The 465770-nt window shown below is 35.1% G+C and overlaps 41 protein-coding genes and 1 non-coding gene across 59 annotated transcripts; 18 read left to right on the top strand and 24 right to left on the bottom strand.

Annotated features, from left to right (window-relative positions):
- Positions 1-976: 976 nt before the first annotated feature.
- On the bottom strand, positions 977-11290 carry LOC106137011 (myotubularin-related protein 9). 2 transcript variants are annotated; one of them, XM_013337743.2, is made up of 10 exons: positions 10956-11290; positions 10200-10453; positions 9850-10048; positions 9176-9332; positions 8741-8854; positions 7831-7952; positions 6994-7100; positions 5981-6201; positions 5384-5566; positions 977-5099 (listed from the first exon to the last, which is right to left on the bottom strand). In XM_013337743.2, exons 1-10 carry the CDS (start codon positions 11220-11222, stop codon positions 4924-4926), a joined length of 1800 nt encoding a protein of 599 aa, XP_013193197.2. In that variant the 5' UTR covers positions 11223-11290; the 3' UTR covers positions 977-4923. The 2 variants fall into 2 exon arrangements, with proteins under 2 accessions (XP_013193197.2, XP_013193196.2); XM_013337742.2 differs by having other exon boundaries at positions 9173-9332.
- A 286-nt stretch (positions 11291-11576) lies between these two features.
- On the top strand, positions 11577-28443 carry LOC106136970 (MYND-type zinc finger-containing chromatin reader ZMYND8). 5 transcript variants are annotated; one of them, XM_060953841.1, is made up of 21 exons: positions 11578-11831; positions 12033-13412; positions 13936-14168; positions 14836-14920; positions 17212-17392; positions 17695-17880; positions 18302-18477; positions 18931-19041; positions 19338-19474; positions 19673-19768; positions 19909-21365; positions 21523-21719; positions 22070-22345; positions 22537-22662; positions 22992-23136; positions 23516-23639; positions 24404-24527; positions 24954-25028; positions 25530-25608; positions 26260-26372; positions 26666-28443. In XM_060953841.1, the coding sequence occupies exons 2-21, from the start codon at positions 12036-12038 to the stop codon at positions 26804-26806; spliced, it is 5439 nt and encodes a 1812-aa protein (XP_060809824.1). In that variant the 5' UTR covers positions 11578-11831; positions 12033-12035; the 3' UTR covers positions 26807-28443. The 5 variants fall into 5 exon arrangements, with proteins under 5 accessions (XP_060809837.1, XP_060809839.1, XP_060809824.1 ...); XM_060953848.1 differs by having other exon boundaries at positions 25539-25608; XM_060953850.1 differs by having other exon boundaries at positions 17710-17880.
- LOC106136971 (ribonuclease H1) lies at positions 27126-32431 on the bottom strand. Its single transcript, XM_013337685.2, has 2 exons — positions 31517-32431; positions 27126-30584 (listed from the first exon to the last, which is right to left on the bottom strand). Exons 1-2 carry the CDS (start codon positions 32400-32402, stop codon positions 30340-30342), a joined length of 1131 nt encoding a protein of 376 aa, XP_013193139.2. The 5' UTR covers positions 32403-32431; the 3' UTR covers positions 27126-30339.
- A 1669-nt stretch (positions 32432-34100) lies between these two features.
- LOC106136980 (serine/threonine-protein phosphatase 2A regulatory subunit B'' subunit beta) lies at positions 34101-126655 on the bottom strand. The gene is made up of 11 exons (XM_013337699.2): positions 125491-126655; positions 55618-55827; positions 44489-44625; positions 44031-44208; positions 43447-43589; positions 42445-42545; positions 41965-42133; positions 41557-41683; positions 40890-41054; positions 40399-40481; positions 34101-38122 (listed from the first exon to the last, which is right to left on the bottom strand). The coding sequence occupies exons 1-11, from the start codon at positions 126379-126381 to the stop codon at positions 37462-37464; spliced, it is 2865 nt and encodes a 954-aa protein (XP_013193153.2). The 5' UTR covers positions 126382-126655; the 3' UTR covers positions 34101-37461.
- On the top strand, positions 74752-76503 carry LOC132904342 (uncharacterized). The gene is made up of 2 exons (XM_060954345.1): positions 74752-74814; positions 75089-76503. Exons 1-2 carry the CDS (start codon positions 74758-74760, stop codon positions 76421-76423), a joined length of 1392 nt encoding a protein of 463 aa, XP_060810328.1. The 5' UTR covers positions 74752-74757; the 3' UTR covers positions 76424-76503.
- Positions 81121-82288, top strand: LOC132904343 (transcription factor mef2A-like). Its single transcript, XM_060954346.1, has 2 exons — positions 81121-81281; positions 81439-82288. Exons 1-2 carry the CDS (start codon positions 81231-81233, stop codon positions 82285-82287), a joined length of 900 nt encoding a protein of 299 aa, XP_060810329.1. The 5' UTR covers positions 81121-81230; the 3' UTR covers position 82288.
- An 8253-nt stretch (positions 126656-134908) lies between the features above and the next one.
- On the bottom strand, positions 134909-139638 carry LOC106136896 (uncharacterized). The gene is made up of 8 exons (XM_060953350.1): positions 139542-139638; positions 138208-138286; positions 137701-137884; positions 137014-137235; positions 136237-136386; positions 136071-136142; positions 135395-135520; positions 134909-135127 (listed from the first exon to the last, which is right to left on the bottom strand). Exons 1-8 carry the CDS (start codon positions 139636-139638, stop codon positions 134909-134911), a joined length of 1149 nt encoding a protein of 382 aa, XP_060809333.1.
- A 4899-nt stretch (positions 139639-144537) lies between these two features.
- LOC106136895 (uncharacterized) lies at positions 144538-146448 on the bottom strand. Its single transcript, XM_060954640.1, has 2 exons — positions 146433-146448; positions 144538-145691 (listed from the first exon to the last, which is right to left on the bottom strand). Exons 1-2 carry the CDS (start codon positions 146446-146448, stop codon positions 144538-144540), a joined length of 1170 nt encoding a protein of 389 aa, XP_060810623.1.
- Positions 146449-148251: 1803 nt separating this feature from the next.
- Positions 148252-161166, bottom strand: LOC106136927 (transient receptor potential cation channel subfamily V member 5). The gene is made up of 16 exons (XM_060954330.1): positions 160944-161166; positions 160510-160688; positions 159873-160001; positions 156363-156501; positions 155181-155370; positions 154680-154833; positions 154092-154346; positions 153420-153660; positions 152819-152944; positions 152623-152708; positions 152336-152460; positions 151957-152091; positions 151122-151231; positions 150291-150472; positions 148781-149023; positions 148252-148497 (listed from the first exon to the last, which is right to left on the bottom strand). Exons 1-16 carry the CDS (start codon positions 161032-161034, stop codon positions 148363-148365), a joined length of 2520 nt encoding a protein of 839 aa, XP_060810313.1. The 5' UTR covers positions 161035-161166; the 3' UTR covers positions 148252-148362.
- A 208-nt stretch (positions 161167-161374) lies between these two features.
- On the bottom strand, positions 161375-165376 carry LOC106136922 (sodium channel protein Nach). The gene is made up of 10 exons (XM_013337596.2): positions 165187-165376; positions 164613-164758; positions 164152-164297; positions 163775-163859; positions 163465-163674; positions 163180-163270; positions 162698-162751; positions 162309-162408; positions 161899-162008; positions 161375-161550 (listed from the first exon to the last, which is right to left on the bottom strand). Exons 1-10 carry the CDS (start codon positions 165374-165376, stop codon positions 161462-161464), a joined length of 1221 nt encoding a protein of 406 aa, XP_013193050.2. The 3' UTR covers positions 161375-161461.
- On the top strand, positions 164249-191001 carry LOC106139301 (serine/threonine-protein kinase polo). 2 transcript variants are annotated; one of them, XM_060954331.1, is made up of 12 exons: positions 164249-164386; positions 182985-183093; positions 183632-183856; positions 184422-184626; positions 185195-185387; positions 185798-185908; positions 186739-186965; positions 187171-187304; positions 187677-187858; positions 188664-188797; positions 189239-189351; positions 189573-191001. In XM_060954331.1, exons 2-12 carry the CDS (start codon positions 182995-182997, stop codon positions 189765-189767), a joined length of 1818 nt encoding a protein of 605 aa, XP_060810314.1. In that variant the 5' UTR covers positions 164249-164386; positions 182985-182994; the 3' UTR covers positions 189768-191001. The 2 variants fall into 2 exon arrangements, with proteins under 2 accessions (XP_060810314.1, XP_060810315.1); XM_060954332.1 differs by lacking the exon at positions 185798-185908 and having other exon boundaries at positions 189573-190999.
- On the bottom strand, positions 166461-179227 carry LOC106136923 (pancreatic triacylglycerol lipase). Its single transcript, XM_060954334.1, has 11 exons — positions 179027-179227; positions 176439-176539; positions 175835-175996; positions 174382-174519; positions 173043-173146; positions 172548-172675; positions 170236-170376; positions 169993-170091; positions 169111-169222; positions 168179-168318; positions 166461-166784 (listed from the first exon to the last, which is right to left on the bottom strand). Exons 1-11 carry the CDS (start codon positions 179118-179120, stop codon positions 166594-166596), a joined length of 1410 nt encoding a protein of 469 aa, XP_060810317.1. The 5' UTR covers positions 179121-179227; the 3' UTR covers positions 166461-166593.
- Positions 191002-191349: 348 nt separating the features above from the next.
- On the bottom strand, positions 191350-192856 carry LOC106139302 (stromal cell-derived factor 2). Its single transcript, XM_013340725.2, has 4 exons — positions 192701-192856; positions 192320-192515; positions 191770-191994; positions 191350-191556 (listed from the first exon to the last, which is right to left on the bottom strand). The coding sequence occupies exons 1-4, from the start codon at positions 192777-192779 to the stop codon at positions 191385-191387; spliced, it is 672 nt and encodes a 223-aa protein (XP_013196179.2). The 5' UTR covers positions 192780-192856; the 3' UTR covers positions 191350-191384.
- Positions 192857-192993: 137 nt separating this feature from the next.
- LOC106139304 (steroid receptor RNA activator 1) lies at positions 192994-194551 on the top strand. The gene is made up of 3 exons (XM_013340727.2): positions 192994-193181; positions 193274-193687; positions 193937-194551. Exons 1-3 carry the CDS (start codon positions 193142-193144, stop codon positions 194089-194091), a joined length of 609 nt encoding a protein of 202 aa, XP_013196181.2. The 5' UTR covers positions 192994-193141; the 3' UTR covers positions 194092-194551.
- A 30-nt stretch (positions 194552-194581) lies between these two features.
- On the bottom strand, positions 194582-204308 carry LOC106139303 (integrator complex subunit 4). The gene is made up of 16 exons (XM_013340726.2): positions 204123-204308; positions 203713-204045; positions 202884-203132; positions 202253-202428; positions 201775-201967; positions 201264-201438; positions 200380-200585; positions 200045-200167; positions 199276-199411; positions 198756-198893; positions 198244-198403; positions 197752-197898; positions 197223-197401; positions 196435-196577; positions 195724-195943; positions 194582-195364 (listed from the first exon to the last, which is right to left on the bottom strand). The coding sequence occupies exons 1-16, from the start codon at positions 204174-204176 to the stop codon at positions 195165-195167; spliced, it is 2832 nt and encodes a 943-aa protein (XP_013196180.2). The 5' UTR covers positions 204177-204308; the 3' UTR covers positions 194582-195164.
- A 609-nt stretch (positions 204309-204917) lies between these two features.
- LOC132904340 (uncharacterized) lies at positions 204918-207600 on the top strand. Of its 2 annotated transcripts, none has more exons than XM_060954337.1 (5): positions 204918-205200; positions 205494-205676; positions 205774-205863; positions 206259-206581; positions 207194-207600. In XM_060954337.1, the coding sequence occupies exons 2-5, from the start codon at positions 205641-205643 to the stop codon at positions 207237-207239; spliced, it is 495 nt and encodes a 164-aa protein (XP_060810320.1). In that variant the 5' UTR covers positions 204918-205200; positions 205494-205640; the 3' UTR covers positions 207240-207600. The 2 variants fall into 2 exon arrangements, with proteins under 2 accessions (XP_060810320.1, XP_060810319.1); XM_060954336.1 differs by having other exon boundaries at positions 204919-205232.
- On the bottom strand, positions 207492-209518 carry LOC132904341 (uncharacterized). The gene is made up of 3 exons (XM_060954338.1): positions 208739-209518; positions 207873-208008; positions 207492-207630 (listed from the first exon to the last, which is right to left on the bottom strand). Exons 1-3 carry the CDS (start codon positions 208784-208786, stop codon positions 207503-207505), a joined length of 312 nt encoding a protein of 103 aa, XP_060810321.1. The 5' UTR covers positions 208787-209518; the 3' UTR covers positions 207492-207502.
- A 308-nt stretch (positions 209519-209826) lies between these two features.
- On the top strand, positions 209827-214149 carry LOC106139307 (uncharacterized). Of its 2 annotated transcripts, XM_013340731.2 has the most exons (4): positions 209827-210267; positions 211288-211383; positions 211934-212077; positions 212368-214149. In XM_013340731.2, exons 1-4 carry the CDS (start codon positions 209979-209981, stop codon positions 213378-213380), a joined length of 1542 nt encoding a protein of 513 aa, XP_013196185.2. In that variant the 5' UTR covers positions 209827-209978; the 3' UTR covers positions 213381-214149. The 2 variants fall into 2 exon arrangements, with proteins under 2 accessions (XP_013196185.2, XP_060810322.1); XM_060954339.1 differs by lacking the exon at positions 211934-212077.
- Positions 214150-214887: 738 nt separating this feature from the next.
- LOC106139295 (mitochondrial nicotinamide adenine dinucleotide transporter SLC25A51) lies at positions 214888-219949 on the top strand. The gene is made up of 3 exons (XM_013340714.2): positions 214888-215152; positions 216548-216778; positions 217229-219949. The coding sequence occupies exons 2-3, from the start codon at positions 216563-216565 to the stop codon at positions 217952-217954; spliced, it is 942 nt and encodes a 313-aa protein (XP_013196168.1). The 5' UTR covers positions 214888-215152; positions 216548-216562; the 3' UTR covers positions 217955-219949.
- LOC106139294 (retinol dehydrogenase 13) lies at positions 218695-225038 on the bottom strand. 5 transcript variants are annotated; one of them, XM_013340713.2, is made up of 6 exons: positions 224721-225038; positions 223080-223200; positions 222317-222679; positions 221173-221297; positions 220683-220900; positions 218695-219900 (listed from the first exon to the last, which is right to left on the bottom strand). In XM_013340713.2, the coding sequence occupies exons 2-6, from the start codon at positions 223195-223197 to the stop codon at positions 219756-219758; spliced, it is 969 nt and encodes a 322-aa protein (XP_013196167.2). In that variant the 5' UTR covers positions 223198-223200; positions 224721-225038; the 3' UTR covers positions 218695-219755. The 5 variants fall into 5 exon arrangements, with proteins under 5 accessions (XP_013196167.2, XP_013196163.2, XP_013196164.2 ...); XM_013340709.2 differs by lacking the exon at positions 224721-225038 and adding an exon at positions 224472-224593; XM_013340710.2 differs by lacking the exon at positions 224721-225038 and adding an exon at positions 223594-223887.
- Positions 225039-226656: 1618 nt separating this feature from the next.
- Positions 226657-230055, bottom strand: LOC106139306 (retinol dehydrogenase 13). Of its 2 annotated transcripts, XR_009657557.1 has the most exons (7): positions 229778-230055; positions 229099-229252; positions 228596-228958; positions 228385-228506; positions 227214-227431; positions 226767-226942; positions 226657-226728 (listed from the first exon to the last, which is right to left on the bottom strand). XR_009657557.1 is itself a non-coding variant. In XM_013340730.2 (6 exons), exons 2-6 carry the CDS (start codon positions 229214-229216, stop codon positions 226825-226827), a joined length of 939 nt encoding a protein of 312 aa, XP_013196184.2. In that variant the 5' UTR covers positions 229217-229252; positions 229778-230054; the 3' UTR covers positions 226657-226824. The 2 variants fall into 2 exon arrangements, 1 of the variants encoding a protein (XP_013196184.2); XM_013340730.2 differs by having other exon boundaries at positions 226657-226942; positions 229778-230054.
- Positions 230056-230205: 150 nt separating this feature from the next.
- Positions 230206-235460, top strand: LOC106139305 (prostatic acid phosphatase-like). The gene is made up of 6 exons (XM_013340729.2): positions 230206-230678; positions 231174-231269; positions 231488-231727; positions 232285-232585; positions 232899-233110; positions 233441-235460. Exons 1-6 carry the CDS (start codon positions 230475-230477, stop codon positions 233588-233590), a joined length of 1203 nt encoding a protein of 400 aa, XP_013196183.2. The 5' UTR covers positions 230206-230474; the 3' UTR covers positions 233591-235460.
- Positions 235461-235781: 321 nt separating this feature from the next.
- On the bottom strand, positions 235782-238608 carry LOC106139291 (uncharacterized). Its single transcript, XM_013340704.2, has 3 exons — positions 238007-238608; positions 237319-237505; positions 235782-237013 (listed from the first exon to the last, which is right to left on the bottom strand). Exons 1-3 carry the CDS (start codon positions 238354-238356, stop codon positions 236753-236755), a joined length of 798 nt encoding a protein of 265 aa, XP_013196158.2. The 5' UTR covers positions 238357-238608; the 3' UTR covers positions 235782-236752.
- Positions 238609-238692: 84 nt separating this feature from the next.
- Positions 238693-239966, top strand: LOC106139293 (alpha/beta-tubulin-N-acetyltransferase 9). 2 transcript variants are annotated; one of them, XM_013340707.2, is made up of 4 exons: positions 238693-238895; positions 239113-239222; positions 239301-239348; positions 239618-239966. In XM_013340707.2, exons 1-4 carry the CDS (start codon positions 238819-238821, stop codon positions 239956-239958), a joined length of 576 nt encoding a protein of 191 aa, XP_013196161.1. In that variant the 5' UTR covers positions 238693-238818; the 3' UTR covers positions 239959-239966. The 2 variants fall into 2 exon arrangements, with proteins under 2 accessions (XP_013196161.1, XP_013196162.1); XM_013340708.2 differs by lacking the exon at positions 239301-239348.
- Positions 239967-242301: 2335 nt separating this feature from the next.
- On the top strand, positions 242302-243351 carry LOC106139292 (protein canopy 4). The gene has a single exon (XM_013340705.2). It carries the CDS (start codon positions 242425-242427, stop codon positions 243070-243072), a length of 648 nt encoding a protein of 215 aa, XP_013196159.2. The 5' UTR covers positions 242302-242424; the 3' UTR covers positions 243073-243351.
- Positions 243352-243970: 619 nt separating this feature from the next.
- LOC106139283 (choline-phosphate cytidylyltransferase A) lies at positions 243971-264974 on the bottom strand. 3 transcript variants are annotated; one of them, XM_060954342.1, is made up of 8 exons: positions 264437-264974; positions 254192-254414; positions 252495-252592; positions 251357-251519; positions 247158-247327; positions 246002-246213; positions 245560-245632; positions 243971-244575 (listed from the first exon to the last, which is right to left on the bottom strand). In XM_060954342.1, exons 1-8 carry the CDS (start codon positions 264569-264571, stop codon positions 244519-244521), a joined length of 1131 nt encoding a protein of 376 aa, XP_060810325.1. In that variant the 5' UTR covers positions 264572-264974; the 3' UTR covers positions 243971-244518. The 3 variants fall into 3 exon arrangements, with proteins under 3 accessions (XP_060810325.1, XP_060810323.1, XP_060810324.1); XM_060954340.1 differs by having other exon boundaries at positions 245568-245632; positions 264437-264973; XM_060954341.1 differs by lacking the exon at positions 264437-264974 and adding an exon at positions 258608-259049 and having other exon boundaries at positions 245568-245632.
- Positions 264975-266047: 1073 nt separating this feature from the next.
- On the bottom strand, positions 266048-278298 carry LOC106139300 (importin-5). The gene is made up of 19 exons (XM_013340722.2): positions 278148-278298; positions 277446-277679; positions 275353-275495; positions 274813-275014; positions 274084-274209; positions 273254-273465; positions 272520-272751; positions 271743-271886; positions 271320-271439; positions 270811-271006; positions 270423-270575; positions 269919-270092; positions 269561-269769; positions 269167-269262; positions 268650-268790; positions 268296-268515; positions 267715-268015; positions 267251-267464; positions 266048-267088 (listed from the first exon to the last, which is right to left on the bottom strand). The coding sequence occupies exons 1-19, from the start codon at positions 278226-278228 to the stop codon at positions 267005-267007; spliced, it is 3282 nt and encodes a 1093-aa protein (XP_013196176.2). The 5' UTR covers positions 278229-278298; the 3' UTR covers positions 266048-267004.
- Positions 278299-278853: 555 nt separating this feature from the next.
- Positions 278854-280137, top strand: LOC106139299 (mitochondrial import inner membrane translocase subunit TIM14). The gene is made up of 3 exons (XM_060954404.1): positions 278854-279012; positions 279138-279377; positions 279813-280137. The coding sequence occupies exons 1-3, from the start codon at positions 279010-279012 to the stop codon at positions 279924-279926; spliced, it is 357 nt and encodes a 118-aa protein (XP_060810387.1). The 5' UTR covers positions 278854-279009; the 3' UTR covers positions 279927-280137.
- Positions 280138-280353: 216 nt separating this feature from the next.
- Positions 280354-288607, bottom strand: LOC106139298 (growth hormone-regulated TBC protein 1-A). The gene is made up of 7 exons (XM_013340719.2): positions 288402-288607; positions 288137-288321; positions 287751-288017; positions 287071-287253; positions 286418-286571; positions 283844-283943; positions 280354-282580 (listed from the first exon to the last, which is right to left on the bottom strand). Exons 1-7 carry the CDS (start codon positions 288419-288421, stop codon positions 282476-282478), a joined length of 1014 nt encoding a protein of 337 aa, XP_013196173.1. The 5' UTR covers positions 288422-288607; the 3' UTR covers positions 280354-282475.
- Positions 288608-289084: 477 nt separating this feature from the next.
- Positions 289085-300854, top strand: LOC106139284 (exocyst complex component 2). Its single transcript, XM_060954489.1, has 17 exons — positions 289085-289339; positions 289719-289871; positions 290398-290590; positions 290947-291058; positions 291512-291671; positions 291868-292082; positions 292413-292528; positions 292606-292742; positions 292911-293095; positions 293453-293620; positions 293858-294010; positions 294379-294573; positions 295427-295593; positions 296028-296259; positions 299323-299507; positions 299886-299945; positions 300340-300854. Exons 1-17 carry the CDS (start codon positions 289231-289233, stop codon positions 300422-300424), a joined length of 2625 nt encoding a protein of 874 aa, XP_060810472.1. The 5' UTR covers positions 289085-289230; the 3' UTR covers positions 300425-300854.
- Positions 296863-297001, top strand: LOC132904402 (U4 spliceosomal RNA). Its single transcript, XR_009657570.1, has one exon. It is a non-coding gene; the product is annotated as a U4 spliceosomal RNA (small nuclear RNA).
- LOC106139280 (ATP-binding cassette sub-family C member 4) lies at positions 300691-310422 on the bottom strand. The gene is made up of 29 exons (XM_013340691.2): positions 310346-310422; positions 310141-310235; positions 309911-310061; positions 309619-309690; positions 309312-309513; positions 309082-309219; positions 308818-308902; positions 308581-308737; positions 308297-308510; positions 308093-308225; positions 307919-308011; positions 307744-307838; positions 307509-307665; positions 307231-307427; positions 307054-307136; positions 306866-306989; positions 306637-306795; positions 306331-306497; positions 306047-306226; positions 305763-305910; positions 305337-305487; positions 304686-304913; positions 304138-304301; positions 303654-303788; positions 303040-303195; positions 302519-302636; positions 301723-301961; positions 301249-301389; positions 300691-300804 (listed from the first exon to the last, which is right to left on the bottom strand). Exons 1-29 carry the CDS (start codon positions 310420-310422, stop codon positions 300781-300783), a joined length of 4083 nt encoding a protein of 1360 aa, XP_013196145.2. The 3' UTR covers positions 300691-300780.
- A 783-nt stretch (positions 310423-311205) lies between these two features.
- Positions 311206-312096, top strand: LOC106139279 (uncharacterized transmembrane protein DDB_G0289901-like). The gene has a single exon (XM_013340690.2). The coding sequence runs from the start codon at positions 311206-311208 to the stop codon at positions 312094-312096; it is 891 nt and encodes a 296-aa protein (XP_013196144.2).
- A 1462-nt stretch (positions 312097-313558) lies between these two features.
- LOC106139296 (uncharacterized) lies at positions 313559-322494 on the top strand. The gene is made up of 11 exons (XM_013340715.2): positions 313559-313788; positions 313889-314096; positions 314176-314299; positions 314488-315023; positions 315618-315958; positions 316069-316182; positions 316294-316888; positions 317209-317236; positions 317720-317853; positions 318384-318429; positions 318505-322494. The coding sequence occupies exons 1-11, from the start codon at positions 313720-313722 to the stop codon at positions 322370-322372; spliced, it is 6063 nt and encodes a 2020-aa protein (XP_013196169.2). The 5' UTR covers positions 313559-313719; the 3' UTR covers positions 322373-322494.
- A 1314-nt stretch (positions 322495-323808) lies between these two features.
- Positions 323809-325944, bottom strand: LOC106139281 (HIG1 domain family member 1A, mitochondrial). 2 transcript variants are annotated; one of them, XM_060954608.1, is made up of 3 exons: positions 325787-325944; positions 325590-325706; positions 323809-325087 (listed from the first exon to the last, which is right to left on the bottom strand). In XM_060954608.1, the coding sequence occupies exons 2-3, from the start codon at positions 325681-325683 to the stop codon at positions 324897-324899; spliced, it is 285 nt and encodes a 94-aa protein (XP_060810591.1). In that variant the 5' UTR covers positions 325684-325706; positions 325787-325944; the 3' UTR covers positions 323809-324896. The 2 variants fall into 2 exon arrangements, with proteins under 2 accessions (XP_060810591.1, XP_013196146.1); XM_013340692.2 differs by having other exon boundaries at positions 325590-325694; positions 325787-325940.
- A 1121-nt stretch (positions 325945-327065) lies between these two features.
- Positions 327066-331174, bottom strand: LOC106139287 (beta carbonic anhydrase 1). The gene is made up of 5 exons (XM_013340700.2): positions 330603-331174; positions 329564-329648; positions 329299-329486; positions 329020-329208; positions 327066-328578 (listed from the first exon to the last, which is right to left on the bottom strand). Exons 1-5 carry the CDS (start codon positions 330693-330695, stop codon positions 328369-328371), a joined length of 765 nt encoding a protein of 254 aa, XP_013196154.2. The 5' UTR covers positions 330696-331174; the 3' UTR covers positions 327066-328368.
- On the top strand, positions 330388-332909 carry LOC106139285 (serine/threonine-protein phosphatase 2A activator). The gene is made up of 2 exons (XM_013340698.2): positions 330388-330577; positions 331382-332909. Exon 2 carries the CDS (start codon positions 331382-331384, stop codon positions 332420-332422), a length of 1041 nt encoding a protein of 346 aa, XP_013196152.2. The 5' UTR covers positions 330388-330577; the 3' UTR covers positions 332423-332909.
- Positions 332910-333770: 861 nt separating this feature from the next.
- Positions 333771-336113, bottom strand: LOC106139278 (HIG1 domain family member 1A, mitochondrial). The gene is made up of 3 exons (XM_013340689.1): positions 336089-336113; positions 334350-334466; positions 333771-333976 (listed from the first exon to the last, which is right to left on the bottom strand). Exons 1-3 carry the CDS (start codon positions 336111-336113, stop codon positions 333771-333773), a joined length of 348 nt encoding a protein of 115 aa, XP_013196143.1.
- Positions 336114-337820: 1707 nt separating this feature from the next.
- Positions 337821-342712, bottom strand: LOC106139289 (ras-related GTP-binding protein A). Its single transcript, XM_013340702.2, has 7 exons — positions 342495-342712; positions 342309-342408; positions 341918-342135; positions 341371-341537; positions 340694-340787; positions 339990-340142; positions 337821-339726 (listed from the first exon to the last, which is right to left on the bottom strand). Exons 1-7 carry the CDS (start codon positions 342504-342506, stop codon positions 339547-339549), a joined length of 924 nt encoding a protein of 307 aa, XP_013196156.1. The 5' UTR covers positions 342507-342712; the 3' UTR covers positions 337821-339546.
- Positions 342713-343048: 336 nt separating this feature from the next.
- On the top strand, positions 343049-345615 carry LOC106139288 (protein HBS1). Its single transcript, XM_013340701.2, has one exon. It carries the CDS (start codon positions 343217-343219, stop codon positions 345254-345256), a length of 2040 nt encoding a protein of 679 aa, XP_013196155.2. The 5' UTR covers positions 343049-343216; the 3' UTR covers positions 345257-345615.
- A 21541-nt stretch (positions 345616-367156) lies between these two features.
- LOC132904385 (uncharacterized) lies at positions 367157-370453 on the bottom strand. Its single transcript, XM_060954643.1, has 2 exons — positions 370272-370453; positions 367157-369967 (listed from the first exon to the last, which is right to left on the bottom strand). Exons 1-2 carry the CDS (start codon positions 370394-370396, stop codon positions 367876-367878), a joined length of 2217 nt encoding a protein of 738 aa, XP_060810626.1. The 5' UTR covers positions 370397-370453; the 3' UTR covers positions 367157-367875.
- A 10054-nt stretch (positions 370454-380507) lies between these two features.
- Positions 380508-459289, bottom strand: LOC106139277 (division abnormally delayed protein). The gene is made up of 9 exons (XM_060954628.1): positions 459020-459289; positions 405807-405950; positions 396224-396558; positions 395738-395949; positions 394600-394768; positions 384944-385191; positions 383685-383817; positions 382289-382451; positions 380508-381877 (listed from the first exon to the last, which is right to left on the bottom strand). The coding sequence occupies exons 1-9, from the start codon at positions 459159-459161 to the stop codon at positions 381744-381746; spliced, it is 1680 nt and encodes a 559-aa protein (XP_060810611.1). The 5' UTR covers positions 459162-459289; the 3' UTR covers positions 380508-381743.
- Positions 459290-465770: the final 6481 nt, after the last annotated feature.

Genomic DNA, 465770 nt, shown 5'->3' on the forward strand with positions numbered 1-465770 from the left:
AGTAATCAAAAAAGTAAGTCTATTCTACTTCCATTATTAATTTATAAGTAGGGCCCTCAAGTATCACCAAAATGCGTACGCAAATGGCCATAATAGTGAAACAACTCAATATTTAAATGCCCATACACACGGCACGCGTTATCGCCCCATCGGCCATTGTCGGCACACCGCACATAACCTAGGAACCCTCTGCGCATACGGGATAAAGTTTAACATGACAATATGCGTCAAACAATAGCCATCCTTCGAAATAGTTCGCCGACGTGTGGTTATGCGCCGTATGTATATATCTCACTTTAGAAAATCTTATATATAAAATTCTCGTGTCACAATGTTCGTTCCCGTACTCCTCCTAAACGGCTTGACCGATTCTCATGAAATTTTGTGAGCATATGGAGTAGGTCTGAGAATCGCCCACATCTATTTTTCATACCCACAAAATGCATACAACGTTTGCCGGGACAGCTAGTATGTACATGAAATCACTTACGTACTTACAAATTTTTAATCCCTTAATTAGCAGGAATATGCAAAGAAGCGAGAGATTAAGAATATATGTTCAGCTTAAATACCGGTGATCTCTGAAGTAGCAACTAGAAGGAACATACATACATACATATGGCCACGTCTATATCCCTTGCGGGGTAGACAGAGCCAACAGTCTTGAAAAGACTGAATGGCCACGTTCAGCTATTTGGCTTAACGATAGAATTGAGAGTCAACTAGTTACAGGTTGCTAGCCCATCGCCTAAAAAAGAATCCCAAGTTTGTAAGCCTATCCCTTAGTCGCCTTTTACGACATCCATGGGAAAGAGATGGAGTGGAGCAACTAGAAGGAAAGTTACAATTATCCTTTCCGTCCAGTCATTTAAGTTAAGGGAAGGACTCTATTTGACGTGACGTAACGGAAAGCCTTTGCTTAGTTCTAAAATGAAAAAGAAAATTTAGTTTCTCAATATTTAATTGACGACAAATAATTCATTCTTATTTGAAATTGACCATTAAATATTTTGCAAATAATAAAATTACACCTTAAAAATATAACTTAATAAATAAGGAACATACATCAAGTAAATGTATTCCACACTCACCGGTTAGTAATAAGTAGGTCGAAATAGTGAGCAATAATTTTATACTATTATGTAAACTTTTAATTTTATAACTTTATACAGTAAAGAATATATTTTAAGTATGCGCAAGCACCGCTCCATATTTTTATGTATGGCAAATTCTGGCAACAAATACGTTACACAGATACTGATTATATATAATTTGTATAATCACTAAGGTACTTTTATTTTCCTACCTACCTACCTCTACCATACACATGTTCATGAGCCTTAGTTTAGTCTGATTTTATAAGTAATTATGTAGTGACATTTTCTTTTAACTGATTTTATTTCGATACTTTACTTAATAATTACAATAAGCATTGTACACAAAATGTATTTATTTATTTCATTTGTAAGACATTTATGTATTAATAAAATAAAATCATAAAATAAAATCATAAAATAGAATCAACTAAAAATATATCACATTTGAATAATATAATTGTTACCTACATGTTAACTTATCACATTTAAAAATAAAAATTACATATAACATTAGTACAAGTTTGTAAACGTGTGATATAATACGAAAATTAATCTTCAGTCATTTAGGCCGTACGGAAATATTTTTAACCAACAATATACGACTCGCCTAGGAGATCATTGATTTGTGTACAGGCATTTTTCATATTTTAATTTGATTATTTCAACTAAGACTGGTTGGAACACTTTACTTTTTTACTTTATATAATGCACGTCATTGATACATACAGAACATAAACGATAGCACGATGTGATAACATACGGTGACAAGTGATAATATTCCAAAACTAAATAGCCAAACCGCAAAAAAGAAATGTCATGACATGGGTAGGTACTTACATGAAAAAAAGCTTTTTATATCCGATATTAGAGCTGAAACTATAAGCGACCTCCCAAATAATAGATAAAAAAATTCTTATTATTTTGCAAAAATTTTATTACTTGTAAAATAGAAAATGAATTGAATGTTTAAAACTTTGGTCATATAATAAGCTCGATCATTACTTATATAAAATACTTCCTACATACCGATCAAAAAAATTAAGAAAAAGCTTTTCTCGTAGTCTTCCCAGTATTGAAGTGTTCCTGTAGGATAACACGCAAAGCCGCGGTTAAAAACTAGTAGTTGTAAAATGAATTATGTACACTAAATAAATTATGTTCATGAGAGACATTGGTAACATTATGACCCATAACTGGGTATTTTATAGAGTGAAATCATAAAAACATTTTATGACAGAGAGCCATTACGCAATATTATGAATTTCCTTATTATGCATACAGAGTAGATTGATCGATAATGATAGTAACGGATTGTGGCAAGTGAAAAGATGTAGTCTCTGCCTACCCCTTCGGGTAAGAGGTGATTTCATGTATGTTCATACAAAGTGTATCTACTTAACAGAGGGTTTCTTATTCCCAAACATGAAAAACCCCCTTCCTTTCGAGATCAAGTTTCAAAATTCAAAAACATTAAATAGATCCAACATAAAAGACCTATATCGGCAAAGAGAGTACATAAAAAAAAAGAAACTATTCTCTCTTTCTCTCCTCATAACTTATTCCGGAATGCAGAAGTATGAATTGCACCATATCATTACAGTTACAGGATACATACAGTATTAATATTTTTGCATTAACAATTCATATAAGTAGTATGAAAAATTTAAATGGTACAGTACAACACAAATGTTGCTTAATCTGACAGGTTTGACAGGTTGCTATCGTTATAGTAATATAGTGCACCCATTATTGCCTATTCATAATAAATAAAACGTGTCACGCGAAACGCCGAATAAGTAGGTACTTATACTTATAATATAATAATTTGCAATATAAAATATACAGTCTTACAAATCCTATCTAATTATATTAATTGGTGTAGTAATTATTTAATAGATTAAATAATGTTATTTTAAAAAAATAAGTAGCCTATTAAGGTAATAACATTTTTTTATTCCTATTAACCATTATTTATGCATTGTTTATACTTTCATGTTTATTTTTACAGTTACATATTATACAAAACGATATAACGCTATATAAACTGAAGCTACGAATATATAATTGGTTGAATTAAAGCTTTTTACGTTAATTGCCATAATATAATTTACTACGGTCACAAATGTTCAGTAAACGTTAATGTTCTCTTTATGGCATCCGTCGCAAATTTCAGTTTAAATTTTATATCGTATCTTAGCATTTTATTATAATAACCGTTTTATAAAACAAGCACTACGTTTACGAAGCTACCTTTAAGTATAAAGTAAGCGCAGATCGCATCGGACTGAACCGAATTCAAACAATAAAAAATGTATTGTGTATACATTTGTGTTTAAAGTTTATTTATAAATGGAAAAAATATATATGATATTATGATTAAAACTGTTTAATGTAGAGAGCTTGTTCTAGAGAATGATATATATTTTTTTGCAAAATTCTGTTATATGAAAGCCGTATATTGGCTTTCATATAACAGAATTTAAATTTTTTGATATTTTAATACATTAATTTAACGCAATTGACATTTATGATAACCTATTATTAACATTATGGCCGATATTTTCTGGTCATTTTATGTTTTCTTAATAATAAAGGTATTATTTTAGTGTGCTTTATTGCACTAGTGTGATTTATCAATTATCAATTATTAATATATATGGGAAAGGTCGGAGTGGGAAGACCTAGACGAACATATCTTGATCAAATTAAGGACGTCCTGGTCAGGTCAAAAGTACCCGAAACCGCCGAGCTTGCATGAAGAGAGTTATGAATGTGGATGAAGCAAAGGAAGTATGCAGGGATCGTGGCAAGTGGAAAGAGATAGTCTCTTCCTACCCCTCCGGGAAAGAGACGTGATTTTATGTATATATGTATGTAATAATATATGTATCCGGCCCCCGTAGCATAGCAGGTGCGTCGCGGTTGTTATCGTGCGAAAAACTATCGCTGTCACGTTTCACGTCATAATAAAAAGCGAAACAGCGATAGTTTTCCGCTCGACTAAAATGGCGTCGCGCGTGGCATGCTACGGCGGCTGCTTATCTTAACTAGATTAAAGCCTCAATTACTAAAAAATGTGATGAAAATACCTGCATATTTACTTTATTACATACTCTTTTTTACTTTTTGAGATTAAAAGTTAAAAAAGGTCGTGCTCTACTTAAAAGCGGTGTTTCATAATATTATTTTGAAGATAATTTTACTATTCATATTTATTATAGTTTTTATTACTGTCATAGGTATTTTAACTGACTAAATTTCGGTAGGATATAAAATTGAGAAAAGAAATAACTCTGTCTCTTTTCATCGTATCAATAAAGATAACATAATAAGGTGATAAATTTTTCCATAAGTATGACATGACGATTTAGATTGAAACTACACCTACACAAGCTACACAAGCGAAGCGTCCTACACGATGCATACTTGCTTTTTGAACATAGCACATGTAGGTACATTGATTTAAGACTTTGAATAAAACACCATGGTCATATGTATGAACTAGGCCCATGAAACTATAACGCAACTACAAATGTCAGTATGCATAATTACCTTTAATGGTCTTCAATATGTTATGAGGTACTTTAAAAGGTATTTCCTCCCGCTTGAAGCTTGCTTGTCAGTTTTTTTTACTACGCTTTTATTATTTACATTGGATTGAAGTTCCTTGGCCAAAGCACTTACACATTTTTGTTTTATTCTTTATATTCCATATTCAAATCTCGCTCCACGGACTCTAACTATGAAATCGAATTTCCAAATCGTAAACATCGCCCAAAACGAGGCCGTACCTGATTGGCTGCCGTCTCGGCGACCGCCTTCTATGCTACTTGCCGCTAACTTCACTCTTCCCGTCGCTGTAATATTGGTGCGCGACGTCGAACAACTCCCGCCTTAGTTGCTGCGCTTGTGAACGCAGTTGTTGCTCTTTTGAGCGGATAACCCTGTATTGTTCTTCGCGTTGTTCCGTGTGCTGTTCGACTAGCCATCTTAAGTAGAGCTCTGAAATAAGATGTTTATGTCACATTACATATGGAGAATGAGATATTGATTATCTGACTGGCATTTCGGCTAATGTGAGACGGGGGTGATCTACTGGCCTACCTTTGACTTACGGTCAATAAGTGGGAAACTCAGACACGGTCTGACTTCCGACATTCTGAGCATGTAAAATTACCTGAAATTACGTAAGGTTTCTCACGTTTATCTTCTCGCCGCACACTGTGATAAGTTACATACCTACTTAGTTTAATAAAAAGCATAATGATATATGTCATAGTGCTTACCTTCCCATATAACATAGCTCATGGGTGCCACAGAAGGCCATATGACACTGGGCGTGGGGTCGTACAACGGGTTGATGTATGAAGGCAGCTCGTCGGGCTGGTTCAGCCAGGACCACGTGCTCGTCGTCTGCTCGTAAACGCCGCGGGACTCCCGCTCTTGCTCGGTATCGCAGAGGAACGTTCCTGTTATGTTATTTATTGAATAATATGTTACGTCTTATATTATGTGAATTAGTTTGTCATACTTAAAACTTATTTGTATAACATGTAAAGGTTTGCAGTTTGCACATTTTATTTCGTATTAGAGACTAGTTTTAGTAATTATTTTTAGATGAAATGCTGTTTTCTGAAAAATAATTCATATGACACAAAATACAAGGTGCTTTTTGTAAGGTATCTGTTTTTAATAACAACAGAAAACCCACAATTATCGTAGTAACCTAGCTACCACTTTACGTGGAGAAACGATTTTGTGTGAAAATATGGCAATAACAAATTTTCGTGGGTCCCAGCTAGTACCCACGGAATCGTAATATTGCTCTTTTTACAGTAGGTACAGGACATAGAATAGTAAATAATAAATAAAAATAATTTTACCAAATTGACTAGCGTAGGAGTGTTCAAACAACGTGACGAGATACGACTGTCGGTACTCGAAGCTGCAGGGGAACTGCTCCAGAAATTGTCTGATACAGTCCATGAACAGCGTGAACGTGGGTGCGGCGCGCGGCTGAGACGCCGAGTACGGCCCGCAGCGGTGGCGAGCGCCGAATGGGTGACCAGCCTGTAGCCATTCGCGTTCTATGAGCGCTTGCAGACTGAAAATATGGAATATAAGAATTATATGCTGGAATAATTTCTAATTAAGGTGACTAGGCTTATAAACTAAGGATTCATCTTGTACGCGATTTGCTAGCAACCTGTCACTATTTCAATCTCAGTTCCATCATCAAGCCATACAGCTGAATGTGGCCTTTCACTCTTTTCAAGACTGTTGGCTCTGTCTACCTCGTAAGGCATATAGACGTATATCTTTATGTTATAATTTCTGAAGACTCAATTTGCATTCTTATATATAATGTCTTCTGTGCCGAGTGACGGATAGATCCATCTTTGACGGCTTCTGTAGCGCAGCGGTACTACTCTTGTCTGTGATGTCGGAGGTCCCGTTCGAATCCCGGCCAGGGCATGATAACAATTTTTTTTTCTGATTTGCCTGGGTCTTTAATGTTTATCTATATAAGTATTTACTATAAAATATAGTATGGTTGAGTTAGCATCTCGTAAAACAAGTCTCGACTTACTTCCGAGGTTAGTCTCGGAATTAAGTCGGGTTAGCCCAATCTGTGTTATTTGTCCCGTATGTATATTTATTTATCTTTCCACAATTTCTGCATATTTTTTTGCGTCGTCATTTTTTATGTTAACTTGTCGGTTGAATAATTCAATCAAAGTATTTTCTTTTTTAGATAAGACGTACCACTTCCAAAGCTTCCATTTACTCTCACCACTTTTATTAGCTTAGAATACAAGCTTTCATTCGTCTTCTCTACATGACAAACCATCGAATACTTTATTTGCAAAGGCACTTTGTAAAAACAGAAACTTACCCCCTAATGGTTCTGCAGTCTGGATTCAGTATAATTTGCACCAGTGAACACACAAGTAACGTTGCGTCTTCACCTCGCGTACCATGAATAAGTACTGGTTCCGCTTTCTGGAAAGCAAACATTCAATGAAAAGATATTGTGAAAATGTAAAGTCCAGTCAGCCACCGTTTCATGTAATAATAAACTATTTGCGATTCTGGGATTTTGATGTTAAATTGATCTGGGCTAATAAACTATATTCATACAAAATTTTATTGGTTAAGCCGTTTAGGCGTGAAAGCATAGCAGACAGACTTTCGTATTGAATGGATTATTATGGATAGATCTTCTGCAGTCCACATTATTTAATACATACATATAGTAGCCGAAACCGCCGAGCTTGCATGAAAAGAGTTATGAATGTGGATGAAGCAAAGGAAATATGCAGAGATCGTGGCAAGTGGAAAGAGGTAGTCTCTGCCTACCCCTCCGGGAAAGAGGCGCGTTTTATGTATGTATACATATAGTTACGCATAGGCGTAATAGGCGCATAGGAATATAGATTCCTATCAGGGTAGACAGAGCCAACAGTCTTGAAAAGACTGTTAGGCAAAGTACAGCTTTTTGGCTTGATGACAGGTTGCAAGCCCATCGACTAAAAGAAGATCCCAAGTTTACAAGCCTACCCCTTAGTCGCCTTTTACGACATCTATGGGAAAGAGGAGTGGTCCTGTGCTTTTTTTTATTTTTTTACGGCACGTATTTTCATGGCTTTATTTTTAATCCAGAATCAATAAAGCATATCTAACTTTCAGTTCAGAATATTTGAATAGAAGTTGAAATAGTTTAAAATTTCACCTGATGTATATGCTGCGCCACAATACAGGCAGTGTGCAAAGAATTCCTTACGCTTTCCGGCCACCCGCAAGATTCCAACCTCGATATCCACTTGTCACTTGAAATATCTCTATCATTGCACGCTGAAAATAGTGAAATAGTCAATAATAATAAGAAAAACTTAAGACATTTTAATAAGGAAAACTATTTTTAGGTTAGTTGGATATTTGTCAAAAACGAAGTAAAGAAAAATGACTTTCTGACAATGCACAATCTTCATGGACGTAAGCTAAAATACGACATTTTGCCTTAGAAGAGGAAATACCTAAAAAGCATGGTTTACACATTACGTAAACAGACCAACAGACAGAAGGCAAATTCTAGTACACAAAATAATGCATTTATTAATAAAGGAACAAAAATCATAATTTTTTATTTATTTAAACTTTTTTACACCTAAAATTCTCTACTAGCCAAACCTTAGACCAAACTGTAATTTGTGTGGTTAAAAATAAAATCAATTTAGGACAGATATTTTACATTATTAAGATAGAATACACTATCCACCTGTCGCTAACCAAGGTTACATCTTCACCTCTCCGACAGAAGCCCAAGTTCCACTGTGACTATGATCCTGGTTTAGTCAAGTTCTTTCACGAAGCGACACCTATATGAGCTCCGTAATCTAACCCAGCTTAAAAAATACTTGAATCAATTAGCGAAAAAAAAAAATTAATTAATTATATCCTTATGTTACTATAACCTTCTCGTTTTTTTAAATATGAAGAGTAGGTTTTGAATCCGTGCACCTAGAAATAGAACCATTTTTTTTTTACTGACGAAAACTATTCTTTATGAAAAAAAAAAAATTACGAAAAAGATTCCAGCAATTGAAAGTGAAGAAACCTTTAAATATATAATTACCACCTACCCTCAATTAGTTTGGAATAGCTATCTAACAGTTGCTGCTGGTTATCGACGTCGTCCATAGATCTGTTGTAAATTTTCCATTGTGAATAATTGGAATTGCTTTCTGTACCACCACCTGGAATAACGAAATACACTGGAGTCAGGTAAGTTGTCTATCTTATTCATACTAATAATAATTACCCTAGTTTTGTAATATAGTTGATTTATATACTTACCAGAAACTTGGTAGTTTTTATTAAACCAAAAGATATTTTTACCCAAAGTTTGTACTAAAAATATTTTCTAGCTAGATCAGCACATGACTACAATTTACCAGGGTTTAAATTGAGACTTCTTTTGCTTACTATCTAAAACCTAAGCCAAGTTCAAGCATTGTTTGCACTGCTTGAACTTGTCTGGTGAAAGTCTATAGAAATGAAAAATGTTACATTACCACCTTTATTCTGCTGTTGTGAAATAGAATTCGAGCTCCTAAGGTCATATATGATTCCTTTAGTGCCAACTGCCACCACTGCGTTGAGTATCGCTTCGTCGGCGCGGCATCGTCGGTGTTTGGGCCCGTAGAGGGGTTGACCGGCTCGCATTAATACTGCCTACACACGTACCAGGGGATAATATTATTAAAAAATTTGTAACATTGTACCCATTAGGAGTCACTTTATGGAATAAAACGCACAGATTGAGGAATCCAAGGTAAGTTTGAAACATGTGTTATGGGATACTAAACTAAACAATACCACACTCCTCATATTCATGGAAAACAAATTAGGATATACCCCAAGTGGATGATGGAATAGTTATAGTATTATCTACTAGAATAGGGCTAAGGCTAGCTCTTATCTATTTCTTTGTGTAGATGTCTTAACAAGATTGAACAAATGCAGTAGCATTTTGATAATCAAAAATTTGTGAATATAAGCTGAAGAATTTAAGCACATAGTATTTTTTAAAGCTGGTTTAAGAATGAACAAAACATTCTATTATAATTATGGATTCAAGTTTTCAAATAGTATTTATTTTGGCTGGTCTAAGAGTGAACAAAACATTCTATTATAATTAGTGATTTTACAAAAAAAAACATATTAGGTATAAAACTCTTTGTCAACATACTCCATTATTATGCCTGTAGGACAAGACAGGGAACCTGCCGCCTTGTCTGAAACTCGCTGCAATGGTCAGGGTGCTGTCATCAACACCTTTAGGGACAACTACTGCTTTTCCATAGCTTGAGCATACACTGTATTTTTGGTTTACACGTGACACTCTCCACTCTTCAGTGGCCAGTACTTTTGTGAATTCTCCCTCTATGCTGAAAAAATAATAAAAAAGTAATTATAACAGGGATGTGATGCTTTAATAATCCTTGAGTTGTTGGTCACATTAGTTATTTGAATTACAATAAAAAAATATTTGAATAAAAGTAGAAACATATACACAGTTAATGATCAAATATAATTTACCTATACAGTGTGTATCCATTTTCTACAATAGGATGCATATGTCTGTAGAAAAATGGGTAAAAAAGTCCTGGGTCCTGTAAGTTTGACAGGTTCTCTAAAGTCTGTGCCATAAGGTTCAATTCTGTAGTACTAGCAATATCCAACTGAAATATCCTTAGATCCTTGCATTTGAGAAATAAGGATCCTCCCTGTGTTACACCACTACTTGGTTTATTTTCTTTTTTCTCTATGGTGTCTATGTTCTTGTGAAGCAGCTGAAATGAATAATTTTGTACCAAGTCAGTCATTTAATATTTGGGCTTAATATTCACAGAAATATGTAACTAGAATCAGGGTAACTTTGAACAGTCCATTTTATAATGTCAACTAAATTGTCTATTTAAATAAGTGCTGTTTTATTCAGCTTAAAATATACATTGACATTATAAATATGGTAAGGATTGGAAACTACGGAGATCTATGAGTAGAGCAATGAGTTTCTCATAAGTTATAAAATTTGATTGGATAATAACTCCATGACTTATAAACTTAGGATAAATATAGTAGAACATTTACTAGCAACCTGTCACTATTTAAATCTTAACTCTATACAGCTGAATGTGGCCTTTAGTATTCTATTAACAAGAACTAATTTTTTTGCTTTGGTATGTTAAAGTAAGCATTATAACTGGTAAATCTGAAAACCAAGTTGCGTCAAATGAATACAACTATGCATAATAAAATTTAAAAGCTAATGTAATCAGCATGATTATTTACCCATAACTCGCGAACGCCTTCTTTTCTGGAACTCAATATAAGATGATGTCCTGTAATACACACAGTACCGTCTACGTTGTCATGATGTGGATATTTTAAAATAACTCCATCTAATTTATTTATTAAAATCAATTCAATAAATTCCATGGTTTTTATTCTTTTTAAATACAATATCAACGTGTTATTTTTTTTATCGCTTTTCCAACTTTTCAACTGCTTAAGTGTCATGTGTATTGACAGATCAACAGATGATTGGCAGACCGGCATTGACAGATGTGACACATGTTTTGATTTATGGCAACTATTATTTATAGCCCCGGGACTGCTCCGAGAAATAAAATGTTTAATTAATAGATTTATAAGAAACATAAAGTGATAGTCTGGTGTGAATTGATATGTATACCAATTTAGTCAAATGCTCTCATTAGTTTAGGATAATATCCCTAACTAAATGAATAAGAAATTAAAGTATAGCAACATTTATCTTGTGACTTGTACTAACTTCATTTTCATTATCCTAAGCACGAGCGAGAAAGTGATAGCTATTGACAGTAAAGTTCTACCTTTTTAAGATAATGCGTGATAGCAATACATTAGTTTGTGCAAGTAAGCAAGAGATAGCAGACAAGAAGGACAAATCTTAATTTTTTGCTTTTGTCGTTGTTCACTTTAATGAAGTTAAGTTAGTCACAAGTACGATGGCGATGTTGGATTCTTCCGTTTCGTTGTTGAATATTTTCTGAGCGAATTATTACCGGTTTTAATGTTACTTGAGGAATAATATAAATGATAAACTGTAAATTTGTTGGAAGAAATACGTGTGGTCTAATTCTAGAGTGAGATTTTATTCAAACGTGCGAGCATCGTGAACGTGAGGTGAGTGCCATGAATGTATTTTGTATGGCTGTACTGAAAGTAGGTACCTATGTTTGTAGCTGGCTGGGTATCTCCGTTTGGGTAATGACTGGTTCCCGTCATAATCACAAGTCTATTGTTAGTTAGGCTTTGTATGATAGTGTATTTTAATGTATTTGTTTATTAAAGGTCAGACTAAAAATATCAGGTAATCTATCGCAGGTGATGGACGAGACTACAGATCCACACATGGAGACAGACGTGTCATCCACAACTGAAGATGTACCAGAGATGCAGGAGGTGACAGGATCCAATGGTAATGTTGTGTTGATAGTAGAGAAGATAGAAGAAGAACATGTGGAATCCAGTCCTAAAACCGATGAGAAACCAATGCAGGTGAGCGAAACAGGCTCCCCAAATAAATCAGATAAGCTAAACTTGTCACCGCAGAAGGAAGCATCACCTTTGCCTACAAATACCACTAATAAATCCCCCTTGGTCAAGAAAATTGTATTGAAACGTCCTACTAATCCTATTCTCAATGTAGATCAGTTAAAAGCTGCAAAATTGAATAAAAATTTAGACAGTGCAGTTCCACAATCAACTATCTTGGTACACTCTGAAGAAACTGTTGATTCATCAAGTAAAATTGATGATCACAAGTCTCCACACAAAAATACTTCAGATGTCACAAATAAATCCCCATTAAAAAATGTTGATGTTGAAATTACAATCAGAAAGTTTCCCTCAAATGTTCAAGCAGATTTGCAGAAATCTGCTGAGAAATCTCCTTCTAAAGAGAAATCTCCTACTAAAATTATTGCTGAAACAACCATGAATGATTCTCAGAAAACTTATAGTGCCAACAAAGAGATAAATGCTCTGAAAACTCCAGTAAAATCACCACCAAAGGAACAGGTAGACACTCAGAAGACTCCAGTAAGAGACCAGCTAGATGTTCAAAAACCAGCTACAAAATTGCCCATAAAAGAGCTGTCAACAGAACCTTCAAAAACACCCAAAGAAGTTGCAGAAGAAGACAATAAGACGACGAATGGAGATCATGAAGAAAGCACAAACAATCAAGAGAACAAACTGGAGAAGGAAACTGTCATTGACAAAGACCCCTCTAATGATTCTCAGATTGAGAGTTTAGACTCTACAGAGAAAGACCCTAATAAAAGCATAAGTAGAGAACTCAAGTCACTAATCAATTCTGCAAAAGAATCTAAAATAATAAGCGAATGTACACAACTAACAAGTAAGACTAGGAAGTCTAGAACAGCTTTAGATTCCTCAAATCCATTGAATACATCTGTGGAAGCTGACAAGATACAAGGTTACAGAAGAGTAAGCACAAACTCCCAGAAGAGTAATTGCAGTGAAAAGTCTGAAAAGGTTGCTGTCAAGCGATCAATGCGGTCACAAAATCCAGAGTTTGTGAACAAAGTAAAACAATTCCTCAGTTCAGTGACTAAAATTCAGAAAGATACAGATGAAGAAGGCACTGATGAAGAGGTGGAAAATGTGAAGAAGAAAGAGCCACCACCAAATGAAATTAAAACCAGCACTCCTAAGAAAAAGAAATTGTCTGAAGTAGACGTAAGTAAGATTTACTTTTACAATATACTAGGCTTTTCACTTATACATATTCATTTGTTGCTCATTTCATGGGAATAATAATTTTTCTGGGAAGCTTCTGAAGCTTCTGAATATGTGTATGAAGTTTGGTTAAGAAGAGAAAGTATGAAAATAAATTGGTTAACAAGCACACATTCACATTTCATAAATGGAATTGTGTGTATTGATCTTTTAATGGTGTTATTTTCAAAATGTCATTTTATGAGCAATGTGCAAAAAGGTTTTATCACTGATCTTTTTTTATAACCTTCTTCTTGTGGGTAGACTGTCATTTGTTGAATATAAAGACATTTTAACTTTGTTGACATGTCTTTGTTATATTTATTTATAATAATAATAAAATTATCAAAATACAATTATATCCCATTTCATAATTTATAATAGAAATATTGCTTCTTGCCATGGTGAGAAACTGTACCTAACCAATTTGTTTTATTATACTTTCTTAAATTGTCACTTATTCCAATTTCTTATATAACAACAGACTACAGAGAAACCCAACAAACTGAGGACAGATCCTTACTGTTGGAGATGCCATTGGGCCATAGAGCAGCCAGCCAATGAAAAAGTCCACTTGCCAATGCATTGCACCGTATGCCCAAGGGGTTTCCATTACAAGTGTTTCTCCGGAGCTGAGAGGAACAAAATCACCAATGAAAAGAACTGGGTGTGTCCAGAATGCTTGTCTGTGTTGCATGCAGAGAGCTCAGAGACAAGGTAAGCATCCACAATACAAAGAAAAAAAAAAACAAGTTATTTTGTTAAAAATTAATTTATTGATGCCTGAATGAATTTCCACATGGTGTTGTATTTTGAGAACTAGGCTACAGCTATGAGTGTTTGATGTTTTTTTTTTATAAGACATACTTGTTTATGTAACACATCTTCATATTTTGTAGTTATAAAGGTGAATGACAAACAGGAAATATACAAATCAAATTGGTATCAATATATGTAGAGGTTATGTAACAAATAAAAGGAACTATCAAATAACGCAATTGATTGATCTTTTCAATAAGCCTTATCATTATCTTTTACTATTATGTAATAGTACCATTCCTACTTACTTTCATCCACCAGATTTTTGAACCCGCCGTTTCCTCCCGCGGGAAACGCCCAGTGGGTTGATAGACGAACATTGTTAAGACATTTGTCTTGTGATCGCTCTTTCTCTTTGCGGTTAACCTCAAAGGCAAGAGAGGGAGTGAAGTAAAAACATGCTCTAATATCGCTCGGGTATAATGGGGCAGGTCTGCTACTATGATCACTATTTTGGAGTGGTTATATCTGTTTACTACATGATGGGGCACCATTGAACTGCGCGACCTATTTTTCATGTTTGACTAATAATTATTTTATTTAATGAAAATTCCTTGTTTTGCAGGTCACCAGCCATGAAGAAAATATCCCTGGGTATGCTGTGTGAACTTCTCAATTTCGCGTTGCAGAGGATGATGGATCTCAATGGGGTAAATTTTCTTTTTAAATTCTAATATAACCTAAAAGTTTGCAAAACAAATGAGATGACTCACATATAAAATGCGCATAATATTATTCAAAAATATTTTATTCGATTTTGACACAAAATTTATTCGTTTTATATCTCTGATTTTGTTGTAAAAATAGCAGCATTCTGTGTGTAGAAATAGGATTTTTAAATAAGACTTCTTCAAAAACCTATAAAAATATCAAAAATTAAGTCATCAGTCTAAGTAAACTAAATAATAACTAAATGATAAAAATATCACAATAATAAACTGTACTCGTATTTTGCATAGTTTTGAAACACAAAATGGCCGAACAGGGCGCTAGCTACGTTGTTGAAAACTACTAAATAAAAAAAAATCAGGAAGGTACCGTAAAAAAATATGTAAATTCTTGTATTTTAATAATTTCAAGTACCTACAATATATTCAGTACGATGTTATTTACTGATTGTTATCATGTATTTCCATGGTTTTATGTTCCAAAATTTGAGCCTAATTAAAAGTAAATTCTTTGTGAAATAGTAATAAAATCAACATATAATTAATTGAATATTTTATTCGAACGCCAATATAAGGGCCTAATCTGCTTAACTTTCACCGATTCGACGATTGCGGACGCCATTGTAATTTAAAGGCACGTATATACTCTGGCTGCAGAGAAATGACCTTGTAGATATACACCACGGTAGCGCGGGCCCGACGCATGACGCTAAGCTCTTCCGTCCCACTCTAATCGATCCCAACGCGCAGCTGTCTCCCTCGTAGCTAATAATAAACACGTTTGCGTTAGTGTTGGGTTTACATGTGTGCATTCGTTTGATTCATCATTTTGTCATGCTTTCTTGTTAGTGATGTCGATTTCGTGTCGATTCCGTAATCATATTTACGATGAGGCATGTATTTTTTTGTAAAATTGAGATTTATTGCCTGTCTTAATATTATGGCATTACTACTAAAAAATATTTTTATTAAAATCTCTAATTTAAAACTACAAAAATCTACCAGCAATAGGTATAACTGTGCCGTGTGGTTCCCGGCACCAATACAAAAAAGAATAGGACCAATCCATCTCTTTCCCATGGACGTCGTAAAAGGCGAATAAGGGATAGGCTTATAAACTTGGGATTCTTTGTTAGGCGATGGGCTAGCAACCTGTCACTATTTAAATCTCAATTCTATCATTAAGCCAAATAGCTGAACGTGGCCTTCAGCCTATTCGTGACTGTTGGCTGTCTACCCCGCAAGGGATATGTATGTATGCAATAAGAGATAAGAGGGAGAATAGGAGATAGGAAATCAGTAGTTCACTCGCGCTGGTGCCATCATCACGTTCATTGGCCGAACCGTCTATTTTCATTGACTAATGAGGGCTCGCTTTCATTTATTTTCACCATAGACGTACCCGCCATAAAGTTAATCGAAGGTTTTAAGATGTTTATCAAAATAGGCAGAGCTGTTATTATACACGTCATGACCTCAGCTGACATTGTTTATAACTATTTCGCTTGCACTGTCATCTTGATCAACTTAATTACTTTTCACGTTCCTGAGCATAAATTGCGAGATAATTTAGTTAAAATTACCTTCGTAAAAAATATCATCATTTAAGAAACCATCAATTTAAAACGAATAAGGTTTTCCGGAAAGTTTTGTTGAAGTATAAGATTGATATGTTTGATATAAGCAGTTGATAACATAAGAATGATACATACATATAATGATGAAACAAACCATATTTCACACGCTAATCTCCAGAATTACTGGACAGATTATAATGATTTTTGTTTTTGTTGCTCTCTTTGGCAACATGTTGGCTACAATGCATCTAGGAATCTGATATAAAACCCACTTAACTATAAGAAAATGGAAATGGCAGCTGGATAACATAACTATTATACAAAGAGGACCGCCTCCAATCGATATCTTCCTTATTTAAACTCTGTTCAATTTCTCAAACATTCTCCTAAGTGTAACAAACACTTTCCTGAAAACGGCATAAAAATCAAAGTTGTTCTGGCTGGCTAGTATTTTCTGATTACGTATGCAAAGCATCGATCTCTACTGAATATTATAAATAAAATAACAAATTTTATCAAAAACGGTTCATTAAAATGGTACAGAGTTGATCCTGAAGAAGAACATAGGCTACTTCTTATTGCGAAAAAAGACAAAATTTAGTACACTACTTGCTAATAAATTTCTTAAGAAAATGACGTCATAAATCTATCGTATTTGGATGAAAATCTTGTAAAACTTATGTTAAATTATTATAGGTGGAACCATTCATGCAACCAGTGGACCGCACCGCATTCCCTGACTACGACAAATACGTTGTACACCCGATGGATCTTTCGCTGATGAAGCAGAACATTGCTGCGGGACTATACGGGAGCACGGAGGCGTTCCTTGCTGACGCGCAATGGATACTGCACAACAGCATTATTTTCAACACAAGTAAGTTAATGTTTTCCTTGATAAACACTTTTTGTATTTTGTTTTTCTAATAATTCAGTTTTGTTTAGTCCTTTTATAAGGAACCTTAACTGTGTAAACCGAAACTAGGACTGTAATCTAGGAAGTAATGTTGAAGGTTTAATTTAAAAAAAAAAATAACCAAAACATTGTGATATTCGTATTTTAATGGTAAGAAATGAGTTGAAAATAAAAAGATTATGTATTTCTCTGATCTCTTCTGTTTTATGTTTAGTCAGGCTTATATCTTTTTTTTTTGTTAATATTAATTTTGTTTATTCTAGATTTGTTATCCACAGTGCAATCGAAGTTAACTGGCGGTGCGCGGGCGCTGGTCCGGTCGTGTCGCGCTGAAATGGGGGAGATCGAGGCGTGTCCTGAATGTTACAAGGCTGCGCACGCGCGGCGACCAACCTGGTTCACTGATGTGTGTACTACACCACATGTGTTACTATGGGCGAAATTAAAAGGTAAATTGAAGCAATTCCGCTAATATTTCTTTGATTACGCTACTCATGGTGCAGTTGTGTCGTGCTGAGATGTAGCGGAATACAAGCGTGTACTGAATGTTGTGCTCTGATGGACGATATTTAGATTTATAAAAGTAAATATGAAATTGAAATACTATCATTTTTTATATGCTCTGTTGTTACTCACTACCTATACTTAGGTGATTTGGACGGGATTACAGGTTTTTACACAGATATTGGCTAAATAAAGAGAAACCCTAGATAGCTATAGATTAGGTAGCAGAACATAAATTACAAAGCTAGGAATTATCTATTGAAAATTAATTTCGTAACTATTCTTACTTTGATATTTAAAACTTTCTTTTATACAACATGAAAGAAAAAAAAGAAGATTTTATTTATTTTCATCCATCTTTTATAGGTTTCCCATACTGGCCAGCGAAGGGTATGTCAGTGAACAACGCCGGCCTAGTCGATGTGAGGTTCTTCGGAGCGCACGACCGCGCGTGGGTGCCGGCCAAAGACTGCTTCCTTTATTCTGAAAAAGATCCAAACAACTTTAGGACCAAGCGGCAAGATATATTGGACAGCATGCAGGTAAATACATACCCACTACACAAACATAAAATCACGCCTCTTTCTCCCGGAGGGGTAGGTAGAGAATTCGCCTTTGCCATAAACCCTGCATACTTCTTTCGTTTCATCCACATTCATAACTCTCTCCACGCAAGCTCTACAGTTTCGGGTACTCTTGTTTTAACCTTTTGTTAAGAGGTCCCTGATTTTATGATCAAATAAATTAATAAAATAAATCAATTATGAGATAACTTTCTTTATTTCTAAGTTTATTTTTCATTACTGTATGGCTCATTCCGTTGAGTTGTACATTGTTCTACATTGTTTTTTTTTTTACTTTATTTTACCAGTTCTCCCCAACTGCCCCAAAGCCTCTCTTGGCTCTCAGCCTTAGGCCACATTTGGCAAGATAAGTTGAAAAGAGTGTAACTCGTTCTTCAGTAAAATTATTTTTTTTGTATTCTTTACTTTCAGGAAGCCGAACAGCATATCCGGAATATATCACGCAAATATGGCAAATTTGTTTACCCGCCGTTTAAAACGCAGTTCGACCCTTCCAAGCTCACTGAACAAATAAAATTGATGGTAAGGAATAGCTATTATTATAGTTATAGTAGGGATACATACAGTATTTTGCAATATATATAATCACGTACTTTATCCCTTATGGAGTAGAAAAAGGCCAACAATTAGTATGGCTATATTAAATTAACCTGGCACTATTTAAATCCTATTTAGTGGCAGGTTACTAGCCCATGGTCTATCCAAATTTATAAGCAGTTTCCTTGATTGACTTTTAAAATCTGGACGAAGAGTATTTAGACTAACTTTGCACTTATGTTCTCCGTTTTTTTTTTTAATTCAATTGATACTTATTTTAGATCCCATCATTCGAGGGCGAAGTGCGCTCCGCAGTAAAAGAGAAATCGCAGAATTCTTCGCCCAGTATGAACAGCACTAAAAGTAGGATGAACTCTAGCCGATCCGACTCCAAAAGCTCTAAAGAAGGTCATGATGGGTAAGCATTAGATTTATTTTCTATTTGATTCAATATAGCATAGATTCCCCTTAGGTCTGATGGGAGTCACTTCGAGTAAAAACCTAACTCACCCAATCCAGAATCATGGTCGTGATTCTGATGATGAGAGTGGTGATGATGTACCGAGGCGCTAGGAGGAAGAAGATAAAAATTTAATTTATTTTATTTTTGCTTCAGTGACACCAGTGAAAGTGAGGAAATGTCAACAGTTGCTACTCGTAAAATGGCGGATGGAGCGGAAATCGCCAGGGAAGAGGACAACTCCTATGTTAAGTATGTTTTTGCAAATATTCATATCGTAATTTAGTTTAAATTCAATAGTTTACATTAGCTTTTTACTATCTTACACACAAAAAGTCATCAAAAGTAGATCTACTCCAGATTTTCGATTTGTAATTGTAAATTTTTTACAGGGACAAAACAATGGATGTGGATGTATCTCGGACTGAAATTCCAGTCAAACAGTATGAGGCGTCCAGAAAACGTCGACATTCCCAACTTGAAGAAGCCGTCATCACTGTGATAGATAATGTCATCAAAGAGAAGAAACGAAAGGTCGCTGAAAAAGACAAACCTAGTGATAAGACTGAATCAGATCCCAATAGTGGCAAAGATGTCGAAATAAAACTTGTTGAATCCAAAAAGACTGAAAAACCGCAAGAAAGATCTGAAAACACTCCAAAAGTCAAAGAAAAGACTTCAACTCCAGTAGCGGACCAACAGAGAACTCCTAAAGTTGCGCCGATCAAGATTATCACAACTCCCAAAGGACAAAGAACCGCAATCAGATCGAGCACTCCGAAAATAAAATTGGTAGCAAAGAAACCTTCTTATGATAAAAAGAGACCTTCATCCGAAAAAAGTATTAACAAGGATGAAAAGAAACATAGGAATTCGAGAAACCGGTCTTTGAACGGAAGTAATGCAGCGCCTGGGACTACACCCGGGAAAGATAAAATTGATAAGAAGAGTGATAATAGTTGTAATATTTCTACAAAAGATAAAGCCAAAGAAGTATCTAATAATAAAAATAAAGTTGAAGGAAAATCGACGCCGGATAAACAAGGGAAACAGAGCTTAGATAATAAAATTAAAAATAGAATCAAATTTGATGATGACACAAGTTTGGCGGTAATAGCACGAAGAAGTAAGGATAGCGACAACGAAATTTCGTGTCTGCCAACTATTAGTAATGTTATCAGTCTATCAACTACTGCTCAAAGCACAAGAACAACTACTTCAAAACCCACGACATCTAATAAATCTATAGAAATCACTATTGATTCAAATTCTAGTATTTTTGCACCAACTAGTACAGATAACGTTAACAACATGAAGGATGCCGTCAACAAATTGCAGAAACTGAGAAGTGATACAAATCAGCAATCCTTAGTTGGTAAAGTAGGGGTCAGAGCATTCGCGCGTATGACATCGCCGCCAATGAATTCGGTCAACAATAAGGACATGCAAGTGGAAATAAAAGCGGAGCCGATTGATCTAGACGATTCTGATCGCCAATTGGAAAAGATGGAAGTGATGAATGCGTTCCACTTGAGGCCGGTAAATCCGCCGACTAGTTTGCGAGAAGTGAGGATAAATAAGATGGTGGTGGGGCCGTTACCTAATGCGAAACGGAGTGGGAACGTCGTAGAAGTTAGACCGAGGGCGAAGAAATCGTTTCCTACTCCGTCGAGGCCTAACGAGGGTCGTTCGGAGTTGAACGGGAAGAACTCGATGGTGTATATTCCTATTCAGCCGCCTGCGACCCCGGGGCCTCAGCGTGGGCCGAGGCCGACTATTCCAGCGTCTGCGTCGGCGCCAATAGTAACTCCCATCATTAGACCTCCTGCACCAATGGTAACCACTTCTGGTAAGTTATATAGACTTGAGAAGTTCAGTTTAACTCCTCTCGTATTCACCAAACTGCAAAATTTTGTATAAGTTTTTAAATAAAATCGTCTTATAACCTCTAAAGGGATATATTTTTCTTTTAACTTTATATTTGATTATTTCGTTTTTTATTTCAGCAAACAACATTTCAAACATAACACCGTCTCTAGTCCCTATATCAGCAACGACAAGTCCCATCGTGTCCGCAATTTCCCCCGCGCAGAACGGCCCCACTGTTGGACAAGCTACTGTGCATACAGTGCCGCTTATTACCTCCGTCAACGGACAGTGGACGTTGGCGCTACAGCCTGTTATGTCGGTTGGAGGAATCGATGTAAGTAGAAGAAGTTATCATAGAACTCAGGGTCAAAATTAATAAATCTGTCTATATAGACCCAGTCCTAAAGTAAGTGCGAGACCACATTTTTGTTAAATTATTGGTCTGTAGCAAGAGCGAAGATTTGTGCTCCACCTTTACCAAAGAAAAGATCTTTCGCCAGGCTAGGTGTTATGCCTGGAGCACAGCCGCTCCGAGGATGTTAAGTCGGAGATTTAATGTATGCTGCAATCCGTTAAAACTTTGCTGGCGCGATTTTGCATCTAAAGTAAACTAAACTGCAGTGCCTCGCGTCCGCTTATCACCTATTGTCTCGCAAATAATACAATCTTTCTTTACCCTTACAGGGTGACGCGACACCGATGGTGAACGGTACCGACCGGCTACCAAACGTGTCAAGTATTACCAACATGAACATCGCGAATGTAAACAACGTGAGCGGTCTTGCCAACGTGACGAGCATGGCCGGCATAACGAATATGGCCGGTATTGCCAATATAACGAGCAATGTGACCGGGATTACAGGAACAGTGCCTATTGCAGCCTCGATGGTGGCGCCTCCACCGCCAAATGCAACGTCGGGAACTAACAGAGTCAATGACACGAATTCTAATCCTGGAGAGGTGAGTTTTTGCAATACTTTTTCCCGTCACAACACAAAGCGTATTATTTGATTCCGTTGGCTTCAAAACTTGAAGTTCCCTCAAGACTAACATGTTAATTATAACATATATACCGTGTTAAGATTTGGTAGGATTCTGAATTTATAAATGTTTGTATGCTCCATTCGTAAACCGCATTTTTTTTCGTATAGCCGCCGCGACTGCAACAAAGGCCAGTGCTTCTAAACCCGCTGGATCCCCGGACGCCGGTCGCGATCCTGCCAGCGCCGCCCACCGCCGGCCCGCTCACTGCCAAGCTCAACCAGAACGCGGTCAAGGTAGGATCTGAATGGAAAACCTTTGTCTTATTTAGATACATAATTATTATCAGTGTCCTACTTATATACTGAATAACGAATGTATACCTATGTCTAAAGTCCTATTTGTAACATTTAGTGGTTATGGTGAGAAATAAATAAATAATAATTAAAATAATCTTTTCGATAACACATCATCCTCTTGACGTTAGTCACCTTTGCATAAATGTGTATTGTGATATTCCATAGATGTGTGGTTATGATTAAATTTTGGTATAGTTCTTCTTCCATCTGGCTTTAGTCTCGATTACATCATAAGTATTTATAATTGATTCTTTTTTCTTTTACAGTTGGCAGACTTTTTCCGCACACTTCTAGAGGATTCTATTGAACACTTAGACGCTCCAGAGGCTCAGGCAGCGGCGTTCAAACTCCAACTGGAGCAGATGCGGTGGCGCCACCAACAGGAGATCGATGAAATCAACCACAACCATGGTGAGATCGAAAGAAATGTGAAACGAGATTAATGCACGTTTCTTGAATATTCTCTTGAGCATAAAAATGCAATTAACACAAAGGCAACCATTTCTATCCAATTTTAACAGGGGCTTAGGCTGCCCTAGTTTGTAATTACTTACCACATACTCAAAACCTAATAATTTAAATCCTAAAGTTATCGAAATCTGTTAATCTGTTTATATAAGATTTTTTTTTAATTGAAAGTGTTCGCGAGATCTAAAGTTCGCAGTGAACAACTTGTTAAAAGATCAATATTTTATGAGAATCGGTCTCGCGTGTCGAATAAGATTCAGTGAGTCGCAACATGCTTCGGAATTGAGATTTTACATTACTTAATCCTGACATTTGTTTACAGAACTGACAATAGCCGAGATGCGTTCGTCGTTCGAAAAGGAACGCGCGCGCATCATGAGTGAAGTGAAGCGGACCGCTCAAACGGAATTAGAGGCGGCGGTCAACGCGGCAAAATCTAAACAATGGTGAGGAGAATATGTAATTGTTTTTGTCTTATTGTATGTATCATGCTACAAAAACCAAAGATAGTCTTTAATATCGTCGTTTTTGTTTTTCTTCATTTTGCGTGGTCTAAAGGGCAGTGCCGGCCATAGAGTTATTTTAATATTACATTGTGGTTTATTATTTCCAAGAAATCTTCAAATTCCCACAAAAAGTAATCAATTTATTAATTACAACTAGTGTTAGTCCCAGTTGCGTCCTAACCCATCGTCCCATACCGAGAGTCCTGGGGTCAACTTGTGACTACACACCTATAGTTACTCAGGTTTTTACATGAAGCGACTCACATCTGCGTATCGCTTGCAGAGCAATGAAATCCTCATTGGATCATGGTAACATGCAGTTGCTTGATTGTGCAGGTTTCCTCACGATGTTTTCCTAACCATAAGAGCATCGGCTAGCAATCAAACTAATGTACAGAAAATAGTTATTTGTACGTAGCCATGGTAGGATGTAATCCTGTGCCATTTTGTGTATTACTCTTTTTTATGTAGGCTCCACTAAGCTTTTGAGCTTTCTTTGTCAACATTTTTGACGTTAAATATTATCTCGTGTTACAATGTTCGTTCCGTACTCCTCCGAAACGGCTTGACCGATTGTCATGAAATATTGAGTAGGTCCAACATCTATTTTTCATACCCCTTAGTGATAAGGGTTTTTTTTACTAGAATTTACTTAAAAATTATTTATATGGCAAAACTAGCAGTAGTATGTAAATTTTTGGTAGGTGTGCAAACTGTAATGGCGAGGCGCAGTTCTACTGCTGCTGGAACACGTCGTACTGCGACTATCCGTGCCAGAGAGCGCACTGGGCGCAACATTTTGCTGTCTGCACGCAAAAGAGAATTCAGGTATCCTATTTGTTGTTCTTTCTTTTTATTTCACTAACATGTTATTATTTGCCTTTAGGTCGTCTAAACGTGGCCTTTCGATTCTTATGATTTTTGTTCTAACTAACGTGTAAGTGAAAAAGTTGCTATTTGTAGTGTGGATTAACGTAATATCATTTCAATGCTTCGGCACGGGCGCCTCGCGAACAAGGACATACGTGTTTACCAGCGTCAATGGAGTGATTTTTGTTTGGCCTTTGGTTTTCGGTAGAGAACATAGAACCACACCAAAAGCACTTAGAGAAGATTTCCCTGATTTTAGGAACCACATGGGTGATAAATCACGAATAAACCAATTTGTATATTTTATGATTCGGTTAAAATACTCTTGGAAAGTTGTTGAATAGGTAAAATATTAATTAGTTCTAATGAATATTTATCTTCCAGGATGGAAACTCCAGTGGTGACAACGAAAATAGTTCGCCGCCTGACAGACTACAACCTCAGCCTGAGAATCTCCCAGTGAGTTGTTATTATAGTTTTACAAGTTATATTTATAGATCATAATCTATTTTACCTGATTGCGACTTTACTGGCTAGAGGCCTGGGAAATGCCTATGATCACCAGGTTACGTATTTTTCAAAAACACTTTAAGCTATGAGTCAGACTAATAGCTGCATATTACTGAACAATACCTAATCTATTTAATGAAAAAACGGGCAAGCCTTATCACATGAAGCTACTTTCATAACATCTCTCTGATAACAGGCGAATATAGAACATGCCGTTGCCCCAATGCGTAGATTTTCTGTATGTAAAACATACATCATTAAAAAGGCTAGTAATCAAGTCACTATGTAAATTTTAATTCCATCGCTAAGCCGCCATCCAGCTGAACGTGACCTTTGATTTTTTCGGTACTATTGGCTCAGTCTACCATATAAAGCCGTGATACATATGTATATGTTTGCAATATCTTCCACTTAACCTACGATAATGCTACATAGCCGCTGTGTATATTGGCTTTACAGAAAAACACGCCGAAGCTGACGGCGGCGAGCACCAGCGTTAACCGCGCGCCGCAACAGGACTCCATTATAAGTTAGTGGCTTGAGATACGCATGATAGAGTATATTTGAAGTGTTTTAAAGTGTTTGTTCCTAAAACGGTTAGTTCTTAATTTATAATCTAGTTGCAACAATATTTTTATTGTCCTTTTTTTGTCGAGAACCAAAATTCTGTTTTTATCTGACTTTCCGATAGGTAGTTTTATTTGACGTTTCCTTGGTAATTAATCCATACATTACACTTATATGTTCAGACATTTATAATTTCCGTGTATCGGGAACTTTCGCTAATCATTTTTTGAGAATTTTTTGCATTATGTTTCAATATTTTTAGAAAGTAACATAATAATTAATCTTTGCTAGGAAAATTTGGAATTGATCTTTTCATAATAAGTTAGGTATATTATCTTTTAGGAACAAACATTACAACGAAAAATATCTGCACGGCTAAAATTTTTAAAAGCCATATATGCTTTGCTATTAAGTATTTCGTATTTTGGACATAAGTGTCTAGCTTTTATTGCTTACTTCGCTATAACCTATATATTTAGATATTGATTGAGGGCTTTTTCTACCAGTCAACCAGCTGATGTAGCGATAGTTATAGAAAGCTAAAGGGAAATGGGAAATGGAAATATTTGATGATATAAGTAAGTGTTTTAAAGTGTATTATTTGTTGTTTCAGTGAGCGTGATGGAGGACGGCCGTGGAAACCAAACGCTGAAGTGTGTGGGCACGTATAAGCCGCCCGGGAACGCTGCGCAGGCGCAGGTGACGCCCGTCCTCCTCAACAAACAGGTCAGTATTGTATTAACGGGGTAACATGTATTTTCGGCTTTCTCTAGAATAGGGGTGGTTTTATACAGAACTAAAAGGGATAAAAGAGAAAGCAAAGTGCAGTGTAATCAAGGTTGATCGTTGTGTCGTTCCTATAAAATAGGACCACTCCATCTCTTTCCACAGATGTCAAAAGGGAAAAGTATAGGGAAGTCTAAGGATGTCCTGAAATTCCCATAAGAACAAACGCAGGAGGAGCTGCGGGATTAAATTAGTATTAAATAAAATTAATAAATAATCAATTTGTTTTTCAGATAATGTCCAACGAAGATAACTCCAAAAAAGTGGTGACATCTGGTGGTTACTTGATCGTCGGCGGTAACGTCTCGAACTCTGCGTCCATTGTTACACAACCCAGGAGAGGTCCCAACGTTCAATATATCACGGGACAATAATTTCTCAGTTCGGAAAGGTTTAATAGGTCCACGGTATTCTTTGGGTCTATTCTTTAATGTTGACAAGGCCATTGTCTTATTTTACATCTTTCTTTATTTCTTATCTGGGCCGAAAAGATTACGTTCCTTTATGTCAACGTACAGTCTCATATGACGCTGTAATAGAGGCGAATTTGGGTAGGTTGATGTGTTGTATGTGAATAAGCCCCCAGCCTTCGTAACATGGCACACGTAACACGTTTTTATCGCGTGAAAATCTATCGCGGTTTCGCTGTTTATTATGACGTAAAACGGGCCCGCTATAGCTTTTTGCGCGATAAAAAGGGCGTCGCGGGACCCATGCTACGGGGGCTGATTCGCAAACCAACCAAATAGCAACGGAAATCTTAGCAATTTTTTTGACATGCAACAAATAGATTTTTGTCGATTCCTATTTATACAAAGCTTTCCAGTAAGTTGGATTGGGGTGTACGAAAAAATAGGTACCCATAGTATGCATCGAATTTATATGATCTTGATGACATTTTAAAATAATGCTTCTTATTTTGTTAATTGTTTGCTAATCCTAAGTTCATTAGACATTTGAAAATTGAAAGCCGTTTATTATGTAAATAGAGCATTTATATTTGTGACAAGTTTAAGACTACTTTAATCTACTTTTAAGTGTATATAAAGTATTGTTGTGAAATTGAGAAGAATGCTCAAAAATGTTGTAATGTGATAGTTAATCAATGAAATTGGCCAGTTCACTGCCAGCTTGGTTCTTTGGCATAACAATATGCTGTAATATTTTAGCATATGTATCTGATGATGTTAATAAAAATAATGTGATCAAGCAAACCTCCATGTATATTGTGTGTGTATGGGGTATTTGGCTTAGAATCAAGTTCTGGACGCATTTTGTACTGCGACTAATGTATCAAAAGGGTGTTCAGCGCTCTTATAATGGTTCTATTAAAAAATGCTCTGAATAAACATACCGTCAAATGTCCCTTTAAAATCATGTTTGAGAAGCTATGTTGAATCTGAGCCAACCATGCCGTGATTTCATAAGTTTTCATTAATTCAAAAAGTACTAACTCATGGTATTTTAATATCTTATCTGCCTGTAAATATTGTATAGTTTTAATTATAAAATTTGAGACAATTTTCAAATTGTGCTGTAGTCGTTAAACATTTCTTCATAATAATATACCTACCTATGTGTAGTAGTATATTTCAGGTATTCAATTAAATAAACTTTTATTTCGAAAACAGTTTCAAAAGTTGTTAGTAGTATTGCTAGGAGTATAAGTTGTCAGCAATATGTTATCTTGATTTCTCACGAAAAATCTGTGTACAAATGTAATTTCATTAGTATGGAATTTTACCATAAAAATAATTAAACTTCTGTAGGTAATTTTAAGACTGCTAGTATCATATTACATAATATTTATCCGTAATTCCTACAAAAGCATGGACCGTTTGCATATTTATTGTAGTCAGTATCTGGTTGCATAAAGGTTTTAAAATCTTATAACACCTTAATGAGAGAGAAAGGGAGGATGTTATTTTGTAAATATTATGTTTTATCATTCTCATGAAGCCTTTAGAATGTATAAATGTGCGGAATTCAATAAAGACTTTGCAGAAACTATGATGGGTTTTTCATTTGTGGAACTTATTGTATTGGGAACAATAGCCATTTAAGGAAATTAAATTCTAGAGAATGAGAAAAAATATCAATTAAATTTTTTATTGACACATTTTAACTTTGTTGTCTATTACAAAAAATTAAACAAATAAAGATCTGAAAATAGAAAACTTATTACCTACCTATCCAGACTGATCAACTTAAGAAAGCGTTCATAAATTGAAATAGTAAGATTCATCATACCTAAGTAAATATCCGAAGCAAAACTGATTGTCTTTCAGATATATATGCTCATTGAAAAAACCACCGTTGACCAAAAACATAGTACTTTTTTTTTAAATTTGTATCCAAACGTGAAACAAAACAAAAAAACAGGTTTACCTATTAGGTTTCCAATACACCATACATTTTATAAGAAGCTTGTTTGGTAAAAACATCAAAGAGCCTGTGATAGGAATAATTAACCTTGTAAGTCTTACACTTCCTAGAATCAATTGACATACATTCAAATAATAAACAAATACTTATTCTAAAGTAAACTGTTACCATTGGTCTTTAAAAGGTTAATGGACAATACAACAAAAAATATAACAGTAAATAAAAAATACTACTGTGTAGATTATGTTTATGTCCTATTGACTTCAGGTAAAATTATTTAATATTATATTCCAACTTCTTTATTGGGCGTTGCCCCAGATTTACACTCTTAAAAGGGTGACTTAATGGTAATATTTTTTATCGATATTATGATCCCATCTACTGCTGTTTAAATATTAGTATCTGTATCAGGGCGCCAAAATGGCAAGAGTTAATTTTTGCATCAATAATATCCAGAATATATAAAGAGAGTACCTACATTATAGTGCTTTGACTCCTTGTTTTCCTGTTTGTAAACAGCTAAAACTTGCAGATTTAATAAACATATTTTGGGTGATGTCACTTCCAGAAAATACATATTAACCTTTTAACCGCGCGAGTCGCATATATGCGACAAATATTGCCGTGCCCCTACCGCCCGTGTCGTATTTCTGCGACAGAGAATATCCATGATTTTTTCGTTCTATTATCGTCCTATTAACTTCGTGGTATAACTAAAACTATTATTGAATAGAGCTATTTATTACAACAATTACTTAGCTGAACGTGGCCTTTCAGTCTATTCAAGACTGTTGGCTCTGTCTACCCCGTAAGGGATATGTAAGACGTGATGATATGTATGTATGTATGTATGTAATTACTTAAAATTATGTTTCATAGCTCTAAGCATTGAAAAAACTTAAACAAAAATAAGTAATTGGCAGCTCGGACTTTTCTTCGGTGTCTATCGCGCGTGTCGCATAAATATGACCATAGGGATGGGATACAATGCAATGCGCATTTTAAAAACAAAATAACAAACAGTTAAATAATCAGGTATAATGCATCATTCAGCATGAAATAAACAGTGTCATACGAAATAAAGTTAAATTAACAAGTATAACTTTAAACATAAGAATTATTAAAACGGTCGCTCCATTCGCTCTCACAAAGAATTAGTCAAAATAAGTTAGATTTCGGAAATTTTACTAATTTTCACTTAGAGATAAGCTTTCACCTTAAAGATGAATGATTGTGATACAAGAAGGCTGATTTTAAATAAAAACATAAAAAACTTTTTGACTTTTTTTTATCGATACAACGATTACTCCTCCTTATTTATTGTAGGTATTATTTTATCGATTTGTAGCGGCGCGCTAGGGGCACGACAATTGATATTTAGCCAAGCGCTTAAAAGGTTAAAAAAATTATATCTCATCAAATAATCATTGGTAAAAAACAAATCCCCCTCATGTTAATAAAATTAAAAAAAGCAAGTCCCTATTTTATATTGTATTGTCCATTACATTGAACTTAATGAAAATTAATAATCATCAAAGGAATTATTTCCATATCTAGAGTTATTTCCTTGCCTTGAATTCCCCTGGTACCTGGAGGCACCTTCCTTGGCCAGCTGGTCAGCCATCTCGTTGCCATGGATCCCCTGATGAGCTTCAACATATCTCCACTCCACATCCAGGTTACTCTGAGCGCGGTCCAGCTCTCTAAAGTCACTCTGGTTTTTCACTGGCCCGCCAGACTTTAATGTCCAACCATTTTGTTTCCAGCCTGTAAAAGGTTTTGCTATTATCTAACCTGTTATTATTATGATCTTATTTATACTATGTTGATAAAAAAAGAACATGATGGGTATAATATGAGGAGAAACAGTTTTCTATATGACATTAAAAAGGTAATACCTACCTACAATGGAAGTTTATCCAACATGTACATATAGCATACCCTGCACTTTATAGAAACACTAGGTGGATAGGTACTTTGTTACTTTCACAAAACCATCCATTTCCCATAACTTTTTGACTTAGTGCAACATCAATGCAATGATAAAAATTGGGTTTGATTCCCATGTCAACAAGGTTGCTAAGGTCAGACAGGAGCATACCAATCCAGGATTGTCCTCACTAGATATATCTGAGCTCTTTCTCACAAAGAATGCAACCAGTTTAAATGTTAAGTTAAACAAAACAAGAAAGATAACTACATTTTACTCATGAGAGGGTAGGAACCTACATTTTTTACTCGTTAGATTAAGATAAAAAGTGAAAGATAACTTGCTGACAGTAAAATTATTTTTTAAAGATCAGCTATGCTGATCAACCAAGTGTTTTGTTTTAATACACACATACATACATATCATCACGTCTATATCCCTTACGGGGTAGACAGAGCCAACAGTCTTGAAAAGACTGAAAGGCCACGTTCAGCTATTTGGCTTAATGATAGAATTGAGATTCAAATAGTGACAGGTTGCTAGCCTGTCGCCTAGAAAAGAATCCCAAGTTTGTAAGCCTATCCCTTAGTCGCCTTTTACGACATCCATGGGAAAGAGATGGAGTAGTCCTATTCTTTTTTGTATTGGTGCCGGGAACCACACGGCACTTGTTTTAATTGTAAACCATATTACATATAATACATAATACATATCAAATAATGAAAAACCCTGTACTGTTGTACAAAAATGCTGACTCAATAATGCTCACCTGGCATCCATTTTGTTGCAGAATCAATCAGAAACTTGGAGTCTGTATTAATGGTTAATTTTGTCACACCATTCTCTGCAGCTTGCTGCATAGCTCTTGTCGCTGCTTGGATCTCCCCAGAGTTATTGGTAGCACGGCCAGAAACTGGTTCACTAACATTCAGTGGATGCCCAGGTCCCCAGTACACACCTATACCAGCGCGAGCGCCTTCACGGCCGTTAGAAGAGCATGCTCCGTCAGTATATACTTGAGCTCTACCATTTCTATCCATTGTGAACTCGTGATTACCACTCTTCTGTTTTTCGGACCCTGGTGGATCTATTAATATGGCTTTCCGACCAGGTTTGCTTTTCTTTAGGATCTTGTCCACACCTTTTTCAAATCCTTTTAGCCTTTTCTCAACGTCGTCTAACTGTTTTACCAAAATTGTATTCAAGTCGTCTTCGTCTGTAAATGTGTCTGATTCTTGGTCGCTGGAATTGGAAGCTCTCTTGGACTTTTTCTTACTAGATTTACCACTTTGATGAGATTTCTGCACAATCGCCGACGAAGAAAAGGGCCGTTTCAGCACATTTAAGTTATTGGTAGTCGCTTCCGGAACCGGAGGATATGGATTTGATTTTTTACCTTTGGTTGCAGGTTTGTTACCACCACTTCCACCTTCGGTTTCTATGAAGTTTTGAGCATTAGCAGCAGAATCAAACTTTTTATACCGTGCTCCAGGAAAACCTTTAACTTGGGCTTCACAGTCTGGCCAGTTCATAAAAATTCCAGGAATACGTCCTTTGGCTACGGCATAAAAAGGCATTCTTTTGTTTTTGAGTATTTTGAAAACAGCAGAAACTTTTTGAAATACGGATATCCCTACCCACAACCATGCTGGCATTTATTTGTTTTGATTTAAATGAAAGAAAACGTCAATGTCAACATATTTCCTGAATGACAAAACATAATGAATGAAATCAATCAAAAGCTGACTATTCACGAACGTTGGATGGCCAATTTGTTTTTTTCTCTTTCTTTCTATCGCAAAGTAATAGAGGGAAAGAACATAATACAAACCCAGAAACAATTGTGAACAAGGAATAAAATATTACTTGGAATGGAAGGGGCGCCTTAATTTAGTTCATATTTATTATTATTTAATTATACCACCCAATACCTATCTAAAACTAGCTATTTTTTCGTCACGAACTTACACCTTGCGAACACCATAAACGATTTTGTTGCTACAAGAACTTAAAAATTCTATTGATATACTTTTGAATTCTTCATACCTTTTACATTTAATGAAAATCAGACCAAAGGTTCGAAGAAGAAGTAATCGCATTGTAAACGTACATGCTGGATCAATTTGGGACGAAAATAGGTACGATCGCGTTTATATCTGCAGTCATAGTTTTAAAGCTCTTATAGTTTGAAATACCGTGCACTGTGGTTCCACTAGATTCACACACACATGCATATTTAAAAATAATAAATATTCCATCAAATGAATACGGTCTGTAATACCAAATGATTACTAAGTAAAACAGTTTAAAACATAGAAAGAAACTGTAATCAACGATGGCCGAACTGGGCCCGATAATTGTCTATTGAGAAATCAGCGTCTCTAATTATTTGCATAAGATTTGCCTATAGAGAGAGAGCCTGCGACTGCCAGACTTATGTCATTTCAATAAAGTTGAAAGTTTGACTGCACCCGACCATAACATAGGTAAGATTGTGTCGCGTTGGTAAGCGGACGACGGCCTACTTTTTACGCTACCCTCTTCTTGATGGCGCGTTACCCAACGCTTCACCGTAACCCACTAAAACAAATAAATTAGTATGAAATACTTATATATACAGATTTAAATTAAAAGATTAAAAAACAAAGTATTATTACAACGATTGAGGAGCCGTGTGGTTCCCGGCACCAATACAAAAAAGAATAGGACCACTCCATCTCTTTCCCATGGATGTCGTAAAAGGCAACTAAGGGATATGCTTACAAACTTGGGATTCTTTTTTAGGCGATGGACTTAGCAGATTTAGCAACCTGTCACTATTTGAATCTCAGTTCTATCATTAAGCCAAATAGCTGAACGTGGCCATTCAGTCTTTTTAAGACTGTTGGCTCTGTCTACCCTGCAAGGGATATAGACGTGACCACATGTATGTATGTACTTTAATTTCGACACCACCGCAACGGCCTCGATGGTCCAGTGGTTGGCGCGTGAGACTGTGAAGTTGGCGGTCCAAGTTCGAGCCCCAACAAATACAAGATATTTTTTTATTAACAATATTTTTAAAAAACACTGAAAATCAAAATACTACATATAATAAAACGGTAAAAATATTTTGTCTGTACATTTAATATTTTGACTGAAACGGATAGAGATCTGTCTGTCTGTATCTGACTGTATGATCAAGATTCAACTCGAAATTTAAACGGACGAAGTCGTAGGTAAGGTAAAAAGTTAGGAGTGTGGATCTAAAGAACTTCTCGCCTGTTTTTGAGAGAAAATTGTGGATTGAAGCCATTGAACACTTTATAAGAAGACTAGGTTGTAAAGGTAGGATTGAATAAAAAGATCCCATGTAATACAATAATGTACTTTATTAGGATACTTAACAATACCACCGTCATTCTTCAACACACCACGATCATAACTGGGTATTTCTTGTAAAAAAATCTTAAAATTACGGTTTTGTATGCATCACCTACTCGACTATAAACATAAAGTTATTGATTCTCTAAGGCTGAAGTCTATTCTGTTGTAACTAAAACACTCGTTAAATTCGTTAAGGTATAAACACTGTTAAAACATGGTTGGTAGCATAACTACACAATACCAAAAAAGTGATAGGTAGATAGATACTATATAATAATACTATACGATTATTAAATATAACATACAGTAAACCGTTTAACAAATTAAGTTAAAATTTCTACAATAATATTAGGCTTTTCGTAATCAATAAATTAATAAAATCCATTCGTGTTCTTATGATACGAAAACAATTTACAAATGCAGATTCCATAACTGACCGCTACGTGAAAGGATAACAACTTTGCCTTATATTTTTTAATGAGATAAAAATACTTTCGAATGCGAGCGTACCATTTCATTCAACTCCCATAAATACGTATTTAATGGCACTATTTTCATAATGGCTTGGGGTTTAAACTGGAAGCATCCATATTTCAATAGCCAATAATCACAAATATTTTATTATCAATTGATTGGTCTTTTAATAGCAAAAATCTGCATAAACAAATGCAGCTTCTAATGACGGAAATAGCATAAAAAAGCTAATACCAAAACTACCATTTCTACTGATGCCAGTACATAGTACCTATCTTCTACAACGAAGAAAAGGGTAATTGTTACGTTGAGAAGACTTTGAGTAAAATTTTTATCTGTAGATTTTAAAACATGAATAGAAAGAAAAATAAGTAGTTAAAATAGGCCAAGTTTAATACATTTGCTTAATCATCGAAACCTCAAAACCAAGTCAGTTAAAAACACCAAGTAAGGTAGGTAGGTAGGTACTTACTAATCGCCATTATATTCGGTAACTTAAGTATAAAGACCTAACATCTAAATTAGGACTAAATTATTCAACTTTAAATAGCTAAGCTCAAATTGGTAGGTATTTAAAACATACCATAAAATTCAATAAAATTATACTAAGATAACAGTACACAACGTATTAATAAAATTCATAACAATGTGAACAATCATTTTGGTTAATACTTGGTAAAATAAGTTCGGTTGAGGATTATAAATGAAGATAGGTATATAGATATAGAAATTGACTAGTAATATTAGTAAGAAAGAAGTGCCTAATAGAAATACTTAAGATTAAAAAACGTTAGGTCTATTTTTTGATTAAATGTTTAGATGAGGCACATAAATTTTAAATGTACGATTACATCATAATTTAGTTTTTGAAACTACAAAATAGAAATCATTTCCTTTATAATAACACAAACCCACAAGGAAATTACTAGCTTACCGATGGTGAGATAAACTCACGATTAAACAACGAAATTATACATATACTTACATAACTCATTTCAATAACATACTTTAAGACATTTTGAAAATACTAGGCGAGTATGTTTTGGTTTGGTCAACCGTTTCTCTGTTTTCCCAACAAAAAATGTGCTGCGCTATGTTTCGAAGTTTAGATATGTAATACATAGGTACTTAGTACATATTCAGTTTTCATTGCTATGCTATTTTAAGTAAGCCTTGCCACCTCTTCGATATTTTTCACTCGACGGCACTTTATAATACACAAAGAAAATTACAGTTTTAGTGAAAACAATCATTATTGTTTCCAAGCTTAGCTTAACACATCTTCGTATCATACTTGTAGCACATGCCTGGTGGAAGAATCTAAGTCGACAGATATCAGAAATCGGAGTACCTATGTATCATTCTTTCGCTTATGGATTCACTTTGAAAGCTTACGTGAAAAGATCCAAACTTATGCCATTAAACTTTATGGCATCCAATTGACCCCATGTATTTGAATTTGATAAAAGTTGCGTTTTTATGTGTGTTGACTTTTCATAATATATTGGCAGATGGCCAGTTCGGCGTCAGCACCGGAAGACTAGAGTAAAGGGTAACATCTACCTAGCATTATCTAGAAGCTTATTATACAGCTTTTACTACGAGCACTTTGTTTTTACGTAAGTGGTTACGAACCTTAAGGCCAATCTATTAATTTTTCAAGGTATATGGTAGTCAGATATTCAACTTTACTACTCGAGGTAGTCGCTACTTACGGCATTTTCATGTTCCTTACTGTATACTTTTTGTTGTATACATTTGTTTTTTTATTGCCAAGATTCGGATAATGTTAGGTTGATAATGGCGGATAAGAGAGGCATCACATCATGAACTCATTATTCACAACTGCATTGTTCGCATATACTTAGGATATTATTGCTTTCATTTGATATCTTGTTCATATGAATAACATTATCCGAAAATTGTTGTTGCAAGGATTGGTAGTCCTTTAACTGAGATAACATTTTGGAACCATTCACTTGAAATGTTTGATCTGCCACGTACTATGTGTTCTCTCTACTATAATACGTTAAACTTACGTTTATTTTTTTCGTTTTCTACACTATATTATAAATTTGACACCACTCAATCCTGGAACAAGTATTCCATAGGCTTTTACAAAATATCTGCCGGTCCGTTATCAAAAATACTCATTACAAGTTTAACTATTCTAAACTAAATATTCTGTGCGTGATTATCGTACTGATTTGTTTTGTTAAATTAATAAATAAAGCGTTATGGACGATTATGTACGAGTTAATGATATTTTTGTTACAAATATGATCTTTTTGTAATATTGTTACTTGGTCTTTCGAATATTTGTGTGGTCATAGTGTTTTAGACATGGTTGAGTAATATTGCATTTTCCCTAAATCAACTTGGGAGTATGTTAAGAAATTTAAATTTATGTTAATTTGGACTGGAGGGAGTGATGATATGAATGTTTCCTTTAATGACGGATGAATATAGAATAATCGTTTTATTATGACGAATGATTCTAGGTGATAAAACAAAGAACATATAATGACAATATACAAAGTTTCCATGCAAATGAAAACAAATTTGATTGATATGCTTTAGATATTGACACATAAACAATCATCAAAAGAACACTGGTTAATTCTCATAATACACAAATACTATACTAATGAAATGCTGCAACTAGTCTAGTATTACGTCTTCCGAAGTCACTTGGCTAAATTCACTCGGTTCGTCTACTGCTACACTGTCACAAGGCACGTATCGACCACTAGGATACGCTGAAAAAATATTTCTCTGTTCAAACACAACAAGTGTTACTTGGTTACTAATGAGTACCTACCGCTTTACGAATTGCACATTATCTTTGGTGTTCACTGAGAAAGTAGTCGGGACCTATATAGAGCACTCATCACTATCGCGCGCATAATCCTCGTCGTCTTCGTCGTTTCGAATATTCTTTTTAATTTTACTAGAAACGATGCCAGTATTCACTTTGCTGAACAGACTACTGCGGTTTCTAGCGGTTTCCCGTTGAGGACTGAGTCTTTCAGCGACAGCTCTTTCATAATTATCAGATATTTTATTAACTCCATTAACGGGACTAGTTACTGGTGATTTAGGTTTAGGAGACGTCGCTCTTTCTTTTTCGAATAGTGCCCCGCTTGTCGCTGCCGTGTACGAAGGTGGATCTTTGGCTCGAGCGCCGCCAGTTAATAAATGGGAGTATAGAAAGCTGTTGTTACCGAAGCCGGCGTATCTATTGTCCGTCTTTCCATTGACCATCATGAGGCTGACAGGTTTTTCGGGTGGGACAGGTTTCTCAGGGAGTTTTTTATCTGGGAAGCCATTTTTGTTCGGTTGATTAGCCCATTTGTCGTTACCGCCAATGGAGTATATTGAGCTAAGATTAACAAAGCCCGCGCTGGTTGGTTCGCGCCATAAGGGCCCACCCTCGCTTAAAGTCGATTCTTCCACGCTGGAGTCCTCGACGACCTCAGTGTTAGTGTAGTCATCCATGTTGGGAGAAAGACCTTCGTCTGTTTCATCGTAAGAGCTGAAAATTTAAAAAAACCAGTCAATTTCATCTCGAATTTCTCTTGTTTCCATAATTTTGACGGAAAAGATTTTATCAATGAAGAAAGTTACTTTGAAAACTTAAACAACGGCCACCGCATGTAAATAGAGATTTAGATGCTTCAATTTCGGGCTGCATAGTTGAATATCTTGACTTTAATTTATTTAGGGCATTGAAAGCAACTTTATACAATAACTGTCAAAAGTTTTAATGTAGATAGATTTAGGAAACTGTTATCCGTATGTAGTGAAATGGGTATCACTTTTGTTTATAAAATGGATCAGCTTATTTCTCTATTTACAAAAGTTTCTCAAACAGGGCCGATGACGACATTCAAATCCGATGTATATGTACTGAATGCAAGTGAATCAAGAACATCGTTGTTAGTGTTGCTTCATGCCTGATGCAGAGTCATTATTGACAAACAAAAGCTGATTGTATAAACAGACATATGTACAGGAGAACTTTTCATCAGTAAGGCAGACGAAGACCAGAAAAGACGAGCAGTCCCCAGGATACAGGCACAGGAATATTATACAAACAAGAAGCCTAACGAATTTATTTTAGGTTTTATGTTTATATATTAAATTTTTCCAAATTATCTAGTATATGTACCTGAAATACAAATTAGCATGTACTTAAAAAAGTTTATAAAAAATAAGAAGGTTTATAAGTACGTAACTATTAAAGATTCTGCACATTTTTGTCTCATTGGCCTAAAGCTATCAAAGAAACTAGGTGTGTAAGGTTTAAATGTATATTTGTGTAATATTTCATTGTAAGAAAAAAAAATATAACGATATCAATCTTCTTATTTAAGTATCTTTACAATTAATTTCACTGAAACTGGCAGTCCAAAGTAATTGCTTGTATTTATTCCCATGTAAATAACTGCATTTTTGCGCGTCATCACCAATATCGGTGCAATCACACTTATAAGCGACAATCGATGAGCAAGTGCAAATCATTCGATTCTTACTCGATTCGAATTCGTCCAAGCTGAATTTTCAAGCATAACTGTAAAGGGGAGTCCATAGCACCAATTTCGAATTACGAACGTGTTCAAAAACAAAAAGAGGTGTTCTTTTGGTCGCCTTTTGTTTCTGAACATATTCGGTTTTCAAAACATCAAAACATGGCGCATAATATGAAACTCGCTTAGTTCAGTGCAAAACAATACATACACTTCAATTCAATAACACCATCTTACCCTATCAAAGCCAGTTCTGTCATCCTCCCTGATGAAAGAAATTTTAATACATAAATATGAAAAAAATACATACATATAATAAAAAAAAAAAAAACAGAAACTAAGTGTAAGAACTAAGTAAATAATATTGATGATGTGTTAAAATGATAATATAGGAACGTAATATTCCTACCATGTCGGGTTATCCACCTCCCAAACATTAAATTAAATTGAGTGTTAACAGTTAAAAGGTGACATCCGGTCATTTTCAACTATATTAAGAAAAATAAAACCAGACCCTGTGTCTCTATATGAGAATATTCGCAAACTCATTTTTGTTTACTCAATTTAACCGACCGTCAAGGAGGCGAGTGTTCCATGATTGCATTCAGAACATATCTTACATAGTGTTCTATCAATCAATGACCTAATGTTAATACGGATGTGCAGACAATAGATCTGCCCAGTGCGTCCCAAGATGCGACAAAATGCTCTATCTAGTGCTGGATTACAGGGCGCAATGCATTCAACTGAATAATTACCACTTATTTTATTTTTTAAATATTATTTGTATAATCTGAATCCGTTGAATTTGAGTCCGTTTGTGCGACACAGTTCTACGAACCGACCGACGCACTTTTTTCTCTCGGACTCTCTCATAATCCTATATAATTCCCTGTTTGTGAGAAATAAAATCGTTAATGTGTTTATTTGGTATCGGTCTTAGAGAAGAAGCAACTAGGTACAGAGCGCGCGCATTACCACTATTATGGTTGTAGTTAGTGTAGACAGTTTGAATACAAATAAACTAATTATTTGGTTTAATATTCAAATGTTCACATGTATTTAAAACTAATTGAAGCGACATAAAGTAAATATAGATTTTACTATTTTGAACTTCAATATCACGGTTTACGCAGATTCACACTCACTAAGTACGTAAATACATTTTCTTTTTATAATAGTGAATTTCGTGGTAATTATTACGCGCTCCGGGTTTAGCTAGTATCTTACTCTAAGCATTATTGGCAGATAAAATAATGTTATATTAATGAGGCTATCTTACATTTGATCCTGCGCGTCGCTGCCACCCTCCTCAGCCACCAACAGTTCATATTCTTCAGCTGCAAACCTATCCCATTCCGACATCTGTAAATTAATACACAAAATTATTACATTATTTTCGTGAACATTTAGTTTTTTAGTTTCCGTATAGGAATTTTTGTTCGACGAAGCTTATAATTTTTTTAGATAGGTACGTCGAAATAAATTCATTATGCGTTGTGGGTCACAATAACTAAAATTATGTATCGTTTATTTAATAAATGATGTTGTAAAACTGAGGTCACTGAAGCCTCGGACCCTTAAGCTTTGCGGTGGAGGTTACAACTGAGAACATTCCAAGATGAAAGCTATAGAGGTTTATTACTACTTAATAAGTACCAAGTAAAAAAGCGGGTAAAAACTAGTATTTATGCCCGCGAATTCTACATTCAAATTCATTCAAAAATCATTTCTACCAAATCCTACGGGAACATTACTTTACCCAATACTTACCTCGCAATCAGAGTCCCTCTGTGTGGCGAAGGGGTCACGTTGCTCGTGGTCCAGGTATTTCTCCAAATTGAAGAAGGTGTCGAAGAATATTGGAGTCAGCTTGCACCTCTTCAGGTCAGTGAGGGTGATCTTGCCTTCCTCCGCTGGGTGGACCATGTCCAGCATCTGAAGAGTAATATCACATAGTCTTATGAATTTGAAAACATGCCGCAGTTTTAATAAAATAAAATGAAATGCATAACACCTTAAAAAGCCTATTTCAGCATTAAAAACCGAATGGAAAAAGGGAAAGGAAATCTTGGGATTTAATTTATAGACTACAGGCTAGCAACCTGTCACTATATCCAAATCAATTTAGCTATAAGTTGTCTTGGAGTATTGTGCCTATTGGTTACGTTTACGAATACCTTGTAAGGGATAAATACGTGATATGAGTGTACGTACTCGGTACCTGATGCCGTGTGGTTCCCGACACTTTAGAATAGGACAACTCCAAGGTAAAGTTAATAAAGTTGGGATACTTCTTGTAGGCGATGGGCTAGCCATCTGTCACAATTTGAATCCCAATTCCATCATTAAGGCATATAGCAGAACGTGGCCTTTCGGTCTTTTTAAGACTGTCGGCTCTACCCACCCGGCAAGAGAGTGATTATATTAATGTTTATACCTGGCACAAGCAGTCGTTGAAGGGCAATGTCTCAATACCGATGGCTTCCATCCTCTGCATCTGCTCCTCATAGAAGTACTCCAACTCGTACATGGATATGTATCCATCGCCGTCTACGTCCATACATCTAAAATTAAGATTCCTCTTTAATCATCAAGCAGTTCACGGAGGGAAGTCTGCCATCATTTTCTTATTACTTCTGTTAACGACGGATGGCCATGCAAGGTAAAACACACGCATCTGGTTTGAAAATCATTTTCAACTTTATTTGCACAGAATTATTGATAAATAATTAAAACTAACGCAAAGAAAAAAAAATAAGATCTCTCGGTTCTCTGCGCGCGGATTAGGCAGGAGTTCCAATTTTAAAATTGACGCGAGCATGCGTGTGTATAAAAAATAGTTTACCTGAACCAGTATTCGATGGCAGTGGGATGAGTCTTGTCTTCTTCAGCTAGGAGGAACCACACGAACTCAGTGTAGGACATCCTGGGTTCACCATCAGGTGTCAGTCTGTTCTGGTTACCCCTCGTCACGCAGCCGGACAAAACTCGCTCGATCATACGACTCGATAATGCTGGAAATAAATTTTAGTTAAAAAAAACAGTATTAAGTAGAATCGAATCGAGGAAGTTCTGGTGAAAGATCGGGTCAAAACCTTGGATTGAAAATGTTGATTAAGTAGATGAAGTAAAATTAATCTGTCACTATTTGAATCTCATTCTATCATTAAGCCATACAGCTGATCGTAGCCTTGTCGGAGTTTGTTTGTTGGCTCTGTCTACTCCGTAAAGGATAAAGACGTGATTGTATGTATAGGTAAGGTGATACCTTATAGACCTCAAAATTACTTAATATTAAAATTAAGTAGTAGGTACAAGTACTTACCGTGATCGTTATGTCTCGCGAGATCATGTTTGTCAATGAACAAGTCGTGGTCTCTGTCCAGCTCCCAGAACTTGCAGTAGATTACGTAGAAATGCTCATAACTGAAACAAATGACAGATTCAAAAATATGTATTCCAATCCACTTTAAATTTTTATTGAAAGGATATAACCGCATGATATTTCAGGATAATAAAACTAGGTATGTACCTCCTTTTTTTAATGAAACTGAAGATTCAAAAATATTGCGCAATTTATGAATTTTTACTCTTTTTAAAAACAAATACTGTTTAACTGAACTTAACAGTGACAGATTGGTCAATTGATACCCAACTCCCATACTCGGCGGTAACCGATCGTACGAATTAAAAGTTCATTGGTCCGAGTTCAAGCGCGTCAATCTTTCTCTCTCGGATTAAGTAAAGTGCTATAATGCATTTATTTTAAGTAAATTTGTGGTTAGACTATAAAGAAGATAGATAAGAATAAAATGTTGTGACCTTTAAAAAAAATACTATTTTACATGACTTAAAATACGTTTCCCATTATTTAAGCTACAGATTCGAAATTTGATACGGGAGAATAAAATTTATTTTTATCTTTTTTATCTATGATGTCTTTTTGTGCAAAAGATGTTAAATCGAAATTCGTTACATTTACGAGTATTTTCGTAGATCGATCAACTTAAAAATTAAAAGAGAAAAGTGATTGAACTGAATTAACGCACAATCTAAACTACTGGGCCAAGTGATTTGACATTTAGGTTTTTAATGTAATTTCATCTCAGTGCACTAAGATAAAAATAGCCTAATTTCTCACAAACAAAAGTTATCGAAATCTTTTGTTAAACGTGGTCGAACGCTAGTAATAAGAACTTTTGTAAATGTTTTTTCAATTATTGGATGGTTGACTGGAAGAGATCCTTAATTTGGATAAGTGCGCTTTTGTAGGTAAACATCTTTCATTTATTTTGTGTATTACAAACAAACAAGAACGATTACTCACCTAAAGTATTGTGTGACTTGGTTAATGTCCTCCTCATCTTCCAACAATTGGATGACTTGGAGAAGATTTGACCTCCTCAGCTCAGGGATTGATATCCTACCGGACCAAGACCGGTTTACACAATAAAATATCCTAGCGATCACCTGAAAAGTTAAGAGAAATACTCATATTTATGTACTGTATATCAAAGGGTCCCATATGGTTATGTTCCCCTGAAAATTCTATGCAATAAAGATATTACAAACAAACAAAATTTTACGAAGATAATAGGAGTCGCTTTGTGTACAAACCTGATTTACCCAAACCAGGATTGAGGTCACAGGCAAGCCCCGTGAGAAGAGATGTGGTCGAAGAAGCAACTGGGACTAACGCCAAGAGGATTATACGAGTATTCTTTATATTTAACTGTATAAATATCGATGCTGGTGCTAATAAACATGCGGTCAGGAAAAGATGGACTATAAGATCATATAATTTAGTTTATATTAAAACACGCAAACAGACATAGACCACGTAATTCCCTTTAAAAATACATAACCTCATTATCTAAAGCTGAGTAAAGGAATCTTTAAAATCACACTTACAGTATGCACATATCTTGAGTGGAACTCTGTTGCTTCTTTAAGGAAGGACAACCCTGGGTGAGTGTCCACTACGTCCTGGACCAGCGGCACGAAGTCCTCCTGAGCCAGGGTATTGCTTTTACCCCGGGTAAGGATGTACACGAACCGAGAAGCCTGGTCGTGGCAGTTTGAAGTCATTCTGAAAACAAATTCAGAGAGTAAAAGATTTAATTATCCTTTACCGCGCAATATATAATAACCATATGTAAAACTGAAACTGAATACCTGAATTTGATGAAACTTTATACTTAGAGTCTAAGACTTATTTTAAAAGTCAGGTTTAAAAGAGTATCTAATTAAAAAAAGAATTCAGGTTCATCCTATTCTTACCTTCCACGATCTTATAAGCTCCTCATAGAAATCCGGATTCTGACCGAACGCAGATATATTGAGCTTATTATCATTAAGTTTATACTTACTCTCTCCAGAAATCAATGAATTTGTGGCCATCTACTGGGGCGTGCAGACTCTGCTGTGTGGCGAGGAAGAGGGGCATCTTCCAGTACAGCGGGCACTCGCACGCCTTCACTATGTGCTTGAAGCTCTCGCGAGGAACCTGTGGACATGGTCAATTTTATGAACATCTGCCACATCTTAACCCTGTGGCTTTTGGCAGAGTGAAATAAGACCACTTTATCTTTTTCTGTAGGTGGAGGAAGCGAAATAATAGTACGAAGAACTATCGGATTATCGGATCAAAAGTTTCCAAGGCAAGCAACAAAAGTTTATTTAATATTTTCACAGAACGTAAGTTAGAGAACCACGGAATTTGAAGAAAACAACTAATAATCAGACATAAAACATTCAACGCACCATTGAGAGAGTTATTAAATAAATGTCTGATGAAATACATTTCTGAAGAACATTTCTGATTTTTGAGAGATATTATTTACTTACAAATTTAAAACCAACAGTCGAAAAGGCGTACCACTAATACCATTATGTGTGGGAGAGTAATTTAACCAAGCAAAACTTCCGCTTTTATATTTCATTTATTAGTATGATGTATTGCCTAAAGTTCATAACTAGGATAGTTAGAACCATAATTCAAGAGCCGGTATGTCGCCTATGCCCAATCAGGTCATATCCGCTATAAACCATTAAAGCGCTTGTGCAACCAACACATGGTCTTTGTATTCAGCGAGCGATTTCATATCGGTCAAGTTAATTTCCGTTAGTTTAGTGAAACGAGGCCTAGATAGTCGGAAACGATAGATAGTCCTCAAGTGATAGCCTTGTTTGGAGACGAGCTAATGGAAGACGTTTAACACTAATCAGGAGTATTTCCAATATATATCGAAAGCAATATACATACATATCAATGTCCCTTGATGCTGGCTTTTACAATTTTGAATACGGGAATAAAATAAGAAGAGAGAAGTTCAATGTATAGAATTCTAATATTTTGTGGATTTGGCAGTTGGATTATAATGAAATTAAATTTTTAAAAATAAGCTCAGTCAGGAAATGATTTAAATTATATACAATAGGTATATCAACGTATACATATTGTATGCTATTTATATTTATGTCATTGTGCCTAATTTCACCCCACGAAAACAATTCAAATTCAGATTCAGATGTTTATTGACGTAAGTTTCATAGAATATTTTACTTGTAGAATTTGATCTTCTATGCATTGTTAATCTATTTTTACATTATATAATTTTAAGATGTTGCATGTCAATGGATAATTATAATTATCTGTTACGGCACTGTATTCATTAATTCGGTTGAAGTTTTAATAGCTTTGTAGCGTGCGCGTACACTCCGCTCGAAGTTAACTGTTTTCTCGAACTTTTGGGAGATTTAACTTTTTAAATATGTTGGTGAATGAAGTTAAAGTAAAACGGTTATATATGATCGAAGCGGTTACCGAAACAGAATTGTAAACATCAACATAACAATACCGAAAGCTTACAAGCAAAAAAATATATTTGGAAAATAATATTTTAAAAATTAAAACTGTCAAAAGGCGCATCCTGCAGTTTAAAAGCCTATTGGCGGAGGGTTCTGCTGGTAACCAGACGAAACGATCATTTTCAACACAACGAAATTCATCTTGACATCATTAATCCTACGCTCTATACATTTTGCACTCTTTTTTTTGTAAACATTGTGGTCACTTCTCTGGCCAGTATAAGTCACGTACACGCGTGGACATCGACCTGACTTCCGCTGTGCGACACGCATGTCACGCACTCACGCAACAATCTTACTGGAACGTGTCGTTTCCAAATTTTAAGACTATTAAAATTTAAAGTTCTTCGGAAATATTTCCCGAGGGCTTTCTTGTACTATGAGAACGTAGTTTGCATGTATTAGTTTTACACATACTAATTTTTAACCAAACACGTTTTAACATTTTGCATGTCTTAAATTCGTCTGGTATGTAATATTTATCAGAGCCAACTTCTGGAAATTTTGCTGTATTACGAACAATTACCTTCATCCTAATAACTTTTGCCCGTAAAGAAAAAAAATTATTTATTCATAGAAACTTGGAAATGGGATGCATAATGAGGAGTTGAAAGTAAGTACCTACATATTTTTATGGTAATATTGGCCATATTACCTTAACATACTAACAATAAACCAAACTGGAAAAAAGCATCTAGGTACTTACAAAAAATTTTTTTGACGGAGTTAAATTAAATAAACATACATTATGTTTAATCTAGAAATTTCCACGGAAATGGAGAATAAACGAACGATTTAAATTTTACGTGAACGAAGCTACGGGCTATATTTTATGAAAAACAAGGTTAACTGTAAGATATCAAAGCCTATTTTGGGGTACTCCGATACGGTTACACCATGGTTCGATCCGGGAAATACGGGACTCTTCCCGGCCGGTCCCCTAGCAGGTCATCGACCGCCGTAACTAGGTCACAGCCCTATTTATATTCGCGCGAGGTGACGACGCGACGCCCTATGCCCATGGCCTCCTGTCAAACAAATGATAGTAGACAGTTGGAGTATACTCGTATTATGCAACGGTTGTATGGTCAACGCACGTGAGCTTTTATTTTCTTTATTGATTGAAGGGTCAAACGCCTAGATTTAAAAAAAAATTACGATAGAAAACGTCCTCTTTTGTGGATGTTATTATACTTTTAAATTAACTGTATTGTCTGTTTACGTGCAATAAAGAAAAAAATACCAATCCATCTGGCCAGTCCCTGCATGGTTACAATAAAAGCAAATCGTATTTATTTCGTTTATTTTCGTACAAATGGATATAAAGTAGAATTTAAGAGGTAAAAAGTTATATTTCACTTTGCAAAAATACAGTCCTTATCTATCTAAAGATATTTATAAATAATAATAAAAGAATTTAATGTAAAGACTTAATGAAAATTAATGTCTATGAATCAATATTAAAATTGATAAGTGACATCTGGACACTGAGTCTTAATACGAGTAATATTGTGTCCTATTTATGTGATAAAATGTATGAACGCGTTGATATCTTTTTAATTAAAATGAAAAACTAAAATAACTAGTAACAATTGTTAGTATCATTAGATTAGTATTGCCATTTATGTGAACAAGACGGGTCAGCATCCACGACTAAATTACAAGCGAACTTGTAAAAATTTAATTTGAACAACAAATAGCCCACAGGTCGATAGTACAGACTGCGGCATTTGTTACCGACTCGCTTCATTGGACCGCGACCACCCTACATGTATTGTTCCACTAAATAAACCATAAAGTTCAGAACCATTACGCCACTAGTAACATATTCTGAGTCTGAAGCCAAAGTTAAAATTGCAATGGATAGCGTTTCGTTGTTGCAACAGATATATCGTCATTGAATGCAGGTGGTTGCAGTGGTAAGAGGTTTGAACTAAATATCAGACTAAACCGCAGACTTTTTGTTAATAAATGATAAACTTCTGCCCACTACGCGATAGCATTATTTTTCTTTAGGTTGTTCCAAAACATGTTGAAATGCCAAAACATTGAAATTCTTTTTTTCTTATAGTCACCCAATTTTTCCAAGACCACGTTTAGCTGGAAGGATTGTTTATAGAATCGAGACTCAAGACATAGTTACAGATTGCTTGGGCTTTGTTATCATTTAATATTCAGGTAAAAATCAAAGTATTGCCTTTGATATAGCTTCAATCCAATTAAGATATTAAAGATAATGCTAATGCAGCACCGAGCCTTAAGCAGGAAGTGACCCAGAATTGAGGAGACGTAGGCTGGACAATTTGGGCATGATAGGGAAATATGCTATGATTAATGAATGCGCTCTTGTTTAGAGCAATTTCTTGGTTACGAAGTAATAAAAGTTGCGTTAGACCTGTAAGTACTTTTATGTATTTTACCAAATATAACTGAAATTGGGGACGTTCTGGCAAATGGTCAGGTCAAGAGTACGAGTAGCGAAAGAAAAATGCAGTGATCGAGGAAAGTGAAGAAAGTGGAAAGATGTAGTCTCTGCCTAGCCCTCCGGGAAAGATGCACGATATTATATATGTATATCTACTCCTTATTTGACTGACAGAAAAGCCAAAACTTTTGCGTGGTAGATAAGAGTCGTACAGCAAGTGGTTTGGCGCGCCGCAGTTATCGAGTCGAATCCGATAGTTAGTAAGCTAATGCAGAGCACGTAAAACCTGACTTACCCAATCTGAATAATAGTAAAAGGCGCACCCCGGGCTTCTTTCCAGAGAGGTAACCGGGACCGAGGAAGGCCAGGAGGAAAAGTAGTGATTGTTAGGAAGTGTATAAGCGAAACTAAAAATACTTTGTGTATAGTAAAAGTGGTTACCCCAAAATTCCCACGGAAACGGAAATGCAAATGGAGCGTATTCGAATCAACTTAATAGCTTTCTCGCGCGTAAAAATACCCATGTCCTTTTCCGAACTCCAGAGAATTTGGTCGACATTACATGTCTGTGTTTCACATTAATTTATGCAAAATTTAATTAAGATCGATTCATGGTTTAACTGTGAACAGGTAACAAACTTTCTTTTGCATTAAAAGTTTTGTATCTACGGATAATTTAGTGAGGGTTATTTTAGGTATTTAGTAATCGGAAGGAAGGTGGAGCTTTTTCAGCAGAAGTAGTATACGTTTCTTATAGTTCTACTTTCTTTATTACAGACAAAGGTTAGCCTCAAAGGCTTGGCTACAGCGATTGACCTGGATAAAGGAAAGGGGTCGCGACTCTTGATGGCCCTGCCTCAGGCTATTGGCGATCGCGAAAGCAAATGTTGATGAAGTGGCGACTTTTAATATGGGAGATTACATACATATAAACATAAAATCCTGCCAGTAGCAGGAGCAATAATTCGAGCTCGACGAGACACTAAAGGGAAGATCTTCCAGCCACTACCAGCAAGATATGTTATGTCACCACACGCCTCTATCCTAGAGGGGTAGGCAGATACTACATGTTTATTATATGTATGTGGTGTTGTCTTTTATATAATTTCTACCCGTAAAGTTCTTCAGACATTTGTGTTTGGTAGTTATCATAAAGTGGAATGTAAAGTTTGAAACAAAATAATAAGATTCGTAATTTATCCACTCATATATTTTCATTCATAATTAAAATATTAATATTATTAATCTAAAAAGGTTCTTATACATTTAAAAAAGATAGTTATTTATGGCCCTGTCCTTAGCATTTTGATAAATGTAAATTGTATGCCTAATAAAGCCTACTTCTCAAAGCAACTTTCGCTTTCAAGCAACAACTGGCTAACTCGACTGGTGTGATAGACAGCTCTGAAATACTTTGAAGTATTAAAACAATTTTATATAACGCAAGTTTTTGCGCAAGGTTTCGCTCCCGTGGGAATTTTTAGAAAAAAATTGGCCTATGCTACCTACTCTTGAAAGGGGAACTTGTGACTTGCAATAAAACTCTGAGAGCCGTGCCAAATTTCGTCAAAATCAATCTATCGTTTTTGAGTGTGTTCGTTATAAAAAAATATACATATTTTCTCTATTTAATTTAAGTGTGGACTAGCAGCCCCCCACGGCTACAATTATAGCTTACAGGCTAAAAACGCTTTATGACTTAAATAATTTATTTTAACAGTAAAAGAATTTTCATGATCAATTAATTCAGTAAAAGAATTGTCATGTTCCGAAGCCCATACAATCAAACAAAGTTTCACACTTTACATCTTGTAATATATCAGTAAAGATCAGGCGGAATTAATTTTAACTTAAAAACTATTTTTTTACCGAGGTTGATCGGTCGGATCGGATCGGATGAACGGTCAGACAATAATATATTTTGTAATCTTCTTTCTGTATTACTCCTATTCTTGAAGTAAGCGTCTGTTGTATACTATGTTTGTTTTAAATAAAAAAATATTATTAAATGGCTATAGACAATAGCGATTCTAATTAAGATGGTGTGAGCATTTCTCGCTTAATTCGAGCAAAAAGTCACGTAACAACCGAAACATAAGATAACAACTGGGAGTTTAAGAGGCTGTCGTTATAATTATATCTTTTGTAAGCATCCATATCACACTGGCCATCTAAGCAATTAATTGTAGTATAAACTCAGAACATTCTGAAAGTGTGAACGAAGATATTACTTCCTTATCATTTTTAGAATTATATGGTCTGCAATTTTGTATTTAATACTTTATAGGTATGCCACAAATTAAATAGGTTGATTTCTAAACTGATTTTGATGGAATTTGGTACAAAGATAGAGTTGACCCTGAGTAAGAGCAATGGGTACATAATTTTTTATATTTTAAAGAAACTATGGCGACTAAATCGCGGGGAAAAAGTAGTTATGTGATAAACTAATATGTAAATAACAAAAGTTGAACAAAGAAAAAATATTAGGTTAAATATCGTCATGGGCAATGCTTGGGAAAATAAAATCTTCATACGAATTATGTTATTTCATATGCAATATCTTAGTGTGTCATATGATTAATTATCTATGATTGTCAATGTTATTGTCAAGTGAGATAGAATAAAACAGTTTGTGATGGCGTCATCATGCAACTGAATCTTAATGTGGTTTTATTACGTAAATACCTAGGTGGTTTTAACACTAAGTGTTTCATACGTAATACCTATATGAAACACTTAGTGTTTAGAATATTTTAACTTAACAGCCTTCAAATGCTCCAACCTATAGGTTCCTGCCCGCTCACATCTTCTAGCCTTATAGCAAATATAATGTCTCTACTTCCAGATAAGCGGCAGATCCTTACGCTACTTTTGACAACTTTATGCATAATTCTTAACACCTTGCAACAGTCGTGAGAAAAATCCCACGTCCTCCGCGACACACAGACCCACAGACGAAAAAACCTTACAATGACTACAATGTTTTAAAAATAACGCAGTATCGTGGGATTACCTACATTCGAACAGGAAAAAAATGGCCAAGACAAACAACGTAGCAGTATCGCCATAGAAATCTGAATAATGATATAATTAACGGAAGGTGCTACGCAAACAATGACATGTGTGTGTACTACCTATTATTTAATTATATAAGTTATGGTAATGATTGCAATTGTAAGATATGTGAGGGATATAGATGTATGATAAGTTTACGTAAGGTTATGGTTTGATTCAGTTCTAGGACTAGAAACTAGTAGTAGTAGGTATGTCATTCCAAAATATTTAGATTGTGGAACAATATGTGTTTTAATTGTAAATTTGATCGCTGATTCTTTTGATTACAAGTGAATAAAATACACATATATACATATAATCACGTCTATTGTCCCTTGCGGGGTAGACAGAGCCCTGAAAAGACTGATAGGCCACGTTTAGCTGTTTGGCTTAATGATAGAATTGAGATTTAAATAACGACAGAATGCTAGCCCATCGCCTAAAAGAAAAATCCCAAATTTATAAGCCTATCCCTTACTCGCCTTTTACAACATCCTAGTGTGGCCCTATTCTTTTTTTTTATTGATAACGGGAACCACACGGCACTGCACGAATAAAATGCCTTCATTAAAGTGCCGTTATTATGGGATCAGTATAGTGTTTATGATCCACGCGCGAGATCCAGCAATATATAATACAATTATATGCAGCGGTAGTATTGTCGATCATAAAATCACTCGCGGAACTCATCAACAGTCAATTACAATAGCAATAAATCAAACGAAAGTGAATTTCGGCGTCCATTAGTGGGCAGATTCGCATCAAAGTCGTGCCAGCGCCGGCGCCGCTTCGAAATGGGCTGCGAAAACGTGATTTTCAGCAGTGAATACTCTTTAAGTAATTACGAAAGTACTTTTTATAAAATTAAGAGGAACGAGAAAGAAAATATTTTTATCACGAGCGGTAATCTATGATGTACCATTTCCATCCGCCATATTCAATACTTATATTGTAACGTATTTTTTGCATGCCTAATCCAATCAACATTTTAACATTAAGCTGAACCTGATCTAAGCGTATTTTTGAAATTATTAGCTCTGTCTTCTCTGTAAGTGGTACGTCATTTATTTAAGTGAGGAAATATAACCAAGTACAGCCTCCAAACCCCGAATCCAATGCTTGTCTTAATATAACGTGCAATGATACGACCAAGTTCGTAAGCCCACTGTATGCTATTAAGCCGAATTTAGCAACTTCAATTTGAAAGCGCTGAAAATGACACCCCGGCGGCCGGAAGATTATGAAACTCAATTTCTGAGTAAAAAACTTGTGTGGATATAACTTGGAAGTAAGCCCGCAATAAAAATAGGTCATATGATTGTATTAGTTATAATTAGTAGCATATCACTCTTAAGATTCAGTGTCTTTTTGTAAATATATAATTAAAATTTATAATTACATTTTTTATTTACAATGAGTCGCACACCACTTGATATAAAAACTCTGTAAGCTTTGGATCTCTGTTTTGGTGCTTTACTGCTGGGCAATCTTCTCTTACAATAAATTTCTATCAAACAATTTTGTCATCCACTCAAAAAGCTTACTCCACCCGAAAGTAATTTACGTTCCCGAATTTGAGATGGAAAGATGCTAGAGCAAAAATATTTCGTCAACCTTCGCAAGGCCTCTTACTGTCAACTCGTGAAATGATTGATATTAGACACCTACTACGCTAAAGGCTTTATCCCAAAATAAATATAGCACTAGAGTGATTCAATGCTACGTCAAAAGCAATCGAATTAGCAAGAAGCGGCGATGATCTATACTCGTAGATAGGACAGATTTCAGCACAACATATCTATGCCGTACTAAATACACCAAAAAAATGTCCTATTTCCGTTGTTAAAGAAGCACCCAATCTCCAAGAAGTTATATATAAATAGGACAAAGATTTACACCGCGGCGTTCTGTCAAGCATTGCAGTCGATGTAGTTATTTGTTGCACCGATAGTACCAGAATAACAACGCAGAGGCATGTTGCCACGTTACGGCCGATTTGGAGCCCTGCCAACATTGCCAGCCCGCTCGGCAGTTGAGGGATGAGCTTGCTTTAGCTGACTCTGCTTGTGTATTGGGACAATGGACCGGACTTGAAGAGGTCAATGTTCTTAGGAACTTTTTCGAACTATGTTCGTTGTGTTTCGAATATTTTTGTCGGAGCTTCGCGGCCAGTGGATATTTCGTCAAAGTTATGGAATTAATATAAAATCAAATGACTTCGTTTGTTTCGTTGTGCAGCTATATCGAGCTTTGTTGTTGTTGATACGAAACAAAGAATGATTTCGGAATCTGTCCGGCTATGGGTTCATCAAAACATTCAGTGGACTTCTGACTCTAAAAAAAATCCCTAAAATGTGTAACATCCAGATCGAATGCTGACCTTCAAAGAACTTACTCTTAAGTTTTTTTCAAGACTTCACCAAACGGCATTTCCATCCAATGTGACTCAACGACTAAAAGACTTTTAATCCCGATGATAAATGTTCTACCGTCACAGCGTCTGCACGGATTTCAACTAAAACAGCATTCAAATGCGAATTCACAGTCGATTTGTCAGCCAACACTTAGAAGAGCTTATATTTATTCCGCTCAACTACTTGAAATCCCAGAGCAAATGGACAAGACTTTCTTAAAATACTTCTATATATTGATATTAATCTGCCTTCTATATTTTGCCTTTGGGTCCGCTTTCCTGATTTTCTCTTCCCATGTCTTCCGGTCTACTGCATCATCAATTCTGATAGCATTCGGGCCGCATATTAGGTATCTTTCGCGACGTCAAGCCAGGATTTATTAGGTCAAATCAGATACAGGTATATTTATAGAAGTGTATATATATATAAAAGTGTATATAAAGAGAAGTTTATACATGATTGTATGTGTAGCAAATCAAATATAAAAATGATCGGTCTTTATAGAGAAACTCCTACTACGCAAAGTAAGTGTTTTTTACAAATCGTTATGGACAATGTGTTATTATGACTTTGCTGCCGAAACTTCTTTTTAAGTTCGTATTGACGATGATTAGAAATGAGGGCATGATACTGCAATAAAAAAGCAGCTCAACTTTAGATGTGATATGACCTTGGGTCTCCGCTTCTCACGACAGACTGCGCAGATTTGGACGTCGTCCAAATTATTATATTGTTTCCAAACTTATTGAAGCAGACTCCAGCCACCCCTTACCACAATTTTTCCTATTTGTATGGGTTATGGCCTATGTTTACCATCGTATTTTGGTTTGGGTAAGTAATACTAATTGCAAGGATACCAATAACATTAAAATTAGATCGAGATCCTAAATATAATATATTCAACAACATTTCCATAATTGACGTCATTATTATTGAGCTCGTTGTAGTCTTAATAACCATCAAAGTTTTAAAATTTCATAAAAAATGTATGTATGCACGCACGTATTTTTGAGATATTAAGGTTGTTCGCATGTAGCTTGAACGTGCTGAAAAACAAATTTCGTTATGTGACAATCAAAGTTTTCTGCTAGACTGAAAAAGTATATACTGACTTCTTACTTAATCATTCCTCTTTAAATTTTTTGTTTAACGACATATCAAATATTCAAGTTGGAACGGGCATAGGTCTTGCAAAATTACCTATTCAGATTTAGAAAAGATTTGGAGCCGGCGAGCGTTATCAAATATTCAGGATCACTTTACAGAATAAATACATAAATTTAGTATAAAATTTCCAGATTTTCTGCAAATAATCTACATAATTATTATAATACGACTGTTTATACTACTTACAAGTTGACGTGTGATTATATCTGTTAACTTTTGTAATTTTATTTTATTTTCTGTACTTCTTAATAAATAGCCTTTCTTGATTTTTAATTTGATGAACATACAATTCTAACTAATTTATGAAATACTAGCTTCACCCGCAGCAGAATACAGCGCTTTAGCGGCGCCCATGTGGCTATTATGAAATACATGTACATACATAAAATCACGCCTTTTTCCTGGAGGGGTGGGCAGATACTACATCTTTCCACTTGCCACGATCTCTGCATACTACAAGCTCGGCGGGATCGGGTACTCTTAAATATTATGAAATATCTATGCCAAATCACAGGCAGATAGACAGATGGGTATAGCAAAACTATGAGATTTATTATGTACTGACCTGACTATTAGGAAATGTGGCAAAGGCGGACTGCACTTTATGTAGTGCATGGTCCTGCTGGTGTGCAGGCGGGGGCCGGCCCTTGGGGAAGTGGAACCGGGGGATGACCCGCGCGGGCGCCCCACTATTGGCGGCGCCCCGGACTGTGCGCTGGAGAGTCGTGTGCGCCGGCGCAGACGACGGCTTCGGAGGCGTTGAAGCTGCGTAATTCTGAAAAAGAGATAAGTATAGGTAAATAAATAAAAGAAATCAAAATTATTTAATTAGGTTTGTATGTATAGTAGGTATATGCCTATGTTTGTAAGTCTTCCTGAGACAAGTTCTTCATGAGAAAAGTATGGAGGAATCGTAGCATCACTAAGACCATAAAGACCAGACTGGTGCGCACGCAGAAAAATGTATATTGTCATGACGTGAGTGCCATAAGGAATTAATTAATTATTCATCACACTATCTTATATGTATACATAGGAACATCTAATTATAGAATTCAAAGTGCGAAATAATACAAGGTCTAAGTAATTTTGCGCAATCATACAAGATGATCGCGCTTAAAAAAGCAATCAGGTAATCACTATAAATTCCGTACATACATACATACATAAAATCACGCCTCTTTCCCGGAGGGGTAGGCAGAGACTACCTCTTTCCACTTGCCACGATCTCTGCATACTTCTTTCGCTTCGTCCACATTCATAACTCTCTTCATACAAGCTCGGCGGTTTCGGGTACTTTTGACCTGACCCTTTACCAGGACGTCCTTAATTTGATCAAGATACGTTCGTCTAGGTCTTCCCACTCCGACCTTTCCCTCCACACTCTCCTTGTATATCTGCTTAGTCAACCTGCTTTCATTCATCCTCACCACATGACCGAACCATCTTAACATACCCTTTTCTATTCCTGTAACTACATCTTCTTTCACATCACAACATTCCCTTATCACGCTGTTCCTTATCCTGTCACTCAATTTCACACCCATCATACTCCTTAACGCTCTCATTTCCACTGCATTTATTCTGCTTTCATGCTTCTTTTGCCATACCCAACTTTCACTCCCATACATTAATGTCGGGACCAACACGCCCCTGTGCACAGCCAGTCGAGCCTTTTTGGATAGTTTCTGACTGCTCATAAAGGCATGCAAAGCTCCATTCACCATGTTCCCCGCGTTCACTCTCCTTTCAATATCACTATCATACTTGCCATCTGATGTAAACTTTGATCCTAGATATACAAACTCTTTCACTTGCTCCACTTTTTCTCCTCCAATCAAAATATTACATGCTGTCATTTCTTTCTCCATTTCAAAAACCAGTGTTTTAGTTTTACTTACGTTCACTTTCATTCCTTTCTCTTTTAAAGCTTCATGCATACAGTTTACCATCTCCTGTAACTCCTCCGCTGATGACGCCAGTATAACCTGATCGTCGGCATAGAGCAGACATTTGACGAGTAACTCATTCATCCTTAATTCACTTTTAGACTCTTTCAAATCTGTCAAACAGCTATCCATAAATAGGTTGAACAGCCACGGTGACGCAACACATCCTTGCCTAACGCCTTTCTCAATCTTAAACCACTCAGTGTGCGCTCCGTTTATCCTGACACAAGCACTCGAATCCTTATATAAGGATTTCAGTGCTCGTATTAAGAGACTGCTCACCCCATGCATAGAAAGTGCTGACCACAATTCATTCCTCTCAACTCTGTCATAGGCCTTTTCCAGATCTACGAATGTGCAATATAGTATCCGTTTAGATTTTAAATCAAAATATTTGAACTTCGAACAGAGTGAAAGGCTAATAAACTTAGGATTCTTTTTCTAGATAATCATTAAGCTGTTTGGTCTTTATCCCTTACGGGGTAGACAGAGCCAACAGTCTCGAAAAAACTGAAAGGCCACGTTTAGCTATAATACAGCTAAAGACGACATATGAAGAGTATCACTAACATACGTAGAGTGAGTTTTGATTTGATTTTATTTTTGTGGTCGACTTTTTTCTCTAGTATATAATACGTTACGTGTTATTATGCCACTTTAGAAGCGCAGGTGGCAGGCAATTTGTGTGATTTATCACACGCACTACTACAGGTATTTTTCAAATCGGGACTTGCCATGGATGTTTGAGGGAAAGATATGGTAACGGTTCTATTGTAGTACAGTATTCGCTTATTTCAAAACGTAGTTCGACCTTAGTGTATTATATAATTTTGTATAGAATAAAATAAATAATAAAAACACTTAAAAGACAAAACATGTTATAAAGTCATGAGCGTGGGAAATAAGAATATACATTTTATAGGCTTCCAAACAATAATTAAACTGTGGGAAATATTGTCATAGATATGTAGGCAAATATAAATTATTATTAGATTGTCAAAATAAATAATTATTTTTATTCATGCGCAATATTTTTGTCTGTAAAAAACACTAAATTGAAACCGACTATAGATTATAAACTATATAGATAGGTATAACAGATAAAATAAATTAGTCATAATATGACGTAATTTGAGATATTGTAGACATAAATGACGATTTGTAAATGTGCATTGGCGCTTTGAAAAGCTTAATTGTCACCGGAGGATTGCACCAACTTGAAGTTGTAACACATCAAACCTAAAATTCCGGTAGACGCAGACATCATTAATTGGGGTACATAGCGTATCTATCCCTTAAGTTTCATCTTAGAAAAATAGAAAAATGTTGGGAACGAAACCACTTGTCGGGGAAAATCTGAGTGGAACGTGTGTCGAATATTCTGGCAAAATGATGCTATCATGCTAATATATGGTTTATTCTACTATTTTCACGTTAATACATATATTTGCCGGATTTTCATGATACAGGAGAACATTTATTACATAAACTAAAACTTTAATTAAAAATAACTTAAGTGATTATATATATTTATCACCAATAAAATTATATTATTCATTTTATTGGTGTGTTCATGCATTTAAAATTTTTAACGCTGCTACGACAGGAGGGTTATTTAAATGTTGCAATTATCGCACTGAGTTTTCTAAAAGAGTACAACGGATAAAAATCCAAAGACATAAGTCTTTAGTCCTCTCATATTCTGAATACCTGATAACAAATATAAACAGTTAGTATTTGGTTAAACTCAAAGCATTCTATTTGATTGGAAGAGATCACTTAATAGGATAAGTTCGGCATTGCAAGTGATTTATTTTATTTATAACTATGTACTATTTCTTGTAACTGAGTAAATTTAATTTTAAAGTATTTTTTCAACAAAAAACATCTTTAGATCAAAACTTTCCTAATTTCTTGGGTGGCAAACTATAAAACTTTAAAAGTTCCTTGGAAAAGCGGCCTATTTCGCTATCAAAATGTCTATCTCTTAAAAAAGAGGTGACAATATAATGGTATGAAAACATTTACAGCTGACAGAATTCAAATTTATATCGGAACTTCCGACCTTCTTCCGACATACATATGAATAATCATAAAAAAATATAACCGGATGTTCTACTTCATTTTCATTCGTATATTACGTAGTGGAGCATAGAAAATGTAGAAATATTCCATGAGGCAGAAAGTGCATAGCGCACGCAACACGTACTGCGTTTTACATGTGGCGATAGCGCCTTTCCCTAGCCAGAAGACTTCACATACAAACTAAAAGAACTCGTTTTATCAAATGGTTATGAATTCAGAATACGTTTTTTATGTGCGCCATTGATTTGAATTTGGAAAATAATTAACTAGGTGATTAGAATTTGAAAAATATTCAAAACAAAATATTTACTTATTCATAACGTTTACATTATGAAAGGATGGCTTAAACGAGTATTAAGTACAAGAATTTAGTCGATCATATGAGTTGACAAATACTAAATACTAGTAGTATTTAATAGGTACTTACTACTCTTTACCATATGCTCTGTCATGCATAGCACCTGCATAGCCTATAACTGCTAAATATCTTATATTAAACAAAACTGTTGCGCGGAAAACGATATTTGTTTAATTGCTAATTTGCTCCACTAAATAGTACCGACGGGAAAAAAACCCTTGAATATACTTACCAAGGTAAAGTGAAAAAATAAAACTGTATTTTATTAAGAGAGAGTCGCTGATCGCATTTCGATCACCGAAGATGCGTCTATCACATATTGGCAGCGCGTTTTCGACTCTCCTTGGCCTACAAAGCACGTCACACACGCATTTAGCACCCCGTGCTAGTTAACGTTGGTTTAATCAGCAGTTCACTGTACTATTATTGAGGGAAATTAGCCCGTTTTTAGGCAAGGTGCGAAACTTGGCACAAAGAGGTGGAATCTTTGCCAGAAATACCATTGACCTCACATTGTTTTGAAGTGGGAAGTGGATAACCAATTTTGGAGATCAATAGGAAACTGTTGTTTGTCATCAAAAAATAAAAATAAAGCAACTTGTCAATATTTGAACTTCAACGCTATCATTAAGTCTAACAGCTGAACGTGCCCTTTCAATCTATTTGAGATTGTTGGCCCTGTCTACCCCGCAAGGTATATAAACATACATGAAACGAAAAGATGACGTAATATAAAACATTAGAGGATAGATATGATTAAGGTCTCTCTGAACATTTCACAAAAACATTTATTAATGAAAGAGTTCCAGCAAAAAATATTCATGAAGCGACAGCCGCTGTAATGGGTAAGGTCGTTATGTTCTTGGGCCTTCGTAAAAAACTTTTGTTCTGATAACGTGATTATAAAAGGCGACGTGGCATTGTAAATTGCGTGGCCATTACACAAATTATAGATCTGGACATGAGTGAACGCGCAATGGTTTACGCGAAAAATTTAATGTAACAGAACCCTTTCGTATTTTCTTACCCTGTACTATTGTAGAAATAAAAAGAACCTTCTTTTTAGGTTAGAGTTAGTAGCTTTTTTCTGGGGCTTCGCTTCCGTGGTACCCAGAAAACCAGAACCGAAAAAACAGATTTGTGTGCCAAAAATCATCAAAATCGATCAACTACTTAGTATTAAGCTTTTTAGATACAAACAATATACACTTATTTTCACTCGATAATATTAGAATGGATAATATTTTATATCACAACATGATTGTAAACATTTTTAGTTTGGTTTAGGACGCCGTAAATTTTATTCATTCAGATTTAAGATTTGGTGTTCATCACCTTAAAAGTTTATTTTACTTACTGTACCTTCAAAGTTTACTTGACATGTTTAGACATATTGCTAAGCAGCGTGACGGGACGGTAACAAAGAGTTGAATTTGCCCAAATGAGCGTAGGCGACGTCTCAATCAAGCAATGTCACTCTTTTGTTTATCTGCTTCATTTTTCATATTTTATGCCTCTTGTAGCCCTGTTACACATACAGTTTACTATAATATGAAAGGTAAAGTTAAAATATATAGCATTGTTATTAATTGAGGGTTGGAATATTTAACATGTCTCTTATTGAATTGTTTTTTTTTTAATAATTCGGTGGAAATAAAAAAATCATATTTATTTTTTGCATATAGTACTTATATTATAGATAGCTTATTAATCTATCAATAAACCTAAAATACTTAATTTTGGTTTATGGATACTGGATAGTTATGATGACGTCGAATCAAATGCTAGACTGCTAGACTGACTTTCCAACAAAAAATATATACAAACATTTAAACCTAATAAGTATACTTATGATACAAATATTTATCAATTACTTCTTACGAATATGAATTTTCCATTTAAGTGAGGAAAAAAGACCACTTGATAGTTTATCGAATGTATATAATGCTCTACTTGGTAGTAATAGCAGTCATAACGGTAATATGAAATACCTTACCATACTCGGTTCGGATAAATCTGTACAGATTCTCAGCTTGTTGACAGACAGTTTCTGATGTTATTTGGATCTCGTATTTGCGAATTAATTAATTAAAATATGAGGTTAACAATTAATGTTAATTTGTATCTAGGGTGTGAATGCTCGGTAAAATTTTGTAAAATTAAGTATATCGTGAAATTGTAAATTGACTTGTTACTTCGGTCCACGTTTTTAACTATAATTCATAATTATCTTTGAAAGAATCTCTTTTCAAATGATGCAAATTATCGATATTATTAACAATTTAAGTAATCGTAGTAAATTTGTTTGTCCTCATGCACATTCACCCATATTACTTTTAATGATACATCATTGTGATTATGGAACTAATAACAATTTGGGAATTAAAATTGTCTTTATACACACCCATCGATTTTTAATGCAAATACTTTTTGAAATAAATTTGCTGAAAGCATGTTGTTGATGCTTTCAGATAAACGATTTAGCGAAAGATGTTATAAACTTTCTGACGAAGAGTGTATTGGAAACATTTTGATATGCAATATTGTAAAGTTGTGGTTTATTCAAGAAATAACTTGACCAAACTTTACTATAATCTTTAGTAATATCTTGATCGTGCAAAGTCTATACTTAAAATCTGACTTATCGATTAACATTACAAAATATTAGATAATAAAAATACTCCAGTCAAAGAACTGTTATTAGACATATACTAAAATCAAAATAAAAGAAAGTGCCTGTCAAAATAAATCACACCTGTGGTATCAATGAAGATAAATCTATGACTTCGCTGTGAGAGTTCTCAGCAAAGAATATTGGCAGGCGCCGTACAATTTAATCTTTAATTGGCATGGATGATCGATTACCTCACCCGTCATAGAAATAAGGGTTCTCTCAGGCCTTCAGTACATAAAAGGAAGGGATAAATCACAAAAGTGCACGAGCAACCCAGAAAGTAACATCTTCCTCAAATACTTCACACCTTATGTGAACCAGCTAGGAAACAATTGAAGAGGGAGATCTTTCATGCGAATATACATTATTAAAAGCCAAAATATAATTTAACCTATATCTAATATTCAGATTTCTATGATGGACAAATATAATAATGAATTCTGACATCAAACAAGTTTTGTCTGCAGCAACCAGTAACTGAGCAAGTCAGAGAAATAATTTTGGATCATTGTTCTGTACAAGGTTTTAGAATAAAGCATGAAACAAATGACCATCTGCGCCCACGCTGCCGGAATAACGTCTAAATTACGGCCGAGCGGTATAAAATGATAAATCATTAGGCCTCTTGTTCAAAGGAATTGTTTTGGGCATCAGTGATCTCTTAAAATATGTGTAGTATATGTTTTGGAACTTCTTAATACGAAGGTATAAAAACCAAGAGAACTTAAGGAAGTCTGAGATATATTTACAATTTACAAAGGAAAGACAGTACATAATGACATAGTAATAAATATGTGGTTTGAAATCTGATTTTATAGTTCCTACATCACGTAATTACTCAGATTTGTAAGTTTCGGTGGCTCATGATTCTCGTCATGAAGCTGATTTCCCTATGTTCTGTAGCTCAACCTAACTCAGAAAGAGTTATTGACACACGGCCGCGGTAGGACATGATTTGTACATCTTTATTATTTGCCTATCTTAACCGGTCGACCACTGGCGCTCCGGGTAGCAATTAAAACGTATTACCGATTTTCTATCCCCAAATTGGAATATCCATCTGCTGACAAAATTACAATTAATATTCATTTGAACACCTATTAAACGCACACCAAAGGATCATTTACTAACAAGAACAACATAACAAAGTTTGCAGCAGCTGTTCTACAAGTTTTGATAAATCAAGTTATGCCAACGTTAACTAATATGATATGATATGATTAGATCATATAACTATATTTATCTAATCATAATGTAGATAGTATTGCACTTCTATCAGATTAAAACTTTGAAGTCCTCTAAAGACAATATCTACACTACTCTCTCATGTTTGCGTATTCTAAGTTGAACTTTCCGTTTTGCTTCGAGGCTCGGAGTTTTAACACTTTTATTGTTTTTTCTGTCTTAAAGTTTTCACAGCATGAAAGTTGATGAATATCTCTGATGGACTTGATTTTTAGTTAGCTCATGAACTATTGGTATTTATCTCATCTATGTCAAGTGATCCAGAAATGGAATTGTTCATGATAACATTACTTACCCAGAATACGCCTACGCAATTTTAATATTACAAACTTTGTCAAAACATTGACGACAAAAATAATACCAGATAAATAAGAAAATTCAGTAGTTTATGGACAAAATGTTTCCCCCGTAAAATTGGTGACATGGTAATATTACAATTTATTCAATCCCATAAATGTGGTATAACATTCCCATGAGCATTAAATTCGTTTATTGCTAATTTTAAGCAGGTTACTTGCTCGACTAATAGTTACTAAAGCAATTTTGTGGTTTCTGATTATGAGTATTATTTTCATAACGACGTAGCAATCACTGCTAGATATTTTCTTTTCAGGTTACTAAGTAATATTTCCGAACTTTTTATTCGTTAATCCGGACCACAGTATCTACAATTTTATGTACTGACTCATCATCAATAATGCTCAGCATCATACAATTCGCAATGGATTCCCTTGGTCTATATTTATAATGAACGGGATAGTTGCGGGCGGGGCGGGCAACACGCGTCGCTCCGACCACGTGGTATAAATAGTCGCACGCGCATGTCTGCGCACTCGCACCACACCAAATCGGGAAATGGGGATGATTGAGAGATTTGCACATGATTTTATAATGGAAATGTGAGTTGGAACTGCGTTTTATATTCTCTACCTTTCTTAAAATACAGATACTTCTTATGAAAACTCAAATATTGAATGTTTAAAACGGGGAAACTACAGTAGGTATATATCGTTAGTCTCACTGATTTTGTACTTTCCATCGTGTAAAACTCTAAACTGTAGTTGATTTACTGCTTTAATTTTGTTATTTCAATCTTCACTCAAGTAGAAACCATTACTTTGTCGCTTCCTTGAAACGATCAAGAGATTTGCAATCAATGTTACAAGGGTAATAATTCAATACTGAATTTAGAACGATCTGTCAAGATTATACTTGTTTTATGACCCTTAGTTAAATTCTCCTAAGTAAACATTCGAAATAGGTCGCTCTCTTCTCGTGGCATCGATCAGGGTATCAGTGATGTTGAAATAAGATACAAAACATCGCAATTACGGTGTTACTTTGTAGGAAACGTAATTATTGGCACTGCCACAGACAAAGGTCTAGCTAGATGGCGGTAGTTCATTCTTCCGAATATACTCAAGTGGGATCAACACGGCGCTAAATTCCTTACGACATTTTTTTAAATTATTACTTTACAGGTACATCTTATAAATGCAAACTACCAAATATTTATTTTTATCTTGGTTTATGAATATCACTTCAGATGCAGGATAAAACAGTGTCAAGAACAGGTTCAATTGTCAGCCTTTGACCAAGCGTTTACCAAGCATTATACGGTCACCTGCGAAAATCCATAATTTTACACTTGTTATTTAAAACCTTATTTTATTAGAGATATAGTTGACCTAAATATAAGTACAACACTCACTCACGGGGTCGAGCTAGTTTTATTAATTTATTTCAAATTTTATTGAACAAAAAAAATGTACAAAGGGCAGACTTAATGTCTGGACTATCTAACTTGATCTATGTCTGCAGACACTGTGATGCAAAAGCAATTACTGTTGGATTTAACAAACACGTTAATTTCCATGGTCAACTAATTTGAGTCGCATGTGGTGATCAATGCGAGGCGTAAAGCTGATGACTAAGTAAATTTATATACACATAGGTATGTCATGTCTTTATCCCTTACGGGGTAGACAGAGCCATTAAGCTTTAATTTATCATGGAAATCTTGGAATGGAGGTTGCAATATCAGAGACTAATGTACATAACTCAGAAAATTAGTTCATGGCCGAGATTGTATTTCAAACCCTGTGCATCACGCCTTTTTCTCAATTGAGCACCATAAAGTTTAACCACCGACGCTTATTATGTCGGTTTGTGTCTGTGGTCTTATAGTAACTATACAAGTGTAGAGCCGCGTTTTCTAGTCCCACATAAACTAGTAACATTATTTTATTGGAGGTAACTGCTAGGCCACACATGGCGCCGTAACCTTGCGTTGGATTGGGGACAGCCAGTTCGTAAATAATTGAGTTGAACGGCTTTTCTCTCACTGGTTACTGCCTACCGTTGCATAATAGGTCATTGTCGTAATTTAAGGTGCTGATTTAATATAATTAACGACTAATGACTTCTCTTACCTACCTTTGGTAAGAGGTGGCATTAGTTATTAGTAGTCTTACAGCTTGGAACATGATTGTACCAGGAGAAAAGGCTTGATCATTAAACATCAAGGATCCAGATCCTTCCAATTATTGTAGTCATAAAAACGATTCTACTGCTCTCATGATGAACATCAGACAATAAGTAAAATCGAACCTTTACTTTTCGTGTCATATGTCAGCTGTTATCAGAGGTTTTTTTAATAACGAGGGCGGAGATGTGGATGAAATATGATTTTCGGATCTCATTCGATGGGCCTTGACCCTTGTAATGACTTTCCGACGTATAATGATAGGGTAAAGAAAAAATAATCAAAAAACAGGGAGGGCTGACTTTAAATTGTAGTTTATGGCCAATATATAATATTTATATACCTGTTGCCCGTGAAAAGAGTACTCCTTTTCATACACCGCCCTTTATGTAGGTTTGCAAAGTTTAATGGAGATGAGTTCAGTGGTTTAATCGTGAACAGGTAACAAATAAACTTACTTTCACATTTATAATATTAGTATCTATTTGTTGTTAGAAAAAGTAAAGTAAGCATTTTTCATGTCTGAAAGCATTTAGTGAAACAAAAAAACTTTGTTCCAGTAATTTTACAGTCAGTATATCTTGGTCGTTTGAATCGGAAATGATTTTCTGCGTCTCTCGTAATGTGGAAACTGCGGTGTGTCATGAGAAAATATTGAGAAACTAGCTTTCGCCTGCGACTACCCTTTATGGTTTCTTCAGTTTATGGTTTTCAATTGTAGACAATTTTCTCTTGACAGTCCTAATTTAGTGAAAATAAAGGAGAAGTGTATAAAAAAATATTTTATTCCCGTAATAATTTTTCCCTTTAGGGATCTAAGATGTGTTTGTTTCTTCTTATTATATTTGTACAAAACGTAATTTGACGCAACAACTTTTGAACGCAGAGTGTCTTAAATAATAACAGGAAACATTATTTGTCCTGTTTATTACATAAAAGAACTTAAATAATCTTGATGAAATGAACTTCTTTTAAGTTGGAAAAACTTTTACATCAAAATTTATAAATCGCAAGGCATTGCATGACTAACTTGTTGAAAACTTTACAAGATCTTGAGATTCGATAAAATATATTTACTATACCTACGTTTTTTATTACAAAAATGTTATACCATAGTATTATATATTGTAGCGACTTCTTTACGAGCCCTGCTCTATCTCTGCTTATCAATGAAAAAAAAAATTAAATATAAAGAAAAGACTTCTGCATAGCTTGTAACATATTGAATCGATCTCGAATTGATGTCTTTATTTATATAGGCAAAAAGTCTGTGCTTATCCGTCCGCGAAAGAGGCGTCATTTTATGTAGCTTTATGTACACACTAATCCTTAATTTAAAACTCGTAGCTTTTTCATTTGTATTATTTAACTGAATGCTTACTCAACCAAAACACTTGAAATAATAAAGAACAATCCCATAGTAGCATTTAGATTTCAATTCGTATCTTTTACATCTCTTTTACACTTTATATGAGCACATTTCATCTCTTTCACCCTTATAAATGGAAAGGAATAGGCGAATCCCATAGTGTTTTGGTTTCAGCGGATTTCAGGCCAGCTGAGCGATCCCGACGCGTTACCATGGCGACCATTGATCGGCCGCCATCTTGGATGCAACCGTCTGCAAAAGGCTTTATTGATAATAATGAAGTTAACCTTTTCTGTAAAGTGGAAAGTCTCCTAAAGAATAGACAAAAGACATTTCAATTAAAAAGACTAAATAAATGATCGCTATTGCTTAATAAGTTCTTAGTAAAATTTTAATTAACAAGATTTTTTGCATTTCTGTAGGAGGCGTGGCGTTTGAAAATGTGTCTTGGCTTCCAATGAGAAGGTTTTCTATTTGGATCTAACACTGTAATATACCAACCTAGGTATTATAAATTGTCAAATTGGCGCGAAAAAAATACAATGAACACAGACAATTACAGATTCCAAATCCAAAATTAAGATTTTTTAATTGTTTATTCTTACAGCATTTTTGGCCAGACTTTGTAAGTACCTACATATAGCTAGTTAATTGTTTTGTGCTCATAAATACTTAGTAAAATTGCAAAAGTTATCACTTATTCCTTCCAAGAAACAGTAAAGTACGATTTGTATTTTTGTTTTCCGCAGTAAACAGCTACTTAGTAAGTAAAATTCGTGTAACTTTGTAGAAAACCCGATTTCGTTGAACGATTGAATGTTTAACAGAGCTGGTAAACTGCAGTAAACTGAGTTGAATACTTCCTATTTAAATTTGTTTCCGTATATACCTTTATGTTCAATTGTTTTATTTCATTCTCTAAAATGAAAGATGTAGTTACTTTGTCACCTTTATTAGTATTTTATAAGCGTATAAATATAGATTTGGCAGTTCGGTCGACTTAAATATAACTTATAAGTAAGTCACTATATTTGAAGTACCCAAAGATACGAGTAGCTTGGGGCAAACACCTGACGTGTTTCGATACACTATAGATATTGAGCAAAGTGCGTTTCTCTTGGTCGCCTCCTATGACAAATTGAAGTTCTCCGTTGTATTATATCCGAACTCAGCAAAAGCATTTCATGGCATATTTTACAAAGAGCTTATGTTGGTATATGTTGTGAGGCAATCTTATTCAATGTTCACACCGAATTTAAAAAATGTCGTCAAAATTCTCTACATCCACATTACTTTGTGTGGTTCTGTTCAAACAACGTTATTGAAATTTAATATTTAATTTGCAGCAGAGGGCGTGTGGCTACTTCAGCTAGGCCAAGGGCGCTGCAACGGCTGCAGTGTACCCGCACATGCAAAATTCAACTTTATTCTATAGAATCAAAGTCACATTTTGCTGTAATATCGTAAAATTGTAGGAAATGTTTGCAGCCTGGCAAACTTTCGACTGCGCCTTGACTTTTTGAGGAATTTTACCTTCTAAATGAGATGAGCTGTTTTACATAGTAACACATTTAAGGCTGAAATGGACGCTAACGGAATAAGACAGATGAGCGAAATTCAAATTGTAATTTCTGCTTGAAATAAATTATTTTTAAACCATTTGTCGAGGTGTAGGAGATGGATTGACAATTTTTATTAACAATAGGTAGGTTATGTCTTACTCAATCATCTGATAGTAAAAGTTTCCTATAATATTTTGATTCACACTTCACAATAGTTTTATATTTAGTGGTTCCGTGAAATCATATAATTAGAAATATATTATTTCTAATTATATGATTGAAATGAAAAGAGAGATTCTAACCACTCTGCCACAGTCGCTATTCATTCCAATTTAAAAGCCAATACTTCGTCGTATGCAATAGTGAAACAAAGCAGTTAAATTTTCTCTCGTGAAGTGCCTTAGCCTGAATTTGTATGCAGTTTAACGCATGCTGCAGGTGACACTATTGTTAGAAACTAATGGAAACTGGTTGCTGTGATCGAAATCTGAAATGTTAGTTGCCTTCTACAATTTTCACAGAAATAAGTGGAGTGGTTCATTCATTACGTCTTTATGACATGCGGTATAGACAGAACCTATAGGCCAAGATAGCCGAATGACCGTATAATGCGTGGACATACACCTGTATGTCCACGCTACTATATCTATAGTAATACGTTACCAACAACTTACTTATAGCATGAGAGTAATCTCAAGTTTATTAACCTTTCCCTTGATTGGCTTTTACATTCGGCACGAGAAGAAAAGGTGACATACATGAACACGTGCATTTTTTTCGTTACCAGATACATGGATTTCATACTAAATGCAAATCGATCCGGATTTCTTCGGTACAAATATAAAAGAAATATATAACCCACAATATAAAATAAACAAAACGGGATGTAAACCGTCTTTGTTTTCATAAAATGATCGATGTTTACAATTAATTGTTTCCTAGAGATCGATTGTAACATTGTAAACAATCTTTAGCCCACAAATAAGGGCTTGTTCAAGAACAGAGTGCCTTGTTTGTAATCTTGTTATGTTTGAATACAAATTACTGGTAGTTATCTATAAAGATTTTTGATAAATGAGTCAATTTTAGTAAATTTGTTTTAAATATTTGGTCCATTATTTATGTATTATCGTCTATTTTATCACAATTTATGATAGCGGTGCTTGTATAGTAGTAATGTAATTGTGCTTTCTCTTTAATTCACAAATTAGAACCTCTATTAGGCACGATTACGTTAAGTTTATTATAATAGATATTTTTTTAAGATCGGCATTTTTTTGTTTTTCAATAATAGTTGTTCAATTTGTGGCTTATTTTTTATTGTCTTTGGTTCCCCTACAAAGGTTGCGGAAGTCAAATGGGAGTCGCTTCATGTTTAAACACTGCCTCATCTAATTGGGTGAGACAATATTTATTAATTAAAAAATATATATATTCTATAATTTTATGACCATGATCCAGAAATGGGCAGTTTTCAAATTACTACGAACCATAGACAATGTGACAAAAAAATCTAAATAAATTAAGAAGAAGACATTGTTGTAACTTCACAATGGCCTTGTACTCGCTGCAGATAAGGCACGTATAATGCAAAGGTACAATAAGCTGCAGATCAAACACCTTCATATCCAGGTAAAATCAATTTAAGTTAAATGAAATAAATCAATATGATGAAGCATCTTTCTAAAAGTGGTTGGCACAGTTAATATATGTAGGTATATCCTTCCACTTGCCACGATCACTTAATACTTCTTTCGCTTCACCCAGGTTGCGTAAAGACAAGAACACCGCCAATATTTTATGTATTCTATCAGCATTTCATTGCCAATTTTGAAACATTTATTGTGCTACAACAACACCTTCATTGGTACTTTTGATGGTGAAAGTTAACAGTATATAAGTATTTTACATGAATAGGTCATATTAAAATGCATTTACATATATACAACTTCATATTTCTTACTGAAAATCAATGTGTTAGTAAATATATTGGGGAAGTTGATATTGCGTCGACTACACTCCCTGCAATTCATACAACTTTAGGAACTTTTCTATGAAAAAGTATATAAAGACTTGTAGGTGACTGTACATAGTTTTGCTATGCAGGTATGCAATCGGATGCACCAGGCGACGCCATGCTGCAAGCTATCATGCCATGCATTGAGCAACCTAGATTAGATTAGTCCGCCTATCTGACTAACTGTTTGTTTACGTTTCCGAAATTAAGAAATACGAAAATATGAGATTTCGTGACTTGTTTTAAATATATAGTTGCAAGGGTTATTTTAAAATTATATTTGAGCCGTTTTTGTAAATACTCGTGTTTTGTTTATTTTAGCGACAGTTCCATTTCCCCTTACCTGCAGTCTAAAAAAGAAGATTAAATACAATTATATATTTTTAATATTCACATTTAATATTAAAAAAATAAACGTTAGCTTATTGTAATATCTCTTTTAATACCTGGCTTTGAAAACTTTAGGCTGAGGATGCAACCTTATAGGTACACTGATAATGACATAATAGTCATAGTCACTTTCTGCCTAAGTATGTGATATTTTAATAAGTACTAGGTTTCGAGCGAGGCTTGGCGCTTATGGGAATTAAAATAAAATAGCATCAGATATGTTACTCCTGATGACTTTAACTGTACCTATATAAAATGAAGCTTCTTTTTTCCCTGACGGGTAACCAGTGACTACATTTTTCCACTTGCTACGATCCCAAAATACTTTTTTGGCTTCATTTACTCACATTTATAACACTCTTGGGACGAGCTGCGTCAAAATCCTCAAACGTTCCAGTAGTTTTTGAGTAAAGGAATTCCAACCATCTCCGAGGATGACAGCGAGTCTTGTTGACGGCCATTACGGGTGTTGCGCAAGCGCATTCACACCCGATTAATTAAGTCTCATTACCACATGCTTGCCCCAGTATTCATGTTACAGCTGGAAACGATACTGATTCTCAAACTTTGTTTAAATATGGTAAAACACATATTTCTTTACCTTTGGTGTCGCCAAATACAAATTACATAAACAACAGGAACAGTTGAGTGACCAGCCAGTCTAATTTCTAGTGAAATGACTGTATTCTTGATGATCTTAATTAAGTTAAATCGCCGACAAAATAATTTTGGATGGATAAAAAACAAGAAAAACGAAAGGTGTAACCTGGAACGCGCAAAAATTAAAGAGATTAATTCACATACATGCATGAACCCAGGTAAGCCAGAAGCTGAGAATGTAACGAAGAATTCAGAGAAACCGAAATATTGTTATTAAATGTTTTATGTCTGTTTCATATCAAAGTTAACTATAACCTATTCCAATTTAAATTAACTCCACAGTACTTTTTCTTTCTCAATAATTCACAGTTCGGCAAGCACTGGTTATTAATTTGTTTTCGGCGCCTGCGCAACTGCACCAAAAAACAAAGGTCGCGTCAATTAGTGATGGTGTCGCCTTTTGATCTTCCGACACCAGATGTAATGACGGTGAGCAATAATAAAAATTTCGGTTCCATTTCGCAATGACATGCCAAGACTATCTGTAAGAGTGTGATAGTGCGACTATGGGAGAGTCTGTCTGTCAGACTGATACTGAACCGATTTGAAGAAGGAAGATAATTGAAGTCTCAAGGTTAGGCTTCGGTTACGTTAACCTCAAATATCATGGAAACATCTGTTAATTTGCAATTTGCCTAGCTCTAACATTAACGAAATTATGCAAAATTAAAATTAGGGTTACATCGCAATGAAAGTCGAAAATAAGAGAATAATAAATTATTTTCGACTTTCATTGCGATGTAACCCTAATTTTATTTTTGCATTAATTCATTTTATTTTTATATTTTGTCGAGTGATCTTCGAATATTTTTGCAACTTTGGTTGTTTGGAAATCATCAAAGATGCAAAATTCAGTAGCTTTAAGTAAGACAATATATTTAAAATAATATTCAAGCATTTTAATTTTTAGTGCCTTTGCGATATAATTATTAATCTAAACATATATTTTTTTGGGTGAATCTGGTATTGAGGCGGCTACAACAAAGGTATTATAAACAAACACTGACTTCCTTCGCTCGGCAAACTTGCTCGGTCCAGTGTCAACACTCATTCTGTTTGCTTATGCAAAATTTTGTCAAAAGCCATAAATTCTTTAGGATATTGAGAATGCTTAATTAGGTATGTAATACCTACGGTTATAACAATGTTTGTTTTCTTACTAGGTGCGCCCCGGGGCCTTGCTCCCGTAGTTATTTCAGGTTATATTCTACCCGTGAAGTTAATTTCATTAAATCCCTCCTGTAAATTTTGCGTGAAAAAGTATTAAACGTACATACATCTTAACAAACTTTCGCATTTATGTTATAAGTACGAGGACATTATATGAGCATAATTTTTGATTGATACAACTGATATTTTAACATGAAGTTGGTTTTGACATAAACTCCATTTAAATAGAAGGGATATTTTTAAACATACGCTAGTTCAAAGATTTTAGAGTGAGATTCCCACTACGCAGCTAAAATAGAACTTCCTTGCCGGAAACCCATTTCCTTTAAAGCTGTGATGACTTTTGAAAATCACCCCAACACAAACTTTAATTGTCAGATAGTAACTGCATTATATATATTTATACATAACGTAAACATAAGAGTACTACATACTAATATGAGTATCTACTTTTGTTATTACGGTATTGACACTAATAATAAGAAGAAAAGTTTGTATTTTTGTACTTATGTTTAAATGATCTTAGTTTGTACGAGTAACAAACTCGAAAACTACCGACCTGATTTTGATGAAATTTGGTACACAGATAGAAAAAACCTTTAGAAATGTCATAGAATTATTTCTGGAAATTCTCACGGGAACGAAGCCCCGCGTAAAAGCAAGTATTGTGTATATTTTTGGAGATTTTATTTTGTTTCAATAATTTAGCTCTACTTAACAACGATTATCATAAATCTAAGACTATTGCTTTTCAAACATGTTCTTCGATTTCTCAATCAATCAGGCCACTGAAGGATTAATGGTTCCAATAATCGTATTTTATACGTTTTTTACTGTTCTTTCGAGACGATCAATTGTGTGTAAATAAGAAACACTGGACATAAATTAATTGGAAAATCACCAGGATTTCGTGCTTGATGTTCGACGTTAATACAAATCGACTCATTGAGACGAAAACCACCTACGGATATTGTTTTTTTATACAATAAACTACTTTTTTGGCGAAACCTCATTGTCAAGTCTACCGATTATCACTCTTTTTTTGGGAATACAGGTGTGGCCTCTCTAAAAATTTCATTTTGATGCTGTAAGTCGAATGGAATCAAATAATGCCTCTCTGAATGATAAAAGTTAATAGGGTTAATATGATAGGAACTTTAACTGAGCTAAACTAAGGTTTGTTTTTGTTTTTTTTTCTAAAACTTATATGAAATATTCAGTTGTAAGATGTGTTTTTAAAACAATCCAAACTTTAAATTTAACAGCGGTAAATGCACATGTCATCACCGCATATTCAGAGAGCGTTTAATTTTTATTTGTGCGTTGCAATTCATTATGACAATTAGTTCACATTGTACAAAAAGGAAAATGGTTAGATAATAGTGAAAATTAATGATCATACCGCAATATGTCATCACTGAGTCGTTTAACTCTGCAATATTACCTGAAAAAGATAAAAATAAACATAAATAAGATATAATTTTTTTTAATGTTATGTTACATATAATAAAAATAAAACGAAGAGTCTTGAAAATTTACAAATTGTTGAGATGATAAGCAATTGATAGTGTAAATAATTGATTACATTTTTAATGATTATTCAGAGAACGTGACATAATTGCTTTAAGCGCCAGATAACGATCGTGATCAGCAGATGAATCGTGCGCGGTGTCGTAAGATCTCTGATAAGATACTTTATTGTATTTAAGAGAGAGGCAGTGGCCTTTCACAAGTTTTCAAGATGGCATGGCCGTCAGTAAGACATATAAGTTTAATTTTATCTTTAATTTATCTGAAGGTAAGTACAGTGCATTCATTTCATTCTTGTCACAATTTATCAACTTACTTGTTTTCGTGGTCGTAATTGTTACAATTTGGTTACTGTTGTGGCTGATATACATAATGTTATATACTATTATAATACAAATTAAACTCCCATAGATGTATTAAAACATTTTTGAGAAAATAATTACATCGGTAGGTGATAGTTTTGGGTTATTTTTATTGGCGAATTTATGGATGAACTATGTAATTTTATAATGCAGGATTTTAATACCTTTTCATATTTTCAGGTTAGCAGTGGTCAACAAAATGGACTACTCAACCAAGGTAACATTAATATGCCACTAGGATCATCATTACCAAACAATTTAAATCAAATTCCCAAATGTCCCCTTCACCAGAAAATGTTGAATGGACAACTATGTGGGAACACGCCACCGCCGAATTTACAACAGCTGAGTTTACAACAGGCAGCTCTTCAACAACAATTTAATCTACAACAAGCGGCCAATATGCAACAAGTGTCAAATTTACAATCTGCCATAAATTCCCAGGCAAACTTACCACAGATGAACGTACCCACAAATGTCAATCAATTTAATCTACAACAACCTGGTAATTTACAACAGCTTAATATGCAACAAGCAGGAAATCTTCAGCAACTAAATATGCAGCAATTGCAACAACCAAACCCTAATCTCCAACTAGGTTTTCCACCAAACAATATTCAGCAAAATCTTTCTCCTAATTTAGCTGGATTACAGCTTGCCAATAGTAACGTTCCCGATTTTTCTTTTGCTTCATCTCCAGTACCCAACAACCAATTTTCGGGAATTTCTCCTCAAATGACTCAATCATTCCCTGATGCCAGTATGATATCTCCCATTGCCCCTACAATGTCATATTCTTTTCATCCCGTACCACAACCTATGGGCTATCCTAATAATCAACAAATTATTAATCCTACAACATCATTTACACCAATTTCTGATCTTGGTACAATAAACAACCAACAGTATGCGCTCGTGGCTTTGCCTATTCAAAATCAAAGGGCAGTAAATGTTGTGCAACCTACTATACCCAATACGTCGCCAGGATTACCAAACCAAGTCACTATCATAAAGTCAGTGCAACCACAAGGATATTTTGATCCAAACACACCATCATCAGACTTAGATCAAAATAAATTATCTCTACTATCTTCGCTGATCTCTGATACAACACCGTCTCAATTCCCGTCAGGCTCTCCGCTTAATAGTAATTCTATTTTGGGTGCAGCCCTATCTAAAGCGGGTTCCAAGTCATCGAATTTACAGGCATTGCTCCCTCTCATATTCAATTTGTTGAAAGAGAAAAACAATGGATGCTCATGCCACCACTGCGGATGTACGAACAACAAACAAGAGCCACAAATATTCACTGGATATGCAAACCAAAACAATTATAGTCATGAGACTACGTCCGAACCTTCAAAAGATAATGAAGACATTGAAGAAACAACTGAAAGCCCAGAAACAAAGATTCCCGAGGTCAAGAAAAAGTTGATTAAGGAAAACACAATAAATAATACAGACAGTAGTGAATATGAATCAGATAGTGATGATAATTATGACGACGAAGAATAAATTCTAATAATAATTAATTTGAAATCAGTGATATTAAGTTATTTTACTGTTAAGTTGAACGTAATATTTAATTTAATAAAGTTGGGTACGTTTTATTTTTTGTTTATTTTATTCAAGCCCTAAACAAAATATTCTATTTATTGCCTTTCCAAATACACTTTTCTCATAAAGCATTCCAAAAAGATACCTTCACCTATCTCATTGCAACTCAGCGTGTTGTATAATAAATTCAATAAATTCAATTTCGTACTCAGTCACCAGCACGGCTCGCTTGAACTAATGAATGTTACTTAAACTTTAATTAACTGAGCCCACACACAATGAGTCTTAGTAACTTCTAACTAGGTTACGTATTAGGTAATGACAAGATAGGCCAACACAGCTCTCATTATCTTAGCATGTTGCTGGAATCTTAATAAGATAGTCTAGTATTAAAATAGGAAATAGACCAGATTAAACTAAATAAATAGAATATGATTGGCAACGGTGGAAGAGGAAGGCTTAGACGAACGTACCTTGATCAAATCGGGGACGTCCAAGCCAAAGATCAGGTCAAGAGTAAGTAAAGTACCCTAAATCCAAGAGCTTATAAGGAGAGTGATAAATTTGATTGAATGGCAAGAATTATGCAGGGATCATGGCAAGTGGAAAGAGGAAGTCACTACCTGACCCCAGGGGGAGGCGTGAATATATTGTGTGTGCTTGAAAAAAATATGTACCTATGTACCTTTTAAAATGTTTCTTTTTTACGTATGTACCTCAGTGCTTTTGTTTGCCATTATTTCAAATGTGTCGTTTTTATAATATAAAAGCAATGTAAATCTCATCTGCTTATAACAAACCTAGCTTTTCGAGTGTTAAAGTAGCTATAGATTTTAGCATGTAAAATTTCATCCAAATCAGTTAAAAAATATATCATGAAAGAGTGATAAAGTTATTTACGTACACACTAACTTAAGATTTTTTAATATTAACATGAAGTCTAATGATAAAGTACAAATGTATCGAAACAATTTCTATGAAATTTTATTAGTAATGTTTCGATTACGGAAATATTTTCACCATTTTCTTATCAAAGTTGGTGTAAATGTTGCAAAATTTCGAATAATTGCTGTGATATACTTAATATTAACATGTATAAAAGTAACTATATTTCTTTCTTTATCCTAATGCGTGTCTCGCATTTTAAGTAAATACTTGTTCAGTTAAAAAACAAAATGAATTCTGTTACTTGGGTGTCTTGTATAATCCTTCTTAGCACTCTGAATGTAAGGATTCATTTTTTATTTCAAATTATTTTATTAAATCACTTATTGAATGATTATAGTAATTTTTTGTTGATTTATCATCGTACCTGACTACCATAACATTTACGAACAACACTTTTATAACTACGACGTCGTATGCGACAGAAATTTACGTGACATGTTCCTGAAATGCTGTAAAATTTTTGGTGAATTATTCTCGAATTTTTACTTGATAGCAACCCGCCATAAAAGTGGCATACTTTTAACACTCACATTTATGCTTTTAATCTTTACAGGCATATGTGCACGCGCAATTTGGCGGCCCATCTATGAACCAGAACTATGGCAACCCTTACTCCTCCTACCCTCAATACCCAATAATCGTCCAATCTGACAACGGCTTGGGAGGAGGCGGAAATGGTTTCAACAGCATTCTACCGATATTACTTCTTCTCCTTCTTGACAACAACCGCGGAGGTTTTGGTGGCGGTTGTGGGGGAGGATGTGGGGGAGGATGCGGGGGAGGATGTGGAGGAGGATGCGGGGGAGGATGTGGAGGAGGTTGTGGGGGAGGCTGTGGGGGAGGCTGCAGCAACAATGGCGGATGCGGCGGCAGCTGTGGTGGTGGGTGCAATACCTACCCTATTCCAATAATAACAGCTTAAGTTGAACCATTTTCGGTGTTTTCGTTTTCCTATTTGTGTATTTATTAATATTCTTTGGAAATAAAGAACTGTAAACAAAATTTTGTTTTTTAATTTATGAAAAAAGAAGATGATGGCAAGTGACCGATTTCTGTCTAGTAGTCAGATATTATAAGTTTCGTTATGGTACAGTTAAAAATATGAAGGAATTTCATTCCTATTATAAAAGACTTTTGACAAATCAAAATGCGAGAAACGAGATAGTTCTTAGCGATTGTTTGACGGAATCAATATTCGTATAGGTGTATTAAAAATAAGAAACTAAAATTTTTACCAAATATGTTCCTTAACATATTCAAAAGTAATTATTTCATTTCTGAATTGCTCCTTGAATCATTTGGAATGTCTGAATTAACACACTCTTTAAGGAATAATATTCTCTTTAACAATATCCACAACAACCACAATTTAATTCAGATTTCTTTCGTTCTTCAAAGTTTCACTTTAACGAAGGACATGATGACGAAAACGGCGCGTTTATATTGTAATATAAAAAAATCCTAAGGGTACTAACTAAAAGTCATAGGCCTGTAGGCCTTTGATTGAGGTGGCGCAGCAAGATATGAGACGCTAACCTCTACTATAAATTTAACAAACTACATATATCTATTTATTATAGATAAAACATATCTACAAACAAAAAATTGCCGCGGCGGAATTAAATGTGCATATTATTTATTGCCTTGTGTAAACTCGTGCCTGCATAGAACTATGTCATAATAAAGAATGCCGTAGAACTTTTAAACAAATGAGCATGATCAAAAAAGATGCTTTTCTAGACTTTTTAATTTACGACATAAGAAAAACTGGGTCTCCAATCTAAAGTAGTATTATTATTATAGTATCTATTTGTTCAAAAAATGAAGATATCAGTCATAATAAGTTAGAATTTACAATTTCGGTTGACTTCAGAAATTATTGTATGTATGATATTTTTAAATTCAAGTAGACTTATGTTTGTCGTATGGTAGGACAAAATCTCAGAGTGAAAATTATTACAACACGACACCATAGTAATATACTATGTTTATCATTCCTGTATTACCTTTCCCAATGATTGCTGCAATGGCTTAAATAGAGATATACACATATATTGAGGACAATTCTGCCAATAAAATTTTAACTTTAGTGGGTTTTTATACAAAAAAGTATTTGGTTTAAATTTAAAATACAAGTACATCTAGTTACGTTAAATACATTGAAGCGTGACTGTATATTGCCTACGAATTTATAACATTTACATAATTCTACTTATACCTTGAACTCACTTGTATTAACTACAGATGTCAAAATTTTTATCTACAGGCAAATTTACAAAACATGTTTTATCAAACCGTTCAAACGATGTAACAAAAATACAGTTTTATGACACGTGATGGAGCTTCGGTCCGAAGTAAAGTATAAGTAAGATTTCCAATATTTTTGTTGCGACGCCCTCACGTGAACAATCATTTACGTGCCGTATGCGCTGATGACCTAATTTCATAATTGCCCACTGACCGAGTTTTGAAATCCGTAATATATAAAGGAACCTTAGAATTGACTCACAAAAGTGCAATATGGGCTCCCGATGGCTGACGTTACTGTCGACCCTTTTCCTAATACTAAAGGTACAATCCATTAATCATGTAAACAATAATCGAAATTTAACTACGGAGTACTAAAAAATTTTATTTTTAGGGTTTCTTCACATGGGGCCAAGCGATTGGAGCACCGACGCCTTTGATTGGACAATTTACCGTGCCAGCTATAATAAAGCCAATTTTACCAATTGAAGCCACCGCAAGTGGCCCATGCTTTCCCCCAAGTGTTCCAAATTTCCCCCCCAGTTTCCCGAACTTCCCACCAAGTTTCCCTAATTTCCCGCCAAGTTTCCCTAATTTCCCGCCAAGTTTTCCTAATTTCCCCCCAAGCTTCGGTGGTTACCCAAACTTCCCACCTCCACCTCAGATAATCATAGCTGATGATGGATATGGTAATGGTGGCGGGGGCGATTTCCTTAGTCTCATTGTTCTTCTATTCGCTTTAAGAAATGGTGGGCTTGGTGGTAGAAATGGTGGGTGTGGAGGATACGATAGCTGTGGTGGTTGCGACGGAGGATGCGGGTGTTCCTGTGGCGGTAACTGCGGGTGTGGAGGAGGATACTATGGGGGATGTAACAGTGGATGCAATGGAGGCTGCAATAGTGGATGCAATGGCGGATGTAACAGTGGAAGCAACGGTGGATCAGGAGCAGGATATTTAGTGCCCATTGAGCTGTTATCGTCATCTTCATCAAGTAGTGCCGCCGCAGCAAGCAGTAGCTCAGGCAGTAGCAGCAGTGGGGGAAGCTCCGCTAGTGTCGCGGTTTCTAGTGCTAGCAGCTCTTCTACCATAGATGCTTTGTCTTCAGGCTCCTCTTGTGGATGTTCAGGCGACAATGTAGTTATATCTAGCTATCAAAACCCAGCTATAATATCATGTCCTGGAAAAGACCCTAACGAGGTATATCTAATCATTAAAGCCGATTCTGGAGCTCCATGTTGATAATAAAGTACCAACAATATTTTTAAGACGTGTATATTGTTATTAGATAAGTACTAATTGAATTGTAAGAAATATTCTAAGAATCGGTCAGTAATAAAGAAATAACTGTGACATAATAATGTGTTTTACTGCTTAGAATCATTGAAATACTGACACAGAGATAAGAGAATGTAATATAATGCGTAAATTACATATTTTCTGGTCATTTGCCTACGCACGTGTTTGTAGGCAAGCGCGATGATGTTTCGCAACGAGACCTATTTTTTACAAGACCTGATAAAAATATTTACATAAAACAACCTAATATTAAAGAACAAACGATAGAAGAAGATGCGAAATAGGCAAATCTCAATATCAATTTTATCAGTTGTTCTTATCCAGGTAAGAACAAATCATTTCTGTTTTAACTTTCATTGGTATTTTAGAATATCGAAAATGTAATAAGTTTAATTACTTCTTTAGCTAAAATTTTTAAAAAGTATTACTACTACTTCTATAGATTTCAATGTTTAACATAACAAATCTATTTTTTTCACAGCTAGATTTTGTGTTGGGTGATTGGGATAGGGACTTCGGTGGATCTTATCAATACAACAACGGAGGACCATTCAATAATAATTATCAACCACCTTATCAACAATCAGGAACATCGTACAATTCATACCCACCTTCTTATCCAAATTCACCAACTATATACCCAAACCCATCTACTCATCCTTATTATCCATATCCTCTACCAACAGTTATATCGTTAGATGGGAATAACAACAACAATAATGGAAATAAAAACAATAATTACGGTAATAATGATAACAGTTTTAATATGCTTGATTTTCTTTCTTTATGGATCGGTAGCCAGAACAACTGCCCCACATACGTCCCGTATCCTATACCAATTCCAGTACCGTGTATGTGCGATGGCGACTATCCATGGCCTGACGTGTTCAATAAAGGTAATTGGGAAGAAGATGGTTGGTATGCTGGAAGCAGTTTTATTCCTAATTCTGACTCAAGTTCTGGACGGGGCAGAAAGAGAGGAAGATCTAGAAGGAAAGGTAAATCTAAGAAAAATGGCAACTCGAACAAACAGCAATCACAAAACAGTTCGAACACAAAAAACAGACAGGCCTCGGGTAAAGGGCAAGGCACTCAATCGGGGAAAAAGGCTGTCAAAAATAAACCGCAGATTATCAGTACTGATGAGTACGATGACCAACAAATTAGTGCAACGATACAAGCAGGTGACAACATTGTCACAATCAGTTGCTCAAAACCTGATAAGGATTACGATTACGAGGATTACAGCGACGAGGAGGAGCAATGCAATGAGAGTTGCGGCAACAAGAAAGTTATTCGAACACACATTGTTATTGAAACATCGAGGTAATTTTTGTAGCTATTCCATGTTTTAAGATATAATAAGTGTTGTGATATTGTGTAAAAAATTATAATAAATATGGATTGTTATTGTTTTTTATATGTTTTATTTTAAAAATTGACATCAATTTAACAAACGCTTGAGCAAGAATGGCAAATACAGGGCAATTAAATTTGCTTTGCTAACAGTAAGACTAAAATAATGCACAGTAAGATTTTGACTTTTTATTGAAGACGATTCCGTACTTCGGAAGGTTATACTGTTGCAGGTTGTTACTGGTCTTACTTTTGGATGGCATAAGTTGTGACCTGCACTATCTAAAATAGGGACCAGAATAGGTTAGACTCTAGTCGCTAGACACTTAGTAAACGTGAAAGTTTTTTAACACCCAGTCCAAAAACATAAAAAACTCTCGTCGTGCATTTTTTTATTATCTTTTAAAAATCCATTAAAACGTGAATTTAATATTAATAAAGTATTCTGGATTTTTTTTAAACTAAACAGCTGACACGAGAGATCTAATCCCTGGCGGTATTGGCGTTAAAATATCTAGTCGTCGAAAGCCTTTCTTAGAAATTGTTCTCTAACATAAAATAATAAAAACCCACACTGTTTATACTCTTAAAATTATAAGTAAGATAAGAAGATATTCCTGATTATAAGTGTACAGCAAAAAATAATAAAGTTAGATTTTAAAATTAAAGTTTGAATAAAACATAATCCGAACCCACTTCAATCGAATGTTCTTGTTATCAAATATGATCACAGATTTAGAATGACTACCTAGACTAAATATGATGGTAATAACATTTGGATAAAATTAATCTTAGAAATTATTTGTACCTTGTAGAGCACCAGTTATAATATTTTTATTTCGTCGTGGCATATGAGAAGAATAAGATCATTAGATTTAATATAAATAAATAAATATATACGGGACAAATTACACAGATTGAGTTAGCCTCGAAGTTAGTTCGAGACTTGTGTTAGGAGATACTAACTCAACGATACTATATTTTATAATAAATACTTATATTGATAAAAATCCAAAACCCAGGTCAATCAGAAAATGTTCGTTTCTCATCATGCCCTGGCCGGGATTCGAACCCGGGACCTCCGGTGTCACAGACAAGCGTACTACCGCTGCGACACAGAGGCCGTCGATAATAAAAAGAAATAAGAGTTTGTCAAGCAAAACTAAAGAAAAAAAATAACAAAAAAACTAATGAATCTTACGTTATGGCTAATAAAAAAAGTTGACAACTAGATAAAGAAGGATAGATCAAAATTAAAGAAAATACTAAGTATACGTTGTGTTGCTACAACTTAAGTAGGTATATAATACCGAATGACCGAATGAGATGTACTGTATTTGTTTTTACTTATGTATAATAATTCAATAGGACAGTAAACGCGTCCTGTAATCAACCAGTTACCTGGAATGATCCAAGTACAAAAAATGTGATTGACACATCTTTCAACAAACTGTTCGCTACTACTGAATGAATTTTGGTTAAATTTGTAGTAGTGTCAAAGACAGTAGGTACCTATCCGATAAGAGGAAAATATTTAAGACATAGTCATGGAAGAGAAGCCTCAAAAAATAATGTAAGTAGGTAGTTAATGATAATATGTAAGTCAAATTCAAAAGTCAAAATGAGTCATAAGTACATGATTCATACACGCATTTATACAGGTGTTTCAAAGTGAAACCTGCGTAAAATAAACTTGGAGCATCATCGTGTTAACTTAAGGAGTTAAATCTCTAATCGTCGTTAGTCGAGATTGCGATATTAAATTTAATATTTTATTATACGGATCCCGCCTCGCTATGATTCTAAACTGGCTTTGACGTTAAATTAAGTTAAGATGGAAAATTATCTTTGGCAAGATGCAAATTTTTTTTTTATTCTTTACACGTTATTTAAAATAAAGGATTTGATGTAGGTTTTGTCATCTCCTCCTGACGTTAGTGTCGATTGCGTCCTGAATCTTCGAGTAAGCACCTTCAATATATGTGAAAACTTTATAAGGACTTTTCCAAAGTGCTGGGCTTTTTTACAAATCTGTAGAAAGTGGAAAAATAAAGACGAATTATTTCGAAATTTGTGGTATCAAGCGATGACCATTGAGTTTAACTATATTTATATTTCAAGGAATAGAATCTTAAATGCGATAAAAAACGTTTTCAAGAATCAAGACTTTTATCTCGCCTGTTTTCCGGGTTGATGGATTTGAGCCTTAATCACATAAGCATAGATTTTTTTTGTAATAATAATGTTCACAAAATCGGAACCTGGCGCACTAAAAGGATATTTTTGTCACATTTCTTGAACTGAAATCTGTTTTTAAAAGAATTTTCAGATCATAACACGCGGTGATCGCGAGTTGGAATACTATGGGATACGTGTGTACCATAGATACATTCTAAAAGTTGTTTTAGGTCAGAATATGATACCTTGACTCGTACTATGATAGCGAATGTTTAAACGTTTGCTTATATGAAATTAGCTTTTGTCCGCGAATTCGCCCGCGTGGATATTTCTTTGCAATAAGAAGGGTCAACTCTATCTCTGCACTAAATTTCATCCAAATTGATTTAGTTTAATGATTCAAAGCTTAACAGTAAATTAAACTAAGCAAATGCTAAGAGGCAATTATGTGTATCTATAAATTTCAGAAAGTGGAGTCATGGAAATGATTAAATGCAATTCATACGTGCCATCATTGACACAATTACCTACTAATTACAAAATGCACATATCTATTGGCAATAGGCTTGTTGATATACCACACGGTCTTGTTGGTATAAAAGTGACCCAACGCATTTGATTCGAAAAGAAAACAAAATGACTTCAGCTAAATTCGTAGCGTTCGTAGCTTTAATGCTCATACTGCAGGTAAAATTATTGTTAATTATTTTTTCATTGGGCGTTATTTAGATAAATATTATCAAAAACAAAAAAAAAATTAATCAATGCCCAAGTATTCAAAATTAAAAACAATAGTACATTCGATTTTCAAATTAGCATATCAAAGAAATATCCGAATTGACGTTCTAAATTTGTTTTTTTTCAGTGCCACTGGGCACAATGCCAGTACTTCGGCGGATACCCCGGCTTTGGCTTCGGTGGAGGTTTCGGTTATGGCGGATGCAACAATGTGGGGAACAGTGCTTTTGATGATGACATTCTTTTGCCAATTCTGCTGCTGACCCTCGTGGGCCGTGGTGGTGGTGGTGGTTTCGGGGGTGGCTGCGGATGCGGGGGCGGGTGTGGAGGGGGCTGTGGCGGCGGATGCGGCCGATGCTAAATACCAAATTACAATAACATTTATTTCTTTTCTGTTATTCCCCATAATTCACTTTTTTAACTAAAAACTACTTTATATTATTTGTACATGAAACGCTATGTTATTTTAATAAATCAGTGAATTTTTACCTAAAATGTAATCTTAATCAATAACGATTTACATCCCATACACTACAATCGTTTTTGGTATGTCTCCTATTAAAGAATAAAAAAAAATGTTTTAAGTGAGTAAGTAACGGTTTCGCATCTAATCAATTATTCATAATTTAATTAAAAATAAATCAAAGATCCGTATTTCGAGAAGATAGTTTCACAGGCCTCTTTATCCACATCTAAGAGGTTTCCTTAATGAGATGAAATAAGCTGGATACTCAAGATCCACGGAAGGTAAATTTAAAAGTTTAACGACGATGATATTGTGCAAACTGGTATTCAAGATCCGGCTTGGTTCTATTAAACTGGGTGGCGCAGCTCTGTGTCGAAACTAGTAATCACGTTTAATTACCTAGGTACCTAGGAACGTTGGACCCGGGGTCTGGAGCAACACACACTCTGATGATAATGGTTCTTTCACTAATGATGTTTTACCATCTGATCATCGAAGGAAGGTGGAAGGTGGTCGCGATCAGGATAAACATTAAATGCTAATTTTAAATTGAAAATTCATAATAATCATCACGCCTCGTTCCTAGGTGGCAGAAACTACACCTTACCATTTACCATGATCCCTGCATATTTATTCTGATTTATACACACATTCATAACTCCCTTCATGCAAGCCATTTAGTTAAGGGAACTAGTTCGTGGCCAAACGTTTGACAGTGATGCCCCTTCCAAAATTTATTCCTTTTGTTTAAGGAGCCACAAAAGTTCCAACTTAAAAAAGTCTTTGAATTACATCGGACCTATTTAAAAGATTTTATTATTCATTTCCCTTAAATATTAGATTTTATGTTTCTACAGTGTCGTGTGTTATCCGGAAATTTACTATAGAACCACTCTATATCTTTCCCAGGGAGGTCGTAAGAGGCGACTAAGGGTTAGGCTTACAAACTTGAAATTCCTCTTGTAGGTGATGGGTTGTTACTATTTGAATCTCAATTTCGAACGTGACCTTTCAATCTTTTCAGGGCTGTTGTCTCTGTCTACCCTGTACGGGATATAGACGCGACTCTATCTATGTATATACTACATATTACTAGATACAAATTTCTGAATCGCTTAAGAATACTATCAAACTGAAACCTTATCTTTAAATGAGCTACCTCGTTCACTACAAGATCCATCAGAGGTTAACTTGACCTTAGGAGAAGGCTTCAAACATAATCATCACAATTGGCTCATAAGCCGGATACCTAATCGTGTTAGAAATAAATAATTATCTATCTATATCTATACTTATAATAAATCTGTAGAGAAGTCAATTCTGTACATTGAATATATTTTCAAAATAACTATCAGGGGGTGATTAGTGATCGATACTGATGCCAAAAATGCAATCAGTAAAATTTTTGTCTGTCTGTCTGTCTGTCTGTATGTTCTTTATAGAAACAAAAACTACTTGACGGATTTTAACGAAACTTGGTACAGTTATTTTTCATACTCCTGAGCAGGTTATAGTATACTTTTTATTACGCTACAATCAGTAGGAGCAGAGCAGTGAAAGTAAATGTTGGGAAAACGGGAGAAGTTACTTGATTTTTTAAGCTTCCGTCGCGTGTGCAGCCTTAATGGTTAAAGCTACAGCGAAACCATGTATTACGGAAATATTCTAAATAAAATTATTAAAAAAATATCCCAAGACAGCATAAGTCTATCTGTTATGGTTGACTCACAATAACACGTGTAATTCCTAATAGCTTAGCAGTTCGGAGATTTCTGATTATATTTCTATACTCTGACGTTTATAATACCAATAACACTTACACTCATTCGTAATTCTTAAAAATTCATATAAATACCTATTTAATAAAAAAAGAAACATCGAAATCGGTATAGAAACACCAAACTTATAAATGAAATGAAATACGCTAACAAGCCATCGCGCGTAAATACTTGGTTGCTGTGCTCGACGCGTCTCGCGGCGGCAGGGTATAAAAGGGGCGGGAGGCGAGTGCAAGCTTCATGACCAATGCAGCCAGGGGAAGACTTCACGCAGTTATCTCCTCCAGCCTCCCCCTGAGGACGAAGCTCGGGATCTACCAAACGTACGTCAGATCCCGCCTCACGTACGCGGCCCCGGCGTGGTACGCATACTGCTCTGAGACCAAAAGACTCAGAGCCCAAGAGAACCAAAGTCTCAGAGCAGTCGTCGGAAACAACCCTGCGCTACGTGAGGAACTCGACGATCCTCAGGGACCTGAAGTGGGAGAACCTAGATGTTCGAGAGGGCGGACGCGTCATCACACAGCCACCTGCACGGCATCGCGCCGCTCCACGCCCGCCCTCCGGACCGTCGGGTGAAACCCTCTCCTCGCTGCTTTGCGGCAGATGTCGTCCACCAGTGACGACGCCGCCGCCGATGGAAACTCCCAGTGTATGAAGACGTGAATACCCAGGCCGCCACGGCCGCCCCATCGACCTGCCTACTGTCGCAGGCAGCGATGATGCCATTGAAGAGGGCCAAAAGCCCTGACCAATCTACTCCGACTCCCCTAAGGGAGTGTGGGAAGACCCGACGACGGCAAGATAGTATTGCACAGGCGTTTCAACTTTATTTTCATTTCTTTTTCTTTTGTAAGTTGTAGGTACCTACATATTTCTGGTTATAATTCTATTAGAATATTTTTTTTTGTATAAATAGGCACTTAGATTAATCTATACTTAATATTATAAAACTGAAGAGTTTGTTTGTTTGTTTGAATGCGCTAATCTCAAGAACTACTGGTTCGAATTGAAAAATTATTTTTGTGTTTTTTTCTTTTCATTTATCGAGGAAGGCTTTAGGCTATATAACGTCTAGCTGCAACTATTAGGAGCGAAGAAGTAATGAAAAATGTGAAAAAAATCGGGGAAGGAGCATCCTTGAGGGCTTCAATGATGTCCAAAATAACTATTCCACGCGGACGAAGTCGCAGGCACAGCTAGTACAGAAATAAAAACTCCTCCTTTTTAAAATCTATACTTTTTAAATATAATTAGAGTACCTACATACGTACTCGTAATGAGTATTTCCATCTCATTCATTATCGGAAGTTTCGCTCTAAAAATTTTTATCAAATGAATTATAGAAATCGGAATACCTTTTAAGATAGGTATTATATTGACAAATTAGTTTAAATACAATAGAATAATAATAAAAAATATAAAATAGATAAGCCATAGTGTACTAGAAACTAAAGGAATAAACAGTTGCCATCTTATAATACTAAGTTTTGTGCACAATTGTTAAAATGTCTATAAAGATGAAAATGTTATTGTGTCTGATGGAAACTGGGAACATTAAGTGTCACCCATTTTTTGACACAATGTTTATAACGTGACACTGTATAAAACTGTATGTAATATTTTTTATAAAGAATTGGACAAATATTATACATAAGCACTTTGGAGCAAACAAAAGAATTTTAATAAATTTAAACTGTTGATTTTTTTTTTAATTTTTAACCAGGTTACGTTATTCATAAATAGTTATGTGCTTAATCACTTTTCTATAAAATTATTAAGTATGATAAAATAATTAGATAATCATACAATAGAATGCAATCATAATATTTAATCTATTAGTCAATTTTAATGTCATTCTAACATATAAAATAAAAATATATAACTTTAACCTAAATATTATATGTAGGCAATGCGTTCAGTTGACAAATTTTGTAAATATACATTCAAAATGCAGGCATATTTATTTATTTCAATGTTATTCCTAATGGTAAGTATTATTATAGTACAAATTTTAACAAATTAAAATATGATATTCTTTAAGCATTAACAGACGAATTTATCATGTTTTACAAATTAATAAAAAGCAAAGTTTTAAATTACATTAGTTTAATTGACTACTTTCTAGTAGTTACAAACCATGTCACTTACTATTCAATATAATTTAATATTGTTTCAGATTTGTCAATGTAGAAGTGATGTGCTCAATAATCTAGAGAGGGACGGGGATATCCACTTAAAATCTTCGCAGCATTTGGACAGTATAAAATCAAAAACTAGTCAGTTCCACTTAGTTCAAGACCCATATTTCCCTGAAGTGGAATACCCCACAAATGTCCTACAAGTTCACAAGCCTTTCTTTTATAAAGAAACCGATCATGTCTTGGACCCATTTGCACCTGAGGTCAAAAATAATTTCAAAAGTATAACTGACAAGTCAAAAGATTTAAAAAAGAAAGAAAGTATAACAAAGCATTCTGTCAATGAAGCTAACTTGAATAATTTCATATCTGAAGTTGAAAATTCAGAGGATGTGGTAACAATTACAGAAACGTTAAATCTAGATAATGCAAAAGATACAATTGTGGACAATCGTTATTCTAGTATTTTAGAATACGATTCATTCGTAGAAACTTGTGAAACAATTGAAAACCACGAAACAACTGATGAACCTAGTTTTATGTCTTCTTTAAATTATGATGAAAATTTGAATTTATTTTATTTAGATTCTATTAACGATACAAGTGGTAAAATTATAATTGACAGTCGAACCAATGACACACAAACTGAAGACGTGATATTGTTGCCAGAGCAATATGGCGTCCCAGAATTAGCTAATAATACAGGCGGTAAAAATGAATTGCAAAATAAGACTGATACTAAAAATCATTCTGGTATTTCTAGACAAAACTTAGTGGCAACGCTAGATATTATAACCGATCTTATAAGTGTAGTTAAAGATGCAGTTGTCACATGGGCAACATGATAAAATATAAGTTTCGGAGAAATAAACGGACTATTTTAGTGTTGTAAAATAATTTATGAATAGAATTAAACATACTGTATAAAAGATTACAGATTTTAATTTTTTTAAATATATGTAAAGAAAACATTTATGCTTTCTGTGAATATCATAAAAGACGACTAAAAATAATTGCATCAAACCCCAAGCCAAGTGGCGACAGACATAAACCCAAACGTAAAAACTTTGCATGGAAAAAAAACATCACCAGTGAGTACCTTACATTCACCTTTATTCGTAATTGCTTCTATCATAAGTTTTTTTTTTATAACAGTAGACAATTCTGTTTTTTACCTGAAACAACAAAAATTTCATTATTAGAATTGAAGAAACAAGATGCTCTACCTAGTTAGTGAGCAATGTTATGATTAACATAGTGAAAATCTTTTGAAGTGCCGTGTGGTTCCCGGCACCAATACAAGTGCCGTGTGGTTCCCGGCACCAATACAAAAAAGAATAGGACCACTCCATCTCTTTCCCATGGATGTCGTAAAAGGCGACTATGGGATAGGCTTACAAACTTGGGATTCTTTTTTGGGCGATGGGCTAGCAACCTGTCACTATTTGAATCTCAATTCTATCATTAAGCCAAATAGCTGAACGTGGCCATTCAGTCTTTTCAAGACTGTTGGCTCTGTCTACCCCGCAAGGGATATAGACGTGACCATATGTATGTATATGTAATATAAAAATCTTTTCGTATGAAGTGAGCTGTTCCTTTACGTAGTCAAAATAGGATAAGTATAGGAGTAAAATAAGACCCAATGAATTATCTAATGTACTAATGTCCACCAACCAATATGGGGGTTAGGCCATGATTAATTGCCGTATTTTTTTTTATTAGGTAGGTTACTAGGTTAAGTCTAGATCTTCTAAGGTTTCAGTAAAAGTCTATATAAAGAAAAGTGGGCCTACTGTAATAAATTTCTCTAGTAATAAGTAGTTTATGTTCTATTCTTATTTGTTTTTCCTTGATATATATAAATACATAAATAAATAGAATAAATAAGGGATTTTTTGATTATTAAACAATCTTATAACCTGGAAAATCTCTTAATTGTGGCCTTTGGCATCAATCACATAAAAGTCAGTCATATCATAATTTATTCAAACATGTGAACTCATATTAATCAGACAAACTAGTTTTCATATTCCTCGTGATAATAGACAACATTTATCAGCATTTATTATGTATGTTGACCAAACAATACTTATAAATTTTATTATCTTGATATTACATAAGAACATTGCAAACAATATATCGATTAGATGAAATGCTTCAAAATGTATGTAGACTAAAACATCACGTTTAAAAGTACAATGCAATGAACTTGTATAAATATAAGAAAAATAAAGCGGACGTCTTACAACAGAATGGGTGTCCACGACAAGGTTGTTTTATTGATTTTGTTTGTTACATTATCACAGGTACGTTTTATTACAGTTGTTTTTTTTTTATTATATCAATCAAGGGAAAGGCTTCCTAAATACCTTTAAACTTAGGATTCTTCTTTTAGGCGATAGGCAGCAATCTGTCACTGATGCTGGCCTTCCATTTTTCCATTATTTAGCTCTATCCAGCCCGTTAGGGATAAAGACGTGATTATATGTATGCATTTCAAAAAACAGAATTGAAAACATTGAATATTTTATTTGCAAGATCACAAACGTGTTTCTTAAATTAAGTAAGTACTTAAATATTTTGTTTTATAAATTTTATTTTTTCAGATAATATTTGTACTCAGTTTACCTAGAAGTATTAACAAATCATCACTTACAAAATACCTGACCAATTTAAAATCGACAGATGTCTGTGAAACCCCAAAAAGCGTAACAGTGCCTTTAAGTAAATTAAAAAAAGCAAGAGGTCATAAATATCGGCCCAAACATGCGCTTAAAAATTATATAAGAGCTGAACCTTTGAAAAAAATTATGAACTTTCCAGAGGTCGTATATCCAATTAACGCAAAAACGACATTCAAGTCTCTCGAAACGGATTTTGTAAAGAATAATGATAAGTCTATGGATAAAACAGATTTGTCGCCAATATTACGTAAACTTAAAAAAGAATTTAAATCAAAATTTTCAAACAGTTTACAGAAAAGCTCGCCTGAAGTTTTATCCAAAACTACATCCAATAATGAAGCATTTTGTTTTAAAGATATTGGAACATTTCCGGAAGTTGAGTACCCTGTTTTTGTATCGGATACTTGGGCACCTAAGTTTTGGAATAATCAGCCATTTTATGTGAACAACAAGGAAGTAAAGACAAGTAATCTACTTGACTCCTTTGCTAGCACGTTGCATAAAAATGCTGATAATGCTAAACCTAAATCGATACCAGTGAATTGCCAAAATAATAAAAAAGATACTAACTTAAAATCACAAATAATTACTGATAAATATAGTCCCAACAAAGTGAAAGCTGGTGCGCGTAATGTTTCAACACCTTGCAGTAAATTACATTCTATAACTGATAGTGTACTTACACCAATGGGGCACAATAAGCATGTTATTGAAGACAATTTACCCTCGAGTGAGCATGAAAGTAATAAAATACTTGAAAGTAAAAGTAATAATGATAGCTTGTCGGTAACTGAAAATAATATTGTTCAAGAAATAACTCCTTCTCCTGCCATTGATAATATGCAAAAACTCAACGCAAGTCAAACGCAAGTCAGCGTAGATGATGATATCATATTACCACCTGCTGGTAATGTATCTATGTCTAATATCCCTTTTTCAATCTCCCCAGATATTGTTACGTTACTTACAAATGATGCTTTGCCATTATCGGAAAGTAGTTATGTTTCTGCAAGTAATGATCTTTCATCACCTTTTAGTGATGATCCGGCCAAACCGTCTCTTGTTAGTACTCTTAGTCCTGAAATTAATGCTCTTTTACCTTCTGAAGCTTTTCCAAACTCTGTCAGAAGTGTCGTTCCTGCAACTGATTCTCATGAATCATCTGACAAAAGTGACGTTCCTATCAATGATAGTCTTCCTTTACCTATTAAAATGGGTGATATCGTCAGTAAAAGTAGTTCTCAATCTGTTCCTAATTCGTCCTCTGAAAAAAGTGCTATTCAAGCAAGTGATTTTCCTCCGTTGTCTGTCAGTAGTGCCAATACTGTTGTTTCATCGGCTGATCAAAGTTTGAATTCTACTTCTAACACCGGTCAATCTCCTGCCAGCAGCGTTATTTATAAGATCGATGATCTACCATCATCTACGAGTAGCGTTGTCCCTGCAAATGATAGTCTTACCATTCCTGCCAATAGTGCTGTTCCTGAAGCTGATTCTCTTTCAACTCTTATAAGTGGTGTGATTTCTACAAGTGATGATCATCAATTTCCTATTAAAAATATTGTTCCCGTGATTGACGATTCACCGTCGCTTATTAATAACTTTACTCCAGAAACTGATGATTTATCATTTCTTGTAAATAATGTCCCTTTAACAACAGATGGCATAATATCCCCAGACAGTAACAGCGACATTTCATCATTTGAGAGTAATGCAATTCCTCAAACTTCTATCAGAAATGTTGTTCCTGAAACTGAAAATTTTTCATCTCCTGGCAGTAATCTTGTTCCCACAACTGATGTCGCACCATTATCTGATAAAAGTATTGAACATGTAACTGATACTCTACCATGTTCTGATTGTGGCTTTGTCGCTATAACTAATCCCGTTCCATGTTTTGATTATAACGATGTTCCTGCTAGTGATGCCCTTTTATCCTCTGAAAGTTATTCTATTCCCGTGGTTAATGATCCAACTATAATAAGTAACAGTGTACCACTAACAGATCCATCCCTTGTCGATAGTGATATTCTTACAACATATATTCCATTAACCTTTGACAGTATTGTTGATGATGTTCTTCCCTCAGTTAGTAGTGCTACCGAATGCAATAACGATATATGTGTAGAACCAACTAACGATACTCCAGTGGCAGCTGCATTTACAGCACCTTGCACTATCAGCACTTCAGATTATGATGATACCATGTTTTTTCAAGACATTTTGATAATGAGTTTCTTAGAGTCCGATAATTTAAAGAAGTTTCTCGATGACACAAACTCGAATAAGCTACCTGATACGAAATTAGATTCAAATGAAGATAACTTTCAAACATCTAATGAAAGTAGCACAATGAGTCAGAACAACAATAGTAGTAGTAGCAGCACAATGAGTCAGAACAAATTTTATCACAACAGCGGTAACAATGACAGAGAAGTGGCCATCTTCCCAGATACAACTTTATCGAATAGCCCTCTTATTGATAATAATCTTGCCAACATTAACGATGATCAAGCCAGTATTTACAATAACCGTGAGGTTTATAATAATTTGGATACAATCTCATCAGAAGATTATGGTAGTGGGTACTACATAGATGATACTGCTACTACTATTGTTAGCAACTTTTTTCCTATACAAACTTTTGAAGGAAACGATTATGCAGATTACATAACTAAGTCACCATTTGAAGATAATGAATTTGAATTATACGATTCAACAAATGAAAATAACGTTGTCTTGAGAGAAGAACAAAGCAACTTCCAGAATCCGATCGAGGACTCAACCGACTGTGATGGTAATATTTCTTCAGAAACTATTTTTGTAAACATAGATAACACTGAATTTACAACAGAATCACCGGATATTACGAATGATTTAACAAATGAAGAAAGAAAAACATCGGAGGATGAAATACCTGATGAGAACACTATAGATGATAATATTTCTAAAGAATATCTTTGTTATAAGTTTGATAATTATTTATGCAAAACAACAAATGATGTTTCTGACCTAACAAGTTTACCACCAATTGAAATTTCACAATCTGAATTTGGGGAAGAAAAAGAAAATTTCACGTATTTACCAACTGAAGACACGACACCAAATAAAAGCTGTTCAGGTGAAACAGAATCAATCGACTATGAATATGAAACCTGTACGGATAATGAATCGACGATTTTGCCTTATTACGACACAACAGTCACTCAATCTTTTATAGAGATTCCAGAAAATTATAGGAGTACGACGGCTCAAATAATCAATTTCTCTGAGGAAATCAATTCATTGTCTGGATTTAATGAAGAGCAAGCAAAGAATGAAGCTTCTATACCAAAAGAGATTATCGAAAATACAGAAAATTATATGATAACAGCACCAATAATAGATTCGTCTAAGGAAATCCCTCCATCATCTGAATTTACTGAAAAGCAAAGTACCTCGTTGACTCCATTCCAAACAGAAAATGTACCTTTTTCAGAAGAAAATGAATACTCTATACCAATAGAAGTTAAAGACATAAGCAGTGAAGATATACTGACTAATGACAATAATGATGGCAGTGAAATTTCGCAAATCGAGACTGACCCTTATACATCCCCTGAAATATTACAAGATTCGACAGTACCACAAACAGACAATTCTGATGACAATGGTAATCAATATCTCATGATACCATCATTTTTATCCAAAGCTATAGAATCTACAAGACTTCAATCACTTGATGTCATGTTACTTAACTTTAAATTCGACTAAATAATTTGGTTTCTTTGCGGTAAAATTTCAAAGTACTAGACAAATTTTACTAACATAATTTGAAGTGGTTATATTGGTAGGTACGATTACCGTTGCGTAACATAAAGATGTAGAGGTTTTTTAAGGTAGGCATAGTGAAATTGTTTTCGTTTGGTTACCAAGAGAAGTATTTAAACTAGTGTAAATTAAATATGTAAATGATAAGATCACATTTCACAAATAGACCTTATAGGTTTTTTTTTTTATAATTAAAGAACATTTTACTTCGATGTTAAATGGATGTTAAGTAGATTAGTGTTAACCGTATTATGTATTTAAAATAACAAGATATCAAAAAGAAAAACCAGAGAAGGTTACCTCTGAAGTATTTAAAAGGTAATGTAAGAAGTAATATCACAATAAATATTTCGCTTATGCAAACATTTCATTTACCTTACCCTCACACGAAAGTGTTTTGTCGGAGCATTGCACCGACCAGCAAAAGTGTTTGCAGTGAAAGCAGAGGTCGCTCCACTATCGCTTAAATAAGGCTTAGGACACAAAGATGTTTCTGTGTATTCATTCAGAGGGCCCTGGGCTCCTGTCAAGGGACGTTGTAACTGGGATTATTTATTTGCTATATTTGAATCCTAGTTTTGCAAAGGAATCTCCTGACAATATTTTTAATTGTGTCTTCACCACTCTGTAAAGTATCCCAGGGTCCGCCTATGAATGTGACCAGGATTGGATAAGTAAGGTTTTTACTCAAAGCGACTCGCATCTGACCTTCGCAGGAGAACCATCCCCACTTTGAATTAAGATAACATGTCTAGATGTCCGCACCTCACCGAAAGAGCATCGGTTAGTAATTTTAAAAAAAAATCGTTATTTAGAAAAGAATATGTAGCTGTGGTAGAATCGATTATGTGTACCTTCAAAGGCGTATTCTATTTTTAAGTTAGAACGATATTTTGTTTTGTTTACCTTACCATGTATATTTAGCTTTATTAACTACGACATTCTACCCAATTCCCACGATATTTGCAACTGCAGACTTGTTTATGAGATGCAGCAATACACAATGTAAATATTATTGTATCAGCGCATTCTTAATGATATGATATGATGAATGACCATTCGTCGTGGCACGTGATGTTTTTATTGAGATTTAGTTTTTTCTTATTCATTGACATATTAGCTTAAAATTTCATCTTATTTACTTTTTACATGACTGTGGTATGTTAGCGTCTACAGCGGCAGTAAATTTATCTGTGACACAGTAGGACCAAAAAATACTTTCAACGAAAGGAACTAGGTGTGAGTATGTTTTAGTCCTGTGTGTAAGGTCAAGGGTATGAATTGCATAAGGTCATTACAGGAATAATTGGACAAAAAGCTAGTCCCGTTAACACGCCACAACAGCAGTTCAATCTGTGATTGGTAGGTCAGTTTGTCTCACATATATTGTTTAAAATTTATTTAAATTAAAGAACCTCGCTCAATTGGTTGAAAATAAATTTTGCGATTTGTCAGACAATTGCGATGGTACCCGGCGAGGGAGGGCTCACTCACCGAAGCACATCGCTGCCAAAATATCTAAAACGCAGAAGATTCATTAAAAGTAGCATATGAAAATGCTATAGTGTTGAGTGAGTTACTTCCTTACGTAATCTAAATCTTCAGAGCTAACTTAATGCCTCCTGTTTACATAGGATGACATTAATAAAATATACAATGAATAAGTTTAATAGCAAACATGAAGAGTGAAGTGTCAATTTTAGTTTCCTTTACAGAAATCGTGCTAGGCCCTAAGCTTATCGAAGCTTGGGAAAAAATCGGCTGTTTTCGATGCCTTTGCCGGGATTCAAGCCTGAGAACTTGTGTGTCAGAGGCAAGCACACTGCCGCTGCGCCACAAAACTTCTTTACGTCGAAATAACAATGAACATCGTCTGTGCTCTCTATATTTTGAATCATCGCTGTCATGATGTAATCCAGCGCGTGCGCAAGGTCGTCTCCGCTGCACTCGCTCGACCGGTTCGGGTGCCACGCTGTTTTTCTGCGTAATTACACCGCGGACGATTCATTCAGAACTCGTTTTAATTAGCAGGATGAATGTCACACTATCTGGCTTTGTTATGTCATGAGCTTTATAGAATAGAAACTTATAGCGCCAGTTGTCCTGGAATAAATGGATCATAATGATGAATCATATATGATGACTATCATTCTTACGAGTACTTTATGCTATTTAATATAAGAACATACCCGAATAAAAATTTTCTTGTCCATATTCCTAATAATCCTGATATAATATTTGATATACCAGCACAGAATACTGTTGTTATGGGCTGATGATACAAAAAAAACACACTTTTACTTATGCTCTAGGTCACGCTACATATTTGTAAACTCAGAGCCGTTTTCAGGACTCAGGGCTCGTAATGGCATATCACTAACCCATCGCTTAAACGAAAAATCTCATAGCCATCCCCCGATAGACTTTAACAATTTATGCAAGAAAACAACTGGCATGTGTTTTTTTTCTCTACCTTCCAAACCAGCATAAAAGCATATTAAGCAGAAAGGACCAAGTACGATACATACAAGTACGATCTAAGCGTATAGTCGGTACAAGATATTGAGTTCAAAACAGGTCTTAAGAGGTGAAACCCTACATTGGACAAGCTGCTTAGAACAAATTAGGATCAAGTTGTAATTGCAACTTAGCACTGTCGCCCAGCCTGGTGTTAATGCCTTGTATTACCTGTTAAATGGTGTCGCGTACACGCATACATTATCACTTAATTTACTTCTGTAGAAAATCTTAGGTTTTTGTTACACAAGTTTCTTCTTATAATTTTTTACCTTTTGCAAAAAATTTTCTTCATCCAACAGGAACCCATTATTCACTTAAAATATATTTAGGCATGTCTTGAAATCATTTGGACCTATTAACATCATAGAAATCGGATTAGGTATTTTTATTTTACAATCACGTTTTTTTTCCGGAGGGGTAGGCAAAGATTACAACTTTCCACTTGCCACGATCTCTGCGTACTTCTTTCGCTTCATTGACATTCATATCTTTCCTCATGCAAGCTCGTCGGTTTCGGGTAATATTATTCAATCAATTCAATTTGAAAACAAACGCCTGCGCACTCACAGCCTGCATATGTTTGACTTTGAAACGCTATCTATCCTTGCAATTTAAGACAATGAATTAATAATGAACATTGTCTTGTCACACAGTGAATGAACACATTCATAACGATCTTACCTGCCTAATATTGCATGACATTTCGGTGATAAATTACAAAATAATACACCATGAATTAGACCACTCTTTCAAGTACGATAGCGCATAACTTATACATTAATTACGTTATAAAAAAGAAACGGAAAATTGTACTGATAGACTAATAATGCATTTTTGTTTGTTGTCATCAACGTCCAGTAACCAGACCACGAAATGGTATAACTAATCTTTTAAATAAAACACGAACAAAAGGCAGTAAGCAGGCAGTGGCTTTTTACAAGACATTTAATCAGCTCAGATCACCTCATACTAAATCATGCCACGCTAGCCCCGGAGGACAACTTTATTGGTAAATGAGACAAAACACGCGAAAAGTAAACGACATGCGGGCGAAACAAATATACACGTTACAATCGTCGCACAACCAATGATTTAGAAGCTGATCCATAAATCTCAATTGAAGATAAAATCTAAATTGAGGAGGGCGAGGCATTAGCGGAAGAATGACACCATCTTCCCGGCCTGTGCGCTTCAGTGGTCGCTCACTGCTTTGTTAGAAACACAATGGCATAAATTGAGGAGGGTACAGACAATGTTGCTTTAAACAAGGTCGCAGAAACTACCTAATACATACTCGTAAATGAAGCTTATAATACTTACTACGATATAAAGTGTTACTGAAAACCAGTGTGGTTACTGAAACTAATTAGTCGCTTCAACTGTGTCTGAACAAAAGATTTTGTTCAAGATAAAAGTATCGGAAACAGGTTTTGGTTCTTAAGCTTACAGCACAATAAATAACACCCAAGTATACTCTTCCTGCTGATCTTTCTGAATCTGCGGGCCTTTGACCATAGTCCTGGAAGTAGGTTTTTACGTGAAGTAATTTCCTTCTGACCTCCAAATTGCAAGAGGACTTAACCTAAATTGAATCATGATATCACACTTCTAGTTGCCTGAATTTACAGTGCAGGTTTCCTCCATACGATGTTTCATAGTATGTGCCAGTTGCTTCAATTCCCGTGCAGATTGTAAAAGTCAATAAAGCGAAAGGATCATAAACTTGGGACTATTCTCTTGATTGTATGTAGGTAAGTTTTTCCTCACCGCATGTACTTATGTTTACAATACACAAAAGTATATGTGTATAAGCTAAAACAAAAAATTAGATATTGACGTAATACTCTTGCTCTGACTAGGCTTCGTGAAACAAATCTAATTAAAGTTGGTAATCTGTCTGGCACATTTCAGGTTTCAGGTGCTACTTACATTTGTCCCAATTCAAATAAGTATCTTAGTTTAATTTTATTGTGTTTTAATCTTACTCTTTATTTCTAAAAGAGGAATCTGATAAACAGAGACATATCAACGCATAACCACTCGTTTTAGGGATTTGAAATTTGGCGTAAGATGTTGTATGTGGTGTAAGGGTGCTTTAAAATAGGATTTCATTTAATTCCCACAGGAAAGGAAATAAATTAACTATCGCTTGTCGAAACGTATGTATATCGCAACATATTATTGCTCTATGTATTTGTTATGTCTTACTCGCCAGATCAATAAAAATACGAATTAATTATGCTTTAAGAATAGTTTCCCACTCTTGTATTGCATCACATCTAATTCAAGAACAAAAAAAATATTATCGTGTATTATTTCGTCCGTGATTCATGCTGCTTCATCGTAGATTCACAATTTTCCAGAATACGTGCCAAAATGTATGCAAGTTTTCTCTCCGCGATACAGTGATCAGTTGCTGGCAATGGTCCCAAATGAAAATATAATATGATCAGTTTTCACATTTTGTTTTTACAATCATTTGTTGTTTGACTTTTAAATTATTGACCTTAGAAAACCTCTCTACTTTTCTCTAAACGGTTTTTACGTACAAATAAAAGAGTTGAGTGTTGCAAATGAAAACAAAAAAAATACGGTCGAGTTGAGAACCTTTTTTCGAAATCGGTTAAAATGTATATGGTAATTTCCACATACGTTTTTAAGTCTCTTCTCGTCTCTACGTCATCTTAACTCAACCGACAAGAACTAGCTTCAGTTTAGAAGAAGTTGTGGCCACAATTCACGACAATGCCGTGTGGTTCCTCGCACCAATAGAATAAGAATAGGACCCCTCCATCTCTTTCTCTTGGATGTCGTAAAAGGCGACTAAGGAGTAGGCTTATAAACTTAGATTCTTTTTTTAGGCGATGGACTAGTAACCTGTCACTACATATTTGAATCTCGATGCTATCATTGAGCCTAAAAGCTGAACGTGGCCTATCAGTCCTTTCGAGATTTTTGGCTCTGTCTAACTCGCGAGTGACATAGACGTGATTATGTATGTATGTATTTATATCAATTAATTCTCATAGGCCAAATGACTAAAGATACTAAATGAAAATAGCATAAAAGAAAGTAACTAGTTAGATACGACCACGCAGAATCATGAGAACTGATTTCAATAATTGAATAGCAGTCGAAACGTTGTAGTTTTTGTTGCGGTGGACAAAAACTTACTTATGAATAAAAACTGATTAACATTGCTGGCGCCAATACGAAGTCGTACTAGTCACCCACACGAACGCAGATCCATGTCCAATCCATACAAAGTGATCTGCCATTGAGAGATCACAATCTTATCAGTAGAGAATTCGTTGCGTCGCTAAGGTAATGATACCAATTCAGATTATCGTATTTTTATAGTTGTGATTGCACCATACAGTTTTAAGCATCTTAACATCTGTACAAAATGTATCTTTTCAGTAGTAATTCAATCTGCCGATCAAAATAAGTTCAGTTGGTTTGACTTAATCAAGAAGGGAAAGGTGTTAGATGCATCAAACAAAAAAGCATCTAACATCATTAAGTCAATCCATTTTTAAGTTTATTCAACGCAAATTAAAATACAAAAGCTTTCTCTTAAGCTAGCACAAAGGTCTGGCAAATCTCATCATTACTCAACCTTCTCAGTGACAAATTATCTCGAGAACACCTTGAAAACAATGAATGAATTTCCTTCTAAGATTAAGAAATAAAAAATACGCTTTACGAGTACGCAGCCTACAGACAACGCAGCAGTTCCCGTAATAGGAGGCGAGTCTTCACGCCGCAAAGGCACAATCTACCAAATAAATCTTCATTACTGCTCGGCCGTATCACCAAATAACGATGTTACAGAAGAATTCATCGGAAAAAATACGAATGTGAGACTGAGACATCCATACTTATAGTGTTATATAGTCTTGAAATACATAAGTATGACACGTCTTGAAAATACTGATAGACCACGTTCAGCTACTGTTTGGCTTAATGATAGAATTCAGATTCAAATAGTGACATGTTGCTAGACCATCGCCTAAAAGAAGAATGTTATAATATCACTTTAGAATCCATACTTATAAAATTACTACATAAAATAGCTATTGTTACGCTTTTACGACTAAAAAATTGGATTAATGCTGAACGTATTAACCGCTATTGGCGAAATTTTGTATGCATATAAGTAGTTTTATGCTATTATATAGATAGATACTATAAAGCACCTAATGAGTATATGAACGTTAAACCATTATCCAGTGTCTTATCTGTTACTCTCTATAATGTAAACTCTACTATACATGCAGTTGCTGACTAGTCTTTTACTCCCACGAATTTATTGTCTATTTCATTCATTGGCTATAACGATACCGATTACGGCTAGCTCTTTGTGAGATCGTAAAGCATGTGGGGTAATCGCCGTGACGTAATGAGGGATTTGAAAAGGGGTCATGGAATCAAAATAGATTGATGTAGCACATGATTTTGTTGAAAAGAAAGCTCTTGGCTGAATAGATTAACATAGGTTTTTTTACGAATTTTTAGGGACTTAAAACTATATACTAAACGAACTTGATACATAATGAGAAGCTGTGGGGATTCTAATTAATTTCATCATTTAAGCATATATTTTGGGTGATGTTTAAACTATGAGGGAAACCTATACACTAAATTTATCTTGTCAGTGAGAACCACCTACGTTTATGTTTTTAATAAGGTGAAGTACCGGGTATTATAATTTTAATCGTCTAGGTATGTAGATCCCGGCCTAAAAAACCCAATTAACACAGAATAAACAATCCTATTTGGTTTAGTCAACTAACAAAATTTTTTTTCGAACTCCATGTTTCAACAGTACACACAACACAAACAGTAGAATTTCTGGGTATTCCAGATTCCGTCAGGAATAGGTTTTAATGAAAGAAGAATTATATAAGGCATAAGATTTAATCGAAATTTAACAATTCCACAGAGCAAAGAATGACCACTATCGCTCCAAGGTTTTTCTTATTACCCACTTAAAAACAGATTAAAAATACTTGCGATTGCCACGTCATAATTGCTGAAACAAAAAAATAACAGACCTTGCCCCAATACTAAGGTACCAACTCCGTTCCTTTTGCCGAGCGAATTTTGCAAGAGCTTGGTCGTGCCGTGGCGTGACATTTGCCTCAATTGACATCAATCAGTTCGGTGTTGCCATGAACTATTGACTCCCTGAGGACATACTTTATTTGTAGTTACGGATATATTATACTAATGAGACATCGTGAGAGGTCACATCTGTAGGCTTTGGTAGTATTAAATTGATAATGTTTATTCTGATTTCTGCTTTGACAGGAAGATTTTTTTAATAAGTTCCTAGAATGACTTGATGTAATTATGAAATTTCTTCGTTTTGAAACTATGTATAAACTTTACTAGTTTCGAAATAAGTATTAAATTATCTCTAGATATCGATCACAACCATTTAGCATTCAATGTTAGACACGTCAGGTCTATGTTAGGAAGAGATGACGATAATACATAATGTACCTGTTACATGAATTGATAAATATATGAATGTCTTACTATTACATATTGAAGTTATTAGGTTTCATACAGTGTAGTAACGGCATCATTTGCAAATTATATTCTATTTCGGTGAATTTTTTTCAAATTTGTTCTTATATTTGTTTTGTGTCGCATAAATAGATGTAATATTAAATGAATAATATTTTCTTTTTTTTTTTTTTGGTTCTGTATATCTTTATAAAACCATAGATTAATACCATACTAAGGCAACATTTCATCAAACAAACCTATGCAATTTTGGAAAACTACATTGTAAAAAATTTACTTTTACATACGACTTTTAAGTCATCGATTAAGTCGGCACCGACAACCACAGTCACGGTCTGTGGGTTTGATAGCGATTAACTTGTTCCGAGGATTAAATCGGAGCTGTAAATCGTTACCTATAATTATATATTTCCATTATTCAAAGAAATAACTTTAAATGCCAATAATGAACGTTTCTTTATTGGGTAATAACTTTCCAGAAACAACCATGTTGTTTTTATTTCGCTGGTAGATCGATAAAAGAGTAAGTAGACTTTAATTTTAAAGAAAACGACAAGCTTTAATAACAATGATATTTTGTATAAAGAGAAGCATAGGTCTGCTCTAATAGACAAGAGTAAACCTTCGTGCCCTTTTACTAAAAAGATGTCGGCTCTCTCTACCCGGTAAGAGATGAAGACGTGATTATACGTATGTAAAATACCCACGTAAGCGATGGCATGAAACGACATTTATTAAAATCGCTTTCAAACTTGAATAAAAGCTTTTTAAAGAAACTAGGAAGAATTTACCTACAATTCATTGTTGACCTTACCTAGTCTATCATAGGCGACAGAGAACGGTCGTGATGCAAGTGACTGTGGGCGGCGTGGGCGCTCCACTTGCACAACTGCATCGTGTACCTGCGCCTGCGCAGCCCGATGTTTACCGCATTCTAAGCGCTGACATTGAATGGATTTGCTATTGGAATTGTATTACGTTTGAGATCAAGCTTAGTGACAGTCATGGTGGACTTTGATTGACTTGAACTGTACATGTATTTTTTGAACCAACAATTTAATATAAGAGTAGCTTTAATGGTGTAGTATAGTGGTCTTAACGAACGCGTCTATTTTAACAGAAAGAATTATAATAATAGGCATGATAATACATACATAAAATCATATCCATATTCCTTTGCGGGGTAGACAGAGCCAACAGTCTTGAAAAGGCTAACAGGCCACGATCAGTTTGGCTTAATGATAGAATTGAGATTCAAATAGTGACAGTTTGCTAGCCAGTCGCCTAAGAAAAGAATCCCAAGTTTATAAGCCTATCCCTTAGTCGACTTTTAAGACCCATGGGAAAGGGATTTGGTGGTTTTATTCTTATTTTATCGTGAACCACAACACACATGATGATTTAGCATAATATACTCGTATTATTAAATTACTCATTATGTGTTTAAAAATTCGTTCATAACATTTTGTAATGCACCCAAGCGCAAATTTATGTTCTATTTATTCTAGTGTCATATTGAAGACAATTAAAATTGAGAGTCAGAATGGATCAACTTAAATAGTGAGCTAGAACGGCATGAGTAAGAAAGAAGAAATAAGGAAAACCAAAAATAAAAAGAATACCAAATGTAGAGATTTGTATTATTTTATTAAATCAGTATTCACTGAGTGTCGGCGTCTGCGACGGAGGTAATCCAGCCCACGCTAACGGCAATGCTTAACATGGGCATTTAAGTTTTGCAACCGCTTGTGTGTTAAGTGTTAAGCGGACTTGTAAACTGATTACATGTTAGCCAGGGGAGGAAATATCTGTACCGATTTCTTGTTAACTACCAGAATTATAATCTCAGTTTGGTTTTAATGGTTGACTTGTAGAGACTGCCTTATGGCATGAAGTTTACTTATTGTACATTATCTTAGGTGCGATAAAGTTTAAATAAATAAATATTCACCTCTCACATATTTTTAGTCAACCTAGGAAAAACGAATACTCCAAACATAAGTTTATTTACTATTTACATATTTACGGAGAAGTTCTAGATGAATTGTTTTCCTATTTTAAGGGTAAAATAATTTGAATGATCATTTCGGCATTATGAAAGATCTACGCAACTATGGTTGTGTCATACAGTATTAAAACCGGGCACAATCCACATATCTAAATAAACGCACAAATACCAATTAATACGATATTTTTTTGTTTTATTCGTGGATTTCCTCTCTTTTTCTTTCTCACTCTCTATCTCACAGCTGTTATATGAAATGCTCTGTGATCTGTCGAGGAATCTCGAGGATCGCTTATAAGATAACATACGAGTATCATCAAGTTAAGACACTTTATATGTGAAAAGACTTGGCAAAATGCCTTCAAATTAAGGGATGTTTTGCATTTGAAAAGGCAAAACTTCCATTAATTTCATGCTATGAGGTATGTTCATTTGAGAAGAACAGAACTGCACATATAGACTTAATCAAGTAAGCAGTTTGCATTGGCCCACGCCTGGAAACTTACTCGTACCTTCTCTATTCAGCTGAATATATTTGCAAGACACCCAATTGGGATTTGAATGAATTTAAATGAGATAGACGAAATCTAATTTAGAAACAAGATAGGTAGTGATAGCTTAATATTCCAGTACTGTGTTTCTCACATCTGAATATTGCAAAATGGAGACAAGACCATTAATAAAACTATATCTAGACAGTTTCTTTGTACAGTAAAACCAAAATATCTATTTATATGTCCTTATTAGTGATAATACAAACATATATCCGATTTGGATTATCAATTGCTAGTAGCTAAATCTTTGACATAATTTTTTAAAGATATATTAATCGTAGCCTTCTGGTTTGATGATCTTTGGAATATCATGATGGGTATTCCATCCAAACTTTGAAAGAGCTATTATAATCCAAGAGATTATCGTTATTTACAAAACAGCGTATCTCCCAAACAAAGAGTCCTTTAATTTGTCATCTACTGCAGTTGACCAGACTCAAAGCAATCTCAAAGTTAGGTCCTTACAGCTGCGAACAATAAACTTGTCCTTGAAACATCCACCACTTTGTATATTTGTGAAGAGCGTCAACCCTCACTCACAATTTGACAGGCTAATCTCATTCTGACCGTCTTTGTTTGCCCTTGGCCTGTCAGCAAATCAGTTCATCTACTAATTTTATTATTTCCTTTCTCGAATTACAAATTTGATTAAAGAAAAGAATTGAATCAATTTAATAAACCTTTTTAACAACAAACTTACTTAAACTGGATATCTATGATGAAATAGTACATGCCTAATAAATAAGGAAATATTTATTATTTTATTTCAGAGAAAAAAACTTTTTTTTTTGTTACAGGCTGAAAACAAGTAAGAAAAAAAGAACGTCAACGAAAAGCTTGTCTCTACCTAGGCGTGTGTAAGGTGGTGTGTGATAGAAAAATACGAGTGGCTCTCAATCCCCCGAGTGTGGTGAAACGTACATCTGATCAAGTATGCAGCGTCGATCGACCGTGGCACCCACGCCTGTCCATTCATGCGTCCCAACCGGTTTCCTGCACTGGCCGTGCCTTATGCCAATCTGTCTGCTTACCGTATACTAGATAAAAAAAACGATATTACACGAATTGACACTGGCTGGTAACACATATTTTACAGGCGTTTCAAAATCGCATGTGTAAAGGAAGATGAAGGATATACTTACAAATTAGCTAAGTTAGTGAATAACATAGTCGATTAATAAAACAATGAACATCTGATGTCTCTATTTTAAAGCGACAAAAAATATTTCGGCCGCTTGATAGTATTTAAGCCCTGTTACATTTGTTACAGTAAATGCTTCCCTAAACCGTTAAGTAAACTCGAAAATTAAATACGAGTATCTCTGCCTTCCTATGGATGTCAACTTCCTAGAGGTCAGAACAGCAACTTTTCAAAGCAGAATTGGTTTTATGCAGATTTAAAAACATTCCCAAATCTATACATGCTGCACTAAGTATAGATCGTGAATCATCAGAAAATGATAGTCTATACATTCGGATAAAAATATCGGATTTTCAGAAGTTCAGAGATTTTTGTGCAAACTCAAAAGGTAAGCCAAACGGTATTCAAATATTCCAAAACAAGAGATAGCAAACAAAATATGACGTAACAAATACCTACACATTTTCGACAATCTATAACGCGTGCAAAACACGAAAATGTTAATCTATCATTACATTTAGCTCACAGCTGGCTCTGAGTAATTCATTTGAATTTAGATGCGAGACTGTGGAAAGAGATATTGATCAGAATGTGTTTGTAATTGATTTTTTATTTGATCTTCCATGGTACTTTATAATTTTTAAGTTGTCTAATTGCTTTCGCTTGCATGACTATTCTAATATAGTCATAAAATTGTGAAGATAAGTCGAAATTCGTTATGCATTATTGAGTGAAAGAGCAAATTGCCTCTATATTGTAATACAATATTTATTTGCACTAAAGTTATTTTAAACGATAACACGATCAAATTCCTTCTGATGTTATCTAATGTAAACGTCTCAACTTTAGTATACTATCCTTAATTCCATAACTAAATTTAGTTAAGGCAATTCATCGTTCTTTTACACTGTCAAGCTTTTAAATTGACAACATTTTGATCAAGAATAATAATATTTATTATTATTTTATGTGGAATAAAAACCTCGAAACAGAATATAAAACTGTAAACAAACGTGCAATAGAAATCGGATTATATTACAATTTAAGCAACTGTTTGTTTTTACTTTAACTAAGTACTTTTGTGAAAGATAAATTTGTGTGTTCCTAATAAACTTTTATTCATTCATTCATTCAAACATCCAGAATAGATTAATCTAAGTATTTTTAATTATTTTAATTTAATGACAGACTGAGCTGCAAGCAAATTCTAGTAAATTAATAAAAAATAACGCTATTTTTCCAAACGTGAAACACCGTCTATTACTCAACTCTGCAACGAAACTCTGCAAAGTGTTATCGATAAAAAATAAAAGCCCAAATCGATAAGCTCCGAATAGAATACAGCCTCCGGGAGGGATACCATACGAGTCGTGTAATTGCAGTTTATTTATGTTGATACTGTCCCATGAAAGAATCCATAAACAATTTTAGTAATAAATATTTGCTGAGAAAACACATGAAAAAGCTATGAAACAGTTTTTCAGAACATTTTCAGGTGACTGTATGTACCATAGAACAGTATCGATGAGAACAATATGTACGAGTACATTTTATACAGCTTTACTGTTAAGCATTTATTTTAATAAATTGACGGAAATATTTCAAAGAAAGTGCTTAAACAAAATTTCTATAGCTAAGTATATGATTTTTTATGACTATTTATTTATCTACCTACCATAGAAGCATAAATTCTCTGTAGCGTAATTTCAGATTTTTTTTTTTTTTTTTTTCTTTGGACAAATTACACTGATTGAGTTAGCCTCGAAGTAAGTTCGAGACTTGTGTTACGAGATACTAACTCAACGATACTATATTTTATTATAAATACTTATATAGATAAACATCCAAGACCCAGGCCAATCGGAGAAAGTTCGTTTCTCATCATGCCCTGGCCGGGATTTGAACCCGGGACCCCCGATGTCACAGACAAGCGCACTACCGCTGCGCCACAGAGGCCGTCAAAGATAGTGAAATCTATGTTTTCAATTGTTTTTATACAGTAGGTACATACAAAACATTGAATTATTGTTTCATAAATTATTGTTATCTTTTATCTAAAATGCATATGTTATATCTGATGTTGACCTTATACTTAACCTATCAAAACACTTTCCCATTGTTTTAACAGCCCGGTTTCGCACGCCCCAAATAACGAGTGCCATGGAAAGTCCGGCCATTTTACATTAGCATTCTGTTGCATTGCGTGAATGAACGTACCTGGGGAATGTTCTGTGTTTATGGTCATACTAGTCTATTGTTCTCTTTTCAAATGGAATGTTTTCTGGTATGAGTGTGAAATATATTACACAAATAGTAGGCTGAATGTATAGTCCGTTCTTTAAAAAAATATAAACAATATATTCGCAGGTGTTCCGAGTGTGAATGTAAACTTACACGTTTTAATTTCGCTGCCATTTTTGATACGTTAACATAATATGGAAGTTGTTTGGACTTTGAAGTGATATGTAATTAAACCTATGAATGTATGGAAATGAATACAAGTACCTTAAGTGTAAAAGATCTTCATTAAAAGCCGTGCCTATTTTTTGTGCCTTACAAACCAAATCCTATAATAAGCAAAAATATCCAGAATTTAGATTCTTGCGTTAACTTTTCAAGGATTTTTTTTTCTTCATTTTTTAAGTAGTTAAAGCGTAGCGGTTATTTACTTTTTGAAAGTAGTCTCGTTTAATATAAGTGTTTAATCGTAGTCGCCACGATTATTGCGAGGTTGTCTTAGAAAATGGATAGTGAACGAGTGCGATTTCACTGGAATGCGTAAATAGTCGACACTTTTGTACTAGCGACCTAATTCGCGTACAAACTATGCCAATAAAGTGTTGGCTTCAATTCAAACCTTGTAACCTGAGTTTTCAGTTTTCATTGAAAACTTTACCCTTCTACATGGGAGGCAAACTTCATGTTAAGAAATCCTTTTTATAATGTATTTTATATAGAAGAAGTATTTAAGAATTTACTTACCAGTACTTTAAAACTAACTAAATAAATTTAAAACAAAATCCAAGTTCACAAACCCTAAATCGACAAATTTGTGAATTTTAGATCGGATCTTTACAATATTTAGTTTTTAATCAATTTTAATACTTGAATCACAAACTTCCTTTTTAACCAACTGCAAAAAGCTTTTTAAATCGTATTGTTTACCGCGTCACTACCGAAGACCGGCTTGGTTGAAATTTCTATATTTAACAAATTGACTAAACAAATATACAAGGAACGTTCCTTACGTTAGAAGGGGAACGACTAGACAAAATACCTTGATCAAATTGGGGACGTCCTGGCCAAAGGTCAGGGCTTGTGTTCTGTAAGCCGACAAACTTGTATCTATGCCGAGATAATAGCGAGTGAAAAGATTTAGTCTTTGCCTACCTTCAGTGCTAGAAGCGTGATTGTATGTATGTGTATGTTTATTTCTGAACTGAACAAAATAGTGAATTCACAATATACAAAAATAAGCAAGATAATAGATGCGCGAAATAACTATTATTATTTGATTGAGCAGTCGACCACAAGCAGTTTGTGGTTTGCGGTTTATAAGTTCCAATTATAGTATTCATTACTAATTAATTCATTGCAAAAGTTCCCTCATAAATGAAGATACGAGTATGCCTCATATTAACTTATTTTCCTTATAAGGTAAAAGCACCTATTACGGAGGTATTTCGCAACATTTGAAAGTAAGAAGCAAAAATAAGCATAAGTAAGTATTTTTAAAGGTTCCAAACAAAATTATTATCTAAAATGGAATTTAAATTTTCTATTGCTGTTGAGTCTAAGTATCCTTTCATGCGATTTCTTATTTAAAAAAAATATTTAAAAAGGCAGGTCGATTTTCCCTAATACGGAGGTATGATTTTGGTCAGAGCCTATTACTGCGGTAGACGGCTCCTAATACGGAGGGTCAGGAAGTACATTAATTTAGGTTCCGTACAAATAATATGTATAACAATAATAGAAATGTGTAAGTACCTTTATTGTAAGTTTTTCGTTCATTGACTATTTAATTACATTATTTCACTTTAATGAAATTAAAGACGACTTTGAATTTAAAGTATATTATTTATTTAAAGTATATATATGTATATATTATTATTTAGTGTTTTCTACACGCGTGTGTACAGCTTTCACGGATTTAACAATATAAAAAAATGCAGGTTCATTTAGGAATTAAGTTTTATTTTTTATTACAATTAGTTACTTTGGCTAATAAATAATGACGAACAATAACAATCATCTAAAATCTTTCAAAAATCAACAAGTAGAGGAACAAAAAGTAACAATAATGAAATATTTATAACATCAGTCTTTCAAAAACTAACACTCCGCAGAGGATAGTAAACTGTAACTAAAAGTTTTACATATTAAAAAATAATCACTTTAGTAATGGTAAGTGAACTTAATATAAGATACCTAAGTAAAGTTTAGGGTCAATTCAGGCTGCAGTTACAGTGGTCGACAGCAGCCCGAAGAGCATTTACAGCTTCGGAAGAATTTTAAACGTTCGCTACTAGACTAGCTTCGCTTCAAAACTGCTGGCTGTCGTCAGCAACCGACGCCGCATCAGTCACCAACAGTTTTATTTTTTCGAGCGATTACTGGTCTATAAAATAATGAAAATAAAGTTTAAAACTTGCGTCAATGCTGCCCGCTGCCACTGCTGCCTGAATTGAGCTATGAAAAAATGAAAAGAACAATTACGTAGATTGCATTAATTGATATTAAAATATTTAATTATTTCAATGTTTTTGATTTTACAAAAAAAAAAACATTTATAAAAAATAAGAATCAGAAAAAAGACGATTTTTTTATTTATTTACGAAACCCTAAAAACTTGTGATTTTCTGTTTAATTAATAAAGCCATAATAGGAAACCATATTACCTAATACAGAGTTACCTGGAAATAACTACCACCGTATTAGGAAAACTACTCGTGTTTTTAATAATCCTAATTCTGACCCATCAAAATTCCGATTAACAAAAGAGTGTAAATTTTTAATCAAACGACAACTATGTTGTGGCTAAGATGTGTAAAACTGAAGTAACAGTTATACACAGGATATTATTTGTGATAAATTAAAACACACCTCTCAATTTTTACCCCTCCTAAGAAACTAACATTTTGTACTCAACAGTTTTATTATTTAACTAGATTTCTAATTGAGAACACATACCTCAGAATATGGTTATTAATTTATGAGATTAATAATTATTTCAATTGAACTTTTAACTAATTCAAAAACTTAATAATTTGAAAGTTATAAACAATTAAATTTTATCAGTATTTTTCCTATTACGGAGTTATACCACCGAGTTAGGATTAGTCTATAAAATTCGTATCCTATTACGGCGGTATTTTATTTCTTATTTTTTGGGTAAAAACTGAGTTACAAACGTGAAACAAGCTATTTAATTTAAAAATTTAAAAGTAGGGAAATGCTATAAGTTATTCATAAACAAACTTGAACGGCCTATTAATACGAAAAATTGCCTTTGTAAATATTAGTGTGCTTACTTTTGTTGTTCCGCGTTTGTATGAAAACACCTGTCCCGTCGATGCCGTGACACAAACTGATTGATTTTGTTGTGTTGCCAATGTGTTGTAGTTGCAAATGTTAGTTAAGTCGTGCCGTAATAAATTTAGAATAACACATTTGCGTTATGATGTACTTACACTGAATAGAACAGGAATAAAACGAAGAAATATAAATACCACCGTAATTGGAAGCGATTTCGACTACCGCCGTATTAGGAGCTTTTACCTTAGTGGTTGTGTCTCTAGTTTAAATAAGGCGAAGCTTTTAATTTTATTTATCCAACGTAGATGCTATTAAAAAAATATGTAAGTTAACAAACTCTTCCACACACGAAGTCTATATTATTATAAGTACCTACCGAACCTACCTATATTATTATTAGGTATGCCTAAACACAACGTGCTATCCGATTGCTTAGCGTAGGAAGCTGGAATGTTGAGGAAACTACTGAACCATATTAGAACCATAGGCATCTAAAAAGATAAATCTTTTAGATGACCTATCGAAGTTCTTGAATTGGTCCACAGGTCAGAAATTCAAAACCATCAAATAATAAAAATAAGCAATAGAAAAGTATATGCTCGTAAAAAAAATGTGTTATGAACAAAATATTATTACGAAAATAAGCAATTGGGACATTGAAACGCCCAATATACAATATCTGAATAGGAAATACAGACGCTATTGCTTAAGATCCTTTAGTGCCAAATAATTTGTTTAAAGGAAACGTAATTACACCTAATAATTAACGTCCTGGCGAAATTATTCCTTCTGTTCGGTTATCTGTAATTAGCAACTATCAGCGGATTATATGAATAAAATTTTAGTTTTAGGATAAGGTTAGGTTATTAAAGGATTTAGGTGAAGCAAGTACAAAAGAAGGACTTTATGGCAAACTAACTTTTGCCTTAGAGTTTTTCTCCCGCTAAAATTTTAACGTCGCACTATTTTGATTTTAAACGTGTCAAAACCATAAAAATGTTTGTGTCCATGAGATGACACAATGGGACTAGGAGGATAGACCACATGTCTCCATGTTTTCAAGCAATAAGGTACTCCCTCAGATTGTATAAGTAGGTATGTAAAGAAGTAAAATCGTTTTCAAGACAACTTCGTTTGAAGCAAAATTTGTAAGCTAATAATTACAAGGCTCAATTGCGTGACTACACTAAGTTGTTTTTTACGTTTTCATGCATACAAAGAGTAGAATTACTTGAGTTGTAATGTGGAAGGCTTAATCTACATGATCCACCTGGCTTTCTTTAATTAAAAAAATAATTCTATGTCTCAAAGTAAAGATTATTGCCAACAACATAAAATTAGATTTTGCCGCTAAATATATAGGAAGAAGAATTCTTTGTGGTTTTTAAATAATAAGTTACACTTGAATGATCTCCATTAATGGAAGCATATAATTAATTTCTTGAAGTTTTTATTTAGTAAATATTTGAAGAACCTACATCAATTCTGTTTCAAATAAAAAAGAAAATAGATGCAGCCAAAAATACTGAGGAAAACGGCACTTCAGGGTTCCAGATTCAGACAACAGGATTTATAACCGTGATCCAAGCTGAGTTTGACGGTTTCTCTTCTCTCTCTACGTCCGTGAATAGACCTTCGACGAGGGAAAATTAAAAATAATTTATCCGGGTGGCTTCATCGCAAGGCCTTCAACCTTTCATTGCAGCGACTCGGTTAAATTACTTTTGATTTTGCCTAGTGCATAATCAAAGTCAAAGTCATCACATTTCGGATAAACTACCATTATCTTTAAATTAAAATATAATAATATATATAGCAAAACGTCATTATTGCTTTATAATCATAATAAAGTTGTTTTTAATCAGTTAGTGTTCAGGATAGAAACCGCTTTGAATTAAGGATTAATTTTATGTTCGCAAATGGAATGTGTTTGTATCAAACAAGTTGATTCCGATACGATACGGCGTAGTAAAAATTATGTAAATATTCATCACACTATGCGTAAAAGTAAGAATATTACAGATGTCACACAGGGAACAAAAATTTGGAACATACCTATACAATTATACTTATTGTTCAAAAATTTGACTTTGTTTCGCTTTTAATCTCGTCTGTTTCACATGATTAAGAGTAACCGTGTACGAAAACAAAACCATAGGGATAAACTACTCGAATATATGTATATATTCTCAACTATCATCACTATACATAACATAGATAATAATATCAGTCGAGTACTTATACCATCTTCATCATGCTACAGGTCAAATAATATCATGACTCATGATGATTCATGAGGTTAATGTTCACAAAATCTCACCACAGTGTGCATTATCTTTTCATCTAAAAACCACTAAATAAATATAAATTTTTAAATACAATAATTTGCAGATCGACTACGCTACTCACTTTTCTACATTAGTTATATTGTGACACTGGTACGTATCGGGTCACAGACATAAAGGCCCCAACACTCAATAGCCTACCTCTACGCTCGTGACTCTATTCTCTATTATATATGCTGAATTCGGCCATCGGTCTCCACCTGTTCTCGTCACACACATTTCCTTTACTGAGCAATTCATTTGGACATTCGCCCGGGATGCTGACAATATGACGCCGTTTATCAATTACTTTACTCCCGAGTTCAATAACTGTCCAATATGAAGTCCGGCGTGAAGAATATGGCATGAAGAAGGAAAATATTATTTACTTGGTATGTAATCCTTTGTATTAAAAATTCTTAAAATTAAATTTTAAGAATCTACAATACAGCAGATCTTAGAGAGAATACTTAAAAAAGTTCTTGACTTAGTTAACACTTTGTTATACCGATTATATTGACTTGTGCCATACCTTTTATGGTGTCTCTATGTATACTTGGAAGAGAAAAAAAATATTGCATATTTTTACATCTTTTGTTAAAATTTGCAATATTTTTTCTTCTCATAAAATGAATCCAAGTGAATTGTTTTGATTGCTTGTTTATTAGTACAATGTACATGAACCTTTATAAAAGCTATGTCTCGTAACTGTTTGCATATATGATTTGATAAATTACGGAAGGTAGTGTTAACTATGATCTGAAAATAGCCTTTTCCGCGACGAACGCTCCAAGGCCGTGTCGGTAACGTGATAAATATTTGGGCAATGGATGACTGACGTCTGACAATTTTAAATACCGAATAATATTATAACTGCGAAAGTAAGTTTGTTCGTTTGTATGTTATTTCTTCACGCGTTATCTACTGAATCAATCCTCTTGTTATTTCGCGTAAAAGTCTAGAGAAGGCACTAAGTTCCTGTAAGATTTAAAAAAATATTATTTTGTAGGTAGCGATAAATTTGCGTGGACGAAACTGAGGGTAAAAGCTAGTTAGCTAGCTAACAATGTTGAGATAAAATATGAAGGAAATCACACTTTTTTATATTATGCCTATAGAAATTATAATTCATTCCGAATTCAAAACACACCTAATCTTTTACTACAAGATAATTATTCCTGATATCCTGCTGTCAGACTATTATGCTAAACACACTGTATTTAATAATAATTATCGTTTATCCAACAATTAATATGATTAGAGTAAACCAGCCTACAATCGAAACCAGTGACGGATTAAGAGAGTACAACTACTGAATTACGATCACAAATACTTTCTTCTTTATCGGAACTGACTTTGATATCGACATTGCTGTCGATATCAAAGTCAGTTGTTGTTGTCTTCCCCGAGGTCTATCTAAACAATTAAATATTTGATATTCGAGCGATACTTTGTCTTTGGCCTGGCAAATGTATTGATTAAAAAGTATTTATAGTTGCGCCTACATTTATTATGTGCATAAATGCTCTGCACTGCGTCTGTACATCAAGTTCTATACTCTATGATTCTGCGGTCGTTTTAGTACGATCGGTAGCTGTGGTTTTATTTTCAATATAAATGAAGCCTGAGTAATATTACAGAGCATTTCACCTGTCAGAAACGAATGATTCAAAAACTACTAGACGTTTTAAAATGTTACTCGTACACAAGGGCGTTTATACATTCAGATGTATAACATAAGGTAATTTCTCCTGTAAAATTATCATAAGATTCTCTCTTTACGAAATTTAAATCCTTTTATTATAAAAATAAGGGTTTATTTAAAACATTATAGCCAAACAAATTTAATTTTTATTTCCATCGATAGTGTGTATCCCATCCTTTAGGTATTAAAATAAGAATAAATCTGCCTCTCTAACTTGAGAACAGGCCACGGTTGTAAAGTGACTAAATAGATTAAAAATGAGTCTAGTAATTAGTCTTGCATCCAACTGCAACCGAGTACATCTCTGACTAGCTGATAACAAGAACAATGACCCCGCATTCAAGACATAGACAAGTTAATCTTAAACAAATTGAAATAAGAATACCAAAATGAGAGCACCAGAATTTAGCGTAAAAATTCAGCTACATTATTAAAAAAAGAACTGCATCTCAGTATACGAGTATTTTAATTTTTAAATATTATTTAATTTGACATTCATCATTTGACTCATCATAAAATGAATGTTGAACATCTTCTGAATAGCTTTATAAATGATATTGAATATATTGTTTTTTTATTAATAAATTAAGACCATTATGTATAGGTACTTATAAAATTTTAAGACTCATTATCAGACATTGAGATGATAAAAATGGGACTTTCTCAGTTTCAAATTGACCGACAAACATACAAACAACAGCAATTAGTCGTATTGAGATAACCTCCTCCTTTTGAAGTCGGTTGAAAATGAGTGCACCAACAATTTACATAGAAATGTAAAATAGAAAAAGCTATGCCGGAATACATGAATACTCGGTTAGAAAATGACGTGAAAATATTTAATTTGTAATTCAAATGGCGGATGTTGAAGCACAAGATGTTACCATTATTATGTTGGTATTAACAAGGGCTATGTAACCGGATGTACCATTGTAAGTTGGCGTTATTTTTAATCAATTTTGTTTTTAAAATTTGTTAACGTATGTACTGTTGACTCGAAAAGTCCATGTATTTATAACATGAATGCACAATTTAATAGAAAAGCGTTACACTTTATTCCTTCGATGCCTCGAAAAGACTACAAGGCCATGTCTCGATTCAAGATTACATTAGTGACAGATTGCTAGCCCATCGCCTAAAAGACGAATCCCAAGTTTATAAGCATGAAAACAAGTTCTCATCATTAAACACGTACTCGTATTTGAAATGACCCTGAGCTCTACATACTATATGATCCAACCTAAATATATGAAACAATATTATCAAAGAATTGTCAAAGCATGCCAGAATTCTCTATCAGAAGAAATATAAGTAATTGCTGGATGAAGTCGGGGCCAGTCAGATAAAAATTTATCCGGACCAAGTTTTTCTATCTTCGGACAGTACCTTAATAGTTTGATATTGAGTGATCATTCAATAATTTAAATCTAAATTATTTTTCATTGATTTTTCTGACATCTGTTGTAACATAATTTTTCCTCGTGGCGAGACGGAATGAGATATCAAGTCCAAACGTTATAAAAATCTTGAATACCTCATTTATGATTCGCGATTCACGATTTTTTGCGTCGCAAATGTCTCGAACAAATTATAATGACCATAGATTTAGATTTTTTGTTACATCAATGACATTCATAATTTTACGTACCTAACACAAAATTATGTTTGTTTTGGTTGAGACATTTTTTAAGAACTTCCAAAGTTAAATTATTGTTAGATATGTTTAATGTAGAGAAAGTAAAAAAGAGTAAATATAGTAAAACAGTTTATATAAGGTATTCTACCGCTGACTACGGAGGAAATCAATATGTAACATAAAGCTAATTTCTTGTAAATAAACGGTGTATTTTTCGGCAGTGGAGAACCGAGTCCATCCACAAATATTCTAGACTAAATAAAAGACAAAAAACATACTTAATTATTTATTATTCATTAATTAATTCCGCCATATTTGAGCCTGCGACCTCTAAGTCATTAGGCGAGTGACGAATTATTTAACAGCTGTGTAGTTGGCAACAAAGAACGAGAGATTTATTTTTTTTTAAATGCAAAGTGAAATGTCAAATAAAATCACAGTATGAAGTGCAGTATAAAAATCATAAGTTTTGACTTAAAAACAATGTTAAATTTAATAGCCCAGAAGCCTACATACGAGGCCACGTAAAGAATAAAAAATGACCTCAATGTTGCCCCCACAGATTTCATCACAATTATATGAGAACGATCCCGCGAAAAAGATATGTACAATCTTTTACGAATTGTGTACAATCACATACCTACAGAAGAACGAAATGTTGATGTTGTCTTAGTGTCAATAATTTATTGAGATTATTATTGCAACGATTGTATAAATATATTTTCGTGTCTTTTTTAAGGAGCATTGCCTTAAATTTGTTAATCCCGAGGCCACTAGAAATATTTTGTGGCCCGTGATTAAGTATAGTATTTCCTAGGTATTTATCTATATATCTCTCTTAATATTTAAATATCCCATTTTATTTGGTTGTTCTTTTCAATATCTATCTTCTCCCACTATCTTCCTTATTTGTCATTGGTCATATTGTATGATTAATATTGAGGTAATCATTGACGATAACCCTGAAACTTTTGAACAACTCATTATTTTATCCCTACCTAAGAATATTTATATTTTAATAAATAATAATAATAAATAAATATATGAATATATACGGGACAAATTACACTGATTGAGTTAGCCTCGAAGTAAGGTCGAGACTTGTGTTACGAGATACTAACTCAACGATATTATATTTTATAATAGTTACATAGATAATCATTCAAGACCCAGGCTAATCAGAAAAGGTTCGTTTCTCATCATGCCCCGGCCGGGATTCGAACCCGGGACCTCCAGTGTCACAGACACTACCGCGCCACAGAGGCCGTCAAATATTAAGTTAATAATAAGATATTTTAAACTACTCTTGACTTGTCGTCATGATTATAGTACTGACCCAATATTTATCGTGTCAGAGTGTCAGTCTGTTTATTTAAAGCCAAAACGCGACAAAATATTACATGTCGTTGACTCATTCCCGTATGTGCGTCTGGTTGTTCTTTGAAACAGTTGGCCGAGTAAATAGGTCGGATGCGTAAGCCAACTATAATTTATGTTCCCTGAAACAGAAACTAAGCTAAAAAGATTTCGGACAAATGTACTAAATTATAAGAAAGTAGCATTAGAAGGAATACCTAATAAAGGACCATTTCTCCATCTAAAGTTGTTACATGTGTTTGGTTACGTATAAAATATGCACCAATCATATGTGAATTATTTGTTGTGAATAATTATTTGTTATTCAAAGAAAGACAAAATGCCTAGATAGATTGGCAGGAATAGACTTCTGAGATTGTTGCCTTAAATTTATAAATGCATTGCATAAAAAGCTTTGAAGCAAATATAAAGATAACAAATTTACAAACAAACAAAATTTAAGGAAGAGTGAATAAAATAAGTAGACTCCACAAATTCTTTATAATACCATCTTCCAAAAAGCTCCATCCTTATCTAAGCTACGTCTTTATACAGGTATTTTCCATTACCTCCCAACCAATTCCTTAACTTCGAAATAATTGTTTTAAAATAAACTTGCTTGGGCCGTGACGGGGCTAATGACTCTTGCAAGGCGCTTACAACTTACAAGCTCGCAAGACGTGTAAAAGTGAAAGTTCTACAAAGTTTTACATACTCAGTCAAATTACTGGCACTTATCAGATGAAACATGTTCGTAAAAGTTCACCCTTGTATCTTTATATATAAACTAAGAGGTTTTTGCTTGACAATATTACACAAGTTTCTTTGACAATTAAATTAATAGTTTTTATAGATTTAAAGATAAAGAATTGTTAGCTTAAAATTCTGTTGCCTCATCATATCAGAATGAGTGGCTTGCACCTTCTGATAGTCGTTTTGGTTGTAAGAGATATAACACCAACCTAACACGTACTAAGAGTTGCTACTGAATTCTGCAACTCGATCTTGAGATCTTGACATAATTTCCAAAAGAATGGAATCATCTTTTTGGATATCCTATATCCGTTAACAGACTGAAAAAATAGTACAAAAGCGTTTTCTACGAGAATTAAACCCATAACCTTCATCGTTAAGTCGCTTTTGATCCCTGAACCACGTAAGAAGTGAGACATTGAAAAATAGAAAAAAAAATTGCTTAATTTAAAAGTGATGAACAGTTTAGCAATTGATTTATGGCCTGGTGGTTATCTCATAAGTTTTAGGCATTATGTAGCTCTATCACTGATAAGGCTCTCGTATGCTATCGGTCAACGGCCCCAATTAAGCTATACTTAAATGTATGTTACTCGTGTTAGTTCCAGAATTAACGCAACTTATCTATTTGGCCAAGTTTGCTTCAATGACAACCCCCGCGGTATACTTTACCATAGAGTTATTTATCTACAGTATTAACTTTCCATTGTAGAATGATTTATTTGTATGTGGGGACATTTTGTTTTTGTATTTCAATTTTAAAGACTAGATACTTTTAGCTTCCTACTATCATCTTGTATATTGTATAATATTCGGGGCGTAGTGTTTAACAACCTGAGGCTATGTTCGATCCAAATTTTGGTTGCCTTTCAAAAACTTTCGTTGCATTTTACGACATGTATATAAAAAAAATCCTCATTATTTTCTAAAAACCGAAATTCTTGCACCTTACAATAACTGTATTCTACCAATATATATTAATTTAAATACCTGTAAATTAATGCCAATGAATCACTATAAATATGAAACGCAACCATGTTACAAATTAATTTGTTTATATTATTTTTTGATGGTTCATAAATCATACCATTTAACAAACACATTCACACATACGTAACTCGCCACTACCGAACACGTAACAGCTTATCATAAAATCTCTATGATATCAGGTTTAGACACTGTAAATTAACTTTCTCCTGTGGAAAGTTAATTGCGGCTGCTTTGTCGTCACCGTGTAAAGATAAGCATGTGGTTTTCTGGTCAACATTTCGATGACAACTCCCTTGACACGGTAATAAGAATTAATTTATTTTCAATATATAATTTTAATGACATAATTATTAAATCGCTTACAAAGCGCAATTGAAGAAGAAGCGGAACACTACACTGCAGCATTGTCACCGGACATCAATTCAGTGAACGAATGTACATTGTCTAGATTAAAATCAATATTAACACTAAATTTTTATACGTTATGTACGTCATGTTTACTTCACGCATCAACCCCTTCTTTTTCGTATACTTCAGACCCAACACGGTATTAGTCAGATTTGTTGTAACACTCGGCTTATGGTTTCCTCTAGGCCTACATCGCGTGCGAACATGCGACCAAAGACCTTGGTCCTTGTGCTAACTACTTCAAATCAACTTTTATTACCAGTTATCGCTTCAGTCTGACAAGTTGCTATCGCTGCTTTTGTAAGCAATTTATTTGAAACTTTTTCGTACCTACATGATGAGTTCTTTGTTGATTGCATTACAACCGCCAAGTAAATTTGTTGTAAACTTAACCTTCGATCATATCGAAATATAGGATCAAAGACTTTAACCGATTGAACGACATGCTAAATCATAATGTCATATTAAATCCTACGAATGAAAGTAAACTATTTTTCCCAAGTCGAAGAAGTTTACAACAAATCTAAGAGATGTGGGTACACTTCTTATAAAGGACATTGACATTGATTTGCATTTTTGATGACGTTCATATGTTGCAACGAAGTTCATCTCTATAACATATTCTCTCTTCTTGGTATTTTTCTGATGATGCAAATCATTAACGCATGTTTCACATTTCTGTCCATGTATAAATAACATTTCAAAAACTTATAAGATATTCTAGAAAGCATACATTAAGCATATTCACTTGTCGCATTCATAGTTATTACATAAGATTTCACGTTCCAATTAATAATGACGACTGCACAAAAGATTTGCACGGCTCTGACATAATCTGTAACAATTTAGTGAACAATCACTTCCTATGTGAACTACTTCCGATTTATGTGTATGACCGAACACTTTCTGTTAATAAATTTAAATAATCTTTAAGTTAATTACTATTTTCTGTTTATTATATTACGTTCACTGGAAAGCATAGTCCTTCGTCTCCATAACATGCCGACCAGACCATTATTTACGGCATAGTTTTCTCATAATTGCCTATTTCCCTTTCAAAATAGATCTCAGTGAGCTTTCTACATTGCTTCGGCGATCTTCGACTGCATTCGAGCTATGATCGGCTATGTTCGGCTGCGCTGGGCGTTAGCCAAGCCATTCCCGCCGTTCCGACGGGTTAAATTTGGAACACTATTTTTTCTGTGCCCGTAGTAGATACGTTCGACGAGGTGAACAATCTCCAACATTTAAAATTGATATAGAATTTATGCAGCTAAGGCCAGTTCTACTCATAAGTACAGGAGAAACTGGAAGTATGCTCTCAAGGGAGTATAAACACATATACATTATGTATATATGTACGTATACTTAGTTGCACCTATAAAATCGTGTCACTATCTAACTGAACTTAGACCTGGCCCAATACCAATATAAGGTTAGGTAAGGTGGTAATAAAAACCCTTGATTACTATTAGTATGGCATTTTTATGTTTAAGTATTCTTCTTGTAGAATTTCCAACGCAAGAATCGTCGACATCATTAAAAAAAGATATTTTTTCGTACAGAAATATATGTGCCGTGTCTACACTTGTCCTACTAACATTATTTACATTTCAATGAGCTCCCAATACGAATCGAGTGCTTTACTGTCCGGGTAATATACAGTTATAATTTTGTATACAAGCAGCACCTGTTCCTTCCGTGATATGAATTTTTGTGTTGTAAATAAACTGCCTATTACTGATTGTGATTCGGAACATGAAAAATACTGTTATATTAAGAATGTTTTTCCTAATGTAATTCTTCAATGCTATATGAATATTTCCACAAAATACAAAATTTTAATCGGAATTCGAATAAATATAAAAAAAAATAACTTTGGGATCCCAACATCCATGAAACAATTAACCTTATATTATTCATGTATATATCCTTGAAAACAACTTGTACAAGAATCTGAGATATAACATTTACCAACACTGAAAACCTTAATCACGTGGCCTCACTAGTGATGATGTATTGTAGACGAACTTGAACTATGACACAAGTAATGAAATTCTTCACGTAACGTGGATACCTGCTGGGAAAGTTATACATGAAAGTTGAATATGTAACCTGAGAGATACCTCGGTCAATGTTCATGAATTCATGACTGTGAGCTGTGGTCTTACTTCATCTTATGAGAAGGGTTCATCGCGAAACAAATTGGCAATATGACAAAAATGCAACCGAGCGGGAGCAACGTACATCACGATACCAACAAGATTTGCGCTGCGCATGATTGAATAACGCCACACTAAATGGTTCATTGGACTCATATTCTAATCGAATAAGTCTCATTATTATAATTCGATCAGTCCCGTTGCATTGTATTTGTTTGTTCAATTTGGTCATTAAATTGTCTCCTAAATTGAAGATTTTCTGTTAAAAACTCAGACCGCAATCAATATCTAACTTTCATTACCTTGGTTACAGAAATTACAGATTATAACATCTGTTCAAATGTTTGCATCAAATTTGTTGGAAGTCTACCCGTTCAATTAGCATTCGCAAATTTATTCTTAGTACCACGGGGAAAATCCTGCTGAGGAACGTGTCTAAATACTGTGTTAGTAAACTCAACAATTGCTGATGTCATGAATGACGTACAATCATGTAGACTCGGCGCGGTCCATACCTGCCTTTTATGCTATATGTTTATGTAGGTACACCTCTGCGGTATAGCTCCGGCTGCATGTGTATGACTGTCTGACGCGACGACGACGACAAACAACCAACGAATAATTAACTGTTTGCATTGTTCAACTAAACAGGTGCTTCATTATGTAGGTAGGCTTCGTATTTACAATTCAGGCTGAAAAAATATATTGAGAATAAAATTTGTAGCTACTCGTATAATGAAAAACTAACTAACCTGTGCTTTATTGATGACATCGTGGGGTCCCCGCCACGTCGTAGCCGCTGGAGATTTTCTTTTAGCAAGCTCAAGTGTAGCTTCACTAGGACATCGTTCAAACATCAAAACTCTTTCAGCGACCGAACCACGAGTTAAGAAAGGCCGCACTGGTGTAGCTCCTCCAGCAGCTGTTGTAGTTTCACCAGCACCAGCACTCGAAGCTCGACGAGCTCGTGCCTCAAACTTAGATCTAGCCTCAGTAACATGAGAGCCAAGAGAAGCTCGCCTTTCGCCACTTGCTCCGGCTGCAGGCTTTCTGGCTCCAGTGTCAAGCCGATCTTGATATCTACTTTTAGCATAGTCTACAAGGGAAATTGGCGGTACAACATCAGGCCTTTCGGCTGATCGTTCCGCTACTACTCCTCCTGTACGCAATGCACGGAGAAGCCGCTCTTCTTCACGAGCTACTTCTAGACGCATTGCTGCGGGATCCGGGCGCCTAGCGCCACCACCTACTCCTTCTGTACCATTTCTTTGCGGCACTAGATCTGGAGGTAGTATTACTTCTATTGTTTCTCCTTCTGGCTCTGGACGTATCTCTCGTCGGGACTCCTGTCTTTGTTCCCTTTTAACTTCGGACCTCTGTTCTCTTAATATTTCTGGTCGGTGTTCCCGTCTAAACTCGGGCCTTTGCTTTAAATCCGGCTTTGGCTCCGGTTTGGGTTTAGTTCGCAAACTTTCCGCCAGCTTTAATTGCGGTGCAGGTCTACAAGATAAAATCTCTGTTGGTGCTAAGCCGCGCGCTTTCCACGTCTGGTAAATGGCCTCAGCATGATCCGATATCTGTTTGGCGATGGCGGCGATGTCCTCCTCGCCGGTGTCGATCTCTCGGCGAGCCGTGGCTGCCATGGCCGGGCCACTCGCACCAGAACTATGCGGAGACGCGCGCACCGCGCCGGCCGCTTCACGGGCTAGCGATATACTCCATCTACACTCAAAACTAATAGCACTGAATCACTGTTGTATCTCACTGGTAACTAGGATCTCACCGAAAGAACTTGAGGAACATAAATCACTGTGAATCAGCTGGTCTGCAGTAGGAGCGCGTTTGACGGTAAACAAAGGCGGCGATCGCGTGTCGCGATGCGGGATAGAACAGGGACGGACAACAAGCCGGCGGCGGCGCGTGTCTCGGACTGCGGCGCGGCGCGCGGCGGCGCCCGCACGGTGAGAGGCGCCTCGCCGCCAGCCCCGCGCCACTCCCGACGCCCGCACGCTGTAAAATCCAGTCCTGTATCCTTGCTCGACAGATATCCTGACGTGATGTCAACAACTCGGGTTCTACCAGTTGACCTTTATATAGTTACCTATTACCTATTATGATTTCTAATATTTACATTCAGACGATGTTCACATTATTTTGACCTAAGTTTGCTATTAAAGTATCATCAAATAATTGTTTCAGAATACGTATCAACTTCATACTTCAGATAAAATAAAAAATTAAACTCAAAATAAATTCAGGGCCTTGTTTTGGTCATAGAAGGTTGGGCGAAATGCACATTGGGCGGCGAGTTGCAACTCGCTCACAATAACGTCTAATCATCATAGAACAAATAAGTTAAAAATGTAACAATGTTAGAATTTTAGGCCTTACAATAGTCAATGTCAATTACAATACAACACTGTGTTGCGATTAAATGCATGATTTGCTCGTTTTAGCTCTTGATTAAAACTTATTTAATAAATTTGATATTTTTTGCATAAGGCAGGCATGATTTTTAAGGTCAAATCAAATTCCAATGAAATATTTATTGTTAAATGAAATAACTATTATATTTGACTAAAAATAAGATTGTCTTGTCTGTACTTATGGTAACTCTATGAGCCGACGACGCGACCGCGCGCACGCGCGTCCCGCTACAAATAGCACGCGTATATTTATTTACGTACGCTCCCCTTTTTACTTTTTTTTTTCTATGAACTGATGGCAATGCACGCGCTGTCGTGCGGCGACCAAAAAAATCTTTTTTACTTACTTCCTTACACTTCCTCGATATTACGGCTATTTTAGATCGGAAGTGAGATTAGTTGGCTCTCGATAATTTAGTCATTTTAAGTTGACAAAAGCATTAATCCAAATTAAGCTTTTGAAACTCCTTAGGACTCTTGCAACTTCTTTTTCCTATATTTTTCCTCATATAAACTTTAACAAAAAGATAAAGAATAAAAAATCGTAATGATAATTGTACGGATTACGGAATCCTTTGTGCGCGAGTGCGACTTGCACTATATTTTTAGACGTAATATTTTAAAACAAATTATAAGGTAAGTTAAAATCAATTCTTTCGATCTCTGTCATCATAGTATTGTTCCAGTTACATTCGTTGTTTCGTCGTTTTCATATTATCCTTAAGAATATTAGTTGAAATCTTAAGAATTTATTGACTCACCAATCATAACTGTTCCATATTTTAGTCCCACGTAATCTAACTTAATATCTCTTTGGTTGTACTGAGGTAATTAATATTAGGACGGTAATAATGGAAATAAATAATACTACACAAACACGATTACCCACGGAGGTCGACAATTTATAGCGGCCGTGAAGCTAGCCAACAAACATCACAAAATACCTAGGCTCACATTATATTATACTTATGCAAGTATAAGTTTGTATAAACAATAGTCGTAGCAAAACCTTAATAGTTGGTTCATTTAAAAAAAAAATTAACTGGAATAAATGAACTTATGTACTTTGAATGGAAATGCCTTTAGGTGGGTATTATAAAATATAAAAAAATTCCATACCTACTTAAATTATATAATTCATACTACAAAAATACAAAAGTCGGGTTTTTGTTTCTCAAAAAATTTTTTACTCTTTGTACACAAGTACTCGTAAAACAGAAAAAATTACACTTATAAATAACTTAAAAAATACTTATAGAGTCGTATCGGGATACAATTTCCCTTTTGGGGAACATAACAAAAATATAAAAAAACAACTTAACTAATGAGGTAGGTATATTGCTTGACGAATTCTCGGAAATATAATTATCGTATCCTAATTAACTCAAACATCATGCTTCTAAGAATTTGAGATATTTGATCTGTGCAGCAGCGCTATGTCAATAAACCGATAAATATATTCATATCTATATATACGTTCGCTTCACAATAGCAATTTAATATTGTGTCTTATATGTAGAAAGCTTCAATTATTAAGGCTACTAAAGGAATAGGCACTTTCATTTATTTTAGAGTAGCTTTAACCATGATCAACTTAATACGAGTCAGGTTCAACCAAAAAGTTGCAGACGGAAGTCTCTTCGTATTATCTGGCTTACCCAATTCAAACTTACGGTCAAAAAGTGCACCTCGGTCACCTCTCCAGAGAGACAAGGATGTAACTGGGATAAAGTCCTTTATTTAATTCGATGTTAGTAAACAAAGAAACCAACGAGCCTTCATGAAAAGATTGGTGAATGTAGATGAATCAAAAGGATTATATAACCCAGGTGTCGTAGCGGGTAGGAAGATGTAGTTTCTGACGTCAATTCGTGAACGTGTGAATAAAATACATACCGTTACCTACAAATATAGAGTAAGTTGTAATAATGTTACCCTTGAAGATTCTGTCTGCCTCAGTGCCAAATGATAAACCGTCGCGTACAGTTTTGGAAAGATTGACTTACATTTTGATTGAAAACTCTATAGAAAACGAATATGTCACTACCTATTTGAATTTCAATGCCATCATAAAGCCATAGAGCTGAACGTGGCCTTTCAGTCTTCTTATTAGCTGTGTCTACGTATAGTTAGAAAACGAATACTTTACAAGCACCAAATTAATAAGTTTTGCAGAGCAGACAAATAAGTGTGGTTTCAAAATTTGAAAGCTCGCGTTACTCAATATAATATTAGTATCAATATTCCGTTTTTACACCCTTATACTTATGGTTAGTTAGAGAAGAAAAAGCCGGCCCATGGCGAATGGCGATGTCAGCTTTGAGGCTCTGCGGGGCCGGCCGATCGCGTGACGTGCCTCGCACACAGCCTAATACAATCGGTCTGGAGAAAAGTGAAACCGAATGCAAATTAACCATGACCTAACGTGCACTACACTCGCTATGAAGAAATTAAATTCGTATATAAGAAAGAAATATTATGTTTAGTAAGTACAGCTGCTGATCGAAAACTTGAAAGAATTATCGCATTTAATTTAAAAAAAAAAACATTTGACAATGTAATTGCACTTGGCTCTTATGATTAACAATAATTTTATCAAGTTAAGTGGGAAAAAACAGTATCTAGAATATAAATTAATAGCGATCCGATGCAGATTTATGGATGCTATAAGTTTTCTTTAAAGATTTACATGAAAATAACAATGCGCAACTAAATAATGTATTCAAATCAAACAAGGAAGTAAGCAATCGTGCTTAGATACATGCTTATAAGCTCCTTTCACTTAAATTGATGATACCTTTTTTGGATCTTGCGCAAGCGGTGCAACTATACGTATATAACGTGACTATGGCCGAACGAATATGGCATCATGTGAAAACGTTCTTGTAGCTAGTATATAGGAATAGATACAATTTTCAATGCCTAATAAATATTCATTCATATAATCACGTCTATGTCCCTTGCGGGGTAGACAGATTCAAATAGTAACAGGTTTATTGCCCATCACCTAAAAGAAGAATTATCCATGGGAAAGAGATGGAGTGGTCCTATTCTTTTTTATATTGTTGCCGGCACCACACGGCACGTTATTAAAGTAAATAATAATAAATTAAAAAGTTATTTTAAGAAAGTGAACAAGACCGCATCAAAATCTGCTATGGATTACAGATAGATAGAGGCGTGAAAAGACTGCATAGCATGAATTTTGTTAAATCATCATAAAAAACCTGAATAATATAGTAATCCAATATTTCTATGGCTCGTCTACACCACTCTCTCCATAAATGTTACATATGACATGTAAGAACGATCTATACGGTCTTCTTTTATTTGTAAATAATGATAGTTTTGCCCCTACTCATTTTCCCATGTTGGTAAAGTTGAAGAGGAACGAATTTTCCTATTTATATGTACGGATATAGAGGTATGCCATGATGTTGAAGTGAAGATTTCGGTCACCTAAGATCATGAGTAAAAATCATAAACATTTTGGTTGTTCCAATTGACGGGGAGTGTTGAGCAAGGGTGAAAAGGCGCGTTTAATGCCAAGTGTTGACGACACCCACGGGCGCGGTGACCATTGACCCCGGAAACGAAATGTAATGAAATCGCAGGGTGAAAGCGGAACCCTCCAATTGATGAAGTTCTAAGTAAAGCATAACTATTTAGAGAATACACAAAAGAGTTCCAGTTCTCAAACTCTCAAAAAAGGCTATTTAACGATTGACTTAAGAGGCTATAAGGGTAAAATTAAAAAAAAGATGTGAATGACGCGCAGGTTTACGTAAACTATAAAATTAATAACTGAGTCCTCTCTCAATATATCTTTATTTCATTTTTAGCTTCTAAATCAAATTTCTCCTAAACAACTAAAACAGAACCCACAGTACTATTTTACAACAAAAGTACACGTAGAGAGCCACTTAAGGTGACCCTTTAGCCGCCTTTTACGCCATGTAACGTTACAGCACAAATTCGTTCCAGGTTTAAGACATTGCGTTTTACCTCAGTTTCCCTGGCTTCACTTGTATCTCTTTTAAAACACTTTTAAATCATTTTGATTTGACATTATCGATGTCAGAGTTTTTAGTTTATTTACACTAGGAAAATATAAAATTTCAATTCTTTCCTTACAAAATTAAAATCTGATTGTGTTGTTTCGATTAATTATTTTTCCACTAGCATACGTATGTTTTGGTTTTTCCCTTACATTTAATATAAAACTATCCCTTTATAATCATTTAGGGTATCCTCAAAATAAAGGTGTTAATTCATAAAAATACTAATAAATTAAACAAAAAAAAAGTGAAATGGACAATTCTAAGGTGCCAAATGAAGAGAGAAAAGAAATAGATGATTTAGATATTTTCCTCTTTTCAAATGGCCAAGTGTTCTCCCCTCCGAGGAAATACCATTTGACGGCAGATGAGCTGAATTATTGGGACTCCACCGTGAATTTCTTGGCTCGATCACACTATGGATACATGTAATAGTTCAAATTTAATTTTTAGATTTAAGTTACCTATTCAATTTATACAACAATAGATCAAAAGTTTTATCTTTAAAAAATAAAATATAATTCAGCGGAATGCGAAATGCGTAAGAAACAATAAGCAATCATTTTTGATTTAAGGCACTCCTCCATAGATTTGTACACTGTAGATGGTAAGAAACTGCAAGGTCCGATGGAGATTGAGAACAACAATGCCTATGTGGCTGTGGAAACTAATGATGACTTCCTACCAGGAGGATATGATCAGTATCTAATGAAAGCTTCCAAGTAAGTAAAAACATAATGAGTTTTAAAATAACACCTATTGTGTCGCCCTGTAAGTTAAAATTTCCGAGAAAGTAATGTATGTCCCTGTACCAAATATGATCAATATATTTCACAATAAAAGCGTAGTAAAAACTACGGATCTTTGTCTTAATAATTTCATTACACCAAGATATTTTTATATTTTAGATCCTGGATTAAACGTTATGGCGGCGTATTTACTGGTTCTAGCATGGACAGGTTAAATGGTATGTATTTTAAATTCATATTGACTAATCACTTAAATCACTTTAATAAGTTGGGCTTGACCCCATGCTGCAACCCCTACGTGAACGGTGAACTCAGTTTTAATTTCTCTTTTCCTAAAGGGAAGACAGAGGCTGCAATTTCATTCATAAATCTTTTCATGCGCGCTCCTTGATTTAGGGTAATCTTCGCTAGACGTGGCCTGACCGGTATTAAAAACTAGATTTATGCAAGGGAAGGCAGGAAAAGCTTTATACAATAGGTACATAATACCTACTTTCACTAAAATTCTTTGTTGTTTGTATCTCCTAGAAATTAAAGTTCCGGAAGCTGAAAAAACAACGCCTAATGCCGTTATTGTCCAAGAGGTTATTAAAAAGAAAACAGCAGCAGCACCAGTAATTATTCATTCTAATTATATTTTGTGTAGCATTTAGAATAGTCAACAAAATCTCTAATCCTCAATTATAGTAGTTTTAACAAATTCCTACATTTGTGCACTGTTATCGTTATTTCTACTTTGAAATTGCATTATGTTATTATTTTATACGTCCAGGAAATTATTCCTTTATATATTAGTGACTCACACGACCATAGTCTAATCAGTGTAATATCACATATATCACAATAACAAAAACATAGTTGAATTATGTACGGATTTATTTTATTACTTGCAGATATCTGAAATATTGAACTCAAAAATTCTCAAACAGAATGAAACTCCTGAAACCGCAGATCCACGTACGATTAATAAACCTAGCAATAAACAGCCAGAAAAGAAAAAATTGCAACGTTCTTCTATACTACGAAAATTTCATACAAATTCACAAACTAACGATATGAAATCACCGGTGTTGCAAAAGAAAAGGACCAGCTCGCCAAAGATAAATGTTCCAGTAAATAAATCACAAACACGAAAAACTGATTCTCAGCAATTAAAAACTCTTTATTTACCTTCAAAATCCAAAGCCATTGCATCTGAACTCGCCTTGGGCAATACGATTTTGGATAAATCATCTGTAAAAAATAAATCGCCCACAGAATATGTCGATACAGTCGATCCAGATATAAGTAAAAACATAAAACAAAACATCACATCTAATAAACTTCCAAAAAACACATCTGAAAATATGGTATCTGAGACTTTAGAAACTATTGTCGAGAGTAGTAATGACTCTCGTACACTTGAATCAACTAACAAACCTTACAATGATATTACTATGAAAGAACCTTTTTCTACAGCAGTTAAACTTGGCGATGCAATTAATCTTCGACTATGCATTGAAGTAAATAACAACACAACCGAAACAATAAAAAAAGGTGAAAAGACGACTCTTCAAACCAAAGATAACAACGAGCAGTACGATAAACTTTTAAGCAGCCAGCTCAATCCAGATGAAATAAGGCTTCAAAAAGAAATAATGGATAATTTACTTGATGACGTAAATAAGATTGAAACAGGCCAGAAATATGTAATTTTATATTGTAACTGTTGCCATAATTATTTCCATGAATTGGGAAAATTCACTATTGGTACTCCCAACAATGAAATTAAACATATAGATAATAAGGATTATGTTGTACTCTTACCAGCTACAAAAAATGACGAAGATATTTTTGGGTAAGAAAATTATTTTAAAGCATACTCAAAGTATTGTTGGGAGTTGAAAAGTTGAAAGCAGGGATATAGGTGTCATTTATTATTAAAAATCAAGGACGGCCCTTATGTTGCAACTTTATACGGATTTTGATAAACAGAGTTGTCATGTTTCAATGATTGTATGTTGTATAATTTCTTCAAATGAACTTCTCATTATACTAGCATTACTTTTCTCACCGTAAAAATACATTTTTTTTTTAGATGTAAATGCGACGAGGCTTTACCAAAATCGAATAAATCAGTACAAACCTCAATGATTTTTCAAACGTATTCAGATAAAAAATCTTCGACAAAAAATGTTGAACACTCGAATAATAATATGGTTAAAACAAATGTTGAAAACATAAATGATGCATGTATTGATGAATGTAAAAAACGTCAGGTGCTTGATTTTACAGTTAAAGCTTCAAAAGAAAGTCAAATTATGTATGCTGAATGTCTACAATGCGTAAATAAGCCTAAAAGAAACGAAAATGAAGAAAGAAATAGTGTAAAGGCTGAGAAACTTAATAATATTACAAAAAAACCTTCAAGAGAAATTCAAATCACAAATACTGACTGTTCAGCATGTTTGGCAAGTATACCTAAAGGAGATTATTGTGAACATATAAAGAAAACACCTAGGAATGATATACAAAACACCGAATTTCAAGATTGCACGAGCATACCTAATGGGCGGTGTGATATGTTGGATAAGTCAACTCAAACCGATTTTCTTTGTCTGTTGGTAAGAAAAGTAAAATTGTTTAATGCTTTATACTCAAAAATGGCTCGATTGTCCTGATAATACTGAAATTACATAAAGTACTTTTTAAATCGTCTCTGTTTCTTGGTTTTGTTTGATTAGGCAAAAGATAGGATTTATAATCTGATACATTATTAAAGTAGGTTTTTTTACTCTTATACATATTTTTTTGTTGTAGTTGGAAGCAAGACGCCAAATAGACGGCCACTTCAGTTTTCATCTTCCGCCACTTCATATAGTAAAATTATATCAAAACCAGGAATAATAAAGAATAAAGTAAATAAAATATTTTCGTTTAATAAAAGTGTATTTTATTTCACATGAAACTTGGATACAAAGATATTCTATGCAGAAATAATGTAAAGACACTTAGCGTTAATCTTTTTTGATGCGAATATTTGGCATGGTTGGTCCCGATGAGATCCTGGTACGCCTTGAGCTTCTTCGCCATGATGTTAAGTGATTTTTGATCAATGTATCGGATTTGAGATTCAGAAATATGCTTCAAATTCTTCGCTGGTATCTCTAACATTACCTTTAAGCAATAAATTAAAAAGGTACTCGTATATTCGTTAGCCACAGATTGTAACCTATGGTTTTGCGGCACTTTAGAATCTCATTTACTAGGATATTGTACAAGGCGACTAAGGCAGTAGACCTCGGGCTCCACTCCAGACTGGTAAAGATGGAACGGGGATTAACACACAGAGAAAGAAGATACGTTAAACCGCAGATTATAGCATAGTGTAATAATTTGCAGATAAATGCTATAAAGTACGGTATGTAGAGTTAATTTCCTTACTTGTGGGGTAATTCCAGCCATCGCTTGAGGTTTGATGGCAGTTAGCTCGTTTTCGGATACTTCAGCTAACAGCAAGCCAAGCCGCGCCACATCACGAGCACTCCAGCTGAATGCTCTTCCTAACGTCTGGTGAAACATTCATAGCAAAATTACTAGTCTGTGTTTTCTAAAAGCGACACCCAAAAAATGTGAGGTGCTTCAGTACAATATTGAGTCCGGTTAATATGGGGTAGACAGAGCCAACAGCCTCGAAAAGGCTGAAAGGCCCCATTCCGCTATATGGCTTCTTGATAGAATTGAGATTCAAATTGTGACAGGTTGCTAGCCCATCGCCTACAAGAGGAAACTTCCAGAAAAAGTTAAATCAGTTTTGGTCTGATCTAACTTAATACTCTCAAACCCAAAACTCAAGTGTCTAATCAGGGATAAAAAGCTTCCGATAAAAGTTAAATTTGTTTAGAATTAACTTCGGATAAAAATAAAAGTTAATAATAATATCTAGTTATGAATGTGGATGAAGCGAAGGAAGTATGCAGAGATCATGGCAAGTGGTAAGAGGTAGTCTCTGCCTACCTCTCCGGGAAAAGGCGTGGTTTTATGTATGTATAAAAATAAAATATGAACGTCTCAACATTGTTATAAAGAATAAATACAGACATAGCAATGTATATGTTACCTGAGTCCTAGTCATCATTTTAAGATAAAACCTTCGTTGTATAGGATCGCATGCTTGGATGTGATAGAAAACCTGTTGAATAAATCAATGAAATTTATTGCTTGGTTGCAATTTCTTCGGTTCGGAATAGATCTCTATTATTCCTTGGTTGTGAAAATTTACATACCTGATGAGACAGTTGTAAAAACGTATGTGGTGGCAGTTTACGCATGTGAAGCATAGGAACCCCGCATAGTAAATTGTTCATTTGGTTAAGATATTTTGGATCCGTCCACTGTAAGTTAAGTTTGATATAGTTGCTAGCAATAACGCCCACCTGTAAAGATACATGTAATGTAGATTTGGAGAGAGAGAGATCCTCCAGGATTTGTAGGAAGTTAAGTAATACTCCGTTTCAGAAGGTGAGAATGGAAAAACGAAAGGTTGTCCTCTGAGTACTTGGTGGATGAAACGTTGGAAGGTTTGACCTGCGTTCTTGAGACCTGGACACATTCGTGGGAATTCGAATAGTCCCATCGGTGTGATGATGGCTGTCTTGTCGATGTCTTCCTCACGAACCATCAGTTGTAGATAAGCTCGATTTGTCTTGTTTTAATCATCTCTTATATATATATGTATTATATCTATTATATCCAGGTAACGTTTTGGTATTGTAATGGTTAATGGTAACGGTTGTGTTCGGTATTGGGTAAGGTAAGCTTGTTGGTAAGTATATAGATAATAATGTCAGATTTGTTCACCAAATTGTCTCTAAGGTCTAAGACAAAGCGCCTGATAGCTTAAATCAGCAAGACTTCTTCTCGAGGATATGACTTTTACGTACAATATTAGAAAACCGACAAAACATACTTTAGTAGTCTCCCTGTTTAAATTTATATAATATACATTAACGTGAAATGTAAAGGAAAAATATACTTTTGCGGAAACATATCCCTCCAATTACCTGATGTCGTGTCAAATCAGGGTGTGTTCCAATGAACTTCAGTATCCTGCTATCGGACAGGTTAAGCCTCCCTATTTCTCTTCCGTTGACGTACTTGAACAGCGGACGATAGGCCTCCAAAGTGGCGTACGAAATTTCATTGTTCGGTTTACCATTCTTGACTACAGTCCACGTTGCTGCGAGCTTCTCTTGGGCAATCGTCATCATGGCTATCGTGCGTGCCTGTTTTTAATTATCTCAGTAAATTTCATCAAAATTAATATAAATTTAATTGTACAGCAATTTTTATTAATTATCTAAATAGTCTTGTGAATTTTACAGTGTAATAAGTATAAGGATATCGCTTTATGACATGCATTAACTATAATGTTATAAACTTAAGCTCCCACCCCCGATGGAATTTATAAAGATTTTACTGAAACGTGGTTGGACAAACCGACATAAAATGAAGGACATAAAAAGAATTGGACCACTTAGTGGATACCCAAGTGATCACAAGTTTCAAAGACCTGGTTGGCTTAGGAAAAAAAAATTAAATAGTGGCATATTGCAAACCCATTGTCTAAACGAATAATCAATCTCAAGTTAACAGACCCTACACTTGATTGACTTTTACAATCCGCGCAGGAAGTTTTTCTTCGCTGACCGGAATAAAAAGCATTAATTTGACCACTAAACAAATCATACAGAGTTTAAAACATATTTAGCTGGAAGCCTCAGAATGTCGTCCATGTTCCCGTTGATGAAGATAGAGAAGGCGTTGATGGCCGTCTGCATGTGGTCGTTGGTGAGTTTGAGGTGGTAGTGGCCCGGTATCATGTACGCCAACAATGGCTTGTGGACACCACTTACGTTGCGGAACAATTCAGCTCTGGGGATCAAATGTTTTCAACATTTCAATAAATATAAAAAATATTTAATGTACCTCTTCATACTTAAACTACTGAGCCGATTTAAGGAAACTTAAATCGGCTCAGTAGGAGTAGTTAACCTTGGAGGGGCATTTTTATCGCGAAAAAAAGTACAAGTATAAATAGGGAGGGAAACATTGTTTAATGCCACTTACCGCTTACCTTTACGCAGCCTAAGCCACGGGTAAAAACTAGTACAAAACAGGATACAGAAAAGCCATCAGGAATGGAAAAGGATTTCTACTTTGGGCAGCCTGGGATACTTGATAGGTACGAGTAATACCTCATAAAATTTCCAGTAGGATATTGTTCAAGCTGGACACTTTTTGGTGGCGATCCATATTCACTTTCAGTCTTCTCAGCTATAAAATTTACCAAATTTGTAATTAGTATAGGTAAAATAGATTATCGTTAACTAGAATACACCTGCAACATCACTCGATAAAACCGGTCGTATCAAATGGAAAGATGTAGTGGTTTCCCTCCATGAAAGAGGCACGATCACGATGAGTATATATGTTTCTATATTGCGTATTCGTGAAACCGTATTTTATTTGTTTAGATTCCTGTATATAAATAACTTAGTTACCACCATCGTTCCCTTTCGAACCGAAAAGAAATTCCGCAATTATTGTTTCGCAATGACTCAAGGGATCTGAAAAAGAAACAATAAAATCAAACCAAAGCTTCGACTAGCTTAACATTATCTATTTGAAGTAACAGATTTTATATAAATTATTAATTGTTTTTATATTGAGAATAGAATAATGTGATGGTATGAAATAATGCGTTGCGCCACCTTGGGTTTTTTGACAGATTTAAAAGAATGTAAAGTGGGTTTTTGCTAAATTTACGCCGTGGAAATGAGAGCGTGAAGGAGTAAGAATAAGCGGTGTTAAATTGCGTGACAGTATTATAAGGAAATACTGTGATGTGATATTGATGTAGTTACAAGAATAGAAATAAGTATGAATGATCTGGTCATATTGAGGGGATGAATAAAAGCTAAAAAAGCAGACAGAGTTAACAAAGCAGATAAAGAAGATGCGTGTAAATGGTAAAATACTTAGGGAAAGGCTACCAGAGTATTCTATACTGGCGAATTGGAATAAAAAGATAAAAAAATATGCAGCAGAATCAAAATCAAATCAAATATTTTTATTTTCTCTAATAGTAAATACTACTTGATATTTGAGAGAAAATAAAAATATATGTAATATGTATTTACATAACATAGGTAAGAATATGAGAGACTGGTGTCTGAACTAAAAGAAGTTTGTATATATTTGGCTGCCTCCCCGGAGCAGAGGCGTAATAATCTGTATGTTAATATGTGTATAAATACTAAGCTATACATACTTAGTTTATGGGCATATTCCAAATCTTGATTTTTCGAAAACCTCTTCATACTAACTCTGTCATTACAGTTTAAATCTGCGAATAAAGCAAAATTAAAGTAATGATACATAGGTATATACTGCTCAACAGACATACGTTACTACTATAAAAATATTTTAATAGCTGAACGTGGCATTTTAGTCTTTTCAAGACAATTGGATCTGTCTAGCCCGTAAGGAATATAGACGTAATTAAATGTATGTTACATTGACCATTTACCAGATCTTGAAGGTGGATGTATCCGTAAGAACCAGCGACTGGCTGCTCCTGTCGTGCCTGGAGCACATATATTAACGATCATCAAGAAACTCCACATTTTATTCACCCCTTTTCATATACTTATTGTAAGAGAGGAAGAGACATTTAATTAGGTATGTCATAAGAAATGTAATCAAGTTGGTTGTGCTCTGGCTAAGTGGGCCACGCGAGAAATAAGTTAGGTTGATCAAAAACCTGACTTACTTCAGAAAGATGAAAATGCAACAGGGACTAACGCCAGGAGAACTAAGAATTTGATCAAAAATCGAAACTGGTAGTACTTAGCTGTGTATAAATAAAATCTAAGGCTGGTATTTTAACATGGCTTCGTCGCGATCATATTTTTAGGTCACAGACATATTCATATAAGTTGGTACGTTTTGAAATCGGTGATTAATTACGTTTCAATATTTTATGTATCCAGAGTGGTCGTTGGCCAATAGTCTCGAAATAAAGGAATAAAAACTCTGAGCTTTAGCTTTATCTGTTTTTCCTATTTCATCCTAAACTTCTTGACAAATGTCAATCAACCTAGCCAATAGACATCCAATTTCCACCTTTCCTTATAATTATTTTCGTAAATCATTAGTAATGTCTTCTACATCAAGTGTTTGCAATTGTGACAATTTCTATAGTTTTGGGGCACCCAGCAATATGCAAGAACCATGGTTCAATTACTACGAAAGCATAGGGAACCCTCTTGTTTACTACGCAGAAGTGGTAAGTATTATGTGATCCCCCATCTTCCTCTATTAAAATTACCAAATATATACATAGGTTGTTTGTGTCGCTAGACTAGAGAATTAACTGAATTATTGTGTCTTTTTAAGAAAGTCCAGATATGGTTAAAAGTGGTGTGTGTAATAACTTGCTATAAGTACCAACTTATAAAGAAATCTTTTTGTGATATATCGGCTAGCTAACCCCTTTTTTAAAGAACAGGGTCTTCTTTATACAGCTTTTTCACATATGCTCTTCATGTAGAAGCTCTATATTCTTGAAAACAAAGTTATTGTATGCAGATTTTTATTGCAGATTATAGTCATCTAAAACGGTCAACACATTAACCGATGCTATCTGCTCGACAAAATTATACTTGCTTCTTAATTGCTTGCTATAATTCTTTACTTAATCTTTTCACTTCTTTTTTCTTCTCATTTCTTTGGTATATTCAAAAATGTTAATTAATTTTTTAGCAACCCACTTATCAAAGAAACCAGTCTAGAGTGAGAAAAGGAGGTCCCAACTTTTTCGTAAAAGCATTTCGTTGGTACACGCAGGTAAATCGAAGAAAGCTTACTTAAGCATTAATGATCAGTTACTAAAATTATTTCGTTTACAATAAAACAAAGGAATTAATTTTCCTCATCGTCCGGGCATTATTGCCGATTGCATTGTCACCACACAGAGTAGCCTGGGGTGTACCTACCTTGATCCTGGATAGGTAAGTCGGGTTGTTGTAATACGGAGCGACTGTGAACGAAACCAGTCATGTGACTATGGTAAGGTGATCATAATTTTTAATCATATTAAAACTATTCACTGAGGAACTGGAATAATATGATACTTGCGACACATACATCAAAGCCCGTTGAGATGGACCGACTAGATCCTAGAAACTTGAACTCAAAACTCGAAAGACCGACGACGATGGAAGAGATAGATCACGACCCTCATTGATAAGGTTAAGGCAGAAGAGGAGGAGTATATATTGTAAATATTGTTTCAGGAGCATCACCCTCCTTACCAGGATCAAGGAAAGATAGAAAATACTCCAGATTTCTCCAATTTTGCAAAATGGTTGGATGAAAAATATGGGCAGTTTGTTCAAGAGGACCAGAAGTTCAGCCAAAACACGTATGTTGTATTGGATTAATCTAAAACCCATTGCCGTGGGAATTTATGAATTTCCCAAGGAATAACAACATGCTTTCATACAAATTTCAGCTTCCTATGCTCAGTACTTTCTACTGTATGTTGTTTTTTAATTGCAATTAGAAAAACGCAAATGGGTACGAAAAATATTTTTTCCCGTTTGTACTTTTCCACTTTAGTTAGATACTTCCATGGAAGTTTGTAGAACTGAATCATTTGAGATACTTAACATATTGTTTCTTTCAGAGTGACCGAATATTCTCCACCCCAGAAGCCTAAAAAATTATTGGCCACCATGAAAAGGTTTGACACAACCTTTAATTATATTTTTGCTTTATTTGATAGTCTCAAATCAAATGAAAAAAGAATCGATGGTGATAGCAACGGAGACTAACGCTAGGAGGACAATAATGCAATCAATAAGATCTATATTTATTCCACTTTATATAAAAATCGCTTTTTATTTCAGTCATTTCAAAAAACGGGGTATTGTACAGTGTAAAAAGGATATGTCTAAAAAGTAAGTAAAATTTAGTTTTTTATAGATTCAATTCATTTTTATTGAGTTTCCCTAACAACGGATTACCTTAATAAACATCTTAATATGTTAAAAAAGGTCTTGTAACAGCTGCGAATTTATAATGAAACCGAAGCAACCATCGGCCACAGCATCTGATTATAAGCGGTAAGTAGATATAATTATTCTCAATCAAAATAAATCTTATTAGATTGTACGAGTATTTTAAAATTTCAATAATTTTAATTGTGAATTCTTTCGATTGCTTCATCGAAGGTGTAAATTTTGTGTAATGAATTGTCCTTTTGCAGGCTTAACTTCCTATCGCTTTTTACTTTTATTTTTTTTATAATTTGTAGGGGAAATGTCAAAGCTGTGTGTTCTGACACACTAGGCCAAAAGAAAAGCGCGCTTAAATCCAGTAGTATGGCCACTAGTCACATATACGATGTTGATTACGAAAAATCAATCGAGATCGTTGTAACTGAGGGTGATACAAAGGAGAGACCTCAGGAAATACGCAGCGACACAAGAACTGAAATATTGACAATATACGAGAATAAACCGAATACTCTGAATGAAAGAAAAAAACTTCCACCTTGTGATAATAATAGAGATGTTGAATGCCATTGCGTTAAAGTTTCAGTGACAAAAGTTGAGGCACACACTCAATATGATATAGGAACGCCTGAAATCGGACAACAGCCACATCAGGTATTCAATTTTATAATCCGAAATATTAACATGAACACATAAATAACGAAAGTAATTAGGACAGTAAATAAAATATAGAAACATTCATAAATATTAGATCGGCGATAGTTTTATCCACTTAACGATTGCTTCACAACTTGATATAAGAATTTCGTTGCATAATTTATCCAAATATATTTCTATAGTTTCGTTAAAAGTGTAAATTGGGTATTTTGGTTCCAGGAAGTAAAAACGCCTGAAATTAATGACCCTAAAACTAGTACATACAGTTATAGCAGTACACGCCCTCAATATAGTGCACAAGGTTCTGTCTCATGTCAGTGTTCCAGCCAAAACTCGTCGATGTCACCCTGTCAACCAATGGGGCAAGTAAAGACTAGCGCGACTCCAAGAACTCCTCAAAAAGGTCCAAGAGTGACCAACGTAGCTTGCCAATGCTCTGTACAGTATATACCACCAGAAAAATTCAATGAATGCACCTGTACACGATCATTTCAAAACGCGATCAGAGCCATTTATCTGCAGGCTAGTATTTCTTAAATTCCAAAAATATTAAATGATCTTTCGCTACGTACGTCGTCTCATCATTGTGCGTCAGACAATAATAAAAATTTTGACTCTACTTTTTAAATGAGACTAATTTTAACATTCGGTTTGTGAAAATAGGGTTCATCACACAAACAGGTTAAATCTACCTAGATAAGTGTCATACATATCACTTTTATTTTCGGCTCTTTCGGCTCGTAAATATGCTCTAATAAGTTATGTGACAAAATTTCAAAGACCGCATTCATGTATTTTCAGACTAAAGCTGTTCAAAAGGAACAAGACCAAAAGCCGATTAGCTCAGAGGTGCCGAATGTTGCGACTGCGCCGGTTTTGATTCCAATATCAACACATTCAGCACCCGTAACTTCAACGCCTGTGACGGTTCCTGTGGCACCACCATTAACCCATTCCCATTATGTGAAAACTGCTAATTCTTCATGCATCCATAAATGTAGAGTGACTCAAACGGTTCAAACCTCCGATCATGATGTTTGCTTCGTATGTACATACTTCAATATCTAGTTAGCAAAATAACGACTTTCTAGTAATATAAACTAAGCCTTAGTGAATGACTTGTTAAATTATTTTGTTAGGATATCGAATTCGAACCAATTATACCGTGTGGTTTCTGACACTTTAGAAAACGACCGCTCTTTCTTCCATGGATGTTGTAAAAAGCGACTAATAGACATATTCATGTAGTGATCATGATGATCCAAGAACATGTTAAAAAGAGATGAGTATGAAACCAGGATTAACGCAAGGGGGAAGAATATTAGATTCAAACTCACTGCGTTTTTGTATTAAAACATGTTGACATTTATACATTTGTCTAAAAGCCTTTATCGTAAAAGTGTACGTGAGAACTTATAACCGGGGTCCGTCCCAGTAAAATGCCAGTGCGATGATGGTACTTATAAATTTGGAGATCCTTGAGATGTGATGATAAACCTTTCTTAATACTAATAAGTCCAATATTGCTACATAATTTTAGCGTGTGTCTTTCGCTTAGTATTTCGTATTTACTACTAAATTTATGTACAAATAATTCTGTTTCTTTTTTAGGACGATGAAGTAGCAAAATATCCAATCTACATGAAAATTATACGCGCTGATAAATTAATGATGAACTGAATATTCAACTACGTAAACCACATGAAACAAATTAATGTGCCAAGAAATAATAAAGAGCAATTTTTTTTTTGTTTTTTATTTATTTATTAACTACAATGTTTTGTCACATAAAACAAAATCAAATTAAAATATAAACATTTATTTACAATTTTTTACATTATTCTTATATTAATTTGGACTGCCATAAGAAGTGGATGGTTGTGCCTGCGGTAATAAATTAAAGCTTGCTTGTGATTGCGATTCTCCGGATGACTGACTATTCGCTGTGACTACTGGTAGCCCATAGTCTGATGATGGGCCTGATATAGTAGACGATGCCCCTGATGACTGGGATCCTGTTGCACTTCCACTTTGAGTTGATCCCAATGATGAAGTGTGCGTGAATGAGATCAATTCAACACTCGGACGAGCATTCTCCAGAGATATTCCCGATACTAGTGACTGGTACCCGGCGCTTTTAGCTGAACTGTGTTCGTCATCCTTTATTATGTTTGACACTCTATTAACCACAATAGAATCGAGGGCTTCATTATGAGGAGATTGACTCTGTACTTGGGCCTGTCGATACTGGTTAGAATCCGCCTGATAACTTGACAGGGATGCTTGTGAGTTTCCGAACGATTGTTGGGTTTGAAGAGGGAACTGAGAGCTCGATTGCGCTGATTGGTAAGAGTATCCGGCTTGAGAGCGCTGTGGCTGATAATAAGAAATAGGGACAGGCGCAGGCTGTGGGGCAATCTGTGGCTGGGGCAAGCCATATGACGGGCTAGGTTGCGGCTGAGGCTGGGGTTGAGGCTGTGGTATTACTTGGGGCAAAGGAACGTGATACGACGGCTGAGGTTGAGGCAAAGGTTGAGGTTGCTGTTGGGGAAAATTAATCTGAGGGACCCCGTAAGAAGTGCTTGGTGGACGATAAGCTATAGGTTGTGGGGCTGGCTGTGGTTGTCGAGCCGGCTGAGGCTGGGGGGTAGGCTGAGGTAATAAGAAAGGTTGAATAGGAGGTGACGGGTAATTGTATCCTGAATTTGGAGCTGGTTGAGGGATGGGTGCGGGTTGTGGCTGAGGAGCTGGTGCTGGTGGGTAGTATGGTTGTGGTTGGGGTGCAGGTTGAGGGTAAAAAGGCTGTGGTTGCGGGGCAGGTGGGGATGGAGGGGGCGGTGGGTTGTATTGGTATCCGAAGTTAGGCTGAGGGGCAGGTGCTGGCGGTCGCGGTGCTGGCGGCGGTGATGGTGCTGGATAATGGAACGCTGGAGCCTGGGGTGCCGGTCTAGGCAGGTGGTATGGGGCCTCCGCAGCGACTGCCGCCACTAACGAAAATAATACTACCTGCAAACAGAATTTAGTTGTTGAAATAATGATTAGGGATAATATATTTTTGGGCATTTCATTAAAGCACTTTACTGACACGTCTCGAAACTCTCTTATATTATATTATTTCTTTAAGAACACAGCCCAGTCCAAACACTAACTAAATTTTTATTATAACTTTCAAAAGATTAAATTTGATTTTTTTAATTATTTGTGTTTATTTAAAAAAAAATAAGAACCCTTTTTCTTCAGTTCAGTTATTGTAAAGTTCAGTTCATAGAAGACATTGGATATAAAAATTGAGATTTGGTTTCAGCTTATCTAATTAGCTTATATATTCAGATTATCGCTCATTTGCAAGGAAGCGGCAAAAATATCGTATTTCATTCACATCATGCATCGTTTTATTTCTTTCAAAAAAGATCATAAACTTGATCATAAAATTTCGTGTATTTTTATACATCAGCGAAATTTAATACACTTATGTATAAAATAATAGAAACTTAATGAAAAATATGTCAAGATTAAAATTAATAAAGGAAGAAATAAATTAAATATAGAAAAAAAAGTAGGTAATCAGTGTATTGCCCTACATATTTGCCTCATACAAAACTTTTTCCGTCATAGATTAACTTGTCCCCAAAGATCCGAATGAGATTGTTATGTCCACAGTAACCTCACACCCATTAGTCAAATATTAAACCGAGTTTTACTAACGCACACAAAGGTTTCACTTTTACGGCAGACGAGTCAACTTACCGCGCTCCTCATGTCTGTATAAGTCCGGCACAGTGTGACAACAAAACTAAAGATGCATAGATTTATACCCTCCTCCACTACAAACATTGACGTAGACCAGCCGGCACTCTGAAGGTAAAGATTGCACAAAATCTTTATTTTCTTGTTGCTATAAGAAGTGTGTCAGTTACACTTTCAGGAGGCAGTAACCAGGAGCACTTGCTGTTTCTTTCACTTAGCGCCGATTGACACCACTTTATAATTTAGGCTCGACATTATATTACTGATGGTAACAATTATATGTTTCCTGGTATTCTGGTGGTAAAAAAAAAAGTTTGCAAGTACTGTATGAATATGAATTATACAAATGTAATATTTTACTATAAATAAAAATTAGAGCAAGGACGAAATTAAGACGACTTTAAGACGTTTCGCAGACTTTGCGTCGAAACGAGAAAGGTGAAGGACGTTGGAATGCAAATTAAGTTTATTGATATTGCTATTTTTGGACGGTCAATAAATATCTCAATTGCAAAAATAATTGGTCACATAGCTTAAATTACCTCGAGACACCATGGATGAGCCAACATGGCCATGATGAGGTTGAACATTGAGCAACCAGTTGTTTTCCTAAATATGCGTTCAATACGCCAACTTCGCAACTTTTTGAATCAATAGCAAACACACAATAAAATATTACGACAACCTCAACTGAGAGACAAGTTCGCTCATTATGGATTGGAGCTTTCGACTAATTAAGAAACACTATGGGTCTTTGAAACATTAGGACAGGCTGCTAATAGACAAAACGCAATGTTTTGTTTGTCTTCACATTATGCATTAACGGCTATTAACGTCAATTGTAAGCTTCATATATCGCACCAATAATATTTATTGAGAGTTGTAAGTAACAATTTGATGACTTTACATCTTGTAATTTAAAATTGCTTTTAATTTAGTTTTTACTGTGTAAATCTGTTTGATCAAAAATTTAATATTTAAACACATTTTAACACAAATGAACAAACCAAGGGATTTCTCGAAATTTGCCTTTCTAAAGCTTATAATGACGTACATGTTCTCTAAGGAAAAATATCAAAAAAGGCCGTTTATAAACAGATCAGGTTATTAGTAATGTGCTTTATTTAATATATGTATATTATAATGATCATAAAATAAACCCACCACAAAAATTTCCATTAAATATCTAAAAATAATACGTTTCCTTAGCAAAGCGGATATATCCGGTCATCATAAACGAATTGTGAATTTGTGATTCACAATTCAAGAACACTGCATCCTAATGAATGATTATAAATCAAGCGCAATTCACAGAAATCTACGAAGTGGAAAGGCAAACAAAAGCAGTAATGACCCTCACGAAATAGTCGCAGTGGGTAGGAGTTGTTTGAAGATTTGTCAATGGGTCAGGTTATGAAAAAGATGAAACGTTCTATGTATTTGCTAAAACCGCTATTTGTCTAAGCTTTGGTAGCCCAGATTGAGGTTGTGGTGGCAAACAATGAGGTAACAGTGAAAACCGATGTCCGCACGCAGGCACTAGCTCATAATTTACACCTTCGCTTATCTTCCAAGAGATATGCATTGTAACAGTGCATTGTATTAGATAATATAAATTTTCTCGTCACGTGGTGATGTAAGTCTTATTTATATATAATTTTTGGGGTCATAATAATACTTTTTTGGAAATATTTCTTTATTATTCGTTACTAACAATCAAATGTCTAAATTAATAATCATACATATATGCTGCAACTTTCGAATAAATGTTGTTATCCATCAATAGTTATGCCTTATTTTACTATATACCGCCTTATTTTACTGATGGTAATCACTTCGCTGTTTTTCTGGTGGTATGATAGAAAGCACGAACTGAGACCAGCTGCCATAAACTGGCTCTGAAATGAACACCATGACGATGATGACTTATTTCTTGATAGCGATAGGTGGAAGAACTTGATCTTCCTTCATCTGATTATTTTTAATCATCCTCTTAGCGACAATTCGATCGTGTGTTCGTTTCATCTCCAGAATTTCTTTCATTTCTTCTTTGTCTTCACTCTGAAATGTTATTAGAATTAGAAATAAAAATAACAATAGATATCCTTTTAAATTGCATCCTGTGTGAAATGTGACCTTTAAACTCACAAGTACTGGGACAAAAGCATATAAATTTCGTGTCAGATATAATTGTTATTACATCCCAGCATCTTACTCGACGTAATACTTTACAAATCACGAAAAATATTTGACAAAATCTTGCCACCGATTCTTCTTGAAGAGGGACATTCCTGTCTACGTACTAGAGATATTACTGTCTGTCTACCATCAACTATTTTATTACCTTCTGATTTATCCTAAGAACTAATGCTCTTTTGCCACTGGCCATTGGTTGGCTATACGTCATTAATTGTTTCAACCTCTGCGCCGGCGGCACCCCGCGTTCCACCACCAGCACTATCCTTGCCCACTGCCGCTGCCATTCATTCCTCGTCTCCGCTATCTTCTGATACGTGTTCCCCATCATAGCGATCAACATGTTTACTAAAAGGACTGCTACTATTATCATGTAGATTACGAACAGGAGCTGGAGTTAGAAAAGAAATATTATGAGCGTTTTATATTTCTTAATGTATTAATTTTTTTTAAGTTAATATTATAATTTGCTAAGTTTATTATGATTATACCTGAAATATGATAAAATTCATCGTTTTGTCATTTGCAATAAACAATTTGTTATTTTTTATTTGTATAAAATATGAATTGATAGTAGTACTTAATATTTGTCATATAACTTGACTTAACCTACCGGTTTTAGTATCTTTTATTAAAAATCTTAGGTAAATAATAATTCAAATTCGTCCTCGTAACAGAAACATTGATTTTGTTTGATATCACATTTCGAACACCTCATGGTCAATGAGGTCAGAAGTTAACGGAGACACGAGGTCAATTTATGAGAGCGAAAGACTCCAAAAATACTGTTTATAAATACATACATACATAACATAGTCACGTCCATATCCCTTACTGGCTAGACAGAGCCAACTGTCTTCAAAAGACTGACTGACCACGCTCAGCTTTTTGGCTTGATGATAGAATTGAGATTCAAATAGTGACAGGTTGCTAGCCCATCGCCCAAGAAAAGAATTTTCCAAGTTTATAAGCCTATCACTTAGTCGCCTTTTACGACATTCATGGTAAAGAGAAGAAGTGGTCCTATTCTTTTTTTTTAATTGGTCCGGGAACCACACGGTTGAGGTTTATAAATACCTATATCTATATTTTCATAAAATTTTTTTGATTAATTTCTATATAATTTATACACCACATAAATGTAAATATTTTCATAAAATATATTTCTTTTATTTCTTTGTTATTTCGCACAGACATTAACATTAGCATGAAAATATATAGGGCCTACGTTAAGTAGGGAGAACAAAACGGAATAAATAATGTTGGCGTGGGAATTCCCTAATATGGCAATGCCCCCCCCCCCCCCATTGCCATATTAGGGAATTCCCACGCCGTCCGAAGACTTTCATAAGAGCTAATATTTTCATTTGCAATTCTCATAAGTGCCGTGCAGAATAATATACTAAGCCCCTTGTAGTATGTATTCTAGGTATGTTTTCAACCTGCCATAACCTTATCCTCCGAAATTTTTAATGTGAACAACTGATGTAGGTAACATTATTGCAAAGTCAATGAATTGAACTTGCAAAAATAGACTTCGTTTCCTAATTGAATATTCATAGGTATCATTTAACCTCCTAATGGACCTTACTCTGAAAACAATAATTAAGTTATTCTAGACATAAATAAACATTAAGGATTTCATTGCTCAACCTTACCTTTGCCTCGATTTCGTGGTCAGTGCGATCGAACGCCCCGTAGTAATCGGAGAAGGAGGTCAGTGACATGAGGAACATCGCCATGATACTTTCCATTGGTGAGGGCATGGGGTTCGAAACTGAGTCGTCCACCCCGTCTGGAGTGTTAGGGTTGTCGAATGATAGGAATATTACGTAGTAAGCTGAAATAAATGGAACAATTTCAGGAACTTTGGCATCCCATTATCTATCTTGTAATGAATTTATCTAATATTACTTCTCATTTAACTGATATTATTAACTTTAACTTAAAATACTTTACAATGAATTAAGCTTTATTTAAACCCGAAAATATCTTAATAGAAATTATAATGTATCCCGTACGTTTGCTCATTATTCATAAGTTTGTTTAATGCCTATTCAGAAACTTTATGAAACGAGGTTGGACTCGAGCCTTTAGGTTAGTTCCCTTAGGTACCTAAAAGCTGGCTGGCGACTATATTGTATTATATATTAATATCGTCTTTAGCGATTATTTTAAAAAACATAACGGTTAGATTCATGATATACTAGGTAAGCTTATAGTAGTAAAACATATGTTACAATAAATCACTGACAAAATGTTAACAATAATAAATTTTGATATGTTTAAAAATTATCTTTTATCCGAAAATATGTTTAAACCAACTATAAGTCAAAATAATTTTGAGTATAAAAAGATAATAATAATTGAAGGATCATTTGTTTATGTCCAGAATGTGCCAAATGCTTTTGCGGTTATTTAAATTAATTCTTGTAATCATAAAAAATCAATAAATGATTAAATTTGCCAGGTTTAGATTTCCTGAATACCTTGAGAGAACCCCATGACGAAGACCAGGTAGATGCATACAAATCGTAGCAAATCACCCATCACCATTCTGTAGATCATTACCACGAAGGGTCCTACTGTTTTGAAGCCACTGTTAAATAAAATTAAAGTAGCGTTTATGAATATAACTGAGTCAGTGCAGATAGGCCGTATAACAGATACCTACTCGTAATAAAAGAAAACTATAATCATTTAAATTAATAAAAGTTTTATGTCGAAGTTATAAAGTCCCCGTCGTCACTTTTACTCGACACTTCAGGTGATAACAGAAATAAATGTGTAAGTACCAACTGAAAATATGTAAGGGTGAGTGACTTTATTTACTTAATAGTTGCTTATTTAATTAAGCGTCGGGTGGTTCCCGGCACTTATTTGACCACTAGCTTCAAGCTTTCATTGATTTATGTGCTTATTCCCTAGTCCGGTGGCGAAGAGAAATCTTAGCATTAGATGATGGCCACCATCCTATCACTATCGAATAGAGGTCAACTATTCAGCTAAACGTGAACTTCGAGTATTTTCGAGACTGTTAGCTCTATCTGCCCTTCAAAGGAGGAGAGAAAACCCTTCACGTCTTTACGTGATGTACGCATTATTTTATTACTCGTAATATCGCCTTTGGATTTCCACTATAGAAAAAGAACTTTCAAGAAGTATGGAGTAAGTAAGCGTGGTAAGCATGATCATAACCGTGAGGTTTTCTTCAGTCTCGTCAGCGCTTCAGAACCTCAAAGTCAGCAAACAGGCGATTAGCAACATTGGTCTGATCTACAAATAATATTTTTAAAGTCTACAGTAGTGGCACTACATACAAACCGACAAAAGAATAAGAAGTATGGAGCTGTGGTTAACATGATGATGACTGCGAGGTGGTCTTCAGCCTCATCAGCACACCAGAATCGCAGGGTCGGTAGAAACACCATCAATAAACAGGAGAATAGGAACATTACTCTGGAAACAGGGACAAAAACAAACATAATCTTAATCTACTCAAGCTGCTTCCCGAAGGCTTTTAAGTTTTTATTGTTAGCTAGTAGCTAGAAAAATAAAGTACATATGCTCGTTCGCTCTCTCTCAGCACCGATTTTGAAAGTGAGCCAAGGGAAAGGCTTTTAAAAATTGCGATGCGTGTGTGCCAGGATTTGGACATATTCGCTTACTTTGGAGAGTCTTTGCTGTATGTCTTTTTTCTCACCTCGAAGGCACTGTGCTCAGATTTTCAAAGAACATCTTCAGCCCAAGGAATCTTGCTTCCCGTAAAGCAGCTCCGATGTAAGAGAGTGCCCCAACCCACAATACCAGCTCCGTCGTTATTCTCACCTTAACAAAATGGAAATAATTAACAGTTTTCATTATTTGGTCTCCTTGGGAGCCCACTAAACAAGAATTCAATTTTGTGTAAATTCCCACCAGTTACCTACATAATACGTTGAGTTAATGTTTTGGTGAAAATCGTGGTATTAGCCTAACCAATCTACTTACTTTAGCTTGCAAATTGTCAAAGTTCATTAGCCTGCATTCTTCAGTTAGACCTTCCCACCACCCTTCCATGTTAGTTTCCTTGCGAGCTAAAACAATTTTATTATTACTATTTCTAATATATCTACTGCAACAATTAATTAAGCACATGACAAAAGCCAGTATTTATATAAAATATTAAAAAAAATCGTCATCTTACGTTTGTCTTTATCTTTCGAATGGCTCTTGAATCTCGCACATTGCGGTCCATCAGTTTTTGTGGCGTTTATCATCTCGACGGCTCCAGGATCAAACTCCATCGAATTTATTGCTATAGTACAGTTTTCTGCAATTATAAAGTCAATGAAGAAGCTATCTTAATTAAGTAAGCATAAATACACTACTGCACTAAAAAAAACATATCCAACATTAAAACAGAAAACATGCAGTACAAAAGTGAAACCTGCACATTCAGACTGGATGTGTAACCATGATCAATCCAATACGGGTTAGGTTTACCTGCAAAGTTTGCGGACGGCAAAATGGCAGTCGCTTCGTAGAAAAACCTGACTCACCCATTCTAGGATCAATGGTGAAAGGTATACTCCGGGCTCTTCTTCCAAAGTGATGAAGATGCAACCTGGACTAAAGCCAGGGGAAATGCCTTGAAAAAATAATGTATATCTTGTCCACTAACTTTGAAGGAAACTTTATGAAGTCTAGAAGTTGAGCATTAAGGCTAAATCTCAAAAGTACATAAGCTCTTCATGTCACGTAAATCATCTTTACAATCCCAAAAAAAGTCATAAAAAATATCTTACCGACATCAGAAACCAATTCTGTATCATTAACATTTGGTAGAGATGTTGTATTCACAGCAGTGCCATTAAGAGCCCTGTCTGGTGGACCAGGTCTTAAGGTGAAGCAGACCAACGAAACCAGGAAGTAACATGAGAAGAGAATGAACTGCCTGTAGAAACGAAACTTGACGAACGTGTTCCACTTGGTTTTCAGAAGGTCGATCAACATGCCTTCTAACAGTTCTAAATGCTCATCTTTTTCCTAAAAATATATTGGGCAATGGACACATCATTGCTATTTATTATAAATATAAGCAACAATGTAAATATGTGACGTCGTGCCGCTGTGGTCTTCCCTGAGCCTCTCTTCTCAGCCCGGGAGCCCTATATACATATAAGTACGCGCGTTTCTTGGGGCCTTCGCCTTTGGACTACTTCAGCGCTCACCAAGTAGCTCGCTATACTCTGGCGGCTAAATGCTGGTTGAAGTTATTCTATGGATCTTTTAAATTATCTCATATCTCTCTTAGACCTAAACTTTACAAATATTAGACAGTTCTATTTTCAGTTTGAATTTGTATTTGGAGTTCTAATGCATTGTCATTTGTTTTCTTGTTCCTCTTTCTGTAGGTATCCTCTCTCTCTCTCTCTCTCTCATTACATCTATTCAAATGTTTTTACCCAACAACTTACCCCGAAAACAACGAGATTAAGCGCTGAATCCTTGCTTATTAGTCCCGTCTCCGTATCAATCGTATCCACCTGTCCCAAAGGGTATGCGGCACAAGTAGTAGCACCTATTTGCCAATAAATCTCTCTTTCAATATTGAGGATATGGAAGAACAACTCCGTACGAGCCAGCTTAGCAGCCAAAGTAAGAGGCGTTAAATTTTGTACGTTCCGCAGGTTCAACGATGCTCCCACCTCGTATGCCATGTCGAATGTGCTCTGCAATGATAAATAATGTCTTAACCTACTTTTATATATACATATAATCACGTCTATATCCCTTGCGGAGTGGACAGAGCCAACAGTATTGAGAATACTGAACACTTTCAGCTTCATGCCAGCCGATGGAATTGAGATTCAAGTGAGTCAAAGTGAAAGGGTGCTAGACGACATTGAAAATAAAAATTGGTATTCATTGCAATGGAAATAGTTTACAGGAATTCAGTTCAACACTAAAGAGAATAAATGCTAAGTTACCATTGTGAAAGGTCACACGGAATCGGATAAGTGGATTTTAACAAAGAGAAAGAAGACGAGAAAATGATTACCGACCATTTTGGAGTAAATGACCAACATATGCATGACGGTGTTGCCATTGGTGTCCTGCTTGTCAGGGTCAGCTCCTCGAGCTAGGACCAGCCTGTAACACTCCTCCTGGCCCAGGCAGGCTGCAAAGCTGAGAGGGTATTCACCCCAGTATACGTATCTGTGAAATGCGCACAAATAAAAGTCTTCAACAATTATACATTTGCAATTTGAAAAGTTTGAAATGGCGAGGCGGAAGTTGCTTTACGTTAAAACCTGACCTACCCAATTCAGAAATGACTCTGAATCGGGTTTTAATCATTAAATTAAATGACTTCGACCCTATCATGTGTTTTGAACAGCGAACTCTGCTCATCTAGTTTCAACAAGGTTTCTTTTTTACAGTAATATGCCTGCCTGACACCATATGCCATTTTAATTATTTATTTGTTTTAATACGTGCTTTAGTAGCATATAATCGCAGGCAAACTCACCCATAGATTTCTATTGTATTTTGGATAACCTCACCCTTCGTAATTAGTAATCGGCGTAACATTGACCCACTCGTGGTCTTGCGAGTCTTGCCTGGATGCCTTCTGGTCTTCGGGACTCATGAAGGAGCCAACGCATCGTTCGTGGTAGTTCGCGCCAGCTTCCAGCAGAAACTTCACCATTGTAGGGTCCTCGTTTACTATGGCCATGTGGAGAACATTCTCTCCTGGGTAAATACATACAATTATTTCGGTATTTTACATTAGATTCATCAAAGTTGAAAGATCAAGACAATGCTCTTAAAATAACGAGCATTTGTAACTTTGGCAAAACTTCGACGATGTAAAATCTGGAAACAAACAATTTCAAATTACACAAAGTAAGCTGCGGTGCTCCTTTGGGAAATCAAGAATGTTATCTTAGTACCGGCAACAGCTAGCACTATAGCCGATGTACATTTAGATATACTCGTGTGCATACAGCTCAGTGTATTTATTTATTGGCGATAAGACGTGCACTCTTTATTCAGGGACAAGTGACATAAATTGAGCTAGCCCAAAATTAAGTTTCCTTGTATTTCTTGTTTCTTGGGGTAGTTCTATCGCAGGTAACATATTTTATAACAAAAATAAAATAAGTGATAACACGATTAGTTGAAACCCTCGGTTAGGCCCGCAGTACAAGTTAACAAACTCAATTAACGAGTAATTCAGCAAAAGACTTGGGTGAAGAAATGAAAAGAAAATTAATTTCTTTGACAGTATACATACAGTATGAAGTATACAATATAAAAATAGTCTATAAGTATGGTCTTATACAATTTCCACTTCAAGCACCAAATATCGAGCTTGAAAGGGCTGTTCATTAATCACAGGTGATTTAATTTTTTAGCCATCACTTATCAGGCGCTCTATCAAATTAACTTTTATTGTAAATAATTTCCTAGGACGCCGATAACATGCCGGCTTTTGCCTACTAATTTATGCCACGAATTAATCAGTTTAAGTATACCAATATCGGAACAACAAATCTGATTGTTGAATTAAGGCCTTCTTGGACATAACTAGGGCATATTTCATAACTGATTTGGAGCAACCAACAATGAAAAAAAAACCAACAACAAGTTTTCTACAGTGGCCCACATGTCGTATAGGGATGATTTCTTCAATACTTGAACAACTACTTAAGGTATAAATGATAATCATAATAATGAGTTACCATAATATTCATCGCTGGCATAGATGTCATTGATGAGTTTGGGGTAGAACCGTAGAAGTCGCTTGGCGAGATCAGTCATCAGGGACGTGACGTTCAGGAGGCAAAGATGCAGAATCGTCTCTCCTACTGCGCCAAGTTCCTTAATTATAAATACATAGATTTATTTTTAAACTAGCTTTCCCCCGCGACTCCGTCCGCGCGGATGTCGGTCTTCGCATAGATGGTTTATTTCTCCATTTTATTTTCAGTCCGGTCAATTTAGACCAAAAAATAGGAATGAAGCTACATTAATTCCCATGAAGCTGAAAATGAGTATAATTGTTTAAAACACAATCAAAAGCATTATTTCAAAATTCCCCATGATTCCGGTTTAAGAAAAAAAATAACCCAAGGTCAAAGGTAAGAAAATGGGATTTTCACGATTTTCTTCAAAACGGTAAGTTTTATAGGAAAATTACCTCAGACATAGATTGTAGATCATAAAGATATCTATAAAAAGGAATCAATATTTTTTTTCAATAAAGCTACCGTTTCTGAGATATTACGATACAAAAAGTTGCAAGCGTCATAATATGCATAAGCACGTCTCGTATATACTCTATGTAGCAGTAATATAAGTAAAAATATTGTTCTGTCGGTAATTTTAACTTGAATTCAAAATATAAAATATACATAAGTATAATGAAACCCAGTCCCTTCATTTATACTGTAGTGAAACCTTGAGACAACATCTGTCTCTCTGTTTAATTGTGTACGTGGCTAGGGTCGTATAGCTGCTTTATCTCAGAATGCTCAACACATGAAATACCGTTAGTCTTTAATAATAGTTGTCCTTGCGGGGACACCGTTGTCGGCTATGGACACCACGGCCTCTCATGCCCTAGGAGTGCCGGCCGCTTAGGGCGCCATGCCGCCCTAAATGATATAATCCTCCGTGCTCTTGCCACCATCCATGTGCCAGCCGTTCTAGAACCAAACGGTCTGGCTCGGGATGATGCCAAGAGACCGGATGGTATGACTTTGGTACCCTGGAGATTGGGGCGGCCTTTGGTGTGGGATGCTACTTGTGTCGACACACTTGCGCCGTCTCATCTTCAGGTTACTAAATCTAAGGCTGTTCTGCTTCAAATGAGGCAAAAAACCTCAAAAGGCGCAAATATGTAGTTATCGGGATCAAAGTTTACATCAGATGGCAAGTGTGATAGTGATATTGAAAGGAGAGTGAACGCGGGGAACATGGTGAATGGAGCTTTGCATGCCTTTATGAGCAGTCAGAAACTATCCAAAAAGGCTCGACTGGCTGTGCACAGGGGCGTGTTGGTCCCGACATTAATGTATGGGAGTGAAAGTTGGGTATGGCAAAAGAAGCACGAAAGCAGAATAAATGCAGTGGAAATGAGAGCGTTAAGGAGTATGATGGGTGTGAAATTGAGTGACCGGATAAGGAACAGTGTGATAAGGGAATGTTGTGATGTGAAAGAAGATGTAGTTACAGGAATAGAAAAGGGTATGTTGAGATGGTTCGGTCATGTGGAGAGGATGAATGAAAACAGTTTGACTAAGCAGATATACATGGAGACACTCTCCAGATGACCGAACCATCTGAGGGAAAGGTCGGGGTGGGAAGACCTAGACGAACATATCTTGATCAAATTAAGGACGTCCTGGTAAAGGGTCAGGTCAAAAGTACCCGAAACCGCCGAGCTTGCATGAAGAGAGTTATGAATGTAGATGAAGCAAAGGAAGTATGCAGGGATCGTGGCAAGTGGAAAGAGGTAGTCTCTGCCTACCCCTCCGGGAAAGAGGCGTGATTTTATGTATGTATGTATGTAGTTATCGGTAATATTATACTTTTGAACCTTTTGGGGTAGAAACTCTGGGACCGGGGGGCCTATCTGCCCATCAGCTTTTCCGACAATTGTCGAAAAAGCTAATTGAGGTATCTCTTGACCGGAGGGCTGGAAATTATCTGGCTCAGAGAATCAGCATTGCCATTCGAATTGGCAATGCTGCCAGCCTTCTGGGCACATTCCCGCATGTTGATGCTATGCAAGGACTGTACAATTTATAAATTAAATTTTAGTTTGTAGTCATCTTTTTTCTTTCTTTTTATAAGTAGTTTTAGTTTTAATTTGATTATTGCATTGAATTTGATAATTGTAATCTCTATTATTGTCCTAAGATGATTTTCTTCACTTAGGGTTATTCTATTTTTTTTTTAATAATAAATGCGAAAGTTAGTCTTGAGTGCCACTGCAGTGAAAACACGTGTTTATTCTAACCTATTTCAGACTTTTTCAAGTTTAATAATAAAAATGTTAAAAAAAAAACGCGCTAATTGTACACTACCTCAGAGTTGGCAAGGAAACGGATGCATATTATGACGCTTGCAACTTTTTGCATCGTTATATCACAGAAACGGTAGCTTTGTTGAAAAAAATTATTGATACCTTTTTTATAGATAACTTTATGATCTACAATTTATGTCTGAGGTAATTTTCCGATTTGAAAAACTTACCGTTTTAAAGAAAATTGCGATACACCCATTTTTTACCTTTGACCGTGAGTAATTTTTTTTCCTTAAACCGGAATCATGGGGAATTTTGAAATAATGCTTTTGATTGTGTTTTAAATAATTATACTCATTTTCAGCTTGATGGGAATTAATGTAGCTATGTAGTATTTTTTTCATAGTAATTAGTAGCGGCCCGCTTGTGCAACAAACGGTTCAAGCCAAAGCCGACTTTAGGCGCTACAGGTTACGGCGCTAAATCCACTGCCGGTAACGCAACGTGTGTTCGCGGTTCTACAGAACAACGTCTATGGATAAACTGAAAAATTAAGATTTTTTTTTCTTCGTATTTTTTCGGGATAAAAAGTATCCTATTTTACGCCCAGGATAATAAGGTATAATTATACCAAGTTTCATCAAAATCGAACCGTTAGTTTTCACGTGATGCCTGAACATACAGACAGACAGACAAAAATTTTTTTAATCACATTTTTGTGTTTGGTATCGATCCAGTAACACCCCCTGCTATTTATTTTTTCAATATTTTCAATGTACAGAATTGACCTTTCTACAGATTTATTATATGTATAGATATTTTCTTAACATGAGCGGAACAAGTTATATGTCTGTACCAAGAACTATAACTTTTCCTATTCGCATAGGCATAAATAATAAAATTGTACAACTATTTTCAGAATTGGAATACTCTGAACAATTAATTCAAACCATAAAATGCTTTGAAGTCTTTGTAAGAAGGATAACGCCTATACACATACGTACTGATTCTCCCAAAATAACCATGTCCTGGTGACACCGTCACCTATGTATCTGGAGAAGAGGCCGGTTGTGCCTATGACTACAATCGTGGATTATAAAAATCAGATATTCACAAGAAGAGCCTCCCGTCTGACCACCCCAACTTTGGCAGGGGAACCTATTGGTATTGGATGCATTACCATTATGGAATGTAATAAACATTTAAGGTTTTAGATACATACCTTGAGATTCCAACACAGCTCACGGTAAGCGGATGGGTTGGCATCGTACTCTGCTTGTGTTACTTCAGGCCAATCTTTGTCCACGTCAAACTCTTCATCTGGATTCTCCATATTCCGTAATGGCGGCAGCTAGAAGTACAGAAGAAAGAAATAAAATATACACAAAAAATACTAAATCTAATATATGAATGCCATAACAGGTCCTCAATGATACACTGAGCATTGATTTTCAGCCAGGGTCTAATTGTATATGTATAGGGAAATGATTTAATATTTTTTAAAGTACGAAGTAACTACAAGACTAACAATGCTGGCGCAGTAACCCAAAGTGATTCTTAATCTTCAATAGCAGGATTTAATTTTGGATTCGCTTGATCTGCATTACATCTCATTATCTTCCTGGCATTAGTGTTAGCCTCCTCACCTCTCTGGAGAGGAGCCCAAGGGGGACCTAGGGACAGAAAAGAGTCCTTTGCCGTAGTAGTATTTGAACCTGTGCCACTTTTTGCGTCACGCTTTTTTATATGAGGTCTTAAGCCGTTCAACCACTGATGACCTATATCACCTTTAACAGCTCGATTATCAGAAGGAACATTAAACCAAAAATATTTTATTAATAAGTAAGTCAATTAGTTACCAATTTATGCCTTGGCCTTTCTTTGTTCCTCAGTAATACCATGTGTGATATCGGTATGTATCTACCGTTGCCTTTATTGTACAGGAACGGCTCTACCTTCGTCTTGATAGCGTGGTCTATCTCGGCGTACTGCTTGCTCTGAACAGCTCGCTTCATCATGTCTACCAGGAGACCTTGACCTGAACGATGATTATTATTTTAATATACCATACACTAGTAATTTTATAACACAAAAATATTCTTATTCTGGTATTTTTCTTGTCAAGGAGACTTCGACGACAAGAAGAGAAGAGTAAGAGTAGCTTCTTGTCCAAAATTTGTTAACTACATGATGACACGTCTTTATCTTGTAAATTCATATGTTTTCTGTTGTGCATTGATAAGTGTCCTATTAATAAAGTACAAAGGTGTGAAAACATTAATCTGTTCGTTACCTTTTAAATCCAGAAGTTTGTAAAGTTTCTGCTCAGAAGTTCCCGCCTGTTTTTTAACAGCACTTGCAACATTACTTTCTGTATTACCCATGTTGTTTATCTAATAAAAACCGTATCAATTTTATGCTGATCTTCCACAAAATTTGCTTATGTTTCACTTTTTTTAACTTCGCGTATAGATTTATCGACAAATCCATTCCGTTGCCGCGGGCTACAAATTGAGAAGGGGTAACGCAAGGCAAGGTTATGTTATGAATAAAATTACGTGCCAAATACCAAGGACCGATAAAAAAAATCATGGTTATATTTTGAATACTATAGGGTAGGTGTACTTACAAATGTTGTTAAATAAAGTAATACAAATTATAGTCAATTTTTGTTGAATAATATAAAAATACAGATCTTTTTATAAAATAATTTATTATTCTCAATCAAAAACGAATCATATAAGTCATAATTTAAATACATGATATTGTTCAATACTATTCATATTTTTACGTTCCCTAAATCCTGTTAATTTACTGCTTTCTAAAAACTAGATAAAATATCTCCACTAGACTGAAAATAGATGCTCCGAAGAATAAACTAAACATTCCTCCCACGTTCACTAAAACAAATAGAATCAGCTTTTAGTAATGTATGCGTATAATTAGTTTCACCTTTATCGTCTGTTTTGTCGAACTGAAATAACACATCATAAATTAACCCTAGCAAAGAAGTTCAGATAGGGGTCGTTTCGTGTAAAAAATTTGACTAGTCCTGGTCAAAACCATGTTACAGAACACTTCTGGAGAGGACTCTAAAAAAGAGAATGTAACCGGAGGCTAACACAAGAAGTTAGCTGAACATTTTACATTTCTAATCGTCAAAAAAACTGTCTTTAAGTGTTATCTATTAAATCTGTGTAAGTACTCCTTTCACTCATACAAATCGCATTTTATAACAAGTTAATTACCAACAATGTCTAGATTGGAAGTGATGAGGTTTCTCTGAAACCTCAGGGAAGGGAGCGATGTCATGCGGATTGTAATTGTCCCCTTGCCATATTCCTCCGGTAGCCACCTCCTAAGTCATAAATAAAAAACAGCATTCAATGCATTAATAAAACCCACAAAAAGTTAACCAAAACGTTAACGGATTGATAGCTAAAAGAAAAATCCTCACATTAAGCAGCCCATTACGATTCTTATTTTTTTTACGATGCATCAAGAAACGACGCAGTGTATCATTTATAAAGAATTAAAGACAATAGAGGTACTACAGAGAAGTGACCTAATCATAACGTGTAAGTATGGGTTATGCATTATACTTGAGACATCAAACCATGTAGGTACTAAGTACTTAAAGGAATATGTGAATACCTACTTTGAAACGTGAACAGTCTTCAGTTCACTCTCTTCGCAAGAAGGCAGGCACTGATCCGCAATCAAAGCATTCTTGTCCACACCCGATTGCGCTTTTTCAACTGAAAAATAATTATTGGTAAGAGATGTTTCACAAAAGATAATTGTAAAAGAATTATTTTAAAAATATTATATACTCGTAATGCAGTTTTCACTTTTATTTAGACAATTATTTTGTAAATAATAACTATAATAGTAATATTATAATGAGGAAAGTCTGTTAAGTCTATTGCGGATAAACCGTTGACGGAAATTAAAATAAAATTTGGAATTAAAATAGTCAAACATAGGCATATATTCGCGATCAAAGTCTCTGTTAAAAGCTGGCTTAGAATAAATATGTCTACTCACATTCATAATGAACCACACAATGTATGCCTGTGTAATTACAGTACTTCTTTTCATCTAAAAATATATAAGATTTTTAAGAATGTATTTTTAAGAAAACGGTAGAATATTTCATCATCTCTTACTTATGTGAATAATATATATTATTAAATATATTTATGCATGTTTATCTATATTCTTATTTATATATGTCTATGAATAAACCATTTGTGTATTTGATTTAAATTGACATCGGATGTTTTATCTAAAAGGCTAAAAATCTATCGTAAAGGCGGGACCACATACCTAAAGGCTACAGGGAAGGGCGCAGCCGGGAAATTGAAAAGATGAGAGTAACATTTGCTGCTTAGTTTTTACAAAAACAAATTATGAACGGTTTAGTATTTTTGAATATTATTCGTTACGAACAAACAATCAAATTTACCAACTTATAATATAAGTATAGCTCTTTATAATATTAGTATAGAAGTACATATAATACTTACAGGCTTTATGCCTGATAGGATGGACACATTTGCAGTGACCAAATATATTTTTAGTTTGTTGAGCAAGTTTACAGGCACCATAACCATATACCTAAAATAAATAATAATTACAGTTCATGTAAACAACAATATATTTTTTGATTTTGATTTGTGATCTTTCTAGTTATTTTAGGAGTAATTTAATATTATTAACTTATTACTAAGGGCCTTTCCTTAGTTTGTATGTATTCATTGTTATAACAAGTTACAAGTTATTCATTAATTTGGTAAATAAGAATACATAACTGGATACTTATAGAAATCATCCCTTGGTTTCTCTTTCAGATACCGGCATCCCCGGATGCTCAGATCTTCCCGGGTTAGAACTTTGTCGTTCTCAATCTCCACCACTGAGAAGAGATACTCTACTCGGTTCTCCATGTGCAGCCTCACTTCAACCTTGAACTTGGGATCTAAACCCAATGTAGCTAACTCTTCTGGACTATGCACAGCGATCTTAAAAAAACGAAAAAATCAGCAAAAATTATGAATTTACGGAACCTAGCAATGGTTTGTTACCATCCACTAGTATGTACCAAATTAAGTCTGTACTTACTTCAGCGTCAGAAGAAATACGAAAATCGAGTTTTCCTGGACCAGTAGTTAAATTAACTTTTAAAAGTGAGTCCAATTGTGAATTCCTGAAAATATAATCTTCATTTAAGTATAAATATTGCAAAACAAAAAAAAGTTTATAATTATTTAATACTATGTAATCTAAATATATCGTTAAAAAAACTTGTGTAACATTTAATTTAATATGTATAGATAAGACAATAAATAAAGTTTCAATGGTCGTATGATTACAACCCTGAAATTAAAGCGCTACCTAAAAACCTTATTATGTACATTTTCGTATCTCGAAAAAAATGATCTTATCTTTGACATTGTTGGATAATGTAGTGATAGAGTAATAATCTGTTATCAACTCACTCGCTTTGCAGTGTGTTCAGTGCGAAACACGGGCCGTACTCCGAATCGACAATGTGAAATCTATCGCAGCATGGAAACTCTACCCCGTTGAAGAAACAGTCCGATAGTAACTCTGTACATTTCAGACGTATCTGAAATATGTGATAGTGAACGAATTATGTGGAATTTTGATTTTGTCGTGTTATTTTGTAATGATACGAATCAATAACTGGCTTTCAAAGTATTGAAAGATAAGGTATGTGATCTGCTTTTTCTATTTAATGATCAATCGTAGTCTTGCGGAAATTTTTGTGTGTAATACTTAAAACTTATTATTTGCGGTATCATTAGTGATATAGTGAGATGTCATTAGATAAAAAATTGGTTAGACTACTTTGGCGCATTCCTAAGTGGAACATTTTTAAATTAATTTATTTTTTAAATATATATATGGGACACAAAAAATTTTAAATGTATCTTACATCTTCGGCGATGGTTCTAAATGGCAAGTCACAGGGCACCTTGTCTCCGCAGGGCACACAAAACGACCTGCTACACGTGCCATGACCAAATATTATCGCCGCGATATATTTCTTGTAGTCGAAGCTTAGATGTTTCACATAATTTGCTAAAAGAAGAAATGTAAAAAATGTACCTATGTTTAAACATGCATCATAATAAGTACCTGGATGACAAAATGGTGTTCGGTGGAAAAAAAAAACATCAAACAAGCATCCGTTCTCTGACGCGAAAACCGTTCAACAACCGGTCAACTATACCATATAAAATCGGGGCCTGTACTATTTACCAGAGGTCTGTCGTAATATTTATTATATAAATCAATATTTTTATACCTTAGTTTCATCTACTTGAAAGAAGATTATCTCGTGCTTTTTTAAATAATTACTCAAATTCGTCAAATCAATCGTCAATGTTTCCAAATAAGACCATGCTACAGAATAATGGGGACACAAACAAAATGCATATTTCTAAAGCACACCCTTTTTCTAGCACTCTATGTACAAATCAACACTAAAATAATCAAAGCAAGATTACGGTATTTTTCGCCAAGCTTCTTCGGGGCTTCTCTCGCGTTATATATCTCGCAAACTGTGACAGCCGGGAAGGTGGTGGCCCAGGGTAAGTAGAGGGTGTCAGGGGTGAAGTTCAGGGCATCTCGTTCATCGGACAGCAGCAACAAATACAGACATCCGGCTGATGCCAGGACTATCAGCAGCCAGAACATCCTTCAAACGTATAGTGAGAGTTATAATGAGTTATGAAGTTAAGTATGTAAGTACTTACGTAGACTTTGTAAAAAATATAAACATTTGGTAATATAAATATAGATATTAATTGGTCTTTCAGGGAAAATTTCTATCAAATGTCAATTAAATACATATGAAGTTAAGTAACTTTTTAATGGAAAAAAATAATAGTCTTGGAATTATTATAATTGGAAGTTATTAAAATTAATGAATAAAATTAACATATGATCTTAAAGGTATAACACGCACACTCACCGATTAATAATAAACGCACCAGTAACAAACAAATGTCTTAAACCATGAATACCGCTGTTTTGTCCAAAAAACAAAAATCTCTCTTTCAACTTAAATCTTTTCAAAAAAATTATCATCGGAATTGCCAAAGGATTAAAATTTCTATTGCTGAAAATGTATTTGATCATACTTACAACTTACAATATTTACTGGCAACTAAACATGAGGTATTAATTTAATATTCCATAACACTTTACCAACCCTTTAATTAAGCACTTTACATTATTACAAAGGATTTTTATGTTCGTAACGTTGCTAACTGCTGTTAACTGTTATAGGTGTGTACCTACTTGAAGTTTAATTATTTAACAAATGGGTTGCAACGATTTTATTTTATTTTTTATTTATTTAAACTTTATGCACGTAAAATGTGCAACAGGTGTACTTACTGCCACTCTATGCCAGTCAAACCTTTTGATTAACTTTAAATTACGGTTTTGAATCGTATTCCTACCTGAAATTATAATGTATTGTTAGTATGTCTGTGTGTCAAAACCTTTATCTCTCGCCCAATTTTGCATCGCTGCAATGCATATCATTAATACTTTAAGATACTTTGCTTTTTGCATTTAGTAGGAGCATACAATCTACATAAATTTGATTAAAAAATTTAACTTTAATACAAGATTCATTGACGACCATTACACTGGCATGTATAATGAAAAAATGTTTATATATGAACTTCCGAAAAGGAATAATGAATTGTACTTCCCATTAGTCTTACGAGTAGGTAGAAGAAAAATACGTTTTACGGTGTTAAAAAATATAATTCGTTAAATTAATAAAATTTTCAATTCTTATCAATATCATATCACATACAAATCATAAACTAATTTATTTTACAAATATAAATACTTATCATTGTCTTATAGATATCCTATAGTCAGCTTGCAGAAAACTTTTAACCGAACCATCGACTGAACCAGCCTTTTTCTGTAGTCGTGGTGATATCCAGGTCACCGTCCCTAGCTTCAGGGTCTGCGTACCCTGGTGTGGAGGTGAGGAAGACCTTTTTAAGCTGGTTAAGGCTGAACCCTTGACGTAAATCGCGAAGCAAATCCGCGGGCGGATGACGCACCTCGTCATCTGAAGCTGTAAGAATTATTAACGGGTAAAGAAAAAAAAACGGGTAGGTAAAAATATACGAAACTGACACACGTTGACATATTTTTTCTTTACTAACACCCATGTAGGGATTACTTTCTTACGAAATCAACGTCTTTCGAATTTTCGAGCAGATCACGTGTCCTGATGTGAGTTTCATTTTTACCTATTCATCACGAAAATTAAACAAAGAGAATTTTAGTTAAAGAAAAATCAATGATTAAAATTACGCAATCTCTTACTGTGCAAGTGATAAAGGAATAATCAATAAAGGAAAACAAATGGAAGGCCTATCTAATGCCTGATATATTCATTGTTTAGGCTACAATGAACGGATGAATGTAATAAATAATAGCTACCCATGTGCATTTTTATTCAAAGATACAGAATTTTAATCTATAACGAAATATATTTCTTTGTTATATGCGATTTGGGTGTGACGGCGCACATTATATTATATTAAAACCATAGTTATAAAGTCCCTTTTTCCCTTATGTATGTAACCCTAAAAAGGACAACTTAATCCACTAAGTACCTACTTATGTAAATGAACTTTAAAAAGCAATAATTAAAAAGTTTTATTGACTCGTAATAGTTACTATGATCGCGTGCACACGATACAATACACTGTTATTGTCATTGAAAAGTTGAGAATGTCCTAAATTATGCAATGCGCAACTGCAATCTGCATAACAACTTTTAATGAAATGAAACTCTTTTTTATGCATTAGAAATACATATTTATTAGAAACAGAGGTTTACCAGATAAAGAGAATAAGAAATTAAAACAGTAATCGATGTCTATGATGACAAAAAACATCATCCCCTCCTCTTAACTAAAATGCGAATTTGCAAACACATAGGAATATTAATAAGGCATAGACTACCTTTCTCATCCCTAAACCGGAGTCTTGACTGTACCCGTGGGATTATCGAATTTTCTGACACGAGTGAAAGCGAGTGTAAAGCTATCTTTTAAAAAGGCTTAATTTCTAGCATTGTTATTGTGTGCTCCAGTATAATAATGTTCATTTTGTATAAAAATAAGGACATTATTGGGATGGCCTACGACGCGTAGCAAACGTCATAGCGCTACGAAATCGTAGCATAGCGGGCGCTACGACGACGCTTTAATTTTACTCTTTATTTGAACGTCGTGAATTTCACGGACTGTGCTATTATTGGTTCATGATGTTTCATCAAAGGACTTATTGATCAAACATTTTTTCAATGTTCAAATTTTCTTTGTGAATATCGTAATAACTACAATATGTCACTAGTCCAATAGAGTGTGGTTATTATAAAAGTGTGTGCGATCACAAAAATCTTACTAATTCTAATCTAACGAAATGTCGTTCGGGAAATAACAATGTAGAACTTACGGCAATAAGGCTCCTTCTCAGTAGTGAGAACGAAATAAGGCCCGTTAGCCCGCGGCAGGCCGTAGCCGCCCGCCGCTTTGATGCCCATCTCCGCACACGACCCGTCTCTGTTGCAAAGAGCCTTTAGACTCGCGTTTACACTGCAAACACCAAACTTTGCATTGACCTAGTGTTTTTAAATGAAAATCTTACCATCTAAAGTGAACTCATTGATAACTATGATGAATCTTTTTTCTAACCTCAATATACGGTCAAGGGCAGAGAAACATGACCACCTTGTAGTGTTGATTTATCTTCTTATTATTTCTTTGATTCTAGCAATACTGGTAGTCTAATTCATACTTCCATAGTAATTGTAAACAAAAAAGATTTGAATATTCTTGTAATGAATAGACACGAAAACTGCTAGACCGACTTGATGATATTTGGCACAGAAACAGACAACACCTTCAGGAGTAACATATCTTATGTTCTGTAAATTATCACGGGTGCGAAGAGTAGTTCTAATCCTAGCTAGTCACATGATTAACACATCCTTGGGCTAAGAACACTCTAGATTTAATCATCAATATTCCTTATCTGTACGCTTTCACTCGAATATACTTATTCGCAAGCATTTGATTATTCTTCCACACTTTCATCTCCCACAAATTTTAAACAGCTCAACCGATTTTCAGCAAACATGTCTAAGAACATCCACACATAAGTCACCTTTATTAAAAAAATGATATAACTTGATCTGTTTGTGGCAATGATGATACAGACAGAAATACACCCAGACAGACAGGTGAAACTTATAACACCCCGCTTTTAGTGTCAGGGATTTAAATACTACGATCCATTACTCCGTTTGAATTCGAAGACTAGAAACACAAAAACACTTTAACATTAGAAGTAGTGATATAAAGTATTGATATACAAATAAAACATACCCTTCATAAGTCAAATTCCAGCGATGAGCCCTGAATGAACAGTTGTTATTGATGAGCGACTCCGTGAACAGTAGGTAGGCTCGCCCGTGACTGCAAATCGCTTGCTTCAGCCCTGTAGTAGTACATACATTATTTCGAATGTCTTGAGGAATAGAGATACATTTTAAATTTTATTTATTTATGAATGTGATTTAATACTGCATTTTAATTTTAGACTTATTCACATTTTTTCAATGTAGACAATGTCCATGATTTAAATTTAAGAGATCTATATTTGTTAATTGACGTGTGGTGAAAATGATGTAGTGTAGTTTGTTACGCCGTTCTTCTGCACATGCGCTTTGGAAGCAGTAGAAGATATAACTTATTAGACTTTTGTTGACGTCAATAAATTATACCTTGTATCCAATATATTCTGAAAATAATTCTATTCTACTGCATAACACGTGCGGTGAATGTTAACCAATGTTTAAATCTTCTTCTCGTATTACTCATTGCACCTTCTACCGCTATGCCCGAGATCGCCTTCTAACATTTCATATTTATATCACTTTTAAGGTATCAGCATCAATACAATAGATACAAATTCTGATTCAATTTCTTTGAACTGAAATTTTTAGGGTACCGTGTGGTTTCCGGCATTTTAGAATAGAACCATTTCAAATATTTCCCATGGATATCGTAAAACAAGGATAGGTATATAAACTTAGGATTCCTCTTGCAGGCGATGGTCACCTGTCACTTTTTGAATCTCAATTCCATCATAAAGCCATACAGCTGAACGTGACCTTTCATTCTTATCAGGATTGTTTGCTCTGTTTACCCCGCAAAGGATAGAGATGAGACCATATATGTATGTATGAAAATTTTATAATTACTCACTAGAGAAGGAAGCTGGTATGAGTCGAGCCCAGATGGAGTTGCTAGAATTGTAGCAGCCTGGCTGTTTCATACCGCCATTCGGGTAGAAATCTGCATGACCTGCACAAAAACACATAAATGATTTGATAATATCACTTAGTTTCGCTTCTTCCACTTAAGTAACTAAACTTAGGTAACCAGTGGCTATGGCCGTGGTCATTTCCAAATAATAAATATTTTCTCCTAAAAACTTATACTACCAACCTGTAGGATCTGGTAATCCGAATCCAATTTTCTTCAGCAGTCGACCATTTGTGTGAATTACATCAACAAAATCTGCGTCTGTTTTATCTAGACGCTCAGTGTGATCTGTTGTGAGGAAGCAGGGCTGAGCTGGATCCAAACCTGAAAAACAAAAAGAAAATTCCGAATACTAGTTTTAATATAGACAAGGCTGCCAAATATAAACTATCTAATGAAACAATGCTGTGTCTGATATGTTTGAAATCTATTTTATTATTATTTTAATACTGATTTTGGAGCATAGAAATAGCAATGAACAGGACAATAGAAATCAGAATATAACTCTCGTTCAGACTGATCTTTTCATTCAGTGCAAATCGGAGAGTTTTGGAGTGAAGCATATGAGATATTTACTTAACATCACAATCTAAAAGGTCACAAAACTCATTCGTTTATAATATTATTAATTATTGGTTTATAATCTATATACTTATGATAAATCTGTAGAGAGGTCAATTCTGTACATGGAATATATTTTCAAAATAACTATCAGGGGGTTATTAGTGATCGATACTGATGCCAAAAATGCAATCAGTAAAATTTTTGTCTGTCTGTCTGTCTGTATGTTCTTTATAGAAACAAAAACTACTTGACGGATTTTAACGAAACTTGGTACAGTTATTCTTCATACTCCTGAGCAGGTTATAGTATACTTTTCATTACGCTACAATCACTAGGAGAAGAGCAGTGAAAGGAAATGTTGGGAAAACGGGAGAAGTTACTTGATTTTTTAAGCTTCCGTCGCGTGTGCAGCCTCAATGGTTAAAGATACAGCAAAACCATGTATAACGGAAATATTCTACATAAAATTATTAAAAAAATATTCCAAGACAGCATAAGTCTATCTTTTATGGTTGACTCACAATAACACGTGTAATTCCTAATAGCTTAGCAGTTCGGATATTTCCGATTATATTTCTTTACTCTGATGTTTATAATACCAATAACACTCATACTCATTCATAATTCTTAAAAATTAATATAAGTACCTATTCAATAAAAAAAGAATCATCGAAATCGGTATAGAAACACCAAACTTATACATGAAATAAAATACCCTTAACAAGCCATCGCGCGTAAATACTGAATCATGCTATAAGGATTATTTTTGCGTAACGGTTGCCGCCCTCAACGCGGCTAGCGGCGGCAGGGTATAAAAGGGGCAGGAGGCGAGCGCAAGCTTCATGACCAAGGCAGCCAGGGGGAGACTTCACGCAGTTCTCTCTTCCAGCTTCCCCCTGAGGACGAAGCTCGGGATCTACCAAACGTACGTCAGATCCCGCCTCACGTTCGCGGCCCCGGCGTGGTACGCATTCTGCTCTGAGACCAACAGGAGAAGACTCAGAGCCCAAGAGAACCAACGTCTCAGAGCAGTCGTCGGAGCCCCGCGCTACATGAGGAACTCGACGATGCTCAGGGACTTGAAGTGGGAGAACCTAGATATTCGAGAGGGCGGACGCGTAATCACACAGCCACCTGCGCGGCATCGCGCCGCTCCACTCCGCTCCGTCGCTCGCTCGGTCATCCGGGCCGTCGGGTGAAACCCTCCCCTCGCTGCCTTGCGGCTGACGTCGTCAACCAGTGACGACGCCGCCGCTGATGGGAACTCCCAGTGTATGAAGACGTGAAGACCCAGGCCGTCACGGCCGCCCCATCGACCTGCCTACAGTCGTAGGCAGCGATGATGCCATTGAAGAGGGCCAAAAGCCCTGACCAATCTACTCTGACTCCCCTAAGGGAGTATGGGAAGACCCGACGACGGCAAGACAGTATTTCACAGGCGTTTCTACTTTATTTTCATTTCTTTTTCTTTTGTAAGTTGTAGGTACATATTTCTGGTTATAATTCTATTAGAATATTTTTTTTTAGTTTAAATAGGCACTTAGATTTATCTATACTAATATTATAAAACTGAAGAGTTTGTTTGTTTTTTTTAATGTGCTAATCTCAAGAACTACTGGTTCTATTTGAAAGATTATTTTTGTATTGAATAGACCATTTATCGAGGAAGGCTTTAGGCTATATAACGATGAGATGCAACTATTAAACTATTAGGAGCGAAGAAATAATGGAAAATGTGAAAAAAAAAAAACGTGGAAGGAGCATCCTTGAGGGCTTCAATGATGCCCAAAATAACTATTCCACGCGGACGAAGTCGCAGGCACAGCTAGTATTAAATATTATTATTAGGTTTGTCATGTCCTCAATAGACAAAGAATAATTAATTATTCCTCTGAATAAAATAATTGGGAGTTTACCTATGATAGTCTTACCAGTGATCCTTGAGACGCCTCCGATGTGGTATGAAACATATGAGGAAATGTGTGCGCCCAGACTGTGTCCGATGAAGTGAAAGTCTTTTATCTTTGCCCCTGAAGCCGCCATCAACTGTCGCATGAATCTAAAACATTGTAATGGTTGAGAGACTTACAACATTGTACTTTTATTAGACCTTTGTCCACCATAATAGATAAAATAGATAATGATGGTGCACTACATTTTTACTTTCTTTTTGTTGCCTCCAAAGGCATCAGTGTGGCCAAATTGAACTCTGCCGGAAACTAATGATCAATACGAAATACAGCCTTAAATGTAACAGAACAGAAGCACATTTTAGCAATACCTCCAACCGGTTCGATGTATCATTTATATATAAGAAAAAACTAAAACAAAAAAATGTTTTAGTGAAATGAATGGAAAGTGAAATCTGAAGATTTCACTTTCCATTCAGTTTCAGAGTATAGGAAGTACACATCCAACCAACGAACCTGGTGACGTCAGAACCCACGCGCCGCGTGTTAGCCACGGCCCTCCAATATTTCCAGGTGTCGCCGCCTCCGCTCCAATCGACAGCAATTACATTTACATCTGCCTAAAAACATTTATTTCAAATGAACATTACACAGAACATTATACGGGGTAGACACAGAGACTAAATCTGGGATTCCCGCGGGTTTACGACGGATGGTCAGGCCACACACGTCATGTTGAAAACACTTAGACACTTGATTTGAGATTGACCAATAAGACTGATTAAATAATAAAAATAACACAGAGAAAACATTTAGGCGCGCTTAGTTCTCTACTGCTAAACCAAGACAATTCGTATTTCTTTTTCGAAACCATAAATAAATAGTGTAAACGAAAACTAAAAATAAAACAGTAGAACCTACCTATATTTACAAATTAACCTTAGTGAGCGCGTCCCTTACACTGCATCTCTGTTCATCTAAAATCTGATACCCACAATCTTGAGATTTTTATGGCATCAATGAATGAGAATGGACACTTTTGTTTAATGAATCTAGTAACAAAGTAGCAAACAACGTTAAATATTTATCTCTGTTTTAATTGAATATAATAGATTATTTTAACATATAATTAATTTAATACGTAACGTTAACTTTAATCAATTGTTCATTTAAATTATATCTTGACAATTTGCATAGGACGCGCTATGCATTGTTTTTAAGTTACGCATCCTAAGCCATCTGACTCAAGCTTTGTATAATAATGAAGTAATGACGGTTGAAACAAATAAGTATTTACCATATTAATACATCCCCGACCGTGTTAGATTTAGTATAAATTTTACAAATTTGCTATTCGTGAACATTGCCGAAGTAAAATATCACTATGTACGTAGGTACATTTTATGACTCGAAGAGCTTCTAATCATAACATTACTGCAGTAAAAGAAAACAGCTGACTTTTCAATTTAGTAGATTAGCTTTTACCCGCAGCTTCGCCCGCGTGAGTTAAGCGCAATCTACATTAGGCGACGAATTTAAATTTGAACCACATACAAAAAACAACGATTTATACGCTACCTAATTACAAAAAGAAACGAATTTAGCGCCGCCTACAAAAGAATACAGGTTTTTGGCAAACCACACGGGAGCTTTAGTTTTTACCGCGACAAAAGGTACCCTATATCCTTCTCCAGACTCTATATTACATATAACGTGATATTTCAAGAAGATTAATTCATTAGATAATCCCTGAAGAGCTCACAAACAAATAAATTCACTTTCACATTTATCTTATTTGTTTGGATTAGTCACCCTTTCTTTAGTTTGTTGTAGGCACTTTGAACACTTAACTTACCCAATCTAATAATGCTCTGGTCATATCTGTTACCCACGACGCGTTGCTGTGGCTCATGAACCCGTGGTAGATCATCACTGTTCTTCTGGACGGCTTGAAGTCTACCCATTCCAGACCAAACTGATCTCCGGGATATACCTATGAATATGATATAGGTACCTATGAATTCACTTTTAAAGATTACTTAAAAATTTAAAAACCTGTCCAAACAGATAGAAGAGACCTAGGAAAGGAAGCGAAAAAGATGGATGAACCGATTGAGAAATAAATTTGAGAATAACTGAGAATTTATTCCCGGATAGATAAGAAACAATTAGGTTGCTAATAACTGGAAATGTAACGTAAAATTCCTATCTAATCTACACAATATTTTTTACATTTCCTTTTTTTATCAATTTTTTGTTTTTATAATGTTATGACTCAAAAGTAAGAATTACAACTGCACCACAAATGCAGACTTTTACTAGCAAAAAATGCCTACAGACTTTAATTATTTTTTTTTAACTTATTTAAAAAAAATCACAATGGTAAATCTGAAAGTGCTCATTTTCCTCATGAAATATAAATATGAAAAAATAATGCCTCATTCATTAGGAATAGCTTTGTTCAAACACTGAATACCTACATTGCCAACACAAAACATTTGATTAATTTGTATATAGGCTCCTATCACTACATAAGAGTGTCTCGCGTTTGTCCCTTTGTCTGTATTATATGTTATTTATAAATGCTACCCGTGGAAAGCCGGGTCGGGTCGCTAGTAATACTTATTTTATTACCTTATTTAACCTTTCTGTTGCGGGTTTTACCTCATCTTAACAACACATACCGAAATTTACAATTAAATAAATGACTCACATGAATCAAGGAAATCGAAAGGTTTTACAAACAGGTTATTCACATTTCAATTCCTTGTAGCCTGACAGGTAAGTTTTTAGTGATCTGTTCTTTTTGGGGCATTCCCCGGAAACCGAAACTCTGAATATATTCTTTATAATACCTTGTAATTTTTGCAGGTCATTTTTAATATGAATGTTAATATATACCTTTACCTTTTATATATACCCAGAAAGGAAATTTAATAACAAGTAATTTATATCAAGCTGTTACCCGCGAACGTAGGATATTTACAGATAGCATTTTAGAAATCCGAATAGTAAAAACCTATATAGTTTCACCTTATTGACCATTAGATTATGATGTTTCACTATCTACTTTCGTAAATTTCATCAAAATCAGTCCAGCGGTTTAGCCCTGAACGCGATTTTCAAACAAACTGTCACACACTGACAGTTCGAGATTGGTTTTTATAAAAAAAAAATAGCCTATGTTTGAACTGAGGTGTCTGACTACCTTTAAGCAATTTAAGCCCTGGAAGCTAACCGATTTCGGCATTTCTAATATTAGTACCTATAGATTTCTTTTAACTTTTACGAATAAATTTCAAACCCACCTGCACTTTCTGCGGCATTCCCCGGGAGGAGAAGTAGAAGTGCGTGTTGACGTCATCAGAGGAGTCTGGCTTCATGTTGAAGATCCAGGGCAGCTGGCGAGTCAGGGAGCCCAGGCCGAAGCAGTCCACGTTGTTGGGGACCGGCAATGCTGTCGTGGTCTCCTGTGGGGTCATTCATATTTCCTTTGACCATTGATATTCGAACGAAATTTACTTAATGACAAGCCGCATTTCATCGGAAACGCAGTCCAGAGGTACCTTAAGCTAGTAGTTACTAGCTAGAGCTCTGAGTTTAGTATACAAAGGATAGTTCCTTTGTATACTAAACTCAGAAGCAATTAACGTTTATTGTAGGCACCTAATGTTTGGACAAAATACTCAAGTATCGACGATCGATCGAAATCGACGAATATTAATCATCCATTTTGCATACATTTTAATATTGTCTTATGACTATTGTCTTATGATTATCACCTTTTATTATTCTATCTATTGATACAAAAAGTTCTATGGGAATGTCTGAATAAAGAATCATTTTACTATCCCTACACCTTCGACACTTCACCGATATTTTCGAGAATATGTAAATTTAAAGTGAACTTACTTCAAAGGCCGCATAATCCAAGTCCACTGGGGAAGACGTAGTGGTCGTGTTGTACACATTGATAAACTCCCGCAGGTCTTCAATGCGAATGTGATTCTCTACTGCAAGAAGAAATTAAAATCATTATTGATTTTAATTGATTCCTTACAAACAAAGATTTTCGACCAGATAGTTTTTAAAAAAATAGTCACATTTTCTTAGCAAAAGAGTTCATGAAACTGATTAATTTTTAGAAGTAATTTGAAGCGTACACAATTTTTTTATAAACTCACTCAAATTGATCGATCAAATACTAAATAGAAAATTGGGTAAATACGACATGAATTTTAAGATAATAATACGTGATCACTTTTCACATTAGTTTTTTGTAGTTAAGAGTGTAGTGAACTTTTAACGGTTCAATACATTTTGCTAACCTACCGTTAAACTTTATTTAGGTAGGTACATGATTTTCCAGCGTTATGCAAATTAGTGCCTATTTAATTCTTTTATGTAAACATAGCCGTAAAGTGCCGTCTCAGACTTTTCAAGACTGTACTGGCTCTGTCTACCCCGTAATGAACAAATTCGTGATGACATGTATTTATATATGAAGTCGTAAAGGACCATTTCCCCTACTGAGTAAGTCTTTCCCTAATCTCTGTTTATAGCTGCAAAACGTTATCCCGATCGGTTCAGTTTGATTTTTTCATACGGTACCTATACTTTTTCGATGGAGTATTGTTTGGAAGGATTAATTATTTTTAGGAGTTTGATCCAAAACAGAATTCAGAAACACCGGAAGCCACGAATTTATTACGACCTTGCGTAACTTAAATATCATTAAACTTACCAAAAGGGTGTCTCCAAGACAACCGATCAACAAAATCATGACCTCGGCAAATACATTCAGCATAAAAAAGCATAAAAATATACCGACACATACCACAATTTATTTGCCTATTATAGATATACTCGATATATGTACATATATGTAAATAATACTAGCGGCCCGCCACGGTTTTGCTCTAGGTACCTACATATTAAGTCTGTAACACCCGCAAATAATGTACCTTTTGAAGCGGTGAAAAGTTTCATGACCAGTTCAGTATTTCCTTAAATAAGCTCTTACAAACAAACAATCGAAGTAACAAGCTATAACTCTTCATTATATTAGATTTAACAAAATATGCTTATAAAATATGTAGAAAAAGCGATAAGCCGGCCCTCGTGAATTATCATCATCATTCTTTTGATATTATTAAACCCTTTTTTTACAAACGTGTTAACGTAAACTTAATCTTAATTTATATTATAAAAAAATATTTTTAGGGATGTAAGAAATTGATGAAGTTTTATTGATGTACCTCAAAAATTGGAAGTTAATAATTTGTAAAAACAAGCAAAACTCGCGTTCGCTTCCAAGGAACTAAACGTATGATAGTTCAAGTTTTTATACATACAAATTAACAATTATTACATTTATAAATTTAGATACAGGCGCGTTAATTATTATATTTATTTACGCATTTAAATAAAAATACCCAATATTTTTTTAATGGTGGTTCTGGAGCTCCAGGAGGTAAAATAACTAGATTATTAATGTATTATCTATGTAGAAAACTGGCAGCGCTTTAACACCACACGTTTTATAAGATTTAAAAATGCTCTTGCGACCTTGCTTTACTTTAAAAACGAGAACGCATTGAAATCTAAGTGAAAAAATATTTCTTTCTTTTTATTAGGGTTCCTAAAAGGTGACCTAAAATGTAAAAACGGGGTCCTATTACTAAACCTCTGTCTGTCCATCTGTCACATGCTGTATCTCCTTAACCGTGATGGATAGAAAAATGAAATTTTAATAAACAGGAAGAAACGTGAAATTAAAAAATAAATATTTAAGTACCAAACATGATGATGTCGTACGGAACCCTACGTGCGCGAGTCCGACTCGCACTTAGCCGGTTTTTTTATTATCTTATTATATTAGTTTGCTGGTCGCTTCACATTATACTCCTTCTGATAATCTTTCGTGATCGTGATAACTAATTGCTTAGTAGTTTAGTATTTACGTGATTATTGTGATGGTAATGTTCATTCAATCAGTAAGTTATTGTGTTACGAGGCCAGTAGGTATCTCGTTATTAAGCATAATTATTAGTTTTTCGTTTTCTAACGTCATAAAAATACTTATTATTCATAGTTTAAAAGAAAACAAAAACAAATCAATTTGAAATGAAGTGTTTCAATTAATTATAGAAGTGGATAAATAACTCTACTAGTTACACATATTGTTCTGTATGTGGGTACACAGAATTATGACGTGACGTGAATACTATGGTACTAGTCAGCGAATGGGAAACTCGTAAACAAATGTCATGTTTTGGTATGTATTAACAGATAACGGAATATTATTAACCTTGTTAAATAAACCCAACTAAGAATAAATAAATTTAACTTTGAAATTACTGAGCCATGTCACTTCACACATAAATGCGCTTAAATAACGTGCATTAATGAAATACTTTAAATATAAGAACGTTATATGGAAGAGATAAACAACACATTTTGTAACATTCGAAAAATTAAAAATTGTTGGTAATACTTACAATCGTCTACAGTCAACCAAGAACGGTCCGCCTTTGTTTTTGAAATTAGAAATAAAACACTTATTAAAACCCGAGTTAACGTGTCCATTGCCATTTTTTACCTAATTTAAAAATAATATTAATAACACTGGCTGCTAAATGTAGATTCGATCGGAGCCTGCATTTACAGCCAAGTGATGAATACGAGCAAAAGCGGGCGATTCGCACCGTTTCGCATTATTATACTGTGTCATACCGGGACACTCGTTAGACAGCGGTCATTGTTGGTAGCCACTAGTCACTACTAATACAATTATAGCGGGAAAATGAGATAAAATTAAATTTGTATATCGCTTTGAGAATTATAAGCTTGATAAGGCTTTAAATAACAAAAAAAAATATATTTTATAATTTGTTTAACTATTCAAATAAAGTAAAAGTCTATTAAGTTTAAGACAAAGGGTTTCACCACAAAGATTAACTTCCCAACGTATGAAAATGGTTTTCAACAGAGCAAAATGAGACACATTCCATATTTTCCTATGTCCACATCCACAATAATAATAAAGAAAAAAGATTTGTATTTTTGTATGTTTATGACGAAGAAACTCAAAAACTACTGGACTATACTGATTTTCACGAAATTTGGCACTTATGAGTAACATAAGCAAAATCCAGTATATCATAAAAAGCAACTAAACGACAAATTTAATTTTGGACAGCGAATAAAATTCCCAAAAGCAAGTTGACATCAGGTAGACAAGCAACTGAAAAAAAACGGACAAAACCGGACGCTGAACTAGAAAGCCTAGCAGTGGACTCATGTGAGAGATGGAACACGTGATAAAGAAAGTAAGAGAGAAAGATGACTATCTTGATTGTTTATAATGAACTTAGTAAACTTATGATCCCTAATGATGACATTACAATAATCAGTTAATTAAATATAATAATATTCGTCATTAACATAGTTTAAAATAAGTGGGAAATTATTTGTTTAAATAATCAAATAAGTAGATACCTAACCCAAAATATATAATCATTTGATAAAAATTAATTTGAGCGTGGCCTTGCAGTCTTTTCGAGATTGTTGGCTCTATCTACCCCGTAAGGAATAAAGACGAGATTGTATGTATGTATAGATAGGTACTTACCGAAATCAGAATAATATTATGGGGTAGGTGAGAATATCCTATATTTTAATAATAATGTTTACACTTTTGCAGGCACAGCTTTGGTGGTCGAACTAAATAAAAGAAATGATCCACAGTGAGGCACAGGTTCAAATCCTATACTACCCTGAATATGTACCAATATAACTCTTACGGTTAGGGAAAACATCGTGAGGAAACCTGCAAATTCAGGCAACTGGATGTTTAATACATTCATACTTAAGAGTAATATAGTTACGTCTATATCCCTTGCGGTGTACACAGAGCCAACAGTCTTCTTCTAATTCTTTCAAAAATAAGCTTAATATATATTCTTTCTCGAATCTTGAATTGGTTATGAATACAGGACGGTTGTGACAAGAAGCTGTACACCAACCTCACTTACGCATTAGACAAACTCAACAGTGTACTGGCAAACAAACTGTGCTAGCTGACGCTCGCGCTTAGGTCTTTGTAGAGTATAATGAAGTATTGCTCCCGAGTATAGATATGTCGTAGTCTTCTTCTCAGTAAGTTCTCACGGTATTGATGAGTAGTGTTCCTACAATTATTTCATAAATCACTTATAAAATCCCCCTTTTTTTGTCTGTATGTATCCCCTAGCCTCCAAAAGTTGTGAACAGATTTTGTTCCTGTTTGAAATATCGGAAAGAGGATTTTCTGAGGAATGTTTATATTTATATCAATGCTACCCATGCAAGGCCGGAGCAGATCGCTAGTTACGTATAAAAAGCAAACATATAGATAAACAGCAGACTCAGGCCAATCAGAAAAAGCAAATGGAGCTTAACGTGCTGAGCCTAATCCAATTTGCTTCAGGCATAGGACACTCAATACTAGTTTCCTGAAGTTAGTAAGGATTTGCTTGTAGAAAAAGACACGCGGATAGTTGCTAGGGAGCAGCAACGCAAAGCCGACATTGGCGGCGGCAAACTTAATATATGTACGTGATCGAGATTCTTCTGCAGAGTCGCTTCTATTTCTTGCATGAATCGAGATTGAATGTCGATGAAGCAAAAAAGTATGCAGAGATCGGTAAGGAAAGACGCGTGAGTTTGTATGTAAGTATGAATAATAACTAAGAGTGATATAGGATACATTCTAAATTTCTACGGGAGAGAAGCCCCGGGAAAGAGCAAGTTCATGATAAACTTGAAAGTTGACGATCACTGTGATCGGTACGATTACACTTGCTAATGGGCCTTGAGTCCAACGCCGGAAACGAATCCATGACACTGAGATAATTTCTTATCACTGTAATTGATTAAATATTTATAATAAAAATTGCCATAAAAGGATTGATGATGACATTTAACAACGTACATATGTCCGTCCTATTTAATATTTTAAATCATGTAACAGTCGACATTGTTGTAACGTAAGAGCCGTTGTACCGTACATACGTACGTACGTTGTAACGTACAATGGCGGACTTATCTCAATCGGAATATTATCTTGTCAACTAAAATAAAAATAAAAATTCATAATCAAAGAGGCAGCGCACATAAAAAGCATTGACGATTCGTTACAATAATCATTATGAATTTTGAATTTCGCGCCTCTGAAATCAACAATAAAAAATAAACTTTAATATACATCCATATTGATATAAACATAGATTCTATATTTGCATAAATCCATGTAAGAATGCTTCAAGTAACTCTTAGAATTGGCAATAATTTAAAAAACAGGTAGGTATCATGGAAGTAAACATAAAATGACGTTTTTTAATTGATTTCGATATAGAAATAAATGCGCCATTATTTTACACTAGCGACCCGCCCCGGCTTCGCACGGAGGCACAGCCGATTCTAAATAATTCTCTTTTAGAACTAACCAATTACTTTACTCTTTGGAACTAACTAAAGAACCGCCCGCAAAGCGGCTTACTAAGTCTTGCTCCCGGCAAAAGTGTCACTTCTGCCTGCAGTCCCGGGCCGTGCAGCAGAAATCGTAATATTTTAATTTCATCACAACTTCAAAAACAAACGTCCAATTTTAATCATTCAAAGACCAAATATTATCTACATAAACTGTACTGTACTTATTGATGAAATTATTTATTTTGATAAGGATTAATAGCATGAGTAAAAAAAAACGCGTTTAAATGTAGACCAAAAAAAATTCAAGATTTTTAAATAAAAACATTTTATGGTTCTATCTTTTGTAGTTTAGGCAGCGTACGCAAAATAAGTAACTTTTTGGTTGATTTTTTTCAGTTTGTGTCCGAAAAATCCAAATATATTACGGAACCCTATTTTTTTCCAAAATAAAATATAGTCTATGTTACTCGTGCATAATGTAGCTTTCGAATGGTGAAAGAATTTTTAAAATCGGTCCAGTAGTTTTTGAGCCTATTCATTACAACCAAACAAACAAAGTTTTCCTCTTTATAATAATTAGTGTAGATACATTATTTTTATTATCATCTCTCGTAAAGCTATCATGCAGCTACCTTAATTGATTAAATTTTATCATCATATTATTAATATGTTATTGGTACATAAATATGCATTACATATAGAAAATATTTTGTTCTTTAAATAATTCAAACAACATGAATGTATAGTAAGTAGTATAAATAAGGAATGCTGCATATGGGAACATTGGTAGAAACTGCTGCACGTCCATTGGACGATTTGTTCAAATTTACAACCTGCAACAGTAGCGTAGCCTTCAAAAATCAAACTTCAAAGTGTAATTTCAAACGTATGGCCGTTTGAAATCCTCTTTGTGAATTTGTCAACAATCATCAACTTCTGATAATTTAAAACCTAAAATTATATTTGACTTGTTTTATATTTAAGCTAATTTAAAATGACGTCGATCAAAGAAGAAGAAAAGAAAGAAATCCCAGAATTCATACACGATCCTCAAACCAATAGTACTTACCAGAGGTTACGATTTTTTGGAAAGGTAAGTTATTTATTGCTTCTTGTTCATCAATATTAATAATAATCCCTCAAAATAAGTAGAACCTCATTCAAGATACATTAAAATGCTCAATTTCTGGAAATTGTTTTATGTTTATAACGGTCGAAACATCTGTTATATCCACATGAACACGTTACATTAGATAATCTTTTCAATATGCTATATTAATAATAATTTCTACAATATTATTTAATCAAGAGTAATTAATTTTCATAGTATGCATAAATATGTTTATCAAAACTTGCATGTCAGTTACATTTCAAATCCTGTTTATAACCATGTTTTTATAGTCATCAAACTGTTTTTCATGTCCTAAGTAGGTATATTTCTATGGTTCCTATGAAAATATAACACAACTGAACAACAACTTCGTCTTTGGTATATTTTTTTATACATATCACAGTTCATTTATAAAGGGCTGACTTCCAGCTTCATTCTTGTCTCAGATATCTATCTAAATCCTTTTTAAAGCTCTCATGTTGTCTTGAAACTCTTAATTACTTACCAAAACCAATTTCAGGGTGGATTTGCAAAATGCTATGAAATACAAGACACTTCAACAAACCAAATTTATGCCGGCAAAATAGTCTCCAAGAAGTTAATGGTGAAGACTAGTCAGAAGGAGAAGATGGCACAGGAGATCTCTATTCACCGATCACTGCAGCACAAGCATGTGGTCGGCTTTCATAGCTTCTTTGAGGATTCGCTCAACATCTATATTATACTTGAGCTTTGTAAGCGTAGGGTGAGTATGGCTTTATTTTAGAAAGGTTTTTGATGGCCTCTGTGGCGCAGTTGTAGTAGGCTTGTCTGTGACACTGGTGGTCTCAGGTTCGAAGCACGGCCAGGGCATGAAAGAAAATATTTTTTTCTGATTGGTCTGGGTCTTGGATTTTTATCTATTTAAGAATTTAAGAATATATTATAAAATATAGTATCATTGGGTTAGTATCTCATTACCCAAATGTCCAACTTACTTCGAGGCTAACTCAATATGTGTAATTTGCCTTTTTATCTATCATTTCAAGAAACAGAGCAATGCTTAATAGACAGAAGGGACCCCTGAGTTAGTTGAACAAAAATTTCCTATAAGGAGATGTACAGACAATCACCCTTCTGCCATTTATTTGGGTTTCATTCTATATATCTGTTACTACAAAAATACTGAAATAAGAAACAATAAAGACAGTCATCAAGAAACAATAAAGATAGTCATTGGCAGCAAATTTTTAATTAAATGTTTGCAAATAAGCAAATCACATTTTGATATATTAAAACTTATTTAATGACAATAAGTATCTCAAACACAGTCTATGATGGAGCTCCACAAGCGCCGAAAAGCGATCACAGAGCCTGAGACCCGCTTCTACATGTACCAAATCCTGCTCGGAGTCCAGTACCTGCACAGCAAGCGTATCATCCACAGGGACCTGAAGCTCGGCAACTTGTTCCTCGATGATGACCTGCATGTCAAGATTGGGGACTTCGGCCTTGCCGCCAGGATTGAATATGAAGGTAAAATACATAAAGACCTTAAAGTATTTCATACAGTACTTGTACTGCTGTGGATAGCTAACTTAGAAGTGTAAATCTATTGTGTTTCTTTCTAGATAGAGTTAGAGGACAACTTCTTACTTATTCTCCTTCAATCAGTTTGTTGCTATTTAAGCTAAGTAACATGTCTACGATAAATAATTAATAATTTATCATTTGATAAATGCAGTAAAAAAAACCTGACAAAAGTTTTGGAAAGAATGCCTGCCGAAATATTCAAAGTATTACGAATTCACCTTGAAATTGTATAATCACAATTTGATTGCATTATAGTACATAATTACACTTCAATATCAAATTGGACTATTATGCATTGCTATAGTCCATTTTTTAGCTACTTAATAAGGGTAAACAATCATAAAGGCCTTTGGGTTAAAAAAAAATTAAAATATAGTATGGTAAATAGCCAAAGTTATTCATTTTGCTTTCCCTTGACTATAAATTATTTCTTCCAGCATAATGATCAAGATTGTTAACCTTTATTTAGGTTTAAATAAATATCTAGACAGTCAATGATAAAATTTTACAGGAGAGAGAAAGCAGACTTTATGCGGCACTCCAAACTACATAGCACCAGAGATCCTGACGAAGAAGGGCCACTCCTTTGAAGTGGACATCTGGAGTTTGGGGTGCATCATGTACACACTCCTGGTGGGAAAGCCGCCTTTTGAAACCTCCACGCTCAAAGACACTTACAAGAGGATCAAGCAGTGTGAATATAGGTAGGTTTTGATAACTCTTAACAGTTTTTTTTTAATCATCCTCTTGGTGTTTGTCGTCATTGAATCCATCCTGAGGAGAAGCCCTTTACATGGTCTGCCTCTTACCACAATGGATTGGGAAAGTCAGGTTTATTAAAAAGCGAGACTCGCTTCTAACGTCTATGACATGATCATGTCATATAAAAAACACCTAACTGAGCTTGAATTATGGTAACACATTTTGCTGTGCCAATATACAGATTTCTACACGATATTTAAGCATCGGTTAGCATTCAAAGTACTGGACGAGAATACTAAGCAGAGTTTTGGTGCCAGCAGTGAGATTTCAAACCCATGGTTAACTTTGGATTAATAGCCAAAATTTATAACGTTATCTGTTAGCAAAAATAATGTATTATTATCTCAAATAGTGACGGGGTGTACCTCGCGATGAGCGTATGTCTCGCGGGCCCTTTGCGGTCCCTGGGCGCTCGATATGCCCGCGCCATGATCCACGACAATACGCTAAAACTACACTACAGGTTATGCAACAATTGAATGTCGGTGATGGTGCCAGCGTTGCTTCCTTGTGCAATGTCTGCAGTGTACTCGTAAATAAATATGTACAGCTTAACAGGGTTTGCGCATGCGCAGCGCCGTGAATTTTTATGAAATTTCAATTTCGAACTCCATGTATGTAGTTTTTGTGATGGGCCTGGATTGGATGGATTTAAAACCATTTCTATCAACAATCAAATAGATATTATTGTATGTTGCATTTCATAAAGTTAAATAATATCCATGTAAGACTTAAAGCTGCGCCTTCTCAAACACAATAAGCATCGCTTGCATTCCACATTTTTGAACAGTCTGGTGGCTACATACGTGCAAATTAACAATACTATGTGAAATACCCACCTAACTAATTAACAAAGCACATGAGAAGCTGATGGGCAATATATACAGTATTTGATCATCTACTTTGCATATTATTTGCATTGAGAATAAAATCGTAATAGTTGATACGTGCAAAGTATGTATTACATGTGAAAGGTTGGCAATAGTTTTTTGGGTCAATGAAATCCCTGTTTTGACCGAAGTTAGTCCAAATTTGATATCCTAGGAAATACAACAGCCCCAATAAACATCTATGTATGATAAGAACTTAAAAGTCAAACTTAAAGTTTATGTTATATTCAATGAGCAGTAATGATTAGCATAAACAAATCCAGGACGATGCTTCTAAACTCATCACTCTCTTCATACATCCAAAATTTAAGGTGCTCTAATATACGAGTATCCTTATTTAAGAAAAACTAATATGTAGTCCTTAATGTTAGCCGAAATTTTAAAAAAATCATCTTAATATCAGGATCCCCTCATCGCTTCGCAAGCCAGCGGCGGCGATGATAGTTCTGCAACTGCAGTCCAACCCACAACGGCGGCCCTCCGTGGACAAACTGCTTCAGCACGAGTTCTTCTCGTCAGGAATCCTGCCCGCGGCGCTGCCTTTGTCGTGCCTCACTACAGCACCGCGTACCGACCAATTAGAAGGCGTGTCTGTGCACCGCCGTCCGCTTAACGAAGTCAACTCTAATGGTATGTTCTTGAAGTATACAGATAAATTGAACTAAACTTTGTATTTTTCCGTCATGGCAATAATTTATTCAAAAATACGGACCTTAAACTGGGGATGCTCAAGACCGAATAAAGCGAGATAAAAATGTTGGGAACTGAACCCAGCCCCCAAAGCATAACAGCGGATAGGACAAAGATTATCATTATTACGCTGTCACTTTCATAGATGTGGCGATGGCTGTAGACTCGCCGGTGAAGCGCGAGGGCATGCCGTCGGAGCCCCGCGCCGTGGAGCCCACCTCGCACAGGCAGAACCTCATCGCGCTGAGAGACCAGCTGGCCACGTTGCTCGTCAGCAAGGTAGAGTTTCTATTAGACTAAGCCTTTCCCTGGCTCCACTTTCGTGGAGATTTCTCAAAATCAGAGGTGTCAGAAGTAGCGAAGAAAACGGGCAGAAATTTGTTTCTTCTTCCGCCTACATCACGGTTACATCCCCACTTCCCTGGAGAGGAGCCCTGTGTGCGCATTTGACTAACATCTTGGGTAAGTAAGGTATTTGAATGAATGACTTTCAGCTGACCTCTGGAACTTTTGCAGTGGAACCTAATCTATTTGGATAATTTACCCATGGTAATACTGGCCTTCAATTATCATTTTTCTTTTGTAATATATTGCAGAAAATTCTATACAAGTTCTTGTTCTGAAAAATAACAATTTATTATTTATCTCTAGTTGAAATGCCGCCCGGAATGCCTTACGGACGAGCTGAGCGATCCGGGATCTCAGCCGCTGGTGTGGGTGGGCAAGTGGGTGGACTACTCCGACAAGTACGGCTTTGGCTACCAGCTCTGTGATGAGAGCGTCGGTGTCATGTTTAACGACACCACCAAGCTCATCATGCTGGCTAATGGACTGTGAGTAGACTTATCTATCTTCTACTGGAATATTTAAATTACAAAATTAAAAAAAACAAAATGGCCAATGTACCAATTCTGCAATGTGTTATCAGGGTCTCATGATCTGAGTGTCTATGTCATGTTCAATGTTACCATCTGCCTCACCAATGAACTAGACTTAACCAACTAAATAGACTAGACCAATGAAGTAGACTGATCTCCCACCCTACTCTTGATTTGGATAAGACATACATACATATAATGACATCTATATCACTTGCGGGGTAGACAGAGCCAACAGGCTTAAAAAGACTGAATGGCCACGTTCAGCTATTTGGCTTAATGATAGAATTGAGCTTCAAATAGTGACAGGTTGCTAGCCCATCGCCTAAAAGAAGAATCCCAAGTTTATAAGCCTATCCCTTAGTCGCCTTTTACGACATCCATGGGAACGAGATGGAGCGGTCCTATTCTTTTTTTTTATTGGTGCCGGGAACCACACACCACACCACATTTGGATAAGAGATTTAGAAAATGTATGGTATCACGCAGCCATTGTTAAAACATACACATCTACTTAATTAAAGTTTCTCACTTCCCTTTTCAATATTACATATATATATTTAATTAAAATTATGCTATTAAAATTAGACCACTTTCAGTTATATGCCTTAATGATGGAATATTTAGTTAAGTCAGTCCCAACGCAACTCAGTCTCAACCCAAGTTAGGCTCAGTCTACCCCAAAAGGAATGGACGCGAGATTGTATTTTTTATTATAAATTATGTTTATTAAAATTAATAAGTGTTCTTTTTTTTCTAGGAACGTACACTACATAAACAGACAGGGTCAAGAACAATATATGACGATGGGCAAGTACCCACAGGAGCTGGACAAGAAAATGAAGCTGCTCACCTACTTCAGGAGATACATGACTGAACATTTGATGAAAGCTGGTATGTTGAGCTTTTATTTTATTTAAATGTCTTTAAATATAGTTACGTAAACATCTACCTAAGGATGTACGGGATATCTTTACATAAGCATGTGATGTATCGTAACTTTTTTATTTATATTTATTAGTGTGATTGACACTATAAAAATGACTAACCATCCCAAGTCCATGGCTCCTTTGGTATTAACCCGTGGACATAACACTTAGGATCATGGGCTTGCTGTTTTTTTTTTTCTAGTTGTCTCTGCTAACTGTAAAAGTTCTTTATCATGCCTGGCTCACATTATCTCCATAGCCGCTACAGTGCAGACCTTTTCAACCACTTGTTTAAGGTCCTTTGTAAGAGAATTGGCGTGAAAGTGCTGACGGATTTAACTCTACGAAGCATATAGCATTATCTATAACTAAATAAAAATATAAATCAATTCATGCCTTTGAACAGGTGCGTCAGTGCAAGTCAGGGAGAGCGACGGACTATCGCGATTGCCACATCTGCATCAGTGGTTCAGGACTACGCTCGCAGTTATTATGTATCTGACTAATGGGACGTTACAGGTATATTATTTGTTAAATATAACAATATATTTATTATTCAGATCAGAATTTGGTGTTTGTATTTTAATTTAGTGAATGAATAAATTATATCGTTTTATGTTTGTAATTTTATATCTGGCAAATGGGCGAACATTTTAATATGTAATTATGTTTCGCCATTTCAAATATATTTTTAAGATCAATTTCAAATAATAATTATTTTTAAATTTATTTGTTCACAGATAAACTTCCAAGACCACACGAAAATAATACTGTGTCCGCTTATGCAAGCGGTCACTTACATCGACGTCGAGAAGAACTTCAGAACATTCCGCTTCAGTACCATCGAACAGCACGGTTGCGACAAGAAGCTGTACACCAACCTCACTTACGCATTAGACAAACTCAACAGTGTACTGGCAAACAAACTGTGCTAGCTGACGCTCGCGCTTAGGTCATTGTAGAGTATAATGAAGTATTGCTCCCGAGTATAGATATGTCGTAGTCTTCTTCTCAGTAAGTTCTCACGGTATTGATGAGTAGTGTTCCTACAATTATTTCATAAATCACTTATAAAATCCCCCTTTTTTTGTCTGTATGTATCCCCTAGCCTCCGAAAGTTGTGAACAGGTTTTGTTCCTGTTTAAAATATCGGAATGAGGATTTTCTAAGAAAGGTTTATATTTATATCAATGCTACCCATGCAAGGCCGGAACAGATCGCTAGATACGTATAAAAAGCAAACATATAGATAAACAGCAGACTCAGCCAATCAGAAAAAGCTAATTGCGCTTAAGACGCTGAGCCTAATTTAATTTGCTTCATGCATAGGACACTCAATACTAGTTTCCTGAGGTTAGAAAGGATTTGCTTGTAGAAAAAGACACGCGGATAGTTGCTAGGGGAGCAGCAACGCAGGGCCGACATTGGCGCCGGCAAACTTTGTAAGCAGCGTTTACGATTTTGTTAAAAGTTTAAATTAGTTTCAAATCAATTTCGTGAGTGTTATATTTTTATTTCGTATCTTCTTACTCAGTTTTAGTTTTGTTAACCACCGATACTTATAATTTATTTACTTATTTGATATTCTCTGAAATCGTAACATGGAAAGTAGTTAATGTTGTCGAAAAAAAATGCTACGATAATATCACTCGTCTTAGGGAATATGTATGACACTTTTTACAACTGTGCCTTTGCTTAGGATAAGGTAAATTTTAGTTGAGCATTTAGTTCTTTATTGACCTATTTGAATGATTTTAAGGAAGTTCTCATGTTGAATTAGCTACGCTGGTTGCCAGGGGCGAGTACGTTAAGATTAGTGATATATCTGTGAAAATAACTCTTCCAATATCCAAGTGTTCGCCACCGACGCACATCAATTTGGCGCGACCATTTCTCAGAGAGTGCACCACGACTGAATCTGGGGTGCACTGCCTTTTGGATTGTTTATTTAGTTTTATATTATATTTTTATAAAACATTGTTTCGTGCTTCAGTAACATCGGATAATTGAATCATCGCGCCACAAACAGAAAATAAGCAATAAATCCCCAAAATATTAAAATGTTATGAGTATGAACGTCAGTATTAGTGAAAATTCGATGGTGTTGAAGCACTGGCTATTTGTAACTTGGAAGTTTCTCAGAGGTCAGTTACCTCATGTAACATAAAGAACATTGACAATAAAGTTATTTTAAGATAAAAAAATGGCCTTTTGTTTTCATCATTTTAATGTCATTTCAATTGAAAGACAATATAAATAAATTAAAACTATTTCCTGTAGTTATCACAGGTTCCCATTTTTGGTAATGCTTGTATGGAATGGGCACATATTTGAGCGTTTATATAATTATTTATACAGTAACTTATTGTGGGACTGTGATGCAATCCAGAAAATTTTTATGATTATATTTGGAGCCCTGAAATCTTTAGAAATTTTTCTATTAGTACACTAAATGCTGTAATATGCATCTGGACATGACATCATGACTTGATATCACAATATATTAAAAAAATTAAATGTTGCTTATAAAATTTTTAGACTATATTTTGCTATTATAATTCAGTATGTATTGCATGTTGATGGGGCAGAGGGTCGCTGGGGTGAACAAACAGGCCCTCCTTTGCTTGCCAGTCAGTGTATGCTCCATATTGTGAATTAACACCAACTATTTCCCCCTGGCCGCTGATAGGCCGGCCAAAGGTGCGACCTGAACCTGCCAGGAATCTGGAAATGTAAATACTATATTAATTTACATTATTTATTTCCAGAAGTTAATAAAAAAAACCAAATATGCCTATTTTTTATAATATCAAGAGAGTAGTGTAGGGATATATAAAATTCATGAATAAGATGCATTCCAACATAGAAACTATCACACATTTGTTGTTTCTTTACACATTTAGATTTGGTTTGAAAATAAGATTAAACATTACTTACGCAGCAGTATCTACATGTCTCAACTTGACAGGGGTGTCTCTTCTCCAAAAATCATTGTTACATATGACAGTCCAATGGTCCCCACTGTCTCCAAGACCATCATCATCTCCATAGCATGAAACCTCCTGGTTGCCTGACAATGGGGAGGTGAAATAATGGGAATGTAGGTTTTTCTTAGTGCCCACATGTTGTAGGCGAATCACAGAGTTGCATTTAATAGGTGATCTGGAAACATAGTGAACTAATAACATGTGATTAATTGATTGAATTCAAAGCTACATCTAATCTCATCTAGCTCAGTATCCACTACCTTACCTGAATGACTAATCATACTATACCAGTGCAAAAGCTTAACAAAATTCTACTCTATGTAAGCTGCACATTCCAGAAGTGTCAAATTCTAGGTTCTACTTATTTGCCATATGCTATACTGTGAAAGATGTGTCATTTAATTTCATAATCAAAATCATCACTTTCTGACCAAGGTAATTTGACGACTTTAATGGTTATATACAACAGTAAAAGTATTAATTAAAGGCTTGAAACAAACCCGCGTTTGCAAGTCTCGCCGGTTGCTGCTTTCACTTGCCAGTGGCTGTTATGATCGTCAGACACATCTACAGCTGTGACGGACTGTTGGCCGGAGCCCGAGCCGTACTTCACGTCGTGGGAATGCAGTCGTAACTTCAAATCTGTATTCATAAGTTTCAGTATTGTCCCACATGTCACAAACTCCGCTTTGGATGCTAAAAAACACAAATAGTAAGAAACTCATTGGGTTTCAGTCATTATTTCATAATAAAATTCGTAATTCATTGCGGTGTTATCAAAATATCCACCCATCAGATAGGGCCACGTAAAGCCATACCCAAACAATGTAATTATTACATTACAATTAAAATAAAATTAACATTATGAACAACCATTTTACCTTGAACAGTCTGAAAATAGCCTAGGATTAAATATAGTGGGATAAAGCTGAATAGTGAGAAAAATCTTTTGGAAACCATCCTCACGCCGTAAGTATTTAATTCAAATCACTACACTACAATAATGTCAATGTCAAATAGTGATGTCAAACAATTTACCTCAATGGAAATCACTGTATCGAATCGTAAATAGAGTGTACACAAAACTTACTCTATTGACGTGTTTAGTGATAAGTGCGAGTGGTTTCTTTTTCTTTGACAGTTTGATTGATACTCAGGATTGAGATAAGATTTTTGTTGGCAACACTGCCTGCTCGAACTAAGTCACAATAAGAAGGAAGGAACAGGAAAATAAATAAATATACAAGAAGAGATTTCTCTCGTTCTTCATAAAGCACTATATTGTGTTATATTATTGGAAATCTTGGTAAATTATTGCAACAATGGAAAACTGCAATCGCACGCCTGATCAATATGGAAAAGGTAGGGTCCATACAACAGTTTAGCTTTCACGAAATATTTACTGTATTTAAATATTTATGCTGCATAGATAATGACGATGACTTTTGTTTCAGTTCCTTATGACCCTGGTTGGAATGATCCTCCAAAATTTTCATACAACGCTCAACAGACAACACCTAATAGACCTCGAAACTTTCTCAACAAAAGGGTGGCCTTTCCTCTATCAGGGAGTACTACTTCTCCCGCAGTGCAGCCCGCCTCGAATTTACCTGTAATTCCTTCAGGGCTACCTACAGCACCACCTTTAAAATTACCTCCAAGAACACAACCTCACGAAAATATTGATGTTGATAGTGAAAAAGCTTTGGGTGAAGTGAAAGATATTCTGTTGTCAATTTTGGATAATAGTAGTGAATTAGGTCAGAAAGCAAGTGATATAAAAAGGAGAATAGGACTAATGGAGGATATGTGGACAAATGAAAAGTTGAACAAGAATGTACATTTTCAAATGCGTGAATTAGCATATGGTATGTATTGACAATGTAATATGTTTTGCAAGCTTGAGGGATCTCCATATAATAACTAACTTTCCCTTATTCTATCATGTTTTTCTCTATATTTTAAAATAAATAGGTACACAAATATCTAATAAAAAGTTCAGAAACAGTTTTCTACAAATATTTAATTTTATATACCTAGATTGTACAAAATTTAAAAATTTGTCAATAAGTACTGCCATTCACCACACATCTAGAGTATTAATTTCTTTTTTTCAGCCCTAAGGAATGAAGAACCACAGAAGGCAGATGAAATACACAGAGCATTGATGGTAGACCATGTGAGCGCAGTAGGAACTTGGATGCCCGGCGTCAAACAACTTGTACACCACTGCATAGCTCGCACTGAATTATTAGCATTAGACAAGGAATAACTAATAATACTACTAATATAATGTTGCCAAAATTTTTCACCAACACTGTTATATGTAAATGTGGAATTGATCCATACTTTAAAGCCGACAGCTAAGCTGGGAATGCAATATGTTACCTAAAATTATAAAAAAAAGTAATTTTTCTGGCAATTAGTCTATATCTATGTACTGAAGTAAAGGTAAACAATCCTGTCTTTTTTTTCATTTCCATGGTCCATAACAAAAATAATATTTTATTATGACATCTGTTTTCATTTTTAAGCTTACCTATATTCCAGTACCTAAAAAAATTGTACTATAGATGTTTATTTCATATTTATACAATTTTAAGAAAAAATAAGTGTGATCATGATTTTTTAGTCTTCATAATCAGCCATAAAATGTGCTGTTGGTACAATATGTGTTATATTAATGAAGGATTTTTTTGTAAGTAAGTAATAAACCACATATGCTTTATACAATTTATTTCATTTTCATAATATTTCGCTGATTCTAAAGTACATAGTATTTTAACATGCAAATCCTCATAAAAAATATATACAAATAACTAGTCATATCATTCAATTTGCAAATTATTCCTGATTTCTAACATACTTTCATGATTAATTAGAAACCTTTTTTGACGTTCATATTTCAATCCAAGACTTGCTTTCTCAAGTGGCCTATAACATGTGACTGAAGTATTACAATTGCTAAACAGTCCATGAGAATGTAGTGAGTAATGCCTTTCTTACCCTTGTTATTACCAATCTAACTACCAGTTTATGACTACACCACCACACTATTGCTTGTCAGGTGCCCTTTGTAATGCTTCCAGAACACTACTCAAGTCAAGACTAGTGTCAGAGTTGGAAAATCTACCATTCCATGGCAAATTTGACATCACAAATTAACCTTTGTAATTATTGTTGGAAAGTCAGATGTCGCCACAAGCAAAAATTAAAAGCACTAATATGACAAGCGTGTTCAATCTTCAATTTTACTACACAAAATACAAATCCGCGCTTCACTCATTCTAGGATATCACTTTCCACACACTCTATAAACACCGGCCACTATTGCAGATGTAGATCTCAAATGCCTCGTTTGATCGGTTTGGGCGCCACTGTGACGCGTACGGGTCGACTCAGCTCTACGAGGGAGCCAGAGTCGCGTGCGTGCGCGTCGTCCACCGCCAAGCATATGGAGATGTCCACACCGCAAGGGTCCGTCCAAACGTAGTGCGAGATTAGGACTTTGGTAAGTAGGCGCACGTTTTGGGTGCCGTCGTCGTCTGGAATAAGAAATTTTCTATTAGCAATGTATGTAAATAAAACAATGAACTTATAGGGATACATTGCACTTTAATAATGACAGACAGTAGTTTCAACTGCAAGTGTGTTTCTTTTAATCAATGGGCTATATAACTTCTTTCTCCAAACAGAAATTCGAACATTAAAATCATGCTTACGTGCTCAATGTAAGCTTGTGAATCTTCTAACTCGATATTGATATAAATATTGCAGTAATTTTCACACATCTACTTCGTGGCATTAATTCCCGCAACCTCTTTTGACCTCGACACGACCTAAATAAATAGCCTTACGACTCCAGCCAAGAAGACGTGGGTATTGCAGACTACGATATACATACTGGTGTCATGATGGTCCAGCGGACGCAGATGGTCGCGCGGCGGCACGAGCGCGTGCGTGCGCTGGTCGGGGTAGCGCACGCGCACGCGCAGCGCGTGCGGCGCGCGCACGCGCAGCACTTCCGCCTCCAGCGCCACGCCCGCCACCAGCCCGGCGCTGAAACGCACTACTGTGTCGTTGTCGCTCGCCGGTTCGATTATGGTTGCGGTGCACATGCGGATCTAAAAACAAATCAGTAACTCATATTATTACTACATATTCCCAGAGAGCACATAACATCTGCCGATACTCAACAACTAGATGACCCAAATTTAAAATCCTGCAAATTTTTAGTTATTTTCCATTACTAATATAACTATTGAAGAAGCATAGAAAAAATTATATTAATGACATAGATGCAACTACACATAAAACAGCTAGGGGCTCTTTGTATGTTCTTCTCGCCATCATAACCAACAAATCCTCATTTATTTACCTGAGGATAGATTTCGGTATAGTAGAGGCACGATCTTCGACAGTAGTGATCAAGCATACCTAACACAAAACAACAAGTTTACATAATATCAGAATGTTCTCGCCGTAAAATGTATACTTACCTGGTAGGCGATGGGCAACCAACCTCTCACTATCTGAATCTCAATTCCATCACTAAGCCACCCAATTGAAGGCGGCTTTTCAGTCTTTTCGAGACTGTTGACCCTGGTATATTTACCTTGAGGTTAGGTTTCGGTATGGAAGGCAGGGGCGCAGACTGCAACAAAGGCATAATGACGCGAGCGAGCGCGGCCGGCTTGTTGTCCGCGTTCATAGACAACTGTTGGAACACCGCGATCGTGAATGGATCTGGCTCCACACCTACAAATTATAACATAACATTTGTTGTGTTGTGAAAATATATATTAAATTATAAAGGTCATACAAATTCCATGTAACTTAAAGAACTGAAACTCCATGTAACTGAAAGTCTTAATCACGCAAACAGTTTCTACGGATTGCGGAATAAATATAACGTGTACGACCCAACTTGCAACTTAAAGTAGCCACATTTTCTACAAACCGTATGCATACGGAAGATCTTCCCTTGTAGCAGTGAAAATTAACTCAATGTCAATCCTAGACTAGTTAGATGCTGACTTGTTAGATCGGGCGTCAGTGCAAGCGCTGCACTATAACTGTTTAAATAGACTCACGAGTCAGTAGTCATTACCACGCGGTTTTCTTCAGATCAGCACTGACGTTAAAAGAAGCTGGTCTAGACGAATATAATATCTTGTTCAAATCAGGGACGTACTGACCAAAGTTCAGGTCAAGATACTCTAAACCGACGAGTTTGAATGAAAAGAGTTATGCGGCTAAAACGAAAAAGTATACAGAGATAGTGGCAAATGGAAAGATGTAGACTCTGCCAGCTCCTCTTCCTCGGGAAAGAGGCGTGATGTAGCACCGACTTCCTTCGAATCCGGAGTTAGGAACTGACCCTGGAGAAGTGACAATACCAACCAGCTGAAGCGAGCAGCCTGTCCAGCATCTCGGCGTGGTGCGTGAGAGCGGTCTGCGCGGCGGCGGCGGGCGCGCTGGCGGCCGGCGCGGCCAGCAGGCGCGCGGCGCACACGCGTAATGCTAGCTGGCACACGCATGCGTTCTCTTGCTCCGTGACGCCGCTGAATTGGTGTTGTAACCTGTGGAGGAGTTTGGCCTTCATTAATAATAATATTAAGCATATTTCGATACAAATATTCATATGAAATACTTGGTACGTACTTAGACAAGGTAAACACGATCTTTTTACGTAAAACCTATTATTGAAAACCGATATAAACCGTGTATTATAACTTTTATGATTTCACATACACCTTACAATACATTGGAATTTTCCAATGTGTACTACAGTATTTGATAAATAAAAAATATTTTTCCCTAATTAAAAACCTTCGTCGCTTTTGCTCGCTAGGAAATGTCAAAAGCGATTGTAATAACGATTAAAGATACTCTTAATTCGTTTTCAAACTCCACACAATTCTTTAAATACCTGAGACAGTCGGTGGTGAGGTTGGAGAGCGCATGCGCGGGCGGCGTGGCGTGCCCGTCCACCGCCGATTGCAGCGATAACACGCAGCGCGCGAACAATGCTGTGAAGTTGGCAGCGCCCGATACAGCTGGTTCCATTTCTGCTAGTCTGAAAACATATTCGAAATTTAAAATAACCAGAAGGCAAGGAAGAACAGAAAAGAAGGTTAATAAGCGCTCTAAGAATGAAACACAAAAGGAATAGAGCACACACAGCAGATATAAAACGCAAACAACCCCGTGAAATTAGCGCCTGACAGCCGTGGTGTGAGCATCTAAGGTGAAAAAAAATCCTAAAGACAATAAAATCAGAACGATATAGACAGTTATGTTCACAGCGCTCGGCTTGTTGTTCATGTGTTTTGGTTTCAAAGTTAAATTACCCTATATGTTGTTAAGAAATTATAGCTTTACATAAAAAAACGTTTCGTCATAAGTCATCCAGATATCTCACTTATTGAGTTGTTCTTCAGCGGAGGCCAGCATTTTGAGCCGCACGCTGGTAGAAAGAGTCACGTTGTCGATATGCTGGAGAACTGAGTCGAAGAAACGTCTGACGGCGCTGTCGTCCATGGCCGCTTCGATTTTCTCAGCGCTCGACTTTTGAGCTTCACCTGGGAAAACAAATATTAGGTTTTAGAGATTATTTGGCCGATTTAAAGACTATCTGGAGTAGTATTCGCATAAAATACGAACTTTACAAATCGACCAATCACAAAATTCCATCATTTGCGAACGCAACCCGATTGGCTAACTTCTACTCGGTAAATGTCACAGGACGACTGTGCTTATGCTGGGTAGGCACCTGTTTACTTTTGAATTAATTTAAAATATTGGTTGAATTAAAATGTATCTTTGCATCACAGTACATTCCGTTAAAGTGTCCTGCAAACAGCTGTTACCACCATCACCGCCTTTATAAAAAAAATGATGCCTTATATTATAAAACAAGTAAATGGTACGTACCTATAGGCAAGTGGGGCACAAGATGAGGCATGGTGTCGCGTAGATATGTGTAGTGTTTCACAGTATGCTCTTCGAATAGAGGGAGCATTGTGGTGCAGTGCTGAGCCGCGTTCAGTACTAGGATTAGTACGCAAACATCTGATCGAATTTATAAGGAAAATAATAATTCTTATTGGGAACTTATTTATTGCAATCAAATAAAAAAACTGTACTAAAATTGCACTAACATATCAATTAATTTCTCTTTATTACTTTATCACTACAATTGAATAATTGTTTGATTGCTAACAACCACTGGTCTTACTTTAAAAAAAATACAAAATTCAACTTATGGCAAGAATTATTTCTATGGTAAGACTATATTAACATTTTAAATAAATTTTGTTCACGTCACATAACTTTTTATTACCAAACAGTCGTATGCGAACTTTTGTTGGCTATTTAGTATTATAAAATAGAAGAACAAGACTTTGTTCCCTTTGTGGCGACATCTCATTTGCTTGTTCATCAAAAAGGATACAGGAAGGATCTTCGACGTCCGGCTCGGGCATGTCGAAGAACGGATGTACGGCCAACAGCCGCGTGGTCAGCGGCAGCACCAGTGTGGCGTGCGAGCTGCCCAGGCGTTGTACACAACGAAACGTCGACCGCTTGTCCTGTATAGAATAGATTTATTTTCAAAATTGGATACAAGGTATCACTAATTGACGTCACATAACTTAAATCTAATTATAACTACTACCGCTTCCAAAGCGCATGTGTAGAAGAAGCGGCGGAACAAACTACACTGCAGCATTTTTAATCGGACGTCAATTTACAAATATAGATCTCTTAAATCTAAATCGTGGACGAATGCACATTGTCTACATTAAATAACATGAATCAATGTAGAACTAATTATACGTGTATATATTGTTAGACTTAACAAGAGAACAGATCATCGCTCCGCTGCGAATAGGTTTTATATCTGTCAAATAAGGAGAGCGACCGCTATTTTTAAAATGTGAAATTATTTATACTTTATTACACGGCATTTTACATGTTGTTGTAACTCACCAATTAAGTTAATAATCGCAAGTGCAAAAAAGATTACTATTTAACTCCTTGGCACCGCAAAAAAATCACTACTGAGCCGACAATGGTTTGGAGCCTGAATATAGTATATTTATGAGCCAAAAATAGAGTAAAATATCAAAGATTTCGCAACTTCTCTTTCACCTGTTGACAAAAAGTTTATTATGACTCTTGTAAAAATTATACAAACTGTGATTTAAATATGTGTGTATGACCTGTGGATATCTCTTGAGATTTTCTAGTATTTTATCGATGCACATCTCGAGGCAGGTCTTGGATGCCACAGTACACGAGCCCAGCATTCTGTGGAGTCCTTCTCTCACATCCATTGAGTAATCCTGTAGCCAAAAGTTTATAAAATTAATAATCAACAAGTCAGCATCTTCTTTAATTGCTAAGTTTACAACAGATTGGGTGCTTCAAACCTAACGTTGGTATTGAAACAAAGCATATCACCTTATTTTATAAGTCGCACGTCGAACTCATCGCTAAACAAGTCGATCAATAAATCGGACGACATCAATAGAAAGTAAATCATAGTTTGACTTACTTCTAGAGCTCCTAGTATAGTTTCGAGCTGATCTTCTCTCAGCACGATGTGATGGGAGATTTTCGTGAGGCTGTCGATAGCTCGGAGTCGCACGTCCTCGATCTCGTCGTTGAACATGTCGACCAAGAAATCGAGCGAAGTGGTCGCGAACACTGTGTTTTCTAGCGACAGTTGGCAAACCGCGTCTACTGCCGCTGTTCGCACCTCTGCCAACAATTCATAAAAAATAGTATTTGATTATTTCTTGCTTTATGTATTACATAGTATTTGGAGCAGTAACTAAAAAAATAAAAATAGATTCACAGTTTTAATATTATGATTTTTCATGCTACTAATAGTATTTGGAGCAGTAACTAAAAAATTAAAAATAGATTCACAGTTTTGATGATGAAACCTGCATCCACATTTTTGTTTCCTAATAGGAATCAGGACTCAAATTTTTTTGTATGTAGAAAAAAACCGTACTGTGTCGTATCTTCTTTCCGATAGAGGATCATAATTATGATCCGACATACATACATATAATCACACCTACATATATCCCTTGCGAGGTAGACAGAGCCAACAGTCTTGAAAAGACTGATAGGCCACGTTCAGCTATTTGGCTTTAAGATAGAATTGAGATTCAAATAGTGACAGGTTGCTAGCCCATCGCCTAAAATAAGAATCCCAAGTTTATAAGCCTACCCCTCAGTCGCCTTTTACGACATCCATGGAAGAGAGATGGAGTGGTCCTATTCTTTTCTATTGGTTCCGGGACCACACGGCATTATGATCCGAATAATATTTATTTTAATTTCATGTCGCGGAGACGTGTCTCCCTGCTCCTTAGAGTATTTAAACACTGGTCTCCGCGAGTACAATCGGCAGCGCAGTGCACCCACCCAGCAGCTCGTCCTCCAGGCCGTGCACGAAGGCCCCGGCGGCGCCGCCCGGCAGCAGCTGCACCGTGTCGTGCTGCAGCGCGGCGCCGGGCGCGTCGTCGGCCCAGCGCCGCCCGCTGGCCCACGCGCCCGACCGGACCAGCTCCGCGCCGCGCTCGTGGGCTGTACGCTTCTTCTGCGGATGCAAATTTCCTTTAATAGCACAGATCGACCTATCCTCTCTGTACACAAGACCATAAAATGCAGAGGCTGCACTTTCTACTTGTATTTATTATAGTTTTTTATAATTCTCTTCATGCAAGCTTTTCATTTTAGGTCATGTCCTTTCGTCAGGACGTTGCCGATTTAATCAAAATAAGTTTATCTAGGTTTAAAATAATTAAAATATCTAATGTCTCCGAATTATGTATCAACATACTCATAATCTACATTGATTTATATTTTGGAATTAGGTTGTAAGACTAATGCTGTCGAAAGCATGTAAACTGTGGATAACCATTTAAAATCTTACCTTCATATTGCTCATGAGCTGTTTATCCAACGTTTGCAGCAGGAACCTGTCCGAGACCCCTCGAGTGGTGCCCAGCAAGGTGCACGCGAGCGCGCGGACTTGCATACAGAGGTCATTGACCGCTGAGCAGAGACGAATGAAAGCGTCGTCGACCAGACGCATCGTAGTTTCACCATCTTGTAGTGTCACTGTACTATAAATATTAAAAATACCTATATTAGTAAGTCTGAGCACTAAAGCTAAGCCCTCTTCATTCTGATGGACACAAACACAATAAAAAATTAAAAAATGTACACATATTTGTCCATGCTGGAAATCAAACCATTTCCTATGTGGTGGACTAATATATGACTGTCATAATCACCAAATGACAAAAACAGTAATTTATTTTCTACTCAAATCATTTAATATAAACAGTACTTATAACACAGGCTTAAACTTGCACACCTTTCTATTGTTACAATAGAATCTCACTCACTTCTCAGAATACTTGTTCCCCAACACCCAGACCAGCTTTAGAGCGACTTCCCGCACGATCTCGTAGTCGTCAGATAACGCGGTACACACTTGCTCGTACAACCCCGCACTCAAAGTCTGACCACGCTCGTGCAATGTCAACAGTGCTTGGAAAGCTTCGCAGCGCACTCGGGCATCCTGGATAAAATTTAAACATGGTAATGAAACCTGCTTTACGTAGCTACATAGAACTTATCTCTGGAGAATAAATACATACATACAAGGAATCACAATTTTGAATGAATTGAGTGTCAAATGTGACAGGCTTATACTGAGTTTCAATTTACACATGTTTATAACACACGATATACATACAGGCTTGTATACAGTTACGAATACTTCTGAAAACTAAAATCTAGAAATTTTACAAACTGAACTTATGGTGTTGGTTCATGGAGAGGTGGTCACATTTCTCTGCCACAATTCTATATAATAAATAAACAAACTTCATCTTACCACCACTTACCACCAGGCAGATTGTGGTCAAACACTCAAATCAAATAAAATATTTTTTTTTTAAATAAATCTCCATTGCATAGCTCAAGAAATATATTAGGTATACCTTTTAGAACAATTCTGCATTTTAAACTAACCTCAGCATATGAGTAATCACCAAGCAGTTTCACAATAGCATCGGCCTCCGTAACATTCTCAGCCGTGCGATCCAACTCTGGATGTATCACATACAGCTCACTGATAAGCTGAAGACACCGACACTTCACTTGGTGGCTCGTGTCCTTTAAGTTGTCTTTAGCAACGCTCACCAGCCTATTCATGAGGTTCTTGTCATCACTCAATTTGTTGCCCAGTTTCAGTAAAGTAGCTATTCCTTGTGCTATTACCTGAAAATGGAAAGATTTTAGTTAAGTGATATTTACAACTAATTACTACCTAATGATTGAAAAGAGATTACACATTTTTGTTTAACTCTTTTAAGCTTTTCTTTATGCTGTTTCCCTTTTATCTTTGCTGTTTGCACCCTATAGCAATATACAGGGGATACAATTAGGGTTGCCACCTCTTTTTTTAAGAAAAATAGTATTTTTTTTAATTAAAAAAATATGTAGTACTTTTGGGATATTCAAGAAAAAAAAATTGTACACATCTATTTTCAATCATTATTTATTTTTCCATGAGTACTTATTATTACTTTTCGCTTTTGCCATCAATGTTCTATTAATTTTAAAATAGTAATAGGCATAATACGTGAATGAGTTTCGTTCAAAAATCCCTATACAGCACTGCAGATGCGTTCCTTTCACAGTCAATTCAAAAAAATAGTGACAATTGAATTAGCGTAAAAAATATAGTATTTTTCGTCCTATATTGTTTTTATATTATATATAGTACAATTAACTTAAATATAGTATGATACTATATAATATAGTACGGGTGGCAACCCTAGATACAATGAAAACTTACCTTATGAGAAGTTTCATTCTTTATCAAATGTATTGTCTCATCAATCAAATTGTTGAGGTTGGCACCCGGACATTCAAGTCCAATATCACAAAACAACCACAATATTTTCACTCTGACAACGGATTCCTCTTCAGACTGAAAATGCTCTGATAGTTTCTTAATGGCTTCCTCAACATCTGATTCCTGAAACTGCAGACAGTCGGATATACGTAGTAGAAGCTGCAAAGCTTCTTCGCTAGATTTACATTTTTCCAAAAGCCCCACAAATGCCGCCGCTGAACTCCCAATCAGAGGTTTTTTCGCCAAGTGCAATTTCTTTGAAGGCGAACCATCCTAAAGTAAACAAAATGATAATAATGTAGAAAAACAGTAAACGATTAGTTATAATGAATTAAGGATATAGAGAATACCTGAAAAGATTTATTATATTCGGCTAGAGCCCGTTTTTTTAACACCGCAGCCATTGTCAGAAGCCGGTATTTTGGAAAATATTACTGATAAGTTTATGACAAATTTTAAAAAATTACTTTTCACATTCGCTTCACATTACTAAAAAATAAAGCAAGCCAACGCAACATAGAAAAACTTAAGAAAAACTAGTCGCTACTCGCAAATTATTAACTACAGTACAGAGGTATCGGCGAATCACTGTCAATGTCAATTTAAGGAGAGAGAGAAAAATAATGCAACTTAAATATCACTGTCAATCTGTCAGAAATTAAAATGTAATTATTTGCAGTGTTGTCAACTTCAGTTGCAAAATTGTCTGTGATGCGAAAAGAAGTTTGATTTAACGGTCCAAAAAAGCGGTAGATTGCTAATAATATGTTACGTTACCGTCAGGAGGCTTACCACAACCTTTTATAGAACCGTTCAAATATTAAGGCAGTTTATTAGCAGGCCTGCTCAAAACTCCTACCATTACGTCTCATAAGGTGAACGGTTTAAGCTGAATGATGAACGGTTATTTTGTCTATGGCTCAATGTGGAGATGTCAATAAAGAAACGTTCAAACCTCTAATAAAAATAATAATACCATAATAATATAATTAAAGATAACAAATACTTATAAATTTAATTAAATATGAAGTTAACCTAAATTTTTCTGAATTGCAATGCATTGTTGCACGCTATAAAATACTTTTATTTGTATAAATTAAAATAAATTAAATAAATGTTAGTTTAAAATGGTTTTGAACGAATCGGCCTGTCACATAAATTTAAAGTAGGTAGGTACCTGCTAGAATACTTGAGTGATACTTGAAAGTTTTCGATAACTTTAAATTCGTCCCTAAGTCATAAATAATGTTTTTAATGTGTAGAGCCGTTCTGCAACCACTTGAAATATCCTTTTTTTACTTGTCACGGCTTTTTAAGTCGACGCGCCTTACCTCACAACAGTTTTAGAAGTTTGCCGGATCGCAGTGATTTTTAATATTCTTAACTTTTGAGGCTATTATTTATTTTACAAGAAAACTATATAATGTCGTAAGTAGAAAGTGTTTACTTATAATACCAAGGTATGTAAACATTGATTCCTTTATTTCTTAAAGTCATCTTCATCCTACTCCCAGCTTCACCTGCTTAAATCAATAATCTTTATTTTCACTTTTGCAGTAAGTTTCGGAAATCCTTATTTAGTGAAACCTGCAGATTTAAAATCTCTAGACCTACCAGTTTGCCTGGTGTGTTGACCTACAGGCACTCAATCCATGAGTTTTCTCTTTTAATTACATTGTCTCAGTTTTAAACTATACCTAAATGTTCTTTAACTGTTTTAGTACTGGGTGGACCTGAAGGCCAAAATAAAACGTAAAAATAGAACAATTCGAGAGAGCATCAGCAGGACAGGAGGGGGCCCGCCAAGTGGGGAAGAGCTAACAGAAATTGACATAAAATTTTTAAGTATCCTTGGTGAGGAATATGGCATGGGTTTACCAGCGGTGCAGGTGAACCCATTGCAGGTAAGATCCCTTAAATACATTAAAACCTACAAATTATAATTAATACAAAAAATATATGTTATGTTATATATGTATTAATGAAACCATTTATTTTTAGGATGATATGAGACCTGAAGCTGGCCCCTCTGGCATTCGAGGTATTGAAGTCGAATCCATTACAGAAGAATGGTTAGAAGTTCCTTCTAGTGTATGTATTCAATTTCATTATTACTAGATTGAGATAAAACATTAATATTTATTGACTAAGGCATCGTGATCTCAAAATGTGTTGTCATAGGCGCCTAGTACATAAAACTAAGTGAATAGACTATATCATAGTAGCCTAGTGATGATGAATTATATACCATACTGATTGTATTTTGTATAATAAATTTAACAATTTGATTACATTACAAAGCCATACAGCTGAGCATGGCTTAGCCCTTTTGAGACTGTTGGCTCTGTCTACTCCTATGGTCATAGAATGTGATTAGATAAATGAATAATTCAATGCTTTAAGTCTTCTTGAGACTGTAAGCTCTGTCTACTCCTATGGTATAAGAATGTGATTGTATGAATGAATATTTCAATTGTTATTTTCAGGTATCTCAAACTGTTAGTTCTATCGAGGCAGATTCTCTACCTGCAGATGTAGAAATTACTACTGCATCATCAGATCCTTCACAAAGCCACGCAGCAGCTGTCTCTGATGAGGCTGTCGGCGTCGAAGTACCTAGTGTGGTACAGGCTGAAGCCCCGCCACAACCTAGGCGACGGTGCGGACGTGCTCATTTAACAGCTGCAGAAGCAAGGGTGCAAATAGTTGAAGCTGCACGACAGAGGGCTGCTACTGAAGCTGCAAATAGTTTAATACTTCAAGAAGCTATTTGTCTCTTCCGTGAATTAGTGGCTATAATTAGAAGAAGGTGAGCAATAATTAATTTATTCAATGTGCCAAATTCATCAAAATTGGTCCAGTAAACCATTTCATAATGTCAATCATTTCTCTTAATAATATTAGTATAGCTAATCCATTAATAACTTGAAGTTTTCTTTGAGATATTCACTTTTCTGCAAATTTACAGAATGTTTTGTATATATTTAAAATAAAAAAAGTTTTATTTAATTTTTATTATAATTATTAAGTTATTTTAAAATATGTCATTTTGGAATGAGCAAAATTAAAACTAGAACTACTTTTAAAAAAGAAAGATGATTACTAAGCAAAATTAAATTTACAAATTAAATTATTCATGTAAAATTCTTTTACTTAACATAACATAACATTTACATTTACTTATTATATATATATATATATATACATTTACTTATTGAATAAGTACTTTTATGCTTTTACATAATAAAATATAGGTATTCAATTTAATTTAAACAATAAAAAAACTATATTACTTTGATGAATATTAAATGAAAAAGATTATTGTTCATAAACTACCTGCATAGCTACTTATAACTTACTCTTAAAAACGAAATATTATTGAATAAAAATCTGCAATAAAATTCTATTTTTTGATTTTCAGGTACGGCGAAGAGCCCAGAGACGTGCCACAAGATCCCGCCGTGTAGATATACCACGTTGAAGCTCAATGTTGTGTTGCCCAGCTGGTTCATGAAGAGCTTCCACTGGTGGTTGTTGTGCAACTTCCCTTGCTTGCTCTTCTTCTGTCAACCTTACTTCAGGCAAGTTGTTTTCATTACAAATATTGTGCAATATTACACAAGCATTTGTAATGAAGCCAGCAACCTGTGGTAGATAATGTAACACCCTGTGGCACAAGAGACACCGGAAACGTGCTTTGAGAAGACCTATAGTTCTTTCTATCACATTCCTAGCCTTTACATGCTTTTGTGTATAATATGCTTCCGGTGTAGACACACCGGAAGCACATATAACCAGACGGTTCTGCATCCAAAATAGGTGTCATCATCGTTCTTCGTTGTGAGTACCCAGAGTCACCTGGAAATAAATATTATAACTCTGTTATTTTTTTATTTTATTTGAACATTCATATTTTATATAAATTTAATGATACATTTTTATTTTAAAATTGTATCCTACAAATATTTTTGACTTTTAAAATTTTGTTTCATGTTTTTAATTGGTCTAGTTTTAATTGAAAGTGTGTTAAAAATATATCTTTCAAACAATATTGTTCATATTATTTGCTATAATAAGTTCACCAACAAAGGTTTTCTTACCTAAAAGCCATGTTGCTTCAGACCCTAAATTTTCCAAATGGTAACGTACAGGATGGTGGCTCCATATAAATGAGTCATGAAATGACCCTGGATGACTCGCATCAACACTTAAAATTTGTTGATCCGCATCACAAATCTGAAAAAAAAAAAATAAGAAAAATTTGAAATTACTAAAGTGGTTCAATGGAAAAAAAAATTGTAAGTATGTATATTAGAAAATCATTGGTGGGAGAGTAGTTTTAGCCAACTCATAAACATGAAAAGTTCATAGACATTGTTCCTGAATTAGGGCTGGCCCGGGCCCAGGGAGGCATCCAGTAGACGTGTACTTAGTATATACCTATTCAATATACATTTTTCAAAATTACTCGATTATACCTACATTATAATAAGGGACAGGCTTATAAATTTGGGATTCTTTTTTTAAGGTGATAGACTAGCAACCTACCATTATTTGAATCTCAATTCTATCTACCATTAATCTCGGCCTATCAGTATTTTTGGGACTGTTGGCTCTGAATACCCCGCAAGGGACATAGATGTGATCATGTTTGTATGTGTTATATAATTTCTTTCTACAGAAATATCTATCTTCATGCTCATTAGGCCTTACTATGCGAACATGGATACAATCAATACATCCAATCACACCAGGGATACCAAATTTGTTGAAAAATCTGCAGGCAAAAAAGGCATATTGTTATCAAACTTAATTATTGATATAATATAAATAAAATTAGCTAAGTAAATATAAGCGTGCCTTAATCTTTTTAACTGACGACTTTCATAAGTCTGTGGGAATTTTATTATATTTGTATAAGAGAGGATTACTATTAAAATAATGTACTTTATGGAACTTGATTGACCTTTGCTTCTATGCTTAAATCAGTTGCTCTTTTAGAGCTTTTTGCCATTATTGGCTCCAGCCCTTGACAAAGTTTGTGCACCAAGTCTGCGGTTAACCTAGACAAGTAAGATACGAGTAATTATGTTATCATGTTGTTGAGAAGAGAGAGATAGATCTTTCTTTATAATAGAGATATGTGAACATTTACATACCTGTAGGTACTCCTTGATGAAAGCATTTTCATCTAAGTCAAAAGGATCATTATTTTCTCTGTTCCTTAAACGTTTCTTTTTATTTGCCATTCTGGATTCGTTGAAATCACTTTCCAAAAACTCAAACAGTTCATATTCGTCACACATCTTTGCAATAATGTTAGGGGTGTTATTAATGTTTACACAACTTACTCTTCTGTAGATTTAACTTTTTTGAAAAATTCATAGGTATTTAATCAAATTCTTATTAAACAATAGCTTTGCATGTATTTTAATGCCCTTTATCCTACAAATCCTTAGGAAACAAACACGGAACATTTGGTGAATATCTTACAAAACAACGCCAAAATGTCCAAAGAAGCTACCTGAAAGTAACTTTTTAAGAATCGCTTTATTTGACATTTGCGACGAGCAAGAAACAATTCCTGCTGTCAAAAGTGGCCGTTGTGGTAGGAAAACTCTATACAAAAAAAATGGTGAACGGTTTACTGAGCAGACCTGCCGCAGGCCTGCTTATAATTGATGTCATGGTACGAAAAAGCAGTGCAGTTCAATTTAGGTCCTGCTATAAGACGTCGTGGTAAGCCTCCAGTGTCAGTAAAATTTTTTTACTGTTGCATACATTTTGGCCCTGTATTTAATGAGCGCGATGAATGTGGGTTAAAGTCTTCGAGTTAAATTATAGAGCGCGTGCTAGAATCGTACGCCACCAGTCATTGTCACTGTCTCTTAAAAATCTGTCAAGAGATATTGATGCCTTGGACGAGACGCCAATAAAAAAGAACTACACTAGCTCTATGCGGATCTATGAGAATTAGAACTACAGTGTCACTGTCACGTACCTGTTGTTGACCTGTTGCGTTTGAGTTTTGAGATTGAAATGTTTTAAGTTTAAAGTTTTTTTGCTTTTGTGTATTCCTCGGTTTTTATTCTTGATTGAGTTGAGTTACAAAACAATACGGTTGGGCAATTTTTATCGATCATCGTGTTTTCGTTAAGTCAGGAGTAATATTGTTCCGTGATTAAGTCTGATGGACAAAAGGGACGATGGCTTATCGTAAATGCTGTGTTGGTGGTTGTGTATCTACCAGCAAGACTCATTGCCTTTTTAATCTTCCCAAAGATGATGGTTTAAGAAAATTATGGCTGTCTTTTTTGATACCCACCAATGTGGAACTAAGTGGTTTGTCGAAAGATCAGTTGGTGAATAAGCGTGTCTGCCACGACCACTTTGACCGATATCAATTTGACGGAATGGGTAACCGTCTTAAAAATGGCTATCCATGTTTATTTACCCCAAAAGAAATATACCATGGGGTTCCTCTTAGTGCTTGTGGTAAGTGAAAACAGAATGCCATGAAACGTCTGTTTAAAATTTCATATTTGACACTTAACTGTTTAACAGGAAAAGAGAATGCTTAGATGGTTTGGTCATGTCGAGAGGATGAATGAAACCAGATTAATAAAATAAACAAAGGAAGTGTCAATGGGACTGTTGTTGTAGGAAAGCCTAGACGAACGTACCTTGTTCAAATCTACGTCTTCTTAACTGTTTTAAATTATTTATTTAGTCATAAAAATTATTTAAGGTGTTGGTGGTCGGTTAAATCAGTAAGGTGCCTGATTTGCATGTAGCGCAAATAGGCACAGGTTGGAATCCTACCCTTGACTTTTTAATAAGTTATTTACAATTGGTTTGAATACAAATTGATGCTCTTACAGTGAGTCTTACATTGTGAGAAAACCTGCACATTCAGGCAACAGAATGTGTAACCATGATCAATCTTATATGGGTTCTGTTCCACTGCAAAGGTTGTGGAGGTCAGACATGAGTTGTTTCATGTAAAAACCTGAGTCACCCAATCCAGGATCTACATATTGTCAAAGGCACAACCAGGACTAAAGCCAGAAGGAAGAAGAAGTTTTAAAAGTTATTTAGAATATGTTATGAAGTTTTTCTTTTAATTAATTATTTGTATAATACAACATATGTATATATTATAGTAACATGTATATCCCTTGTGGGGTAGACAGAGCCAAAAGTCTAAAAAATACTGGAAGGCTACTTTAATATGGCTTCATGATGGAATTGAGATTAAAATAGTGGCAGGTTGTTAGCCCACTGTCTACAAGAATAATCCCAAGTTTATAAGCTATTCTTTAGCTGTTGTTTACGACATCCAGGGGAAAGATTGGAGTGATTCTATTGTAAAGTGCCAGAAACCACATGGCACTTCTGTATAACTCATATAACTTATTATATTTAATTCTAAATAAGAGAACGGTTCAAATCAAAAGACAGAAGACAAGAAGGAATATTTTTATTGTACCTCTAAATATGTTTTTATATTTTCAGCTGAAGACCATCTGAGTGACCATAATTATGTATTACAAATGGACATTGGTGATGAAGATGAGTCTGATGAAAATGACACTTCAGATATTGTTAAAGGTATGAATAACATCAAAGATCACCTATAAAACCAAGTTCGACATAAGACACATTTTTCAGATTCTGTATTTATTTTGAGGAAAAATGCCTAACTTGAGAAACTGCAAATATTTAATACATTTTCCAATACTCATAAGATTAAATAAATAATAATTTAATCTTCCCTTCAACTTGCAGTGAAAATACATTTTTTGTATGAATGAATGTTTGTCATGTGATAACATTCTAATTATTGCTCTGATTTTGGTAAAATTTAAAATGATCTGTAAATAGAAGTTTTAAGTTTCTAGGGTATCAAACTCAGTTAAATAGTCTTGAGATATACACAATTTTGTAAAAATATAACATGTTTGTTTTGTTATGTTAAATTTTTGGTAACAAAGCACATAATCAAAATTTACTGGACTGATTTTGACAAATTTGGAACAGAGACAGATTAGACATTCAAGAACAATATGAGCTATTTTCTTTTCTGGAATTTCTGAATTCAGTGCATTTATAAGATATTTAAATTTAAATAAAATTTCTGAATATTTTATTTTATTTCTAGGAAATATTTTTTATGAATCACTGAACTCTCAAGTTCCTAAGGGTTCTCCTACGGTACTTGAAGCAATCAGTCAACTAACAAAGGAAATTAACACAATAATTGAAATGGAAGAAATTGTACCTTCAAAGATGACTACAACATCAGGTACCTATGTTAAAGAAAATATTATACATTACACTCCATATCTTTCCCATTCATGTCGTAAAAGGCGATTAATGGACAGGCTTATAACCTTGGGATTCTTCTTGTAGGCTATGGGCTAGCAAACATCACTATTAGAATCTCAATTTCATCATAATCCCATACAGTTAAATATAGCCTTGTAGTCTGTTCAAGACTGTTGGCTATGTCAATCCCGCAAGGGATATAGAAGTGACTATATGTTTGTTTATATGTCAGCGATTTCATCTTAATTGCAATTTTGTTGTCTACAGATAATGGCGCACACACTCCCGAAAAGTCGATTTATAGATGCTCCCACTCCAATGATCAAGAGAAACCAGCCAACTGTGAAAGAACTTCGAGATTACTAGCCAATGAAGACAGTCACCCACAGCGAACTTACAGCAAACCTTTATCATCAGGATTTGTAAGAAGAAGAAGGGAGGTGAATAGTCTTGGAGACCTAAGGCGACAGAGACGAACTACAAAAGATGCAGGTTCCAAAAAATCTTTAGCAATTCAAGAGGGCAAGGATGAGTCAATGGCCTCGGTCCTAAAGCATCAAACGCTACTCTTCAATAAGCTGATAGAGATGCAGGAAGAACAGAGCAGAAAAATAGATGAGCTTAAAGGATCATCGTCGATGTGGTCCATTATAGATAAATCTCATAATTCAGCTCCAGACAGCACTTACATAACAGAGTCTGAGTCAAATATTTCAAAAGCAGATGCTCTGGCACAGCAAGGTGCCCATTGCCAAAGGCTGGGTAAAGAGGACTGGAATAATATTCACTATGCACATGTGCAAAAACAGTTTCAGGCCACACCAGTATTTTCTTCCCTCAAGGTAAATAACCTGTTAGCAGAAGCAACTCCAAATGTGACATCTTCATCTTTGTTAGAAAAGTTTGATCTTACTTTAGGTGCAATCACGAATGGTCTCCTGCAGCAGAGAAAAATATTTGGTGAACTATTTGATAATTTACCTAAAGAGTTGAAACACAAAGAATTTTTTGCCAGCAACTCCAAGTTCCGAAAGAGCTCTGACGATCTCTTGCAATATGTTTGTGGACGCAGAGCAGAAACTATTCAACAAAGAAGGGATACATACAAAATAAATAATAAATCATTACATAAACTAATACACAGCATTCCACCATCAGAAACACATCTTTTTAAAGAACCAGATTTGTCACAAGCGGTAAAAGATCAAGGAGGTATTCAGAAGTTCTTTCCCTTAAAAAATGCGGTCCGACGTTCATCACGAGTTGACTACAAAACCTGAAACACGAGTACTACTGGACAAGTTGTTCAGTTCAGTTATTGACAAACTGTTTGACAGTGCAAACTTATGGAAGCAATAAGAAAAGTGAAATTAGGGATTGCAATTACTCCCATATCAAACCATGTAAAGTTCTGGAGACAAGCTAGGAAATCTTTAAAAAACCATGAAGTTCATAGATTCCATCAGCAAAAGAGAATGGTTTATAATTTTAGAGACCATAGAGAGGATAGCTTGCTAGTAAAAAATAATTCGGAATATTAACCATCCCTTAGAAATTTATTCTTCTTACCCTGTGAAAATTTTATCAGATCTTGTATAAAGCCAAGCTCTGAAGACTATGTTCTAAACCTACAAGCTCTCTACTATTATTTCTGCACTGTTGTAAATTATATATTTTTAAAAAAATATTCAATACAGCCGACCTACTAATGCGACACGGAGTAACAACAGCTACGTATGCCGATACCCTAAAATAGTAATATACAAAAGAGTAATTTTCATAATAACTTAATATGTCGGTGAGGAGAATGGAGCTAACGCGGGAACAGTTTCGGGCGATAATTTTTCACAACTTCCCAAGAATCAAAGTATGTAGCTTAAGTGGTCAACGGTTTCAAGGCTCAGTAGAGACAGTCAACGCTTACAAATCGGCCGTTTCGACTATGCCCTCTTCAGACTGGAATTATTGTTAGGATCGATCGAATGCAAAAATCATCGATTGCCAGGGACAATCGATCCAAACAACGGAAATAAAAAATATTGTATTAATTTTGTAGTTTTTTCTATTACCGATCTTTCCGGTGTGGCCCTCGTAGATGCTCTCGCTGGAGGACACACTCGAAATATCATACTGAAATTCATCGCATCTGCTCAAAGCTCTTATCACTGATTGCAGATAAAAATCGCAAAGCAAAAATAATATAGTGAAAAGCCCAATTTGAATCATATGACTTAATGGTGGATTAAAATAGGCCAAGTTGCTAGCTCCAAGTTTATTAGGCTTTCCTTTGATTCTCTTACAATCTAAACAGGAGAAGGGAAGAATCTGGCATTCACTGTTTTTTCCTTGCTATTAGTCTTGCACCAGATAAATTTGCTACTTTTTCCTTAGTCGCTATTTACAACATCCATGGTAAATAGAGGTAGTGGTCCTATTTTATTAGATTAAATAGATGAAGATAGTAGAATCATCCTAGAATTAGGTCTAAGTGGCCCTCCGTCTCTTTTTAATTGGCTTAATTTGAAAGAATAGAAGTGAACACTCCCATCACATTGTTGTCAATTTTTGTTTTTTCAGTTTCCATTTATAAACCTCCTTGCCTGGCCCAATCTCCTGTAATGTATTGGCATCACAGATTTAAAATCATTATTGGCAATGCATTTGATTTATGTAAAAAAAAATCATCCACGTTCCGTGACCTTTGCCCATAACAAACCCGCCCGACGATCATTCACGCGCTATATGTCAAAGTCAGCGAGTGCTCTGAGCATGCCAAAATGGCTATAATGACAGCTGCAATCATCTGATTTTTGTCTTCTTTCTTTCTTCTTTGGAAGCGATTTTTTAGTATAATTGAGAAAGAAAAATTAAATTTTATTTGATTTTATTAAAGCTGATTACAGTTTTAAAGCTTAAGACGAAATTAATATCTCAAAAAATGTATTTGTGTAATTTTGGAGAAGATAATCAATTTTCATTTCTCCACGTAATATTTTACATAATTAATGAGTAATCTGGTGTTTAATCGAAGTTCTTGAAGTGTTGAGTTAAGGTAATTATATCTCTTATATTACAGTTCTTTTGGGAAAGCTGTCTTGGGTTTAACTTACCCTTTAACTTCAGTAACTTATACTATAGCATTGGTAAGGTTATGCATAACACCTCAAGAAGTAAAAAACTTTTCTCAAACTTGCACAATACTTTACGGTGTTGTAACTTATCATGATAACTTTGAAGGTTAAACTCTTGAAACGGTCCACCGCCGGAGAGGGGTGGCGAGGGGGGAGGGGGATGGGGGAGGGGGTAACTCCCCCCCTCCCGTGACCCCCTCTTGCCGGAAGCCTATAGTTTTTTTTTACGAATTTTTAAAGTTTTCATATAAAAAGTGTGCTAAAGGTCATTAACCGCCAGATGGGCAAGGGGGGGGAAAGTAAGAAGGGATGAAAGGGGCGAAGGTGAGTTAAACCTAACCTAACCTATACATACTTACTATTATACTTTTTTACTCAGTTTGAACGCTCCGCTCGCTTCGCTCGCTCCGCTTTGGTGGTTTACACCAACCTAACCTAACCTAACCAAACCGAGTTTGATTTGTGACCAATTTGTTTCTTTTCATTGCGGGGGGCTATCGCCCCCCGACCCCCCCATGCGGGGGGGCTGCGCCCCCCTGCACCCCCTGCTGTCCGTTTACCGACAGCTACTTTCAAAGTCAGTAGATAATATGACAGTAGCACATAACCAAAACGGCGGATTGCGTTATGTTCATAGTTAGTGTCTTTTTTGTTTTTACTTTTAAGCAAAGTTTTTGACTATATTTTTAGTGCTAAAATATATTAATTAATGTATTGTATATGTTTAATGGACAAACTAATTATTTAATACTAAATTAACACAGTTTACAATGACAAACCGAAAATATTGCGTTGTTTAGTGCAATTTTTAAGATTTTCAAAAATTCATAAAAAAAAAGGGGGGCTTCCGGCAAAAAAAAAATACTTGGGGGGGGTCCTACAAACCCTCCCCCACCCTCCCCACCCCCTCCCCAACCTCTCTGGCGGTGGCCCGTTTTAAGAGTTGAGCCACTTTGAACTTCACTTTCGATAGGTAACTATTTCTTGTGACCCGAGATGAAAGCTAGTTAACTTTTTTACTGTAAGATTAATTAACTATGCACCCGATTTTCGCAAATCACAAGCGTTTTATCTTCTGTGTATTTAGGAGAAAAGTTGCCAGACGAGGATCAATTTTTAATTAAGGGACAATCAGTAAGAATGTATTCACAAAATATTGCACTTTGGAATAGTCACTACAAATATGTTATGGGACAATAAAAATGTATAATAAATCCTGTTTTTATTCTGATAATGGTCAATTTATATTGAAATTATTTATTAACAATAACATGCTATGAGTTATTTCTATTAAAAACATATTCCCATACTTGCAGACATGTGAAAATATAATGCCACATGATCCTAAGCAGGAATTGTGTGAGCCCCAGCTTCTGGATAAGAGCTGCCTCAGTGAAGGAGAGATTGATGTGATGATCCCTGCACCGAGCCTGCAGAGTCCACAAACATGCACAGTGGAACACTGGAAGGAGTTCTTATGTGGAGGTGGTTCGGCATTTTGCAACATACTGATCAGCTATCCTCTAAACAAGCTCATATTTAGACAGGTAAAAATAATTAATGTTTATTGTCTATATGCCAGGGATGTTTTGCCAAATTCTGTAACATTTTAAATCACCATTGGTTAACATGATATTTTGTAGAACAACCTTCAGTTGCAAGGTGTCAAGGTGAGCATAAAATAACAAATATAATAGATGACATAGAACAGTCTATTGATTTTAAAGTATGTTATTAAAATGTCAAACATTAAATTTTGTTACATATTATGTAACAAAAATATTATCATAAAAATAATAAAGAAAATAAATATAACATGTTGAGTTTATATTTAATAATATTTCTTACCTAGTACTTGAACAAAAAGGCCCGGCTTGAAACAAAGTGTGCAATGCAATACACAAAAATGATTAGGAACTAGAATAATTGCACTAAAGTAATGATATTAAAATTTTTGTGCTGTGTAATATTTCATCTAAGTCTGTTTTCTGTTTCAGATGATGCACGGGGTAGAAACAATGAGTGCTTTGCACCAACTGAGGAAAGAAGGATTAGTGTTTCTCTACCGGGGAATGCTGCCACCTCTCATGCAGAGAACACTCTCAATGTCTCTCATGTTTGGAATTTACGACGAATGTCTGCAGCCATTACTGAAGCATGACGTCAACCCCTACGCTGCTAAATCAATAGCCGGCATAGTGGCCGGCTGTGTCGAGGCGACGCTAATGCCATTTGAAAGAGTACAAACTTTACTTATCCATCCAAAGTTTCACCAAAAATTCAAAAATACTGCAGATGCATCGAGACACATTGCTAGGTATTATGGTATCAAAGAGTTCTACAGAGGACTTGGCCCCATTTTATTAAGGAATGGGCCCTCCAATGCTATGTTTTTTATAATTCGCGATGAGATGCGTATGCGTCTTCCCAAGCAAGACAATGTTTTTTATCAGAGTGTGCAACATTTTCTGGCCGGAGCCTCTATAGGTGCATTCCTGAGCACACTGTTCTATCCCTTGAATGTTATCAAGATTGCTATGCAATGTCAACTGGGTGGTCCACACAGGACAATAGCATATGAATTTAGGTATGTTTTAGGCAAACGCGATTGGAAATTCTCAAATTTCTATCATGGAGCATTACTTAATATCTCACGAGCGTTTTTGAGTTGGGGTATAATAAATGCTTCATATGAAATATTTACGAAATTAATATACTGCTAGTCAAATTGCTTGCATGATTAGTATTATGATTCAGTGTTTCGCGAGCTTGTTTTGTTATTTATTTGAATAAGTGACTGGTGCTGTGGTGTATTAACAAATGTGTTTAAAAGGGTATCATTTACCTAGTGATTTGTGTTTGTAATATATCATTTCGGAAAATGCTCATTTGAATTGAAATTGCACATGTGAAATACACAAACACACATTTTTAGCAAAATCAACACAATGACTGTTGTTGTTCAAGCAAAATGTTCTTTGAACCGAAGTATTCCTTTTAGTATAAGCAGCATTGTGTACCTATGCCTAACGGTTTTCTATTTATTGTATAGTTTATTTTATGTTTACGCCATAACTTATATGTTTTTACTATCATAATTGAAGCATTTACACAAATGTAAATACCATTGATATGTTTTATATTCAGTGATAATTATAATTATGAATGGTTACAAGTGTGAATATATTTAGGAAATTATTTAAAGAAGCATAACATGTTTTATTTCAGTTAATCGAGATCCAATATTTTCGGAATTCAATCAGAAAATATCATGACACATTTTTCAACCCTACGAAATCCTTTAGTGCTATATTACTCATTCCTAAAGCTCACGAAACCATGACAATACGATAATGATTATTTTTATAACTTGACTTTTTGATGATGTTGATTCAGAAGCAATAACGCCGCCACTGTCCTAATTATCCTAATTGGAGACAATCAAAAAATAAAAAACATTGGGTCATGTCAAGCAATCTAATATATTATGTTTTGCGTGCTATCAGTACCTACATTTAGGTAATCTTTGATTTCAATTAACTTACGTAAACATCTATAAATAAATTCTGCCACATCACCAATGCATTATGCAATCTACCAATCAGCTAAACAAATTCAAAGTTAATAAACACCAAACAAGATTTGTAAACTTAATTAAATGTTTCGTTGATTTAACAAATCTTAGATGCATGGTCGATGACCTTTATCTTAAAACCGGACCATAAGCTCCGAAGCCTTACAAAGGGCAAACCTTAGACTGCGTATCCAATAAAGTGGAGAGTAGAAAAGTGGTGAGTGTTTCCCCTGAAGCGGAGCGGAGGAAACCGGTGGATATAAGTTATAGTTACTCTGCCCTGTCCTGCCCCACTCTGCACCATTTATCCACTAAGAAATTAGCATGTTACATAATTCACTCTCCACTGACTTGTTTTCATTGAAGTGGAACGGAGATTTCTATCTATGAACTCATCACATTACCCACCGCACTAGTGGTAACAACATTCGCCACTAGTGTGTTGTTTTGTATTCAGTTATTTCTTTGATAGGCTAATTACAAACTCGACCTCGTACAGACTTCCGACGGTGGGTCATATAATTGCAGTGCTATAAACTGCAAATATAGGACTAAAGTCCATTGAGATGAAGGATCATTTATGTTACAATCATAGAAGTTAAAAGGTAATGTAGCTACTGAATCAAATAGTCATCATAAACTAATTTTATAATATTTTGTTATGTCATTGCCAATTAAATACAGCTTATCATAATCATAGTAAACTAATCTATATGAAATTTTTTATCACATTTTTAAGTTACACGTTATCGTGCTATTACTGTTTAAAATGTAATTCATTGCCGCATCTGTTGCTGATAAATTCAAAATTTACACTATGTAAGATTCCCGCAGATAAATTCGCGCAACCGCAAAATAAAATTTTGTGTTTTTAATTTCGTGCAAGCCGAAACTGATTTCCTACTTCTACTTTGTGTAAACATGCGTTTAGGTTTAGTTAAATGTTACGGTTAACCAAGTATTTCTTTCGGTGGATCACTTTCACCAAATGCTTTGTAATTTGATAGGTTTAACACTTTAACAGTGTGGTCCAGGAATCTTGTAGCGAGGTCTTCGTCCTGGCACAACTTGGAAGGTTGCTTCACTGCGCAGTCACTAAAAATTAGGATTAAATAAATCTCTGTTTAAGAGTTAAAATAAATATTATGCACTACTTAACAGCTTTATTACGAAAGCTGAACAGCTTTGGGTGGTTCCGCGGATTACAATAATCCTATTACCGATTTACATCAATGATAATGTTGACGTTTACTAAAGCTCAGCTTCAAGTATTTTTCCCGTTCCAGTATTTTATGATCTATTTACTTGCGATTTTTTAACAATTCAGTTAATTAAGTAGTCAAGATTTTGCAACTGATTCAGTTGGAGAAAAACTAGTAGGTATATCACTACATACTACATACATACATACATACATATAATCACGTCTATATCCCTTGCGGGGTAGAGAGAGCCAACAGTCTTGAAAAGACTGATAGGCCACGTTCAGCTGTTTGGCTTTATGATGGAATTGAGATTCAAATAGTGACAGGTTGCTAGCCCATCGCCTAAAAGAAGAATCCCAAGTAATTATATAAGCATATCCTTTAGTCGCCTTTTACGACATCCATGGAAACGAGATGGAGTGGTCCTATTCTTTTTTTTATTGGTGCCGGGAACCACACGGCACTACATACTTAGTATAATAAAGTCGCTTCCTGCGTCTGTTCCTTTGTACTATGTAGGCTTAGACCTTTAAAACTACACGACGGATTTTGACGCAGTTTTTTAATAGTTAGAGTGATTCAATAGGAAGGTTTATATGTATAAATGATACCCGTGCGAAGCCGGGGCGGGTTGCTAGTTGTTATTATTTTCTGTGTAAAGTATGTACCTACCTGTAATAAAGTCCGCTCTGCTCCGCACAAGTCTCGTCTACAGCGCAAAATATGGACGTTTGAGCGCCACATTTCACCGACTTCAAAAATGGTCCCATCATGTAGTTAAAGGCAAATGTAGCTCCAAACCCAACTGTCTGATTGAAGTTTCTACCAATATCAGTCCTGATCACGCCAGGATGCAAACTGTATGTGGTCACGTTATCGATGTTCATTTCCTGTAAAGAAATTAGGATGATGAAAACGTCCGCATTCTACAAATAGGTAAGTACTTATGTATCTAACCCTTTTTAAAATATATAGCTACTTTCAATAAATGTGTACATTATCTATGAGCGTCAGTACCTAGGTAGGCAACCTATTACAGAAATCTGAAATTGATTATTTCGATGAATTTCTTTTTCGGATTTGTTGTTTTAATTATTATTTTTTTTATTATGGGAATATCTATAGCATTCTTCGCTATCAAAATACTGATAATAGAACTTACTTTAAGTTTTATTGCGAGTCCCTTGGCAAAAAGGACATTAGCGGCCTTGCTGTTAGCATAAGCTATTTTAGGGTCATATGGCGTTTTCTCGAAATTTAAGTTGTCGAAATCAAACTCACGAACATCTGTTGAAAAGTGAGAATAGCACTATAATAAGGTAGACATACTTACTTAGTTAAAAAACAATGTAAGCGACTAAAACCAGTGTACGTAATCCGTCCTTGGAAGTCTAAAATTTGGGAAAGCCCAACCCAATTACCTCGTTATTTTATTGGTGTTTAGGTACATGTTACCATTATAATATAAAGCGTCGATAAAAGTCGATATTTTCAAGGACATAAATACCTATTTACCGACTGTGTAACAATAACACGAAATAATTGGAACTCTATCATAGGTAGGTAGGTATTATGCACAAATAAAATAGCTTATTAAGGCTTCATACCTAGGTAGGTAGGTAGGTACCTTCCTACTTATTTTAAATCATCGTGATCGTGATATATAGTAGATATCTACCTAGTTATGTGACATACATAACTAAAGCTAAGTACCTACTTAGTCAAATGCCTTTACCAAAATTGAGTAAGGTGTACCAAAAATCGAGTCATCGTAATGAGTTGTCCAGATTCAAGGTGAACATGTTCCAAAATTGTCACTATTACATATACAAACAAAGTTTACATATTATCGCGTATATGTTGCCTCTGTCACATACCTACCTACTTAGGTGTAGAATATGATCAGTCATGTAAATATACAAAATTGCTTCGAATCACCCAGAAAACACTAGAATGATTTTTGTCCATCTTTATAGAATAAAAATCCAATTTCTAAGTATCCATAAGTTCCTTTGAATAAGTCCAGACCGTAGGCGCCTATATAAGTACCTAGGTAATTAGGTACTTACTTATACGCACTTTGTGTGCTTGTACCTAATTATCTATGACAGATTTTTACTTTTGGATTTGGCCTGGACTACTGGATACTGTTTTATTATTCTCTAAAAAGAATTGGATCAGCGGTTTAATTGTGTGGTGTGAGGTCAAACGATAATGTTATCATCACCTTCATTTGGCTACGATATATGTACCTATAGGTATGTTATCTATAGATTTATTTTGTAATGTTATAAACTCTATCTTACCTTTGTGTAATAAAGAAGACACACAAACTACTCTCGAAGGACCAGATTTTATCAGCCTCGGGAGCAACAATAACGTCAATAATGCGTGTCCAAAATGATTGGTGCCGATTTGCAACTCAAAGCCATCCTCTGTTTTGCCCTCTGGAGTATACATGATACCCGCATTATTTACCAAAATATTTATATTCGGCTCAGATTCCAAGATGCGGCCCACAAATTCACGAACAGATTTTAGACTAGACACGTCTAATTTTTCAACAATTAAGGTTCCCAAATTCGTTTCGGATTGCCTCTCTGTTTCAATTTCTTTTTTGGCTGCCTCAGCTTTGTTTGTATCTCGACATGCCATTATAACCCGAGCTCCTGGAAAAAGATCGACCGTTCTTAAATAAAACCTCTCTCTCGACATGTAGAGCCAAATTTTCAAATGCATTTTACCTGTAAACTTCGTAAGCACAAGTAGGTAGGTACCTATGGATCCGCGAAATGCATCATGCATATGATTTACATCGCGAAATCTTTTCACAATATGAAAAGATTTCGCGAAACTACTTTTTTTGGGAATTTTTGATTTGTACTTGTTATCCTTTAGTCGCCTTCTGCAGAATCCAATCCACAGAAAGAAAAAATGAAGAGATAACGTGTATGGTTTTGCAACAACACCAATACCTATAATAGAAACCGATACCCGCACCATTTAGGTATTAGGCAACATCAGGCGCAAAACAATTTCATCTATGTTTCATCAGATCATTGTAGGTACCTCGGGCGTAAAAATCCGACGCGGTTTCTTTGCCAATGCCGGTGTTACTGCCTGTCACAATAGCAGTTTGTCCATCCAGACGTCGTTTGCTCTTACACCAACCACTCACACAATCCATTTTCTAAAAAAAAACTTAGTTTAGTACGCGTGCAGTGAGTACGTCGTGCAACGTAAGACTGACTCTACGATTATGATATATATGTTAATGTTAAGAGCGGATAGATTATTATCCATGTTATTTACCTAGAACATACTTAGACAAATACTTACATACTTAGACAAATACTTACGTAGGTAGGTAGGTAGGTACCTTTGCATGCGAATTTTAACTAACTCAAGCTTATGCCCAGCCTTTACATTCGTAGAAAGTTTGAGTCAATTTCTATGAACCGAGGTACCACGATTTTTATGATATCTTCTAAGACATTCAAGTTCATTATAAAGTTCAATACGCTACTTTTTTAAATGTAACAGACAGACAGACAGAATAATCAAAACAACACTTGAAAATAACCTTGTTTGTGGGTACGTCGAGGACGGCTGGCAACTGATACTCCGTCCTTAGGATTCAACCTCGCTTTGAACCGGCTTTTAAATATACACAATTATATAATCGTGTGGTTCCCGGCACTAATACAAAAAAGAATAGGACCACTCCATCCATTTCTCATGGATGTCGTAAAAGGCGACTAAGGGATAGGCTTATAAACATGGGATTCTTTTTTAGGCGATGGGCTAGCAACCTGTCACTATTTGAATCTCAATTCTATCATTAAGCCAAATAGCTGAACGTGGCCATTCAGTCTTTTCAAGACTGTTGGCTCTGTCTACCCCGCAAGGGATATAGACGTGACCATATGTAAGTATGTATGTATGTATGATATAATCATTATCATTACATAAGTAAGTATTAAGCAAAGTCGCTTCCCATGTCTGTCCCTTTGTCTGTATGTATGTAGCGAGTTTAACACTACATAACGGATTTTGATGCAGTTTTTATAAGTAGATAGGAAGAAGGATTTAAGAGGAAGGTTAAGGTAAAGGTATGTATAAATGCTACCTGTGCGAAGCCGGGGCGGATCGCTAGAGTACCTACGATATTAACTCTGACTGACTGATAGACAACTTATAGCCGAAATAAGTTTTCTAACAAAAATTTTACAACAATTACTAATATTATGTTCATAGGGAAGTGTAGCAGAGCAGAGGATTTTCTAATCAAGACAAAAGAACTGTTTTGATCAGATAAACGAACAAAAATAACTTATTATTAGATATTAATTTTATTTTTACATACATATATCACGTCTTTATCCCTTGCGGGGTAGACAGAGCTATCAGTCTTTAATAATAATTATTATGTTTCTCCTCTTGGATTTCACTGGTCTATACACCCCGGATTTTTGAGAGGCTTGCGTGGAGAATTATTATTATTATTGTTTTTAAGAATTCTCGGATAATCATTACTTATAAACAATAGCGAAACAATTTGACAAGATAAGTAAGTGCCTATGTCATAGTTGTGTAAATACTAGGCTCTCAATTCAACAAATAACGCTTATATACAGCAAGATTACTTATCATTATCAATCATCTCAGATTAGTTTAAAGTAAAAATAATCTTAGTACTTTTTATCTTACCTTTAAGTGGTAATTTTATCGCCGTTAATTCTTGATCCTGTCGATTTCTACTCTCTTTAAAAACTAATCAATTAATGCTGAGTTAACACAACTTGTAAGTTCACGAAGATAGTCTTCCAAAAGCGAACACTAATAACTAAGTAGCTTAGTATAATTAGTTGCTACACAAACAGCATGGGAGGAATACTGACAAGTGCACAGAGTGTTTTGTACTGTAAAATAATACGCCTTCACATACACAAATAAAACGTATGTGTAAATGTACGTAGCTACGGCGACCAACGAGGCCGCTGGTGGTAACTCGAGTAGAATCAAAAGCCGGTCAGATTGACCGATAGAAGCATCGACTCAAACTCAAGTGTCACGTGACAATTATCGTTAGTAGCGGCGTAGACAGTAACTAGTCGGGCTAGCCCCCAGAGCACCCGAACCTTGGGATTTATTTGACTTATACATATAGATAACAATAGCATGTCTTCTGCAATCGTATATTTTTCAAGGTCACATACAGTTGAATGACCTAATGATTGATTACAAAATGGTATAGCCCATCGCATAATAGTTTGTAAGTCTTTCTTGATTGACTTTTACAATCTGCGGGGGAAAGGAAGCAGTTGAGGCACTTTATGCGATTTTTTTACTTATATACCTACCTTTATTCTTTGGTGCATTCAATCTAAACCTGTTTATTTTTTTAACAATTCATTTACACCGATAACATGAATGATAAACACAAGAAAGAATAGTACCTACATAAGTTCTGCTTATTTATTTTTAAATGTTTGGGATGGGAAAACTATGTTATGGACAAAATCGACATGATAACGATGGTGGCATCCTAGACCGGCCATCTTTGAGAATTTCAAAGCCTGCCGTGGTTGCAATCAGTTGCACCCTTTCTTTTATAGCTACGCCACTGCCGTGAAATCCATGACGTATCGTGACCGTGGCCATGATACTTATCGGTTTTATGTTATTTTTGGTGTCGAGTCATGGTAAAGTAGTAGATAAAGTCAATATACATTTTTAATGTACCTAACTACGAAAGTAAATTGCCCCAAATTACAGCTCTTTCTATCAATGTAGTAGTACTGTAGTAGGTATATATCTACGAAGAAAATACCACCTGAAAAAAAGCATGTAAGTACTTAAAAACTTTCAGAATGCTGGCATTAATAATATCAATATTATACTATTATAAAAGAAATATTCGTAGGTATACCTACTAGCTTTTACAAAAAGTGACGAAATTAGCACAAAAAAAGCAATGAATTAAACGATCCCTGACAACGAATAGTTTAATTTTTTTGCCGAAGTTTGATGTATTTCTTTGTTTTTAATATTTTTTATGGTTTTTGTGCCGTCCACCGATTTTTATTCTTACTTCTTTTTCTGACTTTTTTGGTATCTTATCTACTCGTATATTGAAGACGAACTTTAGTTCTAAATTAGTTCTAGATTTGCACCAATACAAAAAAGATATGTTTACAAACTTGGGATTCTTTTTTAGGCGATGGGCTAGAAACCTGTCACTTTTTGAATCTCAATTCAATCATTAGCTGAACATAGCCATTCAGTCTTTTCAAGACTGTTGGCCCTGTCTACCCTGCAAGGGATATAGACGTGACCATATGTATGTATGATTCATACTAAGTGACATGACATAACTTTGCATGTTATGTGAACTTGAAAAAGGATTTAGCCACGAGTTATTTAACCACAAAAATCTATGAATGACGGTTTTGTTTCCTTCGTGATTTAGAAGTTTAGAATCTAAGGATCCTCTATGTCTTTATCTTCATGTGAATTTTTTTCAAACTTAGGTAGGTAAGTATGTAATTACGTACTCAGTTTAACACAAACCTCCTGATGCTTGCTCCATGCACTTTTAAAATATAATAGGTGGATATGCTAGAAATGTATGAAATAACTAGTATAACGTAAATATTTTTATTTTTGTAAAAATTACAAATATATTAAATATAAATATAACAAAATAAATGCTCTTACTGTATACTTATGCTCTTACTGTATACTTATGCTCTCACTGTATACTTAATGGATATACTTATTATAAAACACTGTCAACGAATTTTAGCGACTTCTAAGCCGCTTTGAACGGATCGAAGTCGAGTCCGACCAGCTTTTCTGACAGCCCCCACAGCTTCTTAGCATTTTCGTCGTCTAAAGCCATTTGCGATGGGGTTGTTACTTGGCAGTCGCTGAAAAATTGACAATTATTTATAAAACTAGGTACCTACTTACATGAGAGCAGTACGTACCGATTGTAAATCATACCGAAGTGTAATGATTAGTCTATTTTAAAGATTGAAGATACTTTTTAATTCATCCCTATTATAGTTAATGGTAATAAATATATATAGATTGAAAAGTTCCATGTCAGGTTTGGGAAAGTTCTTACCATCAGTGAACCTATGCGAAACAAGAGCACCTATCTATAGACAAATTATAATTAAACGTTTGCGTACTTACCTGTAATACAAGCCTGTCTCATTGGCACATTTCTCATCAACAGCACAATATATGGTGGTCTGCGCACCAAGCTCTGGAGACTTGATGAACGGCCCGAAGATGAAGCCAAAAAGCGTCCGCGCAAAAGGAAACAAGGTTTTATCAAAATGTCGTCCCAACTCTGTCTTTATTACTCCTGGGTGTAAACTGTATGTGTTTACCCCTTCAATGTTATGTTCCTGTGGATTATATAAAAAATAATTAAAACAATAACAAGGCGAGAACAATCAGTATAATAAATACGTTTTAGTCACAGATTACTTTTTAAATTATACATTAAGGAGAAAGCAACTAGGGGAGAGTGGAAACGGAAAGTTCAAACCATAGATAGATTTAAGGAAATTCCGTTTCCGCTCATTTAAGGTGTATTTTCATTCTATTTTTGTTTAAACGTTAGGATTGTGGATTCGAAATCATGTTTGCTTATTTATTTGTTGTCTCTTCACGCGTTATTTACTAAATCAATCTTCATGAAAATTTGCGTAAATGTAATTAAGAATCAAGAGAAAAACGACACAAAAGTTATAAAGGGTACTTTTCATCCTAATAAAAACTATAGTTCCCGTGAGACTTGCGAAAAAACTGTTTTCCTTTGTAAGCGGTGCTAAATTTGCGTGAAGGTGGCGCTAGGCTAAATGGAGGTGAAAGTTAGTGTAAAAATCACGTCTCTTACGCTTTTACAGCTAAATACTGGGTCTCATGATTTGAAATTTGGTATGGAGGTTTCAACTGTGGTCAGCTATGAGAGGATTTCTCATGGGAATACGAGAACCGAGAACGGATATTAACGAGATTTTTTGTTATACTTGATGCTGACTTTTTAAATATAAACTTATGCAGACTGACTTTTTGAAATTCCATTGAATATAGGCGGATAATGAAATTGATGGTTCAGCTTAATTTACAATATATTTCGAGCAAACATATGTATGTAAGTACTAACTTACCGAATGGCCTTTTTATAAGTATTTTTATGTTTAATCTAAGTTTAATTCTTATTTTTTAGCTTAATTTTAGAAGACCAGACATTCATCATCAGTCGGTGATGTAGCATTTTATTTTTATTATTATATTTAATAATAAAATTATATTGTATTTTTAAATGTTCACAAATGTTTATTTATTGGTTTACCTTTAATTTAGCTGCTAGCTCCCTGGAAAACAAAACGTTTGCAAGTTTACTACGACTGTATGCTTCAATGGGACTATATGTTCGGGATTCATAATTTAAATCATCTAAATTCAATCCCCGTCCTGAAATAAATAAAATAATTTATATTATAAATCCTATTAGTTTATTTATTTAAGACAAATATCTAAACCAGTCTAACAAAACAACATACTACTGTGGGCTCTCGATGAAACAGTGACGATCCGAGCAGGTTTGCTTTTAATGATTCGCGGCAAAAGTAGCAACGTAAACAGGAAATGTCCCAAATGATTAGTTCCAAATTGAATGTCGAAGCCGTCTTCTGTCTTTCCTTGCGGGCACATCATAACTCCGGCATTATTCACCAGAATATTTATCTGTGTTTCTGTATCCAAAATAGTTTTAGCGCATTCTCGTACAGAGTTTAACGACATAAGATCACATTTTACTACCACTAATTGCCCTTTGTCTGGCCAGTTTTTGCATTTTTCCTCGATGTCTTTTTTTGCTTCTTCTGCTCTTTCCAAACTGCGACAAGCCATTATTATTTTAGCTCCTGAAAAAATATTGGCTTAATAAAAGTAATTTTCATGTACTGTAAAAAGTATATTACAAAAATTATATCATTTTTTTTTCATCAAAATGAATTTAGAATAAATTTTTATAAAAGTCATTCAAGGAAATACTTATTTTTACCTCTTTTATAAAAATCCAAAACAGTTTCTTTGCCAATGCCAGTATTACAGCCAGTTATTACGGCTGTTTTGCCAGCTAATTTAACTGCGCTGTAACAACGACCACTGAAAAATGGCATTTTTATTGTTGCTACTTATTTCACTTAGTCTGAACCCTGAAACATTAGACATTGTTGAAAATTAAAAATAAAAATTTCTAATTGTTAACTAAGTTCAAATTTAAATCTAACCGTATCTTAACCTCACTTAAGACTTTAAGATATTTATGCTATCATTAAATCATTAAATAAAATTTACAGTACCTATGTAGGTATATAGCTGTGGAATGTTCTACTCTACTCTTATATGTATCAGAGTTAATGGATATACAAATAAAAGTACAACGGTTACATTTTACACATATATAGGCAACTTATTACTAAAATTAAAAAATAGCTAGTATTAAATAAATGTACACAGAATATAATGATAATACTAATAAACAAATAAAGACAAAATATTCTATTGATTATACTAGGTAAATATATTCCTTATTCCACGAAATATATTCGGATTCAGAAAATTAAACTTTGTTGAAACCTATATTAGCGATTAGCCTTTTATTACAATTTAGATAATAATTTACCAATAAACAAATATTATATGGAATGATGAATTTATATAATAGTAACATTACTTACCTGGAAGAAATCACGAACTTTACTAAATACCTACAATTTATCTAAGTAGGTAATTAAATATATTATTAATAATATCGGTTGTATATCCTTCACTCGACCAAATCAACTGAACGAGACTCACAACACAACACGTAGGTATGATGACACAACACAAAATAACGGTACAACGGTATTTTTATTTCGTGAGGTATATTTTTATCTAAAGGCAGGTTAAGATCAAAAATCTGTATAAGTGTATTCATTTGTATCAAAAAAATATGTAATGTTTTATTGTACATTCCATTATCTAACGCAAATCTAACGTAATGGAAATAGACCTTAAAACTGAGGTCACGTCTAATGGCCAATTCAATTACGTAAAAAATCTTACTACATGGGTATCTTACGTCAATGTCAATGAATGCCAAAAATTCTAAATTAAAAATCTTGTGGTGCTTTTCTTTTGACAGACAGAACATACAGAAGGAACAAAAGTGGCAAAAGTTACAAAATGACATATGATTAGTTTATCACTGTTATTATAACAAATAAACTGAAATAAACAAACAAATGTCAAATCAAGGTCCACAACAGTGAGAGATTGACTCATCATAGATCTATAAAGCAAATATCTCCTAGTTTAAAAAGTGTTAAAAGAAGCAACTCTGCCTTATCACGTAGCAGAAGCAAGCTTTTTATAAAGTACTCTTTAATTCTAATGGAGTATGACAATGACGATAATACCTGGCGAAGACAGTCTTTGCCGAAGACTTCGCGTTCAGGCTGCTGTCAGATCCCCAAGAGATCCACGACGGTGGCTGTAGTAGTCCTGGGCTTGGCCGTACTGAGCTGCCTGCTTGGATACTGCGTGCTCAGTGAAACTCTACCATACGAATCCAAAACATTGCGGCTTGTTGTTATTGTAATTGTTTCTTTTCATTTGCATATTACCAATTTTTTTGCTTTCGACTTAATACATTATCCAATTTTTTAACTTACATACATACATACATATGGTCACGTCTATATCCCTTGCGGGGAAGACAGAGCCAACAGTCTTGAAAAGACTGAATGGCCACGTTCAGCTATTTGGCTTAACGATAGAATTGAGATTCAACTAGTGACAGGTTGCTAGCCCATCGCCTAAAAAAAATCCCAAGTTTGTAAGCCTATCCCTTAGTCGCCTTTTACGACATCCATGGGAAAGAGATGGAGTGGTCCTATTCTTTTTTGTATTGGTGCCGGGAGCCACACGGCATTTTTTAACTTCATGTTGTGTAAGGAAGATTTTTATTCAAACTCGATGGTCTAACAAAACATGGAACAATATTCATTATTTAACAGAAAATCTTTTGGGAATGATTCAGTCAAAATATGTAGCAACATATAAGTTAAAATAATCTCAACACATTTTCAGTTTTTCCGGCATGGAGCCCGCACACCCACTCACACATATAAAAGTGATCCCTTCAAGAATTACCAGTGGCCTGATGGATTGGGGAGTCTTACAAATGTAAATATTAGCTATTCATTCTTCATTCTTATTTGATTTACTAATGGACAGCTATAATGCAAAGGTTTTCATTGTCCTGTTGACATGTGAAAAAATATTTTACAGGTGCAAAATATTTGACTTGTGACTATTGGCTCCGATTTCCATATCAAATCTTGTCATTTTTTATTCAACTATAAAAAGTCAGTGTTCATAAATGTTGATTCTACATTTTACAGGTGGGAAAACTTCAACTCTATGAATTAGGAAAGAAATACAGGAGCTACTACGCCAATTTTATCCCAGAGGAATATTATGAGAAGGATGTATACATACGTAGCAGCGACAAATCCCGGTGCATGATGAGTGCATACACCTTCCTGGCAGGGTTGTACCCGCCCACTGAGCGTCAGATGTGGCATCCTGAGATTCCTTGGCAACCCATACCTGTGCACTCTCTTCCCAGGGAATTGGATAATGTAGGATTTTTAGCAAATAAATTTAAGTTCTTATTTTAAAATAAGGAGCATAGACAAAACCTTACTGTAAAACAATATTGACTACCTTGATAAGATTGTAAGTCAATCAAGAGTGCTCATAAACTTGAGTTTCATATTTTAGTCATTGGGCTAGCATCCCTTTATGAATCACTATCGGTGCCCGCAACTTCATCCGCGTGGAAAAGTTATTTTAGCCCCAAGAATGAATCATTTTCCTAGTTTTTTTTTTCACATTTTCAATTATTTCTTTGCTCTTTATAGCAGCGTGCGTGATGTTATATAGCCTAAAGCCTTCCTTGATAAATGGTCTATTCGACGCAAAAATAATTTTTCAATTCGAACCAGTGGTTCCTGAGATTAGCATGTTCAAACAAACAAACTCTTCAGCTTTATAATATTAGTATAGATAAGCCTTAAGTTGGTAATCTATTGTAAGGGGTCAAGTTTGAATACTTCTCTCTCTTTCTGTGTGTCTGTTTTAGTCTTAAATCTCATTGAAACAACAATCACAAAATATAACTTTCTTATATTTTCAGATAGTAGCTGGCTCAAAGAAATGTAAACTTTTCACAGAGATGTATGAAGAACTTAAAACTGAAAAGGATTTGGAGCCAAGGTTCAGTGAACTCTTCGATTACTTGTCTAAGTATACTAACCAGAGCATGCGGAGTGTTTTGGACGTAGACTTTTTGTACAGTTCAATGCTAGCACAGCAAGAAGCCGGCCTCAAGCTGCCTGAGTGGACTAAGAATGTGTTTCCTAACAAAATGCGTACACCTTTCATGCTCAGCTTAGCCCTTTTGTCTTATAACGAGTCATTGCACAGGTTGCAAGTAGGTAAGGAATTTTATGTATTAAGTTTCAACTATGTTGTCAAATGCATGTGATGCCATCTTTTAATTTACTCACAAATAAAATTATTTGGTTGATCAATGGCTTGAATGTGTCTTTTGGTGAGTCCAGGGCATTGTGATAATTTAAAATACATCCATTCATATTTATTCCCAACTAAATTATATAAATGTGATGAGTCTCCAATATTTCACATCTAACTTGTGGTACTGATTTTGAACTAAATTTTGTATGATTATCGTACAACATATAAAACACTATTCTATAAAATCTTGTAATATATAATTTGTCATTGCAGGCCCACTTCTAGGTGAAATACGTCAGCATTTCAAGGAGGCCGAGAGCCACGAGAACACGGACCGCACACTCTACCTGTACTCGGGGCACGACGTCAACGTGGTGTCGCTGTGGCGCGCGCTCGGCCACGAGGAACTGTTGGAGCCCGAGTACGGTGCCAGCATCGTGCTGGAATTGCATGAAGAAGTGGAGCAAGAGAGCTTCTTTGTTAAGGTACTTGAATATTTACTACAAGTACTGAGTGAGTGACTGAAAGACAAAGCACAGACCAAACTGTCTAGTTTGCCTCAGTGGCGCAGCGGTAGTGTGCTTGTCTGCGACATGGTCCTAGGTTCGAATCCCGGCCAGGCCATGATGGGAAACGAACTTTCTCTGATTGGCCTGACTGATGTTTATAGTCTTACAAGCGGCTAACTCTATCTGTCCCGTATATAGTTATTTATTAAAATTTGTGGCATACAGATTGTATTTTGGAAATATCTTTTCACAAAAAAATTAAAATTTTATTTTCTTAAACTTTAAACCCAAAATACATATTTTCAGGCCTTTTATCGCAATAATACTAAAGTGGAGGTGCCAATGGAACTGAGACTGCCATTCTGTGATGACCCTTGTCCATACCCGATGTTCATCAAACATTTGGACAAGTTGGTTCCAGAGGATTGGGAGGCGGAGTGTCAAAATACAACATAAATGTTCACAAGTATCATAGTTGAATGTTATGGAAAGGTTCCATCAGTGTTTTAACATGTATAGTGTATTCTTCACTACATACAGGGTGACATTTAAAACAACTGCATCCTTTTAAACATAGACTATACCCATGCTTCTGAGCCGTTTGAGCCTATTTTTATTTAAATTAAACGTCATCATTTTCACATTTAAAAACCCCTCAAAAACTACGTCACACGCTTTATTAAAGACCAATACTACAAAAAGAAATTAAAACTAAACATGTAAATAAATGTCTGAAAAATAAATTATTTTTCTAGTATCAAGATCAAGTAAAGTACAGAGATGTCGAGATCGCTCAGCTGAATGAATTGTGTTGTTGACCTCTGAATCTTACGCGTCGCTTTCCGCCGGCCGGGGTGATATTACGTATTTAGGATCATGGATTTTGATACTTTTATTTTTTTTCGTACTTTCTGAAATATGAACCGATATTTTTCTTTTAACGTTTTTAAATATCCTTTAGATGAGTACACTTAACAGTTAAATTTATGCAGTTGAATTAAAAGTCACCCTGTATATTTTTATTCTCCACCACAAATTAAATATGTATTCTGAATTATACATTTATAAATACTAGATATTTATTTTCTTATTAAACATAAGCTAACTCTCTTCGGTGGAATTAAGTGAAGCATTCTCCATTCATCTCTTTTCTACGTTAATTTGTATTTACCATATTTTTTGGTATGTTGTAACGTTTATATATCTACTATTTATTTTTTTATGCTTTATATTTTGAAATTGCATTAAAATTCATTCAATACTTGTGATTTGTTGAAATGAGAAGGTCAGAGCTAGATGGAACATCTTTTATTGCAGTGGTATTTAAGATTATAGTAGGGTGTATAAGAAATAAAAAAATATTAATTAAAATTTATTATATGTATATTAAAGCCAAGTTGTTAAATGTGTCAATAAGTGTTATTTGTTAGTAGTTGTGAATGATGTATGGTATGTTAGATTGTATATTTGCTCAGAGTCAGTGACATACAAAACCAATCGGCTTATATTGTGGTTGTATTGATTTTTACTCGGCCGATTGCTTTGTTGTGACAAATCCAATATAATTTCTTTGGATAAATATTGAGATTAATAAATATTTCGTAAATTAATCATATGTACGTAATTGGAAAATTGTGATTAAAATAAAATTTTGTAGATATATTTTACACAAAATTTTACAAACACGAATATATATAAATCTCTTAAATTTATACGTTAACCCGTAATAAATATTTTGAAGTGCAATCCAATGCCTGTTGGTATATTTAATTAAGGAAGAAATGCTAATAAATATAGTAACTGTATTTTGATATTATTTCTACTCAAAGTATATTTTAGTTTGGTTTCACACTTGTAAGTTGTTCATAATAAATAGGATTATATTTACTTAGCCACTTTAAATATATACTGTAGTTTTAAACTTTCACGCTATATTTTTGAAAAGTCGAGTTACCAAGAAATATATTTAGATTATTGTCAACAGAATTATACTGCCATTCACGTATGAAAATCTTTTGATACTCTATTCCATATACATATAACATTTGTTTTTTATTATTTGTTGACTAGATGCACTATTCTCGTTGATTACTCTGAATAATATTTATATTTTCAGATTGAATATTATTCCTATGGATATTATAAAATAAATATATTTTACACTAAAATATTAATTGGGTTGATCTGATGAAATAAAGGAAACTACACATTCTAGTAAGTCGCCGGTACGTCGCTTAAGAAACAATCTCAAAGCGTGGTCAGTTGCCTGTAGGTACCTATAGAGAAAAATGTTGTTTTTTGTGGTAATAAATATATTTTATGTGAGTATTGACCTAGTTTTAATTTCTCCATATGAGCATCATGCTGGTATGGCCGAACCTCATAGACACAGACGAATAAAGCTGACTCCAAGATTGCGCCTTAAATAGGTGGAGTGATTATAATTCTGTAAAATTTTCTAATTTCCAAAAATCCTAACCGGTTGCCTATGTCATAGCAAATACCTGCATACCAAAGTTCAATTCGATCGGTCCATTAGTTTGGTTTGTGCGTTGATACATAGATCAGTTAGTCACCTTTGCGTTTTTTATACTACTAATCTATAGATAAATAAGGCCACAAAAACTGCTTGGAATTAAAACAAATATTTCAAGAATAAAAATATAATTGATAAAACAGGAAAAAAATACTTTTATATATTATTATAAAATATATTTAATAGCCCAGTTAAGGACACTATTCCCTCATCTACTTATAATTACTATAGCTTAAGTGGACGGCACAGTTACATAATTCCTTAAAGTAATTAAATACTAAACAAAATATATTCGGTGGAATAATAACTTGGCATGACTTACATTACTTTACATATTTTTGATACATGCATATGTTGTGCATTTTTCTTCTATCATTTATTGTTTTATAGTCTTTTCAGTCTCTCTTTGTCGTTATTGGTAGTTCGTTGTAAATTACAATATAAAAAAATAGATGAACAATTACCTAGTATACTTCCTCCTTAGAGCCCCGTCGACGTAACGGTATTGTGCATAATAGAGATAGTTGCACGCCGCATAGGCACTAGACGACATAAATAAACAAAACAAAACAAAACGTAAAAGAGCAACTGTGTCAACAGAAAAATTGTTGGTCAATATAGATTAAACAGATTTAAAAAGATAATAGATTAAACATTGGGCTATAAACTAGGCTTTAGGTACAGAAACAATCTTAATCTTAAATTATGAACACAATGCATTACACAATATATGATAAAAACTATTAAAAAAAAGTAGTTGTAAAAGTCAAAAGTTTTAGAGTTACAAAGTGATGTTACTAAAGTGACTAGTTATTTTATCATAATGTTTAACGAATTGTACCATTATACAATAGATAATAATGATAAATATTTGGGAGTCTTTCTGAAAACAGCAGCCTTATACATAAATGTTACTTAAATTTTAAGACACACTTTAAGTTATACTTAAGAAAAATCATATTCATAAATACTGTTTAAAGTGATACATCCTCTTAAACAATGTCTTAAATTGCTGTCAAATTAAACAGCCTCGGACTTAACTTGTGTTGACCATTGTAAATAATCATTAAATGATAATTTGGTCAGTTTCCACAGCATGTGAGAACATCTCTTTCTTTGTATGCCCGAGTTGAAGTGTACACAACAATTGCTATCCAGAAACCTACAGATACCCAAGACGAGATCAAAGCAAGTTGCAGAGATAGACCTGTGTTAATGAATTCTGCCCTGCTAGCCGAAGACTGGAGCGGGTTCCTTAGTAGGTAATCCATAAAGTCAAAAATAGCTTGGCATGTCAACCTAAAGTGGATGGCGGTTACTTGATCCCCTGAAGCATGTATATCCTGGAAGTAATAATTATGGATAGTAAATTTCTGGCACTTTAGTTGGAAAGTGGGCTCCAGACCACCACCCGGAACACGCAGAGATGAGAGAGAGTAAATTATCTAAAGGAAATTAATTGTACAGGACAGGCAGACACTTACAAATCATAACTCATTAAAAAATTGACTTGGTTTTGATGTTCAAAACTCAAAATGCGCACAGTAAATTTCTCACCAGAGAGGTAAAGATGTATCTGGGACTAACACCACAAGTAAGATGATTGGCCTATTATTTATAAATAATAACATCTGTAACAACAACTCACTCTGCCCAGATGTGACCGATACTGGTTGCAGGTTTTCAAGAAACCATCTGTGATGATGGAAGCATGCACGAGGTTGTACAAAGCAAACACTGCAGCAATACAAGCTGTCGGTATCCAACAGTATATCACTGCATCATTCCGCTGACTCACTCGTGTCCTTGTTGTCACTACAATAGCTTCGCCTTCTCTGAAATGAATCATTGAAAATATAAAGTAAAAAGAAACTGAATCATTGAATTTAAATCATGTTCAAAACTGTGAGTGTGAGTTTGAATTTATAGGACAGATCTCGAAGGTGCACTCTGTTCACCTTATCCTGTCTTGGAGAGGGATACAGAATACATATAATGTTAAATATTTGATCATATAATGTTAATTTTGAATCTTTTCAACTGCTGCAATAATATATATCGCACCTCCGGTGCAACACTGTCACTTATGCAAAAATTGCAAAAATGAGTTACATATGTAAATAACTATCCTAATGCTTCCCTTAACTTGGTGCGATAACGTTACTTTTGTAGTACACATAGTAACCGCAGTATAAACTATTCATCTTGTAAAAATCTTCAAATATGACAATGTTATGGGATGATAAAGTTTTAAATGCTTCTCTTTTAAATTGTGTTTTTGCATAAGTGACAGTGTCGCACCGGGGGTGCGATATGTAATATTGCCATACACTTACATTTCTTCCATAGCTGTACTCTTTTCATCCTCATATTGTCCAACATTATTGATACAGACTCTATACATGTGGAATAACACCATAACAATTGAATATACTATCAGTGGTAGCGGAGCAAATATAGTATACAGACAGTATGAATTGTGTCCTCCGTTAAAGTATTGTGATGTGCTTACTCCATATAATATACAGCCACAGTTTGCATTCTCTAACCATGAGCTGAGGCATACGTCTAGCGTTGGGCGCCAATGATTATACGGAATTGCAATGCATATAACAGAAACACTTAGTAATATCGCCAGCATTCCATAGCACAAGCAAAGTCTTCGTTCTGTTTGGTATTGATTCATGTTGCAAATAAGATTTGTTATCTTTCAACAGATTTTAAGATAAGATCGAGTAGCAAAAACTACCACACCCTTACTGTTTGTAGTAAGAGCCGAAACATATGTTTTAATTAACTCAAGTGATGTTAAAAAATAAAGCAGGCACTTTGTAATAATCACACTTGAAAACTTTTATTCAAAGAAAGCAACACCCAACACCTCATAAAACCACCAAAATCTTTGCCAAACAAACAAAACCAAACGAAACGAACGAAACACGAAACACTCTTTGGCTTTGCACGAAACGAACGAACGAAAGAAAATGAAATATAATTTAGACATTATTTTGACATTGATTGATCTTTTTTTAACATGTCATTGATGATAATAAATCTGTGTGGTTTATTTATCATGTTCTTCTGAATAAAATAGAATGATATTTCGTTACAGAATTTTAGGGAAGTGTCATAACATTAATTGGATAAAATGAAGCTAAACAGTTTTACAAAAATTTGTGGCACCAACATTGTGCTTGTGCCTTATAAGAAACATCATGTCCCAAAGTAAGTTGGATTATTTTATCGTTATTTAATTGATTTGTGTAAAAATATAACTAGATTTTTTCCAGGGCGATTATTGTCTATTTTTACTACAGAATGTTTAGATTACCCTGGGGCAATTTCATCATAATTAAGTCGTTTTTAAGTTTAATGTGACAAACGGATAAGTATATTTTTTTTCATTATAGTATTTTGAGTAAGTAATTTGTTTATTCTATAGATACCATATGTGGATGAAATCTGAAGAATTACAGAAACTAACTGCCTCTGAACCATTATCTTTAGAAGAGGAATACAGCATGCAAAAATCTTGGCTTGATGATGAAGACAGTAATAATGCACAATTTTTCTCTATGTTTAGATATTCATTAACATTAAAAATCCCTTAACTAAAAATATTTTTTACAGAGTGTACTTTTATAATTTTACTAAAAGAGAAAGAGCAAGATGAAATAGGTCAGTATGGAATATAATCTTCTTTATATTTGCCAGTCCAGCAATTGATCCAAAATAAACTTAATATTTATATAAAGCCACATACCTAATTTGTATTCATAGTAATTCTCTTTGGTTTGTATAAATAAGCAAAACTTGTCTTACAGGTTTTTACAGTCAGAATAGATTTTTAAATGCCTACATGATATACTTATATATTGATGCTAGAAATTTATTTGACATATAAAATCTGGTGATGTAGATCTCATATGAATTTCTTATACTTTCAGAAGCTATGATTGGTGATACAAATATATTTATAACAGACAATGAAAATAAAGTCGGAGAAATAGAAATCATGATAGCAGAGAAAGCTGCTCAAGGCAGACATCTTGGATGGGAAGCGGTGATTTTAATGCTACTATATGGAATACAGTTCATAGGACTAAAGGTGTATGAAGCCAAAATCTCAATGAGTAATCACAAAAGTATCCAAATGTTTAAAAAACTTGATTTCAAAGAAAAATCAAAAAGTGATGTGTTTCAAGAAATCACATTTGAGAGAAATGTTACCAGTGTTTGGTTAGAGTGGCTACTCAAGCAGTTTAAACTTGATATAAAAGAATATTAAAATTTTAACTCTTTTTATTGTTAATCCTTATTACTATTAGTTTAAAAGCCCCTGCCAAGGCGAGCCAAAAAAGCGGCATGGCCTTACCATCCTTTTCTCGAAGCAATTCAGGCTATTTTCGACCCCCCTATAATTTGAATTTTCAGTAACTAATCAGGCATTATATAAACACAGTATATTTAAAATTTCAGTCTCTTTGAACCAGTAGTTTAAGAATGACACCTTGTTAAAGTTTCTGAATTTTGTCACTCACTGACTGACACTTCTAGCAGACATAGAAGCTTCAAATTTAAAATACAAATAGAATTTAGTGTTTTAATCATGGGAAAACCTAAATATTTTGTAATTTCGGTCCAGTTTTCTAATACACCAACTGCATGAATAACTTTGTAATCCTATATAAATTTATAGGATTACAAGGTTATATTTGCAGTTAATGAATCATTACTGTATAATAGAAAATAATAGGTGTAGATACTATCTACAACTATTATTTTCTACCTATTAGGTACCTACTATATGAGGCATAACGGGAGGTATAGGGTGGGTAAGGTTGTGTGTAGCCAATGAAACTGAACAACATTATTACTTGTCAAATGATCGACGCAATGAAAAACATTATTGGACATGTCTTGAAGTACGAAAATCTAAGAAATAAATAATAATATAAAGGTACCAAGAAGTAGGACTACAAAAAGTAGTGAGATGCCATCAAAAACATCCTGTAAAAACCCCCAAGTCTTGCAACTCAGTCTTTCTACCGTAAAAAGTTGTGAGATCCATGTTATACCAAGTCGGTTAATCTATTTAGTCTCTACTTAAAGGACCTTCTGCCTTAAGTTATTACATAAGTTATTATCATGCCAATATTAAAAATATTTTACGTTTTAAACAAATAGATCGACTTAGACATCGCATAATTTGATTATTAGTATGTATCAAAATTATTAAAAGATTTATCAAAGATTTTTCTTTCTTTATCACACAAGCAGCACGACCGGCCAGCAACCGAATTCCTCACCAGAGTCCAAGTCCAAGTCGATCTATTTGTTTAAAACGTAAAATATTTATAATATTGGCATGATAATAACTTAAGGCAGAAGGTCCTTTAAGTAGAGACTAAAAAAATTAACCGACTTGGTATTACATGGATGGATCTCACAACTTTTTACGGTAGAAAGACTGAGCTGCGAGACATGGGTTTTTTACAGGTTTTTTTATGGCATAGTAATTCCGTTTACTTGTACTAATTCAAAAATTAGTACAAGTATTCTTTATTCAAATTATCTATTTCCTATCCCATCAAAAGTTTATGAGATACATACAAAAATGTGTTTTAGTCCCAAGTTCACTGGCAGGGCAACTATGGGCTCTCCGTGTTTAATTTCTTTTGCATAAAATCAAATTTTAGTTAAAAATAAAGTAAGTTGTCATTGTTACATAAAAAGACGTTTACAGCCAGCGTTGCCAACTCTACGTCTTTTTACGTAGATCTACGTATTTTAAGCCTTTCACGCAAACCAACAAACTTTAGTCCCAAAATCTACGTATTTTCTATCAAAATTATTCAATTGCAAAATAACATATCTCGTCGTAAGACTGAATTAATTCCGGTACTTTCGCAAAAAAAAGTTAATAAACGTTCCGTAACGGACATAATAACGCAAATGACGAACATAAGAAACAGACTTTCCACTGAAACGCTAACAGGCTTACTTTTCACGAAAAGTAGCTTAAAAATAAATCGCGAGTCTATGCAGGAACACATTACACTTTTTAGTAAATATATGTATAAATTTAATTAATCTGAAAATGATATAAAATTGTATAATTAAAATAAATCGATGACCATGAAGTAGCAAACTTTTTTAAATTATCTGTAAGTGGTGGTTTCATATGTAGAATGTAGATAATGTGAAACTTGACTTGTTACTGGAATGTTTATTTATTTATTACTATTATTATTATTATTTTTTTGCTTGCATGAAGAGAGTTATGAATGTGGATGAAGCGAAGGAAATATGCAGAGATCGTGGCAAGTGGAAAGAGGTGGTCTCTGCCTACCCCTCCGGGAAAGAGGCGTGATTTTATGTATGTATGAATGTATTTTTGTTAGCGGAGATATCTTTAACCAGTTTTATCTATCTTCTGACTGTTTGCAACTTTTAGGGTCTTATGAATTGTCGTTTTATTCACGTCTTTATTTCAAGCAGAAAAAAGTACGTAGATCTACGTATTTCTCATATGGAAATTTTACTATGTCTACGTAATTTTCTAATCTGGCCTACGACCTTTTCAAAATCTGAGTTGGCAACTCTGTTTACAGCACCAGTATGCGATTGTCAAAGTCAAATCGACATTCATTGATGAAGTATCTTTACAATTGACTGGTTTGTGTTCAGATTTCAGAACTCAGAATTATTTTGTTTTTGGAAAACAGAAGTCCACTTATTTCTATTCGATATCATGTTTATATACTTATTTATTTTACTGTTGTGCACTACAAGTACTCTTTGTAATCATGATGTCGATATCAGATCGGAAGAAGATGTTGGAGTGAAGTACGCTAATAGATGCGAAGTTTGCAAAATTCTGGCCACTGAACTACAAGACAGGCTCGAAGAAACCGGCAAAGTGCACGATGTTATTGAAGTAGGATACTCACTCGATGATATCCAACCTAAAAAGAAAACCAGTTACCAAAAATCTGAACTAAGACTTATCGAATCACTAGAAGGAGTATGTGAAAAAATCTTACAATACAACATACATAAAGAAAGACAAGACAGCACGAGATTTGCCAAAGGAATGAGCCAGACTTTTAAAACCTTGCATGGGTTGGTAGATAAAGGTGTCAAGGTGGATTTAGGCATTCCATATGAACTGTGGGATAAGCCTTCAGCAGAAGTAACTCACATGAAGACACAATGTGAGAGCTTGCTGGAAGAAAATGAAGAGGCTGTGGAGGACTGGTATTGGAATTTCCAAGGTGAAGTGGACTTAAAGCATCATCTTTGTACAAAACATGCTTTACAAGGCACAGATGACTCATGTTTGTATGAAGATCTTCAACCTAAGGGGGAAAAAGGCCAACCTGACAAAACAGAGCTCTGACGTGAATATTAGATTTATCTAGTGTATATTATGAACAAATTTTAAATGTAAAACCTCAGTGAGATAGTTGTTATAATAGTCATCCTTAATAAGTACACAAAATCCTGTTCAACAAAAGTGGAGATAAAACTGATGTGAGGTGTTCTCTGGGTTTTAATGATAATGACTGAGGCTGAACTACTGACATGCTATGAAAAAGATACTGCAAGTGTCATACTGAGGACCTAATCTGCATTTGAATGTATAAAAGGCTAAATTAAAAAGACCACCATAACCATGGTAGCAGTGCAAGAATTATTGAATAAGTAGTATGTATGAAATGTGTATATTTAGTTTATAAGGTAAATGCATTTATTTTTATATTTTCATTATCCTTGTATCCTTTTACTTTATATTTTTCAGATGATGAGTTTACAAGCAGAGTAACATGTTTTGTATGATTTGAATATTTTTTAGAGTAAATTTATTTATAACCAGCATTTTTAAAATTTTATAAATATATGTAGGTACTTATCAAATGAAAATAAACTGATATCTTTGCTAAATATCGCTTAATAAAATTTCTGTCTGATGATGAATTAAGATGTATTATTTATATTATACCATTCAATTTCTTTCCATGTAGATTGTACAAGTCAATCAAGGGAAAGGCTAATAAATTGATTTACTTTAAGGCAACTAGCAAGGTGTCACTATTTGATTCTAATTTTTATTCAATATTAAGCCATATAGCTGAAAGGGGTCTTTCAGTCTTTTTGAGACTGAATGCTCTGCTATCCCTGTATTCTACCATGTAAAGGATTTCCCATGGATGTAGGAAGGCGACTTAGAGGAGCTATTTGAATCTCAATCCCATCATTAGACCATGTCAAGGTAGTTGTAGTAATAACAACACAGATTTTATAAATAATAAGCACCTTTTTAATCAACTGTCAAAAATATTACCTATACAAATAATATCTAAGAAAACAGTTTTACTGCACCTAATTTAATGCATATCTTTACACAATGATTTCAAGGTGCTAAACATTGCAGGCACTCTGCAACTCTAAAAACACGAAGGGAATTATATTAAGATTAAACATAAATAATATAATAATTAATAAATCTAATAGGATAATAGCATTCACTCCATTGTACTCAGACAGAAAGACATACAAATTTCTTTACTGTACAAATAATTTAAGAAGTCCAAAACTCAAAGTCATTTCACAGTGCTGTGCGTCGATGTTAACGGACGTTGTACGAAACGGCGTGTAAAAACCACTTGGTCGGATAACACTGTTCGCGGTACGCTGTAGCGCCGACCAATCAACGCGAGGCACGTGGCGGACGAAAGCTGTGGAGTCCCAGGTGAACTGTTTCAGTCACGTGGCAGTATAGAGAGACGCTGGAGTTAGGAGTTGGTATCTTGATAATCGTCGTCGCTATCGGAGCCGTCGTCTGTCAGCTGTCGCTGTGACGTCGCTTCCGAGTCGACAATGCGTTCAGAGCTCGATGCATCTGCGGAAGAATATATACATTGTTAGACTTTATAGTTTTAATATTGCTAAAGGTCGAGAAATAACTTGGCAATTTGAGAGTAATACAGAACAAAAACTTTTAATGTAACAAAGTATTTGTCTGGTGAAGTGATGCGTAGGTGATCAGTCTTTTATTATCAGAGTTATATACATACTACAATAACTAAGGATCGCTCAGTCGCTGAATTTTATCAGGCGTAAGTAGGTATATTAGAATTTCACTTTTTACGTATCTAGATTATATTATCATAAAAATTAAACTTCAGCAATATAAGCCCACAATAAGAATTTTTTTTTTTAGATATCTGTCATGCCTTGTCAAAAAAGGTCATAAAACAGGAAATATGATAATCATTCAAGAATAATATTTGTATCCGCTATTTAAAATTATGACTAAAACCAACAATGAAGTACTGTGCTGGAATGCTAAGTAGATAAACAAGCTAAATAAAACATGCAAACATTCAACTCTTGCATAAACAATGTAGTAACTAACAAACAACACAGGTTAACAAAATAAACTCCTGCCATGCATAGAATAAATTTGATTCTTATAACAATTACTCTACCCAATTTATGAGAGCCTATAAATTATTTACAATCGAATAAAATTTTAGTAGCATTTAATTCAACTTGATGTTCGAAGTCATGTTTCTGACTTTCCATATCAACAGTAAATTTGGCTCCCTAAACTTGGGTAATCAGTGCTTATGTATTGCGAACTAGTGTTTTTGACTTTGGTTGTAATGAAAGTTTAATGAATATTTAACATCACATGATCTTAAAAGTTGAGGTTGATAAATAAAAAAAGCAAACATTAAAACGTAACTAATGCTATTCCATAAAATATTCACTGCTGGAGTATTTTTTTCAATTTGTTATCGATTACACGACTTGAAATCAACGTGCATGTAAGTATGGCGTGTGCTATATCTATATCTAAATACAAGCGATGAATAATTACCCAGTTACCTGCATGTGGCTCCCACAAAGTTTCATAACGCCGCGATTTAGGCGGTGGAGGCGACGCTGACCCTCTGCAAATAGAAACAGTAGCTTAGTATAGGAACTTAAAAGACTAAATACTAATAAAACAAAACTATCAATTTACTATTTTATTCCACCTGGCTATATCCTGGTTCCGGTTACATTCTCACCACTCTGCAGTGGAGCCCGGATTACGCTCTTGAAAATGTATACTGGATGGGGTGAGACAGGTTATTACATTCGACTCCCATTTGACCTCCGCAACCTTTGCAAGGTTATCTAAACCTGTATTGGGCAGGCACATTTAGTTGCCTGAAAAAGAGCCATTGTTTAACGGCCGAGGTGGGATTAAACCTTACCGTTTCTACCACCGATGCTCTAAAACATGTGTTACATTATTAGTTTCACACAAGAATCACCTTTGGTCGTCGTTGGAGTCCCCGTTCTCGCTGGGGGAGGGCGAGGGCGGCTGGCTGAGCGCCTGCATGAGGCGGCCCTTGGACTCGTTCCAGATGTTGGAGAGGCGGCCGTCCGGCCCGAACAGCAGCAGGAACGCGTCGATCAGGTCGCGGGACTTCTCCTCCCATTTCGTCAGGATGTCTACGCGCTTCTCGCCGATGTTTGTCATCACCTGAAACAAGTTATGTTACAATAAATACGACAGCTTCCGTGGCGCAGCGGTAGTGTGCTTGTGACACAGTAGGTCCCGGGTTAGAATGCCGGCCAGGGCATGATGAAAAACGAACTTTCTCTGATGGCCTGGGTCTTGGACGTTTATCTATCTCGTAAGTATTTATTATAAAATATAGTATCGTCGAGTTAGTATCGAATTTACTTCGTCTGTGTAATGTGTCCCGTATATATAAATGAATAAATTATTTCTTGAATAAGATTACTGTAAAGGTCGTTACAACAAACATCTTTTGTTTGCACCATCTCAATACCTTATTTCAATAATAATATAAATTTTAATGAGTATTTGAAGGCTTACTGTTTTGTTTAGTTTATATTATCGATATGCATTTCTTAACACTCATTAAAAATATCAAGGTGTAACTGAAAAAACTCTAGGTATTTAACTTTATTGACGTAGACTCAGGAAATCAGGTGATGTGACGTGTTTAACTAAATTTTACAATACATGTAAACACAGTACTGCCTGTCTTTTAAACATTTAATAATGACTTAAAATAAGATCATCCCTTTTCTAATGAAATAGTAATTCATGAAACTATTCTATAGTTCCCGGCGCTTTCATTCCCATTGATGTCGTAAAAAGCGATTAAGGAAATAGGCACATTCATCTAGTGCATGCTTTTTCCATGATTCAATATTGGTAAGGAGAACCTACTCCTGCAAATTCAGATGGGATCACGGGAGTCGCTCCGTGTAAAAACATAACTTACCATACCTTCTATCTATTTTATCCAGGATCAAAGTCAAAAGGCGTACCCCAGGCAAGGCAACTTCCTGGAGAAGACTCCAGGGAATTGAGAATATAACCGTAACGGCAGGATGAAAAAAAAAGAGTATGTCATTCACAAAACCAATGTGTAAAAAGTGACAAGCCCTCACCTTTTTGCCTTTATCCTTGAGGTCGTCTATCTTGTTTTGAAGCCGGAACTTCTTCTCCTTAAGGAACGACACGTTCAGCTCCTTGGCAGAGTAGCCCCGCGCCAGGTTCCGTCTCACGTAGATGTCGTAGTCGCGGACTATCCTCGCCACGATATCTGACGTCGACACACCTGAACAAATAACAAAATAAATGTGTTATTTCGGCAAACCGACGACGGCGAATTGTGTTTAAGCTTATCATGCAGAGGCTGCAAAGAAATATAACGTAGGTGCTTGCTTTAGAGCAGAACAGAGCAGAGCTCTAATGAATCAACGGTAAGGCTTATAAGCTTGGGTTTCTTTTTTTCGGCAATGCAACTTTTTACTATCTCTGAATGAATGGACCGTGGAATCATAAAAACATTCATATTCATAGGTAATCACTTCTTTATGCTTTACGGGGTAGACAGAGCCAACAATCTCGAAAAGACTGGAAGGTCTCGTTCACTTGTATAATTTAATGGAATTGAGATTCAAATAGTGACATGTTGCTAGCCCATTACCTGAAAGAAGAATCCAAGTTTATAAGTCTTTCTATTGATTGAATTGATTGTGGAATCATTACTTATAGAATAGAAAGTTGGTCAGGTCAAGAGTAACCGAAACCGACGAGCTAGCATGCAGGGATCGTGGCAAGTGGAAATATGTATCTGCCTATCCCTCCGAGAAAGAGGCGTGATTTTATATAAGTGGGTTTATGTAAATTTATTACATATCCTTCGATTATGCGCCGACCCGGACTTGACATGGGATGACACAAACAAAAGTGGGTAATCTCAATAAAAATGTGTAATTATTTGCTCGCTTTTAGTCATTTATTGTGTTACGAATCACGATACTAGTTCGAGGACAACATGACGTGTAAACAAGTCTTTTTTTAACGATAAACTCATTATTATAATTATCTCAACGATGGTATCTCCGGCAATGTGGTATGTTTATCATAGCGTATGTTCCGAGAGTAACAAAAGGGTTTTTCAGTACATACATAGGTACTTGTTCCATTTGTATAGACGGCCCTGGTAGACCCAAAGCCGTTTATCCTATTAACTAATTAGGTGCGAGATTTAAAATCAGAATGTTATATGGCTACATTCACAAAACGGATAATTGCTTTTTATTACATACATATAATCACGTCCATATCCCCGCAAGGGATATGGACGTGATTTTATGTATACGTATATGTATGATAATCCCTCAGTCGCCTTTTACGACATCCATAGGAAAGAGATGGAGTGGTCCTATTCTTCAAGAAGGTTGCCTTATAAGGTTGTGTAATAAGCCAAAAAGAAATTTAATTAATGATAAATCTTATGAATATATATTAGAAATCACTGGCAAAGAAAAATAGTGTGAATGAACTAGATTATTGTATGTTCATATTGTCATAATATACTGGGTGAGATAAATAACTATAAATTCGTAAGCAACAACTAAAGGTTATCGAGATTACTGTTATCCTCGGCACATGTGGCAATGCTATTTATTTCTTCGCTAGTTTTCCACGTCTGATAACTTGGTGAACTTTTCTGGTAATGTGCTTATTTTTAGTAAATAAAAATTGTCACGTTTTTTCTCTCGTGCTGTTGTTCGTCGCTCCTAGACGACCAAATGCAAAAATATGTATGAAAGACGACCATAATGTACGCACAAGCCTTTCTTAATTTCTTTAGCGAACGCCTATGTTATCATAACCATTATTACTGTAGACGTTATAATTACTATGGACGAAATGATACTTTAGAAGTTATGATACTATAGACCTTATGCACCGGAAAGTTTTTATTTCGGTTGTGCGATGATGAATTCAGTTAGTCACCTTTGACTTTTATAAATATAGATGATCTTATTTCATTCTTATTTACTACGATAATCAATTTCGAGACGGAAATATCTGTTCATTAAGCATCCGTAGTAGGTATCTATCTGTTTACTGACTGTATGTTGCATTAGTGGCCGCTGTACTGGTCAAGGCAACTGGCAAGTTCCTCAAAATGTCCTAATTACCATACTTGATTCACCAGAAAATGAGTACACAACGTAATGAAAATAACATTGTTTACATTTATCGTATCGATAATATTAACCTTATTTCTCTTGGCATAAGATTATGTATAAAAAAATTTTGTTAGATACTGTAAAAAAGACTAAATACTATTTAAGTATGTATTGTAAAATGTCCCTTATTGCATGTTTCTGCCTATCTAAACTGAAGATCTGACTGCTGTTTTAATTTCATGTGATATTCATCAATACATAGTATGTTTGTGTCAGACAGCTGAGCGCAACAAAATGCCGAATTTTTTTACAGCGTGTATCAATAGGCTATTTGACAAAGTTCTAAAAACTATCTTAGGGTATTTATTTGTTTATAAGGAGCCCTACAAAAATACTTTTCTGCCTTTATTACAGCTATTTTATTAAAAAATCGAAAAAGAAAATGAAATATTCAAATATGCCGCCAAAACGCGACTTTTAGCAATATGGCGGCCATGGCATGCAGTGACGTAAATTTCGTGTAAATATCATACAAAGCTTGTTGGTGTTTCGAAAAGTTTTGATTTTCTCTTGTTTTATTTAACTTGTGCCACGGTCATATGTGTGAAAATTATTAAAATGAGTTCCTATAAATGTTGTGCAGTGCCTCAATGCACTAATACAACAATAAAATCTCCTACGAAACTGTTTTTTTCTATGCCGATGGATTTGAATATTCGCAAGAAGTGGTTTCAGATCATGATCTAAGATCAGTGGTTACCAAGATATACTTACATTGATGTTTTCACATTCCTCAGTTCGTATCTCAGCATAGAAATCTGGATTGTCTTTGAAGAAGACAATCCAGATTTCTTCTTCCAACCATTATTGCGTCCACTTTTGGTAAGTTTCGACTGTCAGCTTTCGCGGAATTGGTTTCCATTATTAAATACCTATGTTATCTGAGTAATCCTGAGCGATCAAACACTTATAAAATCTTGAAAAATAATAGCGAACACTAAGGAACGGTACGATCCACAGTCTGTTTATGGATAATTGACGTCATAATAGAAATAGCCAATCACGTTCGTTTTTAGTCACGTGACAGCTGCATATAAAAACCTAATTTTCTGAGACGGATTTTGTTTAAATAATGCAATATTTTTATCTCGCGTTATTACAAATCGCTCCAAAAAAATAATATTAAGACTGATGACATAAAAGAAATGTATATTTTTAATACAGTCAAATAGCCTATTACTTACTACATGCTTTACCGTAATTACATGCTACTTCTCGGAGCCCGAGCTTTAACGCCACAGCTGAGAATTCAAAAACAATATTTGTACGAGTATCAATCTTGTGTGAAGCCTGAGTCTGTCGCAATTTCCTCATAAAATTATACTTTCAAACCTATCACGCAAACTGCATGTGACACGATCGCTCTAAATATGTATTATGAATACATCAGTATACATTTAAACAACAGTTAGCAGGAAAATGTGCGTAGTTTTGTGGGCAAAGTTTCCGTGTAATATTATATACATATATGAGTCATTAGAAAATATGTTATATATCAAAATAAATCCTGATTACCAAAGATTACATAAGATCTGATTTAATATGTTTACATGAATTGAATTTGAATGATTCATTATTTTTCCAACCTCTAAAGGAAATCGAGGAAAGTTCCGCGAGGTTTGTGGCATTTAATCACGATTCTTTCTCGGAGGGGTAGGCAGTTACTACATACATATTTTCACTTGACAAGATCGCACACGTTTCTTTCGCCTCATTAATTCTTCACATTTTTAACTCCACGCATCCACATTTCAACCCCCTTCGTACAAGGTGGTCTGTTTAGGGACACTATTGACTTGACCTTTCGCCAGGATTTGATCAAATTGTTTCAGGCATTCCCCTTTCTTAACACTCATTATCCTTTAGACAAGATTATCTACGATGGCGTCGCCACCTGATATACATGTTCATTCCTAGTTTGTTGGCGGGTGAAATGATGATCCGATATATTTCTGCAACTCGGTAGTGTTAACCAATACAAGAAAAGACCAATACATTTTTATTTCTATGAACATAGCATGCAGTTAATATGCAGGAAAACACCCTTCACTTAACTCCACCGACAAGAGTAAGCATTTAATTATATGAACATAACATACCTTCAGTCCTCTCCGTGGCTACGAACATGTCTTTGGCCTTGATGGAGGCGTACAGGTCCTCGGAGTCCTCCGTGGTGTACGGGATGTCGTCGTGCGCCACGAAGTCAATCTTGTGCTTCTCCAAGAACTCGTCGCCGTACTCCCACGGCGCGTCTTTTATCACCTGGAACAAATTTATGCTTCATTTAAATCTTATTATCATCCTTTAGGTAACATTTGTTTTATTTGATCAAAGACTAGAGGGTACATAAATTGAGCGTCAAACGTAAAACTGCACTGAAATTTGGTTGTCCCTAACCTGTGCGAAGGTTATATGGAAGAGATCGCTTTGTAGTTATAAGGTTGTATTTTGCCTTGTAATTTATTTAAAATATTTTTCATATTTTATGTGGTTAACCATAGTTCTTGCCCCTGTTGCGTTTGTTTTGTTTGATAGCGAGCGAGCGAGGGGTCCGTTTGAGATTGCCACCCAAGGCTAGGTCAGACAGGAGGTAATTAAATAAAACAAGACGCCACGCAGCGACTCCTCCTCACCAAAGGATCATTCTTGTATTGTTACATTAGGTCAAAGTGCAAGATCAATCAAATTTACCTTTTTTAAGCAGTTTGAGTAATAAAACCACAGAGTCACTTCATCACCAACGTATGTATATAAAAAGTTGGTGCATATAATAATTTATATGATCTATTTTCATTTACATGCGTCAATGCCACAAACATAATACCTACGATCACCGAACATCGGAAATGTAAAAGTGCGGTGAATCAGCACTTTATATACGTCTATTTATAGAGTTTATTTTAAGAAATCCGACTGTGAACAGTAAAAGTGCTGACGTACCTAGTTTGATTAACTCATTGACCAATTCATTTTGATCGGCAAGCAATCGGTTGTTAATCAAATTTTAAAGTTCAGTACTTTTTACTTAGATAAGTATATATAGGTATGTATAGCTATGCCACCTACCATACACCACTTAAGGCAAGGTGGCGCAGGCGCAGCGTACATTGGTGTTTACACCGTACAAAGTGCTTTTTCATTAAATCACCTCTGACGTCGACGGGAAAGTAAAGGTGGATGAAACTACAAACAGTTCTTTGTCATGGTACTGTATTTAATTATTGCGAATATAATTACCTCGTCGACGTATCTGCAGTGGCGGACGGCTTCGTACCTCTCCTCCTCGGTCATCACTGTGCGACCTTTGCGGCTGTGCGTCAACTGGTCGTTGGAAACTGAAAGAAATACATACGGTATCTACTCATATTTTAAATGTCAAAGTCTAGCCGTGATCTAAAAAAGGCCAAGGTTCTGTTAACAGAGCTTTAGCAGGATCATGGAGTTCAAACGGGATTCGATTAGTTCAATTACTAAACTTATTCATTGATGCAACGTGCTCATAAACCCTGTCGCGACGCTTCCCTGAGTGCAAACCGGGAAAAACGTCAGGAGGATGACGATAATGTCAGTGTATTTATAATACATAACAACCAATATAAATCAAAAACACTGATTTGTTTCTGATTTTCCTAAAATGAACCGACCAAGCTACGAAGAACTATAAATAGTAAAATGGTATAGGTACATAATTAATGAGTACAGTGTGACTAGACGATGCGCCGTTCAAAGTTCAATGCAACGTAGGCTATTTTTTGAAGACGCATGCACGCGCCGCATGGTATGTTATAATGACGTACGAGTATGGACTGAAAATCTCATCTTTTATTCAGCTGTTAGTTAAACAGCAAGTGCAATACACTTTAAAATCATCGTAGCTGCCTTACATAACATCAAATATTTTTTTTTACTAAACTTATGTACAGAAATCCATTTTTTTTTCTCAAAATTTAAAAATGTACAGTAGGGTACAGACCTTTTTTTTTCTCACAAAAATAAAATAAAATTTTAATTGATATTGCAATTTATTGTTTGAAAACCTACCTTCAATTTAAAATGAAGTAACCTTATACTCAAAATTATAGAAAAAATAAGGAGGTTAATTTAGCATGACCTGTATTTGACATGCATGACGCGTCTGTTTATTGTTTCTGTTGCTACATTAAACATACATAAAACACAACATGTAAGTATGTATCACGCCACCTGTCGCGCGATGCTATAGTTATAGATAAATGATTAGATATCAACGGCGATTAGCGTTAGTCATTCAATTTAAAAACAATCAATACAGGCGCTTCCCAGACACCAATATGACACTCATGTCTCTCATTTTTGTAATAGGTTTTTCCGGCCTACTTCTTTATAGTTCCGCGTAGATTTTAGAAAATAATTTAGCAGATTAGTCACAAACACTCTTTGGAATGTTCTATTTCTTGCTTTAGTGGTGTCATGATATGGTTGAATCTATTGGAGTGTTAATTAGCGACCGAATCGCTGGCTTAAATTTTTCAATATCATAATTTTTCATGAATTATAAATGCCACACCTTTTTGTTACTGCGTGAAACAGAACAACGGTTATAAGATATAATATAAGAGTTTCTGATAACGAAAATAGCATTCAAGGATAGATAACGTGAATTGCATTAAGTACATCAAAATCGAGCGATAAGGCTGCGCGTAAAAATAATTAGTTTCTACAGCAAAACGTGTGTGCGTTTCTAATCTGATGCGATAGGGAATCGTACGAGGGAGTTGGGCCAATAGAAATTGAACGCATATCTTAATTAGAATTCTCTGCAGTATAAAGGATTAATCGCCTTTCATGATAAAATCTTTGTTTACAAATTGATGTTGTAGACTACGCATTTCGATATGTGGCTACTGAATAGAAAACCAGAGAGCTTTCGTCATGCTAGAAAATCTTTAACCAACCTCCAACAATAAGGTAGACATTAGGGAACACGTTCTTCGCCTGCTGCAGTTGCCTGGCGTGCCCTTGGTGGAACATGTCGTAGATGCCGTCCGCGTATACGCGCACCCTGCGCGGCGCTGTGCCGGCCGCTGCCACGGCGCGGGGGATGCGCCCGTAGTGACATCGTTCGCGTTCGGCGACGGCTGCTGGCTCGTTGCTGAACGGCGCTGCTAGCCGAAGGGACTGTAACAATATTCAAAGATGCTCTAAGACAAAATGGCCTTTAATCTAAAGACACTGCTGTAGACGGGTCCAATTGGGAAAGTATAAAAGCGGACCCCAAACTCCAAAGCTTAGTGAAAGAAGGTGCAACTGTTAGCTATCTGACAGCTGCTCGATAAGAAAAAGAGGAACATTATATACCTACGCCTAAAAAAAAAACTTGTCAGTCACTTGATTACAGATGTTAAAAAACCAGTAAAAACCAACGTTCATAAGAGCAAAAAACTTACATGAAGGTAACACATTACAACCAAATGACGCACAGATGATTCACAACATCTGAAACTACGTCAACGGTACTGTTTCTTCATCCTTAAACTCTACAATACATTGTTTAGGTATCTACTGTAAATCATATAGAGCTTATTGTCTACTTTTTCATTTAAAAATGCTGTAAGTTACATTATGTTTCACTTTTTAGCAACTATCTCATAGTTGTAGAATGACATTCTCAACCTCAATCCAACATTTAATTTTATGACCGCAAAGTACCAACACCTTTTTAATCAATAAATATAAAATACCAATAAGTTGAATGACTAGTTATGCGACATACTCCGGAATCCGGAAATGCTTGTATGATGCCTTTATAGTCAGTTAATGATGTATTGATGTTGTTATAAAAACCCGGCACTGTTCCAGTCAACAGGTTTACCAATTGCAGACAGCCTTTCTCTCAACCGTCACTTTGGCCCAAGCGAAGGTCGATTCCGCGAGTCCAAACTACGGTGATTGACTAGCGTGAGACATTACTATATTTAGCTGTATTGTCATAAGCGCCATGTCAAGGTTCAGCTGTGATTACGCGGTGGCAGAATGATAATGAGGTGGCGTGATGTGACGTCGCCGGGGTGTCATCGTAACTACTCGATACACCGGCTTATCGAATGTCCGCTTTGGTACATTCACTCATTAATTAACGGGCATTGGTTAGTTGTTTCTCGATAAAAAAGCGATTGGATACATGTGACAGAAGTTGAGACGTGTGTGCTTTCACGAGCCTTCAGCAAGATGGTGACGAACCGAGAACTCCACATGAGTAATTTAAACTAAGAATGCACAGCAAACTCAACACTAGATTATGTTATCTTAGCTAAGTGATTGGTAAAAAATATTAGATAGATACTTATTGATCTATCATAGATACGGCAACCTGAGATCATAACATTGTATGTTGTCTTCCTGTAACACAATGTGTTGCCGGAAGACTGGACTGCAATTTAATTATACCTACATTCTGTAGACCGCGCTAGTAGATTTCTATTAGTCATGGAGCAAGTTTCACTGCCCACCTTGTCCAAGTATTGCAAACAATTGAAAGTTGGCATTCTATCGAGAATTCAGTAGGTACTTAGGTGTCATTCAATGGCAGGTGAGTTGTTTAATATTTAATGGTTACAGAAAACCATGGTTAAGTATACAAAATTCTAAGGAGTTCATTATATTTTGTTTACTCTAACCAGTAGCTAGCTACCTTTATAAGAAAATCATAAAATATTCCTATATCAAGCGAAATAACGAAGTAGACGTTATTCATTAAACGAAATTTTGATAAGCAACTGAAATTTACCAGCAGTTTGTGATTTTATATTAGGGCATTTTTATGCTTGGTCTCACCGAGTTTGCGATATGCCATTTTATGATTGGAAATTGAAAGATACCAAGATCTTTGGTTTTGGGCGGGTTTGCCGGTGAATTCTTTACAATATCTTGAAAAATAAATAATGTCTACTGTTGTTCTGTGGGCCAATAAATTCATTTAAATTCAGAATAGAAACTCGTCTCGGAGTAGTAAATGATCTTAGCTGCAGCGTTAGTATCGAAATAGATTACATAAATATAAAAAATCAGTTTTATGCTAGGCAGTAAAAGTAATTATCATCAATACACCTATAAAAGTTGAGATCGTTCAAAATGTATCCTTCTGATCTTTTGAATACCATCGAACTTACTTGAATTAAAGACGCATCTTCATTGAAACAGATAACCCAGTTATGCGAGGGTCAAGATTTATGCGTTATCGTTGTTACACAGAAATTACAACAGAAACATTATACATCTGATCTTAATATGTTAAAAGTCTTCGCAGAATATGTGATAAAATATTGTAATAATGTTTAACTCACACATGCAAAATGCTCTATTACGTACACGTTAGTAATTAAGCGTCTATTGGATACTAATATTGCCCAGTAACTAAAGCATAAGCATAATAAAAGAAGCATTAAGCTAAACGAAACAACAGTTATGATCGGTTTGGACCCAGTTTTAATTTAAAAAGTAAATAAAAGAATTACCCGTACATGTTAACACACCAGGCATTTCAGTGTGGGCAAGCTAAACTAGGCCAACACTGCAACATTCATATTCGATCACCTCTCTCTGCAGTCCTTGATGACCTGCCGTGTATGTACAAACTACATTCATAGCCGAATTCTATGAAACTAATTAAAATTTTGCTGCAATTATCCAAGAGCGTAATTATAAAGGAATATGTACAACATAATTTATGTAATAGGCAGTACTTAGTAAAAGATTAGATTACGACTATAAATTTAAATGTGACGCATTTACATTTTTATCAGTACATAATTAAGGTGTTGATATTTACTTTTTATTGACTTTACTCAGATATTTCCACAGGTAATGAATGAAAAGATCATAGATCTTACCTACTCCTTTACTGGTAATACTATTAAGTAGTTGCAGAGTAAAATATCTTTATAACCTTCGATTTAAAACAATCTTCTTGATTCACACTTGAACTTGCATTGTTTTAAAAACGAAATTTCAATAACCGACAGTTTAACCGTTGAAAGGAGCTGAAAATAGTCTACGTGACCTAGTGAATAAGCATTGGAAACCTGGCACCGCTTGAAATGAATGCTACTGGAATAACTTTATGTAAAGTGCTGCTGTTGTGTTGAAATTTGCTGTAAGGCCGATTTAATTGACTTGTCTAAAAATTTAAGATAAACTAACAATAAAAGTAACGAAGGGTTTTAAGTAAAATTTGCCTAATTTTTAATTTAGAGAACTTCATACATTCTATTCTTAACCATTTCTTAAACCCTCGAAGAGACGAGAAATAAAAAAGGTTCCACTACCTTCATCATCTGTTTGCAATAATATTGTTATAGTACGAATTTTGTTCATAGAACACCTAAAAAATTTATACTCATGTAATTAAAGTACGATGAAATTAAACCGAGGTTATCTACTAATTACGTGATAAACACCAAATACCTTTCGATAGATCAATCAATCTACGTGACTATACCTTGCTTATGTTACATTGGTCTGCACGAATGAACGAGAATTAAATGTTTGAGCAGCTGCTGAATACTACATTATACCTAGATAACAAGGTGAAAGATAGGATAAAACACGTGACGATCGTATGTGCTCATTGCAAAGAATCGTGTCCTGATTGCTGCGGATATGCCGTTTAAGCTGCCGTCTGGTTCACGGACATGACATTACATCCGTAATAATAATAACGGTCTAGTGGCCTAGCCTCATAGATAACCGGGTAGTAAGGCAATCTCTCACTAAGGCACAAGTGTGATAAGTTCAAAAACACCTATGTTGAACACAAAAACGTTTACTAATTAGGTGAAAATTAACCACATTCAGTTCACCTTCTGTGAAACTTTAAATAAATAAAGTTAATCAACATAATACCTTTATTAATACTCGTATTTGCTATCGTATATTTATTTTGAATAAAGAATCGACTTTTAAATATAACCCCTGAGACGAGAAAAGAAAGAACAAGCCAATGAAGGTAATGGTAAAACCCAATAGTTAACTGGTAAATAATGCTTCTATCATTTAGTCTGCCAAATTAGTCTTTTGCCCGTGAACATTATGTAAATGAAAAAATGTCTATGAAATTATTACAACTTAGTACAGTAGGAAAAGAAGTGTTTCATAATCAGCAGAAGTTATAATCAATAAATAACATCAAAACTTTCTATAGTTGAATGACAGAAAACTTTCACTCATGGTCAGTAAAAAAAGTTTGTTTAGAAGTCTGAACTAACTTGTATTTAATTTTTTTAAGACCATTATTTGATCTTGAATTTCGTAGGTAGTACCTACTAGTAATTTAACTGTTGAATAGAAAAGTTCTACTCATTAGCGTAACTTACCACTGATTCAATTGCTTCTGGTTTTAAATATCCATTTCTTCTGTAGCCATTCAGACTTGTGTCCAGTTTCCCGTTGGATATGTGCCCATTTGTTAGTGTTGTGGTTAATGTTAACGCCGACATTATTAATCTGACTACTTTAAAATTTATAATAAAAATTATTTCAATATGTCCTATATTAACTTCACAATTGAACACGTAATTTTATTCGCATCATATAACTAGGACTGTATCACGTAACGTAAACGCACGTAAAAAAATTAATATCTATGGCGACGAATTTCTTTTTAAATCTAGCTGCGTTTGTTCAGGTTTATCGAGCGGTAAAATCTGAACTCAGCTGTACGCGTGAACACGTCTCTAGTAGTTAACCGCGACTAACCATAACCATATAGTCACCGTGTGGAATGTAGGCGATATAACTTGTACCGTCGCGGGTATCAGCGGGTGCGTGCGAAGTGCGGGGAGAGTCGATGGCGGTGGCGCGACGTCGACGTGGAGGCTTGTCTGACACGCGACGGGCCACGAGATTCCCCGAAGGGGAACTTCGAACAAAATCGGGGCCCGAACGTGGTCGGCCGGTCAGAGTGACGGAGTGCTCCTCGCTCGCACTACCTACTTCGGCCCTCTTTTCCTTTAGAGGTGCGATCAATTTTTATAAGCTCCAAATTTTGCTGTTTTAGTTTGGCGCTTGACAAGGTTTATGGATTACATACAAGAATTGAGAATTTAGTTATTTGTTGACGCACCGTAACCACTTAGGCAATATTTTGCAGCAAATGGCAAATTGGTACAGTCAGAGAATACTTGTTCACGAACAAGGTACCCATTATGACGCAGACCATAAAGAATGCATTTCGTGAATATGAGCCGGTTGGTCACAAGCAAAATATTCCTACCAAAAAAATATTTTATCAGTCTTCCGATGCAAAAACGTACGACAATAAATTATTATCTATTAAGAATGATGAGGATGTGACTAAGCCATTATCTCATGGCTTGGTTCATGATGTCCTTAGAGGTCGTTAAAGATAATTCAATTTCGTAAAGGCGAAACTGTAAGTGGATGCTTGCCAACATGTTAAGATGTTAAACTTATTCATATTTATTCTTTACTTCAAAAATTTGGAAAACCTTGCATAAAATTTGTAAGGCAATTAAAACTTCAGTAACGAGAATTAGCCCGTTGTACGAACAATATCGTAAGTTGTAACTTACCAAAGCGATATGTATTTTTTTTTAATAACAGCTAGCGTTTATTTTCGCGCCTGCGATCATGATCGACTCGATGATTAGTGCTATTTATTTTGTGTTAAGTGAAAGTCTCATAAACTTGAAATCTTCTTTTAGGCAATGGACTAGCAACCTGTCACTATTTTAATCTCAATTACACGAAGCCGTACAGCTGAATATGGCTTGTGGTTGAGACAGTTGGCTCTGTCTTCTCCGTAAGGGGTAAAGATGGTTAGTATGTATGCGAGCAAGGATGCGTTTTCTGTTTTGTATACAACTCTCGTCCGCTTGTGTCACGCATTTTTACATAAACTGAATAGGCACATCACATAAGGTGCGACACAGGGTGACGTAATCCAGTGAATTGTCACTAATGATAATTTATCCCCATAATGAACTGACTTTTGTCATAATTACACACACATATATACATAAAATCACGTCTTTTTCTCAGAGGGGCAGGTAGAGACTACATCTTTCCACTTGCCACGATCTCTGCATACTTCTTTCGATTCATCCACATTCATAATTGACTTCATGCAAGCTCAGCGGTTGTGTTTACTCTTGATCTGAGCCTTTGCCACGACATCCTTAATTTGATCAAGGCCTTCTCACTCCGACCTTTCCCTCCACACTTGTATTGTTACATTAATCTACCTGCTTTCTTCAATCCTCTCCACATGACCAAACCATCTTAACATACTCTTTTCTATTCCTGTTACTATATCTTCTTTCACATCACAACATTCCCTTATTACGCTGTTTCTTATTCGGTCACTCATTTTCACCCCGATCAATTGAGGACCATAGTTCGTATTCCATTTAACAAGTTACATATGCTTGTAACTTTCGGGCTAGCTCAGTTTAATCCGTGTAATTTGTTCCTACGTGAATATTTGCGTGTCAGTCAGTTCACATGAAGAAAGCCAACGACCGACACAGTGACCGATATTTATAAGCCAAGAAACTATCAGGTTCTTACATACGTGCCAAACTAGCTAACTGGACTAGGTTGATGAAATCGCGCATGCACAAATATCATAAGAGATAATTAACTGATATTATGCAGCTCATCATTATATGTTAATAGAATTTTTTATCAAAAATTAAGAATGCCAGTTATCAGTTGGTAAGTTACTAGTTTTTTTTCTAACAGACGGGAATAAAAAATATAAACGATATGGAATTTATTGCCAATTTAATTGTCATTTGTAACTACCGAACCTATTTATTTGGTTAACGGAGGATATTAAAAATTTATCATATAAAAGTGACTTTACATACTCGTAGCACAGGGAACTGTTGCCATATGCGCCATAGGAAAGTCGTATCATTATATGTACAACATTTATCGTAATATTATTATTCCGATTTCTATGGTTGTAGGAGTCGATTGTTAATTTTGGTCAATCCTGCGTTTCACCTACTTTAGTACTACAAAATGAATAGTTTAATTACCTAATCCGTGTTTTATTTATAATTTGACCCAAAACAGAAAATATATAATACTTACAACATTTTTAACCTGAGAGATCTGTATCAAATGTATAAAAAACTACATAATAATGAACAGAAGACAGCGTTACATCACGTCACAGGACGGTCAGTGATCACGCCACACCATTGGCGCCGGTCCAAACTATTGATTCATTTAGCTTTCCTTTTCATATCACTCTTATCATATAGGTCTTAAAGTTTTATTAGATCAACAAGATGTTAAAAATATAATGTATATCTTAAACTAGGTGTTGAAAAAATATGAGTAAAAGTACCTACATCCCACTAAAAACATCCTTAATAAACTCGCCAAATCTGGATGAAGCCTCGTGGTTCTGTAATATGTAACTTACTAGCTTACACCCCCAGCTCGCCCGCATGAATTAAGCTCCATCTACAATAAGCAACGTAATTAGAATCTCCTCTAAAGAGCAAAGCATTAAATGCCACCTACAAAAAGCGACGAGGTAAGTGTCACCTACAAAAGAATTCAGGTTTTTCGCAAATCTCATGGGAACTATACTTTTAACCAGGATGAACCCTATGTCCTTTAACAGACTCTTTAATTATATGCAAAATTTCATGTAGAATACCTGAGAAGAGCAAACAAACAAATAAAATTTACTTTCACATTTATAATATTAGATGGGATGAAATTTCTCAGCAAAGCCAGCCAAGTTCAGCCTTTGTCTGCATTACTGGGATTTGTTAATGTTTACAGGAGCTCCATTGAGACTAAATAAGTTCTTTACAGTATGGTTCTGTGGGATTTCTATCTCTCTCCTATAGTACTATTTACCTCTGGGGATTCTTCATAGATACAATAACTTGTACCTTCAATTATTGCGCCCCTAGCCCTAGATACATTCATTTCATGACAGACAAGAGTTACAATAACAACATACTCAATGAAAATGTGGCTCAAACAATTTGTGTGCTCTGATTCTCACAAAGAGGCAACATTGATTTTAAAACACTTCAAAATGATTTTCCAACTTTTATGTTAAAAAAAACAAAACAAGAAATGTCTATCATTTCTGATGGGAGCTATACAGGCCTGAAAGTCACTGAAGTGTGTCAAAAACTAATCTTACTAGCATAGATATGTAAGTCTTAATGAGGATTTTACTAAAAGTCTTGTCCCAAACATTCATCTTGGTATCACAAAGTGAAATTATCAATGAATGGCACAACCATCTCAAGCAGGTAGGTACATCACACAAAATAGCCTTTACTATTAAGATACTTTTGTAATAATAACTTGTATTGTGAAGTAATTGAGAACTACAAAGATCCCTCTTTGAATGACATTTATATAAAGCTACTGGAGCAATGAACTAGTTACCTGAGGTAACTGTTGCAAAATACAGTTACATTACTGTTAAGATTTTGTAACAATTCTGATCTATTATAATAAGTTGGAGAAAAGTTATTTTATCATACCATTCTTCATTGTAGTTTACAGAAAGATAAATATAAACAATTATAATGATTATGACACAGTTAGGGTGATTGCGCTGGTTTTCGTCCAATTAGCGGAGTTGCTAGCTTTCAGACGTAAAAATAATATGATAAAGTATCCTAATTAAAATAGCTCATATTTGTTTATATACTTCATATAGTCTATTTTTGATAAAAATTAAGAAACTTTTAATTATAACTACATTGTTTTTTATATAAATAATTAAATGTTAAATGGCAGATTTCACTAGTTTTCGTCCAAAAAATTTGGTTTTCGCCCTGGTGTGATCTAGTTTCCGTCCAGTATGTAAAATAGAGTAAAAGTGCAATGTTAAATAAAAACTGTCTTTATAATCTTTTATTTAATCAACAAAAATATTTATTCTTCAGCAGTAGATTTCCTGCTTTTTTTATTTCCCCGAATCCATCTATAACAATTAATTTCATAGTTTAGTACCTACTAGAAAAACCTGTACGAATTAACAAGAAAATGTGTTAGAAGTAGATTCCACACTATTATGGACGAAAAGTAATACAAAAAAAATTGCTGTTTAGTTTTCGTCCATGCCATTTAAACATTTTTTTAAACAAGCAATACTGAGAAATTATTGGACGTTAACTAAATATCTTGTCAAATAGCCAATAAAGTTCATATCTAAAGAAAACACATATTTTTTTATAGGTCTGAAAAAGTAAAATGAACATTCCAAATATTTAGCTTGCTGTTTTAGTTTCCGTCCACGTGGACGGATACCAAATAATTGGTAAAATAGGCATGTCAGTATTCGTCCGCAATCTTTTACTAAGATTACTACAAAAACATTGTAAAATAATCTAAACATAATGTTAGTTATACTCTTAAATATCCCTACATGCCAAAATATTACCCAATCTATGTGAAATAGTCATAAAACCCACCACGGAGTGTTCCAGCACCAGCTATTTTTTTTTTGTATCGGCAATGGCGTCTACGAGACACGAACACATGCCGGCCACTGAGTTTAATTTTTTCGAAGTTTTCACTTAACAAATTGGATTTTGTGTTTGTTAGAACTGTTGCTTAAGTATGAAGGATCGTGACAAGTTGCAACATGCGTGCATAGGTGTGTTTATATTCTTTTTATATGCGTTTAAAAGTGAAATGGACGAAAAGTAGAACTGGACGCCAAACCAGCGCAATTACCCTATATGCTAGGTGCATTTAAAATACTAATATATTGTGACTGCTAATTTGTAACTATGTATGGACAAATGTTACATGGCTTACAAGGTTGTTCCAAGAATTTTAAGATCTGTAGGTATTTAATTCAAAAAGAAAAAAAATAATATGTTATTCAAGTCCCTGGTAAGATGTGGATGCTGGTTGAGAAAAGGATGTGTGATCATTTTAGTGAGTAAAATTTTTTTTTCACACTTAAAAGCACACTATTTTATGACAGATGAGCTTACACAGCTAGGTGCCTACATTAGTGTTTAATCTCACAGAAAAAAAATAAACAGAAGGCAAAGGCCTTCCAAGCTAACTTTAAAATTTAAATCTTTACAAAAAAATAAAACAAAGCTAAGGAGAGCTAGTTCATATTCAAATTAATTTAAAGTGCAGTTGCAGCATGGCCACAATCATATTGACAATCTTACCTGAATTGGCTCCAAAGGCACTTGACTAGTGCTACTTCGAAAGCTAGTTTCACTGCCATTTTGACTCTCCCCTGCTCCTATTAACTTGGCACTCATTTCTTCCTCACTGCTATGTCGACTTCTTTTCCGAGACATCTTCACATTGCTCACCGGCTCGCCGATTTCAAGGTTTATAGACCTTTCACTCTCTAGCAAAAGGTCTGTTGCTTTCCTAGATATTCTTTACTGTTCTATTCTTGCGTAACAGTAACTACACTGTGCTAATTTATATGGATTGCTCAACTAGTGTATCTCCAAAGGAAACTTGGATCACACTGTTCCCATTCGCTGCTTCATTATGCAAGCAAGCGTGACTTACTCATCAATGGTTTACTTTTGTAATAAAATAAGAAAAACAGCAAACTTTGTGTCAATAAACTATTAGAATAAATATACTAGAAAAATAGCGAAATATTGTGATAGCAGCGCTTGCGGTAATTTTGTTTTTACTTTTTTACTCTTCTTTTTCTTTTTTTCCACTATTTCAATTGGAATACGTCAGCTTGACGTCATCTGTCAAAACGTGACATTTTCCGGGCTATTCACTAACTTTCCGGAAAGGCATAGACGTCTAAGATTTTCTTTTGCTTTCTGTTTTTGAGGTTTTTCTTTGATTTTACTTTTTAGTCGAGGCTGTGAGCTGTTATTTCGCTTATACACAAATACTAAGTTCCAAAAAACTACATACTATAGTTACAGACCTAAGTACTCACTAAATTTGTGTTTTGCACACAATATACAATTACTTGTAGACGTGCCACGCGCGGCGATCATCGGTTACAGAAATTGATTTAGGTAGGTTACGTTACCAATAGTCCAAGAGCCCGTGAACGCCAGACATACCTTATTTTGTAAAAGCTGAAAGTTTCTGTAAATATGCCTCTAGTACAGGTAGGAACGATCCCCACCTATGATACTCAGGCAGTGGTTGCTTTGGCAGGTAGCAGGTAATAAAGGTATACTTTTTTCAACCTGAAATTCCTTAATTTGTAAAGCTCAATTTTTTGATATTTTATCCGTAATAATACACAAACTCGCGTTACTCATTGCCAGACACCTACTATGGTTGCAACCCCTTGCCAGACACCCCTAAACTATAATATTTTGTAACTCTACGTCATTTTGTAAAATCTGAATTTAATACATATTTTTCGGGGAATTATTCAAACAACGTTTCTGTAGTAGCCAGACATTTTTGAAGGTTCTTGCATCTTTTGCTCACTCCAATGCGTCTGGCAAGGTAATAGAACCTTCAAAAATGTCTGGCATTAATTTAATCAGGAAAAAACGTACTAACCTCATTCCTTGGACCCGTAGCATGGCATGCGTATTTTTCCCGCGAAAAACTATCGTTGTTTAGCTTTTTAATAGACGTGAAACAAACCATACAGAAATCCGCTGCCGGTGCCATCGCTGCACACTCAAACAGAGGCAGTAGGTTTCCCATAATAGGTAAGTACTGAAAATTTGACGTAACTACATACTTTCTCAATCCATATGATGGACGTATTAATTTTACGTTTATTCCAAATTATACCACAGGTGCTTCTTTAAAACCCAATAGAAAAGCCATTAAAAATGTCAATAACTTTTATTTTAGTTAAACAAAAATGTGTATATATAATATTATATATTTTTAATGAATAAAATTATTTCTTATAAACAGAAATGATATCTCGTCCATTGCGAGAGACAGCCACCAAGTTCCCATCGTAGCCGAAATATGGCAAACTTTTCGTCAATGCGTGTGGTCCAATTCTTTAAAAACTACGGAAATAAGTTTCCTGCAAAAATCCGTGAATTGGCGAAAATATGTTATAAATCTAATAAATACTCGCCATAAAATGTATTGCAGATATTTATTTTAACGGTGTGATGCATCGCATTTACTTTACTTGAAAATAAAATTGGACCTACCTCGCAATCTACTATGTTCAAAGAATAACATAAAAATGTTTCGAAAGCGGCATCTGGCGCGCCAAAGAAGTTGCTATAGATTTTACGTCTCAAGCGTGAAATTATCAAAAAATATTACAAAAATATATCACAGCAATTTTATAAGCCCCAACAGGTAGACCATCGTGATCAATGAGATCGAAGAGAAACAATCCTTAGAAAGGAAAGAAAATGCTCAGAGTCAGTAATAATTACAACAATTTATGTAGTAACACATCAGTCATTTCATCCATTCGGTACACTAAACATTACATTATAATATGTATTTCATTACATAGTATATATATTATGTAGGCAGGCATTTGATGAGGGAGTAAGCATTTGTCGTGATGTGATGAGGGTGGAGCCTGGCAACGAAGGAGTAGCCTCAGGCAGTGTTATGCTGAAATCTTTCGGCGGCTGATCCTCAAATTAATTGGTTACTACAATTCTAGTTCACTGTCAGTGAGCTGTTAAAATTGGCACGTTTTGATGTTGTATAGTGAAGATGTCAGCATAACAGCATAGCCCAGCCCAGCCTTAGCCCGGGAGCGGAGTGTAATGGAGGTGAGGCGGAGACGGTCGGCGAGCATGTTAGGTGGAGAGCGCGATCTCTAGCGCCTCCTTGTGTTCACTGCTCAGCTGCATGAGGCACGAGTTGAACAATTCCCTGTTGCTCTGTAACAAATAAAAAATTGGGTTGAAGAATTGATAATAAGACAGCAGTGGGCTTTGGCTGACATAGATCTTTTACTATGTAGGTATTGTCCACGGGACACAAATAATCAAGACCAATAATACCTCCATCAATAAATGTAATGACGTCAAATCAGTACAAACCTGTATTTGCCTGACGAGCGCCACCATCTGCGCGTAGACCGGGTTGTCTGTCGGCACGGCGTCCCTCAGGAACCCTTCCGCGAGGATGGCGATGACGCGCTGCGGGGCGTCGGGCGTGGCGAGCGCCGCGTGCCCGCCGGCCGCTAGCTCGCACAGCAACGAGAACACGTGCGGGGCCTCTTCTGTGTCTTCCACTACTGGCAGCCATGTCAGCCTGTCAACAAGTTGTGATGTTGTTGTGGTGGAACAGTGACGTGCATTCTGTCATGTCCGACAGACAAATTGTGCCTCAAATCCTGTCTTTACAGAGTCATTGTTTATCCATGTAATCATAGTAGTTTTACATAGCATGGTGATAAAACTAATATTAGTCATTAAATTCAGGGATAGCGATATGCGGGCGGCAACCGACAACCGTCCACCGATAAAGCTACAATTAGAAAGAGCAACATAAAGACACTTACCAATGCCTGATGATTTCATCTCTGTTGATCTGCGAGTGGTTATACTTTATAATCTTGGTGACGGCCGATATAGCATTTTCAGTTGCATTTAGATTCTCCACGCATCTGGACTCTGGATCAGCTATGAGTGCGGCGAGGAGTGGCACAGCTCTAGCGCAGGCGCCGGCAAACTGTTCTCCGCCGAATTGTGCCAAAACGCCGCAGCCGTACGCCGCCGCTTGCCGCACCTCCGCCTCGGGCGATTGCAAGCCACTGAGCATCGGCTCGAGGAAGATATTCTGGTATTTGATGCACGCTGGACCTGCAAAAATATTAGTGTTAGTATTGTCACAGAATTTAAGAATTCATACAGAATAATAGGTGCATAGACATAAGATAAACACAATTAATTCGAAGCTTTATAAATCTTTTCACAGCATTTTAATATGCTTTCAGAACATATTATTTAGCAATGAATTTGCAAATTTTTAGAACAATGCTGTACAAATGCACATCAGTCAACTGTCAAAGTGCGGAAAGATGTGCTCCCGGTACACGGATAATTATGATTCGCAAATATGTTATCTAACTGCGGTACAAACCTCCGAACTCGATGACATCATCAAAGATGCAGAGCGCCCACTGGCGGTCGGCGTAAGGTCTCTGCGGCGCCAACAACTGCACCAAATGCGGCATCAGCGTGTCCAGTTGCGGGAAGAAGTGCTCGCGATAGGCGGACAACAACGCGTGCAGCACGTCGGCCACGCGGGACAGCCCGTACACATCCTCGTTGTCTTCATCAGCTAATTGCTCTTCTACAACCTAGAGAGATTTAATATTTATAACTTTGCTTTTTTATATTTTTTATCTTTTACTCTTCTTTTAGTGATGAATCTAGTAATTTTCAATACAAAAATAGTGTGAGCCCTAGACAATAGCTTTATACAATATGTTACCTCATCGTAATCTTCGTCGGATCTCTTCTGACGGCGTTCAGTGGCGCGTTCGAAATGTTCTGTGAGTAGTTTGTTGAGGATGCGCAGCACCTCTGCCATGGACTCGTCGGACAGGCAACCGGTGCCCAAGAGTTCAATACACTAGAATTATTGTAAAAAATAAACAATTAATTTTTATAACTCATCATGTTTAAGGTTTTATCGTTGGATATATATAGCATTAGAAATTGGGACTCTGTATCCTACTAGATAACTAAACTTTTTACTTCCATACAGAATGACTATCGTCACGTGTGAACCCGAAAATCTTTATGAGAACCAGACCAAAGAATAGGTTTATTGTGTTTTATACTTTTTCTTAACAAATGTTACAATGCCCATGGACTGGGTCTACTTTATTATGCTCATAAGAACAAAATTTAGCATTAGCATGGGAAGATAAAGATAGACGCCGCGAGTGGAGCGATTTATCATTAAAATACATTTTTTTTTTTGTTTTAATTTTTTACACACTTACCTGTGCTAGACTGTTTAGAAGTTCGACTTGCACCTCCAGTTCTGGTTCAGAATCAATGGCCTTCAGTAGGTCAGGCAGAATGAAAGCCCACATGCCCTGCAATAAACAAAGTTAATGTTACGTTTATTTATATAAAGAAGACTTCAAGAAGGGTGGTTAACTTAAAATATATGGTTTTCATTTTAGAATCATTCCATTACAATATATGGTACCCCACACTTTTTTTTTTCGAAACTTGCTAACTAAGTCTGAATTGCAGTGCCAGATATATCTGTGTGAGAGCAGAATAGCAACATACAAGACACCAATCGTGAGTTATAGAGCTAAAAGATTCAGCTAAAGGAGACTATATAAAACAAAGTGACAATGGTGCTCAAAACTATCAAATGTGTACCTGTACGTACTGCGGGCCCCTAATGCGGCCACACTCCAGCAAGTAGGGCAGCGACTCTGCCGCGGCGGTGCGCACGTTGTCGTGGAAGTAGAACTTCAGCATCGGCACCATCAGCTTCACAACGTCCTCGGCGTATTCCGCGAACGCTTCCTTCAGCTCGCGCGCGTAGCACACAAGCATGTCGCAGGCGGATGCTTTGTCTTCCAAACCTAAACGCAAAAACATCATTAGCGCTGTAAAACTAAATTCTTATTTAGAGAGTTATTGGTACAAATTTTCCTGACACCAAACACAGACTTACTACTACTACTCCTTAATAAAAAAAATGTTCCATCAATTAACTATATCAAAGACTTACCGGCAGTTTTGATGCCGAAGTTTTGTTGCTCGCCGAGCGTGACGAAGTGCCAGTCGACATCGCCGTCGATGTTCTCCAAGTCCTCATTGTCTAACAACGCCACCTCGGGCTTCATGGCTGCCGTCCGCATCACTGGGTCCATCACCATGGGCAGGTACTGCGCGAACTTCTTGCCTGTTATAACACAGACACTCTAGGTTAGCTTGCACATACATACATAAAAAACACCTTTCTCTAAGGGGTAGGCAGAAACTTATACAAGCGACGAACCCTGCATACTTCGTTTATAACTCTCTTCCTTCAAGCTCGGCGATTTAGGATATGCTTGACCTCAACTTTCACCAGGACATCCCAGATTTGAACAAGGTACTACTTCATACGTTTTGGGTCGCATTTTTATTCTTCTTTATTGCTAAGTCAACAACTTTCATTAATTCCCATTTCAAGCTGTTCTTATCACACATATTTCATATATTATGTATATTAAATTAAAGTGTATCTCACCCATAATTCTGCAGATGCGCGACCAAGCGGAGATAAGGTAAGAGGTCTGCGGATCGTCGGCGGGCAGCTGATCACCCTCGGTGTGGGTCTTCAACAACAGGTCCATCACTTCTGATGCATCAGGCATAAACTTCTCTTCGCCTACAGCTAGACCTAAATATTATTATTTAATTATTAATGGTTTAAAAAAAGTTTTCCGTATTGAAATTATTCTTGCGTTACTTTTGTATTTCGGAAAGATGGCTTTGATTGACTGAATTTATCTAACAATCATTCTCAAGGAATAAATTAATCCATACAGCTGAATGTGGCCTTTTAGTCTTTTCAGACTGATGGCTCTGTTTACCCCACGAGGAATACAAACATGGTTATATGTATGTCATCTTACCAATCAAACTGACGCACTCAATGGTCTTCCCCCTCAGCATCTTGAGCTCCTGAGTGGTCGCGTTGGCGATTATATATTTAAGGCACGGCATCAGCCTGTCGTAGTACTGGATGAAGTCTTTCTCTACGGTGTCGGCGACCGATGCGATGGTAGTCACAATCTGTTCTAATACCAGCTTTGTACCGCGTTCTACAAGCTGAAATTTATAGTTCTTATTAGCTAAGTATTTTTTTATTGAGATATATTTTTTAGTTTCGTTACAAACATTTTTTCCATACTTAATATGGTTTAAGGCAGTCAGTTAATTCACAAAACCATGATTTAAAATGATAACAATATAATGTCAGTGAACTGAGATCCTTGACTTTCTATCATAGAAAGAAACGGAGCAATTGCCACTTTTTATATACCAATGCTATGGAAGTGATGCATCCAGTAAAATAGATGTATCACTAACGAACATTGGATATTAATTGCAAATTTGATAAAAACATTTTTATTGTATTTACCTCCTTGAATTTGGCAGTAAGAATTTCCTCGAGTTTGTTCATTAATGGGTCCAAATATAGAGTCAAAATTGGCTTTGGACAGTCTTCACTGAAGTTAACCAAAGCTGCAGCCGCGTGCGCCTGAAAACAGTTATCAAATCGTAAATATTGTTGACATAAACTGTGTGGTTCTGGATAATTTTCGTAAAAGCCGTGAGTCACGATACTTACACAATACGATTATACATAAAAGCACGCAATTTTTTAATTATTTGACTTACTAAATAAGAAACCCTATTTTTACAATGTAAAATATGGTTCCAAGATACATAGCATATTTTTATATTATTTGTCAAATTATGTTTATCATAATGATATATCACGTCTTCATAGTGAGAAAGATGGATTTTTTATGAAACATTAAATAATATTTATAAAATTTACCTGCACACGCGGGTTGGCGTTGTCATCGAGCACCAACAATAAACCAGGCACAACCTTATCGTGGAATTTCTTCTCGAACACGGGCGCGAAATCCGTCGACATCTGACCGATGGCGTTACAAGCTGCGTAACGGACACGAGGGTGCTAAAAATAATAAGGGTATCTAAAAAGTCGTGCTAAATACTACATATGGTGTTGTTTGTTGTGGTACTATCTAGATGTAAAATTTTATCAAGTCTTTGTTTATCTAAGAATTATGTAAAGCCATTTCTGATCTTAGCATGAATGATCATAGACCAAATGATGACATAATTTTGAAGATATATGATATTGATTTAAGTAGACATTTTCTATATAGATTTCCCACATCGATCACGACATCAAATTTTTTTGAGTGCAAGTGGGTTGTAACTGGTATATTTGATAAGATAAACTTGAATCTTACTTATTTTAGCAAGTTCATGCAGTAGTTCAATATTTATCTGTGTGAGTGATAAGACTGGCTTTGTATGTTATAGACAATTAATATCATTAATCATGTATTTCTTATTGGTATGCTTAGAAGATTAAGGTTGTTTTTGGAGGAGAGTAGTTGCTGAGTCATAAAAAATAATTCCATTATAATTAGTAAAATGGAACAAATTGTTTTGGTCAATTATTAGAATCTGGGTCCCCTTTAGGGGTCCGACAGGAGTCACTTCATGTCTTTTCCTTCTGTATCGTGGTTATCAGATAGGCCTGTCAGATGTACGACAAACATTTAACAAAATAACTTACAGGGTCAGTAAGATAATTTAGCACAGCTGACACAACTTGATCCAGAAGTTGTTCCATTTGCTTGTGGCAGCCCTCGCCTGCTGAAGAGACCGCCATTAGAGCCGCGTGGCGTCGACGCCAGTCTTCTGATGCCAGCATGCTGGGCACCTGGCCCACAATCAGATTTAGCATTATCTTCCCACTGAGCCCACAGCACATACGATCCAAAGCGGATTCCGCGGCCACATAGTTACTGTAACAAAATACATAAATAAGTGGCAGAACTAGAGTGAGTGAAGAAGTTAATATAATAAAGCATTTTTATGTCACCAAGAGACTGACATCTGAATGTATAAAGAACATGGGATGCTAATTATCTTGTTATTTGCTATTGTAAAGGTTCTGCAATCTTCATTATATATAATGAAGCCAATCAAAGAAACTTTACATTATAATTTATAATAAGCTATTATCTTACATCAAGTTTACATCAGTCTATATCTAATATTATTGCATTGAGTGTGAGTTTTATGTGCCTTCTTCTTCCATATGTACATTTAAGGACCAGTCACACAAGACCATATTTAATTTATAATTAGGTATGAAAATTATCCGAATGCGCAAGGATTGTGGCAAGTGCAAGGAGCGGCGGAACAAATCACACTGCAGCATTTTCACACGACGTCAATTTACAAATCTCTTAAATAGCAGACAAATGCACATTGTCTACAATCAAGTAATCATTCGGTACAGACCTCTCGTTGTCGTCGTCGGCCACGTCGTCCTGCAGCGCCCAGTCGTCCTCGTCGTCCAGCTCGCACATCATCTCCAGCACGAGCGGCGTCAGCAGGCGCACGCCGTCGGGCACCTGCTTGCGCACCATCGCGGGCGCCGTCTCGCACAGCGTCACCATCGCCTCTAGCGCCAGTTGACGCCAAGTGTCCTCCTGGTTCTTGTCGCCCACAACCTGGAGATTCAATTTGGTTACTTCTTATAAAACAGATTAAAAGTCAATGCAGTTGTCTGTAGAGGCAAACCTTACTTGGCTTAGATCATGGTTGACCTCTTATTATTTTTTCACAATTCTCCAAGAGGTATAATTAAATTTTTTATTTCAAATTAAGGACGCAAAAGATAAGGTCCAAAGTATCCGAAACTGTTGAGCGAAAGAAGTATGCAGAGATCGTGGAAGTGGAAAAACGTAGCCTCTGCCTGCCGTTTCGCGAAAATGGCGTGATTTTATATTATTTTAGACCCACCATAATACCATAGGTGTATGAATAAGTCAGTATTGGAAAAAAGAATACCTGATTGTATAAGCTAAAATTTGGTATAAAGATCTTTTTTTTTCCTTCTTGCCCAGAATGTATTTTTTCAGATAATAAAGTAGGCATGTCAGTGGGGAAGGATTTATATAAAATACATTCCCTTTCTTTTCAAAGCTCTAAACAAAATGTATACCTCTAAATAAAACAACTTTGCATTGTAATTACCACTCACCAATCTGTATCAACCTTGAAACATGCTATATATACCAAACCAAATAGTATGGTAATAATTAACATAAATGAACATACATATTTACCTTAATGCAAATTTGGAAAATATTCTCCAGTTGGGAGCGCAGAAACTTTGGAGCAGATTCAGCTAACTCAATGAGCACCTTCAGAGCAGAATCATCCACACCTTGCTCTATGCTTAGGGCTATCACCTGGTAACGATATAACAATAAATTAGCAAACCCTACAATTTTAAGAACTTTGAAGAAAATTTCTTTTTTAAAGTATTTGTCTTGAGAGGTACTATCAAACTACACTCTACAGAGAGTGATGTTAGCGAAATTCCCAATTTAATTTAGCACACCTTGGCAGTAACACATTTCATAAGGGAACATGTGTACGTAGGAGTATGTGTGCAAAACAATCAAGTCTTAATGGCTTCTAGATCCATTTTGGCAGTGGCAAAAAAAGGATTGCTATGGAAAAGCACACTATTGACAAAGGTTTAATCACATATTTTTGATTTCATCTCTTCATTGTAGCAAACATAGATAATTTTTGAGAAAAACTATTAACAAAAATAGGGACATGATTGCGCAAATGGAAGTTTCCAGCAATAATTCACTTTGAGTTTAACCTGTAAATAAACACTGCAGTCAACTTAGGGTTAGCTAGCCACTAGCAATAGGCTAGCTAATGTCACTTCTGAATCTCAATTCTAACATGGCTTTTCAGTCTTTTTAAGACTGTTGGCTTTGTCTATCCCATAATTTATATAGACGTATTTTTCTGTGTGTATGTCCACAAAAATTTACCTGCATCACAGGCAATAGCAAGTCACTGAAATGTTTCTGGATGGCAGGTTCCTTCTCGTGCAGCAGGATGAATGCGCCGACTGCCTTCACAGTCTGTATGCGGAGGGCCTCAGACTCGGTGGGAGCCAGTACAGAGAGCAACATGCGTTTGATGAGGTCCAGATTCTCATTCTGGAGGTTACCAAATACTCCAGGGACAGACCTGAGAGAAAAAAAAACCATTCTAAAATTGTTTTTTTTTTTTTTTTTCAAATAAATTTTAATTAACCGATACACATAATAAAATTGTGACTGACTAATGTCTGCACTTGAAAGATATTTACTGATCTTGTTTCTTATCCTTTGTTTTAAGGCAGACAAAGTCCTAGCAACAGCATACAAAATATATTTATTAAAGTCTTTCAAATGTTATGCCTTTATTTAAACATATTTTTAATTCTCAGCAAAGAAATAATGAAAACAAAGTACTTAGACCAAAAAATGTTGATCCTAAGTGGTCTACTTCAGTCGAGAAAAGACTAATTTGAAAATTGATCTTACGTAAACATCCTGATGCCAGCTTCCTTGATGTTGGAGTCTTGAGAGTTGGCACAGTTGAACATGAACTGCAAAAACTCTGGCCACTGGTTGACACCATAATCATCAATGTGATTTCTAGCAAGCTCGGAAACTACATCACAGATCTGCAAACAAAGATTTTTATTTGGTAAATGTGAATACATACACTTACATACATGGGTATTTTTTAAATGTTACAAATAATACTCTTTACATTCATGTTAAATTATTTAGACATTTGTATGGAATGTGAAATGAGAATGCTGTATAACTACAACCATTCTGTCTACAAATTTTTGAGGAGTTGGGGCATCCCAATGTGTCCGGGAAAGCAAGTTTCAATATATTATAATAAAAATTTACCAAATGTTTTAACAGCATGTTAATTATATCACTTTACTGCATCTTGAGGGAACTTTGAATATTGAAGGGAAACCTCAAATTAAATTGGTAATGCTGTTTGAAACATATAGAACAAAAAAAACTAATCTTACAGCTGTTTCCATATAGTCATCTAACATATATTTAATTCAAACAATGACACTATGTAGGTATAATATGAAACTCTTCAATATATGTACATTAGGATAATTACTCATGCAATTGGCCAGTTATTATCACTCCAAATTAGATAGACTTGTGAGGGCATTAAGATTAATGTGATTTATCAGCATACTTAATTGACATGTGTACTAAAATAGGCAGAAACATGTTCCTCATAATATGTTAAGATTTTGTTAATTTAAGTACAATATAAAAATATCATAAATCAATAAACTGCATTTGTTTATGAACTTCAAGGAAACAATTGGTTCATATCATGAATCAAATCACCTTCAAGGTCCATTGTATGTATTATAGACACATGTTACCAAACTGTGTACAGTCAGCAATACAAACTATTATATCTTTTTTCATATTTCATAATATGAAATTTTGCTGAATCACTGTAGTTTATTAATCAGATATGTAATAGATCACTGTGGTTACATTTATATTCTACAACAATGTTATTATTTATTTTACATGACTAATGAAAAAACACCAGTTACAAAAATAAATATTTTTTTTTCTCTCATATCACACAAACCAATTAAATAAGCATTTGTATAAAATTTTGAGCATATAGTTTCCCTCTGAAATTAATTGATTGAATTTTATTTGTTTAATTTTTATTAAGTTTTGCAGTAAATGGAAGGATTTGTGCCATGTTAAGTAACATTTACACTAACATGCAAATCACTGTGTATAATCATTATTAATCATTGACATTGAAAAGTGCTTGCAAAACCAAAGTGTAATGAATGATGGATATAGTTTGTTAATTTGCAGCTTGTACTTATAACAAATTGAATCACATTATAGCAATTGAACATCTTGAACATGGCTTTACAAGGTTCTGATAGCAATAACACATGGATGAATAAGGAGTACTATAATTCAATGCAAAATGATTTTAGGTACTTATAATATTACCTTCCCTTCTAATCAGCTTGTTTAAGGAGATGGCAATGGTTTTAATGCATTGTAATTGCTTTAGATAAGTTCACTGAGATATTTAAAATTACTTGTGAAATATTTCAGTTAGGCTATTTGGTTTGTTTGTTAATCAATTCTATTTTTACATTTTGAAATAATATTCTTGAGTATCATACTGCATAATGTAAAGCCATACAAAATAAGGAATGGCCATTAATTTTCCTACTGCAGCTTACGTTTTCGGCATACAAAATGATAAGTGACTCATATCATTGCTATTGTCTTAATTGCAAGTTGGTTTAGACTTAAAATGACTATTCATTCTATTTTTGGAATAGGTATATAAGGTTTTGGCAGTATTTTTTATAAAAAGCAGATATAAAATTGGAAGAGGTATTAAGAATTTGGTTGAGATGTTAACAATAGTATCTTTTAATTTTCTGTTTATTATACATCAGTAACAAAACTAAGAACATTTATTTGTAAATCTTGTAAATTTTACCAATCAGTGCCTCCAGCTGGGTTGAATCCACCTCTGTGTTTCAACTGTATTAATAATTTCAGTAAAAATTATTTATAAAATACAACATTATTACCTTTCTCCTCAACTGCTGGCTCACATTCATCTGCAGTGTCAAAAGCAATTGTTCTCGAAGTAGTCTCTGCTGCTCGAAGGGCATCTTGGGGAAGAACTCAAAGAACTCTGAACTAAAAAGCCTCCGCAAGAACACCGCTGCTGTCTGCCTGCCATCTTCCCCGAGGTCTGCATTTTGGATTGCTCCTACCAGGTGTGCTACTTTTGTTTCAGTTGGGATGTTATTGTATGCTTCCTGGACACAAAAAGTACATAAATATAAAATCAAGCTTGATGTTGGTTATTTTATGATTACTGTATGACATAGGAATTAACATTATAAAATTTCGGGATCAATAATAAAATAGCAACAAAAAGTCAACAATAGGTATCTATAAAATGTTTTTACTGTACAAAGACCTCAATTGAATGCGGCGATCGGCATAATTAGCGGCAATGATTAACGGTTACTAGGAAATACTATAAAAACTAACTACTAGTAGAAATTTAAACTAATGGTAAAGATAAAAAGATTCAGATGATATATTCAACATTTTTAATAATCTAGCATCAATATTAGGCAGCATTTCTGAATTTACACTAGCTCCTCCATGACCACGTTTTAACACGAGGCCAGCGATAATGACTTTTACAATAATTATAGATCGACGAGACCAAGTTCACCCTTTTTATCAATAATAGAAAAAAAATAACGGTCACTTACTTCTGCTTGGGATCTGATGTCGTTATCTGGAGATAATAAAGTATTTAGTAACTGGTAAAATTGCGCCTGATCTCCTGCCATGTTGAACTTCTTCAAAAAGGCATAACTTTTTTTTATAAATTTTGTCGTTGGTCTTTAATGTTCAATCGGGTTGCCAGTATTGTTTAGGGATGTACCTTTTATCGATATCATCGGTTTTAATTTCTGAGATAGTCATGGAACTACGAACACATACTTAATGGAAGTGAAGTATAGAATTTATCCGTGTCCTGAAATCAGAACTAAAGTACCCTAATATTTCAATCAATCAATTTGAAAAACAGTCAGGTGTTTCTTTCTTTTGACATTTTCTGATCATAAAATCTTGAGCAAGATCACTTTCTTCATTTAGTAGATATATAATACTGGTGTCAATTCATGCATTTATGATAAAAGTGTCCATAAAATGCAAGCTAATGTAAAGACACAAAACGTTATTACTTTATTACGAACTTTATGTTGTGATTTTTTGTAATTAGAAGAAAATATCACTGTTCTGATTGGTTATATTTTATGTTTTTGTATGTATTCAGCGACGGAAGTTTTGTAGGATCTTTATTGAAAGCCACTTTCTATTAAAAGTGGTAATATCCGTGGTAGATAATATTTTTTTTTATTGCCGCAATATACAACCATAAACGCACCTATATTAGTCACCTATCTGTCATTGTCACAAACGCCAAAATATATAACAGTGAGAAAAGTGAGAATCTTCATTCATGTTTCGTAATTCTAATAATTTTGAAAATATTTAGAATGCTTTTAGTTTTATATAGTTAAAAGTTATGTCCAGTATATAAAATATTGAAAAAAAAAATCTAAAATGGTTTGTATATCTTTGGTAATATAACCTAAAAATTTCATAATAAGATCTGAAATTACATGTTTCATTACATGTTATAATATGATTTGCACCATGATTGACGTGAAAATATTTCTTTTTTTCTTCAGGCTAGTTCCATCATTTTAGCAGGATTGGGAATGGCAGCTGTTGGTTTTGCTGGCCGGTATATCCTAAGACAAGTACCCAATGCCTCGTCAAAATTTGCAGAAGCAATGAAAAACTTACCTAGATTTGACAGTGAGTCATTAGCTAATTCGAAATACTATAAAGGAGGATTTGAACCCAAAATGACCAAGCGTGAAGCTGCATTAATTTTAGGCGTCAGTCCCACTGCGAGTAAAGCAAAAGTATGTATACCTTTTATTGAACTATCATCACTTCAATTATCCACTCCTTGACAAAGTTCTAAATAATTTCAGTTTCTGTATAATTTAAACTTATTATGTTATTCCAATGTCGTAATGTGTATTACTGCAAATTTTATAAAAATCGGTTTAGTAGTTTATGCAAAATTATAACTAACACAAATCAACTTATCATTAAAACTTTTGCATTCATAAAAAACATTTATATTTCTAATAACTTTATTTATAATATTTATAAATCAATATTTTGTCTTACTAGGTGAAATCACAAAATGTATATTGTTTGTAAATAGCTACTTATAACATTTAAATGTTGGATTCCCTGTGATATTTTATATCAATAAATGAAAAAAAAGGACAGAGATGGACTTTATAATAAGCCTAGAAACTAATAATTAGGTATGTTTGTTTTTACAGATAAGAGATGCACATCGAAAAATAATGTTACTGAATCACCCAGACAGAGGCGGCTCACCATTGATTGCTGCAAAGATAAATGAAGCTAAGGATGTGCTAGAAAGTGGGAAATAATAAGTGTAAGATGTGGACAAATCTAATTGAAAGTTCTTAGATCAAATCAATAATTAGTTTGCAATTAGTTAAGTTTCTAACCTATGTAGGTTTCTTTTGATTTTGCTCTAATGAATAAAACTGTTTTTTTTTTATTTTAATTTAAATTATGGAGATTTTTATTAATGAAGAACCTTTGTTTTCTTGCATTTTTTAATTAGAAAAAACAAGTCACAGGATGCAAATAAAATTGTATTGAATGAATAATGAAGAATAGTGAACGATTTTAAAATCTAAAGGGTTAGGTATTATGAATTTTTTCTTCAAAAAAAAGTTGAGGCTAGAAAATGAAACTTTGTTAATTTGTTTGCAATTTTCTGCTTACTGCGGTAAATAGAAGTCAATATTTTACTTGTTATCTGTTTAAAGTTGTTAGAAATAAAACACATTTTCAACATATCAATAATCTATTCAGTTTACATTGAAACATCCAAATATGTATTATGGCAATACTCAAAGTGGATTCAGGCATTTTAGAGACAGCATGCTAAAGGTAATTCACAGCACATTGACACCAACAATACTAGGGAGCCATTGATAGAAAAAATCTTTACAAAAATACATTACTAAGTATTAAAAAGTTCATCTTAAAGTTCTTTTATACAATTTTATTAAAATAGCAATTACATGTATAGGATTTATGCTATGTAAGGATGTACTAGATCCTACTTAGATATTATAAAAAGTACCTCCAGAAATATTTTAAGTATTTTGTGTAATTATAGATGATGATTTTAAGTTTTATATTTCGTTTTTTAATCAAACGGTCTAACCAAGAAATTTTAAAGAACCTAAGTATATATAATGTTATGTTATAGGCTGAATATTTATGGTATTTCTTGATAACTATAACACATTATTATGTTAACTGCCTCCATGATCAAAAAGTAGTAATCAAGTCTTTTTTATTTTATAGTAAACTAGAATTTTTAAAGTGAAATATTATTCAGTGCATCAGAAGGCATCATAAGCCATTGGTCCTGGGTGCCATCTGGGGGCGTTAGTTCAATAAATCCATGGACTAATCCACTGACTCTGCAACACGATAATACACACTCGATAACTAAGAAAATTTAACTTCCAAATGGGAAGCGAGAAGTGAAAAAGTGGAGGGATCACTTTCTTATTCTATGTTAATATTTATTTTTGCCAAAAATACGAAACAAATCCTTTACTATAACATGCAAATTATTCCATTGAGCAAAACCTACAATAAAATAACACCACTGCATAAAGATATGTAATGCTTATTGTCAGTGAGAATGTATAACATTCATAGCATGAAACACATTTGTAAATACATAGACTATGTCTAAATTTCTATGAATTAAACTCTAAAGGCTTTGCCTACAGAAATACTAATGGTGTTGTTCAAAATATTACGTAAATATATTTAATAATAGTTTATACTTACAGGATTTTATAAAAAGCATCAGTTATCTCAGTTTTATTAATAACAATAACAATACAGCGCAACGAAATAATTCAATGCAGTGATATGCAAAAACACCTAACATAAAACTTACAAAATACTTATTTAAGCGCACATTATTCAAATATACTTTGTCATGTGTTCGTCATAATTACCCGTCTACAGAAAATATAATGTGTACAGTGAGAAACATAAAAAAGTCATAGAAAAATGCAACTGTGCACATTGTAAATATGTTGAAGGTGGCACGCTTTTAAATATGGCTCATTTTAATTGAATATAAGAGGTGTTTTAAAAAGATTTAGTTTGTTTCAGTTTCTAAAGGGGAACTCAACCCAGCTTGTACCATAGTAACACAATCAGTTACTTGAAAGTGCAGTTCACTCAGGATTTATTTGAAATAGAACAAGGACGACCTATACATATAATCTGTAGTCGGATTCTATTACAACTTTTTTATTATTCAAATATGTATATTTAAAATCAAACTTTGTTCAAAATTCAAAATGCAACTATACTTGTCAAATCAATTGGCATTACCACGTACAACCCTATCTAGCAAAAGCACAGAATCCATCAAATTTTTTTAGACAAACTCTTATAAATGAATGGAGTATGATAATTTCTGGCCCTCATCTTTGTGTTTCCCGATTACATTCTCAGCGGTTATGCTATATAATTTGGACCGATTAACTGAGATAAAATCATTTGGCTAAATTATTTTAATACAGCATGTCTGACAGTATCCAGCCTTAAAAATTATAGTAGAATTATTTGAAAGATTTATATTAATGGAAACGCTATCCGAAATACACAAAATGAGAGATAGATTTTGTTTGTCATAACTTAATCCTATATTTGTAAAAATTACTGTTCTATTATTAAAAATGCCAGCTTTGACTGAATTTTTAACACTTACGAATAATTTTTGGAAACATGCAATAGGAGTTAATTGCAGGTCCATAATTAGTTTTTGATATAAACCTAGTGTCGTAAGACTTAATCCCTCGAAGGAAAGAGGTATACATTTGGTTTATTGCATCAATAAGGTTGAGATCGAATCTGTTCGGGCGGCGGCTCATCGGGGCTCCTTCTGCTGTTGCTCCCGGCGCTGCTTGGCGAACCGCGCCCTCAGCTTGGCGATCGTTGTGTTCGATAGAGTTCCAGGTACTTTGAAAATTGACTGAAACAATTTAAAAACAGAGATTAATAACCTACTTCTTTAACGTCTTTGCCTACACCTCCAGGAATGATCAGTACATTTGTATGTATTTAAAAGTTTTACAATCGTAGATTCTACGGCTTTGAATTCAGGAAGAGACATGTACCAATGATGAAGGAATTTCAATAAATTGGTATATACGTAAAGATAGGATAGGATCTTCATCCTCCTAAAAATTGTAGCAGTTTGCAAAACCTGCGTGTCGCTGTAAGCAAGCGATACACTCTCATTAGTTTTTTTAAAAAATTCAATTGCATTGCATTTAATTCCAGGGAAGCTGGTATGCAATAAAATGCGCCAGTTTTTCAGGAGATTGTGTTTTGGGAGAAAATGTAACCCAAATTTGTGCATTATTCACCCTTTTTGCTCTCTTTTATTTATAATAATATGTAACCTTTGTCAAGGATAAATAAAACAAATTATTTTAATTACTACCCATAAAATATTGACGTAATAAGATAATTACTTTTCAGTTTACGACATTATACTAACGTCATTTGTATTACTACTAATACTAACTGTTACGAAAGACGTCAAACCATTACCATCAACAAGCATTGCGACATTTCATCATTCGCAGTAGCTAGACTACCATGGGTGCAAGATTAATATAATTTTCCACTTTAATTTGATTGTAGAGGTCAATTAGTGTCAGACATTGACCTCATTCGTTATAGTTTTAATGGTCTTAAACAACGTAATATTGGCACGGAATTAATGTATGTACACAATTTGGTACGTGCTGAATTCCAGTATAGGTAATCGGTTCAGTGTTAGCCGTTGTTATCCACACTATTAACAAAGAGAAAAGATTTGTATTTTTGTATGTTTGTAACGAATGAACTTAAAAACAAACTTTTTCACGAAATTTTGCACAGATATAGAAGTCCTTCGGGAGTGACATAGGCTCCTTTTTTCTGGAATTTCCCACAGAAGCAAAACTCCCTGCAAAAGCTAGTACCAAGTCAGTTTTATTAAATTTGTCAGCAGGCATTGTATAATTTGGAAATAGAGCAACATTTTCGGAATCAGGTCATTACTCGGTAACATTGACTGCCGCCACCTGACCTAGAATCCAAAATGACGTATTTTAATGTGATAAAACAAATTATCCTTGACACTGTATTTAGGCTAGAATAAAAAAATCGACCAAATTATTTTGTGAACTTTACCAAATTGTTTGTTCGTTCATACAACTAAAATAACTGTAAAAAATAGAATTACCTGCATAAATTCGTGGCAATGTAACGCGCTGGCGTTTTTCACGATTGCTTTGAAACATTCCGCCAGAGTGGTGAAGTCATTGCACGCCAGTATAGATGCCCTGCAAATATTAATAAATCATATTAACTAAAATTATATTTATAAATGTTTCAACTCTTGGAAAATTATGGACATAAGATTTAGTTCTTTTATTGCACACAGAAGCTACATAATGTAAAAAAAAAAACATTCACTCAATAGACTATAATGTCATCTCATCCACTATGAATGAAATTATTTTATAGTTGACTGCACGGTATCTTGACCCTATTAAATCATATTTCTCTGTAGTTAAATGTGTTATGCGCGCTTATTAAAATACAGGTTTCTTAAAAAGGTAATGTACAATAGACATATTGCATTACTAGCTTCCCCCCGCGACTCCGTCCGCGCGGATGTCAGTCATCGCGTGGATGGTTTATTTCTCCATTTTGAGTAACTCTCACAATGTCAGTAGTCCGGTCAATTTAGACCAAAAAATAAGAATGAAGCTACATTAATTCCCATCAAGCTGAAGCTACCGTTTCTGAGGTATAACGATGCAAAAAGTTGCAAGCGTCATAATATGCATAAGCACGTCTCGTATATACTCTGTGTAGCAGTAATATAAGTAAAAATATTGTTCTGTCCGTAATTTTAACTTGAATTCAAAATATAAAATATACATAAGTATGATGAAACCCAGTCCCTTCATTTATACTGTAGTGAAACCTTGAGACAACATCTGTCTCTCTGTTTAATTGTGTACGTGGCTAGGGTCGTATACCTGCTTTATCTCAGAATGCTCAACACATGAAATACCATTAGTCTTTAATAATAGAAGTCCTTGCGGGAATACCGTTGACGGCTATGGACACCACGGCCTCTCATGCCCTAGGAGTGCCGGCCGTTAAGGGCGCCATGCCGCCCTAAATGATATAATCCTCTGTGCTCTTGCCACCATCCATGTTCCAGCCATTCTAGAACCAAACGGTCTGGCTCGGGATGATGCCAAGAGACCGGATGGTATGACTTTGGGACCCTGGAGATTGGAGCAGCCTTTGGTGTGGGATGCTACTTATGTCGACACACTTGCGCCGTCTCATCTTCAGGTTACTAAATCTAAGGCCGGTTCTGCTTCAAATTAGACAAAAAACCTCAAAAGGCGCAAATATTTAGGTATCGGTAATACCTATACTTTTGAACCTTTTGGGGTAGAAACTCTGGGACCGGGGGGCCTATCTACCCTTCAGCTTTTCTGACAATTGTCGAAAAAGCTGATTGAGGTATCTCTTGACCGGGGGGCTGGAAATTATCTGGCTCAGAGAATCAGCATTGCCATTCAAATTGGCAATGCTGCCAGCTTTCTGGGCACACTCCCCCATGTCAACATACGTACTATGCAGGAGCTGTACAATTTAAAAATTAAATTTTAGTTTGTAGTCATCTTTTTTCTTTCTTTTTATAAGTAGTTTTAGTATTAATTTGATTTAATTGTAATCTCTATTATTGTCCTAAGATTTTCTTCACTTAGGGTTATTCTAATTGTTTTAAATAATAAATGCGAAAGTTTGTCTTGAGTGCCACTGCGTAGTGAAAACACGTGTTTATTCTAACCTATTTCAGAATTTTTCAAGTTTAATAATAAAATATTAAAAAAAAACGCGCTAATAGTACACTAACTCAGAGGTGGCGTGGAAACGTGTGCATATTATACGCTTGCAACTTTTTGCATCGTTATATCTCAGAAACGGTAGCTTTATTGAAAAAAATATTGATACCTTTTTTATAGATAACTTTATGATCTACAATTTATGTCTGAGGTAATTTTCCGATTTGCAAAAAATTACCGTATTGAAGAAAATCGCGAAACACCCATTTTTTACCTTTGACCTTGGTAATTTATTTTCCTTAACCGGAATCATGGGGAATTTTGAAATAATGCTTTTGATTGTATTTTAAACAATTATACTCATTTTCAGCTTGATGGGAATTAATGTAGCTTCGAATGTCTACATTGACCGGACTAAAGTATTTTTTTCATTGTAATTAGTAGTTTTAGTATTAGTTCGGCCCGCGTGTGCCACAAACGGTTTAAGCTAAATCCGACTTTCGGCGCTATAAGTTACGGCGCTGAATCCACTGCGGGTAACGCAACGTGTGTTCGCGGTTCTACAGAACGTCTATGGATAAACTGAAAAATTAAGATTTTTTTTTCTTCGTATTTTTCCAGGATAAAAAGTATCCTATTTTATGCCCAGGATAATAAGGTATAATTATACCAAGTTTCATCAAAATCGAACCATTAGTTTTCACGTGATGCCTGAACATACAGACAGACAGACAAAAATTTTTTTAATCACATATTTGTGTTCGGTATCGATCCAGTAACACCCCCTGCTATTTATTTTTTAAATATTTTCAATGTACAGAATTGACCCTTCTACAGATTTATTATATGTATAGATTAAATCTCTTTTTTCAGAAACATTGAAGTATGTGCAAAGCGGTTTTCAATACAGTACTTTAAAAGTAAAATATATATTTTCAAAATACCTGTTAGCCTTGATCAGAGTCAAACACACCCTGAACAGGATTTTTGAGCCCTCATAGAAAAGGCAGTCCCATATCCGCAGGACAGTCTCTATTGGTAGAACCTCGGCAAATAGACACACAAACCACTTGGTAGTTATAACGGCCCATGGGAGGCCTGTAATATAAGGAAATATTTATTATGTGGATTTTTTATTTATGGACAGCAGATTGATTGAATGAATTAAATCCCTTTTGTTGACCATAAGGCTTCAATATTCACAAGGATTTGTTGGAAAAACCAATGTTTATATTATTGCAGTGATCCTATCTTTTCCTCTTTCTTACAAGTAGTAGTAGTACATACATATAATCGCGTCCATATCCCTTGCGGGGTAGACAGAGGCAACGGTCTTGAAAAGACTGATAGACTACATTTAGAAAATGATAAAATTGAAATCAATGATAGAATTGAGATTCAAATAGTGACAGGTTGCCAGCCCATCGCCTAAAAGAAGAATCCCAAGTTTATAAGCCTATCCCTTAGTCTCCTTTTACGACATCCATGGGTAAGAGTGGTCATATTATTTTTTCTATTGGTGGCGGGAACCACAGGGCACTATGCATATAAAATCAATTTTATATTCAGTTCATGGATAAACCTTGATATAACTTACCTAGATTAATTACATGCTGATGTACATCAGGTACTTTGGACTTGACCAACTCTGACAGGACTTCAATGTCCACAATGAGACCATCCATGGTCTTCGTGTAGTAGTCGGGTAGGATCTTTTCAACCAGCACTTTGAGCAGCCAGAATGATGTCTCTTCACTTTTCGTGGCCAGGAGAAGTAATCCTGATTTTAAAATATTCCAGTTACATAAAAGTAATATCAATAAAGAAGAAAAATGTATTGTTTTTTTTATAGTTTGTGATCCTCTTTTTCAGACCTACTTGAAGTATGAATGTATTATAATTATTTCATTGAATAGAGGCCCTTTAAATAAAACACCCTACTTAAGGATGATTGTCTATCAAACCACAGCAGAAAGTATATAATGAAATTTGCCTTTAGACAAAAAGTCAAGATTTTTGGTGAATAAATTGCTATGAGATCAAAGCTTTGGCCATATTGGTCAAATAATCCTTAGTAGGCCATATTTGATAAATAAGATGACGAGAGAAGACCAGCCATTAAAATGTTATTTATTTTTATACTTAGAAAATATTAAAAGAAAGGTCTTCCTTGATTTATCAGGATTTGAGAGATAAGCCACAGAAATGATAACAATGCCAATATCAAACAAGATAATAAATCAAAGTTACAGCTAAATATATAATTTACTCACGTACCTGCAATATAATTGAGACCCTGGCAGTAACCAACCACTCGATTACTATGAGCATAAGCTATTAAAATGTTGAACAGGTGCGTCTGATGATTAGCTTCTTTAGTAAAGTATATGTTGTCTGGGAAAGTTCGTGGCAAGTCTGTTTTTACAAGATCAACCAGCTCTTTTTCAAATGGCCCATCTAATATCTTGTGGAACAAATCTGGGCTTAGGTCTTTCATTTTGTCGGCTTCTGATATTGCCATCCATACTGAGGGTCGATGTTCACCTGAGAAATAAAATATACTTGTATAAAATTATCAACCATTCCATCTTTTAGTTTCAAAAATATTTTTTTTTAAGTTTTCTATAATTTAGATTGAATATAATTTGTAAACAAATACTCACTAGGAATTCCTTTCCGTACGTATCGTTTGACAGTGTTGGTACGTTTGACCGACTTTCCTTCACCAAGTAGAACAGACCATTTTTGCGCTCTGGTTGCAAGAACCTTTAGGTACACAGACATAAAGTGCTCGTAGTTGTCGTAGTCAAAATCCTCATGCCTTTCAAACCCATATTCGTCGACTCCACTATAAAGAAAGACCAAAGTCAACAATCAACAAAAATTATCTCAATATTTTCTAAACTCACAAATTTAGCAATCGTGTACCTAAAAGTAGATTGTGCCATTTTAGTTCACGTAATGGTATCGTAGATAGTTTAACGTTTAATTCATAGTGTAATGATTAAACCCACGTATTTAATTTCTGTACGCCCCCAAAATAAACTGATGTTCGATCCCCAACATGGTGAAAATGGAAAATATACCAATGAAATGACATTTGAAATGTCGAATGAAATTGAATTTTGTGAAATGAATGAAATTTTTGACTTACGATACTTTATGGTTTACATAGACAAATACATACATACATATGATCACGTCTATATCCCTTGCGGGGTAGACAGAGCCAACAGTCTTGAAAAGACTGAATGGCCACGTTCAGCTATTTGGCTTAATGATAGAACCGAGATTCAAATAGTGACAGGTTGCTAGCCCATCGCCTAAAAGAGGAATCCTAAGTTTATAAGCCTATCCCTTAGTCGCCTTTTACGACATCCATGGGAAAGAGATGGAGTGGTCCTATTCTTTTTTGTAATAGTGCCGGGAACCACACGGCACATATAGACAAATATGGTAACTTTATATTTTTTTATCAAAGTTGGCTGCACTGAAATTATTTTTCCTTACCATGTCGGTATTTATTTATCGGTTTTAAACGAAAAACATACGCACTAAGGAAATATTTTTTGGCTATCCGTCAAACTTGAGATAGGTAACTCAAAGTTGATGTCACTTGGCAGATGTCAACGCATGTTTGTGTGTGTTTTTGGGTTTTGTTCATTTAGTATCCCAATTGCCCTTTTCAGTGTTTTTTGATTTAAATAAAAGTTTATTATACTTGTCTAACATAATATCGATTTAGAATCTGTACATCATGGGCCCACCTCCAGTAGTAACTGGAATATCTCCAAAAGAAGGACCTCCGGGCACCAGAGTTACAATTCGTGGTGAATTTTTAGGAACTTCTGCAACTGATTTAATTGGTAGGTCTTGTGTTATTGTTGCTTAAAATGCCACAAGCAATTTGAAACTTAATTTCTCGACAACTGATCATTACAATATCAATGACCAGATGAAAGTGGGCGTTAAAAGATGTGGCACATATCTACAAAAAAGTGATAACTGTTGTAAAAATGCACTGATAATAGATAATACCAAACAAATATAACTATCCACGGGAGGAAATTATTTATTGTTAATTATTTAACGACGCACTGTGGATGCCCTCTGCCCCAGCTAGGGGACATAGGACCTTAAGTCAAGTCAATTATTTAACAATAAATATTTAAATAATTTGCTCTGGTGGAGATTAAATATTTAATCTCCAAAGAGATAGTTTTAGTTGTTCAATTATATTTTTAGGGCTGAAAATCTGTGGATGTGACTGTTTGTTGTCAGCGGAATGGAAGAGCAAGAACAAGATAGTGGCTCGTTCAGGTCCCTGTAAAGGTCGCGGTGACATCATAGTCACAACCAGGTCAGGTGGAGAAGGGACTTCAACTGTGCAGTTCAGAGGTGAGTCTTTAAATAAATCTCTTTAATTCTTCTATTTTTAGAACTTACTTTACAAAAACTTTTATATTTTCAGCTTTTCATTAATTTATTGGCTGATTTAGTGAGTAGATTTTATTATTTACTTTTAAAAACAAGTGAGTGTGATTCTTTCACTATAAGTGTTGGACTTTTATATTATACTTCTTCATACACTTATCATTAATTTAACTTGTGAAGTTTAGGAACTCTCCATCTCTTTTCCTTCTTCATCCAATGTCACAATCAAGTGAATTTATAACAACAAACTTGGGATTCTGATTTCTTAACATGAACTGTCTTTTAATGACTGAAGACTTGTAATGGACTGTCCTTTCCTAACTGAAGACTTTGTCTATCTCATAAGGGATAAGGGTGTGATATAATATGTATGTATGTATATTTATATAATTTTACACAATAATATTAAGTTCAAAAACACTACAGGTAGAAGAAGAAACAAGATAACTATATAATATTTCTCATTTTCAAATACTTAATCTTTTGCCAGGTTATCATGAATCAGTGGGACCTGTCAAAGAAAGTGCAGTATGGGTGGAGGAAGCAGCCCCACCGTCATTGCCATGGGGTCGGCGGCCCATGTCACCAACTGCTTACACCCCACCTGACCCCCTGGGTCTATCTACTGAAGGAGATGACTGCAAGTTTCCGGAGGAAGATCTGCATGAACTCTTTCCGGATGGGTAAGATCATACTTATTATAAAGCAGAAAGAAGAAGCATAAGAAGTATAGAATAAAACTTTTTTGCCAACACAACACATTACAAAGATTTTAACATAGATAGTTGTTTGTGGTTTGAACAATTTGATACTGTCACTTTTGAAGCTTAATAATTTGGCTTGTCCTGTGGTGCTTCACCCTCATGGTGGCTGAGTGACTGTTGATGTTTCATCTCCTTGCTAAGATTCAACAAAAAATAATTAATTTCATGTTTAATAGATAAGGAAATAACAAACACATCCAACTTTATGAGGTAAAATATATTGTTATTATTTTGTATAGTTCTGTTGGTCTATTTAAATAAAAGTTCCTTTTTAGATCAGGCAATTTGACAGATGAAAACTTCCAACCAGGCTGGTACTTATTAGAACATCAAAGTAACACTTCCTTTGAGGATTTGAAAGCTGGAATGGTGTTCTTACAAAGAAAGGTAAAGTTCATTTATTAAATATTTATGTAATAACATAAATATTTAAGTGTGTACCATCAAGTAAAAAATTTTAGTGACTTTGTTCACCAACATTGCCAAAGCATATTTTTATAATATGTCTTATTTTCTCCCTTTTTATAAATCATTGGTAATTGATAAGGAATTGATACAAAAAATGGCGTGGCAACTACTAAAATATAGTAACTAATAATGTGTGTACGCTATTGCTTTTCGAGCTGGACTGGAAGACAGCAAGGTGACGCGCGTTCTTTGCTCGTCGCGTTTCTCGCTCCGCGCCGTGTCCCTTGTTGTGTGTTCCCTGGTCTTTGACAACTCCCATCAATAAGGGAGTCGTCATTTATCCTATATGCTATGAAAGAGAGAGTTGTTAAGACATGAATTGGTAACATTCGTGACAAAGGGGACTGACCTCTTTATAAAAAAATCTTTCAGGTTGAAAGTCAAAAAGAAGGCCAACTAAGCTTTTTGAAGGAAAACACAGGTGCTGTTATGGATCAGTTAGACAGGCTTGTTCTTTTGAAGAACATGTATGAAGAAGATCAGAGAAAGAATGGAAAAGAGCCTTTACCAAGCTTGCAGGCTGCTATAGAAGGTATAAAGTCATGGTTGTTTACTCAAAATTTCAAATAGTAAAAATATTTAATAAAACTATGATAATATTTTCATAAGTTGTTTCATACTTCATATTGTTTAATGGATGCATAGTGTGATTGAAATTTAATAACATAATAAGTACTTTTTATTCCGAAGTGCAGCTAGTAAGTTAAAAAGCATTTAAATATTTTCAGAGTCTATAACTTTAGCGGATTCCCTTTTTGCGGAAATCCTGTCGCGCAAGGAGAACGCTGATAAGACTCGCGAAGCCCTGTCGCTTCTCACTCGACACAAGTTTCTGTTCCAACTGCCAGCATCCATAGACAATAATATACGGAAAAAGGAGTATGACTTGGTCGTTAATGATTATACAAGAGTGAAAAATCTTTTTGGGAATACTGATGTTAAGGTTTTTATTTATTTTCCTCATACAGTACTTTCATGTTTTTGTTAAACTGCTTAGATGATATAATAATCACTACATCATTCTTGTGTCACTACATCACAGTATATCAGTCTTTATGCCACAATTACTGCATGCTTCTTTTGCTTCATCCACATTTAACACTCTCTTTATATAAGTTTGTCGGTTTAGGGTACTCCTGATCGACCTTTCGCCAGGATTTCCACGATTTAATATAGTTTACCTAGGCCTTCCCTTTCTAACATTTTTGTTCACACCCCACTGTATTAATAATATAATACTTTTTAATAATATACTTAATGCTTTGTATTTCAGCTATTCCAGAAAATATTAGCTGAGATAGACAGGAAGATAGAAGATTTGAAAGAAAAATTGCACACAAGAATGAAAACTATGCCCATTAACGTTCAAGAGCAGACTAAATATATAAGGTAATGGCACATCCTTCAAGTTCTGTTTATTTATATATAACTTGTTAAATGTTGACAAGAGTAGTTTAATTTTGTAGATTATTGGTGAGTCTGAATTGGGAGGGTGACGCGGCGTGGGTCGCAATCACGAGTCGTAAAGAGTACCTTATGAACCTGATGAACAAGGTGAAGGACCACTTCAAGCAGAAGGAGGACCTGGAGATTGGAGATAAAGGTATGAGCACATGAATCTAAGTCAGAATGTGTTCGGGTATAACTTTTTGTGGGCAAGAATATTGACGCTCTTTTTTTCTTTACGACCTTAGCTTAGAAACCGTTAAGTTTCAGGGTCTGCTTTTGACAAATCGTATTGGCCTAATCATATCATCTTTAAATGTTAAAGGTAAACGCAAGCCGAAAGAGAGTGAAAGCGAGGGTTGCTGGAGCGGCGTCCGCTCGGACTGGTGCGGGGCCGCGTGCGGGGCGCTCTCCGCGGAGCTCCACGCGCTGTGGCCGCTCGCCAGGAGGTACTTCGCGGGGGAACTCGGCGGCCAGCCCTCGGAGCCCATGCGGCACCCGCAGCTCAAGGTCAGTCACCTCCAGTGAAGGCTGCTAGAGTAGCGTCCGCTCAGACTGTGGCCGCTCGCCAGGAGGTACTTCGCGGGGGAACTCGGCGGCCAGCCCTCGGAGCCCATGCGGCACCCGCAGCTCAAGGTCAGTCACCTCCAGTGAAGGCTGCTACAGATTTTTTGTATGACTGAATATTTCTCTTGAAAGTCTCTCTAGTTGACTTAAACCTAATGACCTATAAGTGGCGGCGTCAATATACATAGATATTGAGGGAGTGGATATGTCTAGGTGGCCATGACACCGAGTTAGAGCTGAAATGAGAATATATATTTATGTAGGTATTTAAGGTATTCACATTTACTTTTCTGTTTTCAGGAGATGATAATAGCGGTGGTTGAACAATTTTCGGAACACATGCGGTTATGTCTCTTATCGGGCGGAGGCACAGTTGCACATGATGTTCTCAGAGCGAGACTCACCACCAATCTAAGACATTTGCGGGAGGCTCTCGACTCTCTTCTCAAACTGGACCTGCCTAAACAGGTAAGAAGTTCTTTGTAGTTTTTGGCGCACACCGTCGTGAAACTCCTGGCGCAAAGTACACTTCCATTAATAGTGGACTTTCTCTCTCAACCAAATCGCCTCCTTCATCATCCAAAGAAATCCAATGGAAACTGTATTTTTAGAAATTCAATAAGCCACTTTAAACCCATTTACACCTAAGCTATACCTAGAATATTACCATTACGCAAAAGTGATTTTACCTATAATGTGTTTCAGCCACTAAGCGTGGTCGAGAAGGTGATATTCGACTACCGCGTGCACGGCATGACAATGTTTCTCCAGCGGGCGCTAAAGCGGGTCAAAGGACTCAAAGACAAAGAGACGTGGAAAATCGAGGAGTATACAGATTACGGTGCTATTACTAACCTTGTAAGTTACAATATTGTAAAGTTTATGAAACTGTATCGTACTGGATATATTAAGCTATAACAGTTAGAGGGTTTGGCATTATGTTGTTTATGAAATGACGTCAGAGGCGTCGCGAATCGACGGGAAAAATAAAGTTACAGTCGTTTAAAATTACGTGTACAAAATAAGCTTTTGTATGTTGTATCATGTATCAAATATCATAGAACTGTTCAGTGAATACCGTTGTGTAACGTGGTTTTTGTCTTATCAAAGAAGGTCATGTTCTTCATCTTTATGTATGTATACTTAATAACTAAATCATAGCCTGACTTTTTTGTACTATTTGAATTCTACTTGGTGCATGTATTTTAAATTTTTCTATATTTCAGCCGCATCTCTTAGAGACTTACATGACGGAAGCCCTATCATCGATCCACAAGTGTGTATTGTCCAGTGGTCGTCGCGAGGCGCCCTTGTTTGAGGAGAAAGGAGAGACTACTGGCGTCTTACAGCGACATACGCAGCAAATACTGCTGGCGTATGTGGCAGTTCTGAGAGAATTGGCCTTGCCTAAACATGACCAGGTAGGTTACTATAAAATGTCTATTTACCTAGTGTAGCACAGAAATCCTTATAAACAAACTATCTAGTGTCAACATTTTAAGACGTGTAATGCAATGCTCAGCAAACCCTCTTGCCAACATTTCAAACAGGAACAAAATTCGTTCAAAACTCTCCGATATTAGCGCATAAAGAAAAAATGTGGGGACTTTATAATATCTAGTGGCTAGATATTGCCCGCGGCTCTTCGCGCCTGTAGGTCCCTTTCCGCGTAACCTGTGGAAACTACAATCCAGACCTATAATAGATTTATAGAAATTCTATATTATCCTACTCGTGTGCTTTTTTATATAGCCATCACATTGCTACGATATCAAACTGAAAATAAAAACATACATACTGTCACATTTTTATCTCTAAAATAATAAGATGCGTCCTATTACAATTCAATAGAGACTGCAGTGTGTTTTAGTGTTTCTTGATATCGATAAAACGAATCAGAAGTTCTAGCTTTATCTAAATTAAATATGTTTATGTTTAATAGTTTTGAAGCAGTGCTTGAAGAACATTTTCAAACGTATTTTTCCCTTAAACGATTTTGCCCAAACAAACCAGTTTTGACAACGCTCCTAATTGTATATAATCTACCTATTAAAACAGCATTAAATTCGTTGAGTAGTTTTAAAGTTATAACGTAACAGACAGGCAGACAAAAATTGTTTATTTGGATTCTATTACTCTTCTTTAATCGCCAGGATCAGGTTTTTGGAGAAATATTGAATGTCACTTTATTTTTACTGTCTTTTTATAATGTATTGATGATATAAGAATTGTCTCTTAGTAAGTTTGGTAACGCATTGTTAAAATCACTTTCAGGAATTCAACAACACGAGTCTTTCAGTAGCACTAGACCAGTGTCTGGACGAGACCAAATGTGAGGAGCCGTCTGGTCGCAGCCGGCAACAGCAGCTGCTGGTCGCGGGCGCCAACGCGCTCTACACGAGGAGGCAGCTGTTGGTGGAACTGCCCGGAACATTCCAGAAGTGAGTTAGTTATACTTCCAGGAATTTTGCAATTCACAACATTTTTCTTTGCAGTTGCAGTTCACCCAAAATGCCATAAATCGGTTCAAATTGGTTTATTATCATGTCGCTTGTTTTATATTTGTACAAGTAAATAAATGAAGAAAAAAGTTTTTCCCGTGCACATTGTAGAAATCAATCAAGGGTAAGGCTAATAAACTAGGAATATTTGTTTAGGCGATGGGCTAGCAAATGAATCAATAAATATTTGAACCGCAATTCTATCATTAACCCATACAGCTGACCGTGGACTACCAGTCTGGCAGAGAATGACTTATGGCACGTGCATTAAGTTTTAATAAATAAATAATTATATAATAAACGTGATTATGGGGATACGTATTTAAAGGGAAAATTTTGCTAATCATTAAAAAAAAATGCTTTCTAATTTTCAGTTTCGAGTTACCCCAACCAACGGAAGCGTTAGAAGCCACCAAAAATGCGTTGGCCGACCTTGAAGCGACCATAGCCGACACCTATTTGGAGCACAAAGGGGACCCACTGGTGGGCACTATAGAGCCCAGCATGTACATGGGACGGCACAGGATACAAGACGACGAACTAGTCCAAGACGTGAGGCCGTATGTCTACGAGATCATCAACAATCTGATAGCTGTGCACGCTGAGGTACATTCATAGTTCCATCTGAAATTATTGTTAAGAGTACACAACACATTTTGCTTTATTATCTTTAACTAAAAATATCTTGGGCTAGATGAAATTCGGCAAGGGAAGAATTCACATTGGAAAGGTCGTAGCTAGGAAATTATTCGTTATTGCAAAAAAGACACACAAGTACACAGTACACAGTTGAAATAGAAGTAAAAATTTAAGTTGAAAATTTTACGGGGGCGAACTCAAGGGCAAAAACTTAAAGTAAAAAAAAAGTGTTAAATTTGATTCTAGAATTTTGTTAAATTACTATGTTTTTTTTACCAAAAATATAAAACGTACTATCAGCTTTCCTACTCAATGACCCTATTGCTAATAATATGAGTAGCTCTACATCGGATTCAAGTTTTTCATTATTTGACGAAACGAATTGGAGTCCTAACAATAGGCTACGAGTAACGGGAACTTGCTTTTATATAATCATACGTGCAATGAATTGTTAACAAAAGGGTGTCGTTACTTTTAGAATTTGTCACTAGATGGCGTTGTTCATTATTAAAACGCGCTATGGAGTGTCGCAAAAAAAGAGTAACCTCGCTACATGGAAGTTACTTCATTAACTTTGCGCAGAGGCAATATCGTAACCAATGAGGTTAATCCGAGGTGCGATTATTGCTAGTTGAAAACTTTACCAATACCCCGCCTTGTGGACGTGAAATACCGTCCGCTATGGCACTTTTTGAACGGCTGTAATGGCCTAGAAAACTGAAGAAAGAAATAGGAATAAAGTAAATTCTGTATTGTTTATGAATGATCTTATGAGTTGAGGTCCTTGATTGGATTTCTTAATCAAATGGTGAAGTTTTAGGTTTGTTCGTCCTGCCTACCTATGCATACTATAGGGTGAAAATTGAAGTTTGTAAAGTATCTAGATGTGCCGTGTAGTTCCCGGTACCAATAAAACAAAGAATAGGACCGCTCCATCTCGTTCCCATAGATGTCATAAAAGGCGAATCAGGGATAGGGTTATAAACTTGGGATTCTTCTTTTAGGTGATGGGCTAGGCAACCTGTCACTATTTGAATATCAATTCCAACATTAAGCCAAACAGTTAAACGTGGCCTATCAGTCTTTTGAAGTCTGTTGGCTCTGCCTACCCAGCAAGGGTAGACTAGTAGGTAGGTTCCTAGATGTAAACCTCAAACATGCACATGTACGATCGCGTTCATATCTGCAGTCATAGTTTTAAAATTCTTACGGGTTAAAATAGCGTGCACTGTGATTCCACTAAATACACACACACATGCATATTTAAAAGAATAAATATTCCTTCAAATGAATACGGTCTTTAATACCAATGATTACTAAGTAAAAGAGATTATTATTCTATGACATATAACATAACAAAACAGAAAGAGACGGTAATCAACGATGGCCGAACTGGGCCCGATAATTGTCGATCGAAATATCGTCGTCTCTCATTATTTGCATAAGATTTGCCTATAGAGGAAAGCCTGCCAGACTTATGTCATTTTAATAAGGTTGAAAGTTTGTCTGCACACGACCCTAACATAGGTAGTGGTTCCTTTGAAAGTAATTGGGTAGTAATTTTATTACTTCGTGTGTGCAAGTGAGATCTAAGATATATTAGATAAACTCGCTTGCTCACACTCGCTTGTTCTAGTTACTAGCGTTACTTGGATTCCGAAGTTATTCAAGGATTTTTTTGTCTATTTTAGTGTTATTGACAATTTTTAATGTTTCAAGGTGCCATTTGAACTAAGTAACTGACTGACTAACCAACTAACTGATATCTAAGAATTACAATACCCGTGTTTTCAAACACGGAAATCAGCAAGAAATATTAAACAAGAGGGAGCAAAATAAAACATTCAATAATTAAAATTAGTAAATTTTATTGAAACAGTTTACCTATAGTTTTATTTACATATTGATGATTATATAAAGCTTACATAATATAGTATATTACACTAATTGTATCATCCACTTATCTCCTGTTATTAAGGTTACAGCTTAATTATTAGTTTTCATAAAGAAAAGATATTGAAGCTGTCCTTAAAATACTATCTAAGTAATTAGTACTTTTAATATAAATTGGCAGAACCTTTCACGCACTATATGGACTCGATGCACAGGGCATTTGTCTTGCACAAATGATATTGTTGGTATATCATCAATCGGATAAATACACCGCACAGTTGGTAACATGGTTTCTTCCAGCACTTGCACATAATGAGTAGCTGTAGCGCGTCCTGCTATCCACACCTGTTCCCCAGGTCCAGCAGCACTCATCCAGCCCCACATATTTACAGAGATGTGTCCAGACTCCATATTCGGCACAATATTTTTTTCTTCATACCGAGTTGCATTTCTTCGCCATAAATAAATGAAGTCTACCGTGTTGTGATGACATAAAATAAACGAACTTTTCGTCCGTAAATATCGCTTTTTTCCAGTCAAAATCCAAATACTGCCGAGCAAATTCTAAACGTTTTTGCTTATTTATTTCTGATAAATACGGCTTTCTTGCTGGCTGTCTGTGGTGTAGTCCCTCACGGTGCAAACACAAAACAGTAACCACTGAAGTGTCGAACTGTTCCGCAAATATTCTGGTCGGTATGAAGCCATTATTTTCGTACTATTCCACCATGGATCTCCGCTGTGTGGCGTGTCGCTGTGTTGATTAGCGGACGACTTTTTTTTTCACTACCCTCTTCTTGATGGCGGGTTACCCAACTTGTTGTTTATTGTGTTATTTGTGTGAATGTGTGAGTGATAGCAGCGGTGCAAGCTATAAAGTTTTGCGAACTATGACTGCAATTATGAACGCGACCGTACATGCAATTACGCTGCAGGGTGTAATTATTTAATATAAAAACATCCTTACGTGATATTTTTGGATAGTTCTTTGTAAGTATGAGTGTTGCTAAAACAGTTTATAATGCTAGTATTTTGTCAAATATTTAACTTTTAATAAATTTTGTTTTTAATTTACTATTTAATCTGTCTATGTTAACTCTATTTTTAAATCTATGTTCATTCTTTTATCTCTCCCAGGTGGACAGTGTATGCGGCCAGTCCTCGTCCCGCTACATGCGCGACATCTGCGAGACGGTGTGTGAGGAGCTGGCGAGGCTCGCGTGCGGGGCGCCGGCGCGCTCGCGGGCCGCCGCCTTCCAGGCGAGGCTGGAGTACACGCTGCTACATGCGGCTTGTGCCAACCATCTCACTAGGAAAGCCGAGTGAGTATTTTTAAAGTCATTTTGTAACTGCATATTTATTAGACCCAATCGGCGGTCGCTAAGCTCCAATTAAAATAAGTAAAAAAAGGCGCAGTTTCAAATGAATACCAATGACTTTTTCTGAGTTACCTTATGTAAAATAGTTGGTTTGCCAACCATTGCTCTCAAGATGAGGTAAAACGTGAGGAAACCTGCACATTCCGAATTCGTAACTATGATACAATATGGGTTAAGTTCCCCTGCAAACAGTAAGTCAGGGTAGGCAGAGTTGTTAATTGGTTTAAAGTTGACCAATTTCTAGTGGTAGTTATTACTAGATATTTTCTCTTTTGTTAATTAGTATTTTTAATTTGATTGTGACTGTTACCTTGTCCCCAGAAATTATCTAATGGAGGCGCTTGCAAGAATCCCGCCTTTAGACTCGGAAGAAGATAAAAAGTAAGCATAAATTATAGATTAAATATAAGCGTTCACTTCTTGTGGGGCTATTAAATTCGGAGTGGAGTACGCTCGTGGCTCCATCGCCTTAAGGGAAATATTTCGGGAAACCCTCTCTTAGCGCAACACTAGATTACATAAGGAACCTACATGCCATATTTAAAATCTCCAGACCATGTGGTTTGGGCTCAGGGTTGATATATCAATCAATCAGCTAGTCAGTGTCCTCTTCATATACTTACATTTCTTTATTTTTATATACTACTCATACACGTAGTCAACTCTCTTCTCATACAAGTCCAAACGCATAATAAAACACATCAAATCTAATGACGCAAAAGATAAATATTTTATCCCGTTCCAGAACTATTCAGTATATTTTTTCTTGTTTTAGGCGAATGGATAGCCTATTAGAAGGCTTCAAGAAAAGAATGGAGCTGCAACTAGTGAGCCTTAACTGCAATATGGAGACTGTGTAATATATTTTATAATTAAAGTTAGTTATTAGTATAAATTTAAGGTTTTGAGCCCTCTGCACATATTCAACCTCTGAATAACTTATTTTGTTTGAAGAAATATAAAAGCTTTTTTCTAAAAGATCAATTCAGAATTTATTTAGAAATTGGTTGAATAAATAATTAATTTTAGCGCAGATCTCAAGGTTCGAAAATATTTTTGTATTATATTTAATGCTTTATGTTGTTATAGCTTAAGCGAGTATTATAGTTCTACTTAAATATATGTAGCCGTTATTAATGTATGTTATTTATTGTAAATTATTTTAAATATGAATAAGGTATTTTAAAATAAAATATTTTTGTTAAATATTTTGTCACTACGCCTCGGCGCTCTTGTAACTCTGTAAGGAAACAAAGGAAACATCAGAAACGTACATATTTCTAAGAAAATATTTTGTATTTTATCGAGCTAAATAGCTGTCAAAATTAAAATAAATGGTTGGAGAAGGTATAGTTCTATGTTGATGGTAGCAGTTTCCTGCGAGTGAAATGGACTTATTTAGCTAGACTACTACTACTAGAGTCTATGGTGCCTGGTATTGCCGTCTTTTGATGGCGGAGCTGCGCCATGGCTGAGCCCGTGAGGTGATTTCCGTCATCCTCTTAGAGGTGCCTAGATACTTAAAGCTATGGAATGTGCTATTTTGGGAATATAGGGTCTTGCTTTGCTTTTTTTTGCGAATAGCATATTTTGATTGAGCGATATAGATGAACTGGAGCTATCTAGCCAGATGTATGTCTATGGTAGCAGATCTCTCTTATTGCCTCTGGTTTTGACGTTGTACCTGAGCCGCTTGTTGATGTAGAAGCTGCGCCATGGCCGGGCCGGTTTCCGCCACCATTTTCCTGAAGGCGCCCTTTTTGTTCTGCAGCAGTATGTGCGGGTGTTCGAACTCTATTAGCTTGCCCGCGTCCAGTACAAGAATCTATTTATTTGAAATTATATTGAAATTATATTTTTTATGCATTCTTTCCCTCTCATTACTGCGTATTCGGCTGTTGGCTTGAATGGTCACTTTTCGATTACGATACCAGATATTTGAAAAAAATGGCCAAAGACTTTTGGAAAGCCATCAGGTATAAGAGGACATTAAATTTAATTAGTAACTCGATTCAACCTCAAAAATTGCTAAGTGTGAAATAATGTTAAAAAGATTTCAAACTCAGCTCGACAGTTTATTATTGACGCGATGTTAATTTACACACTAATATTTGTGTGATTAATGTTTTTAAAATCACTTACTGAACTCCAAACTTACCTTATCCGAGTCTATGACTGTGTTCAGTCTATGCGCGATAGTGAGCACAGTGCAGTGTCTGAAGTGTTCTCTAATGGCGGTCTGTATTAGCGCGTCCGTCTGTGCGTCCACGTTGGCAGTGGCCTCGTCCAGTACTAGAATTCTGTCGTTGTTGACTATAGCACGAGCCAGGCAGACTAGCTGCCGCTCGCCTACGCTGAAGTTGCTGCCGCCTTCTGCCACTTGGTAGTAAAGAATGCCTGGAACGAACGCTAAATAAATAATATTATAATATGTAAAGCGTCTTCTGCTAGAGGCATTCCTATTTCAAAAGCAATGGGTTATGGGCATAAAATTGTCTGTCTGGCGTCAACGTTTTTGGTACTAGATTTTGTCGTTAATGCTGGTGCCCTTGTTAGTGATGTGTGATTTCCGGCACTTAAGAAAAGAACCACTCCATATCTTTACCATGTATGTCGTTAAAGTCGACTAAGGTATAGGCACTTGAGATTCCTCTTGCAAGTCATGGGCTAGCCACCTGTAACTATTTGAATTTCAATTCCATCATTAAGCCCTACAACTGAACGTGGTCTTTCTACAACGCTAGGGTTATAGTCGTGACTATATATTTGTTTGTATGTTTATGCTTAGTACTCTAACTGCTTCTCGCGGCTTCTCTCTGGCTATAACCTCCAAATGTCGTCTGGGTTTATCATTCAGTACATACCTACCATGAGTTGAGTTGCACCGTTGCATAAGTAAACAACAAGATTAAATTTCGCAAGTTGAATGGACCAGTGGAACATTCGTGGCTCACCTTCGTCCTCTTGCATCTGCATCTCGACATTGTTTAGCGCATTTAGCAAGACATCGTCTGGGTAGTTGTTGAAAGGATCCAAGTTCTTTCTCAATGTTCCACTGAATAACACGGGCTCCTATGATAAATGATTAAACACTACCATGACCATTGTTTTGTATTATTGATACTTACTCGTAATAGGCTCACTTTTTGCTCTTACTTTGGCTATTGATAAAATTCTATAGCATTTTTTTATTAAACAAATGAATGCCTGCAATATGTGGTCAAAGGTGGTACATGCAAGATCAAATTAGGCCTTTTCTATCTTGCCTCGAAAAACCCGTGTGTAAGGTACGAGTATAATGTGTGTATCGAAAAACAGACGCGGAAAGGAAATTCCCAACTTAAGTGGTTCGTATAATAAATGATTTGGCGAATCGAGGTGCTTTGGGTGAGGATATTGACTACATATATGTAGATGCTCACGACTTTCATCCATCATGGAATGGTGTAGGGGGAATCAACTTCTTTATACATACTTGAGGTATTATAGAGATTTTCTGCCTCAAGTCATGAAGACCTAGCGAGGAGATGTCCACATCATCTATGGAAATGGTTCCTTCAAGGTATGCCAGTCGGAACAATGCCTGTATTATGGAGGATTTCCCCGCACCCGTGCGACCAACTATTCCAATCTGTAAAGAATCGTGAAATCATCGCCCGTAACTTATTAAAACATAAATTTTCTTTAATTCGCATGTAAAACATACATTAATCACGTCTATATCCCTTGCGAGTTAGACAGAGCCAACAATCTTGAATAGACTGATAGACCACATTTAGCTGTTAGCCTTATTGATAAAATTGTGATTCAAATAGTAACAGGTTGCTAGCCCACCGTCTAAAAGACAAGCCGGTCCCTTAGTCGCCTTGTACGATATCTATGGGAAAGAGATGGAGTGGTCCTATTCTTTTTTGTATTGGTGCCGGGACCACACGGATTCTAATATAAAGTTTACAAGGGTTAAAGTTTATATGAATAAAATTAATATTTTTATTCATATAAACTTTATAATTAATATGAATAAGATAAGTAATAGTTAGGATGAGTAAATTCTTGACTGACAATTTCAGTAAACGATTGTTAACATACCTTCTCTTGAGGTTTGATATTGAATGTCAATTTATGCAAAACGTAACTCCCTTCCGGTGCATATTTCATACTAAGATTTTGGAAGTTTATGGCTCCTTCTCTGGGCCACCCGTGCGAAGGACGCTTCTCCTCGGGCTATAATAGAAAAAAACATTCCAGCAGAAGTATCAACTAAAATTTATTTGTATTTATCAAAATGAAAATCCTGTGATTCTTTTTGATTGGCTGATTATCAGATCTTTATTTAATTTCACAGCTTCACAAAAATAAAAGATGTTTTTTTTTTCTATATTTTAAACTCTCTTAAGCCTCTGTCAGTCTTCTCTCAAAAAATAGCAGACAACTTTAAAATTGCTTTAAATATGGTTTTATTACTAATTTTTATAAATAAAGAATATTTATGGGTAGGTACTTACTCCTTTTGATCAGATTAGACAGGAATTGTTAAATTATGACACTATTGAATTCCAGAAAAGTTCCTTACAGTTTGCAAAGCCGGTTCCTGAGGCAACTTGGTATACTCCAATACTCTTTCGACACTAGTCATCTGATTTTCCATCTCCGCCGACTGCCGCATGCCCCACTGGAAGATGCCGGTTAGGGATATAGACTGCGTGATCGCAAGGCCTATTTGACTGCCTTCCATATCTGAAATACGATTTCGCTGGATAGATGAATACTGTACCTATATTTGGTGATTTTTGTATCCGTATGTGAAATTGTTAAATTTGGTTTAACACTAAGGTACCACACGTTTGTTAGTGAAACCTTATATATTCGTTAACAAGAAACGCGCGTGATGATGAAGAGGACTTGGTGGTATATTTCTAAGCATAATAGGAATATTCCAGTTGCAAATTACACAGAAATATGCAGACACAATCGAAGCACTAAAGGCAGGTACCAAGTGGCGCTGCGGTTTTTCTTTTTAGTCTTGACAGAGTGGTCGTGGTCTTTAGTCACGACCAGGCGCTGTGATTGGCAGTAATCTTATTCAATCATGTCATCAATGATATCATAGATTATATTCACCAATTTTCATCAAGCAGCTAAAAGTAACGCAGATGATAAACAGCAGGCAAATGCAATCGAGGAAGTAGCCGAAGGCCCGGCTGCACGTGATGAAAAGGTACCAAGCGGCGCTGTGCAAGTCTTGGTGGCGGTCGAACTCAACGGCCAGCAAGAATTCGGCGCCGAACGAACGAATGGTCGCCAACCCTAGTACTGTGGCGTTTATGTGACTGAATACTGGACTGCGAGCTGGTGAGTTTAATGTAAAATTTTTAATCTATACTAATATTATAAAGCTGAAGAGTTTGTTTGTTTGAACGCGCTAATCTCAGGAACTACTGGTTCGAATTGAAAAATTCTTTTTGCGTTGAATAGACCATTTAGCGAGGAAGGCTTTAGGTTATATAACATTACGCTGCAACTTTAAGGAGAGAAAGAAATAATGGAAAATGTGAAAAAAAAACGGGAAAAATTATTCATTCTTCAGGGCTTTTCCACGCGAAAGAAGTTTATATTCTTTTGTGATCCTAATTAAAATAAAAAAATAAAAACAAAGACGACACAATGGGGGAGCTAGATCCTCAATTTGATTTTAATTAGGAGCATATTTAAAGATTATTATTAATGGAGATATTTAGTAATAGTCATATCAAGTAGATAAATAATATTTACTGATGCCCTCCAGCCGTTTGACAGCACCAGTAGTGCGTATATAAATGACCCGCAATATGTAAAATATTATTAGCGCCGTAATAATTGGTATCAAAAGAGCAATATCAGTCAGCAAGATCACCGCTATGACGCCAATTAAGTTTAGGATTATCTGAAAAATAACATATCAATACGCATTGCATTCTCGTCTCGTCGAGGAAATCTCGTTACTTGCATCCCTCTAAGAATTTGGGAAATCTCTCTTAGTGCTCTCTAGAACCACAGAATTATTAAGAGCACTTAACCCTGATATAAATATGTATCAGCACTCTGTACTTATTTCAATAGATTAGATCGACTTTTTAAAGATTTATTGACACCACTCATAGAATATTTATTTCTTCCTAACATTATACCGATATTGTATACCTAATTGATGAGGATTACCTGAAAACAATCAATCATTGCTTGAGGTAATAGTTCATCAACCGCTCCCATATCTTTGCTAAATCGGTTTAACACCCTACCTGAAGGGTTGGTGTGGAAGAAACTCATTGGCGAACGTGAAATTGCTTTGAACATTTTGTCGTGAAGCCTGTAAAGAAAATGAAGGACTGCAGAAAAAACTTAGAATTTGGAAGGAATCCTAAATTGATGATCACAAAAATATATATTAGAAGATTCATTTGAATGTTTATTTTGAAAACGGAAATTAATTAAAATATACTTACGAAATAGATGATTTCATACATAAAGAAAAGAATGAGAATGCTCGAATTAATGCGACTACTATAGTAGTCAACGTGATCAATCCAAAAATGAAACAAAATTGACTTCGTACGAGCCCTTGTTCTGACCACGTAATATTGTCCAGAGTGGTGTCCCCAGTTAATTTATCTTCGACATTACTCCTGATATGAATTAAAGACACAAAATTATTTCAATTATTTTTAACTTACTTTTAAATTATACTCAGGACTAAGGTAGGTAAATCAAAACTGTCAAAGTAAAATACCATCTGCTTATCCAGTAGTCGCATGCACTTGCACAGATCTGGGCCAGAAGGAACAGCAAGCACACAATAGAAACGAGCGGACATGACGCTGCTGACATAAAATACTCTTTGTAGACTGAACCGTGTACTCGACCTGAAGTTTGCATTTCTGCTTCCTGTTTTTGTTCCTAAAACGTTAACATTATTGAAAGAAATTGACCATGGAAGATCTGAATTTTGTTTTAATATTACTGCCTATATATATTAGGATGTGTTCAAGGTCTAACAAGTACTTGCCTTAGCTCCCGAAAAAAAATTTGAACTTACTGATACGCTGTTTTCTAAAACTGTAGACCATGCCCGTCTGTACATGCTTAGAGTACTAGGTTGGGCGATAGAAGTACTATGTTGTACATTGGAATCATCATCTTCATGAACTTCCCTGCGGTTGCTCTCCATTAATTGGAATATCTTCAGCTCTTGTTTCTGTAAGTGACATAAAATTTACTTTGTGATTTGTACATTATTATGTTTCTTTCCTATGGCACTTGCTTACTTTTAGATCTTCGTATTTTCCTTCAGCGAGAACTTTTCCTTTTTCCATAACTACTATCTGTTCTACTGATTTTATAAACTGCAGCTGATGAGTTACCAATATAACTGTTTTGTCTTCTAAATACCTATAAATAAATAATCCTAATAAATATTTAAAACATATGAATATAACTCTAGAAACAACTGTACCTTTTGATGCATCTCTCAAATATGTGCTTGGCGACTTGTGTGTCTACTGCTGATAATGGATCATCCAACAAATATATATCAGCCTGAAAAGTTATCAGTTATAAGTAAAAGATATTTTAAAAATCGAAGTAAAATCATGAACATATTGTTAAATTCATAAAGGATATGATAAATTACTTCTTTGTAAACTGCCCTAGCCAAATTAATCCTTGCTCGTTGACCTCCGCTTAGAGACACTCCTCGTTCTCCGACTACTGTTTTATCGCCGTGAGGAAATAACGATATATCTCTTTCCAAAGCACATACGTTACATACTTCCATGTAACGAGATCTCTTAAAAGGCTGTCCGAAAAGAATATTCTGACGAACTGAACCTGCCGAATACAATTTATTAAATTATAAAATATCAATAGGTCATTGCATCATTAGTAACGTTGTCTTAGTCATTCATTTACCAACAAAAAGCCAAGGGTCTTGGCTAGCATAGCTCACGGATCCGATTGTCTCGACAGAGCCGCTTGAGCACGGAAGCTCACCGAGCACCATGTGCAACAGTGTTGATTTCCCAGATCCAACTCCTCCAATGATAGTAGTTAAGGATTCAGATAAAATCTAAAATATCAAAGAGCAAATTTATTACTTCCCCTTGCTAGATATTGTTCAATGCAATAGTTATCATGGTCATCTCACTTTAAAGTTTATATTAATTACATCATCTCGACGTGATGATTTTATCCATCGACTGCACGCATCCGTAAATATAACCACGGCTTCTCGTGTTCGCTCTAAAATATGTATTTATATTACTTTTAAAAGGAAATATTATTGCATAACGTTATATTTGCTATTTATACAATAGCTTTACCTTTATTTGCATCCATCGGTTTATTTTGTGAAGTACTTGTGGTAGGTAATTCATCATTTATTATAGTTCGACTTGGAAATATGATTGGTTCAACTGCAGAGGGATAATTTTTAGGTTAAATTAACTCAAACAAATTCAAATAAATATAAAATTAACGGTATAAAACATAGTTACCGACTATAGTAACTTTCTTTTTAGGTCTGTTTAGATTATTCCGAAGTTCAGAATCGTCTTTTGGCGGAAGTTCACATTCTTCACTAAGTAAATAATCTCGAATCCTTTGAATCGCGACTTTCAACTCGGCTATCTGCAAAATATTTATATTTTGTCATAGGTAGAAAAAGCCAATCTTATTAAAAGTATAACTGATTTAGATACCTGTCCAACAGCTTGTGGAAAATAAAGTGTCATCGTTTGTTTCAATATGTTATAGTAACAAGTGAGGAAGAATACTTTCTCTACGGTTATACGGTTCACGAAGGTGACATATAACAGCACAATGATAAAGATGGCAAAACGCGATGTGAACATTATGAAAGACAACACCACGCCACGGATATAAGATGTCATCTTTATATAGTACACCTCGTTTCTGCAATAAGCAATAAATTATATATGTATATTTATTTGCCTTATTAATTCGATTTTGTTCGGACTCTCACCGTCTTATGCTGCTTATAATTTTCTGGAACGGCTGCTCCCAAGTATACATTTTTATAACTTCCATACCCATAATAATTTCTTTCATCAATCTTACTCTTTCATCAGATTTTAAAGCTGTTTCTTTTCTATAGTGGGAAGTGCGGACCCCCAAAAATACTGAAAGAATAAATTATCATTATGAAATCAAATGATACTAACATATGAGATAGCTAGTGAATAATCATAATAATACAAACTTTGAAACGGGATCATAGCAGCAATAACTAAGGATCCATAAATGGCAGGCATTCCCAACTCCCGGTACAGATAAGTGGTCATTAACTATGAAAAAAGCGAGACAGAAGAAATAAGTTAATCAGTAATGATTCTAATAAGGATCTTAAAAAAAAATCATTCTCAGACGGGTAAAGTTGATCTTTGTTAAAGATCATGTAATGTTTATGAATAAGCACATAACACAAATACTGAACATTGAATATGAAGCAAAGGTTAAAGCTTACGAGAATCTCAACCGGCCCAATCCAAAGGTAATGAACAAAAATAGGTCCAGTGTCAAAGCGATTGACATCGTTCGCCATCAAATTCACCACCATTCCACCATCATTTTCAGACAAAGCTTGGAGACTAACTTTTAAAGCCTGAAATTTTTAAAATAAAATATATAAAATGTGTGTTCTGTATATCTGACATAGCAACATTAATACTAGTAAGTGATGAAAGATCAAAGCACCTTTCTGTATATGAGACTGCAAATTCCGACTCGCATTTTCATGCCGATATGCATAACACCCATCATAAAGGGATGTGCTACAAACACGTTAATAGCGCTGCAAAATATGACACCAAAAGCGAAGAATACAGCCTCCCCCCATGCGACGTTAGTATGTACGTCGTAGTACGAAAAAAGTCGGCCCAAATAGGTGGCATGAATGCTGTTGAGACAATAAACAGTGTTACTTATTTGTGGCTTGAATTTAAATACGGATAAAGTTAATGGAAATATTTTGTTTAGATATGCCATAACATTTTACACTTACGTCTCATTCCGCTCTTCTTGAGTAGGACTGTAATACCGCAGTAGTAGGCCAAGAAACAGCGGTTGCTGCAATCTGTGTGAGAGGTACATTCGTTAATTTAGTTGAATAAGAAAAGGATAGCCTACTTTTGTACGATATTTAGTTCGACAAACTTCGATCACAGAATTCGACTGAAGAGGTGCTTCAAACAGAGCTAGAAAGTTTTTGGATTGCAAAATATTTTTGTTACTGGTCGTATAATTTTGACGAAATGTTCCCTAGCGAAATTTTAAGGAAATTTGTTATTCATTACCTGATTAGAAATTCCATAGCTGCCAATATCAGACCATATAACATCATCTCGCATCCGAATATTTTAACGAGAACTCTCCACAGGCTGGGCTTTCGGTTTCTATTGCTACTGTCTTCCACCTCTTTTTCCCAAGTTTTTTGAAAAGAGTCACCTTTACCAAACAATCGTAAAACTTGACATATAAAAGTACTAACGATTGAAATTTAAGTTAAATTTGTGGTTACACCTACCCAAAATGTCCGATCTGTGTTCAGGCAATGGGGCATACAAATCATTTTCCCTGATATCTCGACTATATCCTAGTTTGAAAGTTTCTAAAGTAAATCTGTTGGTAGAAAAATGGTAGAAAATGTAATTTTATAAATAGGTCAATAGTATATAGGTAAAAAATAGTCAAATGAAATAAAATCAACATTGAAAATACTCAACACATACCCAAAAGTCAAAATAGAAAAGATATTCGCTTTGTAACGTGGATTAGTTTCTCTCTTCTGTTTAGGGCCTGTGTCCATTTTGTTTGTTATTATTTATATATTCGATAAACGTTAATGTAATGTTTTCTAATAATGAAATCGTAGTGGTCATGCATGCTGTGGTTCATTTATCCAAATCGGTTTATGTCATAATATAAAACTTTTTCAAAATACACTAAGTATATCAGAATTGTAACTAATTACCTACATAATTTTTATTCCTTCTTTTCCCTTTACGGTGTGATCAAAGCACTTTTCCGTAACTTAATATGTTATAAAATAATTTTCCGATATCTGCCCAAAATTCTTAAACTCATACCTGAAGATATCCAAACAATGAAGGTAGCGAGGAAGCTGCCAACACGTTCTGTAGTAGATATAAATGGCGCATGCTTGTCTACGTGATGCCTTGTGTATGTCATGTGCCGTATCTTCATGTCTTCAATGAATTACGAAATTCTTGATGATGGTTAAATAGAAACAAAAGAATTTTGAATTACTTAGGACGATTGTTATTGATGTAAATTTATATTTAACTATTCCTTCGTAATCCATTGCAAGTGTAAATATAATGAATCATACAATGCTATATAAAGGGAAGCATAACAAAATATTTTCATTGTTTACAATGATGGCGATACTTAAATCATTTTCTTTGATTGTATTAATTTACATTACGGTAAGCTTTAGATTTCTTTGTAGCAAACTTAAGCTTAGCTTATCACGGCTTACAAATACTTAATTAGTAGAAATAATATTCTTCAACGTGTTTCCCATCAGGTGTCCCAAAGTCAATACATAGGGAGAACTGTACGTCACTTCATGCCGACTCCAATAGAGCCCTGTTATGGCCCCAGTTCTGGTGGTACCGATGACCTCAGCGCGCTTCTGGCGCTTGCGCGAGCTTTAGAAAGCAGCCAGAACCAGAACCAACAGCAAGAAAAACAGCCACCTCAGCCACCACCTTGTACCTGCCCTAAAAGTGATGTTAATACTATAGAAATTATTGATAAATTGATTAACGCTTTAGTTTTTACTACTACCCATTCAGGCGGGGGTGGGGGCGGGGGCAGCGGCGCAGGAGGAAGTGGTGGAGGTTTCACTTCAACTACTACTACTGGTAGTTATTCGTCTTCTTCAAATAGCGAGGGCGTCGTTCCCGGTCTACTTGGAGGTTTGGTTGGAAGCAATGGCCAAAGTGGCTCATCATCTAATAATAATGACGGAGTCGTGGTCGCATTGCTTCGGGGCCTGCTTGGTGCGGGGGGTGGGGGGAATGATGGCGTAGTCACCAATTTACTTAGCGGATTACTTGGTAGTAGTACTGGTGGTAATGAAGGAGTAGTACCTAATTTATTAGGAGGGTTAGTAGGACCTGCTTCCGGAGGAAATGAGGGGGTAGTTCCGGGATTATTAGGAGGATTACTAGGAGGAGGCTCTTCAGGCGGAAGTAGCGGGGCAGCTGGAGGGAATAATGGGGCAGCTGGAGGGAATAATGGGGCAGCCGGGGGAAATAACGGGGCATCTGGTGGCTCATCTAACGGAAACAGTGGTTTATTGGGTGGGCTGCTCGGAGGTGGAAATTCACCAGTCGGAGGTTTACTTGGAGGTGGCAGCAGTTCAGCGGAAGCCGCCAGTGGTGCCTCAAGTACCGCCAATAGTGGCGGTTCTGGGAGTGGTGGTGGTGGTGGGTTGCTTAATTCTGTTTTATAGTTTTTAATTCTGTTTTAATAGCATCAGTTTTCTGAAAATTATAATCGAATAGTAAAATTATTAAGGGTGTTGTTTTTTGGTGTTTTTTTCTTCGGTTGTGCGCCAATAGAGACAGTCTCGTATGTTAGGCTTTTTGATATACACACACATTTACCTAAGTGCATTGATTAAATTATTTTTCTTAAATCTTTTGGCATTTTCATTTCTAAATAATGTGAGTATGGAATGTATAGGTACTCATATTTCACAAAGAAACTTTCAACTTTAAATTTTTCTAGAGAGGAGCTCGGGATTCGTCTGTGACTACGATTCTTTGACCTCCACAACCTTTAGAGAGGAATTTGACCTGTATTGGATTATGGTTCACATCCAGTAAGTTGATGTGTAGGTTTTCTAACGATGTTTTCTCTAATAAGGGTATTCACACTTATATACATAAATCATACCTATGTAAGTTCCGACCAAAGTAATTGCTAAGTAGGTAGGTACATCGCGACTGAAGACTTTAAAACTGCGTCATGATTTTTAAATCGGGCGACTTTACCATTGGACCACCGACAGTCTGGGATGTTAGTATTTACATCAAAGCAAATAAAGGCTCGACAAAAAAATTGACGAGGTATATACTTAGTTATACCATCTTCCTCAGAACTTGTCGGAAATTATAAGCATAATAAGTAGGTACATAGGTAGGTTCGTTTACCTACCTCGGTATTTACACCACCTTTTCTTTAGACCACGAACATAAGTAGGTACCTATTTTGATTTCCCGCCAAAAAGTTATGGGTGCAATGTTTTTTAAACATTTTTACAAGGGCATATTTAGGAATTTCATGTACTACACAGTTAGGTTCGTTTACCTAGCTCGATATCTACCTACCTACGCCACCATTTCTTTAGACTACGAGCATAGGTAGGTACTAGAGATGGCCGAGTACTCGGTTGATACTCGGTATACGCCGTACTCGGCGGGTTTTTTGATACTCGAACTCGACCGAATAACTCGGTTTGAAAGCAATATATTTAGGTAGATATAATAAAGTACTTTTTCAATTACTATGACGCGCAAAGTGAATTATTTGTTTGCTAACGAACAAGCAACTGGTAGGTAGTAGAAAGACGCGGGAGGAGTATATCAAATCAACGCGAACCGACCTGTCGATCGCATCGGCGCGCACCCGTTTGTACTAGTTTACGCACGCGAAATGGGTATTTGATAGAACCGAGACGCTAGGCCGCGTACCTACTGCATATTTGGGAATTTTATTCATGATGCATGCGTTTTATGCTATAATTGACAGTGTCTATTTAAGAAATCCGTGGGTTCCGTAAACGTCGCTTGTCGACGTTGTAAGAATAGCGTCAAAAAGCTCCCCAGTACTTACTATCTGTGCGTAACAAAGACAAGCTAATCTGTCAATGTCGACCTTGACCACAACATAAAATACGTTGACATTTTAAAAGTTCAGTTGGTTTTGTTTGCTTTAGTTTTTTATTTGTAAGTTATTAATTTGGTATATTTACGGTTATATTTGTAGTATTTTAATATTGTGTCAAAATATTTTAATATAAGAACAAGAAGTAAAGTGCTAATCATAACCCTATGATAGCATAAATGTCATCATGACTACCGAAATTGAAGCTTTGGAAACAAATGAATTTTTGAGGCGACGAAAACTGAGGCTTCAGCAGGTTTGGCTTTTTAATAACTTATGATATCATCGTCTTATCAATTAAACAAAATTGTGCAAGTATTAAGAAGAGGGGTTTTTATTTTCGAGTGACTTTTTAGGTTAGAGAGCAGTCTAAAGATATTGCAAAAAAAATAAGACAACGCGCTAAAGGTGAAAAGTTGCGGCAAGTCGCTGAGCTCGATTCAAAGAAGGAGCAAGAGTATTTGCAACGTCAGGAGAAACTTGTTAAACGTTTAGAAATCTTGTATGCGAAAGGTGTAAAAAATATTGGATCTGGTCACAAGCAGGCCGCGGATTTGACACAAGGTAAAGTAAAATTTTAGTTGGCCCAGATTTTCAACCCACATGAGTGAAGTAAATATGCTTAGAAAAAAAAATTTCCTAGGTTCCCCAGAGAAGCCTGACTTGTCCAAGCAGCGTGGTAGAGAGGCTGTTGCTGAGCTGAGAAAAAGGAAACAGGAACTTTTAGATGAACAGAAAAAGCTCTTGGATAGGAAACTGCAAGCAAGGTTGTATCAAAATATTTCTGTAAAATTGTCCAGTTGCATTAACATTTGTGCTTACTGTGTAGTTTATAAAGTATAAATTGGTAGATTTATAAATAATTACAGCAAGCCTTCAGATATTGTCAATAAAGCACTAGTTTTGAGACTAATTATTAAGAATTGAAATTTTATCATTCACTTATTATTTACAGGGAAGTGGCTAATGAAATCAGCAGAGAAAAGTCAACCAATGTAGCCAACAAAATATTGACAAAAACATCCAGTGTCACTGTGAATGAGCAGCCTAAAGAAAATTGTCTAGAAGAGGCTATTGATGTGCAAAATAACACTGAAAATGAAGTTGTGAAACAAATTGACATGGCAACTCAGTGGGAGTTCAATGTGTTGCCAAATGAGTGGGAACCAACCATACCAGCACTGTCTTTGCCAAAAGATGATAGTGAAAAAGAATCATTAAATATCAATAATACAGAAAGTAAATCTGATAAAAGTAAAAGAGTTGATTTGTTCGCTCTTAGTGAAGAGATGCCTTCAAGTTTGCGAGGGGGGTTAACTAACATACCTGAAGAGAGAGTTACTGTGAAACCCTCTTTTACCCTTGTATCTGAGTATCTACAAAACCGAGGGCTTAGATTGAGAGAACCAGACAATATAGCAAGTAAACCCCATGGAGATTTACACAGCATAAAACAGACAATAATGTGTACCAGGCCATCAAAGAATGAAGGTAATATACCCACTCATGGTTGTCATGTGCTTGATGATCAAGTAATCCCAGTACCATGTTGGCAAGCTGAACCAAATTGTCAATATTGCTCCCATAGAATTTGCCACCACTATGATGCAACAGAAATTTCAGTTACTAATTCACAAATTAACAAGATTTTTAGCTCAATTCGGTCAACTAGAGATTTGCAACCAAGTCCAGTGTTGAGGGGATCAAGTCCGTTTAGAAGGAATAAAGTTCCACACACATCGCCAGGTTACAAGTTTGCAAATTGGTTGTCATCTCACTTTTTTGCGTATTCTACTCCCAGCTCTGTCACAGTTGCTTTGGGGCCTAGGGTCCTATAGTTAAAAGAATAGTTAACATCCATCAGTAAACAATAAATAGTTTAAAAGTACAAATAAATAACTAAACAATCAATTTTAGTTCAATCATTTTCATACAAACATATTAGGTATCTTTATCCTTTTATCCCTGATGGTTGTTCTTTATACTAGTCATGTTTAGCTTATTAATGTAAATGGTAATATTACGTCATTATATTAGTAATCATAAAAAAAAACAACAGTTTTTGTATCATTAATTAAATTTCAGTTAAAGGAAAATCCAAGGAAAAGTCTCCGATTTCTAGTGTGTCAAGCATGATGGCAAAGAAAAATTCTGTGACCATTTACAATCATTTAACACGAGACAGCCGGCAAATACCATGTGGTGAAGAGAGGCTTGTGGTTCATAATACCAATAAAGATGAAGACGCTTATTCCCAGGCGGTGAAGGAAAGTTCTAGCAATGACGCGAAAGAAAAAGAACATCAGCATAAGTTGCAGGAGATGAGAAGCAAAATAGCTATGGCCAAACAGAATGTCGAGAAAGAATACAATGACACATTGTCTTTTTTGAATTCCCTGCCTAAAGAGAAAGGAAGCAAAACGGTGGTATGTAACAACATATGTACTTTTGTCTCCTGTGTTTATCATTCCCCATGTTTTATGTGTACATAAAATGGTAATTAAATTGTATTCTTAAAAATATCTTGTATTTGTAGAAAACTGCCTATATGGATGAGCGACGTGAAAAAATGCTCAAGGACAGTCGTCAGCAAAAATTGCAGCAAGAGTATCGGAAAATAGAGAAAGAGTGCAGAAAACATGGTTCTACGGTATTTAGTGTGCATATGTCTAAATAATTTAATTTCCCATTTGAATAGTAATTTCCTAACGAATCATTTACATTTTGAGTTAAAATAAATGTTAAACACATTTTTTTTTAGGATTCGAGGAGATGTTCATCAGAAAATCGTAGACACAAATCAAAATCCCCGGAAAACGTAAATATTGAAGAACAGGACTTCCAATATTCTTGGATGCCTGTTCCGGAAAGTGATGGAAGTCTAGCAATACACACCATCCCTACTACAAAGCCAAAGTCCGGGAACAGTGTAAAGTTCAGCAAAATGGATAGCTATCATGAATATAGGTCTCGCCACAAACATACGCCGCCCACGAAAGAAAAGGAACAGGAAACTCTAAAGTCAGTCCTCATTCAAGATGGCAGTGAATCTAGTGACTCTTCATCTGATACAAGTTCTATAGAAAATATGGGTCTTGAGTCTAGTACATTAAAAAACAAAACTAAGAAGCAACATGATAAAGAATTGACGGATGCTGAAAGAATCATCATTTATAAGGTTTTGGAATCCAAAAAGAAAGAGAAGGCAAAGAAGAAGGCCAAGTTAATAAGTGATATTGCCAAGTCTTTACATTCATTTAATAGAAACAAGTCTTCTAATGGAGATACTAATGGCAGTCAAAATAGTAAGGAACAGTTGAAAGGAAATACAGTATCTTTTGAGCATGTTCAGGAAGGTATGTATGTGACAGGGCTTGTGTAGACATACACATATAAAATCTCGCCTCTTTGAGAGCCACAATCCCTGATCTTTTCACTTGCCACGATCCCTGATTACTTCTTATGCTTCATCCACATTCATAATTCTCTTCATGCAATCTCGTCAGTTCTGAGTACTCTTGACCTGACCTTTTGCTGGAATGTCCCAGTCTTGTGTTGAGAGGAAAATATTTGCTACATGGTTTTAGGAAAGACCTTCCACAGCAGAATTCAAATTATTTGATTACAGACTTATTTCATTTTCTTTGATAATCAGTTTAGTTTCTTTTCATTTCAGGTATATACAAAACAACGAAAGAGAAAGGGTGAGTGGTTTTCTACAATGGTTTGTAATGTTGTCCTCCTTTTGCTAACCTTTTGTTCCTTCCCAGACTCTCTTACAACGTCACAAGTTGTTATACCGCGAACGTAGAAATGTGGCAAGCGACTTCCGAAAGAAAACCCTGGTGGTAAATTACTGTTCGCAAAGTGAATATCTTATTAATCTAGATTAGGTTTTCAGTCCAAACTTAAGTATCAGTCAGTTTATTTATTTAGTTTTTTTGGGTAATACTGTTTTGTGACCAGTTTTTTTTAATAATGAAATAATGATATAATTTTTGTTAATCATTATTATTTATGTATTGTTTGAAGTTGAATATTTTGTTTGTAGATTTGTATTTTCGTACTAGTTCCGGCAGATAAGACACCCTGTTCTGTTAGACGTCGTCATAAAACTAAATACATATATCGTAATAGATACCGAAATGCGGACTTTGAAGTAGGCAATAAAGTCTTCTTTATTTCAGGGATAACCTCGCGTCGTTATATTTCACCGAAAATTCAGGGGCAGGTCGCGCGATATCTTTGTCTAGAGATGAAATATTGTACGGCAAACCTTGTGATTGCAATTTACTGGATAAAGAGCAACAACGTGATACAGGTAGTGATACAACACACGTTATAAAAATATAACTGAAAAAAATCGATTAATAGATTTTTATGCTAGTGGATTCATAAATATAGTAGTGTAGTAATAATATAAAAATCTATCCATGCGAAACCGCTGCGGCTCGGTTATTAGAGATAAACTAATGTATTTTCAAAAGATACAAAGTAATGGCTGACATATTACAGATAATACTACGGTCGCTGACTGATAAAAGAATTCGTCTCGTTAACATAATTTTGAAAAGGTTTCCAGTTTCGAATCCCACCAAGGCAATATGGCCAGTGTTCAATAATTCAGTTATGTATTATTGAACACTGGCCAAATATTCTTCCAATGAGAGAGATGTAATGATGAGATAAGCAAAGTAATTCAGACAACTAAATGTGTAACCATGATTAAAACTGGGTATTGTTTTCTGTCAATAGGGTCAAGCAAATAGCTTTTTAATTATTTAGACTTACTTTCTTACGGTCTTTGTGAAGTTCGTTTTACCTAATCGTTGGTCGTCTTTTCTTTTGTAGGTACAAATATTCACATGGGAAAAGGCGACAGAGTGTTGTTAGACAGGTAAATATAAATAAGAACAAAAATATATTTGATTCTTTAATATTATCTCTTATCATTTTTCATATGTATTTACAGGGAACCAAAGAAATGCAAATGTGGGTGCGGTCCGCAACCTGTAGAGCATCCTGTTCCCCCTGCGCCCCAGCCATCAGCTGCCACTTCGACATCATCATTTAAAACAGCAAGCAATGATAAAGAGTGTCCTGCTTTCCCTGAAGGCGGATTTGTTAAGCTACTTGACAATGAAGGCCAAGAAGCAGGCAAATTCTACATTGGTGCCTCCGGATTTCTCAAAGATGACGATTATGAAGTTATCATACAACTCAGGAAGAAAGATTCTGCCAAGGAAGAAAAAAAATCTGATAAAAATAAGGAAGCTAAGTTGTATACTATCAAGGAAGCGCAACAAAATGAAGAAGCCACAGCTGTAAGAACTTCAGAAAATATTGCTGATTCAAAACAGGAAGTGCCGGTTTCTGTTAGTTCTAGACATGAACCTGTAGACGTCGCTGAAGAAGCAGTACAAGCAACACCTAATACTCTGACAAAAGATGAAATATGTGAAACCAGGAAAACAATAGAGGATTTGCCCATAAACAAACTTGAGAGAGTAATATCAGGCAGCAATATTAGTGATATTGAAGAAGCTCAAATCAATTGTACTGATAAATGTGTTTGTACATCTTTTCAATTATCCTATGCAGTTCCTAGTCAAATGACAATTTCAGATCCAATTGCCAACCCTAAGGCAGCTACGTCCACATATACACAAACTACATTTAATTCCACTAATACACGACCTGCCTACATTCATATGAGTTCTTCAACTTCAACTGCTTATATGAGTCCACCTGAAGTGGTGTTACCTAGATTTTTAAGACGTGATTCGGATGAAGATACTCATAAAGCTTTCAATACTGAATTTGGCCGATTTGAAAAGCATTATCAGAACTGCACCTGTAAAAATTGTTTTATTAGAAAGACAAATTTGGATGAATGCAATCCACCTTGTAAAAAGAAATCCCGATGTTCAAAGGCAAATATTCCGACACCTCCAAATACATGCCGCAGCTACAATTCCTCCACAAGTGAAAAACCTTTTGACGATGTATCTACTAATTCAAAAAATAAACCACGCAAATGTCGTAAATATGAATGCCATACAGATTCGGGCAAATGCCGCAAAAATCACGAGCACAAAAGTACAAAAAATACTTCGGCTAAAAAGAAACTAGTTTTGCCAAAACACACCGTTCCAAGTGTAGCTTCTTCTAGTAGACATACATGGAATTTAAAGATAAAAGATAACAATTCCAACTTTAATCCCTTAATTAAAAATTATGTCAACAAATTACTTACACTTAACAGGGAAGGCATAAAGGCACTAGAAGTAGCAAGTCAAGAATGTAGTTCCGTTGCAACGCCCGGCAGCTCTATCATAGACGTGCCACGAAATATTACGAAACAAAGAACATTTGTTCAACCTAAACTATCTCTGGAGCAAATAAAAAATGAACTTATAAAAAAAATATTAACAGATTATGTAAATAAAACACAGACAGAAGAAATGGGAAGTAGTAAACATGAACAAAAACATATTCACATTAAAGTATCTGCTTCGCGACTACCTAAAAAAAGATCAGTACATAAAGTTAAATCTTTAAATATCTCAAAACGTCTACAAAAAACAAAAAGAGGGTCAGCTGTTAAGAAATCTATTGGCACCGAAGAATCGAATAAAAACGATACTGTCCCAACATTAGTACAGCAGGGGCCTTCGGTTGATGTTAAACTTTTGTCATCTAAAGAGAAGTTTCGTAGTAAAAGTTCTCCCACACCTAGGCAACCTGTTTGTTCTGAATATAAGCGTAAAAGTAGCGCATCAGATATAGTCACTACGAAATGTTCAAAAATACCTGCACAAAATGATCTAATTCCTAAACAACAACAAATTCAAAATTGTGGAAACAAAACTAACAAATCTTTTGCTCTACCACAACATCGAGCGTCTTCTGCTACTTTAGATGGTGCTCCAGAAAATTTTAAACAATATGAAGATACTTCAGTCATAACGCAAAAGCAAGAAGTACCTATAACGATATCAACACAAACAAGCCATGATGTAGACAGTGATATTAATTATGTAAAGCTTGCCGAAAACAAACTTGATAATATGGAGAAAATTGCAGATCTGACGGAAAAATGCACTCAGCGCCTTTCAAACCTTGCAAAAGTTTTAGAAGAAGTGAGAAAAAGTAAATCGCTTGCTTATAGTCAGATATCATCTTCTTCTGATTCGGCATGTGATGGTGACCCAAGGTCTGATAAAAATTTGAACTCTGGGCAATCCATGGATATTATTGATGTTGAAGGAAAGTTTGATTTCAAGCCGTCGACTCCGGCGCTTACGAGTGGAAGCGACGAAAACGAAACTTTAGAATCTTCTAAATATATTTCATTCAAGACTGATATTCCTAAACCTTTATTTACAAAATCAGTACATTCAGAAACAGAAGTTGCTGTTCAAAATACAGAAAATAATATGCCAAAAACTAGGACGAAACCACCTCCTGCATTATCTCGGATGCATCTACGTCACGTTCAGGGTATCACACCACACGAGTTGTCGACTGTTGTAGAAGTCGATTCACCAATGAGCGTGAGACTTAAAAACCAGTCTTCACGTACTGACTATAAAGGTGATATGCAGGATAGTGTGGGTAAAAATTCAAACACTAAAAACTTCGGAAGTTCAAATATAGATAATAATAACGAAGAAAATATCACAAACCCTGACTTACTACAAAGCAATCTTTCTTTATCTAAAACCAAAGTTCAACAAACGAAGCAAACCACGGAATCATCTGACGATTCCAAGCTACAAATGATGGATATAAAACAATTTAATGAAATAATGTTGCAACCATTCATAAGCATTCAAGATTATGCTAAACAATACGATATAGGTACATTGGACGAAGCTTCTAATCTTGGCGACGTTCTCAAAGATGATATAGTGAATGAAGATTTAAGCTCAATGCAATCAGACGGCAGTCTGCCAGACGTAATAGCAGAGCTCTTGAAACGGAAAGTAATTACAGAGCCTTTTAAATTCGATACGGTTTCGAATATTCATTCGACAACAGGTTCATCTGAATCGTCCATACTGGCTCTTACCAAAGTTCGAAAGGATAAAAAGAAATCTACCGTAATGTTTCACGAAAAAGAAAATGTCGCTGAAAGCTCTGATACTTTGAGTTTCTCTTCAAACCCAGATTTAGAGAATGCATTCAAAAAACTCGGCATGGGTTGGGCATCTTCTACATTAAAGAAAACTAAAGAACGACTTGCACTGTCTTCATCTTCAAATACGTCTAGTTCCAGCGTATCACAATATAAAATTAAAACTTTTAATAATCAAGATATTCCAGCACTTGTGACTGACTCGGTGTCAACTATAATGCAATTGACTAAAAAAGAGGGGAGACAAGAATCTAAGAATAATGGACAGCAGACAAATTTGGGAAAATCAATGACAGTAAGAGAGTTTTTGACCAACGAATTAGCTGATAAAATAACTTTTACCAATAAATCCCGACGTAATGATACAGAGGAAGAATTCGTTTCTTTATTTGAAACCAAAATGCCAGAAGAAATGAAACATTCATCACAGATGGTAAATGAGGAGCGATCTATGGACAGTGGCCCTGGAAATAGAGCTCGGACGTCTACGCCTGTACAAATTTTCAAATCGATAACGTATCACTCTAGTTCGAGCTCAAACCTGTCCAATGGTTTATTCAGCAACGCTGATGACCTATCATCAGTGAAAGTGACTTCAAACTCTATTCGAAATCATTCCACATCAGACAAAGACGACTTGACCATTCCTAACTGTAGTTTACGAATTAAAAAAGCATCAGATGCTAGTAAAAGTGATTAGCTCGAAATTTCACATATATATTATTGTTATTTGTTGTGATATTTAATGAACTGAAATTAGTATACCTGTAAAGTTGTTGTGAATTTATTATATTTATGGATGAAATCAACATGAATTTTGTATATTTTGGTTTAATTTCGTCTGCTTCTTTAGAATAAATAAGAATTATGTGTAGGTGCATACATTCATATAGTCACGTCTATTTCCCTTGCGGAGTAGACAGAGCCAACAGTCAGTCCAAAAGACGTACAGCTATTTCGCTTGATGGTTGGTAGCCCGTCGCCTAAAAAAAGAGCCTATTCCTTAGGAGCTTTTTACGACATCCATGGAAACGAGAAGGAGTGGTCCTATTATTTTCTTATTATCGGTGCCAGGAACCACACGGCACATATGTAGTATATCTTGAAAAGAAAACCACCTTGTATAATTTTATTAATAACAACCCAAGCTAATAAAAGCGTAGTAATAAAATATTGTTGTACTGCGTAGCACTAGTTACCAAACGCTTTTACTGTAACCAGGAAGCATTAAGACTAGCGGAATAAAGAATCTTTTGTAATTACAAGCTAACATAAAGAACATATAATTTTAAAAGTAGAAATAAAAACGTAACTTGTAATCAAATAACAGTACCTACCTATTCGGCGTGTACACCACATTACGTGCCAGTGTATCCTAACATTTTTCCCACAGACCACAGCGATTACATGTAATCATCGGCTAACAATTAAACTAATGTAAATTGGTAAAGTACCCACATAGAACTAATAATAATCACCGTTTTCCCTAGTTATACAGGTTTGACATACCTACCAAGATTATCCTACTACTATTATATTATAAAGGCGAAAGTTTGTATGGATGTATGGATGTTTGTTACTCTTTCACGCAAAAACTACTGAACCGATTACCATGAAATTTGGTATGTAGGTAGCTGAAGACCCAGAATAACACATAGGCTACTTTTTATCCCAGAGTTCCCGCGGGATTGATAGGGTTTCCATGCGGACGAAGTCGCGGGCGGCCTCTAGTTACGAATACATCTACATTGTCATGCCCTCGTAGTGTAGGGTATTTTTACATAGAACCCACTTAATAATGTTACAGTAAGCCACATAGAAAAGGATTCAATCTTCGAAACATCTACGATACGACGACGGTTATAAAGGTACTATCTCTATGCAGCCCATCTACGGCTCTCGAGTACCTAACTAAAGAGAACGCCTATTTATTTACATGGCAGCACTTGCACGGTTGGTATAGGATTTTTTAGAATCTTTGCACCCTGCCCGCACTGACGTGAATATGAGCCCTCGTTTACAAGAGGTGAAAATGGAATTAAATACATACCAACATATGCTCAATAGTGAAGAGTTTTTGATATTGCTATCAAAAATTAAGCTCGAGCATACCTACTTTGCGGAAATGAAACAAAATTTGAAAGAATCAACATTTATTTCTTGCTTATATTAAATTGTATTAGTATTCTTTTGTCATTTGTATCACAAACTTTCACAGATTTTATTTTGTAGTACAGCTTTATCAGTTTGTTTTGGAAATAGTCACAAAAAACTTTTTGGAAATTTGTAGGTTTAATTACCTAGTCATATTTACTAATATCTTTCTTCAACAAACATATAAATCCAATCAATGGTTTATTTTATTAATAAATAAAAACATTTATTAAAAATACCTAATACAAAATGTTAAATTTCTGCATCACTTGACAAGTTTAATGTTGGTCAAAGTTTAAAAATTATTTATTTTACGGTAAACTGTTTTTACTCAATTTATAATCACAATTTCCCAATTATTAAAACAATTTATAGATATCTTTGATTTGATTATTATTATTTAGCTCTAAAATTTACTTCACTGAAAAGCATACTATACATGTTAAACATGTATCATAATATAACAGCTAAACATCACAGAAATAAATTAAATCTATCTAAAATAAATAATCTAGAATCTAACACAGACCGATACATTCAAACTGATTTATCGTGGCACAAAAATAAGATGCACATAATGCACTGCACAATCTTAAACATTCTTGTTTGTGGACTATATATCCAATGTAGTCTTTTAAGAGATATACTCTGTTGCTGACCACAAATTCATACTTCATATCATGGTAGTTGTATACTATTTAGTTCAGCAAGAACAAGAGTGGTGTGTTTTAATTATATTTGTTATTTGTGGAACCACTGTAAAACCAGCTCATAGATTGTACTTCAATACAAACAATAGATTCTGTTATGAGATTACATTCATGTTTGTATACAATCTGCAAACAATACTGTGATATAATCACTATGATGATTCATTTAAAAATTAGCTAAATTGATTTACTCTCAAAAGAAACCACGTAATTTAAATTAAGACAAAACTATTCCTTTAAATTGTATAGCCATTACATTTGGCATTTAGGTTACCACAATCCATAACATTATTCAAGGATTGTTTTATTTGTCTTAATATCAGTAAGTGGTACCAATTGAAGTGTAAATACCACAAGTCATTAGTTTTCTTTCTTTTCCTTCAGAAGATGGTCCTTCACTAATGTGTAAGCTAGACCAATGGTCAAGGCGGACACAACAGTGCCTTGAGCCGCTACTCTGAGTTGCATAAGGAAGACACTGGTACTCATGTTGCCTCTATTTTTGTATTTGTATGCACCAAAGCCACAAACACCAATCAATCCCAGAATTCCTGAAACACATGAATGATATAATGATGAGGATAATAATAAAAGACTTATTTAACTTTCACAGTTCTAGAAGTAAAGATTATTTTAAGAATTATTTTTAGGTGCCATGCCCAGCCAGATGCCATGTGGTTCCCTGCACTTTAAAATAGGACCACTATATCTCCTTCCAATAGATGTCATAAAAAGTCGACTAAGGGATGGGCTAATAAACTTGGGATTCTTCATTTAAGCTATAGGTTGGCAACTAGTCACTCTTTGAATCTCAATTACTGAATGTGGCCTTTCAGTCTTAGCAAGATTGTGGCACTGTCTAACCTGAAAGGAATAAAGAAGTGATTATACATATGTGTGAATGTATTTCACTAGAAAATCATTATGTACCATATTTTTTTGGAGCGGAATTTTAGCACTATATGCAAAATAGTAAATGTACTTAGTGGAATTTTATGTAAAAATAAACTGATGTAACACTTTATTAATTTGATGAAATATTATTAAATTTACCTATAATCATAAACGGCGAGTCTTTCGATTTCCTGGCTAACTTCTCAGCTTGAGATTCTTCATTATAATCAAATATTTGCTGGGTTTTCGACATTCTTATACAAGCTGAAATTAACACTTAGTAACATTAATCTGGTTGCCAGAGTATCTATATAATAAATAAAAACTGCCTCTTTAAAAATAATGAAAATACGTACCTTATTAAGTTTAATAAAGAATTATATAATTTGTCAATTTTCACAACATTACGACACGATTACCAACGGCAATCCCACGAAAAACTAATGGAAAGAAAAAAGAAAAGAACACTCAGATCCAGTCAGACCTTGACAGAACTTACGTCACGGAGGTTTCCTTTCCTTCCGTCAGTCAGGACTGCAGTCACGATACGTCAACGTGATAGTTATTTTTTTAATGTTTTCCCGGCAAAGTAAATCATGCTGACGTATCTCCCAATACAAGTCATTAATAAACTTTGATCCTAGAATCACAAACGGACTAGACTAGTTCTACCATCTAGTGTTATCATACTAAGACTTGTCTTTGTTTTTTTGTTATCCCTTCCGTGTTTTCAATCTAAGTTGACAAACTGATTTGACCACAAGATATTACACATTCTTCATGGTATTCTAATGAATACCTACATTCTAATGAATCAAATATTATGAGTAATATTTGATAATAACTTGATAATAACTTTGATATGTAACATACATACATAAAATCACGCCTCTTTCCCGGAGGGGTAGGCAGAGACTACCTCTTTCAACTTCTTCTCTTTTCCTTTGCTTCATCCACATTCATAACTCTCTTCATGCAAGCTCGGCGGTTTCAGGTACTCTTGACCTGACCCTTTACCAGGACGTCCTTAATTTGATCAAGATACGTTCGTCTAGGTCTTCCCACTCCGACCTTTCCCTCCACACTCTCCTTGTATATCTGCTTAGTCAACCTGCTTCCATTCATCCTCCCCTCCACAAGACCAAACCATCTTAACATACCCTTTTCTATTCCTGTAACTACATCTTCTTTCACATCACAACATTCCCTTATCACGCTGTTCCTTATCCGGTCACTCAATTTCACACCCATCATACTCCTTAACGCTCTCATTTCCACTGCATTTATTCTGCTTTCGTGCTTCTATTGCCATACCCAACTTTCACTCCCATACATTAATGTCGGGACCGTCACGCCCCTATGCACAACCAGTCGAGCCTTTTTGGATAGTTTATGACTGTTCAAAATTTGGAAATTTATAACAAAATTGTACAGTTATAGTTAAAACTTGTTTATCGTTATTTATTTAAAGAATTAAAATTAAGTCACATTTTGTCAATGAGGACTTCTTTAAAGAATTTAACAAGAAGTTTACGTAAGTATGTAGATCTATTTAGCAGTCGCAGCATAATGTAAACGGTTGATTGTTTTGAACCTATAACTCGTATACTTACAAGTATATTTAATAAAATACAATTAACAAAGATCTGTAAACTTTATTTGTAAAAAATATTTTAAGTGTAATGGTCCCTAATTACATCGGCACTAGAGGTGTTCATTATATTAGGTAGCTGAATAAATATTACTAGATTACTTTTTTAACATAATCAAATATATTTAAATATTAGCTCAGACAAATATATTATTACAAAAATAGTTTTTATTATATATGAGCAGCGTTATCTATCAAAAGCTTCATAAACTAGTTGCTATGATTTTAATGGCGTCTTTTAAATTAAACTGGAAGCGTCTATGAATTGACTAACTTTCCTGAAAACTGCATCAAAATCGGTTCTGCGAAATGTTTGATGATAACATTGATACATACATACAGGTCAAACTGAGAACCACCTTTTTTTGAAAGCGGTTATTCAGCACACCACCTTCCGTACGAACGATTTCGCAACTAACGCTCGACGAAATTTTATATGATAAATATTAATAGTAATTTGAACTTATACATTTTAACTTAATAAATACATATTTATAACGTTAAAAAATAATAGCATGTTCACATAAGGCATTGGCAAAATAAAGCCATTAATCGGTACATCGCAATAATATTTTTTTTCCATAAATAAATACTTAATTTAATTTAAAGGCTCTTAATAAATTAATGCGTTACTTTTTAAATAAAAATCGGTCTACAATACTAAAAGCAAGAGCTGGTTCTGCCAACTGGTTTTACCAACTAATATGACAAAATGATTGTTATGTTATAAGTAGCAGGGTGACTGGTACTCGGTGGACATCAGAAATACCATAAATAAATAATGAATATATACGGGAAAAATTAAAAAGACTGATTAAACCTCGAAGTAAGTTTAAAATTTGTATAACGAGATACTAACTCAACGATACTTTATTTTATAATAAATACTTGTACATCAAGATCCAAAAATAATATAAGAAATACTAGAAACTAAAAAGTATCCATTGCTGGGAAATGAACCCGTGTCCTCCGTCGTGTAAACCGATCGCACTACACAAACACGATAGAACAGCAGTAACGCGCTACGCGCTGAAATTATCGGTGCCTAGCGACCATCTTATATCGGAAAATGATTTTGGGTGAAAATATAGTTCTCCTTCTCTTTAAATGAACTCTTGAATTAGCTCTTATTCACATACCTACTTCATTGGTAAGAATGCTTCACAAAGTATAGCCTATCATGCTTCACAAAATTTAGCCTATAGCCCTAGTACTTCTGCAGATTGCACTCCTGACTCCTGACTTATGTAAAGTTATGTACATTTTTAACAAGAAAACAGATTCTTTTTACGAATAATAACGTCGTACTTCTGCCAGTATAACTTCGTAGGAGGATTCATCTATAATTATAAATCGTTTGGCACGTCTGCTAAAATAATAGATATCGCCGGTGTAGATATCAAACCATAATGCATGAATATGCAAATCGTGTTTTTCTAATCTTTTTTTTAGCATTCCGTACGATGCCACGTTTTGAAGTTGTTGTAGCGTGTTAACCTGTAAAATATAATTAAATATGTTTAATATGATTCATACCTAATAAATATACTTCATCCAAAGTTTCCATCAATAACTCTATATTTGGTTACGTACTCTTCTACATTCCTACGTAATACCTAATATCATAAAAATCTGTACGTTTTAGATAGATGCATAACTATATAACTAAAACATCTATCTAACTAAAAAAATAAAAAACCAATGCTTGTAGGTATGTATCAATATTGAATCAATGATATATATGAGTAAGTATAAATAGAATGCTAGGAAGTTTCACCCGCTAGTTGGCGGAAGTCAGTAAGGGGAGGTTCTTCCATGATGACCCCGGAGAGCTTTTTGGAGGATATCCCCGGAATAAAACTCAGGAACATCATTGTCCTTGTTGGTAACAGCTATATTCTAATAATATTTCCAGCTATGATCGGGTAATAAGCGTACCTGTGATAACTTGTCTTCTATGCAAAATTTATTGTCAGGATCAATATATGCCACAAATTTTCTTTGAGGCGTTTCAGCACTAAAAACCATTGGTTTTTCAAAGTCATAGTTCATATCGAGAAATTTTTTAAGACTGGATTCTCCATGAGTACAAAGCCATGATTTTAAAGGCGAAATTCTTCTTTGTTCCTGTATAAACAGAAATAGTGTACTTAGGTAACTAACCAATGTAAAGGTGTGAAATTTAACGACGTAAGCTTTTATTTTAACAATACTTACAACACTCGATTCTTCCTTACTCTTCAATTTATACAAAAGATTCATTGCTTTACAATCACTATGACCACATACGATTATATGTCTTATATCGTTAATAATGCAACCTAGTTCTAAAGCTGCTGGTTCGCAACTAGTCATTTCATCTGCAAAATGTTGAGAATGTGGTATCACGTTTCCAGCATTTCGGACTGCAAAAATAATCCATAATTAAGTTTTTGAACATTTCAAACATAAAACTGTGAAAAATGTGGTTAAAATTACACACCAACGAACATATCGCCAACACTAGTTTCAGTAAATCTTGTTGGAATCATTCGACTGTCCATGCAGGTGTAGAAGACTGCCTTAGGCTAAGACATTTTAAAAATGGTTCATTAAACAAAAAGTCAGGAAGTTTGCAGAACTTTAATATACAGAAGGAAACATTTGTTAGAGCATGCGGAAGTTTCCTATTGTTATTGAGTCGATCTCATATACATGGGCGAAATAATTGTAGATTATTATTGTGGAACAAAAATACTCTGTAGAAATATTGTATCTAGTTGTAGTTGGTAATTTAAAAATCTACTGGGTATACGATAAATGTAAGGTATAATAATAATGAAGTGATAATCCTTCCATTCGTGCATATTATGATTCTTGATAGTGATTTTGTGAATTAGAACTTTTGGAAGTCATCAAAAAACAATTTACTTTTTGCATTGTAAAAATATTTGTCTTGTAATTCTTTGTCGTTATCTTTTTCCACTTTCTACGTGGGATCGGCAAAGTATGTTAGTTTCACTGGTCACTCCCTTTCTACTCATACTATCCTTTACGCCGTCTATCTATCTCTTTTTCGGTCTTCCCTATTTCTTTAACCTTTCACTTCTATATTTAAGGCTCTTTTAGTAACATGACCTTCCTCTCTTCTCACGATGTGTCCGTAACATAATATTTTAAAATGTCTTAAATTTTCCCATAATTGTAAACACCCTAACAAGAGAACTTCAGATTTCTCGTTCAGAACGGCTTTTGTATTTTGTAGGCATTCTAAATTCTTTGGTTTAAATATTAACATTGATTCTGATTGTCATTGTCATGTGTTGTCATGCAAATAACTAATTCAAAATGTCAAAACAGAAAGTTTAAGAGACTTGACGTATTTTGATTTTAACTTATATTATTTCATTTTATTTCAGTAAATAATTGAGCTGATTGCATGTTAATTAATACATTTGTGTTATCTGAACACCGTTTAATAAATTAGATACAAAGAAATAAAGCTAATAATTTAAAGGTAGGTGCAGTCCTCCCGAACTTACCGTTGGGTTGTCTTTTACTTCTTGAAATTGTTTAACCATGCTTGCACGGTCTATAACGCGGTATCGCATAATACCCCGAAGAATCCGTTCCATTTTTATTTATTTTACAAGCCACTCACATTACCTACGTAAATCCTTAAAAGGGTTATATTAGGAGCTAAGAAGCAAACTTGTAGCCAGGGCTCTCGGATCGAGATTGACACCACTGACCTTCAATGGCAAGCTTATCGCGGGAAACATGAATAGAAACGGCGCGGCCGCATACAGTAACATGTGTTTGTTATTGAGGAACTTATAGATTCTTTGTGATAGTTATATCAAATCAATTGGACTAATCAGAATTCCCTGATTAAGTCCTTATTTTAAATTCGTATAACGTTTTTCGAAGTTTATATATAATAATTGTTAAATGTATTTTTTGTAGGTATTTCTACAAAATATATCTACATTTAACAATTATTTTTATTCACATACATACATATCATCACGTCTATATCCCTTACGGGGACAGACAGAGCCAACAGTCTTGAAAAGACTGAAAGGCCACGTTCAGCTACTTGGCTTAATGATAGAATTGAGATTCAAATAGTGACAGGTTGCTAGCCTGTCGCCTAAAAAATGAATCCCAAGTTTGTAAGCCTATCCCTTAGTCGCCTTTTACGACATCCATGGGAAAGAGATGGAGTGGTCCTATTCTTTTTTGTATTGGTGCCGGGAACCACACGGCTCATAATATAATTTTTATTTTATTCACACATGTTAATGTGTTATATCTTCAGATGGACTCTGCAATGGCAATGGGCAGTAGAGCTGGTAGTAGGGCAGGAAGTAGAGTAAGTGGGGCTGGAATGACAGGTGACACTAAAAAGGAAGAAATGGTACCTGGAGTACTTCCACAAAATCACAGGTTTATTGAGCCTACCAAGGCTATTAAAACTATCACTGATATGGCTATTTGGGAAAAATCAGAAGCTTACATGGAATATACAGGGTTCATTGCTACGCTGAATGAAGCAATCAAGGGTAAACCATTATCAGTAGATTGTAAAATTTCTGACAATCTCAAGAAACTTATGGAGATGCTAGATAAAATTGATAAGTTAATAGATGCATTTCCCCCTATTGAACAACCACAAAGGTTTGGTAATGTAGCATTTCGTGATTGGCTCAACAAAATTAAGGCAAGCAGTACCCATTTGCTGCAGGATGCTTTGGAGACAAGCCTGCATTTGGCTATACCAGAATTAAAAATTTACTTGGAAGAGAGTTTTGGCAACTCCACTAGGATAGATTATGGCACCGGCCATGAGATGGCATTTATAATGTTTCTTTGTTGTTTGTATAAAATTATGTTCTTGCAGACTGAGGATAGTGTGCCAACAGTATTTATGGTTTTCAACAAATATCTCCATATAGCAAGGAAATTGCAACAGACATATAGAATGGAACCGGCTGGAAGCCATGGAGTTTGGAGCTTGGATGACTATCAATTTGTACCTTTTATTTGGGGAAGTTCTCAGCTCATAGATCAACCTAAAGTATACCCCCCTGCAAAGTTCCTCGAAGATGACATTATTGATAAATATGCAGATGAGTACATGTTTCTTTCATGCATTAAGTACATAAAGGAAGTTAAGAAAGGTCCATTTGCCGAGCATTCTAATCAGTTGTGGAGCATCAGCGCTGTTGGCTCGTGGACGAAAATTAACCAAGGTCTTATTAAAATGTACAAGAAGGAAGTTTTAGCCAAGTTTCCCGTTGTGCAACATGTCTTGTTTGGGTCGCTTCTGCCAATACGCAGATTTCCAATTAATCATTAAAACATACTGAAATATGTTTTGGGTGATATATATGATTATTGCTGATTGCTATGACGTAATATTTCTTATTGTTTAACATGCATTGTTTTGGGTTTTCTCACTGATTAGTTAAGTTTTAGTTTTTACTATGTACTACATTTTTATTGAAGGGTAAACTGATCATCAGTATTACAAGTTGTGTAGTTGACTTTCATTGAAAGTATTGAAACATTTATTTCATTAGAGAGTACATAAATGTGATATTAAATTTTTAAGCCTATGGTCCAGTCATAAATTATCTTTATTTATTTATATATTTAGTTTCTTTTTATGTTTAAAATTTTTAGTAACAGCAAGGAATGATAACGTAATTACTTAATAATTAGATGTATCAAATCTGTATTAATGTTTTTTTCTTGTCAGTATCATGTGATACTTTATGATGCAATATTTAACTGATTAGTATAACCCTGTATAGAATTTTAATAAGTTTAAATAAATACAAAGCCAATTACCTACCTTCTTTTATTTCACTGTAAATTGGGGTGGTTAGGTTAGGCTTATAATCACAAATTTCATCACAAGTTATTACCTAAAATAAACAGTGTTAAGAGAATGATTTGAGAGTGACCTTACGTTGAGGGAAAACATCGTGAGGAAACTGCAGATTCAGGATGTGTAACCACAGATCCAATTTGGGTGAGGTTTACCTGTAAAGGTTGCGGAGGCCAGATGGGAGTCGCTTTGTGTAAAAAGCTGGTTCACCCAATCTAGGATCCATGGTCAAAGGCATACCCTGGGGTCCTCTCCAGAGGTGAGGATGCAACCGGGACTAAAGTCAGGAGGAAGAAGACGAGAATGCTTTGCGATTTGTTATGGCAAATATCAGATTTTAGAAAATATATGTAATTTAGGTACCTTTCACATTCTTTTATAATTCTAGTAAAAAAAAGCAATGTTACAGAATTTATCTCCACTGCAAAGTTACGATATCTATATTTATTTTTCATCATATCACTAAATAAGGTGAAAACCAGGCACAACACAGCAATACTGATTTGCCGTGTGGTTCCCGGAACTTTAGAGTACCACCACCCCCAGAGAAGTGTTTGACCCTTCGATCAAGTATATATTTTTTTATACTTGATCGAAGGTTATATGTCTAAACGGGATCATCGCCAGGAGAAGAATAGACTGCAAAACGAAATATCCCGCCAACACCACCGTTGAAACACCGGACGTTGTAAACAAAGGGACATTGGTGAAATTATCACGTACTATGTTTTTTTAGTAAAGAACTATACAATCTTTTGACCGATTTCTAATTAGCTTGACGAAGCGCGTCACAGATTTAATACCACATGAACACCTAGTGTTCGTTTGACTTCGGCACTGCTGCTGGTTTGTTAAAATGATTGTTGTAGAGAGTATACGCCATGCCCGCAGTCAGGGCTCCCACGGCGATGCCTTGTGAGATGACGCGGAACTGCATGAGGAAGACACTGGTGCTCATTGCACCGCGCTTTCTGTATGTGTAGGCACCAAAACCGACAGCTGTTGCGAGACCCGTCAGCGCTAGAAAACAAATTTTCATACATATCTTGCGATGACCGGCCACTTTGCTCAGAATGTGAAGGATCTGCGATCTGATAAGCCTAAGATTTACATATGTAGATTATTGTGTGTGTAGGCATCCCAGTGAAAATAACAGGTAGGCACTTCTTAAAAGGGTGAAAAGACTTAACTTACTTAGTACCATAATTATAGTAGCTTTCGCCTGCGGTTCCGCCCGCGTGTGAAATACGCCCTCTTCCGTACTCCACACTATATGAATACAACATTTCATGAAGATCGGTTTAGTAGTTTTGAGGTGAAAGACGGACTATCCACACACTTTCTCACTTATAGATATTAGTATTGATCATTATTTTTTTATCTAGGTACTAACCAATAATCATAAACGGAGATTCTTTAGCTTTGCGCAACAATTTCTCGCCATGTGTTTCCTCATGATAGTCGAATGTGGGCTTATCACGGTTATTCTGCGTCATATTTTTTTTGGTACCTGAAATAGATCTCAGTTGGTATTTACAATTTTTAACAGCGTATATGAAAATATTGAAACCCAAGTAGGCAGTTAAGTAATCCATTTAGTAATTGGTTAAATCCGCTGTCTATCCAACCGTATTCAAGGCGTGGTTATATGTATGTATTTTACCCAATTTAATAATTTTGTGCTGTAAATTTCAAATTTAAATAAGAACTCTTGTTTCGTCAACGAGGTACCTACTCTTATCTAAAATGACAAAGTTAACCTGGTTGGAAGATAAAACATAAAAAAAACATTAAGTCTTCATTAGCTAAATCAATAGATAGTTTTAATACAAGGTTACCGAAACAACATTCATACTCACTGATAACGAAAATGATAACCGACACGAAGTCCAAAATTCATTCAGCCAGAAATATAACACAACAAACCTACTTACATATAAAAATTATTGTTTGATCACTGAGAAAGGTTGTGCAAGTTGTTAAAGTTGATTATCTACTATAGTGCTTAGGTCAGTCTACCAAGACGTTTGGTTTATCTTATATGTCGTCACGATATGTGGGTATTGTGTAAATCAATCCAGTCAGATTCAATTGAGATATGACATCACCAAGTTATTGTAAATGTTTCCTTGTATTAAGTGTTGCAGTTATCTATACCTACTAATACTATAAAGACAAAATTTGTTTTGTCTGTAGTGTTTTCACACATAAACCACTGGACCTAACAAAAGATATAAACCACACAAGTCAAAAACGCATTTAAAATAGTTGGCCCATCTACACGTGTAGGTATAGGATCATGTTATATTATTGAAATCGGTACGTTCTGCCAGAAGGTCAGGTTAAATGTACCTGAAATCGACGAGCTTGCATGAAGAGCGTTATAAATGTGCATGAAACGAAAGAAATATACAGGGATCGCGGCAAGTGGAAAGTAAGTGTAGTCTCTGCCCACTCTCCGGGAAAGGGACTTACTTATTCTCTGAGTTGTCTGTTTAATTACGCTCTCCAATCCATGAAAAATAGTTGAAGTCCCTTATGAAAGTGCCGATATAACATAATATGATTTTCACAGTAGCGACAATATTATAAAGTGTTCGCTAAATTTGACCAATTTTTCATTTGAAGTGGTGTAGTTCTCTAGTTACTTGTGTCTTTAGAAAATGAATAGAAATTTATTCAAGTTTCTTTAAAACTAAGTATTAGGAGAAAAAAAATGTAATAACGAGCTACGAAACATAAATTAATATATTTTAGAAATAAAATCCTATAGTCTTTGTGTGACGTCATAAATGAAATATAAACCAAATAACACAAATACCATTCAAACATGTTTAAGACTTAACATAAAAGCCATTTTCTAATTGGCAACTCGAATATACCTACATTTAGGCAATATTGTACGATTTTAACCAAACTGCGCTGTTTAGCAATACTTGTCTAGCATATAATGACTGTGTGACGAGTAAATGGGTAGGTACCTACATTATAAGGGATAATAAAAGGAATATAGACTGATCTGACTGAACGGGTAAGGATATCCTGGCAGTGGATCATATAATTTTTTTAATATAAACCAAAAATTTTCAGAGTAGAACATTTTGAAATTTATTTTTTAACCTCCAATATTACCTTCCCAAATAGTTTGATCCAACATGTCTTTATATCGGAGATGAAAAGTGAATTTTGAATTTGATTGTGTTATTTTAGGGTGTACGGGACAGCGCGACATTTGTTCAAAATCGTACCCATCACAGTATTATTCATTAGAGCCATGTAAATCTGAGTAAATTAAAACACTTAGTTACATATTTTTGTACCAAAAAATGGAATTTAAATTAAGAATAAAGTTTCAAAATAAGCAAGTAACAAAAGCACGTTTAAAACGCACAATAGGTATAACGTTTACATATACTAACTTTTACTTATTCAAAATAATTATTATTCTTGGGAATTCAGGAATACTTGGAAATTTAAAATTATATCAACTTTAATAATTTTTACTCTAAGAATTCAGGAAACTGTCATCGAATCCATTGAAATTAAATAATTTTTTATCATGGTTCTGAGGTTAACTCTTCAATTCCCAGTGTCACTTGTAGGTGACACAAGTTTGATATTTTTTTTTAATACATACTATTTTTAATTTTTAATTCTACCACTATAATAGTAAAGCTATTGAATTATATTATTTACTTTTTTTTTCTGACAACACTAACCTAAAGTCATCTGTTAAATTCATTCATTTGTTTCGCGCGTAATTCGACCTGTTCTAGTTTTTGTGACTTCGTGCGATAAAAAGTGAAAGAAATATGCCTAGACCGTAAGTATTGATATCTTTTCTTTTTATATGTATTTCATGAATATATTAGCTGTTATAAAAATGTATTTTATAATAAAAATAACCTATAGCATTATTGATATATCTTTGTATATGTGGGGTGTCACTTGTGGGTGACACTGGGCATTATAGTAACTATACATACAGAAACTATCTGAATTCATTCAAAGTAATAACTCAGCTATTTTTTGCATTTAGGCTTATTGCTTTTTGTTGCTTTTGTTTGAATGCTTGCATGCGTGTTACAGGTTGACGTTAGATGAAATTGCTGCAACAAAACTGGATCGGATTGGATTTGTGGACAAAAAACGTGCAAAAATTCAAGTCGACTGCCCAGCCATCATCAAGATGTACAATAAGTATATGGGTGGGGTAGACCGTTTTGACGAAAACGTTGACTCCATTAGAGTATCTCTTCGTGGTAAAAAGTGGTGGTTCCCTCTCTTTGCTTTTGGATTAGATGCAGCTTGTCAAAATGCATGGCTGATAAAAAGACGATCAGAAAATAACTGGACCTACTGCGATTTTCGGCGAAATGTGGCAACTATATATCTGCAAAAACATGGCAATCTCCGAGCCGTAATTCAGCTTGTGGTGTTCCTATGCAGATGAGGGTGCCTGCCGAAATGAGGAGTGCAGGAAGTGCGGACGATCACTCGGAAGTTGACTGCTCTCAACGAAGATGTGGTTATTGTCACCAACGCACTAGAAAAATGTGTGCCAAGTGCAATATTGGTTTACATCTAAAGTGTTGGTATAGCTTTTACAATAAATAAGTTTATTTTTTCATTTTATAAATACATTTTGTTATAAAACCAGATGTTTTCTTTCTACTGTAAGAAAAAATGTTAATTACACTATGCCCAGTGTCACCTGTAGGTGACCCCCCCGAAAAAAATATAAGGGGGTAGTCTACATTTATTTTTTATTTTTTTAGGCTTATAGAAACACAAAATAGGTTATGTTATACAAAAACAATGATAATATTTTCACTTATTTGATCATGGGAATTGAAGAGTTAAAAGAACATATTTATGATTTTCAAAGACCTGATACTGCTAATACACACGATGATGAAATTCATCTAAGTAGGATTTCCTCAAATATACATTCATGCAAATATTTAACAAGCGCATGCATATTGTCTTATAATAAACCTACAAAGTTACAATGTTTAATGTAAATAACTTTAATCTTAGTCTAAAATAACATAACGCGAAAATTTTATGTGGAGCAATAGCGTTTTTAAAAAAAATGTGAAATCGTTAAGCTTATGGTATGATCATCACAGACAGTAGAAACAGAAATATATCAGGATTTGGGCTTTCTGTTACGCTAGTGGACAGCAAGCCAAAAGACGTGAATGCTTCCCTCTTCCAATTTGGCTTTATCTATTGCCGTCTCAGAATTAATAATGAACAACTTCTTCGAAGCATAACATTTTGACATGTTTGAGTGAATCTAACCTCATGTAAAGGGAGAATATAGCTTAGCTACTAAGAAAACTTTTCTTTATAGTATAACCCATGGCTATACATTGTGCTGGTGAGACGGCGGCGCAATAAGTTTATTTTTTCGTCAAATATGCTGATCGGATTTAATGGTTGGGCAGTATTTTTAATTTTTTTTATTTATAAATCCTGGAGTATCATTCTTCATACGAGTACTTTCCTATTATTTCGTTTTATAATGTTTGACTATATCTATTAACACTGTTTCTATAATTGTTCTCGGAATCGGACTGACATACAATTTTGTGAGTAAAATATAGCCTAATATTCCGTCTTTATAAGTAACTAAAATATAATAAAGTATTTTTTATTATAATTAATCAGAATAAATGGTCAAACGAGTATTTTATATCGCTATCACGTATTTACTGCATTACTAAGGCATAGACGGTAATACAAAATAGTCGTTTGAAACGTATTTTTTTAAACTAGAACGACTCTTCAATTGATACAATTATACACATCAAAATATAAACATTTCACTCTTCAACCACTTCCGAAAATCTATTTGTACAGGTTTACTTGTAAAACATCAACAAATTCGCAAGACTAGATAGATGATATATCAAAAGCAAAAACATTTTACTTTCATATAAAAATAAAAATCAATTCAATTATACGTTGGTATGTTCCTAACTCTACGCGTAGCGCATCGTCTCGTCGTCGCTTGTATGAACAGACTTGCAAATGTCCCGACATTACAGTACAATCAAACTCATGTTTAATTAATGTATTCAGTTTCTGATTATGTCAAAACTCAGGGAACAAAATTTATAGTATTATATCTACAGCTATGCGAGGTAGTTAACATTTACAAGTAACCCTGTAAAAGCTGTACTCACTTATCAACTAAAATATGCTGAGTTGTGATAATAATTGGGTACAAAAATTCAAGGATTACTTATTACCCGTAAGAACCAATTCTTACTAAATCATGACATTTGATGTCTAAATTGCACTCTCTGTAATCTGAAATTACCTAAAACGCTAAAGTGCCTTCGGGCAAGAATTCGCTCTTGTTATGTTTCGTACAAAATTACCTATTATAATAAGCTACGAGTGAAGCTAAGTGATATGTTCACTCGTTTTTAGTGCTTGTTTACTTACTCGCCTTTAAGCGACATATTCACTTGTTTTTAAGTGACGTGATCACTTGCAGAAGTGAGGTGTCCACTCGTATTTTAGTGACAAAATCACTCGCAGAGGTGACGTGTTCACTCGTAAATTAACTACATATTTCACTCGTAGTTTAGTGAGGCGGTTGATGAGACTTTCTCTAGTTTCTCGAAGTGTTTCCGCGCGTTTCTGATGTTGATCAGGGTTGCTTCGGAGGGTATCTTGGGGTCTGACATCTCGACCATGACGTAAGTGTTGCTCGTGAACCCGTCTATGAACGCAGCGAAAACACTGTTGCGCACCTGCAAGTTAAGAACAGAAGTTTGACAATGTGAACAACAATGTACAAGTATTTTATCGGGAGTTTCATTGTTTTAGATCCGAACTGCGTTTCTCTGTTAACGTCCATAAGTGATCCCCAAGAGTCAAATCATGATCGTACTGGCGTACGATGTGAGGGAAGAAAGAGGATGATGATATGCGAAGACGATTTGACCACAGACAGATATTTATTAATTTCATGTTTTAATTTCAAAATTTTCGATAGTAAATAAGCAAGCGTAACCTCCATGCTCTGGAACTGCGCAGCCAGCTTTGAGCAGGACAGCTTGAACTGTTTCACGATGTTGGAGACCTTCTCGAAGCGGTGGGCGTCACGATGCGGCCGCCTCTGGCAGTGAGACACCACGAGGAAAGTCGCGCGCTCGAACAGGAGTACCTGGAAATTGTTTAGGATGGTGAAGTTTCTACGAGCGGTAGACAGAGCCGTCACTATCGCACCGTCACCCGTGATTCTACCTCCTCTATTCTCCGTGGTTATACAAGCCGAATCATAGGACCAGTGCGCTACTCTCGCGTTTATTCTGTAATAGCGCACATTTCTTGACTCCCTACAATATTTCTTTAGTGCCCTTTTAGTTCTGCATTACTCACCCCCTCTTCTAAATGGCTGACAACATAGAGCCGACAGACTCGAATAGACTGGTTTTGAGGTTCAGATAGTGATAGGTTGCTAGTCTTTAGTCCAAAAGTATTGGGAACCTTAACAACTGGCACACACTATGGTTTTCCTTCGCTACCAGCCTTCGCGCCATCATGGAAGGACATATTTCTATCTGGTTTATTAGTTATATTTAAATAGCTTTACATAGAAAGGATAGGGAACTTTTATCTGAAAATTTATTGGTTTGTTTGTTAACTGTTAATTGAATATAAAGATACCAGGAAATTAAAAAAAAGGTAAATGTATAAATGAATGTGTTACATTACCTCATCTGCATCAACTATCGATGCAAATTGTCTTAATGAAGATTCTAGTGCCTTAACATTAGGTATTAACTTGTACACTATACTTGACCACGCCCTGTAAAAAAGATGTATAATGTAAAGAAAATAATAAAAATAAGTGTCAAAATTAAAACCAATTACCATATGATGAATGAAAGAAGTTATTATTGTTACATCCTCATTCATCCCCATCTGAAGAAGAGTCCAGGATGCGCCATTTAATTATGATCCAGGATTGGCTCAGTTAGGTTTTTACATGAAGGGACCCTACCTGACATCCACAACCTTTGAATATGAACCAATGGGCACAATTTGCTACTATTACTTCCCATTAATGCTCAATTTAATGCCGTCTATCTATATTCCCTTATTTCTAAATGTCATATTCCATTCCTAAGGCTAAATCTTTTGTTTTAATAATAATTAGATAACACAATATTATATGTGCCTTGACTATTCACTTATCAGACAATAAATTATGTTTGTATTAATTTACACGAGCACACATGACTCAGTTTATCATTAATATGGTTATGTTATACAGATTCTAAGCCAACAATAGAAACAATACTATATAATAAATTGATTTGTTCAAAATAGGATTGTGTTACAATGGTTAAAATATAGAAAGAGGTGATATTAAAAATTTATTATCTTACTTGTATAAAGTTTCATCCCATATACTGGTTCTGAAGCAAGTGCATTCCAATGGTTTGGACAGCCGTTTGAGATCCTCTTCCCTTTCTCGGAAGATCTCATCTCTCTGTTCCTCTGGAGCCAAGTCCATTTTGTGCACCAGACAGAATATGCGGGCTTCAGGAGAATTCTATAAAAAAAGCATATTAAAAGTTCTGCCTCTTAAAAGACTAAAACATAGGTGATTGAAGAGCATGGGGATATAAGGTTTATTTGTAAAATGTAACACTTCTACTTTTCCTAATTTCATACTATTAACCTATGAAGAATTTATGAAATTTGAGAAATGAGATTGCAACATGGAATTTGTACTTTCTTCATTGGACGAATGCATACTTATAGTATCTGTAGGTGCTCTCGAACTGAACAAATTATCATAAATATGTTATCACATCTGTGGTGCCTTGATCTTTCATGACTCATCATCTAATTTTTATGAAATTTAGCATGAAAGTAGTGCAAGACCTAATTTATCAGAGGCAAAGATGTAAGTAAATGGTATCAACAAACCTGTAAAATGGCTTCCAAACATGACTGGTAATAGTGCATATCCTTCTCCATCTCTCTGCTTTCAACATCAAACACGTAAATGAGAACCTCCACATTCCTGAATATATTGTCTCTCTGGGATGCAAAGTAGTTCTCCATGAAGGCCTCTTGACCTCCACAGTCCCACAAATTGAGGACAAGGTTACCCAGGAAGCGGACATGTGAATGTTCAACATCAACTGCCAAAATTATAATCATACAGTCATAAATATCATCACACATCAATGAATATACCTATTTGCAGCTAATTAGTATTTAAGCATTAAATCAAAACATTTTATTGAATGCCTACTCTTTTCACTTGATGTTTAAACAAAACGAAGCTGCGAAGAAAGATGTTAACAGAACTTACTTGTAGCTCCTAAACGTCGAGTATCTCTTGCTATGTAGTTGGCAAATATTATGGATCTCATGCTTGTTTTCCCTGAGCCACTTTTACCCATTAAAAGTACCTGAAATGACAAAAAAGCCCCACGTGACACGAAACATTTAAAATAATGAGATATAAGAGCATTATACATATATAAAAAGGATTTACCTTTTTCTTCATTTTAACTTTGTGAAAGTTGCCTGGTGGTTTTAAAAGTTAATCACCTTGTTATTAATAATAGAGTTGTATGAGGATATTGACAACTTTAGTTTAAATCTGTATATTACTTCAATAAACTTATTTGCATAAAGAAACACTTTGATGTTTAAATTAAAGGCGTAAAATCTGTAATTCAATTTCAATTTTCACGATCACGAATCATTTCCAATTCACAAAGCAATTGACAAAAAAAATATAGCAAGATTATTAAGTGACATTGACAGCTATTACTGCAGGAAACATTTCCACGCAAAAAACGAGCAGAGATCGTATTATTAGTAAGATTTTTAATAAGGGTAAAGCACTCCCTGATGAAGTTATTTGACTATTTAGTTGATATTCACAATTGTTAAAAAGTAAATGTTCTTTTGACTAATATTGTTCTTCAATAATGTTCCTAAAAGATTAACAATTATGTGTTGTTAAAGTGAATAACGGTACAATCATTGGAGTCAAATCAAAAATATAACGTAAACACAAAATGTCAAAACATCAAAGTCACGACGGCATATTTTTACGTCAAAAAGTAGGTACCTGTGCAATGCAGTATACTGTGAATAACAATCTGTAAAAATTTTAGGAATTGGCACAAAATAACTTCAATATGGTATGGTATATAAGTGAGTGTTAGAATATACGATACTTCCAAAGAGGGGCATTTCGGATAAAAAATGGCCCGTCATCGCAATGTGAGGAATCGAAAATACTCTGACGATTACGACTATGACGATGTTTACGGGCATTCAGTGGAAGAAGATTCATGTTTATCCCCGAGTGACACCGCACAATGGATTTACGATCGTTCTCAGAACCAGCAGGCGATATCAAACTTTATGGAAAGCCATGACAACATTCAAGAAGAAGTGGAGGACGAGGTTCCTGACGCTCAGCATCCAATCCTTGATCGCCGCGATTCGGTAGATCTGCGCAGCCTCAATCTCGAAGAAGATGAAGAAGCAAAGCTAATGTCTTGTTTAGATGAGCTGCGAAATGTTCTAGGTGATACATTTTCCGAAAACATACTCATACAATCCGTGCTTAAACATAAATTCGACGTTACTAAAGCCTTAGATGATATCTTAAATATCAATAATAAGACACCGAAAACAGTCGAAGCAGAGTCAATCAAACCCCTGCCTATTGTTACTATAGATACTATAAAAGCTCCTGTCATATCAACAAAAGATACAACTCCCAAAGTTATTGCTTCAAAATTAGAACCTAGTGGCAGTGGTGCAATTATCAAGGGATTCAAGGTGGACAACAGTGTAAGCTCTAGTAGTCAACCCAACACTCCTCGTGACCAATCTCCAGCGGAAAGAGTTTTGACACCAAAATTTGATCAAGATGAAATCAAGCCAGCTAAATTGAAAGAGAACAAAATAGATCCCAATGTACAGTATTCTAATGAAAGAGGCTCTGATAAGGATCATTTATACATTGTAGTAATAGGCCATGTTGATGCTGGTAAATCTACTCTAATGGGGCGGTTGTTGTGTGATCTTGGTGAGGTAACTCAAAGAACTATGCACAAATATGAACAGGAGAGTAAAAAACTTGGAAAACAAAGTTTCATGTATGCATGGGTGTTAGATGAAACTGGAGAGGAGCGAATCAGGGGCATAACTATGGATGTTGGTCGAGCCCAGTTTGAAACAAAGACTAAGAAAGTAATAATTCTTGATGCTCCAGGACATGCTGATTTTATTCCTAATATGATAACAGGGGCAGGACAAGCTGATGTTGCCCTTCTAGTGGTTGATGCCACCAGAGGAGAGTTTGAATCTGGCTTTGAATTTGGTGGGCAGACACGAGAACATGCTCTCCTTGTGAGATCCTTAGGTGTCAATCAGTTGGCTGTTGCGGTCAATAAGCTGGACACAACAAACTGGTCACAGGATAGATTTAATGAGATAATCAAGAAACTGAAACTGTTCTTAAAACAGGCAGGGTTCAAAGATTCTGATGTGACATATGTACCTTGTTCAGGCTTGACTGGTGAAAATTTGGTGAAAGCTCCTGCAGAGCCAGAGCTATTAAAGTGGTACAATGGACCTTGCCTTTTAGAAGTAATTGATAATTTTAATGTCCCAGACAGACCAGTCTCTAAACCCCTGAGACTATCAGTCAATGATGTGTTTAAAGGTACTGGTTCAGGTTTCTGCGTTTCTGGTCGTATTGAAAATGGAATACTCAGTAAGGGGGACAAGATTTTAGTGTGTCCCACAAAGGAGGTGGCAGAAGCTCGAAGCATAGCTATCAATGACATGCCCAATAATATTGCTTTTGCAGGTGACCAAGTCACTGTCACACTGTCTGGAGTGGACATGCAGAATGTTTCTGTTGGATATGTATTAAGTGATCCAGTACAACAGGTGCCTGTTACTACTCGCTTTGAAGCTAGGATAGTTGTATTTAATGTCAAAGTACCTATAACTAAAGGCTACCCAGTTTTGATTCACCACCAGTCATTAGTGGAGTCAGCTAATATTGTTAAATTGAAGGCTTTGTTGAATAAAAGTACAGGAGAGCTGATCAAGAAGAAGCCACGTTGTTTAGGAAATAACTCGGTAGCTGTTGTTGACATAGAAGTGTGTCGTCCAATCTGTGTAGAGCGCTATAAGGATGTCAAAGAGCTGGGGCGCGTCATGTTGCGTGTTTCAGGCGTCACGATTGCTGCTGGATTAGTTACTGATATTCTAAGTATTTGATTGATCTGATGGATATTTTTGTTATTAAAATGGCCTGGTACCTGACATCAGTTAATACAAATTAAAATATCACTGAAATCTTATAAATTTACTTCGCTGATGTGACGTCAACAACATCATTGAAAATTATTTGTAATGTGATGGTATTGATTGCAGTGACAATAATATAGGACAATATTATCTCATAATATACACATTTGTTATACAAATTGGAGCTGATTATTATTTCAGAGGCCAGGTCATTTTAACGTGAAGCACTTGTGGTTTTTATGTACAATATGTATCGTGCTATATAACAAATTGGTTTATTAATGATTTATTTATAATGCTAATTAAAGTTGTTGTCATAGTTATTTTAATCTTTTGTTTTAATTTAACCCATCCATTTTAAACAAATGCAATTACTTTTAAGAAGTTCGTGAAATCAAAACATTTTATGATTAAGTCTAGGTAGCAAAGAATAAGCTGCTACTCGTCATATGGTAAAATAGATCAACAGAACGAGTGTATAGTCTTATTTTAGGCGCAGGATTAGCAACCTCATCATCTGAATTTTTATCAATCCAGTTGAACGCATGGCCTTTAGTCTTCGAAACTGTTGGTTCTGTCTACTTAAGCTAAGACCTTAAATTAAGACTTGATATAATATAAAAAATAACTAAAAATAACCTATAGAATAAAATAAATAATACCTACCTACTCTACAGAACCTCCGTTATTCGTCTGGAAAAGTCCGCCGCAAGGACCAAGAGATTCAATTTAGATAAGTACCTAGTTGTCGGCGACAGCTTGTTACATAAGTTTATTACAATCAACAATCCAGCCAGTTATTTTCTCTCTTTCTTTCTATCTATTGTAACATTGGATTGCCTCTCAGTTGTTTCACACTTTTTGCTTTACAGAGCTGGTAATTTAACCTAATCTACCTACGAAGAAGGTTGCTCCCAATCACGTCGGGGTCACCATTGTAGCGGGAGCGATAGTTCTGGCTCGACCGCTACAAAGGGAAGGTCTTCCGCCAGGTTAGGTGTTATGCCGGGGGAACCGCAGCTTCGACGATGTTTTTGTCGGAGGTTCTATATATGCCTAATGAAATCTTTGCTTGCGCGATTATTATTGGTTGTTGTATATTGTGGCGTAGAGATACACATATGTATACCTACCTACTCGGCTTTCGTCTAGAGTTACAGTATTACCTATGAAATTACTTCATCTAAGCCACTTAGCTGGTATTTGTTAGCGTTTCCTTAATTCGTAATATACGGGCTGGAGGAGGTTTATACTTTTCAAATAAGAGCGGTTCTGGGTTCCATCGTCAGCATAGAAAATTATAATGTGCAAATGAGCTTTATAGCTTAAGAAGAAGATGCAAGTCAACATTGCAATCCAAAAAACAAACAGAATTTGAATTTTTTACCCCGTGTTTACCGGCTACCGGCTGGATAGAATATGGATAGATATAGTAACAAGAATAGCACCATGACAAACTCTTCTACGCAAACGAAGTCACGGGTAACAGCTAATACTTAAAAAATGTTCCGGAGTGTACGCTGTCACATAATTTAACAGCCCATAGCCAGTCATCGCCGCTGTTCCGTTGCGGTGAAAATTAATTTCCTACCCATTTCCCAATAAGAACGGTATTTTTCTATTTGCAGATGAATGATGAAATAAGTAGGTATCCTAGATATCTATGGAACTAAGTAGAGGTTGTGCTAAACCATCTCGCCTATTTCCCTGAGATACCAGTGATGATGTAGCGGGTATTAGGTTAAGTTTAAAATTGGTATTATAATGAATATTTAAAGATTTTTATTATTTGTAAATTATATCGTATTTAAGTTTCTGCTGAGTCCAGCCCCTAGAATACGGTCCTGTCTCCTAATAGAATACCTAGCGCCCGGCAATTTGAAATCGCGGAGTCTGTCTGTCTGAGAATGGATTTCGTTGCGTTTTTGTTCGATAGTTTTTTGTTTCTTTTCACATTTTTTCCATCGAATATATTTTAAGTTAGTGTATTGTATAAATAGCATCTAATATATGTTTATTTTGTAAATCGTATTTTTCTTAACATAATTCGCAAGTTGCTATAATGAGATACGTGTTGACCGAGCCACGTGATAATCGCTACACACGATGTCTGAGTCGCTAGATGTCTGAGTCACTTGATGTCTGAGTCACTTGATGTCTAAGTCACTTATGTCTGAGTCGCTTGATGTCTCAGTCACTTGATGTCTGAGACAGGTGATTACCGAGACACGAGATGTCTGAGATACTTGATGTCTGAGTCACGTGATTGCTGCGATATGTGAACATTATAAAATTAAGTCTTTATCCGTTTCTTCTATTTCTAGAGCTAGCAAGCTGACACTATTTGAATCTCAAGTCCAGCATTAAGCCATACAAGCTCAACGTGGCTTTTCAGTCTTTGAACGTGACTGACGTATGTATGTATTTTATCTATTACAGGGAACGCCAACAGCCTCGAAAAGACAGCAAGGCCACGTTCAACTATATGGTTTAAATTATCATCAAATAGTGCCAGTTTAAAAACCCTTTTCCTTGATAGTTTTTTACAATTTGCACTGGTAGAGAAGCAAGTAGCACACACTATGTTTTTGCAACCGGACTAGCATGGAAGCTTTTAATTATAAAGCAAATAATTATAAATTAACAATTTATTACCGGCTGGCCGCGCAGAGAGGTTTTCAGACCACATTTCCACTTCGTTAAGCCTTCTAATGAACGGAAAATTCACTTAGAGCGGCGAGCTTATAACTCCCTAAAATGAATCAGTAATATTCGAAGTTTTGTATGACAAAGCGGCATAATTTGCCAAATTTTCAACCGACTTTAGAAAGGAGGTGGTGTCTTTATTTCAACTGTGTGATATTTTTGTATGTTCAAATAAAAAAAAAATACCCAGTGATCGCGTTACATGATATCGTGGTCAATTATCTATTTGTTTATTTAATATGTATTTATAATATCTCACTAATATTATAAATGCGAAAGTTTGTAAGTATGTGTGTTTGTTACTCTTTCATGCAAAAACTACTGAACGGATTTTCACGAAACTTTCTAGCTTAGGCAATAATAATAGTAACAAGTTAAAATTTACACATATTATAATTTCAGCTTCAGGTTAACTAAAGGTAATTTTAATTGTAAAGTCATAAAATAAAGACCGTCGACAATAAATTATTTTGAAATTATATACTGTGTTATTGAACGGCATCAAAAAGGAGTATTCTTAGTTCTTGGTCAACTTGGTTGGGGGTACCCCCAACCATATGGGCATGTACAGCTATGCCCGATTGCCAACAGTGGCAGGAAAATTAAGGTAACTCTAACAAATATAGAGATATCACGAGATTACTTTTCGGATTTGTACTGCTACGATGATAGTATAAGACAGTTCGGTTCTTAGCCAGACCGCCGGGCGCGACAAGCCCCGTCCCGAGCCAGACAGTCTGGACTGGGGTTGCCAACTTTCATGCAGTCAGTTTTCACTATATGCAATTATGTAGGTACAGTTAACGGCTGCGAATTATGACCGCCTGTTCGTACGAATCAAAACTAAAGAGGAGTCAGGTTTCTCTGCCGTTGAAATCAAGCAAAGTGTTTCTCTGCCCTTTGAGCTCTTGCTGTTCGTGCTCGGCGAAGACACTGACCTGAAAACAATATGTTGGAGGTTGAGACCACGGTTTTGGTCATGATGCCGCAATGTGATCCTGGATGCGTGAAGTCCAGATGCCATATATTTGAATTAGCCTGCATTGCATGCTTAGCCATGACGTGGTTACTTCACATCGATACCATTTTATTACACTGATTATGCATCCTTAAAGTAACAATATTCTTACTTTTAGGGAAATACAGGAGATAAAATATCTACAAAGGAAGTTATTTCTATAAATAAATACGTTAGGGCTATGGGACTTCGAATAAGTTTGTTGGGATTGGGAACCCTAAAAGCGATTGCCACGGGCCGAGCCGCCCAGGCCGCTGGAAGAACGCGGGCGGGCGCCGACAGTTACGGCGCGTATTATATTTTGGGAGAACGGCATAGGTATTATTTCTTTCTTTCTACTTATACATAGTAAATGGGGCTTAAAGGATAATAATAACTTAAAGATACATCAATGACATCTTATAATGTTTAAAATATTGACTGATTTAAGCTATGCTTCTATAATATACTGATTCAGGTACAGAAGACGTCGAAAGATTTTTTTTTAATATGATACAATAGAGCGCCCGCAAATACCGCATATGTACGATAAAATTCTTTTCCCGCGTTAATTTCGGGAAATCTTCTCTTAGTGCACTCCAAGATCATATAAGGAATTTAAAGTTTTTGACCTAGCCGCTTAAGCTGTTTGTTGTCTGTTAGTTAGGCCATCCTAAAAAATATGTTTAATTTTTCTGGTCCCCACCTAATTACCAACTTTGTAGATTTCGATTTATTTTTCTACTTCATACAGTTAATATACTTATATCAGTGAAAGTATCTGAAATTCAGAGCTGTAATCCTCTCAGTGTAGTGAAACTATGGCCGTAGGAGACGGTAACTACAGCAACTGGTCGTTTAGTGCGACGCAAATTGCCGTGTAAGCCGCTTATGGCTGTAATCAGATTATGTGGTCAAGCGCACCCCTTCGGACGGCCCAAACACAAGAGCTGCTTTTATATAGTATTTCTATTTGTCGTGTGCGGTAGTAGGTAGAATAATGATACATATAAAGCTAGGTTGATTCCATTGTGGTTCTATCGATACCATGGTCTACATACTTTTTTTTACAGGCCCAGGAAAAGGTACTTTTATATGCGTAAAACATTTTATAAGCAAAGATAAATCCTCATGGAAAGGTGATTTCAGGGAAAATATCTATATAAAATAGGTACTGGTAAAAGACAATCATTTGAATATAAAGCGACACTTGCGCCACACGTTACGCGTCCAGTGGGCCGAGGCTGGATGACCCTTGTTAATGAGTACTTCCCTCGCTTTGTTACCCTAATTAATTAGTTATTGTGTGAGCGACCGGATTTTAGTTTAAGTACACATATCTATTTGAAGGTAATATGGTATGCTATCACATTAATTATTGCGGCAGGAGTGTCGTAGCACTTAAAGATGTCAAGCTTCTTGGAAGTCTATCCACGAACGTTGACAAGGCATTATAATAAATAATGTCTTATTTTCTCTTTTCACTTTTTTGGTTTTCCTCATAGTTAGAGTAACGTGGTTATAATATGACTTTTATTGGTTACTTCTTATACATAGAAATGATAAATTGACTAAGAGGAAAGGAATGGTATCTACTGGTGAGAATTGTCTCGTGCCAAAGTAGATATTTAATAGTTTAAATTGTTTACAGAGAGGAATAAACTTTGTAAGTACTTACTTAGAATGCGTCACACTATGAACAGCGCAAAGTTTTATTAGCCTGTCAATCTGAAACATAATTCCTTTAAGGGCCTCCGTACCTCCAAATTATAAAATGATTTTTCAAATTTTCTTTTATAATCCCAATCATATTTTTTACGATTGTCTCTAATGTTACGATGCATAACAATGTTGTTTTATCAATATCAAGTATTTGGTGCGTGAACTGGTCACATTACCCTCGGAGGATCATAAATCAAACAGATATGATAGATTTCCAAACTGTACGCTTTATTTATTTGACAATATTCTACAATGTTGGATCCTTTACATTATTTTACTAGGTAAAAAACTAAACTTCACATTTAATGGAAACTATTTTTTACTAATAATTGTAGAATAGGTATGCCTTCAGTCCGAAACGAAAAATCTAAATCTTTTTAAGAAAATTTATATTAGTCTGTTAGTGTATTCAGTCAGTCAGCCAGTTTCCTCGTTTATAGTAAAGATAATTGTCACTGGGTCACGACCATGTTTCTGCAAGAAAAACCTTTGTGCTAATAATAATAAATTCGATATCCATCATTGGGCACCAAAAGTGCTTTTTGAATCTGTGATTCTAAGCTTTGTCTGCCTCAAAAATGATACTTAGATGTAAAACGTGTGTGTGTATTCAATAAGTGGTTAAAGTTACAGCAGCAGAATTCTTGAGTGACATGTTAATGTAGAGAGTAGTCACAGCGTGCTCGAACCTTAATTGCCGCCGCCAAAGTTATTTCTCAAGTTTCAGTATGACGCCGCCATCGCCTGTAATTTTCGCCATTACAGAGCCTAAATGTTATTTTGATAGTTGCAAGTTTGAGTACAGTTTTGTCAAAGAATAATGAGTAAAGAGTACAGAAAAGGAATGTTAGTAAAACATATCGTGATATATTTACAGTTGTTCCATTGTTTTGATGTAGGTATTAACTTACCTAACTTTTCTGGATTCTAAAATTCTGAAGTAATACTCCGGCTATTTCTTTAAGGTATGAAAATTTCTGATTTCTGATTGCATTATGTCTTTACGGGGAAATTCACAGATAAATATTTATAAGATCAGACCATACATAAAATATCTAATCAGATCTTAACAAGAATGAAAGAAGGCCGAGACCAACACCTTATAAGTACAAGAAAATATTCCATTGAAAAAAAAAATACTGAGCTTATTTAACAGCGTGACTAAATTGAGACATGAATTTTGATGATAGCTTTACCCGCATTTCCGCATTATCACGAATGTAGTCCGCATTTTAAACTGAGTGCAATCTCGTCGAGAGACCCGTACAAGAGGTGATGAGTACCTAAAAAGAGGTGATGAGTAGCGTTTTGTAAATGGCCAACTTATCCCTTAGAGATCTCTTTCAGTCAACTAAATACGGCGTTATATTTGAAGAAAGAACTGATGATGGCGTAATGGTACAGATTAATAGAACTACATCAGATGTTGGAACATTTATTGTGGTGCTAAAGATGATATCTATCGATCAAACAATAAAAACACGCCAGTGGCTTTGTCATTTTGTTTATATGACAAAACAAATGAAGAGGTGCATACGAAATAGGTACGCACATCATATCTTCAACCTCCGCGTTCAACTATTGCCACCTTTCTCATTCCTGTGGAAAAATTATAAAATAAAGTAACCTATCTTTGACCTCGGATAATGAGTTCGTTTCATACATAAAATCGATCCAGCAGTTTAGCAGTAAAAGCGTAATAGACATAGACTTACGCACAAGTACCTAAGTAAGTAAAGCAAGTATAAGAAAAACCTTCAGGAAATGCCAATTAAAGGACAAGCTCTTGGGATGTTCGACACAAGCATTAGCACCCTACACGAAATAAATATTTAGGAACCTAAAATGTTCGCGGGGCGAGCAAACAAATGATGGCATGCTACATAGCCTGAATACAAAACAGCCTGCCGTTTTATCGTCGGGTTTCATTGATTTCTCTGCTCATGCTGATACGATTTTTTACTTGGAACTAATAAAATTAATATGATGTCTGTTTATTTGTTAGTAGAGTATGTGAGAAAGTGGTGTACCTACCTATCATTTTAGTTTTAGCCTTTATAACATGAATAAACAAAAATATCCTAATATGTGTAAAATAAAGTAGGTACCTCCCCATAGGAGTGAAGAATATCTTGGATAAAAAGAAAACACTTTTCTTCATTAAATCCAGGAAGAAAACATAGTAGCTAAATATAGTTTATGTTTTAACTAGTAGTAAGCATAACACAAAGTAGCCCTCCGCCTTTGTCTGTTTTTAAGTTTTCTCCTTGTATACGACGCAACGGGTTTTGTATACTGTATAGTTTTCACTGTTAAGTAGTCAATATATGGAAGGTTTACACATAAGTATGTGCAAAACATTCTTCAAAGGAGCCTATGCTTAGCTCGGTTCTCTAATGTTATACCTAATTAAAATGCAAGAACCCAAACAACTGGCAAACATGTATATACTTATAAAATAAATCTAAATTGATAAAATAAATCGTTTTCAAGTCGGACAGATGTACAATCGTTCCTCTTATTTGTGATACAAAAGTGCGAAGGTAATTTCTCGGCGTCGTAAACTCGCATTCGGAGGGCTGGGAGCGGCGCCCTGGGCGGCCTGTTATTATGTACTTTTTATGGCAACCCTACGATCTCCCGAGTATTCTTATACGTAAATATTGCTGAGGATTAAATTGCTTGTTAAGTCCTTTCAATATTCTTTATCGTATTGATATTGAAAAAATTTAGGCGGATTCTTGGTAAAATTGCAAATAGGCTGAATTTTAAGTTACGTCTCACAGATATTTAATTAATTTATCGGAATACACACTACACAGTTTCTACTAGTAGAACTTATTTTCTCTGTATCATGATAATCTTATATTTTCCATGACTAAAATCATCTTCATCATGAAATTGATTAAAGTTAGTTAGTATGTCATCAATTTACTAGTCTAACTTAATGAATAATGTATTTGGATGGAAATCAATGAAACTCTGTTTATTTTGAAGTCCCGTTTGGGAAGCTGTACGTCGGAGTTTAATACGTGTCTGGGTGGTAGTCGGGCCGATTTATTCGCAATCAGTCGACCGACGCGTGAAATTGGCATGAGTTCTTGTTTGACCCCCTGGATGGACCCCCTGGGGACAGGTGCTTTTAAGAATTTTGGTAATATATCCCAAAAACACATTTCTTAATTGAATTTATGATGGAATTAAATTATTCTGCTTCTGGCGAAAGCTAAAACGCAAAAATGAAATACATCTCAATAAATCGATTAACATTAAGGTCTTCCCCTAGTGGCTGAAATTACATATACATTACAGTATATTAGTGGCTACATTTAAAATTGTATGAGTAGGTATGATTGGTGTATCAAACACCTATTATTAATTGTGCCTATTTCGAAATTAATAAAAGGTACCTACTTTTAAAGAAAAAAGGATGTGAGTTTTATTCCTTCGCAAAAAAGAAAATATGGTAATACTTAAATAGAAAAAGATAGTGCTGAGTGGATCCCGGCAAAAGGAATAGAACCATCCATCTCTCATTTCAAGTATAATGTTTTAAATCTGTGAAACAGAGAAATAATCAGTTGTCAATTTGAGATATTTTTTATATATTTACAGACATACATAAATAAGAACATAGATAAACCTCTTGTAGGGAGTCCTTTCTAAAGAACTAAAGAGAAACAGCCGAAATCACCACGCAATGGTGTTTAATCAACTTTGTTCTGCGACTGTAACAGACAGACAGAGGAGAGACCCAAAACAACAGCCGTTGTTTGGGATCCCGCATTTCAGGCAATTATTCCCAGCAGTTCCCTTGGGGTGACAATTGGGAAAAGCTCTCCAGTTGTCACGGGAGCACCAAATTGATTTATTCAACTTGCTTATCTTAAAATTGTATCCAGTCACCGAGCAAAATATAGACTGCCCCGACGTTGTTTCTCAATTTTTTGCGTGTGGTCGATAGCCAATAGAATAAATTACTTATTATGCATGTACTATTTTAATTTAAATATGTCGATTTTGCGTGTCTGTATCGATTTCCGTTTGATTTCGTAACTCTGTTAGAGATCGATCTCACCTTGTTTGTTCTTGCGCGTGGGCAGCGGAAGAGCAAGATTTAGATGAAAAATGACAAATACGCTTTGACTCGCGTTAATTACATTTATTTGAGTCATTGAGAAATAATAATATAGAGTTTATTGACCAGAAATCTTTTATAAAGTTTCACTTTAACCATGCAAATTATTTTGTTTTCGCAGTTAACTACTAGAATATAAAAATTTCATAATTGTAAGCAAATTAACTTTCTATTTATATCTACTTAAAGCCGTATGTTTATATAATAAAAACGTGTTGCTAACTTTTACAGCTTTATGGACTTGGATTTTGTACAGGCACGGTAGCACTGGGCAAAAGCTGGTCATGTTGAGAAATGACCCAAAGGCAAAAATTTTACCAGTACCTACATGCATTATGCGTATTCAGCAAAATCAGATTTAGGCGTACGTGTATAGTGTACGTGTTATCTATTCGATTGTGCAAAGTAACGTTGGTCTATGGAATCGTCTCAAATAAACAAAAGAATTATTTGTTTTTAAACAGTTTCGTACCCAAACAAGTTATGTTCCCCCCTAGGGCTGGGACGATTGAATACGTCCGAAATATTTATTAACAAGAGCAGGTGTTATTTATCGCACCTCTGTCAATAAATAAATATAATGTAGACCGTATGTTAATTTATGCCTATACCTTTATGTTATTTTGAATTCACATTTACTTAGCGATTGACTGCAAGAAGTTCTTCTTCCAAATATATAAAATAATACACTGACTGACTGATGTACTACATCTACGCACCAGAGGAATAATTTGCTAAAATTACTTGCTTAAAAAATATATATGCTTTTGTCCTCTAGTCACTTGCTTTAGCATACGAGAGACACGATTAATCTCAGCTTTATCAATATTGGAAAAGCCAATATTAGAGATTTCGATCCTATTGTAAAATTAACTTTTGTCTGAATTCCTAAAATTCAATAACCTAGCAACAAAAATGAAGATAATCGGAAGAATTCAAAAATTTTCTTTGATTAAAACATTAAGAATTAACTTTATTATAATGGATTCACCATTTCTTTCGTGTAAATTCATAAGAATACGTAATTTGATATCAGAATGAATATTTTAAGGCGATAACCAGGCAACTTTGTTTATATGTTACGGTATGAGTGCGACTAGTTTTTTTGCTCATAGCTTTGTCCGCATCACCCATGTCTTAAACTTGAACTTCTATTGTACTTACTTGTTTTTTTTCTACCCATACATACACAACATGTAAATCTTATTTGGGGAAGACAGAGTATAAGTCGTAAGACTCGAAAGTTGATGAAAAAATGCCAGAAATAAGAGCAGAATTGAAGATGGTCCATTTTCCGGCACTCTAGTGTCTTTTTACGTTTTTATACCTTGCGAGATAGACAGACAGTTTTTAAACGACTGAAAGGCCACGTTCAGCTGAATGGCATACCTAATGATGGAATTGATTAATCTCTTTACCTTGTCCGGTTTTCGGCAACTCGCCTTATATTATCTCTGGCAACGCAAGTTAGGAATTATTTAATGTATTTCTTCTTACTGGACCAGCGGAGGTAGCACGCAGCCTGACATTTAAAAACAACAAAGAATTTTTATGTTTTGATTAAGATAAAACCAAATGCAACTACAAGTAAGGCGTTGTCACGACCAATGCATTTATAACCGCATGGTAATAATATTGTACCACCAGGAATACTGGGACGCACTGCATTGGAATACAAACTTGCCTCTAAGCAGGCGCGTAGGCAGAATATACCATTACGAACACCTACTTAAGCTTAGATAATAGTATAATATACTTATCTATCTATCTAGATATCTCGAATATATGTATAATTACTTATTATGTAGTAAATTTTAGTAAGTACATTTCCAACTGAGATCCACGATGTTGATCTATACTAATATTATAAAGCTGAAGCTGTTTGTTTGCTTGAACGCGCTAATCTCAGGGACTACTGGTTCGAATTGAAAAATTATTTTTGTCTTGAATAGACCATTTATCGAGGAAGGCTTTAGGCTATATAACATCACGCTGCAACTGTTAGGAACAAAGAAATAAAGGAATATGTGAAAAAAAAACGGGGATAATTATTCATCCTTGAGGGCTTCAATGATGCCCAAAATAAGTATTCCACGCGGACGAAGTCGCGGGCATAGCTAGTATTAGAATAAGTAAGGAGATGATTACTACTTAGATTACATTCTAAACAAATAACCAACTAAACTGTTTCCAAAATTCTCTTTCAGTGCTCCATCTACACCTCCCGAAGAATATGCTTACATTTCAAATTTCAGCTTCACTTCACATCTAGACCACATGCCAAAATCTAATTTGTAGACCCAGCGGTTGTGCGTTGATATGTCAGTTAGTCAATCAATCTGTTTCCTCTTTTTTTTTATAAAAAGTAAAGATTTTGATTGTTGAATAATGGAAAAGTATCTTACAAAATGACATCAAAGTTGCAAATGACAACTGTTCCGCGATTGCTAAATTTCATCCACGTAATAACTCGAAACTCGGTAATAGCTTTGAATTGGATTGATTGATGTGGGTGCGGGTTCGCCGGTCCGTATAAACCTCGAAGAGTTCTCCAATAGAAACTCAGACTTTAACCAGTTAAGATCGAGGACATCTGAGTATTATGAGCGTAAGCGAAATGGTATTGAAGAGGCTTGCTCGATGATGAAATTAATATTACCCCAAATATTTATTTACTTATTCTTTAACACTTCTTATATACTTAGGACTTACATTGTATAGGTTTACATCAATACGAAATTAATATTGCTTAAAAAATATTTCAACGTTAATATTACAATTGTACTTATATATACATAAAATCATGTTAATCATGGGATAAACCTTACGAGTAAGACAGAGATAGACTCGAACAGACTGAAAGGCTACGTTTATTACTTATCTTTAAAGTTTTAACAATTCTTAATTTTGATTAATCTACCGTATACAACAACTTTCGATGTCATGAATTCAAGATTAACACTTTCAGTAATGTAAATACTATTATCTTATAATCCTTTAATTAATTACGACGTGACTTACGTATTAGGTAGCTTCGTGACAGAAATGCCTAATAGTTATCAATGGCGTCGAGAGATTTGCATGTTTAATTTTTAGTCCATGTTATATATAGATGCAAATTGCGAAAAAGATTAATTTTGTGTCGAAATATTAGAAATTAGCGTTATTCATCATGGTAGCTTTTATGACTCGTGGTATATCATCTCGTAATATTAAGTCATAATAATGAAAACTGTTCTCTACAACATGATTCGCCAAATGACTGATCATGTTATGCTACATCTGCCAGGCCCAAGTAGGAAAAGCTATCAGAAATCCTGGCTTGTCGTTCTTAGGGATGGTATGACTGTTCTCAGAATGGGGTGCCGATGATCGGTCGAAATAAATCATCTACTTCCAAGGCATTTATAGTCAGAGCTTCAACTGAGAACTTGTATGTGAGATCATTTGATGAAGCCTAAGAATTCTCGGACTTAGCGGCTTCACTTCTACCAATGCTCACGGTAGGTACTTAGAATGTATTTTATATTCATCTCCATATTGATAAGTAAAAAGGGCACAATAAAGACTGCACTCATGGAGTTGTGACTCTGAAAGGGTCGGAAATGGGCTTTCAGCGAGCGCCGAAACACGCGTCACAGAATTATGCCCGGAAATAAGTAATTGAAGGCACCACGCTTCAGCTTTGTGCGGGAATTCGGGTGTGCCGTTGCCGTGTGGTTCGCATCTTCTTACGATAAGCTGGCAACCTGTCACTATTTTAATCTCAATTTCATCATAAGGCGGATTTATATTTGTCTGACGTGTTGTGTGGTGACGCGTCAGAACGGTATCGGTTCTATACATTTAGTATGGTAACGTTCATACTAATAATGCGTGATGTGTTGTGATGGCTTGTGTAAATGTATAGAACCGATACCGTTCTGACGCGTCACGACACGACACGTCAGACAAATATAAATGTTGAAATTGCCAAACAGCTGAATGTTGCTATTCAGTTTTTCCAAGACTGTTGGTTCTATCTATCCCGCAAGAGATATAAACGTGATAAAATGTATGTATAAGGGTTATTAGGGTTTGCAGTCAGAATATTCCTTTGAATCAATTTTGATCTATAGAGAGGTTTGTATTAATAACAAACCGGTGCAATTTTTTACGAATTTCTGTTACAGAAAATTGAGTATGAGCTTGGAACATTCTTAGTTGTAATCTAAATACCTGCGAACTTCACAGCATGAATACAGGCGAATTTAGTAAAAACATTTGATTCACTAACATTTCTAGTTAAGACAGAGAAAGTTTGATGAATGACGTTTGTAATATTATTGTCACTTATAAAACCGGTAAAAATGAAGTCCCTTTATCTAATAAAGCCGTCAGTTATTGGCGACATATCATGTTTCAACGATTATCATTTATTACCTTTTCGGTTCGGCCACGGCGCGTGCCGGCAGATATGATAATATTTTAATTTCAGTCTCAGAATCCGTGTTAATGGCCTCTCCACTGAGCGATGGCGCCACTCCGCAACAATTTTTATATTATTTATGCATGCCTCTTGACCGACACCTACGAATTGCTTGAATAGATGGAAAGCAGGCGTTCATTCAATTTTCAACCTACAAACACCGATGGATTGACAAAAATGTCATATTTGGATTGGGTTGAGCTGTTGTAAGACCGGTGAAAGCCATAATATATAGTCGTATTTTGTTTTTTCATTGTCGGAGGGGTAGAAAAAAACTCTTTTCATTTGTCACGATCCCTGCATAATCATTTTGTTTCATCCATCCATTTCTTTGTTTAAATGTTCTCTACTACTCGTAAATGTGTAGTGGTCAAGGTTTCCGAATATGTGAAAATTATGATGCGTTTAATTTGCAAAAATGACTGCTTTAATAATTCAGAATAATGGGCGCGCTCTTAAATGAAAAGATATTAATTATTAAAAAAATAAAATATTCTGTATACCTGTCAGTCTGCGAATAAAACGAAAAATACTTACCATTAATTTCCTTTCCCGCGGAAATTATAGGAAATCTTTTCTTGGTGCGCCCGTAGACGGGCTTTAGGGTAGACCACATAATCGCCTTAATTTGTAATTTGGTTGTGCTGTTTGTAAATATGTTAGTAAGTCATTAAATAATAACTGTTACCTCTTTTATATATATGATTATTAAATACTTAATTGAATTGTCAATCAGAACTTCCGCCGTCGACAGGAAATATCGGGCTGTCTAGTTCTCACTCTCACGATAAGCTGACACATCCTCCTCACCGGTCTGTCTCGAAATTTATCGTCATAATTATTGTGCAAAAAATAAAGACATAACGGTGACATTTAACTACAGTTTTTGAGAATGTGAATGATCTTTCCTCCACACCGTGAAACCTATGTATAAGGAAATACGTCGTGCACAGGTAAGCAATATCTAACTATATGTAGAATACGTACCAACTTACTCCAACGTACGGAAATTTCAAAATACAACTACTAATAATATTTATAATAACATCTTTTTTATAAGAATCGGTTAAGATTTCACCAAAGAACACAATAAAATCATAATATAATCCCTGCCAATAAATAACCAATTCCGTGAATTCAAACAGTGACGCGGCATCAAGTTGAATTCTTCAGGCGTAAAAACAAATTATAAAAATGAGTTGGCCTGCTAGTAAATGGATACATTGGATTTAACATAGCTTTGCAGATCCGTTGTCTGTCTCATAATATTCTGTTCTGGTACTTATCATCATTCTCCCCGATCCAAGGAAGGGAACTAGGTAGGTATTTATAGGTACAGATTATTACATAGAGTATCTCCCATGTGACCTCCGTCATTATATTTTTATCAAGGTCACGCAGTTTCACCTACAGTACAGAAAATTTCTGTACTGATTTTACCTAAGTATTTTGTGACAAAAAAATCCCGATCTTTGCTTGTGAGTCACATCTCACATGTCGCGGGCCCCGACGCTATAAAATTCGCAATAACCGAACGTGCTGGTTTTGTATCGATGTCCAGATTCCGAAACAGATAAAGTCTTTTTGATGTGCACACCGAAACTGGTTCGCGAGCCAAAAAGTGGCCACCACTCGCCATTATCCCATTCATTCAACCCAACGCTTATGTTTTTGGTTCTGTAGGACATCGATTTATTTTTTGGGTCTAAATGAGACGTTAAAAAACAAACCCCGAGCTAAACTTTATGTCACGGCCGTTTTGGCGAGACGGCGCCAACCCGACAATTGTAAGTGAATAATGAACGAATTTATTTTTCCAATTTAATTTTATTCAAAGGAATTTAAATGGGATTTGTGTGTATTTTATTGCACCATGCATTCTTGCAAAATAAAAAGTGTCCTTTGTAGGTAACTTTTTTATTTAGATTAACCTACTCACTTGTGTATGTTGATCACAGTTGGACCTCAGACTATTCCTGAGGGATAACTGAAAACCATACTCCCTAAGACGTAACCGCAACAAAAATATCGAGGAAAAAAAGCAGGGTGAAGGACAAATGATTTAAAAAATTGCATCCAAATACATTTTATAGTTAAGTGGACAGCGAACCAACAACATTTCATCTTCGTAGGTATAGACCCTTGACAATTGCGTGGGCCCAAATTTCATGGTAAACGTTAATGAATTGAAACAATGGTTTCATCTTAGATCTGATAGTGATGGTGTTGTAGGCGAACGAGTGGGAGTCACTATTACTTGCACAAGGGCTAGACATAGGGACATCTCTATTTAAAATTGTAAATCTCATCTCTAACATTACTTAACATAAATACCTTTGTATCACCTATGTATTTATGTTCAGTAATGTTGGAAATGAGATTGAAGACAGCTATTGACTGAGACCTGGGGACGAATTCTGTGATTTGAGGAGCAAGCAGCGCGCAGTTGGATCTATTAAAACACAGAAATTACTTTATTGTACTTTACAATGAAAACAGGTAGTAGGTGGCATTATCTGCCAATATATCTTTTATAATGAGGTCAAGTAAAAATTTGTCACTAAGTAAAAACTGATAATTATAACATAAAGGTGGAACATTTGTCAAAACTTTGACAATGTAGGTTTATTTCGGTCCTAATGCGATAAAAAGATGTTTTAGCAAAAAATATGTTTGCTACTTTGGACTTGGACTGAAGTGACAATGAGAAAGTCTATACAACATATAAACATGAAATCACGCTTAATTCTCGGAGACGCAGGCAGAGACTATATCTATCCACTTGTGACAAAAGTCTTTATCGTGCTTAATGTGTACGCAGCCTTAGTGCAATGATGATGGGATTCATCCCACTGCTTGCAGAGTTAGGTTATTGTGTGAAATTGCAATTTCATGTTGGAAAGCTCAGCTTTGTGTAACCAAAGCTTTGAAGCTCTTGTTAATCACCTACACAACTTTTTTGTTATTATTGAAATATCGTTTTCAACATAATTTTCTTCAACTTTCTCACTATTAATTTTTTTTTTTTTGTTTCACGATATTATTTGTTGATACTATAAATAAATGACAAATTCACATTTAAAAACGTAATACATACACGTCGAATTTATTGCAAACGAGAGGCCATTTAAATGTATTTTAGCAGTCGCAAAATATCTATTTATTCCTAAGTAAGGTAAGTTGCAGTACATGAAAAATTCATGGGTACTATTTAATCATGATTTTATTCATGACCTTTCTGCTTTTAAGTCGTGTGGTGTCCGACAGATACGACAAGGGGGTTTATACATTTTTGTGGACTATGACAAGCTTTATGATTTCGTTATTTTGGAAAATATCCCTGGAGTCCATATTCTTTATATTTTTGACGTAGACGTAGTTAGTCATTAAAATTAAAATGAAAGTTTTATTCTTTTAATTATGTTGTAGATTTTCGGAATAAAAATTATGTACATAGGTATTCTTTCAATTATAGAAATTCCTGCTTTGCATGTAGAAATAGAGTGTTTCCTTTTTAGCTAAACCGTTTCAGCAGCAAAACCACAGAAACTTGCCAGTTTGTTTCAGCGCATGTTTTCTCACAGTTATTTTAACTCTCCATTTGAGTTGCTCTAACTTTGACTGAGTTTGGTATACGCATTCTTAATGATGCTTGTGCCTAGTTTTCCTTACCCATACTTCGGTAAGTGCAAATATTAAAGTGTCTAAAAAAAAATGTATTTTTAGATATTTGTATAGTTTATTGTAACACTAAAAATCTTCTGATTCGACTTGATTCAATTTGAACTTAGAATTTGGAAGATTCTACAATAGCATGTTTAATACGTACTTATATATCACATTTATATCCCAGGCAGAGCCTCAGTCTCTTAAAGAAAGCCACAAGATTAATGATGGAATTGAGGTTCAGATAGTGACAGGTTGTTTGCCCATTGCTTAAGAGAATAATCCCAAGTTTATTAGCTTTTCCATTGATTGACTTTACAAACATGGAAAGAGAAGCAACTGGCACACAGTTTTTTCTTCGCTACTAGACCAGAATGGAAGCAAGCATATTTAATGGGCGTTATTTTAGTGCATTAAATTTTATTCCTGCGGTATTTTTAGTATTGTTCTTAAACGATCGTAAACAGAGCCGACCCGTACACAATACAATGCATGCAGCCCGCATGCAGTTGTATTGCATTTCACCTCTCACCGCAAACAATGTGCAGGAGTGGGATTGTAAGGCTTAAGAGTATTAGACAAACATGAATTTCACACAAATTGCCCTTTTTTTTAAACGGGAAGATTAAATGGCTTTTTTGATTTCATACATACATATCATCACGCCTGTTTCCTTTTTTGATTCCCGACCGCCACAAAGGGAAGATCATCCGCCAGACTATTTATTATGCTTGGGGAACCACGGCTCCGACAATGTTGCGTCGGAGGTTCTATATATGCTACAATTCGTGAAATTTTTGCTTACGCGACTTATACTATTCCCTGTTTTTGACTGATAGCGCCGCGTGATTGGTTGTTGTTACTTGTAGCGTAGGGATGTCGCCACAAATTGTTACATATCTTATTCAAACATTATTTATTGACAAAATGTAGCATTTTATAAAAATGGGAAATACACAACGACGCCGGGACTAAACTAATTGCCAATGTTTCAAATTCACATTCACACATCACCAACCGCGTTAATTATCGTGCCAATATGTCTTACAGCTAAAATGGTATGCAAAAAGAAATAAATAACCGGCCATGTCTGTATACAGCTATCGGAATGTCTACCCTGAGCGCCCCAGAACACAAGGCATCCCATCTTAGTTTCTTTGCCTCCATATTCAGACGTATGACTCAACATTGTCCACCCTATTTCAACCAATGTCTCAATTTGTATGCAAGCTCCATAATAATGAGACGTTCATTCAAGTCTGCTGCGCGATATGGAATAAGACCTTGCCGACTCTATCTTTTAAATCAATGGTTTTAATTATATGACTCAAATACGGCCGTCGGCTTAGCTTCAACACGCAGGTGACCGCACCTGTCTGCATTATTTACATAATTTTTTGTTAACTTGAATTACTTGTATTTACATATCTGCTAAATCCTTAAGTGAAAACCCGATAGTGTACAGAGAAATCAAATTCATCTTTATATATAGACAACATTAGCATATACAATTTTCTCTCGGAAGCTGAATAATCCGTAATTATCCAAGTTTATCTAATAACCGCTATCCTAGGCAATCGCCCTTAGCACCGGCATACAATAGATAGCCGATAGATTTAATCACACTGGTCAAAACTACAAGAAATTCTTTAAGACATTGGTCTGGTAAAGCAACCTGCCAATTAGCCTTTGAGTCGTGTGGTGTCGTTAATTTCTTACATATGTGTATATATTTTTTCGTCTTTGTCATAATCATCCACTTTGCCTCGCTACGATTTAGGAGTGAGAAAAAATTTCTTTATGTTAGTAATGCTACCGCCAATGTCTTAAGTAAGAATTATCGTAAAACTCATTATGCAAATTTAGAGACGTTTTATAGTACAGGCGCCTTGTAGACAAGACTTCTCGCATAAACACAGACTAATAAAATACAATATTATATGGAAATTATTCCGATGTATCGACCTACGGGTCACCGTTAGATTTCTATAATCGCCCGACATTTTATATGATAATGATCTTAATAAATATAATAATACTAAAACATGAGTTATGAAAGTGTCTTGTAACGTATCATGTCTGGTAGACATTTATGTTTGTGTAAATTGTATTAGGATCAGGTAAGATTTATGCCAGATGCCAATAAAATAAACAATATATAAGTAAACCATATACTTGATATTATTTTTTTATTCACAATTAACCTAGGTAGTCAGTTTAATTTTTTGATGTCATTATAAAACATTTTCGCTTTAATTTGTTTCCGAGGCCGATGATCCTGACTCTCTCAAATTTAGAATCTTTTTATTAAAGTTGGCTCAAAAAACCCAATTAGGATGTCTCTCTAATCGTTCTATCACTATCACGATAAAATAAAAAAAAATATAGGTATAAAAAGTTATTTACAATGAGGAAGAGGGAATGACTTTTTTCTACTTTTATGTGTTTCGTTTATGTATTGTATAACCGTAATGGTAAAAACTTCGATAAACTAGTCGATGCAAATAAAAGAAAGTGTAAACGTACAAACATTAACAAAAAAAAAAAAAATCAGACGTGAGAAGAGAACGGATCACGCTCCATTCAAATCCACGGTCATGAGCTATCTCTTAAAATATGAGAAGAAGTCGCTATTGAGAAAGTATTCTAAATGTAATTACACCATACCAACAGCATAATAAATTTAAAGATCATTATGCACTGCAACAAAAGGAAGTATCCCCGTCGTCTGTCAGTCTGTCAGTCTATCGATCATTGACCCGCCTCGAGAACTGAATTCGCAGTGCGTTGCTTGCATATCGCCTGTTCAATCAAGTGACTCATATGCCGAATATTTGACAAGCTTGCTTGAGTTCTTAAAAAGAAATAAAGGTGAAAATCAAGGTAGAAACTTTTACAGATAATCATAAATAAGCAATTTATTGTCGATGAATAGGGTACAAAGACTTAGATAATGGATGGATTGGATACTATATAAATATTTGCAATACCCAAAAGGGTTAATATAATAATTTGTAAATATGTTTAAGATCTTGTTATACATATATTGTGCAAATTTAAATTTGAATTTGATAAGAACTAGTCTATGTTAAGAGAAAGTGATCCAGCATGCTATGGGGTTACTATTACTAAATCTTGTAAATTTCCTACTTTATTATATTAAGAATCTTTGAAATTGACTACTGACAAGCTAATAAAAAAAAACATTTGCAGGTCATAAAATAAAATGATATTAATTAATGACATCATAGTATGCTGGTTACATCACTGTGGCAGAACGTGAGCGCACATTAATTTGTCTCATATGTGGTTGAATTTGTGGGCCTATTGTACTAATCTAAACTGGCATAACTATAACCAGATCGCATGTTGAATGTTGTTGAAATGGACTTGTTGGTTGTGTTGTACTAATACTGATATATTAAACACATTCTAACATCACGTTTAATACACGGTTTCCTCGTCGACCAACTGATATGCACAATGAGTATTCCTAAGTATGATTCTTAATATTCGTAATAATGTTCACCATTATCATAATGTTGCATAAATCATTATCATGTCATGTAAATATATATATATATAATATGTAGTGAACATATTTTGAAATAAAATCCCCCTATTATCTTTGTTTATATGTATTTGCTGTTTGAAATATTGTAAAGGACGGTTATCTATAAATGCGAATGCGAAGCCGGGGCGGAAGCCGCTAGTGTCAAATACACCTTTAAATTGTATCGATAAAGTACTTACATCAAAACAGATATCAGGTTACTCGTACACTCAATTTCTTGTCCTCAGTTGCGACTGTTGACCTATGTACCTAGGTATGATCTAGAGAAATAAATGTTTTTGTAGTTTTTGCATGTTTTTCAGAAGATTTGAAGGTTCTTGGATGTTATTTAAAGTTTCTAAAAACTCGTGCACAACATAATAAAAATACAACTTTGTGAATTCAATACACGCGCAGATACCATCATCACGCCAGATACCATCATGACTTGACAGGCTTTCGAGGTAACTCAATCTGTGAAATATTATACATATAGTATGAGGATAAAACAGAACAAAATGTGAGATCACCGAAAATCAAACCCCGGAAATCAAAACCATGACTCGTAGTTTCGCCGTAGGGTAAGAGTGGCAACCTTCGTACACCTTTTTTTCTATGGCTTATAAAAAATTAACTAACTGATATTATTGACTTATTTTAGTACTATGTTATCATGAATATTCTAGGCATTAATAAAACTTACAACAATTTCGAAAAAAATCTAACGTGCGCTATCAATGACGATTTTTCTGAAAAATGGGAATCGTGCGAATGTGCCCCATAGCAAGGGTACATTCGTACAGTGCCTAGGGTGCTTTCGTACATGGTAGGGACCTTTCGTACAATGAAATAAGAAAACTATTTACTTATTCAACACATATATTTTTTAATCACTTTTATACATATTATGTAATATTAGCTCTTGTACTTATAATTATTCAATATTGACGTCTATTATAATTAAAGCAGTCTTTACTTGGTTAATTCTAGAAATACCTTTAGTTTTCAACATAAAAGTTAAAGAAAATTTACCATTTAATATAAAAAAATATTTAAAAAAATGCTTATTTTAAGATATTTTTATAGCATTAATATTAATTGCACGAAAAGAGATTTATATTTATTAAAAAATATATATTAATTCTAACAAACAATGTAATTAGTTAAAGTCAGTATCATCCAAAACAAAATAATTTTACACAAAAGAAGCTTAAATAATAGTCAACATTGGACCAAATAGTCTTATAAACTTTTCGTACCCATTAGGTACAGTTAGTTGAAATTTATATTTATAACCTATTTAGGTATATAAACCTGCAATAATAATCAAATTATTAAACTACTGAACATTATACCCAATAAAGTTTCTCTCAAAACAAAATATGTTTGCAGTCCTTGCAGTGCTTGCTGATTTGGGTGGAGGTAAAACTGCAACGACGTCCGACAAAAAGACCGTTCCTTCATCTATCACATTTGGAAAAACAAACTTCCAAGAACCTGGTTTCTTTCTTAAAAAAGAAACGTGATATTCCATTGGTCCATATTTCTTTAAAACTTTTCCGACATAATGAAGAACAGTTGACTTTTTTTCAAATTGTACTAATACGAAAGTTTCTTCATTAATGTTTTGGCTCAATACTGGTTCTTCTTTATTAGTTGCTTCTTCAAAATCCGATGCTTCAGTCGATAAAGGTGAAGAACTGCTCTCCCTTAAACTTATATTAATTTCATCTTCACTATCAGTTTCTAACTCTGCATCTTTTTTTTGTATCTTTGGTTTCGTTATTTTATCAGTCTTGACTATCATCTTCAATGCACGCTTCATTTCTTTAGCTTTATTTCTTCTTTCTTGCTCTTGTTTTTTCATTTCCTTTGCCTTTTGTATTTCTAGAAGCCTTTGCTTTTCTGGTGTGTCTGTGTAAATTCTAGATTTTCCTGGTAATTTTCCTTTCTTCGCCTTTGTACTTTGACTCTTATTTACTTTAGGATAGGGTCGAACTGCCTCTGGAGTTATTAGTCCAGGAGCAGATGATGATGGTGCATCAAAGTCTATTGATTGTAGCAGCAGGGATGATGACGATGGCGGTGAATTCAGTGGAGTTGATTGTTCAACAATTACGTTTTCTTCACTAGGGTCTTCTTGTTGTTGCCTATTAATATTTATAGTAGCGTTAGAATTGGATTGGTAAACTTGAACCGGAGCAAAATCTTCGTCACTAAAAGCAAGTTTATTATATGGCCATATGCCCGTTTTTTCAAAAGCACTCATTATGTTTTTATTGGTGAAGGATTCAAAGTAGGCTATTTTAGCTAATTTTGGGATTTGGTAAATGTTCATAGTCTTTCCTGGATTTGATACATGCCAGTCGTTATATGCTACTTTCAATTTGGCCTTAAAAGGGCCAAATACCCCTACGTCTAATGGCTGAAGACGGTGCGTTGTATGCGGAGGAAATGAGATATAAACTATGCCGTTGTCACGGGCGTAATCTATAGCTTCTACCGTGACGTGACTCTCATGATTATCGACCAATAACAGAATAGGGTTTTCTTTTGTGCATGATGTCTTCTTTTGAATATGTTTTAGCACTTGTATGAAAATTTCCGAATTTATCCACCCACTTCTTGTGGCAACACCCAAGCTACCTTCAGGGGCACCTGTCATAAAATGGTCCTTAAAATGCACTCTTGGAAAAATAAAAAGTGGCGGAATAGTGTTACCGCTGGCCGATATTATACCCCCGAAAGTTACAAGTTCACCTCTTTCTCCTGAGACTAGTTGGCCGACTTGCTTGCGACATTTTTCGGCTAATACTTTCGGTGTGCTCATAACAGTAGAAATTCCTGATTCATCAAAATTATAAATTCTGTCACAAGTAAAATTATATCTGGTCAGTACAGCTTCTAAATTATTAAAAAAGTCATTGACAGCAGTCTTATTAAAACCATACGCACGGGCAGCGCTTGTATTCTCCGGCTTTCTTAGACTTAAGTTGACATTACGGTGGCGATAACTTTTTGCCCAGTCCAAGCCAGCCATTCCATTATGATCCCAACTAGAAGGATACTCTAACTTATTTGCTTTTGCAAACTCATACGCTAATTTTCGAAGTTGTACAAGTGTAAGCCCGTAATTCATACGAGAACATTCTGCAATATAGTTATTTAGAAGTACTTCTTCTGACGTGGTGAATACCTGTTTAGACGTATATTTGGATGCAAAACTACGTAGGGGAGCTTCATTGGTAGTATTTTTTTTTATTTTTGCAAGTCGTGATTCCAGCGTAGAAGGCTTAATACCGTATTTGGCTGCCGATTTCCTTATAGATAACGTTTTATCTACGACTTCTTCTATAGCAGACTCCATCGCCACTTCATCTACATGTCCTGACCTCGAAGATTCCTTTTTCTTGTATACGCGCGGCATGGTCCTATAAATAAATTTAATATTATAATATTTGTTACAAAAAAAGTTTCATGGGGTACATTCGTACAGCACGGGGAGCATTCGTACATTATACGAATGCTCCCCACGTAAACTTGTACGAAAGTACCCCAACCCACGGTATCAGTAAATATTTTTTCAAATAAATAAATGGTTTAGAAATTTCTAAAAAACATCGTTAAAATATGAAACTAAAACTTTCATTCATCCATTAAATCAAACTTGTTATTCAATCAAAGCTATGATGCATCAGTAATATTGGTTTGAAATATTACAAAAAAATTACTTACCGAGTATAAAAACACGTCACGACATGCAACGGCGAAGTTCTCGGCTGGACTGTCGCGGCGTTCCGTATGTGGCGCGGGTGTTGTGAATGTAATCTACGCACACTACTACAACAGCGCTGACACATTTACAACTCTAGTTAAGAACACTGTACGAAAGCTCCCTCTGTACGAAGGGTGGCACTTTCCCCCTACTATACAGTCAGCTAGCTAATATTATAAACATGGAAATCTACGTATGCTCTAATGTTCAATTAGTTTACAATGTTCGTACAAAATGGCCAGTATCTTCGATATTACGTTTGATGTATAGTGCCAGTTGGGAGTGGATCGTTTATGGATAGACGTAAACGTGAGATTTATGGGTATTTTTTTTATAAAACATTCTGCCAAAAAACACGATTCTTCATCAATCATTATAATTTAGTTTACTTCCGGGAATTATTTCAAAAATTACTTAAATCTTTAGTTTAAGATATTAAATTGTACACACCTTCTTTAAATTAGATCATAGGTAGACACCGGGTCCTCCCAGATTAATGTGAAACCAGAAAAACGGGTAACGGGTGGTGGATTTTTATTATAAAATTTTTAAAAACAACATTTGCTTTCTTACCTATCTTCTTACGGGGAAGGAAACATCGCGAGGAGACCTATACAACTTGGCCAACCGGGACGACGCTAGGATGATAGAAATATTATTTTAACAGAATAAAAGTAGCACGTCTGCCCAGGACCCTACCCAGGGCACACTGATTTACTGCAAGGGTGCGGTAGCTTTCCCATAATATTTGAATATGAAATGACGTTGCACGATTGTCAATATCCGCCATTAACTTGCCTTTACATGGTAAAAAGCAAGTAGAATATGTAGGGAGACTAGGGATAGAGGGATAACTCAGCCTACAGGGGAGAAAAACGCGGGTGGGATATTTGATATTCTTTTTCTGAAGCAGACAATATGAACATAGAGAAAACTGTTGAATTAAATTATTATGGGGCATTTTAAAATTCACAATAATTGTCATATCATTTGGTTTCACAACATTGAATTGGTGTTTTGTAAAGTTGTAGAAGAACAAAAGAAATTACTTATTAAATAATCCCAACTAATATTATAAATGTGAAATTAAGTTTATTTGTTTGTTATCTCTTCAGGCGTTATTGCGCTATCTTTCGCTTCTGACACTAGAGAAGGATATAGGGTACTTTCATCCTCCGGTACAAACTTTAGTTTCCGTGAGGTTTTTGAAAAACCTGTATTGTTTTGTAGGAGTAATCGCGTGGACCAATTTGCGGGTAATTTAAATAATCCAAAAAAAAGATGATAAAATGCATTTAAAAATTTGTTTAAATGTCAAATAAGAAGTTAACAAATCTGCATAAAGTTAAATAAAAGTTAAAATTTAATTAAGTCTAGTTTCAAGCTTACGTAAATTATCCAATTATTTTGATATTCAACCACAAACCATTGTTAATTTATAACTAGAGAACAATGTCTACTAAAACAATTGTTTCTTTAAGAGATCGAGACAAGATGATGAATTTTAATCAAGCTGCTGAAAACTTAGTTCCATGATGATAGTAAAATTATTTTATTATGTTACATTGTAAATAAAATATCTACCTGTATCTGTAACCGAAAAGTGACTTAATTTCAATTTTCATGCCAAGTATTTTCTGATAAGTTCTTTATTTGTTCCCTTAAAATAGCAAGATCTTCATATTTATGGACTGGGTCTACTTCATTGGGATAGTCAATTTCATAAAAATAAATAATATTCTATTTATAAAAAAATATGGCACTACTTTTTTACATCCTCACGTTCCTAGAAATCGAGCTCGGGGTTCGTTTTTAGGGTTCCGTACGTCTGAATACAAAAACGGAACCCTTATAGGATCACTCGTGTGTCTGTCCGTCCGTCGTTTACAGTCAATTATCTCCGAATCTATTAGATCGATTAAGTTGAAATTTGGTACACATATCAATTCCTGTGACCCAAACACAGAGGTGTGACGTGAGCAGATGAAATCTGTATATGGGGGGGTCATTTTTGGGGGGGAAGGGGAAAATTAAAAAAAAAAATCTGCATCGTGTGGCATATCAAGTGAAAGGTCTTGTTGAGAAGATCTTAAATGTATTTTTTTGTAATTTTAAAATAAATAGTTTCCAAGTTATTCAAGAAAATAGACGAAAATTTACCATTCCCCCCCCTTACTACTACTGAACCTAAAATTTTGAAAAAAATACAGAAATTAGTTTTCTCCTTATAGATTATAGGAAAACCTATAAGAAGTCCATGATATTAAAATTACATGGTAAATCACAACCAAATTTGGGTCAGATTTAAAAAAAACATGATAGGTAACATCGTACGGAACCCTCTTCACGCGAGTTCAACTCGCACTTGTCCCCTTTTTTAACCATAGGTCCAATACTACTGGATTGGGTAAGCCAGGTTTTTACACAAAGTCATTCCTTTCTGCCTTCTGCACTTTTGCAGGGGAACTTAACTCGCATATTAGATCATGGTAAACGCTGCACTAGATGTATGTGCCTGTTCCCTTAGTCTTGTAGTGGTCTTAGTCTTGTATTTTATAGTGCCGGGTATCAAATTGTATTAAAACATTATGGTACAACGTTGACCCAATATTTTTTTTTGCTGAACATATCCGTGAGGTGTTACTGTTACAATTGGGCACATTGCACATGGACTAGATATGAGTAGATTAAGAATGAATATTATCCATACATACGAATATCGACATAAGACAATCGATAGAATCGAAGCACTAGTTACACAATCTATTACTCCGCCCATATTATTGTCTGGGACGGAAGTGGAATACAAAACATTGTCCAGTGCTATCAAACTAACCACCAACAAATCTGAACGATATGTGACATATCACATAGCCTACAATTATTTATGTACGAACACGTTTCCAAGGCATTAATACGTGACAGGACTGGCCGACTTGTGAGTAGTTGTGAGTCATATGGAAGCAATAATATTAATCGGATATCCTATAAGGACATACATATTTTTAAATTCAATAGCACTAACATGGCCAATTTGAGTCGCGTTCAATTATTATTAACTACTTGGCTTCTTATTCAGGATACGCCAAAGACAGCATGTGACACTTTACATACCCATAAACGCTAAATCATTGGCTGCATGAGTGAGACCGAAAAGAGATTGTTATTTTTTGCATTCGTAACATAATGACAGAGATTCTTCAGTCGCATACAAAGCTGATTTTTAAAATGATTAAAGTGAAAAAAAAGTGTTTAAAATGATTAAAGATTCACCCAGTTAAATAATATGAAGATAATAATAATATTATGTTTTTTTTATTGATGATTCGAGAATCGGCTTTTGCTTATTTGTTTCGTGCCAATTGTTAGTCTGGAGTCGCGACTCAAGATATAATTACGAATCGTACTGATCAAGACAAAAATATTTTGTTTATTAAGTCAATTAATGAATTATTGATACTTTGGAGTAAAATCAACTCTTAAAAATTCTTTAAATGTTACTTGGGCTATGTACTTCGTGGAAGTTAAGTAGGTACTTACTTCATATCTACTTTTGAATAAGCATTTTTATACCAGAGTATTTCAAAAGGTATTTTTTGTCCCTTTCATTATTATTAGTAGGTAAGATACATAACCATAGAATGCTATGGACTTCTGCTCACTATCAAGTTAAAGTTTCTCAAGACTTAAAACAAACAAAAGCTTACCGATATTGATCACAAGGAAAGATAAAATCTCATTTGTAGATAAATACCGCAGTGGGTGTATCGTCAGCCGTTAACTCCGAGCACGGCGTGACCGCATACAATTATTGATTACGTATGATCAGACAAGACTCATTAGGTTTACAAAAGCATTAATCAGAGCTTTCACGAGAGATTAACTTAAAACAAATTGAAGTGTGGCGGGCGTGGGCGGCCGAGTTTACGACGCAACCATTTGAAGATGGCTCTAACATCGCCTGTCAATTAACACTGTTGCATTATATCTTATGGTTCTGTTAACGTCAAATGAGTTAAGCAACTTTAGCCAACTGTACTGAGAGGGTTATGGTTTTTCTGGTGTTTTTGAAATTAAAGATGTATATTTCACTTTTTCGAATAAGGTGGTTATTGAATATGTTTATGCCTGATTGACTGACACATCCACGCTCAGCCCAAACTGCAGACTGGATCAAGACATTTGAAATTGGCATAACCTACATAGATTTTTTCTTTTATGTATATATTATTTCAGATTTTTATTCAACGAATTTACTTGTGGTTTGTCTACCAGCAACATGCCTCGTCAGAAATAGAAGAGATTGGAATGATTATATTGTCATATCATTACGATTTCTATGATTTTGACAATGCTGCTCCTTTCACCAGAAGAACTTCGAAAAGCAATACAATTTCAAACGCTACATAGCGTAGGTGGAAAACTGAATGCACAATCTTAGTCATTATAAATAAACAGACAGATAAGCACAGACAATAGATCGCATCTCAGGTGGGCGGGGTGTTTACCATTTAATGAGGATATTTTTGGTCCGTTGCCTTTGTAAGTTCTAACTTCTAAGTCATGATTACAGAGTTTAAATTAATTTGAATTGAATTCGACTATTGTGGGTTTCGTCAACATTTGAAATAAGAAAGTTTTGAAAAATTCTCAATTTATATTTCTGTAATTCATAAATTTGCGGTATTTTAATTTCTGTTCTTATATTTTTTATTTATTTATTTAAGTATCAAACACAATATTCATAATGGAACATTGTGTGTATATATACATATATCAGCAATGCTGATACCGAACAGGATTTGCTGATATTTTGTGTATAGGATTGTGGTATACAGGACTAAAGCCAGGAGGAAGAAGATAGTTTTGATGGGATTTCAATCCGATAAGGAAGGTCTGAGAAAAACTTAAATTTTTTCAATTGGTAGGTACAACAGAGTCTGTAAAAAAGGATACCTTTCGCTCTGTTTTTTTGTAGATAATATAAACCTTCATGCTCTTCCATGCAGTCTGGTAGAGAAGATAAAACTAACGTGTGAGCTGTATTTCTGAAAATAATGTAAGAGTCAATCAAGAGGAAGGATAAAGTTTTGGGATACTTCTTTTACGCAATGAGCTAGCAAATGGGTAGCTTAATGATAGAATCCCAATTTTATCCATCAAGCTATCCAGGAAAGTGTGGTCTTTGAGTCTCTTTGCGACTATTGGATCATAAAATCTATTTGCCCTGTATGGAATAAATATATGATTTGTGTGCGTATATACCAAAAAAATTCGTAAATTTATACGGCATACTTAAGAGATTTGATATACATTATTCATACATACACATACATTATTCAAATGAAATCTAGTGTCATTTAATAATTTAGTTAAAACATAGTTACTTTGAATGTTAAATTGGCATGCAATTTGTTGTAATGAATTCGTCCTTCCAGTATCAATTACGAGGGTTTCCATTCAGGGCATGTGTGGCAGCAGACAAATTTAATTGGCTCCTCACCCGGTACCGCTCTAGAGCCAAAGTATACATTGCGAGTTAGCACCCGATTGCAATGTAAATAAAATAAATATTGTAGTTTCTATGAGCAATATTTTACCAGAATTTGGTAAATTTGATGGTTCAGTGTGATTGATTAATTACTTTTTAGCTTCAAAAAGTCCATCTTATCTTATCCTACTATCCAATAGGCCTTTTTAAACTTGTAGCGGCGGATGTGTTTCGTGCTCGGCCGCCACAAAAGGGAAGGTCTTTTGCTAGCTTGTGTTACCTTTAGCCCTATTTATAGTATAGCGACAATATGACAAAATAAATACCTATAAGATTACTAACAAATTGACCGCATGCCATGTCATGCCAATTAATATAAGGTTTTTATTTTGGATTTGTAGTGTCAAATTGCATGCAACATTGATGCCTCTAATCAGCATCCATTTCAAATCGCTTAGTGTACTAAGGCCTTTATGAGAGCAATAACAAACGACCACATGAATTGGGTAGTACGACTTTTTGTTCATCAATCATAAAGCTAGTTTATTTGTGACACGCTCTAATATGAATAGGATTTGTTTCTCATTCTCACGCATTCCACGGAGTATATCTTTCTACGATCCGTGCATCGTCGATTTGCTTTAAGTATTTCATTGGGCTTTCATCCGTTTTTGCAAGCTTGTCGGATCTGTTATTGTAAGCTCGTCTGATTTGGTCTATCCCACTAGTTACATTGAGTTATTCCATGGTGGGACAAGTGAGACAATTTTGTCCCAGTAGTCCCATGGAACTAGTTAATGACTCCTGACCTGACCTGAACATCCACGATCAGGTCCTTATCTATTTGAAATAACTTTATTTTAAATAAAAACAGGAACCAAATACAGAGGTATTGATTCGTTGGCAGAGCTAAAGGATAATCGAGAAAGTTGTTCCCGATCCCCTATGCGGTTAGAAGGTTGGTCGCTTCCTATCAAAAGTTAAACATCTGCCTTACCTAGCCACTCACTCTGGAATCAGTCACAGGCGGATCCCGGACTCCACCGGCGAGGACTGGGCCTTATGCGAGAATGACGATGACTCAAAGAAGACAATGTGATCGAACTTTAAAACCTTTTAAACAGAGAGAAAACGCATTTGAAATTCGATGAAATTTAGACATTTGATATCGCAAAATAATTAATTTTATCCTTACTAAATTCCTACTCACTTTGGTTTACAGAACCCGCGCCGTCACCACTTGTAATGAGTTAACTTCTCCGGCATAACATTAAAACTTTTGTTGTAAAACTGGACCCTGAAAAGTTCCATCTGTTACTTTTTTTCGGTTGAACGGACCAACCTTTATGACGGCTGTATAAAGTTAAAATAACTTTTTATTTTAAACAAACCAAAAGGTAAGTAAATTTTAAAAATCGGAAATCAAAGGTGGCTTTGTTATTGACACTGTATTGACTGTTTTTAACAAGAATAAATGATTTGATTGTTTTTGTAACGAATTAATTCATAAACCTCAGGCTTAACAAACAATAATTTGCTTGGAAATTACAACGGGGCGAAGCCCCGTGCAAAAGCTAGAAAGTGAGAAAGGCGTGTTACGTATATGCATATATTCAACGATTTATGCCTAATTTTGCCTATCGTCTGTCAGTCACACAGTTATAACTTAGCATGACTTTAACACAAAAAACAAAACGAATGGCGATACACAAACTTGATTATAATTTGGGGTTTAATAGCTATTATTAAGTGTAATTAAAACTTAGTTCAAATTCCTTTAAAATTAAATGCCGTTTTGATTGAACCGAAATTAAGTTATTACGCAAAAATTTGCTATATGTAGATATTATTTTCCCGCTATAAAGGCGAGATAAGAAATCAATCGATACAACACTGTATTTATATAATTAAATCACATTTCTAAAAGCAATCATTGGTATTTGCGATCAAAATGCAGAATTCGTTTTGTGTTTTTTGCCTTTTCAGAGCTACAAACATCGAAAGGAGGGTCTATTTTTTACATATTTTTTCTATTATTTTTTGAGAAAAATCCGAAACTCGTGTAGAGTTTTGGATGGTGGTTTTCGGTTGATTTGCTATCATTGATGTATGTGATATGTTGACAGAGCGATGATCTAGATTATCAAAGTAATGGGGAACTTCTGCCTACGTGTAAAATTCAAATAAATTGTTATACAGAACTCCATAGCGCAACCAGAGTTAGAAAATGTTCCTAATTGCGAGATTCAACTTTTTAAAACAAAAGCTAACTAAGTACTCGTATCGTTTAAAGTTCCCCCGCTTCCCGTAACAACTACAATACGTTTGAGAGCTATTGTCCATAAGTGGCCTACTTATACCCCGCTATACTACTTTAACAGTCTGCGCTAGTAGCGATGAAACAGTTGCATTTAGAAATATTGTTTATTTGCATGTGAAATCGCATTAACTTTGTTGGAAGATGAAGTCTCTGCCTATCCCTCCGGGAAAGAGGCGTGATTTTATGTATGTATTTTTTTTCTTAATTTTGCCAGCGTCGAGTCGATTCTAGTAAAAATGTTCTACTGCGCCCTTTCTCGGGACTTTTTGGGAAAACATCAAAAGTCATTTAATTCGTTCTTGTAACAATCTGAAACATCTTGCTTATCCACGAACACATAATAATAGTCGATCTTTCAAATACACATTTTGGAAAAATATTACAGCACAAACAACATGATGTTTGGGTTCCCGCCAAAAAGACACCTAGTTAGTAGTAACTAATATGTTACCGGAGTTTGCACAAATATCAATAAAACAGTTGCTTTTAGAAATGTTGTTTATTTCAATGAATGTTTCATCGCATTTACTTGGCGAAACTCATTGGAACGACTTCGTGCTTCGATGTTTATCTCTGACTTGTGCTGTCGATATTGGCATTTGAGGAAACTGTTTTTGTAATGAAATAAGGTTCATTTGGGTTAGATTTATCGTTTCAATTACAAGCGATATAAAGGTGGAGTTCAGACTTAAAATTCCCTTTCTCACTGGAGTTTGGAGAAATCCTTTCATCCCTAGACCCTATATCGAACTACAATATCAAATTTCAGATCAGCGGTTTGGGTTGTGCGTTGATATGTCAGTTGATCAGTCAGTCAGTGTCCTATTTATATTTAGGCAAAAATATTTAGATAAATTAATTTTGAAGGAACTGATGTGATATGAAGCAAGTTCGAAGCCAACAACGTCATATTCAAATCTTGACCGCGTAGGTAATGAGTAATATTAAGCCCAAAAGTTTCCCAATTTATGTCAAAAGAATATATAAAAAGTCTATTTTAACGACTTTGTTGTGTACCTAACATTATAACAGCAATTCTGCAGTTAAAATTCATCATCTCGTTACTTCGGCCACGGCGTGCCCAAGAAATGTATTGTGTCGCAGTCAGGCGCAGTTTATTATATTGTTAAAATACATCGTGGCTATAAAAATGTCTGTCATAGACATTTATCAGTACTAAATAATGGACTCAGAGAATCGAATAACGGATAACATAATTCAAAAGAACCATATCAGTAGCATTTCACGGGTCATTGGGCATGGGGCCGGCTTGCCAATATCTTCAATTGCTTACACGATTCAGGGTTCAACGTGGACGCAAATGGTATCTTTTGGCAAGTCGATCGTTATCAACGTGGCCGGAAGATTTAGTGAGTTAGAAGCGAAGTGGCTCTATCGATTCAATACCGGCACTTGGAATTGAAATTTACAGTTGTTTAATATTTGGGTTCTATTTTTCAGGGTATTGTTGGTTGGAGGACAACTGGGTATTAAGCCGCCTAGATAAACTACAGTAATAAGAAATCTTGGTTTTCTTTTCATAAAACTAAAATAAGTAAAGTTCAGACGTGCTCTTGATTTTATTTTATTAAAAAACAACGAATTCTAAACCATATGTAACCTACAAAAAAATGAAGCTATGCAGCCAAACGTGGCTTTAAATCTTTCCAAGATTACTCTGTTTCCAAGGTTATTATGGCTTGGTCTACTCCGCTAAAAACGTAATGTGATTATATGTATGTAGGAATTTGTTCTCGCATGAAAATTAATTAATAAATTTACAAAATCTACTTTTCAGCCCAAGCTATCTGCATCTTTTTTGTAATGCGGCAGGATTTATATAATAAAATTGAGTAAAAGTTTCAAAAATTATCCAACCTTCATGAGTAAAGAAAATTTCAGGTGATTTACTCCTGGAATGCCTCTACTCGAACCCGCTTGTATCTGCTCTGAGTGGTTGCATTACTACAGTTCTTCTATTCTGTGGAAATTATACTGCTACACAAACACAAGCACTTATCTGTCTGTTGCTATGTTATGCTCCGAAAGTGGGTCATTGGGCCACCACATGATGCATGGACGGTGCAGATAGGGAGGAATTTAAAGTTTATTGGCTGTTCAGAGTGTTTTCGTGTTGAAAGGGTCAAATTGATATTGTTTGAACTTTTTGTTCTTTTTGCCTATGAGAAATAATGATTTTTCCAGATATAAATCGGGATAGATATTTACTAAAATTCTGTAATAATATTTAAATTCGAATTTTATTTGTTTTTTTACTACTATTTCGTTTGCCAATATATCTCTAGTACATTCACCGGTTCAGTTAAGAAAAATAAAACGCAAGTTTATAATACAGAGTTTATTTTCATAATATCATATGTATACTCAGATATAACAGCAATGTCTTCAATCACGCTTTCCAACAATATTTACACAAATCCTGAACAATTTTCTGCTGATCAAACAACCTTCCATAATTTCATTACATTAATTAATTTCGTTACGTATATTGCTTTTTATATCTTCAAGATAGAAGTATTTTACACAATCATCAACAGAAATGTTCACATGCTTTGCTGGTCCTTGTATATCCTCATAAATCCATTTAAATTCTTAATACATTTACAAAACTCAAGCGCACCATTACATGATGGCTCTATAGTTACACAGCTTTTGCTACATATATTTTACAATAAAATTTGTAAAGATCTACACGACGATATACTTTAAAATCTCTCCTTTACAAAAGATAGCAAATTACTTTCCAGATTGACAAACAGTTTGGTGAGATATTAAGCCGTTTAAGTAGCAGAGTAGGCCTTATAAAAAAAATAATTCAATTGTACACTGTCTTTATTAATACACCATAGACGATAATAAACTTTTATAATACACCACCGATGATTCATATAAATAATGTAATGTAACATAAGCACAAATATTACTAAATCTGTATCACATTAAATAATATTAGATTAAATTATGACTTATTATAATATGATAAATAATAATATCCGTAATATTAATATGGCAACAAAATATATTTACTAGCTAAGCACCTAGACCAGTAGGACTTCAGGTATTTACAGTCGGCTGTACACTCGTACCTTATATTATTTTGTTATCACTCGTTTCTAATCGTTATACTTTCTGATAAAATTATTGCCAACCAGCTAATATTTAACAACGATTAAAGAATCTTCAATTAATATTTATTATCTTATTATTATGACGATAATATCAGGGTTCACTTCGAAATTTTTAAATGCAGAAGTATTGTTCGTCTATAACTACATAATTATAGATACAAAAAAATATTTACAAAATGAATACACGTCGATATGCGCTGTACATTATTGCAGACGATATAATTTCTTAAATGCGAATGCCTGCATTTACTCGAGAGATTCGTAAGATCACACATTGGTACTAAACTGATGGAGCACAGCCGCAAAAACAATTTAGCTTCGTGCATTGAAAGGGAGCCGCTAGAAATTGTGTCTTTATGTGTAAAGTCTAATGCACACACACACGCACGGCACTTAACACATGATATGGTAGGGACAAGTCTCACTGGGTCATGTGAGCAGAGTTTCGGTCACAGTTCTTGTTGTTGCAGATTTATGTGAGACTTCTAAGCAGAGTGAGAAGTGTCACGCTGAGGACCGCCGATGCAGACCGGGCAGTGGTCGCGGCCGATGTCTTGGGTGTAGCGGGCTGGTTCTCTGTCTTCACGGCAGGATACAAGCTGTTACCTGTTTATTGACAATGTAATTTTAATTTGTTGAAGAAGACGACTAAAAAGTCCAAACATATAGTCATGGTTGAATCCTCACCCCTACATAGAGGAGGCCGGCGATCTTTGGTCATGATTCTAGATTGGGTAAGTCAGGATATTCACGATGCGATTCTCGCCTGACCTCCACTCTCAATCACTCAGTGATTTATAATGTTTTCATTTATATTATTATTTATATTTATTTATATTTTTATTTATATTTTCATTATAATATTTTATGAAAATATTATAAATCATTGCTGAAGAGCTGAGTGTTTTCTTAACAATTTCGACTATTGAAATATGTATGATATAGAACTATAGGTCACAAGGCCAAACACCAGAAGAAAGATGATGAGAATAACATTTATTAAGATCTTAATCTTACCAATTTCATGTACGCCCGACCCTTCTCCCGAGCCCTCTTGGTCGTAGGAGAGGTCGTCATCGTATGCTCGTCCTGATCCTGATCCGTCTTCCCCGGCCTCGTCACCTTGCATAAAAGATTCTGCAGACGGAGCGTCGCTACCCCATGAGTTCGTCACCAGTAACTAAAACAATGTTCGAAATATAAAAAATGTACGTCCGGCTGAATTGGAGTTCTAAGTGAAAAAAAAAACAGATAAAGGGAAGCGAATCTGTTCTTTTTGCGCTGGCAGCGATTAATAAAATAGAAGTTCAATTTAATAAAATTTCCTATCTCAACCATATTGTTTTGTTTATAGAATCAACGTCTACAAAATATTGTTTTGTACCTAGGCATATCAATTCAATCTAAGTCAAAGGGCACCAGGGCAAGCGAAATCTATCGATCTGGTAACCCACGTGATAACGAAAATTTAATTAATATTCGAATTAATTCCTTCATCTTAATTAATATACACTTAATTTATTGGCGGAACTGGTCTCTTTGTAAATATGATTTCATGTAATCGTGATAGGATCTTAGTCGTACAAGGAGAGACGCCGTGAACCGAACAGGTTTCTTGGTTTATGGTGATCGCAACGATTTTAATCTCAGATAAATGTATGTACATTAATTAAAGTGCCGTTCACGACATATAAGTTATGTTATTGTCGTTCCTTTAGTTAACGAGTCATTCGTTTTGTACACTTTTTGTGAAATAATAACCACTCGTGTTTTTCTAGTATCTCGCTTGTCATCTATGCATTCTTGCGTGTACAGATTCATATTTAGAAGATCTTTAACACAACCCTAATTGTATTCCGCCCATACATACATAAACTCACGCCTCTTTCCCGGAGGGGTAGGCAGAGACTACCTCTTTCCACTTGCCACGATCCCTGCATACTTCCTTTGCTTCATCCACATTCATAACTCTCTTCATGCAAGCTCGGCGGTTTCAGGCACTTTTGACCTGACCCTTCACCAGGACGTCCTTAATTTGATCAAGATATGTTCGTCTAGGTCTTCCCACCCCGACCTTTCCCTCCACACTCTTCTTGTATATCTGCTTAGTCAACCTGTTTTCATTCATCCTCTCCACATGACCGAACCATCTCAACATACCCTTTTCTATTCCTGTAACTACATCTTTTCTATTCCGCCCATATATTTGTTTATAAGAAAATTATAATTAATTAACTTGTTTACTAGCCCCTTTAAGAGCGCAATCGTTGGATATGATTCGTAAAATCGTATTATAATCTACTTACTCTTTATGCTTCAATGAATGAGGATCAAAGGACTAATTAGCCTTTTTTGAATATATCTATTAAATATATGATATTCTAAAAAGTATAATTTATAATGGTCTGTTTACCTGTCTTGCTTGTCGTAACTTCTCCCCAAGGGCGGCCATTTCCGCAACCTTCCCCTCCGTGACTTCAGTCTCCACCTCCGGGTTGTATTTCTGGTCCGACATGGAGGCTGACTGCACTAATGGTTTTGTGTACCTGTCATGAAAAAAAATATAAATGCTAGGTCAATCTGTGTATTTTATCGCATACATTTTGGGGAGAATTTTAGGTTTGTACTACTGAAATTTAATATTTTAATTTAACAATATGTATTTTTTCAGAGGATGTTATGTTAGGTATGCATAGGATCCTCCTCGTAACTTTTCTATTGGTTTAGTAAAAAAGAGTAAGTAAACTCAATGTCCATCGCTGGTATTTTAAGAAATTTAGATACCTGTAAAAATAGAAACCATTTATTGTTGAAAATGTTACCAAACCTAATAAATAGAGCTCGATGTGAATTAATTTGAAGTAGAATGGCTTTGTTTGACCAAAGCGCGGACCGAAGCAGCATGCAATTTCCTACGAATAGTGTGAGCCAAAATAGAACTGATTTTATCATTGGCTCGGGTCTAGTTCAGTTCAGAATAAACATTACACTGACGGTCTTTGGGGTTTCAAAGTTTTAATTTGGTTACATATATGTTCAATTAGTAACATTACAATTAAATGATAAATTTTAGATTGGATGGAATAAGTGTTCGAAAAAGTGTTTTAGTATCTTACACTGCCATTTGACAAGATACTTACTGCAGCTTCCTACTTTGCTTAATTTTTATTTTAGTATCTTTTTACTCATACTCATACCTACTCATATTTTGATATAAACAGCTTTAATTCTAATCAAATTCATTTCTCCGTTTGTTGTGTTAAAACCATTTCGTACCATCGGCACAATCTCATGAGAATTGAAAAAGTAACTTTTTGATTCAGAAAAGTTAAGTTATACCCTTGTGCCTAATGTGAAAGCTTTGAGAACAAAAGAAACGGATGACTATATTAACTCGTTTAAAGTTAAATAGATAGTCAAGGTTGACTATATTCAATAGCTCTGCTCTTGAGAAGGTTCTCAAGAGCAGTGCTATTAAATATAATTTTTAAATATAATACAGGTATTCAAACATCAAAACAAACACTTCGTCTTTTGATAGAAAATGCCATAGGGAGTGTACTTATGGCATAAAGTTTTACTCTTTACAAAAATTCGATTAGATTACACAAATTTTGCATCAAAACTTCGGGCTGGTGTTAAAATTTTGCAAATACAACAGTTATTACTCACTCTCCAACAGTCTTTCCATTCCAGCAGTTGTCAGTTCCGGAGACTGCAAAGTCCTGTTCTTCACAAATCTCATCAGCTAACCCGTAGAACAGCTTCTTTCGTTCTGCCAGCGAGGCGGTGAACTCCAAGATGGTGGCATCTGGTGGAGGCACGGTGAAGTCATTCCGTCGAGGGGTGGGGGTAGTAGGAGAGAGGGGGGAGCTCAGTTCCGCGTCAGTCATCGCGGCGGGTCCACACTCTTGTCGCACCTGTGGGCAAGCAGATTTTTGTTGTTGTTTATTTGTAAACTCTTTATTACACATTTATATATTGTAATAAAAATAAATATAATACTATATGAAACAGTCATTGGAATAAGTAGAATATGTACAACGGCGGACTTATCCCAATCAGGATTTCTTCCAGTCAACCAAAATAAAAAGGAAAATCTACAATCAAAGATGCAGCGCACATTGTCATTTAAACAAACCTTACTTAGGCCTTACTTAGGGACTGAAAAGCAATTTGGATATTTTAAAGGAGTGAAGGTAGCAGCATAAACAGCGGTATAATATATGAAAGGAATATTTCACCTAATGGGAAATTACTTGGTCAGAGTGTGGAGTAAATTTGATCGCACCTCAATATGACAGATATTTATGATCTTAAAGCTTTAAAAGTAATTTTTATTAGCATATTTTATGCGGTTTATGAGGTTTAACTAATTTGGATTTATAAACGAGTGTTTACCCAGTATGTATTTTTATAGCTAAAATTATGCAAACTTATCATTACAGTATTGCCATGTTCACGCATTTATTTAAATAAATAGTCAGTTCAGAGTTGTAATTTTATTATTTCAAGAAAAACATTAAAAGGAACTTTGGATTAAATTATTTCTTTCATCAATTGATATATGTATGTGTGTATAAACTAATTTTACACAGACATTAAGTAAAAGCAATTTAAACACCATTGTTAGAGCCGTCTGACACCATATCTCATTACGGCGCCGCATCCTCAGAAACAGGTAAGAGCCATCATGTCCAGGGACAAAAACAATGGATGCAATCACGCGCAGATGAAGATAAATTGCAGGCGGTGCGATGCTCATCTCGTTTGTCAGCCATCAGCTATCATCAGGGCTTGGAATCCGCGCGGAAATAGCGAGAAGAACTCGTGCTCGTAAAATACTGACAGAACAGACAGATATATTCTCATTTATTTATTTAATCGAACTTTATCGCATATAGAAATGTGCAATATGGTGAAATTAGCCACTCGAATATTCCCACCGAAAGTTTATGAAAATAACTTTAGTATTCAATTTTTTTGGTCCTTTTACTTGGGTTTAAATTGTTGTCGCATGCGGCATTTTTACTGAGGTTATCAAAATTATATTAGTTTGCTTTAATATCTTTTCTTCATGGTTATATTGCATTGGCTTGGATAAACAGGCCGTAAGTTTAGTTTTTTTTTTCACTTTTGGTAATCGGCAAATGATTAAAATGTCAAACTTCCGTACACCCATTAAAATTTTTAAATCTACCCCATAATATAATTGAAGCCTGTCCGATCAAAATAATTATATCATCTATATAAGTGCTTTACAATAAAGAATAATTGAATATTTTGCAATTAATGTAGCGTCCCCTCTTGTAACCTCTTTAATTTATGCTCCTGCGCAGTGTGAACGCCCGCAGCGACGCGCGACACACGCAAATAAACTACAACAAGTACAGCAATGCGGCCGCAAATAGCACCTATTTTGACTTGCACTGTGTTCATAAGTTCATACCTGTTACAGACCAAGCCTCACTAAATAAGATTTTAATTCTTAAGTAGTTTTACCGGTGTATAAAAATTGAGACATTCAACGTGTCAAGAAATAATGACTTAATGAAAGTCTTTAGCTCACAGAACCAGGATATAGAAATCCATATTACTCTTTGTCAAACTTTGCCCTTAAAGTTTCTAATGTATGGCAAGAAAAGTAGTTCCCAAAGAGTTCGCCGCTGGAGAAGTTTGATTACGTCGCTGTCATCTAACCCCAGTGACGGAAAATGCTGAGTTCTATTTCCTTGCAATAGATATCCAACTTTCACACAACTTTTACGGTAAAACAGCTAAGACGTAATAATATTGAAACTTAATAAAGTTACGACTGAGACACATGTTTATCGAAAAAAAACAGATCACGATCTTTATGAGATCTTTATATCTCTTATTCACCGGTTCAATATCCGCAAGCTGTTTAGTGAGACAGGTTTACAAAAAGCCGAACATTATAAAGGTATATTTTCATTAGCGCTTGCGTTTTGCACAGCCGGGACCGGATCGCAGCGCCTTCGGTGAAACAAAAACGCTTTAGAAAAAGCAGTCTGGGTGTATATTGAAAAGCATCGTTTGCCGCGGGTGGGCCTTGTAATTACAGTGAAAGAACGAGTAATATATAAAGCCGTATAAAAGCCCCGTTGGCGATGCCACACAATGGATCAGAATTATCGCGGATAAGAAGCTGGGCTCTAATTAAAGGGAGGCTATTACGCCACAGACGCTTGGGACTGACAAGTCTTAACACTGTTAAGATGAAGAAATCCTGTGTGTTAATGCTTGTTAAATCATTAAATTATTCTCTCATTCCGTGTCTTATAAAATAGTAAGACTTTTAATATCAGAATAATTAAATAGTGAGATCAGAATTTATTTCAATTCCAGTAGTCTGGAGACCAACGATATGTTTAGAGCAAGCGAAATGGCATGAGGATATGAATCAGCTTAAACACTGAACATGGAACATTTAAACGTTCGTCATGAGGTGTCGAAAATCTACAATGAGGTACAAAATGTGCAACTTCCGGACAGAGATGAGACGCCATGAATTTGAATGAAGTGATATCGTCATCGAGACATCGGGATTTCCGACTCGTATAATCGAATATAACATAGGTGACTAACATAACAAATGTATCACCACATCACAATCGCAATTACATTCCAATGTATTTGTCACAAACTACGATTGAGTTATTCAATTAATATTGTTAATTACTTTCATTGGCGATAAAAGTTCACACTACTTTATAAATTTCCAATCGAAATAAACTTATTATAATGATTTCCAATACAAATAGCTTCTGCCTATTAAGAAATAATTAGTCTTTATAAAATCGTACATGGCAGACGTAAACAAATTGGTTTAGATAAAACTAATCTATGCTTTAATAAATTTATTATGCAGAATGCTTAATTGGATCTCAATGAACGATTTTTTAAGTTTAGTGTGGGAGATCGTGTTTTACTAGCGACACATAACTTTAAATAGTTGCCTACCAGAAATGAAAAGTTGACTGACATAGGATTTATCTCTATCAAAACATAGCCGAAATGGACTTTTAGGCGTATAAAAAAAATATAGCTGCATTGATGTCGTAACAAAAAATGTAGAAGGCAGCATAAAAGTGAATGTAGCATTTTGAGCAAAATACAAGTGTATACACCTATATAAGTTATGAATAAAACATCAGTCGGAGGAATCTTTGATTCAACTTAGCACTTCTGAATCTATTAGATCTCCAAACAAGATAAGTGAATAATGGTATAAAGTTGCATTAATGAAAATCCGGTTTTAACATAAGATAAAGTTTAAATGATAAATAATTAATATTAGCGGTAAATTACTGAATGCGGCTGTTTACATAATTCTATATGGATTCATATCATTCTTAAATCTTCGCATTCTTCATCTGATAAAATTAATATAAGTTTTGAAATGATAATTCTTCGTCGTCTAGGATTTATATTTTTACTACATTTGGGTGGACCAGCTATCCGACTTATTTTAAATTTTATAATTTTGATAAGCCTACTCGTTATTTCCATAAGAAAATTATCCTTGTTTTCATAGTTCTGTCTTTTTACAGCATTTGCAAAAAAGCAGTCGCGGCAGTGGTGTTCCGGACGGCTGCCTTCCTAAACTAATTCGATTCGGGAAACAATTTAGTGCTTAAATTTTTATTATTTCGATTCTAAACTCGACAAAAAGAAGAAGTACTAATAATTCGGTCAAACGTCTTGTGGTCTGAACCAGGCGGATTAAGATACGAGGCACGGATGCAGATCGAACTTCCGACAATAGTGAGATCACAGACAATCGTTTTCAGCTGTAAACGACTAACAAGTTTTTATGTAGTTTAGTTTGTGAGATAGTCTTGACTTTGCAATTATTTCATTTAAATTATGTATGAATGCCAACACTTTTTGCGTAGTCGAAGTAGTACCAGTTGTTTTTTGTGTAAAACAAAGTATAATTTTAATTAAACGAGTTAAAGCCGCAACGAAATTAATTAGAGGAAGAAGATTCTGAAAATTAAGTTCCATTTACAAGAAGTCCAACGTTTGCTTCTCTTAAATTTCAAATGATTCTGCAGTTAGGGAAAATGTTGTGTGGTATATTAAACATATTCTCTTTTTTATATATAATGTTTCGGAACAAAACATCAAGTAGCCATTCAAAACGAGCGTCAATTAACTACTGGTCATAAATTTTACATTTCGGATGTGTGCTTTAGTTAGCCACTGAGGTATGCCAACTTTAAATTTTATATATGAATGTTTATTGCTAGCCAGTAGTAGACGAGTCTACCGGCACCATAAACAACTTGGACTCCGATAAATAAAAGTGATGAGGTTGTATATCAGTGTTGCGGTTCGGATTGGGACTATCGACGTTGTGTGTATGCGCCCACGCATGCCGCAAGCCATAAGAATTATTATTTTAAATTATCATCGTAATTAAATAATGCACGCCCATTTTTCTTTCATTTACGCAATGGACATTTATTAATAGGTCGGCAATACTTGAAATATTATATGAATTGATCAAATAATGATAAATACACCGACCGCAAACTTATTAACGCTTAAACAATCGAATTATCCTTTTAGGTATCCTCATGTACTTTAAGTACTTAATAATCATATACTTTAAAACAAGGATTAAACATAGTACGACCTGGTTATACTTCCTTTGCTTAAAACTCATTAATCATAATGAAACATATTTATGACTGCAGGTCGATTTTCTCAATTTCTACTACTTACCTATCTGTTTATCGAACATGATCACTACAATACTATTCTATAAAAATCACTGTTTTTAAAATTAATCATTATAAAATTGCGTTTGTCTACCCCGTGAGGCATATATGTTATAAATGTGAATGTGTAAGTTATTCGCTGTAACTTTTGACTTGCGTCTCATTTCGCGAGGTGAAAGCTCACGCGTGGGCGCCTGCGCTCACTAAGCCTACAGTCAGACATATAACAACCTTTATAGCTTGCAATATGAGATGCGGCCCAATCTGCCTCGTAGGTGTATTGTTGACTTGCAAGTGCGTGTCGACGACCTCCCTCTCTTGAGTGCTAAGTGCGGATTTTGCAATGACATTTAATTTAATACAGATTTTTCCAGTTATACCATTAATTTTGGTACGAGTACTACAAATTCGGTTTCTTATCTTTTTGACACCAACCCGCCTAATTATTCTAAGTATATGGTCTGGTCTGATGCGAAGGAGTGTGTGTTATCAAATTTTTTTAAATTCCGGGGTAAATGGATTTGCTATTGACTTTTACAGTAAAAAAAACAAGTATTTCAAATTATGCTGCGTTCTTTTTTTAAATACTTATAAAAAAAGAACGCGGTTTGATTTGAAATGCACTAGTAAAGTAAAACTAAAGTAAAACCAAAATAGGTCCGACTGAGGTGCATTTATACCATTGTATTGGCCGGTACAATGTAGTGAAATCTAAAGAGGTGCGAACTAAATTGGTCAGGATGCAATCGCCACAGAGATGCGATCATTACCAGGGGTCTTGACATGAATACGTGACTTCACTCCATTTGAAGGTGCACGGCATCAGCGGAGATTCCTAATTGGTAAACTCAATGTGAACTAGAAAGGTAAAGCTAATGAGCTATCTAGAGTATTAAGTTTCACAAATAATGATTATGATGATAATTAAAAAAGTTCACGGATGTTTTTACGGTGAGAATGAAATCGAGAGAAAACCTGCAAATTTATGCAAATTTATGAATTTATACATAAAGGTAAGGTAAAATGAATTAATGAATGAGTAAAGCATGCAACAATATTATATGCTATCCTAGGTGGTATGTATGAGTTCAGTAAATTTTATTCCACATATTTTTTACAATATACATATGTTGCTCTATATATTTTTATAACCGTTGTGTTGTGTCCTTGAGGACAGGCTGGCTATAGTATTAAGGCGGGCCGCTTGGTCCACAAACCACATGAGTCAGCGGATGTAGGCACGTCTCGCCAAAACGTCTACAATTGCCTTAATGTCTCTATTGTCTTATTCCCCGTTTCTGAACAGCTGTCTTCAAATTAAATGGTCTTAAATATTTGCAAAGTAGAGAGAGAGGGAATAAGTGGAAAAGTGAAGAATCTTAAATTTTACGGAGTTAAACTTATAATATATTGGAATAATCTTTGATACGATTGTTAATTCATAAAATATTTCCAAATCGCAGACAGTTTGTGACGTTCTTTGTGAAGTTACATTTTTATTCTCTTAAATATTCCCTTAACATCAAAAAGATTAAGTATTTGTAAGGAGTGGAGATAAAAATTCAAAGGCACCATAATCCGCACTATTCGGCTCAAGAACTAAATATTTAATCGCACGATTTCTAGGGCGCTATCATTTTGACAGAAATCATCTCATTCGAGAGATATTACATTTTTACTATTATACGACGTCTCCACTTTATGATAAATATTACAGCAAATATAAAAGCTAAGTGGAATGTGCTACGACATTTTTTGTACAATAACTGCGAATGGAGCTCGTGGATATAAATATGAGATGTACAGAAATGGATAATACCACTGGATCTATTGGAGAATAGCTGATTAGCTGCACCCACTTTTTAGTTGTATAAACACAACATGCTTCTATATTTGTGTGCATGTAGAATAACCCTGATAAATATACATTTGTTTAGACGATACAAAACATGTTGCATACGGAATAACTTTGAATAAAACTTCAGAGTATCACTTCACTGCTGAGTTCAATTTGGAGCGGTCGTGCGTATGTAAGGACTACTTCTGCCATGGCCATATTTTGTAAAGGAGACAGTAATAAATGTTCTCGACGTGTCACCGGAGTAACATGTACCAAATTAGTGTAATAGCAAGAAATATCCGAGCGCTAAAATTTCCGTTCCATTCATAAATTACTCGGATTGAATTAGCACCCTCCTCGAATACCGGATTAATACGTAAAGTAGATTTATTTCTTAGTAATTCTTTTTGCGACGAATTGCTTTTAATGGGTTTGATTAAAGGCTATTAAACGCGGAGATAAAAGCGACAATCAGTTGATTAGAAGAGTTTTTGTTTGTTGCAACAGTGTGGGCGAGCGACGACCGACCCCGGCCCACGGATGACCCGCCGGCCTACGTGTTTTGGGAGAGTCTGCTTGAAACTTTTGATGCACTAGTTAATGCATGGCATTCCGCTTTAGAGGGTATTGTAGAAGAACTAAAGTCATTGCTAAAATTGTCATATATGTGGAGTTGGAATAGAAACTTTTGACTTGATAGATTTAAACATTCCATTAAGTAAGGACGTTATTATGTGTACAAAATTTCATTTAGATTCTTCAATGGATTAAGACATGTACTTACGTACAAGTGTGTGGGGGCTTCAATCCATCCGCCATTGTGATCATGCAGTTTCAAGTGGACAAACCCTTGCTATTTTATAGCTTAGTAATAGCACGATGTGAACTAGGAAGAGATTCCGGATTTTACGATTATTGAATGTGCCGCCTTTGTAGCGGACATGGAGTTTATTGCGGGACATAGCTGCATGCAAATAGTATTTCACTTGCTAACGGAGAATAATTGAAATGTCTCCCTACACGATACCACGTGTGGCTTTGTGCCAAACGTTGGAACTTAAAAATAAAGGTAGAGCAGAAGCTTCCATGGCGGCTTGGTAGCGAAGAAAAATGATTGCTTGTGCTAAAAAAGGTGTAAGTGTGCTTATAAACTTAAGAATAACTTTTTAGATTATGAGCTGGCAACTTATATCACTGAATGTAAATTCATTTTTTTATTTATCTATCCAGCTGAACGTGAAAGTTGGGTATTGTGATTATGCTCTGTCGGCACTCTGAGGGATAAAAACGTTATATATGTAAGTTTGTATGTATATAGAACACACTATATAAATTATCTCCACAACATACGATACCATCAACATCATTAACTGAATTTTCGAAGTAGCCTAACCATGTACTCAACTGGGAGTCATTGAGCGCGGTTATAATAATCTCTTCGAAGACGCAAGCGTCATTCATCAAGCTTCAAATATTATTCTTCTATGCTTTCCTTATTCTATACCAGGATACTCGATAACTTTATTTTGTACGTTTTCAATCCATTGAAGTTTGATTGCCGGTATCACTGCTAACTAACGCGGCACATTTCACACCGCGCCACTGTAGCGGCAATTTCGTGTTAAAATGGCGTGCAAAACGTGGAACTTCTGTGGCGCAGCGGTAAATCAAACGAAATTATAGTGAGTAGCAGTTGTAAATTCAGCGTATATTTCATCGTGCAGAAAATTATCTCGTTCAACACGAATGGATCGCTGGAGGAAACTGGGAAAATTATGAACGCTCCCGTTACTCGAGTTGTTTATTTGCTAACAGTTTTATGTTCTTTAATTATAAAATGTTTTTCTAGAGGAAGACAATAATGAAGGTCAACAATAAAATACATAATTTATATTCAATGCGATTCTATTGTTAGAACCGGTGAGCTTACATAAGTGGGGATAAAGATCTACCTGCCTCTGCGTACCCAACTGGGAAAGAGACTTGATTTCTTAATAAATTAAAAAGTAAAACAAAAATGAGTTTAATCTTTGCTTGTCATATAGCTGTAATAAATGGAATGTAGCAATGTAAGTTAAAAGGAAAAAGACAGTGCTTGTATAATAACGACAATTTTAAAATTCCAATGCATCCAGTTGAGTCCCACGCGCTAAAGTATTAACACCAGTCAGCACCGGATCTCGCTAATCCCGAATTGAATGCTGGTTTCGAGAGCTAAATAAATGGTTAAACGCATCCGGCGACTTTCTAACACTATGTCTACTTTACAAGTACGCGTCCACTGCAAACTAGAATTTTGCAGTTATTGATACTGTATTAGTGTGCGATTGATACATGTTTTGTAAGAAAGCACCCGGAATTTGGGGCTAGTGTAATGTGCTGGATAAAAACAAAAATTGCTGGAAGAGATTGGTTGACCCAGAAGTGATTAGATCAATGTGTTTAATCAAGATGCGGCGTCTTAGAAATAAAAATAAAATAATCAGAACACGTACACAACCACGGTAATTAAAAAAAACGTCATATCATTACCGTGATGAATAATAAATATATAACCTCGAAGTTAATACGCAACTTGTGTTACGAGAGAGAGAAAGAAGTTTTGATATATTTCAAATTTTACATAGAGCATTTTAATAAACCATTCTGATCCGGATTTTTTATACATATTATCCGAAAAATCAATTAAGTGCTTCGAAATTTTCATAATTTATCCCTAAGTATAAATAATCACTTACCTTATTTTCCAAGGTGACATGATTCTCCAGCGCATATATGACGGCCTCCGAGACGCTTTTCTCCACTTCACGGAGCACAGCATCAGCTTCCACCCGGACCAGCCTCTCCAGACCCTCCACGTAGCCAGCCCAGGGTGCATCCAGTTCCGCTACTAGGAAACCTAAGCATCTGTTGACAATCAATTCTGTGTAAAGAAATTTCATTTGCTCCTTCTTTTTTTAGGCGACGAGCTAGTAAGCTGACACTTTATATGAATCTCAATTTTATCAGTAAGCCAAAGAAATAAACGTGGCCTATCAGTATTTTCAAGACGGCTGGCTCTGTCTACCCCGCAAGGGATTCAGACGTGATTATATATATATGTATATAAATGTAAATATATGTATGTAAATTTCATTTACAAACGTCTCTACGACAAAAATTTCTGTTGCAAATTATACAATTGTCAATTTATTTATTAAGATTTGGGTTATTACTTGCATTCATGTAATTCTCTTAAAAAAAAGTAATTTAGTAGAACACTATACAAACATTTGATTAATAAGGGAAATATCTTAGTACAAAAACAATTCTGTCTATCACAGCTGCCTAGAATGTACCTACCTAGCTGAAAGACAAATGAGTTTCCTTGCCCGTTAGTTTCTTTATGAAGTTTTGACTTTACAGGAACTTAATTAACTTCAGCTCACTGTGAGCTTAGCCTTATTAAAGGTGCTTTTCATTGTCACAGCACGTGCACTCAAATCCACTTTATTTTAATTCCTCTAAAGAGAAATTGCAAGTTCTTACCAACTACTTACAAATTGACTAAGACAGTAATTTTCTGCTCTATCACATAGACATTTTTGAATTAAATTCACATATTTTTCGTAAGAATTACATTGTGATCGTACAGTCCTGTATACCTTTCACTTACGTACCACCAAATAGTGACAATATCTGAAGATAAAAAATAATAATTTCTCCAAAAGTATAAACAGGTTGCTGTCACCGATTTTTAACATACTAACGAGCATAGGTGCCAGTATCGACAAAATGTTGGTTTGATGTCCTAATGCGGCTGACATTAGTACATTCACTAGTAATCCGGCCAAAGTAGCCATCAATTCAATACTTTCCAGTATAATGAAAACTCACCCTCGAGCCACGTTGAGGCAGTAAGACTTGCAAGGCTTAACGTCATGTCCTCTACAGTGAGCACAGCCGACAACCCTCAACAGATGCCCAGAGCACTGCTCGCTGGCAGAACTTAGCACGTGTTCGCTGGCTCCTAACACTCCAGCTCCGGTAGCCAACACCTCCAGTAAGGTGCGGGCAGCTCTTATGGACCGAGATAGCGACGTCCCCATCTGTAAACAAGGTTTTGAATTAGCGATGCCCGTAAATTATTGAAAATAAGTTGCAGTAAAAAATCTTATTAAAATTGGACGGGAACAAATAACTAAAATCGTTTGATAGTAAAATGTTACTACTTTTTACTAGTATTTAATTTTCATCCTTTTTAACCAACTAATGTGTCTTGTAACCATTAAGTTTCGCAGGCTAAGGTCCACCTTACATCATTTGGCTCTACCCTTTTAATGCATTACTTATTTTTTTTTATACCTAGTTAAAAATACACACCTTCATGGGAACGTCCCCAAACGGTTTCACGGCATCGTAAGCGTCTTTTAAGCACATCTCGTACTCGATCGTGATCTGCTGCCCTTCTTTCTTCACCAGACTTTGATACGCCACAGGGAATACATTTTGGAAGAACTTTCTGGAACTCTCTGTTAGTTCTCTTGAGTGTGAGCCGGGCGTGACGTCACCGTGGTCGTTTGTTCGTAGAGAAGTTCGGATGTCGTCATACAGTGCCGATAAAGCCCCCCGTGTTCGAACAGCATGTCCACGGTACAACTGAGTCAGCAAACCTTCAGTCTTGTTTTCCGAGTGCCGTGATAACTGCAGCAAGTGATCTGTTTGAAAAAAAAAAGAAATTGGTCATGATCGTCGAGTCATATGTAGTGGTAAATTCTTTTTGTGAAATAATATAAAAGGAAATGCTATATGGCATTAGGTCCACGTTTAGTACTTAATTTATGCAATAAAGTTAATAAAAAATCTTTGCTTTACATATATTACGTTCAAAACATTTTCTTTTTTATTTGATAAATTTATACCGGTTTCCAGTACAATTTTTAACACAGAAAAGAAAGACGCTCGTTGCACAAACGAAACCATCAAATGAGAAAGGTTCTGTTGCACAGAACAGCATTCTGAAAGAAAGCTGAAAATGCTCGCTTATTTTATTTGAAAATCAAAGCCCCGAACCAATCGCGTTATCCGACGCCCTCGTCTGTAAGAGTAGAACAAAATACGTAAATAATAGAAATGAACTAGTTTTAACATGAGAATTCTTTAATAATCATAACCAATCGAACATTTTGACCATAATGCGACTAATATTCTTGTAGATCTGAAAAGGAAATTGCAGGTCTTGTTTTTTCTTCTTTCTTTCTCTTCTTTCTTGTGACTTCATGCGAGAATCATTTCAGAACTTCCGTTATTTTTGTTTGTAACCTAGAAAAGAGATTACTATTGGAAATCAGGAATACGTCTCAGATAGAATATCCAATGTCAATAAAAGGAAAATAGGTGGATTCGAAGAAAATTATAGAGGTATGTTTTCAATGATTCTAAGTTATCTAAAAACAATATATTGTATGATTTTGAAGAAAATGTGTCTGATCAACACAAAGTCGGAACCAATGAATGGAGGTACATATATGGAAAAATGTCTGCAAATCACCTGGGTTCTCTCCTATGGGCAAAAATTTGTATAATATAGGCAGCTTTTTTTAAAGTAACAGGTAAGTTTGATAAAGATACTTTAAATGGTGGAAATATTAATGGATCTTAAATTAAATCCTAATATAACCAAACCTGTGTTTCGTTGGTAAACATCCTGACTATTTGGTTTAGTAGTTTGTGGCACCTGCTCTGCCCTATTCGCGTCTTATCTCACAGGAATGCAGACAACTCACAGGGATCAATACATATTACAGATAAAAGTAACTTTAAGGCACGGTTTTATAGATCAAGATGACTTATAAATATTAAAGCCTTTACGGGCGAACATTGTCAATTGACAGAGCCAATAGTCACAAGACTACAAGAAAACTATTATTCATTAATGACACTTACAAGTGATATATAATTAAGTAAAGCATTAGCTTTGACAAGGTTTCTCAAGTATTTATTGTCTTTCCTTTGGTTAGTTCTTACTTCAACAATATTATAGAAGAAATTGTGGGTTTTTGATGTACTGTTTACACTTTACAAATAACATAGTATAAGTCATTCGCTGTTTTAATGTTAGGAAAAGTGCGTAGGGAGTCATACCTTAATACGGCTTCTCTAATTATAACCGAGAACGGTTCTAATTAAATAACCTTTCGTTATCTTTATAAGGCGTTGTTATCTGAACAAAGTTCACGTTTATGTAAATTGTGTGTGTGAAAACACGGTCTAATATTCAGGGGAAAGGTGCCTTTGAAAGGGGCGCCTGTTTTGTGAAAGTGTTGAGGCGATGTTGGATAATAGAAGCGTGTTGGAATGAGTAGGTATTACAAGGAAAATAGAAAATGTTTACTTAACCTAGATGAAGTTACCATGTGAATGAAATTTATAAAGAACTAGTTGTATCCCGGGGCTCTATTCTCCTTAGAATTATCAAGGTCAAGGAATTTTTAGAAAGAGTTAAATAGTAATATAGTTATAATAAAGATAACATCCGAAAAGGGATTAACTATCGTAAAGTTCTTAGCATTTCGTTGAACAATTTTTTTTTTCACAATTCGTTGCATTTATGTAGCAGCATATAGCAACAAGCAACTATGTAACCAACAAAGGGTTGAAGACCAACACAATATAGTTTTCAATCACGAAAACAGCTCATACACGAGCATTTCATGCTACAGTTCGGGATGGGATTTCGTTACGGCTCGGTGATTCAATTAATAATAAGTCATCATTCTTTCAGCCGAGACGTCCGACGACTTCATGGACCTCCAGACGCCCTTTCGTGCCTACGGCGAAAAACATCACACATAGTTACTATAGTAGTATAATACAATAACAAATATATTCAACGAGGATAATATATGTATAGTAATAGCAATTTGCCTTCATTGACGACTTGAAAAAGTTTTGCACAATAACGGGTGGCCGTCTTCTATGCTATGATATGTTACCTTGGACATAAAAGAAGAAAAGCTTGAAAAGCGTTGGTTAACTAAACTAACAGCCAGATGGTCTGACAACAGTAAAAAGGCAGCAATGTAGAACTTGACCGAATTAGAATGCCATAGAAGTGGCATATATCCGACATTGGGCGCTGATATGCTGAAATTTTATTTGTTAATTCAAATTTCATAATATTTCGCAACATGTAAACCGCTGACTGAAAACTTAAGACTATGTAGTTTTCGAAATTCTTTGTGCCTGGCCAGGTCTAGAAGACCGGCGTAACATGAAAAGCTGAAGGTGGAAGTGACCATCATGTAAGCTAGTTTCACCACAAGGCCACAAATAAGGAGGAAAAGCAGATTCAGCGAAAACTGTTTTAGGTAAACTCATAGGCATATATATACCTTAGATTATATTACACAGAAACACACATTTAAACCCCGATAAGTATATGAAGTCAGACTGTGTAGCTGATATTGCATCATTTCATAAAATGTTATGCCGTGTCCAAGTTTATCTCGTTTGTCTATATCATAGCGTGCCTTCTCAACATATTCTTGAACTAACACAAAGTTTCCCGTTGAAAGCGCGTTTGAATTTTTATTATACATTCTTCCTTTAATATCATGTTCTTGGAGTTTTGTTTATATATTTAGAATAAAGGTTAACTTAGTTTTAAACTTTGCATTTTAAACATTTAATAATAAAAAATTGAACTATCCTAGTTTCAATCAAAAAGCCTTCTGATTTTTCTATAATTTTGATCGGCACCTAAAATGTAACAAAGTGATAATGAGGCCATTCCATAAATTTTTAAAAATGATATTTCCATGTGACTCCTTGTTCTGGATGCTTTGTTTTTTGAACTTTATTAATATTCTAGTTTTTTATAAAATAAGGCAATGTGCCTCACATTTTCATCTCATAAAAGTCGTCGGTCCGTCGTCCCAGATTTAGTCTCGCTAGCATTTTTTATGAAATTTTTACATTCCACAGATTTTGCTTGTATGCTTTTGTGGAATACATATAACTTTGCGGACGTTCTGTTTTCCAAAACCCAATGACTTTTTCCATGTGAATAGCTAGGTCGGAGTCTGAACTAATTACTTATGCAAATTGTTAGTACGAGGGTAGTTTACACTAAAGAAACAAGGCTAGACTTATTTAGCGTTTGCGTGGTCTTAAACGAAGGAAAATGATCGGGTTAACAGCTATCTTTAACATTACAAGTATTTGCGCAGTGCAACCGACGCGACGGGCGAATGGAAAATATTCCGTGAAATAAGTTGCGTTTTAGAGAGACTGAAGTATTTATACTTGTTATATTTTCAAATTAATTAATTTACTTTTCTAGTCTCGACTTGTCATCCATATGAAATGTAGAACACATCAAAAATATCTCTCTTTTAATACAATACAATCAGCTGTGCACTATAACATGTCAAACTGTCAGCAACAGAATGCAATTTTTTTATTTTCTCAATATAATTTAAATACTTCTCCAACTGTTAGGACCTCCATTACAATTTTATTTGAGCTAAAATTTTAACAAACACATATTTTTATATTTTTTTTTATCAGCCATATCGCATCCATCTAGTCTAGAATATATAATATAATTACATACATAATTCATTCTTTGGCAATATCACTTTGTCAATCTCACATCATAATGAAGACGGGAACGCTTGACTGAATTTTTTAGTTAAAAACAGGAGCTATGGTAATCGGCATGCAAAGGTCAAAGGGATTTAGTAATAATTTCAGTCAATACTTAGTAATATAAAAACAACCATTAAAATAACGGCTATGATATCAACTTTCCCTAGGGTTCAACGAACTACCTAGGGCTCAAACAAAAGCGTCATAAAGCTATTGTTTAACGGCTCTTAAAGCTGATATAAAAGAGTCTGTCGTCATATCTGCGAAATATAATATTCCGAGTTCAATGGCCTCGGTCTCATCGAGTAAAACAATGAGGCCACTTCAGGCCTAGTCAGGAAATAATCACAGAGTGCTAGACTGGAGGGTAGCCTTACTATTGTGTTGATACAAAGTTCAGACCACACGCGCGAACCTACTACCACTAATACTAATAAAATGTATACGAAATCACACAGATTCAGCTATGTTGCTCCAAAGAAAGAATTTGAGTGTTAATATTATGTCGATCTATATGGAACCAGCCTAGTTTTCAACCAATAAATTAATATTAACATGTGTTATGGAAAGCATTCCATAATATATCAGTAAGCATACTGAACGTAATTTTGTAGCAAATAATATTGTGAGTACATGAGATGCGGATATCTATTTAAGACAAACGTGAAAAAGGTCAATTTCTATTTATACTTGAATGAAAATTTAACCAATAATTTTACTACTGCGCCAGCGGGCGATAATAAAATCTAATATAGGTAGGTATGGTTGCGTCATGAACATGATTATTTATTCAAATAATTAAATTAAATTAGTAAATCATTTAAGAAAGAAACTTCGTTAAACACCTACAAAGTTTTAGGCTCGCCCTTTGCAGATCCGTTCGTGAATATACGCTGTCTAGTAAGTTCAATCTCCTGTTAATTTGTAATGAGCCAACATGGGATGGTTATTAAATATTTGCATGGAGCTTCGTGCATACTTTATGATGTAATGGAGGGAAATTCGCGATCGTACTTCATTCGTAATAAATTACCAGTTTGCATTGTTCCAGTATTGACTTTCTCATATTATTATACAGTTTACTTGTATTGAAATAATAATATAAGCCTGGCCTTGTTTCTTTTAAAGAGGCGTATTTAGTGTATCTATAAACATTCATAACATTACGCCTTTTTCCTGGTAAGTAGGAAATACATGATTTCACTTGCCACAAACCCTGAATGTTAGGGAGTACTGGAAAAATCTCTTAAATCGACGAGTTTGACAAGACTGTTAAATTTTACCGTAATGGAAAAGTGCCTATGCCTAGAATTAAGCATGTAAAAAATTAAAAAGGAATCGATGTTGGCGAAAAATGTCCTAAGTGTTGAGGTGCCAATAATAATTTGTCTCGCTTTAAACCTTACTAGTTTGTGTACGAAACTTATAACTATCTGCCATACAATTTCTTCAGAAAACAGCCGTAGGAGCACAATAGCTACATAAATCTGTCTACTTCCCGTAAACAAATCACGCTTTATATTAGCTTCACGTAGACCAAACATATTGCCTAAAGCTAAGGTTGCACATCTGGGCTTTTCTGAGAGGTATTTTTAAAATAATAGTGTAGACATACAAATAATAACGTCTTTACCTGTTATGGAGATGACACGGGCAATAGATCAAGACTTGATAGTACATTGGCTGTATGATCTGATGATGAATTTAGAGATTGCGAAAGATTAATAGAACAAGAAAATTCCAATGCTCGGGAAGAGAAGTATCATCATACACTACTTATGATTTTTCTTCGCTACCATACTAGAATGGAGGCAACTTTTAGTTTACATGTCTACGTTACTACGCTTTCCAATTTCCAAAAATCCTATATTACTAATCAAAAACAAAAATCTTCAAATTTAGAATAAAAAACCTACATAAACACGGCTTAATGTGAGTTACGCTTGCAACTGGCATTGTTTTGGTGTAAACGCTATTTATCCCAGACAGGCTATTTATCCCGGGGATTAGTCAGTTTACCCGGGCGGCGTGAGCTAGATACTCAATTTGATGCCCAGGCTAAATGCACCTCTCAACCTGAAAGACGGTTGCTCAATCTTCACTTTGACTGCATAATCTGGGCCTTTCTTGATAGTATCCTAGAGATTATGGTTGAGACAGACCATTAGGTATAGAACCAGTCTATCTATCTGATCTTGTGGATTTGTTTAAGAGGCTTAAATAAATACAGCTGAATGTGGCATTTGATGATGGCTCCGTCTGCCATGTAAGAAATGAAGAGAGGAAAGCGTGATGTGTAGGTACTAATATGCAAAACATTTAATTTCAACAACGCTAGTCCATTCAAAGCTGAGATTTATTAGGCCTGCTACTTAGGTACCAAGAATCACTGCTTAGTCTCCTTTTATTCCTAACGCAATTAACTTTAATTCATATACATAGCTAAGTATTAAATAACTCGTAAACCAAGATTCATTACTAAACGGAAATAAGGAAGAACACTTAATGCGCATGTGGTCATTACTTCAAGACTGCACCATCCCGTCTGTAATAAGATTGGCGGTCGTAAACCCTCGCATGAGCTAATATTTGTGACCGGAGAAACACCTTTTTCATCTTTCTTTGGTCGTCATCGTCACGCAGGATATGTGAATGCATAGATGGATATGAAATCGACCGCTTAGCTTTGAAGTTCTGCAACTATAACTTTAGGAGATATAACTCAGTGCATAGAATGAAGTAAGTGTTGGCAGTGGACGTATTGTAATGAATCTCTACTACATTCATACTATTTACTTTATTCATTGTATTTGTAGACAGGAAGTTTTATAATTCATATATCTTAGACAAATAAATAGGTAGAAAATAAAGCATCTCAAACAGCAACGTAAGTTGAGGGGTTCCGTCTCACACAGTTTTTTTAAACTGAAGCTAACAACCAATTCGATGTACATACATACATACATATGGTCACGTCTATATCCCTTGCAGGGTAGACAGAGTCAACAGTTTTGAAAATACTGAATGTTCAGCTATTTGGCTTAATGATAGAATTGAGATTCAAATAGTGACAGGTTGCTAGCCCATCGCCTAAAAAAGAATCCCAAGTTTGTAAGCCTATCCCTTAGTCGCCTTTTACGACATCCATGGGAAAGAGATGGAGTGGTCCTATTCTTTTTTTATTGGTGCCGGGAACCACACGGCACAATTTCACCAATTCGATGTTCGGCTTTATATTTGCTTTTCGACAGTATTTCCTAGGCAAACCATGTACTATCTATATAGCAAAGCTACGTCCGGTTGCTGTAAAATTAATTGAAGTTTAACTTGGCAACAACGCTAAGCTTTAACACAGAGCACAGCAAAGTGTTCACACAAAGCAAAATGCGAATGTGTTTGAGTGTTCACCATTTGCTTACATTTTCTTGCAAATGTGATTTATAACGCTATGAGTTAATATAAGTTATGGAATAAGGAAATTTTTTATCTACTGGAGTAATATTGAAAAAAAAACCTCAAAATTATATTCTATTAGTTAAAAAAAAAAACAAAAACACTCATAGATGATGATTTGTATGCTGTATTTGAGTGATGGGTAAACAACGCATGCAAATCAATTTCACAGCAGCACCAGTATAACGGAACACTAAATGCTAAACAAATGACAGACCACACGCACTGCGATCAGCCTAGGAGTAGGTCAGTGGACATTATACTGAAACGTTTGCGTGTCGAATGCTCAGTCAGTATTTATCTATCGTTTAGAGTAATTACAAGTTCTTTCTTTCAACTAGGGATTTGTCAAATGCTCCTTAAAAAATACTAAAGTCTGTTGTAGAGAAAGTTATATTTGTAGTGTTATTCTCAAGCTTGCTTCAAAACCTTTTCTGGGCTTTTCAACTGTTAGGCAAAGATTGGCGTCTGCATTTGTTCTTTAAGTATGAAATGGTGATCAAAGTGAACCTAATTCAACTGAAATTGTACATACAAATTAGATTAACTTGGGGAATGAAGCTTCACTTTCGAAGCTCTTATCTATCTTTATTTAAATGCTATTCAACACGTAGTTTTGAGCAATATGCTCAATACTCAAAGACACCAAATAGCTATAGATTCTCATCACCAAATGCCATCTGTATCAAACGGTGACCCCATAGACAATATTGAGCGAGGAGATCAAAGGCAAAGTTCTGTTCCTCTCGTGTGTTGTGGTGCGGGGTTCCCAATTTGTAGTGTGATTGGATTATTTGTTAAACAAGTATCGCTCTGATGAATCCATGCAGGGCTATTTGTTGTTCTAGGCGATACCCGTTGTTGTAGGATTACGTTTGGTATATGATTGGATACATCTGGATGGGGTTACCAAGCAATTGAGTATTACTGTTAGGTAATTGGTAAGTGCAGCGCAGTCTTTTTCTCGTGTTTATTATTTTTGAGAAAAAAAAATGGATTGAAATCATTAACCGCAGCTGTCACAATGTCCTCTTCAAATGATGCTTCCCTACTTAACAAAAAATTGGACATCAAAACTTTCAATCTCTTAGAAAAGACCATCTTTTGCATCTGTCTGCAGGACTAAGTTTAGTTCAAATTAAACTCTGAAGAATTTACCGGGATATTACTGTTACATACGTTCAACAGATGCTGGACCAAATTGCTTTTAGTTTCCGTTCTAAGATGGTTCCGACCAAATAAGATATACTTATTAGCCCGGTATAATTCTAAGATATGCAAATAAATACTTTAAAAAATGTCTTATTCAAGCAATATGATAATGGGACGCAGAAAAAGATTCTGATGAGACCAACCGACCATTATAATAGAAAGGTGAGTAAAAGGTATCAGTCCCAGTAATAATATTGTCACGTAAGGATTTCTGAGTTTTTACGATCGTACACATATAAAAAGCTAGGACTAACGGTTGAGTACGTGTGTAGAGTGTGATCTGTCCGACTTTTGTTAGATTATTTTTGATGTGATCACTGGATACGTGGTCAATTCTTAAAAACTAGTTATTCACCACAACGTGTGTAAAAATTCTTATAATGCCTTCTACAAACAGTACTCATACCTACACTGGGAGGAACATTTCAGTCTTTTTGAAAGTCTTAATTTTGGAAAATTCTGCTTTTTGAACCCGTTACAAATAATACATAGTTTAGTAGTTTTGTACCTATCTTGTTGTTTGAGATAACCATAAGGTTAAACGAGCTAGTTTCTGTATTGCCTAGAGAGGTGCTGCCATTCTATTTTTTAAATGAGCACTATGAAGAATAATTTAATAACTTAATTAAATAACTTCGTGATAACCGACCTTGTAGAGTCTGCCTTGTAGACAGCAGCAAATCCGAGACAGGCCTTGTCTCAGCAAGAACCCGGTCCACTGCCAATCTTCTTATGAAACTGCGAAGACTCATCTCCCGCCCCTTTCCGCAGCATTCCCCTCCACAGATTGGACCTAGAAACAAAAGAAAACAATATTGAGTAACGAAGTTCCGTTTTTAGAACTATTTTATTGTTTAAAGTTAATACAAATGTTATAAAAAAGTATATCTAAATCACATAACATTTGGTATAAAAGCGACTTGGTTATTTGGTTCATAAAATTAGGAGTTCAAGAATCCATTACCAAATATGACCATTTATAATTTTATTGAGTTTTGTCGCATTGTTGACAATCACTTTTATTTTTAGGCATATGTTTATTATTAGACGTGTGTATTCAGTGATTTCGGTTGTACGTTACGCATTATTAATACAGATTGATGTTGCATATGAAGCATCTACTCTGATCAAACAGAGCACTTATGAAATCCTGATGATTTATGAAGGTCTCGGATCATTAGCCGATTCATAGTTAATTTGCGTATGTCGTGATGATAGGCGTAATAGGTAGATAATTATTATTTAATCTATAACCATACGTGATAAGGAGAGGATTGCGGTGACAGCTGCCGGCGACAGTGACAAGGGTGCGGAGCCCTAAGCCGCAGGAGCAAGAGGTAACTGAATTACACCACTTTATCACTAGCTATCTTACTTTATCAATATTTTATTGGTCGCATCAAACGTTCGCAGGTTTTCAGTTAAACTTTGAGTTCAAAGTGGAATTCGGAAACTTCTTATTATTCTTAAAGAATAAAATTTAGTTGATTTGTTAGGTAGTTAACATACACTTGAAGGTAACGTTTAGTGCGATGGGGATGAGTACTGACGGAATTCAAGAGAATTAGAGACAGATTGCTAGCCTATAGCATATAGCATATACCAAGGATCCGAAGTATATAATATATATTAAATCATGAAGACATCAGTCACTCATAGAGAGCATAAAGGGCACAATACTAATGATTTCCGGAACGGTAGGAAAAGCCAGAGATAAAAATTACCATGAAATGGGTCCTCGGGTAACCTCAGTCACAATAATTGGATTTAAATAGGTGGCCATATTTGTTTCATGATATAGTAATCGTGGAGCCCATTCACGGACTGTTTATTTCAAATGTCCGAGTTTTGGGCGGCGGCCAACAGAGCACGCATCGTTGTAAACTGTACAATCTGTCCTTTAAAAATATACACGCGACATATTTTTATATTTTATTTTTCATTTGTGAATGTTACAACGAACGTGATAACGGCTGTAATGTTATGCAATTTTAAAATATTGAATAACAGATACAAGATTAGAGGATTACCTCTTTCTTGCTCTGTACGTTATCTATTTGAATAAAAAAGCTTCACAATTATTCTGAAAGGGAAATTAATTTACTCGTATATAATATACTACTCTGTCAAGAAAGTATCGGGAATGGATTATTTATTTATGGTTCCAAATTCAAATTTTTGTTTTTTTTGTTGTTGTTAGATTGGCACAACTGTTTTCCATTTTGGCGCGGAGTTTGAGTTGCATCTGTTGTTTACATTAAATACAGTGCTATTTTTAGTTATATCATATCTAGTGTGTATTGCTAATTTCATAATGGATAAAAACATCGAACAAAGAGTTTGTCTTAAATTTTGCATTGCCAATGGAATATCGTGTTCGGAGTCACTGAAAATGTTACAGAAGGCTTACGGTGAATCCACTTTATCAAAAACTCGTGCTTATGAGTGGTACAAAGCGTTCAAAAGCGGTCGAGATGTGATGGAAGATTTGCCTCGCTCTGGTAGGCCATCAACGTCTGCAACTGAAGTTAACATCGCAAAAGTGAAGGAAATAGTGACTGAAAATCCTCATTCAACTTTGAGAGAGATAGCCACCGAACTTTCTGTATCTCACGAGTCGATCCGTACCATTTTAACTAATAATTTGGGTATGAAACATGTTGCCGCTCGGCTAGTCCCAAAAGACCTGAATTTTTTTCAAAAACTCAATCGCATGAGAGTCGCTGAGGACATGCTAGAACGAGTCAATTCCGACCCAACATTCATGAAACGCATTGTTACTGGTGACGAGACGTGGGTTTACGAGTTTGACATGCAAACTAGTCAACAAGCTTCGGAGTGGCGCCTTCCAACTGAACCGAAACCGAAAAAACCACGCCAAAGTCGTTCAAAAGTCAAAGTCATGTTGACTGTTTTCTTTGACTATCGCGGTGTTGTGCACTCGGAATTCTTGCCGGAAGGTCAAACGGTAAATAAGGAATATTATTTGAGTGTTATGCGGCGTTTAAGAGAGCAAATCCGACGAAAAAGGCCAGATTTGTGGAAAGAAAATTCTTGGATTTTGCACCATGATAATGCACCTTCGCACAAGGCCATCATTGTGAACGAATTTTTAACCAAACACTCAACAAATACCATCGAGCAACCACCATATTCACCAGATATGGCTCCAGCCGACTTTTTTCTTTTTCCTAAACTCAAATTACCACTTCGTGGCACCCGTTTTCAATCGGTAGAAGACATAAAAGAGAATTCGCGGCGAGAACTGACCTCAATTCCGGAAACAGCGTTTAAAAAATGTTTTGATGATTGGATTATTCGTTGGCGTAAGTGTATCGTTTCTAAAGGAGCATATTTTGAAGGTGATAAAATAAATTTGGATGAATAACAAACAGTTTGTGTATTATTGATCTTTTCCTGCTACTTTCTTGACAGAGTAGTATATTACACGCATTGAATTATAACATTAAGCAATATGGTTCAGGCAGGCGAAAACAACAAGAAAAATGTTTTCAAGGTTTATGTACAGCATTCCAAGTTAAAGCCAATAGAGAATACGCTCAGACAGACAAATCAGTGTTTAACAAGAATTCCTAGTATGCTATGCATTCAAATAACGTCGGATATTTTTATGATACAGCATTTGGCACGGTTTCGACACGGTGGCCGTCGCCGCAGGTTCAAGGTTGCGCAGGCGCACTGTCAACTGACAGGAACAACTGACGGCAGACAACTGGTGCAAAAAACGTACCATTCCAAAATCAAATTAAATTAATAAATGGACATCAATAGACGGACCACGATGAGGTTTTGGTGGTATTGTATTTGTAACGACAACATTATTGCTGGATGATATTGTATTTTTTGGGACCTATAAAATAATGCGATATAATATCGTATGGGAGGATTGATAAGAGCGAGGACTTCAAATCTAGAATCACAGAGAATAATTGTGAAAATTATGACGAACTAGCCTTTTCCCCTAGTTTTTCCCGCACTAAACTAAAATCCTTGTTTCTTCCATTCTCGTGGCAATTTCCAAAAAATGGATCTAATGTTTGAGCTCGGATAATTACTTTACTACGTTTACACAAATTTCACATAATATTGTTCAGGTGAAACCGACAGACAGACTTCCGCATTATAATATTTGTATAAAAAAAACAAGCCAAAAGATATCCGAAGAAGCAAACTTACTTAGATCATGTCAGTTCCGCCTGAACAATTTTAACGCCTTCGACACAGACGATCTTTAAATTTATTGTAGTTGGTTCATTTCCAAACCAAAATTTTTAAATGATTGTAGTGATTAGATAATCTTATATCTTATGCAACCTCAACCTCCTCCATAAACATCAGATTCGATAAGAGCAGATGACGCAGATCTTTATTACATTTCCTACCAATTTCTAATAATTTATCGTGTAATTACCACAGTTTGTAACCGTTATGTTATTGTTTGAGAAAATATGTTAACGATAAGATCATTACAAATAAACGATTTTTTTAAAAGCAATAATAGTATGTTTTTTTGGCGTTAACTATTTCAAATTCTTCATAGGACCTACCTATTTCTATGGCCTAGACTTGTTTTGAATAATCCAACTACAAATGGTCGATACTATACCTATTTGTTTGTATACTAGTCAAATACATATTTGAATTGTGTTACATAAAAAAATAATCAATAGCTTTCACAGAAGTAGCTATAAACCTGTAATGATTTCATTCATCGAATTACGACGATACTACCAACATCTCAATTGTATGCACGTAGTTCAGAGCGATCATTACAAAACCAATACAACCAAACTGTAATTACAGTCATCAAGCTGATTCATCGTCTGCGCACAAAATAAAGAGAATACAAAAAAGGTCAACAGAAAAGTGGTTGAGATTTTTTTTAAATCTCTTTGTAAAACTATCATGGGATGAAATACCTACTGTAGTTGTATGATTTGAATTATACAACTACAGTTAGTAATAGGTACAGATACTACTAGGACTAGGTATACTAATATCTCGTGTATACCTCGTCAAATACATCAACCCCCAAAGTATATTGATATACATACTTGTAATAACATCTATATCCCTTGCGGGGTAGACAGACCCTACAGTCTTGAAAATACTGATAGGCCACGTTCAATGTCAGGTTGCTAGTCCATCGAATAAATGAAGAATCCCAAGTTTAAAGGCATATCAATTAGTCGCCTTTTACGACATCCATGGTTTGGTTTTTTTATTTTTTGTTATTGGTGCCGGGAACCACACGGCACTAACGCACAGAATACTGGTATATTTTGCCTTTTCTATGCTTTGTATTTTATATTTAAAACTGAAAAAAAAGGAATAAAAAAATATGTAAATGTGAAAAATACATCCAAAAACATTGAAGCAGTGAGAACTAACTACTTTTCCGTACACTTCATTCCTTGTAACCCTGATTCATCATACAATGTCGTCTCGTGGCATTGACCCTCCGATAATCCACCATTATCAGGTGGCCCTTTAATGGCGGTCGTTAGCGTAAGTACACATAATATTAGGGCACAACAATGCGGTATACTCGTAATCGGTGTGGAGTGGACACTGCGCAGCCGGCGACCGCAAGGACGGCTGCCCGCCCAGACAGCGCGACACCGCATTTCTAAATCATTTCATAACCGATATATTTAGCATGATGGAAATACGAAAATGTACACTTACAAAATATGTTTAAAGAGAAAAATCATAGTAAGGAAACGTGCACGTTTTGGCATTTGTGTAAAAATTTATTAAGGAAACATGTGCATTTATGTCGTGATCCAAATTGGGTTAAATCAAACGTGGCATTCAATTCCTATAATTATTAGTTGTATCTTGTCCGCATAAAGTTGTGATGTGTTATTGGGTGAAAAATAAACATTAGGTAATTGTATAATTAAATGTATCAATCTAATAAGTACATAATAAATTTTCACCAATAATAAAATCCATATTTCTTAGAGCTTGTATAACTAGAGCGACATTTTGGCGATCGAAATAAATTCCGGGCACATTTCGTTTTTATTATAAACCTTATACGAAGTGTAATAGCAAGGCCCGCCTCGCCCATTGGAGCTCATAAATCTAATAGTAGTTTTACGGCGACTAAATCAGCTGTAAATACATAGCAAGACTGGTTGTTCTGTGCTTTGTGCTAATAAAGTCTGGTAACCATGCAGTCTAACGGCCACTGAATTGACCGACGCTTAATCAGTGCCTGTGTAAATAGAACTTCATTCGGTCTCTGCGGTTTATGATTACTTGTATTAGGCTGATTTTACCACAGAATTAATAATACTTAATTACATTTGCATGTAAATCGAAATAAGTAATAAGACTTATGTTTTGATTTCTATGAATGTAGCTCTACTTTGACTGTATTATATGTATTATTGAATGAAATATTTCTAATCACTCTTTTTTCAATAACTTATTTGAATTACATGATTGAACTAAATTGAGTAATCGAAGTAAGGTTTTGTCAGTAGTTTAATTTATGCTTATTCCTTCAATTATCAAATGTCAAACATTTGTTTAAAAATTAATCATCAAATTATTGTACAAGTCCGCTCTCCCACGCATAAAACTTTCTGTCCACACCTGTGATGTAAACGAAAACAAAACATGTTATTTTTTACGTTCGATTGGGACATATGCACGGAAATTAGTGACGTAGGCTTGTAGGTGTACGGCGAATGTACGAAATGGTTTTAGAACCTGTGTGGGCTGGCTCACAAAAAGAGCGATGTAATAGAAATGACACACAATAGGGACCTCTTCTGCCGATTCACGAATGTTAATAAACATTTGTCGTATCTTTTATTACTAAGTAGCGAGTTAACATCAAATCAATGGGGAGAGGGAAGTTAAGACAGCTTTGTCAATGTTCTTAGGCTTATCACCATTTTTTTGTCATATTGATCAAATTAACATGGTGTGTAACGTAAGAACAAACGAAACAGTAAATTGTTGTTTAACAAAAGTTGATAAAGCGAAAGCACTCAAGTTAATATATCTTTTATTAAATCAGTACAATTGAATATTACTGTTGTGTGTAAAAAGGTTGTTTAAAAAGATAATACATCTTTTGCAGTCAGCTAAAAAAGCTTTGGTATAGATATTTTTTTAATTATCGACGAATAAGTAACAAGTCGGGGTAAATTCATATTAATTTTTTTCTGGTCGGAGCTTTCAAACTTCAAAAAATATTTCAATATTTTACTTCTATAGATTCGTTACATTCGTTCGATCTCATAAATATTCTGAGCGATTGTGTCTAAACTGTGAAATTAAAATAGAACATCGACTGCATCCGCCATTAAATCTTTAACGATTGTTAAATGACATCCCACAGAGTATTCTACTAGGCGTTCTTTGTTGTACTACTGTTATACTACCTTATAATTTATTAAGATGTTGTGTGCTAGTAAAAGTACTCGAATGTATATAAAATATATCTACGAACGTTGTAATTCTTAATGGTTTTTTTTTTATATTCCAATACTAAAAACTTCAAAGTTCTCTTTTCTATCAAAATTTTCTTTCCTCTTCTGACCGGAAACATAATTTCAAATAAATAAGTTATAGTAATAAAAGTAAATTGCTTTGTCTTAATTTATTTATGCAAAAATAATAATATGTCACATATATGTTAAAATATAAAAATTTAATGATACAAGATGGTTTCCTTCTCCAATGCTATCAATTCATTTAATGTATTTCCAAGACATTAAGAATTATAGTATATCTTGCCTAGATTTAATAGTGAACCCATTTATCGAAGAGTTAATGCAAAAAACTGTATACATTAGTGTAACGAGGTAGACACCTGGCTTTTATTGCAGCCATAAAAATAGTCCCACAGTCTCATTAAGGCAATATGTACGTACGCGAGAAACCAATAAAAACAATAATATTGTAATTAAAAGGTGTATTAAAGGAAATCAATGCTTTGTAGAACATTGCCCTAACCAAACATTTCCCTCTTCTCATTAATTTAAAGATAAATTTTAGATAACAAGTTTTTGAACACCTTAAGCAATTAAAAGTTTGAGGATTACTTTACGATGAATTTCCTGTAAGATGTTTGAAGCTAAATACTGAATACTCTTATAATAAACTAGTTACCGGTACATGTTGTTACATATTTAAGAAAGTTAAAAGAATTTGGTTTTATTTATAAGAACATACCGGAATGAGTTTCCTGTCTTACAATATGTTTGTAGGAACATCATGCAGTGCCTTGCGAAAAGGTATCCAAACTTACATACCTAAAAATATCACACCTCTTTTTCGCAGGGACAATTAAAGACTAAATTCTGCCACTTTCTACGATCTCTGTATATTCCTTACGCTACATTCTATGTTCACAACTCCAAACTTTCATACATTATATTATAAAGTCAAAAGTCTGTCTATTTGTTTGTGTTACGCTTTCATAACAAAAGCAGAGGATGGATTTTGATGAAATTTTGTTTGAATGTGTTGATTAAGTAATGACTTTACTTAAGATCATATACAGGTAACTTTTTCTGAATATTCTCAATAAAAATAAAGTTCTGAAATAAAATAGTGAAAAATTTATTTCCTTCTCAGTAGCTTTAAGTACCTTTATAATCTGCGCCAATACTTTAAGCTCTCTCCGCGTCTTTTTATCCGAAAATATTGGCGGCTAGGTACAGTCACCCGCATACCAAGTTACCCTGCATGGAACTGTATGACACAGTAATAGAGACAAATTTGCTGTGTATTTGGACAAGTTCATATGCTGTTCCCTGTACCAAGTGCTCGTGAATGTTTACATTGCAGGCGAGTGGTAAATATCGGAGTGGATGTAAACGAGCCAGCGTTCACTCAGCGCTACTTACTATAGTGTACGTTTTTGTTTAAAAATGTATTTTCATAGACGGATTTGATAATAGAGTAAGGAGAGAACGAATGACTTTTTTTACCAATTCTTCCAAAAACTGTTGATTTCTATTAAAATTTTTTGAAGGTGAAACGAAGAAAAGGACAGAATTTTTTATACAAATCTTGTCCTCGTATAATATTTGCTACATTACAAAGAGATATTAAAATACCACATATTTACAGGTTATACAAAAAAGCTAAAATATTTTTTATACATATTTATTGTTTTAAACCTGCCCAGAGTAAAATTATATCGGATATAAATAATTATTTGTTCTCATTCATTGTAAACAAACAAAACAAAATTAGTAAAAGGTACCAACTACATATAAAAAAGTGGTGTAAATCAAAGCTAGATCACAGTCAGTGATAAGTCCGTAGTACGTGGCGTGAGGAGCCCGCACGCACGTGTACACGTAAACAATAAATATTTTAACTCTAACTAAACCAGAACGCACAAATAAACATAGCTTCAAGCTTCAACCATTACTGATTCACATTAATTTATAACTCTACTAAACATTAGGATATTACCTACTAAACTATCTATTCACAAATTTTATCTGTACTGTTACATAATTTATGAAGAATAAATGATTAATAATGCATATGTTTGTATTGGTAAAAATAATAATAATAGGTAAATAATTTGCTGTTGTGAAAAATTAAATAATTACTGTGATAAAAATTCAAAAGAGGATAACTTGAAGAAAGCTCTATTATATTCATATAAAAGTTGTATCATTCAGGCGTCGTTGTAATAAAAACAAGTTGTAAAATTTTGGACAAAAGGAAAGTAACCAATTCGTTGTGAAAAGCAGAATACAAATGACTTCCATTAGCACTGCGAGGTACAAAGATGCTAATTTTCGCAACAATGAACCCGACTTTATACTAATAAACTTGGAATGCTTGTTGCAGGCGATGGGCTAGCAACCTGTCACTATCTGAATCTCAATTCCATCATTAAGTCATCCAGCTGAATGTGGCCTTTCAGTCATATCGAGACTGTTGGCTCTGTTCACCACGTAATGGATGAAAACGTCATATATGTGTGTATTCATTATAAACCCACGTATTGCTACCGGTCAAATTCACAATTTAACGACTTCCAAGCAAATGCTTTAAATAGGAACTACGAGTAATTCGTACGTGTAGTGAATAAAGTTACTTATGCTTTCGTTGTATATTTTAATTTGAAAAGTCGTTTATTTAAGTGAAACAGGTTGAAAGAGTTTTTTACCGTTCTGTCCAAGTATCTAGTCATTGTACAATGTATAAACAAAATAATAATTTATTATAACAGTTGTTAGATAAACTAACATGCAATAAAGAGAAGAACTATCTGAAAGTTCAGAAACATGTTCATAAAAATTTATTATTTAACGATTAATTAGATGTTTAACAACTCCGGTAAGATCAATAATTTAGCTTTTTAATCCCAGTAACTGTTGGTACCAACCGGCAATAGCCACGTACCTCATAAAACTTTACCTATCGAAACTATGACGTTGAAACATCTGCATTGCAACGCAATTATTTTCATAGCGCAAAAGGCAAAGGTCAACATGGCGAGCCGGCCTATAAAAACCGCGGTAAATGTTAAGTGGTCGGAATTAGCAAAGGCCGTGCCCGGTACCCACACCTCTTGCACTTTTAAACGATGCAATATTGCATTCCGACGAGACACTCAGAATCCGTGCTTTCATCTACGGACAACTATAATTAATATTAATAAATGTTATGAAGGACTTTTCGAATAAATTATAAACTAAAACGTAAATTACTACCTAAACATTTTCAAATGTAACGTACTATATAATGTAATTAAGCTAATTATTAGCGACGAAGGCGTTGATAAAGACGACAGTCTCGAAAAGACAGAGGCCAGAAAAACTTCAAGTTCAATGCTATTTCATGAAAATGGGGAACTAGTTACAATCCAAATAAAACAAAAGCGATCGATATCGAAGTGATCGATTTGGTTTACATATTGAATGAGGGGCCTAATTTGACCTTAGCTTTGCCCTAGGTTGACTTTTATTATCCCTGGACGAAAAGCACTTGGCTACACTATGTTTAGTTCTTTATACCAGAGTAGCACGAAAACGATCGAAATAAAAATGGGCTAACTTACACAGATTAAGCTAGCCCCAAAGTTCGAGATAAGTGTTATGGGATACTAAATAAACAATACTAACTATATTTTAAAATAGCCAAATCAAGACCGAGGCCAATCAAAAACAATCTTTCTCCATCATGACTTGACCGGAAAGCGAACTCGGGTCCATTTGGCATTTTTTAGAGGCATGAAAGCAATGTAAGAATGTAAAACACTACAACGAACGATCGATACCCAAGTGATCGATTTGGTTTACATATTGAATGAGGGACGTAATGTGATGCGGGAACTGCGAAATCAGCGCGGATGTGCCGATACGTGGTCGGGGTTAGCATTAATATTAGATTTAACATGGTTACTTAGTTAACTCGTAAAAGCGAAGGCAGAATCGACTGAAATTGATGGTTGAGAAGCATATTCAATGGAAGATTTATTCAATTCTTAGTTTACATACATATAGGTATATTATCACGTCTATATCCCTTGCGGAGTAGACAGAGCCAGCCGTCTTGAAAAGACTGACAGGCCACGTTCAATGTCAGGTTGCTAGCCCATCGCCTTAAAGAAGAATCCCGTTTAAAGGCCCCTTTGTCGCCTTTTGCGACATCCATGGGAATGAGATGAAGTAGTCCTATTTTTTTTATTGGTGCTGGGCACCACGCAGCATAGATTCTTAGTATATGGGACATTTTTTAAAGCTTTTATCCATCAACCATCCAACTAACCATGGCAGTCGAATCTTGTACAATTTGCTGCCCACTGTCTGACCCTGTAAGGGTAAACACATAATCTACGTATGTAATGGGTATATTGATATCAGATATAAATATTTTCATTCCTAAATGTATAATGGTTGAGGTGGAATAACCATTACCCTTTTTAATTATTACATAGTTAATTTCATAAAATTTTATAAACACATCTTACAATTACGCCGTCAAACCAACATATAAAATCGAGCTACATATATGGCATAATAACAAAAAGCACCGTAAACCCTGATAAACAAAAAACCTGTATATTTTTCGGCACAGTCAACATACGTATCATTTGTCACATATTTTTATTTGCCGAAACAAAAGCTATATTATGCTTTAAAACAGACAGAAACAAATGGGGAAATCGGTCACAATCTGGGCACTGATCAGATCAGACTGTGCAATAGCAGTTTTCAATTTAATATAAAATCACGCCTCTTTTCAGGAGGGGTAGAACGAGACTACATATTTCCACTAGCCACGATCCCTGCATACTTCTTTCGCTTCATTCATCCACAATCATAAACTCTTTTCGTGCAAGTTCTTCGGTTTCGATATCAATTTTACCACTTATTCTTTTCGATAATACTCGAGCTTTTGTACAAATGTCTTTTATCAGTACGATAATGAATTTACTGTAGTTTATAAATGAGTTCAAGTCAAACAGGTCCTAAATAAAGAATTTATCGAGCGGTAAACAAAAATACAGTGACCATATTCCAAGAAAGAATTTTTTCTAATCATTATTAATGCGAAATATTACGTACTATCGGCCCGCCATGGCTTCACCTGCCCGCAGATAATGTACCTTTTTGACGGGGAAAGAATGGTCGGTATTGGTTTAGTATTTACAAAGATTTGCCCTTACAAACAAACAAAGTTACAAACTTAACCTCTTTATAATATTAGTAAACAAAGTAGATTAATAATATAAAAGATACAATACAATGGCATACTAGACCTAGTCGCCTGCTTCGCTAAGAGAGATTTTATTCGTTTAATCCCCGACCCCTGCCGTAATGCAGATAGGCCAGCCCCGGGATTTTTATGTAAATTTTCGGCCTTCAGGGAGCGCGTTACGGGAGCTCCACTCAATTCGTCTCCCGGCCTTCGGAAGGCGGCCCTGAAAGGCATAATTTATTAACAGAAATTGCTTCTTGAACTATTTTACATATCGATCAATTCAAGTTACTTCAAGTTCAAAGTTAATTCTCTCCGTCATTTTTATTTCGCTTTGTTTTCTTTTGTCTTTGATTTGTATATTTGATTTGATACAGAATGTTTCTCAACATTAATTAAAATGGGTAAAATATTTTATAATTATTTCAACATTAATTGAAATTTTAATGATTTCACTTTACATGTATTGGCTTATCGTAAATAATTTCATATGTATTTAAGCACGGCGCGTCTAGCCAGGCCATCGGTGTCAAAATATTCTCAGCACGACAATATTTAAATATTTTGTTTTATTTCCGACCTTTGCCAGCATTTTCACGTTTAAGTACTGGCTATAAAACAATCGTAAAATTTTCATCTATTTAAACGCTATAAATGTTTTAAAGACGTGCCGCTAACCTTATCACTATTCAAGACAAAAGAACTAATTAAATATTTAATTTCACTAACAAAATATAACATAAGGTGCCGACAGTTGTTGCACTATGCCGTGTGGTTTCTGGTGTAGTAGAATAAATAAACGAATCATATTCAGTAGTTTTAGTGCAATGGGTAATGTTCTTTCTTTCCTTTTTTTTAACGAATATGCTACGATAAGACCGCTCTTATCTATTTAGATAAAATACGCCCCATTGCATTTAATCATGGACAGTAAAATTATACGATATACAAATCAATTTGTACACATCCACTACAATAGCCAAAAATAAGTTTAAAACTTTTATTCAAAATATTTTTCCACTCAAATGGTACTTTAAAAATACAATTTAGAATTACAATTTACATTGTAAATACAGTTTAATTCATTGTAACTGGTTTATAGTTAGCACCCCGCTGCTTTCTACACAATTGGCTAAGTTCTCAAAACCTACGTATTTTCTACTTTTCTTTGAAAGCAAAATTGTATTTGAACACGAACTTTCAACGTATTCAGTTATTTATAATGAGATTTTGCATTCATAAAAAAATATTTTAGATTTCGTAGCGTGACGTCATTCTCAAAGTAGGTCATTGCGTTATGTATTTTTATCAACGTTAACAACTCATGAATTCAAAAACTATTAAGATGATGGTTCATTTAGGTTGCCCTCTAATATCTTGAAATAATCAGAAGGTGTGTCGTAGGAAAACTCGGTTACAAAATCTGCTCGAAAGATGACGTTACGCGGACGGTGACACTAATTATTCATAAAAAATTTTTTAATTACTTTAAATATTGAAATAATATAGAAAATATTAAAAGTTATCTGTTAGAAAAAGGTTTACTTAGTCAATTCACAGGATGAATAAACCGGGGACGTAAATGTATTAGATGGCTTAATACATTATCGGTAAACGGACTAATTTAAATGTAAATCGCTTAATTGAAGTAATCTAACATACATACATACATACATACATACATAAAATCACGCCTCTTTCCCGGAGGGGTAGGCAGAGACTACCTCTTTCCACTTGCCACGATCTCTGCATACTTCTTTCGCTTCGTCCACATTCATAACTCTCTTCATACAAGCTCGGCGGTTTCGGGTACTTTTGACCTGACCCTTTACCAGGACGTCCTTAATTTGATCAAGATACGTTCGTCTAGGTCTTCCCACTCCGACCTTTCCCTCCACACTCTCCTTGTATATCTGCTTAGTCAACCTGCTTTCATTCATCCTCTCCACATGACCGAACCATCTTAACATACCCTTTTCTATTCCTGTAACTACATCTTCTTTCACATCACAACATTCCCTTATCACGCTGTTCCTTATCCTGTCACTCAATTTCACACCCATCATACTCCTTAACGCTCTCATTTCCACTGCATTTATTCTGCTTTCATGCTTCTTTTGCCATACCCAACTTTCACTCCCATACATTAATGTCGGGACCAACACGCCCCTGTGCACAGCCAGTCGAGCCTTTTTGGATAGTTTCTGACTGCTCATAAAGGCATGCAAAGCTCCATTCACCATGTTCCCCGCATTCACTCTCCTTTCAATATCACTATCATACTTGCCATCTGATGTAAACTTTGATCCTAGATATACAAACTCTTTCACTTGCTCCACTTTTTCTCCTCCAATCAAAATATTACATGCTGTCATTTCTTTCTCCATTTCAAAAACCAGTGTTTTAGTTTTACTTACGTTCACTTTCATTCCTTTCTCTTTTAAAGCTTCATGCATACAGTTTACCATCTCCTGTAACTCCTCCGCTGATGACGCCAGTATAACCTGATCGTCGGCATAGAGCAGACATTTGACGAGTAACTCATTCATCCTTAATCCACTTTTAGACTCTTTCAAATCTGTCAAACAGCTATCCATAAATAGGTTGAACAGCCACGGTGACGCAACACATCCTTGCCTAACGCCTTTCTCAATCTTAAACCACTCAGTGTGCGCTCCGTTTATCCTGACACAAGCACTCGAATCCTCATATAAGGATTTCAGTGCTCGTATTAAGAGACTGCTCACCCCATGCATAGAAAGTGCTGACCACAATTCATTCCTCTCAACTCTGTCATAGGCCTTTTCCAGATCTACGAATGTGCAATAGACTTTTTGACTCTTGGCCAAAAACTTTTCGGCTATGCACCGCAAGGAAAAGACCTGATCAGTACATCCCATTCCCTTTCGAAATCCCGCTTGAGCATCCCATATTTTGTCATAAGTAATCTAACATTCACATGTAATTGAGGCTATAAAGGTAAGTGGTGTCGCGATGTTATGGCTTTTGTGAGTGGATAAAATACAAGAAATTTTTTATTTTTAAAGATACATATAACACAGGTTATGAAAGTAGAAAAATGTACGAACTATGCGACAAAATTAAGTACGTAAAATAAACATACAAAAGTTAATAGTAACAAATGATCTATTTCTTTTACACCAGTACTACCAAAAATTAATTTTATAATATTTTTTTTAGATGTATCCTACAGTTTAACGTTGCCCCAAAGAGAATAAGAGATAGTTAAAATCCAGTCAATAAAATTTTAATAATCCAGTTGAGCTGAATCTCATTAAAAGTAATTACAAAACAATTAATGTCCTGACATCTAGAAGGTGATGTGAGTATCTACACGTATAAAATATAAAATTACCGAAATATAAAATTTCAATATAACAATATTAATTAACGGTACTATTAAAAACAGGATTAAAATTACCATGCACGACGGAAGTCGTTATCTAGAAATGTTAATTTTGCCATAAAAATTAGTTTTTATTTACACGTGAATTCTAATGTGGAAATTATTTACATAACTTGTGTCATCTTTTTTAAAATAAAAAAAAATATACGTTTAAATTGTAAGTAGGTACCAATTAATTTTCATCATGTTTCATGATCTATCATTTTGATTGTGAGTACATTAAAATAAACCATTATAACTTCTATCATTCTCGTAACAATCTTAACTTTTGACCAAACTTTACAGTAAAACCTATAGCATATATCATTAAATATCAGATAGGCTAATTATTCGTAAGCGACGCCGCGAGCGTAACTATAACATTACACTAACTTGAAGAAAGTCTCTGCTACGAGTCGCGTAGCTATGGCTACGAGCAATGCTACGACCGTGCTACTCGGCTTCATGATTTCGTTACCGGTACATTATGAAACATAAATTGTTAGCCTGAGATTTGGTACGCAGAACAAAACAATATTTTGCGGTACTTATATTTTCTAAACAAACGATGACAGTTAGCGATAATCATATTCTATTTAATAAGAGCTACTTTATTGTTTGAAATATCAGAAGAACATCCACCAAAACAAATATAACTTTAGCGTTAGAAATATTTCTTACATCTTTCTCAACAAAACAAGAGCAACGCAAAGAACAAATAACGTCATAGCATTCAGATATCATACACATATATACAAACACTCGACACCCTTTGAGAGGAACGTTCTATGAAGTAAATTTTACAGAATAACTGTAGGAGAATGAACGCGTTCTGTTTACGATATACACGACTTCATACTCAGCGGTTGTAAAACTTTAATATCGCGCTGCAACTTAATGACGAGATTTTGTTTAAGAAAATATAAACATAACTTTTTATTGTCAACCAAGTGACTTAAGTATGTTATAAGAATCATTAAGCGAATTATCATTATTTACTGTGTTAACCACGTAAACGTTGTGCTAATAGAATTTGGAATAATATTGACTACTATGATTTCCCAACTTCGCAATTTTTTCAATATTTATTTTTCTCACATAGTCAATTTCGCAAAACTGGTTTTTGGCCGACTTTTTATCTCATATTAAGAAACACAATTTGCAAAATTTGCCGTATTGCTACAATATCAATTTCCCTAATGCGGTCAGTTTTTCATTAATGATCAATTGTGAAAATAGCGAACTACGTCATAACTATAGAATTTATTTAGATGAGGTACAATTGCGTTACCAATGTGACAAGGGCCCACTAAATCCCCTCACACACTTTATCTTAATTACGGCACTTACGTATCACAATCAAGCCTATTTTACGAGTTTCCGTAATTCCGATGAGAATTTAATTAAGAGTTTTAAACTGTGTGTGAGCGATCAAAGGCATAACAAAAACTTTTAATTCGCTTTGAAGACGGGATAGAATTGTAAACAGTTTGTTTGTAGAATTGTTAGCAAAGTTAACATAAATAAATTCACGCCTTTATCCCTTACGGGGTAGACAAAGCCATCAGTCTTCAGAGGACTAACACTTACCTTTAGCTGTATAGCTTGTTGTAAAGCCCTTTTTTTTAATTATGTAATACCACTGATCTGGAATAGGTGTAGTTGAATTCTTATATTCGAGGCTTATTTCTTAATACATTCACTGGAGCATAAAATGCGTTCGTAGTCATACAGACCGGAATCCGAAAGCTTCATATTAGTCAACTGCCCAGAATAATTAATTACCTGCAAACAATAAAAGGTTACAATTAGTCTTTGCACTTATTACAAAACCAATGAACGAACAGTAATTTTTGCAGCATAGCAACCACGCCTGTCTAATTTGGCTCAGACTGTACACCGCCATCGGCACATAAAATTATATTTCGAGAACATTCGCACATGTTCAAGTTGTTCGACAAACTTAGCCCACGTTAGCGACACAATTAGCAAACCAAGACGAAAGTTCCTAGGGTTTGCATGCATTGCCACAGAGCAACGAACCGACGCGATTATTTGCTCTATAGCACGCGGCTACTGCACTGCTGTTACCATTACTAAATTTATTAAGGGTCAGCCGAACATGAATTCAATGACAAAGAAGACGGACAGACGTCATTCGTACACTGACTGGAAGATAATTGGCGTGTGGTATAGGGTGAAAGTATTTATTAGTTCTTGCGAAAATGGTAACCCATTCCTGACAATTGTAAAAATATCAAAGCGTAAAATTGAATGCCGTGACATTTTCTTCCTATTGAAATTAGATAAATACAAAACTCCATCAGCTTTTGTAAACTTGTAAGTACTGTTAAATTTGTTGACAATTCTTGAATTCAATGCGAGTGAAGTCAAACCGTCTCCGAATGCCACACGTTTGAACGCCTCGCAAACATTTAATATTGAACAAACTCAACCAAGAGAGTGTGTGTTTTTACATAATTGGAAAGAAAAAGGAGCGGATATCGCGCGCGCACTCATTTGGCGCGAGTCGGCGACGTCTGAAGACGCAACTGGTACAAAAAGTCGACGACGCTGTACGAAGGTTCGTGAATTTGCAAACGAGCAACAAGAGACGAGGTCGGGAACGGGTTTCGCCGTGAGAATGCACGCTAATGTATGCCGCTACGGGCACAATGATCGCTTCGTCGCAGCGCCGCCTTCCACCAGCATGACTTATGTGCCTTTACATGTGTCGCCCGTTTAGATTTATTCGCCAATTTCTAAACTACATTTTGTGATAGACTTCCACAATAGATCACTATAGACTAATGTGATCCCGCGGGCCGTTTGGTTATCGGCGAATTCTAATGGAACATTCTTATCTTATCCTGTGAATATCATTGAGGCAAAAGAGAGTAAATGTGCTTAAAACTGGTACACCCCGTAGGTAAAATTTAAGATGTGTAGTTGTTACCAATAGATAAATGAAAAATCTTTTCAAAATATGCAAGGTGCTCTTAATTGTATGAGCTGTCTTTAGCTGATTCCGAGATTAGAAACCAAATCGAGGGGACTACGAGTATACTAATATCAAGTGGACGAGTATTACCTAAGCGCGACGCGAGCATGCCCCGTGCAACAAGAGCTCAGTTCGTTAGGGGCACAGATTTAAAATAAAACTCTTCGCAACGGGAACAAAAAGAAAACCCTTGTGCGGCGCAGAGTACACGCTTGACCTTAGCCATATAGTCATAGGTGCAACTTGGATTCTCGCCAAACCACACCTTTTTAAACTGCAATAAGAATTAATTTCGCCTATCACGATGCAGCATGATCCGCCATTTTCCAGCGTCTGACTTTCGGCCGGCACCGAAGTTTTATTTCAATTGTCTCTGCGGGTGGATTGCCCTATTTCGAGAGTGCATTCGCGAACAATTTTCACCCAATCAAATCTAGCGCGCTTTTGAATAACACCAGCCTGCGTAAAACGAATTCGGCGCCACGAAATAATTGAATAGACACGAAATCCAAATGAGATTTTCGCCTGAATATAAAACCACATAAATAAAATACATGTATGGAGTGAATGACAAATGCAGGCAGCGTAATTCAATAAACAATATTTTACCAACTCCGAGATTAAAAAGGTATCGGATGTTGGAGCAGTGTCAGGTTTAATGGATAGTAATCATATTACGGGGGCTGTCGACTGATGGAACCAAATTAGTAGTGATTGAGGATCGTGTTACTCAGGGCAGTCATTGCGATTTTCTGCCTTGTTGCTTTCTCTCCAGACACGAAGGCGGCAAGTCCCGTTCTTTTAGTTTATATGAAGTAGAGTCCAGCGTCAATATTGATTAATAATAATGATTTCAACAATAACCAATGATGGAAAAATACCCTTAGCCCGCAAGAAACGGTTTTTATTATATTTTTAATCGTAATCTAAAAAATTAACAAAGAATAACTAATTAATTAATTCAAATACGCTGATTCATCAGGATCAGACAGTTGTTTCCCTTTAATTAGTGACCATTTGGGTAAACAGAGTTCAGCAGATTATATCGTTGTCCGCGGCTGACGTAATGTCTGGATTATACCGGCTTAAACCGGAATCTTTATGAATTGCTCGCGAGATGTAATTGATTGGGGATAACTATTTTAATTTGCATTATGATTTGAATGAAAAAATTTTAATTTGAATTTGCATTATGATAGGGGGATAATTACTGAGTGGTTTTGTAATAAAAGAGCATTTCATACATAAACAGCCTCTTTCGCAGAGGCAAAGACTACATGCTTCGACTTGCCACGATCTCTACATATCTACTTCTTTCGCTTAATCCATATAATAAGAATCTCTTCATACAAGTTCTACAACTTCTATAACAATTTATCAATAAATTATAAATAAGCTACGTATAAGTACGTCACGGAGAGTAAATCCACCACTTCATCCCCTCTTTACGTCGCGTGAGGCGACTAAATACCAAAAGCACTATTTAAACCTTCCCAAGGCTGGGTGATGTCAGGCCGTCAACAGAATGAACTGCCTATGTCTATATAGCCAGACAGGGACTGTCCGCGAATGGGTATCTCTTGGACAGGCATGTAACATCTTCGCCTTCATCGTCACTTACCATCGGGTGAGATGGAAGACAAATGCCTCATTCACTTTTTTATAAAAAAATGTCAATACATTAAGGTTTACTTTGTGTTACAAGTGATGGAGGTTCAATCAAACGAGTGGTTGTATGAATGAAAAGAGGCAGCTGCTCCCCATCGATTTGTAATTAAGGCACTTTGACACAGTATACCAAGTTTACAGAAATACTCATAGGGAACAGCAACCACGGTAATATTTATTTGTTTTAACTGGCTAAATAATTAAATATCGTTTCTCCTTTTATCTACTGTTAAAAACCCGGATATGGCTTTATTTATTTATTTTCCAATTCATGTACACAGTTGAGATTTCTATACGTTATTTGTAAAGAAATCTCTTTCAGCATACCCGAGTTACGTTACGAGGCTTAATTTAATCAAAATAGAAAATTATACGTTTTGATTGCAATATAAAGAAATTGTTGTAAGCAAAAAATGTAATTACAGTAATCTTAGTATCAATTTTATACTCGTAATCATTACGGTTATCCTTCTATACTCCCCATGTTTTGCACCTTCTTTCAACGACCTACTCATTAAGCATTCCTTTTTTGAGAGATGAATCTTATTTTCTTTTTTTTATTTAAAATAACATCTTTGAATAGACTCTCTTCCATTAGAATCGGGATTTTCATTGACTTCATATCGGATTTTATTAAATTAACGAATCGAAAAAAATGTTAAGACAATCTTCTATTATGTGTTATACGAAATACCATGCCATATTCAAGAGAGTCTCGAAAAGACTCAAAAGACACATTCAGCTGTATTGCAATTGAGATTCAAATAGTGACAGGCCCATCGTCTGCAAGAAGAATCCCAATAATCTAAAAAAAAAATTATTCAAAGTAATCAAATGATAGCTACTCGTACAATGCTAAGCTTAAATTAATATCCAAACTTTTTAAGTTATGTATTCGGTAACCATAAAAATATTTACAATCACTTAATCAAAATTGATCAAGAATTATAGCTAGAGGATTTAATAATCTTGTTTTCTTCGATCAATTATACAGAGACATTATAATTTTATAGTCGGTGGCATATAGATATGGACGGCAATTACATTTATAGTGAATTGTTAAGTGTTTTGTACAATTAACGCTTCAAATTCTCTTATAGAATAAAATACTCGTACAAATAAGTAAAAAATATAATAAGCAACCGAAATGGTCGACAATGCAGAAAGAAGATTTAAAACAACAAACATACTAACACAAGTAAAATTATTTAAATATTGTTTTTAATGTTATTATAAAAATGATGGAAAATGTCAAAAGAAAAATATTAATAAAGATTATGTAAAAAGAACTGATTTTTAGTATAAATTAACATTGTATTTGCTAACCGGATTGCGTGGTAGAGTATTTTATTGAATTTATACACCTACCGGCAATTACAAATTACGATGGAAATCTATGGAGGAATCTTACTACTTGTAGCATCCAATCTTCATTAAATGTATAATGTTGTATTTATTTAAGTTCTTGTACCTAGATGTGGATATAAACAGAAACGTGTCGAATAAAATAAGTTTTCCAATTACAGTTTTTTGCTTACAATTTGTACAAGATTCAAAATTAGATTGAACTTGAAACCTTGTGACTCAGAAGCAAGCGCTGTACCACTGCGCCACAGACTATCAAACATCATTTACATGTTTATGTCACCACAATATAAATATTTCTCTTTGTCTTGGTTTAATTTCAGTTGATTATATAGCAGAACATTTGCAAATAACATTGATTTCAATAGAAATTTGCCCTGTAGCCGTGTACGCCAGCAGGTCACAGGGTCAGACCATAACGTGGTGTCCCACTAAAGTAACCTTTGCCATTCACTTATTGTTACAATCCTTGGAACTGTATTAGTTTTCTTAGTATAGTAATCTAAATAAGTTAAGATGTTACGAGTACAGTGAAATAAACACACGTCCAAGGTGTAGGAGTACGTAACAAATTTATAAATGAAAATATTTACTTGCATGACAATATAGCTATGCTGGATTGTGCAAACATGAATACTCTTGTCTTGAAAAGTGGCGACAATGTATAGATATGGTATTGTATTTAAATTTCTTAATGAATTTAATCTATATAAAAATGTCAAAGTATTTACATTACCTAGGTGTACTCCATCATAAATGCAAACGCATGTTACCAAACAAGATCAAGCCTAAACTTTTGTATTTTATTCGCAGAACTTTTGCAGCTTTATCCTATAGTTTTCTGACAAATAACCTCGCCCAGAAAAGGAGCGAGTCCGAAAAATAATTTCAAATAGTAATATAGTAAAATATTTTTTATACCTGCATTACTTTTTTGTTTTGTTTGTAAGAATAATAACTAAATTTAATACTGAAAACTTTCTTCGTAAGATTTTCTTTGTAAAGATTTGTAAAGATTTATAAAATACTTCAACGGGCTGACATTTAAATTTTATCTACTAAGGATGGGCTGTTTATAGATTCTTGAGTATATTGATTAATCAGTAGAGTGGAGCCGTGCCCAATATATAATGAATTGCAATTGAAAATGCCTTAACTGGTCTTCCATTCATAGTATTGGCTAGAAAGTTATGTACCTTTCCTCTCTTATAAGGATTTATGAAATGTTTTATGATGTCTACTAAATAAATTAACTTAACATTAACGAGAGAATATAACAAAGGTAAATGAAGTAATACATTTAAGGTTATGAGTAGTTTGGATGTATTAACACAAATATTGCCTATATTTATTACAATTGAATTTCCACCAATTTTTTTTTAGTAGTTAAAGGAGTTCTCTTTCTAACGATACGTCACTTTTATATTCTGATCCACTTTACCTCTTCCTGTGAATGTCGTAAAAGGTGACCATTAAAACTTTGCTACTAAACCTTGGTTTCAGACTCAAGAGAAGTAAGTCATACATTTTGCATCAAAACTTACCTCATCAAATCTTTAATAGAGACTTCTAAACGATCAGAACTATTTAAGCTATACTAACAAATAGTTAAATAAAAGGAGCATTAACGTATTATCATTCTAATATAACAAGCTCGGCTGAATGAGACACGCGTGGAGAATCGGCTGTTCTTTGAATTAGCACCGTTACATTAGCTATTGAACTTCCAACCTTAAGACCTATTTAATATTTTTGATATTTAGATGGTTTAAAAGTGACTCAGAGGGTGTAGCCTGCGAGGATTTACAACTTGCATTTTCGTTTATTAAAAATTTAATAGTTATAGGTTAGGTTAATATAGCAATATTAATAAATGCTATGAACGATAAACATTACAGAAATAATTGTAATTATAAATGGTTTAAAAATAAAAATTAAGGGCTTTGTTACGGGAACATCACTAGAATTTAAAAAAACATTAAGTTGTTCTCAGTTTGTCTCGAAATAAATCGTTATAATTAGGTAAGTGTAACAACTGAGAACGAATAAACTATAACCTGCGCTGGCGCATCATGAGCTCATTCAAATGTAGTCATCAGATAAAGTATGCCAAGGAAATTTTAATATTTACGTCGTATATTACAGTTGAATCAATTGCGCATTGTCAGGGAGTGATCATAAATAATTACAATTAATTGTTTGTCTTAGTTGTGGTCTAAACGATCAAATCTGTAGGGCTGATTAGAACTTGAAGATGAGCGTTGGTGGACAAATGGTTAAATAATTAAAATAATTAGAAAAACGCACCCTTTAAAGGTGCACTTTGCAGATATTATTACTGATTTGAAACTTTCGCGTTGCATTTACTGTTTATAAAAAATACAGGTATTAATCGCGCACGTAACAGTCGCTCGGTGACCACAGTATAGTGTAACATAATTCGATACGTCCGAGATAAAATAAAGGTACGTTACGAGTGCGTTTAATACCTGTATTATTTAAAAATAGTATCCAAATGCTCATACTGTAAGGGACAAACATGAAGAGAAAACCTATAAAAGACACCGGAAAATGAATTTAAAAGTTATAGTTAGAGTAGAATAGGACCACTTCATCTCATCACCTGGATGTTGTAAAAGGCAAGTAAAGAACAAAAACAATATAGTGCATCAATTTATAAATGGTTTATAAATTTAAAACACACTTACGTAAGCAAGAAACTAATGGCATGATGTATAAATTAATTCGCTTTACATAAATTGTGTCTATTATTTATGGACAAGTGCAATATGCGCGCGTCGCATCGTTTCCATGTAACTTATACAATATGCATGCAGTTGAAACAAATGGTCGTCTCTCACAACAACACATCCTGTATTTACATACCTAAATATATAGTGGGATCTTGATATATATAAAAGAGAAAAAACTCTCCCACTGGACGTAACTTTTAGGTTTCTACAAATATAAAAGAGGGCATTTACTGACTGATTGACTGGCATATCCACAAACAACTTTTAGCAGCAGGTTCAAAATTTGGCATGTAGGTTTATTGTATGGTCTGGATGCAATATTGTATGAGAATTTCCTGAAATATTCACGAGATTGGAAAATTTAAATTTAAGATCAATATAATTGCAAATATTTTTTCCAGTACGTAATAATATAGCCAATTTCATTTTTATTTTTATTCAAGAATAAAATGTTCCGTCTGGAGCTATAAGCTAGTCGGCTGGTCTTAATAAATAATTAATGAACAATTTGCCAGTTCAAGTTGAAAGGATTGTGGCTCTAAATCGAATATTTCAGCATAATCGCCGACTAAACGGAATTAGCATATAATTGGCAGATCAAAGCGGCGGTGTCAGTGGCCTGTGAAAAATTAAAACGTTACTGTAAAATTTTAACAAAATCGTTGAAAGATTAATTGCTTTAGCGCACATTGTAGCATTTGGTTCGAATCACTAATGAGCCACCGTTGGATTTTGTTAATGCATATTATAAAAAAAAAACTTCTTTCACTATCCGTACTTTTATGACATAAACTCTGAAAAAAAATTCAAAGTTTATGTCTACCTATCTGCATATCTTTAAATTGAGTTTTATATTATTTCTTCGCCACTGCCAGATATTTGCTTCATTTTTTATATTATTTAAAGTTTATAAGACCAGTTGAATACAAATTAACAACTTCCAAGAACCAAACCGATTTATCTAGGACGTGTGAGCGATATATCACTTGACTGTAATGATTGCGCACACGCGTAGCACGCAGCTACCAGTAGAGACTAACAAACTAATAGACAACGAATCTAAACATATTGAATTTCACCTAATTGGCTTCGCACAATTGTAACCCTGTAGCTGTTGCTATTTCTAATTCAAAAAAAAAAGTAACTATCCATTATTATTCTGTGTTTTGAATAGATCAGTGCTCAAGGTTTATATAAGTTATTCAAGTAACTTTGAGCGACAGACTATTTAAATAACACTGTTAGTGACAAATGACGAATCTACAGAACTACTTTTTTTTAATATTTTTGACCTTTAAAACTCACTAATATAATAATTTAGAATTTTTTATGAAACCTTCCAGTAAGGTTAAAATGTATCCACATGTAAACATGTAAATATTTTTAGATTTTCTCCACTTAAAATGTTTATCTGCGCATGCGCTGCCGCCTAGCAGCCTTAGTTGCAGTCATGTGGCCGCCATTACACTCCAATAATAATTGTAATTGCTTGCAGTTTGCATGCACGCATATTTATAATTGTCACGTGGCACGCAATTTAAATGACAAGTCTGAATCGATGAACATGACAATTTATTCCTTGACTTGCTTTTAGTCAGTGTTTTGCTCCCGTGGGAAATGTTTAAATTCTTTTCTTATATTAGAAGAGGTTATAATTGGATTTATGTGGATCTACATGGTTATAATTGGATTTATGCATACATTCGATTTTGGGAAGTATCAGTGAAATTAGTTCAGGAGTACTTATATGTAATTAAATCACCAGTTAATATGATTTAAGATAGTAGTTTATGTTAAATGGGTCAATAAATTTTGCCAATAAGCAAAATTATCGAGGAGAGAAGGTAAAGATATGTTAACAATATTATCGGTAAATGTATACTTAGGGCGGCACTCCCGCAGTCCTTTCAGCTTTCGCCTGACCTGACCCTTCCCAAGTTTAATTTAAGTTTAGCCCTTCACCTACATAGGATTCCTTTGTCACCTCAATACTACTCAATGTCCAGTAAATAGGCCGGGTTAAACCTTAAACTTTATTTGGGAAGAGGATGAGAAGACCTTAATTTGTAATCGAGGACTAGCTTATAAAATAAAGAAGATACAGAAAACCACAAAATGAATGACACAACTAATTACTTTGTAAAGTGTTTATCCTAAAGTATTATTATCTAACTTAACACAAAACCTTCAGTAAAATTGATGTTATAAAATGCAGATTATTGTAGTATTACAGCATAGCATATAGGTTCAATCACAGCATATAGTTTACCAATAGAATCGATCATATTATATAGACTTATGTCTAGAAAGATGAGGATGTTACCTAGAATTATGCCAAGAAGAAAAAGAGTAAAGACATTTTTTCTCTGTTTACATGTTTTTCTGCTTAGTTACATCACAGTCTGCGGTTGCGTGTCCGGCTACACCGCCGCGTTTATTCTATTAAAGCGTACAATGGCAATTCCGCGAACGAGAACCAGCGCGTGTGATCGAGATCTCGTAATTGACCGCTTTTCCTGTCACAACTGCACTAATCAGACAATTAATCGTGATGGCCGATTTGTTCCACGAAACTCGAGAGGAAACCTGCACATTCAGGCAACTGTAAACATGAGTCAATTTAAGCTAGGTTCCCCTGCAAAAGTTGCTGGGGAAAGACGGGGCTCGTTTAGTGTAAAAACGACGACACTCCCAATTCATAACCGTGGTCGCAAATTGAACTTTTCGCTGAAAAGGTGTGGATGCAACCGGGACTATCGCCAGGAAGAAGACTTACTATAACGTTGACTTTTAAAAACACTCAATAATAGTTCTAAAAATGGCTTTAAGATGGTATGACATCTAGAATAAATTGCACCCGATATGATGAACTTATTATATATTTTATTACCGTCATTCTGCTTTTTTCTATTGAGTGTAACATCATCATCTTACACAAATTAATAAAGTATCGGTGTGAGACTGAATCAGGCGCGGTGGCCGAAAAGGAATGCCAAAACAATAAAAGAGGTATCCAATTTACATAAAATTCCATTGCAACTTACGTGGATCTCGGCAATAAAATAAAAAATTACAGAAATAGAGCTCTATGTGTAACAAAAAAGCAAGACTTCGCACTAACAGGTATAAATTTTTTATTGCACAAATTAATTTTAAGGCAAATATGACCATTTCTTAAAAGTTTCTACAGAATTCACTATTCAAGTAAATATGAGTTCCTTATGCTGGTTTGAAACTGTGACTCTAAAACTTGTTGATATTTCCAGCAAGACCCTTTGCGAGTAAGAATTCTGTTTCCTCTATATTTTTGATTTCGGACAGTGGGAGGTGTCAGATTAGGCTGGTAGATGAAATATGCGACTGGCGACCAGATGAGGGTTGTTTTAATTTAATTCAAAAGGATCGGCCGCCAGAAAATAAATCGTTCGCAGATAATGACCACCGATAATTCTCGCCTTCGGAGCGTATCGCAGAATATGTTTTAGCCACTTAATTTTATTAATGATAATTTTAATTCGTTCAATATTTGAACTTGTTCTTTTGTTACTCCTCCATCAATATTAATTCACCATTCATTATAATCTAAGCAGAAAAACGACACGACTTTTAGATTACTACTGACCATGTTCTTAACAGAATATTCTCGTTAGACCTATTTGTGTTAATAACTACTACTTCCGGTTATTATCAAAAACAACATAAAAGAGTTATGATACCGAATTTCAATGAACTGTCGAATAAGTGTCAAGTTTGTTACACCTTTCGTAAAGTTTAAAAACTAAAGTCATGACATTGTTAGAGTAGTTAGCTATGTGTACCACAACATTCATATAATCTTGATAAGCGCATCGGGTCATTATCCTATCGTCCTGCCCTTATACCAAAGTGCCCTTCACGCGCCACACATAAACTGACTGAGTAAACCTGAACGCCACCCAAAACCAAACACTAAATGTCTCGGCTAGCGGACCACTTGCTCGCCACAATAGTCACCTGAATGTATGTATCCCGAATCCTTCCTTAGTCTTAGTTGCTTCAGAGCCACAGGTAAACTACCTCATAGTACTGTTTTTAGAATGAGTTTTCTAAGAGGTCTCCAAAATTCAAAGCAGTCACAATCATCATCTAATTGTTCCTATTTACACAAATCCACTACCGCTTCGATAGCGTAAATTTAGAAGAAACGGCGGACAAATTACACTGCAGAACTTACCTCAAATACGTGATTAGACGATGTAAATGGATTCCACACAGAACAATTATTGTGTGTCTGTGTCTACCTGATCTTCGCAATCCAAAAGTCACATAAGAAATACTAACTAGACTCAATAATGTTGCAATTAGAACTCAAAACCCGCAATAATTGAGGAGAGACAGCCACTTACGATCTCACATGTTGAAGTGCCTCTCTTGTTACTAGGCTGTGGTAGTAGGGACTACATGCAGGCAACTACAAGTGCAAAGATAACACAGTGAACTAGTTAAATTAAGGTTTCAATCATCAACATATAAAAGAAAAACAAACACTTCAAATAATTTATCGTTACACTATTCAAAAGATTATGTTTTTATAATTAAAATTATGGCCGCAAACACCTCAATCAATGAATCATCAGAAGCGTTGCACCCACTGGGTGGACAGAAGACAGTATTATGATACCTATATAAAAAATCCAAATAAGTAAAATCGATTGGCAGGATCGTAAAAAGAAATAAAGTCTTTTAAACTTTGGGCTCAGAATATCGATTACACAAAATTTGAATAAATTTAGGTACTGTTTTAGTGAATAAAATTTTTTTTATAAATTGTTTTTTTAAATTATAAATGTAAATTATTGCAAAAATATGTATTTGTCGTCGTAGTTCTCGTCTTCGTTCATGGAATATTATCTCTCATCTCGGTACCTAATGGCAAACTTTTTTAATGGAATAAGTGTTTATAAGTAACGTTTAATTTTCTTCTTTGAGATTTACACATAAAAGTAGATGCAGTTAATTAAATAATAAAAAATTATCTATACTAATATTAAAAAAGCTGAAGAGTTTGTTCGTTTGTTTGAACGCGCTAATCTCAGGAACTACTAATTCGAATTGAAAAATTCTTTTTACGTCGAATAGACCATTTATCGGAAGGCTTTAGGCTATATAACATTACACTGCAACTATAAGAAAAAAAAATAATGAAAAATGTGAAAAAAAAAACGGAGAAAATTATTCATCCTTGAGGGGGCATCAATGATGCCTAAAATAACTATTTCACACGGAAGAAGTCGCGGGCACAGCTAGTACATACATAAAATCTGAAGCTAAACAAGTATGCAGTGATCGTTACAAGTGGAACTATAATAGTCTCATCCTGCCCCTCCGGGAGAGAAAGATGATTTTATGTATGAAGTATTACAGCAGTTCTAATATCTTAGTCTTGAAACGATAATGTAGTTCTAGACACAGAAGTATACGCGGCTTGTATATACTGATTCCCATCGAGAAAAATTGGCAAAGCCGTACACGGCTCAAGAAACATTAGCATAAAACCAATTATGAAACCAAATCCCAGCATCTCATTTTATACCTAAGTAAAATGCCTCGTTCCATCGCTCGTTAGTCGTTATTCATTAGAATAGCCTTAAAAATTTTAATACGTAAGCTGAGAGTGCCCAAATATTTTTCGTAAACATTTTAATGTATATTTTACCATGCTCACGCTCACTAATATCGCAACTATCATAAGCAAAGAAAATCATATTACGATTCGGAATTTCGCACTCATTTACGTATAAAACATGAGAATGGTTGTGATGGCAAGAAAAAAATTTTTGTTAACAAAATAATAAAACGTTTTTGCCAATTTTACGGTTCACATACCTATACTAGTGATCGTAAGGTGTGGCACTTGCCAATGTCCGTAATATTATAAGGAGGATACAGAAATGACACTATTTAAAGCACTTCAACTGATCTACTAATTTGTAGGTGCAAAGAAGGAGTTTGAATAAAATACATGAAATTTTAAATTGCAATTTTTTTTATGTGTTGGTTACATGTTACTACATGTTTTAACAATAAAATCAATAAAGAAAACGAAAAATATCCTAAAGTAGAAACCAAATTAGTTTGCTTCGTACTTTATACTAGCTACTGCTCGCTAGCGTAATATATGTGTATTTTGTACCTAAATATGCCTGCCTTACTATCTGATCCCTCCATAAATTATGCTCAGGTGGAAGTGATGAAAATAACACGATAGATACAGATGCGCTGCTATGAATCATACGACCTCTGACTCACAGGTACAAAATCATTGAATTATTTATCAGTTCAGTGACCATGCTTATGAATATGTTTATTTTGCACATTCAATATTTTAAACCATTATAATAAATGTCATAAACTATCACGGATGTTATAATATACAAAATATGCTTACATAATATACCTATTTGTTATACGTTCAACCATTTCTGGCTTGCATTAATACTGCTTGTTTTAGCGTTTAGTGGAAAACGATCTACCAATGACGTGGATAATATCACGCTGCACATAAACATATGATGAGTAAATATAAAATCTAGGTTGCGGTTGCAAATAAAACTGCTGTTAATTATTATTTAAGGAGAAGAATGTTAGGTATTTAGTTTTGGTAATTTCAACTAATTATGCAAATAGCCGCCTTACTGTCTACATCAAATAGGAACTGAAAAAGTTAGCTTAGGATGCATTTTGTAGTACAGAACCACTGTTTTTTTTTTCACCAATTGATCATCAATATAATTTTTAAGCATGGATCAACCCTATTAAACAGACACGTTCTTTGCTATTATATCAATTCTATAAAGATACCTATATTTCTATATTACTGTTACATGTTCAGTCAGGTTTACTATAAATAACACAACTATATTTATACAACAGACTACTATATATATAACAAACAGATAGACGGGACACAAATAGTGACAGAATCGGCAGGTACACCTGTGAATTGCATTGTCTGTCGACCAAAAATAGATGTGGCATGAGGAAAAGCTTGGGACTAAACATTGCAATTTCATTGTAGAGATAAAAGTAATTTATTATCGTTTACAATGCTGAAAAATGTTATCCCTATGCAAACTAACCCATGAGAGGAGATATAAAGTTGGAATAAAGAGTAAAGTTTCAAATAGAGGTTGTGAGTTTTGCTTCAAGTATAGTAGGTATATTTTGCAGATGCGGAATGAAGGTCTTCGTTGCAATCGTCGCCCTCTTCGCCCTGGCCGCGGCTGGCCCTCTCGCCAGAAATGCTATAAAACTATTAATAAAGTAGTCTTTTGTAATTTGATTATAAATTTAAATTATTATTTTTGAGATAAAATTAAAGTAGGTGCCGTTTCAAGAATGGGGATATAGACATGGACAGTCAATAAAATGTTCGATTCGCTTTATGGTAAACGGCGGGAGAACTCTACAGTCACTGAAATAAAGAGTTACAATCTTGTTACTAGTTTGTCAATGCTTTCTTTTACAAATGTATTTTAGAATAATAAAATAATCCAGATTTTTTACCTTTATTTCGGTACGTACCTAAAGAAATGGACTATACCTACAATATGACGACTAATGCCTACAAAACTCACAGTAGCCGTACTGAGCAAAGGTCGGCATTAGTATGCGTCTGACTTGGGCGTTCGAACCGGCTATAAAGGTTGCTAGCTGCGCCCCTAGGCTTTCCTCCTGTTGGAATTTCGGAAGAAAAAAGTTTTGGGTCTTCCAGGTTACATTCTACCCGTGTACCAAATTTCATCAAAACCCGTTTAGTAGATTTTGTGTGAAAGATTAACAAACATTACGCCTAATAGCTGAACGTGGCCTATTAGTTTTCAAGACTACGTACGTAATAAACATACATTCACACAAACTTTTGCATTACAATAAGTATCAGTTGGATAACTTACCTATATACAGCCTTTGTTTCTATAAGAATATTAATTAGACTTAACCTAAGTACGCTTTCAACAATTTCAGAAATGAAACAAAAGACTGTGTTCTGATAACCTTATTAGGTAATTTGTCATCCGTCCGGGATTCCCTTGGGAGTTTAAATTTGTCCGGCGTCGGTAATTTAAGCCTCTCCTTGCCTACGTCGGTTTAAGAAGATTTCCTGCTCGTTGCTCTTTACACAAATATTATCACAAATTCCTAAAAGTCTTTAAGTTATAGGTACCTCAAAATTTTTAATGTATTTGAGAAGGCTATTTTTGTAGCTTTGTATAGTTAAAGTATGAAGAAAAAAATTTAAAAGTATCACCAGGTTTGTACCAAAATTTCATTTTCTACCATAAAATCTTAGTATAATAAATAGCGATGACGTTATAAAATTAGCTCACCAGGCACATTTCTAGGTCTGCATAGACGTGCCTAGATTTTAAAGCGTGCAGGTCTGGGCGAGGGTCTCACGTCGTAAACAGACTTTTCAAAGAATTGTGAACATTCAAGGAATATGCCCAGTGGGAGACCGCCTGTCGTACTTAATGCTACTCGATGCTCGGAAAAATACCAAGATTATGATTCCTTGATATAATTGTTGAGACAAATTATTTATAATCTTGCTTTACCAAATGTTTGTAGTGTTGTATTGTTCGTGATGCCACAATAGGTTCTAGCTGAAAATCAGTGCTGATTTTCTGCGAATCACAGATCCAGGGCCCATTACATTCACATAATTATATGAAATTTTTCTCTTAGTTGTAAATTGTGAAGTCATAAATAATATTTCTTCTTTCTTCTTCAACTCGCCATCTATAAATTCTATCCGATGCCCGATGTTCGAGACTTGGAAATAGGTAGATCTCGCGGGATATACTTAAATTTAACATTCCGCTTTTAGCTTATATTTTTTTTAAAGAAAATAATTATAATACGTCATATGTATATGTCATCGCTACAAAGGCAGATCCAAAAAGTTAGCAGTGTGGAATGTGCACGGTACAATGATTCTCGTTCACCACGTATTTATAAAGCGTGACATCAGTGGTCGACATTGATAACTCGCCCATTATATCTACCGGTAACAAGTAATAGTGTAAAATATTCAATTTCTTTCTAGACTGTTTGCTTTGGAAAAATATATGCAGATGACAAGATTTTCGTGGGTCTTACCTCCTGTCATATCTCTCATATTTGATGCGATATGTTATCGATACACATTTTTAAGATCGCGCCGTTAAAGAAGTGTGGCCTCGCGTGCAGATATTGTTTTGAAATTGATGGTCATTTCGAATAATTTCATTACTTACCAAAAGATCTTTTAACTATAAAAACAAATATATCTCAATAGTTTCACAGTAAACATGCGTCAGAACCAGAATTGTCGCTTTGTGACACTGAACATATATATGTAGAAGCCGTCACATACAGCAGGCCGAGTTCTCGAGCTCTCGATATGTCTGTCAATACCAGCCAGACTTAAATGTGTCACTGATTCTTATCGCCAATTTAATTTATAATTTAAGTATTTTATTTTAACAAAAGAATGACTGACAACCTGTCACTATCTGATCTCATTATCAATACCATTTATGAGAATAACAGACACAAAGTTTAACTCAGAAATCCTCTATCGTACACTAGATATTTCATTTCATTAAATTGTTGTAGCTATAAATTTTTCATAATTTCTGGCTGTTGACTGTGGCCCAATTTTCCAACGTGATGTCAAGCCAAAACGGATATTGACTTCATAATTTTATTCGTATGTTTCGCAACATCCGCGATCATAGCACAGCGTTTGTTGTTTTGTTGCCGTAATATATTCACCTCGCGAAGCATTTAAGACGTATAAAAAGATGTGGAGACAAAAACTATTTTTAGACCGGCTCGAGGTGCATTCCATGCGATTGTGTTACCTTTTGATTTTATATCACTGTTTCGCTCTACTTCATTCCGTAAGATAATCTTAAAGTCTTAGGTAATAGTATTTCTGTTTCTTGCGAAATGACTAAAAAAACTAGTCAGCACGTCATACAAGCACTGACAATAAAGTAGGTAGTAGGTATGTATTGAGCACGGGCGGCGGAGATTATAAATGTAGGTAGAATTCGTAAACAAATACTAAGTTTCCCAATTATTTTCAAAATAAATGTTCGATTTTATAAAATGAGAAGGTATAATTATTAATGGCCAGTATTATTAACACTTTATTAATATAGTAGGAAATCGCTCTCGGCGGCCGTCGCGTCGCATCGTTTACGCTTGAGTCTCTATTATTGTCATTATCGACGATAAATAAACATAGCTGGCTACAGATAATAATACGTCAGCGATTTTATAGCTGGCCTTCTGGCCAATGTCCGTGGAAATGATAGGCGATTATTATGTAAGTAATTACGAGACAATTATATTGTTAAATAGAAACATTTTCATTTATTATACTTTCAGTCTTTTGAAAATAATGCTAGATTCAAGTGTTAATTTGCATTAAGAACTTACCTTTATAAGTATAATTCGATAACAGTACCATTCTGATGCACGGTAAAATGTAAAAAAAAATTACGAGTGATCGTATTGCATTGTACTCACAATTATATCATAAAAATGTTTACCATTTCTGTTCAACCATAAAACAACAGTACCTACTTAGGTAATATAACCACTTCATAAAATGGTGTCACAAGTAGCGCCGCAGATAATATTTAACTTGACACTTGTCTCTGGGCGACCGCTTCCGAAATATACAAACATTTGTTGGACAAGCATAATGATATGGCAAGTAAAACTAGATACGAAACGTTCATAAGCACAATGGAATAAACATTTTTTTTAAATACTCATAAGTTATTTCGCATTGGGTACGTTCTAGTAATAGGTCGCAACTAAAGAGTACATACCTTAAACCGGGTTAGAAATGGGAATGTATGATCAAAATATACAAGACCCATTTAAAAAAGAATATATTTATGAAGTTACAAAGGTACGGTATGATACATAAAACGCTTTTACCACTTCAAAAAATGTTGAAGCCCGCATTTAGTGATCAATCCATATAAGGAAAACTGTGTTGGCGCATAAAGTACGCGTAATCCCCAGATCACGATAGTATGTGACAGACACGTGTATTAAGAAAAAACCGCGAATTAGCTGCTTATATCATTTTTTTCAACTGAACCATATTACCAAGACACAAGAGTTTAATTTACAGTAAAGTAGCAGTAACAAAACGTGGGCGGACTAAGGCAAATAGCTTCAATATTCAATGCATGATTTAAAATAGATTAGTTAGGAGTAAGACACATATTGAGTTATATTTATCTGATCCTAAATTATAAATTAAATGCTGTGGTAATCCACCTCGTTCTAACATATTAAATTCATATTGGCTTTACGATTATGTTTTAAAATGACGAGCCAGTCAAAAAATAAGTATCTATTAAACTATGTAAGGAAAAAGGTTTTGATTGTAATTAAAATTTTCAAACTTATAATCATCGTAATCGCAAAGTCAAAATAAATGAGGACTTGTTTTATTTTAAATTTTGTTTTATATTTTCACTCAAAGTTGAAATACCAATTACAGTTTAACAATTAACGGTCACAATAATTAAGCAGTAGCCAAGTTTGTTACCAGCATGTTGATAAACTTTTTAACGACCAAGCGCCAGCCGCTCTTAACCCTGCAATTTAAGAGCGGGTACTTGATAAGAAGTCAATAAGAAGTTATGCCACAGAATATTAATATCGTATTTATGTATGCAACTTAATAATTTAATGTGTCCACGCACATTTATAATTGTAAGTTAAAAATCAATTTATTTAGAATAAACACAAAAGCGAAGACTACATTCTAAATTAAATAAATTTATGAATAGTTTCTGCTACAGAAAAATATTAAATACATAACACGGAAATATTATTTCTTTAAGGTCTGGTAGCGATTTATATGTTATTAAGAGTCAAATGAAACATATTTTATACACATGTGGTGTATCTATGTGGAAAAAAACGTATGTAGTTCTTTATTAAATTTTGTTAGATCGTTTAACGCACATGGACTATTATGATATACTTAATTGGACGAATAATTATGTGTGTATGAAAAATATGTATGTGATTACAAATGAGCCATCGCTTTACATATAAACGTTAGATATTATTATTTTAAATAAAGCTAAGTTCCTGTTTTAAATGTTAGAAACAGCAGATGAATACACGATAAATTATACTGCAGTCTGATGTGTAAATTAAAAAAGTGAAATGTAAGCTAAAAAATATTTTTTACGATTAAATTTCCCAGTTATAATCCAATCGCCATAATCCTGAATATTTGTACAAGTCATGTAATGGACAAACCTTAAGACTTGTCTGCATTCTTTGTTATTACGTACCCCTCTCTTTACAATACTTATAACTCAATTTTATTATGGTTAAGTACTTACAAATACCGTATACCCGTGTATTGTATGTAAGTAAGTAGAGGCAGACAGCGCCACGGTATCAGCTATTCCAGTCCGCCCACACTCGCCTTGTCGACTTTTCCTATCACAACCTCTCTCTAGAACCACAAATTACGCGGTAACATTAACTTTAACACTTAGAGGTGGAATTTAATTACATTTCTAATTGATTTTCGTCACGTTTATAAATTGATTTGAATTAAGTTACAGTTAGTAGATCGAGATTAACATTTATACAAAACTATTAAATGCGTGAGCAAAGTGGTTTGGTTTAACGATCAATATATAATTATACGCTTTCTTTTCTTTTAGATAATAACTTTATTTGATGACTGTATGAGTTTGCAAATTTATAAAAGATTCTATAAATAATAATTTTTATGACTTCGCTATACTGATTATTTTTTCGACAGCATTCTACTTGGGGTGGACAAAGATTTAGCGCTACAGATTTACATTATTTGTGTTATTATAGCCCGTGCGAAAGCTTTAATTATAGTAACAAATTTTATGTTTTCAAGTGGAAAACTTATCAGTCGTTATCTACATCGCTTTAATCAACTACAGGTGAACGACACGGATGTGTTCTTTCCGCAATTAAACTTATTCCCTATCTTCTTTCTGTATCGTGCTTGTTTGAAAACGAGCAAAATTAGCATCGTGGTAGGTTAACTTCATCGCTTAGATCTGAATAATATGCAAAACCCCAATAGACACAGGATGAACGCCATAACAGATATCAAATTAAATGAAAATATATTTAATCTACTAATTTACATGTTATATACATTTTTATTAGCTTTTTTTAATTGTTTTTAGAATCTGTATGGATCTGATAAGGTATAATTCATCTCTTCTGATTATATCGATTGAAGCGGGTTTAGCACCGAAGTGCTAAGAACGTTAAATTAATAGTGTTAATTTCTAAGAGATTAGGAGACTTGGAAATTTGTATCTACGTAAAACGGGCGAGGGACTTTTTGAAATAGGGATGTACTGATTTCCATGAAATAATCAGAGCATTTATGATATAAGTATTGAGTATAAAAACTTCATACAGAACTTTTTCGAAGTCATAGTGTTATCCAAATCAAATCTAATTTATTTATTGCTCTAACTATCAAAATGTCTAATCGCATCAAACAAAGCGACCAGTGTTGTATGATCAACTACCATTTATCTAGAGTACATCTATCATGCACTCGACACCTATGCCCGGCCCGAGATGGCACCAACCGAATCCAGTATGGACGTGTCAATTTTACTAATGAGATTTGTCCTCCCTTTGAAGGCGCCGCGCCGTGGGACCGGAGCGCCGGCCTGCTAGACGGACTCGCCGGACATAGGGTTGCCAAATGTTACAATGGGATTCCCCAGAAATTCGGAAAGTGAAATGGGAAATAAATTTGTAGATGAAATGTTTGCCTTTTGCGGTGACACAGGTATTATAGTATGCCTTTAATGTATGCCATGTTTTTTTTTAATATCATTTAATATTTCAACGGAAATAATGGGGCCGAGTTGATATTTTACTTTTGGTTTTACAAGAGCGTAATTAGGAATGTCGCATAATGATAGCGAAAAATGGAAATTGTATTTAAAGATTGTCATACCAGGAGGCAAAAGTCTTGCGGAATTTAATGCAATTTTTTCACATTGTTTTCCGACAACTTCACAACCGAGAAAGCTCAACACAAACATTTTCCCAAATTTTGAAGTAGAGTCTGGCAACCCTCGTCTGACCGGACCGTCCGACACTGATTGATATTGATAGCGGAAAACTGTCTAGTGTCGATCGGATACGGGTGTAACCGCGCCCTAGATTGATACCACAGAGCAAAGAACAAGCCGGAGAACAGAACAGGGTTGGTTGTGATTGATACCATACAAGAAGGTACACACCGCACAAGGCGAGGTTTTTTAAAAGAGTAATTAATAGGTTAGGTACTCTGTAGTAATAAAGTAAATTCAATAGGTTAGGTACTCTGGGATTAGAACTACAGAGCAATGAACAGACGGAAGGCAAGGTTCTTCAATATCCTGAAATTGGTAAACGGAGCAAAAGGCAGCAATGCAGATTCGTACCACAAACCAAAGGAAGGGTGGTTTTTAACTGTCTGATTAATACCACAGAGCAAGGCAGATGACAGAAATTTAGGCGGGGTATTTTAGTTCTGTGTGATTGATACCATGACGGTCACTTCCTTGCGAGCCGGGAACCAAATCAAATTGACCGACCATTTATAGGATTTGCCTTGCTATCTGACCATGATTAATTTGTATTTGGTTTGAAATAGGTTTTCATTTAGAGTAAATATTTTAGGAAAAATTATTTACCTTAAAAATTATATACCGTATCTGTTAATATAAACGTTCTTAAGTACATATACATGCTCCGTTTTTTTTTTAAATTTAATTATAATGGCTTCGGTCGCGTTAGAAATTATTTAACGTTTGTTGGATTTTTAATCGATTACGATCCCTAATCCTGATCTTAGCTGTATCCTTTATGTTTTTTATTTTTATCCATCAGATCCATTACGTAAATACCGACTAATGTGTATTATTTAAATGTAAGTGATTTAATTGTAGTTTAATTTAGTTTACTGTTAATTGCGACACAAAGAATGATTCACATCACATGTAGTGTACATAAACATTTTAATTTTTTAAGAGAAACGAATTTGGGTGATGCGAATAAAGTATGCAGGGATCGCAGCAAGCAGAAAGATGTAGTCTCTGCCTACCCCTTCGGGAAAGAGGCGTCATTTTAGTTATGTGTAACCATTTCACTACATGACATCAAGTGATGACTGTAACAAGACAGTGGGTAGTGTCCGGGCGAGCCTGTCAAAGCTAGCATCATTACACGGTCGACAGCAGCAAGAGAAATCGCTAACAATTCCCGTCTGTCTGTTTGTCTGTGCGGCCGCTACTCCGCGACATCTGTCGATGTTCAGACGCCTCATTAGCATTGCAAGTCGTGCTTGACGGCACACATTCAATATTTTGTGTGAGACCAAAATTGACTTGGGATTCCGGAACTAGCGACTGATCGTTAGTGGTTTGCGACTAGTCGCATCAACCGATAAAATCAATAAACGATAAAATTTATAATAATTCCGTCGTGCTCGCCAGCTAGGATAGGATCACTTCATCTTTATTTGATGGATATCGACTAAAGTATCTGATGGATATCGACTAAAATCTTTATCTGATGGATATCGACTAAAATCGACTAAGGGAAAGGTTAATAAACTTTGGTTATCACTTTTAGGCAATGGGTTAGCAAACTGTTATTCTTTAATTCTCAATAACCCTAAAATCTGAAGAAGAGATGGAGTAGTCATATACGATGGAAAACTTTAATAAACCCTAATATGACTTTGTAAAAAGGTATTTTTAACATTGTGAGAGTCTATAAAGATGGAATGTTTGCATCGCTTTCAGTTCAATTACGACACTGGTCACCGTCTTCGATGGAGCGGAACTTCGCCAGACCAAAAAAGCAAAGAGCTAAAACAACTTCCATCGTCACCGCTTTAAAGTTCCGAAAATCTTTGGCGATAACGACTTGTATGCGACGGAAAAAGTTATCTCTACTGGTTCACTATTTTAACAAAACACTTCGAAACTTTCTTGTTATGAAAATCTTCATGGAAAGTTTAAAAGTTAAGACAGACATTCAAGCGTTGCCAAAGCTTTTCACACATGCAAAATGGCTATCTCGTATACCGACAGAAACTTAAAACTTACGTAATAAAGATTTACAGCCAAAAGCTTGAAATGTAAACGGGAACGTAATGAAAGCGATAAACATTTACAGACTTACTGTTTCAGCTCTTGCATCTGTGTCAATTGTGAAGCGATACTTAAGAAAGACGTACCTGAAATAAAAACAAATGTTTATTATAATTTATTACATTTTAACATTCACATTTCACAACTTAACATGACTAAATGTACGCTGTTAAATAAACTAATATTTATGCAAAACTGTGCAACGGAACGTATTGAAAAACGAATAGTGTTGATCACTTCACTTCTTATTAAAAAAACCGTTCCGAATAGCATTCCTTCAATGTGGAATATCATTTCTCGGAGTTTCGAGTTGCAACGAATAGGTACTAAGTACTTGTAATGCAGATACTATGCAGATACAGTATTGTGCATTCGGTACACTACGCGCTAGTTGCACTCACGTATTTACGATTGCACGTATGCCAAATGGTGAATATAATTGTATATTGTACGTATGCAGTGATGAAATCTTACGTTGTTCGATGCTATCTTACCAATACCTGGCATTTGAAGATTTATCTCAGAGGTTTTAGATTGTGACGCCTTTGTAGGTGTAGTTTGCGGTGAACTTTGGTAATTAGTATTTAACTTCATAAATATTGTGTTGTAACTTGTGAATACTAGATACATGTATCAAAATAATATAAAGAGACATAGGGTAATACATAATAGGGTACAAATAATGATGTTCAGCAACCCACTTTAAGTACTAAATTAAATCGTATTACTCTTTTAAGTAGAAGTTTTAAATAGTTTAAATAGAAGTAAAAAACACAACATATTCAATATCGCACATTATTAACGGACTACTACGGTAAATACTTACTATCATGAAAACAATTCAAAATCCGTAATCTCTCTGGGAAGGGAAATTATCGGGATTTTCGTGCGGAGCGGTGGGCGTACCCTAGTAATTTTGACAGACACATACTTATTACTCTTATTATTTCTTATTTCCTTTGTAGATATCAGATATACCAGGGTTCATTATAAACAGGCACTACCGAGTCGCATGGCCAGAGAAGTGATCGGCACGAGATATTAGTGATAGTATCAGATGACTGACATTTCGCAGCGCGCCTGTCAACGGCCACGCTCCAATTTGCATGCCATGTGACCTATGTGTTCGTAACATATGTGCATATGTTACATACTTGCATTAATTGTTATATTGACAGTGTCGGTGTAAATAGGAAATAGTATAGATGTACATTAATAGTGGGGTTCTCCTTTTACGCGGCGATGGGCTAGCGACCTGCCTGTCAGTATAATGCATATAACAGTTATTGAGTAACTAAACAACATCTTAAATAATAGTTTGTAAGTTAATGGTGATAAAATACACAACGCAAACGCCTGCTAAGAAGTGCAGTGCCTACAATAACTACAAGATATTTTATGAATCTATGAAAATGATAAGAAAATCTTAAAAAATACTGTAATAGATAAATGGTCGTGTTTAAATACAGTTTTACTTCTAAAGAAAATTGAAAAAAAAACCTAGGTATTCTGTACTCTCATTATTTTGCGTCTGTCTGCTTGAAACTAATTCTACACAATGTCCGCATTAGGCAACCCGTTTTAATATGTATAACAGGGCTTATTGATTTAAGCGAACATTGCCATTGTGTTGAAGACAATGTCGGTACCCTTGTCTGAGCACTTTAGACCTAAAATAATCCTTTACAACATTATTAAATTGAACACGGGGAATGATTTCGTAGAAATTTCATAGTCTTATTTTAAAAACCTTTTAAAGGAAAGTTAACTACTTGGCGTCGGTAGCTGAAATCCATAGCATGCATATTCCTTAGGAGTACATGATAATTTCCAATAGAGATGCCATTTTGTAATCCTTAACAGTGCAATTGTAGACGTTTTCAAAGGGCAAATGGTCACAATTATTCAAGCTAAATGTAGGTTATGCAGATTCTAGTCATCTTCTAAACACAATATTAGCTTAAAATAAGAAGATTCCGAGGTATTTGCAAAAGTTTTGCACTGAATTTCTTCAAAGAAAGTTTATAAATGTATAATTTGAACGCAAAAAATTTCATACAATATCAATTGTTATTGCCATCGTTACTGTAACTCTTATTGATTTGCTTACTCTGATACTTATTATATCTTATAGTTGCGACTTGCGGCTACGGACACTGCGGACATGTGATGAGCGATGACGTCATACATCTGCTAAATATATTCCATTCAGCTCGGTAAGCGCTGAAACGTGGCTGAAACGAACTGGACTTAATAGTTTAATAACATAGATCACGTCTTTATCCTTTACAGGGTACACAGCTAAAAGTCTCAAGAAGATTTGAAGGCCACGTTCAGCTCTACATTTCACGTAATTTTATCCAATAATTTTGCAACACAGTCACACTAACACTCATACACAACTTATATAAACTACCTACAAACGTCGTCTAGTTGTTTTAGATAATTCTAAGTACCTTTCCACTACTTTATCTATCAATACTGTCACACTTAATTTTGTATCACCCTTTAGTTTATGTATTTTATATGTATCATATATATTGAATGGCAAAGCCTCCTCCACACTAGGTTTCACTGAAAATCAGCGCATTGTGTAACGTCATCATATACATACATATGCTGTATGTACGTATATGTATTTAATTACAATATATTTGTCTCCGATTGTAGTACATAGCATAAAAGACATTAAACTTAATTGTAGAACTGACAACAGGTAATCTTTGCCAGGATGTGTGATAATGTACATATATAAGAAGCCAGATAGTCAGAACAGTGGGCATACACCTCAGGTAAATTATAGATCATTTTATAGAACTTTATCAAAATTTGGGGAACGGTGAATGGCAGAGCAAAGCTGTGAGGAAAGTATAATGAAAGATTTTGCCAAAAAAAATCATGCAAAAGGGATTTTAATGATGTGTCTCGTGCAAGTCTCAATTTGTGAAAGTTACATTATTCGAAACTGCATCCGAGCTGTTTATGGAAACTTGCCAGTTCCCCGTTTGACATACAAAACGTAAGAATAAAATTAAGCTGTACCAAGAAACGCTCTCGGATTTCGCTGCACTGCGATGGGCCGAATTTTCAAGTTTATTTTTAGTTATTACTAATTTTGGAAAACACGTAAAAGCCTGGACACCATTTCGTGTTCGTCTTGCATCGTGAACTGACTAAGATAGAGCCCAAGACCTTAAGAGGCAAGGTCATAACCACCGCAGATAACAACTGTAGTCAGATTTATTGCTGTGAAAGTTTAGGCGTTTGAATCGTAGTACTACATACTGTACTACAGAATAAGGGGTCTTTGTTAAAAATGTATAAAGGTTACAAATATCATCTTTCCTTTAAAGTTTCCTCTCAGGAGGAATCTCTATTCCCTCTTTAAACAGCATCCAGAAGTGGGTATGTCGGGTTATTACACAAAGCGAATCCCGTATGACCTTTCTGATCCTGGAAGAAATATACACATCCACAAGAAAGATATAAAGTTATTCCATTCTTAAGTGCCGGGAACCACACGGCATGTTGTAGGTAATTGGTAACTGGCTTAAAGATTTACTAAGCCTGGCGCTGGGTAGATATGACGTACTGCTAAGAGGCAATTTACCGGTTGATTAGATTAATTCAATTTCTCTGTGACACAGAAATGGCCCTCTTCCTGCCGACCCGCCGTTGCTCGTTAACGATAAGAATTCGAACACGAGGGAAATACGCTCAGTGTAACAAGTTCAATGCCATTATTCATGCATGCTATGAAATTAAAGATCCAATCATTAATATTGCGGCAATATTACCTGGGTTAAGGACCTATGTATGTGATTTTTACAGAATTCTGAGATTTTACTAAGATTGTGGGTCCGCTTCACGTCGTTTCTCTGTCTACCTTAACTGGTTCTTGACAAAAACATTAATTTTCTTTCAATTCTATAACTGTTTATTATTTACCATACTTACATCACTAACATTGGATTCCTGCAGTATATTCACACCTCAATTCCGTATTTCTATATACTTAACACAATTAATGTTTTAAACAAAAGCATTTCATTTCCGGATGAGCGTTCAAATTTCCTTTAGTACCTACTTAATAAAATAATTTCTGGAGCCATCAATTTCAATTTGAGTGAAATATTATCTCACCTAACATAACGCAATGGCAGGCCTTTATCCCTCTTCTGAGTTGCCTTCCTTTCTGCCACATTAATAATTCATGCTTGAAAATCACGATTTGGCAACGCGGCTCTAAAAGGTTTTATTATAGCTCTACGTCAGATGAATAACATTTTCACAGCTGAATCTGAAGCCTTGAGCATAATCTGATCATATGCAGGCCTCAGAATATTGCATTCATTCATATGAATTCAGTGAATCCAAAGTACCGCTTCTTTTCACTTGACTGAATTTTTATAAAACCAATGTTTCCAAAATCACTGCCGAGCAATACAGTAAAAATTCGTACAAATTAAACTGAAAAATTCGTACAGAAAGGACATTGGCACCTTTGTTTTATTATGGTATACAAATGTAAAATACTTCACGAGTATAATGATTTTTCAATATTTACAGGAATCAAAAAAATATATTTTTGTATGTAATAATTAATTTAAATTCAATAACAAACTTTACTATTTAAAAAGTATCAAACTTTAAATTTGCATGTGACTAGAATCACCCCGATCCTAAATCGTATTGTTGCTAAATTGTAAATGACGTGGTTTCATAATGGTTGCTTTGAAAATTTCAAAACGTGACAACAAGACCATCAACATTTGAGACTTTAACGATACCCGACGGTTCTTTTTAACCATAAAACTCTTGGGGATATTTTGCGAAAGTAAAAGGGAGTCTTTGAACCACCTCTACGACTCAGTTTTAGTCATAACAGGTAGAGATGACAACTAAATAGCACAACAAAGACGGTAAACGCATTATATTATATTTTGTGACGTTATTATTATATGGCTTACAAATTAGTGCATTGTTGGTTGGTAACAATTCAAATTCCTTAAATTTGTACTAGAAATTAATAACACAAAACATTTGTATGTTTGTAATGAACAAACTGAGAAACTAGACCTATTTAGATGAAATTTTTAGAAATTGAATAAACCTTACTTACTTGGGTACCATTATCTCTCGTGCACAAGTTCCGTACCAACATCACGTTTGTTACTTTCTTAAATTTTTAATTTTTTTTCTTGTGGTTTCCTGCACCTTAGAATAGAATCATATCTTTCCTATGGATGTCGTAAAAGGCGACAGGGTTAGGCTTAAAAATTGAGGATTCCTCTTGAAGGCAATGGGCTAGTCACTATTTGAATTTCAACATAAAGATGGCTTTACGATGGAATTGTACAACCAACAGAGCCAACAGTCTTGAAGAAACTGAAACGCCACGTTGTTGTATGGTCAGCAACGGGATATAGACGTGATTATATGTATGATTTTAATATTTTATTTTCTACCTGTTTATTAAAATCGACCAAAAATTGCTTTAAAATTGAAAAAAAGAGATGGAGTGGTTCTAATAATTATATACATTATATTATCTATACAATTTTAAAACTGAAAGCTATAGATTTCACCTGTCTGTGTATGCTAACATGAAGCCATATTGATTAATAACTGTATTAATGGCAAGACAATGATAAACAGGTGGTTGTGGAATGGGCGGTGACCCAAACAGTATCGTTTCCACCCGGGAAACCCTCGGGCTTCGGATCAGATTACTGCGGCCCTGGCTGGCGCGTTCCTCTTGCATCTCGATACTAGTGTACTATCCCAACGAACATTATGAATGCGGAAGTGTGTTTGTTGCCTTTTCACAGTTAAACCACTGAACTGTTACGAAACATTGGCACAACTAGAAGTTATTTGCAAAAGGACTTGGGCTAATTAAAACATAACGCGGGTTAAGCTGAAGGCGAAAGCTAATAATTTATATACTGTATTAGGAGAAGTAATTCGGGTATCGTAAGGGCCTATTATTCTGTCGATCTAGTGTTAAAATTTGACTACAGTACTTTTTACAGATAATTTAGAAATATTACAATTAATGCTGTAATAAAAAGCAAAAAATAACCTCGAATTGCCGACTGAAATATACTAGCAGAGAAACCCCACTTCAGATAACCACCAATTATAGGAAATATCTAAATTGTAGCAAAGGGAAGAAACCCAGTGACTCAGAAGGCTTCTGTCAAATGTGGCTCGGCCTGTATATTAACCCTCCTTCAGCCATCGATCCGCCTTCGAATAGTTTTGGCTGAATCCCCAAAACGGGCTTATCATTCACCACAATGCTAAACATTTGTTATACAAGGTTACTGGTACTTACCAAACCCGAAAATTTTAACCTACTTGCTCTGAGCAAGTTCCCACAGAACAACTTTTCCTAGCCCCATGGCCAACCCCGAAGTCGCGTTAAACAAAGTCAGCTAGGCAATACAATTTTCCGCGGTAAGTAATTAATTTCATATGTTACAGCTGATTTTCGCGAATTCGGTCTCGACCCCATAGGAAAAGTTGTTCAGTATGATGATTTGAGCATGTAAATAATTGAATATGCGTTTTATACCCAGTTTACCATTTACACTACACTGCTTTCTTTTTAATACATAATATAACATATATGTGCCTATTTTTTACCAACTCAGACCAAAGATCAAAGGTTCATCGTTCATCCATGATTCGCTGTCTAAGCCCGCTATTAGAGTTAGGTAAATTTTAATTGAACTGTAACTTTTAATTTAAAAAATTTTATGTTATCACGTCTTATCCTGGATTTGCTCCATTTTGTTAGTACAAACTCTAGAAAAAACATGGAGTCGAATACATTACGAAGATTAAATCATATTTTTTTACCTATTATAAAATATAGAAATGATCATTTGGACAGGTCTGAAATACGCGTTGGAGTTGGAGCGTACAAAACGTTGCTATGGGCTCATACAGAGGAGCAAAAAATAATAGAATTCAATATCTCCGGCCGATGTACGCGTTATAAATCTCACAGGCTGGCATGATGATACAATGTCTTTAGATGCCATTTTAATGTCTCGGGATTATCACACTCGGTGTGAATTGCACCAATTAACTACGTACGAGTATATCTTTAAACAAACCGTAGGTAACAAGCTGTCAAATCTTCGGTAAAACAAAATTGGTGTTGCATATATGTATATTTGTTCGAATATCAATAAACGGATGAAAATAAGTCATTTGACTTCTCATTGTTTATCTATTTTACATACCAAGTAAGCTATTTCAACAAATTTCACTTTATAAAATAAATACTTCTTAAACAAAAACTTCCAAGTCCATGAGTCTGAAATTATTAAATTTAAGCCTCTTCAAAGTTGTTTTCTTTATGGACCCAATCGAAATATCTACGTGACTGGCAATACATTAAAAATGTCAACTCATATGTGTTTCTAAAGGTATCACATGAATAATGCAGGCGTTGACTATAATTAACAGAACATCTTTTTATGACAATGCTATATCATTTTATATCATAATATTTCATTAACATAAACAATCCACGTCATTCATCTTACATATTTTGAGTTTAAATACAATAAATAATCTGCACCAAAAGTTATTAATACTTTTGGTTATATTTGAAAATTATGGGAATGCAGCCCATATCTATTTGAATTTCAATTCTATCATAAAACCATTACAGCTAAACGTGGCCTTTTAGTTAAGTTTCAGTAAGTAAGACGACTGTGTCAATCATTTCACAAAATTTGTACTACTTTCCTCACTATACTCCAATTTCCTCAAAAGACAAAACAATATCTTTGGCATTGAACGATTATTCCTTTGCCTACCTCAACTGTCGTACTTATAGAATGCAGTTGGTACACAGTCGAACCCACGATAACCCGAGCAGCCGCAGATACCAAACGTGGCAACACGAATAATTAGCGCAAGCCCTTATCTCTGTTAATTAATTCCACTGTATTCTAGATCGGTGAGGTGTTGAAAATTATCGTTGTTGTTACCCTGGATTAAAAAGGGGTGTTATGTAAGTTGACGTGTCTACCTGTGCGTCTTTATTATGACGTTTATATAAATAATGAAAATTGCTTTCATAGCAGATACGTCAAGATTTATACGGTCTTACTAAAAGATCATTACTTCCATACGCCCGCGGCTCCGACTGCGTAAAAAGTGAAAACATTTAATTTTTCTTTCCGCGGGAATTTCGGCTAATCCTTTCTTAGTGCACTTCTAGACTTTAAAAGGAACCCAGATTCCAATTTTTAATCTCTCTCTTTAAATCGACATGTCATATACATATCTTTTTCAAAAGTAATTAATTTTGATTTAATGGGTACCTATCTTCAAAATTAATTATCATTTAATGCATACGTCCAAAATCATAGCTTGTATACACACTTAAGAAAATCAGAATATATAACAGTAGCAAGAGAACTAACTTTATTAACTAGCCCACATGGGAACCATTCCAAATAGTCTTAATGAAGTTTCAAAAATTAGCGATCTAATCGGTCGTTTTAACTATAACGTAAGCCATTAAAGATAAGGCTTTGAATGAGGGCAGTTTTAACGCAATAACTTAGAAAAAAATAAATAACTTCCCCATGAATAGCAATAAGGCTTCCCCCACAGGAAGTGCTTTACTTAAGCGACCATTAGACACAACTTCCTTTGTTATTGCTATTTTAACGTGTTTTTGTAACGTTTTTCATATTTTTTCTTTACATAAAAACAACTATATCAAATAGAAACGAGACACGTTTAAAAACCAATAGATAACCAGAATTATAGAAATGTGGCTTTTACGAGCTTAAGTCGCGATGCGATAAATATGACAACTCTAATGAATACTCCGTTTATCTTCAGTACATATTTTAGTGACTAAAATATTAACGACATAATCGAACGTGGCAGTATTCAAGTTTCAGAAGCGATTCAGATAAAAAATAAAGTGTTGTTACGCTGGAGATAAGCAGTGCCACCCTTGTCGATAATAAACACTTCGCAACTAACAAGCGTTTGTCAAAACGCATAAACAGAACGAGTGTAAGGTCCGGTACCTGCGGGCAGGTAGTGTCGGCGCCCACAATGGCATTCCGAGCATCCGAAATGAATCAAAATTCGGTCCTGCACCAACTCCGGTGACTAAGATCCGTCTGATAAATTACAATAATAATGGCCACATCTATTGTTATTATTAGGGGATGATTTCATTAGGCCATGCGCCCACGCAGGTGTAGCGTTGTACCATTTACCGTTATCTGTCAAACAATGATTAGTTATCCACCTGTAATTGGACAGTGAAAACGATAACATAAATTGTTATAGAATAAGATTTGTAAGAAAGATAGGACGCAACCACAAAATTTATTTATGCTTCAACGCAGACCATATAAAGAATATCTGTAAATGTCATTTATGGACAGGTCAAACGTGTTTATTAGAGTGCGCCAACGAGTCCTCTCTACTAAAACGACTGGTTCCATTATTTGTATGGAGCGGCGACCTCCCGCGCCGACGGGAACAATGAAAGTGAGAGAGGGCAGGAATGCGTGCGGGGCGGGGGCGGGACGCGGGGGGGACGCCTGGTTCCCGGTTCCCAGGCGAGGAATGCCAGCACAAGCAACAAAGCCTACCCGCCGCCATTCACCCCGCGCTCCGCCCCCCTCACCCCTGTAGGAGTACCAACTCGTAATTTTTCGTGACTTTTCCCCTAAGTAGCTATTACGGCTGCATGGATCGAAACCGATACAAAACCAATGTTCGGTATTTGAAAATCGTCGCGTGCCACATTTCGGGCTTCATTTGATTTTTGGCAATGGCTTATAAATTCTGGCTAAATGTCCGCCCTCGCATTACGTCGTCTGTAGTACTTATTCTTTAGTGTACTAAAATGCTCATAATGTTGCATGAAAATAACATCATGAGTCGACTTGAGACTTGATTATAATAAGTGTTATTGTTTCATTCATGCGAGCTCTCGGTTCAGGGCCGGTGTCATATCACAGTACAATCAAACAACTGACTCTGCATTCCATTTTAAATGAGCTAATAAGAAATAACGTTCGCTTTTTGCTAAATATCTTTGTTACATTGTAAATGTTAGGATTTAGGTGTAAATATTTTTTATAATAATAAAAAAAAACAATTGAATTGTGACTTTTTATGTCATACAATTTGGGTGAGGTTCCAGTGGGTATAGCAGGCAGTGTTTACAAGTAATCGGCAGAAGTTCCTTACGAATAATATGAGTGAGAGCTATTATCATGATTATTTATTCATCTTTGATTTCAAAGAGCAAATTTTTAAAACCAAATTTCCCACCAGCCAACCCAACAGTTTCTCGAGATTCATGTGAAAAAAGTTCGACTATCGACCATTCAATCTTTATAGGACTAACTCCAAACTCCTGAGCGTCCGTGAGGACTGCAACTGAATAATAAAGGCGTACAGAAGATATCACTTTACCAGACAGAGAGGCGATAACAGCAAGACCAGTTCCAAATAAATACAGTAGAGACGCCAAAAAAATTTACAATATATTACTAAAGCGCAAATTGTGGAAGTAAATAACGTAGAACAAAAAATACATTCAGTATAAGTTCATCGACTCTTAGTTTTTATTCGAATAGGTGTCTGTCATCGACCAATAGTCATGCCAATAGAAGCCGATTAATGGGAAGTTTCATTACTAATTGCAGCAAATCGATCATCTGAGTTTTATTGTCTGTCGTTTAATAGTTCCGACTGAATATCACTTATCGATTTATCTAATTTACCGCTAGAATCTTGATGAACAAAGAAATTGATTCGTTGTGATTGTCAATCTTTTGCGCGAGTTATACAGTAGGTTTATTTTCTTTTTATTTAAAAGTTTACTGGTCTAATGTAGTAAATAAAAATAATCTTTATTTTTTTTTATTTGACAGATTCGTCTTTGGAATTATGTATAATGATAAGTGTAGGCCATAGGAAAAACAAATTTTACAATTGATTCACAGTACCGGTCGCGTATCGTGAATATAGTTGATTAGGAACTTTGAACCAAATCAAATTAATTCATTCTTATAATCTGTTAGGGCGAAGATCGATGGATTCTTTTGAAGAGTAGCGACAAAGCTTAATTAAAGTTTAACGATGTCTACTCGGACCTAACCGATAGCTTTTTATATCGCTGTTCAAAGTAATTTCTTTACTAAGACAGCTACGATTACTTGATTAAAATGTTAATGAACAACTCCTCAGGGGGACGAGACCGCCTGTCTACTACAAATGATTCTTATCAAAATATATTTCTTAACGACTTTATAAGAAAAATAATTTTCTGTGTTGTTTTTAATAGGTATTTATTAATACTTAATAAATAACAAACCAAAACTTTTACAACCCGAAAAAATCATTCATCTTCATTCCAATTCACGCCATTTATTTGCTATGATACCTATTATAAGATTACGATGCTGTTGTCTTTTGTTAGTTCTAGGATTAATCATAATCTGAAATTTACGACTTGTTAAGCTGTGTCTAGCAAAAAATTCTTGTTGAAAGTAAATTTATTGTATAATCTCTGTGATCTCACAAAGACGATGATATTTTTATGATATATATGACAATGTTTCCCCCGTAGTGTATTTTAACCGCATTTATCATCACTCTTTCTTTTCTTTGCTTCTCTTGAGTCTTAGAAGATTATTCTTGATTATAATCATATGCCTGATTATATCCCTAACATCAACATCATAAACATGTTAGGTACGGATTTTTTTTCTCTTGATAAGCTTTTTCTATTGTCTTTTTTATTTGCCGTTTTCAAAATACTTTTCACTTTATTTTATCTAGGCCTTCTTTTACGGTTCCCCTTACAGTTGATACGATATTAAATGCCTTAAGTTCATGAAACCATAGATTAGCACAATAATAGGTTTATTGATAATTTCGGCCTAACCAAATCTTAATACCTACCTAGTCTATGACCAAAGAGAACTCGACATTTAAAACTAAACATTTGACATTTGACAGCGCGCTGTTCTAATTTTGAATTGTGCATAGAGTAATGCACGATACAGAGTTTAAAATAACGCTATTTAAATCTAATGTCACGTGCTAAAGTACCACTTGTAAGATTTGCATCCGATATTGGTCTGAACTGTTTAACCAGCTGTGAGGAAATCGGAGACGCCAGCTGAGCGGCGCGTGCGGCACTCGACACCATCAATATGTACCTATTAACTAAAGGCACATGCAGATACCTTCGTGTGTAGACACAAGAGGTTGGTAGAACTAGGTCTTCCTCAAAATATATAAGTCCCTACATATATAGTCCAGTCCCTTTTGCCTAGTCTAACTATTTACGATGTTTTCAAACTTAAATACTAACCCAGGTAATTTGGTAAAAACAAAACTCTGTTTGGTATAGTTTCTTTCAAAATTCTCACTCAGTGGCGCCTTAAAAAATATCAACCGACTGCAACGAACACCCACACAACTGTTGTATTTTCAGGAATTCTTAAAATTGATAATAGTAAATTGCCCGTGTAAACTGGAACAAAACATGTAAATATAAATTTCTACTTTCAACTTGAACAATTTCCAGTTAAATAGCTAGTTAAACAAAATAAATACGTGTAGGTTCATAATTGAAACTCTGCATAGAGTCAAGAGGCACTTCATTCGCTATCATCACTTTTTATGAGTTTACATTAAAATCTGCACCTGGTTGGCCGCTATCATCAGCTGATGCATTATGTCTTGCAAAGAATTCCCTCGAGTTGGCGCAAGATGCCGGAGATACAGCGGCGGCGGCTGCGGATCCTGCACACGCCGCCACCGTGAAGATCACCACAAAACACCTCATGTTCACAAAGGGCACACAAAAAAATTAGTTTTCAAATTTCGAACACGTTGATTTTATTTTATCACTCGCGGGCGCGCGTTCGTCTTCAATGCCGTCGAGCGAGACACGTGCACCCTCATCGGTGCGCCTTCCCGGACTGGTCACAGTGTGCGACGGTCGGCGACCGCTGCAAATCGCCACACAATAAATTATCAACAGAAATAAACGCCTTAATGATACATAGTTTTTCAGCAGTTTTAGCGCTGAAGAGCAGGTTTTATTTGATTTGTTGCCGCATGTAAATGACGTAATAGCCGAGAGTTTAAACTCCGCCGCCCGTCATTATTGCGATTGGATACGATACCAATCACAATCGCACGGTGCTTAAGAATATTCGATGAGCTTTTGATATGTCATTATCTGAAGAGAAAAAAGAATTTGATATTCTACTTGGTTTTGCCCACTTTTTGTCGGATTTAGCGAAATAAAGTGTCTTAATTGGTTTGTATTGGAATATCCGTGACATCATAGCGAGCGGAGGACCCGTGTAATTTTTTGGTTAATTAATGTTTGTATTGTGTATGGATTGTATGTGTGCTAGTGTGTATGTATGTCCCAGACTAGCGTGTGCCGCAGGGCGTTGCGCGCGCACCTATCGAGCGTCATCGGCACTCAGCTGTCTCAGACGAGTAGCGACAACAAAACAACATACACGTTACATACCGCGATTACTATCACATCTGTCATTACTTTAACAGCACATACGAACAGATAAACTGTAGACGAGATGTAAATACTCATTCTATTTATGCCTATCGCTTGCTTAACCTTGTGGCAAGTTGTTGCTGATTAATGAGCTAAAAGCCAAAATGGTGACAAAATTTAATTTGAAATCCATCAGTTTCGAAAAAATTATAATAATATTTTATGATAATAGAATAATACATCAGAGGTATTATACAAAAGAAAAAAAAACATAATCCTGCTATCAAAATTATTATCACACAGTAAAACAAACACGCAGGAATTATTTTACTTATCGAATAACATTATGTGCTTACATAGGAAAGAAAATAAAATAAAGTCTTATTAAAATTTACTGTATAAAATGGAACCTTTACGTGCAACTTCTCCCATCCTTCAATGCTTCGAAGCTCATAAAAGTTATAATATCGCTCATAAAATTAATCAATGGGTAACAATCCGAAACATCTTTTAGCTACAGAACACGAGCAGCATACAAAGTGGCGTTTCTTTTTCCTATCATAAAATCATAGAAGACACTGCCATACATTATATACTACAAAAAAAAAACAACCCGATATGTAAAAACAGAAGTTAGGTTAGGTAGTTATTGTTGTAAATAAATAACCATAATCCCTTTAGCTTCCATGCTGGTTTAATAGCGAAGAAAAATCATGTGTGCCAGCTGCTTCTCTTACCGTGCAAGTCAAGGTCAATAAAGGGAAAGGCTTAGGTTACTATTTGAATTAATTGGATCATTAAGCAATACAGGACTGTTTGGCTCTGACGAAAGTGTAAGGGATATAAGTATACCTATATATCAAAAAGTACCTATGTATTTTAGATAAATTGATTGATTGGGAAGATAAGACGCTAGAAAGTACCATGCTCATTTTTCGCAAGAAAAAAGAGAATATTCATAGCATACCTACGAAATATTTTTCTTATACATTTATAGCCAAATACTGAACCATAGATTCCGCGCCGTGAAAAAGAACTCCGAGGTTTTTTTTTACGGCGCGGCAAAATAATCGTCCGATGATGAATGTCGTATAAATGCCATATTTTTAATTTATCACCACAGATAATCCAGGTAGGCCTTATTGAGCCTCTCACACCAAGGCTCGCTTTTGTTAGTTCTACACTGGCGGCTGTGGGAGCGTGTGGTGTGGGGCAGGAGCGACCAGCGATCATGTATGTCTAAGGTTACATGACGACATCCGCATCTTCAGCAAAAATCATTAGAGCGACCATCGATTATATCTTAAGCCCAACATTCTGGTTATTGAAAGGTCACTTACAGTTTTAATTTGATGATGACACTTATATTCATCATCACATACATCATACATCATCACTTATGTTCATTATTTCACTCATGTTGAAGAGGGTCATGAGTTTAAAACTGCCACTGTCATCCAAAATTTAATGTTTAATATCCATATCAACTCTGTCGATTAACTTACTTGCATCCTCACTTAGGGCTTACTGAGTATTGAGGATACTACTAATAAGTACTATTCCGTGTAGAGATACCAAAACTAACTGAAAGCCAAATGCGGAAAAGGGAAAAAAATACTATAACCTGATTTAATTTGTATAAGAAATAATGATATCAGATGTAACGAATTATCTTTTAATTACCTTAAAATAGAGGTATGCGCTTCGCAATACTATCGTATATCATGCCTCAGAACATTTGATACAAACCCGCTAACAGCTCAAGGCGGTGCCAACCCCTAATTTATGTCCGCGGTCCCACCATCCAGGCACTACGGGCTATGAATGTTGCCAGCAATAAAACGGACGTCTCATTTATTATTGACAAAGATTTCTCGCTGAAAAAAAACCATTGAAAGTAGCTAACGGAAGGCGCCAGGTTCTATTTCATTATATTTATCTACAATGAAGCCACTTTGGCGGTCGGCTGCATGTTTTTCACAATATAAATAATAAAGGACAGGAAATTATAGTGAATTCGGTGCATGAGCGCGATTCAAAGGGAGATGCGCTCGTTTATGTCTATTGTAAGTAAAGTGCGCCCGCGCATTCCTCAAACCATCACCTTTATTGCAGGCTTGTTTTTGTGCGTCCCATTCATTGATTGAAATTTAGAAATTATGTATTTTTTAATGAACGAAATTTTTTGTTGTATTGAAAATGTATTTAATTGTAATATATTTCAATTTTAGCTCTACTAAATCTTAAGTAGAAACAGACAAATCATTTAAAACGTTTTAATACATAACTTAATAAAATTTGGTTAAAAAGAAAATAATACCACATTGTCTAAAGCCAATTTATTGTTTTAAGCCATTATAATTTAATAATGAAATGGCTCACAGTAATTGAAGCCTATTATAGAGCGTCAACCAGAAACAGTAAAAGTTCCACTTAAGCAAACAAAGCATTGTAAAAAAATTGCAAGGAAACAAACTTTACGTTGTAAACAAATTTAATAATACAAACAATAGCTTGCAAGCAGGCCCGACACGTCTAGTCCTGTCAGTACCGGTACCGACCGAAACTGACTCACGCGCAGCACAAAACAACAATATATCGCACAATACAGCCGATGCCGTGAAAAATCTCCACAAATAAAACAGGCTTTGTATTGCCGCCGTACGGTTTATCGTATAAATATGTATATTAACAGTAGGGTATCCAGATCAATCATATGATTTCAGTCTCCATGCGTAAAACTCATGCACGATAAACGCTTTCATGTGTCGATAGAGGTGAGATGACTATAGGATTTTATTTATTTACTTTCTTACATCTACCATTACAGACTTAATCTAATGCGATTGTGTATAATCAATTATAACATATTATCCCTAATGCTACCCTTGTGAATTCACTCAAACTGCAATTGAACAAATCTATCTCATTCGATATGAGATTGAGTGTGCGTATTGCGCGCGTCAGTGGAGCCTTCCGCAAGAGATCAAACTCAATCAAATAAACTTATGTCTACCGTAAGGGAGGAAAGACGTGATATACGTGTACGTGATTGCAAGAAATCATTGCCGTTGCCGTACCTATACCTACAAATTTCCGAAAAGAATAAGAAGATGAAATTTATTAAATTTTATAAACATTAGGAGAAAACGTGGAAAGGTTCTGTAATTTTTTTACACGTGACGTATACTGCCATTGTATAACAAATTTACTATATAAATACGGGAACTATCCGGAAATTTTCAGACTTATGGTAACCCTAATTAGGAGAAGTTAGGGGCGTCCGTGCTACGTCATCCATTCCTGGGTCACTTTTCAGAAGATATTTAAACTTAGAAGAATGACACGGATGTTTTAAGAATAAGAGATTAGTTGCATCAATGCTGTAGGTGGTTAAACTTTTTTGTTAACTTTTAATTTATAACGAGACTTCCTTCACCCTTTAACCTTTTTAAGTAATTGGTTGTCGAAAAAAATTATATGTTTTACTTATTATCTACAAATAACCGTGGTCTACTACAGTATAATTGATTATGATATTAAACCCTTCATTAAATCTACCACTATTTGTACGGAAGTTACTTATATACTTGTGATTAATTTTATTAATATTCTGGGTTTCCATCCAATTAAAAAACACGTCATCGCAATATCTCAAAAAGACAAACCAAAATCCTTTCGCACACGAGTATAATCCTGTCGGTAATAAGCGAAGATGTAAGTCTGTCTGTAACTTTGTAATCCGCCGAGGATTGAAGTTGCCGCACCGACTAACAAACTACAAACACTTAGCGACTTGTTATCTCAGTTTAGTTACCTAAGCGCAGGAACTCTATGTATGGAACTAAGATTTTGTCGTTTTTAGAGAGCTGAGAACGTAACCGAACTTACGCCTGGAAGACGATAAAAAAGTAAAAATTTACAAAGTGTAAGACGTAAGTGATTCCTTGCTTCTCGAATGCGTGTCACTCTGGAGTCAACATTTTTATTAAACTCCAGACATTTCAAAGGCGAATTGTTTTTAAATCTGTACATACAATCACGTCTTTATCCCTTACGGGATAGACAGAGCCAGCTGACTCGAAAAAGACTTAAACACCACGTTCAGCGGTATGGCTTAATGATATAATTGAGATTTAAATATTTACAGGTGCTTGCCCAATGCCTCAAAGTTAACTAGCCTCAATTGACTTTTAAAATATGTATACACGGGAAGAGAAGCAGCTGACGCATACTATGTTTTTTTTGCTAAAGGCGTTAAAAAAAAAGCGATTGTGTAAGTAAATACCGAATATCAAAAGCATTACAATAATGGCGTTTCTCCGCACCGTCCTCTCGATGCTAATGAAGCGAGCCCTACCTGGCCGCATTCTCACCCGCCCAAACCGTCTCATATCAATTAATCATCCATAACGCAGACAATACTATCCTTTTCAATGAAATAATGACCCGTATTATGAAATATTGGGCGTTTCGCAGCCTCAATGAAACCTGCTGAGTGTACGCAGTCTAACTTGATTGGAATTTTTATGATCATTTGTGTATAGAAGTTTATAGTACATACTTGTAAGTCGGCATCATGTGGCGTACACATACTTTGCCTCCAGGCCCCGTATTTTGGCACGCGCGACGCCGTGTTTACCGCGCGATAAACTATCGCTGTCCCGTTTGACGTTATAATAGCGATAGTTCTCGAGCGATAAAAACGGCGTCGCGTGTGCTATGCTAGGAGGCAGTTTTTATACCTACAAAAATTAAAATAATAAGCGTTCATAATTCCTTACGTCGGCAAAATTTTCTTTTTATTATTATTTTATTACAAAACTATATGTATTTAAATACGAGTTATGATTGCAATGACTACAAAACTATCATAGACAGGCAGGCGGACTAAGAAAGAATCAATAAAAGTTTAGCAACTTATATTTTCCGTAGGTATAACTGTGTAGGGGCGCTCTTCCAAATGTCTAGATGTGAAAAGTGAATAGTGGGTTTATACTAGTGTACGAGTCTGTTCGTACTGCCTTTTTTGTTATATAGCTAAGCCTGGGCAACACCAAAATATACATACACACACATAGTACTTATGCTATAAATGGTTTGAAAACCTAAAAAACCTGATGGAGTACATGATGATCCAGCTAAACTATAATAACTAGTTGTTCGCAGCGAACTTAGCCTCGCGAATACTTAAAATTTTTACAGAGTTGAGAATATCTCAAAAACTACTTAACCGATTTTAATGAACATGTGATCCAGATCCATATGTGTTTGAAGGCGCGGGCATCGGCTAGATTGTAATAATGATGTCTTGCATACCATTAGTGTCCGACCGAAGCTTCGGCTTCGGCTTCGGCTTCGGCCACCTTCGGCCAAAAAATCCACCTTCGGCGAAACATTCGGCTTCGGCCCAAAACCCGACCGAAGCCGAAGGTTTCGCCGAAGGTCCGAGCGACCGTCGAGATTGAACGAACTGAACAGGACGTCCTTAATTTGATCAAGATACGTTCGTCTAGGTTTTCCCACTCCGACCTTTCCCTCCACACTCTCCTTGTATATCTGCTTAGTCAACCTGTTTTCATTCATCCTCTCCACATGACCGAACCATCTCAACATACCCTTTTCTATTCCTGTAACTACATCTTCTTTCACATCACAACATTCCCTAATCACGCTGTTCCTTATCCGGTCACTCAATTTCACACCCAACATACTCCTTAACGCTCTCATTTCCACTGCATTTATTCTGCTTTCGTGCTTCTTTTGCCATACCCAACTTTCACTCCCATACATTAATGTCGGGACCAACACGCCCCTATGCACAGGCAGCCGAGCCTTTTTGGATAGTTTCTGACTGCTCATAAAGGCATGCAAAGCTCCATTCACCAAGTTCCCCGCGTTCGCTCTCCTTTCAATATCACTATC

The sequence above is a fragment of the Amyelois transitella genome, chromosome 4 (assembly GCF_032362555.1).
Source record: "Amyelois transitella isolate CPQ chromosome 4, ilAmyTran1.1, whole genome shotgun sequence".
Lineage (NCBI taxonomy): Eukaryota > Metazoa > Arthropoda > Insecta > Lepidoptera > Pyralidae > Amyelois > Amyelois transitella.

What these genes read in the sequence shown, in the direction of transcription:
- LOC106139295 (XM_013340714.2), top strand. Translation starts at nt 216,563, where the DNA reads ATGCCACATGATCCTAAGCAGGAATTGTGTGAGCCCCAGCTTCTGGAT. An exon ending in ACAAGCTCATATTTAGACAG is followed by an intron (nt 216,779 to 217,228) that starts GTAAAAATAATT and finishes TTTCTGTTTCAG; the next exon opens with ATGATGCACGGGGTAGAAAC.
- LOC106139281 (XM_060954608.1), bottom strand. Translation starts at nt 325,683, where the DNA reads ATGTCGAAAACCCAGCAAATATTTGATTATAATGAAGAATCTCAAGCT. An exon ending in CTCGCCGTTTATGATTATAG is followed by an intron (nt 325,088 to 325,589) that starts GTAAATTTAATA and finishes CATGTGTTTCAG; the next exon opens with GAATTCTGGGATTGATTGGT.
- LOC106139304 (XM_013340727.2), top strand. Translation starts at nt 193,142, where the DNA reads ATGGAAAACTGCAATCGCACGCCTGATCAATATGGAAAAG. An exon ending in GCCTGATCAATATGGAAAAG is followed by an intron (nt 193,182 to 193,273) that starts GTAGGGTCCATA and finishes CTTTTGTTTCAG; the next exon opens with TTCCTTATGACCCTGGTTGG. An exon ending in AATGCGTGAATTAGCATATG is followed by an intron (nt 193,688 to 193,936) that starts GTATGTATTGAC and finishes TCTTTTTTTCAG; the next exon opens with CCCTAAGGAATGAAGAACCA.
- LOC106139296 (XM_013340715.2), top strand. Translation starts at nt 313,720, where the DNA reads ATGACTACCGAAATTGAAGCTTTGGAAACAAATGAATTTTTGAGGCGA. An exon ending in AGAAAGGAAGCAAAACGGTG is followed by an intron (nt 315,959 to 316,068) that starts GTATGTAACAAC and finishes TTGTATTTGTAG; the next exon opens with AAAACTGCCTATATGGATGA. An exon ending in AAAACAACGAAAGAGAAAGG is followed by an intron (nt 317,237 to 317,719) that starts GTGAGTGGTTTT and finishes TCTTTATTTCAG; the next exon opens with GGATAACCTCGCGTCGTTAT.
- LOC106139283 (XM_060954340.1), bottom strand. Translation starts at nt 264,571, where the DNA reads ATGTCTCGGAAAAGAAGTCGACATAGCAGTGAGGAAGAAATGAGTGCC. An exon ending in TGTCTACCTTATTGTTGGAG is followed by an intron (nt 252,593 to 254,191) that starts GTTGGTTAAAGA and finishes TATTTCTTTCAG; the next exon opens with TTTCCAACGACCAGTTGACG. An exon ending in ACTGCAGATACGTCGACGAG is followed by an intron (nt 251,520 to 252,494) that starts GTAATTATATTC and finishes AATTTGTTCCAG; the next exon opens with GTGATAAAAGACGCGCCGTG.
- LOC106139287 (XM_013340700.2), bottom strand. Translation starts at nt 330,695, where the DNA reads ATGGAACGGATTCTTCGGGGTATTATGCGATACCGCGTTATAGACCGT. An exon ending in AAGTAAAAGACAACCCAACG is followed by an intron (nt 329,649 to 330,602) that starts GTAAGTTCGGGA and finishes AAAATGTCTTAG; the next exon opens with CCTAAGGCAGTCTTCTACAC. An exon ending in GTAAGGAAGAATCGAGTGTT is followed by an intron (nt 329,209 to 329,298) that starts GTAAGTATTGTT and finishes CTGTTTATACAG; the next exon opens with GAACAAAGAAGAATTTCGCC.
- LOC106139300 (XM_013340722.2), bottom strand. Translation starts at nt 278,228, where the DNA reads ATGGCAGGAGATCAGGCGCAATTTTACCAGTTACTAAATACTTTATTA. An exon ending in GCTGGCATCAGGATGTTTAC is followed by an intron (nt 275,015 to 275,352) that starts GTAAGATCAATT and finishes TTTTTCTCTCAG; the next exon opens with GTCTGTCCCTGGAGTATTTG. An exon ending in ACGCCAACCCGCGTGTGCAG is followed by an intron (nt 271,440 to 271,742) that starts GTAAATTTTATA and finishes AACTGTTTTCAG; the next exon opens with GCGCACGCGGCTGCAGCTTT.
- LOC106139301 (XM_060954331.1), top strand. Translation starts at nt 182,995, where the DNA reads ATGACGTCGATCAAAGAAGAAGAAAAGAAAGAAATCCCAGAATTCATA. An exon ending in CGCCAGGATTGAATATGAAG is followed by an intron (nt 184,627 to 185,194) that starts GTAAAATACATA and finishes AAAATTTTACAG; the next exon opens with GAGAGAGAAAGCAGACTTTA. An exon ending in ACGCTAAAACTACACTACAG is followed by an intron (nt 185,909 to 186,738) that starts GTTATGCAACAA and finishes TCTTAATATCAG; the next exon opens with GATCCCCTCATCGCTTCGCA.
- LOC106139294 (XM_013340709.2), bottom strand. Translation starts at nt 224,543, where the DNA reads ATGATTATCCGAGAATTCTTAAAAACAATAATAATAATAATTCTCCAC. An exon ending in GTCTTCTTTATTACACAAAG is followed by an intron (nt 221,298 to 222,316) that starts GTAAGATAGAGT and finishes ACTTTTCAACAG; the next exon opens with ATGTTCGTGAGTTTGATTTC. An exon ending in CAGAGCGGACTTTATTACAG is followed by an intron (nt 219,901 to 220,682) that starts GTAGGTACATAC and finishes CCTAATTTTTAG; the next exon opens with TGACTGCGCAGTGAAGCAAC.
- LOC132904343 (XM_060954346.1), top strand. Translation starts at nt 81,231, where the DNA reads ATGCGAAATAGGCAAATCTCAATATCAATTTTATCAGTTGTTCTTATC. An exon ending in TATCAGTTGTTCTTATCCAG is followed by an intron (nt 81,282 to 81,438) that starts GTAAGAACAAAT and finishes TTTTTTTCACAG; the next exon opens with CTAGATTTTGTGTTGGGTGA.
- LOC106137011 (XM_013337742.2), bottom strand. Translation starts at nt 11,222, where the DNA reads ATGCCGGTCTGCCAATCATCTGTTGATCTGTCAATACACATGACACTT. An exon ending in CCTACAGGCATAATAATGGA is followed by an intron (nt 9,333 to 9,849) that starts GTATGTTGACAA and finishes GTACGTGTGTAG; the next exon opens with GCAGTATTAATGCGAGCCGG. An exon ending in TGGCGCAGCATATACATCAG is followed by an intron (nt 7,101 to 7,830) that starts GTGAAATTTTAA and finishes TTTGCTTTCCAG; the next exon opens with AAAGCGGAACCAGTACTTAT.
- LOC106139292 (XM_013340705.2), top strand. Translation starts at nt 242,425, where the DNA reads ATGTTTATATACTTATTTATTTTACTGTTGTGCACTACAAGTACTCTT.
- LOC106136923 (XM_060954334.1), bottom strand. Translation starts at nt 179,120, where the DNA reads ATGGCAATGGACACGTTAACTCGGGTTTTAATAAGTGTTTTATTTCTA. An exon ending in GTGGGTTCTGACGTCACCAG is followed by an intron (nt 172,676 to 173,042) that starts GTTCGTTGGTTG and finishes ACAATGTTTTAG; the next exon opens with ATTCATGCGACAGTTGATGG. An exon ending in TGGAATTTGACTTATGAAGG is followed by an intron (nt 168,319 to 169,110) that starts GTATGTTTTATT and finishes TGGTGTTTGCAG; the next exon opens with TGTAAACGCGAGTCTAAAGG.
- LOC106136922 (XM_013337596.2), bottom strand. Translation starts at nt 165,376, where the DNA reads ATGTTCTGGCTGCTGATAGTCCTGGCATCAGCCGGATGTCTGTATTTG. An exon ending in GAAGCTTGGCGAAAAATACC is followed by an intron (nt 164,759 to 165,186) that starts GTAATCTTGCTT and finishes TTCTTCTTTTAG; the next exon opens with CAAATTATGTGAAACATCTA. An exon ending in GTATTTCTTCTGACGCTGAA is followed by an intron (nt 163,675 to 163,774) that starts GTAAGTACAGAC and finishes CGTTTTTTTAAG; the next exon opens with ATCGCTGTGCATAGTCCAGA.
- LOC106139289 (XM_013340702.2), bottom strand. An exon ending in TGGGATGAAACTTTATACAA is followed by an intron (nt 340,788 to 341,370) that starts GTAAGATAATAA and finishes TCTTTTTTACAG; the next exon opens with GGCGTGGTCAAGTATAGTGT. An exon ending in CGATAGTTGATGCAGATGAG is followed by an intron (nt 340,143 to 340,693) that starts GTAATGTAACAC and finishes AACAATTTCCAG; the next exon opens with GTACTCCTGTTCGAGCGCGC.
- LOC106136927 (XM_060954330.1), bottom strand. Translation starts at nt 161,034, where the DNA reads ATGGGTAATACAGAAAGTAATGTTGCAAGTGCTGTTAAAAAACAGGCG. An exon ending in TGGTCATTTACTCCAAAATG is followed by an intron (nt 154,347 to 154,679) that starts GTCGGTAATCAT and finishes TTATCATTGCAG; the next exon opens with AGCACATTCGACATGGCATA. An exon ending in TTCTTAGGATAAATCAGAAG is followed by an intron (nt 148,498 to 148,780) that starts GTAATAAAATAG and finishes ATAACATTTCAG; the next exon opens with AGTGAAGACAAAGAAGAAAT.
- LOC106139278 (XM_013340689.1), bottom strand. Translation starts at nt 336,113, where the DNA reads ATGTTGGATCAAACTATTTGGGAAG. An exon ending in GGATCAAACTATTTGGGAAG is followed by an intron (nt 334,467 to 336,088) that starts GTAATATTGGAG and finishes GATCTATTTCAG; the next exon opens with GTACCAAAAAAAATATGACG. An exon ending in ATCTCCGTTTATGATTATTG is followed by an intron (nt 333,977 to 334,349) that starts GTTAGTACCTAG and finishes TTTGTTTTCTAG; the next exon opens with CGCTGACGGGTCTCGCAACA.
- LOC132904340 (XM_060954337.1), top strand. Translation starts at nt 205,641, where the DNA reads ATGGGTTTACCAGCGGTGCAGGTGAACCCATTGCAG. An exon ending in TGCAGGTGAACCCATTGCAG is followed by an intron (nt 205,677 to 205,773) that starts GTAAGATCCCTT and finishes ATTTATTTTTAG; the next exon opens with GATGATATGAGACCTGAAGC. An exon ending in GTGGCTATAATTAGAAGAAG is followed by an intron (nt 206,582 to 207,193) that starts GTGAGCAATAAT and finishes TTTGATTTTCAG; the next exon opens with GTACGGCGAAGAGCCCAGAG.
- LOC106139291 (XM_013340704.2), bottom strand. Translation starts at nt 238,356, where the DNA reads ATGAATCAATACCAAACAGAACGAAGACTTTGCTTGTGCTATGGAATG. An exon ending in AGTACAGCTATGGAAGAAAT is followed by an intron (nt 237,506 to 238,006) that starts GTAAGTGTATGG and finishes GATTCATTTCAG; the next exon opens with AGAAGGCGAAGCTATTGTAG. An exon ending in ATCGGTCACATCTGGGCAGA is followed by an intron (nt 237,014 to 237,318) that starts GTGAGTTGTTGT and finishes TATTACTTCCAG; the next exon opens with GATATACATGCTTCAGGGGA.
- LOC106139302 (XM_013340725.2), bottom strand. Translation starts at nt 192,779, where the DNA reads ATGGTTTCCAAAAGATTTTTCTCACTATTCAGCTTTATCCCACTATAT. An exon ending in CTATTTTCAGACTGTTCAAG is followed by an intron (nt 192,516 to 192,700) that starts GTAAAATGGTTG and finishes TGTGTTTTTTAG; the next exon opens with CATCCAAAGCGGAGTTTGTG. An exon ending in GGCGAGACTTGCAAACGCGG is followed by an intron (nt 191,995 to 192,319) that starts GTTTGTTTCAAG and finishes CTATGTTTCCAG; the next exon opens with ATCACCTATTAAATGCAACT.
- LOC106136970 (XM_060953841.1), top strand. Translation starts at nt 12,036, where the DNA reads ATGGACGAGACTACAGATCCACACATGGAGACAGACGTGTCATCCACA. An exon ending in CAGCATTATTTTCAACACAA is followed by an intron (nt 17,393 to 17,694) that starts GTAAGTTAATGT and finishes TGTTTATTCTAG; the next exon opens with ATTTGTTATCCACAGTGCAA. An exon ending in CTCAGCCTGAGAATCTCCCA is followed by an intron (nt 25,029 to 25,529) that starts GTGAGTTGTTAT and finishes CTGTGTATATTG; the next exon opens with GCTTTACAGAAAAACACGCC.
- LOC106139298 (XM_013340719.2), bottom strand. Translation starts at nt 288,421, where the DNA reads ATGGCACAATCTACTTTTAG. An exon ending in ATGGCACAATCTACTTTTAG is followed by an intron (nt 288,322 to 288,401) that starts GTACACGATTGC and finishes CTTTCTTTATAG; the next exon opens with TGGAGTCGACGAATATGGGT. An exon ending in GGGTCTCAATTATATTGCAG is followed by an intron (nt 287,254 to 287,750) that starts GTACGTGAGTAA and finishes TTTTAAAATCAG; the next exon opens with GATTACTTCTCCTGGCCACG.
- LOC106139305 (XM_013340729.2), top strand. Translation starts at nt 230,475, where the DNA reads ATGGAGTATGACAATGACGATAATACCTGGCGAAGACAGTCTTTGCCG. An exon ending in CATTGCGGCTTGTTGTTATT is followed by an intron (nt 230,679 to 231,173) that starts GTAATTGTTTCT and finishes ACACATTTTCAG; the next exon opens with TTTTTCCGGCATGGAGCCCG. An exon ending in ATTGCACAGGTTGCAAGTAG is followed by an intron (nt 232,586 to 232,898) that starts GTAAGGAATTTT and finishes TTGTCATTGCAG; the next exon opens with GCCCACTTCTAGGTGAAATA.
- LOC106139288 (XM_013340701.2), top strand. Translation starts at nt 343,217, where the DNA reads ATGGCCCGTCATCGCAATGTGAGGAATCGAAAATACTCTGACGATTAC.
- LOC132904341 (XM_060954338.1), bottom strand. Translation starts at nt 208,786, where the DNA reads ATGGCAAAAAGCTCTAAAAGAGCAACTGATTTAAGCATAGAAGCAAAG. An exon ending in ATTTAAGCATAGAAGCAAAG is followed by an intron (nt 208,009 to 208,738) that starts GTCAATCAAGTT and finishes TTTTTTTTTCAG; the next exon opens with ATTTGTGATGCGGATCAACA. An exon ending in TGAAGCAACATGGCTTTTAG is followed by an intron (nt 207,631 to 207,872) that starts GTAAGAAAACCT and finishes ATTTATTTCCAG; the next exon opens with GTGACTCTGGGTACTCACAA.
- LOC106139293 (XM_013340707.2), top strand. Translation starts at nt 238,819, where the DNA reads ATGAAGCTAAACAGTTTTACAAAAATTTGTGGCACCAACATTGTGCTT. An exon ending in AAGAAACATCATGTCCCAAA is followed by an intron (nt 238,896 to 239,112) that starts GTAAGTTGGATT and finishes TTTATTCTATAG; the next exon opens with ATACCATATGTGGATGAAAT. An exon ending in TTGGCTTGATGATGAAGACA is followed by an intron (nt 239,223 to 239,300) that starts GTAATAATGCAC and finishes TATTTTTTACAG; the next exon opens with AGTGTACTTTTATAATTTTA.
- LOC106136980 (XM_013337699.2), bottom strand. Translation starts at nt 126,381, where the DNA reads ATGGCAGCCACGGCTCGCCGAGAGATCGACACCGGCGAGGAGGACATC. An exon ending in ACTCAAGATATGTGCATACT is followed by an intron (nt 43,590 to 44,030) that starts GTAAGTGTGATT and finishes TTAACTTTTCAG; the next exon opens with GTGATCGCTAGGATATTTTA. An exon ending in CGCGAGACATAACGATCACG is followed by an intron (nt 42,134 to 42,444) that starts GTAAGTACTTGT and finishes ATTTATTTCCAG; the next exon opens with CATTATCGAGTCGTATGATC.
- LOC106139280 (XM_013340691.2), bottom strand. Translation starts at nt 310,422, where the DNA reads ATGGACACAGGCCCTAAACAGAAGAGAGAAACTAATCCACGTTACAAA. An exon ending in TTCCACAAGCTGTTGGACAG is followed by an intron (nt 308,226 to 308,296) that starts GTATCTAAATCA and finishes AATATTTTGCAG; the next exon opens with ATAGCCGAGTTGAAAGTCGC. An exon ending in AAAGAAAGTTACTATAGTCG is followed by an intron (nt 308,012 to 308,092) that starts GTAACTATGTTT and finishes ATCCCTCTGCAG; the next exon opens with TTGAACCAATCATATTTCCA.
- LOC106136971 (XM_013337685.2), bottom strand. Translation starts at nt 32,402, where the DNA reads ATGCCAGCATGGTTGTGGGTAGGGATATCCGTATTTCAAAAAGTTTCT. An exon ending in TGCAACAAAATGGATGCCAG is followed by an intron (nt 30,585 to 31,516) that starts GTGAGCATTATT and finishes AACCTTTTACAG; the next exon opens with GCTGGAAACAAAATGGTTGG.
- LOC106136896 (XM_060953350.1), bottom strand. Translation starts at nt 139,638, where the DNA reads ATGTGGAGTTTCTTGATGATCGTTAATATATGTGCTCCAGGCACGACA. An exon ending in CTAAATATGTTTTAAACTCT is followed by an intron (nt 137,236 to 137,700) that starts GTATGATTTGTT and finishes AATTAAAAACAG; the next exon opens with GCACGCACGATAGCCATGAT. An exon ending in AAATGATGACTAGGACTCAG is followed by an intron (nt 135,521 to 136,070) that starts GTAACATATACA and finishes ATGTTTCACCAG; the next exon opens with ACGTTAGGAAGAGCATTCAG.
- LOC106139306 (XM_013340730.2), bottom strand. Translation starts at nt 229,216, where the DNA reads ATGCCATTTTTCAGTGGTCGTTGTTACAGCGCAGTTAAATTAGCTGGC. An exon ending in AGCTAGCAGCTAAATTAAAG is followed by an intron (nt 227,432 to 228,384) that starts GTAAACCAATAA and finishes TATAATCCACAG; the next exon opens with GAACATAACATTGAAGGGGT. An exon ending in GAGACAGGCTTGTATTACAG is followed by an intron (nt 226,943 to 227,213) that starts GTAAGTACGCAA and finishes TCAATTTTTCAG; the next exon opens with CGACTGCCAAGTAACAACCC.
- LOC132904385 (XM_060954643.1), bottom strand. Translation starts at nt 370,396, where the DNA reads ATGTGTCAGCGCTGTTGTAGTAGTGTGCGTAGATTACATTCACAACAC. An exon ending in GTGACGTGTTTTTATACTCG is followed by an intron (nt 369,968 to 370,271) that starts GTAAGTAATTTT and finishes ATTTATTTATAG; the next exon opens with GACCATGCCGCGCGTATACA.
- LOC106139307 (XM_013340731.2), top strand. Translation starts at nt 209,979, where the DNA reads ATGGCTTATCGTAAATGCTGTGTTGGTGGTTGTGTATCTACCAGCAAG. An exon ending in CACTTCAGATATTGTTAAAG is followed by an intron (nt 211,384 to 211,933) that starts GTATGAATAACA and finishes TTTTATTTCTAG; the next exon opens with GAAATATTTTTTATGAATCA. An exon ending in AAAGATGACTACAACATCAG is followed by an intron (nt 212,078 to 212,367) that starts GTACCTATGTTA and finishes TGTTGTCTACAG; the next exon opens with ATAATGGCGCACACACTCCC.
- LOC106139277 (XM_060954628.1), bottom strand. Translation starts at nt 459,161, where the DNA reads ATGAGGTGTTTTGTGGTGATCTTCACGGTGGCGGCGTGTGCAGGATCC. An exon ending in TTGGGGACGTTCCCATGAAG is followed by an intron (nt 395,950 to 396,223) that starts GTGTGTATTTTT and finishes CCTTGTTTACAG; the next exon opens with ATGGGGACGTCGCTATCTCG. An exon ending in TGCCTCAACGTGGCTCGAGG is followed by an intron (nt 394,769 to 395,737) that starts GTGAGTTTTCAT and finishes GATTGTCAACAG; the next exon opens with ATGCTTAGGTTTCCTAGTAG.
- LOC106139285 (XM_013340698.2), top strand. Translation starts at nt 331,382, where the DNA reads ATGGACTCTGCAATGGCAATGGGCAGTAGAGCTGGTAGTAGGGCAGGA.
- LOC106139299 (XM_060954404.1), top strand. An exon ending in CCACTGCGAGTAAAGCAAAA is followed by an intron (nt 279,378 to 279,812) that starts GTATGTATACCT and finishes TTGTTTTTACAG; the next exon opens with ATAAGAGATGCACATCGAAA.
- LOC106139279 (XM_013340690.2), top strand. Translation starts at nt 311,206, where the DNA reads ATGCCGACTCCAATAGAGCCCTGTTATGGCCCCAGTTCTGGTGGTACC.
- LOC132904342 (XM_060954345.1), top strand. Translation starts at nt 74,758, where the DNA reads ATGGCATGGCCGTCAGTAAGACATATAAGTTTAATTTTATCTTTAATT. An exon ending in TATCTTTAATTTATCTGAAG is followed by an intron (nt 74,815 to 75,088) that starts GTAAGTACAGTG and finishes TCATATTTTCAG; the next exon opens with GTTAGCAGTGGTCAACAAAA.
- LOC106139303 (XM_013340726.2), bottom strand. Translation starts at nt 204,176, where the DNA reads ATGGCTGCGGTGTTAAAAAAACGGGCTCTAGCCGAATATAATAAATCT. An exon ending in GTGATTACTCATATGCTGAG is followed by an intron (nt 202,429 to 202,883) that starts GTTAGTTTAAAA and finishes AATTTTATCCAG; the next exon opens with GATGCCCGAGTGCGCTGCGA. An exon ending in AGCTCATGAGCAATATGAAG is followed by an intron (nt 201,439 to 201,774) that starts GTAAGATTTTAA and finishes TTGCATCCGCAG; the next exon opens with AAGAAGCGTACAGCCCACGA.
- LOC106139284 (XM_060954489.1), top strand. Translation starts at nt 289,231, where the DNA reads ATGGGCCCACCTCCAGTAGTAACTGGAATATCTCCAAAAGAAGGACCT. An exon ending in TGCGGCACCCGCAGCTCAAG is followed by an intron (nt 293,096 to 293,452) that starts GTCAGTCACCTC and finishes TTCTGTTTTCAG; the next exon opens with GAGATGATAATAGCGGTGGT. An exon ending in CCTTGCCTAAACATGACCAG is followed by an intron (nt 294,574 to 295,426) that starts GTAGGTTACTAT and finishes AATCACTTTCAG; the next exon opens with GAATTCAACAACACGAGTCT.